This window comes from Oncorhynchus clarkii, chromosome 1 (assembly GCF_045791955.1).
Source record: "Oncorhynchus clarkii lewisi isolate Uvic-CL-2024 chromosome 1, UVic_Ocla_1.0, whole genome shotgun sequence".
In the NCBI taxonomy this organism is placed as follows: Eukaryota; Metazoa; Chordata; class Actinopteri; order Salmoniformes; family Salmonidae; genus Oncorhynchus; species Oncorhynchus clarkii.
The window spans coordinates 71,056,607-71,501,548 of record NC_092147.1 but is presented as its reverse complement, the minus strand read 5'-3'; the positions used below and the strand labels follow the sequence as shown (position 1 = coordinate 71,501,548).

The following is a 444,942-nucleotide window of genomic DNA, read 5'->3' as shown; positions in this document are numbered from 1 at the left end:
GGCCCTTATCCACAAAGCCTCTCAGAGTAGGAGTGCTAATCTAGGATCAGTTTCTCATTTAGATCATAATGAATAAGACTATATAGACAGGTTGGGACCTAATCCTAGATCCGATTTCTACTCTGAGACGCTTTGTGGATAATGGGCACAGAAACTCACATGTCAATGTGATGGATAAACCACCACTTAGAATGACCGCTTCAATCAGATAAAGAGATGGCAAAGATGATTAGCAGTTTTCGGCACAGCTGGTTTGTTAAATTGAGAGGGAATGCTTAGCGCTGTCAATCTTTTTTTTATTTTTTAAAAAGTGCTGAGTTTGCAAAGGCCCAAGAGATTATAATCGGAATTTTGCTTCAATCTTCACTCATGTACAAGCATATGCAACCCAAGCCACAAATAATCCCGATTATACGGCACAGACAAGAACACGTAGCCTAGGCCTGCATTACTTATTTTAAACACTCTTGTTGCCGTGATGCAGAGACCAATAGAAAAGATTGCAAACATTTCAGTTTCTTGTACACCACTTTGTCATTCACAATTTGACAGACCCTTACTGCTTTAATTTCCGGTGATTTGTGTATCCCCAACCATTACAGACTGAGTTGCCTGATGTATTTTCCTTGTGTTTTTGTTATGTTTCTACCGCAAATACATTTTCAGAGGGCCACGTGTGCACCCTTTAAAAAGTCAATACAACACACTTGTCATACTTTTCTTCATGTGGCCAATCTAAAGTTAAATGAACATTTTCTATTCAAAACACCAAGTCATTAATATAGAGAAGGAAACATCCACAACCACAAGAGTGTGCAAAAGGTTAGCATCTTCCTGTTCACCCCAGAAGTAGCCTGACTCAAATGAAAGCAACTTGTAGGCTTTGACAGGAGGACCTTCTAAGCTTTTCAGCGATGTTTCATCTAGTTCGTAAGTATTCAGATGCCAGTAATCAGACCCATCGAAAGTGTATTCACAGAGATGGAATTGACTCACGAGACAGGCCTAACAGTGTGTCACCTCTGTGTGATCACTTGAACCTATCAAAGGGGTTCTTGTTAATTCACGTTGGTTTACACGTTGGTTAAAAGCTAAAGCATCAAACCAAACCACCAGACATACTTTAGCGCCAATTCGTGTTCGTGTTCAGGTTGGCAATATTTGTATTGCTTCTTCATTGTCTATACAGTTATAAACCACCAGATGGGGACCAAGTGACAAACTATTTCTGTAGCCTACAAGAGAAGCAAGCACATTCTCTACGGCCTCGCTTTCCCACCCCGTACAGCAACTGTTTTGGTGCCTTTTCTAGATATATTGTAAACTTTTTGAGACTATTTGTGTGGGAGTGAGCTACAGGCCATGGGAAGAGCAGAGAGTCACTCTGTCCGATTTGGAGGCCTCTTTTAGCCTGTGTCCTTCCCAAGCGCAACCTGATCGCAAGCATGAAAGATCAGAGTTGTCTTTTATCTCAATGTGCCAGTCAGCCCTGAAAGACCTCTCCACGGAAGCCCATTAATTCGGTAAACTTTCGCACCCCTTAATGGTTTGCATATCCTATGTTGATGTCCGCCGCTAGTGTAATCAAGCACACTTGGAGGATAATTGCGCCCTTTGCAATCAGAGAGATCAAATGAAGTAGTTAATCGACGGAAAGTAGCTCCAATCACCGTGTACACACAGCCAAAGGACAGTTAGGCGACTTGAATGTCAAAGGAAAAATAGTGCGCCTTTAGGAAAGACCCTTCCACTGTGCCAAACTTTCCCAAAAGAGCGTAAAAATGGGAGAATGTGTCCAGACAACAGATACAGTTCAACCATAGGATGTGGTAATAAGGAAAAATGCTATATTAAATCATAATATTTGCGAGATATGAGCGCAGATTTCAGACTATGTACAAACAGTAAGTAGCCTTGCATGAGCGGCTTGTGCGAGCCAGAACGGTTCATAGATTTCAGACCATCTTACCAAAAATAAGCAATAGGGTCCGTGTCAACTGCTCGCCAAGCGTAGTCTATTAGAAGTTCTGGATATGAGCAGCTCCACAACTTATTCTGTCTGAAATGTGAGTAAATAACTTTGGTGCCAATTTAATCAACATTTGGCTACACTAACCAGCTGACAGAAATGTGGTATTGGCTACAATGCCATAATAAGCCAGGAGTTATCCTGAGCTGTATCCTAATGGCATCCTTTATTAAGTATAAAGAATGAGGTCTCCAGGCAGGTGATGTGCGCAATCCCAATGGAGACTTGTTGATCACACAAACATTGTGAACCGAAATCCTGGCGGGGCGGTTGCCCATTTCCGTACAGTGGAGCTCAGGATTTTAAACGCCTTTGAAATTCCACCCTCCGCCTTTGTTGTGTGCGGCGAGGGGCGGGAATAAATACAGACCCAAATGTATAAAGAGAACATCGCAGAGCCATGCGTCAGGATACCTCAAAATACTCTACTAACAACAACCTCTTGAGACTTTGTGGTAGGATACAAGACTTACGCGGACTTTTTAACAATACATTTGACGGATTTATTTATAAGACCGATCATTTACATAAAGAAGAAGTATGCCTCATCTGTCAGTGCTTCGTTTTATGGCCGTGTATCTCATGCTGTTTGGATACCTTGGGGATGCTTATGCCGGGGCGGTTTTACTGAACTCTAATGCCATCAAGAACTTGCCTGGTGGCAACGACACGGTTAGCCCGAGCCCACGCCCGTCTTCACCAGATAGCGACAGGCAGAAAGCATTCGTGGACACTTTGCAGGTAAGAAACCCTACTAGAAAGCTCTAGGAGCTGTGCGTAATAGCAACACTAACCAATGCCCAAACGTTTGTTGGACACGTTACCTTTGCGCTTTTACCGAAATGCGTTCTGCATTTATGTTCCAATGGAAATACATATTTTATTATGTCTATTTATCTTAGCTTATTTGCACATATGATGATGAGTGTGGGACCGATGAATTCTGCAATGATATCCGAGGCGCGTGCCTCCCATGCCGAAAGATCCGGAAGCGGTGCGCAAGGGATTCAGTGTGCTGCGCTGGGAACCGCTGCATCAACGGTGAGCTCAACATATCTACATGTTACATGTTGTTATCCTTTCAACCATTTTCAGATGATGATACTTTAAATTCAGACGATGTCTTGTATTGAATTTTAATGATGTGGTAAGAGAGGTATTGGGAGTACAACAATAACTTATGGATAAAGAATGTTGGGGTGTCATGAGATATTGTAATTATCTTGAAAACTTTATTAGCGTTTATTGATAACGTGTACCTTTTCCCTCAGGTGTTTGTCAGGCCAGTGATCAAGATGCTGAAGCTGTAGTCACTACCAGTGTTGGGAATAGGCAGAACAACACCATGGAACACCATGGCAAGAGACTGCCTCTGCCCCAAGGTCAACCACAACATTCTGTCAAAGGTAGGTGTGTATTACACACGCACACATGCACACACCCACACAACAAACACTACCCATAAAGATTCTATAGATTTGTCCTCCCGACACTGTCCACTTCGGACTAAATTTCAATTGAAAACACAAAGCCAAGGGGTTTGAAAGAAAACATTTAATTATAAAAATTCCAGCTTTGAGGCCTTTTCAGAGTTTCCAACAGAACACGTCATATTTACCTCTCTCTTCTCTCACTCTTTCTCTAGGTCGGGAAAGTGACAACTGCCTGAGGTCCTCTGACTGCTCTGAGGGTCTGTGCTGTGCACGCCACTTCTGGTCTCGTATCTGTAAGCCGGTGCTGACGAAGGGCCAGGTGTGCACGCGTCACCGTAGGAAAGGTGGCCATGGCCTGGAGCTGTTCCAACGCTGCGACTGTGGAGGTGGTCTCTCCTGCAGACCAGAGAGAGGAGAGAAAGACCCTGGAGTCAGCAGAACCGCAGACCGGAACCTACACACCTGCCAGAGACGCGGACACACACACACCCTGAACATACACACATCCTAAGATGCTGACACACTGCCCATAACCTACACATTTGTCAGAGATGCTGGCACGCACGCACGCACACACACACACACACACACACACACACACACACACACACACACCACCTGGAAAGGAAGAACAGATTCCAGAGAAAAGTGATATGCTCAGAGGGATGCGATGGTGTAAAATGGACCAATCTGATTCCCCTGGATGCTGGAGAATGCCGAATAAGGAAGTTGTCATTGGATGTGTCTTCGAAAGATCGATAGGTCATTAAAAATGGCAGAGTTGTTTTGTTTCTCTTTTTATGAAACTAACCTTGATTATTGCAGTAAATTACTGTATTGTAAATACTATACTGGAGGTGGTACTTAACTGAGCTATTGAATTCTGTCAACACCAGTATGATAAATAAGAACACGGTGCTGCGTGGTTCGTTTCCAATATTGTAAATGTGTACACAATATGATTTATATTGTTATTTACTGTTTAATGTAAAATGTATATTTGTTTTATTTACTTGTAAAAAAAAAAAAGTAAAGATATTTGTTTTATTAAAACATTATAGTAACCTGACCCATGTTGTAAGTGTGGCTGCTCGAGTTCTACAAGAAAAAAGCTTGTTTGTCTGTTTTACAATGGTTGTCTAACAATAATCTAGTATTTGATATTGTGATCCGGGGGAAAGGTGCAAAACAACCCATATGCCAATCGTTTTTTGACTTTATTCATCCCAAAATGATGTCCAACAGCTTAATGATTCAGTCAAGCTCTCCAAAGATAGGGGGTAGGGAATGTTTTTAGCATTCCAAGCTAACAACCACCCCTTTTGGAAAGAAAGAGTTATTTAGGCATGCTCTTGGTAGCATTTAACTCCTAACCCAGTCCACACAAATCAGTGGTTAAGACTGGAGAATTCGAATTTTTGGCCCAGCTATCCTGGTCATGGTTTTTACACACACACACACACGCACGCACACACGCGCATGCATGCACACACACACACACACACACACACACACACACACACACATACACACACACACACACACAAACGTCACATCAACTATCACAAAACAACATATCTTTGTATGGGGCTTGACCATAGGAGAAATATCATAGTCGTGCGGCACAGTCCTTGGGCCACGCATTGCTTCCTGTAAAAAAAACACACCTAGTCATTAAAGACAGAAACACTACAGCAGGGGACTACAAAGACAGTAAAGCTGTATCCAATGAAAATAGTCAATGATAAGTATCCCAGTGTCCTCCTTGGGTCTTTGGTGTTTCTGGCTAACTTCTAATTACACCTCTCCTAGCCTTCATGTGAAGCTGAACAGAACATAGAGATAATGTAGCTACCAGCTAGCTGAGCTTACTCTCTAATTACTTTATCTAACTCAATCTAAAGAAGGATCATGAAATGGGGATACCACACGACTTAGGTTTACTGTGATACAATGCAAGTGTTCTTCATGCTCACTGCACGGCAGGGACACACCGCACTTCCTGCACTTGTGCAATAACATATAAGCATCGACCAAACTCTACCTGCGTGTCTCTAATTAGGACAATGTGGATTACATGATGGCAAAGGAACTGTGTCTTCTGCCCCAGCCTAGCAGACGGATTCCCATGTTGACATCCCAGTGATTTGGATCAAAGGGTGGCAAAGGGAAACATTTGATTTGTAACCATGCAAAGTGCCCTCTGCAACCTTTCATGTCACGGGCATATACAGTACACTATGATGGTTAAGGATGGATGTTTATACAGTATCAGAAGTGATTTCACCCAGGTCTTTAAGCTCTTTACATTGTATGGGGGTAATTCACCATATCCACTGCAAATGTAGCACCCAACCCCCAGTTGTGCATGGCAGTTGGCAGACTGACAAACACACAGATGTATTTTACATCAAGAAGTAGCCCATGCTCCTATTAAATGACTGCCAATTCCTGTATTGTCATCATAAAGCTCCAGCATGAGCTAAAGCGTGTTTGCTGGGGTTCCTGGAATCAGTGTCTCTGCAGAGCCACTCATAATTAGGCTAACCACACACTCGCACATCCCACTGGCATGTCCTAGGAGTGTTAAATTATACACGAGTAAAATACTAACCAAACACCAGTTATGCTTCTAGGGCTTTGAGATGGCTTTATTATGACCTTGTGTTATCTGGAAGTCTCAACATTACCATAACATTTATTGATCTTATCGAGAAGATCATAGAATCGCCGCTCCTGTTCATGACGTGCACTGGGATTGTAATTTCAATTGACCCTAAAACCATAACACTGATGATGGCCACCATTGATAAGTCTGTTGAGTTATGTGTATATGTGTTTTTCAATTTCCACATATCAATTCCAAATCTTTATTGAGTTATAATAACACACTGCCTACTTGCGTTTATTTTCAAGCTATATTCAAATCTCTTATTTCACTTTTAGATCTGATAAGCACAATAAACCATTTCACCACTAAAGTGGCCGGTGTAATCTTCATTATTATTCTAAAAGGTTTTCAAAACATCCATGACAAGGCTATATAAACAAATGTGCAGTGAGACCCATCACAGATAAAATACAAAAGAGATGAGGCTGTGTACACATGCATAATACCTGCTATTCTGTCACATGATAGGGGCATGTATCTGGGGAATGTGGAACCTGATCAAAACAAGTTCTTATCAAAACATTTATCCGAGGGAGGTGTTATCATACTGTTGGTCGCTGGCACGGTTTGCCCCATATAGAGGCACAATGCACACTATTCATCTCAGTGAAGTAATCGCAGTGACTATCTGAGAGATTGCGCAACAGGGGGACTCTCCCTATCTCTGGGAAATGTGTAATTAAAAAGGTACACGTCATCCTGCACAATGCTTTGTGTGTTTGACCGTCTCATTTGAAAACAATTGAGTCCTACTGATTCAAATTCAAAATGATTACGATGGAGTCTTTCACACAGTGAGGAAGTTGGATTGGGTACAAAAAGGTGTGTCTTAGACTGCCCTCAACAGGTGAGTCTGTCTTGTTGATTGCTCTTGTTCCTCAAAGGCCATGATGGGACCTACACTTTCCCCCCACAGTTATAACAGTCCTAAAATAATGTTAATAACTAACTAGTAGTGTTGTAGTATCTCAAGTGGAGTAATGGCTTATTTTTAGTTATGTTACAGTGATGCAGCTGGTTGCCTAACTTTTTGCTGTGGCAAATTAGAATCCATTGGTTCCATTGAACAGCATGGAAAATAATATACTTCCCATCATATGTATTTCTTCCCAATCTGTTTCTCTTAGCCATAGTGATGTCTGCAGGTCTCCTCATATGGCGGCCAGGAGGCTCGGCATCTTTCTGTACTACCCCAAGAACGCTGCTCTGGGCTGGCTCTCCTGGGGGGCCCCTGGGTGTCTGGTTTGATCCAGGCTGGTGTTCCATCCATCTGTGGCCGACGCCTCCTCTGTGGTCTCAGGTCTGTCCCACTCTGATGATGTCATGCTAAAGGACATTTAACAACACATGTAGTAAACTTGAAACAGGAAGGACAGGCATATTTTAGTGATTTGTGGACCCTTTTCTGGCAGATAAATGGATTTCATTGAGTTGAATCACATGTGAAATGTCAGAGGCTGTCTTGACATTGATATAAGGAGCATATATGTCTTGAAGAGAAACTACCAGCCATACATTGTAATTTGAGCACTCCATTTCCAATAAACACATTTGCATTGCACTTGATGCTTTTAACTTCTTTCATGGCTTTCTAATTTATGTCAGCAAGGGAAGTCTACTATTAAGTGCTATCTTGGCACGTGTTCAGTTTCGAATGTCTCATACACCTGTGTTCTTCAGGTGGATTCAATTGGTCGTCTCTTTCTTCCTGATGTGCCAGTATTCCAGCTCGGCCACAGATGGGTCCCATACACTGCAAACAAACAATATGCCCATTGTTTATACAAATAATAAGCCAATATGCCATGTCTTCCCTCTGTGCCAGGCAAAACACAGCAAACAGATGCTCCGGGGGGGGGGGGGGGGGGCTAGGAATAAAAATGCCTACTCTACATTATCCCTGATCCAGAACCTTTTCTTTTGGCAGCCAGAAAGCTGGCATGAATGCTGCTGTATAAAGTCTCTCCGAGCCACAACCACGTTGTGCAAAGCTGTTTCACACGTATAATTTACTCATTATTTGTACATTTTTCTATGTAAAAAGAGATTAGATTAATTGCAATGGCAGCTATGCTGGAAAATCAACACTGACAGAGAAAAGAGTCATCAGTAAAAATGAAAGCTATGCTGTCATATAATGTTCTAATTGAGTAGACCTGTGGAGTGGCATTGTTCAGAACAGCTGACTCAATGGCAACATATAGTTAATATCCATCCGTGACACAGACACATTTGTGGAAGGCCTGAAGTAGTGTGAATCGTCAAAAATGCAATGCTTGGCAAAGAACGGTATAAATGCTTGTCAGTAGACAAGTGACCATAGCTAATTCAGTATGCTCACAGGAGACATAGAGCACTTCCCCTGAAACAGGAAATAGGTGTCTCTGGACTTTGTTTAATAACAGAGTTTTGGAAATTAAATTATGAAACCCTTCGACCGACAGGAGATGTCTGTCTACATCCCCTCTCTCTCCCCTATATGTCTGTCTCTCCCCTGCCTCCCCCTTCTCTATCACACTTTCTTTCTCTCTTACTTTCTTCTCTATACCTCTGCCTCTGCCTCTCCCTCTCTCACCCCCCCCTCTTTCTCATCTCTCTTTGCCCTCTCCCAGCACATGGAACAATATAATTCCCCACCTTGCCTCTCCATCTCCCACTAATACCTATCCCCATGCCTCTCCCTCTTCACATCTCTTTCTCCCTCCCTTTCTCCCTTTTCCAGGGAAATACAGAAAACATGGAATGTCACTCCTCACCCTACCTAGTGTCAGTATTATCAAAAGAGCAGAGCCCCAGAGCAGCCTCCTGAGCTCGAAGGGGAAGCATCCCATTAGACAATAGTACAGCAATGGCCTCAGAGGTTCCCCCATCGTCCCATTAACACACTGGAAAGGGGTTGCTGTGAGTTTGACATTACCTAGTGGTAAGTAAGTTATCGTATTTCATATTGCAGTACAACTACTGTAATCTAAATAAAGTATCAAAGCAAGTATTGTGTAATGACACACAGCAAAATACCATAGAATTGACGGTATTGTACTGTAAAAACTTCCAGACTGGCAGCGACTACAGGGCAAAACAAACAAATAGAACATTGAAGAATGCTCAACCATTTCAAGTTTAAGGCTTGCTGCCACTCCAATCTGTCCCCTTTACATTTTAAATTGATGGGGCACGACTACCACATACCAGTTAAATTGGTATAACATTCTCACTAAGGGGTACAACAAATATAGCCTCTTTCAAGGCACGCCTCAAGGTATGTTAATTAGTGAGCCAGAAACAACAATACCATGCACCACTAGTGGTCAAAAGGTTTTTGACGCTCAAAAAATATACAGTATGGTACTGTATTCTGGGAATGAAAATACAGTACCATTCGAAATGCAGCAATTCTTTCCCCGTCCACATTTTCCCATAGTTCACCATCATTTACAGTATGCAGCAGTAAAATGTTACTGTTGATAATACCTCAAATTACCATATAAATGACAATTTTCCGTTACAGTGCAGTCCTCAGGGATGGGGGATGGGGGAGGGGCGGGGGCGGGGGGGGGGGGGGGGGGGGGGGGGGGGGGGGGGCAGGGATGGGGCGATTCCCTCCATCCCTACATCCCCCCCTCCAACCCCCTCACCTAACCCTTTGATACTCCTTTCCTCCCTCCCTCCATTCCTCCTACCTATTAATGCCCCTGTTCATTTTGCCATCAAAAGACTGTCTTTAAGTCCTTCAAAAAAGGGGGTTGGAGCACAATCTCATTTGCGTGAGGGGACTTTACAAAAGTAGAGTTTGGTAGAATAGAATGAAAAGGGAGACGGCAGTGCTCTGGTGCCTTGATCTCCGTGAGGGGTAAATGGACTGGATTGTCTTGGCCCCTGCTGGTGGGCTAAGCTGTGACAGAGTTAGTGGCAGGGGGTTAAATCAAAGGTTGGGTTATCCTCACTGGGTCATCTCCAGCATATTAGGACGTTGTCTAAGTGTTGATTCGTTCACACCAACATCTGAGGGGACTTGATGAGGTGCCATAAGGAACACTCAATAGATTGTCCACGCCCCTAAAACAGTCAAGTTCACCTCCATTAGCAGACATTCTGACATTCTGATATTCGTAAGACTTCTTTTCTCTCTCTCTTTCCTTGGTGAACTTCAAGGACTATGAACGTAAAATAAAATATAAGCATTGTATTTCACTCAGCATCATCCTCACTCACAGTCCTTACCAGTTGAATCATACTCATAACTAGGGCCCTACGGTTTACTTGACCACATGACCTGACCAACACAAACTACAGATGTAGAGTATTTCTAGTGAAATCCATATAGTCAGTACAAACTCAGGGCCCTACTCATAACTGATCCCCGATGGCTTGCATGCTGTGTGACTGTTCTGCAGGTTTACAGTGACTGAGAACACCCCACAGCCGTGCCGTGGAGTTGTGTTGAGGTTGCAGCCTGTGTGTGTTCCTCCATTGTGGGTGGGAAACTTTACATTACTGTCACTCTCACGACTGATGTGAATAACAGGACATAAATCACACTAACTCAGCCCTGGACTCGCAGCTTGGGCTGAGAAACATGGATTTACACTGATCATGCATGCCACCCCCTCCTTATGTTGTTGAGGGTGGTGATGGGAATGGTTGGCACAATTTGAGAAGTTATGGACATTGCAAGTATTTGTGATGTTCTCATGCTGCTAGGTAGCCACCCAAATGGCCAATTGATACCAGATTTCAGATAAGTTATTGTTGGAATCAAATTGTCCCTACATGTCAGATGCTGTCCCAGAGATGTCTTAACTCTCCAGTAACCCCAAACCGTTCCCTTGGCTCGAACTACACAGTCACATCAACTCTTAGCCAAGCACCAAATCCTCCAGAATCCTTGGTGATATTTTTGGACCTATTCTGAAATTCGGAAAGACATGGTGATTAAGCAATATTAATACTTTGGTTAAAATGCTAACTACTATTGTTGGTATCAGCACATTCCTCAGTGCATGCATTTGACCATCGCATTACACATATTAAATCTCCATTCAAGAGCTCTTCTATTTTGTGGCACCCTGCATTTAACTGACAACCCCAAAACAACACTGGCAGCCTCACAAATGTTCCATTTAATTTAAACAGTGCTTTTGGCATTCAGACGATGATAAACATCTGTTTAGAGCAGGGTGGTCAGCACAATCCAAAACCGCACCACTTCACTGTCTCCCTCACAAACATAAACAATCACATGACATACTGATGTCGCAGGGAGTACTGGTATTCTGAACACATACTACATTTTAGTGATGTGCGGCAATCTCCAACATGCCAATTCATTTCTGTCCCACTGGTCTACTAATTACGTAACTGCTGTCACAGATCTCTGGACAAGTTCTCTACAACTTTAATTCCCATTCCTCTAAGATAAACCTATGTTCACTAAAAACACAAGCAACACTAGGACTGCAGTGAGTGATCTAAGCAGCTGATAGGGCGCTAACTAGGACCCTTGATTAGCAAGGAGCTAACTATAACCCTTGTGCATGATGTTTTAATTCAACATAGTGCCCCCCTCTCTCTGTCCTATCACAAATCTTGTCTTTTAGTTATCTTCAAACTACTGCTCTTGTCCTTCAGCTAGAACCCTTATCATATATTGATTATGTCTCTTAGATTAAAGGACTGGCTTTCATTTCCACAAGAATGTGCCCCCCTCTCTGTGTCCATATGGAAACACTTCCCAGACAGATTGGTTCTGCTTTCCTTTGGACCAAGTCCCACTGGTCAAAAGAGGACTTGCAATAACTGTAGCTGTCTTATGTGTCCATGTAAACACTTAGAGGACATTCTAAACAGGTTGCTTTGCTAATTCTCATGGGCAATCGTAGACATAGCAACACCAATTATGGTGTTATTATGGATTACAGTAGCCCACCAACAACACAGAAACTCTTGTCCTAGGGTGGAAAAACCTGCTTATGGAAAGAAAAGCTGGCCATCACAATAATTTATTCTGCTGAACAACCTTAAAAGGACCATTCTTAATTTGTTTGTTGTGTGTACTAAACACAAGTCATATTTAGTACATGTATATGTCATACTCAACAGCTATAATGCAGCTATAAAGCACATCAGTTTTATCGTTTTCAAAAAAGTAATTTTGATTACTCCAGGCAATACATTGGACTGGTAAATGCACCCCCAAAACCTCTCCAGACATAATACCATGTGCTGAGAGGTAGAATTGCCTCAATGTGGGTTACACACAAATTACGGACATTTTGTCTCGGGGCATAATCACTAATATGCCGCTGTTGTTGCCTAGGCTGCCAGTCCCTGGGTCTGAGTTTAAATGTTGTTTTTTTCTCTCTCTTGGCTGTGTGGTTTGCAACAGCTTAATCACAAGCCACAGGAATCCCAGTCATTTTGATAGGAGTCATACAGGAGGCTCTCATATGTAATACTGTGTATGGGACTCTTACATCTAGCACATTTTCTGTATGCATGGGAAGCAACTTTAAAAACATGGTATATGCTGACAGTCATACATGGATAAATACCAATCATGAGACTGTATAGTGAAGACATTGAAGACAAATATGGTCGTATAGGGTCAAGATCCACCCAGACAAAGATGGAGATACAGTGAGGATGAGCGGGAAAGAGGGGCAAGACACTGCAAGACAATGAAGGATACAAATTCCCATACCAACCTTAAAAATGACAGTTCCAAGAAAAACACTAAGGTCTGGTAGATAGCTTTGATCACTGGATGTCCAACATGCTGACAGCATTACATGTAGTTATCAGTAAGAGACAGATTCCAGAGCATCTGAGTGTCATCTGACTGATCACAGTACACAGGTGTTTCCCATCCCTTCCAAACAACCTTGTTGACAAAAACAACAGCGTTTACAAAAGAATGTCAAAAAGCCAGGGCCCACTGCAGTTAACGCCTCAGTTTCACGTTGGCTGCCCCATTTCAACTCTAATTGTGTGAGTCTGAATACCAAGCATATGTTTTATTGAGCGTTCGAGCTGCTAGCCATCCAAAAGCGCCCACAAAGGAGGTTTTGAAACCAAGGCCAGTTTAAACACTCAAGCTTTGTCCTGCTCTGCATGTAATTTACAATCAATTTAATGCACTTAAAATGTGCTACTGTTGACTCCCATGGTGCACTCTAATAAACTAATTTACAGTACAGATGTTTTTTGTGTGTTCTGAGACTTAACAGTCAGCACTTCATCCATATTGACCCTAGGAGCTACAGCAGTCCCGTTTTCTTGACATACATTAGATGCTGATTCCTTTGGAAAACAAAACTCATTTGGAGAGGCCTGAGCCAGTGTTTTAATGTTTGGTTAAGACCTTTGATCAAGACTGCTCTCTCTTGCTTTCCCTGTCCCGCTTTCTCTCTCGTTCCTTGGCCTCTTCCCTTCCCTCTTTCACTCTCCCCACTCCCTCTCTTTCTCTGAAGCCTCTTCTGTCTCTTGTTGCCTTCCTTTCCATCTCCCCTTCTGATCTGATGGAGACATTGCATGACATCTGTCCCCTTCTCCTCTGAGATCTGTGAATACGTACAGAGGAATGTGTGTCCTTCCTGACATTACAACTCTATAGCCTAACAAGAGGGGAGGGGGAGGAAGAGAGGAGGATGTCAAGATGTTAAGAATTGTTTGGAAGCTGGAGAAAAAAAGAGAGGCCTTTGTGGTGGCTTATCTGACAGGATATGAAGAAAATGTGATTGGCTTTGGCATTTGGCAAAATAGTTTCCTTCAATGGGCATTCACTACAACCGATGTTGGCTAACAAGAGGCGGAATAAACATCTGAAGAGTCCCTCAAAAGCACAGAGAGGGAGAGAAAGAGAGAAAGAAGGAGAGAGAGATAGGGGAAGGAAGAGAGAGACAGAGAGAGTGAGAGAGACAGAGAGAGCGAGAGAGACAGAGAGAGAGAGAGAGAGAGAGAGAGAGAGAGAGAGAGAGCCAGAGGGTGTTTTAGAAGTTCCGTATTTTGCTAATTGCGGGGGATAAGATGTAGCAGTTTGCCGGTAGTTGTGATTACTATCAATGGAAGCGATTGAACAGATGTTCCTGTGCTGTTAGTGCTGTTTGAAGGCATCATTCTTTCCAGCTCCTCTCCTGAGGATAACTCCAACAACAGCCTGCCTGCTGGAGCTTTTCTAAGGCATGTGGGAAGCAATTATCTGGCTCTGCTCACAGGGCAGGGGGTAGTTAGATTGGGGGTAGTTTAAAATGTCAGTCATTTCAAGTTAACAGAATTTATGATTTGATGAAATCCTAATTGAAAGTCAAGGCATTGACTCCAAGAATGACTACTTGTTGTAGTAATGTCTGTAGACTACCACCCCAAGACCAACCAAAATTCCAAATGAAGGTGAATCATCCTCACGGTGACACACTCAAACACGCACACACAACACTGCTTCCTTCCTTCGTTCCTTCTGTGTCCGTGTCCTTCTCTTTGTGAATGAGCTCTATCACGGCCTCCTTTCCTGATGCAGTGTAATTGAAGCTGTTGTATTACAGGGCTGGCTGTCTCTCTGCCGAGACACATCCTGAAGCAGACCCATGCAGTCTCTGTCCTCTGATTATTAGCTCAGGAAGTCTCTATGATGTATTAACACTCTAATGAGAGAGCTCTACTCTTATTTAAAGTGTTTTATTAAGATTCCTGCCTTTTTGACCTTGTGATGCTTATCCAAAACACATAGTTTCTGGTCCTGGAGACTCCTGTAGTCCTGTAGTCCTGTATCCAAGGGGTAACAGTGGACGCTTGTTTCCAACGTCACTCTCGGTGTCCCAATAACTTTGAATAGCTTAATTCCTTGCATTTCTCCTTGGACTTCATGACGACTTTGTCTGAAAGGACTTGATAGATGTTAGCAATATAACAGTTCTTAGATTCCAGTGGTCATGAATGAACAGAGATGCATAAGCACTGATAAGTGAGGACTGGCCTGGTGCACACCCACTTAAATCCTCTCAGATGGGAAACAAGGAAGGTGGCCTGTTCAGCAAAAGCGTCATGCACATAGGGGCACAATTTCATTTTAGTGTTTTTTATACAGTATATATATACTGAATAAAAATATAAACGCAAAATGTAAAGTATTGGTCCCATGTTTCATGAGCCGAAATAAAATATCCCTGAATTTTTCCATATGCACAAAAAGTTTATTTATCTCAAATTTTGTGCACAGATTTGTTTACATTCCTGTAAGTGAACATTTCTCCTTTGCCAAGATAATCCATCCACCTGACAGGTGTCGCATATCAAGAAGCTGATTGAACAGCATGATCATTAAACAGCTGCACCTTGTGCTGGGGACAATAAAAGGCCACACTAAAATGTGCAGTTTTGTCCAACACCACAATGCCACAGATGTCAAAAGTTTTGCTGACTCCAGGAATGTCTACTTGAGCTGTTGCCAGAGAGTTAAATATTTATTTCTCTACCATAAGCCACCTCCTTAACGTAGTTTAGAGAATTTGGCAGTACGTCCAACGGGCCTCACAACTGTAGACTACGTGTAACCACGACAACCCAGGACCTCCACATCCGGCTTCTTCACCTGCGGGAATGTTCTTCACCTGCAATACCAGCCACCCGGACAGCTGATGGAACTGAGGAATATTTCTGTCTGTAATAAACCCCCTTGGCTCCCCAGAGGGTGGGCCTGGCTCCCAAGTCGGTGGGCCTATTGTCACGACTTGTACCGAAGTTGGTTCCTCTCCTTTTTCGGCAGTCGACGTCACCGGTCTTCTAGCCATCGCCGATCCATTTTTCATTTTCCCTTTGTTTTGTCTTGTTTTCCCACACACCTGGTTTTCTTTTTTCTTGTTTCTTTTTTTTGTTGTCGAATTTTACCCCCTTTTCTCCCCAATTTCGTGGTATCCAATTGTTAGTAGTTACTATCTTGTCTCATCGCTACAACTCCCATACGGGCTAGGGAGAGACGAAGGTCGAAAGCCATGCGTCTTCCGAAACACAACCCAACCAAGCTGCACTGCTTCTTAACACAGCACGCATTAAACCCGGAACCAATGCACTAATGTGTCGGAGGAAACACCGTGCACCTGGCGACCTGGTTAGCGCGCACTGCGCCCGGCCCGCCACAGGAGTCACTAGTGCGCAATGAGACAAGGACATCCCTACCGGCCAAACCCTCCCTAACCCGGACGCTAGGCCAATTGTGCTTCGCCCCACAACAGGGGCCTACACTATTCACTCCCCTGTACCCGGTTCCAGTGGGATTCGCCTCACCCTCCCCGGGGAGTACGATGGGATGGCTGCCCGCTGCCAGGGTTTCCTGTTGCAGTTGGAGTTATACCTGGCAACCGTCCACCCGCCTCCTTTGGGCTGTGAGAGGGTGTCCGCCCTCGTCTCATGCCTCTTGGGGTAAGCCCTGGAGTGGGCCAACACCGTGTGGGTGGAAGGAGTTGCGGTGCTGGACCACTTTGAGGAGTTCACCCATCGTTTCTGGACAGTCTTCGACCACCCGCCCGAGGGCGGCAGGGGACGAGGAGTGCACAAGAGTTCGCTTTGGATTTTCGGACTCTGGCCTCCGGAGCGGGATGGAACGACAGGGCCCTGATCGACCACTATTGCTGCAGTTTCAGCGAGGACGTCCGTCGAGAGTTGGCCTGCAGGGACACCACCCTCACCTTCGACCAGCTGGTGGACCTGTCCATTCGGCTGGATAACCTGCTGGCTACACGCGGACGTCCAGATCGGGGTCTGTTGGTTCCATCCCCCAGGACCACCGCTCCGATGCCCATGGAGTTGGGAGGTGCTGAGCACAAGGTGACCTAAGGAGGTTCCGTCTCGTGCACCATCTGGGGACGCAAAGGTCACACTGCCGGTCGGTGCCGGGTTGGTTCCTCTAGGGGTCGAGGCAGCAGGCAGGGCACTCTGGCGTCACCTGAGGTGAGCCGGCACCATTCTCACACAGAGCCCTCTGTTGCACACATGTTTTTGTTCGTTACTTTTCCTGAGTTGTCCCCGCATTCCCAGCATAAGGCACTCATTTTTTTAATTATCAGCCTCAGTAATTGCAGCCCAAATAAATGCTCCACAGAGTTCAAGTAACAGACACATCTCAACATCAACTGTTCAGAGCAGACTGTGTGAATCAGGCCTTCATGGTCACATTGCTGCAAAGAAACCACTACTAAAGGATACCGATAATAAGAAGAGACTTGCTTGTGTCAAGAAACACGAGCAATGAACTTTAGACCTGTGGAAATCTGTCTTTTGGTGTGATGAGTATAAATTTGAGATGTTTGGTTCCAATCGCCATGTCTTTGTGAGACGCAGAGTAGGTGAATGGATGATCTCCGCATGTGTGGTTTACACCGTGAAGCATGGCGGAGGAGGTGTGATGGTGTTTTGCTGGTGACACTTAGAATTCAAGGCGCACTTAACCAGCATGGCTACCACACTATTCTGCAGCGATACACCATCTCATCTGGTTTGTGCTTAGTGGGACTACCATTTGTTTGTCAACAGGACAATGACCCAACACATCTCCAGGCTGTGTAAGGGCTATTTGAACAATAAGGAGAGTGATGGAGTGCTACATCAAATGACCTGGCCTCCACAATCACCCGACCTCAACCCAATTGAGATGTTTTGGGATGAGTTGGACCGCAGAGTGAAGGAAAAGAAGCTAACAAGTGGTCAGCATATGTGAGAACTCCTTCAAGATTGTTGGAAAAGCATTCCAGATTAAGCTGGTTGAGAGAATGCCAAGAGTGTGCAAAGCTGTCATGAAGACAAAGGATGGCTACTTCGGAGGATCTCAAATATAAAAGATATTTTTTGATTTGTTTAAAACTTCTTGATTCTACTTGAGACGCATATGTCTCAACTAGGCACCTGGAAATGCAAATGCGCTACGCTAAATGCTAAATGTACTCGTTAAAACTCAAACCTTGATCAAAATTCACAAGCAGGGTATTGAATTAAAGCTACACTCGTTGTGAACCTAGCCAACAAGTCAGATTTTTAAAATGCTTTTCGGCGAAAGCATGAGAAGCTATTATCTGATAGCATGCAACACCCCAAAATGCCTGAATGCGATGTAAACAAAGATATAGCTTAGCCGGCGCAACACAAAACGCAGAAATAAAATATAAAACATTCATTACCTTTGACGAGCTTCTTTCTTGGCACTCCTATATGCCCCATAAACATCACTATTGGGTATTTTTTTCGTTTAAATCGGTCCATATATACCCAAAATAGCTTTCTATGGAAGCTGTGTCATTCAGAAAAAAACATCGTTTTTAAACGCTGCGTCATTTTTTAAAATTAAAAAAGTCGACGATAAACTTTCACAAAACACTTCGAAATCCTTTTGTAATCCAACTTTAGGTATTAGTAAACGTTTATAATCTATCAAAATGATTACAGGGCGATGTATATTCAATAGCTCCTCGTCTGCAAATCAATGGCTGCCAATGTCCACATTGAAAAGATCCTGGTGGAGACCGGAAGAAACGGAATCCAGATAGTTGGATTTTCCAACAAAAAATTCAATTGAAAATGACGACAATGGCGACATCGTGTGGAATTTGTATGAATTGCATGCAGGTCGATATTAAATTTTGTCCCCTTTTAACAACCCATGAAAATGACTAATGGAAATTATTTTTAGCTTTCAGAGAGCAGTTTTTCTTGCGTTTTTCAATGAAACACACGATCTGTTATAGTCACAGCCGTGATTTAACCAGTTTTAGAAACTTCAGAGTGTTTTCTATCCACACATACTAATCATATGCATATACTATATTCCTGGCATGAGTAGCAGGACGCTGAAAAGTTGCGCGATTTTTAACAGAATGTTCGAAAAAGGAAGGGGTAGACTTAAGACTTTTTTGGTTACTAAATGATTCCATATGTGTTTTTTCATAGTTTTGTTGTCTTCACTATTATTTTACAATGTAGAAAATCAAAAAAATATTTAGAAAAATCCTTGAATGGGTAGGTGTGTCCAATCTTTTGACTGGTACTGTATATTTTTCAGAAGTTAAGTTAATGATTACATTTCATTTTTAAGCCCACATTTTATCATGATTATTTATAAAAATATTTGTCAATGGTCTTTTACGGAGGGAGCCCACTGATTGCACCAGGCATAGGACTGTTGGTAAATTAATTTGATCATGTCACGCCCTGACCATAGAGAGCTGTTTATTCTCTGTTGGGGCGTGATACTGAATAGGGTGGGTCATCTAGGTGATTAATGGTTTATGTTGGCCTGGTATGGTTCCCAATCAGAGACAGCTGTTTATCGTTGTCTCTGATTGGTGATCATATTTAGGTAGCCATTTCATCATTGTGCTTTGTGGGATCTTGTCTACAGATAGTTAGTTGCCTGTGTGCACACCAGTAGTGGCACGTTTTGTTTGTGCTTGTTTGGTGAGTTTCTATTTAATTAAAATATGTGGAACTCTACGTACGCTGGGCTTTGGTCCAATCATTATGATGATCGTGACAGATCAGATCAGTATGTAGCCTATTGATTCCTTCTTGATGAATAAATACAACAAAATGTTGTTGTTTCTCTGTAATACTAGCCACCTATTAATTTTTATTAAGGTGTCTTCAGCTAGCCAGTTAGATAGGTTCCCAATCTCCCAACCTCATAAGGAGATACCAAGCCATTTCAGGCTATTAATCAAGTTAGAGTAGCTTGTCTAACTATCTTAGCTGGCATGCCTGCTGGCAAGGTTGCTAGACTAGAAAATATAAAATGTGCTTTCATTCTTGGGTTATGATACTATATACCAGTGCAGCAGTTGTACTAAACTCCGAAGGTACTAGAGCTCTAAAATGTGCATCAATGTGCATGTAACGGCTTTCTTCCTGGGAAAGAGAGGACCAAAGCGCAGCATGGTAAGTGTCCATGGTCAACATGAACACACTACAAAACAATAAACGTGGCAAAACCCGAAAACAGTCCTATCTGGTGCAGAGAACACAGAGACAGGAAACAATCACCCACCAATCCCAAATCCCAACACAAAACAGGCTACCTAAATATGGTTCCCAATCAGAGACAATGACTAACACCTGCCTGATTGAGAACCATATCAGGCCAAACATAGAAGTAGACAAACTAGACACACAACATAGAATGCCCACCCAGCTCACGTCCTGACCAACACTAAAACAAGGAAAACACACAAGAATCATGGTCAGAACGTGACAGTACCCCCCCCCCCCCCCCCCCCCCCCCAAGGTGCGGACTCTGACCGCACAACCTAAACCCATAGGGGAGGGTCTGTGTGGGCATCTGTCCGCGGTGGTGGCTTTGGCGCTGGACGTGGACCCCAATCCATCATTGTCTTAGTCATCCTCCTTAGCGTCCTTTGAGTGGCGACCCTCGCCGCTGACCTTGGCCTAGGAATCCTAACAAAGGGCGCCCCTGGCAGCTCGGGACTGAGGGGTAGCTCAGGACTGAAGGGTAGCTCATGACCGAGGGGTAGCTCATGACCGAGGGGTAGCTCAGGCCTGAGGGGTAGCTTAGGACTGAGAGGTAGCTCAGGACTGAGGGGTAGCTCAGGACTGATGGGTAGCTCAGGACTGAGGGGTAGCTCAGGACTGAGAGATAGCTCAGGCTGGTTGACGGCTCTGGCAGCTTCTGGCTGACTGACGGCTCTGACAGCTCCTGGCTGACTGACGGCTCTGGTGGATCCTGGCTGAATGGTGGCTCTGGCGGCTCCACGCTGACTGGCGGCTCTGGAGGCTCCACGCTGACTTGCGGCTCTGGCGGCTCCACGCTGACTGGCGGCTCTGGCAGCTCCACGCTGACTGGCGGCTCTGGCGGCTTCACGCTGACTGGCGGCCCTGACGGCTCCACGCTGACTGGCGGCTCTGGCGGCTCATGACAGACGGGAGACTCTAACGGCTCATGACAGACGGGAGACTCTAGCGGCTCATGAGAGACGGGAGACTATAGCGGCTCTGGTCAGACGGGAGACTCTAGCGGCTCTAGACAGACAGGAGACTCTAGCGGCTCTGGACAGACGGGAGACTCTAGCAGCTCTAGACAGACAGGAGACTCTAGCGGCTCTGGACAGACGGGAGACTCTGGCAGCTCTGGACAGACGGGAGACTCTGGCGACTCTGGACAGACGGGAGAATCTGGCAGCTCTGGACAGACGGAAGACTCTGGCAGCTCTGGACAGATGGGAGACTCTGGCAGCTCTGGACAGACAGGAGTCTCTGGCAGCTCTGGACAGACTGGAGACTCCGGCAGCGCTGGAGAGGAGGAAGGATCTGGCAGCGCTGGACAGAGGCGCTCTGGTGCCTCTGGACTGAGGGGCTCTTGCACCTCTAGACTGAGGGGCTCTGGCGCCTCTGGACTGAGGGGCTCTGGCGCCTCTGGACTGAGGGGCGGAAGCTCTGGCAATGCCGGACAGGCGGGAGACTCTGGCAGCGCTGGAGAGGAGGAAGGCTCTGGCTGCGCTGGACAGAGGAGCTCTGGCACCTCTGGACTGAGGGGCGGAAGCTCTGGCAGCGCCGGACAGGCGGGAGACTCCGGCAGCGCTGGAGAGGAGGAAGGCTCTGGCAGTGCTGGACAGAGGAGCTCTGGCGCCTCTGGACTGAGGGGCTTTGGCGCCTCTGGACTTAGGGGCTACGGCGCCTCAGGTCTGAGGGGCGGAAGCTCTGGCAGCGCCGGACAGGCGGGAGCACCTGTATTGATGGGACGGAGAGACAGCCTGGTGCGGGGTGCCGGCACTGGTGGTACCGGGCTGGGGACACGCACCTCAGGGCGAATGCCGTGCATACTACGCCAAACCAACAGCTCTCTCTCTACTCTGTCCAATACCTCCTCAACATTCCCAGACGCACACCTCAACTTCGCCGACTGCTCTGATTCCATCCATGGCTCCTTATGGTAAACAGGGGGAGTTGGCTCAGGTCTGACTCCCGACTCTGCCACACTCTCCCTGTGCTCCCCCACAATACATTTTTGGGGCTGTCTCTCGGGCTTCCTATCGCGCCGCCGTGCTCGTTTCGCCAACCTCATTCTCCTGTAACCTTCCTCGCACTGCTCCATCGAATCCCAGGCGGCGCTCCGGCACTCTCCCTGGGTCGACCGCCCACCTGTCTATCTCTTCCCAAGTTGTATAGTCCAGATTCTGCTCCCATGTCCCGAAATCCTGACATCGCTGCCTCTCCTGCTCCTCGTAATGCCGCCTCTCTGCTTTCGCTGCCTCCAGCTCTGCTTTGGGACGGCAATATTCCCCTGGCTCTGCCCAGGGTCCTTTTCCGTCCAACTCGTCCTCCCATGTCCATGAGTATTGTGATGCTGGCTGCTTCTCCTGCTGCCGCTGCCTGTTACCACGCTGCTTGGTCCTGTTGTGGTGGGTGATTCTGTAATGGCTTTCTTCCTGGGAAAGAGAGGACCAAAGCGCAGCGTGGTAAATGTCCATGGTTTTTTAATAACAGAGACTCAACATGAACACACTACAAAACAATAAACGTGGCAAAACCCGAAAACAGTCCTATCTGGTGCAGAGAACACAGAGACAGGAAACAATCACCCACAAATCCCAACACAAAACAGGCTACCTAAATATGGTTCCCAATCAGAGACAATGACTAACACCAGCCTCTGATTGAGAACCATATCAGGCCAAACATAGAAGTAGACAAACTAGACACACAACATAGAATGCCCACCCAGCTCACGTCCTGACCAACACTAAAACAAGGAAAACACACAAGAATCATGGTCAGAACGTGACAGTGCATCATTAATTAAAATGACAATTGAACAGGTAAAGAGTTATGCTTAGATAACCTACGCAGGAAAATATCCACACTTTTTTACATAAAGTTAGGCATAATGATTATTGCGCTTGATTACTGGAAAAAGCTGTTTCAGGTGTTTATAAAATGCTAAGTTCTCAGAATTCCGAAGGGGAGCTGCAGCTGGCACGTACTTATGCATAACTCCTCTGCTTTTTAGAATGCAGCCACTGCTTTGATTGCACTGTTTCCTTTTGATAATTATCTTATTTTAGTCCATTATAGCAGTATTTCCACAATTATTGACTTTAGCTATCAACCACAGTCAAAAGTGTTGACTTGGGTCCATCTAGGCTAAGGAGTCCAGTCCTGCTCTATGGCAAAATGTTAATGATATCTTTGTATGAGTGAGTGGTGATACAGTGCATTCAGAAAGTATTCAGACCCTATTTTGTTACTTTTCAGCCTTATTATAAAATGGATTTAAAAATAAAAATCTTCATCAATCTAAACATAACACCCCATAGAAATGTTTGCAAATGTATTAAAAATAAAATACCTTATTTACATAGGTATTCAGACCCTTTGCTATGAGACTCAAAATTGAGCTCAGGTGCATCCTGTTTCCATTGATCATCCTTGAGATGTTTCTACAACTTGATTGGAGTCAAACTGTGGTAAATTAATTTTTTTGGACATGATTTGGAAAGGCACACACCTGTCTATATAAGGTCCCACAGTTGACAGTGCATGTCAGAGCAAAAACCAAGCAATGAGGTAGAAGGAATTTTCTGTAGAGCTCCGAGACCGGATTGTGTCGAGGCACAGATCTGGAGAAGGGTACCAAAAAATGTCTGCAGCATTGAAGGTCCCCCAAGAACACAGTGGCCTCCATCATTCTTAAATGGAAGAAGTTTGGAACCACCAAGACTCTTCCAAGAGCTGGCCGCCCGGCCAAACTGAGCAATTGGGTGAGAATGGCCTTGGTCAGGGAGGTGACCAAGAACCTGATGGTTCCGAGCTCCAGAGTTCCTCTGTGGAGATGGGAGAACCTTCCAGAAGGACAACCATCTCTGCAGCACTCCACCAATCAGGCCTTTATGGTAGAGTGGCCAGACGGAAGACACTCCTCAGTAAAAGGAACATGACAGCCCACTTGGAGTTTGCCAAAAGTCACCTAAAGGACTCTCAGACCGTGAGAAACAAGATTATTTGGTCTAATGAAACCAATATTGAACTCTTTGGCCTGAATGCCAAGCGCCACGTCTGAAAGAAACCTTGATCCTTGAGGAAAACCTGCTCCAGAGCGCTCAAGACCTCAAACTGGAGCGAAGGTTCACCTTCCAACAGGACAACGACCCCAAGCACACAGTCAAGACAATGCAGGAGTGGCTTCGGGACAAGTTTCTGAATGTCCTTGAGTGGCCCAGTCAGATCCCAGACTTCAACCCGATCGAACATCTCTAGAGATACCTGAAAATAGCTGTGCAGCGACTCTCCCCATCCAACCTTACAGAGCTTGGGAGGATCTGCAGAGAGGACTGGGAGAAACTCTGTGTGTGCCAAGAAAAGTGTGCCAAAGAAGACATGATGCTGTAATTGCTGCCAAAAGGTGCATCAACAAAGTTGTGAGTAAAGGGTATGAATATTTATGTAAATGTGTTATTTCCTTTTCTTTCTTTTTTTTTGCAAACATTTATATAAAACCTGTTTATGATTTGTCGTTCTGAGGTATTGTGTGTAGATTGCTGAGGGGAAAAAACAATATAACCAATTTTAGAATAAGGCTGTAACGTAACAAAATGTGGAAAATTCAAGCGGTTTGAATACTTTCCAAATAGCTTAGCTTGATGAAACCGTGTGATGACAAGGAGTATTTGATAATGCGGTGAAAGATGTAGTCTTCTATCCATCTACCTTCATAATATCCCATTTTATTCTGTTGAATGACAGTTAGCGCAAACAATTTCTATTCATTAACATGTAATTAGAAATTACATTTTAATTTTCCATGGAATCATTTACATGTTAGCTGTCTTTGTATTTTTACTCTCTGTACTCCATGCAGTCTCAGTACAATAGGCCTTCTCAGAACACAACAGGGCCTTGTCTCTAAACAAATGTACACTAATCTGCTTTAATAAGGTAGAGATTACAAGCCTGTGTATCCTGAGGGCACCTTCTGACAGGCTCTGGAGTTCCCCAGGTCTAACTCTGATTGGTCGTCTTGTTCTCTCTGAGAACGTGATTTACCTCCAGTGGCATGTTATTTGTTAATCCAGAGGAGAGATGGGGTCAAGAGTTTTTTTTCCAACTGAGTTCACATGATCAGGAAAAACCCGTGGCCCTAGACATAGACAATTGAAGACAGTTCTCATACAAAACCTGTACCATATTCATTGGTCTCCTTTATTCTGCCCTCTTTTAAAAATAGCATGGTGAGCTCACTACAATTTTTTTAAAAATCATTTACAGTAATTTACAGTCCGCCTGAGGGTGGTCCTTTCCACTGTTCACAGCACACCCCTGCTCTGTGTCCCTGTTATTCCAAAATACATGATTTCTCTCACTTGTTGAAAGTTCTCCGAACAATTTAACTGCAAACAGGCTGTACGGGAAGGGTTTCTGAATCCCGCTGAGTAAAATATGGCACCATATGGTCCTGATCAGAGCATTAAATGAGCCACATCTGATGCTGATTTTACACTTCATAGTCCAAACAATGGCAATAACTTCGACACAACTACTACAGCTTTCACTATGGAGCGAAAAGATAAACGCTCATCGAAGTTTAGCCAAGATTCAGAAGTGTGAAAAATCATGTTCATATATTCACAGTCCATGTTGCATTACAATGAGATGAGAATAGGATTCTCAATGACTGCCAAGAATAGAGGAGATGACGAGTAAGAAAAGGAGAAAGAGGGGAAGAGGATAGAACCTGGCTTATTCTAAAGACATACTCTGTTGTTGGAGGAATCATGCCCAATCATGGCCTATTAGTGCCTAATAGGGCCTTATTCAATCAGATCAAGTAGCCAGGTGGATTCAGGCTAAATAGCAATAACTTCTCACATCATGGGGACGATTTCGACCAGAGTTAAGCTCGTGTAAGTGGAAAGTAATTCCCTTTTTATGCACTTTTCTCTCTATGCTTATTCTGACCTTGAACTTAAGCATCAGAATAGCATGCTATTCACCCCCTACTTGTTTGGGATGGAGATCTAAGAGATGAAGGTGTAGCGTTGGTGTGTCTACAGATACGCAATATTCTGACCTTGACTTAATTCACTCACAATTCCACCACCTTTACGCTTGAGGAAACCATGAATAAGGTTGTGCGAACCTGCCGGTTCCAAGTGAAAAAAGTATGCCAACAGAATTCTTCATGCAGTGTAATTTATAAACGGATGAGTTATTGAGAAGAGCTAGGTAAATGAGTTATCCATTTGGAGAAGGGTATTGTAAATACACATAGCAATTGTTTAGATGATTTGTCCTTATTATCCCTGGAGACTAATGTGAAACCAGTCTTATGGAAGGAAACGGAAAATCATATCAACATGACATATATTGCGGCCCCTTTTCCACAGTGAAGTAGGCGATAAATAGCTGTGCCATTATTCCAAAAATGGTATTGTAATGCCCTGTCAATTTGCAAGGATGACATTTGAAGACCCAAGCTATAGGCTTCTGGCTGAACCTTCTGAGTTGATGTATGCACTTTAGAATTATATGCCTAGGATTTTCTCTGGTTTATTTAAGCAATAAGGCTCAAGGGGGTATGGTATATGGGCAATACATCACAGCTAAGGGCTGTTCTTAGGCACCACGCAACGTGGTATATTGGCCATATACCACAAACCCCCGAGGTGCCATATTGCTATTATAAACTGGTTACTAACGTAATTAGAGCAGTAAAAATAAATGTTTTGGCATACCCATTGTATACGGTCTGATATACCACGGATGTCAGCCAATCGGCATTCAGGGCTCGAACCACCCAGGTTATAATTGACAATTTGTGTCATGTTAAATGTTATCCACTAACGGGAGCCATCGTCAGTAATACCCACATGCATTTAGATCTGTCACTTTAGTGTTTGTTTTCTTGAATTTGTAGCTAACAGTTTGCATAATTCCATTACGTTTACCTTTCTTTCCTCTGTCACGTCTGCGTAGTTGTTCCTGAGGGTAGCTAGCATTACTGGATCATAATTTGGGACATGTAGCCTATTTGAATCATTATGGAACTCAGACCACACCTCACAGCTTAAACCTGGAGCCTAGAGCCTGGTGCATGGTTCACGACGACTGGATCTTTGTCATACAGTTCGATGATTAGTGAGGATTAGTGTAGATCTATAGGACTATTGTTCAACCCATATTATACACATTTTTCACACCTTCCAATATTTCATGGATTAAACTTGAGTATGACAACTTTCAGGAGGAATCAAGCCACTTTATTTTTGATTCATCAATATATTTTGCGCATAAAGGCTCTCCAAATGTTTTTTTTTATGATTCATACGCACTTTCCTGACCTGAAAATTAGCCTAAATAATCTAAAAGATCATAAGTTATTTTTTTTTCATCTACCAGCTGGTGCTTAAATGGAGATGAATATGCATATATTTAGATGGCTTTCATTCATTGATCCCTATGTTCTCTCAATGTATTCTAGCCTGGCGACAAAATATCAATTAATAAAGCAACACCATATTTAAATGGGTTGGCTTAAGATAGATGCACTGAAAATCCTGTTGAATGACAAGTCCATGAGAAAATCTGTTTGCCAGCAAGTGGGAGGGTTTTCAGCCATTGAATTAAATGTATTCAGCACGCAAGTTAACCACGCCTGCAAAGCCCGTTACGCACCTGCATAAGGTAAGTCTGAATACCTGTCACGATCTGACCCTAGTTCTTGTGTTATTTGTTTGCTTTAATTGGTCAGGACGTGAGTTGGGTGGGCATTCTATGTTTTGTGTTTCTAGGTTGGTTTTCTGTGTTCTGCCTAGTATGGTTCTCAATCAGAGGCAGGTGTCGTTAGTTGTCTCTGATTGAGAATCATACTTAGGTATCCTGGGTTTCACTGTTGTTTTGTGGGTGATTGTTTCCGTGTCTGTGTTTGTTCGCCACACGGTACTGTTTCGGTTTTGTTCACGTTTATTGTTTTGTATTTGTGTTCAGGTTGAGTTTTTCATATTAAAAACCGTGGACACTTACCACGCCGCATCTTGGTCTGATCCTTGCTACACCTCCTCTTCAGACAAAGAGGAGGAAAACCCTTACAACTACTCAGAAGTGCATAAATGTGTCGGAATTGTGGGAAAGGGCTCCAGAAGCGGTATGGGGCTGTGAGAGAATGAAGAGCCTGGGTGACCGGCGTAGGTGGGACGTGGCTATAGTAATAACTGTATCAACCCACAAATAAAAATGGATCCCTCTCAGAAATGATAACTAATCAAACAGCATTTGGCAGATGAAAGTAATGTGTCTATGTCAGGAGTAGGCTAAGTGTGGTATTATGTGGGTTGAGCAGGCAGTGTGAAGCCTCATCAGGTGAACACAGAATTCAAAACCAGATTAGTTCATCCACCGTTGGCAAAAGCAAGCAACTAAAACATTTCCATTCCCGAACCATTCTAGAATCCTCCCTCATCCAAGGTAGGTAATACTCCCTCAAACGGAGCTAATTACGAACGTTTGCACAATGTGTGTCACAACAGGTTGCAGAGGAAGCGTACATCTATAATTACATAGACTCTATAATTATGAATCAAGCATATACAATTCATGACATAATTATGAACCTTAGCTTCCATAAGCCACTAATGTGGAACTGGGAGCTAAATGTTATTCAACATGCAGACAGCTAATCACCATGTGCAACTGGTTAATTGCCTGATGCCCTCAGTGCTGAATAGGAGGACCGCCTCATTAGCCTGGGAGAGTGATGCACTAACTAATGTCACATGCGCTGTGTAGAAGTGTTTAGAGAAATAAACTTTGCACTGCGTAAGGGTATACGTTTAGGGGAACTAGGACTCTGGAAAAGTGAGGATGGGAATAGAATAGGACTTGACACTTATATGACGGTATTTATACATGGTGGTGTTTCAAAAATCTGGGTGATATGAAGGCAGTGAAGTGATGACACATAAGATGCACTCATCCAGAGACAGCAAAGCGATTAGTACAGTGGTAAACGGGAGTACAGTGTTCAGAGTTTTTGCAAAATCTGCTTTAGTTTATATGGAAACACTGTGGCTGAGGGGCATGGTTTCATAGAAACCACATAAGAAGGGGTCAGGAGAGAGACTGGCCCGTGCACTGTGTGTGATCCAACCGCACGTTGTCTCTGTCCGCCTTTTGATCTTCTGCTCCTCTCTTTATTCTGGGCTGAGAATCCTTCTCCAGTCAGTAAAACAGGGAGGGATTGACTCGGACATTGCACCTAGCCCCCTTCCTCCCACTATTTATTTATTTCTCTCCATCATCCTCCTCTTTATCCTTCCTCCTCCTCATCCCTCCATCCCCTACCCCATCCCTCCAGAAACAGCAGCATCCAACCCATTCTCCAGACATCTTCATAAAACAATTTTAACAAGCAGAGAAATCATTTACAGCACGCTTTCCTGGATCATAAAACACAAAATGGTGGCTTTTGGGATCCTGTGTTTTTATTGATCTGTCAGCCTGGGTCTGACATGTGCTTCCTGGGCCAGGCCTGGTCAGCAAGGAGGAGGAGAGGAGATGAGGGGGATGTAGATGGAGTGAGGGATGAGGTGGGTGTACGGGTGGCTCATATTGGGCTGAAATGCGATCCGGAGGCTGTGTCGCATTAGCCTTAATGGGCCCAATGGCAGACGAGCTGGCACCAACGACTGGGAGATGGAGGGTGAGGAGGAGGAGGAAAAGGAGGAGGAGGGGAGCGAATCACTGGACATCCTGTTGCAGGAGAGGCATTTGGAGCCAGAGGAGGAAGGAATGTCATCTCTCCAACAGCGGAGTCAGTCTACAGGACCTTTTTAAAACAGAGAGGTTAATCTTAGCACATCCCTCTGTCTGAGTCACCTCTGTAGACACAGCTCACACAACTAACCAGCCTCTCATCTCATCAGACAGGGTCATGGTCAAGCAGACTGTCTCTGTCTCTGTCTCTCCCCCCTCTCTCTCGCACTTCCCTCCTTCCATCTCCCACTGTGTCATGTCATCCTCTTCTGGCCTGTAATTTCCTCTCTTTTCCTCTCCTCTTTCCCGTAAAGAATGTGTCTCCTGTCATTCCTCAGAGTCAGAGTCAGGGTTAAACAGAACCTCTTAAAGTGTCTGAGTCAGACACGGATACCCGGAAGTGTCTGAACTATTCCAAGAATCTCAGCTCTCATGCAGAGCAGTGACGCTAGATGAGAGAATTCAATGGAGAATACTACATACACACTACCTGATTATTAAAACGTTGCAGTTTGGTGACATAGAATCCTACAACAGTTCAAGTGGAACCCTAACACATTTCAAGTGGAATCCTACAAGATAAGAATCCTGCAAAATAGCCACTTCTAATAGTTTAAAACAGTAGTTTATGAAATTCACTGACCGTAAAAATGAAACTTTCTAAATCATTGGGAGTTTATATCTGTGGAATCTAATGTAGGTGTTAATTACTGTAAAACAGTTTTCATTCGAAACCCTCATAGAGTGAGATTAGTGCAGCTGTGTGCGGTCAACACAAGACACACAACCAGAATATGTATACACACAGACCATTAACAATGAGGACAAATGCTAAATATTTATGTGACAGCAGCCTTGCATTCTCCATGTCTTCCCCCCCAAAACAGTTCTGATGACTCAACCCCAGGGCACCATGCTGTGTGCCAGAGACTAGGGAGAGAGGGAAAGATAGAAAGGGGTGGAGGGGGTAATGACTAGGTCTGCTCAGGACAAGGGAGGCGACAGGAGGGGTGGAATTGTCTCCTATCATCTCCTTGTGGCTCCTCTTGGCGTCTCTGATCCTTGGACCCTTCACGCAATCTCCCTTATTACAAGGCTTCCCCTCTCCACACGAGCACCACTACAAAATGGAGCAATTACATCTAATCAGGCTGCAGGGAGCCGTGAGCTAGCCTAGCCTGCTCCAGCCCCAGCCATCCCACAACCGAGCAGACTTCAGGTAACACGACGGTCGGGACGGGAGCACATCAAAGCAGATACAAAATTATAGCGCCATTACTGGAGCCACCGCAGAACCATTCCCTGTGAAGCCAGGGAATAATTTGACCTGGAGAAGCGAGAGAGAAAAGAGAGAGAGAGGATGATTCAAAGGGTTAAAACGGAAAAGTGGAGCAGCAGAGACAAAAACACAGCAACAGCCACAGCAGATTGTGGTGGAGACTTCTCCCTTTATACATGGTTTGTGCGGCAAAGGAGACTTGAAACGTTATTTAATAGCACCCATGGCTTATATTTTGTGCTGTTCATGTCTATCCTAGTTGAATGCTGAATTCTATTGGTTACTGTTCCCAAACACTGTGGCATGTTGTATCACACTGGATATTCCGGGAAGATAATTGTGTCAATAACAAATGAATAATGTGTCATTCAGTAGACATCTCTTAGTAAGGCCTACCCCTTGGTGCTCCAACCCTTTCAACCTGGAAGGACTCGCATTTTGCATGTCACACATTTTGTGTTTCTGCAACATATTTTGTTCCAAAACAAACAAAGAGAGATGAAGTTCCCTGACAGACAGGGCTGAGGAAAAAAAGCCTTGTCTCATCCCCTCTGGCCAAGTAAAATGATATGTTAAGGGGGTCCTGGTTTATCTGATGGGTCTGTAGAGCTGGCTCAAAGGAGATGATCGCTGTAAAACTTTTATTGATGCTGACTCACTAGCTTAGCTTCCAATCGAAGTGGAAACTTTCGAGTCCCTGTACAATCTGGTCCTCAGATGAAAGGAGAGCTATATAAATGTCGTAAATACAGGTGAAGTATTGAAACCGCCTACTGATATTTTGTACAAGCAACAGTATAAAGTTCAAAGGAGAACGGTTTGACATCAACAGAACTTGTGAAAGACCAAGGGATGAATCCCAATACTCTTAAGTGGCTTTACCCATGGATCCAGGTCTATTTTGATGAATATTGCTATTTGTCTTTCTTATATTTTCAGTTTTGAAATGAGACAAAACATAATATCACTTAAATAGCTTGTTTTATTAAACCCCCATTCCTCCCCCCTCTCTCTCTCTAGCTGCTATTGCAACTCTCTCCCACACACGTGTTAATGGGCCCTGTTTAGTCAGCGACGACTCCATAAACCCAGGGCCAGTTTTTTTTCGCCCACCACAAATTGGCCTTACGTTGCGTCATGATTTACTGTCTCCGTTAGGGTAATGACATCCAGACTGGTACGCAGTGCACAGCAGACTGCTGGAAACAGTGACAGTCACAGAGTCCCCCTTGTCACCAGTGTCACCATATTTAAAGAGATCTAAGACTTATTATTAGTTCAGTGGTTGGCCTTATGATAACTATAGCAACTTCACCAGACATGGATTTCAATCATTTACAAACTACATTAGTCTATACAGTATATCATTCTATATAAGCTCTATGTATTAATGAGAATGAAGATGTATTCTAGTGGTTGGCCTAATGAAAACGTTGGCAACTTCGCCAGCTATGGATTTGAATCAGTTTTAATATCTATATTGCTCTACCAACTGACATTATCCTATTTTTGACATGAACAAGTACAGTGAAACGGTTGACTTGAGATGAACAGAGATTAAACATACTCTAAAATATTCGGATGAACATGACACATCAATGATGTTACTAGCTCTGGTCTTGGTGAAATATACGTAGACAGTGTCTGAAAACAAAGGCTAGGTTCAAGCATTATGGTGTACATGCTTATTTTGCTTTCACATGTTGAATTTTGCTGTATGGACTTGTTCAGTTGTTTCACGTAACATCAGCGATGCTGAAGGAAAGGGAGCCACTTTGAGTTATTGAGATGCACCCATAAGCTTAGAAAGCATTACAAATCCATTTGACGCACAGAGTAAACACTGCTCCCCTCAGACTGAAAACGCAACGTGTATCCAAACATGATTTACTGCATTAGCAACCAAAGTGGCTTCAATACTTAAAGTAACTGTCCATTATTCCCAGATTTCTATTAAATATGACCTATAATTAACAACAATGAGTTAAAGTAGTTTTCCTTCCAAAAACGTTATTTAATTATGTTCAAAAGCAGCTTTTCTGTTTTGAAATGGTGTGGGTGTACCCCAACAACAGAATGGTATGGGCGTATACCGGTCATTAAAAATATTCATGCGACTTGATTGGCGAGCTCAGCCCATAAGCCTACATGACATCATGTTCTATTGAGGAAATAGCAAGCATTTTTGCAACAGTCTGTTTGAGATACAAGCTTGAGGTGGGGTTTTTGATGTGTTTTTTTCCCACCAATTTATGCTTTGGCCACAAATACAAGTATATGATGAGTCAACAACATTATTTGAGTATGAGTTAACAGAAAAATGACTTTGAATGTGAGATTTTCACTGGACAGATATTTTAATATGACATTAATATTAGTGACGCCGCTGTTCTGTCTGTGCATGTGCACTTCTGTGGCTTTCTGTGAGAAATGAAAAAGCTGCCATATTGATTTAGCGAGTGTTTCAAACTTCAGAGCCATCGTCTGAGGTTGTGTCTCGCTAGCGTCTTGAGAATGCCTCGCTGTGGTCTGATCATGTCAGCAAATTAAATAAGACCAAACGCATTCCAACATTCGTCAGCTGTATGAACCGTCGCTGTCTCCACTTCAGACAGCACGTGTCTACTATGGAGCCTTTAAATAAATGAACTATATCTTTTTTTCTTAGACAAGGACAATAGCGAGGTAGTGTGAAGAAGCCAGAGAGATAAAGTGAAAGAAAAAGAGACGCCAGAACGTAGAGGAACAGTCATCTAATATTGTAATTGAATGGGGCCATGGAATGCAGCAGAGATATGATGGAATGTGGAACCCAGACGCGATTTGTTTCCAATGGGTCAAGTCTAGGAGCACAGAAACCTCAGAGATACAATCGACCGCAGTACTTAGCACTTTTGGTCACATTTTATTTGGATAGCGCCATCTACAGATGGTCAAAAAATCAACAAACTGTTGATCTGTTGATAAGCAACTGCTTGCTAAGGTTATGGTTAGGGTTATGGTTAGGCTTAGGTTTAAAATAAGAGTTAGGGTTAAGGTTAGGGTTAGGGCTATGGTTAGGATAAGTTTATATTTAGGGGTTTGGATAAGGTTTTACGATTAGGATTAGGGTTAGTAGATAGTTATTTGAAATGTTGTTGACAGTTAGTGAACATCTACTGAACATCTATAAACCATCTACTTGGGACTATCCAAAGTGTTACTGCACTTTTGACCAGAAGGTCGGCAGTCACTCTTTTTTTAAATTTTTACAGTCAGCCTTAAAATACTCCAGGCCAGAAGGTGGCAGTATCATTACTTTCTGGAGCTTTGTTTGGCATGTCGATGACCTTGCTAGATAGCCTATGTTAGCTAGCTAGCTGCGCTAAATGTTTGCTGGCTAGCTAGCTATAATTTTTCGATAACTAGCTAGCAAGATGATGACATTTTTTAAAGAATTCACTCTCCATTATCCCATAATCCCAGTGCCAGCTACCCAAATTTCTAGCTTGGTTAGCATTGTCATTCGCTAACACACTAAGATGACTTGGTTTGACTATTGTGAGAACAAGCAGCCACTTTGTGAAAACAATTAATTGTGATTTATTAATAATGTTACTAGCCACAATGGCTAGGTAGCTAGCTTATGGAGGAAGCATTTAGCTAGTGTTCAGCATTGTGTGCACTTGCTGGTTACCATTCCAATAATAATTTCGTATGAAGTGTGACTGGCTCAGCTAGCAAGCTAATGTTAGCTAGCTAGCTAATAGACCATTTTCGTGCATATAGCAAAACTTTAAAAATAATGCTCCATCAACCACAAAACCCCTTAGGTAGATGTAACTAAGACTTGCTCCAGAAAAAACATAAAAATGAATAGCAGATGTATTGTTTTAATTAAGTTAAATTCTGTCTGTTTTGAAGATGAAAGGGCGTTGATGTCACCAGGAAAAGTACCCTCTTTTCTCCTTCTCGTTGTTGGTCCTTGCATGCCTTCTGATTGGCTCAAAGTAAAGTAATCGGTTCTGCATGTTGAACCAGCGAGAGAAGCAGCAGTTTGTCTGGCACATAGCAGATGGTGCCTATTGTTGTGCCTGGCGAGGTTGGGGCCCTCTACTGTGAAGGCTGACAATCTGGATGGTGTGTCTGAGATGTAACTCAAGGAACATACAGTATATTATTCAAAGAGGATGTTCCCTCTACGCCAGGTATAACCCCAGGGTTACACGCAATGTCGCTGGGGGTACGCCAATTAAAAATGTGAATCAAATTATTTAAATTTTTTAAATAAATATATATATATTTTTAAATGTCTTCACATTTTCAAACAGTCCATTTAATAAGGCCCACAACCATAGAGACACAGACCAGCTCTACTGGTAGTACTGCTACCAGCAGTACTACTAGCAGCAGTACTAGATGCTAGATGCACAATCGAGAGCATCCTGTCGGATTGTATCACCACCTGGTACGGCAACTGCTCCACCCACAACCGTAAGGCTCTCCAGAGGGTAGTGAGGTCTGCACAACGCATCACCGGGGAAAAACTACCTGCCCTCCAGGACACCTACACCACCCGATGTCACAGGAAGGCCATAAAGATCATTAAGGACAACAACCACCCGAGCCACTGCCTGTTCACCCCGCTATCATCCAGAAGGTGAGGTCAGTACAGGTGCCTCAAAGCAGGGACCGAGAGACTGAAAAACAGCTTCTATCTCAAGGCCATCAGACTGTTAAACAGCCACCACTAACATTGAGTGGCTGCTGCCAACGTACTGACTCAACTCCAGCCACTTTAATATTGGAAAATTGATGTAAAAAATGTATCACTAGCCACTTTAAACAATGCCACTTAATATAGTGTTTACATACCCTACATTACTCTTCTCATATGTATATACTGTACTCTATACCATCTACTGCATCTTGCCATCTTTATGTAATACATGTATCACTAGCCACTTTAAACAATGCCACTTTTATATCTTTACATACCCTACATTACTCATCTCATATGTATATACTGTACTCGATATCATCTACTGCATCTTGCCTATGCCGTTCTGTACCATCACTCATTCATATTTCTTTATATACATATTCTTCATCCCTTTACACTTGTGTGTATAAGGTAGTTGTTGTGAAATTGTTAGGTTAGATACTCGTTGATTGTTACTGCATTATCAGAACTAGAAGCACAAGCATTTCGCTACACTCGCATTAACATCTGCTAACCATGTGTATGTGACAAATACAATTTGATTTGATTTGTTTTTGATTTACTAAACCTGCACCTGTCGGCGACACAAGTTGTTCTGCTTCCATGAGCACATTCATGCTAGCATTAGTAATTCTACATTTGTTGTTAGTCCAGCTAGCATGGACACTGACAGTTGTGAATCTGATGCAGTCTAAGAGCTACTGCCCCCTTACCCGGGAACGCACCAATAACAGACAAGGACTTTTGACTATCAAAGAGGCGCAAATATGATGAAAAATACATTGATTTGGGGTTCACTTATATTGGGAGTAGTGCCTTTCCTCAGCCACAGTGTGTTATATGTTTAAAGTACTATCTCACAACTCAATGAAACCTTCACACTTGCACAGATATTTAGAAACAAAACATGCCAATTTGAAAAATAGAGACAACTTTCGATAAGTAAGATACCATTACAAAGAAGGGGCTAGAAGCGTCTTATATGGTGAGCTATCGAGTGGCTAGGACAGGCAAGCCCCATACTATTGTAGAGGAATTCATTTTTCCTGCTGCTGCGTATATGGCTAGGACAATGCTGTGGGAAAGTCCCCAAAAACTATACAGACAATGCCTTCATCAAACAACACTGTTTCACGATGCATCAGTGACATGGCAAGAGATGATTTGAAACAATTACTGCTTCACATACAAGCTAGTGATTTCTATGCATTCCAGCCAGATGAGTCAACAGACGTGGCGGACCTGGCACAGCTCCTGGTATATGTCCATTACGTTTATGGGGGTCAATTATGGAAGACATCCTATTCTGCAAACCACTGGAAACCAGGACAACAGGAGGGGATATTTTTAAAGTACTGGACAGCTTTGTGACATCAAATGGACTTTGGTGGTCATGATGTGTTGGTATCTGTACTGATTGCGCAAAAGCCATGACAGGGAGACATAGTGGAGTGGTAATGGACGTGCAAGCCGTTGCTCCTGACGCCAATTGGGTACACTGCAGCATCCACCGAGAGACTTTTGCTGCCAAGGGAATGCCTGACAGCTTGAAAGACGTTTTGGACACTACAGTGAAAATGGTTAACTTTGTTGAAGCAAGGTCCCTGAACTCATGTGTAGTTTCTTCACTGTGCAATGATATGGGCAGCAGCCATGTAACACTTTTAAAACATCCAGAAGTGCATTGGTTATCAAGGGGCTAAGTATTGACACATTTTTCTTTTTTAATTGAGAGACGAGCTTAAAGTTTTCTTTACTGACCATAATTTTCATTTGTCTGACCGCGTGTATGATGACAAGTTTCTCACACGACTGGCCTATCTGGGTGATGTTTTTTCTTGCCTGAATGATCTGAATCTAGGATTACAGGGACTCTCCGCAACTATATTAATGTGCGGGACAAAATTGAGGCTGGGATTAAGAAGTTGGAGTTCTTCTCTGTCTGCATTAATAACTCTTAAGGATCCGCCCCTTTTTAACATTTTTTTGCCTAAAACGACACCCAAATCTAACTGCCTGTAACTCAGACACTGAAGCAAGGATATGCATATTCTTGGTACCATTTGAAAGGAAACACTTTGAAGTTTGTGGAAATGTGAAAGGAATGTAAGAGAATATAACACAATAGATCTGGTAAAAGATAATACAAAGACAAAAACAACCTTTCTTTTGTATTTTTTTGTGCCATCATCTTTGGAATGCAAGAGAAAGGCTATAATGTATTATTCCAGCCCAGCTGCAATTTAGATTTGGCCCACTAGGTGGAAGCAGTGTATGTGCAATCTTTTAGACTTTTACATTTTTTACATCAAGACTGCCCAAATATGCTTATTTGTTTATTAACAACTTTTCATGTTCAAAACTGTGCACTCTCCTCACACAATAGCATGGTATTCTTTCACTGTAATAGCTGTGGTAAATTGGACAGTACAGTTAGATTAACAAGAATTTAAGCTTTCTGCCAATATCAGATATGTTTATGTCCTGGGAAATGTTCTTCTTACTTACAACCTCATGCTAATCACATTAGCTTACGTTAGCTCAACCGTCCCATGGAAGGGACACCGATCCCGAAGAAACAAGGACAACACAGGTCTTTCCATCATTGTATGATTTTTTTGTGTGCAAATGAACTCAAGCTTACAGACGATGTCAAATGTGATATAGCAAAGCACCTGAGTGAGTTGGGTGCACAATTACATTCCCGAAATGGATGACACAAACAACTGGATTCGTTATCCCTTTCATGCCCTGCCTCCAGTCCACTTACTGATATCTGAACAAGAGAGCCACATCGAAATTGCAACAAGCGGTTCTGTGGAAATTTAATTTAATCAGAAGCCACTGCCATATTTCTGGATTGGGCTGCACTCAGAGTATCCTGCCTTAGCAAATCACACTGTTAAGACACTGCCACCTTTTGCAACCACATACCTATGTGAGAGTGGATTCTCGGCCCTCACTAGCATGAAAACTAAATACAGGTCCAGACTGTGTGTGGAAAATGATTTAAGACTGAGACTCTCCAATACAACCCAACATTGCAGCGTTATGAGCATCCCTTCAAGCATACCCTTCTCATTAACCTGTGGTGACTCATTCACCATTTTCGATGAACAAATAATGTTTAATATGTAAGATGGTTAAATAAATAGCAAAATTATTGATTATTATTATATTATTATTTGTGCCCTGGTCTTATAAGAGCTCTTTGTCACTTCCCACGAGCAGGGTTGTGACAAAAACTCACTCTCATTCGTATGTTTAATACATTTATTGTACAGTGTGTGTGTGTGTGTGTGTGTGTGTGTGGCAGGCTTACAATGATGGTGAAAAAAAATCCACATTTACTAGACAGGGTACGGGACTATAAAACGTTTGGGAGCCACTGCTCTACGCCATGTCGACAGGAAATTAACTGAAAAGGTCATTGTCATGATAAAACTGAGAACTAATTCCATAGCCTGTGAGGGGAGCTACAGTGCCTTGCGAAAGTATTCGGCCCCCTTGAATTTGCGACCTTTTGCCACATTTCAGGCTTCAAACATAAAGACATAAAACTATATTTTTTTGTGAAGAATCAACAACAAGTGGGACACAATCATGAAGTGGAACGACATTTATTGGATATTTAAAACTTTTTTAACAAATCAAAAACTGAAAAATTGGGCGTGCAAAATTATTCAGCCCCCTTAAGTTAATACTTTGTAGCGCCACCTTTTGCTGCGATTACAGCTGTAAGTCGCTTGGGGTATGTCTCTATCAGTTTTGCACATCGAGAGACTGACATTTTTTCCCATTCCTCCTTGCAAAACAGCTCGAGCTCAGTGAGGTTGGATGGAGAGCATTTGTGAACAGCAGTTTTCAGTTCTTTCCACAGATTCTCGATTGGATTCAGGTCTGGACTTTGACTTGGCCATTCTAACACCTGGATATGTTTATTTTTGAACCATTCCATTGTAGATTTTGCTTTATGTTTTGGATCATTGTCTTGTTGGAAGACAAATCTCCGTCCCAGTCTCAGGTCTTTTGCAGACTCCATCAGGTTTTCTTCCAGAATGGTCCTGTATTTGGCTCCATCCATCTTCCCATCAATTTTAACCATCTTCCCTGTCCCTGCTGAAGAAAAGCAGGCCCAAACCATGATGCTGCCACCACCATGTTTGACAGTGGGGATGGTGTGTTCAGGGTGATGAGCTGTGTTGCTTTTACGCCAAACATAACGTTTTGCATTGTTGCCAAAAAGTTCAATTTTGGTTTCATCTGACCAGAGCACCTTCTTCCACATGTTTGGTGTGTCTCCCAGGTGGCTTGTGGCAAACTTTAAACAACACTTTTTATGGATATCTTTAAGAAATGGCTTTCTTCTTGCCACTCTTCCATAAAGGCCAGATTTGTGCAATATACGACTGATTGTTGTCCTATGGACAGAGTCTCCCACCTCAGCTGTAGATCTCTGCAGTTCATCCAGAGTGATCATGGGCCTCTGAGCTGAAAGTTTAGAGGGACGGCCAGGTCTTGGTATATTTGCAGTGGTCTGATACTCCTTCCATTTCAATATTATTGCTTGCACAGTGCTCCTTGGGATGTTTAAAGCTTGGGAAATCTTTTTGTATCCAAATCCGGCTTTAAACTTCTTCACAACAGTATCTCGGACCTGCCTGGTGTGTTCCTTGTTCTTCATGATGCTCTCTGCGCTTTTAACGGACCTCTGAGACTATCACAGTGCAGGTGCATTTATACGGAGACTTGATTACACACAGGTGGATTGTATTTATCATCATTAGTCATTTAGGTCAACATTGGATCATTCAGAGATCCTCACTGAACTTCTGGAGAGAGTTTGCTGCACTGAAAGTAAAGGGCTGAATAATTTTGCACGCCCAAGTTTTCAGTTTTTGATTTGTTAAAAAAGTTTGAAATATCCAATAAATGTCGTTCCACTTCATGATTGTGTCCCACTTGTTGTTGATTCTTCACAAAAAAATACAGTTTTATATCTTTATGTTTGAAGCCTGAAATGTGGCAAAAGGTCGCAAAGTTCAAGGGGGCCGAATACTTTCGCAAGGCACTGTATGTAACGTCAAAAATGTATGGCAGTACTTTACAACACAGATCCAAGCCTGTCCCTGGTTCCAAAGACCACAGCCAAATATCACAACAACGTCTGTCATTTGCCCTATATCTCAGCAGACGACTAACCACCCCTACAGCTGAGCGAGTGGTGATGGCTGGTGATATATACAAGCTTGTCATTGGTCACATGTGTATGGCATTAACAAAGATTCAAACAAGGCAGGGGTGCACCACAACCCTGCCATTAGCCTGATTTATGAAGACGTCAGAACCATGCCACAAATAAAATTATCCTCTTTCTCTATTTGGGCGGGTAGGAAGGGGCATGGGATGGTAGGAGGGGGCATTGGATGGTATACAGTTCTAGGATATGCCGGCTGCGGTAGGGTACTAACTGTGATGAGTAAAATATGAAGTGATCTCATACTTAGAAGGCAAAAATTGCACAAAAAACATATAGGCTATCTACAGCTGTAGTACATTGCACAGGTGCTAGAGGTTAGAGTTGAGGCTAGGGTTAGGGTTGAGCTGGGGTGTGGACATGAAGCTAGGGTTAGAGTTACGGCAATAATATAATTGGCATGGTAGAGTTCCCAAAATGATTCCCTTGAACCCCCAGACAATTCACTAGGTCATCGGTGGGGCTCTCCCAGATAACGTCCTTGGATCCCCCAATGCCAACCATGACCAAACCCAAATAACCCCCCTCCACCTCCTCTACAGAGATAAAATCCAGATGAGGCACAGGAAAGAGAATCTGTGTTAGCTGTAATCTCTTGTGGGCAGACTACGTAAACATAAATGGTCCATCCAAATTACGTAATATTTTTGTTCTGGGTTAACTGAGGTTATGTTAGCAGCAACGCCACATGTCATCACTTCTCAGTCCTCAGAGACTAAGGTTTGGTCTCAAATAAGTGGAAAATCTTTTTTTTTTATTACTTGCAGTTACACTCTCCTGGAATAACATAAAAAAGTAAATGTTGTTAGAATGTGAGACAGTTTTTCTTTTTTTCTTGTCTGTATTGGATTATCAGACCACTGCCTCGTACACACTTACTAAGTTAAAGGGAAACCAACCCAAAAGTTTTTCATTAATCCTCTGTTGATACAGTCCCAAAATGGGAATGTCAGCAGTCATGTTTTCAAGATATTGAACTTTCAAGAAGCAAAGTGTCACGAGTCACATCATCACCATGATGCAAAAGGCTTGACTGCTGACATGCAATACAAATTGGGACTGTACCAACATAGTACTGATGAAAAAAATACCACAAACAATGATTTAGTTATAATCCTTGTTTGATGTGGTTCCTCATAGGTATTCTTGGAAGATTTTCACTCCACTTTAAATTCACCCATATTTAGCAATGCATCATTTGTTTTTGTGTCAGGAAACATCATTGTGAAATTGTCTTCATTCCAACCTATCAAGCCTAATGTTATTTCAACCCACGGACTATTTCAAATTCAGCTCATCTTCAGCTCATCTTCAGCTCACATGCACACACACGCACACACAGACACACACACGTACACTCACACATACGTGCACACTCAAAGACACACACGCATGCACACACATACACAACACATTGCATAACTCTCTCCCCTGTCTCTCTTTTTCTCTCTTGTCCTCTATTCAGTAAACACCTCCACTTTGACAGGAGTGGCAATTTTCAACTGGCTGATTGAAGAGTAAAACTGCTGCTGGTCCGCCACACAGACTCCTGCCCTGCCCTCCCTCCCTCCCTATCTCACTTTGTACTGTCAGTCACTCAGAGGGATCCGCCCACTAATCTTAATCCTCTCAATCACAACCCCTCCTGGGGAACTGGGGGCACCTCCAGTTTCTCTTCCCAAATGTTTTCACTGTCTCTCTAATTAGCCAAAGACATAGGGAGCTATTGGATTCACTGTCCCTTGCAGAGACATATTTTTACCTGCACCATTGATAGATTATAATTTGTGTGGTTACACTAACTATAAATACAATTGACCACACGTCAATCTCACGCTCATCCTTGAGAAAATCAACATTCTGCAATAGCAATATATAAGTACTAGCCACAACTCTTTCCCATAATCTGCCTGAAGCCTATCCCTTAATAGCAGTGCTTAATTGTAATCACTGTGTCTGTTTGTCTTGGGATGGATTGGCTCTTGGATTGGAGGAAGTCTAGACCACAGTCACTAGTCTGGAGAACAGTGGCTGCAACCAGCTCATCAGTGAGACCAAGGGTGCCTCATCAAACATTGTGATCCAAACTCAGGGGACAAGTTCCCCAGAGACACAGATCAGCTTTCCTTCCCCAAATCCTAACCAAAGCCGCTAGAGGGGAAAAATACACATGACCATACAACTGACCTAAGATTAGTGTATAGGAGTAACTTCATCCTACTCCATGAACCAACTGACCCCCACCCCCTACAGATTAGGACTGATGAGGTCATCAAGCTGATCCAGCCACATCCTGTCATTAGAGTCCTCTGTGAGTGGGAGGCCATTGTTGAATAGATGGAGACAAGAGGAGAGCTCGATCTGTGTTTGCATCATCAAAGTCTGTTCAGACAATTAGCTGAAGCAGAAAAAAAGCGGAAAAAGGAAAAGACCATGAACAGGGAAACAACCAAGTGAGCAAAATTTTATTGACATTGATGACATGTTCATTTTTTTCCAAAGTAAAAATGAAAGACGTATTGTACAGGTGGTGAAAATCTGTATTTTTTAATAATTGTTTCTCATGGCCAAATTTCAACCGTACATAATTTCACTTACATCTAAATGTCAATGAAGATAGCATTATGTAATGTAATGTATTTTTTTTCCACTTAGCAAATTGCAAATTGGAGACTAAAGTATGGAATATTTATTAGGCAGGTCCAGACAACACCAAATTTGTGCCACAGTTTGGGCCAAATCAAGACTAGACCAAATCTGTACTAATGGAACCAAATAAAGGACGGACTGGACCAAATCTGAACTAAGTTTGGCTGAATCAAGGCCGGTCTGGACCAGAACATATCAGAACCAATCATAGACCTCTTTGTTTGGGCCAAATAAAGACCGGTCTAGACCAAATCTGAACCAATCATAGACGTCTTTGTTTGGGTCAAATCAAGGCCGGTCCGGACTGGACCAAAAATCTACATCCGTGGGCTGGGTCTCAAAATACATTTCTAAAGTGATCAAAACAAATTAAGTTAGTTGTGCAAGACATTTTATAGATAAAACAATAAATATAATGTTGTTTTTAAACATGTGCATATTTTTCTCCTCTGACAAAACAAAAGCTGATTCAAATGGGGTGTGGCAGATTTCAAAACCTTTCTGCGAAGGACTCTGTTAGGATACACTTGTGCATCCTCGCCAAAAGGAGGCTATCAAGGAGGGCAGTTCTTCCGTTTGCCTACATACGAACTGACACACTCCTTGACCACTCCACCACTTATCGGTTTCCGGGTCACGGAGGAGAGAAGGCAGAGGAAGGAGGACGGAGGATGGCCTTTTGCCCAAACGAGAAAACCCCATGGACTAATTAATGTGGTCTGGTCTGTGTTGACTCCTCATGGTCCTTTCATTTGTATGGTGGAGGTGTAGCCTTCAATGAGCAACGATGAGCCCAGTGTGGTACATAAACAGTAAGTAATCCAGGAACCAGCATGTGAAGAAGAAGACCATAGGAGACTGTTCTCCAAGGGTCGATGGATTCCAATCGAATAATGTGCTCCTTCTTTTCTCTCTGTCCCACCTAGCCCTCTGGTAGGTTTAAGGTATTTTCCACCATTATGCTTACACTTATTTAATCCAATGTTATCAAATCTGCAAATACAAACCAAAGAAAGATGGATAGACGGTAGTAAATGCTTGTTTAGAATTATTTTCAATGAGTGATTGTCAGTGTTGATCAAACAGTAAACCATGTTCACCTTGGTAGACTGGGTTGAGCAATTTGAGAGGTTTAAGTGATAATCCTCGCTTCCTCTCAGAAGTAGTTTAATTGTGTGGGCTGGCAGGCCCACACAGAAATGTATGCAGTCCTATTTGTCCTGTTTACCCAGGTATTTTTATGCTTAGTGTATATTTGCTCTCATATAATAGTAATGCATATGATTTGCCCCAAAACAGAGGTATAACAAGGAGAGATGTATTGCTCTATTAATCTGTTCTGATCTGAACTGCAAGGATGAGACTGGAAATTATTTTAACATTAAGATGGACTTCTTTACCAATTGAGTGAAGCAACTTTAACAGGGTTGGTTATGTTTCCACTACCCACTGCAAAAATATGTATTTGATGTTTATGATTTGACATGCAAGCAGTAGGTCAAGTTCTGAAAAAGTGCATTCTCTTTACGTATTTACAATGTGTATGAGTTCACTAGTACAGTGCCTTGCGAAAGTATTCGGCCCCCTTGAACTTTGCGACCTTTTGCCACATTTCAGGCTTCAAACATAAAGATATAAAACTGTATTTTTTTGTGAAGAATCAACAACAAGTGGGACACAATAATGAAGTGGAACGACATTTATTGGATATTTCAAACTTTTTTAACAAATCAAAAACTGAAAAATTGGGCGTGCAAAATTATTCAGCCCCCTTAAATTAATACTTTGTAGCGCCACCTTTTACTGCGATTACAGCTGTAAGTCGCTTGGGGTATGTCTCTATCAGTTTTGCACATCGAGAGACTGACATTTTTTCCCATTCCTCCTTGCAAAACAGCTCGAGCTCAGTGAAGTTGGATGGAGAGCATTTGTGAACAGCAGTTTTCAGTTCTTTCCACAGATTCTCGATTGGATTCAGGTCTGGACTTTGACTTGGCCATTCTAACACCTGGATATGTTTATTTTTGAACCATTCCATTGTAGATTTTGCTTTATGTTTTGGATCATTGTCTTGTTGGAAGACAAATCTCCGTCCCAGTCTCAGGTCTTTTGCAGACTCCATCAGGTTTTCTTCCAGAATGGTGCTGTATTTGGCTCCATCCATCTTCCCATCAATTTTAACCATCTTCCTGTCCCTGCTGAAGAAAAGCAGGCCCAAACCATGATGCTGCCACCACCATGTTTGACAGTGGGGATGGTGTGTTCAGCTGTGTTGCTTTTACGCCAAACATAACGTTTTGCATTGTTGCCAAAAAGTTCAATTTTGGTTTAATCTGACCAGAGCACCTTCTTCCACATGTTTGGTGTGTCTCCCAGGTGGCTTGTGGCAAACTTTAAACAACACTTTTTATGGATATCTTTAAGAAATGGCTTTCTTCTTGCCACTCTTCCATAAAGGCCAGATTTGTGCAATATATGACTGATTGTTGTCCTATGGACAGAGTCTCCCACCTCAGCTGTAGATCTCTGCAGTTCATCCAGAGTGATCATGGGCCTCTTGGCTGCATCTCTGATCAGTCTTCTCCTTGTATGAGCTGAAAGTTTAGAGGGACGGCCAGGTCTTGGTAGATTTGCAGTGGTCTGATACTCCTTCCATTTCAATATTATCGCTTGCACAGTGCTCCTTGGGATGTTTAAAGCTTGGGAAATCTTTTTGTATCCAAATCCGGCTTTAAACTTCTTCACAACAGTATCTCGGACCTGCCTGGTGTGTTCCTTGTTCTTCATGATGCTCTCTGCGCTTTTAACGGACCTCTGAGACTATCACAGTGCAGGTGCATTTATACGGAGACTTGATTACACACAGGTGGATTGTATTTATAATCATTAGTCATTTAGGTCAACATTGGATCATTCAGAGATCCTCACTGAACTTCTGGAGAGAGTTTGCTGCACTGAAAGTAAAGGGGATGAATAATTTTGCACGCCCAAGTTTTCAGTTTTTGATTTGTTAAAAAAGTTTGAAATATCCAATAAATGTCGTTCCACTTCATGATTGTGTCCCACTTGTTGTTGATTCTTCACAAAAAATACAGTTTTATATCTTTATGTTTGAAGCCTGAAATGTGCCAAAAGGTTGCAAAGTTCAAGGGGGCCGAATACTTTCGCAAGGCACTGTACCTTTCCTGAGATATATATATATATATATGTATATGCACTACCATTCAAAAGTTTGGGGTCACTTAGCAATGTCCTTGTTTTTGAAAGAAAAGCATATTTCGTTGTCCATTAAAATAGCATCAAATTGATCAGAAATACAGTGTAGCCATTGTTAACATTGTAAATGACTATTGTAGCTGGAAACGGCTGATTTTTTATGGAATATCTACATAGCCGTACAGAGGCCCATTATCAGCAACCATCATTCCTGTGTTCCAATGGCACGTTGTGTTAGCTAATCCAAGTTTATCATTTTAAAAGGCTAATTGATCGTTAGAAAACCCTTTTGCAATTATGATAGCACAGCTGAAAACTGTTGGTCTGATTAAAGAAGCAATAAAACTGTCCTTCTTTAGACTAGTTGTCTATCGGGAGCATCAGCATTTGTGCGCTCGATTACAGGCTCAAAATGTCCAGAAACAAATAACTTCTGAAACTTGTTAGTCTATTCTTGTTCTGAGAAATGAAGGCTATTCCATGCGAGAAATTGCCAAGAAACTGAAGATCTGGTACAACGCTGTGTACTACTCTCTTCACAGAACAGCGCAAACTGGCACTAACCAGAATAGAAGGAACAGTGGGAGGCCCCGGTGCACAACTGAGCAAGAGGACAAGTACATTAGATTGTCTAGTTTGAGAAATAGACGCCTCACAAGTCCTCAACTGGCAGTTTCATTAAATAATACCTGCAAAACACCAGTCTCAACGTCAAATGTGAAGAGGCGATTCCAGGATGCTGGCCTTCTAGACAGAGTTCCTCTGTCCAGTGTCTGTGTTCTTTTGCCCATCTTAATCTTCAGTCTGAGATATGGCTTTTTCTTTGCAACTCTGCCTAGAAGGCCAACATAAGGGAGTCGCCTCTTCACTGTTGACGTTGAGACTGGTGTTTTGCAGGTACTATTTAATGAAGCTACCAGTGGAGTGCTGCAGAGATGGTTGTCCTTCTGGAAAGTTCTGGAGCCCTGCTAGAGTGACGATCGGGTTCTTGGTCACCTCTCTGACGAAAGCCCTTCTCCCCCGATTGCTCAGTTTGGTCGGGAGGCCAGCTTGGTCATTCCTAACTTCTTCCATTTAAGAATGATGGAGGCTGCTGTGTTATTGGGGACCTTCAATGCTGCAGAAACGTTTTGGTACTCTTCCCCAGATCTGTGCCTCGACCACAATCCTGTCTCAGAGCTCTACGTACAATTCCTTTAACCTCATGGCTTGGTTTTTGCATTGACATGCACTGTCAACTGTGGGACTTTATATAGACAGGTGTGTGCCTTTCCAAATCATGTCCAATCAATCAGCTGGACTCCAGTCAAGTTGTAGAAACATCTCAAGGATGATCAATGGAAACAGGATGCACCTGAGCTCAATTTCAAATCTCATAGCAAAGGGTCTGAATACTTATGTAAATAAGTTCTTTCTTTTTTTGTTTTTAATACATTTCCAAAATATATATTTTTTTAAATCTTTGTAATTATGGGGTATTGTGTGTAGATTGCGGAGTATTGTTTTTGACAGAGCTTGAGAGGATCTTAAATCAAATCAAATTTGATTTGTCACGTGCCGAATACAACAGGTGTAGTAGACCTTACAGTGAAATGCTTACTTACAAGCCCTTAACCAATAATACAGTTAAGGAAATACCTAAGAAAAAGTAAGAGACAAGAACATCAAATAATTAAAGAGCAGCAGTAAATAACAACATCAAGGTAATTGAGGGAATATGTACATGTAGGTAGAGTTATTAAAGTGACTATGCATTGATAATAACAGAGTAGCAGCAGCGTAGAAGAGGGGGGCAATGCAATTAGTCTGGGTAGCCATTTGATTAGATGTTCAGGAGTCTTATGGCTTGGGGGTAGAAGCTGTTTAGAAGCCTCTTGGACCTAAACTTGGCACACCGGTAGAGCTTGCCACGTGGTAGCAGATATAACAGTCTATGACTAGGGTGGCTGGAGTCTTTGACAATTTTTAGGGCCTTCCTCTGACACCGCCTAGTATAGAGGTCCTGGATTGCAGGATGCTTGGTCCCGGTGATGTACTGGGTCATGCGCACTACCCTCTGTAGTGCCTTGCGGCCGAGCAGTTGCCATACCAGGCAGGTATGCCACCAATCAGGATGCTCTCGATGGTGCAGCTGTAAAATATTTTATGGATCTGAGGACCCATGCAAAATCTTTTCATTCTCCTGAGGGGGAATAGGTTTTGTCCTGCCCTCTTCATGACTGTCTTGGTGTGCTTGGACCCTTCTAGTTTGTTGGTGATGTGGATGCCAAGGAACTTGAAGCTCTCAATCTGCTCCACTACAGCCCCGTAAATGAGAATCGGGGCGTGCTCGGTCCTCCTTTTCCTGTAGTCCACAATCATCTCCTTTGTCTTGAACACATTGAGAGGGAGGTTGTTGTCCTTGCACCACATGGTCAGGTGTCTGACCTCCTCCCCTATAGGCTGTCTCATTGTTGTCGTGATCAGGCCTACCACTGTTGTGTCGTCTGCAAACTTAATGATGGGGTTGGAGTCGTTCCTGGCCGTGCAGTCATGAGTGAACAGGGAATACAGGAGGGGACTGAGCATGCAAGACTGAGGGGACCCCATGTTGAGGATCAGCGTGGTGAATGTGTTGTTATCTACCCTTCCCACCTGGGGGCGGCCCCTCAGGAAGTCCAGGATTTAGTCCAAGGGTCCTTAGCTTAGTAATGAGCTTTGAGGGCACTATGGAGTTGAACGCTGAGCTGTAGTCAATTAATATAATTCTCCCATAGGTGTTTCTTTTGTCCAGGTGTGAAAGAGCAGTGTGGAGTGCAATAGAGATTGCATCATCTGTGGATCTGTTCGTGCCGTATGCAAATTGGAGTGGGTCTAGGTTTTCTGGGATAATGGTGTTGATGTGAGCAATGACCAGCCTTTCAAAGCATTTCATGGGTACAGACGTGAGTGCTACGGGTCAGTAGTCATTTAGGCAGGTTACCTTAGTGTTATTGAACACAGGGACTATGTTGGTCTGCTTGAAACGTGTATTGCAGCCCAACATTTTTTTCAAAGAGTTCAAGTAAAAGACACATCTCAACATCAACTGTTCAGAGGAGACTGTGTGAATCAGGCCTTCATGGTCAAATTGCTGGAATGAAACCACTACTAAAGGACACCAATAAGAAAAAAAGACTTGCTTGGGCCAAGAAACACGAGCAATGGACATTAGACTGGTGGAAGTCTGTCCTTTCGTCTGATGAGTCCAAATTTGAGATTTTTGGTTCCAACCAGTGTCTTTGTGAGATGCAGAGCAGGTGAAGGGATGATCTCCACATGTGTTGTTCCCACAATGAAGCATGGAGGAGGTGTGATTGTGTGGGGGTGCTTTGCCGGTGACACTGTCTGTGATTTATTTAGAATTCGAGGCACACTTAACTAGCATGGCTATCACAGCATTCTGCAGTGATACGCCATTCCATCTGGTTTGTGCTTAGTGGGACTATCATTTTTTTTCAACAGGACAATGACTCAACACACATTCAGGCGGTGTAAGGGCTATTTGACAAAGAAGGAGAGTGATGGAGTGCAGCATCAGATGACCTGGCCTCCACAATCACCCGATCTCAACCCAATTGAGATGGTTTGGGATGGTTTGGACTGCAGAGTGAAGGAAAAGCAGCCAACAAGTGCTCAGCATATGTGGAAACCCCTTCAAGACTGTTGGAAAAGCATTCCATGTGAAGCTGGTTGAGAGAAAGCTATCATGAAGGCAAAGTGTTTAAACTTTTTTTGGTTACTACATGATTCCATATGTGTTATTTCATAGTTTGTATGTCTCCACTATTATTCTACAATGTAAAAAAAAATTGTAAAATAAAGAAAAACCTTGGAATGAGTAGGTGTATGCAAACTTTTGACTGGTTATGTACATACAGTACCTGTCAAAAGTTTGGACACACCTACTCATTCAAAGCTGTCATCAAGGCAAAGGGTGGCTACTTTGAAGAATGTAAAATAAAACATATATTTAGATTTGTTTAATACTTTTTGGGTTACTACATGATTACATAGGTGTTATTTCATTGTTTCGATGTCTTCACTATTATTTTACAATGTAAATAGTAAAAAATAAAGAAAAACCCTTGAATGAGTAGGTGTTCTAAAACTTTTGACCGCTAGATATTGGAGGCTTCTTGGGATGTGGTTTTGTTATTGTTGCAAGAGTGTGTTAACTAGCATGCTCTAATTGTAATGGTCGCATTAGCTCCTTGCTAATTCAGCTATTTCCTTGCTAACAAACAAATCACAATCTACAGCCATCAATATTCTGTTGTCCTACACATCTAATTTGCTTCCGAGTGTCTATCGTCAGAATTAACACCAATCAACTGGGATCACCGGTTGGATAATCTTTTCTTTAAAAACACAATGCAAGAGAGTTACGAAGTACGATCACATCTGTTACCCAACCAATTGCAGGTTGGGTAACAGTGCCCAACTGAAGTGTACTGTGGCCATCCCCAACATAGCATTAAAAGGGCTCAGTTTCAAATCCCTGTTCCTCTAGATGCCATTCAAATGTCACAGGTGTCACAGTCACTGATATTAAAAAGACATTCACCTCCAAAAGTAATTTTTTCTATTAGTCTAACAGATTAATAACATTCTCCTACGTGTTCCTGCTATCCCCGTCATAGAGCCGTGCCTAAAAATAGTGGCGCCACAGCCACAGAAGCAGGTACTCATAAAGCCTGGACGGTGGCCCATAGATGTGCGAGTTGATGTGTTACTCAGAGGGCCCCCATGAAAAGACACTTAGGCGCCTCTTCCAGTGCCTGCTCCTCGCACTAAAGCAACCATTAGGGCTGAGTTTAAAGGGCAGGACATTACGCTGCTGTCGTCTAGTGTCAGTCCACCGCGGGGACCGCAACGCGGTTAACTGCCTCGTAAATAAACACCACACGTGTATGGGCAGGGGGTGGTGAGGGGTGGGGGGCTCGGAGTCAACCACAGGTTTGGGCCAGGCTATTTTCAACGCCCCTCCACTCCCCCCTTCACCAGCCCCATTAAACCCCAGCCCCGCCAGACCAAACCATCAACCTCATAAGTCATCCACTAGACTCCAGACTGGTGGCTCCCCACTCAGTCCCTCAGTCTCTCTCTAGCTTGTTCTCTGTCTTTTTCTCTCTCTCTCTCTCTCTCCATTTCTTTCTCGCTCACTCTCAGTCTCTCTCTAGCTAAATCTCTGTCTCTTCCTCTCTCTAGCTTGTTCTCTGTCTCTCCCTCTCTCTAGCTTGTTCTCTGTCTCTCCTTCTCGCAGTCTCTCTCTAGCTTGTTCTCGGTCTTTCTCTTGCTCTCTCTCTCTCTCTAGCTCGTTCTCTCTCTCTCTCTCTCTAGCTTGTTATCTCTCTCTCTCTCTCTCTCTCTCTCTCTCTCTCCCTCCCTCTCTCTCTAACTCGTTCTCTGTCTCACTCTCTCTCTCTGTGTCCCCTGGCACTGCTCAAAAGTACTACAAGCACCGTAGTGGCGACAGCGGTGATGGAAAAACTGAGGGCTTAAAGTAGCGCTGGGGTCTATCCGTCTCTCCCTCCCTCCCCCCGTCTCTCTGTCTGTCTTCTGTGCAGCGGACCACACAGACACTCCAAACCACATCCAAGCCGTCTGGCTGTGATGAGCACATTCACACAGAGCAGTGTGGGAATCTGCCAAAAGCAAAAAAAAAACGACTCTCACCACTTTACTTTTCAGTTTTGGAAAGGCAGGAGCTAAAAGCAGTTTGCTGTGTCAGACAGGAGGGGTAGTTATATCGTTAGACTCCAGCAGACTTATTCTGATGCACTCGTAATAGCAAATCATCGCATACTATGGGATGGGACCAGTTGCTATGGAAACATGGGTTGTTTTCCGAGGATTCTCCACTGGCTGTGGTGATACAGTATTTGTCCAGATGCAGTAATTGGCATGCAAAGGCTTCTGGTTGTTTATACAGAATGCATCAGTGTTTAATCTTAGTCATTTTAATCCAAACACTCCTTTTTTTCTTGATGCCATGCAAATCCAATAGAAACATGACAATATAGCCATCATTGTACCTTTCTGTTGAACAGGATTTAAAAGGACCCACACAGACACAGAATTGGGTGCCACGTCCTCTGTCAGCAATAACCCATGGCTTTGCCAGTCACAGACAACCAAGTGTGTCTCAGTCCCAGCCATTTAAAACAGCATCTACTGTTTTAATGCACCAAAAACGAGTCAAACCCCTCAATTACTCTTCATGAGGGAACGTGTTTGTGTGTGTTTGTGTGTCTGTACATTTGTATGTGTGTATATTTGTGTGTGTGTGTGTGCGTGCGTGTGTGTGTGTGTGAAGTCTGTGGTTTGGTAGGGTTTGGCGGTTGTGAGAAAGTGTGGTTAGAACTACGCTCACACAAATGGCGGTTTAAATGTGAGCAGACAGTCAAATTCTCATTTCAAGAAAACAACACTGCGCTACCCAATAGCCAAACCACATGATGTTTAAATCATTTTGTCTTAATTGCTTTTTAACAAGGCTACCTACTGGGTTGACATTATGCATTAACACCGTGGGTGCTGAAATTTCACAGTCTTGACAGGTCTGGCGACGTGTGGCCCTCTCAGACTCCTGATTATTTTAGACCTGATTTTTTTCCAGGCTTGATCATCACAATGTGGCCTAAAACGAATCATGTCCATCTCTGTTGGAAATACTGATTTAGTAGTCCGGAGGCCATGAGTGTGTTTGGCACCTGATGATCTGTTTGTTATAGTGAATATTGAACGCAAAAGATGGCATACTTTTCTCATCTTGTAAGAGTCCCGTGAGAAATGTACAGTATCTAATGGTGCATATATACGGCATGTAAAACAAGATCATGGGCCATACTGTACACCCCGTCATTAGAGACGTGCCAGACAGTGGAGCATGTACTTCACTACACACCCAACATTTCAGATATAATATAACCTTTGGGGGTATGTCCTAGGGACAAGCTCATGGAGTGCACAGCATGTCTGACTGCACGTGTGTGTGTGTGTGTGCTTGTGTGTGTGTACGTGCGGGTGTGTGTGTGTGAGTTCACGAGTGTGTCCCCTGTCTGTCAGTAAAACCTTTATTTGGGTTTGTGTACATTTCTAAAATAACAATGTGCAGCATAGAAATTATAAAGTACTCAACATGTACAATATATAGTTACCAAAACCCCAAAAAGCTTTTTTAAATTGCCTTGAAAAGGGCATTATATGAAATGCCATACAGAAATACACACAGGAGACGATGGAGCTGGTGAGACGTCAAAACAAAACGAATTGGGACATCCTAATATCCTGAAATTACTCACAAACAGGTCCCCAGATAGCTCACACCGCGGTCAGGAGATACTTATTTTGGAAGGACATGGTCCTAAATAGCAAGTGGAAATGAGGAGATGATGATGGACTTACATCTACTCAGCCTAAGCACCTCGTTCTCTCTAAAATAGCTCAGAGGAGGAGCATCAGATTCCTACTTCAAACAGGCCAAAGGAATCCAATAAATAGCACATCACAAACGAAAAACAACATTGTGAACATTTTCATCCGAACCATTAAAAGGAAGATAAACGGCGGTGGCCAGAGCCTTAAGTAAACAAACTTTGAATAAATTGCCCATTCTGGGCAGTTAAAACAATGACAACCACAATAGGCCAGCTATAAACACTGAAATGACGCAAGAGAGACAATCTGTTGCCATTACTCAATTAAGGCTAATTTCACAGCCCAAACTCACTTTTAACTTGTACTGATTAAACTGGACAAGGCCCTGGCATTGTAAAACCACTGATTCTAGAGGACTGAAGTTTCTACTGGTTTTTTATCTTTGCCTTCTAATAAGAGACTGATTCAGCCTTTAGATGTCTTTAGGCCAGTATGTGGACACTCCGACCAATCAGCATTGTATGAATCATATGCAGGGAGATGGAAGAAACCAGTCGCCACATTACAAATATTATAAATATCACATTACGCATTACAAATCTTCCTGTCCCTTTTTGCTCCTCTTCTGACAAATCCCATCTCACAGTAGGAGGAAAACCAGATAAGAACTACAACAATTCCGATGCTAATGGAAAAATGAACAACCTATGGACAAACTAAACAACCCTGGCAAGGAAACATTACAGTAGGTTTCATTGAAGTTGAACTGACTGTGTTCCTCAAGGTAACAGTGCATTTGTACTAAACAGCAGCCGTTTTCCTCTTAGACACTTCTGTTCCCCTCTAGTGAGAAAATAAATCAATTAACGACCACATTCTTCTACAATCTACTTTTAAACTGTCTGTTGCCACAAGCAGCTAGCTGGATATGTCTACTGTGCGAAAACATCTGACTCATGGGCCTATGACAGTGTTCTCTAAGCAGAAGAAGAACCCTGGTGCTTTGATATATTGAACACCTTACTAATTACAGTATTTCAGCTAATTATACTGCTCAGATGATCCACCTGTAGTGGCAGTAGCTGATGTTTAACCAGGGGTCTGCAGTCATAACTGTCTTACAAGGGTCTCATATGCTACTGATGAAAGGAGCTAGATATGAAATAGGTACCTCTTAAACACATTACAGCAATATCCAAATCATTTCTGCTATAATTAGTCTGCCCAGAGTAGCTTCCATTTTCTGTATCTCTGTATTCCCAAGTTATTTTCTGGGGCAGGGCAAGCTGAGATGGTGTGAGTGTATTTTTTGATCATATCCTCACCAGACCAAAATAATTCAGTTCAGTTATATTTATGTTCATGTAGAAATATACTTTACAAAACATGGAACGAAACCAGCTCACATCTCGAACATTCCCTGGAACGTGATGTTTCTTAACACTGAGGCACATACAGAAAACATCACATGTTCAGACAGACCAGAACTGCATGAGGAATATTACAACACTAACCTACATGTATGTGCATGAACACATAAACAGTACAGTTAAATACTGTGACCTACGCACCCACCAACACACCTAAACAAAAGATACATCTACCATTTTGCAGTGGTGTAAAGTACTTAAGTAAAAGTACTTTAAAGTACTACTTAAGTAGTTTTTTTGAGGTATCTGTACTTCACTTTACTATTCATTTTTTTGACTACTTTTACTTTTACTTCACTACATTCCTAAAGAAAATAATGTACTTTTTACTCCATACATTTTCCCTGACAACCAAAAGTACTTGTTACATTTTGAAGGCTTAGCAAACCAGGAAAATTGTCAAATTCAAGCACTTATCAAGAGAACACTTGGTCATCATTACTGCCTCTGGCCTGGCGGACCCACTAAACACAAATGAATATTTTGTAAATAATGACTGAATGTTGGAGTGTGATCCTGGCTATCCATACATTTAAAAAATGGTGCTGTCTGCTTTGCTTAATATAAGGAATTTAAAATGATTTATACTTTTAATTGTACTTTTCATGCTTAAGTATATTTTGGCAGTTACAATTACTTTTGATGCTTTTTTATATTTAAAAACAAATACTTTTTGACCTTTACTCAAAATAATATTTTACTGGCTGACTTTCCCTTTTACTTGAGTAACTTTCTATTAAGGTATCTATACTTTTACTCAAGTATGACAATTGGGTCATTTTTCCACCACTGCTACCATTTTGTCAAATATATTCCTCATCCCTTTCAGTTCATTTGAATTGTTGATAGCGAAGTATTTTGATACTAAAATGCTTGAATTAATTTGCTTGATCATCCCTGTAGCTCAGATATAGTATGTCTCCACTTAGTGGTGAAAAGTAGCCCTCCAAATCAACAGTACAGCAACTACACAGTGTATTGGTATTGATCAGCATGGCATCCAACTACGCAGTGTATTGGTATTGATCAATATTGCATCCAACTACGCAGTGTATTGAATTGATCAGCATTGAATCCAGCTATACGGAAGCAGCAATCCTAGACTATGTTAATACTCATTCCACAAATACAGGCTAAATTGGCAGCACATACAACAAACATACAACAAATATTTAATATGTCCATAAATAGGTAAATAGAAACATATTATAACTTATATTTTCTGTTTTGTATAGATAGATAGTCCAAATGATTTCTATTGGTAGTGTAGTGTAATTTCATGGTTTGTCAATAATGTAGGCCAATAATCTGTTCCATTATAAAGCTTTAGGCGCCATCTTGTGGCTGAAAGGATAGAGCACACTCTAGAGAATTCTCAGATTTGCCCTAACACGTAAAGCGCCAAACATAACATACACTGAGTGTACACAACATTAATAAAAACACCTTTTTAATATTGAGTTGCCCTCAGAGCTGCCTCAATTCGTCAGGGAATGGACATTACAAGGTGTCGAAAGCATTTCACAGGGATGCTGGCCAACGTTGACTCCAATGCTTCCAACAGTTGTGTCAAGTTGGCTGGATGTCCTTTGGGTGGTGGACCATTCTTGATACACACAGGAAACTGTTGTGCGTTAAAACCCCAGAAGCGTTGCAGTTCTTTACACAAACCAGTATGCCTTGCTCCTACTACCATACCCCATTCAAAGGCACTTCAATATTTTGTCTTGCCCATTCACCATCTGCATGGCACGCATACACAATCCATGTCTCATTTGTCTCAATGCTTAAAAATCCTTCTTAACCTGTCTCCTCCCCTTCATCTATGCTGGTTGAAGTGGATTTAACAGGTGACATCAATAAGGGATCATAGCTTTCACCTGAATTCACCTGGTTATCAGAAGAGGTTAATCTCTCAATCTTCTCAATGTTTCCACTTCTGTCCTCTCTCCACATTACCTCATCTCTTTATTGTCTGGAATTCCAATTGTCCGAAGATAAATTGGCAGATGACTTTTAGGTAGAAAGTCAAGCTTATGAAAGATGATTAGCATTTAATATCATATACAATTGCCTATCCCAAGTCATTCAAGATGATAAGGAGGATGCTTCAGAAAAATACTCTAGGTTAGGAAGTTTGTCAAATACCGGCAACTTATTTTCAGATCACAAGCTAATGGGAACAGCAAAAACTATTGATATTGAGTGTACTGAATGAATACCACAGGGATGAATTTCAAATTTCCTTGCCAAAGTCACTCAAAGTGTACTTTTTCAGAGTTCAATATTGGGCCTTTGTAAACAGCATTCTACACAATACCTGTGTCTTGACATGAGTTACCTGCGGATGTTGTGCTACTTCATTCATGCCAGTTCTCCAAATAATTTCACGTTAAAACTTTATTGTTGAGATTGAAACATTATTTGGTAGTGTTTCCCCATCTGCAGGGACCTGATCTTTTTAGAACATTTCTCAAACAGAATGGTTTTGCATCAAATTTTTAAGGGACTGAAAATACCACATCATGTAGATACACATGTCTGTTAAAAACAATATAGTTTAAATGATGACAATATTAACATATTTCTTTGTTGAAATATTGACAGACATGTTTGCATTACTTCTATGTCATTGGTTACAAGTCCAAATGTTCCCCCATACTCTGATAATAAAAGACAACAATAATTCCATCAACTTTCTGATAAGACTTCAAAATATTGGAAATGATTCAAACACAAAATAATCAAATCAGAATATTTCATTATTTACAAATAAAACGCAATTTTAGCAAAATACATATCATTTCTTAATGAACCTCATTATATTTATCTGTATTATAAAGTATGTGGGCTCCAAAAATCCTTCACCTCTAAATCCAGAAAATACTTATAAAACATATTGCGCAACATCCAGCAAGACAAAGGTCCTCGAGGTACATTTTATGGATAATGCCAATCACCATTCATGACTTTTCATACATTTTTTTGAGACAAGCATTGCTTCATAGCAAGTTGACCGATTGTATAATAGCTCTATCAGGGATATGTATTTGACACATTAAACATCACCATATCAAAAGTCATCATTCATAAGAATAATGAAATAATACTGTCAGCGCAATCACACTGCTAGTCTTGGACAGTGATTGGCGCTTATACAGCAGAGGCATACAATCATTTGTTGCTCCCATATCTCAACACATTAAATGCAGGGTCAACTTTGTCAACAGAAAAATATAAACTCTCAGCAGTCCATATGTCATAATTTAGTCATTGGTATGTGCAGGCTGTTCCAAGGCCCCATCCACAGCTCCTCCTCATCCGACAGCATGTGGTCACTGTGGGACGTCAACGTTTCTTTCGATGCCATGTTGTCCACACACGACTCCTGCTCATCTACACAACAGTTACTCCTGCTGTTCCTGTCATGTAGGGCCTTGGCAATATTGGATTTGGACCCAATACTGTCAAGGCCCGTGATGATGGACCCCAGGGACCCGCTGGACGGCCGGGTGTTGAGGTTAATGTCAACGGTTGAGGAAATGCCTGTTAGTGCACCTGTTCCATTTCCTGTTACTGGTTCCCCTACGCTGTTTAGAGGAAGCTTCTCTTCCTGAGTCTCAGTCAGCATGTCCAACTTTTTAAACTGTTTTCCCAAGCGGCCCGGGGAGCCCACCTTGAGATTGTTGGGGTGGCTAGGCCTCCTGGTCCGCACAATGGTCCCGTTCTGGGCGAAGTAGACGTTCCCGTTGATGTTAGCGTGGCTGTTGATGTTAGACAGGCGGTTCCTCTGGGGTTCAGGAGCGCTGTCCTCTCCTGTGGAGCTGGTCTCATACTCCCTGTCCACAACCAGCTTGATCCGCTTCCTTCTCACTCCAGGCTGAGAATAAAAGATGCAAAGAAAGATGGAGAGAGAAAGAGGAGGTTAATGCACAGATAAAATAGTATTTCCAAATATGCAAACATCATGCATCCAAACAGATCATAGATAAAAGTATGTCAATCAATGTACAAGTCATTTTAAAACTATGACAGTAACAGGATAGGAAACACACAACTCTGTAAACATGTTCATTGCGGTGTTACGTTTTGGTCATGGTTGAATAAACATTTCTAACACAACCAAAAAGTGTGATGGAGAGAAAATACAAAAATGCCACAAAGAGTGGTTCAACACCATTGAAAAGACAATTCAAACTGAAGATAGAACAACCCATTCCCCTTCCATGCAATAAATATTTTCCAGGAGATAGAGAGCGGTAGAGAGAATGAAGCACTCAGGGGGAAGCACACAGTATTATCTTCACTCCCATGCGAGAGGCCACTCCAGCCAATCTTACTTCACAGCTGACCAACTAGTCCCTCAGAAGGCTGTGGCGTTCCCATCAGACTCTGAATCGGTATCGGAGGTCTCCTCTGTGGCTCCCAACTGGGATCTACCAGCTGACCCCTGGCTACTGGCGTCAGATTTCTCAGATGGTGTAATGGCGTCCTCGTCCACCTCTGTGATGGGAGAGAGTCCTCCGAAGGTCTCCTCTGAGGCCTCTGTCAGGCTGTTGCTGGAGTCTGAGCAGTAGGGAGTTCCAGCATCGGGACTACGGCTGGGCCCTTCTCCAGCAGACAGTAAGCTGGACCTCCTGGACGCTGATCCGTCACTCAGCTCTTCCACAGACTCTTTTCTCTCATTGGCGGTACTGCCTTCCTCCTCAGATTCTCCTTCGTCCTCCTCTTCACTCTCCTCATTGATGGTGTCCTGTGAACTGCAGGTCAGGATGGACTTGCGGCTGCCTCCAGTGGACCTGGAGCTGGTAGAGCTCCTCTCGCTGCCCGCCAGGGAGCTCTGGTCCGTCATCTGGTTGTCCTCCGGCTCGCTGACCTCTGATCCAGAGAGCTGGGTCTGGCTGCCCCCATGGTACACCGAGCTTCCCGACCCGTACTCTCCTTCACTGACACCCTCACTTTCTGGCCTGGACATCACTGAGCCTCCAGCACTTTGTGACGATCTTATGGAGGAACCAGGCTGGGAGGCAGCACTGCTTGAGCCGCTACCACTGCCACCAATGCTACCACTGCCACCGACGCTACCACTGCCACCAACGCTTCCACTGCCACCGACGCTACTACTGCCACCAATGCTACCACTGCCACCAATGCTACCACTGCCACCAATGCTACCACTGCCACCAATGCTACTACTCCCACCAATGCTACTACTGCCAACAACGCTACCACTGCCACCAACGCTACCAATACTACTATTACTTCCACTGATGCCAGAGGCACTACTCCTCACGCTGGCTTGTGTCCCTCCACTGGACCTTTCAGTAGCAGTGCCAGATGATTTCTTGGAAGAACGGGCAGAGGAGCCACTTTCTTTGGACTCCCCAGTCCCCTCATCCTCTTCAGACACTTCCTCTGAATCTTTCTCAGTCCCAGATCCTTTCTCTGTACTGGATTCAGTTCCTGACTTTTCAGTTCCTGACTCTTTCTCTGTCCCTGACTCTTTCCCACTATCAGATTCTTTGTCAGAATCAGATTCTTTCTCAGAATCAGATTCTTTCTCAGAATCAGAACCTTTCTCAGAATCAGAACCTTTCTCTGATCCTGATTCATTTTCTGTCCCAGATGTTTTCTCTGAGCCTGACTCTTTCTCTGAATCAGACTCTTTTTCTGTCCCCGATTCCATTTCAGTGACAGATTCCTTCTCTGTCTCGTCACCCTCTGACTTGGATTTGCTCTCGTCATCAGAATCCTCTGGGTGCTCTTCTGGCTCCTCTTCTGAGTCCACAGTGCTTTCATTGGTATCGTCTCGGTCCAGATCCACCTTCAGGTAATCTTTGTCCTCGGTGGAAAGCGCCACACTGCTTCTCTCTGAATCCTCATCAGAACCCTTCCCACTCCCACTGCCACTCCCACTCGCCTCCGGCTCGCTCTCCACCGTCACGCTGATAGACACCTTGGACTTCTTCTCTTCGTCACTGGTGGCAGCCTGCGAGGCGTCTTCATCCTTCTCGCTACCTGTGGCAGAGCTTCTACTAATGCTTCCCTGAGACTTCCTCCTTGCCTGCAGCCTGTTGCTCAATTTGATGCGCTTCATTACCTTGCCCAGCCGGCTCCTGGCGGTGGACTTGGTGTCTATCGGACCATCACCGGCAGGTCCCCCTGTCAGACTCTCCTGGCTGTCGATGCGGCGGGCCGACATCAGTTTGGCGTAGTCCTTGTCCTTCTTGGCGCCAAACATCTTGAACATCTTGGCTTTCTTCCAGGGGGATGGGCCTGGTTCTCCGGCTGGAACAGTCTGGTCTCCACTCTTACTGGCCGCTAGGAGCTTGCTAAGCTTCATGACGGACTTCAGCCTCTTGGCAGCCGAGGAGGGTTCACGGGGTTCCTCGCCCTCCACTGGCTCTGCCTGCTCAATCTCATCCTCTGGTGGAAGGTCTCTAAATCCCACCCTCTTGCCTTCTCGACCAGTACCCCTTCCACGCCCTCTGCCTCGCCCCTGCCATAGTTACATCACTTGTGATTAAACAAGATTTTCAGCATCAACATAGTTCAGACAACATGATATAGTTGAAATTGTAGCTATATAGTGGGTAGTTATTATAAATTGTTGATCATATCAAAGTGCTGCTACATATAGTAAAATAAGTACCTCAGACCCATGGGGGCTGTAGTAGTCATCCTCCATAATCAGCTCTCCATACTCATCATACATGGGAGAGATCAGCTTCCTGCGACTGCCATACTGAGGAAGGTCATACCTGGAAGAGAAAACAAACATTTAGAGACAACAGCTTAAAGGGCTGTTTCAACCATCATTTATTTGCCAGTATTGTGAAATATTTTTCGAGAGGTGACAGTAAATAACAACATCTGCCTACACCCCTAGGGACATGAGCCACAAACACACACAACCCTCCAGTGTTATATAGCTAGTGCATGAGATATTTCAAGCACTTGCTCTAACAATAATACATTTGCACATTTACTGTGTTACATGTCCATAACACATTCTTAAATCAACAGTTCCCAAGGTCATGCATAAGAAAAGGCGTCAACACTAATCTTCTGCATAATTTAATCTGTACAAGACTAAACTGGGCGATGCACAATTAAAAGACCCATATCAGAAACCGCATCAGCCCCACACTGAATCTCTAAATGAGGTGCGGTGTGGGGCCAACATCAATCAGCATCAATGTCAGAGCTGAAATTGCGTGCCAATTGGTGGTACTATCTGCAACCCACTTGGCATGAGTGCCAGAAGCAAGCTGCATTACACCAGTGAATCTGTGTGAAAACTGAAGGAAGCAGGTAAATGGAAAACCTTTTGAACACGTGGGGTCGCTGGGTCGCAGCTGAAGGCCGCCAGAGCTAGTGATTGCTGGATTAAGAGCTTAACCCAGCTATTAAGTTGCTCTTTAAATAGAAATGGATCAAAGGCAGTCTGGGTTATCGTGATAGCAACCTCAGCAGCAGAAGCTTTAGGGACCTGCTGTCCCACAGAGTCTTCACAACACAATTACTATAAGACTCAACGGAAGGGCTTCATCATACAAACACACTAAGCATCAATGAGAATTTTCATGGATGATGAGAGGGTAAGTCACAGAGTCGATGAGGCCTACGTGATCATGCAATTAAAATATGTTACGTGGTCGATGATCCACTTCACACGGTTGACTAAGGTTTGATTCAAGTAGGGGTTTAGCTTGTCCTCTGTCTAGCTTAACTCCCCTGAGTGTTTTAAAGAACCCCTCACGGGACACGAGAGTCCAATGCACAACATTTGGTCAGCATCTGTTCGTATCGCTGTAGATTCCAGCGTTTTCCACTGGACCATATGGGCGATTTGCAGTGTACCACGCAAGCCAAAGTACGCTCCCCTCTTCTCTACTGGTGGAGACCATTACAAAGCTCTCAGGTGCCACGCTCCGCTCAAGGCTGGGCAATTGATCATATTTGGTGGGAGTGGGATGATCTGCATAACTGGAAGGGGTCTTATGAACTGTTACACTTAAAGGGATAGTTCTGGATTTTGACAATGAGGCCCTTTATCTACTTCCCCAGAGTCAGATGAACTAATGGATACCATTTGTGTCTTTGCATCCAATATGAAGGAAGTTAGAGGTAGGATCTCTCAGTATGTGTGTGTGTGTGTGTGTGTGTGTGTGTGTGTGTGTGTGTGTGTGTGTGTGTGTGTGTGTGTGTGTGTGTGTGTGTCAGGGGCTTGTGAAATGTAAGTTCATGATACATTTGTAAACTAGTCTTAATGGCATTACTTTCAGCAATTAACCAGTGGAGATCAATTCAATTCCCTGGATCAGAGCGAAACTGATGAGATGTGGGAGGGACAGCGGGGATTGGACTCACCCCTGGTCGTAATTTTGGTATTCGTCCCTGTAGTAGTCTTGGCCTGGGTCAATGCCTGACTCCATGGAGAGCTCCTGAATTTCAGGAGAAGCACATAGAGATACATCAATAGAGAGAAAAAATTAGAAACCATAGCTAGAAACACAGCACAGTACAGAACAGCACAGTGTACGCATAGCAGAAGTATCCGGGAGCTTTGACAGAAGCAGTAAGGTTTCTACCTCAGGTCTCAGCAGAGATGGCCTCAGCAGTTGCTGCCATAGATTAGTTGGAGAGGGAGGGATAAGGAGAAACAGAGACAGAGTGTCCAGTTCACAGTTCATATTTAACTACAGACACAGCAGGATAAAGAATGAAAGCTTTTTAAGGCCATAGAGAGAGGAGAGTGGAGTTGGAAGAGGGTAGCGAACAAAGGTTTAAGGAGGAGATGAAGAGGTGACGGAGAATAGAGAGAAAATTAAAGACAGGATGAACAGAGTAGATAGAAAATAGAAACAAAGGTATGGTTGAAAAAAAGATGACAGAAAAGTTGAGAGACAGAAGAGGCCAGAAGAGAGATATGACAGATAAAGCACACTCACAGCTGCTATCAAACAAGATTGAAAATGAAGGGAGCATGCATGACACTTCTGATGCTGGGCAGGATTTGTAGGACTCAGGGTACGTCAAAAGTTGTCAAACAGTGTATCAGTTAATCATTGGCTAAGCTCCTAGTAGTACTTCCATGCACCAGTAGAGAGAAAAAAAATGGCCCAAATGCTCATCCGTCACTTGACAGCAGACAGATTTGAAATTACAGCAACAGCAGTTTTCGAACCAAATGTAAACTGTGATGCTAATGTTAAAGTAATAAGACAACTCTCTCTATGACCCCGTCTAAATCTCATTCAGTGTCTTCCATCAGGTGAGTGGTAGATAAGAATGATGGTGAATAAAGCTCCCGTGAGCATGGAAAAATTTACTTGGCACACAATGCATAACATAAAAATACCTCACAAGAAAAATGCCTACCTTTCTTCCGTATCCTCGCCTGTAGGTCATGGAAAAAAGGAGGAAAGAAATAGTGCAAATAATGAGGACAATGTGACATCAACATTCTAAATGCATTGATATAAAAGCATATATTCTGCTGACCAGTTAAGTGATTTCAATGCTACTTACTGTGCAAATTCCTGTGTCAAGCCAATGTTTCAATTTTCATTTAAAAAATAATGCAGAAACATTTTTGTTATCTATTTGTTATGTTCTTTCTTCCATTATAACAATGATTGGCAGATAAAAAGAAAAGTTGGATCCATAAAAAGGTGGGGGAGAAAGAAATAGGAAATAACAACAAACCCTACACTTAAGTTGACATATCGAAGCAATTACCTTCCCAATAGAAACTGGGAAAATAATTTTATGGCACACTATCGTCTCTCGAAACGCATTCGTTAGTAAAATATACATTTATGTAAAAAAATGGATTTGTTAATGTAAAAAGTTCAAACATCCTTTGACTGTGGTTAGCTTTGTGGACGTCACACCATTTAACTCATATCAGATGAATTTACACCAGGATTCAATCATTAGCGTGGTAACCTGCATTATCCGACAAAGCTTTTTCATAGCTTTTTATTTATTTTGTTTAGGCAGTGACGGAGGTGTAGGCTAACTACGTTAGTGCTGTCAAATCCACAAGCGGCTCCTGGTGTTTCCTATCACAGACATTTCCATTGGATGCAGAGAGTCACATTAGTAGAAATCCGATGCAGCTGCATTACAAATTTGAAGACTGGAATGTGTGATGTTATCTACACCTCAATTAGGCTAATATAGATCCCTATTATTTCCTCGAATGATTTTGTATTTGAGTGCCATTATATTTCTAAAATGGCACTCTATTTCTATATACACCTGCTTGTTCTGAACTTCTAACGTGGGTGGATATAAGGATGTGGTTTCGTGATAAAGACTACGAGCACAGCCGCCTACCAATTAGACAGCTCAAAAGCAGTTACACCTCCGACACTGCCTGAACAAAAGCAATATAAATCTGTGTTTGTCGACTAATGCGGGTTACGCTGATCTGATCGAATCCTGGCCTAATTTTCAAGAATTAGAGCGTCTGTATTGGAAAGAGGTATTGCACCCTTTTTTGAAAGCATTCTTGATGATTTACTCAAATGCACCTCACACTAGCCAACAGTTAACAAAGCATCACAGAGATTTCCCCCAGAAAAAACATAACTGTCCCAGACATAGTGCATATCCAAAATATGCATACGGGGAGGTGTGCATATGAAAAGTTGATGATCCCTGCTGTACGACCACACCTCCCTGTATGAGACTGGCTAGGTGGGAGTAGGGCTGATGAATGGTCTGTTGGGCTGGTGAAGTCTTTAGGAAACACCAAAACAAATGGCCCATAGGACAGATACTGTAGGCAGGGAGGAGTAGGGGGGATGCACATCCAGAGATGTCCACTTCATATAACTAATGGACAGTTAAATACTCATGTATCCGGATGTAACCAAGAGGAGGGAGTTTCATCCTATCTTAGAGGCCATTAATTCACTGGGAGCTAATGGTTTATGATGCAGAGAGGTAAAGGATTGTTTTAGGATGCAGACATTTCCCCTATGATATACTATATTTGACCATACCCAGACATAATGATGAGTTAGACCACACACACATGTTTAAATGATTATGTTTAAATTATTGAGTTTTCTAAACTAATAATACTTTTGAGGAAGGTGATGTGATACATTTAAAAAGCCTACTGTGTGGTGGTAGTGAACAGACCCTCCTCATTAACTTTATCAAGGCACTGGATGAATTAAAATTAAGAAAATAAATTGTAAAACCGAAAAGGAAGTGACACAATAATTGCCATCAAAGGAACAAAAAATTAAAATAATCTCATCTGTCAGAAATGACAGATGTTAGGGACGAAGAAAAAGAGCACCTGAACCAGAAAATACACTGAACAAAAATATAAATGCAACATGTAAAGTGCTGGTCCTATGTTTCATGAGCTGAAATAAAAGATCCCAGAACTGTTACATACTGGTGGGGTTATGGTATGGGCAGGCATTAGCTATGGACAACAAACACAATTGCATTTTATCAATGGAAATTTGAATGCACAGAAATACAGTGACGAGATCCTGAGGCCCATTGTGAGGCCCATTTCTTTTAAGGTATCTGTGACCAACAGATGCATATCTGTATTCCCAGTCACGTGAAATCAATAGATTAGGACCTAATTCATTTATTTCAATTGACTGATTCCTCAAATGAACCGTAACTCAATAAAATCTTTGAAATTGTTGTGTTTGTGTTCAGTATAGTACGTGAGTTGTTTGCCTTTTCGATAGAGGAGATTACCCCATGTGGTGAACACAGAATACACAATTAGTCCAAATTTGATCTATCCTGGAACACCAGGGGAATGTCTGATTAAACAAATTTAACTGCTCTTGAAAGGAGACGATAGAGGAGGGACGAGAGACAAACATGGGAGTGGCAGAGGGAGAAAAGACAGAGAAAGGAAGAGCTACAGGAGCCTTGAGAAGATTGATGCCGATGGAAGTCTGTCAGAGTCACATGAAAATGATAAGGGATAAATGAAAGGAATAACAAGAAGGGGTTAGGTAGAGAAATGAAGCCAGAAAGAGAGAATAAAAAGATAGAGGGCAAGAAAGAGTGTTATAGACAGAAGAAAGAAGAGAGAGTGTGTGTGTTGGAGTTAAGAGGGGAAGGTGACAGGTCAGGACAGCAGCGCCAGTTGTTGAGGGATTGATTGGTTGACTAATTAGCCGCTTTCAGGGAGCCTTCAGACAGCAACAGCTACTAGTTTATCATGCTGTGAGGATCTGTATAGACCATCCACAACATCATCAGCCTACTAATGAGCCCACAGCTTCAACTACCACTTCCCAACGTCAAACATCTAGAGAAACATCTGAACCGACACACTATTCCTTCAGAGCACTTTGGAAATTCAAATGCAATGTTGTTCCGGAAATGTAAAATTTTTCTGCAAATCATGAACAAATAGAATGCTCTTGCATTGTTTTGAAATAAGTAAATTAGACCGCACCATTAACCCATAGTATTGTCTTGTATAGATTGTATGGACATTCTGATCGAATGCACTGTCCTCTGTGAAGAATAAGGGATCTCCATTCACCAGGGTACTCATGGGGAATTCAAGTCCATTAGGCTCACAATGTGAGAGTGGGCTTAGAATACGTTTGTTTGTATGGATGAGTCATCCAGGCTCTATGCACATACTCACATCCCACTGGGCACACACTGGTTGAATCAACATTGTTTCCACGTCATTTCCATGAAATAGAATAGACGTTGAATTGACATCTGTGCCCGGTGGGATAGATCTAGATTCAATTCCTGTGTGCTGTCTTCCATATCCCATCTCTTTACCTAATTAGCCTCTTCACTTATCTCTATATCTAATCTGTCTGTCAATAAAAACATTGAAAATAATAGACTCTCCATCTTCCGGAATTGGATGGGATTGGATGGGAGTACAACATACAAGGAGCAAGTTGTATGCAGGTTCAGTTCAACATAATTCTCAAGCCTTGAACACTTTAATGGAATCTGTGTGGTAGAACAGGGGGTGAAGACAGAGGATGGTTGGTGACATAGAAAAGGCCAAAGGGTTATGAACTAAGGAACATGACAATATTTTTAAAAATAATCCTCAGTTTAAGAGGTTCTGAAAAGCTACGGGATCTAAGGGCCCCCTTGCTGTTAGTTGTGATAACATTATAAAAGTTTGTTAGGGGAAGAAACTATGTTGTTGATGACAACACTTACAATAACATCAGACAGAACATATCCAATACAACACAGCATGATCATGACATGAGACATAAAGATGTAGAAAGAAAGAAAATGATTTAGGAAATAGAGCTAAGGAGGAGAGTAGTCAGCCAGTCAGAAGGTGGTGGATTGGGATGGAAAGTGATTGCTTAGTTCCTCAATCACAGAGTCTGTATTTGACTGGTTTGATTGGCTTGGCTCCTGGACCTCTGAGGTTACATTGTTAGTGCCTGGTTGGCTTGTTTCCAGATCAGAGGAGTTAGTGTTTGTGGTTGAGTTTGGTTGGACCACAGGTTCCGTGCTAGTCAGGTTTGGCTGGTTTGGTTCCTCACGGGACCCAGATCTGTTTTGTCTCCGAATTCCTTCTGGTCCCTCGGTTGCTTGGGGTTTCTTGCCGAATCGCGCCACCTTGCGATTCTTGTCTACTTGACTGTAGAGGTTGGCAACAGACTTCTCAATGTCAGCGAGGTTCTGCAGGTTTTTCAGAATCCCCTTTAGCTCCTTCCTCTTCACACCGTCCTCGCTTTGGGGGTGAGTAGGAGGGGGATGGGCCCGGGAGGAAATAGGGCGGAGCGAGGACAATGGCGGCAGGGAGGTTGGGACAAACTGAACGGTGTGGCGGGGTCGTTCGAAAGTGGGGGAGAAAGGGGGCGGGAGGGGTGGGGGTGGTGGCGGAGGAGCATGATTCCGAGCAGGAGGGGGAGATGGAGGGAAGGAGGGTGGGGGAGAATGATCAGGCTCAATGAAGTGAGGATTGAAGGGTGCAGGGGGAGGAGATGAGGAGGGAGGAGGAGGAGGAGATGAGGCAGGAGGAGGAGGAGGAGGACCAGAATAAGGTGTTTGAGAAGGAGGAGGAGGTGGAGGAGAATGAGGAGAAGGAGGTGGAGGAGAATGAGGAGAAGGAGGGGGAGGTGGCGGATTCTCAGGCGGGTCAGGGATGATCTCCACAGTGATCTCGCAGGGCTCCGCAGTGATGTAGCTGGAGATGCTGGTCCTGAGGACAGGCAGTGTGGGCCTCTGGGCCAGGGGCGGAGAGCCTTCGCCCTGGGTGATGATGATGCGGGGAGGAACATCCTTCCCTATGGACAGGGGGCTGTAGGGGCTGTCCATGATGGAGAACAGGGTCTCTGCACTTAACTCCAGCATGTCAATGTTGTCTTGGTTCCGCAGTAAAGGAGGGGAGGTCAGGGAGCACCTGGACTCACGCCCTCCCCTGGGGGTCCTCTCCTGCATGGCCTGCTGTTCATACTGCCTGGCCTGCTCCCTGACAGACAGCTTGCTCTCCTCTGTGCTGCGGCTGCTCTGGACGTCATAACCCTCCAGGCTTCCTTGACCCTTCATCCCAGCTTGGAGCAGCTGCAGCTCCCACTGGGCCGGGTCCATCAGAGCCTGTCTCTTCAGCGACTCGTACCCCTCTGATCCTCCACGGAGACGAGTCCGCATGGTCCAGGCGTTCCCGGACCCTCCAGAGAGGGAGGGAGAGAAAGAGCCCCTTTTCGCTGTCCCGTAGGGGCTGCTAAAGTTCCCGTCTTCTTCTTCATCGTAGAGAGGGTTAGTGGTGGTCAGGGGGTGGTGGTCTGACAGAAAGGTGACGTTGCTCTCTGACTTGGGCAGGATGCTGTGCAGCGACCCGTTGCCACAGGAGGAGTTGGCGCGACAGGCGAAGCTGCTAAGGCGTCTCTGGCGGTCGGCTTCATCGATCTCAAACCTTTTAGCCCTGTCCGATTAGGAATGTAGATGGAGGGTGGAGAAAAGAAAGATTTGAAACACAGGTGAAGGAAGGATGAAGGATGAGGAAGCAGAGGAGAAGGGATGAGGGAGATGCTATAGATCCTTCAGTCATTTTGACTCTTAGTATTATGATTATAGTTAGAAACAACATAAAAATGTGATTCAAACTCAAAGGTTATGCAGCAGGGTAGATCATGCTTTTCTTTTCTTATTGTGGCTACATTATTATCAATTGAAAAATGTCTCTAAATACAAAAGTTTTAATAAAGAATAGCAGTTCAACTGCTGACAATATTTGGACAGGCGATAAAGTGTCCACTTAAAAACATCCCAAGTACATTTAATACAAGATCAAAAATCTAATCATATTTGATTTGAAGAAATCAAAGCAGTCACAGAGGTACTTCCATTTTAGCATCACAGTCCACAAATATATGGCACATGTGATATCTGAAGTACCCAACACCTGCCCATTTGCATCAGTCCAATCATAGCAATAATACTAAGAGGTTATGATCTTAATAAGTTAATGGACGTGAAACATAAACAACAACTTTTTTCTAATGAGATCAGGATAGGGATGGGTAGGGCATAAGCTATAAGCATCTAAAGATTCACCATACCTCTAAATTTACAAAGGGAGGATCACTTTTCCTAAACTGGAAGCAAAAATGGTGGAAGCAAAAATGGTGTTACGCTGTAATTAAGCCTTACCTTCATAAAGAGTATTACCTAGCATCCCTGAAATTATACCATCATATTAAAATGCAAATGCACTAACCATGTACAGTACTGTAACGTCTAAGTTATTTCTGTAATAAAATATTAAGTGCGCGTCAATGACAAATATTCAAGAACAGGTGTAGGAGACTAGACACCATCTACATCACTCTTGTTTTGCTATTTGAGCCTAGGCATAAGCATTGGGGCTACTTACTGCAGTCTGAATCCATTGAAGAGCAAATAGAGTGGTGGTTAAATGAAAGACAGACAAAGACAGACAGATGTTTAACAAAGTGTAACCTTATGGGAAATGGTCAAGAGGCTGAGGTAGCCATGGTCATGGTTGGTTGATGAAGGTGGTGAATGAATAGGCATATAACGAGTTCTGCATTCATTCAAGGTTTCTTCTGAAACTATTAACATTTCATTGTGCATTCAGAATAGTATTTAGTGTGAAAGGTGGAATCCGATTGTGTTAATGGCAAAACTGACTCGCAAAACTGCTGAGGTATTCAACAGCGACAATAACAAGGGAAAATCAAAAAGTAACTTCCCACAGAATCAATTACTAACAAATGGATGGGACAAACTGAGACACAGCATTATTCTATTTCTAGCAAACCTCGGTCTCTCTTTTATGAGTCAAATCAAACAGCTTCACCTTGAGAGAACAGAAGGCCATGTTGAAATGGATCTGGCATTTAATTGCAAAGTCACACATTGACAATCTGAGATGGGATGTCGAACAAACTTAGGTCTGTGCAGGTGTTTGTAGGAGGACAAAAGCACACTGAATTATGACTGAATGGGAACAATGATGTAGTCATCCAAATGTCTAAAGCTCAACATGAAAGACTCTGAAGACCAATGTCTAGGCCTTTTTTCTCTCCAATAAATGTGTATGCTGCCTCCAGAGTGGCGCAGCGGTCTAAGGCGCTAGAGGCGTCACTACATATCCGGGCTCGATCCCAGGCTGTGTCGCAGCCGGCTGCGACCGGGAGACCCATGAGGGGGACACACAATTGGCCCAGCGTCGTCCTAATATTTATACATTTCTTAATTCCATTATTTTTCTTTTAGATTTTGTACTGTTGTGAGTTGTTAGATATTACTGCACCGTTGGAGCTAGGAACATAGGCATTTCACGACACCTGCAATAACATCTGCTAAGTATGTGGTGACCAAAACAATTTGATTTGATTTGATTTTAGGGGAGGATTTGGCAAGGGAAGTCCTTGTCCCATCGTGCTCTAGCGACTCCTTGTGGCGGCCGGGCGCATGCATGCTGTACAGTGTTTCCTCCGATACATTGGTGTGGCTGGCTTCGGGGTTAAGCGAGCAGTGTGTCAAGAAGCAGTGCAGCTTGGCGGGGTCGTGTTTCGGGGGACGCATGGATCTCGACCTTCGAATCTCTGGAATCCGTACAGGAGTTGCAGCAATGGGACAAGACTGTAACTACCAATTGTATATCACGAAATTGGGGTGAAAAAGGGGTAAAAAGTACCAAAAAGGGGGAAAAAATAAATGTGTTTCCTGTTTGAAAAATAGACAATAAATGTGTTTCCTGTTTGAAAAATAGACAATGTCCTAACACCCACAAACTTTATAATCTGCACAAATAGGCATTACTCATCAGTATATGGTACCTGAAACAGGGAGTAAGGAGGTAAGGAGGAAGAGGTCAAAGGTGGGCTGAGTTTCTATATAAGCACTTTGTGAAAGGGCCTTATAAATACATTTGCTTTGATTTGACTTACGTGCTGCTGTCCCCTAGTTCCCCGTAGATATTGGCTGTTGGGGCACGTGGAGCAGCAGCCTTGCTCGCTGGCAGAGCCTGCTGAATCCTCGCAGTCTTGGCACATTCCGCCTGTCTCCTGAAGTTCAAATAAAGTTTCATCAGTTTGAGTCAATCCATTGCACTTTGTTTCCATAACATTTCATCACTTGTTCCCCATGAAGGCTACATGTCTGTGGTGAATGAAGTGACTGAACATCAGTACAGTATGTGTCTCATCCCAACTGACTGAGATAAAAATAACAGAGCCAATCTCTTATATAAAACTAGATAAAAAAAAAGGCAAGTCATTGTCTATATGAAGGAGATGACTTGAACTACAATGTTTGTACTTTTATCCTAATTTTAATAGTCATTCTGACTCCCTGGTTCATCTTTAAAATACTATTCAGTAACGAGGACATGTGACAGAACCATGTTGTATTCATGCTCAAGTGCATACAAGAGAGATCACTCATATCACATGGGCAATTACTTACTCTTTGAATCTGGTGGATGGTTTTCCAGGCAGTGCGGGAGACAGAGGGAAAAAGAAAACACAAGAGAACCTTGGTTATACAATTAGCTCAGTCCAATTTTGTTAATACTACACAATGAGAAACATTAATTAAATTGGGAGTTATGAGACGCCTCTGCGTTCCTCCAACTCCATTCAATTTTAATGAATGGTGGTTGTTAAGGTTCCTTTTGAAAAACACACCACTCGAGGTAAAACAAATGTTTATTATTCATGGCATTCCTTTTGACTTATTCAGATAACAGCCAGGCTTTGGATAACATGCCCTATCATAAATCTCAGCCTATTTCAGCACTGAATATAATAAGAGGATATAGTAACACATTTTGCTTAATTTCTTATCACACAGTGCTATGAAACACATCAGGCTCTCCAGCTATGTTTGCAGCATCCAGTTCATACAAGTATATCAAACTCAAGAAGCCTTTTTCTTTTTCTTCCATTTCTTTTGTTCTCAGCATTACTTATTCACAACAAAATACAATTACCCCAGAAGAGAGAAATGAGAGAATGCGTTGCATCAGAATATTCTCCCGGAGATCAATAAGTCATGAAGTTGAAGGAATGAATGAACTTCTCTAAATTGGCGCATCGTAACACTACAAACTCTACAATGTGTCTGTGTGTGTGTTTCTTCAGCTCAGGTGAACCACTCTGACCCGTCTGTTGGGTGTAAACGTTCCCCAGACATCAGTGTTGATGTAGTGTTTATGTAGTGGATTCACACGGCACAAAGAACAAACGTTGAGGAGCACCTGCCTGACGCATTGACAATCAAGAACAAATAGTATACTAAATGGTTGTACAGTCGTCTCAAATAAAACAGTGAAGGACCTTGGCGTTACTCTGGACCCTGGTCTCTCTTTTGACGAACATATCAAGACTGTTTCAAGGACATCTTTTTCCATCTACGTAACATTGCAAAAATCTGAAACTTTCTGTCCAAAGATGATGCAGAAAAATTAATCCATGCTTTTGTTACTTCTAGGTTAGAACACTGCAATGCTCTACTTTCCAGCTACCTGGATAAAGCACTAAATAAACCTCAGTTAGTGATAACTGAGGTTTAACTGCTAAAATCCTGACTAGAACCAAAAACATTTGATCATATTACTCCAGAGCTAGCCTCCCTACACTGATTTCAAGGTTTTACTGCTAACCTACAAAGCATTACATGGGCTTGCTCCTACCTATCTCTCTGATTTGGTCCTGCCATACATAACTACACTTACGCTATGGTCACAAGACGCAGGCCTCCTAATTGTACCTAGAATTTCTAAGCAAACAGCTGGAGGCAAGGCTTTCTCCTATAGAGCTCAATTTTTATGGAATGGTCTGCCTACCCATGTGAGAGACGCAGAGTTAGTATCAACCTTTAAGTCTTTACTGAAGACTCATCTCTTCAGTGGGTCATATGATTGAGTGTAGTCTGGCCCAGGAGTGTGAAGGTGAACGGAAAGGCTCTGGAGCAACGAACCGCCCTTGCTGTCTCTGCCTGGCTGGTTCCCCTCTTTCCACTGGGATTCTCTGCCTCTAACCCTATTACAGGGGCTGAGTCACTGGCTTACTGGTGCTCTTTCATGCCGTACCTAGGAGGGGTGCATCACTTGAGTGGGTTGAGTCACTGATGTGATGTTCCTGTCTGGGTTGGCGCCCCCCTTGGGTTGTGCCGTGGCGGAGATCTTTGTGGGCTACACTCGGCCTTGTCTCAGGATGGTAAGTTGGTGGTTGAAGATATCCCTCTAGTAGTGTGGGGGCTGTGCTTTGGCAAAGTGGGTGGGGTTATAGCCTTCCTATTTGGCCATATCCGGGGGTATCATCGGATGGGGCCACAGTGTCTCCTGATCCCTCCTGTCTCAGCCTCCAATATTTATGCTGCAGTAGTTTATGTGTCGGGGGGCTAGGGTCAGTTTGTTATATCTGGAGTACTTATCCTGTCTTATCCGGTGTCCTGTGTGAATTTAAGTATGCTCTCTCTAATTATCTCTTTCTCTCTTTCTTTTTCTCTCTCTCTCGGAGGACCTGAGCCCTAGGACCATGCCTCAGGACTACCTGGCATGAGGACTCCTTGCTGTCCCCAGTCCACCTGGCCGTGCTGCTGCTCCAGTTTCAACTGTTCTGCCTGCGGCTATGGAATCCTGACCTTTTTACCGGACGTGCTACCTGTCCCAGACCTGCTGTTTTCAACTCTCTAGAGACAGCAACAGTGGTAGAGATACTTTTAATGATCGGCTATGAAATGCCAACTGACATTTACTGCTGAGGTGCTGACTTGCTGCACCCTCGACAACTACTGTGATTATTATTATTTGACCATGCTGGTCATTTATGAACAGTTGAACATCTTGGCCATGTTCTGTTATAATCTCCACCCGGCACAGCCAGAAGAGGACTGGCCACCCCTCATAGCCTGGTTCCTCTCAAGGTTTCTTCCTAAGTTTTGGCCTTTCTAGGGAATTTTTCCTAGCCACCGTGCTTCTACACCTGCATTGCTTGCTGTTTGGGGTTTTAGGTTGGGTTTCTGTACAGCACTTTGAGATATCAGCTGATGTACGAAGGGCTATATAAATACATTTGATTTGATGTACTAAATGGTATACTAAATCTGTGCCATATGCTTTAGCATTATGCAATTTGTTGTGTGTGTGTGTGTGTGTGTATATATATGTATGGGTGTGAGAGAGTGTGAGTAATGGGGTAGTGGAGCCATGAAGACACACTGTGACGGTCACAATTGGCTTTGGATATTTGTTGCAAATGACTGTTAATTAATCGGCTTTCACAGTGTGTGAATAGGGACATTAGACCGGCGGTGCACGCTGTCAGCATCCTTAATTCGGTGGAGAGAGAGAGACTGGGAGATTGGTGCTTGACTAAATACCTGGCACCATGGACATTTCCTCAGCCTCAACAAACTACAGTGCTAGCTTTGAAAGGTCACCATGGCCATACACACACATGTTGCTTGTAGCTACGACAAGCGGTTGTGCACTCACTGTTTGTAGGTGACCATGATGATGAGGATGGCGGGGATGCAGCAGAGGATGATGATGATGGCGAGGGCGAGCAACGCCCCCTCTGTGTAGCCCACAGCCTGGGCAGCCTTCTTCACGCTGGCCACGATGTCGGGTGTACGGATCTCCAGGATGCGTCCTCCTTGACCCAGGAACGGCTGGAACTCCTTGTTGATATCCAGCAGCTTCCCGTCCAGAAACCTGCCAGACAGACCAGTCAGTCACACAAGTACGTGGACACCCCTTCAAATTAGTGGATTCAGCTAGTTCTGCCACACCCGTTGCTGACAGGTGTATAAAATAAGCATACAGCCATGCAATTTCCATAGACAAACATTGACAGTAGAACGGCCCATACTGAAGAGCTCAGTGTCTTTCAATGTGGCACCGTCATAGGATGCCACCTTTCCAACAAGTCAGTTCGTGACATTTCCATCCTGCTAGACCTGCCCCGATCAACTGTAAGCTCTGATATTGTGAAGTGGAAACGTCTAGGAGCCACAACAGCTCAGCCGCGAAGTGGTGGGACACACAATCTCACAGAATGGGTAGACATCACCTGTCCTCGGTTGCAACACTCACTACCGAGTTCCAAACTGCCTCTGGAAGCAAGGTCAGCACAAGAACTGTTTATCACCAAACTCCCATGATTTTGGAATGAGATGTTTGACGAGCAGGTGTTCACATACTTTTGTTCATGTAGTGTACTTTAAGTTTGGATGTAACACCATTTCAACTGCGATTTAAATTGGTGTTGAATCCTAACATAATACTGTTACTTGGCCTTATGCGTACATAGGCATTGATGTCAATAGGAGATTTGTGCAGTCCCAACGCAATCCCTCTCTGCCACACGCTGCATTATCATACACTATATGGACTCTTTATACAAATGAATAGTACTCAAGTGATTGGTCTTCCATGTGAGTTATCCATAGGCTTCTTTCAACCCTCAAGAGTCCTTATTTCCTTCATTTAGGCGAGAGAGGCACACTCAAGGTGACATCATAATGCTATAACCTCTTCCCCCCCTCTCTCTCCATCTCTTTCCCTTTCTCTATGTGAGCTGACAGCAGAAGCACATAAATATAACATGCAATTAACTCTACGCTGCCAGGTGTGAGCTGCATGAACAAATAGCTTATTTTTCCCTCCCTGCTACTTAAACCTCGGCTAGACTCTTCCTCAACAGCCATTGTATCTAAGAGGGGGATTCTTATTGAAGCAACGATAGATATATCAGCACCTCCATTTAAAATGAACAACGGCTCTCCAAAGCTGGTGCTTGTGATAAGAGTGACGCTCACTAGCTCAGGCTCAGAAACCCCCTTTCTTTATGAGACACGTGTGTCATTACAGTAAAACAGGGCCACCACTAGCAGCCAAGGACAGACAGAGAAGTAACTTGCTCAGATTCACTCAACACAAAGCCACTTTACTCAAAGTCACTTTCTTTAAGAGCAGGATTAAACAATAGACTGGTATCTGGTTTGAAGAGGAGGGGGACGTAGCCTAACTCGTGCTGTTAAAGCCAGAGTGAAACTGAGTATGGGGCAAAAGAGAGGGATAAGGAGGGAAAAAGAGATATCATGCCTTCCTTCTGTGAAAAGTGGAAGGGTGCGCAGTAGGGGGGAAGGGTTCCTCTAGCATGGTGCCTGTCATGCTCTGAGGGGGGCCTGGGCTCCCACAGTGTTGACTATAACCCTGTCTGAGGGCCAGCGAACATAAGACTAATGGCAGCAACATGGCCCTGGGTGTTTTAACACACACACTGCTCTTTCCCCTGACAGGGTGAAAAAGTGTTGCAAAAGCACTTTTTAGCTGCACCATTAAAGCATTTTTGGATACTGCCTCTTAGTGGTAAAAGTGTAAAACATTGTTTCTCCTGCTATGTAAGAGGGGGACCCTGGACTCTGAGGAGTAGTTCTCTCTCTCTCCGAATACAGGGGGACTAAAATGCTAAGCTGTCATTTCTCCAGAATGTTGGAACAACCTCAGGGTGGCTTAGTGGCCACTACTGATGGAATAGCACCTTTTCCTTTCTTTTTTTTCTCTCTCTCCCTCTCTCTCTCTCTCTCTCTCTCTCTCTCTCTCTCTCGTTATAAAAAGGGAGAGAAATATAGAGGAGAGAGATAAAGAGATAGCTATTAATTTCATTGTGTTCACTCACTTAAAGAGCTCCTGACGTGAGATGGCCCTGTTGGTCAGTGGGTCGATGGCGTACACCATCAGGTCTGACTTGGTGTAATCCTCTTGGTCAAAGCCATCTCCGAACCGCCGCGGCCCAATGGATTCCACCACCACCTTAGCTCCTGGGATCTGGTCCTGGATGTATCGCTCCAGAATACTTACGTTTGGGAAACAAAACCATTGTGGTTTGTTCACATTTAAAATAAAGTATAGTACCAGGTATTGCTGAAGCATTAGGCATTTCTACCTTCATATTTCTACAGCCATCTTCACCATGATGTGAAGGCTCTATGAATCATTCAGTAACTACTCTCATACTGTTATTAACAGGTGATGTACAGTAGCGTAGCGAATGTGCTGATCAAACTTTAGCAGTGGTTGCCCTGGTTCACTTCACCTGCATGTGTTGTGTCACCATTTACAAATGATGTCATTGACTTCATAATGCTGAAACGCCATACTTTTACTTGTGTGTGACCATATGTGTTTGAGGTCATACTTTAAGTATTTCACTCCCAGCCATAGTTGTTAAAATGGACACCAGCATGTCTTTTCTCACTGGGTTCTTGGCAAATAAGGGCTTTCATGATCAATTTCAAACTGAGTGAAATCAGCACTTTAAATGACAACCATTTAAAGTGCCGAATGCCAACCCGAATGCCAAGCCTGATGAACAGAGTACCCAGTTCTGGACCCCAGTAGGACCAAGGAAGACGGGAGGCTTCTCAGATTTGATCAGAATGACTAACTCAACACATGATTTAGTTGTCAAAGCATAGAGCAATCTTAGAGGAGTAGTGCCATTGAAAGGGAGGCTTTAAAACAATGAATGTATATTACACCTTATTTTATTATCCTATCTGTCTAAAAACACTGTACTTTCGTCTGTTCTTGCTTCTCATTCATAAACTGATTGAGAATGATCGACTTGACTGTCTATCTGGACAATCAGCGGTTTTACTTGCCCAATCATTGGTTAAGGCAGACAGAACATAAACAGACAGTGAAGACACTGAGGACCTAAGTTCTGCCACACAGGGATAATTCACAAGTTCTATAACTTTTTTTTTCCATTGCATGTTTTGTTTCTCAAAACACAGTTGGAGACTACCCAGCAAACTGGGAACATTGCCAGAACATTGGCTTAGATTCCCTGTAGGGAACTGGGATTCAACGCAAACAATTTCACGAGCCGAAATGCTAATTTGCATCGTGCGACTTTGAACCAAGTCCTCTTATTCAACAGGATATTTTTTAAAAAATGCATTCCACTTTTGTAAGTGGCATGCTGTGGCAATCAAACTGTGACTCTCCACAGGGCTTCTGCTGCTAAACCATAGAGTTATCACTGAGAATGAAAGGGATGGCCTCAAACTTTTAGTTGTAATGCGTTTAAAATGCACTTTGGCTTTGGCTGAAAGGAAAAGACAAGGGTGGTGACAGACCCTACTTTACTATACAAATCTATTCCACTGTAGATGCTTCTCAGAATATAGATATTTTTAAGTATGATGCCCTAGTAGAGGAAATGTTCTCTAATGAAAATAAATGTAATACTTTTTAATTCACTCTCCTGTTTCTGTTGAGTGTTGAGGGGCCTTTAGGACCATTAATAGGTTTCCAATTCAACCAAAAATGATCACTGTGAGAATAATGCTGAAAGGAAGTGATTGACTGGTGCCTTACGCAATAAGCTGCTCTTTATTCTCCTCCACGACAGTGGGCGGGACATTGGACACCACCACCTGCATATCCAGCTGGTTAACCACAGACACCTGAGAGAAGGAGAGAGAGAGAGAGAGAGAGAGCGAGAGAGAGAGAGGTGGTCAAAATGAGAATCTTATTGCCTGCTTGTATTGGTGCCATGTGGCCAATCTAATGGTGCTTAATATTCGCCGGCACAGAAAATGCACTGGCTCTGGGCTCTGCAGCCAAATCTCCCACAGGGTCTCTGTGAAATTACAGTTCCTGTTGAAAATGAACCAGCAACATGGTTAAGCACTCGCCGCTGTCACCCGTTCAGGCGCCCTTCCAACACTTCTTCAGTCTCATTAGAGACTTGTTAGGCTGACATATTAGGAGAACCCCTGACTCCAATAACTGGAAAGAAACGGAAATGTATTGTATAAGTATAATGACACACACATGCACACACATCAATTAGAATGAGCAGAAAACACACTCCATGCATAGTTTAATTGGATCATCAGCTCGAAGCAGAGGGGTTCTCTGGCATACACATAACACATCTCGTGTCCTGTAACTGCTCTGAATAATTTAATATATTGGAAGCTAAACACAGCCTAGAGAGAAGAGAAAACGTGCCTCATCATCATGTAGCCTCCTAATGAATAACTCATCTCAGAGGAGACTGCAGTCTGACACTAACAAACCCATCAGATGTTGTGGGTGGTTGGGGTATTGGCATCGGTTGTTAAGATCACAGTTGACTGAGGACAAACTTCCAACTGCCAAGCGTCAAAGTCTCATAATCACTTGCCTAACAAGAAAGAGTGTTTCAAACAATGGAGGGATATGTGTTGCTTGAACACACTAGACACTCACCACCACATCAGCGCTGCTGCTCAGGCCCTCTCCGTAGTTGTCGGTGGCGATGACTGCAAACTTGAAGTAGGACCTGCGCATGTTGCGGTACATGATAGCCGTCTTGATGATGCCCGTGTACTGCTCGATCACAAAACTGTCCTGACCATCTGTCGTGGGTGGGATAATCAGCCGGTATGCATTGGCACTGTAGTTCCCTGTATCTGCATCAGTGGCCTGGGGAAAAGTAACCACACACACACACACACACACACACACACACACACGCACACGCACACGCACACACACACACACGCACACATATAAACACTAGACTGAGATCTTCTGACATCTACTACATTAACAATGCCAGTTATGTTGAGTGGGCCTCAGTTGTGGTGGCATATTTTGGGACAGAGCTGCTTGTCTTGTCGACACACATATACACATATGATACACACAAATGGAGGGCATATAATGGAGTATTAAGGCTCCTTAGTCAAAACTAACATCATGTAAGTAAGTCGCTCTGGATAAGAGCTTCTGCTTAATGACCAAAATAAAGGATGACAGTGCATTTAGATAATTTGGCCAGGAGAGGGGGAACTTGAGTCTCAGAAGCAGGTACAGTATGGCACAGAAATAATTTGATTCTGGCCTTGCTGCCTGTCTGCCGGCCTGCATGCTCAGTCTTTCATCAGTTCTCAAAGTGCCTGTCAGCAGTGACATTGATTAATAGGTACAAATACATTTTTTCTCTCCAGGATGGAGGGATTGAAGGAGGGAGGGAGGAAATGGAGGGAGGAGTGCAATAAATGACAGGGCTGCCCTATTTCGGTCATTAGATGGAGCTAGATATTCTCAAATAAGACTGTATACCACTCCATTCAAGCCAACCTAAAAACACACTCATATAAAATAAAGTAGTTTCAGGTGATAAGGAGCCACTTGCCTGCCCTCTGGTCAGTCTCACCTCTATTCCTTGCGAAGAGCACTACTCTAAGCTCTGCTCAACACGACTTGATCCCTGTATCCTGCTTAACTGTTGACAGGTGTGTCGCACAGGTTTTTCAGCTCTCTTCATCTACATTTACATTTGAGATCTTATCCAGTGTGCATCCAGTGTGCATTACATGCATCTTAATAAGATAGCTAGGTGGGACAACCACATATCACAGTCAAGGCAAGGGAGGGTGCTGTGGGATTATTTAAGATACTCTTCGGAGAGGTAGGGTTTCAGATGATTTCAGAAGATGGACAGGGACTGCTGTCCTAGCTTCAGGGGGATGCTGGTTCCACCATTAGGGTGCCAGGACAGAGAAGAGCTTAGACTGGGCTGAGCGGGAGCTGCCCTACCATAGGGGTGGGAGGGCCAAGAGACCAGAGGTGGCAGACCAGAGTTCTCTGGTTGGGGCATAGGGTTTTGAGCATAGCCTGTAGGCAGCAGTTCCTCTTGCTACAAGTATCATGGTCTTGCAGTGGATGCGAGTGTGTGGAGGAGCGGGGTGACATAGGAGAACTTGGGAAGGTTGAACACCAGGCGAGCTGCAGCGTTCTGGGTAAGTTTGATGGCACAAGCCAACAGCGAGTTGCAGTAGTACAGACAGGAGTTCTTTTGTGTTGTGTGACTTTACCGAAACTAACGTTTTCGGTTCGGGTAATAGTTTGCTTTTTCGCTGGGTGAACCCTAGCTGGCTAACACAAAAGCCTCATGGCTAAGCATACACTCGCACACGCATAACCTGGTTAGCCATACTTTTATACCAGCGTTATAATGGGCCCCCGTACCCATGGGCAACAAATATGCTCAGGCAGCTCTCGACCGAGTCCTGCAAGTTTGGTAAGGTTTTTACCAAATAACGGCCCGTGTCACCTTAAGCAACCCTACTAGCCGTCACGGTGAAAGCTAACAAGCTAACCACTGTCTTGTTTTTTAGTTCGCCTAGCATTAAGTGGCTTTGTGCTTACTAACCAAACCGGTCCAACCATGCAGTGATCCGGTCCATGAGAGGACTCACCACTAGCTTAGGTCTCTTGAGTCTTGCACGATTTACATAAAGCTCTGTCGTTTTTGTACTTATCAACTTTACCAGCCCCACCTACTAGGTTCTTCGGTCCAAGAGACTCAAAACCCAGGTCAGCTACCGCGTCAAGGCTAACCTTGCCATCACCTGCCCGGCAGACCCGGATATCGTGGCAACCCGGTCTCCACTTTCTCCCACTACGAGCCAAGGCTCCACATCAGAGAGAGGGACAGTTCACTAGAGCAAGTGCTAACTGAGTGACCAGTGATGCAAATGGCTGGCTGCAAACCCACAGTCCAAGTCTCAGGACAGAAGCAGACAGTTTGGGGAAGCGGTACTCTGCAGCAGCAGAGAGGCAGCCAACCGTCTCCTGGCCTGACACCTCTCGGTGGAGCACAGACTCCCTTCCTCCCCCATCCCAATGGGGGAGAGGCACATCTGTGCTCCAATAACCGTTCCCTTCGTGCAGTGACTTCGTGCAGTGACTAGCCGCTATCTCAGCCTGCCATATAGGCTTTCGCAATAACACAGTGGGAAAACACCACTTGTCCCCTCATACTTTTATGAGGTTTACCAGCTAGACGTCACTGCACCTTCTTTGGGACACATTCTGTCCTCAGTGTCGGGACGTTCGAGGGTTGATACTTTAAGACTACCTGGCTTCGGAAACCAGGTCTGCAATACAGAATTGGTAATATCCTAATTGTGAGATATCAAAACGAGTAATTGAGGTTCCCAGGTTCTCTGATATTATGAGTGAGATATCTCACCATATTCCCATGCTCTCAAGAGCAAAAGGAATAGAGGCATGCTCGAGAATGACAAGAAGGTGTGCTAATGGCTCCTTATAATGAGGGGTGGGGCTCACCTCATTCACCACTCGACCTGTCTGTCTCTGACATATGTGTGTGATTGGTTCTTTGAGGTTCTAGAGTTTCAGTGAATCCCACTTGTGAGATATCTCACACATAATATGTAACTCGTTTCAGGAAACTAGGCATATTTGGCATGTCACTACTTCACAGGAGAGGCATTTGAACATAAACATTTATTTTCTATCAAAATTATTTTTGGGGGGCAGAAATGCCATCTGGAACATGTGAACTTTCATGTGCCTAAATAACAAATGTGTATGCCATCTGTAAATACAAATATTATATTATTATATAATATTATTATTTAATATATTATATTATATATATTATATTATATTATATACAAATACAAATTGCTAAATTGTGAGCCTAAAAAAAAAAGTCAGGAACCTTCCTGCTAGCCATGATTGGCTGAGATAATGTATGGAACGGACATGCTGAGAGATGAGTTCAAATTGCTCTACCATGTAGCACACTTCTGTCTATAACATGAGCTGCTCAGTATGTGTAGGTAATCCTTTCTAATGCAGCTTTTTTGAAAGATATCAAGAATAGCTACAAAAGTGTTGCTAAAGTTCTCCACTTTCCGGAGGACCAAATTTTGAAATCAGTGCACTGCCTGGTGGTATGATGGCTAAGGAGATAAGTCTGGCGTTTGATTGCAAATATCCGGAGGGAGTCGAAAAGAGAACATAGAAGGCTGTTGTATAAAACACTTGTCTCCGGATTACATCTTCAAACTAAGGGCAACCATGGCATCCATAACAGAGAGGAAGAAGCATTCATCGATATATACGGGTAAGAGAGTCTAGCTAACTACATTTTCAAATATTATACATTACTAATTTAGTCAGAAAGTCATTTTCATTGCAAGTTAAAGCATACTGTTAGCTAGCTAGCTAACGTTAGCTGGCTGGCTCACTAGCGAACATTAAGTGTATAATGTGTGTGGTAATATTATTTGTATCTCAGTGACATTTTCATTGCTAGTTACAGCCTAATGTTAGCTAGCTAGATAACATTGAACCTAGTTAGTTAGCTACCTGCAGATTCAGATTACAGGGTAGTAAAGTTATGAGTCGGGATTATGGTTCATTGTTTAGCTAGCTAGCTACATTTCTAAACAAAAGACTCCGCTATGCAATTAACCATTTCACTGTACCGTTTACACCTTCTGTATCCTTTGCATTATGTGATATAGTGTGTTTACCAGAGACAGTAGTGAAGAACAACATTACCTGAACCAAAGTCAAACTAGGATATAACATTAGGCCAACTAGATAGTGTCCATATTCTACAATTCTCTCGTTGAATGCCCTGCTTTTATTTCAGCACACTCACAACTGTAACCTATTTTCTGTAATTAGCTCGCCATTAAATTGTAAATAATTATCTTGTTGCTAGTTTATTTTCTTGTAATAATGAATTCAAATGAGCTAAAGTTAAGACATTTTCAGCTATATTATCATTATTTGAACTGGCTAGCCAGGTAACTTAACGTTAGCTAGCTAGCTAACAAGCTAAAAATTAACCAAAACATTGTTTAGAAAGTTGCTTTTAGTTGCCTAGTTTGCTAGATTGACATATAGTAATTTCATTTATTTTTTCTGGGTTTATTGGTGTTAAAATATACCAGTTATGCTATTTTGGAACACCGGGCCGCTGATGTCAAAGAGCCTGTAGTTTTTGCGTTTATACTTTTTTATAACGATAACGACAAGTTTGATGTCAGATGACAATAGAATGTTTGTGATGTCACTGCGACAACTGTCTACAGGCATGTCGATAGACGTAGTATAATCCAGCTTTTGTTCTTAAAATGTTTGGTTGTTTAGTACACTAACATAATCTCACTGTTTAACACATGGCCTCACATGTAAATTTTTAAAGAGATGGGTGGAGCTAAGGCTTAAGAGGGTGTGAATGATGCTGAATGGGTGTAGACAAAGAAGAGCTCTCCAGCAGGTGTACCAAAACATTCTAGGGACATTTTCTCAAAAGTGGAGTTACAAGTTTATTAATTCGAAAGAAGAATTACTTTCCCATCGTCCCTCAACTGTAGTGTATGATATACCATTTTCTAGCTCTGAATCTCTACTTTTATCCAATGTAAAAAACCTAAAATGTTGCTATATAAGACCAAATCAAGCCGATCGGTCACATATCAGAACCTGGGTTATGAGAGTAACCTTGAGTTCTGCTTTATCTCAATACAGTTTGTAAAAGCACTTGAGAACAAAGGTTCTGATTTTTTTTTATCTGTGTGCCGTGGCACTGAAAGGAAGAATGGGTTGGAGAATAGACTTCTATTCAGCAATCACTCATGAAATACTCAACAAGACTGTGTACAAGACTTCATATAAAAACAACCATATAAAATTAAGTGATTCTGTTTCAACTCAATAGGCCTACCCTTGGTAAAACCATACGTTCTGAGAAAACTTTTAGCATAAAATTGCGGTTTCTTTGTCATTACCACTGTGCCACATCACCCCCTGCCATCTTTTATTTCCCCCGGCTTCAATTCAAAATGATTTAAAGAAGAATTTGACAGTAAATGAAGCTAATTTATAGACTGTTGAGCCGCCTGCCTTAAATTCATACAAAGATCTCAGACACATCAGATACCATCTGAAGGTCCATCAGAGAGAAGGGCATGCAGTGCAAGACAAAGATGGCTGAGACCAAAGCTTGGGGCCACAGCCAAACTGTGTTTAGCGTTCATGCTACTGAGGATGATTCAGTATTCTATCTAGACCTGACAGAGTTAACACAACATTCTAAGGAACAAGAACAATGGAAAGATGGAATCGTATAATTAATTCTACAGATAGAGTCTGAGATGGTCTACTAGTTGATGCAGTATTATTGGATACATTTTTACCCCATTTGCAGGTTAATTGTCGATTGTTATAAATGCTTCATGGATTCTTTGTACAGCAGGCAAAATATCTATCTCAGCAACATCTATAGCTGCAAACATCAGAATTGTCCACTGAAATCAATTGAAGGTCAAAGTGTTATAAACAGGAATGCAACAAGGCTATGCGCCGGTATAGTGCTTTTCTCATTTAAACGTACAGTCCTCCTCATGTCATCTATCCACATCCTCACTTTTCATCTGATTCAACTCAATGAGTAATTTCTTTCACAAAAATGTAAAAAATTACATTCTATAATTACAGTTTCCATTCTCAGAATGGCAAGATCCCTGGTCTGTTCTCACCAAAGCTCAATAACGAACCATCAAGATCATATATGAAATAACCCACATTGAATCATGTAGTAGCCAAAAAGGTGTAAAATAAATCAAAATATATTTTAGATTTTAGATTCTTAAAAGTAGCCAACCTTTGCCTTGATGACAGCTTTGCACATTATTGGCATTCTCTCAACCAGCTTCATAAAGACTGCTTTTCCAACAGTCTTGAAGGAGTTCCCACATATGCTGAGCACTTGTTGGCTGCTTTTCCTTCACTCTGCGGTTCATCTCATCCAAAACCATCTCAATTGGGTTGAGGTCAGGTGATTGTGGAGATCAGGTCATCTGATGCAGTCCTGTTGAAAAAAAAAACGATAGTCCCACTAAGCGCAAACAAGATGGGATGGCGAATCGCTGCAGAATGCTGTGGTAGCCATGCTGGTTAAGTGTGCCTTGAATTCTAAATAAATCACCGACAGCAAAGCACCCTCATACCAGCACACCTCCTCCTTCATGCTTCATGGTGGGAACCACACATGTGGAGATCATCCGTTCACCTACTCTGTGTCTCACAAAGACACAATGGTTGGAACCAAAAATCTCAAATGTGGACTCATCAGAACAAAGGACAGATTTTCACTGGTTTAATTTCCATTGCTCGTGTTTCTTGGCCCAAGCAAGTCTCTTCTTCTTATTGGTGTCCTTTTTTATTAGTGGTTTCATTGCAGAAATTCAACCATTAAGGTCTGCTTCACGCAGTTTCTTCTGTACAGTTGATGTTGAGATGTGTCTGTTACTTGAACTCTGTGAAGCATTTATTTGGGCTGCAATTTCTGAGGCTGGTCACTCTAATGAACTTATCCTCTGCAGCAGAGGTAACTCTGGGTCTTCCTTTCCTATGACGGTCCTCATCAAATCAAATCAAATGTAATTATATAGCCCTTCTTACATCAGCTGATATCTCAAAGTGCTGCCCAACCTAAAACCCCAAACAGCAAGCAATGCAGGTGTAGAAGCACGGTGGCTAGGAAAAACTCCCTAGAAAGGACAAAACCTAGGAAGAAACCTAGAGAGACCTAGAGAGGAACCAGGCTATGAAGGGTAGCCATCTTCTGGCTGTGCCGGGTGGAGAATATAACAGAACATGGCCAAGATGTTCAAATGTTCATAAATGACCAGCATGGTCAAATAATAATAATCACAGTAGTTGTCGAGGGTGCAGCAAGTCAGCACCTCAGGAGTAAATGTCAGTTGACATTTCATAGCCGATCATTAGGAGTATCTCTACCGCTCCTGCTGTCTCCAGAGAGTTGAAAACAGCAGGTCTGGGACAGGCAGCACGTCCGGTGAACAGGTCAGGCATTCCATAGCCGCATTGCCTCATGACAGCGAGTTTCATCATAGCACTTGATGGTTTTTGTGACTGCACTTGAAGAAACTTTTAAAGTTCTTGAAATGTTCCATATTGATTGACCTTTAGGTCTTTGGGGGCAGTGGGTAGCCTAGTGGTTAGAGCATTGGTCGAATCCCTGAGCTGACAAGGTAAAAAATTATGTTGTTCTGAACAAGGCAGTTAACCCATTGTTCCCTGATAGGCCATCATTGTAAATAATAATTTGTTCTTCACTGACTTGCATGGTTAAATTAATTCTTCATACTACCCATCCCGCATGCGGGAGCGTAATCATAGCCTCAAACTAATTAGCATAATGCAGCGGACATAAATCTTCCTAGAAAATTTTCCTATTCATGAAAATCACAAATGAAATATATTGAGACACAGCTTAGCCTTTTGTTAATCACACTGTCATCTCAGATTTTCTAACGCTAGACAAGCATTTGTGTAAGTTTATCATGGCATAATGCTATGCTAGGCTCTGCTACCAGCAGGCAACATTTTCACGGAAATAAGAAAAGCAATCAAATTAAATAATTTACCTTTGAAGAACTTCAGATGTTTTCACCCAGTTAGATAGCAAGTGTTCCTTTTTTCCAAAAATATTATTTTTGTAGGCGAAATAGCTCCGTTTGTTCTTCACGTATGGCTGAGAAATCGACCGGAAAATGCAGTCACTACAACGGCAAACTTTTTTCCAAATTAGCTCCATAATATCGACAGAAACATGGCAAACGTTGTTTAGAATCAATCCTCAAGGTGTTTTTCACATATCTATTCGATAAAATATCCACCGGGACAATTGGTTTCTCATAAGAAGCGATTGGAAAAATGGCTACTTGTGTACTTTACGCAAGATTTTCTGCGATAGCCATCATGTGACCACTTGCTCAATGTGGTCCCTTACGGCTATTCTTCAACATAAATGCGTAAAAAGACGTCACAATGCTGTAGACACCTTGGGGAATACGTAGAAAGCGTAAGCTCATTCGTAGCTCATTCACAACCACATAAGGAGTCATTGGCATGCAGGGCTTTCAAAAAATGGGGCACTTCCTGGTTGGATTTTTATCTGGGTTTCGCCTGTAACATCAGTTCTGTTGCACTCACAGATAATATCTTTGCAGTTTTGGAAACGTCAGAGTGTTTTCTATCCAAAGTCCATTATATGCATAGTCGAGCATCTTGTCGTGACAAAATATCCAGTTTAAAACGGGAACGTTTTTTATCCAAAAATGAAAATACTGCCCCCTAGTTGTAAAAGGTTAAATCATTTTAAGTAATGATGGACTGTTGTTTCTCTTTGCATATTGGAGCTGTTCTTGTCATAACATGGACTTGGTCTTTTACCAAATAGGGCTATCTTCTGTATATCACCCCTACCTTGACACAACACAACTGATTGGCTCAAACACATTACGAAGGAAAGAAATTACACAAATGATATTTTAACAAGGCACACCTGTTAATTGAAATGTATTCCAGATGACTACCTCATGAAGCTGGTTGAGAGAATGTCAAGAGTGTGCAAAGCTGTCATCAAGGCAAGAATCTCAAATATAAAATATGTTTAGGTTTATTTAACACCTTTTTGGTTACTAGATGATTCCAAATGTGTTATTTCATAGTTTTGATGTCTTCACCATTATTCTACAATGTAGAAAATAGTAAAAATTATGAAAATCCCTTGAATGAGTAGGTGTGTCCAAACTTTGATTGGTACTGTATGAATACAGATAGACGGATAGACGGACAGGCAGACAGGCGTGCAGACAGATGTTTAGATATTGATAGATATTAGGCCACTGACAGTTGTTGGGCCCAACGTGACTGTGAGTGTCACGGAGCCTCAGGTTCCCATCAAGTCCTTTTGCCTTCATCATGTCCAGATGAAACTAAGCTCACGGAACAGATTGTTAAGATTTAATATCAGTCATATGTGAAGTCCCTCTCTAGCCTATATAATGTATTAGTTTCATTATATCAGACAGCATACGGAAAAAGCTTCATATCCAATATAGTGTTTGTCTCATGAAAGACTGGACTGAGTTTTTTTTATGCCACAATAGTGGACGGACTTGGAAATGTGTACATCTCTGTTCAGTTTGGATAAATAAGGACTTGCAAATGGTTCAGGTTAGGAATGGTTACGGTTAAAGTAATTACACAAATCTGAGCTCAAGGGTGGCTTCTACTCAAACAATATTACTTAAACCGTACAATCATACAATATTGATAGTGGAGCGCAAGAGATTTATGCAGCAGGAGCTACAGTATACTGCATCCCAGAGCATGTACGTGCTGCCGATTGTTTTCAAATGACTATGTGTGCCTCTTTGGTATGTAAGGTGCTACCAGCTGAGTCACACGTAAAGGAATGTTCACATTACAGAGCCATACCACCTTCAATGTAAAACAGACTGATAATCTGGACTGATCTTTGACCACGGTCCAATTGGTGAACTGTGATTATATTACATCCCACCGTTATATTAGATCCCACCAGTGAATAGAGGAATGGAGGGAGGAATGGAGAGAAGGATGGAGAGGAAGATGAAACTGAACTACAGGGAGTGGCTCGAATGGATTTTGCCACCATGACTGAACAGAATGGAACCGACAGGGAAGATAGGGATGGAATCAGACCACATATGTACAGTACTGTGTTTGTGTGCGTGCGTGCGTGATGACACAATCTCTCTAATCATTAATTGATTTTGGACCGACCAAAGGACTGCAGGGACGTGAGTAGCATTAAGGATGAGTTTCGACTGGCTTACGTCAGAGTACAATCAGAGTCCGTCAGAGAATTGAGTGTCAGACAGCTTTCTCAACATGATCTTCAGTAGATGTGTATGTTTATGCGTGTGTGTGTGTTAAGACAGTAGCATATAAGGAGGAGTATGCGAAGGCCTTTCTCACCACTATCTTCAGCACAGACGAGAAGGTCTTGGCGTCTTCAGCCACGCCACCGATGTAGAGCTTTCTGGTGAAGACAGGCGGGTGGTCGTTCTCATCCCGCACCTCGATAAACACCTTGGCTGTGTTGGCTGCAGAGTTAAAGAGGAGGGACACAGTCATATTTTAGACATGAGGCATATTGTCTTATCCACTTTCATTGATGTTCCTCTACAGTACACCCTATAGTTTAGAGGGGATTAGTGTTGGTAGGAAAGGGGAGTTTTATTACAAACAAAATAAACACCCATACAAAAACACAGGTTCCCGTTCATAATCAAATAATCAAATATGTTCTCCTGTTGCAGCTACTGTGCCATTTCCATTCATATGCCAGATTGTCCTCAAGGAAAATAGCTTGTAGTAAGGATATACACACTCCATACCCATTTGTCACTGTTTAACTTATACAGTACAAATATGTACAAACCTAGCACAACCTTACCCTGGCCCACACTGCAGTTAAGGTGAAAAATATGCACTGTCAATGACTATTTTTCTTCCAGCAGAGCACAGAAATGTAAAGTCATGCTGCTAGGGCTAAGGAGGATCCAAGGGAATAGGATGAACAAAAACACAGTTCATTAAATCACAGCACAAACACCACCGTGAGAGCCAGAGGGAAGGCACAGAGGGCTACGCCAGTCGCTCTCTCTCTATTGCCTTTTTCTGTCTCTCTAAAAACGCTTTTATTCCCTCCGCGGTTTATCCATTGTGGTCTTGTGGGAAATAGGTAACTTTTCAGTTACGACACACAATCACAAACAGATGCTTGCAAGTGTAGAGAAACACAACAGCATAGAGAGAAATTCAGCACACACACATAAAAAGAAAAGCATTAAGAGAAAGGATGGCTCACATGGCAGAATGGGCTATTGAGTCTGCGTTGAGTACATTTTAATTTAGGGAAAGGGGTGGTGGGAGTTGAGAGGAGCTGTGTTAAATGAATTCTTATCAATTACTCTGCTTTATTAATAATGTGTGTGTGCGTGTGTGTGTGTGTGTGTGTGTGTGTGTGTAATGATGTTAATTGGGCTGTGACAATCTGACAATTACGCCCTGTTCTGCTCTGATTATTTGAACTCAATAAAGTTTTTAAAAATTACGAAAATGTACACGGTACGGTGGCCAGCTCTGCATTCCAATAAATGCAGATCTATGAGGTGATGAGGGTTTATCTGAAAAATTGAGGGGGGAGGAGTTAACCTAGCAGTTAAGAGCATTGGGCCAGTAACCAAAAGGTTGCTGGTTCGAATCCCTGAGCCGACTACAGTAACTGAAAAATCTGTCGATGTGCCTTTGAAGAAGGTAATTGCTCCTGTTAGTTCTTCTGGATAAGACTGTCTGCTAAATGACTAATAATTGTAGAAATTAATATGCTGTCAACTCCTCTTAGTACCACAAAACCAAGGACCACAGTATCTAGTTGGAAAGCTGAACACTTGATGTAGCCTCCCAGCCCCCTACTCCAGTTCAATATCCCCCTCTTACATTTAGAGGGAACCCGCAGTTGGGCCATGACCACGATCATGGAGTCAGCCTGAACCCTGAGCACGTAGCTGGTGACAGTCTCATAATCCAGAGGCTTAGCCGTGGAGATCACACCTGTCCGGTTACTCACTTGGAACTCACCTGCAACCAACCAAAAAACAATCAGTACAACATGAGGAAGACATTGGCAGCACTCACTGACAGGATCAACATTGGATAAAAAAAAGAGGTTAATTTTGTGTCTGTGTGTGTGCCAACTGCCACAGGTTTAAAGCACTCATTTAGGACACTCCCAAGTCGATGCATTAATCAGCAGATTAACATTGATGAAGACTATTGCACGTTGACTTCATAGACATGTAAATAGACTGTGATAAAAGGAAACCTCTACTGTTGTAAAGAATAGTTACTTTGACAATAGTTACTTTTGCCACAAGTAAAGCGCAACCAATTTTTTGTTTCAGGTAATTTCTCTGCATTTTCCATGGATTGTATATTATTGCAAGAATTTAAGACAGAAATGTGACCTTTTCCTATTTTGGCAAATGTTTGTTCTATCTATGGCACTGGAGGGTACATTTCTGCACTTACCACCTTCGTTTCCTCCCACGATGGAGTAGAAGATTGTCTGGTTCATGGCGGCTGCCAGGATGCTGCCCACTGGTCTGCCTACTGGGGCCAGCTCACTGACAGGGGCAAACCTGGAGAAAGAAATTACATCCAATATGACTAAATATCCCTGGACACATTACCACTGACAACTTCCATTGAAAAAATCCATTGTAACAAAATCCAATTCTCTGACACTCTGCGCCTTACCACCACATTTAGCAAACACATTGTTGAATATGGCATATTCGAAAATTGCACTAAAGGAGACTATATTCAAACATTCAATGATTCTACAATAGCAATTAACACTTTATCTTAGCCTGACAACTTAAAGTGAACATTACGTCGGTGTCTTCAGGTTGTCAAGATAAAAAAAGATCACAACAATGTCCTTGATATTTAACACTTCCTCTATTGTGCCGTGAATAGCATGAGATAGCATGAGCTGTTATTTCCATGATAGGCGAGACAATGGCTAATAACAGCTAACAGCCACAGCTGACTATTACACATAAAGAATGCATTCTCATCCACATCTATGACAGATAAGCTTGTCACAGGTCTCCATAGAAGTAGCGGTTGCAATAAATAGCGCTGAATGCTAGCTTGGCAGAGTGTCACCATGAGATGATTTAAGTTGATAATGCCATCTTACTGTGTGTGCTTTCGTAATACTGTCAGCGAGCGTGTATGTGTGTCTCGTGTTGCTTCAAGACTAGTTTCACTTCAGCCTACAGTCAATCATGTCAAGAGATAAAAAGCCTCCCTTGTGAAAGCTTTGAGGGGAAAAGTAACGATCAAATCACAAGGTGTGGGAGTCGTATTCTATTATATACGCTAAACTCCATTCGGTGTCAGGGTTACAGAACCTTCCGCAGTAGAGGAAGTGAAAGATAAAGAAGCGTCTCCCAGCTGTAAACCATATTGGCAACCCAAGGCCGTTTAAACCACCGCGTCAACGCTGTCATTTCATTACTCCTTCTTGTCTTCCCTGACCCCCATGCATTTTAAAGCATCCATAATAAAGCAAGCCTTCAGGTAAGAACAAACGTCAAAACAGAGTCAGACTTTTACTCCAGGGGTTTGTTCTTGTGTTTTAATAGCACGGCTCTTCCATATAAAAGTGATTTCATGAGAGGAACCAAAGAGGAGACAGCATCCATTTCCCATATTGAACATGAAGGTCAGTGTGAGGCATTTGCACCTGGGGGAATGGTATATGCATCTTCTTTACAACATCTGGCTTTATTCATGAGACACATACAGTAAGCATATGAATATTAGTACAATAATAGAATTAGAATATCAAGTAGAATTAGAAATACCTAATAGAATATTACTACCCCTGCTAGACAACCTGCAATACTCATTTGACTGTCAGGGAGATAAACTGAAGAAGTGAGAGATGAAAGTGTCTCACATTTTAGAAACCTATATAATCTAAAAGTGAATATAAGGTGGCTTAGAAAACAATCTGTATTTCAGGAAACAATGTCTTGAGAGACAGAAGGTCAATGGTAATTTTGATACACCATGTGCAGAAATCTGTAAGAATTTCATTTGAGACAACATAACTTCCTGTGTACTTCTGCAAAGCATGGACATTAAGTCCTGACATTGAACAAATTCCAGTATCACATCAGTAAGCATGCAGAGATGAATAAATCACAGCTCCAATCCACACCTGGGCTTTTGCTGTCGAAGCCTTTCAAAAACATTTCTAATAATACAGACCCTCCGCTTAACACTCACTACGAATCAAGGCTATCCATATGAAGTGTTCTCTTTGTAGAAGCTTGAAGAGGGACAACGGAGAGAGACTTGGCAAAGGCCAACACAGACTAAATTACTCTGGGAGTTGCTATAATTACGATTTCAGTGAAGGAAACACACTGGGGCTTGGGGAAAATGTGCCCCTGGAAAACCAGCAAGACACTGGTTGGGGAAGTTTGGCATGTCTGTAACTCTAGTTCTCTAGTTAGGGCTAACACTATACATTGAGTGAACAAAACACAAGAAAACCTTCCTAATATTGCGTTGGAACGTTTGAATGGCACACATACACAATCCATGTCTCAATGCTTAAAAATCATTTAACCAGTCTCCTCCCCTTCATCTACACTGATTAAAGTGGATTTAACAAGTGACATCAATAAAGGATCATAGCTTTCACCCCGGATTCACCTTGTCAGTCTATGTCATGGAAAGAGCGGGTGTTCTTAATGTTTTGTACACTAAGTGAACACCAGTACTGTGTACTAATGACTCTGTTGCCCATTGCCACTAATGTGTAGTAGGAGTGAAGCAACAGAGCGACAGGCTTACAGGGTTGAAGCTAATATATTGTTGCCTGGACCTGAAGTCAAACATTGGGTGAGATTTTTGTGAATTGAGGCTAATGCTACGATACGTGCTAAGTGCTGCTACAGTAGCTAAAGCTAAAGGGTAGCAGACGACTGCGTGATCATGCTCTCCGTAACCGATGTGACTAAAACCTTTAAACAGGTTAACATTCACAAAGCCGCAGGGCCAGACGGATTACCAGGACACGTACTCAGAGCATGCATTGACCAGCTGGCAAGTTTTCACTGACATTTTAAACCTCTCCCTGACTCAGTCTGTAATACCTGCAGCAGACCATCATTTTCCCTGTGCCCAAGAACGCCAAGTTAACCTGTCTAAATGGCTATTGCCCCACAGCACTCACATCTGTGCTGTGGGGCAATAGCCATTTAGACAGGCTGGTCAGGGCTCACATCAGCACCATCATCCCAGACACCTTGGACCCACTCCAATTCGCATACCGCCACAACAGATCCACAGATGACGCAATCTCTATTGCACTCCACACTGCCATTTCCCACCTGGACAAGAGAAACACCTATGTGAGAATGCTGTTAATTGACTACAGATCAGCATGCAACTGCATAGAGGCCTTCAAGCTCATCACTAAGCTAAGGACCCTGGGGCTGAACACCTCTCTCTGCAAATAACTGGATCCTGGACTTCCTGACGGGATGCCCCCAGGTGGTGAGGTTAGACAACAACACATCCACGACCCCGACCCTCAACACGGGGGCCCCTAAGGGGTGCGTGCTTAGTCCCCTCCTGTACTCCCTGTTCACCCATGACTGCGTGGCCGACGATGACACACCGGTGGTAGGCCTGATCACCGACAATGATGAGACAGCACTTAGGAAGGAGGTCTGGCAGTGTGGTGACAGGATAACAACCTCTCCCTCAATGTCAGTAAGACAAAGGAACTGATCATGGACTACGCGAAATGAAGAGCTAAGTCCGCCCCCCATTCACATTGACAGGGCTGTAGTGGAGCAGGTCGAGAGCTTCAAGATCCTCTGTGTCCACATGACTAAGGATCTATCATGGTCCACACACACCAACACAGTCACACCAACACAGTCACCATGTGCAATGCCATGCATCGGCTGGAGTGGTGTAAAGCTCGCCGCCATTGGACACTGGAGAAGTGAAAACACGTTCTCTGGCGTGATTCACGCCTCCCCATCTGGCAGCCGACGTCGTAACATTACAACATTACAGCTCCAGTGAAGCGAAATCGTAACATTACAGCATACAATTATACAGTGCCTTGCGGAAGTATTCGGCCCCCTTGAACTTTGCGACCTTTTGCCACATTTCAGGCTTCAAACATAAAGATATAAAACTGTATTTTTTTGTGAAGAATCAACAACAAGTGGGACACAATCATGAAGTGGAATGACATTTATTGGATATTTCAAACTTTTTTAACAAATCAAAAACTGAAAAATTGGGCGTGCAAAATTATTCAGCCCCCTTAAGTTAATACTTTGTAGCGCCACCTTTTGCTGCGATTACAGCTGTAAGTCGCTTGGGGTATGTCTCTATCAGTTTTGCACATCGAGAGACTGACATTTTTTCCCATTCCTCCTTGCAAAACAGCTCGAGCTCAGCGAGGTTGGATGGAGAGCATTTGTGAACAGCAGTTTTCAGTTCTTTCCACAGATTCTCGATTGGATTCAGGTCTGGACTTTGACTTGGCCATTCTAACACCTGGATATGTTTATTTTTGAACCATTCCATTGTAGATTTTGCTTTATGTTTTGGATCATTGTCTTGTTGGAAGACAAATCTCTGTCCCAGTCTCAGGTCTTTTGCAGACTCCATCAGGTTTTCTTCCAGAATGGTCCTGTATTTGGCTCCATCCATCTTCCCATCAATTTTAACCATCTTCCCTGTCCCTGCTGAAGAAAAGCAGGCCCAAACCATGATGCTGCCACCACCATGTTTGACAGTGGGGATGGTGTGTTCAGCTGTGTTGCTTTTACGCCAAACATAACGTTTTGCATTGTTGCCAAAAAGTTAAATTTTGGTTTCATCTGACCAGAGCACCTTCTTCCACATGTTTGGTGTGTCTCCCAGGTGGCTTGTGGCAAACTTTAAATTACACTTTTTATGGATATCTTTAAGAAATGGCTTTCTTCTTGCCACTCTTCCATAAAGGCCAGATTTGTGCAATATACGACTGATTGTTGTCCTATGGACAGAGTCTCCCACCTCAGCTGTAGATCTCTGCAGTTCATCCAGAGTGATCATGGGCCTCTTGGCTGCATCTCTGATCAGTCTTCTTCTTGTATGAGCTGAAAGTTTAGAGGGACGGCCAGGTCTTGGTAGATTTGCAGTGGTCTGATACTCCTTCCATTTCAATATTATCGCTTGCACAGTGCTCCTTGGGATGTTTAAGCTTGGGAAATCTTTTTGTATCCAAATCCGGCTTTAAACTTCTTCACAACAGTATCTCGGACGTGCCTGGTGTGTTCCTTGTTCTTCATGATGCTCTCTGCGCTTTTAATGGACCTCTGAGACTATCACAGTGCAGGTGCATTTATACGGAGACTTGATTACACACAGGTGGATTGTATTTATCATCATTAGTCATTTAGGTCAACATTGGATCATTCATAGATCCTCACTGAACTTCTGGAGAGAGTTTGCTGCACTGAAAGCAAAGGGGCTGAATAATTTTGCACGCCCAATTTTTCAGTTTTTGATTTGTTAAAAAAGTTAGAAATATCCAATAAATGTCGTTCCACTTCATGATTGTGTCCCACTTGTTGTTGATTCTTCACAAAAAAATACAGTTTTATATCTTTATGTTTGAAGCCTGAAATGTGGCAAAAGGTCGCAAAGTTCAAGGGGGCTGAATTCTTTCGCAAGGCACTGTATTCCAGGCGATTCTGTGCTTACAACTTTGTGGCAACAGTTTGGGTAAGGCCCATTCCTGTTCTGTGCTTACAACTTTGTGGCAACAGTTTGGGTAAGGCCCTTTCCTGTTCTGTGCTTACAACTTTGTGGCAACAGTTTGGGTAAGGCCCTTTCCTGTTACAGCTTGACATTTCCCCCTGTACACAAAGCGAGGTCCATAGAGAAATTAGTTTGGAGGAACTTGACTGGCCTGCACAGAAGTCTGACCTTAAACCCATCGAACACCTTTGGGATGAATTTGAACGCCGAGCCAGGCCTAATAGCCCAAAATCACTGTCTGACCTCACTAACGATCTTGCGGCTTAATGGAAGCAAGTCCCCGCAACAATGTTGCAACATCTAGTTGAAAGCCTTCCCAGAAGAATGAAGGCTGTTTATAGAAGCAAAGGGGGGACCAACTCCATATTAATGCCGGTGAATAATGAGATGTTCAACAAGGAGGTATCCACATACTTTTAGTCATGTAGTGTATCTACCTTACCTCATACCCCTCTACATCGACTCAGTACTTGTCACGAGTCCGACCGAGGGTGTTTCCCTTTCCCGGGCAGGTGGCGCTCGGCGGTCGTCGTCACCGGCCTATTAGCTGCCACTGATTGTTTTTCATTCCCCTCCTTGTATGTTGAGTGGTAGCACCGGTGGATGTTTAATTAGTTTGTCTTTATTAGACAGCCGGCCCGCCTGGTTGTTGTGTGGGATTATTTCTATGTAACCTTCGGCTCTGTGGTATAGGCACGTGTTAGTGTCCGGTCGGGATTGTTTCCCATTGTACATCTTGATTCCCTGTGTTTTGGGAACGTAACGTTTTTGTGAGCACCCGGTGGTGCGTTGGTGCGATTAAAAGACGCGCAGCATTGAACTCTCTGTCTCCTGCATTTGACTCCACAACCACGACACCCGGAGCATTACAGAATCCCGCACCCTATCAAATTGAATGGAGTCAGCAGGAGCAGCAGCCAACCCTCTCCCATCGATGGAGGAACGGGTTCTCCACCACACCACCGTCCTTCATCGGATCGGATCCGCGATGGATCAAGTGATGGAGAGAATGGACAGATGGGAGAGGAGTGGGCTCCTCTCTCCACCTTCGGCACCCACGGTTCCGGACTCCCCATCTCCCGACTCCAGCACCCTCCGTCTGACGCTACCGAGGGCTTATGATGGAGCGGCGGCGGGTTGCCAGGGGTTTCTGCTCCAGCTGGAGCTATACCTGGCCACCATCAGACCCACTCCCTCAGGAGCAGAGAGGGTGAGTGTCCTCATCTCCTGCCTCACGGGTCGTGCCCTGGAATGGGCGAACGCGGTCTGGAATGGTCCAGACTCAGCGCGGGAGCACTACCCAGAGTTTTCCCGCTGCTTCCGTGCCGTGTTTGATCACCCTCTAGACGGCCGAGCGGCGGGAGAACGACTATTTCACCTCAGGCAGGAGAGGAGGAGCGCCCAGGATTACGCGCTGGAGTTCCGGACCTTGGCAGCCGGATCTGGGTGGAACGACGGGGCCCTCATGGACCACTACAGGTGTAGTCTCCGAGAGGACGTCCGCCGGGAGTTAGCGTGTCGGGACACCACTCTGTCACTGGATCAGCTGATTGACATGTCCATTCGACTGGATAATCTGCTGGCTGCCCGCGGGCGTTCAGAGAGGGTCCTGTGCGTTCCACCACCCAGCCCCTCCGCTCCCATTCCGATGGAGTTGGGAGGGGCTGCGCCGAGGGGTACCGGAGGAGGAGGCCTTCCCTGCACCAACTGTGGTCGGAGAGGACACACGTCTGATCGGTGCTGGGGGAGTCCGTCTGGGAGTAGAGATGGCCGGCGGAACGCTTCTCGGTCACCCCAGGTGAGTCAGCATCAAACTCACCCAGAACCCCCTGTTGGCCACATGTTTGTCTTAACTTTTTTCCTTCGCTTTTTTCCCTATTCCCAGCATAGGGCGCTAGTCGATTCAGGCGCAGCTGGGAACTTTATGGATCGCGGACTCGCCCTTAAGTTAGGGGTTCCGCTGGTGCCGATAGATTCTCCTTTCCCCGTGCACTCCCTAGATAGCCGGCCATTAGGGTCAGGGATGGTCAGGGAGACCACGGTCCCACTGGACATGGTGACGCAGGGGAATCATAGGGAGCGTATCAGTTTCTTTATTATTGATTCGCCTGCGTTTCCAGTGGTGCTGGGGACTCCCTGGCTGGCCCGGCACAATCCTAAAATTTTGTGGAGACAGGGGGTGGTCAGAGGAGTGTTCTGGAAGGTGTTTGGGAGTTTCCATCGGTGCCACGTCGGTGGAGAGTCCAGACCAGGGTTCCACGGTGTGCATTCCCCCCGAGTATGCCGATTTGGCAATCGCTTTCAGTAAAGTGAAAGCGACTAAATTACCACCTTATCGACCGGGAAGGGATTGTACGATAGATCTCCAGGTAGACGCTGGGCTTCCCAAGAGTCACGTGTACCCGCTGTCCCAGGAGGAGACGTTGGCAATGGAGACATATGTCACGGAGGCGCTGGGACAGGGGTACATTCGGTCCTCCATTTCACCCGTCTCCTCAAGTTTCTTTTTTGTGAGGAAAAAGGAGGGAGGCTTGCGTCCGTGTATCGATTATAGAGGTCTAAACGCCATCACAGTGGGGTATAGTTACCCTCTACCTCTCATCGCTACGGCGGTGGAATCATTCCACGGAGCGCAGTTCTTCACAAAACTGGATCTCAGGAGCGCGTATAGTTTGGTGCGTATTCGGAAGGGAGACGAGTGGAAAACCACATTTAGTACTACATCAGGCCACTATGAGTACCTCGTCATGCCGTATGGGTTAAATAATGCTCCAGCCGTTTTCCAATCCTTTGTAGACAAGATTCTCAGGGACCTGTGCGGGCAGGGAGTGGTGGTTTATATCGATGACATTCTGATCTACTCGGCCACTCACACCGCGCATGTGTCTCTGGTGCGCAAGGTGCTTGGTAGACTGCTGGAGCATAACCTATACGTCAAGGCTGAGAAATGCGTGTTCTCTAAACGAGCCGTCTCTTTTCTGGGATATCGTATTTCCACCTCGGGGGTAGTGATGGAGGGTGACCGCGTAACTGGCCGACTCCGACCACGGTAAAGGAGGTGCAGCGGTTTCTGGGTTTTGCCAACTACTACCGGAGGTTTATCCGGGGTTTTGGCCAAGTAGCGGCTTCCATCACCTCACTGCTGAAGGGGGGCCCGGTGCGTTTGCAGTGGTCAGCAGAGGCGGACGGAGCATTCAACAAGTTGAAGGCGCTGTTTACTGATGCGCCCGTGTTGGCGCATCCGGACCCCTCTCTAGCATTCATAGTGGAGGTGGACGCGTCCGAGGCTGGGGTGGGTGCCGTGCTATCACAGCGCTCGGGTACGCCACCAAAACTCCGCCCCTGCGCTTTCTTCTCAAGGAAGCTCAGCCCAGCGGAGCGTAACTATGATGTGGGGGACCGGGAGTTGCTAGCGGTGGTTAGAGCTCTGAAGGTGTGGAGACACTGGCTTGAGGGGGCTAAACACCCCTTTCTCATCTGGACCGACCACCAGAATCTGGAGTATATTCGGGCAGCTAGGAGACTTAACCCACGTCAGGCAAGGTGGGCCATGTTCTTCACCCGGTTCCGATTTACTTTGTCTTATAGACCGGGCTCCCAGAACGTGAAGGCTGACGCACTGTCCCGCCTTTATGACACGGAGGATGGGTCCACCGAACCTACTCCCATCCTTCCCGCCTCGAAGCTGGTAGCCCCAGTGGTATGGGAGGTGGACTCGGACATCGAGCGGGCTTTACGGGCTGAACCCGCGCCTCCTCAGTGTCCAGCGGGGCGAAGGTACGTGCCGCTTGGTGTTCGGGACAAACTGATTCGGTGGGCTCACGTCCTACCCTCCTCGGGTCACCCTGGGGTGACGAGGACAGTGGGGAGCCTTCAGGGGAGGTATTGGTGGCCTACGTTGGCTAAGGACGTTAAGGGTTATGTCTCCTCCTGTTCAGTGTGCGCTCAGAGTAAGGCTCCTAGGCACCTTCCTAGAGGGAAGCTACAACCCCTCCCTGTTCCACAGCGGCCATGGTCACATCTGTCCATAGATTTCCTAACCGATCTCCCGCCGTCTCAGGGGAACACCACGGTTCTGGTGATTGTGGATCGGTTCTCTAAGTCCTGCCGTCTCCTCCCGTTGCCCGGTATCCCTACAGCCCTACAGACTGCGGAGGCGTTATTCACCCATGTCTTCCGGCACTACGGGGTGCCGGAGGACATCGTTTCTGATCGGGGCCCCCAATTCACGTCCCGGGTATGGAGAGCGTTCATGGAACGTTTGGGGGTCTCTGTCAGCCTGACCTCCGGTTATCACCCCGAGAGTAATGGGCAGGTGGAGAGAGTGAACCAGGAGGTGGGTAGGTTTCTGTGGTCGTATTGCCAGGATCGGCCAGGGGAGTGGGCACGATACATTCCCTGGGCTGAAATGGCTCAGAACTCACTACGCCACTCCTCTACTAACGTGTCCCCTTTTCAGTGTGTGTTGGGGTACCAGCCGGTCCTGGCACCATGGCATCCGAGCCAGACCGAGGCTCCTGCGGTGGAGGAATGGGTACAGCGCTCCAAGGAGACCTGGAGGGCCGTCCAGGAATCTCTACGACAAGCGAGTGGACGGCAGAAGAGGAGTGCTGACCGCCACCGCAGTGAGGCCCCCGTGTTTGTACCGGGGGACAGGGTCTGGCTCTCGACCCGAAACCTACCTCTCCGCTTGCCCTGCCGGAAGCTGGGTCCGCAGTGTGTAGGGCCCTTTAAAGTCCTGAGGAGGATAAACGAGGTGTGTTATCGATTACAACTCCCTTCCTATTATCGTATTAACCCCTCGTTTCATGTGTCTCTCCTCAGGCCGGTGGTAGCTGGTCCCCTGCAGGACAGTGAGGTACCGGAGGTCCCTCCCCCCCCCCCCCCCCGCTGGACATCGAGGGGTCCCCGGCGTACACGATCCGGGCCATTCTGGACTCAAGACGCTGGGTGAGGGGCCTGCAGTACCTCGTGGACTGGGAGGGGTACGGTCCGGAGGAGAGGTGCTGGGTACCGGTGGGGGACATCTTGGATCCCTCCATGTTGAGGGATTTCCATCGCCTCCATCCGGATCGCCCTATCGTCCTCCGGGGCGACCTCGAGGCCGGTATCGGCGCCCTTCGGGAGCCGCGCGTCAGGGGGGGGGGGGGGGGTACTGTCACGAGTCCGACCGAGGGTGTTTCCCTTTCCCGGGCAGGTGGCGCTCGGCGGTCGTCGTCACCGGCCTATTAGCTGCCACTGATTGTTTTTCCTTCCCCTCCTTGTATGTTGAGTGGTAGCACCTGTGGATGTTTAATTAGTTTGTCTTTATTAGACAGCCGGCCCGCCTGGTTGTTGTGCGGGATTATTTCTATGTAACCTTCGGCTCTGTGGTATAGGCACGTGTTAGTGTCCGGTCGGGATTGTTTCCCATTGTACATTTTGATTCCCTGTGTTTTGGGAACGTAACGTTTTTGTGAGCACCCTGTGGTGCGTTGGTGCGATTAAAAGACGCGCAGCATTGAACTCTCTGTCTCCTGCATTTGACTCCACAACCACGACACCCGGAGCATTACAGTACTGGTACCCCATGTATACAGCCAAGTTATTGTTACCCATTGTGTATTTACTATTACTTTTATTATTATGCGTTTTACTTTTCTATTATTTCTAAAATGTTCTTATCTCTGCATTGTTGGGAACGGCCCACAATTAAGCGCTTCAGTTTTAGTCGACACCTGTTATTTACGAAACCTGGGACAAACACAATTTGATTTGACTTAATTGAGGCTGTGACACGCTACGCTAACATGCTGCTTTCCTACTGAGACCACACGGACAGAGTTGACTGGTTGCAGTCGCTCTCAAAAGCAGCTTGGCCCGAGGGTGTTAGCGACTGTGAAATCCCAAAGGATGTGTGTGTGTTTGTCTGTGTGCTTGCATGTGTGTGTGTGTGGTGTGTCTGTGTGTGTGTGTGTGTGTGTGTGTATGAACAAGACCGAATTCTGCAACCACCCCCAAAACTGAACTACAAAGGGACAACAACAAGTCAAACCAGAGAGGGACGTGGCTAACAAGGAACTTAAATTAGTGTGAGCCAAAGAAGTCGGTGTATTCTAGGATTCAATTATACAGAGAAGGGACAAGGGGCCTGATTCCATATTTAGATAAGATGAACAGGACAATGAGGAGGGAGAGAGAGAGAGAGAGAGAGAGAGAGAGAGAGAGAGAGAGAGAGAGAGAAATAGAGAGAGAGAGAGAGAGAGAGAGAGAGAGGGAGAGAGAGAGAGAGAGAGAGAGAGAAACTGAAAAAGAGGCACAGGCAGAGAGAGGAGACGTAAGAGAGAAAAAGAGACAGAAAATTAGAAAGAAAAACAAGGGAAGAAAGAGACTCTCTCCAATGTGTCAGCGTGAGAGAGTGTGAATGACATGCCAGTGTGCAGAGCGTCACACAGAGGTGTCAGCGGGTGCCAGGCCCTGGGGCCAAACTCAGAGTGACGTTGACGAGACATGGCAGAGGAGTGCAAACCATGCTGTGTGCCACAGGGGAGAATGTTACCGTGCCCCTTCAATTCAAGGGGCTTTATCTCTAACTCATTCTCTCTCTTTCTGTCTTTTTCTCTCTGCAGCCTGTATTGCATAAGATAATGTGTTGAGTGAACACAGTGGGTCTGAAGCCCAGAGGACAGAGTGTATGAGTGTATATGAGTATATGATTCAGGTCATAGGTCACTGGTAAGGTCTCTCGACACAAATTCATATATTGCAGTACATGACTCTGAAAGCCCTATGTACAGTTAGCACTGCGTAAAACATTCAAAACCACTGTGGGTTATCATAAGAACCACACTCATAAGCATTGCATGGACATTCATAAATGTTGCATACATACAGAAGCGGATATGTTACTGCATAATCTTTCTGTGCCTGGTGTTGTTGACACAAGGCGACACCTGTATTTTGTTCAGTATTTATGTATTAGGCAGTGTTTGTGAAGGTGATAATTCTACATAGTTTATGACTATGTTAGATCAGTGTTAAATAAGCCTAAAGGGGCTTTATATCAAAGTAGAACTGATTTATTCAGCGCCTTAACTTGACTGACTGGATATTTGGGTATTAAAAATATGGAGGGATATACATTGTACATTCAGATCCATAAGACAACACATTCAGACTGACGTGGCTTCAGTAAATTACACATGGAAAGTTAGTATCTCCTCTCTGTGGTTTTGCCATTTACTTGCTCTTTATTGTTGTTTTTGACTGCATTGGGACTTTAAGAAGGGACCTTTTGAATCCAGGCTCCATACAGTACCTTCTATTAAGAGGACATGCCTTATTATATTAGGCAGCCACAGCACAGGAAATTCAGTCATGCTGCAAGATTTGCACAGGGAATAAGCCTAATCCATTAACCTACACCTTACATTTTCAAAATGTCATTAATGTATTTTTACACACCAATCCACTGGCTGAATACTAATAAGGTGCTATTATCAAATGCCCAAGGGCAGACTCACAGGTGTTGAGTTGTGTCCCAATGTGACTTCTAACAACAACGTCAGTGAGCTGTATTTGTTAGCCTCCATTACAGGCTGCGGTTGAAAGTTGAAGCCAATTCAATGTTATTCATTCAGGAAATAATGATCATATGAATACAATCATGCCCACTTTCTATTAAAAATGTGACATCATGAAAACATGGATTTGACAATAACTTGACCCCAACCCTTGGCGAACAAAATGAATCCACACTCTTAAATAATTTTTCCCAAATGGCTGTTTACACCAACCCTGCAAGATACTGTATACTAAACGAGCAAAAGTTGAAGCTAAAATACAAAGTGCATCACTATTAAAATGATGCAATACTATTACAGACCCCTATGTTGCAGCATGCTTCAGAGACTGAAAAGATAACTTTCTAAATGAAAGGTAATACTTAGACACGTACTGTAGACAGAGATGGAGAGGAATGGGGATGGAGACATCGAGGGGAGCTGATCACCAAAACATTTAGGGTTTTAAGTAGAGGTCGACCGATTAATCGGCATGGCCGATTTCAAGTTTTCATAACAAATCGGTAATCGGCCTATTTGCACGCCGTTTATGGCCGATTAAATTGCAATCCACGAGGAAAGTGCAGCGTCAAAAGAACCTTGTGGCTGCAAGGAGCCAAGGTAAGTTGCTAGCTAGCATTAAACTTATCTTATAAAAAACAATCAATCTTCACATAATCACTAGTTAACTACACATCGTTGATGACATACACATTGTAACTGAGTCAGGTTTGTAGGCCTTCTTGCTCGCACATGCTTTTTTCAGTTCTGTCCACACATTTTCTATAGGATTGAGGTCAGGGCTTTGTGATGGCCACTCCAATACCTAGACCTTGTTGTCCTTAAGCCATTTTGCCACAACTTTGGAAGTATTGTGGCGTACAGCAGGTCAGCCACCAGGGGGAGACTCATCGAGGCCTGGTGACAGACGGAGTATGCCAGGTCTCGACGGGCTCTCCGGCCAGGACTAATTGGGGCTGATTGGGGATTAGTGAGTAATCAAGGGCTGATTGCTCACCAGCTGTACAAGTCCCATAAAGCACACAGGGGAGAGACAAGGGGGGGAGGACTCCCGTATAGTTGGGGATGGTAACAGGAGGGAGTTCAGTTTTTGATCCCTACAGGATACAGCAAGACCCGGAGCCCAGAAGACGGTATCCCGGAGAGGGTCTCTTGGGGGAAACCTATTCTATTCTTTTGGACTTTTATATTAATAAACACCTTTGAAACTGAGCTAATCCTACTCTGTCCATGTCTGATCTGTGTAAACATTTTGACCCAACTCCCTGGTCTGCCACAGAATGCTTGGGGTCATTGTCCATTTGCAACCAATCTTTAACTTCCTGACTGATGTCTTGAGATGATGCTTCAATATATCCACATCATTTCCCCACCTCATGATGCCATCTATTTTGTGAAGGCACTAGTACCTCCTGCAGCAAAGCACCCCCACAACATGACGCTACCACCCCTGTGCTTCACGGTTGGGATGGTGTTCTTCGGCTTGCAAGTCTCCCCCTTTTCCCTCCAAATATAATGATGGTCATTATGGCCTAACTGTTCTATTTTTGTTTCATCAGACCAGAGGACATTTCTGCAAAAAGTACGATACTTGTCCCCATGTGCAGTTGCAAAGCGTAGTCTGGCTTTTTGATGGCGGTTTTGGAGCAGTGGCTTCTTCCTTGCTGAGCGGCCTTTCACGTCATGTCGATATAGGACTTGTTTTACTGTGTATATAGATACTTTTGTATCTGTTTCCTCCAGCATCTTCACAAGGTCCTTTGCTGTTGTTCTGGGATTGATTTGCACTTTTCTCATCAAAGTACGTTCATCTCTAGGAGACAGAATGCATCTCCTTCCTGAGCGGTATAGCGACTGCGTGGTCCCATGGTGTTTATACTTGCGTACTATTGTTTGTACAATACAATACAATGAACGTGGTACGTTCAGGCGAGAATGAACCAGACTTCTGGAGGTCTACAATTTTTTTGTAGACTGGCTGAGACTGGCTGAGGTCCTGGCTGATTTCATTTTTTGATTTTCCCATTATGTCAAACAAAGAGGTGCTGAGTTTGAAGGTAGGCCTTGAAATACATCCACAGGTACACCTCCAATTGACTTAAATGATGTCAATTAGCCTAACAGAAGCTTCTAAAGCCATGACATAATTTTCTGGAATTTCCCAATCTGTTTACAGGAACAGTCAACCTAGTGTATGTAAACTTCTGACCCACTGGAATTGTGATACAGTGAATTATAAGTGAAATAGGTCTGTTAACAATTGTTGGAAAAATGACTTGTGTCATGCACAAAGTAGATGTCCTAACCGACTTGCAAAACCTATAGTTTGTTAAACAGGACATTTGTGGAGTAGTTGAAAAACGAGTTTTACTGACTCCAACCTAAGTGTATGCAAACTTTTGAGTTCAACTGTAGCTCCTGCGTTGCATATAATCAATGCGGTGCCTGTTAATTTATCATTGACTTACAGCCTACTTCAACTTCGCCAAACGGGTGATGATATAACAAATGCGCATTTGCAAAAAAGCACAATCTTTTCACAAATGTCCCTAACCATAAACATCAATGCCTTTCTTAAAATCAGTACACAGAAGTATATTTTTTAAACCTGCATATTTAGTTCAAATAAATGCATGTTAGCAGGCAATACTAACTAGGGAAATGTGTCACTTCTCTTGCATTCAGTGCAAGCAGAGTCAGGGTATATGCAACAGTCTGGGCTGCCTGGCTCGTTGCAAACTGTGTTTCTTCCTAACAAAGACCGTAATTAATTTGCCAGAATTGTACATAATTATGATACAACATTGAAGGTTGTGCAATGTAACAGCAATATTTAGACTTAGGGTTGCCACCAGTTCGATAAAATACAGAACGGTTCTGTATTTCACTGAAAGAATAAACGTTTTGTTTTAGAAATTATAGTTTCCGTATTTGACCATATAAATGACCAAAGGCTCGTATTTCTGTGTTTATTATATTATAATTAAGTCTATGATTTGATAGAGCAGTCTGACTGAGCGGTGGTAGGCAGCAGCAGGCTCGTAAGCATTCATTCAAACAGCACTTTACTGCGTTTCGCAGAAGCTCTTAGCAATGCTTGAAGCACAGCTTGTCACACCCTGATCACTCCAAGTGTCGCTTGTTTTCTTCAGTGTATTTATCCCTGTGTTTCCTGTCTCTCTGTGCCAGTTCGTCTTGTATGTTCCAAGTCAACCAGTGTTTTTCCCGTACTCCTGCCTTTGTTATTCTCTTTTTATAAGTCCTCCCGGTTTTTTATCTTGTGTTGGACTCTGTACCCGCCTGCCTGACCATTCTGCCTGCCTTGACCACAACCCTTTCTGCCACTCTGTACCTCCTGGACTCTGATCTGGTTTTAACCTTTTGCCTGTCCACTACTATTCTCTTGCCTACTCCTTTTGGATTATTAAACATTGTAAGACTCCAACCATCTGCCTCCTGTGTCTGCATCTGGGTCTCGTCTTGTGTCATGATACAGTGCTGTTTATGACTTCAAGCCTATCAACTCCCGAGATTAGGCTGGCAATACTAAAGTGCCCATAGTAAAAGGTATATGAAATACAAATGGTATAATTAGAAATAGTCAACACGTCATGATTTCTATAATAACTACAACCTAAAACGTATTAACTGGGAATATTGAAGAACTAGGAATATTGAACCATCAACTTTCAGAGGTTCTCGTGTTCTGAGCAAGGAATGTAAATGTTAGCTTTTTTACATGGCACATATTGCACTTTTCCTTTCTTCTCCAACACTTAAACCAAATTGAACATGTTCCATTATTTATTTGAGACTAAATAGATTATATTTGTGTATTATATTAAGTTAAAATAAAAGTGCTCATTGTTCATTCAGTATTGTTGTAATTGTCATTATGATAAATATTTTCCTTATAATCGGCATGGCTTTTTTTGGCCCTCCAATAATCGGTATTGGCGATGAAAAATCATAATCGATCGACCTCAAGTTTTAAGATCCAATTGTTTTTTGAAAAATGGTGCACTGAGAGACGTAGTATTATACAGCAATATTCCATTACTTAGGTGGTGAAGAATTTCAAAAGGCATTTGTATATAAAAGAGGCATGTATGTGAGCACGTGTGTGTGTGTGTGTGTGTATACATATATATATATATATATATATATATATGTGCGCTTGTACGCATGTGTGTGTGTGTACATGAGTGTGCCGTGCCTGCTGTGCACGCTGCATGCTGATAAGTGCCAGTCTTGCTCTGGCTCTTTGAAGTGTAACGTCACAACACAGTTGAGCACTGGAGCAGGTCGGCAAGAGTCAGCCTCCACACTCACAATGGTGTTGAGAACATGACCTACTACAAACACAGACCCAAACAACACACTGGGTGACTGACATGCTGTGCGTGTGGTAGAATGCAGGCTTCATGCGCCATGCATGTGTGTATTTATATTTAGCAGTCATTTGCAACAACTAGCGGTCGACCGATTATGATTTTTCAACGCCAATACGATACCGATTATTGGAGAACCAAAAAAAAGTCGATACCGATTAATCGGACGATTTTTATATAAATATTTGTAACAATGACAATTACAACAATACTGAATGAACACTTTTATTTAAACTTAATATAATACATCAATAAAATCAATTTAGACTCAAATAAATAATGAAACATGTTCAATTTGGATTAAATAATGCAAAAACAAAGTGTTGGAGAAGAAAGTAAAAGTGCAAATTTGCCATGTAAAAAAATCTGAGTCTTCAATATTCCCAGGTAAGAAGTTTTACGTTGTAGTTATTATAGGAATTATAGGACTATTTCTCTCTATACCATTTGTATTTGATATACCTTTGACTATTGGATGTTCTTATTGGCACTATAGTATTGCCAGCCTAATCTCGGGAGTTGATAGGCTTGAAGTCATAAACAGCGCAATGCTTGAATCACAGAGCTGCTGGCAAATGCAGGAAAGTGCTGTTTGAATGAATGCTTACGAGCCTGCTGCTGCTTACCACCGCTCAGTCAAACTGCTTTATCAAATATCAAATCATAGACTTAATTATAATATAATAAACACACAGAAATATGAGCCTTAGGTCATTAATATGGTCTTTATTCTTTCAGTGAAGTATGGAACCGTTCCGTATTTTTTTCAACGGGTGGCATCCATAAGTCTAAATATTGCTGTTACATTGCACAACCTTCAATGTTATGTCATAATTATGTACAATTCTGGCAAATTAATGACGGTCTTTGTTAGGAAGAAATGGTCTTCACACAGTTCGCAACGAGCCAGGCAGCCCAAACTGCTGCATATACCCTGACTCTGCTTGCACAGAACACAAGAGAAGTGACACAATTTCCCTAGTTAAAAGAAATTCATGTTAGCAGGCAATATTAACTAAATATTCAGGTTTAAAATATATATACTTGTGTATTGATTTTAAGAAAGGCATTGATGTTTATGGTTAGGTACACATTGGTGCAACGACAGTGCTTTTGTTGCGAATGCGCTTGTTAAATCATCACCCGTTTGGCAAAGTAGGCTGTGATTCGATAATGAATTAACAGGCACCGCATCGATTATATGCAATGCAGGACAAGCTAGATAAACTAGTAATATCATCAACCATGTGTAGTTAACTAGTGATTATGTTAAGATTGATTGTTTTTTATTAGATAAGTTTAATGCTAGCTAGCACCTTACCGTGGCTCCTTGCAGCACTCGCATAACAGGTAGTCAGCCTGCCACGCAGTCTCCTCGTGGAGTGCAATGTAATTGGCCATAATCGGTGTCCAAAAATGCAGATTACCGATTGTTATGAAAACTTGAAATCTGCCCTAATTAATCGGCCATCCTGATGAATCGGTCGACCTCTAGCAACGACAGTGGAGGGCAAGTTTTGCCACTCCAAATGAGCATGCCAATAACAGTTCCCCTATTACCACAATTAGCTAAAGAGATGGTAAGGTTTTGTAAAGTGAGACAGACTGAATGGCATTAACTCTGGTGTGTGAAGTCTCAAAAGACCAAAAATACATTTTTTTCCCTTTCACCTTTATTTAACCAGGTAGGCTAGTTGAGAACAAGTTCTCATTTGCAACTGCGACCTGGCCAAGATAAAGCAAAGCAGTTCGACACATACAACAACACAGAGTTACACATGGAATAAACAAACATACAATCAATAATACAGTAGAAAAATATATATACAGCATGTGCAAATGAGGTAGGATAAGAGAGGTAAGGCAATAAATAGGCCATGGTGGAAAAGTAATTACAATATAGCAATTAAACACTGGAATGGTAGGATGTGCAGAAGATGAATGTGCAAGTTGAGATACTGGGGTGCAAAGGAGCAAGATAAATAAATAAATACAGTATGGAGATGAGGTATATTGGATGGGCTATTTACAGATGAGCTATGTACAGGTTCAGTGATCTGTGAGCTGCTCTGACAGCTGGTGCTTAAAACTAGTGAGGGAGGTAAGAGTTTCCAGCTTCAGAGATTTTGCAGTTCGTTCCAGTCATTGGCAGCAGAGAACTAGAAGGAGAGGCTTTGGGGGTGACCAGTGAGAAATACCTGCTGGAGCACGTGTTACGGGTGGTTGCTGCTATGGTGGACAGTGAGATGAGACAAGGCAGGGATTTACCTAGCAGAGACTTGTAGATGACCCGGAGCCAGTGGGTTTGGCGACGAGTATGAAGGGAGGGCCAGCCAAAGAGATCATAGATGTCGCAGTGGTGGGTAGTACATGTGGCTTTGGTGACAAAACGGATGGCACTGTGATAGACTGCATCCAATTTGTTGAGTAGACTGTTAAGGTTTTTTGTAAATGACATCGCTGAAGTCGAGGATCGATAGGATGGTCAGTTTTACGACGGTATGTTTGGCAGCATGAGTGAGAGGCTTTATTTGCGAAATAGGAAGCCGATTCTAGATTTAATTTTGGATTGGGGATGTTTAATGTGAGTCTGGAAGGAGAGTTTACAGTCTAACCAGACACCTAGGTGTTTGTAGTTGTCCACATATTCAAAGTCAGAACCATCCAGAGTAGTGATGCTGGACGGGCGGGCAGGTGCGGGCAGCGATCGGTTGAAGAGCATGCATTTAGTTTTACATTTAAGAGCAGTTGGAGGCCACGGAAAAATAGTTGTATGGCATTGAAGCTCATCTGGAGGTTAGTTAACACAGTGTCCAACGAAGGGCCAGAGGTATACATAATGGTGTCGTCCGCGTAGAGATGGATCCAAGAATCACTAGCAGCGAGAGCAACATCATTGATGTATACAGAGAAGAGAGTCGGCCCAAGAATTTAACCCTGTGGCACCCCCATAGAGACTGCCAGAGGTCCGGACAACAGGCCCTCCGATTTGACATACTGAACTCTATCGGAGAAGTAGTTGGTGAACCAAGCGAGGCAATCATTTGAGAAACCAAGGCTGTTGAGTCTGCCAATAAGAATGTTGTGATTGACAGAGTCGAAAGCCTTAGCCAGGTCGATGAATACGGCTGCACAGTAATGTCTCTTATCGATGGCGGTTATGATATCGTTTAGGACCTTGAGCGTGGCTGAGGTGCACCCATGACCAGCTCTGAAACCAGATTGCATAGCGGAGAAGGTACGGTGAGATTCTAAATGGTCGGTGATCTGTTTGTTAACTTGGCTTTCAAAGACCTTAGAAAGGCATGGTAGAATAGATATAGGTCTGTAGCAGTTTGTGTCTAGAGTGTCTCCCTCTTTGAAGAGGGGGATGAACGCAGCAGCTTTCCAATCTATGGGAATCTCAGACGATACGAAAGAGAGATTGAACAGTCTAGTAATAGGGGTTGCAATAATTTCAGCAGATCATTTTAGAAAGAGAGGGTCCAGATTGTCTAGCCCGGCTGATTTGTAGGGGTCCAGATTTTGCAGCTGTTTCCTAGCCTCAGTGCAGCGGGCACGACAATCTGTCGTTCTGACCCTGAACAAGGCAGTTAACCCACTGTTCCTAGACCGGCATTGTAATTAACAATTTGTTCTTAACTGACTTGCCTAGTTAAATATTTTTTTATTTTAAAGAAACACAATTTGTGCATTCGTAAAGTATTCAGACCCCCTGACTTTTTTCACATTACAGACTCATTATGATTTTTTTTCCCTCACCAATCTACACAAAACACCCCATAATGACAAAAAAAAAAGTTTCGAAATTTTAGCAAAATTATGAATACAATAAAAAACGGAAATATGACATTTACATAAGTATTCAGACCCTTTACTCAGTACTTTCTTGAAGCACCTTTGGCAGTGATTACAGCCTTGAGTTGCCTTGGGTATGATGCTACAAGCTTGGCACACCTGTATTTGGGAAGTTTATTCTTCTCTGCAGATCCTCTCAAGCTCCGTCAAGTTGGATGAGGAGCATCAGACCAGAGAATCTTGTTTCTCATGGTCTGAGAGTCCTTTAGACTTTCGGCAAACTCCAAGCGGGCTGTCATGTGCCTTTTACTGAGGAGTGGCTTCCGACTGGCCACTCTACTGTAAACGCCTGATTGGTGGAGTGCTGCAGAGATGGTTATCCTTCAGGAAGGTTCTCCCATTTCCACAGAGAAACTCTGGAGCTAGGTCAGAGTGACCATCGGGTTCTTGGTCACCTCGCTGACCAGGGCCCTTCTCCCCCAATTGCTCAGTTTGGCCAGGCGGCAAGCTCTAGGAAGAGTCTTGATGGTTCCAAACGTCTTCCATTTAAGAATGATGGAGGCTACTGTGTTCTTGGAGACCTTCAATGCTGCAGACATTTTTTGGTACCATTCCCCAGATCTCTGCCTCGGCACAATCCTGTCTCAGCGCTCCAAGGACAATTCCTTCAACATCATGGCTTGGTTTTTGCTCTGACATGCACTGTCAACTGTGGGACTTATATAGACAGGTGTGTGCCTTTCCAAATCATATCCAATCAATTGAATTTACCACAGGTGGCCTCCAATCAAGTTGTAGAAAAAGTATGATCAATGGAAACAGGAGGCACCTGATCTTAAGTTCGAGTTTCATAGCAAATTGTCTGAATACTTATGTAAATAAAGTGTTTCTGTTTTTTATTTGTAATACATTTGCAAACTTTTCTAAAAATCTGTTTTTGCTTTGTCATTATGGGGTATTGTGTGTAGATTGAGGAGGAATTTTTATATAATCCATTTTAAAACAAGGCTTCAATGTAACAAAATGTGGAGAAAGTAAAGTGGTCTGAATACTTTCTGTCTTTTGAACGTCATGTGAATAAGAAAATGTAACACCTCTGTCATTTTTGAAGTGATGTCACCCTCATTCCTTGAATTCTCCAAAAGAATGCTAGTTAATACACTGAAATAGCTTGAAATTTGATTTCACAAAATAACACCTTCCTTCACCAGACAGCTAGTAAATGAAGAGACTGATGAACAGCGCAGCATGTGTACAGGGAACAGAGCACATGCTTTTACATTTTTAGATTTAGAACATTTTCCAAATCCTCCTAGAGAGGTTACTCCAGGTCAGATGTTTTGATTTCTATATATTATCAGAAAGAGCAGATTTTAGCTTCTTAGGACACTTACATTTGCCAAAAATGAACTCTGTCTCAAAATATCACTTTTTGGTAGAACAATCGCTGTTCCACACATTCCACATGTGAGCACTCGTGACACTCCACAACAGTTTGGGTAACATTTTATTTTGAAAGTCCATCTGTAGAAGCTCAGTAGCATTTCAACTAACTATCTACTAAGCCTAACCATAACCCTAGCCCTAAACCTTATTTTAACCCTAAACTTAACCCTTACCATTATTCTAAACCTAAACCTAACTGTAACCTTAGCAAACAGTTACTTATCAACAGAAAGTTTGTCGATAGTATGACCATCTGTAGGGCATCTATCCAAATAAAGTGAGATCAAAGTTTGTTTAGGGAAAATATCCCTTATTTTTATTCTATTATATTCATTACCTATATTCTTACTATAATATATAAACTCAGTCCTCTCACTGTCAACTGCGTTTTATTTTCAGCAAACTTAACATGTGTAAATATTTGTGTGAACATAACAAGATTCAACAACTGAGACACAAACTGAACATGTTCCACAGACATGCGACTAACAGAAATGGAATAATGTGTCCCTGAATGAAGGGGGGGGGGGGGTCAAAATCAAAAGTAACAATCAGTATCTGGTGTGGCCACCAGCTGCATTAAGTACTACAGTGCATCTCCTCGTGGACTGCACCAGATTTGCTAGTTCTTGCTTTGAGATGATACCCCACTCTCGGTGTAACGCTCACTCCTTTGACGATAAACGCGAATCCGACCATCACCCCTGGTGAGACAAAAGCGCAACTCGTCAATGAAGAGCACTTTTTGCCAGTCCTGTCTGGTCCAGCGACGATGGGTTTGTGTCCATAGGTGACGTCGTTGCCAGTGATGTCTGGTGAGCACCTGCCTTACAACAGGCCTACAAGCCCTCAGTCCAGCCTCTCTCAGCCTATTGCGGAGAGTCTGAGCACTGATGGAGGGATTTTGCGTTCTTGGTGTAACTCGGGCAGTTGTTGTTGCCATCCTGTACCTGTCCCGCAGGTGTGATGTTCGGATGTACTGATCCTGTGTTGGTGTTGTTACACGTGGTCTGCCAATGCGAGGACGATCCGCTGTCCGTCCTGTCTCCCTATAACGCTTTTTTAGGCCTCTCACAGTAGGGACATTGCAAGTTATTGCCCTGTGAAGTGCACAAGTCCCTCCTGCAACAAAGCAGCCCCACAACATGATGCTGCCACCCCCGTGCTTCACGGTTGGGATGGTGTTCTTCGGCTTGCAAGCCTCCCCCTTATTCCTCCAAACATAACGATAGTCATTATGGCCAAACTGTTCTATTTTTGTTTCATCAGACCAGAGGCCATTTCTCCAAAAAGTACGATATTTGTCTCCATGTGCAGTTGCAAACCATAGTCTGGCTTTTTATGGCAGTTTTGGAGCAGTGGCTTCTTCCTTGCTGAGCGGCCTTTCAGGTCATGTCGATATAGGACTCGTTTTACTGTGGATATAGATACTTTTGTACTGGTTTCCTCCAGCATCTTCACATGGTCCTTTGCTAAAGTTCTGGGATTTATTTGCACTTTTCTCACCAAAGTACGTTCATCTCTAGGAGACAGAACGCGTCTCCTTCCTGAAGTATGATGGCTGCGTGGTCCCATGGTGTTTATACTTGTGTACTATTGCTTGTACAGATGAACGTGGTACCTTCAGGTGTTTGGAAATTGCTCCCAATTGCTCCCCACGAACCAGACTTGCGGAGGTTTACAATTATTTTTCTGAGGTCCTGGCTGATTTCTTTTGATTTTCCCATGATGTCAAGCAAAGAGGCACGGAGTTTGAAGCTAGGCCTTGAAATACATCCACAAGTACACCTCCAATTGACTCAAATGATGCCAACTATCCTATCAGAAGCTTCTAAAGCCATGACATCATTTTCTGGAATTTCCCAAGCTGTTTAAAGGCACAGTCAACCTAGTGTATGTAAACTTCTGACCAACTGGAATTGTGATACCGTGAATTATACGTGAAATAATCTGTCTGTAAAGAATTGTTGGAAAAATTACCACTAAGAACAGACTAGTAACATTTTTGAACTCAAAATATGCTATTCTGTTCTTTTGAAATACATTTTCTTAGTACCATAATGTTTCTTAAACAACTATTAATGGACTTAGTGTAATGGTGTATATTAAATCGATTTAATAGACTGTGAAAATAGATACCCCAAGAGCGTCTATTGGTACTCGTTGAGGCCCAGCCATTCTAGTGTTAACTGTAAACGAATACAATTTTTCGGTCTTCTATTTTAATCAATTGCAATTAGACTCGATATTTCCCCTAAGTACGTCTGAGTGAACACTTTTCCAAATCTCCTCCTTCTGGCCTACTGAGAAAAGTGCAGTGTCAGTGCAGGCCTAGTCCAAAGCAAAGCTAGCAGATATTAGCACAGAATGGTGTTTATTTTGCTGACTGACAAGCTTGGTAAGCCGATTTAACAGTCAAGGCTGTCCAAACAAATGACTCAGAAATCCACCAAAGAACATGAGCCTATTGCCCTCTTCTCAAAGTATTGTGCAAGGCAAGTGTCAGCATGCAGAGGACAGCATTTTGTATCCCATCATATGGATTATTTTTCACTGTCTCATTTAACACACATGCGGAGGCCTCTGTCAAATGGAGGGATACAGTGGCCAGCTATGACTTGGTTGTTTGTCCTAACCTGGCTGTGGTGCCTTGTAGACAGACAAATGCCATTATCCATGGCTGATGACAGGACTATCTAGCATGCATGCATACACAGACATTTACACAAATGTGTACATTTTCGTGACTTTTTGGGGATCAAAAAACGATTCCCATTCAAAATCCTAATTTCCCTGATCCCACTTGTGACCGATGTAAGCAGGCTCCTGCTATTTTATTACACATGTTTTGGACATGGCCAAAATTGACAGATTTCTGGATATCATTCTGCCTTTGTTGCATTATTCAGAGTGGCACAACTGGAGGCCCCTCTAAACAGTTATATGGAGTGGCACCACAGGAGGCCCCTCTTTATGGGGCGGCAGGTAGCCTAGTGGTTAGAGCATTGGGCCAGTAACTGAAAGGTTGCTAGATCGGTTGTTAGATCGAATCCACTGTTCCTAGGCCGTCATTGTAAATAAGAATTTGTTCTTGACTGACTTGCCTGGTTAAAAAAAAACAGTTCTATGCAGTGGCACCACTGGAGGCCCCTCTAAACAGTTATATGCAGTGGCACCACTGGAGGCCCCTCTAAACAGTTCTATGCAGTGGCACCACTCTAGGCCCCTCTAAACAGTTCTATGCAGTGGCACCACTGGAGGCCCCTCTAAACAGTTCTATGCAGTGGCACCACTGGAGGCCCCTCTAAACAGTTCTATGCAGTGGCACCACTGGAGGCCCCTCTAAACAGTTCTATGCAGTGGCACCACTGGAGGCCCCTCTAAACAGTTCTATGCAGTGGCACCACTGGAGGCCCCTCTAAACAGTTCTATGCAGTGGCACCACTGGAGGCCCCTCTAAACAGTTCTATGCAGTGGCACCACTGGAGGCCCCTCTAAACAGTTCTATGCAGTGGCACCACTGGAGGCCCCTCTAAACAGTTCCATGGCCAACATACTGACATTTAGATGACAGCTAGATGTATTCTACTATTTAAGTGGAAGGATCAGTTTCCTCCTACTTCTAACCACTGGATAAAGGAAGTTATGCAACATCTCAAGCTAGAGAAAACATGCTACTCCATTAGGGGATCGGCAATTACATTTTATATGATCTGGCAAGCTTTCCTGTACTTTGTAGAAGACATGGACCCAGCTAATTTCACAACTCCATAAACCAATCCAAAGTAGAATTTGTATCATAATTGTTTTACTTTTTGTTTAACAATATCTTCATATTTGGGGGGGGGGGGGGGGGTTGATTAGATAGGGGATCTGGGTGTGTTCTGCATGTTATCGGTATAATCATAAAAAATGCCAAATAAAAAAAACTAACCCCCTACACCTAATACAGAACTAGGCAAAAGTTTTTCTTTATTTAGACTATTTTCAACATTGTAGAATAATAGTGAAGACAACAAAACTATGAAATAACACATATGGAATCATGTAGTAACCAAAAAAAGCGTTAAATTCTTCTTCTAGACTCTTCAAAGTAGCTAACCTTTGCCTTGAATTTCCAGATTGACTGACCTTCATGTCCTAAAGTAATGATTGACTGTTCTTTAATGTTGCTTATTTGAGCTATTCTTGTAAAAATATGGATTTGGTCTTTTACCAAATAGGTGTTTCATCTGTATACCACCCCTACCTTGTCACAACACATCTGATTGGCTCAAACGCATTAAGAAGGAAATAAATTCCACAGAATAACTTTAAACAAAGCATACCTGTTAATTTAAATGCATTCCAGACCACCTCATGAAGCTGGATGAGAGAATGCCAAGAGTGTTCAAAGCTGCCATCAAGACAAAGGGTGGCTACTTTGAAGAACATCACATATAAAATATATTTTGATTTGCTTAAGACTTTATTTGGTTACTACATGACTCCATATGTGTTATTTCATAGTTTTGATGTCTTCACTATTATTCTACAACGTAGAAAATAGTCAAAATAAAGAAAAAACTTGAATGAGTAGGTGTATGCAAACTTTTAACTGGTATTGTACACACATGCACAGATAATATAATATTGAATGATTATATACAGTTGAAGTTGGAAGTTTACATAAACTTAGGTTGGAGTCATTAAAACTAGTTTTTCAACCACTCCACAAATTTATTGTTAACAAACTACAGTTTTGGCAAGTCGGTTAGGACACATACTTTGTGCATGACACAAGTAATTTTCCCAACAATTGTTTACAGACAGATTATTTTACTTATAATTCACTGGGTCAGAAGTTCACATACACTAAGTTGACTGTACCTTTAAACAGCTTGGACAATTCCAGAAAATTATGTCATGGCTTTAGAAGCTTTTGACAGGCTAATTGTCATAATTTGAGTCAATTGGAGGTGTACCTCTGTGGATGTATTTCAAGGCCTAACCTTCAAACTCAGTGCCTCTTTGCTTGACATCATGGGAAAATCAAAATAAATCAGCCAAGACCTCAGAAAAAAAATGTAGACCTCCACATGTCTGGTTCATCCTTGGGAGCAATTTCCAAACGCCTGAAGGTACCATGTTCATCTGTACAAACAATAGTACACAAGTATAAACACCATGGGACCACGCAGCTGTCATACCACTCAGGAAGGAGACGTGTTCTGTCTCCTAGAGATGAACATACTTTGGTGAGAAAAGTGCAACTCAATCCCAGAACAACAGCAAAGGACCATGTGAAGATGCTGGAGGAAACAGGTAAAAAAGTAATTTTATCAGTAAAACGAGTCCTATATCGACATAACCTGAAAGGCCGCTCAGCAAGGAAGAAGCCACTGCTCCAAAACCGCCATAAAAAGCCAGACTACAGTTTGCAACTGCACATGGGGACAAAGATCATACTTTTTGGAGAAATGTCCTCTGGTCTGATGAAACAAAAATAGAACTCTTTGGCCATAATGACTATCGTTATGTTTGGAGGAAAAAGAAGAACAACATCCCAACCGTGAAGCACGGGGGTGGCAGCATCATGTTGCGGGGGTGCTTTGCTGCAGGAGGGACTGGTGCACTTAAAAAAAAGATGACATCACGAGGAAAGAAAATTATGTGGATATATTGAAGCAACATCTCAAGACATCAGTCAGGAAGTTAAAGCTTGGTCGCAAATGGGTATTCCAAATGGACAATGACCTCAAGCATACTTCCAAAGTTGTGGCAAAATGGCTTAAGGACAACAAAGTCAAGGTATTGGAGTGGTCATCACAAAGCCCTGACCTCAATCCTATAGAAAATCTGTGGGCAGAACTGAAAAAGCGTGTGCGAGCAAGGAGGCCTACAAACCTGACTCAGTTACACCAGCTCTGCCAGGAGGAATGAGCCAAAATTCACCCAACTTATTGTGGGAAGCTTGTGGAAGGCTACCCAAAATGTTTGACCCAAGTTAAACAATTCAAAGGCAATGCTACCAAATACTAATTGAGTGTATGTAAACTTCTGACCCACTGGGAATGTGATGAAAGAAAAAAAAGCTGAAATAAATCACTCTCTACTATTATTCAACATTCTTAAAATAAAGTGGTGATCCTACCTGACCTAAAACTGGGAATTTTTAATAGGATTAAATGTCAGGAATTGTGAAAAACTGAGTTTAAATGTATTTGGCTCAGGTGTATGTAAACTTCCGACTTCAACTGTTGTCGCTACCATTACCTCTTTTTTGGAAGTACAGAACCAGAGAGAGGTTTTTGTAAAGGTTTGTCTGTAGTAGCATTGACCTTCTGTGGACAGTGTGATGTGAGCAGCGTCTGCTACTTAGCACCTGTATACAGTATGACTGACCTAAGATGCCTGTCTGCTTTGCAGGGTGAGATAAAAGACAGCACCTTTGAGTCTTCAGTAGAATTTCAATCACACACCGCAGGTACAAAAAAGTCACACAATATGTATGGCCATGGATAATCCTTTACTGTTAATGTGTGTAGCCTACTGTGTGTGTAGTGTGTGGGTGGTGTGTGGGTTAGTGTGTGTGTAGTGTGTGTGTAGCCTGCTGTGTATGCCCACATATGCTAATGTCTGTTTTAGAAAGAAAATAGGACAAAGATCAGAGAAACCAGAGACAGCAGTCTGTTATGACAACCAGGGATCAAACGAATTATCGGTATGTTATTGAACTAATACGCAAGACTGATGCAGATTCTCTCTCTAAGCGGTGTAAAAAATAACTTGTGCTGTGCATAAAAGGTTTATGGGTAGAGGCCATTCTACTTAAGCCAACAGGTCTCTCTATTTGAAATCGACTGAACAGTTTTTATTAGGTAATTCCTTTTACATTATGAGCAACAGTTCTTAAGGCCTTTCAAAAAATAACATTTATATTCACAGGTTATTCATGACTCTTTAATGAGTTGCTAAAGGTCTGGGGGAGCTACAGTATATTAGTGGACCCTAGACAGTCCTCTATTCCAGGCTAAGGCCATTAGTAGCACCACAGAGAGTACTGAATCCCTTCTCACTGTGTGGCCACAGAAGAACATACAATATACACCAGCACTCTCGATGGTCCAAAAACATAACAGAACAGACATTTTGTTCCACTGGGTTCAGATATCACTCACAGGACATCTTAGATAAGCAATGTTCAAGTGCAGGAAGACAGATTCCTGTGCAGGAATACTGCACTACCGAGGAAACACTTTCTCAAGGGTATTAAAACAACGTCAGCTGTACTTTTTCTCAAAGCCTTTTTGGATAGCCACATTTAAACAGAGAGATGCTCTGGCGTTTGTGAAGTAGCAAACTAATATTTACATCCTAATTGTTGACATAGCGCTGTTAATTCTCTTATTACCAGTGCAGCTGGCAGAGCTTGGTTGTTTGACAAGGTGTTTTCCTCTAGTAATACTTGATAAGGACAGCGCTAGCTACCTTGGTTTGCTATGCTAATAGCGTGTCTAAGAAGCTGACTCAATAATGTGCTGTGGTGGGGATTTGTTCAGTGGCCCGCTGGGCTGCAAGCTAATATCACAGTGAGCGAGTCAGAGTGTCGCCAGCCACAGAGAACGACCGCAGTCTTAAAAGTCCCTCTTAGAACAGCCACATGCCAAAAGGGTCAAAAGCTCCATTACCCCTATCCCTAACCCTTGATAGAACCAATAGAACAAATAAATAACAAACTGCTCGTGATCTTGCTCATGTGAGGTTACTGATAACAGACAATGTCCATTGTAGCATTACCATCTAATGACAATTATCTTAGAACTGAGCAAGGACCGAACTAACTAAAAAAACAAGTCATATGCTATGGGTTTGAGTTCGTTTAAAAGAGCTTTTGCTTTTGGACTAAGACAGCATTATCCTCTTGCTTAGAACACGTTTGATCCAATTAATGTTTTTGTAATTTGCTCAAAGTACATCATGTCTGGCTATATTATCCTGTCAAAACACAATTGTCATATCAAGGTCTAACCCTAGGTTCAGTGTTTTAGCTTGGTGTAAGGGTAAGACATGATTGATTAATGAGACATGATTGACATGATTGATTAAACAAGATGAAACAGTGAGCTGAGAGAAACAAAGAGAGAGAGAGGGGAGAAAGAGAGAGGAGAAAGAGAGAGAGAGAGGAGAAAGAGAGAGAGAGGGGAGAAAGAGAGAGACAGAGAGGAGAAAGAGAGGGAGAAAGAGAGAGAGAGAGAAAAAAGGAGAAAGAGAGAGAGGAGAAAATAAGCTGAAAGAGAGAGAGAGTAGAAAGAGAGACAGAGTGAGTTAAAAGACCAATCTTAATCATGCTAGCTAGCCAAATTCAAATCTGTCAGCTAGTTTACCGTCCAGCGCCAACTGTTTACGGGTGGTAACCATAGCAACATGGCCACTGAGGCAGCGCCAGCAGCACCAGCACCAGCAGAGACTTTTTGAATATCCAGCAGAAATCAAATCAGAGAAAGGAAGAATCAATTTTAAACACAGAATTCTGAGGGAGAACCCAGAAACTTTGTTTGCCGACTGCTCACAAAACAGGACTGTTACAAACCTGTTATTTTACCAAGACCACACTACTGCCTGGCATACAGCTGTAACCAGGCATTTCAGCTATACCACAAAAAAAGGCATCTGCAAGGGAAGGCAAACCCACATGTTTGAGGACAGCGATAAGGACCAGGAAAACAGCTTTCTGACAGTAAACATGTACCAGAACGGCACTGTCATGGTCCAGAGCAGTGAGGCTGCACTCAGCTCTGTTGTGTAGGACTTCCCCACCCTAACGAAGATAGCTGAAAGCAAATAAGACAAGGACAGCCCTCTGACCTCTCCCCTCACCTCAGGCACCCCAACAGCAGGACTATCCTCCCCCTGCCTGCCTACAACCACCAGAGCCAAGACCACACTACCATTAGCCTGTTGAGAGACAGGCTGACTCTGTTAGAGGTATGGGTTACTGAGCTGAAGGAGCAGCCCCCCAGCTACACTACCATCAGCCTGTTGAGAGACAGGCTGGCTCTGTTACGGGTATGGGTTACTGAGCTGAAGGAGCAGCCCCCCAGCTACACTACCATTAGCCTGCTGAGAGACAGGCTGACTCTGTTAGAGGTATTGGTTTTTGAGCTGAAGGAGCAGCCCCCCAGCTACACCACCACCAGCCCAGGGGAATTAGGGGAATTAGACCACAGTTCTCAATTGGTACAAAATATATAGAGTACTGCACACACTACAATTACTTAGGTTTAAAAGTAAGCTCAACTGGACACCTTAATGAGGCAGTGAATGAACTGAGAGAGAAAGCACGCAGGGCATTCTAAGCCTTTAACCTCTTTGATCTCTAGGGGCGCTATTTCATTTTTGGATAAAAAACGTTCCCGTTTTAAGCGCGATATTTTGTCACGAAAAGATGCTCGACTATGCATATTCTTGACAGTTTTTGAAAGAAAACACTCTGAAGTTTCAGAATCTGCAAAGATATTGTCTGTAAGTGCCCCAGAACTCATTCTACAGGCGAAACCAAGATGATGCGTCAACCAGGAAATGAGCAGAATTTCTGAAGCTCTGTTTTCCATTGTCTCCTTATATGGCTGTGATTGCGCAAGGAATGAGCCTACACTTTCTGTCGTTCCCCCAAGGTTTTAGCAGCATTGTGACGTATTTGTAGGCATATCATTGGAAGATTGACCATAAGAGACTACATTTTCCAAGTATCCGCCTGGTGTCCCTGCGTCGAAATTGGAGCGTAAAGCCAGGTGCAATTATTTTTCCATTTGAGAGCAAGGAGAAACCAGGCTTCCACGAAGGATATATCATTGAAGAGATATGTGGAAAAACACCTTGAGGATTGATTCTAAACCACGTTTGCCATGTTTCAGTCGATATTATGGAGTTAATTTGGAAAAAAGTTCGCGTTTTGAGGGCTGAATTTTCGTTTTTTTTTTTTTTTTTTTTTTTTTTGGTAGCCAAATGTGATGTACAAAACGGAGCTATTTCTAATACACAAAGAATCTTTTTGGAAAAACTGAGCATCTGCTATCTAACTGAGAGTCTCCTCATTGAAAACATCAGAAGTTCTTCAAAGGTAAGTTATTTTATTTGAAGGCTTTACTTGTTTTTGTGATAGTTGCCTGCTAAATGCTAACGCTAATGCTAACGCTAATGCTAACGCTAAATGCTACGCTAGCTAGCTACTGTTACACAAATGATTGTTTTCCTATGGTTGAAAAGCATATTTTGAAAATCTGAGATGACAGTGTTGTTAACAAAAGGCTAAGCTTGAGAGATAGCATATTTATTTCATTTCATTTGCGATTTTCATGAATAGTTAACGTTGCGTTATGGTAATGAGCTTAGGTCTATAAATAGAATCCCGGATCCGGGTTTGGTCGTCGCAACAGGTTAAAAAGCTCATTCAAATTGAAATACATATTAAAATATGTCTAAAACTAATTGAATATGTCATTGAACCAATTGCACTTTATGGCAGCGAGGTGTGGGGTCCACTTGCAGAACAAGATTTCATCAAATGGGACAAACCCCCCCATTGAAACCCTGCATGCAGAGTTCTGCAAGATAATCATACAAAGAAAAACTACAAAGGAAAACTACAAACAATTCATGCAGGGCAGAATTAGGCCAATATCCACTAATAATAAATAACTCAAAAAAGAGCAATTAAGTTTTGGAAACATCTAAAATACAGTGACCCCCTTTCATATCATTACCAAGCCCTGCAATGCCAAGAGCTGAGCAAAGAAAAGAGTCCCCTCATCCAGCTGGTCCTGGGGCTGAGTTCACAAACCTGTTCTACTAACACACTGAAGCCTCAGGACCAGAACATCCAATCAATCAGGATAAACCAAATTACAACACAGTCAAAACAAAACTATATTGCTTATTGGGAAGCACAAACACAATGCAAAATGCAGTGCTATCTGGCCCTAAGTCGACAGTACACTGTGGCTAAATATTTGACCATGGTTACTGATCAAAACCTTAGAAAAATCTTGACAAAGTACAGGCTCAGTGAGCACAGCCTTGCCATTGATAAGGGTTACACACAGGAAAACCTGACTCCCTGTAGAGGAAAGGCTGTGCAACCACTGCACAACAGCAGAACCTGAGACGAAGCTGCATTTCCTGACAAAATGTAAAAAATATAAAACAATTAGAGAGTGTCATTTCCCCAAATTTGAAACCCTTATTCAAGGTTTCAAAGACCTCTCTGATGAGAGTAGGCTACTGTTGGGGAGGACGCAGAGAGCTGTGGGTTGGCAGAGCACTACATTGCTGCCTGCCATAAATTGAGGGACAGTGTCTGACAGACCAATCAACCTGCACATGTACTCTACTGTATGGTTATTGTTATTGTTCAATGCATGGTTATTTTGACCCTTGGTTATTGTTGTCACTGTTGTTCCGTTGACAATTTTGGTACTCATTTTTATTTTTTCATATTGTAAATATCCAAAATAAGCTCTGGCAATATGTACATTGTTACATCATGCCAATAAAGCAAATTGAATTGAATTGAATTGAGAGAGAGAGAGAGAGAGAGAGAGAGCGAGAGAGAGAGAGAGAGAGAGAAAAAAAAAATGAATAGAATTGAATTGAGAGAGGAGAAAGAGAGAGAGAGGAGAAAGAGAGAGAGAGAGGAGAAAGAGAGAGAAAATTGAATAGAATTGAATTGAGAGGAGAAAGAGAGAGAGTGGAGAAAGAGAGAGAGAGAGGAGAAAGAAAGAAAGAGAGAGAGAGAGAAAATTGAATAGAATTGAATTGAGAGAGGAGAAAGAGAGAGAGAGAGAGGAAAAGAGAGAGAAAATTGAATAGAATTGAATTGAGAGGAGAAAGAGAGAGAAGAGAAAGAGAGAGAGAGGAGAAAGAAAGAAAGAGAGATAGAGAGAGAGGAGAGAAAGAGAGATAGAGAGAGAGGAGAGAAAGAGAGAGAGAAAAGGAGAGAGAGACAGAGAGAGAGAGAGAAAGAGAGAGAGAGAGAGACAAAGAGAGAGAGAGAGAAAATTGAATATAATTGAATTGAGAGAGGAGAAAGAGAGAGGGGAGAAAGAGAGAGAGAGAGAGAGAGAGAGAGAGAGAGAGAGAGAGAGGAGAAAGAGAGAGAGAGAAAATTGAATAGAATTGAATTGAGAGAGGAGAAAGAGAGAGAGGAGAAAGAAAGAGAGAGAGGAGAAAGAGAGAGAGAGATAGAGAGAGAGGAGAAAGAGAGAGGAGAGAGAGAGAGAGAGAGAAAGAGAGAGAGAGAGAGAGATCGAGAGAGAAGAGACAGAAGAAGGAGAGAGAGAGGAGACAGAAGAAAGAGAGAAAGAGAGAAAGTGAGAAAGAGAGAGAGAGATAGAGAGAGAGGAGAAAGAAAGGGAGGCTATAATTGCTGTGATCATTAAAATGACAAAGTGAGAAGTGGCGAGGCTTAGTGTCCTGTGATTTAGAGCATCCATCCCCATCCCGCAGCTCTCAACCCTCAGCTCAGGCGAAGTGCTGTGGGAGATAAGCAGCAGGCCTAAGTTAAAGATGCTTTTAAGCTGGTCTGCTACATGGGACCAGTAAAGTAAAGTAGCCTCCCCTCCATAGAGTACAGTAGGGATTCCCGGCTTAGTAAAAAGCTTACCGCTCCTCTCCTGCAGTCAGACATGCTGGGGAAAATAAATTACTTGCTGTCCTGTGCCCAGTGCTGAAAACTTCCCCACAGGGATGTGTTTGTGAGTTCCATCTAAAGGCCATCATTGCAATTAAGTGAAAGGTTTCAAACAGGAAGAATTGTTCTTGCAATGGGCCCTTGGTTATAAAGCCTGTTAACTTCCTAGTAAATTGTATCTATGTTTCGATTCGAATATGATTTGAATTCAAACTTGATGTAATTCATGAATGTACAACAATAATGTCCTATTCAACATTACACCATACATCAACATCATTACATTAACACATTACATAAATATAAACTTACTGTTCATGCATTCCATTGTTATTTAAACTTGAGTATAAAATGAAGGAATCTGTCAATTTTTCAACTCTACTGTACACAGTGTATCATTGCAGATGGTGTAGCCTAATTGTTGTAAGACTTCTGTAATTAACGTTACATGTAGTATTATAAACAAACAAACTGGTGCTCAGAATTTCAACAACACAAGCTTCCAAGTGGTGCAGAGGTCACTACAGGCACCCTGGTTTGAATCTAGGCTGTATCACAACCGGCTGTGATTGAGAGTCCCATAGGGCGGCGCACAATTGGCCCAGTGTCGTCCGGGTTTGCCCGGTGTAGGCCGCCATTGTAAATTAGAATTTGTTCTTAACTTACTTGCCTGGTTAAATAAAGGTTATTATTTTTTATTTATTTTGAAAGCCAAGGTACAATGTGCAACAGTACAATACTGTACTGTACGTGCCATTTGTTTTCTCCAACCATGACTGGGAGATGTTCATCTCCCCAAAACAGATGGAGGGGACTAACAATAAAACCCTGAAAGCATTAAGCCAGCCACATAACTGTTTTAATTGTGTGTTGTGGAGCTTTTGGCACAGCCTTCCTGATTGCTGCTACCGCTAACGGGCTTTGGTTAGACAAACAGCATCTTCTGTGGACGTGTAGAGCATGATTTGTATTGTGAAGGATCCTTAGAGAGAGGAAGATGAAGCGAGGAGGAAAGATGGAGCACTCTATTGTCCAGTAGGGAGGTGAAGACCAGATTGGAGGCCCTCTTGGTGCGCTCCTGTACAGCAGGGAAGAGCTAGCACCTGGCTAATGTTTTTATGGGTCATCATTTATGTTGGGGCTGTCGCCGTGGATGGTAAGCATCAGCAATGCTACGCCCAACAGGGGTGCCGTGCCAGCCATCCTAACCTTCTGTGTGTGTAGGACATAACACTCATTCACAAGCTAATCTAAGGCCCTTCATCAGACACACCCCTGGGAATGTATATTGCATTGATCAATCATAAGATAATGCCTGGAATAGAGAGAACATGAGCACGGGAAAAGAAACAGAACACACACACACACACACACACACACATTCCTAATAGTGAATGCACGTAGTTATAAACATAGTACACAACAGACAGACAGACAGACAGACAGACAGACAGACAGACAGACAGACAGACAGACGCACACAGCACTTTCTGACATACAGTTTACACAAGATCGAGCAACTACTGTAAAGTGAGCACAAAACAGAAGCTCGACAGTATGAGCTGACCTTATGAAATGCTCTCCCTAATGTGAGCAAGGCATGTCCAACTCTATTAGAAATCACACATTTTGCCATGATTCTATGCCATGACTGACAAACGCAGTTAGAAATCAATTCGCTGCTAACAAGCTTTACTTAATAAGCTCCAAGGGACAGTAGGATACATAATACACTGACTGGTACCTCACAGCTAATACCACCTGCTGTTCAATATTAGCATACAAAAAAAACATTTGATGAATGTCAGAGTTGGTGTATCTCACACTCAGAGAAGCTGCAATATCTCGTCAAAACCAAGACTTTCTCAATCCTGCTCCAGCCACAATGCTAATAATAATTGAAATAAATATATACAAATCCCTCCTTCAACATATCATTATGGCAAACTCAGGCTGGGCTGTGCCTCGCTGCGATCCAGCCCTGCTAGAGAAGTCATGATCCCCGTCCACCACTATCCTGTCAGTTCAACGTATTTAAAATGTAATCTGGCTAAAAGACTCTCTTAATAAACTCAGGGGAAACTCTGCTTTGCCCTCCAAGAAAAACGAATGTTGTGGTTTACAGCAGCCTCTGGCTCCGAGCACTCCTTAATATTTATACCACTCATAAAGTCGGCATACGAGGAAAATCTTTTACAACCTGCTCTGAACAACCCTTGTCTTCACAAATATTTATACATCATCTCACATTGTGTACATCACCCATGATGAGACACAAGCATGGGCTAATGTAATCACATAATAATAACTGTTTTAAATAATATATAGTCAACTCAGGGCCAAACAAAATGTAATTGAAGCTGGCGGATGCATTATTCAAAATGTTTTTTTAATATTTACCAAGGCCTGGTGAGGGAGGGAGGATGTGACCTGGTGTGTAAGGTGTGCTTGTGTCTGTTGAGGTGTTGTTGCGTTTCTGCTCAACACCAGATAAACCTACCAAGCAGCCAGGATTGGGGAGCAACTGATTAAATCTTATTACAAATCAACTATCTGTAAATCAGTTATATTACCAACAAAAAATATTGTAATCAAATTACAGATACATTTGAAAAAACTAGACGTTAACTTCTTTGGATTACGTTTCAATTCAGAAAAGATGTTTGCGGAACAAAATACATTATGAGAATTCAATGCAGCATTGAAAAAAAGGCTCAAGTTTAAATTGCCTGAACGAGTCAGAGGCGACTATGATGACCCTCCAAAACGTAGGCCGGCAGGTAGCATAGCGGTTAAAGCATTGGGCCAGTAACCAAAATGTTGCTGGTTCGTATATACCCGAGCCGACAAAGTGCAAAATCTGTTGATGTGCCCTTGAGCAAGGCACTTAACCCTCATTTGCACTAGGGATGCTGTACTACTATGGCTCATCCTGTAAAACAACACATTTCACTGGACCTATCTGGTGTACATAACAATATAACATATAAAATTGTTGGGTCCTTTGTGTCTTCTTCTAATGCCTCTTAAAGGGAAAGAAATCAACAAGTAATCAGATTACGTTACATAATTTGGGTAATCCAAAAGTTACATTACTGATTACAATTTTGGAAAGGTAATGGATTACATTTAGAAAGTAACCTACCCAGCCCTGCCTGCAGCTTTGAGTAATGAGCTGTATATAAGTAAGATATATATATGGTAATATGGTAATATGGTAATATTCAAGTGAGTGTGCACACATGCGTTTGAGCGTGCGTGTGTAAGCACGTGCGTGTGTGTGTTACCTGTACTCCTCCTGAGTGAAGATGGGGATCCTGGAGGGCTGGAGGACAGTGATCTCCACCAGGGTTCGGTTCTCCTTCACTGGCTCTCCATCGTCAAACGCTATCACCACCAACTGAGAGGACACACACACACAAGCACACACACACATTACTGATTTCTTCTTGAATCAAACCACATTGCCTGGTCGCCAGCTGTTTCTGCATGCATGACAATGAATAACAGAGAAGTTTGAAATGGCCTGGGAACAGGCCTGGGAACCAAGCTCCAACCCACCCAGAGAGAGTGTATGAATCTATCGACCCAACATTCTTAGACCGGGGAGACGAGACAGAGACAGAAAGCAAGACAGAGTCAGAGCGAAAGAGAGAGAGTTTGTCCTTATTACAACCTAATATCCTTCAGCAACATGCTCCTCCCGTTCGCTGCCAAGGTTACACTGAGCTGAGGTCAGCTCCACATACACTCAGATGACCTTCTGTGGGAGTATAATGTCAGGAACTTAATATGCATGCACATATTGGTTTAGTCACAGGTGGAGTCTGTGCAATGGCCTGATGAATAAGGACACGATGAAGGTATTGTGAGAAGGTTCCATAAAGAGTCCATTAGCTCAATATGTGCACCGTTTTGACCAATTAGAACTAATAATAAAGTGCACAGATAATGTACACTATTTCCGTACAGTACGTGAGGAAAGGTGTACAGTACATGTGTACTTTAAGACTCACAAAAAATATATACACTACCGGTCAAAAGGTTTAGAAAACCTACTCATTCAAGGGTTTTTCTTTATTTTTACTATTTTCTACATTGTAGAATAATAGTGAAGACATCAAAACTACAAAATAACACATGTAGTAGTAAAAGTGTTAAACAAATCAACATATATTTTATATTTAAGATTTTTCAAATAGCCATCCTTTGCCTTGATGACAGCTTTGCACACTCTGGTATTCTCTCAACCAGTTTCATGAGGAATGCTTTTCCAATAGTCTTGAAGGAGTTCCCATATGTGCTGAGCACTTGTTGGCTGCTTTTCCTTCACTCTGCCGTCCGACTCATCCCAAACCATCTCAGTTTGTTTGAGGTCGGGATATTGTGGAGGCCAGGTAATCTGATGCAGCACTACATCACTCTCCTTCTTGGTCAAATAGCCCTTACACAGCCTAGAGGTGTGTTGGGTCATTGTCCTGTTGAAAAACAAATGATTGTCCCACTAAGCCCAAACCAGATGGGATGGCGTATCACTGCTGAATGCTGTGGTAGCCATGCTGGTTAAGTGTGAATTGTAAATAAATCACAGACAGTGTCACCAGAAAAGCAACCCCACACCATAACACCTTCTTCTCCATGCTTCACGGTGGGAAATACACATGCAGAGATCATCTGTTCACCCACAACGTGTCTCACAAAGACACTGCGGTTGGAACCAAAAATCTCCAATTTGGACTCTAGACCAAGGGACAAATTTTTATCGGTTAAATGTCCATTGCTCGTGTTTCTTGGCCGAAGCAAGTCTCTTCTTATTATTGGTGTCCTTTCTATTGTTTTCTTTGCAGCAATTTGACCATGAAGGCCTGATTCATTCAGTCTCCTCTGAATAATTTATTTTTTAGATGTGTCTGTTATTTGAACTCTGTGAAGCATGTATTTGGGTGCAATTTCTAAGGCTGGTAACTCTAATGAACTTATCCTCTGCAGCAGAGGTAACTCTGGGTGTTCCATCCCTGTGGTGGTCCCAATGACAGCCAGTTTCATCATAGCGCTTGATGGCTTTTGCGACTGCACTTGAAATTTTTCAGATTGACTGACCTTCATGTCTTAAGTTAATGATGGATTGTCGTTTCTCTTTGCTTATTTGAGCTGTTCTTGCCACAATATGGACTTTGTCTTTCACCAAATAGGGATATCGTCTGTATACCCGCCTACCTTGTCACAACACAACTGATTGGCTCAAACACATTAAGAAGGAAAGAAATTCCATAAATGTGCTTTTTAGAATGCACAAGTGCTAATTGAAATGCATTCCAGGTGTCTAACTCATGAAGCTGGTTGGGAGAATGCCAAGAGTGTGCAAAGCTGTCATCAAGGCAAAGGGTGGCTTTTTGAAGAATCTCAAATATAAAATATATTTTGATTTGTTTAACACTTTGTTGGTAACTACACGATTCCATGTGTTATTTCATAGTTTTGATGTCTTCACTATTATTCTACAATGTAAAGAATTGTAAAAATAAACAAAAAATCTTGAATGAGTAGGTGTTCTAAAACTGTTGACCGGCAGTGTGTGTGTGTATATACAGTATATATATATATAAAAAGGAAAGAAAGACACAGTATGATTTAATCTGTGCACGTTTCTGACCCACTGGTCTGCATTAGATCTTAAAGTGCAACTGTACTATACAAATCATCCATCATCATCATCATAATACCTTGAAGGTGACGCTGGGCTGTTCGTTGAGGTTGACCCTGGTGATGACCCTCCCAGATCCCTTCTCCACGTCAAAGATGCTACCGCTGTAAGGTGATTGGTCCTCGTCCACTCTGTAACGCACCAGACTGGCTGGAGTACCCTGGGACAGAAACACAGGGGCAAGACAGACATGTTAGGTGAGTGAACTGCTCTTTATGTGTGTTTTGTCCTATATTTTTATTTTTATTTTTAATCCAGCCTCTGTCCCCGCAGGAGGCCTTTCACCTTTTGGTAGGTCGTAATTATAAATAAGAATTTGTTCTGAACTGACTTGCCTAGTTAAATAAAAGTTAAATAAAAAAACACAAATATTTTTACTTTTGATTTTGTATATTGCTCAAGGGGACAGCAGTGATGCTATGATATTTTATTAGTATTTTTACACAGGTGGGTTGAAGTAGTCTGAAAGAACTGACTTACAGTTTGCTTTACTCTAACTCTACAGTAGCTTGAGAAGCTAACGGATCCCCAATTCCCCTGACCGGGTCACGAACCTAGGTCGTGAATATGACTCGTGGGTGTGTTTTCCGACTTCGCTATTGTCTCCGGCAGGTACTCTCCATGCAAGTGAACCTCGATGAACTACCTCTGCTACACTGTGACTACACGACATAGTCTCATCTCCTTATTACCAGTAGGAGGACAGCTCATCACATTACCCTTTACTGTATTCATTGATGAACCCATCATCTCTTGGGGTTAAATAACACCCACCCTATCCCTCCATCCCCAAATCAAATCCACTTTAAGGTATTGATGAAAGCTGGGACTTTAATATGACCCTTTAATTAAGATTAATAATGCTTTCAGATAGCTGATTATCTCATAACTATCTTTTTCAATTATACCACTTTCAAGCTCCACATCCCCCCCAAAACTTTTTTTTCTTACTGTCTTCTAATAGAAGATAATACTTCAGTGGTCTTCAGCAGAACTGAGAATGCGGGACTTGAGAAAGCCTAATGGGTTTTCTGTGCTGTAGAGTCAAACTGGGCAGAACTGAGCAAATGCGGGGGTTAGAGATGTTAGATCCCTTGGGTGGTTTACTCACACAAATACATCTGCCGAAGGTTGTGAGAAATCATCAGAGAGAGCTTACGGATACACTGAGGGGCATGTGTGTAACATCCAGGCTGTGTGCGTAGAATACGGCATTTGTGTTAGATCCAAACTGAGCATAATAAGAACAGAAACCAAATTTATTTTTGTTTGGCAACTGCACACTGCACCTACCAAATATTGTAACAAAAGTGTCAGCATTCTGTCTGAATTTGTATTTCAGTTGAACATAATGGCATAGGCTAAGTACGGTATCTTGCCCAAGGGCAACCAATAAAGGCACACCATTTCGGATTCCAACTCCAGTCATATGCTGTTCCTTAACATGTAAGGCCAAGCTTTGACTTTGAAATATTACTAAGAAGTAGAACCCCAGGCTATTTGGCCACTGCAGTGTGAGTTGAAAGGCCAAACAAGCCCTCAGGATCAGAGACCATGCACCTATTTAAAATAAACATTTATAAAAATGAGATTATGTCCTCTCCCCGATTTCCCTTCCCCTATAAACTGTGCAGTTCACTATCAACATTTCCAGTTTACACATTTGACATTCAATGGCAGGTCTCATACTGGTTCCAAGACAGCAGTACTATGTGGATTGCCTTGACTGTAGATACAGTAACATCTTACTATATCTACTAGTGCTTTCAGGTTTACAGCAACTCCCCTTGTCTGGCTTTTTGCTCACAGACCATAAATATTTTATGCCTTCTGCTGGGGAAAACACTCACCAAAAATGGAGATATTTACCACTTTGACATCTAAGAAATGTATGTTGGGACTAGGGCTGTGGCGGTCATAAAATTTTGTCAGCTGGTGATTGTCAAGCAAACAGCTGCCGGTTACACGGTAATTAACCGTTATTATTTACATAAACACGTTTGGTATCTTGTGACTTCCACGCATAGCCAACAAGCCACTGATGCAGACCTTTGAAACTTCTACATTTTAAAAAGTCTCATAAAGAAATGTGATATAGCCAACACCTTCACAATGAATCCATTATGTATTTTAGACAGGTCTAAAGAAACATGATATGAAGAAAATGTAGTCTATTTCAGAAGAACAGAATTGCATACTCAGAGTTGTCCTTATGTTAGGTCCTGTTGTGGCTATTGCATATGGCTGTGGGCTACACTAGTTAATTTAGCAGACAAGATCTGCTTAGAATACCGTGGCATTATTTTGTATTATTTTATATGTGACTATTTTCAAGAAACTAGGCGTGTCATGTGTCACTACTTCACAGGAGAGCCATTTGAACGTAAACTTTTTAAAATGTGTATAAAAATTTGTTTTGGCAGAAATACCTTCAGGAACTTTCATGTGCCTTAATATCAAACTTGTATGCAATCTGTAAATACAAATACAATTATATATATAATTTATTACGAGCCTAGTTGGTTAAGCCACAGAAAAAGTGAGGAGCCTTCCCTAGCCATGATTGCCTGAGTTAATGGGTGGGCTGGACAAGCCGAGAGATGAGTTCAGATTAGTCTGGCATGTAGCATGCTTCTGTCTATAACATGAGCTGCTCAGTATATGTAGGTAATCCTTTCTAACATAACTTTTTGAAAGATATTACATAGTAGAACTGAAAGTTCTAGTTTTGAAAGTTTTGCAATCAGTGGAATGCACAGTGGAATTAGAGTATGATATTCTGCCGTTTGATTGCAAATATGCAGACGGAGTCGAAAAGAGAACACAAAGAAGGCTGTTGTATAAAACACCTGTCTCCGGATTACATCTTCAAACTAAGGCAACCATGGCATCCGTGACAGAGAGGGAGAAGCATCCATCCATGTATTCGGATAAGATAGTCTAGCTAACTACATGTTCAGATATTACATATTTCAAATTTTGTCAGAAAGTTGTTTTAATTTCAAGTTAAAGAGTACTGTTAGCTAGCTAGCTAACGTTAGCTGGCTGGCTCGCAAGCTAACTGTCCTTACTGTCCTGTAAGGATCCAAATAGGTCAGATCAGCTTTGCAATAAATAAGTTCAGCCAGACCCACTTTCACCCACAGAGGAGGGAGAAGGAAGCTGGTGGGGGGTTGACAGCCCACACTGTGTTGTAAATCAAGGAGAGAACAGCCCTCTCCAAATTCACACAGGAATGTGCCTTTCTTTCACAGACATTTTCCAGCTGAAACGTTAGCACGTTCTGGAGTGAATACTGGAACAATATTTCTAACATAGAACTTGGGGAATGGTAAGAGGCGATCTAAAGAATAATAATGTAATTTCGGTTGTTATTTTGTGATGTCATTAAAAATGTTATAAAGGAAATACTGTAACTTGAAAAAAATATTGCCGTAAAGAGTGTGATTTGCGACACAATGAAATAAACAATAGAGCATAATATGAAACGATAGACATTTTTCTATCATCACACAATATATATCGTCATATCGCCCAGCCCTACTAAATAATATACAGTATGTGTGAAATTAGTTTTGATTTAGAATGGACCATTATCTATGCACTTACAGTGCCTTGCGAAAGTATTCGGCCCCCTTGAACTTTGCGACCTTTTGCCACATTTCAGGCTTCAAACATAAAGATATAAAACTGTATTTTTTTGTGAAGAATCAACAACAAGTGGGACACAATCATGAAGTGGAACGACATTTATTGGATATTTAAAACTTTTTTAACAAATCAAAAACTGAAAAATTGGGCGTGCAAAATTATTCAGCCCCTTTACTTTCAGTGCAGCAAACTCTCTCCAGAAGTTCAGTGAGGATCTCTGAATGATCCAATGTTGACCTAAATGACTAATGATGATAAATACAATCCACCTGTGTGTAATCAAGTCTCCGTATAAATGCACCTGCACTGTGATAGTCTCAGAGGTCCGTTAAAAGCGCAGAGAGCATCATGAAGAACAAGGAACACACCAGGCATTTCCGAGATACTGTTGTGAAGAAGTTTAAAGCCGGATTTGGATACAAAAAGATTTCCCAAGCTTTAAACATCCCAAGGAGCACTGTGCAAGCGATAATATTGAAATGGAAGGAGTATCAGACCACTGCAAATCTACCAAGACCTGGCCGTCCCTCTAAACTTTCAGCTCATACAAGGAGAAGACTGATCAGAGATGCAGCCAAGAAGCCCATGATCACTCTGGATGAACTGCAGAGATCTACAGCTGAGGTGGGAGACTCTGTCCATAGGACAACAATCAGTCGTATATTGCACAAATCTGGCCTTTATGGAAGAGTGGCAAGAAGAAGGCCATTTCTTAAAGATATCCATAAAAAGTGTTGTTTAAAGTTTGCCACAAGCCACCTGGGAGACACACCAAACATGTGGAAGAAGGTGCTCTGGTCAGATGAAACCAAAATGGAACTTTTTGGCAACAATGCAAAACGTTATGTTTGGCGTAAAAGCAACACAGCTCATCACCCTGAACACACCATACCCACTGTCAAACATGGTGGTGGCAGCATCATGGTTTGGGCCTGCTTTTCTTCAGCAGGGACAGGGAAGATGGTTAAAATTGATGGCAAGATGGATGGAGCCAAATACAGGACCATTCTGGAAGAAAACCTGATGGAGTCTGCAAAAGACCTGAGCCTGGGACGGAGATTTGTCTTCCAACAAGACAATGATCCAAAACATAAAGCAAAATCTACAATGGAATGGTTCAAAAATAAACATATCCAGGTGTTAGAATGGCCAAGTCAAAGTCCAGACCTGAATACAATCGAGAATCTGTGGAAAAAACTGAAAGCAGTGTTCACAAATGCTCTCCATCCAACCTCACTGAGCTCGAGCTGTTTTGCAAGGAGGAATGGGAAAAAATTTCAGTCTCTCGATGTGCAAAACTGATAGAGACATACCCCAAGCGACTTACAGCTGTAATCGCAGCAAAAGGTGGCGCTACAAAGTATTAACTTAAGGGGGCTGAATAATTTTGCACGCCCAATTTTTCAGTTTTTAATTTGTTAAAAAAGTTTGAAATATCCAATAAATGTCGTTCCACTTCATGATTGTGTCCCACTTGTTGTTGATTCTTCACAAAAAAATACAGTTTTATATCTTTATGTTTGAAGCCTGAAATGTGGCAAAAGGTCGCAAAGTTCAAGGGGGGCGAATACTTTCGCAAGGCACTGTATATAGCGAATGGAGGATGCTTTCCCCGTGGTTAATTTTTGTGCCAGCCAGGTAGGCTATGCTACTGTTGTAAAGAAAAGCAATGTGCTTATTAATATTAAAAAGTTGATAAACAAATATAGTAAGCTTAGCCTATAGAAAGCTGATGGGATCCTCCTCTTTTAAGAAGAGGCCCTCAAAAAAAGTGTTTTGTTTTACAGCCTGGAATCGAATCAGGGTCTGTAGTGACACCTCTAACACTGAGATGCAGTGCCTCAGAACGCTGCGCCACTCGGGAGCCCCGAGGACTTTAATAATAGGTATTCATTACACTTCTCTAATTGATTTCCTTCAGTTCTAGTAAGCAATAAGATGAGACGCTTCCGTATATGCCTTTGTATTCTCAGCCTTTGTCTCTGCATGGAATCAAGTCGAAATGAACATTTGAATAAGTGTTTTGAACTGTATGGTGCAGCCCAAAACACAGAACAGTTCATGTCAGAGATTGAATTCCATTTCTGTTCTCCGTCCCTGTTTCCCTCATCAGCTCTGCTGTGGAAAGGAGGCACAACTACAGCCCACTTGTTACTGTGCTCTCAGACAGACAGACAGACAGACAGACAGACAGACAGACAGACAGACAGAAAGACAGACAGACAGACAGACAGACAGACAGACAGACATGTCTGACAGACACATGCACAGAGAGTGCAGGTTAACTATGTTGTGTGAAATGTTCAGATCCACACGATTGTGATTGATAGGCTCAGAGTGAACCCCAGGGACGTGTACTGTTCCTCTGCTACAAACACCACGGAGGCCCTCTACCCTGGAGGGAACACAGCCAGCAGGAGGTCCTTTCACACCAAGTTCCAGTCCAGTCTACAATTACTGTCCGTTTCTCCAGACCCCCGGGAGGGTATAACGAGCAGATAGATTCGAGAAGCGTCAGATGAGGATTGTGTCTGATGGCTGCAATGTTTTAGATGGACACAATTCACACAAGAGTCAAATATAATGATGCAGACTATAAAAAAAGGCATGTCATTCAATTGAATAAAAATCCTTGCCAAAGAGACTGCCAGGGAGAGAAAGGAAAGAGAGGGATACAGACCAGGTTAGAAAATAGACAACAGACCTCAAGACATGATGTAACTATGCTGAGCACTTGTTATAATGAAAAACAACTCCAATCTCAAAAGAAAAGAAAAGAGAGGGAGCATGTGAGGTAGAATACTGACTCACCTACGGGGCTATAAAATATTTAGGTGATTGCACCGCCAATAAACCCACCTTCCTTTGGCATAGGGTTGATGAAGCTGAACCACATTTTTTGGGGGACAAAATAACCTTGTTCTCTAGCATTTATTAGATTGCAAATGTGTCTTTGCTTTATCGTAATGGCCTTGTTGCCCTATTGACAGAGCGAACGGGAAGCAGTAAAAGTTAGCTGAGTGCGGTGTGAGGCATTACAAAAACCTATACTGATTTCACCCCGCCCCTGTACAGCCTCGCCTGTGATAGGGAAATCATTTCTGAGTGCAACAGGGTGTCAAAATGATGGTGCTGTATGGTGTAATTTCATTCCTCTGGTTTGCAGCCAGGCAAAAGAAAAAGCATATTCCAGGAAGTCGGTGTGGAACTGCTCAGCCATGGCAAAGCCAATGAAGACAGAGACAGATAAACAGAAGGGTGAGACTGGAAGAGTGTGTTGTTTAACATACTCAACAGAAATAATCATCACATTATGACAACTGTGGGAACAGAACAGATGCAACACAATCAGGTAGCTATTTTTACGAAGAGAACATTGGTTTTTGCTGGTAGTGCTGTATTTCCCTATGCTGTGTAATAAACAATAGTTTGTGTAATCAGCTGTGATGCCTTAAGCGGTGGAAATCGCTGTTCTCTTTAACAGGGGTTCTCAAAGTGGGGTCCACAGAAGCACTGCATATACACTACACGACCAAAAGTATGTGGACACCCGCTCATCGAACATCTCATTCCAAAATCATGGGCATTAAAGGGGAATGGAAACACTATGATTTAGAACGACGGCGAACTGTAAATCATCATATTGGCATTGTTGCGTCACTGGCAGGAGAGAACATTTTGGAACTCACAAAAATGGCTGAATTTACCGAGTCGCTCCGAGTCTGAGAATGAAATAATGTTAGTTAGGGAGCCAATAAACCTACTGAAGACGTTCATGTTTGAGCCGATCGTTGCCCCAGATCAAAGAGTTTGTTCTTGTAGCTGTGACAACAAGGATATGCCGCCTGAAACACCTCAGCTAGAGGGTCGGCGTAGGCAAACACAAACTGGTGTGAGTGGGGATGCTGCCAGGTAATGGCTAGAGTAGGAGTGTGTGTGTTGTAGAGAGATGGTGGTGATACAGCACAAAATCCCAGCGGATGGTGGCTGTATTGCATCCAGTCAGAGGTTCCTGTCAATCTGTCTGGATGGTGACTGTATTACATCCAGTCAGTGGTTCCTGTCAATCTGTCTGGATGGTGACTGTATTACATCCAGTCAGAGGTTCCTGTCAATCTGTCTGGATGGTGACTGTATTACATCCAGTCAGTGGTTCCTGTCAATCTGTCTGGATGGTGGCTGTATTACATCCAGTCAGTGGTTCCTGTCAATCTGTCTGGATGGTGACTGTATTACATCCAGTCAGTGGTTCCTGTCAATCTGTCTGGATGGTGACTGTATTACATCCAGTCAGAGGTTCCTGTCAATCTGTCTGGATGGTGACTGTATTACATCCAGTCAGTCTGGATGGTGACTGTATTACATCCAGTCAGTGGTTCCTGTCAATCTGTCTGGATGGTGACTGTATTACATCCAGTCAGAGGTTCCTGTCAATCTGTCTGGATGGTGACTGTATTACATCCAGTCAGTGGTTCCTGTCAGTCTGTCTGGATGGTGACTGTATTACATCCAGTCAGTGGTTCCTGTCAATCTGTCTGGATGGTGGCTGTATTACATCCAGTCAGAGGTTCCTGTCGATCTGTCTTGGTTGCGATATATTTATTGGATGTGTCGGTGCTCAGTATATATAATCAGTATCCTATAACGATGTTTATCATCAGCGCTGTTTGGCGCGTTGGTAACACATTTACCTTTAGATTAGACGACTAGAGTTCCAATCGCAGACAGCATCATGATTCATGAAATCTCATTCTAACCAATAATGGGGCGTGCTCTTTATAAATACATTGTGATTTCGTTTCGGTATCAGACTAACTTTGCTTTTTTTGGATTGCAGAGCATATAGGTTGGCAGTTTATCGCCAGCTCACCCTATGGGCACAAGAGAGAATTGGACGAGGTCTCTGCGTGTGTCGTTTCTTCCATAAAGTGTGCATAGCCAGAAGCAAAGGCATTGAGCAAAAGTTTGAATAAAACCAGTTCATTTGGTAAATCTAGCCTAGCGTAAGACATAGACCTAATGCCTGCGCCTTATGTAAAAATAGTATTAGTTAGCTTGTTCACTATAACAACAGGTTCAAGCGTAACCAGAAAAACTTGCTTTGCAGATAAAACTACTTTCAGTGTGCACTAATCCCGTACCCCTGTCGCTAGAGTAGTGACTTCAACTAGCTTTGGCCTCCATCTATAGGAAAGGAATAGTAACTACAATGGGCAGCTAGTCAGAGTCAAAGTAGACATGAATAATATATGCCATTTAGCAGACGCCTTTATCCAAAGCGAACTGGGCACATGGTAGTGGAAACAGATCATAGAAACAAGATTACAATTTTGATGTCATAGATCATAGGTCAGTCTTCGCATCTACAGCTCTGTCTATAAATTTGAGAGTGGTTACATTTCTCCAGCCCAATCCCTTAGCTTTTTACCAAAAGAGGAGCAGGGAGTACCTTTGTTATTGTTTCTACTGCTGATTGCCACTTTAAGAAGTTAAGATGCAGATTAAATACACACCAAAATATGTTACAGATACTATAAAAATGTCCCATCACTCAGACAATTAGTGGATACACAGCATCCAGCAGAGCAAACAATCAATCAAATATATTTGACAAAATCCTTTTTTACATCAAAATAATAACCACAGTGGTTATAGAGGGTGCAACAGTTCAACACCTCAGGACCACCTCAGGTGGAAAAACAATTCCACTCTGATTCCCTTTATGTAGGGGTGTATCTTTGAATTCGCTGTTGAATGGCCTGCTCCTTCTCCATTTTCGGAACACCATCCCGCTCCCCCAGTGATTGATAGTATATCTTAGTTTGCACTGTGATGATTGTGATTCTGCGAGTTCACTGATCTCACTCTCCGTCAGCTCCATCTGTGGCGTATAGGGGCAGGACTCGTTTGTATACTGATGATCGTGAGCTCAATCTAGCTGGGCCCTGAGCTCTTTAGTGATGGTCCCGGTGGACCTCTTCTCCACCGCAGCACAGGAACACTCTGGTCAGTTTGGCATGCTGTACTAACCATTCTTTCCTGTTGGTAGAAAACAATTAAGGCATTTATTAGGCTATAGTTATATTCAAGAGTCACTGCAAATACTTGAAATAGACAATAGCCTTAGACATAACATGTATTTGCATGTACCACCTGCCTCCTGCACAGTCCCCATCCAGGATTAAAACATTTTCAGGGATGAAGATGTCATCTTGAAAAGAAACATTAACAAACGTTTTGTTAAGACAACTGAACCCACATCAGTTGGCATTAACAAGCTACCTGTTGTATGCTTTGTCAACACACACACACACACACACACACACACACACACACACACACACACACACACACACACACACACACACACTTCAGCAAACATTAGGTATGTCAACTTCTGTCTAGCTAATGAGGTGGAGCTAACAAAACATTACAAAAACAAATCTGTCAACAACATGTATTACAGTACTTGACTATTTGAGGTGGAAGCTAGCTACAGTAACTAACTTTACCTAATAACTGGAGTACACGGATAAACTCTGTTGCAATTGTAGTTGCAGTTGAGTTGCTTGCTAACGTTATTTGCTGGGAGGTGTAACACAAAACACTTCAGACGCAATTAGCTAGTTACCTTCAACTAGAGTTGCAACAAAGTTGTCCAGTGTCTAACGCTAGCCTAGCCAACAACAGTCATGACCGGTTAACGTTACCTCTGGGGCTCCATTGCATTGACTCGCGTCGCCTCCTCCGCTCAGTTGCTTTTGATGATGGTCGGTCGGGAACCCCTACACCATAACCCTCTAAATGTCAAACGGAGGCGTAAGCAGAGGGCTTCAACGTGGGCCTATGACTCCTCTCCATTCGGAAACTCCCGGTTGCCGCATCGAAAGTGCCATTCATCTCGAAGTCTGCCTCCGCGAAGTGCTGTCTGCAGATCCTGTTCTTCGATTCACTCTCAATACCACAGACAATTTGCTGATTCCTGCCAGTGATGCACTGGCGTCGGTCGTTACTATGGCAATTTAAAATGCCGCTGACCATAGCTCAAATAAACCTTGTCGGCAATCAAAATACTAAATATAGAGATGTTTTTGTGTTTAATGCACATGTTTATTGTTAATGGATTGAATACATCTCTTTGTTTAGATTTACTTCCCAAAGTGTTCCATTTCCCTTTAATATGGAGATGCCCCTTCCCCACCATTGCTGCTAGAACAGCCTCCCAATCTTCTAGGAAGGCTTTCCACTAGATGTTGGAACATTGCTGCGAGGACCTGCTTCCATTCAGCCACAAGAGCATTAGTGAGGTCGGGGACGGATGTTGGGCGATTAGACCTGTCTCGCAGTCGGCATTCCAATTCATCCCAAAGGTGTTCGATTGGGTTGAGATCAGAGATCTGTGCAGGCCAATCAAGTTCCTCCACACTGTTGTCTACAAACCATTTCTGTATGGACCTCGCTTTGTGCACAGGGCATTGTCATAACGAAACAGGAAAGGGCCTTTCCCAAACTATTCCCATAAAGTTGGAAACACAGAATCGTCTAGAATGTCATTGTATGCTGTAGCGTTACGATTTCCCTTTAATTGAACTAAGAGGCCTAGCCTGAACCTTGAAAAGCAGCCCTAGACCATTATTCCTCCTCCACCAAACTTTACAGTTGGCACTATGCATTCGGGTAGGTAGCGTTCTCCTGGCATCTGCCAAACCCAGATTCGTCCATCGGACTATCAGCTGGTGATGCATGATTCATCACTCGCATTTCCACTGCTCCAGAGTCCAATGGCGGCGAGCTTTACACTACTCCAGCCGACGCTTGGCATTGTGCATGGTGATCTTAGGCTTGTGTGTGGCTGCTCGGCAATGGAAACCCATTTCATGAAGCTCCCGACGAACAGTTCTTGTGCGGACGTTGCTTCCAGAGGCAGTTTGGGACTCAGCAGTGAGTGTTGCAACCGAGGACACACACTTTTTGCTCTAGAAGCTTCAGAACTCGCCAGTCCCGTTCTGTGAGCTTGTGTGGACTACCAATTCGCAGCTGAAACTTTGTTGCTCCTAGACGTTTCCACTTCACAATAACAGCACTTACTGTTTACCACTCTAGCAGGGCAGAAATTTGACAAACTGAAAGGTGGCATCCTAAGACGGTGCCATGTTGAAAGTCACTGAGCTCTTCATTATGGGCCATTCTACTGCAAATGTTTGTCTATGGAGATTGCATGGCTGCGTGCTCGAATCCACTAATTTGAAGGGGTGTATTGGACATTTAAAAAATGTTTGGCCAAGGGAACAGTGGAATAAGTTTCTACAATTTATGATCTTAACCCTGGGCAACATGGGCCTGGGAGGCTCATAGGGATATTGGTATCTACAGTACTCCACCAATAATTTAAGCTTTAAAACTGCAGTTCTCTCTGCCTCATGGAACATTTTTTGAATTTCAGGATATTAATGTTAAAGCTGCAACAAGAAAATATATCTCTGCCCCATAATTTTTTTCTTGAAAACTGAGAAAGAGGTGGGCCATTAAAATATTCCTTCCTAGGGTCCGACACCGGGTTCAACTGGCAATGCACTGCCGAGGTCATAGTAAAACCAAAGACAGTACAGAAGGAAGAAACGGTTTCTCCAATAGAAATCCCTGATCACACTTGTAGGCGATTTCATGGGAACGTTGGCTATCTAAGCTCATGCGCAGAAGCATGTCATCAGGTGTAACGGTCGTCTTGCACCGAACAGCACATTTGCAGGCCGAAAATGAATATTTTCACGAGGTTGGAGTAATAACATGTTCAACTACTTAAGACATTGACTCGAATCTAGGTTATGCCTTTAGCTTGAGAAAATGAACAAATAAGGAAGCATTTTTTATTTCTCTCATTGACACTGGCCTGGTCTGCTTGGTCTGTTTCACAAGCGTTCCCGGAAGTCTTGTGATGTTGCGCCTCTCGGTTTAGAAACTCCTTGGATTGTATATTTTTTTATCTCACTTGAGTTGTGTTCTAATTTTGAGGGGTTCCCTGATGAATTTGCTATCACAAAAGCGGTCCCCGGCCCCAAAAAGTTTTTAAAAACTTTGTTTTATAAAACCAATACATATTAATCTTGATATGAATCATTAGTCACAGAGAGATCAGTGAAACTCACAGGAGGGTCTTGGTCCTCAGCGAACACAGTGGCGATGACCGTTCCCTTCTCTGCGTTGGGGGCCACCAGGCCCTTGTACAGCGCTTGGCTAAACACCGGGGAGAAGTCATTCATATCCTGTGAATAAAAAGAAAAGGAATAGATACATAAAGTACTGTAGGCTACTATGAATGTTGAATTTTACATTTTTGTATCCCCAACGCTTAAAAAACAAAAAAGAGAAAGTTGGTCAATTTATTTTATACACTGTGATGCAAGTGTGATGCACTATGTGCAAGTCTAGCTGAAGTTCTGTGGGAGCATTATTATGTGAATTAATGTCACAAGATACTTAATTCCAAATAATGGAATGTTGAGGAAACCAAGGAAATTGGCCTTTGCAAGATGTGTATTGCTTTAGGACAGTGGTACATATTTCATATCTGATTGTAAACTCATTAGTTTCAAGTTTCACTGTTTTTATGTTGTTTTATTTATTTGACCTTTATTTAACTAGGCAAGTCAGTTAAGACCAAATTCTTATTTTCAGGTTAACTGCCTGTTCAGGGGCAGAACGACAGATTCGTACCTTGTCAGCTCGTGGATTTGAACTTGCAACCTTCCGGTTACTAGTCCAATGCTCTAACCCTGCCACCACCTTTCCTGCAAGCTCCAAACCAACATTACAGTAATCAATATTAATGTAGCACTAAAAATAACAAGGTAGAACAAAAACAAAAACTGAACTGTAAACTGTACCGAACGTCAACTTAAATGTATTAAAGAACGATCTGGCCTAAATGGCCATGTACTCTCTAGGTTTCCTGCCTTTCTAGGGTTTTTCCTAACCTCTGTGCATCTACATTGCTTGCTCTTTGACTTAAATTGAATTATTTTGCTGCTCTATAGTTCGCTACATACTTCAGTCAAAATTAGGGAGGTTGGAAAAAACAAAGTGATCAGCAATCAGATTATCTCCTACCAATCAGAGTATCAAAGCCAATTACGAATGTTCAAACCGCCACCGTTCTAGTAATGGCCCAATCCATTGGTTTCTGAGAACAATCAGAACGGCTAGAATGTTTTTCTGTTCTAGAAATCATCGGGAAAGTACTCAGATTCAGACAATGGGGAGAAGAAATGAACATCCGTGGCTATTATATAATTGGACAATTTTCCTGTCCTGCTAAGCATTCAAAGTGTAACGAGTACTTTTAGGTGTCAGGGAAAAAGTATGGCATAAAAAGTAAAGTATTTTCTTTAGGAATGTAGTGAAGTAAATGTAAAAGTTGTAAAAAAAAAAAAATAGTAAAGTAAACTACAGATACCCCCCCCACCCCCCCAAAAATTAAGTAGTACTTGAAAGTACTTTACATCACTGCTCAATTGAAATAATTAACACACTGCCACGTAGGGCTGCCTGATATGGTCAAATAATTTAGGATTTATTTTTAACCAAATGTTGCAATTGCAAATTGACTTAGAATTAGAGCAAAACTGTAGTAATCATGGAAATAGAATGACTATTCTAATTCTATAGTTAGAATATAATAGTGTGCACTTTGAATAGTGTTGTTTGAGATGACAATGAATTAAAATGCCAGGGAGGAGTTATTGTGACAGGGTAGGAACTAAAGTGTTGATAGGTGTTTTCTAGGGGACCCTATAATCGTATAATACTTCATGTAGCTAACGTATTCTTGCTTTGCATATTCCTCATTGATTTAGAAGATATTGTTGCACAAACAACATGCTGATTTAGGTCTACACCATCACTGGTATTATCAGGCTGTATTAGCTCTTACTCAGTACATTTATTAGTTAGCTAGCTAGCTATTAGCATTAGCAGCTAACAATTAGCGTCTCACAAGATTTTGGGCAACTTGCTAAGAAAAGACAAACTAGCTGTTTGCTGATGTATGAAACACAAGCTAATAGTGTCATTATAGAACACTAGTGGATTTATATTAAGAAGCAACGTGAAAACAGCATTGTTGTCATCAACATTGTTGCATGTGCTGCATTGATCATGCAGACCAAACACAAGTGTCTCGTGGTTGAGGACCATCAAATGTGCTCCTTGAGTGAAAGGGGGCGGGGCGTGCCTAGGTCTGTGTGGAAAGTGGCACGGAGAGAAAGAGCGGAGAGAGATCACTCAAGTAGTGAAGTAAACTATAAAAATTTACATTACACATTTAACAAACCAAACATTCAAATACCGGTATAGAAGGTAAAGTAAAACCCCAAACCGGTCCCTGCATCAATACCGGTATATCATAAAATACGGTATACCGCCCAGCCCAACACCTACCCATAATATGGACTTGGCTTTTGCAACTGCACTTGAAATTTTTCGGACTGACTGACCTTCATGTCTTAAAGTAATGATGGATTGTCGTTTCTCTTTGCTTATTTGAGCTGTTCTTGCCAGTGACAGTTCTAGACCATTTCAACTGGGGGGGCCAAGCTGGGGCCAGTTGTACTGTTAGAGGGGCCAGTTACATTAGACGTTATTGTTGTCATCGTTTTCTTCAGGCATTAGCAGGCAAAAGACCATGTTCATAATCATCATTGCCACTTTCTAATAACGGATGTAAAAAAAAGAATGATAGCAAAAATGTGTTATGTAAAAATTATTTCATACTCCACATTTAGGGGGGCCACAAGGGGTCCAAAATTGTTGTCACAGGAGCACTGTCCCCCCACATATTCTTGCCATAATATGGACGACTTGGTCTTCCACCAAATATCTTCTGTATACCAACCCTACCTTGTCACAGCAAAACTGATTGGCTCAAACGCATTAAGTAGGAAAGAAATTCCACAAATTAACTTTTAACAAGGCACACCTGTTAATTTAAATGCATTCCAGGTGACTACCTCATGAAGCTGGTTGAGAGAATGCCAAGAGTGTGCAAAGCTGTCATCAAGGCAAAGGGAGGCTACTTTGATCAATCTCAAATATAACATATATTTAGATTTGTTTTACACTTTTTTGGTTACTACTTGATTCCATATGTTATTTCACAGTGTTGATGTCTTCACTATTGTTCTATAATGTAGAAAATAGTTAAACTAAAGACAAACCCTTTAATGAGTAGGTGTGTGCAAACTTTTGACTGGTACTGTATATTTGCAAACATTTCTAAAAACCTGTGTTCCTTTTGTCAATATGGGATACTGTGTGTAGATTGATGAGGAAAAATAATAATTTAATCAATTTCAGAATAAGAATGTAACGTCACAAAATGTGGAAAAAGTCAAGGGGTCTGAATATTTTCCAGAATGCACTGTACATATACAATTAAAGATCTTGAACAACACATGGATTCATATGATATAACGACATTTCTGATGATATGGTTGAAGTGGGCCGGTGCTGACCTGCAGAGAGAAGAGCCTTTGACACAAGTGCCCTTGAACAAACCATCTGATTTAACCATACCTAGAGGATCTTAATGTGAAAGGAAAAGACTCATTCACAGACACGTGTCCAGTCCATCTATATGCAGCTTGTGTTCTGTTGAGCTGACAAACAGTGATACAGTGCTTCTGCTTTCAATAACAAAGTCTGGCCATGGTGTTGTCCTCTGTTTGTAGAGGTGGAGAATACACACACACACAAGCACGCTCTATCAGCTTCTACCATGTGTTTTCAGAAAGGGCGAGAAACGTTTGTGAGTTACACACACACACACAAGCACGCTCTATCAGCTTCTACCGTGTGTTTTCAGAAAGTGAGAGAAGAGGGAAACGTTTGCGAGTTTATTTCTCAATCCAAGGACACAGGTAGACTACACAATCTCACCGCGAGGTCTTCCATGGAAACGAAACCTTTCTAAAAACAAACACAAGAACAAATTAAACGCAAAAGACTTAAAAAGCCTCGGCAGGTGTAATATGGAGGGAGGAAGGAAGGAATGGCATTGTGCCTCCTCCATCTCCACTCATAGGAACCCAGTGTGAATACATTCGTCCCGCCTTAATCCATGTTGGCCCTATCAAAAAGCTGCCAGCAGGATGTGATCCTATCAAACACTGTTCCTGGGTGACTACAAGGAAACTGCATCAAACTGTCCTTATCGAAGGACAAACTCACTCTACAGCTAGGATGGGCCTGCAGAGGAACAACTTGAAGGACCAAGCTTCCCTTGCCATCCTGGCAGTATTGTGAATGCAGAGTGGAAGTCAGCGGATCTGCCATCGGGCTAAATAAAACCCACATACACCCTGAAAAAGCAAATGCACTGTTTTCTGTCCAACTCAGTGGGTAAAGTGTGAGACCAGGGGATGTTCTATATCATGAATATAGTCACAGTTAAAAGGTGTTGTTACGCATGCACACACTCACGTACACACACACACACATACACACAAACAGAGCGAGACACAGTGTGCCAAAACAGGAGGCGTTTAATCCCTTAGTTTCGATTGAGCGACTAATCTCATGAAAGGTTGGAAAGGGAACGCATGCGTCTGGAAATCCTCACATAATTGCAGTCACAAAGCTAATGAGTCATTCAGCCCTGGAATAGCACCGGGCTAACACGACCGCTAGAAAGCCACACTGGCTTTGGATATGTGCTCAGCCTTGGATCAGCCATAACAAAAACACAATCAGGACTGCAATTCAAGTGTCTCCTAGCTGGCCTATCTGAATGATGCCATCAATAAATTGAGTTCATAGCATATACAGTGGGGCAAAAAAGTATTTAGTCAGCCACCAATTGTGCAAGTTCTCCTACTTAAAAAGATGAGAGGCCTGTAATTTTCATAATAGGTACACTTCAACTATGACAGACAAAATGAGAAAAAAAATCCAGAAAATCACATTGTAGGATTTTTAATAAATTTTTTTGCAAATTATGGTGAAAAATAAGTATTTATTCAGTAACAAAAGTTTATCTCAATGCTTTGTTATATACCCTTTGTTGGCAATGACAGAGGTCAAACATATTCTGTAAGTCTTCACAAGGTTTTCACACACTGCTGCTGGTATTTTGGCCCATTCCTCCATGCAGATCTCCTCTAGAGCAGTGATATTTTGGGGCTGTTGCTGGACTTTCAACTCCCTCCAAAGATTTTCTATGGGGTTGAGATCTGGAGATCTAGGCCACTCCAGGACCTTGAAATGCTTCTTACGAAGCCACTCCTTCGTTGCCCGGGCGGTGTGTTTGGGATCATTGTCATGCTGAAAGACCCAGCCACATTTCATCTTCAATGCCCTTGCTGATGGAAGGAGGTTTTCACTCAAAATCTCACGATACATGGCCCCATTCATTCTTTCCTTTACACGGATCAGTCGTCCTGGTCCCTTTGCAGAAAAACAGCCCCAAAGCATGATGTTTCCACCCCCATGCTTCACAGTAGGTATAGTGTTCTTTTAATGCAACTCAGCATTCTTTGTCCTCCAAACACGATGAGTTGAGTTTTTACCAAAAAGTTCTATTTTGGTTTCATCTGACCATATGACATTCTCCCAATCTTCTTCTGGATCATTCAAATGCTCTCTAGCAAACTTCAGACGGGCCTGGACATGTACTGGCTTAAGCAGGGGGACACGTCTGGCACTGCAGGATTTGAGTCCCTGGCGGCGTAGTGTGTTACTGATGGTAGGCGTTTGTTACTTTGGTCCCAGCTCTCTGCAGGTAATTCACTAGGTTCCCCCTTGTGGTTCTGGGATATTTGCTCACCGTTCTTGTGATCATTTTGACCCCACGGGGTGAGATCTTGCATGGAGCCCCAGATCGAGGGAGATTATCAGTGGTCTTGTATGTCTTCAATTTCCTAATAATTGCTCCCACAGTTGATTTCTTCAAAACAAGCTGCTTACCTATTGCAGATTCAGTCTTCCCAGCCTGGTGCAGGTCTACAGTTTTGTTTCTGGTGTCCTTTGACAGCTCTTTGGTCTTGGCCATAGTGGAGTTTGGAGTGTGACTGTTTGAGGTTGTGGACAGGTGTCTTTTATACTGATAACAAGTTCAAACAGGTGCCATTAATACAGGTAACGAGTGGAGGACAGAGGAGCCTCTTAAAGAAGAAGTTACAGGTCTGTGAGAGCCAGAAATCTTGCTTGTTTGTAGGTGACCAAATACTTATTTTCCACCATAATTTGCAAATAAATTCATTAACAATCCTACAATGCGATTTTCTGGATTTTTTTTTCTCATTTTGTCTGTCATAGTTGAAGTGTACCTATGATGAAAATTACAGGCCTCTCTCATCTTTTTAAGTGGGAGAACTTGCACAATTGGTGGCTGACTAAATACTTTTTTGCCCCACTGTATTGACATAATACCATGACTGCTATTCATCTAGCGCTGAAGTACTTTGCCTGCTGGGGGGCAAAGTTAACTACTTGTTTGTAATATCATCACATCACCTCTTGAAGAGCATAGTCAGAACTATAAATTATTATTCCTTGCAAAAACATTGCGCATATTTATCTCTATCATCAGAGTTATGCAGCAAGTAACTGCATGCTTTTAATGATCAGTAAGCATCAATTGATCGTGTAATTTAACGGGCAAAGTACTTTAGCTCTACATGAATAGCAGTCATGGTATTATGTCATTATATGCTGTGAACTCAATTTAATGATCACCTCATTCAGATAGGCCAGCTAAGAGACTTTTGAATTGCAGTCCTGATTGTGTCTTTGTTATGTGTGATCCAAGGCTGAGCACATATCCAGAGCCACTCTGCCTTCTGCCCTTAGACTTCACATCACTTATTTAACAATCACTTGAAAATGGCACGTACGTCAAATTGAACGCTCTGCACCGTAGTGTGACATTTTATTGATAACGACCTATATCTCGTCTAAAGATAACTGTAACTACTGCTCCTGGCACTGAAACAGTATTGCTTTGTTGCCTTTTGCCAGTACTACTTCTGCCTGCAGACCATGAGGTGAAAGGATTTGGAAACAAAGTGTTTATTCATCCTAATCAAAGGAGTTTACTAACTCCAGCACACCTTCCTCAGTAACTGCAGAGCAGGGGACACACAGTGAATAAAGCGTTATGCCGACTATGACTATCACTTCTACAGTGCTGGTTCTATGGATCCTTCACCATCACTGATGGTCCTTAGGGACTGTGATGGTACATACTATTGCGAAATGTAAAGCAACAAGTGCTTTTTCCTTGATGAGGGCTATAACTCGTTTATTCTTCAAGCACTAGCCTACTTGTTATCACCATGAGTGGAAACACGTGAGAGTGAAGTAATGTACACACTCAGAATTGTAGAAGGTGATATGGTGCTGCTAGTGATAGACACATTTAGAGACAGACAACGTAGTTTAAACAAAGTTTACATACATTATACACAACAAGGTAGAGTGAGTATAGCTATAACAGAATGAGCTACAGTGTTTATACAGTTGATATACAGCAAATGTACAAACTGACGGAAGTGCAACTCAATATTAGGAAGGTGTTCCTAATGTTCGGTATACTCAGTGTGTCTAAATGCAGAGAAATGGACAGAGTGCAATGCATTATAGTGCAGTTATTTTGTGTACAGTTCAGAGATGTCTTGATGCGTGTGCAGCATAGAGTGCATATTCCTTTAGTCTCTATAGGCCAGATGGCCAGTTGGTGAGGGCCACTATTCAGGTGATGGGAGGTTTTGACCTGAACCGCCTGCCAGAGGTGAATTTTTGGAGGGAGTGACCGGGGTTGGAAGGGTCACCCTGAGCCGATGACACTCTCTGTAGACTGGACAATGCATTGCAGTTTACCCTTGCAGGGGCAGACGCAGACCCAAACAAGATGGTGATGGAGGAGATGAGGATTGACTCAACAATTGATGGGTAAAACAGGATCAAGATTGAATGGGAGATGTTAAATTTTGTTTTTAGCTGCGGCAAGTAGTACATCCGCTGGTGTGCCTTACTGGTGACCGCTGTGATGTTAACCTCCCACTTGAGGTTGTGGGAGATGATGGTCCCCAGGAATTTGAATGATTCAGCAATGCTACAGTAACAGCTGAGCCATCAATCTCAAGGGGGAGAGATGGTGAGGGGCATTTTCTGAAGTCAACTACCATTTCCACAGTTTTGTCTGTGTTGTATTCCAGTTTATTGCGACTGCACCAGGCCATTAGCCGGTCGACCTCTCCACGTTGTTGATGAGACCGAGCAGAGTAGTATCATCTGTAAACTTGAGTAGTTTGACAGATGCGTTGTTGGAGGTGCAGTCATTGATGTAGAATGAGTAGATTAGAGGTGAGAGCACGCATCCTTGCAGCATTCCGGTGCTAAGGGATAAAGAGTCCGAAAGGTGTTTTCCCAGCTTCACATGTTGCGTCCTGTTGGTCAGGAAGTCAGTGATCCACTGACAGATGGAGCTGGACACGTTCAGCTGGGAGAGTTTGCATTGTAGCAGTTATGGGTATTGAACGCAGAGATAAAGTAATATCTTTGCATATGTCTTTGGGTTATCGAGGTGCTTAAGGATGTAGTGTAGGCCCCTGTTAACAACATAGTCCACAGACCTGTTAACTCTGTAGGCGAACTGCAGTGGGTCACACAGTGGGAGGGGGGAGTGAATACACAGTGAATACAGAGCTTCAGCTGGTCTTACCGTGATCCGAACAGTGACGGTGGCCTCACCGGGGGGCATTGTCCCTGCCTGGTCCACGGCCTCCACCTGGAAGGTATAGTTGGTCCCCATGCCCATACTAGCCAGGTCCTCAAAGTCCAGCGTCTGCAGGACCAACAGCTCGCCCGAGATCGGGTTCACTGAGAAAAGCTTCCTGGCCTCCGCAGATTTGATACGGTATGTTACGTTAGAGAACAGGTCTGCATCCACCGCCTGTGACAGAGGGAGAGAGAGGGATCAGACAGACAGACAGACAGACAGACAGACAGACAGACAGACAGACAGACAGACAGACAGACAGACAGACAGACAGACAGACAGATAGATAGATAGATAGATAGATAGATAGATAGATAGATAGATAGATAGATAGATAGATAGATAGATAGATAGATAGACAGATAGACAGATAGACAGATAGACAGATAGATAGATAGATAGATAGATAGATAGATAGATAGATAGATAGATAGATAGATAGACAGACAGATAGGGATGGAGGGACTGAAGTCGCAATGAAATGAGAAATGGTATAGGTGTTGGCTATATTCAGTGAATGCTAATTTGTTTAAACAGTGTAAAGTGCTTCTACTATGTAGAAATGTAATACAATTAATACAGGCACTGATCAAATTAATCCAAAGGAAATTGTTTAGTTGGCCCTTTATAAGTACAATTATTAAGATCAAAGGAGGAGTTATGCTAGCGGCAGAGAAATATGATTATAGAAATGCATGTACACAAACACATACACACACACAAACACAGCAACCAAAATCCTGATTAGAAAAGATATCCAACCGACACCTGAGAATAAAAAGTCAATGCGATCTGTGGGAGTGAGAATCTTTCAGGTGGAAGGCTTTGATGTGGAGATGTGACGGAAGTAACAATATACAACAATATAAAAAGATAAAATACATTTATAAATAAATAGAAAAGAGAACACATATAATCCCTCCAGAGGAGAGAGGCGGGGATCAGAGATTCATCTGCCTGCAATGGCTGTCTGTCACTGGGCCTTCTTTACAGACAGGTGTCACTCCCACTACCAACCCCATCCCTGTCTGCTTCTGTTCTGGCTGAAGATGTTGTTCGTTTTTCTTGGGAGATTAGTGTTGTCACGGTTGCAGGTGTCAGTCACTCATCCACTCCCCCCTCCCTTGCATTATTCCCTTGTGAGTTGAGTAATATGTCACTCAGAATAGGTCTACAATTACTTCCCCTCTGTCCCGGCTTTGCTTTGGCGCTCGCTTGGGTATTCCCATGGTTCTCTTCCTCAGCACACACAACAAGAGGATATGCTTGACAGTAGGGCTGCACGATTAATCAAATTCAGATTGAAATTGCGATAATGATAGGTCAATATTCATATCGCAAGAGGCTGCGATTATCTATTTGACGCTCAGTTAATACAACAAAAACTAGACTACGGCCCTCCTACAATGAGATCCGCTAGACTCCGTTCATTCACTCCCTACATGCATAGAGGATGCTGACCAATCACATTTGCATTGCATGCACATGCTGGCCAATCACAAGCGTCCCCGCTTAGAGGGTGCAGTTAAATGCTGGTGAGGAGAGGAAGGGCTGAGTGCTGCTAGTGCTAACGAAAAAACATCCCCCAGACAAATAAGAATATATCACATAGACAAAGACATGATTCCTATTTGCAGAGTCAACAAAGATGGCGTCAAGAAGATGATTAACAAGCTGGACAGGAGATACAAGATTCCATCTCGTACATATGTCTCCCAAGTCAAAATTAAGGGAGAAGTTGAAACAGAGCTCACACATGTTGATTATTACTTGACTACAACATACATTTGGAAGTAGGACAGCCGAGCCCTAAATTAGTCTGACAGTACACTATATTGATGAGATGTTTCAACTGAAAGGTCGGTGCTTGGAAACATCATAGGCCAGAAGATCACACAGGATAAAACATTGCTCTGGGTTTGTGTGAAACTTTAATTGCCTGGGTCGCAATTGAAAATCGCAATTCATAATCGCAATATCCGTCAAAAAAAGGGCACAATTATACATTTTGTCCAAATCGTGCAGCCCTACTTGACAGTGTCGAATCTACCTGAGACACCTTCCATCAAGTTCCAAGGCGCTCAGGGTTTATCAAGCATTACATTATCGTTTGTCAAGAGAGGGATTTTTTTTTTTTTACCCCTTAAGCCTGATTCAGAGCGTTGATGAGAAACTGGCTTTTAGTCTTACTCCATTTGAGACTTAAGACACCCAGAGAGTTCTTACAGACCAGACTCCTCAGATAGTAAAATATAAGTGTTTTACCCTCCATTGTGTGTGTGAAACACTAAAGAGCCTGGAAGCTTATGGCAGTTGAAATGGAGGCCAAATCGCCTGATAGCTGTAGACGCTTTGACGTTAAATGATGTTAAAGGGGGCATTTAATAGTCAAGCTGTTTGAAGCCGTTACTGTTCTGTGCAAGGCCTGGCAGTGAGAGAAACCACAGATCCCCCTCCCCCACATCCACACTTACACTGAGTATCAGAACCACAATGCTCATTAATCACACAAATACTCAGTGTAGCTGTAGGACGCACACGAAGGCATGTGCACACGCACACACAAACACACACACAAACACACACTTACACTGAGGCGCAGCACCACGGTACCCACAGGGCTGTTCTCTGGAACATTGACCACGTAGGTCTTCTGGGAAAACTCTGGGCTGTTGTCATCGATGTCTGTCACCTGGACAGAGAGGGTGAAGGTGGTCCTGCGGGGGTCCACCGCTCCGTCTGAGGCCTCCACTATGAGGTCATACTGACTCCTGACCTCTCGGTCCAGAGGCACCACGGTGGATATGCTGCCGTTCTCAGTGATGGTGAAAAGACCTGGGTGGTTGACTATCTTGTAGCGCACCAGACCATTAGCCCCTGCATCTGGATCTGTGGCCTGCAGTGGAGGAGGAAAACATAGTAGATTCAATTTGTGGAATGAGGAAGAGAAACAGGCAAATAATGGAAATACATAAGCAGTAAGGTACAAGGGGTTGTGCTCTATCATGAATACATATAGTCACAGTTAAAAACACACACACCTCAAAATTAGTACTGTACATCTAAAAATTACTTAACTGACATGGTTCTCATAAATTCAAACCCAGTGTTCATTTCAATCTCATTTTCTCTTCACATTGAGATTAGTGTCTCTGTCACAGACTCATGACTAATCATCAGCAAGTTCAAAAGGCCAGAAGCCTCTTCCTTAAAAGTCTGATTTTCAACAAAGGGAATTCCTTGAATGCTAAATCACGTTCCAGAAACGTACACTTCATTCTTTATTCAGCAAAAAAGAAAGAAAGGTTGAAAAACCCCAGAACAGGGTACATTTTTAGGATCCTTCAGGGTAGACAGAAAGTTAGTTGCTTAACAAATTCTAAATCCCTCATGAATATGCCAGCTCATGAGTATGCCAGCGTGTGTCAGTGTGTGCCATCTTGTGTGTGTGTGTGTGTGTGTGTGTGTGTGTGTGTGTGTGTGTGTGTGTGTGAGAACCTGACTGCATGATTTTTGTGTGTAAAGAGCAGGCACTAATTCCTTTCTGTTGTAATCATGGTAACAAGGAAAGAGAGAGAGGGAGTGAGAGAAATAGAGAGTGAGAGAGGTGGGGAAGGCTTTGAAATCTGACCCTGCTCCTGACTGAGTTCTTGATCTTGGCTATGAAAGGACAGAGTAGCACAGAGAGTAAAAAATGGAAAATTAAAAAGGGAGAGGGCTTAGATGGAGTACGGGTGCTTTACCCTAATTTTGTATTACACAGAAAGCCAGATAGATGCTCAAAGCCAAGGCTAAAGATTGAGCCCTGATGTTAAGCCTTTAGAAAACAGAAGAACAACATGGTCAATTGAAATGTGCAAACATTACTGTGCAATGAGTTGACATCATTATGAACCTCACGGCTCACAGGCTTAATTCCTTTAATACATACTAAATGTATCAATTAATAATTAGGAATATTTTAACAGCCTGCCATGGACTAGAAACACACACAAGCTCACTTTAGCACCGCAGGGTTGATTACCGGCTGTTTTTTATGAACTTAAGGTAGCCGAGCATTCATTGTCTCTCAGATCCATTAAAAGTTCATTAGGCTTCGTTTACACAGGCAGTCAATGTCTGATATTTTGCACAATTATGGGCAAAAGAGCTGATCTGATTTGTCAAAACACCAAAAAGATCAGAATTGGGCTGCCTGTGCAAACGCAGCCTTAGATCTGCCACATGAAAAAACTGCTACGACTCGTGTGTTAACTTCACTTTTGTGTATGCTAGGTGAGTGTGGATAAGTATAGAATCTACACTATGTGGATGCATAAATACCTTTTGGTTAATACCTGATACAAAAAGGTAGGCCTACATACAGTATGCATGCTTGTGAATGACAAAGAAACTAACAATGTAATTATCGTCACATCATTACGTTATCAAATCATATCCAATTTTATTTGTCACATACACATGGTTAGCAGATGTTAATGTGAGTGTAGCGAAATGCTTGTGCTTCTAGTTCCGACAATGTAGTAATAAACAACGAATGAGTGATGGTGCAGAACAGCATAGGCAAGATGCAGTAGATGGTATCGAGTACAGTATATACATATGAGATGAGTAATGTAGGGTATGTAAACATAAAAGTGGCATAGTTTAAAATGGCTAGTGATACATGTATTACATAAAGATGGCAAGATGCAGTAGATGATATAGAGTACAGTATATACATATGAGATGAGTAATGTAGGGTATGTAAACATTATATTAAGTGGCATTGTTTAAAGTGGCTAGTGATACATTTCCTCACACTCAACGTCAACAAAACAAAGGAGATGATTGTGGACTTCAGGAAACAGCAGAGGGAGCACCCCCGTATCCACATCGATGGGACAGTAGTGGAGAGGTTAGTATGTTTTAAGTTCCTCGGCGTACACATCACGGACAAACTGAATTGGTCCACCCACACTGACAGCGTTGTGAAGAAGGCTCAGCAGCGCCTCTTCAACCTCGGGAGGCTGAAGAAATTTGGCTTGTCACCAAAAGCACTCACAAACTTCTACAGATGCACAATCGAGAGCATCCTGTCGTGCTGTATCACCGCCTGGTACGGCAACTGCTCCGCCCACAACCGTAAGGCTCTCCAGAGGGTAGTGAGGTCTGTACAACGCATCATCGGGGGAAAACTACCTGCCCTCCAGGACACCTACATGTCACAGGAAGGCCATAAAGATCATCAAGGCCAACAACCACCCGAGCCACTGCCTGTTCACCCCGCTATCATCCAGAAGGTGAGGTCAGTACAGGTGCATCAAAGCAGGATCCGAGAGACTGAGAAACAGCTTCTATCTCAAGGCCATCAGACTGTTAAACAGCCTCCACTAGCATTGAGTAGCTGCTGCCAACATACTGACTCAACTCCAGCTCATTTTAATAATGGAAATTGATGTCAAAAATGTATCACTAGCCACTTTAAACAATGCCACTTAATATAATGTTTACATACCCTACATTACTCATCTCATATGTATATACTGTACTCTATATCATCTACTGCATCTTGCCATCTTTATGTAATACATGTATCACTAGCCACTTTAAACTATGCCACTTTTGTGTTTACATACCCTACATTACTCATCTCATATGTATATACTGTACTCGATACCATCTACTGCATCTTGCCTATGCCGTTCTGTACCATCACTCATTCATATATATGTATGTACATATTCTTTATCCCTTTACACCTGTGTGTATAAGGTAGTAGTTGTGGAATTGTTAGGTTAGAGTACTCGTTGGTTATTACTGCATTGTCGGAACTAAAAGAACAAGCATTTTGCTACACTCGCATTAACATCTGCTAACCATGTGTATGTGACAAATAAAATTTGATTTGATTTGATTTTGAACTGTCTGGCATTGGAAAATCAGAACAGGTATGATGCAGTTCTAAGAAAGAAATGTTGAATACTTGTTTCTGATTGGCGTGAAGGGCATTCTAGAGTGTGCACTATTTCTCAGTAATGCACGGCAATAACAACAGTTATGAAGTAGTTCCAACAAAAACATACCAGTCGTTAGTCCAATTTGCCTGGTTGCTAGACAAACACTTTGATTGCTAATTCTACTCATTTCTAATTGGCTCGAAGGGCATTCTAGAGTGTGCATCATTTCTCAGAAGGGCGCCATAAAATTCAGATTGTTTAAGTATCTTAATGCTAACCCTAAGGAGTGTAAGGCAGGGGTCTTCAAACAGGGATGTGCGAAAATATCTCTAAAAATAAAAGTGGATTACAGTTTGTAACCAGCTAAACTGGCAGAAATGTGTTTAGAGTTACCTTTCTAGCAGATAGGCTACGTTAGAGTTAACACTTCCTCTTCAGTTATAACTGTGGGATGGTCATCTACCAAATCTATGCATTTTTATATCTTGATTACTTCCTTTCCATTACCATTCACCTGGTGATAATACAAGACATGAAAACATGCTGTTTCGGGAGTCTTCCAGTCACTGCACTAACGCTAGTTAGCAATGGCTCAGAAAACTACCTTCACATTTCACAACTACATAAATTGTATCCATGAGTTCATCTGACAAAGGGCTTAATTGTCAAAATCCCACGCCATCCCTTAAATATACTTAAATAATACAGTATGCAGTGCAACACCCATGCATAAGTGTCATCTGCCATCAGCTTAAGGGTCAAGTACTGCACTTCAATGCCATTTTATGGTAGATAGAGTTGAGTGATGTTTTCAGACCCACATAAAAAGGGATTCAAGATAGTATTGAGATATGAGTTATATGTGAAGACTAGACTTCAAGTTGAGAAGTACTGCTGATTTTCATTATTCAACTCTAACCAGTATTGCAGGATCCATTTTCTCCCTGGTAAATGACTGATTTTCATTGATTGTAAGTAGAGTCCTCTCACTTGGTGTCCCAGGACTGAGTCAGTCCCTGATTACAGCAGATGGATAACCAGCAGAGTTGTGGAACTCAATGGCTGGACTTCAATACCACATGGAGAAGTTTTATTAGTATTACAAATGCACCAATGAATGTGTTTTGTATTCTGTTGATACATGTATTACTTACTCTATCAATCTCTGTGCCATAATGTGGTCTATGGGAGTAACTCAAAATACATTTAAATCAATAAGAGAGATGTGGGAACTTCAAAGTGAGAGATAAGTCTTGGTGTTCTTGGGTTGGTGAATGTGTGTCATCAGGACGAAACAAACATAGTAACTCAAATTGAGGAGCTCCAGTTTCCATAAAGGATGTTGGAATTACCCTTATCTCCTTTCCAACATTAACAAATGTGTGAATCGTCATCACAATTCAGTAGGAGTATGAACTGCCTATCATATCCCTCAGCAGAACAGTAATCATTCAATAGATTAAATGAATGAAGAAAAAAATTATGGAAGTTTGTATTTCTTCTTGGTCTGGATGCAACATGGTCTTGGCTAGACAAATTGTATATTTATTTTTTATTTTTGAGCATTTGTTGTTAACAGTTTTTCGGAATGGACACTAACCCCATGATCCAAACACAACTAAACGTGCAACAAGGTGGACAAGTAAGAGTTTCCACTTGATTGCAGTCCAGCAGGGCCAACACAAGAGAGGCCACATTAACAAAGTTAGCTGGCCCATCCATCCATCAGTGTACTTTGGGTAATTATCAATCCATGTATTCCATTATAAGTAATTAAATGAAGAGGTAATAATGGATTATTGACAGCTAGTTTTAATTGCTAGATTTATACTCAGATAAAGGGACAAACAATAGATATAGCAATAATCAATTCTCTATATAATCACTTCATTGTCTTCTCTACTTCATGAAATATTTTCTTTAGCTTTTTCCAGACATTTTTTGTATAAATGTTTATTAAATGATAAGCATCTGATACGTTTGTAAATAAAGCATCCAAACCACGCTTACAATTAATGGGCAATTCCGGCACTGTTGAACCTCATTTTCATAATCTCCAGTACCATAACAGTGTCTACATGAGTTAAAAAGCCATGCAACATTCTGATATACACCACCACTGGTAGCAACCTGTATTAGAGCTAATGTTTGCTTTGACCTAGCTAGTGCATTTAGCTAAAGGGCCTTTAGCTAGCCAGCTAGCTAGTTAGCGATTAGCATTAGCGATTAGCTTTAGGCACATGCCAGCTTCCTTAGACTAACTAGCTCGCATTTTGCAAAGAGTAAGATACACAGACTAATATTATGATAAATGATAAATGAAAAATGATGGAATAATTTTTAGAAGAAATGTGGAAAACAGTATCGTTGTTGTTTTGGAAGAATCTGTCGAGTGAATTCTGAGAGAAACAGGCACAGCGTGGAAGAACCGTCTGTGTGCTGCCCGCCCGTTGAGTGACAGGGGGCGGGGCTTCAGCCTGTCTTGTTTAAACAATGTAGAGAAGAGTTTTGCTGTTATTTTTATTTATTTATTTTTATTTTTTGTATTATTTTTTTTTTACCCCCTTTTCTCCCCAATTTCGTGGTATCCAATTGTTGTAGTAGCTACTATCTTGTCTCATCGCTACAACTCCCGTACGGGCTCGGGAGAGACGAAGGTTGAAAGTCATGCGTCCTCCGATACACAACCCAACCAGCCGCACTGCTTCTTAACACAGCACGCATCCAACCTGGAAGCCAGCCGCACCAATGTGTCGGAGGCTACACCGTGCACTTGGCAACCTTGGTTAGCGCGCACTGCGCCCGACCCGCCACAGGAGTCGCTGGTGCGCGATGAGACAAGGACATCCCTACCGACCAAGCCCTCCCTAACCCGGACGACGCTAGGCCAATTGTGCGTCGCCCCACGGACATCCCGGTCGCGGCCGGTTACGACAGAGCCTGGGCGCGAACCCAGGGACTCTGATGGCACAGCTGGCACTGCAGTACAGCGCCCTTAACCACTGCGCCACCCGGGAGGCCTGCATTGACTTTTTTCTATGATTTTTTGGGGTGGATCGGTCGCCCGTTGCTCCCAAAATAAAACTCACTCAGCAAAATATTTGGTCGCACTTTAGAGCCCTGGCTGGAGATTGAAAAGTGGGGGAATTGCCCTGTATCTCTTCATGTGCTACCACTATCGGAGCACAGCTCAAACCAAAGTTCTGACATTACTAGGGCAAAGTAATAATTTTGATCTCAATTAAAAAATATATTTGGATCTTTCATCAAGGCATTGTATTCTAGTCAATTATGTCCCTAAGTCCACCTAATAAAGGCAAGACAAAGAGGTAACAAAACAAACGCTCTGCTGTGGTCCTTCCATCGCGCCAACACGCACGCTCACACAAAAACTCTGGAAGAATTATTCTCTGATTATTTCCCAGTCCAATTAATCTAAAACAGTCATTAGAAAAACCCTTCCTGCCTGACGGAGCTGAACTGAACCAGTCAAAAGGGACATCACGTTGGGTGAAAGATTAGCCAATCGAGACCGGCCGTGTTGAAGTTATGCCACATGCGTTGCTGTGGACACCGGCGGGACTTTTGGAGTAGCTGGGGTTGGTGAAGATACAAAAATACCTGCTCAGAAAAGCCGTGCCAGGCAGGAATGTGGAAAGAAAGGAAATACCAGGAAATGGCAGGTGAAAGGAATGTTATTTTTTAAATGTTGTATTCATGCTCAAGGTGAACTCTAACAACATACTATTTACTACACTGTGTGCATCTTTAACCCATTACATATGCTTACCGTGACTTGACCCACAAACACGTTGGCCTTCTCCTCCTGGACAGTGAGGTTCCTGGGCAGGGTCAGGTCAAACTTAGGGTCGTTATCATTTACATCAGTCACCACTATGTTCACTGTGGTGGTGGAGGTCTGGAAACAAAGACAGAGAGAAAAAAACAAGTTGATCGTGTGTGAATATGCGCACGAACCTGCATGCATGTGTCTGTGTACGCGCACAAGCAGACAGACATACTGTATTTGCGGTAGATTGGAAAGCTTTGAAAGAAATCAAAACTAAATTCTAAAACTAAAAGACATTCTGTATGATGATACAGTGTAAATAATTCAATGACAATTTGCAAAACAAAAGCCAAAGCAGCAGGGAATCAAATATTTTCAAAAGAATTGGGAAAATAATTTATCTGAAGCAGACTTACAGAACAGCACCTGTGATGACTAGGCAAATACAAATATACTCTACTAATGAATACATAATGTAATGAAGTCAATGCTGAGACACTACATCAAATAGTTACTGAAACTAACTCACACAGACTTCATCTTCACGGAGAATGCAGAGAATACAATATTACTAATGCAACAAAGGCTGTTAGCATTCCTACAGTATCTTTGTGGATATACTGTACAGTGTGCAATTATTATCACATAATATTAACTGTTTGAGGGCAAAGTTCTATTTGACTTCATCATTGGCACTCCAAGTGAACTTTTGTGATTGAAAGGGACCCAGCATCCAAGACTATCATCAGTTGTTGACTGATACTGTAGGACAGGGTTTCCCAAACACGATTACACAGCTGATTCAAATAACCAACTCATCATCAAGCTTTGATTATTTAAAACAGCTGTGTAGTGCTAGGGAAAAAACCTAAACGTGCACACGAAGGGGGGGGGGGGGGGGGGGGGGTTGCCATGTCCTACCCTGCTGTAGGACATGGCAGTCCATTCAATAGAGGAGGAGGATCCTCTGTATCCCAATGCTGCTAATAATATACGATTTGGGAAGTCACAGTGTACCAATATAGTGCAGTTAACCTTCAAACAATGACTCCAGTATACAACCCTCCAAGGCCCTCGTATAAATCACTGGGAAAGATAGCTGAATATGCACAACATATAATCCCATCATGCATTGAGGCAATGCTGTGCTTACACAATGGCGCAAAATGGCCTCCTTGGGGAGGAAAGGAAAGGATACAATGTAAAACAAATAATTCCCGGGAGGTAGGCATCCTCCTCGCCTCATAAAGCATTTCAGATATAGGGGAGGAGAGAAATGACCTGGTTAATGTCAACTTAATTTCTACATAGTGTACAGGGAACATCTTCGATATTGTTTCCTCTTTTTACACCCATAATCCCCTTTTTTCTCAAAGATTGTCCAAATACAGCTACAGCACCCCCCTGTACAATATCAGATGCCAGTCCATTTCTCTCTGTGAGAGGTTGAAGCTTTACAACATCATAGCATGTCATCTCTCTGTGAGAGGTTGAAGATTTACAACATCATAACATGTCATCTGTCTCTGTGAGAGGTTGAGGCTTTACAACATCATAACATGTCATCTCTCTGTGAGAGGTCGATGCTTTACAACATCATAACATGTCATCTCTCTGTGAGAGGTCGAAGCTTTACAACATCATAACATGTCATCTGTCTCTGTGAGAGGTCGAGGCTTTATAACATTACATGTCATCTGTCTCTGTGAGAGATCGAAGCTTTACAACATAACATGTCATCTGTCTCTGTGAGAGGTTGAAGCTTTATAACATCAATACATGTCATCTCTCTCAGAGAGGTCGAAGCTTTATAACATAACATGTCATCTGTCTCTGTAAGAGGTTGAAGCTTTACAACATAACATGTCATCTGTCTCAGAGAGGTTGAAGCTTTACAACATAACATGTAATCTCTCTCAGAGAGGTTGAAGCTTTACAACATAACATGTCATCTCTCTCAGAGAGGTCGAAGCTTTACAACATAACATGTCATCTCTCTCAGAGAGGTCGAAGCTTTACAACATAACATGTCATCTGTCTCTGTGAGAGGTTGAAGCTTTATAACATCAATACATGTCATCTCTCTCAGAGAGGTCGAAGCTTTATAACATAACATGTCATCTGTCTCTGTGAGAGGTCGAGGCTTTACAACATCATAGCATGTCATCTCTCTGTGAGATGTCGAAGCTTTACAACATCATAACATGTCATCTGTCTCTGTGAGAGGTCGAGGCTTTATAACATTACATGTCATCTGTCTCTGTGAGAGATCGAAGCTTTACAACATAACATGTCATCTCTCTCAGAGAGGTCGAAGCTTTACAACATAACATGTCATCTGTCTCTGAGAGAGATCGAAGCTTTACAACATAACATGTCATCTCTCTCAGAGAGGTCGAAGCTTTACAACATAAAATGTCATCTGTCTCTGTGAGAGGTTGAAGCTTTACAACATAACATGTCATCTGTCTCTGTGAGAGGTTGAAGCTTTATAACATCAATACATGTCATCTCTCTCAGAGAGGTCGAAGCTTTATAACATAACATGTCATCTGTCTCTGTGAGAGGTTGAAGCTTTACAACATAACATGTCATCTGTCTTAGAGAGGTTGAAGCTTTACAACATAACATGTAATCTCTCTCAGAGAGGTTGAAGCTTTACAACATAACATGTCATCTCTCTCAGAGAGGTCGAAGCTTTACAACATAACATGTCATCTCTCTCAGAGAGGTCGAAGCTTTATAACATAACATGTCATCTGTCTCAGAGAGGTCGAAGCTTTATATCATGTCATCTGTCTCTGTGAGAGGTCAAAGCTTTATAACATCAGTACATGTCATCTCTCTCAGAGAGGTCGAAGCTTTATAACATGTCATCTGTCTCTGTGAGAGGTCGAAGTTTTACAACATCATAACATGTCATCTGTCTTTGTGAGAGGTCGAAGTTTTACAACATCATAACATGTCATCTGTCTCTATGAGAGGTCAAAGTTTTACAACATCATAACATGTCATCTCTCTCAGAGAGGTTGCATTTCGAGAAAAAAAAGAGAACAGAGAAGAAAATAATAGCTACAGTGAAAAGAAAAAGTATGTCAACCCTTTGGAATTACCTGGATTTCTGCATAAATTGGTCATCAAATTTGATCTGATCTTCATCTAAGTCGCAACAACAGACAAACAATAGTGTGCTTAAACTAATAACATACAAATGATTGTATTTTTCTTGTCTATATTGAATATATAATATAAACAGCCTAATGACTTCTCCAAAAGCTAATTGAAGTCAGGAGTCAGCTAACCTGGAGTCCAATCAATGAGACGAGATTGGAGATGTTGGTTATAACTGCCTCGCCCTATAAAAAAATCACAAAATTTGAGTTTGCTATTCACAAGAAGCATTGCCTAATGTGAACCATGCCTCGATCAAAAGAGATCTCAGAAGACCTAAGATTAAGAATAAAGCTGGAAAGGGTTACAAAAGTATCTCTAAAAGCCTTGATGTTCATCAGTCCATGGTGTTAGGATCTGAGAATATGAAAATATACTTATTCATGTCACTGATGGAGTGCTAAGGTTTAGAGGGCCTACACCAGAATATAAAGGGTTATAGGAGGAAGGTATATAGTGTGTGCAACTAAGCTTGGAATGTGTTGAGTGCAGGGAAGTGATTACATGTGGCCGGCATTGATAAGGGGAGAGAGCCATGGATTAGTGATGAAGGTGGGTTGAGGTCAGGTTAACTTAAGGGAGAAATAGAAGTTCAAGGCCTGTATCACTAGTGTCCTGCCTAGCAATAAAGAACAATGTTTGTACAGATGGGTAGGAGGAGACTCAGCCTAGGAGAAAGGGTTAAATATCAGTGATTGTGTGAAATGTCTGAATTACAGCTGTATTGACCCTTTGGGAAGAATTAAACTTGGTTAAGCTTCACTGAAAATAAGAACCTAACAATGGTAAGACAAATTGTCTATGAATGGAGAAAGTTCAGCACTGTCGCTACTCTCCCTATTAGTGGCCGTCCTGCAAAGATGACTGCAAGAGCATAGCACACAATGCTCAATCAGGTAAAGAAGAATCCTAAAGTGTCAGCTTAAGACTTACAGAAATCTTTGGAACATGATAACATCTCTGTTGACGAGTCTACGATATCTAAAGCACTAAACAAGAATGGTGTTCATGGGAGGACACCACAGAAGAAGCCACTGCTGCCCCCCCCAAAAAAAATATTGCTGCATGTCTGAAGTGTGCACCTGGATGTTCCACAGCGCTACTAGCAAAATATTATGTGGACAGATTCAACTACAGTTGAGTTGTTTGGAAGGAGCACGCAACACTATGTGTGGAAAAAAAGGCACAGCACTCCTACAGTGGGGCAAAAAAAGTATTTAGTCAGCCACCAATTGTGCAAGATCTCCCACTTAAAAAGATGAGAGAGGCCTGTAATTTTCATCATATGTACACTTCAACTATGACAGACAAAATGAGGAAAAAAAATCCAGAAAATCACATTATAGGATTTTTAATTAATTTATTTGCAAATTATGGTGGAAAATAAGTATTTGGTCACCTACAAACAAGCAAGATTTCTGGCTCTCACAGACCTGTAACTTCTTCATTAAGAGGCTCCTCTGTCCTCCACTCATTACCTGTATTAATGGCACCTGTTTGAACTTGTTATCAGTATAAAAGACACCTGTCCACAACCTCCAACAGTCACACTCCAAACTCCACTATGGCCAAGACCAAAGAGCTTGGTCTTTACAAAATTGTAGACCTGCACGAGGCTGGGAAGACTGAATCTGCAATAGGTAAGCAGCTTGGTTTGAAGAAATCAACTGTGGGAGCAATTATTAGGAAATGGAAGACATACAAGACCACTGATAATCTCCCTCGATCTGGGGCTCCATGCAAGATCTCACCCCGTGGGGTCAAAATGATCACAAGAACGGTGAGCAAAAATCCCAGAACCACATGGGGGAACCTAGTGAATGACCTGCAGAGAGCTGGGACCAAAGTAACAAACGCCTACCATCAGTAACACACTACGCCGCCAGAGACTCAAATCCTGCAGTGCCAGACGTGTCCCCCTGCTTAAGCCAGTACATGTCCAGGCCCGTCTGAAGTTTGCTAGAGAGCATTTAGATGATCCAGAAGAAGATTGGGAGAATGTCATATGGTCAGATGAAACCAAAATATAACTTTTTTGGTAAAAACTCAACTCGTCGTGTTTGGAGGACAAAGAATGCTGAGTTGCATCCAAAGAACACCATACCTACTGTGAAGCATGGGGGTGGAAACATCATGCTTTGGGGCTGTTTTTCTGCAAAGGGACCAGGACGACTGATCCGTGTAAAGCAAAGAATGAATGGGGCCATGTATCGTGAAATTTTGAGTGAAAACCTCCTTCCATCAGCAAGGGCATTGAAGATGAAACGTGGCTGGGTCTTTCAGCATGACAATGATCCCAAACACACTGCCCGGGCAACGAAGGAGTGGCTTCGTAAGAAGCATTTCAAGGTCCTGGAGTGGCCTAGCCAGTCTCCAGATCTCAACCCCATAGAAAATCTTTGGAGGGAGTTGAAAGTCCATGTTGCCCAGCAACAGCCCCAAAACATCACTGCTCTAGAGGAGATCTGCATGGAGGAATGGGCCAAAATACCAGCAACAGTGTGTGAAAACCTTGTGAAGACTTACAGAAAACGTTTGACCTCTGTCATTGCCAACAAAGGGTATATAACAAAGTATTGAGATAAACTTTTGTTATTGACCAAATACTTATTTTCCACCATAATTTGCAAATAAATTCATAAAGAATCCCACAATGTGATTTTTTTTTCTCATTTTGTCTGTCATAGTTGAAGTGTACCTGTACAGGCCTCTCTCATCTTTTTAAGTGTAAATACTTTTTTTGACCTCAGGAGAGCAGTTCAAACCAGACATCCCAAGAATATTGCTGAACTGAAACAGTTTTGAAAAGAGAAATGGTCCAAAATTCCTCCTGACCGTTGTGCAGCTCTGATCCGCGACTACAGAAAAGGTTTGGTTGAGGTTATTGCTGCCAAAAGAGGGTGAACCAGTTAATAAATCCAAGGGTTCATATACTTTTTTTACCCTGCACTGTGAATGTTTACACGGTGTGTTCAATAAAGACATGAAAATGTATAACTGTGTGTGTTATTAGTTTAAGCAGAAGGTGTTTGTCTATTGTTGTGACCTAGATGAAGATCAGATCAAATTTATGATTAATTTATGCAGAAATCCAGGTATTTCCAAAGGGTTCACATACTTTCTCTTGCCACTGTACATCCAATATAGGCCCCCCTCTCTTCCTTCACATTTCATGATAGCGCAGACACTAACTGTTCTATGATGGACCTCACATCTCCCAGCTCCTGAAGGCTAATTAGGCGTGGGTCTTGCGTGGGCGGGCGTTATCAAAGCCCAGCATCTCCTTGCTCCAGTTCTTTATGGCTGGATATGGCCATCAGTCGTATGCTGATTAATGAGCTCCTTTTATTTATTTATTAGAAGAAATACATGTCTGTGATCTCCCCTCTCTGTCAACACAGTCCTTAAGACATGGCGAGGGTGCCAACAGTACGGCCTTTAAAGTGTCAACCCGGTTGGAACTTGAGTGTGTGTGTGTGTGGATGTGGTGAGGTTTGATGAGCTGTGTAGGCTGCCACAGTCACCTCATCTGAGTTTTTTAAATTTTTTTATTATTATTTTATTTAACCTTTATTTAACTAGGCAAATTCTTATTTACATTGTCGGCCTACCAAAAGGCAAAATACCTCCTGCAGGGACAGGGGCTGGGATTTACAAAAAAAAATACAAAAAATATATATATATATATATATATATATATATAGGACAAAACGCACAGACATGAGAGACACCACAACACTACATAAAGAGAGCCTTAATACAACAACATAGCAAGGCAGCAACACATGACAACACAGCATGGTAGCAACACAACATGACAACAACATAGTAGCAACACAACATGGTAGCAGCACAAAACATGGAAAACATTATTGGGCACAGACAGCAGCACAAAGGGCAAGAAGGTAGAGACAACAATACATCACACGAAACAGCCACAACTGCCAGTAAGAGTGTCCATGATTGAGTCTTTGAAAGAAGCAATTGAGATAACACTGTCCAGTTTGAGTGTTTGTTGCAGCTTGTTCCAGTCGCTCGCTGCAGCGAACTGAAAAGACGAGCGACCCAGGGATGTGTGTGCTTTGGGGACTTTTAACAGAATGTAACTGGCAGAACGGGTGTTGTATGTGGAGGGTGAGGGCTGCAGTAGATATCTCAGATAGGGGAAATGAGGCCTAAAAGGGTTTATAAATAAACATCAACCAGTGGATCTTGTGACGGGTTTACAGAGATTACCAGTTTACAGAGGAGCATAGAGTGCAATGTTGTGTCCTATAAGGTGCCTTGGTGGAAAATCTGATGGCCGAATGGTAAAGAACATCTAGCTGCTCGAGAGCACTCTTACCTGCCGATCTATAAATTATGTCTCCGTAATCTAGCATTGGTAGGATGGTCATCAGAATCAGGGTTAGTTTGGCAGCTGGGGTGAAAGAGGAAACCAAGTGTAGATATAACTTTAGTCTGCAGCTTTGATATGTGCTGAGAGAAGGACAGTGTACCATCTAGCCATACTCCCAAGTACTTGTAGGTAGTAATCACAGTGGGCATTCTTCTTACCAAACTACATGACCTTTGTTTTGGAGGTGTTCTGAATAAGGTTAAGGGTAGCGAAAGCTTGTTGGACGCTAAGAAAGCTTTGTTGTAGAGCGTTTAACACAAAATCAGCTGAGTATAAGACTGTATCATCTGCATATAAATGGATAAGAGAGCGTCATACTGCCTGAGCTATGTTGTTGATGTAAATTGAGAAAAGCGTGGGGCCTAGGATCGAGCCTTGGGGTACACCCTTGGTGATAGGCAGTTGCTAAGAGAACAGATGTTCTGACTTTAAACACTGCACTCGTTGAGAGAGGTAGTTAGCAGGCCAAAGACCCCTCAGAGACACCAATACTCCTTAGCCAGTCAACACGAATGGAATGGTCTACCGTATCAAAAGCCTTGGCCAAGTCAATAAAAATAGCAGCACAACATTGCTGAGAATCAAGGGCAATCGTGACATAATTGAAGACCTTTAAGGTTGTAGTGACACATCCATAACCTGAGCGGAAACCAGATTGCATACCAGAGAGAATACTATAGACCTCAAGAAAGCCAGTCAGTTGATTATTGACAAGTTTTTCCAACACTTTTGATAAACAGGGCACATAGTATAGGCCTATAAGTAGGGTTGCGAAGGGTTGGAAACTTTCTGGTAAATTCCCAGAATTTTTCCGGAATTTTTCTATGGGAAGTTAATCCCTGGAAGTTAATCCCTTTTGCTTAAATTCATTTTTAAAAAGTTAGCTTATAACAGTGAACCTTTTTTGTGGGATACACATACTGTAAGGCAATTATAGGTCTTGTGGCATATTTTGGTTGAACTATCCCCAATTCAATGGAATTGCAACCCTCTGTATGCACAGTGCATTCTTCCATCACATGTACAGTGCACTCTTCCATCACATGTACAGCTGATTCTCAAGATCTTGCACACTAATGAGATGCTATTGAGCCCACACTACTACACTGTCTGAGCCAAGGACTACATGCTTTCTGGTTAGTTTTGATTACAATACTGGGTGGGATGAATATATTTTATACGACATACATGATTTTTTAACTAGTAAATAGTGGCCTACAGCAAAGTGTGTTTAAATAATTTCTAACTTGTTAACAATTCCTAGTAGTTAGTTTTTGCTACCATGTTTCATTTTAAAACATGTATCTTACAAAGGAGTTGTTTAATATAACTGCTTAACTATTTATCTGTACATGGAATTGTATTTGTTTTTTTCCCACCAATCTTTACAGGAAAATGCCAGGGGCACTATCTGATGTGCGGAGACATTTCACTGCAGCTAATGTAGAAGGAAAAGCTGTGTGCATTTGCAAATACTGTGCCAAATCATATGTGAAGAATGCAACAAAGATGCAGAATCATCTGGTCAAGTGCATAAAGTTCCCTCAGTGCTCACAACAAGCAACCTCTGACAAAAGTCCCTCTGCTTCTATTTGAGGTGAAAGTTATGAATCAGACACCTTATCGATAACAACAGCTCATATTCCTCCTGGAATCAGACATTTTTTTGACTCAATGGAGGAACATAGTCAGAGAAATGCTGATGAATGACTTGCTCGAGCTGTGTATGCAACTGGTTCACCTCTGATGCTCACAGGCAATGTGTATTGGAAGAGATTTCTCAATGTTCTTCGCCCAGCATACACCCCTCCAACCAGACATGCTTTATCAACTAATTTGCTGGATGCAGAGTTCAAGTGAAGGTCAAGCAAATCATAGAGAAATCAGACTGTATTGCAATCACCTCTGATGGGTGGTCGAATGTTTGCGGGCAAGGAATAATTAACGTCATTAGCGTCATCTTCACCCCTCAACCAGTATTCTACAAGAGCACAGACACAAGGGTCAACATACACACCGGTCTCTACGTTGCAGATGAGCTGAAGGCAGTCATCAACGACCCTGGACCACAGAAGGTATTTGCACTGGTGACAGACAATGCTGCAAACATGAAGACTGCTTGGTTTAAAGTGGAGGAGTCCTACCATCACATCACACCCATTGGCTGTGCTGCTCATGCATTGAATCTGCGCCTCAAGGACATCATGGCACTGAAAACAATGGATACAGTCTACAAGAGAGCCAAGGAAATGGTTAGGTATGTGAAGGGTCATCAAGTTATAGCAGCAATCTACCTCACCAAGCAAAGGGAGAAGAATAAGAGCACCACATTGAAGCTACCCAGCAACACCCATTGGGGTGGTGTTGTCATCATGTTTGACAGTCTCCTGGAGGGGAAAGAGTCTCTCCAATAAATGGCCATATCACAGTCTGCCGATATGGATAACCCCATCAAGAGGATCCTCCTGGATGATGTATTTCGGGAGAGAGTGGTAAGCAGCCTGAAACTCCTGAAACCTATAGCAGTAGCCATTGCATGGATTGAGGGAGACAATGCCATCCTGTCTGATGTTCAGACTCTGCTTGCAGATGTCAGAGAAGAAATCTGTACTGCCCTGCCCACTTCACTGTTGCTCCAAGTAGAGGAATCTGCAGTTCTGAAATACATGAAGACTTCTGCCTGAAGCCCATACATGCCGCAGCGTACACATTGGACCCCAAGTATGCTGGCAAGAGCATCCTATCTGGTGCAGAGATCAACAAGGCCTATGGTATCATCACTACCGTGTCTTGCCATCTTGGACTGGATGAGGGCAAGGTTCTTGGCAGTCTGGCGAAGGACACTTCCAAGCAAGGGGGAGCACCCCCTATCCACATTGAAGGGACAGCAGTGGAGAAGGTGGAACGTTTTTTAAGTTCCTCGGCGTACACATCACACAGACAAACTGAAATGGTCCACTCACACAGACAGTGTGGTGAAGAATGCGCAACAGCAACAGCGCCTCTTCAACCTCAGGAGGCTGATGAAATTTGTCTTGTCACCCAAAACCCTGACAAACTTTTACGAATGCACAATCGAGAGCATCCTGTTGGGCTGTATCACAGCCTAGTACAGCAACTGCACCGCCCTCAACCGCAAAGTTCTCCAGAGCGTGGTGCAGTCTGCACAACGCAGCACCGGGGGCAAACTACCTGCCCTCCATGACACTTACAGCACCCGGTGTCACAGGAATTCCAAAAAGATCATCAAGGACAACAACCACCCGAGCCACTGCCTGTTCACACTGCTACAATCCAGAAGGCGAGGTCTGTACAGGTGCATCAAAGTAGGGACCGAGAGACTGAAAAACAGCTTCTGCCATTTTTCCGTCCATTCTGGAACTTTGAGGATTTATGGGTCCTGCAAGTATGGAACGCCATTTGGGTCTTTGCATGTCAAAAAATATACACAGCAAATAATTTGTTTGCGCAAGCCAAGCGCCACTACTAGGGTCAGTAGCACTGTCAAAGCTGTATATACATATTTTATATGTATATTTTATATATACATATTTTTTTTCTTTGCAAACAAGTACACACAGCAGCCAGGATGTGTTTACAATACCACATTGGTAATAAGCAATTATTTATTAGACCGAATGGAAAATAAGTTGAATTAAGATCAGGATCAAACAAGCAGGATAAAAACTGTTAGCTAGATAGTCCAACATTCTCCCTGACATACAACCATCCCAGAAACAGGGAGAAAGGATGGTATTCCTGCAGCTGCTGCATGCCAGCTAACCACATCACCACTTCCCAAGCAGTTGCACCTGATTCATCCTAGCTTGTCAAAATACAGAAGTATAATCAAGCATTTTTTCAACATTGATGATCGTTTGGAAACTGGAGGTAGGCCTCCATACTACTTTGACTTCGGTTTGGAGTATGACAAAGTCAATCACAAATGTTTTTACCCACTTCTGGGGTAGCTATCTACCTAGCTAGCACCAATGCAACCAGCCTGAAAACAATGATCGGAAACTGCAATAATTTGTTATCTTTTTTTCAAGGATTTAGTAATCCATATCATGAACAATAAGCTTGGCAACCACTTGTTGTTCTACTATTGAAATCTAACTTCAGTTCATGAAAATAACTAGCTAGCTAAATAAAGAACTTAACAAGCTAACCAGCTACCAAGCTCTAGTGTGACTTGGCCAGACCGGGTCCGACCATCATCAACCAAATCCGAAAACTGTCTTATTTTTTAACTAGGGATATTTAAGATGATGACACCTAGCTAGATAGTTAACTAGCTATAGCTACTGAAACAGATTATGTCGTTTTGCTATGTTTTTGGAGAAGGGGATAACTGCATCCCAGAATGGCGACCGTGGTGTATATCTCTCTCTCTCATCAATTGCACACAATCTCTCCCACTCTATAAATCTAACACCATAATCTCCTATTCAACTGTTTCTCAGTCTATTAGACATCTTTTTGTATTTCTCTCAGCCTGTCCACCCCTCTCTTCCCTTTGTGACTGCACCTCCTGATGGGCTGCAGGGTCAGACAATAATTTTCCTGTTCCCATGGGGACTCCATCGTAACAGACACATGCAAGAACACACACACACACACACACACACACACACACACACACACACACACACACACACACACACACACACACACACACACACACACACACACACACACACACACACACACACACACACACACACACACAGACACGTTTGCAACTGATTTTAGATCAGGGTCCTTGCAATCAATGTTCCTTCAAAAAGAAAATCAGGCACTGAGCAAATTTCAGGTCTGTTGAGCGCAAACTTGAATGTTGTGAAAATTACTGTGAACACTAAGGCTGTATCGGCATTAAGTTAATAGTTTTAACAGTGGCCAAGTAGGCTACTGTGGCTATCTTATCCTACTGTAGACCAACCAGAGTGGCCTACCATCAAAAACAATGGAGAAAATACATTCTGTAACATTTTAACATGGAAATAGCTGTTCAATGTAGGCCTACATTCCATGAAATGTGCATATAAACTCAGCAACAAAAAAGTCCTCTCACTGTCAACTGCGTTTATTTTCAGCAAACTTAACATGTGTAAATATTTGTATGAACATTACAAGATTCAACAACTGAGACATAAACTGAAAAAGTTCCACAGACATGTGACTAACAGAAATTGAATAATGTGTCCCTGAACAAAGGGGGGGCCAAAATCAAAAGTAACAGTCAGTATCTGGTGTGGCCACCAGCTGCATTAAGTACTGCAGTGCATTTCCTCCTCATGGACTGCACCAGATTTCCCAGTTATTGCTGTGAGATGTTACCAGACTCTTCCACCAAGGCACCTGCAAGTTCCCAGACATTTTTGGGGGGAATCGCCCTAGCTCTCACCCTCCGATCCAAAAGGTCCCAGACGTGCTCAATGGGATTGAGATCCGGGCTCTTCACTGGCCATGGCAGAAAACTGACATTCCTGTCTTGCAGGAAATCACGCACAGAACGAGCAGTATGGCTTGTGGAATTGTCATGCTGGAGGGTCATGAGCCTGCAGGAAGGGTACCACATGAGGGAGGAGGATGTCTTCCATGTAACGCACAGCGTTGAGATTGCCTGCAATTAAGTCCAATGATGCTGTGACACACTGCCCCATACCATGATGGACCCTCAACCTCCAAATCGATCCCACTCCAGAGTACAGGCCTCGGTGTAACGCTCATTCCTTCGACAAAAAACATGAATCTGACCGTCACCCCTGGTGAGACAAAACCGCAACTTGTCAGTGAAGACCACTTTTTGCCAGTTCTGTCTGGTCCAGCAATGTGGGTTTGTGCCCACAGGCAACGGCCTGTGCTTTCTGGTGAGGACCTGAACAAGGCAGTGTTCAGGGGCACTGTTCCTAGGCCGTCATTGAAAATAAGAATTTGTTCTTAATTAACTGACTTGCCTAGTTAAATAAATGTAAAATAAAAAAAATAAAAAATAATAACAACAAAGCAAGCCTATAGTTACAGTATACATTTTTTTAAATTGCAAAGTTGGTTAGAGCCTGTAAGTAAGCATTTCACTGTAAGGTTGTATTTGGTGCACGTGACAAATAAACTGATTTGATTTGAGTACACTTTCCTACTCATTCATTACTGCTGCAGTGCTTGTTGTAGCGCTGAATGGAAATAGGAAGAACGCGCATTTTATGACTTAGAAAAGTGTTGAATACAAAGTGTTGACAGTGCTGGGTAAGGACAAACTTGAACTCACTCATAAAAACAGCAGCTCTTTGGTGTATTCGCTGACAGTCTCTCTCTAGTCATGGTTTTAAACGTTTTGAAGTCTTCCAGTATCAACTTTGCTGTAGCTTTCTTTTATACCTGCTAGTTCCTGCATAAATGGTCATCTGAGCCATCCGATTGGCCAGCGGTAGGCCTATAGTGCACTTGATTTGCTCTCCGGGCAGAGTTTGTACTTTCAGACACATGGTTAAAAATGTCAACAGTTGCCTACCCGGCACGCAGGGCAGCTGAATCGGGTGAACCTACCGCCAACAGCCCGAGACTGATAAAAAAATAGGAACACATGGCTTTATAGTTGGGTTTTTTACAGAAATGTTTGGCGATCGACTAAGAATGCCTTGGAGATCGACCAATCCATCGCGATCGTCCGGTTGGTGACCACTGCTCTAGAAAGTTGAGTGAAGTTCAATAATATTTATTCTGCATGGCAGTCCCAGGGGAGCTGCGCCCACACACACACACAGCTTAGAGGGAACATTGCTTACAATCCTTTAATCAACATTAGTACACAGAGGGCCAGAGCTGGTCACCTCATTCTGAGGTCAGGGCACCATTCTCTCTCTGCCTCTTTATTGGTCTGTCACTCCCACTCTGACTTTCTCTCTGTATATTGTGTAGCCTCATTTTCTCCCTCTACCATCATACTGTCTTTTTAGAAAATGCTGTCTTTCACGCTAGTTAGCATTGGCTCGCGAAACTACCTCTAACGTCCTCCATACTGGACACAGAGACATAAAAATGGTATCAATTAGTTAATCGGACTCTGGGGAAGTAGATAAAGGGTCTCATTGCCAAAATCCTGAAGTATCCCTTTAACACTGTATAGGATAGTCTTCTCACAGTAAAGTGCATGTCTATCTATCTCTGAAGACCTAGCATGAGCTTCAAGGAAATAACTATAAAGGTATGTATCCTAGCTGTGATCTTAGTATAAATCATCGGAAGTCAGACCTTCCAAGAAATTGTGTCAATCAATCAATCAACCAATCAATCCATCCATCCATCCAATTCCCTAAATGACATGGGTGAAATGGTTCACCAAACCCACAGTTCAGTACATATTGTGGATTTGAGATCACGTTTCGGTACGGTTTCGGTACATCAGGAATATTAAATGCCATTCACAATGTTCAGCATTCACAATGTTCCTTGCATTGTCTGTTGTGACAGGATTGTTACATTGGGCATCTCAAGTGTCCACTCAGATGTTGCGTTTGTAACCATGTGGGAGGTGGGAATTAAGTCATAAATACCAATTGGATGGATTCATGTGATTTGAACTTGTTGAGAAACGCCGATTGGCTGATGGCCAACAAACTGTGCCAATGCTTGTAATTTATAGAGTTCAAAAACCACATTTAAAGATTGCTTTTTGTAAATAATGTTTGTTGTTGCACTTAACTGCCGAAAATGCTTTTATATAGGTAATTTCCTTAGTAGGTGACGTCAGAGGTCACCTTATGGGAGAAGTGGGTGGTTAGGATGATAGACAAGTTTCCCACTAGTAATTACCAGTTGGAGGCCATTGAAGTGGCTTTTCTCAGTCGTATGTGGTAAATTCCCACTTGGTTAGAACGCACCATGACACTGCTTCCTTCAGTGCCAGATGCGTGTCTGTAGCACGGTCCATCTCCCACTCCGGGGTAACGTGATGGGCTGCTGCTGTTAATTAAGCGCAAACATTTTGGCTATGGTTTACTTATATAGAGTGTGTACTATATGTTTCCTGATATGGGTGCAAGAGGGAAGTTCATAAAGTGTCTTGAGTACTTTCACGAGGTGCTGAAAACCCCTAATCTCAACCACAGAGACTGGGCGCATATCCGCGGCTATAAAACATAGACTGTAAAACATATAAACATAACCTAGCTATTGCTCTTGTAATTTCTTTGGCCCGGTCAGAATTAGCTGCCAAGGGCTGTTTGAATGCAGAGGGGAGACGGTGTTGTGTTGTTGTTTATTTGCATTTCCGTCTTGTTCCGGTATACTGGGGTGATTTCGGCATTCAAGTTTGCGCTCAATTTTGAGGTGCTGGCAGCTGCATAGGGTATTAATGTTGAACGTGGCAACATACTGTTAACGTTTTATCCACATCTCTCTGTCCATTGCCATTGTAATCTAATGGGAAGCCCAAAATCTTCCCAAACTGGACACTTAAACGATGATGTAAGATCCTCCAATTCTGGAGGATCATCCACACCAATCGCCATCGTACAGAACTAGTTCCCGGCTGCGCCTCACAAAAGGACAGTTTGAAATGTGCCAATTCAGATTAGAATTTTGATTACAACGTGCACATAGGCTCTTTTAACGGAAAAGCCTGACATTTATTTTGTGTTGCTCATATTTACTCAAGAGGCAGCTCCCCATACAGAAGGTTTGGTACGTGTACCGTTGCACTCTTACTAACTGAATAAAAGATTCTCACCCCGCCTGGGTTGCCATCAGAGGCAGTGACGATGAGACGATACTGGTCAGTTGTCTCCCTGTCCAGAGGCTTCCCCAAAAGCAGCAGGCCTATCCTGTAGAGGGAGAGACAGCAACACACAACACACAGCAGCATTAGTCAACAGCAAAACCCATGCTCTACTAAATCCATCCAGGATTTGTTGGTTTCCTCGCTAGTGGATCTGCAATGGCTGGATAAACTACAGTACAGTATAATGAGCAGGTGTACTTGAGACATGAACACACTTTCTCTTCACACCTCTCTCTTTCTTTCTGTCTCTCTTTCTCACTCACACACACACACAGACACACACAAACACACTCACACGATTGAAAATGCAGACGGAAACATGCAGCTACACATTTTTCTCCTTTCCGCCTGCACTCTCATGGCTATAATTTAAAGCTTCATTGACCAGGCAGGTCAGCCATGGCGTTACAGAGCCTACACTTCCTCGCCTGTCTGTCTGCCCCCCAATGCATCACAGCCTGAGAGGACCAGCTCCAAGCTTGATTAAAGTTGTCCATTTTCCAAGTGAGTTCTCTTAGTTATGGCCCGTACATTTCTCCGCCACCAATTGAGCTGGCGTTCACAAGGCCAAGTACATTTTTCTCCAAACAGCATAAAAATGCAAAGCAGTGTCTTCCACAGCCAAGCTGTTGTGCTCATGGCCACAAAGGCCTAAAATCCATCTTCTGCACAGAATGAAGCCCTGGGGACAAAGAGCAGTGAAGCTGAACCTGAATATGATGATTATAATAATGATGATGATGATGATGATCTTTGCTTCTCAGACAAAAGGGAATTCATCCCAAGCTGCTCGAAGTTGTGAACTCTACTCCGACCCTGTTTGAGAGGACACTGATCACGTATGATAGCGGCCAGCAGCTACAGGGGAGATCCTAGAGAGAGGAAGCTGTTGTCAGATTGATAGGATCTTGTTAACACACAGTGGAGGGCAAGTGTAGGAAGGTCGTGCTGCATGTGAGTGATTCTGCACACCATATTTGATTATTTCCGTGTGCATGAACCTGTAAGTATTTTCCCCAGTACTGAACATATGATCTCTGGTATCTGCTATTCTACTTGTATGTCCTCTCTTTGACTCTGTAGCATATTTTGTGTGTATCATACGGGTGATATGTCCAGGCCTTGTTGTAGTGATCTTTGCTCTCTATTCTTGGCTAAAAGTGGGAAAAGATCTGAGTTTCTATGTCTCTACTCATCATGCCTCTGGGGAACCTGCTCCATTTAGAGGGAGTTATAGACCAAGGAGCCCATTATTCATATAGCCGTATCAAACCAGCACCATATGTGGCCTGAATCTGAACATCCTACGCTGCACAAAACCTATGCCGCCCCATCATCCCCCTCAAGAATTCTGGATGGGCTTGAAAAATGAGAGAGCAGCTCTGACTAGGATGCCATAATTATCTTGCATGCTCATCAAGCATACATTACAGGTTAATTATCCTTCGATTCATCAGAAGCCCCCAGCACCTGGTTAGGGGAATATACAGTGGGGTACTTATACAGTAAATCTGCTGAGGGCTGTTATAGTAATGTGTAACCATTCGACCTCTCCAAAAGACACAGTAGGATATGCACTTGTTTTAGGAAGACGTCAATTGTATCTGCTCAGAGAGAGATTCCTGTACCAACCACAGATGTCTCAGAGTCCTGGAGATATTGTCACATCTTTTCTTACTGCTGCCACCACTGGGCCTGCGTAAAGTAATCATCCCTCCATACAAACAATCGCTCCAACATGGAGACAGATTAAGAGTAAACAAACTAAAACAAAAGAGGGGGAAACAATGCCTAAACAAGCCTTCCTGGCATGGCTGGGAGAGGCTTTAATCAATTAGAGAAAAAAATGTCTGAAAGGGTGCCTTGTTTTCAGTCTCCCCATGTCTCCTCACCGCGGCGCCATTGCACGGGACGCTTCCCACTTTATTCCCTTGTTTATTTAAGGGGCAGTAAACAGCACTTGCCTCGTAAATATTTTATGGTGTTTCTCCTCTCGTCTCCATCCCTCTCTCACTCCACCCCATCCGCCTCCTCTCCCATGCCTTGCTCTGACAGACTGTATTGGCACTGGGTGGCTGATGACAATTTTCATCTTCTTTCTGGTTGTATCCTCCTTCTACACCTCCTTCTCCCCTCCTTCTCTTTTTCAAGCAGTGACCCGTGTAACAACTCAGTGAGGCTGAGGACTGTATGTGCTTTCTAGGCTATAGGGGAGGATGTTGTAGAGGACTTCCACTAGCTAGCTCATAAAGCTATGCTTTATAAACATGGATGATGATAGATGCAGTTGACCCAGGATGTTTTTGTTCTGTTCTCAATATACAGTGCATTCTGAATGTATTCAGACCTCTTCCCTTTTTGCACATTTTGTTACGTTACAGCCTTATTCTAAAATTGATTAAATATAACATGTTCCTCATCAATCTACACACAATAACCCACAATCACAAAGCAAAACAGTTTTTTATCTGTTTGAAAATGTATTAAAAACAAAAAAAAGAAATACCTTAATTACAAAAGTATTCAGACTGAAATTGAGCTCAGGTGCATCCTGTTTACATTGATCATCCTTGAGATGTCTCTACAACTTGATTGGAGTCCACCTGTGGTAAATTCAATTGATTGGACATGATTTGGAAAGGCAAACACCTGTCTATATAAGGTCCTAGAGTTGACAGTGCAAGTCAGAGCAAAAACCAAGCCATGAGGTCGAAGGAATTGTCCGTGGAGCTCCGAGACAGGATTGTGTCGAGGCACAAATCTGGGGAAGGGTACCCAAAAATATCTGCAGCGTTGTAGGTCCCCAAGAACACAGTGGCCTCCATCATTCCTAGAGCTGGCCGCCTGGCTGGCCGCCTGGCCAAACAGAGAAATCCGGGAGAAGGGTCATGGTCAGGGAGGTGACCAAGAACCTGATGGTCACTCTGACCGAGCTCCAGAGTTCCTCTGTGGAGATAGGAGAACCTTCCAGAAGGACAACCATCTCCGCAGCATTCCACCAATCAGGCCTTCGTGGTAGAGTGGCCAGACGGAAGACACTTCTCAGAAAAAGGCACATAACAGCCCGCTTGGAGTTTGCCAAAAGGCACCTAAAGTACTCTCAGACCATGAGAAACAAGATTCTCTGGTCTGATGAAACCAAGATTGAACTATTTGGCCTGAATGCCAAGCGTCATGTCTGGAGGAAACCTAGCACCATCCCTACGAGGAAGCATGGTGGTGTCAGCATCATGCTGTGCGGATGTTTTTCAGCGGAATGGACTGGGAGACAAGTCAGGATCAAGGGGAAGATGAACGAAGCAAAGTACAGAGAGATCCTTGATGAAAACATGATCCAGAGTGCTCAGGACCTCAGATTGGGGCGAAGTGTCACCGTCCAATAGGACAACAAACCTAAGCACTCAGCCAAAACATAGCAGGAGTAGCCTTGGGACAAGTCTCTGAATGTCCTTGAGTGGCCCAGCCAGAGCCCGGACTTGAACCCGATCTCTGGAAAGACCTGAAAATAGCTATGCAGCGAAGATCCCCATCCAAACTGACAGAGCTTGGGAGGATCTGCAGGGAAGAATTGGAGAAATTCTCAAAATACAGGTGTGCCAAGCTTGTAGCGTCATACCCAAGACTTGAGGCTGTATTTGCTGCCAAAGGTGCTTCAACAAAGTACTGAGTAAAGGGTCTGAATACTTATGTAAATGTAAAATATATTTGTAATTGTTTTGCTAAAAAATAAACATATCTGTTTGCTTTGTCATTATGGGGTATTTTGTGTAGATTGATGAGGAAAACAATTTGGAAAATATATTTTAGAATAAGGCTGTAACATAACAATATTTGTAAAAAGTCAAGGGGTCTGAATACTTCCCGAATGCACTGTATTTAATGCTGCCATCATTATTTACATATCACATATTTTTGTGGCCTAAACAAGCCATAGTTTCACTATAAAGTTTCAAAGCTGATCTGCATCGGTTTCAGTTAAATCACCTATTAAGTCATAATAGGCATTGGCTTATGTTAAGTTTTTGTACCACCAAGCCTTTAGTGAACCCAGTAATTTGTTGCTTCAAGTCCAATCAGAAAAAGTATGCACATAATCCTGTCCGCCTCGGGGACAGATGTGAATGTTCTGAATTTTGCCCTTGTCCAAATGTAACAAGTTAGGTTAATTGTATAGGCCATTGACTCAGGGCACATTCTAGACAAGAGGCTCGTTAGGATAATTGTGCCTCATTTTGTGAATAGTTCCTTAACAAATATTTCCAAACGATCATTACTCATACTAACAACTAATATTTCTCATTCTCAAGGACTGAAACAAGACAAGGCACAAATGCTATTCTGAATCATCCATCCATCCATATTACGTTTTAGAGAGGTTGAAGACTTGCTGGGTATCCCCACTCAAAATCTGGTATGTGATTGGGTCATTCTCTCTGTCTGTGGCCTATGAAAAACAACAAAAACAGAAGATAGAAATCAAGGATGCGTTTACTTCCACCGCCAACACAAATGCTTAAAATCTATTAAATCATATTATATTACAGTACATCTGATAATCCATAATCCATCCTGGTTTAGTAATTGCTGTTTGCTAAACTCAAATGCTTCCATGATCTCAACCTGAGTAATCACACTGCCCTCTCCTGACCTCCACCGATCTAGTTATGTGACCTTTGACCCCTGCTGTGTGTCTCTCACCTGTAGGTTGAGCAGGATGGCTCCTATCCTCATGGCCTCGCTGACCTCCAGGTTGTAGATGAAGAGGGGGAAGCGTGGGGGGCTCTGGTTGTTGGGGGGCAGCACCTCGATGTACACCGTGGTGATAGAGCTCCTGGAGGGGTGGAGGGCAACAAGAGGGCGGAAGTAAAGGTAATGGTCTGATTTTCAGGTTCAATGGCTATTGCTACCCTGTAGGCACCTCCAAATTACCACAGGTGAGAAACATTACACAGTAAACAAGAATCACCTGTCTCCAACCAAATTAATTTGAATTCTGAATAATTTATTCCTGGCCATTTTTTGACTCAATATTTTCTTGGTCCAGTGCAGTTGTTAATCAAACATATACACGCGTGAACACCAAAAAAATTTCAACTTAAAATTATTGAAAAATTGTGAATCGTGCAAGGGTACCAATATATTAGAGCGCAAGTGTAATAGTACATTGGTGGTTCATCAGGGAATTGAAGGTTGTCATGGATTTCCTGGTATCCAACAAGGACATCATGCTTAAATTGGCTGATAAAGGTAGGTGAACAAGCCAATGAGGAGGGAGCCGTGCCCTCAAACACAGTAAGCTAAATATGATATTGAATATAGCATATTGAAAGCCCTTACAGAAACAAGGAGCTATCATGAAGAAAGTGCTTCTGTTTCCAACCGGTAGCCTGCATGTGTTAACTTGAAAAAGCTGCTGAACAGTATGCACACAGAGGCACTGTTTGCCAAGGCCAATATATTTGTGTTTGCACAGTCTGACCCAGTCATGGCAAACTATCTTCAGCAAAACCCATTCTACTGCAGGAGTCACCTCTTTCTGTTCAAAACTCCAATACTGACGTAAAGTTTGAGCTTTTAGCCTAGGCTAAGATAGTCCGTATAAACTTTCAGAAGAGTTTGCTAGTCACTTGCTACTTGCCAACAGGAATATGAGGCTATTAATTACATAAAAAGCAACACACCATTATCAATGATAGTTGAAAATAAAGAGAAATACATGAAAAATATGTATTTCTAATGTCTGTAAGAATGAGGCCATCTGATACTTGATTCTAAACAGTTTGTCTCAACAGCCAGTCAAATGTGTTTTCATACAGCCTCTTACCATTCACAACTTCAATCACAGCAGATACATTACTCAATATGCACATTCAATAAAGAATATATTGATTCTATATGCATGAATTGAATAGACCTACAAGTGACTGTACAGTAGGAATAAACAATCTGATGGAACAACGACTAAATAAGATGGATGAATACGTATGAAATCCAGACTTAATGAATAATTGAATACTTGGCCAACTGAAGAAGTCCGAAAAATGAAAAACTGAGTAAGAAACAAGATTTTACATCAAACATCACCTAAATAATCCATAGATATTAATATACAGTCCTTTTTTAATAAACACATTCATAAATGAAAGGTGTAATTGAGCAAAATAAAGGCTGAAAGAACAAACAGATATTAAAATGAATGTATGAAATGAATGTACCTTCTCTGGATCTCTGGTGCATTGTCCGCAGCCTTCACTGTAAGGGCGTAAGAAAGGCCCACGCTAAGGGCTATCCCGGGTGCGATGGTGATTCGTCCAGTGCGGTTATTGATGATGAAAACACCCTGTGCTCCGGCAAGTATCTCATAGGTCACCAGACCGTTTAACCCCTCATCAGCATCCAATGCCATCAGCTGAGAGAGAGTGAGAGAGAGAGAGAGAGAGAGAGAGAGAGAGTCAGTGTGAGAGAGGAATAATTCAGTATATCTCAGCAGGGTGTGGGGGGCCCTAAAATCAACATTCAAAGCCGCCAACTATTCAATTTACTAAACTGTGTTGAAAGTGTTTCAAGGCAGGCAATAGTGATTCGTGAGAGGGCCCCACCTGTTTTTGTAATGTTATGTGTACAGGACCGGCATACAATGAGTGACATTTACCAGACGGGTGCTCTTGTAAGCTATATGTATTAGTGATGAGTGGGTTGACTCATAACCCGCTGTCCTAGCGGATATATCCGTGGGACAGACAGGTTTAGGGTCATTAAATATTATGTGGCTGAAGGGTGGGTGTGTCACGACTTCCCCGAAGTCGGCCCCTCTCCTTGTTCGGGCGGCGTTCGGCGATCGACGTCACCGGCTTTCTAGCCATCGCCGCTCCATTTTTCATATTTCCATTTGTTTTGTCTTGTTCCATTCACAACTGGTTTTCATTCCCTAATCACACTGAATGTATTTAGTCCTCTGTTCCCCTCCATGTCTTTGTGTGAAATTGTTTTATGTTATGTGGGTATTGTTTGTTATTTATATAGGCTACATTAAGGTTTTTCTTGAATTACTTTAGGCTGTCTTGTATTACTGCATACGCCTAAACCTCAGGATTTAATTGTACATGTGAGCCAAATAGCCCACACAGCCAATCGCCAAATAATGCTTTTAGGAAAGGCCGAAAAAGTTCAAGTCAATCCACAGAGGCAAAAAGGACATTGTTGAAGTTTATTCAAATTAAGACCAAGCTGAGAAAGTTGAAAATAATGGGAGGGCCAGAAAAGTAAACAAATATATATTTCTGCAGTCTTTGACTGTAGTCTATATTGCATTTTCTAATTTGCTGGTTTGGGTTGGGTGCAGGCCTCAGATTTTCACTTTATCAGATATAGTCGGGCAGTTGCAGATGGGCTATAGCCGCGCACATCTAGTGTGAAAACAGAACTACTGAACTTTTCTAACTGCTACAGTAAACAACTTCTCCTCCCTTCTAAAATATTGATCCTAATTGAGTGAGAATCTATGGGCTCTATTTTAACAAACCTAACGCAAGGGTAAATCTAAGATCAGGTGGTGGTGCTATAGGTTCAGTGGTGTCAGAAATCATTTTTATAATTTCACAATCACAATTATTGGCACACTTGCTGGCGTTGGCGCGAATGGTCTTGGTTTGATGAATAAACAAGTTGTGGGTGTGTCGAGGCTTGGCCCCTTACTAGCCAATCAAAACGTGCTACAAGGCGAAATATGTGTTTGCTTTAAGTTGTGTATTTACGGAATGTTATGCATTGCCTTGGAATCAAGTCCAATTCCAATATTAGTCCACTAACGCCAACAGAATCTTTGCCAAATGTGTTAAGTTGAACCCATTTGCAGTCCACATGGATCTAGTAATTGCATGGCTTCAATAGCATTCACACTGATATAAGGGCTAGGCCTACTGTAAATTGCAATATGGCTGAGCATGGACATGCCAAACATTGTCAACAAGCAAGTTTAAATACATTATTGATAAGGCCTAAAAAGAGAATGAGTAATTCTAATCAAATTCTAAACTAAACGAAACAACAATTAGGCTATGTCACACTTACAGGCACCATCATTTCTCCCTGTTGGCATATAATATTAAAACAACGCCGACTATGGGGGCGATTTTATGCACATCCAAACTTTTCACAGTAGCTGGACAAAGATTCAATATAAAGAGAAAGGGAGAATGTCCACTCACTGTTGTACTCCTCCCAAATAGGCCTATGTTTTATGAATATAATCGGAACCATTTTACAGATCAGATTTCATTCACACATTTCCAGAAGTTGCATTGCAAACGCGACAGGGACGTTGTCACAATAAAACCAGGAAGGTGAATCTTTCTAATACATTTTTGTTGTAATAAAAATAAACAGAAAACAAGCAATTTTTACAGGTTACAGATAACTTCTAAATACGAGGTTCACCAGAATTCACAGAGGTTCTCATCTCTCGTTTCATGATAGGAATGGACAGGTAGCCTTTATCATGGAGGGGTTTTTACTGACGTCCAAAACAGGACCTGCATTGCTCCAATAATGTGGGCCTGCCAACAATGCATAGATAAAAAGGGAATGTCAGCTCACTGTTTTATTCCTCTCAAACTTTATATTTTAATAAAGCTTAGGTGATTATGATTAATTTCCAAGCAGTCTCAGAAGCCAAACCCTTTACCGATAGTCTAGACTACTTCACAATTGTATTGGGCAAATGCTTGGTTTTTAATCAGCCTACCCGCTTACCCCTTCAAAGTAGGAGGATATATATGCAAATAAAAGATGACTGGTCACTGGTCAGAATAAACAGATTGTGCTGTCATGATCTGGGCCAAAAACTAAATCCCACCGAACAGGTTGAAATTCCAGCATTTTTTTTCAAGCAGATCTTACACAAAAAGGGCATTATCATAATTTTCACAATTTTAGTTTTGATATTGCACTGCCCCTTTAATATGTCTGTCTAATTCTACATCTGATGTCATTATCGGACCTGAGTTCAAATAGTATTGTTTCCTTTGAGTTTGTCTGGTGCTACAGAATATTGGAATAGTCCCAAAAGTGAAAACCCTGCCCAGCTGCCAGTGCAGGCAGTGTCACGCCCTGGCCTTAGAGAGGTTTTTATTCTCTATTTTGGTTAGGCCATGGTGTGACTAGGGTGGGTATTCTATGTTCATATTTCTATGTTTTCTATTTCTTTGTGTTTGGCCAGGTATGGTTCTCAATCAGGGACAGCTGTCTATCGTTGTCTCTGATTGGGAATCATACTTAGGTAGCTTTTTCCCCTCCTTCAGTGTGGGATCTTGTTCTTTTGTTTGTGCGCAGGTAGTTGGCACAACAAAGCTGTTCGGCCATTGTATTCTTTATTGGTTTGTTTATCCTAAAAGTTTCACTTCATTATTAAATTATGTGGAACTCAAAGAACGCTGCGCCTTGGTCTCATCCTTCCGACGACACCCGTTACAGGCAGGCTCAATCAAATGCTCAAAGTATTTGAAAACCCCCGATTTGAACCCATCTCGTCATTAGAAGCAGATAAATATTTTACAGAGAAGTATGTCTTTAGATGTATCAGATGTCAGATATGGTAAATCTGTACACACCAAAATAATTCTTGTGGGAATGATAGCCCCTACAATAGTATATGCATTGTATTTAACATTGAGCTTCAAGTTACCAATCTCCCTACCATCACATCTAAGCCAATTTGACACCAATGTAGATGAAAATTCTCAAATCAACTTGGAGGTACACAACACACTTCCCGCCTCTTGTCATGATGTGTCCAGCCGTTACCAAGAACCACTATAATGGATATTTGACAGGGTCGTCATTAGAATTGTCAGACCACTTTTTGCCCATACCTTTCTGAAATTCTAGACACTGGGTTATTACGAGGCGACAGGGTCCATAAAGTAACCATTAGACTTGCCACCTTTCAGACTGATTCAGTTTGTAGGTGCAACACTTTTTATTAAATGTATCATTTAAATCGCTCTCACATGCTCATTGCTGTCCATTAAGAACCAACGATGTGCTAACTTTTTGTAGCATTTCTGACAATCCTAGATTTTTTTCAGATGAATCTCAAGAGTTCTAAAACCTAACCAAATCACTTGGGTTGTGCAGCAACAGCTATAGTAGCTAGCCAACTCCAGTCGGATGAGAGGCAAGCTACAAGAACAGGAAGTTAGCTATATTTTGCTATGGAAGGGTTTTCACATGGCTGAAGTCATCTGTGTAACTGTTGGCATTGAGACTTGACACTTGCCAGAAATAAGCACAAATAAGATAGCGAATGTCCTTGGCTGCTATTGCCAGTTAGCTAGCCAAATAAAGTTAGCCAGTAACGTTAGCTAGCTACAAGCCAACAAAGCTGTAACGTTAGCTGTATGGATGGATCATGCACCGGCACAACTCAATGTTGACAATATACACTATATATACAAAAGTATGTGGATACCCCTTAAAATTAGTGGATTCAGTTATTTCAGCCACACCCTTTGCTGACAGGTGTATAAAATCGAGCACACATCCATGCAATCTCAATTGACAAACATTAGCAGTAGAATGGTGTCATGACTTTGAATGTTGACTTCTAGAGAGGTGAAGTTGGCCATTTTATGATGGTCATAAATACCTGCAGGAACTCTCTCTCTTCCACAAAATGAAAAGCAAGAGAAATAAAAGTTCAATCAGTACTGAGTGAATGAACAACAACAAAAGCTTCCTGTCATCAACAGGCATTCCACTTAACCTCTAGTGACTCCCCATCCCGCGTGCGGGAGCGTAATCATCGACTGACACTAATTAGCATAACGCAACGGACATGAATAAATATTCCTAGAAAATATTCCTATTCATGAAAATCACAAAAGAAATCACAGTTTAGCCTTTTGTTAATCACCTTGTCATCTCAGATTTTCAAAATATGCTTTACAGCCAAAGGTAGACAAGCATTTGTGTAAGTTTATCGATAGCTTAGTATAGCATTTTGTCCAGCTAGCAGCAGGTAACTTGGTCACGGAAATCAGAAACAATCAAATGAAATCGTTTACGTTTGATGAGCTTCGGATGTTTTCACACACGAGACTCCCAGTTAGATAGCCAATGTTCCTTTTTTCCCAAAATATTATTTTTGTAGGCGAAATAGCTCCGTTTGTTCTTCACGTTTGGCTGAGAAATCGCCCGGAAATTGCAGTCACGAAAACGCCCATAAATATTCCAAATTAGCTCCATAAAATTGACAAAAACATGGCAAACGTTGTTTATAATTAATCCTCAAGGTGTTTTTCAAATATCTATTTGATAATATATCCACCGGGACAATTGGTTTTTCAGTGGGACCGATTGGAATAATGGCTACCTCTGTATTTTACGCGAGAATCACTCTGGGAGCCATCAGGTAACCAGTTGCGCAATGTACCCGATTATGGGTATTCTTCAACATAAATGCGTAAAACTACGTCACAATGCTGTAGACACCTTGGGGAATACAGAGAAAAAGTAATCTGGTTGATAGCCCATTCACTGCTCAATAGGGACGCATTGGAACGCAGAGCTTTCAAAAGATGAGTCACTTCCGGATTGGATTTTTCTCAGGCTTTCGCCTGCAATATCAGTTCTGTTATACTCACAGACAATATTTTTACAGTTTTGGAAACTTTAGAGTGTTTTCTATCCTAAGCTGTCAAGCTATATGCATATTCTAGCATCTTGTCCTGACAAAATATCCCGTTTACTAGGGGAACGTTATTTTTCCAAAAATGAAAATACTGCCCCCTAGTCACAAAAGGTTTTAAATAGTGTCAAGATAATGCGTATATGACAGGGTTCATAGCTAAGCGTAAACACCGATTTATTGTCAATCTGGTGTCTGTATTGGCCGTACAGCATTTACTGTGATGCAGCATTCATACTTCTTGCGTTTCGCAGAGCTGTTGTGAAGGAAGTTGTCAAGGAAGAACGTTTAGGTTTATACAGGACGTACCTCTCCCCCACCTACCATCAACCAATCATGTCAATGCAGAGTTATTCGGAGCTATACAGAGCCCTCTGCAAAATGTGGGAGACGCATGGCGATGCGGTACAGAGCTTGATTTGGCCTACGCAAGCCTCCGGAGTCTCCGCAATTTCATCACACCCTCCGTATGGAGCCTCTGGACCGCATTGCCGGATCAAGCAATATATTGGCTTATCATAAACATTGCTAAATAAAAAGGTTTAAAAAAGTACAGGCAGACACCACATTACTACATGACAAAACAGCTCGCTCAATCAAGCATGATGGTCTTGTATGAAGTATAAAAGCAAAGCTTGTTTTCATATAATAAAAAAAGCTTGAAAAGGTGGGATTGGCGTGCTGTGTGAAAAATCCAATACTTAATATTTGTATGCGGTACAAATCACATTATTGTGTGAGCACCTCCTTTAAGAGTATGAATTAGGCTGTTTGAGAAGGTTTAAATACAATAAGAAACCTGCCTACACATTGTTTGAAATACAATAGACCAACATAGCTACTGTAGTAGGTCAAAGCTGTGTGCTGGAAAACCTTAGTAGAGCATGGGTAGAGTACAGTAGGCATTGTGGTGCTCATGTGAAATTCGTTTATTTTTCGGCTTCAGACTAATGCATACTTCTCACTTAAAATGTCGTTTTTTGTTTTAAATAGATCTTAGAACCATGCTGTGCTATCTCCAAAATGAAACAGCCACCCCTCCATTCTGGCCAATTCATTTGGACACACCACTGTTTAGAACTCGTGCCACCCATAGCCAGGCTTTAATTTAACGTCAGCTCCATATCTGCAGGGCCTTGCTATGTTAATCCGTGCTAGGGTAGCTTACTGAAAATGTTTTCATATAGAGCTATGATGTCTAAGAGATGAAAAAGCAAGAGCAGCATCATCGAATAAACCTGCCTCCTTAGAGGCCAGGAGATTCTCATATAAACTGCTTATAAAAACAGGTTAAATGGTCGTCCGCCACGTGACCCCTGGCCTCATTTCAGCTGGGCTGGGCAGCTGATTTCAAACACAGATTAAACTTGACCTTTTCTATGTCTGACATTGTGACTGTGACTGTGTGCTGAGCGACTGAGATGGGAGATCATGCTCCGCTTACCAAATGAGAGACAAACGCACACTGCTGCTGAACGAACCCCACAAAACCAGATATGTCAATGTGGGGACTTATTGCTGGAAACAATTTGACCCTAAACACAAACGCGCACGCATGCACTCATACACACTCACACACACACACCCAACACAACCCCAAACCTTTAAACCAATCAAACTAGAATCCTAGTCAAACTAAATAAACTCTGCAATCCATTCAGACATATTATAGAGATAACTACAAACCATAAACCAGATCTCCCTGGAGCAAATATTTTTATTAAAACCCTTTTTCGTGTTATCCAATTGGTAGTTACAGTCTTGTCCCATCGCTGCAAAACCTGTACGGACTCAAGAGAGGCAAAGGTTGAGAGCCATCCGTCCTCCGATACACAACCCTGCCAAGCCACACTGCTCGCTTAACCCAGAAGCCAGCCGCACCAATGAGTCAGAAAAAACAACGTACAGCTGGCGACCGAAGTCAGCGTGCATGCGCCCAGTCCGCCACAAGTAGTCGCTAGAGCGTGATGGGCCAAACCCTCCCCTTACCTAACCCAGATGACACTGGGCCAATTGTGGGCCTCCTCATGGGTCTCCCGGCCGCAGTAGGCTGCGACACAGCCCAGAATCGACCCGGGCTGCGATGCAGCGCCTTAGACCACTGCGCCCCTCGGGAGGACCCTGAAACTATTTCAGTGACAATTGTTGTTATAGGAGAGTAGATTGATTTGGAGTCCTGACTGTTGACTCATGGTAGTGTATTACGTCAAGTTATGTCAATATTGAGCTGATGATATTTGAGTCTGGACCACTGTATTAAGAAAGTGGATTGTTATTGAGTCATCAGCTCTGATCAAAGAAAGAGTGGATTGTTCTGGGGCTGGGAATGTTGATCTAAGGCAACGTTTGTTTGCGGAAACTGGACGCGAGAGAGAAAGAGAGGCGGGAGAGAGAGAGGGAGAGAGAGAGGCGAGAGAGAGAGAGAGAGACACAAAAAGAGAAGAATGAGAGCCAGAGAGAAAGGGGGACAGGAAGTTAGAGACATATGTATTGATTACCTGTAGTACTGTTTCTCCTTGCTGCATGTCAGTGAACACCTTAACGCTGTAGGAGACTTCACCGAAGGTGGGAGTGTTGTCATTGGCGTCAATCACCAGGATGTTGACAGTCACCCGCGTGCTCTCCTGTACCCCATCTGATGCCATCATCTATACACAGAACAACAGTGAGAGCAATAAAAATCCTGCCTTTAGGACAAAGCCTATTTCTTGCAAATTCTCTTCCAGTTTCCTTTTGTGTTACGTTTTTCAACTTAAGTGCCTGACTAAAAAAACAATAGCAAACTGATAAAACAGAGTAAATACGAACAAATAAATGGTACATAAAAGGGTAAAGGGTACAACTTTAATGTGATATTGCCGGTCCCCCTGGCTTAATTCACAACACAGATGTTGCTGTTTTCCTCAGGAGGGGCACAAAACTAAATCAAACTTTTGAGACTTACTGTATAAAGACACACCATCACACAGACAAACACACACACCCACATACAGACACGTAAACCACAGGAGGTTGCAGAGGGGAGAACGGCTCATAATAATGGCCGGAATGGAGCAAATGGAATGGCATAAAACACATTGAAACCATGTGTTTGATGTATTTGATACCATTCCACTTATTCTGCCTCAGCCATTACCACAAGCCCGTCCTCCCCAATTAAGTTGCCCCCAACCTCCTGTGACGTACACAAACACAAACAGTAAGTGAGCGCAACCCAAAAGAAAGGACAACCAAACAAAACAGAACCCTTGAAGCCAGAATACAGAACATTAAAGGCGTGATTTCAATTTAAATGGACCACTTATTCTCTTACCATTGCTTGCCCAAGACAATATAACACAATTGCTTGATGCTCAAGAATTTAAAATTGCAGCAATTTCTTTCATAAGTCCGGATCATTCTAATGGCAAAATGGCAACCATCAAAGCCTCCACATAGACATAATAAACATACTATTGACAAAACTCTTCAAAGATAATAGTCACATATCCTTAGAACAGTGTGTTATCACAGCAACAAGTCCATGTACAAATCTAAAATCAAATCAAATTGTTTTGGTCGCGTACACATACTTTGCAGATGTTATCATGGATGTGGCTAAATGCTTATGTTCCTAGCTCCAACAGTGCCATAATACCAAACAAAACAAAACAATACATGCAAATCCCCCAATTAAAAAAAATAGGAATTAAGAAATGTATAAATATTAGAACGAGCACTTTCAGAGTCCCGAATATACAGTACCAGTCAAAAGTTTAAACACACACACTTTTTTGTTCTACATTGCAGAATAATAGTGACGATATCGAAACTATGAACCACACGGTCCAACTCATCCCAAACCATCTCAATTGGGTTGAGGTCGGGTGATTGTGGAGGCCAGGTTATCTGATGCAGCGCTCCATCACTCTCCTTCTTTGTCAAATAGTCCTTACACAGTCTGGAGGTGTGTTGGAAACCAAATGATAGTCTCACTAAGAGCAAACCAGATGGGATGGCGTATCGCTGAAAAATGTTGTGGTAGCCATGCTGGTTAAATGTGCCATTCATTCTAAATTAATCACTGACACTGTCACCAGCAAATCATCCACACACCATCACAAATCCTCCTCCATGCTTCACAGTGGGAACCACACAAGTGGAAAACATCCGTTCACCTACTTTGCGTCTCAAAAAGAAATGGCGGTTGGAACCAAAATCTCAAATTTGGACAAAAGGAGAGATTTCCACCAGTCTAATGTCCATTGCTCATGTTTCTTGGCCCAGGCAAGAATCTTCTTCTTATTGGTGTCCTTTAGTAGTGGTTTCTTTTCAGCAATTCGACCATGAAGGCCTGATTCACGCAGTCTCCTCTGAATAGATGTTGAGATGTGTCTGTTACTTGAACTCAGTGAAGCATTTATTTGGGCTGCAAATTCTGAGGCTGGTAACTGTAATGAACGTATCCTCTGCAGCTGGTAACTGTAATGAACTTATCCTCTGCAGCAGAGGTAACTCTTGGTCTTCCTTTCCTGTGGCGGTCCTCTGAGAGCCAGTTTCATCATATCGCTTGATGGTTTTTTGCGACTGCACTTGAAGAAACTTTCAAAGTTCTTTACATTTTCCATATTGACTGACATTCATGTGTTAAAGTAATGATGGACTGTCGTTTCTCTTTGCTTATTTGAGCTGTTCTTGCAATAATATGGACTTGGTCTTTTACCAAATAGGGCTTCTGTATACCACCCTAACCTTTTCTCAACACAATTGATTGGCGCAAATGCATTAAGAAAGAAAGAAGATCCACAAATAAATTTTGAACAAGGCACACATGTTAATTGAAGGTGACTACCTCATGAAGCTGGTTGAGAGAATGCCAACAGTGTGCAAAGCTGTCATCAAGGCAAAGGGTGGCTACTTTGAAGAATCTCAAAAATAAAGCAGATTTTAATTTGTTTAACACTTGTTTGGTTATTACATGATCCCATGTGTGTTATTTCAAAGTTGACAGTTGATGTCTTCACTATTATTCTACAATGTAGAAAATAGTACAAATTAAGAACTACCCTTGAAGGAGTAGGTGTCTACAAACTTTTGACTGGTACTGTAAATCTATATCTACAGTACATTGTGACAATTTACTCAACATCCATTTCATAATATTTCATAACAGCTGACATAACTTGTTATAACCTGTCATAATATAGTCATAACACTGTCATGACCCATATTGTTATGTCAGCCGTTATGTCATATAGTTGTGACAAATATTGCGGTATTTTGTGGCTGGTTGTAACACCTACATACGAGTGTCAAAACCCAAACATATATAAATTATTTTTTCCCCTGCCAGGAAGTTTCCTTTCGTTTTAAACTTAGTTTTTTAGATCATTTGTTGTTGTTGGAATGACTTCTTTACAGTCCCGTTTTTTTCCATCATATATAGCGTGTAGAAAATGCACTTTATAACACTGTCAAGAAGCATTATGACCATCATAATCATATAAGCCAGGTCGGCCTTCCACAAACATGCTCTTATATCAGTCATCAGTCAAAAAGAGGGTGTCTTTTCCTGCTCTTGAAATCTGCTCCTGCATTCATCCCAGTCATCAGCAACAGAGCATTGGGGTAGGTGCATGTCTGACATCAATGTGTGCGCGATTACAATGATAATATAATATAGTACATGTCCCAAAAATGGTTATAACATAAACATACTGTTGACACGTATGCTATGGGGTGGTGTAATGTTTTGCCTTGTGTGGTAGCTTTTGTGGATCTTATGTAGGTGTCATAACCAGACATTAAATAACGCAATATATGTCACAACAGGTCTAAATATATGCATCATAACAGTACTATGACCCTATTATAACAGGTAACAATAATAATAAACAGTACATTCGGAAGGAATTCAGACCCCTTGACGTTACAGCGTCTAAAATGGATAAAACACATTTTGTCCCTCATCAATCTGCACACAATACCCAATAATGATACATTAAAACAGGTTTTTAGACATTTTTGCTAATTTATGAAGAAAATATCACATTTACATAAGTATTCACACCCTTCACTCAGTACTTTGTGGAAGCACCTTTTGCAAAGATTACAGCTTTGAGTGTTCTTCGGTATGATGCTACAAGCTTGGCACACCTTTATTTGAGGAGTTTCTCCCATTCTTCTCTGCAGATCCTCTCAAGCTCTGTCAGGTTGGTTGGAGAGTATTGCTGCACGGCTATATTTAGGTCTCTCCAGAGATGATCGATCAGGTTCAAGTCCGGCCTCTGGCTGGGCCACTCAAGGACATTCAGAGACTTGTTCCCAAAGCCACTCCTGTGTTGTCTTGTCTGTGTGCTTAGGGTCATTGTCCTGTTAGAAGGTGAACCTATGGAGCTGGTTTTCATCAAGATCTCTCTGTACTTTGCACCGTTAATCATTCCCTCGATCCTGACTAGTCTCCTAGTCCCTGCCGCTGAAAAACATCCCCACAGCGTGATGCTTCACTGTGCTTCACCGTAGGGATGTGCCAGGTTTCCTCCAGATGTGATGCTTGGCATTCAGGCCAAAGAGTTCAATCTTGGTTTCATCAGACCAGAGAATCTTGTTTCTCATGGTCTGAGAGTACTTTAGGTGCCTTTTGGCAAACTCCAAGCAAGCTGTCATGTGCCTTTTACTGAGGAGTGGCTTCCGTCTGGCCACTCTACCATAAAGGCCTGATTGGTGGAGTGCTACAGAGATGGGAGCACCTTCCAGAAGGATAACCATCTCCACAGAGGAACTCTGGAGCTCTGTCAGAGTGACCATCGGGTTCTGGGTCACCTCCCTGACCAAGGCCCTTCTCCCCCAATTGCTCAGTTTGGCCAGGCGGCCAGCTCTAGGAAGAGTCTTGGTGTTTCCAAACTTCTTCCATTTAAGAATGATGGAGGCCACTGTGTTCTTGGGGACCTACAATGCTGCATACATTGTTTTGGACATTTTTTGGTGTCTCGGAGCTCCACGGACAATTCCTTCGACCTCATGGCTTGGTTTTTGCTCTGACATGCACTGTCAACTGTAGGACCTTATATAGACAGGTGTGTTCCTTTCCAAATCATGTCCGATCAGTTGAATTTACCACAGGTGGAGTCCAATCAAGTTGAAGAAACATCTCATTGATGATCAATGGAAACAGGATGCACCCAAGCTCGAATTCGAGTCTCATGGCAAAGGGTCTGAATAAGGCATTTCTGTTTTTTATTTATAATAGACTTGCAAAAATAAAATTCAAACCTGTTTTCGCTTTGTCATTATAGGGTATTGTGCGTAGAAAATGATGAGAGGAGAAAAATATTGAATACATTTTATAATAAGGTTGTAACATAACAAAATGTGGAAAAAGTCAAGGGTTCTGAATACTTTCCGAATGCACTGTATAGATATGAAGTGTGTAAAACAGTATTGAGACATTTTTAAAGTGACCAGTGTTCAATGCCTACAGTATGTACATAGTGCAGCAGTCTATAAGGTGCAGGGTTGAGTACCTGGTGGTAGCCAGCTAGTAAACGTGACTAAAGTTCAAGGCAGAGGTTACTAGGCAGGGGCTGGCTGGCTGGTGACTATTTAACAGTCTGATGGCCAGTTTTTTAGTCTCTCGGTCCCAGCTTTGATGCACCTGTACCCGCCTTCTATATGGTTGAGGGGTGAACAGGCCATGGCTCGGATGGCTGAGGTCCTTGACACACACGCACACGCACACACACAGAGACCTCTGATTGTGAGATCCAAAAGAGCTAACTCCTTCTCCAAAGGGGTGCAAAGAGTTCAAACATGGCATCTGTTCCCCTTTATCAATATCTTCCTGACTGGTCCAGTGAGGGAGTGAGGTAGCAGAGATAAAGAAGCTGAAGCTTCATATATTTGATCTTCACAGCTTCTTCTGAACTCAGCTGGCACATCATGACCACAGATGCAGATATTGAAAACAGACTAGTATCCTACCACCTCTATCGCCTAAACCCTCCCACTTTCTCTTTTGTTTAATCAAACGTGCTTTCTCCAGGAAACACTCCCTCAATATTTAAATAATGATGCTTTCTGATATGTAACCATCCCAGAGGGAGAGTACACACATGTAGATGCTTAAAGCACCAGAGGCTCTTTAGAGACTACTTAGGGTCTTAATGTTAAAGAGAACAGTAGGACTATGTATGTAATTGCATGCCATCAATACAGAGAACACAATTAAGTCTCTGAATAATGTAAGATAAAATCCCTTCATTGTGAATATGCTGGAGAGCACTGTGTGTCAAAATACAGCAGGAGCCAACAGTTGCAGTGTGTTCCTGTCCAGAAGGAAAGGGCTTCATCTGGTATTGGTTGGATTTTGGAAAGCTACTGTAAGTCAGTAAACAGCTGATCCAGAATAAATACATATGATAATAAAGGTGTAAAGTAGTAACGTGCCTTGCCAAGTCATTTAATCTCTTCAATAGAGGCATAGATAAATCAAACTGCTACAACGTAAGTTAAGTTCAATTGTATTGACTGAGTTGAAAAAAAATTGTTTCCGTAGGCAGTGTGGTTACGTCAAGTCATATCATACAGCCTAAACCAAGCTGTTATATATTTTAGAAGTGGGTGCTGTTTCCTCCCATATACTTTATTAGAGTGGTGGGTGTTATTTGGTAATATATGTGGATGTCGTTGGAACGAGGCGTACCGTGAAGGTGTAGGTCATCTGCTTCTCTCTGTCCACAGGTTTGAGCAGTCGGAGGTAGCGGGTGATCCCGGTCGGGGTTATGGCAAAGCTGGTGCTGAAGTCATCCAGAGTCACCGTCACCAGAGGGTCTTTGCTCTTCAAAAAGTAAAGACATTGGAGAGAAGAGGGTTACCATGGAGACAAGACCTTACTCAAATCTGCAGCTGTGTCACTGAGGAAAAAACTATAGTGAGAGACAGAACAAGCCAAAACATGTCTGAGTGGTAAATGACTGCTGACAAAGACAACATAGTATTGAGAACATAGTACTGAGAACAGGAGAAGGCCTTGAAGGAATTCTAAGAAATCATGTAATTTTATACCCCCTATAAAGCACACTACAATTGTACAGTAGGTCTTTCATTGCGGCTCTGGCAACAAGCTACAGCATATGATCGATTTACAGAAACCTATGCTTATGCCGGCCTACTGTTCAATACGTTTGAAAGTAGAAAATATTTTTTTCATTAAAAAAATGCATTCTTGAAGGTGAAAGTTCATGTGTCTCAATAACAAACTCATATGCGATCTTTAAATATAAATATAAAATGGAGTACGGAGTAATTTGGTCTAAAAGTGAGGACCATATATAAAAACATTTCAATACTGTTTTACAACTTTCCCCAAAAATGGTTTTCTTCTCTGGGTTATGTTGGCACAAGGGAGATTTAAGCAGGTTTGGGTTGTTATGGAGATTCAGGTCTGTCAATGAGGCCTGCCTGTCTGCTAAACATTCACACTGCTTTGCTCATTGATCTGTTTTAGAGCTGCACTTTGATGTCTTAATCTCACCCTGCTGAGAGGGAGAGAGTGCAAGAGAGCGAGAGATAGAAAGTTACAGACAGACAAACACAGAGAAAGAGAGACAGTAAGAAATGATACAGAGGGAAAGTGAGTTGGAGAAATCTCTGTTGAGGAGTTATTGTGTTAGGTGCCATCTGAGGAAATGGAATAAAACAATATTTTCAACATCATCAACATAAAGAGAAATATCCTGGTGACAAAAGCACAAACAGAGTGGGGGCGAACGCTGATGTGCATCTGTGTTCGGAGTGTCTCCTGGTGTGTAGGCAGCCTGTCTCAATGTGTGATTTCAACCATTTAAATGCAGTTGAGGCGCTTAGAAAACCCACTCCTGTCAGCGCCTGTTTGAAATGTTGTGCTTTTCAGAATCATCACCTCAACAACAAACACACACACACACACACACACACACACACACACACACACACTGAATGTACTAAATGTATTGGTGCGATCTGTGTATTTACCCACTAATAACATTTTTTTTTTTTTTACTTGACTAGAACAATAGACACACACGGCAAAACACAAAAACATTAGACATTTGTGTATGAAGAAATTGATAATTGGAAGGGAAAACTGAGTCACACATCTGAAAAACCTGAAAGAGAGCTTGGCCCAGAGGTTTGAACACAGACCATGCAGTAGAGTAAAACCCAAAGGCACACTTTTAGTCATAACAGCATCACAAACCACACGTTTACCTACAGGTGTTTGACCAGGCAGCAGCTACAACAAAGAGACAAAGTAGCGTCAATGATAATACAGTGTGATGGAGAGTGTTTCCCCATCTTAGCATGGGCTTCTGGAAGTATTTTAATAACATAAACATGCTATAAAATGTAAATACTTAATTGTCTTATGTACTCATGAAATTATTTAGTCTGAAAAGCCTTCGTATTTTGTATGAAATTAAATTCATTCAAAAGGTTAACATGTACATTTAGTTTCTTGTGTGTAGCCATGCCAGCTAATTCTTGTGTGTATTTGTGTGCGCTGTCTGTGTATGTACTTGTGCGTGCATTCATAGTATTGTGTATTTGCAGGTTCATACAGTGCCTTGCGAAAGTATTCGGCCACCTTGAACTTTGCGACCTTTTGCCACATTTCAGGCTTCAAACATAAAGATATAAAACTGTATTTTTTTGTGAAGAATCAACAACAAGTGGGACACAATCATGAAGTGGAACGACATTTATTGGATATTTCAAACTTTTTTAACAAATCAAAAACTGAAAAATTGGGCGTGCAAAATTATTCAGCCCCCTTAAGTTAATACTTTGTAGCGCCACCTTTTGCTGCGATTACAGCTGTAAGTCGCTTGGGGTATGTCTCTATCAGTTTTGCACATCGAGATACTTAATTTTTTTCCCATTCCTCCTTGCAAAACAGCTTGAGCTCAGTGAGGTTGGATGGAGAGCATTTGTGAACAGCAGTTTTCAGTTCTTTCCACAGATTCTCGATTGGATTCAGGTCTGGACTTTGACTTGGCCATTCTAACACCTGGATATGTTTATTTTTGAACCATTCCATTGTAGATTTTGCTTTATGTTTTGGATCATTGTCTTGTTGGAATACAAATCTCCGTCCCAGTCTCAGGTCTTTTGCAGACTCCATCAGGTTTTCTTCCAGAATGGTCCTGTATTTGGCTCCATCCATCTTCCCATCAATTTTAACCATCTTCCCTGTCCCTGCTGAAGAAAAACAGGCCCAAATCATGATGCCGCCACCACCATGTTTGACAGGGTGGATGGTGTGTTCAGGGTGATGAGCTGTGTTGCTTTTACGCCAAACATAACGTTTTGCATTGTTGCCAAAAAGTTCAATTTTGGTTTCATCTGACCAGAGCACCTTCTTCCACATGTTTGGTGTGTCTCCCAGGTGGCTTGTGGCAAACTTTAAACAACACTTTTTATGGATATCTTTAAGAAATGGCTTTCTTCTTGCCACTCTTCCATAAAGGCCAGATTTGTGCAATATACAACTGATTGTTGTCCTATGGACAGAGTCTCCCACCTCAGCTGTAGATCTCTGCAGTTCATCCAGAGTGATCATGGGCCTCTTGGCTGCATCTCTGATCAGTCTTCTCCTTGTATGAGCTGAAAGTTTAGAGGGACGGCCAGGTCTTGGTAGATTTGCAGTGGTCTGATACTCCTTCCATTTCAATATTATCGCTTGCACAGTGCTCCTTGGGATGTTTAAAGCTTGGGAAATATTTTTGTATCCAAATCCGGCTTTAAACTTCTTCACAACAGTATCTCGGACCTGCCTGGTGTGTTCCTTGTTCTTCATGATGCTCTCTGCGCTTTTAACGGACCTCTGAGACTATCACAGTGCAGGTGCATTTATACGGAGACTTGATTACACACAGGTGGATTGTATTTATCATCATTAGTAATTTAGGTCAACATTGGATCATTCAGAGATCCTCACTGAACTTCTGGAGAGAGTTTGCTGCACTGAAAGTAAAGGGGCTGAATAATTTTGCACGCCCAATTTTTCAGTTTTTGATTTGTTAAAAAAGTTTGAAATATCCAATAAATGTCGTTCCACTTCATGATTGTGTCCCACTTGTTGTTGATTCTTCACAAAAAAATACAGTTTTATATCTTTATGTTTGAAGCCTGAAATGTGGCAAAAGGTCGCAAAGTTCAAGGGGGCCGAATACTTTCGCAAGGCACTCTAAGTGACATCCTTGTGCTTGTGAGAGTGTGCACTTGTGTGTGTGCATGCAGACATCCCCAATACCTCTTCAATGTCTTTGTCCAGGGCGATTATGCCCAAGGGGGCAGTGAGGTTGGAGCTGGCAGAGATGGTGGTGCCTACTGGGGAGGACTCGCTGACGTAGCCTTGGTAGGACTGGAACTGGAAGTACGGAGCCTGGTTGTTCTCATCCAGGACATCAATGATCAGTTCAGCGTATGCTGGGAGTGGGTGGCCATTGTCCTGCTCAGCCTAAAAGAAGCAGAAACGTGTATATTTATTATGAACCCTAAAAATTGTCAAAGACCTCAGCCACCCCAGTCTCTACTACTGCATGGCAAGCGGTACCGGAGTGCCAAGTCTAGGACAAAAAGGCTTTTACCCATAGTCACTTTAACCATACATTCATGTACATACTACCTCAATTGGGCCGACCAACCAGTGCTCCCGCACATTGGCTAACCGGGCTATCTGCATTGTGTCCCACCACCCGCAAACCCTTCTTTTTACACTACTGCCACTCTCTGTTCATCATATACAGCTGTATGCATAGTCACTTTACCGATACCTACATGTACATACTACCTCAATAAGCCTGACTAACCAGTGTCTGTATATAGCCTTGCTACTGTTATTTTCAAATGTCTTTTTACTGTTGTTTTATTTCTTTACTTACCTACACACACACACACACACACCTTTTTTTCACACTTTTGGTTAGAGCCTGTAAGTAAGCATTTCACTGTAAGGTGAAAGGTGACCTGTTGTATTCGGCGCACGTGACAAATAAACTTTGATTTGATTTGAACCTCACTGTAACATGTACTGATATGCAACTTACAACATACATGGAACATACAATCATAAGATTATTATGACAGACTGACTATTTTTGTAATACCTGTTGCAGATCAGTAAACAAAGCTAAACACATTTGAATGCCAGATATTACACCATTTACAAGGACTCAGTGTCACAATTGAAATGCAAACTTCTGAACGTCAGATTACCGAGGGAATAGAAATGCAGAGAGCATTGTTTCCGAAAGACTGTCATTTCAATTACATAAATCATTCGCAAATTAATCAAACAACCACTTTGAATTAGATTCCAGTAATTGGTAAGAAACTTAAAACAAATGCTTTAATCTGGGATGAATGGACGCTAATTAAAATGGTTAGCTAGCAGTTCAGTTTCTGTTTTGAATGATACCACAGACTTTATTGTTTATATCAGGGTTGGCCAACCCTCTTCCTGTGTGCAGGCGTTTGTTCCAGCCCTATTCTAACACACCCGATTAAAGCTAATCAAGGTCCTGATGAACAGCTGATTGGTAGAATCAGGTGTGTTCAGTGGCATGCATTCATCGATGTCAAGGAAAGCTAGGCTTCCCCACTTATCTTTCGACTCTCTGTGTTTTCATAAATTTCCTTAAATTCGAAAGTGGCTGAATCTATCTCACTGGAGGAATCATCTGAGCGAGGAAAACAATACCCATCTGTCTCAGCATGTGTAGCGCATGTATCTGATGCTGTCTGGCCAAAGAGAGTATGACATGTTGCCACATGTAGCATTTGATTGATTGATGCCAGCGAGTATTTTGCCTCCCATGATGAACATTTTTAGTTGAGCTCAACTCCGGATGATACTGGCGTAGCAAAACCACCCCTCAAGGGAGGCCAGTTTGGATTTGGCTTCACACCAATCAAATCACATCAAAAGTCAAATGTATTTTTCTGAATTTGTATATATATTTCTGGTCCACTTCTGTTATTGTCCTGCAGTAGCTAGCTAGCTAAAATCGACCCTTTCCTAAGCCATGGATGGAGATATGGATTTGAACTTGAGGTTCCGTACAGGACAATGATTATTACTGAGTTTCTGATCTGACCATAAATTCATACATTGTGCCACTGGCCTGAGACGATTGAAGTCTAGATGTAGTATGCTCAAGTTAACTAGCTAGCCAATTTAGCTGGTTCCTTGTTGCCCATGCGAGATAGTAAGGCTAGCAAGCATTTTATCCTGGTAGCCTACAGTCTAGGACAACAAAAACAAAAAATGTGTACTATAGGAGGATGACATTGATGTTCATCTAGTCTGGGTGAGTTAACATGTTTTTTCTACTTCCACACATGAAGTAGGCTCACAAGAATGGCGCGAGAGAAGATGGCTGACGTTTTACGGGATCCTAACCAATTGTGCTATTTTGTGTGTTTTTTCACGTTCTTTGTAACTTATTTTGTACATCACGTTTCTGCCACCGACTCTTATAACCAGAAAGAGCTTCTGGATATCAGAACAGTGATTACTCACCTCGAACTAAAGACAGATGTTTTATTTAATGAGTAGGACGCGAAGGATTTACCTAACCAGGTCCAAATCCCCGTCATTCACATGAAGACACCAGTACAGGGGACACAGGTCGGAATGCCTTGTGAGAATTTGACGGGGAGTGGGTAACCAGTCTCCACCATCCGTCCTATTGGCCACGTGCAATCATTGGAGAATAAACTGGATGAGCTCCATTCAAAACTATCCTACCAATGGGACATGTTTCACAGAGTCGTGGCTGAAAGAGGATATGGATAATATACAGTTGGCTGGTTTTTCCATGCATCAGAAAGAGAACAGCTGCCTCCGGTAAGACAAGGGGTCAATAGCAGCTGGTGCGCAAAATCAAATATTAAGGAAGTCTCAAGGTTTTGCTTGCCTGAGGTAGAGTATCTCATGATAAGCTGCATACCATACTATTTACCTAGAGAGTTTTCATCTAAATTTTTTGTAGCTGTCTATTTACCACCACAAACCGATGCTGGCACTAAGACCACACTCAACGAGCTGTATAAAGCCATAAGCAAACAAGAAAATGCTCATCCAGATGTAACAGTATAACTTATCCGCCCATATCCGGGCGCGAACCAGGGACCCTCTGCACACATCAACAACAGTCACCCCTCGAAGCATCGTTACCCATTGCTCCACAAAAGTCGCGGCCCTTGCAGAGCAAGGGGAACTAGTACTTCAAGGTCTCAGAGCAAGTGACATCCCCGAATGAAACGCTATTTAGTGCGCACCACCGCTAACTAAGCTAGCCGTATCACATCCGTTACACAGAGGCGGCTCTCCAAGTGGCTGGGGAATTTAATGCAGGGGAACTTTCTAATTTCTACCAGCATGTCACATGTGCAATAAGAGGAAAATAAATCACTAGACCACATTTACTCCACACACAGAGACGCGTACAAAGCTCTCCCTCAACCTCTATTTAGCAAATCTAACCATAATTCCATCTTCCCGATTCCTACTTATAAGCAAAAACTAACGCAGGAAGTGCCAGTGACTCGCTTAATACGGAAGTGGTCAGATGACGCAGACGCTAAGCTACAGGATTGTTTTGCTAACACAGACTGGAATATGTTCCGAGACACATCCGATGGCATTGAGGAGTATACCACAGTGTTCAACACCATAGTGCCCACAAAGCTCATCACTAAGCTAAGAAGCCTGGGACTAAACACCTCCCTCTGCAACTGGATCCTGGACTTCCTGACGGGCCGCCCCCAGGTGATAAGGGTAGGCAACAACACATCTGCCACGCTGATCCTCAACACAGGGACCCCCAGGGGTGCGTGCTTAGTCCCCTCCTGTACTCCCTGTTCACCCAGAGCCCTTCATAAGGCAAATAAAATAATTCCAGCTCCTTCCCTCTGGCCTCAGGTACAGACTACCTAAGGTTAAAAAAATAGGTCCAAGTACTCTTTTATTCCGAATGCAATTGTGCAACATTGTGCAACTGCACTTACCATGCCTATTTGTTTGTAAAGGTCCTTTGCTATTTATTTTTCATTTTTAGATGTGACATGTTTTATGACTGCTGCAAGATGAATGGCCTCTCTGAAGACATTAAACGTTTTCTGAATCAGAATTTGTCCAAGCACGACTCCAACACCATCATTAAGTTTTCCGACGACACAACGTTGGTAGGCCTGATAAATGAGACAGCCTATAGAGAGGAGGTCAGAGACCTGGAAGTGTGGTGCCAGGACAACAACCTCTCCCTCAATGTGATCAAGACAAAGGAGATGATCGTGGTCTCCAGGAAAAGGAGGACTGAGCCCGCCCCCATTCTCGTCAACGGGGCTGCAGTGAATTTGGCGCATGTGACAAATAAAATTTGATTTGATTTGACTCACACACGCACAGAAATCTAATCAGCACCATGGACAGCCACATGATATTTAGCAACGTTGATTGGACTAAATTGTTTGTGGTATCTTGATTTGATGATGTTGAATTGTTTAAGTTGAAATGCTGCTGGAATAGCTGAGAAAGTGCTCCTGTTTTCTCTGTGCTGACTTGGGGTAACTCGCTGTGTTTCTAAATCAGTAGCTGTGTAGTAAACTGTTGGAAATATGAACTGTTTGTTACGTGCAATATGTGCAGACTTCACCGGACCGATGCGGCTCTCTGGTTATGTGATGTGTTGTTAAATGTATTCCACTACTGAAGACATTAAACGTTTTCTGAATGACTGAATGAAAGACTCCAACACCATCATTAAGTTTTCCGACGACACAACGTTGGTAGGCCTGATTTATCTTTTTGTTGTCACGGCCTTATTGTATATCATGGTGGCTTCCTCAGTGATTTTACCAACGCACTGCTACTGAGTGTGTTTGAGCTGGGCTGAAGCAAACACCTGCACCCCTAGTAGCTCTCTTAAAAATGTGCCTTCTCAGGCTGCTCACCGTGAAAACCAGTTCAATGGATGAGTGCATCCAAATCATGTAATTTTGTAATGTGGATCTTTGATGTTAAACCTAGCTATTGACAAGCATTCACAGCAATCAGACACGTAATCTAAATGTCAGCATTCGTATTTGCTTGAGGCAATCATAAAACTGTGTGCACATTCAATGCACCATTCAACACCCTATTAGAAAGTTCTGACAAAGACCAGGACATGTTCAAAACATTGTCTTTCTGGGGGGACATAAATAACCGTCTTAATTTAATTGTACTGTGTACACACATTTGTACTCAACATTTTTTTTGTTGTACTCAACAAACCATGTCGGTGTCTTGTGTAATGGACAGTGGATAATACGATACTGTAACCAATCTATGTGAAACAAACACAGGGGCGTACATGTTGCTTCCATTGTTTTTGCATTTATTGCAGCACAGTTGGTGGGGGGAAATTACTACAGTAACATGCCACATTAGCACGCATCAATTTGCATGTCGCTTCAGCCAAGTATCACATGAGCTTTTAGTGATAGTCACACTGTAACCTAACACGCGTGTGAAACTATATCCTAGCATTACCACTGCCTCCCAGAAACAGGGACATTACTAAAGAGACAAACCACAAGGGAACATACTTCATCATCCTTTTCCCTCCTACCCTCTCTCTTGTGTGCAGTCATACAGTCAGACCACCATAATTCCTCAAAAATATATTACACAATTACTTGATCTAAGGCAGTTCCTACACAAATGTTGTTTCATTGCAAGTGAACCTGGCGAGGAGGCGAGGATGAGAGGCGTAGAGGAAGGGAGGAGGGAAGGCAGAGAGGTGCCCTGAATACTATGATGCCATCATGCTAGCAGAGGGAACCTACTGACCCACCACGCTAGTATGTACTGTAGATTTTCTGTAGTCTGAAGATCCAAATAAGAGATCACAGTAACTACGTTTCCATCCACCGTTTTTGTGCGAGTAAAGTCATACCGTATGAAAAAAATCACAACTGCTGTGATGGAAACAGGAAGTTTCAGTATAACTTTATAAATGCCGACATCATTCGTTCGTTCGACATGGTGTTATCTTTTTGGGTGGTGAAAGTGCTTCTTTCTTGATGCTCCTTTCCAATAAATATTGAGGGTCTAATTCTGGTGAGTTGATGCTTGAGTGTCGTTTGACAACTGAAAATATTCTTGCTCTTATCAGTAATAATCTCATCATGTAGACTAGCCAACCCGCACAGCCTACCCGCACTGTACAGTATATACCCGAGCTGTTGGCTAGAGCGTACATGCCAAGACCAAAGTAGGCACATTTGCTATTTATTAACGCAACAGTTTTTGTGACAAAACGATCGGTTTAAAATGTGATGGACACATTGAACTTTAGATTTTTATTCGGTACATGAAAACTTAAGCGAAAAAGTACATTTTGTGTGTACTACGTCATCACACACTGATTTTTATTCACAAGGTCGTTCAGTGGAAACACACCACTGGTGGAAAAATTCACATATCTTCTTTATGCTGATTTTAAAATATTTTAATGAAAAGTCGCCAATTAGATGTAAACCTCTCTGTTTCTTTTTAAGGTCAGAGTACCTGTGCATAGAATCTATAGAATTGAATAGAATCTATTGCAAGTATATTGGAGTATAAAATAAAATATTCCCCTGCTCATTGCTTGCTTTCCAACTTTCACTTTTGGTGTGCAGCCTCATCTGTCCATCTTTCTCATATATTCCTGCTGCCCAGCTTGAAGAGCACTCCTTCCATGTCTACCACCACCAATTTATCTGTACATCTTCACTGTGTCCATCTCCTGTGACCAACCCCACCTCCTGCCCATCTCAGACTGATGAGATTGGACAACCATCGACCCACCACCCACTTCTACCCTGTGGTTTCTCCCTAGGATCTAATCTACTCTCAGGAACACCGGAGGGAAAATGCTTTTAGAAGGAGGAGATGGGGAGAGAGAGAGGCAGCGAGTGAAAGCGTTAGGCAGATAGAGAGAGGGTAGGAGGGAAAAGGATGATGAAGTATGTTCCCTTGTGGTTTGTCTCTTTAGTAATGTCCCTGTTTCTGGGAGGCAGTGGTAAATTACCTGTGTTCCGTTGCTAGAACACACCAGGCTGCAGGAAACTCTCTGCCACCTACAGTCACTGTTTATCACTCAATCTTCATTGCCCCCCCCCCCCCTCAATCCCCTCTCTCTCTCTATTTCTCTTGTTATTTTTTTCTTTCCCCTTCCTCTGTATTGATCTGACTATTATTGTCTCCTCCTCTTTCCCCATCCATTCATCTCACTCATCTTTATTTTTCACTTTTGTCCTAGCCACCCTCTGAGAGAAAATGGCTTTTTCCAATGAGACATCAGAATCAATGATAACATTGGTGCAACATGTCCTTGGTGCTGAACATTCTACAACAAGTGACAATAAAATACAACAATGTTATACTATTTTCTCTCCTCCAGGTATCTCGATGTATAAGATCTCAATGTATTTCAATGGCAGTAGGCATATTTGTAAAGCAGTATCTGATAGCCAACCTAAAGAGCAGTCTCCAGATACCAACCTATAATTCTCTATCTTCTTCCCTGCTGTCATGACGTTGGCCTGGGGGATAGGTTTATGACAGTCATAAATACCTCTTCCCCCCTTTTTTCTCTCTCTACCCTACTGAGGTTACATTTGCCAAAACCCTTGGTTAACATAGAGATTTGGGGAACATCAGAATGTGGGGGGAAATTAACTATATTCTGGTAATGCGACCAATTGAACATATGCGGTGGTACTTAATGAATATGATGTCAGTTCGGTTGTCATCTGAGACATTCTCATCAATGAGAAGATTACATAAACTCAACACATCAGAGTTATCGGATTTACATGGAATTATTGTTCAATTTAAATGTTTGAATATGAAATTATTTGTGATGGGATGAAATGTGATTTTAGCTTCTAAAATGTGAGATTTGGGTTTTCATAAGATAAGGCTGCTCAATCAGTGGCCTGCCCTGTGAAGGGACATGGGCTATACAACTTTTCAAACACGCCCTCCTCTCCCTTCCTATATAAGCCCTTGACGACAACATAACTTCCTGTTCCATGGATGTAGGACGACGGTCCTATGTCAGAATGGTTCAGAATGCTTCAGATAATAACTACAGAATGAAGCCAACATCAGCGTGAGCTTTGGTTTGCGAATGGTATGAACTTTGAACTCTTATTCACTACAGAAGTGCTACCTCCTAGTCGTTGAGTTAGCAACCGCAGCTGCAGACGGAGGTTAGGAAGGAACAGACAGAGTATGCCGTCTACCACACAACAATGTTACTACAACGTATCCAATTGACCACCAGAGACATTCTTCAAAGGACAAAGGACTCGGTTTGGCAACACGGCCTTCCATCTACCACCAACCTACTGAAGCGCAGCTCAGAGTAAATATTTATTGCATTTTCCTTTTCCAAATGGGCGGTAATTTAGAATGCATACGATACTGTATTTACAATAGCACAGCTTCTTCCCTTTGTTCCTCAGTCTTCCCGCTCCTTCACTAATCCCAGCCCCTTTTCGTTTGTGTAAAAAGCTGTCATATCTGTTCCGCCCGCTAGGGACGTTTTCCTTTATGACGTAATTTGTAATCAAGTTATGATTAATTGTGTGTATGTGTAATTCTGTGTGATTAGTTAGGTATTTAGTAAATAAATATTTAAACCCAATTTTGTATTGCTGATTCAACTTGTTAGCCAGGGTTCGTGCAGATAAAATAATTTACAACTTTCAGATGAGACTGAATTTAGACGACGATTGATATTGACTGCTATTGATGTAAAATATTACTAGGTCTTTAAGAGTTTATTCGGAAGATAACAGTTCTATAAATATTATTTTGTGGTGCCCGACTCTCTAGTTAATTACATTTACATGATTAGCTCAATCGGGTGATATTAATTACGGATAAATTATTTTATAGAATAGCATGTCATATCACTTAATCCGGCATAGCCAAAGACACGATACTGCTGATACCCCCAGCACCAGTTCCATCTCCATGTGACTCAGCTAGATAAGCCTGACATCGCACCATAGACAACTCTCCTGGCGACACAAAACATGCTTTTCACACATCATCAATCTCTCCTCTCCTCTGCGTGGAGATCACTCCTTCCTCTGCTCTCCTCTCTGTGTGCTTGGCAACCTGATCAGTGCTCAGGGGCTACCGTTTTAAATGGAGAGAGGTTCTGGTGGGTGGATGATAGTCGGCTCTGTTCATCACCACAGGTAATCCCTAGTTCTGATCAGGATTCATAAGAAGGCTACAGCAACAATTCCTATCACATGTTCCTAGATTACTGACACTTCTGTAAGTATTGGTTTAGTTGCCTTTTGTCAGGCTTAAAGGCTGACTAAGCTTACCCAAATTCTCTGGTTGATAGTGTGATACATGTTGCACCTTGATTTCAGGTTAAAGGTGGGTTTGCTTACTTTGATGATGAGAGTAAATTTGGTGTACAGGTCTCTGCTGACTGGTTTCAAGAGGAGGAGCTCTGCGGTCGTCTTGTTCAGGGAGAAGTAGTCTGGGTACTTTGAGGGCTGGCCTTAAGTAAAACAACATGCACAAATCATCTGTTTTTGTGCTTTTGGGCATGAATGGTGACCATTGATAAGACATTAGCGATTAAAGGATCAAAGTGGAATAGTGGAACTGATCATGCAAACATGCATGTGTGTGACTGGTAGCTCTGTGAGGAACCTACCAACCAGTATGTAGTAATGGATCCCTGGCCTTTTAGACGGGGGCTGAATGTTCCTGTCCATGTCCACAGCTTGAATAGGCGGGGCCACCCCCAATGGGTTCAGTTCACTCTGAAAAGGAGGGAGGAAGGAAGAGGGGGGAGTCAGTAACCAATTAACTGTGTTAGTAGTTTGTATCCCCATTACACCGTTAAGCCTTTTGCGAACAAGGGAAACGTGACAAAATGCAAATAAATGTTCAATATGAAATATCATAAACAATATATCAGTATTATGGCTTTGTTAGATTCAGTCCCCATTCACACAGTACACTACTGTTAACACAATAGGCTAACAATCTAATTAAACAGCTTTAAGTTTCTTCTTCCTCAGAATTCTCACCAACATGCATAATAGTACCATACATCACAGCTAATCTGTTTGTTGTGCTGTAGGCTAGGCTACTTCTCTTATTCACGCACACTCATTGCTAATAGACACCCTTAGCACTAATTAGCTTGCTCTGCATTTCCCTAGTGTACCCACATATGGCTAATACAGTAAGTGGATGTGTGCTTAGCGGTTTGCGTTGTACTTCCCAAGCACAGGAAGGCACATGGCTAACCAACAGCTCTGGCAGAATCCCTCCCTTGGGGAAAGTATTTATATCCCAGGGTCCACTGTAATCCTTATTCCCCCACACGCACGCACGCACGCACACACGCACACACACACACACACACACACACACACACACACACACACACACACACACACACACACACACACACACACACACACACACACACACACACACACACACACACACACTTTTACAATGTATGGAGGTGCGCTAAATCAAATCCCTCTAGCTCTGCACAATGATGATTAGCTATAATACTCCTCCAGCAGCCATTCTCGTGAGGACTCCAGAGCAGATAGCTAATAACCCTAAGGGAGCAAATAAATACATATCAACTCAATAAGGTGTGTCTAGCCTCTATAATTACATACAATACACTCATCAATTATTCATTCAGAGAAAAGCCTCACCATACAGCATATGAATTTGCAGTGCCTTTAGAAAGTATTCACACCCTTTTCCACATTTTGTTGTGTTACAGCCTGAATTCAAAATGGATTCAATTGAGAATTTTGGGTCACTGGCCTACACACAATACCACATAATGTCAAAGTAGAATTATATTTTTTAGAAATGTTTACAAATTAATAAAAAATGAAAAGCTGAAATGTCAATAAGTATTCAACCCCGTTGTTATGGCAAGCCTAAATAAGTTCAGGAATAATAATGTGATTAAACTCAGATACTAATTGCATTATTATCTGTGTGTGCTATAATAGTGTTTAACATGAGTTTCGATATGACTACGTCATCTCTGTACACCACACACAATTATCTGTAAAGGTCCCTTAGTAGAGCAATGCCTCGCAAATGAAGGGCAGATGGGAAAAAGTAAAAACAAAACATGAAATATCCCTTTAAGCATGGTGAAGTTGTTAATTACACTTTGGATGATGTATCAATACACCCAGTCACTACAAAGATACAGGTGTCCTTCCTAAATCAGTTGCCAGAGAGGAAGGAAACCGCTCAAGGATTTCACCATGATGCCAATGGTGACTTTAGAACTGTTAAAGAGCTTAATAGCAGTGATAGGAGAAAACTGAGGATGGATCAACAACATTGTCGTTATTCCACAACACTAACCTACATGATAGAGTGTAATGAAGGAAGCCTGTACAGGATAAACATATTTCAAAACATGCATCCTGTTTGCATTAAGGCACTAAAGTAAAACAGCAAACAACGTGGCAAAGAAATTAGCATTAATTCCTGAATACAAAGCTTTATGTTTGGGGCAAATCCAACACAACACATTACTGATTAACACTCTTCATATTTTAAATAATGGTGGTGGCTGGATCATGTTATGGGTATGCTTGTCATCAGCATGGACCAGGGAGTTTCTTTGATAAAAATAAACGGAATAGAGCTAAGCACAGAAACATTTCCTGAGGAAAACATGGCTCAGTCTGCTTTCCAACAGACATTATGAGACAAATGCACCTTTCAGCACGACAATAACCTAAAACACAGGGACAAATTTACACTGGAGTTGCTTACCAAGACGACATTGAATGTTCCTGAGTGGCCTAGTTACAGTTTTGACTTAAATCGACTTGAAAACCTATTACAAGACCTGGAAATGGCTGTCTAGCAATGATCAACAACCAACTTGACAGAGCTTGAATCATTTAAAAAAGAATAATGTGCAAATATTGTACAATCCAGGTGTGCAAAGCTCTTAGAGACTTACCCAGAACGACTCACAGCTGTAATTGTTGCCAAAGGTGATTCTAACATGTATTGACTAACATGTATTGTTTTATTTTTCATAAATGTCCACTATGTCATTACATACTATTTTGTGTACAAAAAAAAGTATGTTAAGCCTATAGGGGCGCTATTTCATTATTGGATAAAAAAACGTGCCCGTTTTAAGCGCAATATTTTGTCACGAAAAGATGCTCGACTATGCATAGAATTGACAGCTTTGGAAAGAACACAGTCTAACGTTTCCAAAACTGCAAAGATATTATCTGTGAGTGCCACATAACTCATTCTACAGGCGAAACAAAGATGAAACGTCAAACAGGAAATGAGCAGAATCTCTGAAGCTCTGTTTTCAAATGTCTCCTTATATGGCTGTGAATGCAGCAGGAACGACCATCTGCTTTCTGTGGTTTCTTCAAGATGTCTGCAGCATTGTGACGTATTTGTAGGCATATCATTGGAAGATTGGCCATAAGAGACTACATTTTCCAGGGGTCCGCCCGGTGGCCTTTGTCTAAATTCGTGCGTAATCTCCAGTTGCGGTCATTTTGTCCTGGGATTCAGAACGGAACGCACACTTCCACGAAGGATATATCATCGAAGAGATATGTGAAAAACACCTTGAGGATTGGTTCTTAACAACGTTTGCCATGTTTCAGTCGATATTATGGAGTTAATTTGGAAAAAAGTTTGGCGTAATTGACTGGATGACTGGATTTTCGTTTTGTTTTGGTAGCCAAACGTGACGCACCAAACGGAGCGATTTCTACTAAACAAATAATCTTTCAGGAAAAACTGAACATTTGCTATCTAACAGTCTCCTCATTGAAAACATCTGAAGTTCTTCAACGGTAAATTATTTTATTTGAATGCTTTTCTGGTTTTTGTGAAAGTGTTGCCTGCTAAATGCTAACAATAATGGTAACGCTAAATGCTATGCTAGCTAGCTACTGTTACACAAATGATTGTGTTCCTATGGTTGAGAAGCATATTTTGAAAATCTGAGATGACAGTGTTGTTAACAAAAGGCTAAGCTTGAGAGCTAGCATATTTATTTCATTTCACTTACGATTTTCATGAATAGTTAACGTTGCGTTATGCTAATGAGCTTGCCGGGATAAATACACTCCTGGATACAGGTTTTTTTGGTAGCCAAACGTGACGCACCGAATGGAGCGATTTCTCCTAAACAAATAATATTTCAGGAAAAACTGAACATTTGCTATCTAACAGTCTCCTCATTGAAAACATCTGAAGTTCTTCAAAGGTAAATTATTTTATTTGAATGCTTTTCTGGTTTTTGTGAAAGTGTTGCCTGCTAAATGCTAACGATAATGCTAACGCTAAATGCTACGCTAGCTAGCTACTGTTACACAAATTATTGTTTTCCTATGGTTGAGAAGCATATTTTGAAAATCTGAGATGACAGTGTTGTTAACAAAAGGCTAAGCTTGAGAGCTAGCATATTTATTTAATTTCATTTGCGATTTTCATGAATAGTTAACGTTGCGTAATGGTAATGAGCTTGAGTCTGTATTCACGATCCCGGATCCGGGATGGGTAGATCAGAGAGGTTAAATCAATTTGAATCCCACTTTGTAATACTTTCTGAAAGCACTGTAGTAACACAATGGGTTTACTGCAGCAGGTACAGTTTTCCAAGCAACTACCAGAAAAAAAGCTGATAATATAGCCTTGCAATCTAGGAAGGCTGAACAAACTCTGCAAAACAAATTCGGTAACATTTTATAATAACCCCTGGTCATAAAGAATTGATAAAATATTGTCAATTGCATTTTAAACATTTATTAATATTTTATCTTATATTTACTAATGTTAGTAAGCTATTCATTAATATATCTATAGCTATACAGGACCAGTCAAAAGTTTGGTCACACCTACTCATTCCATGGTTGTTCTTTATTTTTTACTATTTTATACATTGTAGAATAATAGTGAAGACATCAAAACTATGAAATAACACAAGGAAGCATGTAGTAACCACAAAAGTGTTAAACAAATGAAAATATATTTCATATTTTAAATTCTTCAAAGTAGCCACCCTTTGACTTGATGACAGCTTTGCACATTCTTAGCATTTTCTCAACCAGCTATATGAGGTAATCACCTGGAATGCATTTCAATTAACAGGTGTGCCTTGTTAAAAATGTATGACAAGGTAGGGATTGGAAATCTGTCATTTGGTCTGATGAGTCCAAATTGGAGATTTTTGGTTACAACCACCATGTCTTTGTGAGACAGGTGAATGGATGATCTCTGCATGTGTGGTTCCCACCTTGAAGCATGGAGGAGGAAGTGTGATGGTGTGGGGGTGCTTTGCTGGTGAACACTGTCCATTTTACTCTGGTAATAAACTGTAAACCATTGACAAGCGTTGTACTCAGAGTCTGCGCACTGGTTCAACTGCCCAGAATAGATAGATAGCTTTGGAGGATACATATCCTCTTAATATACAGTATCATTATATACTATTAATGTTTTATATCAATATATTATCTTAGTATGAATACATAGCTTATTCTTAAAAATAGAAATAAGTGTTCTTTGTGTATGAGAAGGATAATTAGGTTGTGGACTGTAGTGGACTGGAATAATGTGGAATGTGGAATAATGTGTGGAATAATACTCCCTAACTTGACTGATAAGAAGACCTTTGAGAGGCGTGAAGGAGTACCGGACTCAAGCTGGGATGATAACACCATCTGCCCAGCCACAGAGATTGATCGTTCATCCTAGACACAGAAGGGGGGTCTGTTTGGGAAGGGAGGCCTAGTTGGAGGTTATAAATATATGTTGTGACTCTGTATCTGCTCTCACTGCTGCATAACCTAGTGTGGTGAATACATCTAGCTAGAGCTTTCTTTGGGTATCCATCTGGATTACTGAGCCGGAATTTAGAACCTAACTATTGCCGTTATTGGCTGGATTCACCAAGATGTGTAGTCAAAACTAAAGAGTCTGAATCAGTGGAACAGGACCTGGCACAAAACAAGGTAGGCAAGTTCCTACACCTGACATCACTCATTCTGTCATGTTGGGGTTGGAGGTGGAATATAAATGATGGGAAACCTAGAAAGCCTGGATTTATTCAGTAGGCCTACTGTGTGTACGACCGGTCATAGACCTATAATTTGTAGCCCATAGGGGGTTTAGCCATCAGAAGGTTAAGACTATGCACTGTATGCCTATGAGGTTTAGCCACCAGCATGTTAAGACTATGCACTATATGCCTAGGAGGTTTAGCCACCAGAATGTTAGCCTAGGCACTATATGCCTAGGAGGTTTAGCCACAAGAATGTTAGACTAGGCATTGTTATATGCCTGGGGAAATATGAAACATTCAGATGTTGGCTAAATTAGTTACCTTGAAAATACAGTACTTGAAGTGAAGCTTTTAGGGGATACAATTAGACAGAGCGAGAGAGATAGAAAGAGAGACAGAAAGAGAGAGTAAGCGAGAGCAATAGAGCGAGAGAGATAGAAAGCAAGATAGAGAACAAGATATAGAGAAAGTGACAGAGAGAGAAAGAGATAGACTTTTCCATCCTGCTCTCTAGCTTCCAACATTTCTTCCACTGATGAGAAAGCTGAGCTTTGGGTACTGTACTGTAGAAATTCACACAGCTCCCCGGCCCTGCATACTTAGCAGTCTGCAAACCTTTTATCATTAATTATAAATCACACTGACTCCTCTCAGCCAACAACTGGATTCACAATGACTCTCTATTTCTCTCTCTTTATCCATGTCTCTAACTATTTAGGTCACTGTCCATCTCCTCTCCTTCTCTCTTTCTCAGTCACTATCACCATATTTTTAAGTCTTTCTCTCTAACTCCCTCAGGGACCAAGTGACACAGGGTGAGCAGAGAAGACACATTGTCAAAAAACACATGGGACTGTCACGTTCTGCAACTCCAATCTCAGTTTGACACTGTAGTTGGTCACTACCTCCCAGCACTCATAAAGGCCTCTTCCTCTTCTCTCTCTCCCTCTTATTTCTGACATCCTGTGAGAGATGTCACGTCCACAGCACCCCCCCCCCCCCTCTCTTTCCCTCAGTCTGACTCCCCCCACCCCTCTCTCCATCTCTTTCTGCTCTACATTTCCTACCAAAGCTATATCAATCTCTATCGCTTTTTGATCAGAATTCAGCTGGTGTTTTTAGTCTGAAGCTAACTGAAACTTCAGCTGTAATTGCTGTTCCACCAGACCAGAAAATGCTTTTAAATGACCATGCTGAGACAAAACAGCAAGGATTAGTGTGCGTGAGGAACACGCTCACACTTCAAACACTGCAGATGTGGCATTTACTTCCACACTCTCCTGCCATGCTGTTCTGCCAGTGTGGTGCTGGTCTGTGCCAGTATAGCGCTGTGACTTATGATATACACACTTGTCAGATCATCACCTGCCTGATACTCACTCACTCACTCACTACCTGTTCGCTTACACACGCACAAAGCCTAATCCTCCTCCCATACCCCCACTAACCTAACCCTAAACATTACCCCTGAGCATAAAATAGCCTTTTACCTTGTGGGAATTGGTCAAATGTCCTTGTTTTACTATTGTTGTGAGGACTTCTTGTTTTACTATCCTTGTGAGGACTTCTGGTACCCAGGATAGCAAAACCAAAAACATACACACACACAGTGTGTTTTGTACCGGTTTGGTGAATTCTGGTATGGTGACTCGGTAGGTGACTGGGTTGCAGTCGTGGGTGTTGTTGACCAGGACACAGGGCAGGAACATGGGGCCCAGGTCATCTCCATCCAGAACATCTATTGTCAATGTGGTCGTAGCGGTCCGCCTATTGGCATCGTACGGGGCACGGTCCTGTAGGATGCAAGTCAACATGGTTACTTACCAAAGCTATTAATGAATAACACATTGAAATATCATCAAAATCAATCAAAGGAGACCAATTTCTCTTTTCAATTCCATGATCAACTTTGTAATCTTAGTGAGCATAATGGGTTGAGAAATATATATTCATGTACCATCGCTCTACTTAAAATATAATTCTGTAGCATTACAGTGCCTGATTCATAATCCTTGTCAGGGACTCTTCACGGCTAATGACCAGAAGTAATAAGCAAGGCCACACTACATCTTTTATAAAAATGCATTTATTAAAACCCTAAGCATTTAAACCAGTCTCATTAGAGCCACTTGATTTTCAATATCTAATGTGGCCTGCTGGGAGTCTGGGAGCCACTGCCCTTCCTCTTATTAAAGTTCTAATTAAATAAATCCTGATATGTTAGGCTGTTAGCCTACGAACAGTTACCTGACGGAGCTCCAAAGAGAGCCTGGAGTCGTTATGCAAATTTGGAAATAAATAGTAATGGAAACAGGAAAAAGGGACCGACCTTTCAGTTAGGTCGTTCTGGACTAAAAGTAATTATGGGCTATGTAACTTGTAGGCTATTTGAAAGTTGATTGTTTGTGGATTTGTTTCTTGTTAAGGAATAAACAATCGTCCCTTGATGAGGAGCTGTCTCCATCCTTTCATAATCCAGAACACAAATTTCTACATAACCACAACAAATCAATGATCACTGTGCTGCTTTTATTCTAGGATTAGAACACCATGTCAGTCAAGCAAAGACTTAAAAACAGTCGAACAATCAAAGCGTATAGAGGCTTTGTAAAAAGCTTTGCACTTTAATTGTAAATGTGTAATCTGCAACAGCTGCTATCTTTCCTTCCAATTATGTACATTTTAATTTCAGTAACAACAAATAGTAACTGCACAGAACAAAAAATTTAAATGCAACAAGTGTTGATCCCATGTTTCATGAGCTGAAACAAAAGATCCCAGAAATACTTACAAAAAGCGTATTTATCTCAAATGTTATGCACAAATTTGTTCACATCCCTGTTAGTGAGCATTTCTCATTTGCCAAGATAATCTATCTACCTGACAAGTGTGGCATATCAAGAAGCTGATTAAATAACATGATCATTACACAAGTGCACCTTGTGTTGGGGACAATAAAAGGCCTCTCTAAAATGTGCAGTTTCGTCACACAACACAATGCCACTGAAGCCATTGAAGAGGAGTGGAATAACATTCCACAGGCCACAACTGGCTGATCAACTCTATGCGAAGGAGATGTGTTGCACTGCATAAGGCAAATGGTGGTCACATCAGATACTGACTGGTTTTCCACACCCCTACTTTTTCTTGAAGATATCTGTGACTAACAGATGGATATCTGTATTCCCAGTCATGTGAAATCCATAAAATAGGGCCTAATTAATTGATTTCAATCGACTGATTTCCTCATACAGTGCCTTGCAAAAGTATTCATCCCCTTTGGCGTTTTACCTATTCTGTTCATTACAACCTATATTTTAAGCTCCTAAATAAGATATGGTGCAACCAATTACCTACAGAAGTCACATAAGTAGTTAAACAAAGTCCACCTGTGGGCAATCTAAGTGTCACATGATCTCAGTATATATACACCTGTTCTGAAAGGCCCCAGAGTCTGCAACACCCCAAAACAAGGGGCACCACCAAGCAAGTGGCACCATGAAGACCAAGGAGCTCTCCAAACAGGTCAGGGACAAAGTTGTGGAGAAGTACAGATCAGGGTTGGGTTATAAAAAAATATCAGAAACGTTGAACATCCCACGGAGCACCATTAAATCCATTATAAAAGACGGCAACTCAAGAAACCTGCCAAGAGAGGGCCGCCCACCAAAACTCACGGATCAGGCAAGGAGGACATTAATCAGAGAGGCAACAAAGAGACCAAAGATAACCCTGAAGGAGTTGCTAAACTCCACAGTGGAGATTGGAGTATCTGTCCATAGGACCACTTTAAGCCGTACACTCCACAGAGCTGGGCTTTACGGAAGAGTGGCCAGAAAAAGCCATTGCTTAAAGAAAATGTATTGTTTGCCAAACCATATGGAAGAAGGTACTCTGGTCAGATGGGACTATACCGTAGCCTTTTTAGCCATCAAGGAAAACGCTATGTCTGGCACAAACCAAACACCTCTCATCACCCGAGAACACCATCCCCACAGTGAAGCATGGTGGTGGCAGCATCATGTGTGGGGATGTTTTTCATTGGCAGGGACTGGGAAACTGGTCAGAATTGAAAGAATGGTGGATGCCGGTAAATACAGGGAAATTCTTGAGGGAAACCTGTTTCAGTCTTCCAGAGATTCAAAACTGGGACGGAGGTTCACCTTCCAGCAGGACAATGACCCTAAGCATACTGCTAAAGCAACACTCGAGTGTTTTAAGGGGAAACATTTATATGTCTTGGAATGGCCTAGTCAAAGCCCAGACCTCAATCCAATTGAGAATCTGTGGAATGACTTAAAGATTGCTGTACACCAGCGGAACCCATCCAACTTGAAGGAGCTGGAGCATTTTTGCCGAATGGGCAAAAATCCCAGGGCAAAAATCCCAGTGGCTATATGTGCCAAGCTCATAGAGACATACCCCAAGAGACTTGACGCTGTAAATTCTGCAAAAGGTGGCTCTACAAAGTAGTGATTTTTTTTTTGTGTGTGTGTGTGGGGAAGTTTTCAGGTTTTCAGGTTCTCTTTGGTCTTATTTCCTGTTTGTTTCACTAAAAAATATATTTTGCATCTTCAAATGTTGTGTAAATTTTGTGTAAATCAAATGATACAAACCCCCCAAAAAATCAAAATAGGAAAAAAGCTAGGGGGGGGGGGGGGGGGGGGGGTACTTTCGCAAGCCACTGTATGAATTGTAATTCAGTAAAATCTTAGAAATTGTTGCATGTTGCTTTAATATTTTTGTTCATTGTAGGAAGGTTTTGGTTTATCTGGCAATGGCAAACTTAATGAGGCATAAACCAAACAACGTAACAATCAGCAATTGATCCTATATTCTAAACATCAGCAATTAACACTTTAAACAAAACAAGTCCCTAAACCAACCATTCAGTCCAAAACCTTACAAAACGCCAATCCATTCTCTTAGCCAGAGTAGAAAACAAACAGATCCATGGACCCTCAAGTCCTAAACATTCAAAAACTCTCACTGTCAATTCACTACCATGACACCAAGTAAAACATATCGTTCATTAATATTTAATATGCACAAACACACATGCGTATGCACACACTTCTGGAGCACACAAACAAACAAACAAACAAACAAACAGTGTCTCACATTGGCTTTAACAATGACCAGGTAGCGTGTTTTCTCTTCGTAGTTTAGTCTCTCAGCCAGAACAATGTTTCCAGAGAGAGTATTCCCTACAACCACAGTTGTATTAGACACCTGAGAAAGAAAAAAGAGAGACAGAGAGGGCGAGAGAAAGAGAGAGAGACAGACAGGCAGTGTTCAGTCATAGGTTTCACTGTCAACAGACATTGTTCCGCTGTCCCATTGTCGTATAGCTTCAGTAAGTCAAAATCTGCAGTCAGTAATCATTACATCCACGTACTGGGTCATTGGGGTTGTACTGGATGCCATATTCTATCTGTCCGTTGGGCCCGTCATCGATGTCTGTGGCCCCATTGTCTCCACTGAAGCCTGTGAATATGGTGGTCCCGGCAGGAGTGAGCTGGAGGCAGAGATAGAGACAGAATACTATCAACAGGCATGTCCCTCTGTCTGGACATTGTACCAACTCTATATTTTACATTTCACTGATATTACTGACCCCTCCCAAGATCGCAGGAACACAGTGTCTTCTATGGAAGGTGGCCAAATACTGACAGAAGTGCAAGAAGTGGAGACCTTTGTTGTTAGGAAGAGTGAATGAATACACTCATTTGAACTGAAAATGTTTTCGTCGGCAGCCGTGGAAGAGCATTTCTCTGGGGGCCTCAGCACCCCATTGACAGCCATAACAACCTCTCAGAGAGATGCTGCAGAGAGAGGGGCCTCCAGAGAGCTGTGTTCTAGAGCACCTGTGGGCCCGAGGGGAGTTGAGCTCAGTTCAGGAGAGGTTTGACAGCAGTGGAGTCTGATTCAGAACACTTTTCAGGGAGTAATGTTTCCTGGGATAATACACACTGACAGGAACTTAGAGTGAAGAACATAGGAAGTGTCAACAAAGGAGACAAAAGTCATGGTTGTCTGACTCGGAGGCTCTCGATACAGGCGTCTTATATATCTTAATTTGTTCACTTTTTTTGCTGAGAATTTGCACATTTTTAGTGAATTTGATGTTTAAAAAGTCTTCTAAAGTTTGTAATTTCCACTTTAACATTTCAGACTTGATTTTCCCAAACAAAAAATGTATCAACCTCTACAAAAATGTCCATTATTTTAATCCACATAATAGTTAATATTTCCTGTTGCTGCAGGATTATTTTCCAGCAATAGCAAACTGTCTCAAATTAAGATCTGATATCTGTTCATATCAAAAGCTTTCTGAAATAATAAGACATGTCCAGTGTCATTAATGTGATGACATTTTGGAAAAGAGAATCAGAGAAATAACTAGTGTATTTGATAGTGACACTCAACAGTAAATTAAATGTATTTCCTCTGACAGCTGCGAGATATGATGGATGAGAACCATGGTAATTTCAGAGAGCTATATCAGCAAATGTAGGAGATTAAAATCAATCATCAAATGTGTATGCACATTCTGTATCCACATAATTAGCTTGTTTGTTCATTTCTGCAGACGTTTTGGTCAAAATGTACATTTCATTCAAGCATACTGTAGGTAGATAACAGTTTGTGGTAAAATAAAAAAAAAAAAAAAAGTTATACTGCAAATTGCAGCCAAAAGTCAATTCGCTGTAGGTGTAGATATCACTGGCTGTTTTTGATTAAACATATTATATCATTCTAAACACATTGATGCCTAATACAAAATATTTAAGAGAATCCGGTGTTGGAGGATATATTGGCACAGGTATTTTGGTATTTGGTATTTTATTAGGATCCCCATTAGCTGTTGCAAAAGCAGCAACTACTCTTCCTGGGGTCCACACAAAACATGAAACATGACATAATATGGGTATTGTTAACTGTACCAACAAAAACATCTTCGGGGGAATTGTAACTTTTATACAACGGGTTAACAACATATTCAAATAATGATTTACATATTTTCATTAAAAACATTATTTTGAGGAATTTATTCATACTATTTCATCCTTCCACAATATATAGTCCCGACACAAATCTAGGGTTGCTATCAAAGCTGGCTGGTTGTTTGTTCTATTGGTTCGGTTGCCAGAGACACGACCCAGTTGTTCAGTCTTTTTGTTCTGTATCTATGGATGCGACCCAGTCGTCCGTTCTAAATGTTCCATTGCCATACTGACTGGCAATGTTCTTATCCCTTGCTTGCTAGCTAGCCAACTACGTCTAACTTACAGTCACGCCAAACAGTGCAAATGTAGTTACATTTGCATTTGTTTAAGCTGTGAACTAATGAGTTAATGATGTGCGATTTCACCTGGCATAGAAATTGTGCTCTCTCGTCAGAACACGGTTGTTCACAGGAGCTCGCCAACAACACAACTAACATAATCACTTCAAACTGAAGCTGGAGAGACTGCAAACTAGCTGCATTTTATCTGTTTTCTATTGACATTTTTTTGTATAAATCCATAAAAAATTATGCTGATTCTTGATTTGAATTGGCTGAGAAAAGCTGCCTGCCTGTCTGTCTCATCCTGATCCCCAACACGTTCATTACTTTGCGACAGTTGGAGATCGAATTTGAATACTGAAACAATGTTGCAAAAGTTGGAGAGACAGACAGCAAGGTTTATACAAATTTCTGCTGTTGAAAACTAAATGTTAGTCTAAAAGAAATGTGAGATAACATCTAAATGCTTTTTATAGTGGAGATCAAGATTATAAATTGCCTGGCTGGGTTGATGAGATAGTTGATTACGCAGTCAGATGGAACAGAGTAAATAGGCATTGTAGATTTAGCCGGTGGTAATTTGTAGAATAGACACCGGCTGGAACTGCGGATTTAGCCATTCAGCATTAGACCCACCCGTTGGATAAAATGTGATATTCCACTGTGCTCTCTGTATGGACTGGTAGGGAGAGTACTGACTCATGCAGCTATCACTTTGTTGTAAATAAAACATGCACACACTAGCATCGTTGAGCTCTCTGGGTTAGATAGGGAGTATGGTGACATCTATATCACGCAGAGAACACAGACAGGAACCCCATGATTCACTGGGAACGCATAACTAGCGTGATACCGTCCATGCGTCAGAGCAATTTCATGCAATAGAGGAAGAACAGATATCCAGGAGATCTAAGGACCTGCTATTGTTTTGTTATCCTCGGAAGCTGCTGCCTAATATGCGTAGAATAGCTGTTGTCATGTTTTACTCTGTCTCCATGCAGAAGGCGTAACAGAGAAAAAAAACAGAGAAAAATAAGATGGGGAACCAAGTGCAAAATACTCCTGTTAGTGCAGAGTAGCCTAGTCTACACTCTATTCCACTGTGCCTACATCAACAAAGCTTTGACTCTTTAACTAGGTAGGTCCTTAATTTCAATGATGACCAAACCTTGACCTTTCTTTGTAATTGAAAGAATGAAGCATTAATGTACTACATAATTGCTTCAACAGTAATCTGTATAGGAGTCACTGTCTGTAAGGCCTCTGGGCTTTGCTGACCTCTGTGGGAAGGGTCATGTCAGGCTGAATTACTTACCCGGGGGAGATAGATATGCTCACTAAAGCAAAAAGCAACAATTGTTGTAGTAACTCTCTCTCCCTCTCGCTCACCTCGTTGACGGCCACATAGTAGCGTGGCTGCTGAAAGCGAGGTGTGTTGTCGTTTTTGTCCCTGACTACAATCCGGACCTCGTGAAGAATCACTGTCCCAACCAGCTCACTAGTGCACTGGACCTTCACCACGATTGTAGTGATAGAGGAAGGGGGCTGAGGGTGAGAAAGAGAGTGAGAGAGTGAGAGAGAGAAGTGAGAGCAAGAGAAAGAGATACAAGAATTCAACCAATTCAATAAACCAATGATTATGCAATCATCTTTGAAAAATACATTGGCACACTGCTCGAACACACTCAGTAGATGATTAGTTCCAAATGTTTCCAACACAGCCACATAAAGAATGCTTTTCTACCTCACAGTGTCCTGGGATTTTACAGACTCTGAACAGGGAAGTGGTGGATGGGCTCCAAGACAAGGAGGCAGAGGTTACAAATCAATCCAACAGAACTGATTTTTCCTTACAATGAGGAAATTGCAGTGCAATCAAACCAGGAGCCTCAAAAGTGGGATCTGTATAGCACTTCAAGCTTTCTTGGACTTGTTTTGATACCAGTATTTACAGTGGCCAAACTGTTCTCGTTGTGAAAAACAGTTAAACATTGATGAACATTTCCAGCATGCAGCAGGCCTGTCTTATTTTCTCAAATCAATAAGACTAAGTGGTGTTGTCCATTAGTTCACTCCAATTAGGGCAGGGGTAGTAGGGTTAGGGGAAAATAATAAGGAAACCATATTCAAAAATATATGTATATGGGGGATTGGAAACTATCCAGGCAATTACATTGATGGAAGCCACAATCTATCTGTAATATCATGAATTTAAAAAAATAATTATAATAAAATAATTGTGTGGTTTTGGAATATCAATGCATTTTGGAGAGCTTACAATGTATTTGCATACAATTTAAGTATCAGTGGAACTGTGTATGTGTGTGTGTGTAGGCAAGTGTGCCTGTGCTTGCAAAATTTTTTAAATGTAAAAGCCTTTTCCTCTACTAACAACAGTATCCAAACCCAGGTCCATACTCACATCTCTGTCCAGGACACGTCCGGTGCTGTTGAGGAACAGTCTCTGTCTGAGGGGATCCAGGATGACCCAGTAGGCATAGTTGTCAAGCAGGATCAGAGAGATGGTCCTGTCTGGGTCCTCTGCTCTCCCGTTGATCTGCATATTCTCCACCAGAACTGTGCCTGCACAGAAGAAGTATGTTATATTGTAATTTAGCATAACACTTTTATCCATTGCAACTTAAATTTATTTAACAGATTTATCACCCATGCAAACACCAAACCATTAACGCTGGTGTTGCAAGCACTATGCCTCAACTAACAGTTACACAGCAGCATAATTATCAGGGTCCACATACTCTCCAAAACTTCTGAATCCCTTTGTGGAGAAAGCTACATCATAGCTCACCCCAGGCATGACCAAATTCTGTTCCTCAAGAGCCACTTAAGTTTTAGATGATTTTCATCCTTGTTTTTGAATCAGGATTAGAATGATTAGAATCCGACACTGCAGTACTCAAGCACTGGCCAGACATTCTCTCTCTCTGCTCAGATGCCTCTAGAAACACAGCCTTTGAGTTCTGGGCTTGGAATTGGCTGTAGGAAACCAACCAATTGTGTCTTGTTTGATTGGCATGCTTGTTAGGGTACCATGACTCCACCACAAAACCTTCTGACCTTGTTAATGTGGAGCCACCTTTTTTTTTTAAATTGCAAGACAAAATACATATACTCAGAAGTAATGTAGCAATACATATGCAGTAATCTCTGCTTGCATTTACAAAACCAGTCAAAGGTTTGGACATCTTCTCATTCAAGGGTTTTTCTTAATTTTGTACTATTTTCTACATTGTATAATAATAGTAAAGACATCAAAACTAAGAAATAACACAAGAAATCATGAAGTAACCAAAAAAGTGTTAAACAAAACAAAATATATTTTATATTTGAGATTCTTCAAAGTAGCCACTCTTTGCCTTTATGACAGCTTTGCACACTCGTGGAATTCTCTCAACCAGCTTCATGAGGTAGTCACCTGGAATGCTTTTCAATTAACAGGTGTGCCTTGTTAAAAGTTAATTTGTGGAATTTCTTTCCTACTCTTTCCTAATGTGCTTGAGCCAATCAGTTGTGTTGTGACAAGGTAGGGTTGATACACAGAAGATAGCCCTATTTGGTAAAAGACCAAGTCCATATTATGGCAAGAACACCTCAAATAAGCAAAGAGAAATGACAGTCCATCATTACTTTAACACATGAAGGTCAGTCAATACTGAAAATATCAAGAACTTCGAAAGTTTCTTCAAGTGCAGTCGCAAAAACTATCAAGTCCTATGATGAAACTGGCTCTAATGAGGATCACCACAGGAAAGGAAGACCCAGAGTTACCTCTGCTGCAGAGGATAAGTTCATTAAAGTTAACTGAACCTCATATTGCAGCCTAAATAAATGCTTCATAGAGTTCAAGTAACAGACACATCTCAACTTCCTGTGTTCCGTTTAAATTCTTCAGCGTTGTGCGACGGAAGCCCGCCCTTTGTACTTCTGTTTGATTTCAGCATTCAGCATCACTGGTAGTGAAGAATCACAAGTACATCTCTTAAAATAAGTGTTGGAAATCCAAACGTGGATCACGTTAAAATAATCCAGCAATCTCAATTGCTTGGGTATTATCGTCTCATTCAATTTATTTATTTAAATTGTCGGACATACCTTTCTAGGTTCTTCCAATTAAATGAGACACCTTAAACTTTGCAATAGTAACCTAGATGAACAAACTTCCCAGGTGAATTTAAAGTTTAATTCCCAGATAGCCTATACAGGTTTGATTATTCATTACATTTGATCAATCAGTACAATCTGATTAAAATCATCTTTGCAGCTCCCAATATTTTCCAAAACCAAACTTTGGAAAATTAGGATAACATTTTTTTCTTTCAAAATGTTCTAATAATGTGCAAGCAATCAGAGGGGGTTGCACATTATGAGGCTGCAAATGGTTTGATCTCTGACCTCAGCAGCGATACCAACCCTAATTATGCCATTAGTGGAAAAGCAGACAACAACGCTTTCCAAAATCAACCATCAGACGCAGGCCTCGTAAAGGTTCTCTCCAGTCTAGCCCTGATGTCTTGCCACCCAAGATTGGCATCTGTCCAATACCGCAGTGCACAGCTGAAGCACAAGCAGGTAATGGGAGACATAAAGGGACAGAGGGAGAGAACCTGCTAGCTATGGAACTGCGCTTGAAAACTGAACAATTAAATGTAATTGCAAAAACGTATGACGATGAACAAGCACAAGCTCTTTAACAAAATTGTCTTCTACAGGAAGAAAATCATATGCTACAGGAACAACTTGATTTAGCCAAAACTAAATACGATGACGTTCACGCCAAACTAGATAAATCTGAAGAGTTATCTACAAACAGGAGCGCTCAACTTGATAACATGCATGCAGTTTTGTTGAACGTTACTCAAAGTAACACGGTTCTACTCAAAACGCTGCAGACCAAAGACGATCAGTTAATGAACACAATGACAAAGTTGGATGACAAATCAGCAGAACTCATTGAAGTCGCTGACCAAATGAATGATGAGAGAACTCAGGTGATGAAGATGGAAATATTGATTTCTAAGCAAGCAGAGGAAATATCATCACTGAATCTCTTGCTCCGTACTCAAGACCTCTATCTGCAAACCATGACAGATAAGTTTGAGACGGAAAGGAGCAAGTGTGACACTCACGTGTCCAAAATCAGTAGTCTAAGCGCTCAAGTGGACTCTGCAATGCAGCAGAATACCACCCTTAGGTACCATCTGGAGGAAGTCCAGAATGGTCACGCTCTACTTTGACAAACTCATCAAGAATTTCCCCACCTTTGACCCCGTTCCAGGTCAGCCAAACGATACTGAGACGTTCCTAGCTGACATAGAGGACGCGTTGGATGGCTACCCGAATGCTACGGTTTCTGACAGGGTTTACCTGTTGAAGCGAACGTCGAATAGACACGTGACAAGGTTCATTCGTCTACAACAGCAACACGTGCTAAATGACTACGCTAAACTTGCCACAGCTTTGAAATTAGAATTCAGTGGTTTCGAGACTCGCAAACACGATAGCTCACTGGCTAACACCGTCAAACAAGCTCGGAACGAACACCCACAAGCTTACTATTATAGGCTTCGTTCAGCTTACAATGGCCTACTCACTGAAACAGGCATGGAAGACCTATTACATTTTAACTTGTTAAAGATATGGCTGACTACTGCCCCCTTTGGAGCAATTGCGTGCCCATAGTAAACTGAAAAAAAAAAATTAAAAAATTGTGAATATATGCATATAATAATTATTATTGGATAGAAAACACTCTAAAGCTTCTAAAACCATTGGAATTATGTCTGTAAGTATAGCAGAACTCACAGGGCAGGCATTCTTCCAAACTAGTTTTGTGGTCATGAAAGTTGGAGCAACTTTGACGTCATCGCCCCCACCCTTCCCAACCACTTATGGATCTGGGGACACTTTCTATGTCTTCCACTAGATGTCCTCATTCTGTAGAGCGTTTAATCGTTCAAATCCCGCGAGAATTGGCCCTATGGGAGTGATTTGAGTAAGTGCCGCGAGAAAAAACCTGTGCGTTAGGGTGCGAATTGGTCCCAGCCATTCCTTTGTTCCAGTACTCAGAAGAAGGACAAACAATGACCGGTTGAATTGAAAATTGTTTTGTATGTCTATAACATCCTAAAGCTTGGTTTTGCACTTAGTTTGACCTGTTTAGTCGACATATAATATGTAATTTTGAAGTTTTGATGCGCAACTTTTCCGGACCAGAGGACATTTTGGGTGCATTTCAGCTGCTGTTATTAGCAGTAGCTAATACAAAGACGCAAGACTTGAAACCAAACGATGTATTGGGTAAGTATGAACCTTTCCAGAACATTCTGAACGAAGACCATCGAAGGTAAGGGAATATTTATGCTGAAATCTGTGTTTCTGTTGACTCCAACATTAAGGAGAAATGTAGCTTATATCTGAGCGCCGTCTCAGAATATTGAATAGTGTGCGATTTCTGTAACGTTAAAAATAAATGTAACAAAGCGATTGCATAAATAAGCAGTGTATCTTTCTAACTATATGTAGAACATGTATATTTAGTCAAAGTTTATGATGTCTATTTACGTTATCTTGCGGCGCTACCTACATTTTCTGCGGACATTTTTGAGTATTTTCTGAACATGAATTCAATGTAAATGGACATTTATGGATATAAATGGCATATTATTGAAAAAAAAAAAATGTACTGTGTAACATGTCCTATTACTGTCATCTGATGAAGATTTTCAAAAGGTTAGTGAATGATTTATTTTTTAATCCTGCTTTTATAATTTTATATTTTCTGGGACAAAATGGCTGCCTCTTGTCTTGGTTTCGGTGGTGGTCTAATATAAATATGTGGTGTGTTTTCGCCGTAAAACATTTAAAAAATCTGACATGCTGGGTAGATGAACAAGGTGTTTATCTTTCATTTGAGCTATTGGACTTGTTAATGTGTGGAGGTTAAATATTTCTAAGAATATTTTTGCGTTCCATGCGCCACGGTTTGAGCTGAACGGGGGGGTGGCGTTCCCCTAGGGGAACCCCTGGCGTCAACATTAAACAAATGTTCCTGTCGAACATGTATCCTACCTTCATTACCTACTTGGGCCCTGCCGTCCACGTTGGCTTGCCTATCTTTCAACTCAGGGAGCTTGCAAGCGCAGCTTTTGAGGCATCAAAAGTTCACAACGCTAAGAGCCCTGACCACTCGGTTTTGAAGTTTGACCAGGAGCACTAACTCCAGTTAGAGGGTGCATTATCAGGTATTGGAGCGTTGAGAGATGACGCACAACAACAGTTTCTACCACGAAACCATGATTCCAATAACCTCCGCGGTCGAAATAACTGTAAAGTACGTCGCCATCAACATAACTACCGCTACAATCGACCTGTTCGCTATGTTCCTGCACCCAACCCACAAAAAGTGTCAGAGCACAAGGGTAACAAAGGGTTGAAGGACGATCAAAACGCCGACCAATGTTCTCCAGCAGTTCCACTACGGGAAGAACTGAAGCGAGAACGATTTGAGAAAAGGGTAAAAGATAAGTCACAAGGACTAGACAGGGAATTTACCGGACACTGGTACACAAGGTCCGCAGGAATTAACACCCATAGCAAGGACGTTAAAGTTCTAATTTCTCCCGCTCTCATTCAAGACCCTATCCAGGGCCCACTTGATCAAGAAACAAGACCCCGGGCTTTGTCTATAGACTCTGATACAAAGGTTGCGAAGAAAAAGGTCAAACGCTTCGTTAAAGTGAAGCCCACTCAAAATCAGAAAAGTCCATCTGCTTCCACCTTGAACAGAAATGGCACATCACGTCGTTGCGAACGACCACTCCACTTTGTGGGGAATATGTCCACTAACCACAAATCTAAACGGCCATACCTTAACTTGTCATGCGCTAATCGATTCGGGTGCAACAATATCACTCATCTCTCAAACATTGTTTGATGATCTCAAAAAGGCTTTGAAACCAACTAAACGTTGGTTAAAAGTGGAACGAGGCGACAGTACACTTCGAGGGGTCACTCAGACTACCTCGCCTCTCACATTGAGAGTCGTGCTGAAACTACACTTCAAGGACGTATCACTCGTCCACCCTGTGTATGTTACCAGCCTCGAAACTGTAACTGTGCTACTTGGAGCAGACTTGATGGATCAGTTTGATGGATTGGAAAACCAACCAGGTATTGTCACAGGCCACCGTGCCTTCTCCACTGACCACAGTCTTCCCCTAACGCTAGCTGCAACGCAGTCATTCACGAGGGGTATCTGTCGAAAGCACCCCTTGGGAAAAAGATGTTTAAAAACCTCTTGGGGCAGAATCCGATCCAAGGAGATATTACGATATCTCGACACATTCAATCAGCCAACCTGATTGACCATTCTTTTCATGATTTCGAGCCAGCTGTCTCTGTGAATAAGCAACTTCCCAGTCGTGCAATACAGTAGTTGAGATTACGTTCTCTGGCCCTTCGGACACTTCCGCAAGCACTGCGGCCGTCTCAGCAAGAAAACAGGCCCCTAGACGGGGATTATCTTAGAACACATCTAAGATAGTACTGAGGTGTACCACACTAATCGTAAAGGAATTCCAGTGGACTTGTCCACCTCCAAAACAAATGGCAACAATAATCATTCCTTGCCATGTGTGGGTTCAACTACAATACAACTAGTAAAATGCTCCAATCATGTGTTCCGGTAGTATAATATTTCAGAATAAATCGGTAGAATAACTGGTCCCTTTGAGCACCAGTACCAATACCAGCGACAGTCAGTCTAGCTACAATCAGTAAGAAGGTTAGAGACCTAACCAATCAAATTACCCTTGACAATAGCGACATAGGAGTCACTCAGAGTGCAACACGTGGAAGGGAATCTCCAGTGCACTCTTCCAATGGTTAACACACATGTCACTAATAAATAGAATCCTCCATTTAGGAGGAAAATTATTAGAATCATTAAACACGATCACAACACGTACCTGGTCCAATACTTAAAGAGTACTTCCGTCGTGAGGATAGCTCCTCCGTGGATAATATTGCTGTGAAATAGACTTCATACCTATCGCCACTACAATAGTGGAAGACACAGTGACGTGTAGTAAAAACTACTACAGACTCCCTCGACACCAATTCTGACTGACCTTCAGGCATTGACCTGAAAATTACCTGACTACGTCAGACTCATTCTGAACAAGTGGTAATCTGCAAGAAAACTTGCTTTTTTTCCCTTGACAGGCACGCTTGTCTAAGCATAAATGCACATACACAACGGAACATACAATTAGGATTTATGCTAGGACCACTTAAGGGTCCAAGCAAAATACCAGCCTTAGTAAATAAAGTTGAACATTTACTTCTAGGCCTTTGACTCTAAAGCACTCACCAGTTGTCTTCCCAGAAGTCCATAGGTCATCCCTGTAGACTGCAAAACTAGTGCCTTACAGCTGTAAACTTATCATATCGTTATCAACTTAGGATAGTGCCTAAGCAACACACCAAGTAGGAAAACCCTAGATATGGCATTAGAGACAATGCCATGATAGTCATTTTGCCAGAACATTGGACGTATTTAGAATACAGTCCAATTAGATGATTTTTTTGTGTGAGAACTATATTTTGTATATCTTTTGTTTATGCTTTCATTCCTTTTCGGATCAGTTTCTTTGACACTTAGGAAGTGATAGAGCCATAAACAAAGACCCATACAACCATCACTTAGTGCCACAACGCCTCTCAGTGGGGAATGAATGTAATTATATATATTTCATGAGTGTGTGTGCGTTGTTAACATCTGCCTAAATTACTGCCCAGATCATCCAGTCTGGACGACGACCAGATGACGGGTCCGGAACGGCGACCCCAAATCCGGATACCCATGGCCCATCCTTGTGGCGGCATACCCGGCTGCCAGGGAGCTTACCAAGGTAAACCACCAGAGGGGGGAGTGGGGACCGCAACGGCGATCACCAACCAGGACTTCCCCTGGCCCTCCCTGGGGTACTTTGCAGCTTCCAGGGAACCTACATCACTAGAAGGGACCGCAACGGCGATCACCAACTGGACATCAACTGCCATCCTTGTGGTGGACTGCTCCTCTTTCAAAGAAGCCTACCAAGTTCAACCACCAGAGGGGACTGCAACGATGATCTACAAACTGGACATCACGTGTTCAGGATTTTATGTTGATTTGTAACCTGCAGGAAAAACCAGATCCAAACCACCAGGGGGGGTATGTCATGACGTTGGCCACTTTGAGTATTTAAAAAAAATATATATATTTCACCTTTATTTAACCAGGTAGGCTAGTTGAGAACAAGTTCTCATTTGAAACTGCGACCTGGCCAAGATAAAGCATAGCAGTGTGAACAGACAACACAGAGTTACACATGGAGTAAACAATAAATAATAAAGTCAATAACATAGTATATCTATATACATTGTGTGCAAAAGGCATGAGGAGGAAGGCAATAAATAGGCCATAGGAGTGAATAATTACAATTTAGCAGATTAACACTGGAGTGATAAATGATCAGATGAACATGTGCAGGTAGAGATACTGGTGTGCAAAAGAGCAGAAAAGTAAATAAAATAAAAACAGTATGGGGATGAGGTAGGTAAATTGGGTGGGCTATATACCGATGGACTATGTACAGCTGCAGCGATCGGTTAGCTGCTCAGATAGCAGATGTTTAAAGTTTGTGAGGGAGATAAAAGTCTCCAACTTCAGCGATTTTTGCAATTTGTTCCAGTCGCAGGCAGCAGAGAACTGGAAGGAAAGGCGGCCAAATGAGGTTTTGGCTTTAGGGATGATCAGTGAGATACACCTGCTGGAGCGCGTGCTACAGGTGGGTGTTGCCATCGTGACCAGTGAACTGAGATAAGGTGGAACTTTACCTAGCATAGACTTGTAGATGACCTGGAGCCAGTGGGTCTGGCGACGAACATGTAGAGAGGGCCAGCCGACTAGAGCATACAGGTCACAGTGGTGGGTGGTATAAGGTGCTTTAGTAACAAAACGGATGGCACTGTGATAAACTGCATCCAGTTTGCTGAGTAGAGTATTGGAAGCTATTTTGTAGATGACATCGCCGAAGTCGAGGATCGGTAGGATAGTCAGTTTTACTAGGGTAAGTTTAGCTGCGTGAGTGAAGGAGGCTTTGTTGCGAAATAGAAAGCCGACTCTAGATATGATTTTGAATTGGAGATGTTTGATATGAGTCTGGAAGGAGAGTTTGCAGTCTAGCCAGACACCTAGGTACTTATAGATGTCCACATATTCTAGGTCGGAACCATCCAGGGTGGTGATGCTAGTCGGGCGTGCGGGTGCAGGCAGCGAACGGTTGAAAAGCATGCATTTGGTTTTACTAGCGTTTAAGAGCAGTTGGAGGCCACGGAAGGAGTGTTGTATGGCATTGAAGCTCGTTTGGAGGTTAGATAGCACAGTGTCCAAGGAAGGGCCAGAAGTATACAGAATGGTGTCGTCTGCGTAGAGGTGGATCAGGGAATCGCCTGCAGCAAGAGCATCATCCTTGATATATACAGAGAAAAGAGCCAGCCCGAGAATTGAACCCTGTGGCACCCCCATAGAGACTGCCAGAGGACCGGACAACATGCCCTCTGATTTGACACACTGAACTCTGTCTGCAAAGTAGTTGGTGAACCAGGCAAGGCAGTCATTAGAAAGACCGAGGCTACTAAGTCTTCCCATAAGAATATGGTGATTGACAGAGTCGAAAGCCTTGGCCAGGTCGATGAAGGCGGCTGCACAGTACTGTCTTTTATCAATGGCGGTTATGATATCGTTTAGTACCTTGAGGAGCTTTTGGCCGAGGTTGGAGTAGCCAGGAGGAAGGCATGGCCAGCCGTTAAGAAATGCTTGTTGAAGTTTTCGATTATCACGGATTTATCGGTGGTGACCGTGTTACCTAGCCTCAGTGCAGTGGGCAGCAGGGAGGAGGTGGTCTTGTTCTCCATGGACTTTACAGTGTCCCAGAACTTTTTGGAGTTAGAGCTACAGGATGCATATTTCTGCTTGAAAAAACTGGCCTTGGATTTCCTGACTGACTGCGTGTATTGGTTACTGACTTCCCTGAACAGTTGCATATCGTGGGGACTATTCAATACTATTGCAGTCCGTCACAGGATGTTTTTGTGCTGATCGAGGGCAGTCATGTCTGGAGTGAACCAAGGGCTATATCTGTTCTTAGTTCTGCATTTTTGAACGGAGCATGCTTGTTGAAGATGGTGAGGAAGTTACTTTTAAAGAATGACCAGGCATCCTCAACTGACGGGATGAGGTCAATATCCTTCCAGGATACCCGGGCCAGGTCGATTAGAAAGGCCTACTCGTAGAAGTGTTTTAGGGAGCATTTGACTGTGATGAGAGGTGGTCGTTTGACCGCGGACCCGTAGCGGATACAGGCAATGAGGCAGTGATCGCTGAGATCCTGATTGAAGACAGCAGAGGTGTATTTGGAGGGCAAGTTGGTCAGGATAATGTCAATTAGGGTGCCCATGTTTACGGATTTAGGGTTGTACCTGGTGGGTTCCTTGATGATTTGTGTGAGATTGAGGGCATCTAGCTTAGATTGTAGGACTGCCGGGGTGTTAAGCATATCCCAGTTTAGGTCACCTAACAGAACAAACTCTGAAGCTAGATGGGGGGGATCAATTCACAGATGGTGTCCAGGGCACAGCTGGGAGCTGAGGGGGGTCGGTAGCAGGCGGCAACAGTGAGAGACTTATTTCGGGAGAGATTAATTTTTAAAATTAGAAGCTCAATCTGTTTGGGCATAGACCTGGAAAGTATGACAGAACTTTGCAGGCTATCTCTGCAGTAGATTGCAACTCCTCCCCCTTTGGCAGTTCTATCTTGACGGAAAGTGTTATAGTTGGGTATGGAAATCTCAGGATTTTTGGTGGCCTTCCTAAACCAGGATTCAGACATCCGGGTTGGCAGAGTGTGCTAAAGCAGTGAGTAAAACACACTTAGGGAGGAGGCTTCTGATGTTGACATGCATGAAACCCAGGCTTTTTCGATCACAGAAGTCAACAAATGAGGGTGCCTGGGGACATGCAGGGCCTGGGTTTACCTCCACATCACCCGAGGAACAGAGGAGGAGTAGGATGAGGGTGCGGCTAAAGGCTATCAAAACTGGTCGCCTAGAGCGTTGGGGACAAGGAATAAAAGGAGCAGATTTATGGGCGTGGTAGAATATATTCAGGGCATAATGTGCAGACAGGGGTATGGTGGGGTGCGGGTACAGCGGAGGTAAGCCCAGGCACTGGGTGATGATAAGAGTGGTTGTATCTCTGGACATGCTGGTTATAATGGGTGAGGTCACCGCATGTGTGGGAGGTGGGACCAAGGAGGTTTCAGAGGTGTGAGGAGTGGAACTAGGGGCTCCATTGTAAACTAAAACAATGATAACTAACCTGAACAACAGTATACAAGGCATATTGATATTTGAGAGAGACATACAGCATGGTATAGTATAAAGTAATCGCAGGTGTTGATTGGGAGATCTAGCTAAAACAACAGGTGAGACAACAACAGCTAGTCAGCTAACACAACAACAGCAGGTAAAATGGCAATGACTAGGCAGAGAGGGTCGGATTAACTACACACAGAGACTGAGTTCGCGGCTGGGGCCGACAGATAAAACATAGATAAACAGAATGGAGTACCGTGATTAATGGACAGTCCAGCAGGCATCAGCTATGTAGCCAAGTGATCATAGTGTCCAGTGGGCAGCAGTAGATGGAACAGGGAAGCCGCCACTACGCTAGCACGCGGGCGACACAGCGTTTAAAGTTAGTAGCCCGGGGGTGGTAAGACGGAGGCCGGTTGAAGGCACAGCGGATTGATATTCGTCGGCAGACCAGTCGTGGTGGTGTGGCGGGTGGCCGTGTCGACAGAGGATCCAAGCCAGAAGTAGTTTTTCATGGAGACAAAGGAAATCCTTCCACCTCACAGAACTTGAGGTATGAACAAATTTCATGTTCCGGAGAAAGTGTAAAAGATCGGTGAAGAATCCAGCTACGAACTGGTCCGTTTGTCACAACTTGGGAAGTTCATGGGAGACGGTGTGGCCACATTACCATAACGCTGTTTATATAATAGTCCCAGATATAAGGTTTACATCTAATTGTTGTATAAGATGATTGAGTGAGTATGATACTGTTTGCACAATTTTACAAATGTGATTTTGGACTGTTTAATGAAGGAAAACTCAAAAAGGGAATTGGATTTGAACTAAATCAGAGGACCGCCCCTGAGCCCAGTTTGGGTCAGGACATCCTGGGACAGCCCTTTTCTGCCATTCTGAAAAAAAAAAAACTTTGAGAAATTATCACCAGACCATGTTTTTCGCCATTATGAGGGGGACAAAAGGTGGCAGACCATTGCTGAATATTTTAACCATACCACGTGGTTAAACTCTTAGACTATCGATACCGACAGAATGAGAACAAGTCTTTGATATTAAATACTAGTCTGCAGCTAGGAATTCGGTATCATTGAACGCGAAGAACGACAACCGCCGAAACATTCATTCTATAATGAATGTCAATTTGAACTATCCCCTCTAACCAAGACAGAGAGAGAGAGGGAGAGAGACGGACAATTCTACGGAAGACAAAAACTTTTCACCAGCGATCAAGATGACACAATGAGCGTAAATATATATATATATATATATATTGATTGCAATTGTTCCCGAATGAGTGAACGTTCATGTGAAAAGGATTAGCATTTTAATTGTTATAATTATCACTCTGTAGTCACTTCTTAGTCGACCCCCACTTCTCCTTTATCTAACAAACCGCCATGCCGGTTCAGCCCACTAGGGCACATTTTCCTATCATTATATTTACCTTTGTTTGTTTGTTTCTGTGAATTACTTAGTTAGTAATAAATAAATAATTTAAGATAATTGATATATGGATGACTCATAGTGAAGACTGGGATCGTGCAGATAAACAACAATTTACGATGTTTGGAATGAGACTAACGTGAGGTAAAGTAAATCATTCAATAATTCGAAGACTAATTTGTCAGATAAAATATCTGAAAAGTTATTTTAGGAAATGCTAACTTTGTAATCTGAATATTTTTCCTTGGTGCCCCGATTTCATAGTTCATTAGTTACGTGATTAATCAGTTGATCGCATAGCAACTAATTACAGAGAATCTTTGATAAAAACTAGCAGTCTTCAGTTAATGATAGTAAAGACACGACACCAGCTAATTCTAGGGCTACAATACATCCTTTGCCAATTGGCCTGGACCCTTTATTGTCGACACAGAGCCCCGCCGATCCAACGCGACTGGACTGCCGACGTGATCGCCCGATGTGGTCTCAACAGGCTATTCTGTTAGATGTCGCCGAAGAACAATCTTCTAGCCCCGGCCTGCTAGCTTAGCTTTTCTGAACGCTGTGTCCCCTGCACGCCTAGCATAGTAGTGACTGCCGAACAGCACCCTGACTAATCTATTGCTGCTCTTATGACCCTATGATCACTTGGCTACACAGCTGAGGCCCCCTAGACTGTTTCAATAACATGGTACCTCATTTTGTTTACCTGTCGGCCCCAGCCTCCTGTATGTACCTAACTGACGTGCTCTGCCCATTCTCCACCATTTACCTGTTGTCGTCTTAGCTCTCCTGATCAACACCTGTGATTGCTTTATGCCTCTATCTAATGTCAATATGCCTTGTCTACTGCTGTTTTTCTAGTTTTTATTGTTTTATTTCACTCTAGAGCCGTCAGTCCCGCTCAAAATGCCGAACTGACGTCCCATCCCACACATATGCGGAAACCTCACCTGGCTTAACTAGTCCCTCCAGAGACGAAACCTCTCTCATCGTCAGTCAAACGACCACCCCTCATCACTGTCAAATGCTCCCATAAAACACTTCAGTGTGCAGGCATTTCTAATCGACGTGGCCTGGGTATCCTGGAAGGATATTGACCACATTTCATCAGTAAAGGATGCCTGGTTATTCTTTAAGTGCTTTCATCACCATCCTAAATAAGCATGCCCCATTCAAAAATGTAGAACTAAGAACAGATAGCTAGGTACATTAAGCATCTCCAATCCAAAATTAAATCTAGAATCGGCTTCCTATTTCGCGAACAAAGCATCCTTCACTCATGCTACCAAACATACCTTCGTAAAGCTGACTGCCAAAGTCAAGGATTGGTAGGATAATGTCATTTACAAAATAACCTCCAACACTTTACTCAGCAAATTGGATGTAGTCTACCACAGTGCCATCCGTTTTGTTACGAAAGCCCCATATACTACCCACCACTGCGACCTGTATGCTCTCGTTGGCTGGCCCTTGCTTCATATTCTTCGCCAAACCCACTGGCTCCAGGTCATCTACAAGTCTTTGCTAGGTAAAGCCCTGCCTTATCTCAGCTCACTGGTCACCATAGCAGCACCCACAAGTAGCACGCACTCTATCAGGTGTATTTCACTGGTCACCCCCAAAGCCAACCTTTTGGCCGCCTTTCCTTCCAGTTCTCTGCTGCCAATGACTGGAACGAATTGCAAAAATCACTGAAGCTGGAGACATATCTCCCTCACTAACTTTAAGCATCAGCTGTCAGAGCAGCTTACCGATCATTGCACATGAACATAGCACATCTGTAAATAGCCCACCCAACTACCTCATCCCCATATTGTTTTTTTTCTCCTTTGCACCCCAGTATCTCTACTTGCATATTCATCTTCTGCACATCTATCACTCCAGTGTTTAATTGCTAAATTGTAATAATTTTGGCACTGGCCTATTTATTGCCTTACCTCCCTCCCTAATCTTACTACATTTGCACACACTATATATTGACTTTTCTTTTGTGTTATTGACTGTACGTTTGTTTATCCCATGTGTAACTGTGTTGTTTGTGTCGCACTGCTTTGCTCTGTCTTGGCCAGGTCACAGTTGTAAATGAGAACTTGTTCTCAACTGGCATACCTGGTTAAATAAAGGCGAAAAAATGGTTGTTTAAAATTAAATCACCCGACCTCAACCCAAATTAGATGGTTTGGGATGACTTGGACTGCAGAGTGAAGGAAAAGCAGCCAACAGGTGCTCAGCACATGTAGGAACTCCTTCAAGACTGTTGGAAAAACATTCCATGTGAAGCTGGATGAGAGAATGCCAAGAGTGTGCAAAGCTGTCATCAAGGCAAAGGGTGGCTACTTTGAAGAATCTCAAATATAAAATAGATTTTCATTTGTTATCACTTTTTTGGTTATTACATGATTCCAAATGTGTTATGTAGAGGAGATCTGCATGGAGGAATGGGCCAAAATACCAGCAACAGTGTGTGAAAACCTTGTGAAGACTTTTGACCTCTGTCATTGCAAACAAAGGGTATATAACAAAATATTGAGATAAACTTTTGTTATTGACCAAATACTTATTTTCCACCATAATTTGCAAATAAATTCATTAAAAATCCTACAATGTGATTTTCTGGATTTTTTTTTCTCATTTTGTCTGTCATAGTTGAAGTGTACCTATGATGACAATTACAGGCCTCTTTCATCTTTTTAAGTGGGAGAACTTGCACAATTGGTGGCTGACTAAATACTTTTTTGCCCCACTGTACAAAGCATGTAGAAGTCTGTAATTTTTATCATAGGTACACTTCAACTGTGAGAGACGGAATGTAAAACAAAAATCCAGAAAATCACATTGTATGCTTTTTAAGTAATACATTTGCATTTTATTGCATGAAAGATGGGTCGTGGCTGGGTCTTCCAGCATGACAACGACCCAAAACACACAGCCAGGGCAACTAAGGAGTGGCTCCGTAAGAAGCATCTCAAGGTCCTGGAGTGGCCTAGCCAGACTCCAGAACTGAACCCAATAGAACATCTTTGGAGGGAGCTGAAAGTCCGTATTGCCCAGCGACAGCCCCAAAACCTGAAGGATCTGGAGAAGGTCTGTATGGAGAAGTGGGCCAAAATCCCTGCTGCAGTGTGTGCAAACCTGGTCAAGAACTACAGGAAACGTATCATCTCTGTAATTGCAAACAAATATTAAGTTCTGCTTTTCTGATGTATCAAATACTTATGTCATGCAATAAAATGAAAATGAATTACTTAAAAATCATACAATGTGATTTTCTGGATTTTTGTTTTAGATTCCATCTCTCACAGTTGAAGTGTGCCTATGATAAAAATTACAGACCTCTACATGCTTTGTAAGTGGGAAAACCTGCAAAATCGGCAGTGTATCAAATACTTCTTCCCCCCCACTGTATGTTATGGATATTTTAATGACACATATTGTCATGACGTGCCCTGGGGGGAGGATCATAGACCTAAACAGGGACAGTCATGTCAAGTGTGTTTCATTTGGTGATCTCATGAAGAACAGGAAACACACATAACTGTAACTCTTAATAAAGTGTATATTTCCCAGCTGTCAGATTTCCCACGTTGGAATAGCTACAATTCTAAAGACCATTAGACCATACAACTGTAGTGTTTGGCTACACGGCTGGAAATGGTTAAACTCTGAAACTATCGATCACTGCAGAATAAGAGCAAATCTTAGACGAATAATTACTAGTCTGCAGCTAGAAATGAAGTATGTCTAGAACGAGAATACTGACAACCTCCGAAGCAACTATTCTATGAGAACATTTCTGAATGGTACTCTTAAGTATCCATTCTAACCACCTACAACCATGAAAGACATTGTGACTTCTTGGAAAGTTAACCAGAGACTCTGATGAACTTTACAGAACGATCAAGGATTCCAACAGAGAAGACAACAACGACATACGGGCGTAAATATATAAATTGCAATTATTCTCGAATGAGCGGCATTTCATGTGCAAAGGATTAGCATTTCAATGAATATAATTATAGACAGTGTGTAGTGAATCTATTTTGTTTTTCCCGCTCTTTCTCAGTCCCCACCCCTTTCCTTTGTCTACCAAGTGGTCATATCGGCTTAGCCCTCTAGGGACTTTTCTATCATTGTTAGTAACCAATATGTATTGTTTGTTATGTAATTCTGTGTGATTATCTAGTTAGTTAGTAAATAAATAATTAAGCCAATTTATATATTGCTGATTCATTATGGACAGGGTTCATGCAGATAACCAAGAATTTTAAGGCGTTTGGAATGAGAAGTGATGAGGTAATAATTAATTAATAAAAGACTAAGCGATCAGATATTAAAATATCTGAAGAGTTATATTTGTTATCCCAACATTTTCCGTGGTGCCCCGACTTCCTAGTTAATTATTGTTTACATTATTATTTTAATCACGTAATAATTTAACCTAGAGAACTGATTTGATATAAAATAACAGTCTTCACATTTAATGATAGTCACAGACATGACAGTATAAAACATTGTATTTCACGCTTTAATCAAATGGCCTAATGCAGTAACATACAGGAAGGAGGTTCCAGGGAAGTCAGAGGATTATTAATGATCTACATTTTCCCCATTAAAGTGTATGCTCCATGTTTGGAGCACGGCATGTTTGATGCAGCTGTGTTGCAATCAAGAGGACACACCATTATCTCCTGCTGACTTGGACACAACCCCATTTGAATAATAGATCTTTAAGAATTTAATTTAAAGTGGAAGACAGGGACCCATGCAGGTTCATTAATCTCAAAACAATGCATTTTCATACTTTCGCTTCAGTAACTTGAGAGGGACATCTTTTTGGAATATCTTGGTCATAAATTATACTGCAGATAATATTACAGAGGGGGATGGAGCCTTGTTGCTTTATAATGTTAATTACACTTAAGCTTTGTAGAGAAAGTAAAGCAATGGCAAAAGCAATGGCTTTCACTATTTCTGTCAATGGAAGATTCATGCACTTCTAGTCACTTACTCTATCAATCTAATACTTACAAAACTCACACAGGAAAGAGGTCATGTTGACACACTCACACAAGTAAACTTCTGCAGGTGGTGAGAAGCCTTGCAAAAATAAATCTTGCAGAAGCTTTCCTACCTATGGGTTTTTCTCCACTGAGCATTTAATCTATTTCAGACTTCACAGTGTGACCAGCCCACTGAGGGAGGGCAGAGGACTCACTTTTTTTCATTTGACATTTTAGCAGATGCTATTATCCAGAGCGACTTACATCTTAACATCTTACCATAGCTAGGTGGGACAACCACATATGACAGGAATAGAAACTTCACTTTTCCTCAATAAAGTAGTTATTAGCTAAATCAGTGCTAGAAAGGGGAGGAGTCAAGTGCAAGTGTTGGTTCATTGGGGTGCCAGGCCAGAGAAGAGCTTGTGATGGGCTGAGCGGGAGCTGCCATCCCGTAGGGGTGGGAGAGCCAAGAGAACAGAGGTGGCAGTACGGAGTTCTAGGGTAGGGGTATAGGGTTTGAGCATAGCCTGAAGGTAGGGAGGGGCTGTTCCTCTTGCTGCTCCGTAGGCAATCACCATGGTCTTGTAGTGGATGTAAGCTTTCGACTGGAAGCCAGCAGAGTTTGTGGGGGAGCGCGGTAACATGGGAAGGTTGGGAAGGTTGAAAACCAGGTGACATTTATTCTAAACATCAAAAGACACTCTGCAGAACCATGCTACTGTACCAGACTGGGCTGATATTGCAAATCAAATAGATTTCTATTTCAGAAGCTATGGGAAGGTACGTCGGTGGAATTACACTTTACTATACCTTTTATGGATCAAATAATAATGGTGATAACATTTGTCCTATTAGGATTTATTTTTTTGCATTTCCCACTCCCCGTAGGATGCTCTCAGAGAGTTGGGTCACAGCCAGGGATCAGCCATTATTGGCAACGACACTGGAGCAATTAGGGTTAAGTGCCTTGCTCAATGGTACATCGACACCTAGTCGGCTCAGGGATTCAAACCAGGGATCTTTCAATTACTGGCCCAATGCCCTTAACCGCTAGGCTACCTGCCACTCATATGAGGATATGTTTCAAACAATAGCTATGTAATTATTTAATTAGTATTTAGTTAATAGACCGTTTTCTCTAATTGAGAGACCAGGCGCTTTGTGTGAGTTCTGTAGATATTGAATATATATTAAAGATAATGCCTTTCATAAGGTGTAAGCCTTGATGACTCATAGCAGAGTTTCTAGACTCACGATATCTTAGACCTTAGACCAATATAATCAATCACAGGATAATTTTAGTATGTGCTGAGGTTTACCAAAAGCTTTGAAATTAGCGGGGAGAAAATCCAAAGATTAGCGAAAAACAGATCAATAAGCATTTCATTTGTTTTGTACTGATGTCGAACCGATTGCAGGTTTAATTGTGTTTGATCTTTGAAAGAATACAATAAACATGATATTTTCCACCAAAAAAACTTAACTGAAAAGTAATTAATGTCCTCAATCAAGTGAAAAACACCATGCTGTAAGAACCAATCCAATACTCTGACTTTTCAAGACCAGGAGTATTCTATAAGAGGCTGTGTAAGAAGTACGGTTTTACTCTATACCTGACATGGTGGATCAAACTCTGTGTTCAAAAGGATGTGTCAGTGGCTGAGGCTTGGCTCCCACCGCTTGACCCCTACAGTTTCACACCCTGGACCCTTCAGCACCCATCAACCAAGCGTGAATGGGGAGAGTGAGCAAAGCTGAACACAAACACACTCATACAGTTCACACAGAGTAGAGATTTGCATTAAGCGGTTCATAAGTTACATCAAAAACATGGGTGGAGTTGGGGGAATGGGATGGGAGGTTGGGGGTGGAGGTACACTTATTTTCTATTTTATTTTCCTGTTCATATTTCATTTATAGCATAACTTAGTATGTACTTTATTTCTTAGTTTTTTCTTCTTCTTTTGACTGGCAGCCTGCGGGTACATGTTTTATAAATTTGTCATTTGAAATGGATAATGTACCCGGATTAGCTATTTAGTAGTCTTGTTTAGGAGTCTTATGGCTTGGGGGTAGAAGCTGTTAAGGGTCCTGTTGGTTACATAGTGGGTGCACTGGTACTGCTTGCCATGCGGTAGCAGAGAGAACAGTCTTACGGCTTGGGTGGCTGAAATCTTGGACAATCTTTTGGGCCTTCCTCTGACACCGCCTGGTATAGAGGTCCTGGATTGCATGGAGCTTGGCCGCAGTGATGCACTGGGCCCTACTCGTCACCCTCCTTAGTGCCTTGCGGTCGGGTGCCTTGCAGTTGCCGTACCAAGCGGTGATGCAGCAAGTCAAGATGCTCTCAACGGTGCAGTTGTAAACGTTTTTGTGGATCTGAGGGCCCATGCCAAATCTTTTCAACCTCCTCAGGGGGAAGAGACGTTGTCTTGCCCTCTTCATAACTGTGTGGGTGTGTGTGAACCATGTTAATTCCGTAGTGATGTGAACACAGAGGAACTTGAATCACTTGACCGGCTCCACTACAGCCCTGTCAATGTGAATGGGGGCATGCCCGGCCCTCCGTTTCCTGATGTCCACAATCAGCTCCATTGTCTTGCTGATGTTGAAAGTTTGTTGTCCTGGCACCACACTCCCAGGTCTTTAACCTCCTCTCTGTAGGCTGTCTCATTGCCGTCTGTGATCAGTCCTACCACCATCGTGTCTTCAGAAAACTTGATGATGGTGTTGGAGTCGTACGTGACCACTCAGTCGTGGGTGAAAAGGGAGTATAGGATGGCACTAAGCACACACCACTGAGGAGCCCTGTTTTGATGGTGATTGTGGCAGATGTGTTTTTGTCTACCCTTACCACTTGGGGCGGCCTGTCAGGAAGTCCAGGATCCAGAGAGAGAGAGAGGTGTTCAGTCCCAGGGTCTTGAGCTTGGTAATGAGCTAGGAGGGGACTATGGTGGTTAATGCTGAGCTGTAGTCAATGAACACCATTCTTACATAGGTATTCAATTTGTCCAGGTGGGTGAGGGCAGTGTGGAATGCAATAGAGATTGCGTCATCTCTTGTTCTGTTGGGGCAGTATATGAATTGGAGTGGATCCAGGGTGTCTGGGATGTGTTGATGTGAGCCATGACCAGCCTTTCAAAGTATTTCAAAGCTATAGATATGAGTGCTCCAGGGCCACTAACCCTCCCATGTCCCTTAGATGACACTGACACACTCTATTCTAGTCTTGTTCGTGTTCTCATTCAAGGCAGAGGGCACAAGATCCAAGGGTGAGTTAAAAGCTAAACAACTTCATTGTGGCCAACCAACACCAGCTATATCGCTCGTTAAGTTTTCTCTGCATCACATCCCCTTTCACCCCAACATCTAATGAGAGACTTTGACTTTCATTGTTACAGTAAATATGTTCACATCCATGAAAGTGGTATTGATGAGGACTTTTAGGGTCTCTATTCACGGAACCAGTGAGCATCCCGCAGGTTAAATCTGTTCGGAGAGGTAAAGCCTTCTGATTAGCTTTGTGTTGTACGTAAAGCTCTGTCACACTCTCAGTCCAGACAGTGTGTGACAACAAGACTTAAGACGTGCTCTCAACAATGCAAGCCTATTAAACATTGCTGCAGATAAAAATACAAGTGCTCTCTCTCTCTCTCTCTCTCCTCCATTCAGTTGTGAGTAACTGGGAGGATTGTGTGATTATTTTTCAGACCTAAGCCTCAACTAGAGAGACCGAGGCTGCTGAAGCTGGCCTAATCTCCACTTCAGCCTTGCCACAGCTGCACCATGGATGTCAACGAGCTTCTTACCAGTTTTAAACAAATCAAAATATATTTTATATTTGAGGTTCTTCAAAGTAGCCACTCTTTGCCTTGATGACAGCTTTGCACAGTCTTGGTATTCTCTCAACCAGCTTCATGAGGTAGTCACCTGGAATGCATTTCAATTAACAGGTGTTTCTTTCTCAAAGTTAATTTGTGGATTTTATTTCCTTCTTAATGTGTTTGAGCAAATCAGTTGTGTTGTGACAAGATAGTGGTGGTATACCGAAGATAGCCCTATTTGTCACAACCCCATTCCGCCTCTCCACCATAGGGGCTAGGGCCTTCAGCTGCTCAGCATCCAGGCTCTGGAATGTACTCCCCCTACACATACCACATGCAATCATCACATTCTAAAACCTCCTCAAAACAAACCTCTTCAACGATGCTTATATCTTATAGGCTAGCGTCCATGATTGACTCTGTCCTACCACCCTCTTCTGTGCCTTCCCAGTTCCCTATGTATCCCTGTGTGTGTCCCCAACCCAAACCCTTACCCTAAACTGGGATATTATCCTCTTCCCAACCCCTCCCTCCTGTTTCATCTGGTGCTTTGATTTTAAATTGCACATTTAATTGGTGCATTTGATTTTATGTACTGTACTTGATTTTATGTAGGCCTACTTTTAATGTAAGATGTCCTTGAGTATCTTGAAAGGCGTTCCCCAAATAAAATGTATTAATATTATTACACAAGAGACACCCACATCAACGCCCGCATCCAAGACCCAAATCTCATTCTCAGTTGCATTTCCTAATGAGGACAATTGAAACTGAGGCTGAATCAGTAAATTCAGCCCCCTTCTCAAGGGAAGTATCTACCCGCTGATTTTGCAGGTAATTTAGAAAAATAATCTCTGAGGAATGAGATCCAATAGTGAAATGAAGATGACCTATCCCTTTAATGATTGCTCAGTCTAATGAGAGGATTAAAGCTGCAATATGTAACTTTTGGGACGAATTCACATAGATCTGTCATTGTCATTGAAAGTAAATCCAAGAAGCGGTAAATCTGTTCTAGGTGTATTACTTCTATGCTTTCCGTTCTGAAGTTTCATTTTGCGTATTTTACTTTCGGTTTTGTACACCAGCTTCAAACATCTGAAAAAATGTATATTATGGAAAATATATTTCACAGTGGTTTAGATGGTACAATGACTCTCTACAATCTACTTGCTTGTTTTGTCACATAAACTGAAATCAATGAAAAAAAAAAATACATTTAAACTTTTAATCCGTATTACTTGTGTGACCATGAAACTATTAAAATAAAGTAATTTCTTGAGATCAGATCTTCCAAGCAGCAAATACAAGGGGATGCTGTTCTTGTGAAAATTTACCCCAGGATTTTCTTAGAGAGATGCAAATCCAAAATGACAATACACAGAACATTTTTAAATCTAACGTGACAATGCTCAGACACTCGGGGAGAGGCAATTGGATAATGCAACTGGGGCTGAGAATTCACGTCAGAATCGACTTGAGAGAAAGTGAAGGACGGGAAAGAGGCATTTTTCTTCCTACTTCTTATAAAATTACATTACAGTTGGGAATTTAAGTTGTTCGGATGAGTTCTGTATTAGAGGTTTATATAATATTGTGAATGTGAGTGAACATATTACATTTGATTTAGTAATCTTTTTTGTGAGTAGATAGCTATGAAAATAAAATGAGACAAAGGTGGAGGTTTTTAAATGGAAAAAGGCAAGAATCCTCACAAAGAATTTAAGTGTATGTAAATGAGGATGCAGAATGCTAGCTATACTTCAAAGAAACTCATCTCTATAGCTTGTTTTTAATGAGGGTAAACCAAGTGTCAAAGCAATTTAGCACAACACGGCTAATTAAACTGACTGTTTATCTCAACATAATACTGTAATTGCAGCCTTATTACACATCAACTGTAGGAATATGTTTGACAATACCAAAAAACCACACTAGCAACCCCATAAGGCTAATTGGGTGGACACCGAGATACAAATCAACTAGTGTTCTACCATTCCACTAAAGATTTGACGTTCCACTGAATTAGCAAGCAGATTCAAACACGAAGCCATCGAGATACATCATATGAAAAAAAACAATAGTAAAATGGAACGTCTGGATAAATAAAATCTTTATTTGCTAATACATCACATGCACGGAGGCAAGCATGCAAGCACCTTCAGTATGCACACTGTCAACACACTGCCCTCTCTCTTTGCTTTCCACTTTCCATGCACCATTCTCATCTCCCCCACATGCCTCTCTCAATCCCTCTCTCTTCCTCTCCCTCTCTAATCCAAAGACGTAGCAGGTGTTGGGGACTAATCCAGTCCTTTCAGCCACACTCTCTAATTACATATTGCTGGCCTTGCAATTACTTCAACAGGGCGCACGCACGCACGTATGCAAGCATGCACATGCGCACACACTCGCCAGCAGGTAGCCTAGCAGTCAGAGCGTTGGGCCAGTAACCGAAAGGTCTCTAGTTCAAATCCTCGAGCAAGGTAAAAAAAAATGGTTGATGTGACCTTGAGCATGGCACTTAACCCTAATTGCTACAGGGTCGTCCTTCCAGGGAGTGTAGGATATGCAAAAAAAACATTTCTAATTCAAACATGCATATTAATAAAAACTTTTGAAATAGGGCAAATATAAGCACCAACCAAATGATTACATACACAAACACTTTCTCTGTATCAGACTGGCAGTGGTTAACTGGGAATGAACATCTGCAAAATCCAAATTAAACCCTTGAATGTTAACTAATCACATCACAGAACACATCCACACACTGTAACCAACCCAGGCACATGCATACTCATGCAGGAACAAAAACGCACAAACACACACTCTGTCTCTCTCTCTTTACTCTGCTGCCAGGCATTCATGCATGCGTTTCACCAGGGGTCTCATCGTTTGAATCACAGAGAGACGGCTCCAGAATACCAAACCGGCATCTCAGCTAGAAGAAGTTACAACCAACATAACACTAAAACAAAAATACACAGAGCTCTCATTTTAACATAGCAACCAATATATAATTACAGGGCCCAGTCATTATAGCTTCGTATCAATCTGAGACCCTTAAAATAGGTAATGTGCTACAGGGCAAACAGGTGTGCACCAGAGACAAATTAACAAGATTTGCTTAATTCAAATGTGAGAATGAAATAAAACAATTGACAATTGAGTGTGTTAGTTCACTGTCGAGTGTGTGTGGATAATGAGAGAGAGAGAGAGAGAGAGAGAGAGAGAGAGAGAGAGAGAGAGAGAGAGAGAGAGAGAGAGAGAGAGAGAGAGAGAGAGAGAGAGAGAGAGAGAGAGAGAGAGAGAGAGAGAGAGAGAGAGAGAGAGAGAGAGAGAGAGAGAGAGAGAGAGAGAGAGAGAGAGAGAGAGAGATACAGAGAAAGAGGTTTGAAATAGCACTGGAGAAAGGAGTAACTAATGAATCCATGGTTGTTGAGAAATCAGTCACAAGGCCCTTGCATGGGCGCTTTCACAGATTGTTGAAGCCACAAACAACATTTAAAACAATTCTGAAACTGGTTCTGAGGTACTTTGTACCTGACATTTTCCTATGGAAGACAGCATCCTTCAGTCCTTGAATGCTTTCCTAGAAAGAGGAGACCGAGAGACTGAATGACATTTATTGTCTGGAACCCTCTGATTCAGCTGCTTGGTTCTCCTTCTGCTATGTCAATTCCTCTAATGCAGCCTCAGTCCTGAGCCAAGTGTCTGTGTCTAGTGTTGTATTTCGGCCTCCCTCGTTATCAGACTGAATCTAGTGCATTCTTATTCTGCACATTAGTTGATTGGCATCAGCTAGTTCAGGCTAACTAATCAGCATTAATGTAGCTCTTTGGTGATACAGTCCAAGTCTAACTACAGGGGATGCTCTGTAGAAGCCTGTTGCGGTTGCCATTGCTTTTGTGGAGAGGGAGCATTCTTCATCTTCAGCTTTCATTGTATGCATGTGTGTGCTTGCATGCACAGTACAGTGGCTTGCGAAAGTATTCACCCCCTTCACATTTTTCCTATTTGTTGCCTTACAACCTGGAATTAAAATAGATTTTGGGGGATTTGTATACTTTGATTTACACAAGATGTCTACCACTTTGAAGATGCAACATATTTTTTATTGTGAAGCAAACAAGAAATAAGACCAAAAAAACGGAACACTTGAGCGTGCACCCCTCAAAAGTCAATACTTTGTAGAGCCACATTTTGCAGCAATTACAGCTGCAAGTCTCTTTGGGTATGTCTCTATAAGCTTGGCACATCTAGCCACTAGGATTTTTGCCCATTCGTCAAGGCAAAACTGCTCCAGCTCCTTCAAGTTCGATGTGTTCCGCTGGTGTACAGCAATCTTTAAGTCATACCACAGATTCTCAATTGGATTGAGGTCTGGGCTTTGACTAGGCCATTTCAAGACATTTAAATGTTTCCCCTTAACCTCTCTTGGGTAGGGGGCAGTATTTTCACGTCCGGATGAAAAGCATGCCCAAAGTAAACTGCCTGTTACTCAGGCCCAGAAGCTAGGATATGCATATAATTGGTAGATTTGGATAGAAAATACAAACGTTTCTAAAACTGTTAAAATAATGTCTCTGAGTATAACAGAACTGATATGGCTGTCACTTTTATTATAAGGCAAAGTCCTCCCAGATTGCAGTTCCTAGGGCTTCCACTAGATGTCAACAGTCTTTAGAAAGAGTTTCAGGCTGGTTTTTGGAAAAATTAGCCAGAAATTGTAGTTGTTCGAGGTGGCTCCCATTTTGGCTGTAATGTTTCCAACAGCGTGAATGAGAACGCATTCTTTGGTATTTTTCTCCAGTAAAGACAATAACGATTCTCTGTCTTAAATTTGATCGTTTATTTACGCCAAGGGGGATGAATACTTTTTCAAGGCACTGTGTGAATATGTGTATTTTTTAATCAGGGTAGTGATATCTTATTCATGAAGGGAAGTGATATTTGTGACTTAAATAAACTGAGTATACCAAACATCAGGTACACAGTCTTAATATTGAGTTGCCCCCCTCCCTTTTGCCCTCAGAACATCCTCAATTCGTCAGGGCATGAACAGAATCTGAAACAGCATTGGTCACTTGCACTTGTCGGGCCATAGACTCTACAAGGTGTCAAAAGTATTCCACAGGGATGCTGTCCTAGGTTGACTCCAATGTTTCCCACAGTTGTGTCAAGTTGGCTGGATGTCCTTTGGGTGGTGGACCATTCTTGATACACAAGGGAAACTGTTCAGCATGAAAAACCCAGCAGGGTTGCAGTTCTTGACACAAGAACACCTACTACCATACCCTGCTCAAAGGAACTTAAATATGTTGTCTTGTCCACTCACCCTCTGAATGGCACACATACACAATCCATGTCTCAATGGTCTCAAGGCATAAAATCCGTCTTTAACCTGTCTCCTCCCCTCCATCTACACTGATTGAAGTGGATTTAACAAGTGACATCAATAAGCGATCATAGCTTTCACCTGGATTCACCTAGTCAGTCTATGTCATGGAAAGAGAAGGTGTTCTTAACATTTAGCATAATCAGTGTATGTCATTCATATGGATAGTCCTACTTTACTACAAAGACTTTATCAGTCAAGTGATCTCACCGCGACTTATGCTCGCCCACAGCACATACTGTATAAAATGCTCCTTTCTAATAAAAACCCTTCAGCTACACTACTTTAATACGTTTTTATATTTCCTGCAAGCTGTCGCTCAATATTTCCATGAGAGGAATGGGCAGCCTTTCACACGTTACTAGCTTCAACTGATATAAATCATGCATTTGTGTAGGAAAGTAAAACACCAGGAACTGGACCCTTAGTTTACAGGCACCTTGACCTGCTTCTTCCATTCTGTCCCTCCCATCTCGCTCACTTCCACTCTCTTTTTATAGCTCTGCTCGGTGAAATTCTCTGCCTCTTTCTCTCTTTCTCACTCTCCCTCATCTTTCTCAAGGTCTTCATTCCTCTCATTTACCTCTCTTTCCATACTATGTAGTTCTGTCGCACTCTCTCATCCTCTCTCTCTTAATCTCTTTTTCTATGCCTTTATCTCTACACTGCTCACGTGATCTCTTTCACTTCATCTATTTACCTGTCACTCACTTTTCTTTCTCTCTTCTAAGACAATCTGTATTATTATCTCGTTCTCTCACACACTTTCTCTCTTTTTCTGTCTTCTAACTGTCCTTCCTCTCGCTCTCCAATGTCCTCTCTCTACCTCCACTCACTTCTGTAATGCTCTCTCTCTAGTTCGGTTCCCGTCTCTCTCTGCACCTGCAGACAGCCCATATCCTTTATCCCCCAGATAGAAATCTCTTCAATCCGATTAACTGCAGTTGAAACCTGGGAAAAAAACACATTTGCTTTCTCATACATTGAACCAGCAAAAAAGCCAAAACAAAACAAGCTTTGTCTTTACGATAGAAATCAGCTAAAAATGGTGAAGTGATACTTTGAATCTTTCTGGCACCTGTCAGAGTGACTGCACAACAAGCATTTTGGATAAATTAAACATGCTATGTTCCATCTGAATGAGCAGTCATATCCCCTTGTGAGCCCTTGGTATTCTCAGACTGCACAGAGGCCCCAGTAGGCAGACATGGTGAGCTGTAATGAGAAAAGCATGTCTAGAATAAAGCTAAGCCTGAACATAAACAATAATAAGCAAGTGCTTTGTTTAGTCATCTATATAGCAATGTATCACTCAGTCCTCCTAGCCATCTTTTACATTGCTCAACCTATCTCCCTATCCATCTCTTCACCCTTCTATCAGTATACAGTGCCTTGCGAAAGTATTCGGCCCCCTTGAACTTTGCGACCTTTTGCCACATTTCAGGCTTCAAACATAAAGATATAAAACTGTATTTTTTTGTGAAGAATCAACAACAAGTGGGACACAATCATGAAGTGGAACGACATTTATTGGATATTTCAAACTTTTTTAACAAATCAAAAACTGAAAAATTGGGCGTGCAAAATTATTCAGCCCCCTTAAGTTAATACTTTGTAGCGCCACCTTTTGCTGCGATTACAGCTGTAAGTCGCTTGGGGTATGTCTCTATCAGTTTTGCACATCGAGAGACTGAAATTTTTCCCATTCCTCCTTGCAAAACAGCTCGAGCTCAGTGAGGTTGGATGGAGAGCATTTGTGAACAGCAGTTTTCAGTTCTTTCCACAGATTCTCGATTGGATTCAGGTCTGGACTTTGACTTGGCCATTCTAACACCTGGATATGTTTATTTTTGAACCATTCCATTGTAGATTTTGCTTTATGTTTTGGATCATTGTCTTGTTGGAAGACAAATCTCCGTCCCAGTCTCAGGTCTTTTGCAGACTCCAGAATGGTCCTGTATTTGGCTCCATCCATCTTTCCATCAATTTTAACCATCTTCCCTGTCCCTGCTGAAGAAAAGCAGGCCCAAACCATGATGCTGCCACCACCATGTTTGACAGTGGGGATGGTGTGTTCAGCTGTGTTGCTTTTACGCCAAACATAACGTTTTGCATTGTTGCCAAAAAGTTCAATTTTGGTTTCATCTGACCAGAGCACCTTCTTCCACATGTTTGGTGTGTCTCCCAGGTGGCTTGTGGCAAACTTTAAACAACACTTTTTATGGATATCTTTAAGAAATGGCTTTCTTCTTGCCACTCTTCCATAAAGGCCAGATTTGTGCAATATACGACTGATTGTTGTCCTATGGACAGAGTCTCCCACCTCAGCTGTAGATCTCTGCAGTTCATCCAGAGTTTCATGGGCCTCTTGGCTGCATCTCTGATCAGTCTTCTCCTTGTATGAGCTGAAAGTTTAGAGGGACGGCCAGGTCTTGGTAGATTTGCAGTGGTCTGATACTCCTTCCATTTCAATATTATCGCTTGCACAGTGCTCCTTGGGATGTTTAAAGCTTGGGAAATCTGTTTGTATCCAAATCCGGCTTTAAACTTCTTCACAACAGTATCTCGGACCTGCCTGGTGTGTTCCTTGTTCTTCATGATGCTCTCTGCGCTTTTAACGGACCTCTGAGACTATCACAGTGCAGGTGCATTTATACGGAGACTTGATTACACACAGGTGGATTGTATTTATCATCATTAGTCATTTAGGTCAACATTGGATCATTCAGAGATCCTCACTGAACTTCTGGAGAGAGTTTGCTGCACTGAAAGTAAAGGGGCTGAATAATTTTGCACGCCCAATTTTTCAGTTATTGATTTGTTAAAAAAGTTTGAAATATCCAATAAATGTCGTTCCACTTCATGATTGTGTTCCACTTGTTGTTGATTCTTCACAAAAAAAATACAGTTTTATATCTTTATGTTTGAAGCCTGAAATGTGGCTAAAGGTCGCAAAGTTCAAGGGGGCAGAATACTTTTGCAAGGCACTGTATCACCAGCTGACCAATAAGTCCTCATCAATCAATCTTGGAATTGTATAGATGATAAACATGAGGAGGATCATTTGAATACAGGCATCATATTGCTTCCCTTTAAGTCATACTCTGTAATATGCAATCCTCATCTTCTCCCAGTAAGGTCAATACAATGCTTCCCGTTGCATTATCCCATTCAATACACCAATGATGGTACGACTGACAATGGAAATTGACGTCAAAATTTGGGTCCATTTCTTCCTTAGCAACAACATAAAAAAACATTGAGGCATTCAAGCTATTCAGACCTCTCTTTGAGTACGTTAAGTACTAAGCAGTAAAGAAAGTGACATGAATCAATATTGTTTTCTGTACCTTCCTTGGCCCACCATAATGTCACAGCACACAATACCAATGAATGGCCATTCAAATTGCGAAAAAAGCACTCTCACATCTGAGTTTTGTTGCATTACTTCAAAGAAAAGAGAAACCTGCACACTGCTCTCGCTTGTTTCACTTTTTTATTAAAGCTTACGCGTATTCCTTTTGGCCTTCGTCAGACCTTTTTTTCAAAGCCCTGACAAAAGCAGAGAGGCCCACACTTAAGCTGTGTACTTTTCAATCCGTATACGGTTTGGTCAAGTGAGTAAGTGCCTAAAATGGAAACCAGTGGCTGTACAGTAACGGGCTATACATGACGATAGAGCTCTGGGTCTCCGCTTTACAGTGCTGTATGGGATTGAACTGACAGACATTTGGTGTAGGCACCAAGCGCAACAAGAAGATGCCCCATCCCTCCCGCTAATTGGCTAGCGCAAAAAGAAGATGCCCCCACCCCTCACGCTAATTGGCTAGCGCAACAAGATGATGCCCCCATGCCTCCCTCCCATTGGCTACTTTTGCTAACGTTTTGTCGTCTGAGAGACGGGAATGCTGTAAATCAAAAGGACTCGATGGGTTCTCGATGAGACATTGAGGATTTATAATAAATACAGTTTCGTTGTAATGCTAGCAAACCACACACCCCTTGCAAGCAAACCACATACACGCATAAATATTATAAAACTCATGTCATTTACAGTATTAATGTTTATGATAGGCTTATTCTACTCAGAACAATTTGGGGAATGACGCCATATCATACTTGTAATTGTACACCGATGTTTGTCTATTTTGAAGAATATTGGCTACAAAACTAGTACCTGAATGTGCTCATGGATCCATTCTTTGCACACCAAAATTACAATCTGTTTCACCGAAGTGTCTTGCGAAAGGCTAACACTGTGTTGTGACATGACTTTCATTAATTTCCTTGGGTCAAATCAGCAGTTAAGACATCTACTCAAACCCTTCTCCCTTTTTTCTTGTCTTATGTTGGACATCCCCACATTTCCCATGTATATTCTTATTATGTTACTCAATCTATCAAGAGTCATATTTCGGTATTGACAAATGCTGCGAAAAGTACAGAAAATGTCAAATGCTCAAAATGTGTCCTCACTTTCGGTTTCCTTTCAATTCCTACTATAGTTGTGCATATGCTTCTCATATTTCTTCTGTTTGAAACATTTGAACTGGGCCCTACATGCATATAGGCCAATTCCCACGAGTGTAACGGGTTAAAAAAACAAAGTTATATGAGCAAGAGCAGTGTGCAGGCTACACTGTTCTTCAATGAATGGCCATTGAAATAATCTTTTGAAAATAGAATTTCAGCAACTGATTCAAGTCTTCTATCACAAGGCTTATGATGTATTCTTCCCTCAAGTGATGCAAAACACATTCTAAAACAAGGACATTTCTTGGAAACCTACAGACAAAGCAAATGGTGAAGGACTGATGATTATTCTGTTTGTTTTTCTGGTGACCGACGTAAACTAATATACAGTGCCTTGCGAAAGTATTCGGCCCCCTTGAACTTTGCGACCTTTTGCCACATTTCAGGCTTCAAACATAAAGATATAAAACTGTATTTTTTTGTGAAGAATCAACAACAAGTGGGACACAATCATGAAGTGGAACGACATTTATTGGATATTTCAAACTTTTTTAACAAATCAAAAATGGAAAAATTGGGCATGCAAAATTATTCAGCCCCCTTAAGTTAATACTTTGTAGCGCCACCTTTTGCTGCGATTACAGCTGTAAGTCGCTTGGGGTATGTCTCTATCAGTTTTGCACATCGAGAGACTGAATTTTTTTCCCATTCCTCCTTGCAAAACAGCTCGAGCTCAGTGAGGTTGGATGGAGAGCATTTGTGAACAGCAGTTTTCAGTTCTTTTCACAGATTCTCGATTGGATTCAGGTCTGGACTTTGACTTGGCCATTCTAACACCTGGATATGTTTATTTTTGAACCATTCCATTGTAGATTTTGCTTTATGTTTTGGATCATTGTCTTGTTGGAAGACAAATCTCCGTCCCAGTCTCAGGTCTTTTGCAGACTCCATCAGGTTTTCTTCCAGAATGGTCCTGTATTTGGCTCCATCCATCTTCCCATCAATTTTAACCATCTTCCCTGTCCCTGCTGAAGAAAAGCAGGCCCAAACCATGATGCTGCCACCACCATGTTTGACAGTGGGGATGGTGTGTTCAGCTGTGTTGCTTTTACGCCAAACATAACGTTTTGCATTGTTGCCAAAAAGTTCAATTTTGGTTTCATCTGACCAGAGCACCTTCTTCCACATGTTTGGTGGTTCTCCCAGGTGGCTTGTGGCAAACTTTAAACAACACTTTTTATGGATATCTTTAAGAAATGGCTTTCTTCTTGCCACTCTTCCATAAAGGCCAGATTTGTGCAATATACGACTGATTGTTGTCCTATGGACAGAGTCTCCCACCTCAGCTGTAGATCTCTGCAGTTCATCCAGAGTGATCATGGGCCTCTTGGCTGCATCGCTGATCAGTCTTCTCCTTGTATGAGCTGAAAGGTTAGAGGGACGGCCAGGTCTTGGTAGATTTGCAGTGGTCTGATACTCCTTCCATTTCAATATTATCGCTTGCACAGTGCTCCTTGGGATGTTTAAAGCTTGGGAAATCTTTTTGTATCCAAATCCGGCTTTAAACTTCTTCACAACAGTATCTCGGACCTGCCTGGTGTGTTCCTTGTTCTTCATGATGCTCTCTGCGCTTTTAACGGACCTCTGAGACTATCACAGTGCAGGTGCATTTATACGGAGACTTGATTACACACAGGTGGATTGTATTTATCATCATTAGTCATTTAGGTCAACATTGGATCATTCAGAGATCCTCACTGAACTTCTGGAGAGAGTTTGCTGCACTGAAAGTAAAGGGGCTGAATAATTTTGCACGCCCAATTTTTCAGTTATTGATTTGTTAAAAAAGTTTGAAATATCCAATAAATGTCGTTCCACTTCATGATTGTGTCCCACTTGTTGTTGATTCTTCACAAAAAATATAGTTTTATATCTTTATGTTTGAAGCCTGAAATGTGGCAAAAGGTCGCAAAGTTCAAGGGGGCCGAATACTTTCGCAAGGCACTGTAAAAGGGAATGCATGGCAGTCTAACACATTCCCTAGACAACCCATCATGGCCATATCACAGTAACACATATGGAGAGGTCGGGCTGGGAAGGACATGTATGGAGAGGTAGGGCTGGGAAGGACATGTATGGAGAGGTAGGGCTGGGAAGGACATGTATGGAGAGGTAGGGCTGGGAAGGACATGTATGGAGAGGTAGGGCTGGGAAGGACATGTATGGAGAGGTAGGGCTGGGAAGGACATGTATGGAGAGGTCGGGCTGGGAAGGACATGTATGGAGAGGTCGGGCTGGGAAGGACGTGTATGGAGAGGTAGGGCTGGGAAGGACATGTATGGAGAGGTAGGGCTGGGAAGGACATGTATGGAGAGGTAGGGCTGAGAAGGACATGTATAGAGAGGTAGGACTGGGAAGGACATGTATGGAGAGGTAGGGCTGAGAAGGACATGTATAGAGAGGTAGGGCTGGGTAGGACATGTATGGAGAGTTAGGGCTGGGAAGGACATGTATGGAGAGGTAGGGCTGGGAAGGACGTGTATGGAGAGGTAGGGCTGGGAAGGACATGTATGGAGAGTTAAGGCTGGGAAGGACATGTATGAGAGGTAGGGCTGGGAAGGACGTGTATGGAGAGGTAGGGCTGGGAAGGACGTGTATGGAGAGGTAGGGCTGGGAAGGACATGTATGGAGAGGTAGGGCTGGGAAGGACATTGTGACATCCATTATAAGGGTCTGGTTGTTGAGCGGTTTGTCCACCCAGAACTGAAAAACCACAGCTCTCAATTTCGATAAATCATACCCAGAACAAAACAACAGCAAAGCAGAAAAAGAGATGCACGAGCACAGGCAAATGGAGTCGAGCTCGTGCGCTCACACACACACCTGTGAGAGGCAACTCCAGTATGATGTGACAGCCCAGTGAAGCGCGTGTGAAATAATAAACTGACTGTATAAACAGACCCAGAAAAGCATGCTCACTGAAAACTGCTCATTAAATGTTGTTAACCTGCAGAGCTTATTCCTGCAGGGAGCCACTTTGAGGCAGGTCCACCTGTTTCTCAGCTGTAAGTTACTTCACTCTCAACCACATTCCTTTTACCAGTTGAAAAAAAACACATAAAATGAATCTGCACGGTGCAACATCTCACCTCACCAGCAAAAACTATATTAGCAGTGGAGGAGGAGGAGGAGGAGGAGGAGGAGGAAGAGAGGCGAAAGGTGGAGGAAGATAATAATGAGGAAACTGGAGAAGGATTTCGGCACACTTGACCCCAACAACTGGTGCACATCTGTTTAGCGACATCCCTGAGTCCTTGAACACACTCAGAGCTGTAGCCGTCACCAGTTGCACACAGCCATGCATAGCCGTACAGTCCTCGGTTGGGAGCGGTCTATACACTAATGGAGCCCCACACCGCACCACCACGACAAACACCATCTGTACCAAGCACACACGTCCCCTGCCTGGGGAGGCCAACACACACACAAACACACACACACACACATAGTACACAATAACAAGTGCCTGCAACAAGTTGATTTTCATCGAACTAATTAGGTAAATAGAAAGTATAGTGCTACAGGTAACTGAAGTCTTTAAGCTAGATGTGTTCTCAACAGGAGCACAAAGGTTCCTAGCCTGGGATCTTGGGTAGAGGTTTGATTGGCCACCCAGTAGCATACCAGTCGACTCTTAACTTAGAAATCCAAGTACCGGTACTTCAACTCTGTGTTGTAATGTATGTTATGGTCTATATTGAGCAGCAGGTACTGTACAGAGAAAACATAAAGGAAGTACATACCATTGGGGCTCTCTTCATCGATGGTCACGATGGTAGCAGGGGGGCCTGACCGAGACAGTTTACATTCTGTATGCGGAGAGAGAATGCAATAAAACACATTAACACCACAAAGAGCCTTATGTTATACGCTGACATAAATTGTCATAACTGATTAAGAATGGTTGCATCATTTCTCTGACTGTTGAAGAACATTGATGGGTTGAACGACACTGACACAAAAGCATAGTGATGACCAATTCACTATAATACATGATGACAATATATGACAACCATGTGGGGGACAACACGAGCACAGTGTCCAGTACGGGAGATGCACAGATGGGAACTACTCAGAGTACAAAGAGAGAATTGCGCTTCAGTGATGACTGTATGACAGAGAAAGACAGGAGAAAGGTATTGAGAAGGATTGCAAAGGTAGGGTATATTACTGAAAAACGTTTGCCAGTAAACTACCAGAATTTTGGTAGTCAATGATTTTATATAATTAACAACAAGACATTTAGTGTCCTTTTTGGTCTGTAATTATCTCTGGCCCTCTGTGTGGCCTTATCACAAATAAAAATATATAAAATAAGATGATTAAAAAAATACAATGACAAAGAATGACATTATCCTAAACATAAACCATCAAATTAGTGAATACCATTGATGTTTAATATATACATATTTTTTTGTTATTCAAGTATAAATTACCAAAGTTACCATAGATTGACATAGGTAAACTGTTTATTAGCTTTGTTAAATTACCGGTAGCTTTGCAACCCTAGTTGAGAGTCAATATACACTTAATGCCGAGAGAAAGGGAGAGCGAGAGAGAGGAAAAGTGAAGGTCTACCCTCTTACCCTCATACTGCCAGTCTTTAGAGGTCAGGGTTAATGGTGCCATAGAAGGAAAGCAGAAAAGAATCATGGGAGAAAAGAATAGCATGATGGTTTGGAGGAGAGGTTTGATGTTAGAGGAGAGAGAGAGATAAAAACAGGAGAGGAAAGGGGGGAGTGAAGGAATAGAGAGTCAGTGAATCAAAATAACATCTCTATAAAAGACACTAGATCTCAATTTAAGCAATATTTAGATGGACTTCATTTGGCTTGGGAGTAGGAAACAAGATACATCCACCACAACATAGTTAGCCTTTTTTCTTGTAGTTTGGAAATGATTACATATATTACCATATATTACTTAAAGGGGCCATCTTAAATTGTTGCATACATTTTCTGACTTAAAAACTCATGATAAGTGTTTGTTTTGAACATAATTACTTAAGTGAACTCTTCAGAGGCATGCACATACATACATACATACATACATACAGAAACAATAACCAAGCATAATTTCCTCAAGCTATACCTTACTGACGTTAGCAATACTTAGATGGTACTGTACTGTCTTTCTCCAAGAAAATCATTTCCCACTTAATTACTTGATAGCACACTGTTTAGAGACACATATGACGAACCTATGCACCTTACTGGCACCCAAGAAAGGAATTTCCCACATAATTACATAATGGCACACTTTATAAAAGGCACATATTATGGCCCATGTCCATGAACCGACAGTATGTACCTTACTGACATCAGCAGTGACATTCTTAGAGATGCTGAGAGACCAGGTTCAAAGAGAATGTTTACTGAACATGGAGAACAAGTTGACTCTCACTATAACTCATTCAGCAACTAGTGTCCCTGTCTACGGCATGTTGAGGAACACATGTGATCTGTTGTCCAGCCCAGGTGTCTCCTTACAATACGTCTGTGTGTCATCAGAGAGGGACAGAGAAAATAGGCCCCTCTAAGGTTCCTCAATGGCAGTCTGTTGCTTAACTCCTCTTACGCAACTAAACACCTGTCGCTAGGTGCGAACGGGCCGATCGTTTTTCCATCAAATATTCATGGCCACGAGCCCTTCCAGTAATGTGAAGGTTTAAAAGTGCACATGAATCAGTAATACAACTGCAGGCTTGAATTCGCTGTTATATCCATTTGTTTTTTTTCTCTAGCACAGCTACGCATGATAATTAGGGATTCAATGGCAATAAGGGGTGCCACAATATTTGAAAGTTCAGTTGTTTCATGAAATTGTGTATTCATTACATCCAGTTTGTGTCCATTTTTGACTTCAGGTGGATGCACATTCATTTGAAATGCGACAGAGAAAAAGCATTCATATGTATGCTGTCTATGTGTGTATTAATTCAGAGGTTTAATTCATCAGTAAGGTGGCACACCGCTCATCTCATTTCAGTCATTTTGTAACTGCACAGCTAATCTGTTAGGAGTAGGAGTATGGGCTCTGATATAGGAGTTCAGATTTCCTACAATTTCACAGCAATTAGATTAATGAATGCATCTGCTGGAGAAACAGAGAGATCTACATTTCCTTTGATTCAGACAAAAATAGAAAGTGGTCCGACCTACCAATCTGAGGCATACACAACACAGCACATGAAAATGAGTATGCTCATCAGCTCTGAGCAAATATGTGGAGAGAAAGGGAGAGTGGGAGTATGTTTAGGCGTGTATGAGGGTGTGTGTGTATGTGTGTGTAGGTGTATGTGTGTAACTATGTGTGTGTGCAGAATGTCTCTTAAAATGAGACCTTTAGCAAGACCTTAGGATCCCAAGGAGTCGGTTGGTTTTATTGCATCTCTCTGTGTGTGTGTGTGTGTGTGTGTGTGTGTGTGTGTGTGTGTGTGTGTAGTAATGTCAAATGCCTGCTTTGAGAAGAATATTCTCCAGCAGGGAGGAAGAACAATGGCTTGTATTGCTCTGTTAATGGTCCCCTGTTGAGATTAGAGCACACACTGCAGCAGAAGGGCAGCAAGACACACACACACACACACACACACACACACACACTCACACACACACAATAACCACATCAGCTTTAAAGTCAGCACAGTCAAGAGACACATGTTGACTACAAAGCCAAAGAGAAAAGAGAACACCATATTTCATCTGGTGGTTACATTTGTTCCAGGGTGTTTGTGTGTTTGTTTTCTGACATTCTTCGTCTGGGACTCTTCCCTCTCGTGTGGCGTCCCAGAGTTAGAAGAGAATATCAGAGATGGTTCCGATCACTGTCCCACCCCTGGAATTCTGTATTCATAGTAAACATAGCTTAGTCATGCTGAAATTCCTAAATGCCATAGGCTGTAACGTTCCTCAGCTTGCTAATGAAGCCTACTGTTGAAGTTGGTATAGGCATATACACACACCACGGCAAAGCTGCTTATAGATGTATCGACATATCTGGCAGGCCAGGGCAAATCCTAAAAAGCTCAATTGTGAAGTCAGGCGGTATGCATCGAGTTAACTTGGTCAAATAGGGAAAGGGGTACAAGAGCCAAAAACATAAGGAGTGCATTGTGCAGCCAGTAAGCAGGAAAGTGAACATATTTGGAAGAACACATAGATTGTCGCCAGTGGTGGAAAAACTACGCAATTGTCATACTTTAGTAAAAGTAAAGATACGTAATAGAAAATGACTCAAGTAAAAGTGAAAGTCACCCAGAAAAATATTACGAGAGTAAAAGTATTTGGTTTTAAATAAACTTAAGTGTCAAAAGTAAATGTAATTGCTCAAATATACTTAAGTATCAAAAGTAAAAGTATAAATCATTTAAAATTCCTTATATTAACTAAACCAGATGGGATCAATTTATACACAGTATATATATATTTTTTTTATGGATGTTCTCTTGATAAGTGTGTGAATTGGACCCTATTGCTGTCCTGCTAAGCATTTAAAAATGTAACTAGTAATTTTGTGTGTCAGGGAAATTGTATGGGGTAATTTTCTTTTAAAAAATGTAGTGAAAAGTAAAAGTAGTCAAAAATATAAATAGTAAAGTAAAGTACAGAAAAAAAACTACTTAAGTAGTACTTTAAAGTATTTTTACTTTAGTACTTTACACCACTGCTTGTCGTAATATACTGGACAATATGTAAAGTGTTGCTCCCATGTTTCATGAGCTGAAATAAAATATCACTTAAATGTTCCACATGCACAAAAAGCTTATTTCTCGCAAATTTTGTGCACAAATGTGTTTACATCCCTGTTAGTGAGCATTTCTATTTTTCCAAGATAATCCACCTGACAGGTGTGGCATATCAAGTAGCTGATTAAACAGCATTACACAGGTGCACCTTGACAGAAAAGGCCACTCTGAAATGTGCACAACACAATGTCACAGATGTCTCATGTTTTGAAGGGAGCGTGCAATTGGTAAGCTGACTGCAGGAATGTTCACCAGAGCTGTTGACATACAATTTAATGTTCCTTTCTCTACCATAAGCTGCCTCCAATGTTGTTTTATAGAATTTGTCAGTAAGTCTAAACAGCCAGACCACTTGTAACCACACCAGCCAAGGACCTCAACATCCAGCTTCTTCAACTGCGGGACCATCTGAAACCAGTCACCCGGATAGCTGATGAAACTGTGGGTTTGTACAACCAAAGAATGACTGCACAAACAGTCAGAAACCGTCTCAGGGAAGCTCATCTGCATGCTTGTCGTTCTCACCAGGGTCTTGACCTGACTTAGTTCGACGTCGTAACCGACATCAGTGGGCAAATGCTCACCTTCGATGGCCATTGGCACGCTGGAGAAGTGTGCTTTCACGGATGAATCTTGGGTTCAACTGTACCGGGCACATGGCAGACAGCGTGTATGGCGTCATATGGGCGAGTGGTTTCCTGATGTCAACGTTGTGATCAGAGTCCCCCACGGTGGTGTTGGGGTATGGGTATGGGCAAGCATAAGCTATGGACAATAAACACAATTGCATTTTACCAATGACAATTTGAATGCACAGAGGTACCGTGAAGAGATCCTGAGGCCCATTGCCGTGCCATTCAGCCGCTGCCATCACCTCATGTTTCAACATGAAAATGCATGTCCCCATGTCGCAAGGATCTGTACACAATTTCTGGAAGCTGAAAATGTCCCAGTTCTTCCATGGCCCGCATACTCACCAGACATGTCACCCATTGAACATGTTTGGGATGCTCTGAATCGACGTGTAAGACAGTGAGAAAAATAAGACATAGAGAGATACAACGAAAGGCAGGTGGGGGCAGACACACCAGAGGGAAGGACAGAGAAAGAGGAATGGCAGAGGGAGATGGGAGGACATATACCTCTCTTGCTCCCCCCCTCCGTGCGCACACACACACACACACACACACACACACACACACACACACACACACACACACACACACACACACACACACAATCAGGAGTGTTGGACCAAGTGTATAGAGAATGATGTACAAGTGAAAATCAATACAAACAGAGAATATCAGGGGGAGTGGAGGCTAGCTTGGAACATACGTTTAACTATTCTACAGGAGGGAAAAACGTACAGAGAACTAAAACCAAACTGCAATAAGGGTCAACAACCAATTCAATCAACAGATTTGGATTCCTTTTCTGAGAAGATTGAGCCCACATGTGCTTAGTAAAGATATACTGTATATTCTGCAGCAAGACACTATAGCTGAGAGAGAAAAGGGTCAAAATGAGTCCCCAACAGTCCTAAGTAGACTGAGCGTGAGGGTGCGACAGCATGGTGTGTCATGGGTAACATGATACTCTGATGACTTGACACTCTTTACAGATCATCAGTATCTCTGTAACCAGAGGCCTGGGTATCTACCAGGACTGCATGTCCAATTCAATGTCACCAAAGGTATTTACAGGGCTATGCTGAACATCACATTGATGCACCTCCAGTGTAGCTTGGAGCGATCCTGAGAGTGAAGCCACTTAGTGGTAGATGCATGGGAAATGTAGCCTATACTTGAGACAATCATGCAATAACCAGGAAAAAAGCATTAGGTTACAATTGTCTGAAATAGAGGGACATACTTTAAGAACAAGAAGGACATCTTTCAGGAACAATGATCTCAACATCATGGTCTTTCCACAATTAGGATCACATACAGTGTCTTCAGAAAGTATTCGCACCCCTTTACTTTTTCCACATTTTGTTGTGTTACAGCCTGAATTTAAAATAGATTACATTGAGATTTTGTGTCACTGGCATACACACAATGCCCCATAATGTCGAAGTGGAATTGGCCAGCAGCATACCTAAGCAGGTTTGGACTTAGTTGGTCCCTGGAAGGGAGACCAGATGCTGCTTTAAGTGGTGTTGGAGGGCCAGTAGGAGGCACTCTTTCCTCTGGTCTGAAAACAATATCTCAATACCCCAGGGCAGTGATTGGGGACATTGCCCTGTGTAAGGTGAAGTCTTCCTAAATATCCAATCTGTCCCTCATAACATCATGGCCACCTCATCATCCCCAGATTCTAATTGGCTCATTCATCCCTGTAACTATTCCCCGGGTCATTGCTGTAAATGAGAATGTGTTCTCAGTCAACTTGCCTGGTAAATTAAGGGTTAAATAAAGTAAGTATGTTTTGAGAAACTTTTACAAATGAATTAAAACGAAATGCTGAAATGTAAGTATTTTTGTTACTATATTATTGACTGTATGTTTGTTTATTCCATGTGTAACTCTGTGTTGTTGTGTGTCGAACTGCTTTGCTTTATCATGGCCAGGTTGCAGTTGTAAATGAGAACTTGTTCTCAACTAGCCTACCTGGTTAAATAAAGGTGAAATAAAACATTTAAAAATAAATAAAATAAGCAAATATTCAACCCCTTTGTTATGGCAAGCCTAAACAAGTTCAGGAGTAAAAATGTGCTTAACAAAGTCACATAATAAGTTGCATGGACTCCCTTTGTGTGCTATAACGGTGTTTAACATGATTTTTGAATGACTACCTCATCTCTGTACCCCACATATACAATTATCTGTAAGGTCCCTCAGTCGAGCAGTGAATTTCAAACATAGATTCAACCACAAACACCAGGGAGGTTTTCCAATGCCTCGCAAAGGGAACCTATTGGTAGATGGAAAAAAACAATACATTCAATATCCCTTTGAGCATTGTTAAGCTATTAATTACACTGTGGATAAGTCACTACAGAGATACAGGCATCCTTCCTAACTCGGTTACCGGAGAGGAAATAAACCGCTCAGGGATTTCACCATCAGGCCAATTGTGACTAAAATAGTTACAGAGTTGAATGGCTGTAATAGGAGAAAACTGAGGACGGATCAACAACATTGTAGTTTCTCCACTTTACCTAAGTGGCAGAGTGAAAAGAAGGAAGACTGTAGGGAACACAAATATTCAAAAACACACATCCTGTTTACAATAAGGCACTGTAAAACTGCTAAAAATGTGGCAAAGAAATTAACACTATTTCCTTAATACAAAACTTTATGTTTGGGGCAAATATAAGAACACATTGATACAGAGTGTATCACTCTTCATATTTTCAAGCATGGTCGTGGCTGCATCATGTTATGGGTATGCTTGTCATCGGCAAGGGAGTTTCTTGGGGGGATAAAAATAAATGGAATAGAGGTAAGCGTAGGCAAAAACCTAGAGTAAATCCTGGTTCAGTCTGCTTTCCAACAGACACTGGGTGTCACAACTTCCGTCAAGTCAGCTCCTCTCCTTGTTCGGGCGGCGTTTGGGGGTCGACGTCACCGGCTTTCTAGCCATCGCCGCTTCATTCTTCAATTTTCCATTGGTTTTGTCTTGTTCCATTCACACCTGGTTTCCCCAATCACCCTACATGTATTTATTCCTCTGTTCCCCCTCATGTCTTTGTGTGAAACTATTTGTGTGTTACATGTTGTACGCACTAGGCTAAGCTTTTGTTATTTTCCATGTGTTTTCACTAAGCTTATTTGTATTGCTATACAGTTATGTTGTGTGATATTTGTGCGCGCTATACACTTTGCCTTGTTGGCTTAAGGAGGTTTTTGACGCAGCTGCGCCCATCTGTATATCTCTCCTGCCGTAATAAAGTGTGTGCCTGTTCACAATGCTCTGCTCTCCTGCAGCTGACTTCACCACAAGTACGCACACGTCTGACACCGGGAGACAACTTTACCATTCAGCAGGGCAATAACCTAAAACACAAGGCCAAATATATACTGGAGTTGCTTACCAAGATGACGTTGAATGTTGTTGAGTGGCCTAGTTACATTTTTGACTTAAATTGACTTGAAAATCTATCGCAGGACATGAAAATGTCTGTTTAAGCAATAATCAACAACCAACTTGACAGAGCTTGAAGAATTAAGAAAATAACGCGCAAATGTTTTACAAACCAGGTGTGCAAATCTCTTAGAGACTTACCCAGAAAGACTCACAGCTATCATTTCTGCCAAAGGTGATTATAACATGTATTGACTCAGGGGTGTGAATAATTATGTGAATGAGATATTTCTGTATTCATTTTTCAATACATTTGCTAAAATTTCTAAAAACATGTTTTCTCTTCGTCATTATGGGGTATTGTGTATAGATGGGTTTCTGACGGCCCAGAAGGAAGGGACACCAACCTGATCAACAAGCACTGCAGTAACTCGATCTACAGTTGGTACCTCCAGACAATGCATAGCATTAGTGAAATAGACATCTAATAATAATTCATTCAACAACAAACGTCTATCCACAATTAGGATTACCAAAGCAGATCAACGAGCACCGAAGCATCTAGACTAATGTTTAATTAGCCATCTCACAAACCATAGAGAGGGGAACATTGCTTTAATGGATATATCTCTTTTGTTCACAGTCAAATTAGTCGAAGTATAGGAGGAAAAACAGAAAATGTTAAAGACACAGTATTCCATCAGTAATTGGTAATCAAGGCACTATACACTCCAGGAGCTTAGTCCAAGGACAATCTAAATATTCTAATTAGAACCTCGGGGTAATTTGCTTTCATTTGAGGAGATAATATCCTGCACTAATCAACATGCCGATTCCCCCTTAAGCTACAAAACTTCAATTAATAAATGTTTATCGTTTTTCCTCTCAAAAGAACTGGGCTCAGAGATGGACGGAGGCACAACTAACCTGTTTTAGATGTGATGTGGTTGTTTTTGTGCAAGATCTTACTTTGTTCCATGACTGGGATATAAAAGCTGCAAAATATTTCAAGGTATTTTCAGAAGAAGCAGGCTTACAGAAATAGACAGTGCCTTAATTCTTTACAGGACATTTCAATCAGCACTGAATTACCAGAGCACTCAGACAAGGCACCACTGAGATAATGCTGCCCACTGACATTTTATTTTCAGAATGTTTTTTTTAGCTGCCTATGAAATCAGTGCCCTCTGCATTTTCACAACTTCATCTGAAAAAAGTAACTAAATCAAATAGCCACGGCTCACTCAAAGTTCTTAAAACACATTTTAGCTGATGGGGAATTCAGTTTGTTCATAATTATTTGATGGGAGTTGTTCCCATAATAACCCATCGTCTCACAACTAACTAGTAATGCATGCATAAACACAATCCAATCCATATTGATATTATCAGAATAACTAAGACATTCTTCTCCAGCCACAGACAGTCTCTTCCCATCAGACACAGAGAATGAAAGGAGAGAACACTACTCCTGTAGATGAATGGCTTTCTTCCAGGCAGTTTCACACCAGGTCCTTCATCTCATAAAACCTTTAATACCTCCTTATGCACTCATAAATACTACTGCCCTTTAAATAAATATTAAGCCTTGATGACGGAGAGCAATTGTCTGAGAGTCCCTTTCCAATGTCACCTCTCTCTCTCAAGGCGAGAGCTGAGGAATCTTGAACCAATCCAGATCCCTCGCCTTACCTCACCTTTCCAAGCAGTGAGAAGATTGGAAGATTGCCCTACCGCAGTGTCACTGATCATCGTCATCAGCTTAAAACACTCCAAGGTCAAAGGTTACATTTATGGCCCTGCCAATCCCTGTTGTGGCAGGCATGATGCCTAGATGAGGGACTGAAGACTGAACTGAACAGGGACTTCTTAATTTCCCAGGGGGCTTAGTGTAATCTGCTTGCATAGAGTGGCATCCAGAAGGGCAGCAGGGAACCCTGGTCTGGGGCCAGCAATAGCTGGCTGGTGAAGAGCTGAGAGTGACAGGGAAGGCATTTGTTCAACGCTACCCATTGCCAGTTAAAGGAAAAATCTACCCAAAACCATTCATTCCTATAATTTGCAGTGTTAAGTTACACTTATATGTGAGAAAAATATTTTTGGGTGAACAAATGTTTCATTTTGTCATCATAATAAGGTTGGTGGCAAATGTGAATATCGTTGTGGAAATCTGTTGCAGCTCAAGTCAACTACAAAACCCACAATGCAATGCTCTCTCTGTGGGCTGGCCAGCTAGCCAGGTAGTTATCTAGCAAACGTAGCTACACACAATAATACCAAAGTCAATATCAGCATGTGAAGTAGTTAGTTAACTGTAAACAAACTGCACTAAACAAACTACACTATCAATTTAGGAGTCAACAATTTCACCATGTTCAACCTGCAGATCGAGTGGAATTTGACATTTGCAACAGCACCATGCAATGCAGCCTGGACTGAAGAGGAAAACAAATAGGAAAAATGTGGTGGACCCTCTTAACGTGCACATTTCTCGAGGTAGGAATATCACAAAAAATATGATCAATGGTTCATTCAAGAGAAGCCTTTATGACATCAGCCAGTATTGAAATCTGACATATACTGTATGACAGATGTTTTTTTCTATCTAAAATTCAGATTCCTAATAACTTCCAGTGTAGTGAGAGCAGCTTTATTGCTAAGCTATATCACAATGGTTGAATTTCTGCCTGCTTGAACGGCAGTAGTATCAGATACACATAAAAACATAAAATGACCCCAGGAATCGATAGAACATCGCTCAGAGATTAACAAAAACAATATAACATTCAAAATGACCTTAGAGAGCTTTTTATGTCTCTATTTTGGTTTGCTCAGGGTGTGATTTGGGTGGGCATTCTATGTTCATTTTTCTATGTTTTGTATTTCTTTGTTTTGGCCGGGTATGGTTCTCAATCAGGGACAGCTGTCTATCGTTGTCTCTGATTGGGATCCATACTTAGGTAGCCTTTTCCCACCTGTGTTTTGTGGGTAGTTGTTTTCTGTTTTGTGTCTGCACCAGACAGAACTGTTTCGTTTTGTTCCATTTTGTTATTTTGTCTCAGGGTTCAGTTTAAATAAATGATCATGAACACGTAGCACGCTGCGCTTTGGTCCACTCCTTCTTCATGCAACGACAAGCGTTACAGGGAGGTCACGGCAATGGCAACCACAAAACAGTCAAAACAAAACTGCACTATAGCAGTGCTGGATTTATTCATGATAGATATATGGTGCATTCAGAAATTATTCAGACCCCTTCCCTTTTTCCGTAATTTGTTAAACACACAATACCCCATAACGACAAAGCAAAAACAGGTTTACTTTTTTTGTGCAAATATATTACAAATAATTCCATAAGTATACGTATATACACTGTACTCTATACCATCTACTGCATCTTGCCATCTTGATGTAATACATGTATCATTAGCCACTTTAAACAATGCCAATTTTATATTTTTACATACCCTACATTTCTCATCTCATATGTATATACTGTACTCGATACCATCTACTGCATATTGCCTATGCCGTTCTGTGCCATCACTCATTCATATATTTTTATGTACATATTCTTTCATTCCTTTACATTGTGGGTATAAGTTAGTTGTTGTGGAATTGTTAGGTTAGATTACTCGTTGGTTATTACTGCATTGTCAGAACAAGAAGAACAAGCATTTCGCTACACTCGCATTAACATCTGCTAACCATGTGGACAAAACAAATAACATTTGGAGTTTGGAGTTTGCCAAAAGGCACCTAAAGGACTCAGACCATCATGCTCTGGGGTTGTTTGTTAGGATCGAGGGAAAGATGAGCGGAGCAAAGTACAGAGAGATCCTTGAAGAAAACCTGCTCCAGAGCGCTTAGGCGAAGGTTCACCTTCCAATAGGACAACGACCCTAAGCACACAGCCAAAATAATGCAGGAGTGGCTTCGGGACAAGTCTCTGAATGTCTTTGAGTGGCCCAGCTATAGCCCAGGCTTGAACCTGATCGAACATAACTGGAGAGACCTGAAAATAGCTGTGCAGCGACGCTCCCCATCCAACCTGACAGAGCTTGAGAGGATCTGCAGAGAAGAATGGGAGAAACTCCCCAAATACAGGTGTGCCAAGCGTGTAGCTTCATACCCAAGAAGGCTTGAGGATGTAATCGCTGCTAAAGGTGCTTCACAAAGTAAAGGGTCTGAATACTTATGTAAATGTGATATTTCATTTTGATATTTTTTTTAATACATTTGCAACAATTTCTAAAAACCTTTTTTTGCTTTGTCATGATGGGTTATTGTGTGTATATTGCTGAGAATTATATTTTTTTAATCAATTTTTAAATAACAGAATCTGAAACTAAAAAAAAGTGGAAAAGTTAAGGGGTCTGAATATTTTCAGAATGCACTGTAACTCAGGCAGCTACCGCTCACCTTATTCCCTGTGAGCTCTAAAGACAGCATCAGGTAGAGCCACTCAATTTTCAAGCATAGTGGTGGCTGCATTATGTTATGAGTATGCCTGTCATCGTTAAGGACTGGGGTGTTTTTCAGGATAAAAAATAAACGATATAGCTAAGCACAGCTAAAATCCCAAAGGAAAACCTGTTTCAGTCTGCTTTCCACCAGACACTGGGAGATGAATTTACCTTTCAGCAGGACAATAACCTAAAACACAAGGCCAAACATACACTAGAGTTGCTTACCAAGAAGACAGTGAATGTTCCCGAGTGGTCGAGTTATAGTATGGACTTAAATCTACTTGAAAATCTATGGCAAGACCTTAAAATGATTGTCTAGCAATCACCAACAACCAATTTGACAGTCTGATTTTTTTTTAAAGAATAATGGGCAAATGCTGTACAAGCCAGGTGTGGAAAGCTCTTAGGGACTTACCCAGAAAGACTTACCAAGAAAGAAGAGCCTACAAAGTATTGACTCAAGGGTGTGAATGCTTATGTAAATTAGATATTTCTGGATTTCATTTTAAATACATTTTACAGAAATGTCTAAAAACATGTTTTCACTTTGTCATTATGGGGTATTGTGAGTAGATGGGTGAGAAAAATACATATTTAATCAATTTTGAACTAGGACTGTAACAACAAAATGTGGAATAAGTCAATGGGTATGAATACTTTTTGAAGGCACAGTAGATCGGCGCACAGGTGTATCAATAGACTCTTAAGGATTAAAGGTCTTACTCACATCGGTTACGGAGAGCGTGATCACACAGTCGACCGGAAAAGCTGGTGCTCTCACCGATTGTTCAGTGTTGCCTGCCTCAATTTATATGAATTTGAGAATGTTTACATTTCTCCAGCCCCATCCCATAGCTGTTTACCAAAGAAGTGGTGGGGTTCCCGCTTTATTGTTTTAACTGCAGATTGACCCTTTTATACCACATTTCCATTTTACTCATTTAGCAGACGCTCGTATCCAGCGTGACTTACAGCAGCCGTTAGGGTTAAGTGCCTTGCTGAAGGGCACATCGACAGATTCTTTACCTTACAGGTCCTCAGGTGGGTTTAGAAAACAGTTACAGAGAGGATTGCTCAGATCATATACAACCATTCTCCTTCACTTGAGGGAAAAAAGCTAGATCGATGTTAAAAAAGGACATTGCTTCGAGTGTTGCAATCACACTCCCATTGAACTGCTCGGAGTTGATCCTGCACATGGACCAGTTGAGCTCCAGGAGAGGCCAAGTTCAGGCTCAGCCAAGCCCAGCAAAACCCCATCCTCCTGGGCCACACCGAGCCTGATTACAGCCTGCTGGCTGCCAGATTAAAACATACATCCACACAGCCGCTCCACTGCCCCCACAGCTAGAGGCTGCTACTGCTAGACAGAGTCTGCGCATCTGGCCTCTAATCAAACAATCCCCAAAATAGAGAAACAATTTCAGACAGAGACAAGGGAGGGGAGAGAGAGAGAGAGAGAGAGAGAGAGAGAGAGAGAGAGAGAGAGAGAGAGAGAGAGAGAGAGAGAGAGAGAGAGAGAGGAAGGGGATGAGAGAGAAGGTTAGATGGAGTCTGAAGAGAGGACACATCCCAGCAAACCATTAATATTCCCAGAATATTCGCTAAGATTCCCTATTAAGTTCTAGTAAAGGATTTATCTAACTTTAGTTGTCCAGGTAATCAAATAACACAATGTACCAGTAATGTTTTTAAAACATACTGCCGGAAACAAAATGTGAGAGTGAAGTTCTGGAAAGGTTCTTGCAACATCAGGCAAAGGTTTTGTACAAACATTGTATAATCATAAGTACAACCGGACAGTTTTTGTATTATGATAACATTTGCTGCAACCAAATTAATGTTTTGAGAACTTTCACAGAACCAATTTTGGTTAGCTGGGATGGCTGTCAACATACACACACAATTATTTAATGAGAACAGGGCAACCATCAAAGCCTCAAGAGAGACATAATAAACATACTAGTGATGAAACCCTTCAAAGATAATAGCCGCTTGTCATTAGTACAGTGTATTACCACAGAAATAAGTCCATGTACACACACACACACACACACACACACACACACACACACACACACACACTAAACATCAGGAGATTTTGAGTGATTGTATTGAGAGGTAGAGAGAGGTATGATAAAGGTTTGTGCGTTGTCATCCAGATTGAGGCTTGACCTTTCATGATCCTTTCCTAAGCTATGGGGCCTGCTGATCGCTGATCCTCATAGAGACAGACAGTGGATGGACAGACAGGGGATATGCATGATGGGAATACTGCATTGTATAGCGCCATGCCACACTGTTCAGACAGACTCACAGTATTCAGACTGACTGTCAGAGATGTAAGACAGTTAAAGCATATGAGGCAAAGTGGAGATGAGAAGGTGAAGAAAGAGCTCTAGGAAAGAGAGGATGAAAGAAACATGAGGATGGGACACATACTGTAGAAAGAGGAGAAGAAAAAAAAACAGGAAAGAGAAACAAAGAGCTATGCGATACCTATTCTCTTATCTTTAATTGGTGTTTTCATGTCATTTCCATGTTTCGATATAGAAATTATTGTTGCATGTTTTTTGTATACTGTAACAACCTAGTTGTACCCTTGAATGCTGACAGACAGACAACAAACAGACAGTGAGACTATAGACAGGGAGATTTATGGTTGGAAATGGCCTAAGAAGGCCCGCTCAAACCAAGGTGACACTGAGAAAATAAGCACGCACATGCACAGTTGGGAACACACTCACGCACACACACACACACACACACACACACACACACACACACACACACACACACACACACACACACACACACACACACACACACACACACACACACACACACACACTCGAATGCACACATTCTCGTAAACAGACACTGTTCCCTCTCATGCTTCAACAAGCGTCCGTGTTTCCACGCAGTGATCCAATCAACTCTCACTTGTGATTGTTCTAACTACCTCTAATTCCTACCTGCTCCCTGTGTAATTATCCCGTCTGTATTCGTTCAAATTATAGGCTGCATCCCCAGTTATAATCAGTGGGCTGAAGCTCCACTGATACAGGAGCAGGTCACCGTACCGTGAGATAAATACAGAGACGGCACAAAGGCGAGGAGGACAAGTACAGGAAATATATAATCATGTGCCAGTCTGGTCACTTACATCCATATGGAGTAGATACATAAGAGATGTAAGTTTAAGTGCAACAACTCTGACTGAGGATACCGGTTCTAAAGCACTAGTTCAAAATAACATTAGCAACCACACTCTTCCATCAACTTTTATGTTACATCAAATTAAACGTTAAATACTTGACAATGGCAAGTGGAAATATGTAAAATTGTCAGACCTCAGCCTAGACTCAATTACCCACAGAGATTGAATGTGGTCAGAAGATACATTTTTTGTTTGTTTAGGCGAAGGCCAACTAGGCTTCTGCTAAGCCTGCTCAACATGTGGATGCAAGAAAAGCACAAACATACACATGGGCGTACGTAATACAAACACTCATTCAAATTACAGGCTACGACTGCACACACACAAACACATATGCGCATAACACACTTAAGTGCATACAGACAAAACAAACACTCCAACATGCACTCACACACAGACACACATAGGCTCTGAAAAAAAATGACTTATTTAAGCAGGAACTCACTTCCCCCCAAGGTGACAGGAGCTAATTAATGAGCTGATGTGAGTGCCAGCCAAAACTCTATAAAACTGTGAAAGATTGCAGCTTTAAAGGCATTACCTTCAGTGGTTTCTCCAAGGTAAGCCATGCATTAAAAGAAGACTAACTTTACAGAAACTGTAAAACGGTACAAATAAATCCATATTCCAGGGGTAATAAAAACTATGATATTTTAGGTCAGTACTCTCCTCACTCAACAGCGGCAGATGCTTGGCTGTTTATGCATCTAGACAGTTTCCACAAGGAACCCACAATGCTTTGCTTTCACCTTGAGGAGGCACTCCATTCCATTTTTGTACAATTATAATACTTTAGTAATACAGTAGCAAGGAAGGAAGGAAGGAAGGAAGGGAGGGAGGGAGGGAGGGAGGGAGGGAGGGAGGGAGGGAGGGAGGGAGAAATGAAGAAATTAAGGAAATAAGGACACTTCTTGAAGTAAAGTGACATATCCTGGGGCGGCAGGTAGCCTAGTGGTTAGAGTGTTGGGCCAGTAACTGAAAGGTTGCTGGTTTGAATCCCTGAGTTGACAAGGTAAAAATATGTCGTTCTGCTCCTGAACAAGGCCGTTAACCCACTGTTTCCCAGTAGGTCATCATTGTAAATGAGAATTTATTCTTAACGGACTTGCCTAGTTAAATAAAATAAAACATCTTTGGGACAAGTTAGAAACAGTATCACACTGGGGAAGTCAAGTATGGTTATGTCTTTAGTTATTGTACTTTACAGTTCATAATTTACTGACCGTCTCAGAAACATTTGAATGGAGTGTTACAAAGTATATATTTTCACTGTACAGTACATTACACTACAAGGAGCACCCTCTTCTCCAGCTAATTCAACTGTACTGACAGTAATGAGGGATGTATAAATATTTAACATAATGCCTTTTGAGTCATATTGATGACGAGGGAAAGGCTTGACACTAGGGAGCTTACTGTGAGTGCACCGTGATTAAGTATCATAGAGAATATCTATACATCCATCCAAGAAAGTAATTAGCTACCGCTCTGCTCTCCCTCGGCCCCCTGGCTTAACTCAGACAATTTGTCCTGGCCATTTGTCCTGACCCCCTCATCTTACCAGCCAATCTCTGGATTCTTTGTTATTATGCTTTTCGAAAAAGCTCACAGGCATACACTCCAGTGAAAAGGTCTACCTTAAACAGTATGCATGTTTTCACTCAGCACATATAATATTCTATATAATAGAATAGAATGGACACTTAATTGTCAATTTTACAATGGAAATTGATTGATTTGCTGTCACAATACCCAACTTCACACATCCCGTTAAGGCCTGTCCATCTACTGTACCTTCTGTTTTCTGGGCCCAGCTGTAGGTGGTCAGAGAGAGGAGCGCCATGCTTATCCCCAGCCATCTGAAGAGACATGGCCCCCGTCGCATCTTCTGTCAAATGTTATTGCCTGCCCACCTGGACGGGAGGAAGAGAGGGAAACTTCATTAAATGGCCAGAGATAACACATTTCAGCCCAGATGTTCTTGTCCAGCACACACCTGTTAGCTAAGACTGCTCATAATGGACGTACCTAATACTCATTCAAATTACAGGCTACGACCGCACGTGTACATAGGCTACACACACACGCAGGCAGACAACCAAAGACAGACACACATGCACAGAAATTGTACAGAACAGCCAAGGTTGTTACTGAGCCATTGTGGGACACATGTGCGTGTTGCTCACATTCTGTGTGTACGTTATCGTGTGTGAATTGGGTAGACATCACATTATCCCAACACAATAAATGCATCAACAATAAAGGTGCAAGTTGGAACCAAATAGGGTTCTTGATAGCGATGCCATATTGGACATTTTTTGGGATCACTGAGGAACCATAAATGGGATGGTTCTTTAAAGAGCCCTACCAACAAACAAAAAAATGCTAAAGCTCCAAAGATCCATTATTAGTTTCACAAAGATCCATTATTAGTTTCACAAGGATCCAGCATTAAAGGTTCTACAAAGATCCATTATTGGTTACACAAGGAAACAGCATAAATGTTTATAAATTAACCCTGGTCCTAACCATAATCCAACCCTTTGAAGCAAGCATTGATGGTTCTATGTAGATTTGGTTCTCCAATGGTTCTCTCAAATGGTGGTTCTTCAGGAATTTTAATTCAAATACATTCATTATTTAAACTGTATTGAAATAATAATCAATCATGACCAAATGTACCAATAGTTTATTATACAACCAAGCACAAAACAAAGTAGAATGTACAATTTCAAACAAAGTACCATTTCATTTCAAACTCAAAGTACAATTTCCAACAAAGTATAATTTCCATTTATTTCAAAGTACAATTTAAAACAAAGTCATTGTTCAATAATAGAGGTACAGTATAATCTAAGAAGTGAACAATAATCTAATCGTAGAGCACTGCACTAATGGCTTACAAAAAAGTAATGAGTGTTCCAAAACTGTGCTGATCCTCTTTGAAGATATATGGCAGCAGGAATATAGCTCTATTGACCATATGGCCTGAAAGACAGAATTAAACATCTTAATTCATCACACCTCCTATATTGTTATTGAACATGGCTTTAACATTCCCTGCCCAAGTGTGAATAAGCATCCACTGTTGTGCCACCTAGCCTGCTCACCACCATTGAAAATCAGTGGACCCCCCTAGCAGCTGCCCACTTTATACTGAACTTTAAGTGTAATAATTTAAAACCACAGACCTACTTTCTCCACCTCTGTTCGGCAGCCATCTAGCAACTGGGCACATGATATCTTCGGGGGACTCTTTGGGGCCTTCTCAACTACGTTAACTGCCATTTTATGCAGATTGGTTATCAGTAGCTTGTCCAGGTCCTTCTGCATGAGTGCTATCATCTCTTCCAAAAGCTAGAGAGAGAGAGAAGAGAGAGAGAGAATAAACCATAAATTATGTAAATCCATGATGTCCACACATTCTGTAAATTAATTAATCTATTGTATTTTATTCATGAACTAAATGAGATCAACTAAATAGGTCCTCAAAATACCAGACAAATATGTCAAACTCATCACAAAAACATACAGTAACAGTTGAGACTTTCTAAGAGTGAATTCCATCATATATATTGTAAATACATTCCGTACCTTCATTCTTTTTTTATGTATTGTTTTCATTAACTAAATGAGATAAATGAATAAATAGGTACTTAAACAAAATACCCATTAAATATGCTATTATTTTTTTACTGGCAGTAAGGGGCACTGTTTGGCAACACTACTAGCTACATTTCTCACTGCCAGCGTGAGGTGCTCATTGGCCCATAATATAGGCATGGCATTGCTGACTAAAAAGTGAAAAGATAATTAAACGGACATCCCACTTATGAATCACGGATTCACATGTGAAACAACAATCACCAAGATTACTATCTATCTAATATTTCATAAAATTGTGTCCCTTCCCCAATATTGTCAGCTTAATATGTTATAGCTAATATCATGCATGATGCTAGCTAATGTAAATAGCTAGTTAGCTACACCGGGCATAAAAGTTTGCTGTACACCACTGTGTTTTACTAACATTAGCAAGTCACTGTTCGTATTTAGCGAGTGATAGGTTTTGGTTCAAACAACTAACACCTCACATGATATTATATAACTGACAAGTTTGTTTTCTAGCTAACTAGGAAAATCCAAGCTAGCTAGCTAACTCATCTGACTAGGCCAGACATACTTTTGTGATCTTGGTAGATATCTAACTTAGATAATGTACCTAGCTAGCTAACATCACATGGTACATGGTGCTAAATAGCTAGCGAGCTAGCTGCACCATGTGTGAGAGTTCCCTGTAAACCAAAGAAGCAATACTGTCTAGCTTGTAGACAGCTAACGTTAGTAGATATAACCAAAGATACTGGTAACTAGATAGCTAACTAACGTTAACTAATAACTACAGGTTTAACATTGTGTCTGTGTTATAACTTTATCTACCTTACTGTGCTCTGCCAAGTCAGATCAGTTTGGTAGTAGCTATACTGTTCACTGACAAATTACTGACATTTAGGAATATGGTTTAAAATAAATTATAATAAATTACGCTAGACAAATCTAGCCAACTTTGATACTCACCAAAATGTTCCATCAGATGATGATGTAGCTATGCTGCAATTTACCTCAGAGGATCAGATGAGAGCAGGACATAAACAACGTATCCACCGTTTTTAGTCATGTTGTATAAAATAAAGACGACAGGTGTTTTGGAGTCAAGCAATGATATGCTACGTTCCATGCATCTACTGTACAGTATATGGCAAGCTTCAGTATACCAGATTTCATTATAGCAACTATTTTCAAACATATCAATGAGTAGCAAGCATTTTTTTATTAGAAGAAAAAAACGTTTGGATATTTATGCAGAAGATTGTAATGCATATCAATCAGAGCATGTTGACTGATGAGCAAAGAACATGCTATGAAAGGGACACATCTGCAGGCTTCCATAAATTTCAACCTTTTAGAATTCTGAAGAACAGTAGATGTCATGTCAAGAACCCCCACTTAACTCAAAGGCTCTTTATCAGTCAAGAGTTCTACAAGGAACCTTAAGAGCTGATGAAGAACCATTTAAGAACCTTTTTTTCCTTCTTCAGTGTTTTCAAATCCTCGCTGGACACATCTATCACAGTAGACCACCTAGTGTGTTCTTGTCACTCTATGTAGCCTATGTGATTGAATTAAACAGTACACAGCACATACATATATTTTCCTATACAGAGGCAAGGTGTCTCAGAGAAGAATATAAGTGTTTTAGCTTTTATCTGTAAGGGGTATTTTGAGTCAGAACTTCCTCAGTTGATTTATTCTGGGATAAGGAGATACGTTGCAAAATGTGATATTAAAACATAAGGTGGCAGGGCAAGCAGTCACAGATATCCCCCGGACCATATCAAAGGCCTGTTTAACACAATCAGCGTCTCTGTCAGTCATCTTAGCACATATGCTGACAGAATCATTATTTGTGACACAAGAACACATACATACCACCAAGACAAACAGACATTTAAATGTTTTACATTTTTGTAATTTAGCAGATGCTCTTATCCAGGGAGACTTACATCCAGACAGACACACAAGCACGCATACAAATCATAGATATAACTAGCGGATTACACAAGGGGATAATGGAGAACAACCCCAGCTGTTGTATCTCTTCTTCAACTGCGACAATTACATTTTTTTTACGTATTCTCTCTCTCTACCTTTCTCTATTTCTGCCTCTTGATATCTCTCGCTCTCATCCCAGTGGTGTTCCCTTTGAAGCCAGGTTCATTTCCCATGTACATCTATCTGTCTTAACAGGGCTGATCAGTACACGTTTGAAGCCAGTCTTCAGGGCCCATAAACTCTGGAGAGAGGGGAGGGCCATCTTTCAGGATTCGCCCCAGATGACTTCCTGTCTGAGCCTAAACTGTCTGTCATAACATCCCTGTCCTCATGGGGAGAAAGAAATACATGTGACTCTAGGAGAAGAGAATGAGGGGAGCACAAACTTGGTGGCATAGTGAGGCAACTGAATGTTTTCCTGGCATACAAGGTAAACAAAGCCATTAGCATGTTTTTTAGCCACACCCCAGGCTTTACTGTGACTCTAAAGGAACATGTTGATAGTATTGGAGGAGGATGGTGGTGAAATCAGAAAATTGTTAGTTGAAGTCATGTCTCCGTTCCTTCTTTTGTTTATCACAATTGCTCCAACTACCCCAATGGGATTGTGGACTACTGACAGTGGTGTAAAGTACTTAAGTAAAACTACTTTAAAGTACTACCTAATTAAGTAGTTTTTTGGGGTATCTGCACTTAACTTTACTATTTATATTTTTTGACAACTTTTACTACATTCCTAAAGAAAATAATGTACTTTTTACTCCATACATTTTTCCAGACACGCAAAAGTACTAGTTACATTTTGAATGGTCATCTCTACTGTCTCTGATCTGGCGGACTCACTAAACACAAATGCTTTATTTGTAAATGATGTCTGGGTGTTGGAGTGTGCCGCTGGCTAGCCATAAACAATTTACAACAAGAAAATTGTGCTGTCTGATTTGCTAAATATAAGCAATTTGAAAATGTACTTTTGATACTTAAGTATATTTTTGCATTTAGATTTACTTTAGATACTTAAGTGTATTTCAACAAAAATACTTTTAGGCTTTTACTTAATTAGAATTTTCTTGTGTGTCTTTCACTTCTACTTGAGCCATTTTCTTAAGGTATTTTTACTTTTACTCAAGTATGACAATTGGGTACTTTTTCCACCACTGACTACTGAATGTGTAAAGTTTAACTATGTCCTTTACTTTGGATGATACGTTTTATATGACAACATCTGGATTCTGTAACTACAACATGATTCTCAACCTCTAAACTCTGCTGCGAGTCTGTATCAAAGTCAGTATCTCTTGTAGGACATGTATATGGCTGGAATAACATAGTGAGTGAAGCAGTGAGATCAAAGAGATTGTGCTGGGGGGGGCAATCACGGTTATGGATCACATGGAGACTGACAAGGCTGGGCTTTATCCAGCGAGGGTACAGTAGGAGCCCTACTCCATCTGAAATAAAAACACGAACAGCTTCTCAGCTCCTTCGCCTCTCTTTCATCAGACTTTCTTCTTCCCCGACTAGCTCTTTTCTGCTTCTGAGTGTCGGAAGTGTCTTGATAAAAGGGAATCATATCTTTCCATTACACATGAAAGGAGTGAAGAGCTGATCTAACACTCATGGTACCTGTATAATCTCTTTTAACATCCCATCTGCTGGCAGCCACTTCAAGCTTGTCTTCATCCTCGTCAATAACGAGGATGACTTTGATATCAATCACGCTCGGCAACTAAAGATTCACATGCAGGACATGGCATTTGAAGAGGTTTTTCCATGTTCTGATGATTCTACAGTACAAAGGTTGAGCATATACTGGATGTATATAAGTAGGGGTCAACAAAGTTGAAAAGACATTGGCATTACAACCTAACTTCAGTTGAACATTTTGCCTGTTGGTCAGGGCCATACAACAGATTTCCGAGGTTTCCTGTAGAAGGCTATATTCTAGTCTACAGAGTTGTGGACTCGTGTCACAAATTTGATGACTTGATAGAAAATAAAATAACTTGAGACTTGACTTGGACTTGGAGCCTCAAGACTCTGGACTCGACTTTAACTTGAGACTGATGACTTGAAATGATCTGGCCAGGTTTTGTAATGTTTTGTCACTTGTTTTGTGGCACAGAGTCTACATGGATTAATCTAAACGCAGCCAGAGATGGTAGCCGCAGCATCTCCCTTGCAAAAAAACGTCAACAGATTGGCTAGTGAAATGCACACTCTGCACACTGATTGGACCAGCAAACTGTCAATCAACACAGGTTGGGTGAGCTAGAGAACAAACAGCTGATTTGCTGTTCGGGTGCAGCACAAACATCAAATTGAAGAGAGAGAGGATTGCCATAATAAATAAATATGCAGCTCCAAAAATCGTTTGGTGATCAATAATATTAACTTAACAATTACTACCATACTGTAGGTCTACTGGTCTTTTGGTATGTAACAGTTGCTTGATATTGATATTTTACTTATGAAGCTTGTGATTGGAATTTGTGGTTAAAATCAAATATTACTGTGGCGAAGACACAGGCACTGCTCTTCACTTGTACTCTCCAACCTCCAGCCAGTGGAGGGCTTTTTTTCTCCCGCAGAAATGTTTGCTCTTGCTTTCACACGTTGAAATGCATAGACCTTATGTGGTAAATCTATATTCCATCTAATACTACAATAATTGCGTTTCATCATTACATTACATTACTGTTGATTGTAACACGTAGACATTTCTATTTCATGTTTGATAGGCCTACTACAATACATTTTCATTTTGTAGCCAACCATTTCTTACCCTGCTCTGAGTTGGCGCGATGTTTATAGTGCACATGAACATTCGCAAAACTCGTGAGGAAGAAGTTCTGTTTATTTAATTCAACGTATAGATTCCTTTGGTCACGATTCCCCGGTTATTTTGGTAGTTCTGTCTATCTGTGTCCTATGTCTCTGTCATTTTTGTTGTGCGAAATAGGAGAAAAATAACTAGAAATAGGCTACGTGGTCTGTGCTCCTTGGAGTCAGAACGTTGAATAAAATAAAATGATTGTTCCATGTATGCATGGTGTTGGAATATCATTAATAATCATTAAGTTTGATTAAGATGAATGTACCAATGTAACAATGGATGTGGAAATTGCCTGTTACATTGTAGAACCAGTTTATTGGTTGTAATTGCCAATTGAGTAATTGTATGGTCCTGGGGGCCAAATGCTTATTATGCAGGTCTACCTGTTTGAGCTCCAGTTAGACAGGTTCAATTTGGTTTCTCAGATAGGACAGGTTAAGCCTGATACAGAGGCTATTTCTTTTGGGTTATTGCCCGTGTATATTTGGTCAGTCTACTTGTATATTTTGTATGATATGGCGCTTTCACCAATGGATCACCAAGACCTGTAAATAAATCTACACTCTGAGCACGTCAACCTGCCTTCTGCTGATTTCATGCGCTTACCACTGCTACAAGATCCATATTTTACAATTACATAGGCTAATAATTGCAGACAAAATAACGCAAAGGGCTGTCCTATAGCCTCGATAAATAGACAACGATTTGTGTTTGAACAAGTCGTTGCATGTACAGTATAGATTTATAGACTTGAGACTTTACTTGCTCTTAGAATGCACAACTTGGAGTTGACTCGAGTCTTGACCCGTTCTACTTGGGACTCAGATCTTGTGACTTGAGACTTACTTGTGACTCGAATAATAGTGACTTGGTCCCACCTCTGCTAGTCTATAAGAAATAAGCTGCAGTAAATTTGAATATACACTCAAAACAGATGTTGCTGTGTCCATGTGTATCCTGAGTGGATATAAGTCATATAAGCTATGCTTCAGAAATGCCTGTCCAAAGTCTGGCTCTCTCTCTGTTCAAGTAGCTGACGAGACAAGAAAGAAAATAATCTGTATTGTCTTGTCACAATCACTGAGTAGATGTTCTGAGCATCTACTGGAACAGAGCCAGAAAAAACAGCATACACCCCTGCAGAAAGAAACCATCAAGCCATCAATCTACGCCTCGACTTATCAAGTAGTCAATTACGGCATCTAGTGTGTGTGTTTGTGTATGTGTGTGTTTGGTGGAAGTGTTTGTGGGAGCGCATGTGTTTGTTTGTGTGCGTTTGTTTGTGTGTGCGTGTGTGCGTGTTTTAATCATCTAAGGATGTTCCAGTTAATGGGCCAGTGTAGGTCCCAATGCAGGCCTCCAATGTTGCACATTGCACTACTTGGCTGAGACATCAAGCCTCATTGATGTAATCCCATTTGTATAAAATGGCCTGGCCTGGCATGTCTGGGACTGTCCCTAAATAGGATCACTGGGCTAGATACTAAAACCTCTGAGAACGAAACATGGTAGGAGATTAAAACCATTGTTAATGACCCTTCAAAACATTTACCAGTAGTAGCTTAACAGTCCATGTTTGAGCACACTACAGAGTTTCATGTGTTACCTTGAGTTTGATATACAATCTTTACCAGGATCGTTCTTTAGAAAGTTTGCCTCCAACATCATTTATCTGAAACTCCTCCCCTTGGAGACAGATATTGAGAATTGCAAAATCATCCGTTTAAAATTAGACACAATTAGAGCCCAACTCCTCCCCAAAGCATTGTGAGTGATATACTGTACAGTACTGTGTGTCATCTGACTGATCAAGTGAATTCATTACATACAAAACATAATCAATCATGCATGCAGATATGCAATTCATACAACTTGTACAACACACATGGTACCATAAATCAGTCTATACACTTAGAAAAAAGGTGCTGTCTAGAACATAAAATGGTTCTTCGGCTGTCCCCATAGGAGAACCCTTTGAAGAACCCCTTCTGGTTCCAGGTAGAAGAACCCTTTTGGTTACAAGTAAAACCGTTTTGGGTTCCATGTACAGTGCATTTGGAAAGTATTCAGAACACTTGACATTTTCCACATTTTGTTATGTTACAACCTTATTATAAAATTGATTTAAAAAGTAATAATTCTCACCAATCTACACACAATACCCCATAATGACAAAGCAAAAACAGATTTTTAGATTTCTTTTGCAAATGTATTAAAAATATAAAACTGAAACATCAAATTTACATAAGTATTCAGACCCTTTACTCAGTACTTTGTTGAAGCACCTCTGGCATGGTTAAATCCTCAAGTCTTCTTGGGTATGACGCTACAAGCTTGGCATACTTGTATTTGGGAAGTTTCCCCCATTCTTCTCTGTAGATCCTCTCAAGCTCTGTCAGGTTGGATGGGGAGCGTCACTGCACAGCTATTTTCAGGTCTCACCAGAGATGTTCGATCGTGTTCAAGTCTGGGCTCTGGCTGGGGCACTCAAGGACATTCAGAGACTTGTCTCGAAGCCACTCCTGCGTTGTCTTGGTTGTGTGCATAGGGCCATTGTCCTGTTGGAAGGTGAACCTTCGCCCCAGTCTGAGGTCCTGAGGTGCTCTAGAGCAGGTTTTCATCAAGGATCTCTCTGTACTTTGCTCCCCACAACATGATGCTGCCGCCACCATGCTTCGCCGTAAGGATGGTGCTAGGTTTCCTCCAGACATGATGCTTGGCATTCAGGCCAAAGAGTTCAATCTTGGTTTCATCAGAACAGAGAATCTTGTTTCTCATAGTCTGAGAGTCCTTTGGGGGACTTTTGGCAAACTCTAAGCAGGCTGTCATGTGCGGCTTCCGTCTGGCCACTCTACCATAAAGGCCTAATTGGTGAAGTGATGCAGAGATGGTTGTCCTTCTGGTAGTTTCTCCATCTTCACAGATGAACTCTGGAGCTCTGTCAGAGTGACCATCGGGTTCTGGGTCACCTCCCTGACCAAGGCCCTTCTCCCCTGATTGCTCAGTTTGGCCAGGCGGCCAGCTCTAGGAAGAGTTCTGACGGTTCCAAGCTTCTTCCATTTAAGAATGATGGACGACTCTGTGTTCTTGGGGACCTTCAATGATGCAGCATTTTTTTGGTGCCCTTCCCAAGATCTGTGCCTCGACACAATCCTGTCTCAAAGCTCTACAGACATTTCCTTCGACCACATGGTTTGGTTTTTGCTCTGACATGCACTGTCAACTGTGGGACCTTATATAGACAGGTATGTGCCTTTCCAAATCATGTTAAGTTGTAGAAACATCCCAAGGATGATCAATGGAAACAGGATGCACCTGAGCTCAATTTCAAGTCGTATTTCAAAGGGTCTGAATACTTATGTAAATACTGTATTTATGTTTTTATATTTTTAATACATTTGCTGAAATTTCGAAAAAACTGTTTTCCCTTTGTCATTATGGGGTATTGTGTGTAGATTGATGAGGACAACAAATAATTTATTACATTTTAGAATAAGGCTGTAATGTAACATAATGTGGAAAAAGTCAAGGGGTCTGAATACTTTCCGATTGCACTGTAGAAGCCTTTCCACAGAGGCTTCTACCTTGAATCAAAAAGGGTTATCCTATGGGGACAGTTGAATAAACCTTTTGGAATCCTTCTTTCTAAGAGTGTAAGCAACTCTTTTTACCATAAAAACGCCGTAAACAAAGAGACCATCAGGAGTATGTGTTGATCAGCATGTGTACAGACCCTTCACTATAGTCTGATTACAACAATGACGGCTGTCGATGGTTTTACTTGTTACATCTTAATTCAAAAACATAACTTTGTTCCTGCACTGAGAAAATGCACAATTTCATTGTGTTTTGTTCTAGTTGTCTAATCAATTTTAATACTACAATAATTATGTAAAAGGTGCGATAATTCGACTGACAGCTCTAAGTGTTTGTTCTAATTGACAGGGCAGAGGCATTACAAAGAACCTTTTTAGCCTGAGGGCCAGGTCCTGTAAAAGCCAGGTCAAAGACATCCCAGACTGAACCTTCACCTGGTGACAGCCTTCCATGGAAACACCCTCTCCTCACAACAACCCTTCTGCTACCGTAACCAAATCCCCTCAGCACACACCCGCTCCTGCAGCTAGCGGTCCAGTAACCCAAACTGGACGTCCCTCAACGTGACGTTAAGTGAGCCGGCCTTGCATGATATTGCACGCTGTCCACAAACGACTACTGTTACTGTCTCTGTTACCACGTCACCTGGAATAAAGAAGAGAGCTGGAGCTGGAACAGAAGAGCTGGAGAGTAAGCTAATGTCTCTGTGAGGTCCCTGCCAGAAAAAAAGTAGGAGATATTCATTACACACTGTGAGATGTAATCAGTCCTAGCTAGGGGCCCTCCCGCTTCATAATGACTGGGGTGATTAGCGCAGGCAAAGGGACTGGGGCTCCGTGCCTCATGGTTTGCCTCAGCTAGCAGCCGGCCAGAGATAGAAGCACTCACTAAACACTCCTGCAGCTGCAACAAGCTTATCTTCTTGCACCTTTCTATTACCTGTTGGCCTGTCTCTGTTAGCTTTTTGCTAGTCACCTGTATTATTAATTAACTCATTAATCAATTAATTCTTTGTGTTGGAGTAAAGCAGCACAAAAGCTTTGTAAACAAACAATGCGTACAGGACACTGGCAAAAAACTAGATGTTTTAGAGCTACTGTCAATGTATTTGTTTAACTTAATTACAAACTCAGCAAAAAAATAAATGTCCTCTCACTGTGAACTGCGTTAACTTTCAGCAAAAACTTAACATGTGTAAATATTTGTATGAACAAAACAAGATTCAACAACTGAGACATAAACTGAACAAGTTCCACAGACATGTCACTAACAGAAATGGAATAATGTGTCCCTGAACAAACGGGGGGTCAAAATCAAAAGTAAAGGGGGGCGGAGCTAGCATGTTGGAGTGAACGGCTGTGCGTGAGAGGCTCCTGCAACTTTTTTTGCGAAATAATCTAATTTAACCTACTTTATGGCACTTTTTACAACAAATGTTTCTTTCTAGTACAAGATTGTAACTTTTTATATGAAAATGCCGAGTAATAAGCGACCAAAGGACAATAAATCCACAGCGGAGGCCTACTCCCCATTAAACAACGAGACAGACATGGCGGGAGGCACATGCAACAACGTGACACTTACAGAACTTACCCGGGCTTTGGGGGAGCTACGTGTTGCTATAGCTGAGGATCTTAAGGCCACTATTGCTGAACTGGACACCAAAATCGAGAGCATCATTCGAACGGTCGCTTCGCATGGCCAGAGTATTGTGGACCTTGAGAAAGCTTCTGAATTCAACGCTGGTAGGATCGACGAGTTAGAGAAGCTATGCACATCATTGCAGAATACTGTGCAGAGGCTTTCTGTGAAAGTGGTGGACCTGGAGGGCCGATCCAGACGTAATAACCTTTGCGTTGTTGGTCTGGCAGAGGGGGTAGAGGCGGGCTCTCGCCCCACCGACTTCTTCGCCAAGCTATTGAAGGATGCAATGGGATCAGATGTTTTGGATTCGGATCCCCAGCTGGACCGTGCACATCGCTCCCTTGTCCCAGTGCCTGGACCGGGCAAACGTCCTCGCCCAGTAATCATCTGTTGTCACAGTTTCAAGACCAAGGATCTTATCCTGCGTGAAGCTCGAATGAGGGGCAACCTGTCGCATAAAGGGCATCCATTCCGTGTCTATGAGGATTATGCGCCCGATGTGGCAAAGCATCGCGCCGACTACAGAGATGTCATGACCAAACTCTACAAAGTCCATCTTCGCCCAGCCTTGCTCTTCCCTGCAAGACTAAGAATTACCCCGCCTTCCGGTGAGAAGATTTGGCTCTCCTCGGTTTTGGACGCAGAGAAGTTTATCCGGGGATATACACCAATCCCCCGTACAGGTTAGAGTGCCTTGTTATTGCGTGTTAGGGTCTGCTCATGGACTCGAATCCATACTATACCATATTGGGTGAAAACGTATTAAACGGGCTCAACAAGGGCTACCGAACATGTAAGACGCTGAGCAGACCAATGGATGGCGGTCAGAGCTCTCAATTAACGTTACATTCACTTTCATCCCGGCTGTGCTCAGCGATGCATATTTTTTACTTCCAGGTTTGATCACTGACACCTTCGGACGGATATACTTATATTCCCCCACTTTTGTTTTGTTTCATTATTTATTTTACAATCCTTACATTATTCTTACTACCATAGCATTTATTTATTGCTTACAGGGGACTGGGGGTGATGGTTTTGGAGGGGGCAGACGCCTGGTTAGCAGGTTGATGTTTTGTGCCGTTCTGCCTTTCTGGCCGTGGGCCTCTCTCCCGACTAGAGTCCCACCAGCCCTCTGTAGTGCTTATGTCTGTGTAGGTGTGCGTACATATAATTACTATTTGTACTTTATTACTATTTTCTCTTAGCATTTTAGTATTATGTATGTGTATATTTTAAATCAGTGTAGATTGTTATTCTGGGGGATGAATGTTTGTATGTGTATGTGTGCATATGGATGTATATACATATTCTTTAAATCTATATTTTTATATATTCTTTTTTTGTGTGGGTATGTATACATACATGTACATACATGTATGTATATGTGTGTGTGTGTGTGTGTGTATGTATATATATGTATATATAGGTATGTGTATCTATATGTGTGTATGTATGTGTGTGTGTATATGTGTGTGTGTTTATGTGTATGTATGTATTTATGTATGTATGTATGTATGTATGTGTGTGTATGTATATGTATGTGTTTATGTATGTATGTATGTATGTATGTGTATATGTATATATATATGTATATGTGTATGTATGTATGTATGTATGTATGTGTATATATATATATATATATATATATATATATATATATATATATATATATATATATAGTGTATATATTTTTATTATTTTTTATTAAACATATTTTGTTTTTTGGGGGAACGTTTAATTTAACAAATCCTTGTTCCGATCTCCTGACCCACAGTATGTAAAGGTACGGCTGACTATGTCAGTTGCGGATGTTTTATTTTTTGACCGGCAGTGCTTAGCAATATAATCTTGAGGCTATACCTTGCTTATCTCTGGGATTGACCCAGGATGACGCTTAAATGCGCAATATGTTTAAGTTGCAACTTATTCTGTTTAGGTTTATTAGATGCTAACTGAACACTTAACTCGCGGGAGCCTCCTCAGTTCATATGTTAGTAGAAGTTCTAGGATAGTGAGAGGTGAACGTATAGTTGGGATTTTATTTTTGTTTTACCTCTTGTTCGAGGTCGCGCCGTGCTTTTTTGGCATCGGCCAGACAATGTGTTTATTATTTTTATTTTTTATTTTTTTTCTCTCCTGTTTGTACATGCCTGTTAAATGTGGGTTGATGGGGGGGGGGTAAGTGTTGGGGAAATTAGGGGAACAGGGTGGGAAGTAAAGGTGCTTGCAGGGGGGGAGGGGTGGGTTGGATACTGCTCGGGTGTAGGTGCTACATATGCTGATCGTGATGGTTTGGTGCGCTTTCTTACCTTTTTATCAAGTTTCATGGTATGCAGGCCACCATAGGAACTACAAACGAGAGGAGGGCGGGGCTTACATTCACTTCCTGGAATGTCAAGGGTTTAAACGAACCAATTAAGAGGGGCAAGGTCCTAGCCCACTTGAAAGCACTCTCGTCTGATATTATATTTTTGCAAGAAACCCATCTGAAGAATAACTCTCATAGCAGACTTAAGTGTAGGTGGGTGGGGCAAGTGTATCACTCTAACTTCTCTGCCAAAACGAGAGGCACAGCGATTCTGGTACGGAAAGGAATTCCCTTTCTACATAAAACCACTATTGCGGATAAAGAGGGTCGGTATGTGATCGCAATAGGAGAAATCCACTCTACCTCAGTAACTCTACTAAATATCTATGGGCCAAACATTGACAACCCCTCTTTTTTCAAAAGAGTCCTTGCCCTGATTCCAGATATCTCCCATACTAACCTGGTCATTGGAGGGGACCTTAACTGTGTGCTAGACCAATATTTGGATAGATCCTCTACCCGGCGAACCCCTACCTCCTATTCAAGCGAATTCTTGAATACCTACATAAAAAATTCAAACTTATTTGATATATGGAGGATCGCTAACCCTACGGGTAGGGAATACTCCTTTTACTCTCATGTTCACAAGGTTTACACTCGAATTGACTACTTTTTGTTGGATGCTAGACTACTCCCCTATACCTGTAATGTGAGGTATCATGATATTATAATCTCGGACCACAGTCCACTCACCTTCTCCCTGAGATTGGGTGACATTGTACCAAACGAGAGGGTCTGGAGGTTGACTCCACAGCTCCTCACAGAACCAACATTCTGTGAATATCTTAAAGACCAAATTACATTTTTCTTTGATACCAACGACAACACAGAGACCTCCCCAGCATTATTGTGGGAAACACTGAAGGCTTATCTGAGAGGCTGTATCATCTCCTTTCAGGCTGCCAGGAGTAGGCAAAACAGAGGAAAACTGGAAGAACTGGAGGGACAAATTCACTTACTGGATAGGGAGAATGCTAGCCACCCATCTATGGAGAAACATAAAAAAATTACCTCTTTAAAATTTGAATATAATCAGATTCTCTCAGCTAAAATTGCTAAATCTTTTCTCTATGCCAAGCAAAAATATTTTGAGTTTGGTGACAAACCACACAAATTACTCGCCAGACAACTTCGAAAAAATGTGAGTGACCGAATGATTCACAGGGTTAAATCTGCATCTGGGGAATTACTCTCTTCCCCCAAAGACATCAATGACAGATTCCGGCAGTTTTATGAGACTCTATATACATCTAAAGCGGATCCTAACCCCTTAATTATGCAAACATTTTTGGAGGACTGTAATCTTCCTGCCCTGAACCAGGAAGATTCTAACTTCCTGAATAAGGAAATATCTCTTGATGAAATTCGAGAAACAATTAAATCTCTAAAGAGTGGCAAGACCCCGGGCCCAGATGGATACCCTGGTGAATTCTATAAAACATTCAGCAACATGCTCTCTCCCTATCTGCACAAAATGTTGGTTCAGGCCAATGAGGATGGAGCTCTCCCTTCTAATTTGGACGAAGCGTTCATTACAGTTATACATAAGAAGGGTAAAGATCCAGAAGAGGTAGGGTCATACAGACCAATATCTCTCCTTAATACAGACCAAAAGATTTTAGCAAAAACTCTGGCTAACAGGCTTAGCACTTTAATTGGCAAATTGGTCCATTCGGATCAGACCGGCTTTATCCCTAACAGAAACTCATTCTTTAATCTCAGGCGCCTCTTCAATGTTATGTATTCTCAGAGGTTACCCAACGTGGACCTTGCCGTCATATCTCTTGACGCCGAAAAGGCCTTTGACCAAGTTGAGTGGCCCTATCTATTCAAGGTCCTACAGAAATGTAATATTGGAGATAGGTTCATAAATTGGATCCAGCTTTTATATAGGAACCCCTGTGCCAGAATACTCACTAACCAATCATTGTCGCCCCGATTTAACCTCAACAGGGGGACAAGGCAGGGTTGTGCGCTGTCGCCTATGCTCTTCGCCCTAATTATCGAACCGCTCGCTCAGACGATTAGATCTCATGCAGCAATACACGGCTATAATACTAAAGATACTCTAAATAAGATCTCCCTATACGCAGATGACATCCTCCTCTATGTAACAGAACCCCAGGCTAGTATCCCAGCTATTCTTGATGTGATCAATTTGTTTGGTACCTTCTCGGGATACAGAATATATTGGAACAAGAGTGAATTAATGCCCATACGGTCGCAAAATACCTCCTGGCTAGAACATCTCCCATTTAAGTTATCTTCAGAAAAATTTATCTACCTAGGAATTGTAGTTACCAAACAATACTCCTTACTATTTAAAGAGAATTTCCCCTCTCTGATACAAAAACTCAAAGCAAACATACTATTTTGGAGAACTCTCCCAATTTCTCTGCTCGGAAGAATTAATGCCATTAAAATGGTCTTCCTCCCACAACTGCTCTACCTATATCAGAACATCCCAGTATTCATACCTAAATCCTTTCATAAACAACTGGACTCAATTATCAATCCTTTCATCTGGGATTATAAAACACACAGGATAGGTAAAAAACACCTCTGTAAATCCAAGATGGAAAGAGGATTATCTCTCCCAAATTTTATATTTTATTACTGGGCCGCTAACCTCCGCATTGTTACGTTTCTGCTGGATGACGTACTTCCGGCATCCAGCTGGCTTAGTATGGAGCGTGAGGAGTGTCACCCCTTCTCTATTGGCGCTGTGATTTTGTCGCCTGTCAATCTGGAGATGTCACTTTATTGTAACAATCCTATTATACATAGCACAGTCCGAATCTGGAAGCAAATTAAAGTCCACTTTGAGCTTAGACCAATGTCATTCATGCTCCCTGTCGCCAGGAATCCCTCTTTTGCCCCTTCTAACCTTGATAACACCTTTGAGCGATGGGGAGAGTTGGGGATAAGTACCATAGGGGATTTATACATAGAAGGGACCTTTGCTTCCTTTGAGTTGCTGAGGGAAACTTATAACCTTCCCAGAAGTAATTTTTTCAGATACCTACAAATTAGAGACTACGTTAGAAAACACCTCCCAACATCTGGGAATGCTAAACCTTCCATGTTTGACGGATGCATAAAAATATGCCCCGCCTCCGATAAACTGATATCGCGTCTATATGATGCTTTTCAATCTGTTAGCACACCTTCCACTGATGCCATCAAGGCAAAATGGGAGGAAGAACTAGGGACTGACATCTCGGTGGCAGACTGGGAAGAGAGCTTGGAGTATATCCACACATGCTCCATTAATTCCAGACATCGTCTCATACAATTCAAGGTATTACACAGATTACACTATTCCAAAACTAAACTGCATAGGATATTTCCTGACACATCCCCTACATGTGATAAATGTCAGGCTACGGAGGGTACACTACTCCACTGCTTTGCCCTATGCTCTAGCTTGCATGGTTATTGGAGTGGAATTTTTGGGATCCTCTCTGAAGTTTTGGAGACTTCAATAGATCCAGACCCGCTTCTGATAATCCTGGGAGTATCTGAGTCCCTAAACGGATTAACCAACCCCCAAAAACAACTAATCTCGTACGGTCTCATCTCGGCAAAAAAACTAATATTGTTGTTTTGGAAGAGGAGGGAAGCGCCCTCTACCAAATTATGGCTCAGTGAATTGGCAAACACTGTACACTTAGAAAGAATTAGATTATATTCTGAACAATAAATTATCAACATTTGATCAAATCTGGCAGCCTTTCCTCTCCTACTTGGACGAGTCAGCGCTGTGAATTTGTACTTATTAACGCACTCTCAATTGTAATATTTTAATCTACCTTTGGGCAGCATGTGATGGCCCTGCCACCTGAGCAGTTGGGGGGGGGGGGGGGGGGGGTTGGGGGAATTAGGGGGGGGTTTGGGGGGGACATCTTCCCTCTTTCTTTCTACGTGTCCTTGTTTTTGTATGTCGTGTTTTGTATTATTTGTTCTGCACCCAGAACTCTGGGTCTTGTTGTTCCTGTATGCTCTTTTATGTTTAGATAAGAATTGTATACCTGTCTTGTATACCTATACACCATTCTTGTGTGTGTTTAATAAAAATATTTGAAACAAAATCAAAAGTAACACTAAGTATCTGGTGTGGCCACCAGCTGCATTAAGGACTACAGTGCTTCTCCTCCTCATGGACTGCACCAGATTTGCCAGTTCTTGCTGTGAGATGTTACCCCACCCTTCCACCAAGGCACCTGCAAGTTTCCGGACATTTCTGGGGTGAATGGCCCTAGCCCTCACCCTTCGATCAAACAGGTCCCAGACGTGTTCAATGGGATTGAGTTCCGGGCTCTTCGCTGGTCATGGCAGAACACTAACATTCCTGTCTTGCAGGAAATCATGCACAGAACGAGCAGTATGGCTGGTGGCATTGTCATGCTGGAGGGTCATGTCAGGATGAGCCTGCTGGAAGGGTACCACATGAGGGAGGAGGATGTCTTCCCTGTAATGCACAGTGTTGAGATTGCCTGCAGTGACAACAAGCTCAGTCCGATGATGCTGTGACACACCGCCCCAGACCATGACGGACCCTCCACCTCCAAATCGATCCCGCTCCAGAGTACAGGCCTCGGTGTAGCGCTCATTCCTTGACGATAAACGAGAATCTGACCATCACCCCTGGTGAAACAAAACCACTTTTTGTCAGTGAAGAGCACTTTTTGTCAGTCCTGTGTGGTCCAGCGACGGTGGGTTTGTGCCCATAGGCGATGTTGTTGCCGGTGATGTCTGGTGAGGACCTGCCTTACAACAGACCTACAAGCCCTCAGTCCAGCCTCTCTCAGTCCATTGCGGACAGTCTGAGCACTGATGGAGGGATCGTGCGTTCCTGTTGTAACTCGGGCAGTTGTTGTTGCCATTCTGTACCTGTCCCGCAGGTGTGATGTTCGGATGTACCAATCTTGTGCAGGTATTGTTACACGTGGTCTGCCACTGCAAGGATGATCAGCTGTCCATCCCGTCTCGCTGTAGCGCTGTCTTAGGCAATTTATTGCCCTGGCCACATCTGCAGTCCTCATGCCTCCTTGCAGGATGCCTAAGCCACTTTCACACAGATAAGCAGGGACCCTGGGCATCTTTCTTTTTGTGTTTTTCCTGAGTCAGTAGAAAGGCCTCTTTAGTGTCCTAAGTTTTCATTACTGTGATCTTAATTGCTTACCGTCTGTAAGCTGTTAGTGTCTTAAAGACCGTTCCACAGGTGCATGTGCATTAATTGTTTATGGTTCAATTGAACAAGCATGGGAAACAGTGTTTAAACCCTTTACAATGAAGAACTGTGAAGTTATTTTGGGATTTTTACGAATTATCTTTGAAAGACAGGGTCTTGAAAAAAATATGTTTATTTTTTTCTGAGTTTAGTAGTTTAATTGCAGTTATTATAACTATGCCTTTAAGTTCATGTGGCAGCAATATTCAGCCTTCTGGCCTGGGAAGTGTTAACATCAGACAATCTTTCCTGGGTAGTTCTGCTGCAGCATAGTGACCCTAACGCTTCGAACACATCGACAGCATCATTGCATTTGGTACATTCATTACATTGGTACATTCATTACATTCATTTCCAATGAAACGCTGTGTTTTCCTTGCAGCATTGCGTTGCAGAGGCAGTTGCGTTGCGTTCGATGTGGTGCATACGTATCCAACGTATGCGTCAAGCTGTATGCGTAGACGACTTGACAGAAATGGTAGCAGAAGGTGAATGTTACATACATATCCAGATGATGCTGCATTCTATTTTGTGCAAAGACGCTGTCGGTGTGTTCGAAGCGTAATAGGGGATGGAATAAACGGCATTACATGCTTTTGCAGTCCTCCTGAAAGCAAATAAAACTTTAATATGTTTATTATAATGGAGAAATAGATAGAACAAGATACAGCCGCTGTGCTTGTTGGTGTTATGTTTTCATTTTACAGTAAATGCAGAATAGACATAATCAGTGTGTGTGAGAGAGAGGGAAAGATAAAGAGAGAGAGAGTGAAGTGTGTGTGTGTGTGTGTGTGTGTGTGTGTGTGTGTGTGTGTGTGTGTGTGTGTGTGTGTGTGTGTGTGTGTGTGTGTGTGTGTGTGCATGCCTCATGCTTCTCTATCATGGCTTTCAAGTGCTAATTCCAAAACTAGCTAGTTCTAGCACTAGTGTCATAGTTTATAATCAATTCTATAAATATGAGTGGGAGAGGTGTTTTTCTCCATACTCTGAGACACCATCCTGGGATACTAAAGTAAAAAGCAAAAATAAATAGATATTAGTGCAATATTCTACAGTAAAGCTAGACCCCGCATGGAAAGTCAATAGAGCCCCGCGGCCCACTAAACCTTTCATATCTCTCCAAAAACAGTTATGATGTCTCCAGTGGTGTAGTGGTGCCTGGAGAAGTAGATATACTCCGATTTTGCCAGACATTTCCCCAACGGCACACCCAGCGAAGGAAAGGTGCCCTGTGTGAATTTGTTTTAATGAGAAACATTCTGAATGACCAAAAATTATAAATCCCATATTGGTATATTCACAGTCAGACCAACCCAAGCTGTACTGTGCAAGTAGGCCTTCTGTTGAAGCAGATAAATTAGGTTTTCAACTGAGACAGAAATTCTAATTATTCAAATTGTACCAAAATGTTCAGGTTTTCACTCTCAAAGTCACACTTTTTTAATAGAAAAACAACAACATTGGATGTTCTAAGTCCACACCAATGCTTATATCAGATCATCAGACCATTTGTGAGGTCTTTGAAAAATCTAAGAATGTAGATTGTTGAGTGTAGTTACCCTTCAATTCAAGTGCTCAGCACATAGCACTGTTAGCAGTGTTTCTTTAGCATATGAGATGAAGTTTGCACAACAAATGGCCACTGGATTGACGCAAATAATCATGGTATTCTGCCAGGCTACTTTGTTGCTAGTTAACATTTAATGATAAGATAAGCTTATCATTAGCATCTATATTTTTCCTGTTCCGTAATTGTTTAAAACCCGGTGGTTTTACTTCATATTAAGAGGTATGTCTTACCTTGCTTCAAAGTAGCCTATAGTCAAAATCCCACCACGTGGAGCCAATTATTTTTTAAAGACTTCCTCATATTCGTTCTCCTGTTCAATTGGTTTTCTTTCAACTTTCTTTCATTGTCTAGCAGCCAAAGGCATTATCCTAGTCATATTAGCAACCCATGATAGTTGTTGCATCTTTAGATATCCCCTCTTTCTAAATTTCCATCTCTGTCCATGAAACTACTCGCAGGAGCGGTGCGCATTTTAGAACAATATTTTCATGCAATTTGCATTTTAGAATATTCACATGTAGGCCTACTAACATGTACACATTGCTGTGACTAAAATTTGAATAAATAATATACTGAACAAAAATATAAATGACATACAACAATTTCTAAGATTTTACTGAGTTACAGTTCATATAAGGAAATCAGTCAATTTAAGTAAATACATTAGGCCCTAATGTATGTATTTCACATGACTGGGACTACAGATCTGTTAATCACAGATACTTAAAAAAAAAAAGGTAGGGACGTGGATCAGAAAACCAGTCAATATCTGGTGGGACCATCATTTGCCTTATGTTACAAATGTATTGTGCTTAAAGGTCCAATGTAGCCATTTTATTTCAATATCAAATATTTTTGGGGTAACAATTAAGTACCTTATTAATTAAAATTGTCAAAAAATGTAAAAAAAATATTTCTTAGCAAAGAGCAATTTTTTAATCAATAATTTTGCTAGGATTGTCTGGGAGTGGTTAGAGTGGGGAGGGGAAAACTGAAAACCTGCTGTTATTGGGAGGTTTGGAACTCTCTTTCTTATTGGACTATTAATAACTAAGGGCAAAACTTAATTCCACCAAAACAGGCTACAATTTCAGCTTTCAGCTTTTACAATAAAAGTGCATTTTCATCATTTTCACAATTTCACATTATTATTCCAACCTCATAGTGGGGAAATGCTGTATGTGAACTGTTTCAAGAAGCTAGGCTTATGTCACATGTCACTACTTCACAGGAGAGGCATTTGAATTTGTATGTATTTTTTATCAAAATGTGTTTTTTGGAAGAAATGCCTTCTGGAACATGTGAACATTCATGTGCCTTAATAACAAACTTGTATGCCATCTGGAAAAAGACAGGAACCTTCCCGTTAGCCATGATTGGCTGAGATATTGGATGGGCAGGATATGCAGAGAGATGAGTTCGGATTGGCCTGCCATGTAGCACGCGTCTGTCTATAACGAGCTGCTCAGTATGTATAGATAATCCTTGCTACCATGGCTTTTATGAAAGATATAACGTTAGCCTATGAGATCTGCAAAAGTGTTGCTACTACCCTCAACAACATTGCTGCCCAGAATTTCGCAGGCAATATGTACAAAGATCAGTGGGAAAAAGTTGTGATGAACTACTTTATGTGTGAACCGGAGTGACTTGACACAACAATGGGCTGAACAAGTTGTAGCTAGCTACAAACCAAATGGAAAAGACACACTGCTGTTAAGGGTTCATCAATGTATACAGGTAAATGTCTAGCTACATTTTCAGATATTATACGTTTCTAATTTTGTCAGAAAGTGGTTTCATTGCAAGATAAAACATACTGTTAGCTAGCTAGCAAACGTTAGCTTGCTGGCTCGCTAGCTAACGTTACGTGTATAATCTGTGTAGAAATATAATTTATATCTCAGAAAGCAATTTGCATTGCTAGTTATAGCATAATGTTAGCTAGCTAGCTAAAATGTAACCTAGTTGGTTAGCTTTAGCTACAGTTGAAGTCGGAAGTTTACATACACCTTGGCCAAATACATTTAAACTCAGTTTTTCACAATTCCTGATATTTAATCCAAGTAAAAAATTCCCTGTTTTAGGTCAGTTAGGATCACCACTTTATTTTATGATTGTGAAATGTCAGAATAATATTATTTCATAATTATTTATTTCAGCTTTTATTTCTTTCATCACATTCCCAGTGTGTTTGAAGTTTACATACACTAAATTTGTATTTGGTAGCATTGCCTTTAAATTTTTTAACTTCGGTCAGATATGTCGGGTTGCCTTCACAAGCTCCCCACAATAAGTTGGGTGAATTTTGGCCCATTCCTCCTGACAGAGTTGGTGTAACTGAGTCAGGTTTGCAGGCCTCCTTGCTTGCACACGCTTTTTCAGTTCTGCTCACAAATTTTCTATGGTATTGAGGTCAGGGCTTTGTGATGGCCACTCCAATACTTTGACTTTGTTGTGCTTAAGCCATTTTGCCACAACTTTGGAAGTATGCTTGGGGTCATTGTCCATTTGGACGACCCATTTGTGACCAAGCATTAACTTCCTGACTGTTGTCTTGAGAAGTTGCTTTAATATGTCCACATACTTTTCCTCCCTCAAATGCCATCTATTTTGTGAAGTGCACCAGTCCCTCCTGCAGCAACGCACCCCCGCAACATGATGCTGCCACCCCAGTGCTTCACGGTTGGGACGGTGTTCTTCACCTTGCAAGCATCCCCTTTTTCCTCTAAACATAACGATGGTCATTATGGCCAAACAGTTCTATTTTTGTTTCATCAGACCAGAGGACATTTCTCCAAATAGTACGATCTTTGTCCCCATGTGCAGTTGCAAACCGTAGTCTGGCTTTTTTATGGCGGTTTTTCGAGCAGTGGCTTCTTCCTTGCTGAGTGGCCTTTCAGGTTATGTCAATATAGGACTTGTTTTACTGTGGCTATAGATACTTGTGTACCTTTTTCATCCAGCATCTTCACAAGGTAATTTGCTGTTCTGGGATTGATTTGCACTGTCAGGGTTTTCGCTGCTGGTTATTTGAGTCAAGTGCAGGAGAGCAGAGAATAGGGGATCAGGCGACTTTATTAGCCAAGAGCACCCAAATAGACGGGCGCAAAATACCGGCAAATATAATACAAACAGGTTCACCAAACAATAACCCTAATTAGGGTACAGGCAATACCAGGGTGAAAACCCAGACTGCCGCGAATAAACAAACCCATCACAAAACAACATGGGGGGAACAGAGGAATATACAGTGCCTTGCGAAAGTATTCGGCCCCCTTGAACTTTGCGACTTTTTGCCACATTTCAGGCTTCAAACATAAAGATATAAAACTGTATTTTTTTGTGAAGAATCAACAACAAGTGGGACACAATCATGAAGTGGAACGACATTTATTGGATATTTCAAACTTTTTTAACAAATCAAAAACTGAAAAATTGGGTGTGCAAAATTATTCAGCCCCTTTACTTTCAGTGCAGCAAACTCTCTCCAGAAGTTCAGTGAGGATCTCTGAATGATCCAATGTTGACCTAAATGACTAATGATGATAAATACAATCCACCTGTGTGTAATCAAGTCTCCGTATAAATGCACCTGCACTGTGATAGTCTCAGAGGTCCGTTAAAAGCGCAGAGAGCATCATGAAGAACAAGGAACACACCAGGCAGGTCCGAGATACTGTTGTGAAGAAGTTTAAAGCCGGATTTGGATACAAAAAGATTTCCCAAGCTTTAAACATCCCAAGGAGCACTGTGCAAGCGATAATATTGAAATGGAAGGAGTATCAGACCACTGCAAATGTACCAAGACCTGGCCGTCCCTCTAAACTTTCAGCTCATACAAGGAGAAGACTGATCAGAGATGCAGACAAGAGGCCCATGATCACTCTGGATGAACTGCAGAGATCTACAGCTGAGGTGGGAGACTCTGCCCATAGGACAACAATCAGTCGTATATTGCACAAATCTGGCCTTTATGGAAGTGGCAAGAAGAAAGCCATTTCTTAAAGATATCCATAAAAAGTGTTGTTTAAAGTTTGCCACAAGCCACCTGGGAGACACACCAAACATGTGGAAGAAGGTGCTCTGGTCAGATGAAACCAAAATTGAACTTTTTGGCAACAATGCAAAACGTTATGTTTGGCGTAAAAGCAACACAGCTGAACACACCATCCCCACTGTCAAACATGGTGGTGGCAGCATCATGGTTTGGGCCTGCTTTTCTTCAGCAGGGACAGGGAAGATGGTTAAAATTGATGGGAAGATGGATGGAGCCAAATACAGGACCATTCTGGAAGAAAACCTGATGGAGTCTGCAAAAGACCTGAGACTGGGACGGAGATTTGTCTTCCAACAAGACAATGATCCAAAACATAAAGCAAAATCTACAATGGAATGGTTCAAAAATAAACATATCCAGGTGTTAGAATGGCCAAGTCAAAGTCCAGACCTGAATCCAATCGAGAATCTGTGGAAAGAACTGAAAACTGCTGTTCACAAATGCTCTCCATCCAACCTCACTGAGCTCGTGCTGTTTTGCAAGGAGGAATGGGAAAAAATTTCAGTCTCTCGATGTGCAAAACTGATAGAGACATACCCCAAGCGACTTACAGCTGTAATCGCAGCAAAAGGTGGCGCTGCAAAGTATTAACTTAAGGGGGCTGAATAATTTTGCACGCCCAATTTTTCAGTTTTTGATTTGTTAAAAAAGTTTGAAATATCCAATAAATGTCGTTCCACTTCATGATTGTGTCCCACTTGTTGTTGATTCTTCACAAAAAAATACAGTTTTATATCTTTATGTTTGAAGCCTGAAATGTGGCAAAAGGTCGCAAAGTTCAAGGGGGCCGAATACTTTCGCAAGGCACTGTATATATGCAGTGTGATTAGGGAATGTAAACCAGGTGTGCGAGGAACAAGACAAAACAAATGGAACAATGAAAAATGGAGCGGCGATGGCTAGAAGGCCGGTGACGTCGACCACCGAACGCCACCCGAACAAGGAGGGGAGCCGATTTCAGCGGAAGTCGTGACATGCACTTTTCGCACCAAAGTAGGTTAATCTCTAGGAGACAGAAGGCATCTCCTTCCTGAGCGGTATGACGGCTGCGTGGTCCCATGGTGTTTATACTTGCGTACTATTGTTTGTACAGATGAACGCCGTACCTTCAGGCATTTGGAAATTGCTCCCAGGGATGAACCAGACTTGTGGAGGTCTCCAAATTTTTTCTGGGGTCTTGGCTGATTTCTTTTCATTTTCCCATGATGTCAAGCAAAGAGGCACTGAGTTTGAAGGTAGGCCTTGAAATACATCCACAGGTACATCTCCAATTGATTAAAATGATGTAAATTAGCCTATCAGAAGTTTCTAAGGCCATGACATAATTTTCAATCATTTTCCAAGCTGTTTAAAGGCACAGTCAACTTAGTGTATGTAAACTTCTGACCCACTAGAATTGTGATACAGTGAATTATAAGTGAAATAATCTGTCTGTAAACAATTGTTGGAAAAATTACTTATGTCGTGCACAAAGTAACCGACTTGCCAAAACTATAGTTTGTTAACAAGAAATTTGTGGAGTGATTGAAAAGCAAGTTTTTATGACTCCAACCTAAGTGTATGTAAACTTCTGACTTCAACTGTACTTGCAGATTCATACTCCAGCATTTAATGCATTGTGGCTAGCTATGACAATCTGTTTGTACTGTAGCTATGGGTTGAGATTATGGTTAATTGTTTAGATAGCTAGCTACATGTCTAAACAAAAGACTCCATTTCGCATGAGAATGATTACATGACTCATCAAGTTAGCCAGGTGTCTCTGGGGTTTATTATGGCCATCTATTGTATTTCATGAACATGTGTACCTGTCTAGACAATAGTGACCCATCCACTTAGCTAGATGTGGCTGGGGGTTGGTTATAGCATTTCTTTCACATGACCCATCAATTTAAATTAGGATATTGGCCAAAGTGTATTTTTACCTGGAGTTTTTCTTTATTGTAAGCTAATCTTTGGTTGTATATTACACTACCTTATTCACTTTGTTTAGCACATGGCGTCACATGTGAATCCTTAAATAGATGGATGGGGCTAAGGTGTGAACGATGCTGAATAGATATAGACAAAGAAGAGCTCTCCAGTAGGTGTACCAAAATATTCAAGGATCATTTCAACAAAAGTGGTGTTACAAGTTTATTAACTTTCAAAGCAGAAATACTTTCCCATTGTTCCTCATCTGCAGACTATGTTAAACAATTTTGTAGCTCTGAGTCCTTACTTATATGCAATGTAAAAAACACAATTTCAAATGTTGCTACATAAGACCGAATCGAGGCGGTGGGTCACATATATGTAAACCACAGGAAAATCACGTTTTTGACAGCGGGACAGATGCAACACTGTATACAGTACAACGTTTTGTTTCTGATGGGGAAGGTTTTCATTCATAGTCACTGAGAGAGTTACAGAGCTCTGAGGTTTATAATACCTCTGTCTGATTCATGTCATGACCAAGTTCCAAAGCTCTAAACTCTGTGGAGCTAAACCCATGTGGGTGCTTTTCTGGCTCACTGCTTAGCATCCCAATGTAGGCCTAGTATCCATGCTACAAGACACTCAGCTCAGTACAATGGATGTTAAACATTAACCGCTGACTTCTAACAAAGCGCTTTTGACTTTTGGTGAGATTTCCTCTACTTAATGTGTGGCTTAACATGCTTGCTGTGTAAGTCAATCTGTTGTAATCACAAATCATTCATTGTGAGGAAAGGTTTCCAACTAAGCTTCAATCCATGTTTGAATTACTGATACTTCAATCCGAAGAAGGCTTGAAATTGTGACTAGCAGTCACTATATAACAGCTGATTAAACAATTGATCTGGTGAACATCGTTCGCTTAAAAAGGAGTGGGCAGGAATACATCCATAGACAGCAACATAATCACACCTTGTAAGAAGGCCATTGAAGCATCAAGGGCATTGAAGCATCAAAACCACTTAAATTAAACCTACAGTACGATGAAGCAGCCTAGGACATATATACTTGACGGGAAATATACAATCAAAACCTGTTGAAAAACAATCATTACTCGTCAGATGTGTCATGTTTCCAATACCTTCCAGAGTCTTTGCAAAGAGCTCTTTTGACATGTGTGACCGACCGGCTCGATTCGGTCTTATGTAGCAAAATTTGAAATAGCGTTTTTTACATCGGATAAAAGTACAGACTCTGCTAGAAAATTATATATTATACACTACAGTTGAGGAACAATGGGAAACACATTCTGTTTTGAGAAAATGTCCCTTGGATATTTTGGTACACCTAATGGTGAGCTCTTATTTGTCTACACCATTCAGCATCGTTCACACTCTCTTAAGCTTTAGTCTCACCCATTTTTTAAGAATTCACATGTGAGGCCATGTGCTAAACATAGTGAGTGTGGTAGGTACTAAGCAACCACAGTTGTCAAATCAAATCAAAACAAAATGTATTTGTCACGTGCACCGAATTCACCTTACAGTGAAATGCTTACTTTCAGGCTGCAACCAATAGTGCGAAAAAAAGGTGTGTGTGTGTAGGTAAGTAAAGAAATAAAACAACAGTAAAAAGACATTTGAAAATAACAGTAGCAAGGCTACAGACACCAGTTAGTCAGGCTTATTGAGGTAGCATGTACATGTAGGTATGATTAAAGTGACTATGCATATATGATGAACAGAGAGTAGCAGTAGCGTAAAAAGAGGGGTTGGCGGGTGGTAGGACACAATGCAGATAGCCCGGTTAGCCAACGTGCGGGAGCACTGGTTGGTAGGGCCAATTGAGGTAGCATGTACATGTAGGTATGATTAAAGTGACTATGCATGTATGATAAACAGAGAGTAGCAGCAGCATAAAAGAGGGGTTAGGGGGAAGGGGTAGCACACAATGCAAATAGTCAGAGTAACCATTAGTTTACCTGTTCAGGAGTCTTTTGGCTTGGGGGTAAAAACTGTTGAGAAGCCTTTTTGTCCTAGACTTGGCACTCCGGTACCGCTTGCCATGCGGTAGTAGTGAGGACAGTCTATGACCGGGGTGGCTGGGGTCTTTGACAATTTTAGGGCCTTCCTCTGACACTGCCTGGTGTAGAGGTCCTGGATGGCAGGCAGCTTTGCCTCAGTGATGTACTGGGCCGTACGCACTACCCTCTGAAGTGCCTTGCGGTCAAGCAATTGCCGTACCAGGCAGTGATGCAACCGGTCAGGATGCTCTCGATGTTGCAGCTGTAGAACCTTTTGAGGATCTCTGGAACAATGCCAAATCTTTTTAGTTTCCTGAGGGGGAATAAGCTTTGTCGTGCCCTCTTCACGACTGTCTTGGTGTGTTTGGACCATTCTAGTTTGTTATTGATGTTGACACCAAGGAACTTGAAGCTCTCAACCTGCTTAACTACAGCCCCGTAGATGAGAATGGGGGCGTGCTCGGTGCTCCTTTTCCTGCAGCCCACAATCATCTCCTTAGTCTTGGTTAGGTTGAGGGATAGGTTGTTATTCTGGCACCACCCAGCCAGGTCTCTGACCTCCTCCCTATAGGCTGTCTCGTCGTTGTCGGTGATCAGGCATACCACTGTTGTGTCGTCAGGAAACTTAATGATGGTGTTGAAGTCGTGCCTGGCCATACAGTCGTGGGTGAACAGGGAGTACAGGAGGGGACAGCACGCACCCCTGGGGAGCTCTAGTGTTGAGGATCAGCGTGGCAGATGTGTTGCTACCTACCCTCCCCACCTGGGGGGGCGGCCCGTCAGGAAGTCCAGGATCCAGTTGCAGAGAGAGGTGTTTAGTCCCAGGTTCCTTAGTTTAGTGATGAGCTTTGAGGGTAGTATGGTGTTGAATGCTGAGCTGTAGTCAATGAATAGCATTCTCGCATAGGTGTTCCTTTTGTCCAGGTGGGAAAGGGCAGTGTGGAGTGCAATAGAGATTGCATCATCTGTGGATCTGTTTTGGCGGTATGCAAATTGGAGTGGGTCTAGGGTTTCTGGGATAATGGTGTTGATGTGAGCCATTACCAGCCTTTCACTAACAGCACTTCATGGCTATGGACGTGAGTGCTACGGGTCTGTAGTAATTTAGGCAGGTTGCCTTTGTGTTCTTGGGCACAGGGACTATGGTGGTCTGCTTGAAACATGTTGGTATTACAGACTCAATCAGGGACATGTTGAAAATGTCAGTGAAGACACCTGCCAGTTGGTCAGCACATGCCCGGGGCACACGTCCTGGTAATCCGTCTGGCCCCGCAGCCTTGTATATGTTGACCTGTTGAAATGTCTTACTCACGTCGGCAATGGAGAGCGTGATCACACAGTCGTCTGAAACAGCTGATGCTCTCATGCATGCCTCAGTGTTGCTTGCCTCGAAGTGAGAATAGAAGTGATTTAGCTCGTCTGGTAGGCTCGTGTCACTGGGCAGCTTGCAGCTGTGCTTCCCTTTGTAGTCTGTAATAGTTTGCAAGCCCTGCCCCATCCGACGACCGTCGGATCCGGTGTAGTATGATTCAATCTTAGCCCTGTATTGACGCTTTGCCGGGTTGATGGTTCGTCGCAGGGCATAGTAGGATTTATTGCAAGCTTCCGGGTTAGAGTTCCGCACCTTGAAAGCGGCTGCTCTACCCTTTAGCTCATTGCGAATGTTGCCTGTAATCCATGGCTTCTGGTTGGGGTATCTACGTCCAGTCACTGTGGGGACGACGTCCTCAATGCACTTATTGATAAAGCCAGTGACTTATGTGGTGTATTCCTCAATGTAATCGGAAGAATCCCAGAACATGTTCCATTCTGTGATAGCAAAACAGTCCTGTAGTTTAGCATCTGCTTCATCTGACCACTTTTTTATAGACGAGTCACTGGTGCTTCCTGCTGGAGACTCATATCTCCCTCACTAGCTTTAAGCACCAGCTGTCAGAGCAGCTCACAGATCACTGCACCTGTACATAGCCCATCTGTAAACAGCCCATCTATCTACCTACTGTCACGACTCCTACCGAAGGTGGCTCCCCTTCCTGTTCGGGTGTCACTCGGCGGTCGTCGTCACCGGCATACTAGCTTCCACTGATCCCTTTTCCCCCTTTATTGGTTTCACCTGTGTTCATTTTAGGCTGATTGGTCGGGCTTTATTTACCAGCAGGCCCGCCTACTGGTTGTGCGGAATTGTTTGGTGCATTAAACGATATAGCACTACCCTGAACTCTCTGCTTCCTGCCCCTGACTTCTCACCCACTATACCCCGGGCGTTACACCTACCTCATCCCCACACAGTATTTATTCCTTTATCTTGCTCCTTTGCACCCCAGTATCTCTACTTGCACATTCATCTTCTGCACATCTGTTTAAATTGCTATATTGTAATTACAGCAACCACCATGGCCTATTTTTTGCCTTAACTCCCTTATCTTACCTCATTTCACTCACTGTACATAGACTTTTTGTTTTCTTTTGTTCTGCTGTATTATTGACTATGTTTTGTTTATTCCATGTGTAACTCTGTGTTGTTGTATGTGTCAAATTGCTATGCTTTATCTTGGCCAGGTCGCAGTTGCAAATGAGAACTTGTTCTCAACTAGCCTACCTGGTTAAATAAAGGTGAAATAACAAAGTTTTAATCAGTTTTGCTTGTAAGCAGGAATCAGGAGGATAGAGTTGTGGTCGGATTTACCAAATGGAGGGCGAGGGAGAGCTTTGTACGTGTTTCTGTGTGTGGAGTACAGGTGATCTAGAATGTTTTTCCCTCTGGTTGCACTTTTAACATGTTAATAGAGATTTGGTAGAACTGATTTAAGTTTCCCTGCATTAAAGTCTCCGGCCACTAGGAGCGCCGCCTCTGGGTGAGTGGTTTCCTGTTTGCTTATTTCCTTATACAGCTGACTGAGTGCGGTCTTAGTGCCAGCATCTATTTTTGGTGGTAAATAAACAGCCACGAATAGTATAGCTGAGAAGTCTGTAGGCAAGTAATGTGGTCTGCAATTTATCAAATATACTCTACTTTAGGCGAGCAAAATCTAGAGACTTCCTTAGATTTCGTGCACCAGGTGTTGTTTACAATATGCACAGACCGTGTGAAGGTTTCACTTCGATTAAAAAAAATTGAATTACATGCACGCTGCACCTTGGCTCATTTATGACAGGGAATTTGAAGACAGCGATCGTGACACTTAAGCTAATTTGTATGCATTATTACAGGAAAATAATCTCACAACAAGATCATTATTTACAAGTTAATGGCAAGCTAATTACAGAAAATTGTTTGCAGTTGTGCGTGTGATGAAATAAAAGCAGGGCATACTACCAGATCATTTAAAAAAAACGAGGACACTGTCTCATTGGCATAACGTTATATCCTAATTTGACTTTGGTGCAGGTCATGTTGTTCTTCACATTACCATCTCTGGTAAACACACTATATTAAATAAAAAACTAAGTTTATTTGTCACATGCATAGGATACAGTAAAACGCTAGAGTGAATTGGTTACTTGCATAGTGGAGTCTTTTGTTTAGACATGTAGCTCGCTAAACAATGAAACATAATCCCAACTCATAACATTACTACCATACATGAATCTGCAGGTAGCTAAAGCTAACCAACTAGGTTCAATGTTGGCTAGCTATCTAATATTAGGCTATGACTAGCAATGCAAATGGATTTCTGAGATACAAATGACATTACTACAAAGATCATACACATAACGTTAGCTAGCAAGCTAGCCAGCTAACGTCAGCTAGCTAGTTAACAGTACACTTTAACTGGCAATGAAAACGACTTTCTGACAAAATTAGAAACGTATAATATCGGAAAATGTAGCTAGCTAGACTCTCTTACCCATATAAATGGAGGAATGCTTTTCCCTCTCTGTCACGGATGTCATGGTTGCCCTTAGTTTGAAGATGTAATCCGGAGACAGGTGTTTTATACAATAGCTTTCTTTGTGTTATCTTTTCAACTTCCTCCGCATATTTGCAATCAAACAGAGTTTTTTCCATCTCCTTAGTTATTTTGCTCTGCTTCCACTTGGTATTCCACTGATTTAAAAACTCAGTCCACCAGAAAGTGGAGAGCATTAGCAAGACTTTTGCAGTTCTTTGTGATATCTTTCAAAAAAGCAGCGTTAGAATTATTACCGACAAATACTGAGGAACTCATGTTACAGACAGAAGCATGCTACATGGCTACACAACTTTTTCTGTGGTTAAAACAACTAGACTCATAATTTAACAATTGTATTCATATTAGCAGATGGGGTCCACGTTTGTTATTAAGGCACATGAAGTTCACATGTTCTGGATGGCATTTCTGACAGAAAAACACATTTTGGTGAAAAAATATGTTTCCCTTCAAATACCTCTTCTTTGAAGTATTGACGTGTGACATACGCCTAGTCACATATAAAGGCTGTTGTCATTCTTTACGGTGACAGCTATTAATCATCAAATGCAATGTGAAATAGATGGGTATACATGCTGTAGCAAAGACATAACATTAAAATTTTAGCTGACTCAAATGCTTGCTAGGTATAATGCATGATAACTCAAAATAGGATGTTTTTTGCTGCTAGCCTGCTCCGGGCTGAGCCACACACAATCAGACTCTTTAACAATGCCCCCAGTTCTACCAGGGCTTCTACAGCATGACCAACATTCAACATAACTTCTACCTTACAAAACAGTTATGTATAGTCAGGATAGATCACCATTACACTGAAGAGCTGAATGGTTTGGTCACATACAAAATAAATTACATCTGCAAGAATGCATACCATACCTGACATTGACAGTGAAAGAGAACAAGGTATTGCACAATATAAGCCTTTTTTAAATTCCAATCCATTTTAAATCATATTGCCACCATTCAATCTCAGCTAAAAACAGCCAACCTTAAACACATCTAGTATTCAAGTCAACCACTTCTCTTCTCTAAAAAAGTTATTGAACTAACAGCCGAAGTCTGTTTGAATGAAGTATCAGTGTTCACTTACCTCTTACACTTTCAGAGAGCATTTCAGTGGGTAGCATGGATCTGCTAATGGTAACAACCAAAGAGGGGTCCAGCTAGTTGTGATAAAAAAGGGAGCAATTTGCTACTTCCAACCTGGGAGTTACATTCCAATTAGAACTACATCATAGTAATCCCCCAAAACCTCAGTCCAAGCACATAAAAACATCATTTGGAAGCAAGAACTTTAATATGCATCTTTGACCCCCATCCCATTGTCTGAGGATGGCTGGAACCCCTTAAGCACGGACAATGTGATGATTCTTTGAACTATAGAACGTCTCTTTATGCAGGCCACTGAACTACTCCACAGTGTGTGTGTGTGTGTGTGTGTGTGTGTGTGTGTGTGTGTGTGTGTGTGTGTGTGTGTGTGTGTGTGTGTGTGTGTGTGTGTGTGTGTGTGTGTGTGTGTGTGTGTGTGTGTGTGTGTGTGTGTGTGTGTGTGTGTGTGTGTGTGAGTGAGTGAGTGACAACGCAAAGGCGGCATGATCTTTGGATCAGCTAGCTCAAAGTGGTTAGACTATTAATTTAGCAAAAAATATTGTGACAATACCAAATGGACAGCCCAAGGCTTGCTCACGTGTGTAGAGATACAAAAGGGATATTGAAGGAAGTAAGACCTGCAATCACTTAGAGGTGGATTCACTCCGTATCGCCAAAGCATTGCGGAAGATACATGTTAAGAGAGAGAGAGAACAAGACCCCACCTGGAAAATGTTAATGAAGTCCTCATGATCTACACACAATCAGCGCTGCCCTGATATGAACCCTCCCCTGCTGTCAGTAATAACCTTTGATCTTGTGCCACTGTTCCTGTGCCATGCCTCTGTTCCTACTTCAGGCCACTCCAGGTGTCAGAGTAGCACCAGACAGTCGAATGTCCCTCAGCGTCTAATTATGGGCTGATTTGATAAGGGTGCTCAACCTGAACCAGCCCTCTTGATAAACGTGCCATGTACGCATAGAAGGTTAGATCTTAATACAGCCCTGCATCTCACACAATGTCTGGGGATATTGAAGCACGGGGGTGGTGGGGGTTAGGACAAGTATTTCTAGCGATCCTGGATCGTCTCCGTCTCCACATCCGGACAGAGTAAAATCATTTCAGGTATCGCACGGGTGTCAACAACTACTGGTGGAATGTCTCCCTTACATTTGGCAAAATGTCATTTTGGATTGTGCGTAAGGCCATCCATCACCTTGTGTGTATTACTAACAGTAAGAGGTTACTGTATATGTGAACTCACAAGGTCATATCCTGCAGGTACTGCAATCTTTTGACCTCCTTATAATTGCTTCTGTCACCACATGGTTATTATCATCCTACCATATTTCTGTCAGTGCTCAATGATCCTGACTGAAATCCCACTGGGACTATGCAAATGTTCAACACAGCATCGTGGGATATGGTCTTTATTATGTCATCACTGAACAACACCCAAATGTGACCATTGACACGACCTTCAAACAGCCACATTTAAACTGACAATACCTCAAAAGGTTCGCTTTAGGGAAATATTTCTAGAAAATAAGAAAAACCCACACGAGGTAAAACATAAATGCTAAATTTCAATTAATAACACTGTAATATGTCTCAGACTTGTCATTGTTTAGTAATGTCTCATGCAGTGTTGCGCCAGATGAGAGAGAACCATTAGTTAGTCATGGGAGTGTTCCAACCTTGTTTAATTTGTGTTTTATAACATACACGCAAACCTTCCTCGCATGAGCCCAGGGTAATAATGAAGAGGCAATGAGTCACAAGTGCAAACTACTACTACTACTACTACTACTACTACTACTACTACTACAACAATCAGAACACACAATGCTGTGAGTTATAAAATTGTCTCCAATATCTATTTGGCTTGCATAGCATTTTGATGAAAAGAAAGACAAGTCCCAGTTGCACAATATGTAGAGTGAGGCCATCTTGAATACTGGTGTTTTCAGGTATTTTTTGGCCTACCCATCATTCCCTATGCTATTCTCTACTGTGCATTCATAAATCTAAAGAAGTACTTCATTATATTAGAATGGACAATGTATAGCCTCTGGTTCTGATTAGTTATCAGAGCATTATAACCTCTTTGGTTCGCCTTATTAATACTGTATCTTAAGATGCCTTGAGCCTCCTCTTCTCTTACTGACAATAAAGATAGAGTAATGTAAGGAAGTCCTCGTGTCATGTACTGAAGACCTGACATCATTCGTCTAGCTCCTTTGGTGCAGTCCAGAACTCTCAAACTGTGCAATGCGTACAAGGAGGAGAATGTAAGGGAATAATTTTGTCTTAGGCTATACACATTCTGTGTGTGCTGCATTGCAGATTTAATTGAATTCCATCGCTTCATTATAAACTCAATGCCACATGTCTTCTGACTTGCATTGAGATGTCTTGAGGGAGATTATACATCACTCAACTATTGACAAAACCTCTTTGTCAATAGTTATTAAGGGATAGTCTTAACAAGAGAAGAGGTTTAGCAAACCAGGGATTACACAAGTCAATGTAACCTCAGGCAGAATAGAACTCATTTAACTCAGATACTAAACACATCTTGCTGATGTAGTCCTATACTGTGGCTTGGATGCATAGAGCATGGCAAAGGCTAGTCATTTAGAGTATAGGACACCATGCAATAAATGCGACGCCTGGAACATATACACCAAACTCCAGCTGTGGTAATCCGCACATAAGACAAGTCACAGTGTGTCCTACCACTGTCTACCATAGTCGGAGTTATGTGCCTGTGTGGAGAAAAGGGCAGAAGGTTTCTTCACATTATACAATTCAGATGGACAGACAAAGAGTAATGAATTATAGGACTGCCTTGAATAACAGTCAGGGCTAAACCTTAGGACTTTTCACAAACTATGTTCCGGGCTCCGCATCCTAGCAATCTAGGACGCCATTGCGTTCACTGTGCGGTGCCCTATCTCGGGCTAACCAAGGCTGACCACTCCTGCTCTCTGGGACAAGTCACCAAATTTAAAGTTTAATGGAGACACAAATCACTCATCTCTTTTCCTGAGATGATCACCCCTCTCCGAATATATGACCACGCATGCAGGCCTACACACAAACAACTTCGAAAGCATTGACCTATAATGTACATGTGAACCAGGGGCATTATCAGAGGCGTGGCAGCGCTACTGTCACGATCGTTATAAGGAGTGGACCAAAGCACAGCGTGGTTTGGGTTCGTCATAATATATTTTAAATGTGAACCAGCAACAAAACAATAAAGAGTAACAAACAAACAAACGTAGAGTTTTGTAGGGCTCAAAAGCAACAATACAAAAACAAGATCCCACAAACAAGTGGAAAAAAGGCTGCCTAAGTATAATCCCCAATCAGAGACAACGATAGACAGCTGCCTCTGATTGGGAACCATACCCGACCAACAAAGAAATAGAAAACATAGAATACACATAGAAATAATAAACTAGAACACCCCCCAGTCACGGCCTGACCTACTCCACCATAGAAAATAAAGGCTTTCTATGGTCAGGACGTGACAGCTACCCTTAGTGTTCCCCCTTTCTCATTGGGTAAGAGTGCTGTTTGGATACCGGCCGTGCACAATCTCTTTAGAGGGCAGACTGGAGAAAAGGGCACAACAGGGTGACTGTAAGCTCTGTACAGGGCTTAACAACAGGTGCAACCAACAGACAGAATGGGGGGTGGTGAACATGACAACTTGCGGGCAGTGGGTTCTGAACTACAATGACAAAAAAAGAATACAAAAAAATATTTACCACCTCCTGAAAGGGCACTTTGGAGCCTGGAAGGGCAAAGGGGCATGTACTCTACGACAGCACCTCTTACACCCCAGGAGGTTGAAAAGGTTTGTCATGGGCCCTCAAATCCTCAAAAAGTTATACATTTTGAATGGCTGCATCACTACCTAGTATGGCAATAGCACTGCCCCCAATCACATGGAGCTACAGAGTGTGGTGCGGACAGCCAGTACATCACTGGGGCCTAGCCTCCTGCCACCCAGGAAATCTATATCAGGCGGTGTGGTAGAAAGGCCCGGAAAATCTTTAAAGACTCCAACCACCCAAGCCATAGACTATTCTCTCTGCTTCCGCATGGCAAGCGGTACCGGTGCATCAAGTCTGGCAACAACATGCTCTTAAACAGCTTCTATCCCCAAGCAATAAGACTGACAAATAGCTAACAAAATCGCTACACGGATGATCTGAATTTACCTTTTATCTTCATTGACCTTTAACTGTATCTATGCAGACTCAGAGGGCCCTACACACTCACGCTCATTCCATCATCTGCTCACTCACAAAGTATATGCACATACAGTGCATTTGGAAAGTATTCAGACCCCTTGACATCTTCCACATGTTGTTATGTTACAGCCTTATTCTAAAATTGATTAAATTGTTTATTTTCCTCATCAATCTACACACAATACCCTATAATGACAAATCAAAAACAGGTTTTTAGAAATGTATAAAAAATAAAAACTGAAATATTACATAGGTATTCAGACCTTTACTCAATACTTTGTTGAAGCACCTTTGGCAGCGATTACAGTCTTGAGTATTCTTGGCACACACATATTTGGGGAGTTTCTCCCATTCGTCGCTGCCGATCCTCTCAAGCTCTGTCAGGTTGGATGGGGAGCGTCGCTGAACAGCTATTTTCAGGTCTCTCCAGAGATGTTCAATCAGGTTCAAGTCCGGGCTCTGGCTGGGCCACTCAAGGGCATACAGAGACTTGTCCCGAAGCAACTCCTGCGTTGTCTTGGCTTTGTGCTTAGGGTTGTTGTCCTGTTGGAAGGTGAACCTTCACCCCAGTCTGAAGTCCTGAGAGCTCTAGAGCAGGTTTTCATCAAGGATCTCTCTAACCTTTGCTATGTTTATCTTTCCCTCGACCCTGACTAGTCTCCCAGTCCCTGCCACTGAAAAACATCCCCACAGCATGATGCTGCCACCACCATGCTTCACAGCAGGGATTCAGGGTTTCATCAGACCAGAGAATCCTGTTAATCATGGTCTGAGAGTCTTTTTGCAAACACCAAGCTGGCTGTCATGTGCTTTTTACTGAGGAGTGGATTCCATCTGTCCACTCCACAATAAAGGCCTGATCAGAGGAGTGCTGCAGAGATGGTTCTCCTTCTGGAAGGTTCTCCACCTCTCCAAGGAAGAACTCTGGAGCTCTGTCAGAGTGACCATAGGGTTGTTGGTCACCACCCTGACCAAGTCCCTTCTCCACTGATTGCTCAGTTTGGCCAGGCAGCTAGCTCTAGGAAGAGCCTTGTTGGGTTCAAACGTCTTCCATTTAAGAATGATGGATGCCACTGTGTTCTTGGGGAACTTCAATGCTGCAGACATTTTTTGGTACCCTTCCCCAGATCTGTGCCTCAACACAATCCTGTCTCGGAGCTCTACGGAAAATTCCTTCGACCTCATGGCTTCGTTTCTTCTCAGACACGCACTTTGAAATGTGGGATCTTATATAAACAGCACCTGATGTCACAGGAAGGCCAAAAAGATAATCAAGGACAACAACCATCTGAGCCACTGCCTGTTGTGAAAAACTGAGTTTAAATGTATTTGGGATGGTGTTTTTCGGCTTGCAAGCATCCCCCGTTTTCCTCCTTTTAACATAATGACGGTCATTATGGCCAAACAGTTCTATTTTTTGTTTCATCAGACCAAGGGACATTTTTCCAAACAGTACGATCTTTGTCCCCATGTGCAGTTGCAAACCGTATTCTGGCTTTTTTATGGCGGTTTTGAAGCAGTGGCGTCTTCCTTGCTGAGCGGACTTTCAGGTTGTGTCGATATAGGACTTGTTTACTGTGGATATAGATACTTGTGTACCTTTTTCGTCCAGCATCTTCACAAGGTCTTTTGCTGTTGTTCTGGGATTGATTTGCACTTTTCACACCAAAGTACGTTCATCTCTAGGATACAGAAAGTGTCTCCTTCCTGAGTGGTATGACAGCTGCGTGGTCCCATGGTGTTTATACTTGCGTACTATTGTTTGTACAGATGAACCTGGTACCTTCAGGCGTTTAGAAATTGCTCCCAAGGATGAACCAGACTTGTGGATGTCTACAATTTTGGCTGATCTCTTTTGATTTTCTCATGATGTCAAGCAAAGAGGCACTGAGTGTGAAGGTAGGCCTTGAACTACATCCACAGGTACACTTACAATTGACTCAAATGATGTCAATTAGCCTATCAGAATCTTCTAAAGCCATGACATCATTTTCTGGAATTTTCCAAGCTGTTTAAAGTCACACTCAACTTAGTGTATGAAAACTTCTGACCCACTGGAGTTGTGATACAGTGTATTATAAGTGAAATAATCTCTCTGTAAACAATTGTTTGAAAATGACTTGTGTCAAACACAAAGTAGATGTCCTAACTGACTTGCCAAAACTGTAGTTTGTTAACAAGAAATTTGTGGAGTGGTTGAAAAACGAGTTTTAATGAATCCAACCTAAGTGTATGTAAACTTCTGACTTCAACTGTATATACTGTATTCTATACTATCTATTGCATTTTAGCCTATGCACTCTGTCATTGCTCATCCATATATTTATATATTCTTATTCCATTCCTTTAATTAGATTTGTGTGTATTAGGTATTTGTTGTGAAAATGTTTGATATTACTTGTTAGATATTGCTGCACTGTCGGAACTAGAAGCACAAGCATTTTGCTACACTCGCAATAACATCTGCTAACCATGTGTATGTGACCAATACATTTGATTTGATGTGTGTGCCTTTCCAAATCAAGTCCAATCAATTGAATTTACCACAGGTGGATGCCAATCAAGTTGTAGAAACAGCCTAAGGATGATCAATGGAAACAGGATGCATCTGAGTTCAATTTCGAGTCTCTTAAAAAAGGATCTGTACATACATTTAACAAAATCTGTATTCATTTTGTCATTATGGGGTATTATGTGTAGATGGATGAGGACAAAAATAATGTAATTCATTTTAGAATAAGGCTTTAACGTAACAAATTCTGGGAAAAAGCCAAGGGGTCTGCATACTTTACACACACCAGTGGTGACCTGTCATTCAGGGCAGGTGGGGCAGAGGCTGTTTTTAGCCCCGCCTGTTTAGCTAAAAAATATATATATATATATATATATATATATATATATATATATATATATATATATATATATATATATATATATATATATATATATATTATATATATTTAAATACAGTACCAGTCAAAAGTTTGGACACACCTACTCATTCCAGGGTTTTTCTTCATTTTTACTATTTTCTACATTGTAGAATAATTGTGAAGACAACAAAACTATGAAATAACACATATGTAGTAACCAAAAAAGTTTTAAACAAACCAAGATATATTTTATATTTGAGATTCTTCAAAGTAGCCTTTGCCTTGATGACAGCTTTGCACATCCTTGGCATTCTCTCAACCAGCTTCAATTAACAGGTGTGACTTGTTAAAAGTTCATTTGTGGAATTTTTTTCCTTCTTAATGAATTTGTGTTGTGACGAGGTAGGTGTACACAGAGAATAGCCCTATTTGGTAAAAGACCACCTCCAAATTATGGCAAGAACAGCTCAAATAAGCAAAGAGAATTGACAGTCCATCATTACTTTCAGGATCGGTGTCCCGTCCACGGGAGTCTTGAGCTAACGTAGGCTAATGCGATTAGCATAAGGTTGTAAGTAACATGAACATTTCCCAGGACATACTATAGACATATCTTAATTGGCAGAAAGCTTAAATTATTGTTAATCTAACTGCACAGTCCAATTTACAACAGCTATTACAGTGAAAGAATACCATGCTATTGTTTGAGGAGAGTGCACAGTTTTGAACATGAAAAGTTATTAATAAACCAATTAGGCACATTTGGGCAGTCTTGATACAACATTTTGAACAGAAATGCAATGGTTCATTGGATCAGTCTAAAACATTGCACATACACTGCTGCCATCTAGTGGCCAAAATGTAAATATGAACTGGGCTGGAATATTACATTATGGCCTTTCTCTTGCATTTCAAAGCTGATGTTACAAAGAAATTACAAAAAAAACGGTTGTTTTTGTCTTTGTATTATCTTTTACCAGATCGAATGTGCTATATTCTCCTACATTCCTTTCACATTTCCACAGACTTCAAAGTGTTTCCTTTCAAGTGGTATTAAGAATATGCATATCCTTGCTTCAGGGCCTGAGCTACAGGCAGTTAGATTTGGGTATGCAATTTTAGATGAAAATGTAAAAAAAAAAAAAAAAAGGGCAGACATGAAGGTCAGTCAATCCAGATGTGTCAAGAACTTTCAAAGTTTCTTCAAATGCAGTTACAAAACCATCAAGCGCTATGATGAAACTGGCTCTCATGAGGACCGCCACAGGAAAGGAACACCCAGAGTTACCTCTGCTGCAGAGGTATTCATTAGAATTAGAGAGTTACCAGCCTCAGAAGTTGCAACCCAAATACATGCTTCACAGAATTCAAGTTAGACACATCTCAACATCAACTATTCAGAGGAGACTGCATGAATCAGGCCTTCATGATCTAATTGATGCAAAGAAACCACTACTAAAAGTCCAAATTTGAGATTTTAGTTACACCCGCCGTGGCTTTGTGAAACGTGGATCAACGGATGATCTCCGCATGTGTGGTTCCCACCATGAAGCATTGAGGAGGAGGCGTGATGGTGTGGGGGCCTTTGCTGGTGACACTGTCTGTGATTTTTTTAGAATTCAAGACACACGTAACCAGCATGGCTACCACGGCATTCGACATCTATACGCCATCCCATCTGGTTTTGACTTTGTGGGACTATCATTTGTTTTTCAACAGGACTTTGTAAGGGATTTTTGACCAAGACGGAGAGTGATGGAGTGCTGCATCAGATGACCTGGCCTGATGATGACCTTTTTTATTAGACCTTTATTTAACTAGGCAAGTCAGTTAAGAACATATTCTTATTTTCAATGACAGTCTAGGAACAGAATGACAGATTTGTACCTTGTCAGCTCGGGGATTTGAACTTGCAACCTTCACGGTTACTAGTCCAACGCTCTAACCACTAGGCTACCCTGCCGCCCCACAATCACCGGACCTCGACCCAATTGAGGTGGTTTGGGTTGAGTTGGACAGCAGAGTGAAGTAAAAGCAGCCAACATATGTGGGAAATCCTTCAAGACCGTTGGAAAAGCATTCCAGGTGAAGCTGGTTGAGAGAATGCCAAGAGGATGCAAAGTTGTCATCAAGACAAAGGGTGGCAGATTTGTTTAACACTTTTTTGGTTAGTACATCATTCCATGTGTGTTATTTTATAGTTTTGATGTCTTCACTATTATGTCTTCACTACAATGTAGAAAATCGTAAAAATAAAGAAAAGGCCTGGAATTAGTAGGTGTGTCCAAACTTTTGACTTTAAGTTTTTATCTAATGTATTATTATTTTTTCTTTTTAATGTTCATGTTATTTTGGCACTAATACGTGACACATATCAGTTTGCAAACAATTAAACTTATTCGGGATCACTGTCCCTTCCACGGGAAAGTTGAGCTAACGTAGGCTAATGCGATTAGCATGAGGTTGTAAGTAACAAGAAAATTTCCTAGGACATAGACATATCTGATATTGGCAGAAAGCTTAAATTCTTGTTAATCTAACTGCACTATCCAATTAACAGTAGCTATTACAGTGAAAGAATACCATGCTAGTTAGTCAGACATCGCAAATTCAACAATGAGTGGTTTGGAAGGAATCAGTGGCTAACTGCAAGCATTGCAAATGAATCACTATTTTGCTTCCCCTGCCTGCTATTCGGTGGAGAGGGTGTGTGGTCCAAGTCTGGGTTTAAGGGTCTCTTTCCAAGCTTAAAATGATTAACATTCACAAGCAACACCATGAACCAGAAAAGGTTGAATACATTGGCCATGCTGTCAATCCATCATGACTTCTGCAACGTTAAAAACACCTGGAAACCGACAACTGAGCTCCGAATAGGAAAATACGTTTTTTAACGGTCATCCAACTCGGAATTCCAAGTTAGGAACTCTGACCTCCTCTAGTGCTCCGACCTGAAGATCACTGACGTCATGATTCAATCTAGTTAATTTCCGAGTTCCCGATTGTCTTGAAAGCCCCGTAAATTCAGAGAATGCCAGTCTAAGTTACATGACTAAATTTACCCACAAGAAGGACTTCCGCACCACCTTCCTGTTCAAGTGAGCACAGCACAGTCCAAAAATATATTGCATGCTGCTACATAAATGATGTACTATGCCAGGGAGATATGTATACTGTAGCAGAGAAAGTAATACTAATTGTATGTTGTTTAGTAATCTATTAGTAGCCCATGTGCCTCGCCCTAATAATTTGGTCACATTCCCCCTCATAACTTAGCTTGCTGTTTGACTTGGTGGTGCAAATGTAGCCTATATCCTGTTTTTAGAGAAATTTCATTGTCGAATATTTTAAGAGCTTCCATTGTCTGCTCATATGCCCCCTTTATTTATCCTATGGTTCTGACTTGTTGTACAGGGAGAATACTATAATGCCCATGCTCTGAATTATGTCACTGTACATTTAAAAAGCCCTGAACAAATAGTTATATAGACTACGTCGTCTTAGCTTGCTCATTAATGTCTTAATCGAAATGACGGATTACCTCTTATCTGCTCATCGCTTCCTTATGCCATAGTGTGTACATCTCAATTGTCAGTCAAAAACATTTGTTTAAGCAGGTCAGCCATATCAGCAATGTTTTTTAAAAAGGCACTAAATGAGGCTGAATGAACTCTTTTGCTGCCAGACAAGGCTCCGCTGATAGCCAGGTGTAGCGGTGGTAATGATAGCTCTTCGGCTGGGACAGCTTTATGTAGGCCCTAACAGTTTGTGGGCACCGTTTGTCACCGTTATAGTGCAATTGATATATTGTTTAGTGTTGTGACTTTGCTGGCATGCATAAAACTTTGCCGGCTTGCCCCACCAAGATTTAAATGCTAAAATCGCCACTGACACACATACACACCCACTCACAAACAAGTTGCTGGTACTGTTTATCTTAAATCATGTTGCCTAGTTACGTTACATATCTACCTCCATCACTCCAGTATCCCTGCACATTGTAAATATGGCATTGGAACTAACCCTGTATATAGTATGCTTACTTACTTATTAATTTCTTCATTATTTCTTCTTCTTCTTCTTTTTTTTCTAGTATTACATTATTATTGATTGTCATGGATTATTGCATTGTTGGTCTTTGAGTTTGCAAGTAAGGCATTTCACTGTACTTGTGCATGTGACATTAAAACTTTAAACTGAAACTTTAAACCTGATCGGTGCACATGGCTCCATGCACATCAGTGACAGTTGTTTCCAATTTTCGAAATAAATAAACAGTATCTAAATATTTATCAGAAAAAAAAGACGAATGGAAGGTAGCTGCCAGGAATTGGGCTGCATAAGGTGTGTGGCTGTTCAATCCTTGAGGTAAATCCACAGGCGAGAGAGAGAACGAGAAAGAGCGAGAGAGAGAGAAAGAGAGAGAGAGACCTGACCCATGCGCGTGAAGGCGCTATATAGCTCCTTGACTCAGTGGAGAAAAGTGTGATTTTTGGATGCTTCGCATAAAACAAAAGCGCTGATCATTCGACTCGGGGGGACATGACGTCTTTAAAGCGACTGCTTATCGTGAAACAACGCTTGGTTTTGCCTGCAGCTACAGTTTACAGTAAAACATTAATAGTATATCACCCTTGCGTAATCCAATGTGAACGCTGATGCACTCAATGTGATTTAAAACTTCACTTTCAAGAGATTAACCGAACGGTAGTCTACCTTGGGTAGAGTAGTTTAACCATGGTGACGCAATGTCAATGATGAAATGTATTGCTAATAATTATTAACACGTTAAAATGGTTTATTACTGGCATCCCCGTATACTGAATTTATTATACACTGCATTTAGTCATTTTATTTGAAAGGACTAGACTAGATCATAGAACCACACACAACAAACACAATAGTTTATATAATCCTATATATTACAAAGGCTGCAGGCTACACACATTCCAATACATTTCAACGACCTCTACACATTATTCCCTTACTGAAATATTACGACGGTCATATCAAACGTAAAATAATGTCTTACCATGTTGTCTCCAAAAGCACCCAAATCCTATTCCGATTGTCACAGAATCCAACTGACACTAGAACACATCCTCACACAAGCACATCAGCCCTCGACCGCCCCCTGTCTCTCGCCTACACTTAAAAGGGAAACTCCGTGGCCAGAAATAACAACTATTGTACGAGTTAGTGTATTTCTGTTGGCAAGCACGAATATCAAGCATCGAAACTCTGCTGCGCACAGCACATAGCTTACAGAAATCAACTACTCGTTGAAATTCCGACGCTCTCTCTCTCTCTCGGCCTGAGCAAATACTCATGACGTTAAGCAGTAATCGTATTACGCGGGGCAGTAAAGGTGAAGTCGGGTAAATCTGTATTTTCCCCCTGTCCACGTCGTCAGACAGAGCAGCTCTACCTGGCCAACTCCTACTACACAGAGGGGTAGGGAGGGACAGTAAAGACACACAGGACCATGCTAGTCTACACTTTTGTTTCTATAGGGTGTTGTACACTTGGATTAAGAATGGGAGAAATTACCTTTGACATGGTTATGTCACATACTCTATTTTCACCAAGTCTATTTTATAAATGATGAACACATTTAAAATATTAATCCAATCAATAGGCTATAGCACAGGTGAAAATAATTGTGTCCCAACTGAAAATGGTTTCAGTGAAAATAAGTGAATGGTCGTCAGTATCTCCACAGTAGGCAGAAGTGTTATCTCTCAATCAAGATTACCCTCAGCTAAGGGTAGCAGCAGTGTGAAGGTCATCTAAAGCCATTTACAATCAGTTGGCAATCATTTTAGCCTTTACTGTACTCTGTCTGAATGGACTGGATGATGTTAGTGCTGAAACAATATTAACACTATAAACTTCTAATGATGATTCACCTAGCAGTCACCTTGCAACAATCACTGGTCTTTACCCCTATTGATCTCAGCTCCAGTGGTGGAAAAAGTACTCAATTGTCATTTTTTTATTTTATTTTATTTAACCTTTATTTAACCAGGTAGGCAAGTTGAGAACAAGTTATCATTTACAATTGCGACCTGGCCAAGATAAAGCAAAGCAGTTCGACACATACAACAACACAGAGTTACACATGGAGTAAAACTGTCACGACTCTCACCGAAGGTGGCTTCCCTGCCTGTTCCGTGGTAGTCATCTCCGGTCTACTATCCGCCACCGATCCCTTTTTCCTTTTCTGTTAGTTTAGTCTTATTAGTTGCACCTGTTCCATTTGTGTTTCTTGATTTTTGGTCTATTTAAGCCTGTTAGGCCCGCTTAGGTTTGTGCAGGATTATTTGTGTTCTCTGTCGGTTGTGGATGTGTTTTCATTGTTCTCCGGATCATTTACCCTGTGTTTGTGCTGGTCAGTGTTTATGCGCCCTGTATTTGGCTTGACCGTTTTGTGCCGGAGAAATAAATCTACAAATCACTGAACCCTCTGCTCTTTGCGCCTGACTCCTACCCACCACTCCTAGTAACCCGTGACAGAATCCCGCACCTGTTTTATGGAGTCAGCAGGAGCAGCCACACCTCCTTTCCCATCAATGGAGGAGAGGGTCCTTCATCATGCAACCATTCTCCACCGGATTGGGTCGGCTATGGACCAGATGATGGAGAGGATGGACCGATGGGAGAGGAGTGGCCTCCCTACCTCACCTCTAGCGCCTCTTCCACCAGCACCACCTACCCTTCCTTCAGCGTTCGGATCCGGTGCCCTGCGTCTGGCGCCCCCGAGGGAGTACGATGGGACGGCGGCTGGGTGCCAGGGGTTCCTACTACAGCTGGAGCTGTACCTGGCTACCGTTCGTCTGACTCCCTCGGGGGAGGAGAGCGTGAGCGTCCTCGTCTCCTGTCTGACGGGTCGAGCCCTGGGCCAACGCAGTGTGGAATGGCCCAGACTCCGCGAGGAATCACTGCCCCGAGTTCACCTGCCGGTTCCGGGTCGGTTTCAACCACCCACCAGAGGGCAGAGCGGCGGGTGAACGGCTGTTCCACCTGCGACAGGAGACGAGGAGCGTGCAGGATTTTACACTGGAGTTCCGGACCTTGGCCGCAGGGGCGGGGTGGAACGACAGGGCCTTGATGGACCACTCCTCGTTCACCCCAGGTGAGTCAGCACCAGACTCACCCAGAGCTTCCTGTCGGCCATATGTTTTTTCTAATTTCTTTTTCTGGTTTTTCTCCCTCTCTACAGCATAAGGCGCTAGTCGATTCAGGCGCAGCTGGGAACTTTATGGATCGTGGGCTCGCGTTAAGGCTAGGGATTCCCCTGGTGTCGTTAGACCAACCTTTCCCCGTGCACGCCTTAGATAGCCAACCATTAGGGTCAGGGCTGGTCAGGGAGATCATGGTTCCACTGGACATGGTAACGCAGGGGGATCATAAGAAGCGGATTAGTCTCTTCCTTATTGATTCACCTGCGTTTCCTGTGGTGCTGGGAATTCCCTGGCTGGCTCATCACAATCTGGTGATTTAATGGAGACAGGGGGCTCTTAGAGGGTGGTCAGAGGAGTGTTAAGGCAGATGCATTGGAGTTTCCATCGGTGCGACAACGGTGGAGAGTCCTGACCAGGTTTCCACTGTGAGCATTCCCTCTGAATATGCCGATTTGGCTATCGCCTTCTGTAAGAAGAAGGCGACCCAATTACCACCCCATCGACGAGGGGACTGCGCAATAAACCTCCTGGAGAACGCTGCACATCCAAGGATTCACGTGTACCCATTGTCCCAGGAGGAGACAGTGGCTATGGAGACATCCATCACTGACTCTCTGGGACAGGGGTACATTCGACCCTCCACGTCACCCGTCTCCTCAAACTTCTTTTTTGTGAAGAAGAAGTAGGGATGTCTGCGTCCGTGCATTGATTATAGAGGTCTAAATTCCATCACAGTGGGGTTTATTTACCCGCTACCTCTCATTGCCACGGCGGTGGAATCATTTCACGAGGCGCGTTTCTTCACAAAACTGGACCTTAGGAGTGCGTATAATCTGGTGTGTATCCGGGGGGAGATGAGTGGAAGACCGCATTTAGTATCACATCAGGCCATTATGAGTACCTCGTCATGCTATTCTGGACTCGAGACGCTGGGTGAGGTCCTACAGTACCTCGTGGACTGGGAGGGGTACGGTCCGGAGGAGAGGTAGAAATAATGGGATGCAAAGGAGCAAAATAAATAAATACAGTAGGGGGAGAGGTAGTTGTATGGGCTAAATTATAGATGGACTATGTACAAGTGCAGTAATCTGTGAGCTGCTCTTGACAGCTGGTGCTTAAAGCTAGTGAGGGAGATAAGTGTTTCCAGTTTCAGAGATTTTTGTAGTTCGTTCCAATCATTGGCAGCAGTGAACTGGAAGGAGAGGCGGCCAAAGGAAGAATTGGTTTTGGGCGTGACCAGAGAGATATACCTGCTGGAATGCGTGCTACAGGTGGGTGCTGCTATGGTGACCAGCGAGCTGAGATAAGGGGGGACTTTACTTAGCAGGGTCTTGTAGATGACCTGGAGCCAGTGGGTTTGGCGACGAGTATGAAGCAAGGGCCAGCCAACGAGAGCATACAGGTCGCAGTGGTGGGTAGTATATGGGGCTTTGGTGACAAAACAGATGGCACTGTGATAGACTGCATCCAATTTATTGAGTAGGGTTTTGGAGGCTATTTTGTAAATGACATCGCCGAAGTCGAGGATCGGTAGGATGGTCAGTTTTATGAGGGTAGGTTTGCCAGCATGAGTGAAGGATGCTTTGTTGCAAAATAGGAAGACAATTCTAGATTTAACTTTGGATTGGAGATGTTTGATGTAAGTCTGGAAGGAGAGTTTACAGTCTAACCAGACACTTAGGTATTTGTAGTTGTCCACCTATTCTAAGTCAGAACCGTCCAGAGTAGGTATGTTGGACGGGCGGGCAGGTGCATCCCTGAGTAAAAGTAAAGATACCTAAATACTTGAGTAAAAGTCTAAGTATTTGCTTTTAAATGTAAATATGTATCAAAAGTAAATGTAATTGCTAAAATATACTTAATTATCAAAACTAAAAGTATAAAACGTTTTAAATTCCTTATATTAAGCAAATCAGACGTAACCATTTTGTAATTGTATTTGTTTATTTACGGATAGCCAGGGGCACACTCCAACACTCAGCCATAATTTACAAACGAAGCATGTGTTTAGTGAGTCCACCAGATCAGAGGCAGTAGGCATGACCAGGGATGTTCTCTTGATACGAGTGTGAATTGGACCATTTTCCTGTCCTGCTAAGCATTCAAAATGTAACGAATAGTTTTGGGTGTCAAGGAAAATGTATGGAGTAAAAAGTACATTATTTTCTTCAGGAATGGCGTGAAGTAAAAGTTGTCAAAAATATAAATAGTAAAGTACAGATACCCCCAAAAACTACTTAAATAGTACTTTCAAGTATTTTTGGATAAGTACTTTATACTACTGCTCAGCTCACAACAAAACTCCTCTCATCAATACACCTTGCTATAATTAGAATAGGCATCACTATTGAATAAGCCTTGACATGCCATGTTGAGGGGAACATTAAAGAAGTTTGACTCTTCATGCAAACAAAGACACTTTTCCATTCAGACTGGGGGAAAGTGTTGCATTTTCTATTCAAGAGGTGTCAAGGACAGTCAAAATCCAGGGCTCAATAAAAATCGTATGTGCTTATCAAATGTTCTCAGTTTCCATTCGGATGAATAAACAGAGAAGACATGAGCACATTCAGGAACTCACAGAATAAAATATGTTTTTCAGCCAATTCAGTATATTTCTATAAAGAAAATAAAAACCGGGAATGGAAATACAGTGCATTCGGAAGGAATTCAGACCCCTTTTCCGCACTCTATTACATTACAGACTTTTTCTAAAATTGATTCAATTGCTTTTTTCTCTCATCAATCTACACACAATACCCCATAATGACAAAGCAAAAACAGGTTTGTATAATTTTTTTACAAAACAAAGTTATCATAACTGAAAAATCACATTTCCATAAGTACTCAGACCTTTTACTCAGTACTTTGTTGAAGCACCTTTGGTAGCGATTACAGCCTCGAGTCTGCTTGGGTATGACGCTACAAGCTTGGCACACCTGTATTTTGGGAGTTTCTCCAAATCTTCTCTGCAGATCCTCTCAAGCTCTGTCAGTTTGGGTGAGGAGCGTCGCTGCACAGCTATTTTCAGGTCTTTCCAGAGATCAGGCTCAAGTCCGGTCTCTGGCTGGGCCACTCAATGACATTCAGAGACTTGTCCCGAAGCCACTCCTGCATTGTCTTGGCTGTGTGCTTAGGGTCGTTGTCTTGTTGGAAGGTGAACCTTCACCCCAGTTGGAGGTCCTGAGAACTCTGGAGCAGGTTTTCATCAAGGATCTCTCTGTACTTTGCTCCGTTTATCTTTTCCTCTATCCTTATTAGTCTCCCAGTCCTTGCCACTGAAAAACATCCCCACTGCATGATGCTGCCACCTCCATGATTCACCGTAGGGATGGTGCCAGGTTTCCTCCAGACGTGACGCTTGGCATTCAGGCCAAAGAGTTCAATCTTGGTTTCATCAGACCAGAGAATCTTGTTTCTTCGACCTCATGGTTTGTTTTTTTCTCTGAAATGCATTGTCAACTGTGGGACCTTAAATAGACAGGTGTGTGTTTTTCCAAATAATGTCCAATCAATTGCATTTACCTCAGGTGGACTCCAATCAAGTTGTTGAAACATCTCAAGGATGATCAATGTAAACAGGATACATCTGAGCTCAATTTCGAGTGTCATAGCAAAGGGTCTGAATACTTATGTAAATAAGTTGTTTCTGTTTTTTATTTTTAATACATTTGTAAAATTCTAAAAACCTGTTTTCATTTTGTCATTATGGGGTATTGTGTGTAGATTGTTGATTCGAGAACATGTATTTAAATCAATTTTAGAATAAGGCTGTAATTTAACAAAATGTGTAAAAAGTCAGAACACACTGTATACTGTAACTCTTGAGTATAAACACCTCTGGCGAAAGTACCCTCCTGCCTACACAAAGTCAAATTAGAAAGCAAATTTATGTCGCAAAAATGCAGATCTGTGGATGAAAAAAGCAGGAGCACCTAAAAAACCTAGACCCACTAGCCAACAACCATTCAGATGTACATGTGTACCTGTACCTTCCCAATCTCTGTCCCATTGAATTATCATATAGTCGACCCAAATCTGGAGTCAAGTGAAGATGCCTAGGGGCATAAATCGTTCAATCAGCTTAAATACAATTTCTGTGAGAGAAGAGCTGTCAAAGCTCGGTCCTGCATTGGAGGCAATGTACTGTAGAAAGAAGTTTCCTTTTGTTCAATGACACTTTGTGAAGTAAATGAAAACAATAATGACATTTACATTTTAGTCATTTAGCAGACGCTCTTATCCAGAGCATCTTACAGGAGTAATTAGGGTTAAGTACCTTGCTCAAGGGCACATCGACAGATTTTTCTGCTAGTTGGCTCGGGGATTCAAATCTAATTTGAAAAAACTGGACACTAATAAAATCCTTGTGTTAACAATATGCTTCCCAAAGGAGCTAGTGTAATGTAGCCCAAGCACTGTGGGTCAGTAATATATTACTATCTGCTGTTATTTGTCATTGTTATAAAGTGTATTGTTCCCCATCATTTCGAACACACAGCTCTTCAGATCAATAGAGGGCTGTTCTGTTCTGCGTCATTCTGGTGCATGGGACAATTCCTTTGAGTTTTCTCCACATCTCATCCTCTTTTCAAAGACTAAAATGACTGTTCAAAAACCTTGTCTAATTAGCATTCATCTGAATTCTTCCTCCACAAGAAGCTAATCCAGGTTAAGATCAAAATCTCAGCTTGGCCCGACTTGTTTTTTATATCAAGCAGGCTTTGTGTAAAAGCTCTCTTATAATCAGGCCTGTCAGGATGTTAATTCTTTCTCTTCTCTTCTCTCTCTCTCTTGTGCTGAGAGAAAGCAGGGCAGAGTTCAGGCAGAAGTGAACACACTTCTCCCTGAAATTATTAAAGGGCAACTCCGCCATTTTTCAACCTTATTTTCATTATCTCCAGCATAATGCCAGTGTCAACATTTCTATGTTTTAAAAAAAATATATATAAAGTAATTTTTTTTTTAAACCACAGATCATACAAACACACTGTTTTCACATATGTAGACACTGGATAGGTGCTGGAGATGATGACTATGAGGTTGAAAAGTGTCGTAATTGCCTTTAAGAAAAGCGCTGTTCTGGGGGGAGAGTATTAAAGTCTCCTCGTACTGTAGGATCAGTCACCCCAATAAACTCCTATTAAAGAGGATTCACTGAACCCAAAGCAAATATATAAGTTGTGTGTTCATGTCAGTGTGTGTATGAGAGAGAAGGCGAGAGAGCGAGAGAGACCATAAAGATATTCACACCACAATTACGCCACTAAATGCAGCAACCACTAGCTACACGTACATGACCAATAGCGTAAACATTAACACTTAAGTAGATGTAAATGTTTTCAACCCGTAGAGCTGCTTGCCACTCTCAGAACACTTTGATTCACTTTGTGGCCTGACACATATGACTGCTGAGCTGAGCGAAGACTCATCCTACACATTTGCCTTGGAAGCTGGAACAGGAACATATAGTAAAAAAACGTTTCACTGTAACTCTTAGCTTGCAACCTCTGGGTGATTCTTAAGCAATGATGAATGTCAGTAACCCTTGTATCCATTCTTGTATCCATTCATTTGACTTTAAGCAGTTTTTTTGTTCTTTGGAGGTTGTTGTATATTTCATTAACAGCTGAAGTATTAGGGAACCTCCTCTGTATTCAACTGCTAGTTCAATAACAAAGCATGCAAATCATTTGCAGAGAAAATAATTCATATTAGTGATGTTTCATTAATAATGTGCTGTCAGACATTTCCTTCAAGCTCCACAGAGAGACTGTGCCTAGCAGATGTGAACTTGCAGCAACGACTGTCAGTAATAGGCTAATTATTCTCCATAAATTACTTCCTCTCTCACATCTGTGGAGGCTATGGATCAGCAGCAACGCTTGGCTTTTTTTCTTTTTTCTATCGCATATCGACGACCCGTAAAATTGCTTCCAGGTCATTTAAAAACACGTGAATCTGACTTGGATGATTTTCACATTTCAGTTTGGATGTTTTCAGACTCAGAAAAATAATGCTGGGGTAATTGGTTGTGTGCCATCTGCTGTTATAATCACACTCCAATCTCTGTGTTTACTGTAGCGGTGTAGAATTCCAGTCAGTATCACAGGAACGAAGGCACAGAGGCTCCCGAATGGGATGTTTCAGAGTGCAGATGATGCTCCTTTTCTGTTTCGAGAATTAGCCCACTACCCATGCTCCTCTCTGAGCTCTTTGAATCAATCACACAATAAATGATTTACAAGTGTCTTCCAAGGGAGTAGAGGAACCATACTCAGATGAGAGGAAAATGATCATCCCTCCTATGCATACTTGCTACATCCCCTCTGTCATTACTGTAGATGAACACTGCCATCCACAACAACCTCGGCAGCGCAGCAGCCATGAGGCCAAAAGTCTCAAGGAAAAACAGGAATAAGATACTGGCATTACAAAAACAGAGTTAATCTTGAATATCGTGTTTCCCTTGGGACAAATTAAATGATTCCTCTTGCCTGACGACTCAAACTGAATTCTTCCGCTGCTCTATGTTCGCTACATACTTCAGTCTGAGACTGCAATCATTAAAATTGTTTGTGGGGACATCAAAATGAGTGGTGTTGTATAAAAAAAGTTATCGGCGATTGAATTATCTCAAACCAATAAGAGTATCAAAGCCAATGATGAATTTTCAAAACGTTACTTTACCCATGTGTGTTCTGGCCCAACCCATCGGTTTCAGAGTCCAATCAGACAGTCTAGAACACATGTCAAGCTCATTCCATGGAGGGCCGAGTGTCCTCCCTTGCCTTGATTGATGAAATATGGTCTCTAATTAGTAAGGAACTCCCCTCACCTAGTTGTCTATGTCTTAATTGAAAGGAAAAACCAAAGACCTGCAGACACTAGACCCTCCACGGAATGAGTTTGACACCCCTGGTCTTGAATGTATTTCCATTCTAGAAAACGTAGGGAAAGGTACTGAGATCCAGACTCCAGAAACTAACGTCTGTGGGCGTGGCATAGCGTTTGGCCGGAGCAAGGAGTTTGGGTAGCCAGGAAATAATTCCACTTGTTGAAGCATCATTTCCCAGGAGATTCCGTGCACTCAGCTCTGAAATCCTCTTCCTGGGAGCTCCCTATGGGTTATCCCCAGAGAACACAACACACACACAAAGAGAGACTGCCACTAAACCTGACAAACTCCAATCCAGGTTCAGAGCTGAACAGTGTTTCCTCTTGTGGATATCTAAATAACAAATAAAAAAGCTGTCCTCTTTCAAATCCAATTGTTTAGGTTGGGGTTGTTATGGGCAGCATCTTGTCTGAAATAATGAATAAGGTATTTCCAAAGCACATAGCACAGATTGCTGTATAACACTGTATAACACAATAGCTGTAGTACAGCTCCTATGAATAAGGTCAGTACATTAACTGTACAGGTTGTTGTGTGACAGCATGTTTTGTATCTGCAGTGAAAAAAGGGGGGAAAGGCTCACTCTTCAAGTATTGTGCATACACACATTCTCTAGATGTGGACAAGAATGAACACACACACACACAAACACACACACAGCTAGACAAAGTGAGAGCGGGAGTGAGAGTGAGAGTGCAGCTGACTGCAGTACTGAAGGTTGTGGCAGCAGTCTCCCAACTGAGCCCTTTTAAAATTACATTTAGTCAAGGAAGTGTGATGTTACATAGAGGGGCTAGGCACTCTCTCTCTCTCACTCACACACACACACACACACACACACACACACACACACACACACACACACACACACACACACACACACAAATAAATCTATGCTAAAGGCCTTTGTTTCTCTGGCTTGTACAGGAGCTGATAGTTGATGTTGATTTCTAGCCTTGTAAAGAGCAGCGCTTAGGGCATTATTCAGTCCAGCTCCTTACTGTGGCTCTGACACCAACCCACACCTACTCCATAGAAACATTGAAATTGGCTCTGTGCAAATGGAAAAACACTGAAGGTAGGCTTAAAAACTGTCAGGGGATTCTGATGGTTGGCACAGAAGTGACTGGTGTGTGTGTGTGTGTGTGTGTGTGTGTGTGTGTGAGAGAGAGAGAGAGAGAGAGAGAGAGAGAGAGAGAGAGAGAGAGAGAGAGAGAGAGAGAGAGAGAGAGAGAGAGAGAGAGAGAGAGAGAGAGAGAGAGAGAGAGAGAGAGAGAGAATTTCTCTCTTTAGCACCTCAGCATCAGTTCCTAGCACAAAGATGGCTGTTGAGAAGTTTCTTAAGAAGCCCTGTCATTGCTAACTTAATCATTCGCATTGACTCGTTACATAAGGTTTATCAGATCTGATCTAATAAGGTAACATTTATCCTACAACAACAGTTGAAGAACTGCAAATACTATTGTGGATTTTGAAGTCTATGTCTGGTAATTCTTGCTAATATTCTAGGACTGCATCCCAGGATTTCAATTCAAATTTATACTCCAATTCAAATTGGGGACATGTGATTCAATGAATAAGGCCCCTAGTTTTGAGGACAAGATACAGTTCTATGAGTGGTTTGGTTCAATAGAACTAGCTAGACATATGCCAGACTTGGGGAATGGAAAGCTGATTTGTGTATTCAAACCAGAATGCAATAGCACAAATTCAATAGTACATTTTGTTGTTCTACTACCATATTCATTTTTCATGGGAAATAAATCATTAAAATATAATCCATCAGTTTTGAAAGTGACTGAAGAGATTATGCTCAAGTTGGTACTTTGGGCTTTGGTTCATGGAAATTGGGTGTATGTCCAGAAATAAGGAAATAATATAGTTGTGCTTAAAACAGTGAGTGATAACATAATACGGCTGTCCATTGTCGAGCTTTCATAGCCATTTCTTTTCATTTATCTTCATGAAACGACATTGATTTACCAAGCACACGTTGTAATGAAAAGCACATATTTTTTATTTTTTTTTACCACCATGTCCGGGGCCAGCTCGAGCCTTTTGGGGGCCCTAAACCATATTTGGTGGGGCCCTAAACCAGATTAGTTTCTTGGCAGTGTTTCAACTAATTTCCTGCAATTCTACCCATTTTGCAATGGGGTGGAGATAAATTGTGCCATGTTAATGGTATCTGAGTGAGAGTGACTAACAAAATCAATAGGGGCCACCTGGAGGTTGGACCCTGGGCAAGTGCCCTGCATGCCTGGTTAGTATTCGGCCATTAAGTTTATATAGGTGCCTAGACTAATTTACCAATCTAAAAATGGTTAGCTGACTGGTAAACAGTGACTGACATAAGATAAACTGGTGATGCACAGCCAAATATCGAACTTGCACCTTGTGTATTCCACCGATCTAACTCTAAACAGTAAATTGAGACCCCGACCGGGGACGGGGCCCCCCTAGCGGCCTGGGTGATAAGTGACCCCTTATCTCGCTTATGCCTGGTGCCGGCCCTGACCATGTCCCTTTAAATGTGACAGAAGAGACTTGGGGGAAGAAAATGTATTATAGAGCCTAGCTTTGGGGTGATTATGATGACTGTGAGAGGCTGATTATTTGGAACGCATGATGAACAGAACAGAATGCATGGACCAGATCTTTGACTGGAGCTCCCAGAGGCTACCGCTAACACTGAACGCTCTCACATTGATAACCTAGGGGGACAACTCTTTGACAGAGATCCCAGTTTATTACTCTTACAGCTCAGGGCAACCATATCTCTGGAGAGTCTATTAGCACTTCGAAGTTGACTTTCCAAACATGTGGTACTGAAGCATATCCAACTTTCACAATGTAGAGACTAAACTGGAGTGGCTGTAATTGTAGGCTACGTGTAGACTATGACATAATATTCACAATGGCAAATCTACATGGTACAAAATGGTTCCATGGCTTAATGGCAAAATGGGGTGTTCACTGAAAAATGAAAATGTCAATCTTGTTCTGTCATTGGCTTCTACACAGTCGTTGTGGAAACATATTGTGAGCAAACATACAGAGTACAGTACATAGAGTCAGTCCCAAAATGATTGGCACCCTTGACAAAGATGAGCAAAAAATACAGTATAAAATAATACAAATAATGAGCAATATTTTATGCCTCAAAAACTTTTACTAGTTGTTTTTTTACGAAGGCATATGGAATTGGTTTAGGATGGTCATACTATAGATCATTTAGCAGAATTATTCGAATTTTAGGAACCGTTTAGGTATACATAAAAAACACAATATATATATTTGATAAAGTATTGATTTTGGCCATTACTACTAAAGAAATGCATTGAACTAGTTTTTCCACCACTCCACAAATTTCTTGTTAATTAACAAACTATAGTTTTGGCAAGTCGGTTAGGACATCATATTTGTGTATGACACAAGTAATTTTTCCAGAAATTGTTTACAGACAGATTATTTCACTGTATCACAATTCCAGAGGGTCAGAAGTTGACATACACTAAGTTTACTGTGCCTTTAAACAGCTTGAAAAATTCCTGAAAATTATGTTATGGCTTAAGAAGCGTCTTATAGGCTAATTGACATAATTTGAGTCAATTGGAGGTGGCTGTATTTCAAGGCCTACCTTCAAACTCAGTGCCTCTTTGCTTGACGTCATGGGAAACTCAAAGAAATCAGCCAAGACCTCAGAAAAAGAATTGTAGACCTCAAAAATCCTGGTTCATCATTGGGAGCAATTTTCAATTGCCTGAAGGTACCACGTTCATCTTCACAAACAATAGTACGCAAGTATAAACACCATGAGACCACGCAGCTGTCATACCGCTCAGGAAGGAGATGCATTCTGTCTCCTAGAAAGAAACGTACTTTGGTGCGAAAAGTGCAAATCAATCCCAGAACAACAGCAAAGGACCTTGTGAAGATGCTGGAGGAAACAGGTACACAAGTGTCTATATCCACTGTAAAACGAGTCCTATATCGACATAACCTGAAAGGCCGCTCAGCAAGGATGAAGCCACTGCTCCAAAATCGGCATAAAAAAGCCATACAACAGTTTGCAACTGCACATGGGGACAAAGATTGTATTTTTTGGAGAAATGTCCTCTGGTCTGAAACAAAAATAGAACTGTTTGGCCATAATGATCATCGTTATGTTCGGAGGAAAAAGGGGGAGGCTTGCAAACCGAAGAACACCATCCCAACCGTGAATAACGGGGGTGGCAGCATCATGTTGTGGGGGTGCTTTGCTGCAGGAGGGACTGGTGCACTTAACAAAATAGATGGCATCATGAGGGAGGAAAATTATGTGGATATATTGAAGCAACATCTCAAGTTAAAGCTTGGTCGCAAATGGGTCTTCCAAATGGACAATGACCCCAAGCATACTTCCAAGGTTGTGGCAAAATGGCTTAAGGACAACAAAGTCAAGCTATTGGAGTGACCATTACAAAGCTCTGACCTCAATCCCATAGAACATTTGTGGGCAGAACTGAACAAGCATGTGCGTGCAAGGAGGCCTACAAACCTGACTCAGTTGCACCAGCTCTGTCAGGAAGAATGGGCCAAAATTCACCCAACTCATTGTGGGAAGCTTGTGGAAGTCTAATTCTAAGGCAATGCTACCAAATACTAATTGAGTGTATGTACACTTCTGACTCACTGGGAATGCGATGAAAGAAATAAAAGCTGAAAAAAAAAATTCTCTCTACTATTATTCTGACATTTCACATTCTTAAAATAAAGTGGTGATCCTAACTGACCTAAGACAGGGATTTTTACTATAATTACATGTCAGGAATTGTGAAAAACCGAGTTTAAATGTATTTGGCCAAGGTGTATGTAAACTTCTGACTTCAACTGTGTTTATATGTATATACATCAAAATATATTTTATATTTACGATTCTTCAAAGTAGCCACCATTTGCCATGATGACAGCTTTGCACATTCTTGGCATGGTGTAAATGGTGTAAAGACACTTTTGTATATATTACTATACTGGAAAAATGGACCAGATCTTTGACTGACATGAACTTGAAGTTCATGTTTCGCAATTCTGAAATCTGTAAGTTATTGGAAAATGCACCTAGGGATACATTTGTGGAAGACACTTATGAAGACTTTTGTGATGGAAGTTACTTTAAGACTCATCCTTGTTCTCAAAACATAGAAATGCTTTACAGATCCAATTGTTCTATGATTACTTTGAAACTGCCAACCCGCTTGGATCCAAGCGTGGTGTTCACAAAATAGGCGTCATTTATTTTGTCCTCAGGAATCCTCCACCCAAGTTTAACTCTGCTGCGATGAATATTAATTTAGTTTCATTATTTCATTAACATGATCTATAGAAATATGACATTGATGCCATTCTAGAGCCCTTGGTTAAGGATGTTAAAAAACTGGAGAGTGATGGTGTAAATTTTCCTTTTTCAACTGATAGAGTTTATGGCACTATCTGACAAATAACTGGAGACAATTTGAGGATGAATGCACTCCTTGGTTTCACAGAGTCCTTCAGTGGTCATTACTTTTGCGGGTTCTGTGTGATAGAAAAGTCTAATGCTCAGACGGTTTACAGAGAGGAGGACCCTACGATTGTCTTGCGAGATAAAGATCAATTTAAAATGCATTTGAATCAGTTGAAATCCACAGCTCTGTAATGTGTAAAGAAACATTCTAAACTAAACAGTTTGCAGCACTTCCATGTTTGTAGTAAATGTTCTGTGGACATAATGCATGACATTCTTGAAGAGGTGGCTAAGTTTGAGTTCAAATTGTTGTTTGACTATGTCTCTGAAAATGTTATTTCGAAACATGCTTTTCTCTCAAGAATCTACTTGTTTGACTATGGGTACTTGGAGCACAAAAACCATCAAACTAAAGCCAACCTTCAGGTCACTATGCAGAAAGCCATTTACACTACCAGCTGGGTTAAGATGGATGGCACGGAGTACAGAGAGGGACTGTTAGTTTGCAGTAATGAGCATGAAAAGTATTTAGTAAAATAACCAAGATCATTGTGATTGACAATGTTGTATACACTATTGTTGCACACTGATAATTTCAGTGAACATTACCATGCATTTACTGTGTTTGATGGTGTTGATGACAAAGTTGTTTGAAATTTTATAAGCCTTTTTTCCTTCAAAGTGCTTATGGTGCTGACGAGAGCCTTTATGTTGTTCCTTTGTTTGACATGATTGAGTAATAGTCAGATTATAAGTCTCAGTCTGTGTTTCTTGTTGAAATAAAGGTATAATAATTATTGGCAAGTTTGTCAAGAAAATTCCATACCTAGTCTTAGGAGGACTTCCACTTGTGTTAAATAGTAGCTCTGAAAATACTCTTGTTCTCATATAGAGCCCTGAAGGAAGCTTCCAAAAAATTGGAACGGAACTGGAAGTCTTCTGTCTAGCTTGGAAAGATAGTACTGTGGAGTATCGAAGAGCCCTCACTTCGGCTCGATCATCCTATTTTCCAACTTAATAGGGCTAGGCCCCTTTTTTCTCAATTTCCGCCTGAATGACGTGCCCAAAGTAAACTGCCTGCTGCTCAGGCCCTGAAGCCAGGATATGCATATCATTGGTACCATTGGAAAGAAAACACTTTGCAGAAATGTTAAAATAATGTAGTAGAATATAACACAATAGAAATGGTAGGAGACAATCCTAAGAAAAATCAACCAGAAATTTTTATTTTGAGAGAGACCATGCTCTTACAATGGAAAGTATAAGGGCATACTGAAAATGTAGCTCCCTGGATGCCATTCATATGGCTTCCACAGGGTGTCAGTAGTCTATATTCAAGGTTTCAGGCTTGTAACTTCAAAAACGAAGAAGAAATATAAGTTTTAGTTCAGGGACACATTCTAGGAAATTTGTGTTTGCGCACGCCATGAAGACAGAACGCAACTGCTAAAATCGGTTTCCTATTGAACATACTTCTTTCTGTAAGAAATATTATAGTTTGATTACATTTTAAGGTATCTGAGGAGTAAATAGAAACGTATTTTGACTTGTTGAAACAAAATTTAGGGGTAGATTTCCAGATTCTTTCTCTGCATGTTGAACGAGTGGATTAGTCTAATCGATGGCGCCAACTATACAGACTTTTTGGGATATAAAGAAGGATTTTATCTAACAAAACGACACTAAATGTTATAGCTGGGACACTTTGGATGACAAACCAGAGGAAGATTTTCAAAAAAAAGTAAGTGAATATTTAATCGCTATTTGTGAATTTATGAAACCTGTGCTGTTGAAAAAATATTTTGATGTGTGGTGCCGTCCTCAAACAATCACATGGCATGCTTTCACTGTAATAGCTACTGTAAATCGGACAGTGCAGTTAGATTAACAAGAATTTAAGCTTTCAACCAATATAATTACTTATGTACCTAAATGTTTAATATCCATCATTTTTATGATTATTTATTTGAACTGCGCACCCTCCAGTTTCACAGGAAGTTGTCCAGCTAGCGGGACGCCTAGCCCTGAATGGTTTTAATTGAGGAGAATAAGAACAATCCCAAATTAATTTTTGATACTGTCGCAAAGTTAACTAAAAAGCAGCATTCCCCAAGAGAGGATGGCTTTCAGTTCAGCACTGATAAATTCATGAACTTCTTTGAGGAAAAGATCATGATCATTCGAACTCTGATGAAGAGGGGAAGTATGAAGGATCGGAGGACCAAAACGCAGCTTCTTTGACGAGAGGGGTAGGCTTTCACTTCAGTACTGATAAATTCATGAACTTCTTTGAGGAAAAGATCATGATCATTAGAACTCTGACGAAGATGAGTAGTATGAAGGATCGGAGGACCAAAACGCAGCGTGGTAAGTGTTCAAGTTTTTAATGAATAACGAACACTGAACAAAACAATAAACGTGAAGTAAATCAAACCGAAACAGTTCCGTGTGGCACAGACACTAACACAGAAAATAAACACCCACAACTCAAAAGTGAAACCAGGCTACCTAAGTATGATTCTCAATCAGGGACAACGATTGACAGTTGCCTCTGATTGAGAACCATACTGGGCCGAACAAAGAAATCCCAAATTATAGAAAAATGAACATAGACAACCCACTCAACTCACGCCCTGACCATACTAAAACAAAGACATAACAACGTGACACAAACAATGTATACGAAGTGCTTCAGTCTGGTTTTAGACCCCATCACAGCACTGAGACTGCACTGGGGAAGATGTTAAATTACCTTTTAATGGTGTCAGATCAAGGCTCTGCATCTATCCTTGTGCTCCTAGACGTTAGTGCTGCTTTTGATACTATCGATCACCACATTCTTTTGTAGATATTGGAAACCCAAATTAGTCTACACGGACAAGTTCTGGCCTGGTTTAGATCTTATCTGTCGGAAAGAGAGAGACAGTCTGTCGGAAAGATATCAGTTTGTCTCTCTGAATGGTTTGTCCTCTGACAAATCAACTGCAAAAAGGTCTGTTTTAGGACTACTATTGATTTCACTATATATTTTTACCTCTTGGTGATGTCATTCGGAAACATAATGTTAACTTCCACTGCTATGCGGACGTGCTAAACACGACTGCTAAAATCTTAGATCCAACATTTTTTATCATATTACTCCAGTGCTAGCCTCCCTACACTGACTTCCTGTTAAGGCTAGGACTGATTCCAAGGTTTTACTGCTAACCTACAAAGCATTACATGGACTTGCTCCTACCTATCTTTCTGTTTTGGTCCTGCTGTACATACCTACAGTACACGTACGCTACGGTCACAAGACGCAGGCCTCCTTATTGTCCCTAGAATTTCTAACCAAACAGCTTAAAGCAGGACTTTCTCCTATAAAGCAACATTTTTATGGAATGGTCTGCCTATCCATGTGAGAGACGCAGACTCGGCCTCGACCTTTAAGTCTTTATTGAAGACTCATCTCTTCGGTAGGTCCTATGTTGTCTGGCCCAGGGGTGTGAAGGTGAACGGAAAGGCACTGGAGCAAAAGTCCAAATCTGTCGTTCTGCCCCTGAACAAGGCAGTTAACCCAATGTTCCTAGGCCATCATTGAAAATAATAATTTGTTCTTAACTGACTTGCCTAGTTAAATAAAGGTAAAATAAATCAAATTTAAAAAAGAACGGCCCTTGCTGTCTCAGCCTGGCCGGTTTCCCTCTCTCCACTCTGAATCTCTGCCTCTAACCCTACTATGGGGGCTGAGTCACTGGCTTACTGGTGTTCTTCCATGCCACCCCTAGGAGGGGTGCGTCACTTGAGTGGGTTCACTGACGTGATCTTCCTGTCTAGGTTGACGCCGCCCTCGGGTTCGTGCCGTGGGGAGATCTTCGTGGGCCATACTCGGCCTTGTCTCAGAGTAGTAAGTTGGTGGTTTGAAGATATCCCTCTAGTGGTGTGGGGGCTGTGCTTTGACAAAGTGGGTGGGGTTATATCCTGCCTGTTTGGCCCTGTCCAGGGTTATCGCCGGACGGGGCCACAGTGTCTCCTGACCCCTTCTCTCGGAGCACCTGAACCCTAGGACCATGCCATCTGGACCTCCTGGCCTGATGACTCTCTGCTGTCCCCAGTCCACCTGGTCTTGCTGCTGCTCCAGTTTCAACTGTTCTGCCTATGGAATCCTGACCTGTTCCCCGGGCGTGCTACCTTGTCCCGGACCTGCTGTTTTCGACTCTCTCTCTACCACACTTGCTGTCTCTAACTCTGAATGATCGGCTATGAAAAGTCAACTGACATTCTCTCCTGAGGTGCTGACCTGTTGCACCCTCTAAAACCACTGTGATTATTATTATTTGACCCTGCTGGACATCTATGAACGTTTGAACATCATGGCCATTTGCTGTTATAATCTCCACCCGGCACAGCCAGAAGAGGACTGGCTACCCCTCAGAGCCGGGTTGTTCTCTATGCTTCTTCCTAGGTTCCTGCCTTTCTAGGGAGTTTTTCCTAGCCACCGTGCTTCTACATCTGCATTGCTTGCTGTTTGGGGTTTTAGGCTGGGTTTCTGTATAGCACTTTGACATCGGCTGATGGAAAAAGGGCTTTAGAAATACATTTGATTGATACGTGTTCTGAGGCGCCTGTGATGCACTCATTTTATTCTGATGCACCTGTGATGAATTGAGTTCATTCTGATGTGCCTGTGATGAATTGATTTCATTCTGATGCGCCTGTGATGCACTGATTTCATTCTGATGCGCCTGCGATGCACTGTTTTCACTGTGATGCGCCTGTGATGCACTGATTTAATTCTGATGCGACCTCTCTTTGTGGCCTGAATAAATTAAACAATGTAGAGTCACTCAACTCTTGTAACGAATCCTTTATTGCTCCTGTTTAACTCGCCTACAACTTGCAGGTTTGATTTATAAATTGGAGAGAACCAGACCAAAAACGGTTATTTCCTAGTGTGAATATTTTGCACTTCCTGGTGTCAATTCAGTTACAGGATGGATTCTCTAGAGTTGACACTCCCATGGGTCATTTTAACAACATCTGAAGTGTTATATTTTAAGACAAAAGTGCTTCAATGTGAACACTACCAAAAGTGTTAAATTAACACTGACGAGATTGGACCTATATGAACACTGGACGAGTGTTAAAATGAACACACCTGGTGTTAAAATAACACTTTCAAATTTGCTGTGTAGTTTGTAGATCAAACCGTTCGGTCGCTACAGACATTTGTGTTAGAAGACGGATTTTTGTGATGTCTCATGGTCTGACAAACACCACACTAGCTCTGCCACTTTTTACCACATATGCAGAAGTGCGACATGGGCAGATGCATTTTTGAGACACATTCTAATGCATAAAAACAGATATGTCAGGCCTCACGGGTGGCGCAGTGGTCTAGGGCACTGCATCGCAGTGCTAGCTGTGCCACCAGAGACTCTGGGTTCGCGCTTAGGCTCTGAGACAAGATAGTAAGTACTAACAATTGGATACCACGAAAAGGGGGTAATAAAAAATAATAATAATAATTGAAAAACAGATTAAACTGACAGGGATTCAGTTGAAGCAAAGTAGCCCCATAGAAAATGTAAATATCCACCACTATATGTTACAGTAGGTATGAGGTACAGTACTTTTCTAACAGAATGTATGCTTCTGTTTATAGATGCCAAACCCACCACTAGTGTACATGGCCAAAGAGCTCTATTTTCATGTCATTTGAACATGGCACAAAGTGCCAGTGCCGTTTATCAAACTCCAGGCAGTGCTATGGTCAGATGACACAGCTCTTTGGCCACGCACACCAGTAGTTAGTTTGGCGTCCAAAAACGGAAGCACATGCAGAAAAGTACAGTACCTCATTCCTGTGTCAATGACGTGTCATGTCCATTTTTGTGTCCGCAGCATATTTACAGTATTATAAAATATAATTTTTTATAAACACTGCATTATAAGACATAATGTTCACCTATTTATCTGCTTATAAGAATATTCATTATGAATAATGGAAATGTAGGGCGTTATAGATCTCAGAAGTACCAAAATGTAAATTGGAGTAACTGTCCACAACTAAAATCAATATACAAAAATGCTCCACAAATGTAAAAATCGAATAAACTCCTTTGACATAACTGTGAGGGTATCTGTATTGATAAATAAAAATAATGGTGAAGATCCTAAACTTTATTATATTTTTATGCTTGAAAGACTTTTGTCCCTAAATTGGGATTTTGTTTAATGTCATTCAGTATAACAGACATTCAGGAGCTATTTCAAACCATAATGCTTTGCGATAGTCACATGACAGGATATTGCATCAGAAGGAAGATTCAGAAGGACCCCACACAGTGCAGAAAGATCAGTAAGTCTCTCCTAAAATTTTGATAATTTCACCTTTTCGGTCACTGGTGCATTATGATACAAAATCCTGTGTCATATGGTACAACGCTTAAAAAACATTTATAATGTTGTTTTATTTTAAAATGGCATATGTGATGTGAAAGATAACAATATAATGCAGTATATCAAGGTCATCGTTTTTTCTTAGATGACCGAGCAATTGGCTGTAGAATAAGTTCAAACTGTTTTTTTTTGGCAGCGTGGTTAGAATACATTCTTCTTTATTAATGAAGAACACTTAAACAAAAAAACAAATGTGACCGCTGTATAAACAATGTGCTAATGTGCAACATAACATAGACAATAACCCACAAAATACCCAAAGAGGATGGCTGCCTAAATATGGTTCCCAATCAAAGACAACGATAAACACCTGCTTCTATTTGAGAACCAATCTAGGCAACCATAGACCAACATAAACACCTAGATGAAAACAACCCCATAAATCTACAAAAACCCCTAGACAGTACAAACACCCTAGAATAAGACAAAAACACACATATCACCCATGTCACACCCTGACCTAACCAAAATAATAAAGAAAACAAAGAATTCTAAGGTCAGGGCGTGACACATACGGAGTAATGATTAAGTCATTCAGTGTAACTCTTCAATAATAACTCTCAAAAAATGTATTTGCTATTTTCCAGCTTTTTCACTTTTGAACGTGAAATTCTGGGTGCTAAAATCAACAAATGAGCTCATATTAGTTGGAAAATCTAAATGTATTATATGATGAAATTTTGATTTTCAAAACAGTACATGTTTGTTGAGATCAAACTATTACAATCTATAAACAGCTTAATGCACATACTGGAAAATAATAAATAATAAAATCCATTATCGTCACACTGAATGACATTATTCATTAGAGAAATAATAAACTCTAATGAAGGTAGAAATAACAAATGAGCATTTCTAACCCATTTTTTCCTTCCCATTTTTAAATCCTTATTCGTCATCTTTAATGTTGTAGGGCTATTTTGCTTCCACTGGTCCTGGGGCCCTTGTTAAAGGTCAATGGCATCATTAACTTTACCAAGTACCTGTAAGGACAGACTCTGGGAGACGAGAAGCAAGTACAAGGAGTGAACATTTAATAAATAACCAACAAGAAACAAACAAGGACAGGAGAAAACACAATGACAATAATGCTGACATGGGGATCGAACCGAGGAACAGACAGATATAGGAAGGGCAATAAAAAAAGTAATGGAGTCCAGGTGAGTCCAAAGACGTGCTGGTGCGTGTAATGATTGTGACAGGTGTGTCAGAGAAGGGGATTGGGAGCAGGCGTGACAGTACCAGGACATTTTAGCCAAAAAAACTGGTTGCATCTGCCTGGAATGGATCTTCCAGCAAGACAATAACCCTGAAGCACAAATCAAAATCTGCAACAACAACAAAAAATATTGACCACAAAATAAACATTTTGCAATGGCCATCTCAGTCTCCGGACTTGAAAACCTGTGGTTTAAATTGAATGGGGCAGCCCATAAGAGCAGACAAAAGATATCAAGAATCTGGAATGATTCTGTATGGAGGAATGGGCTAAGATCCATCCCAATGTGTTCTCCAATCTCATAAAACATTTTAGGAAAAGGCTGTGTTGTTATCCTCACAAGGGGAGGGTGCCTGAGTACTGAAAAAAACAGGGGTGCCAATAACTTTGACCCCTATCTTTTTGAGATTTTCTTTATTACCTGTTCAACTAAATATTTTTCTATGAACAACTGTTTTAGTATAAAATACAATAATTTCCCAAATTTTTGGAGCATACAATAGCTCAGTATTACTTATTTATACAGTATTTTCTGCTCATCTTTAGCAAGGGTGCCAATAATTGTCCCTCAAAACAAATAACTTCAACCAAGCAGACAGAATTGCACCATCATTGCTTTAACAAGAACCCCAATGCAGGATCACTTGAAAGAAGTGTCTTCTTTCTCTTTGAAGTCCATGTGTGAAAACGTAAGGGTTTTCATGTTATAAAAATGGGCAGATGCAATGTTCAATGACTCTCCCCTCCTCTTGAATGATAGGGCAAAATTGGGATTTCCGCCTAAATAGACATACCCAAACGTAATTATTTTTCATGAGGTGGCCATAAACATTAACTGGTAATGTTGCATCAATTTCAAAAGGTCCAGAACTTAATTTTCTGATAAAAAGTGTTATAAATTGCTGAGGTGTACTCACTTTTGAGGACACCAGCTCAAGAACATAGTACAAATATTACGAAAATATGAAAATCATATGATTTTTTTCCTAATTCAACACATTGGGGAAATAGGGTTTGCAATGACTGAAATGCTTTCTTAATATAGTAACAATCAAATTATAACCGACTTAATATAATATTTCACCTTTCTTAAAACTGTAAAATATGATCATACTTAGTGACAGTGCAATATTGGCACCATTTCATATAACTTACGACGTCAATGACACCATTCAAATATGTGCAGACTCGTTAAAAACTTCAGCTTTAAGCACAAATAGATTTTGTCCGTCTGTCACCAAAAGAAAGTGGTCTTGTTTCAATTCTATGAAATAATTTTTTTCTCATGTTGAGAGCTCTAAATTTGGCCGAGAATATCATATCGAGATGAAACCACAACTGTTGATTGGCTCAACTGTAGCCTTTCATATGCTGTCTCCCAGGCTGGGCTCAGTCGCTCAGAGGAAGAGCAAATCGATTCTTTGACTGGATAGGTCAGAAAATGTGACACATCACTCCCTATGCAGATGTTGGGTCTGAAACCTGACACTTCAAGTCAGCTCCGCTGAGAGAGTGGTAGTGGAGAGCAGACAGATGGGGCTTTCTGGCACTATAATCCCTACGACGTTCACAAAACTCTTTATACAGCAAAATGTCAGTCGGAACCGGTCCAGAACCGCTCGAAGTCCCCTCTTGGCTCAAACTTTTAAAGTCTGGAGAAGAACAAGAGCCTGTTCTGTTGGGCAGTAGCGGGAAAGAGAATCCAGGGGAGTGGCAATCTATTCCCTATTGACACACACACATGCACACACAGGGCTGGGTGAAGGGGATGCACGCACAAACACATCCACAGGGATGCGTGGGGAGGCTTGAGAAACATCAACCATATTAGTCCATAACAGCCTCAGGTTTCCTGAATGAAATTCAATGGCAGACGGTTATGTTTCACACTATGAGCTTCCCTATGCACACACAGGCTCTTTCACACTAACAGGCCTGTCAGGATGCCTTTTATCCTGTGAACAACTTACTCAGTAACTCTACCTATCCATCTCTCCCTATCTCTTCTATATGTTCTCTCTCTTTAAAATCTAGGAGATTCCGAACTGAGATAAAGTAGGATATGGGACTGAGATATATAGTGGTTGCACACAGTACAGCTACTGTATGTCGCTAAGCTGTGAGAGGGAACAACGCCCTTTACGTGGGTGTGTGCGGCATTTTATTTATTTTATTTTACCTTTCTTTAACTAAGTCAGTTAAGTCAGTTAAGAACAAATTTTTATTTTCAATGACGGCCTAGGGGGCAGAACGACAGATACCTTGTCAGCTCTGGGATTTGAACTTGCAACCTTGCAACCTTCCGGTTACTAGTCAGCTCTGGGATTTGAACTTGCAACCTTGCAACCTTCCGGTTACTAGTCCAACGCTCTAACCACTAGGCTACCCTGCCGCCCCATTCACACTGCTATCTCACCATCTACACCTTTCCCTTCCCCTTCCCCCTTTCTAGCCATATTAGTGTGAATAACCTCTTCTTATAATACAAATACCATGAAGACATCACATCTAAGAAGACACACTCCTATGGGATGTTTTCCTCTGATATCCATTTTAGTTGTGAAATACAATAACACTCACTATATGATGCTCCCTAGACATTCATTGTGTTAAGCGTGATGTTTCCAGATGCATTTGACAAGGTGAAAGAAAAATATAATTCTTACTTCACGTCACAACATTCCACAAGGGGTGGAATGCAGTTGTGAAAATGTTGATGGGCCATTCCTAGAATGTGTCAGATAGGCTAGCTGTTGTGGGGATATGCCTCAAATGTACCAGAAACATTCTGGGAACAAACAACTGTTAGCTGACCTATCAGCTGATGGAACATTGTGACCCTCATACTGTATGCAATGATCATCACAGCCGACACATCATTTCAACTCATTACATTATCCAAGCTGCAGACATGAGTAACGTTGCAAAATTCAGGGAACTTTCAATACATTTCCTGGTTTTCCATAAATCCTGGTTGGGGGATTTCGGATATACTGCTTATTCCCTCCTGATTCCGGGAAACTTCCAAAAGGGATTTGTGGAAAACCAGGGAATTTTGCAACCCTACTGTAGGCATGAGTCACCATTCCTACCTCATTTTAGAAAATATATCTACACACATACTGATGTTGAATCATTTTCCAGTTGATTTGATTGACAAGGCGGTAGGTAGATTCTGTTTTTTTTCTCACTCTACCTCTTCATGTGAACGTGTAATTCCATATACTTCTAAACATGTGTAACAGCAGCAGCTCAGAGAGATGTGACATGTTGGAGATTGGAATTGAAGATGGTTGAATGAGCCCATCGTGGACAGCAGCTCTTAAAAACATGTTTCCCATTGAGCTGTGATCCAGAGGGGTTAGGACACTGACGGCTGACTCAGAAACAGACAATAAACTGCATTAGAATAGGGAGCTAATTACAGCTCTGGTCTAGGCCGTCAGGGCTCCATGTTATTACCTGTCAAATACTATATCTCTGGCATTTTCTCTTTACCCGAGTAACACTGATGCATTGATAGCGAGCATACTGCATAGCAAGGGCTCCAATGTGGTCATAATAAGTATTAAAGCATTATCCCTGTTCTGGTCACACACACCCCTGAAGTCTTGCCCAGCCTACTCTCATTAACTTTTCCCCCTAGGCCAGTTTTCCCTCTTGGATTCCTTTACGGGATCCTGACTTCATCCAGGGTGCTGAAAGTCAAAAGTCCTGTCCAAATAACACTGAATAGAAATGCATTTAAATATATTAAGCAGAGGCATGGAAAGGGAAGGCTAGGTGACCTTCACACAGCCAAGCAGACACAAGGGGATTATTCCGGATGACTTCCCTCTCATGTGTATGTGGGTGTGTATGTGTCTGTGTGCATGCGTGTGCGTGTGTGTGTGTGTGCTCCTCTTTTTTTTTGCGGTCAGAACAGTCTACCTGGCTCCGTGAAGCACTGGCCCTATTGAAGCTAATTACAGGTGAACTGGAAGCACAGCACAAGGTCCTGGATGGGGAGGCAGACAAGAGGAGGCAACAAAGCCAAGCTGAACAGAGTCTGCTACGCTTCGCTTACCAGACAATCTCTACTGAAAGACTGAAACTATGTGAGACAAATACCAAACACACAGAGAACACAGACCTTGAGAGTTAATCAGAAAACAAAAACATCTACAATAACTATAACGCTCAACGATTACTGTTGTATCAGACCCTTACAACAACTACAAAAAAACGTATGAAAAAGGTGTGAACACACCTGCAAATAAATATGGTGAGAATTGCCACACAAAAAAATTGAATTCCCCCTTGAAATGAACATGAAATATTCACGAGTCAGACGTGGTTTTCAGACACGTTTGACGTTTCACATGAATTTTCACATGTGAACAAATCATGTGAAAAATGCAAAGTGGGAAAAACAGACATCTGTGTCAGATGTGGTTTAAACAACTTTCACATGTACTGTAGATTTTGCACATGACTCAGACACTTGGTTTCCCAACATATCAAGTGATCTTTAAAATTGTACATGTGTGCTTTTGTTACTGGTGGGATTAGAACCCAGGTCTCACTCAGGAAAAAAATATGTTTTGAGCATTCGACCAAGAGGGCCAACACTCAATTTGTGTATCTGTAATATTTAATGTGAATTCAAATGTCATGATAACCCTGTTTATGTCTGCTGGGAAACATGTGTTTGGGCCCTCCACCATTAGCCCAATGGTTTAATGAACTGTTACATTCTCTTAGTAATGTCAGTTAAGTAATATTGATAAAAAAATATGTCTTCCACAAAGTCAAACCCTAATAAAAAAAATGCATAAATAAGAATTTAAGTGTCAATTATGGTAGCTATTAAAACATTTAAGTTGTTATTACATTAATTGTTAAAGATATTAAACTATCCATGTTTTTTTTAGCCACTTCATAATGTAATAATAAACACACTATTATGTTATGTGTTCAGCATATTTATTACATTATTGGGAATTTATTATATAAGATAAAAGCAAACGTTATAACATTATTGGCAGATATTACATGATCAATTGCTACATGGCACCAAAAAAGGGCCACAGCCACATCCGCTAATTTAACCCTAGAGAAGAGCAGTATCAGACAGTAAAACAGACAGATTATCTGTTGTTCAGATGATCTAGCTAACCTATCTCTTTTCATGTAAAACTCTGGTGCCTCGAGTGTCAGCCTGATCTCACACAATTCGTACACCCTGCTAAACTAGGCCTGCTTTCCACTGCCCCCCCCCCCCCCCCCTCCTTGCTCACACTGAATCCCCTCTACTACAGTACATTCTGCACCTCTCACCGCACCGGTGACTCTTATCTATCCCTCGCTCCCTATCTCCTCCTTCCTCAATTCTCCTCCCTCCCTTGCTTCACTTCCCTCCCTCTCTCTAGTTCTCTTCACTCAAACTCAGCCTTTTATTTAGTAAGTGTGTGTGTGTGTGTGTGTGTGTGTGTGTGTGTGTGTGTGTGTGTGTGTGTGTGTGTGTGTGTGTGTGTGTGTGTGTGTGTGTGTGTGTGATGTATGCTGACTAAGCATTTTGTGTGTTTTTGGGCATGAGTGGCACTTTAAGCCTGTGGGGCATGAGTTTTCAAAGACCACCCATAAGTACCATGACACTTTTGCTTTACAGTAAATATACTCTGGGCTATGACATTATACACAACTAATCACACATAACCAGGTCCCTGTGCTTTACCTAATCCAACCAGAATGCCTAAAACTACAGAACAATACAATAACAAACGTCCTCATCCAATTATGCAAAAGTTGGCCTGAAAAATACAACTGACTCTGTGCCCAACTGAGAGGAAGGCGACCTCAAATATTTACCATGTGAACCCTGGACAAGCAGTTTTATGACAGTGTGAGACTTTCACATGACAGAGAGCCTCTGTAAATGTCAGGGTGAATAATCTGAGGGGCATAAATAAAACACAGTAAAGCAATACAAGGTCTGACTTTAAAAACCCCACCAGACCTTAATGTTTAGTTAGGTTGGCACTGTGACTGTTTTACTGTATAGCCACGTCAATCAATCTGAACACGTATCACATTTGGATTTTGACACACATTCACACACAAGGACAGAAGTTGCATGCAAATACTTGCTGTACTTGTTAAAATACTTGCAATACTCATTTACTGTGGGTTTGAGAAAGCTTACCTGACTTGTGTTTCTGTGGTCACACTGCATGTCTCTTACTCCAGTTAAACAGTTCCCACCTAAACAAAATGAGAATAATCATCAGCAAAATAGTAGGCCTACAACATGACATGGGCTACTGTAAATTGCATAGCCTGAGTATTATGGAATACATTCAACAAAACACATAATGTGTACATCCATATCGCACTATAAACATGATATTGCTGTGACGAAGCAGACTCAGCCTCTCTCGTCAGTTAATGTCAGTGGAGGCTGCTCAGGACAGGATGACTCATAATAATGGCCAGAACGGAGTGAATGGAATGGTTCCATTCCATTCACTCCATCCCAGACATTACACTCCATTCCAGCCATTATTATTAGATGTCCTCCCCTCAGCAGCCTACACTGGTTAATGTGCATTATTTATTTTAGGCTATGGCAGGTTACGGGAACCTGGACCTTGGGTTGAGAGTCGCTGGACCTGGATTCGAGTCCCGGTCGGCCTCAACGGATTTGGCAGTGTAGCAACCTAGTGACCAACCAAGAATTTAAAATAATTAAAAATACTTCACCAGAGAGCATGACTAAGCATGACTAAGCTTCTTTAAAAAATTGCATGGTCTACGCCTATTTGTGAAGCCCTTTTTTCTCCCCAATTTTGTGGTATCCAATTGGTAGTAGTTACAGTCTTGTCTCATTGCTGCAACTCCCGTACGGACTCAGGAGAGACAAAGCTCGAGAGCCATGCATCCTCCGAAACACAACCCAACCTAGCTGCACAGGTCTTCTTGACACAATGCATCCAACCCAGAAGCACCAGCATGTCAGAGGAAATACTGTACACCTGGCAACCTGGTTAGCATGCACTGTGCCTGGCCCACCACAGGAGTTGCGAGTGTGCAATGAGACAAGGACATCCCTGCTGGCCAAACCCTCCCTAACCCGGACAACACTGGGCCAATTGTGTGTCACCCCATGGGCCTCCCAGTCGCAGCCGGCTGCAACAGAGCCTGGACTCGAACCCAGAATCTCTGGTGGCACAGCTAACTGCGATGCAGTGCTTTAGACCACAGCGCCACCCGGAAGGCCTCCCCCCAATTCTTGCACATTAATTGTTTCATTGTGTGAATTGTTCGCACTTTGTCTATTTTTATCAATTCCCCATATGTCACCAGTAAGCCTAGTAAATGTACCGTTAATCCCTGTCATTTGGTTACATTCATTTATTTTTTTGCATTGATTAATTACTGTAATTTACCGTTCTCATTCTCGGAATGTAGCAGGTTATATACATAGATCCAACCTGCTACATTTTTGGTTTATTTCATAACCATAATTTAGGAGTTTTGACAATTTGTTTATTTTCTTTTGTTTTGAGTGCTCCATGTGAGCAATGAATATATGTCTGGTTTCTCGGTCCTTATAATGTTGAGAGAGCACGCATAGAAGTAGGCCTAGATGGCCTGCTGAGCGCAAATGTAAAAAGGTGCCCATTTACCGGACCCAGTAGATTGATTTGATATGTTGCACTTCACTAGCAACAGCTTAAGTCAAGACAGACAGAAAGGGAGGCAGACAGACAGAGTAGAGAGGTGAATGCAATTGAAAGAACCTGCATTTTCATCAGGACATTTTCTGCTGTTTTTATTTGTCGGATTTAGGTCTATGTATTTTACCTAGTTGATGATGGAAGTTGTAGCCTATTGCTGCATTGGCCTATCGGCTATTTTTGAGTTCCATGCACTCATTTCTTTAGCTGCCAATGGATTAAGATTTTTATGATTAACTGAAGGATCTGGTCCTTTTTTAAATTTTCGCTTAAAATGCCTGTAGCTCAGGACCTGAAACAACGATATGCATATTCTTAATACGATTTGAAAGGAAACACTTTGAAGTTTGTGGAAATGTGAAATTAATGTAGGAGAATATAACACATTAGATCTGATAAAAGATAATACAAACAAAAAAACATGCATTTTTATTTATTTATTTATTTTTCAATCATTATTGAAACGCAAGAGAAAGGCCATAATATAATATTGTAGTTTAGGCACAATTTACATTTTGGCCACAAGACTGCAGCAGTGTGTGTGCAACGTCTTATATTGATCCAGTGAAGCATTGCAATACTGGACAATATTTTGTATCAAGTCTGCCCAAATGTGCTGAATTGGTCAATTGATACATTTTCAAGTACATAACTATAGGGAACATACAAAAAGGATATGGTAATACAAAATGTAAGTTTACAGACTCCCAGGAATGTCATACATGAAGGATCATTAGCTTATATTCTAAATTCCACACATCTAGATGGCCGGGTGGGGTGGGTGTGAAGCCAGAGACAGCAGGGATTCAAACTGTAGAACCCAGTTCCTACATTTGAAAATAAAAATTGATTTTATCAAACAAAACTATGCTACATTTTACCTCTGGGACCCTCAGGATGACAAATCAGAGCAAGATTACTGACTGTAAGTACATTATTTACCTTCAAAGGTGAGTGTATCAAACCAGTTGCTGTGAAAAAAAGTTTTTGTTGTTGTTGTGCACTCTCCTCAAACAATAAATAGCATGGTATTTTGTTCACTGTAATAGCTACTGACAGTGCAGTTAGATTAACAAGAATTTAAGCTTGAAGCCCATAAAAGACATGTCTATATCCTGGAAAGTTTGCTGTTACGTACAATGTCATGCTAATCACATTAGCACACGTTAACTCAACCGCCCCCATATAGGGACACCGATCCCGTAGAGGTTAACCTCTTACTTCTACCCCCTCCTTTTTTGAAAATTCTGTTAAAAATCGCGCAACTTTTCAGCGTCCTGCTACTCATGCCAGGAATATAGTATATGCATATGATTAGTATGTGTGGATAGAAAACACTCTGAAGTTTATAAAACTGGTTAAATCACGGCTGTGACTATAACAGATCGTGTGTTTCATTGAAAAACGCAAGAAAAACTGCTCTCTGAAAGCTAAAAATAATTTCCATAAGTCACTTCCACCAGTTGTTAAAAGAGAACAGAATTTAATGGCGATCTGCCTGCAATTCATACAAATTCCGCACGATGGCGCCATTGTCCTAATTTTCAATTGAATTAATTGTTGGAAAATCCTTCTATCTGACCTCCATTTTCCCAGTCTTCACCCGGATGCAGTTGAGGGAGATATCAGATGGCATTGTTTTTGCAAGTGAAGACCTATTGAAAAGACATCGCCCTGTAATCATTTTGATAGATTATAAACGTTTACTAATACCTAAAGTTGGATTACAAAAGGATTTCGAAGTGTTTTGTGAAAGTTTATCGTCGACTTTTTTAATTTTAAAAAATTACGCAGCGTTTAAAAACAATGATTTTTTCTGAATGACACAGATCCCATACAAAGCTATTTTGGGTATATATGGACCGATTTAAACGAAAAAAAGACCCAATAGTGATGTTTATGGGGCATATAGGAGTGCCAAGAAAGAAGCTCGTCAAAGGTAATGAATGTTTTATATTTTATTTCTGCGTTTTGGGTAGCGCAGGCTATCGCAAAATCTGTTGTTTACGTGTCGAGCTGGCATTTTGGGGGGTGCATGCTATCAGATAATAGCTTCTCATGCTTTCGCCGAAAAGCATTTTAAAAATCTGACTTGCTGGCTAGGTTCACAACGAGTGTAGCTTTAATTCAATACCCTGCTTGTGAATTTTGATCAAAGATTGAGTTGTAACGAGTACATTTAGCATTTAGCGTAGCGCATTTGCATTTCCAGGGGCATACTTGAGACGTCTGCGTCTCAAGTATGGTCAAGAAGTTTTAATGCGTTTGAGCCAATCAGTTGTGTTGTGACAAGGTAGGGGTGGTATACAGAAGATAGCCCTATTTGGTGAAATACCAAGTTCATATCAATACTTTAAGACATGAAGATCAGGCAATAAGCAAAATGTCAAAAACTTTTAAAGTTTCTTCAACTGCAGCCGCAAGAACGATCAGGTGCTATGATGAAACTGGCTCTCATGAGGACCGCCAGAGGGAAGGAAGACCCTAAGTTACCTCTGCTGCAGAAGATAAGTTCATTAGAGCTACCAGCCTCTGAAATTGCATCCCAAATAAATGCTTCATGGAGTTCAAGTAACAGACACATCTCAACATCAACTGTTCAGATGAGACAGTGTGAATCAGGCATTCGTCATTGAATTTCTGCAAGGAAACCAATAAGAAGAAGAGACTTGCTTGGACCAAGAAACACGAGCAATGGGCATTAGACCGGTGGAAATCTGTCCTTTGGTCTGATGAGTCCAAATTTGAGTTTTTTGGTTCCAACTGCGGTGTCGTTGTGAGATGCAGAGTAGGTGATTGGATGATCTCAGCATGTGTGGTTCCCACTGTGAAGGATGAAGGAGGATGTGTGATGGTGTGTGTGGGTGTGCTTTGCTGGTGACACGGTCTGTGATTTATTTAGAATCCAAGGCACACTTAAACAGCATGGATACCACAGCATTCTGCAGTGATACGCCATCACATCTGGTTTCGCATAGTGGGACTATCATTTGTTTTTCAACAGGACAATGACCCAACAAATCTCCAGGCTGTGTAAGGGATATTTGACCAATAAGGAGAGTGATGGGGTGCTGCATCAGATGACTTGGCCCCCTACAATCACCCGACCTCAACCCATTTGATATGGTTTGGGATGAGTTGGGCCACAGAGTGAAGGAAAAGTAGCCAACAAGTCCTCAGCATATATGGGAGCTCCTTCAAGACTGTTGTGAAAGCATTCCAGGTAAAGCTGGTTGAGAGAATGCCAAGAGTGCGCAAAGTTGTCATCATGGCAAAGGGTGGCTACTTTGAAGAATCTAAAATATAAAACATATTTTGATTTGTTTAACACATTTTTGGTTACTACATGATTCTATATGTGTTATTTCATAGTTGTGATGTCTTCACTATTATTCTACAATGTAGAAAACAGTAAAAATATGGAAAAACCCTTGCATGAGTAGGTGTGTCCAAACTTTGACTGGTACTGTACGTGGATGTGGAACAACACCGATATCAGAAACTCCAGCATACTATGCCCCAGTAACACCTCACATCCAAGAGCACTCATTTACCTATAGATCACCTTCCATCCCCCATAACGAAGCGCATTTATCGTTTGTGTATGTGTGTGTGCGCATCTAAGCGAGAAAGATGGGGAACAAGAGAGAGAGAGAGAGAGAGAGAGAGAGCATATGCAGGTCTTTCTTTTTCCTCCTGGTATGTAAAGCTTGAATGCAGCAGACGCCTATCCTTATATCAATTAAATCTATAGTCTACATGCACATTCCATGGATTCTATAATTAGTCCCTAATCATAAAGTGGTGACCCAAACAATGGAACACCTCAATAGCTTATCAAGCAATAAAGACAAAGGTCATTTTCTGTGGGTGGGATTCACGATATGCATTGACCCTCGCCAATGTTGTGTTTGTACTTCCTGGTAAACTGTTTTGATGGAGCGCTGGCCCATGTCTCCACAAGAAGTCTCTGTAACATCTTCTCCATTCCCTGGAGGTCCCAGGGACATGCTTGTGCTGTGGTGTGCAGTTTCAGCTTCGATTCCTCAGAACTCAACAGGGAATGTATCCCTCGTATTGTTTAGCACATCAAAGGAACATGAGCAAACGCACAAGAGAACACGGAGAGGGAGAGAATGAAGGGTAGAGAGAGAAATAATGGAAGAGAGGAAGAGAGAGGGGGAGGGATAGAGATAAAGACAGGCAGAGAGAAAGGTATAGAGTGAGCTGAGAGAGAAAAAAATAGAAGGGTAGAGAAAAAGAGAGGCATAGGGAGGGACAGAAAGAAGAGTCAGGGAGAGAAAGAGAGAGAGGGAGAGTGCCAAGGGAGGGCCATAGTTTGAATGAGTGTAGTTAATGCTTACACAGCACCCAAACTGCCAAGCTCGAAGTTACTGTACCCATCCAAAATGGTTACACTCAAAAGCAGGCCACATCACAAGTTATTTATGGGCCATGAAGGGATAATAATGTCTCCTTTGCACTTGGCTGATTTAATATTTACCTCCATAAAAAGGTAGTGACTAACTAGCAGTTGGGATTAAGGGTTCCGCTCTAACAAAAACAATTATCACAGAATAGAATAATTTAAGAGCTACCTTGTCATCAAGAATATACACATCACATACATACAGTACCAGTCAAAAGTTTGGACACACCTACTCATTCAAGTGTTTTCTTTAATTTGACTATTTTCTATATTATAGAATAATTGTAAAGGCTCTTGTCGGAATGAGTGGACCAAAGCGCAGCGTGGAAAGTGTTCATGATTTTATTGATCAAAGAAACACTCGAACAAAGTAATAAAACGAAAGCGAACAGTTCTGTCAGGTAAACAGAAAATAAACAGAAAATAACTACCCACAAAAAACAGGTGGAAAAAGGCTGCCTAAGTATGATTCCCAATCAGAGACAACGATAGACAGCTGCCTCTGATTTGAAACCAAAAACAAAGAAATAGAAAACATAGAATGCCCACCCCAAATCACACCCTGACCTAACCAAAAAGAGAAATAAAACGTCTCTCTAAGGTCATGGCGTGACAATAATAGTAAAGACATCAAAACTATGAAATAACACATGGAATAATGTAGTAACCAAATAAGTGTTAAACAAATCAAAAAATATTTTATATTTGAGATTCTTCAAAGTAGCCACTCTTTGCCCTGATGGCATTCTCTCAACCAGCTTCATGAAGTAGTCACCTGGAAGACATTCCATCTTCATGAGTTTGAGCCAATCAGTTGCGTTGTGACAAGGTAGGGGTGGTATACAGATGATTGCCCTATTTGGTAAAAGTCCACCAAGTCCATATTATGGCAAGAACAACTCAAAAAAGCAATGAGAAACGACAGACCATCATTACTTTAAGACATGAAGGTCAGTCAATGCGGAACAGTTCAAGAACTTTGAATGTTTCTTCAAGTGCAGTCACAAAAACAATCAAGTGCTATGATGAAACTGGCTCCCATGAGGAACGCCACAGGAAAGGAAGACACAGAGTTACCTCTGCTGCAGAGGATACGTTCGTTAGTTACCCGCCTCAAAAATTGCAGCCCAAATAAATGCTTCACAGAATTCAAGTAACAGACACATGTCAACATCAACTGTTCAGAGGAGACTGAGTGAATCAGGCCTTCATGGTTGCTACTAAAGGATACCAATAAGAAGAGGGGAGTTGCTTGGGAGGTATGATGGTGTGGGGGTGCTTTGCCAGTGACACTGTCTGTGATTTATTTAGAATTCAAGGCAGACTTAACCAGCATAGCTACCACAGCATTCTGCAGTGATATGCCTTCCTATCTGGTTTGCGCTTAGTGGGACTATAATTTGTTTTTCAAAAGGACAATGACCAAACACACCTCCAGGCTGTGGAAGGGCTACCAAGAAGGAGAGTGATGGAGTGCTGCATCAGATGTCCTTGCCTCCACAATCCCCAAACCTCAAACCAATTGAGATGGTTTGGGATGAGTTGGGCCGCAGAGTGAAGGAAAAGCAGCCAATAAGTGCTCAGCATATGTGGGAACTACGTGGGAACATTCCAGGTGAAGTTGGTTGAGAGAAGGCCAAAAGTGTGCAAAGCTGTCATCAAGGCAAAGATTTGCTACTTTGAAGAATCTCAAATATACAAATATATATTTTTGGTCACTACATGGTTCTATATGTATTAATTCATAGTTTTGATGTATTCACTATTATTCTACAATATAGAAAACAGTCTAAACAAAGAAAAACCCTTGAATGAGTAGGTGTGTCCAAACTTTGACTGGTACTGTATACTGAACATAGACTGAATAGATTGATATGCATAATATGTTTGTAACAGATCTAATATTTTGGATGCCGTAAAGGTATTACTTTTATGTGGTGCTATTAGCCCTTGTCATTTGTTAAGTCTATCATTGATGACAATGACATATGGTACAACAGTGCTGTGGAGACCATATGGTACCTTCTGTTGAGTCACTGGCTGTTTCCCAGCTCTTCTCCCAATAGGGGAGGTCTCAGGGCACAGAACCTAGTTTAGAGCTGAACAATCCCTAACCGATTGGCTCAGGAAAACTTTTTGGGCTGAAAACGCATGTGAGTGCATGTCTGTGCACATGCACACAATACCCTCACAGCATCACCTTGGCTGTAAGTGTATTTCTTTAACCCCTGTAGGTCTAATCCCTTAGATCACATTATCTACTAAGCGAACATGTGGGTTGTTCCACCTAAAAAAGCACCAAAAAGAAGATTGAGACACCCTCCATCTCAGATTGTTCTGAAATCGTTTCTGTTGTTAGAAACAGATCAAATTAGCATTCAAACAACATTATTATTTTGAAATATTCTTTAATCTCTGAGAAATTAAGTGTATTGATTTTTTTTGTGAGAAAAACATCAGTCAATTTCAAAATGTGCAACTTGTATATTTTATTTGGTACATGGGAATTTAACAGTAAAAGGTATTTTTATGTGCACTACGTCATCACACAGCCTTTTATCTGCAACACGACAATTTGATGGAAACATCTCTGGTGGGAAAACACATGTTGTTTTTATGAAAATGTTTGAATATTCACATGAAATTCTGTTGCCAATTGGATGGAAACCTAGTTAGTGACTTGCATTAGAGTTAGCATTTCAAACAGGTAAACAGAAATCTAATTAAAGTTGAGTGACTGCGTACACAGTTTAGCAGGTGTTATAGTGGGCGCAGCGAAATGATTACGCTACAAACTCCTAACAATGCAGTAAAATATCAAACAAGTAAGTATAAAAAATTATAATAATCATGAATTCAAAAACGGCGGGACGAATCTTATTAACAACCCAAATAGTACTGTAGGAGTAATCAAAATGCAATCTATACATAAACTGGTAGAATTACACAAGATATACTAAGAATGATATGTACATCAGTAGATATATTACAATGAGCTATGTCAGTATATATACAGTGCGTTCAAAAGTACTCAGACCCCTTAACTTTTTCCACATTTTGTAACGTTACAGCTTGGAGTTAGCCAAAAGGAGAAACAAGATTCTCTGGTCTGATGAAACCAAGATTGAACTCTTTGGCCTGAATGCCAAGCGTCATGTCTGGAGGAAACCTGGCACCATCCCTACGGTGGAACATGGTGGTGGCAGTATCATGCTTTTGGAATGTTTTTCAGGGGTAGGGACTGGGAGACTAGTCAGGATCGAGGCAAATGTACAGAGAGATCCTTGATGAAACCTGGTCCAGAGTGCTCAGGACCTCAGACTGGGGCATAGGTTCAACTTCCAACAGGACAATGAGCCTAAGCACACAACCAAGACAATGCGGGAGTGGATTCGGGACAAATCTCTGAATGTCCTTGAGTTGCCCAGCCAGAGCTCGGACTTGAACCCAATCAAACAACTCTGGAGAGACCTGAAAAAAGTTGTGCAGCAACACTCCCCATCCAACCTAACAGAGCTTGAGAGGATCTGCAGAGAGCAATTGGAGAAATTCCCCAAATACAGGTGTGCCAAGCTTGTAGCGTCATACCCAATAATACGTTAGGCTGTAATCGCTGCTTCAACAAAGTACTGAGTTAATGGTCTGAATACTTATGTAAATGTGATAGCAGTTTTCTATTTTGAATACATTTGCTAAAAAAAAAAAAAATGGTCCATAGACTGCTTACAGGGTAAGAAAACCAATATGTAATTTTGTATTTTAGGCAAACTATCCCTTTAACAATTGGAGGGGGGCAGCACCATCTAGTGGTCAGAACATGGTAAAATCAGGATGTCAGATAAACCTAACAACTTCAATGATACATTTCTCTGAACAGGGAAGAAAAAAAGCATAACTGAAAATACATTAAATAGGATGAAGAAACAATACTGTGAGCCACATGCTACTTCTCAAACATAGAGAACTCATACTATATACTTGTTTTTTGGATGGCTTTTTATTTGAGCTCAATTTAAAGTTTCTCCAGAGAGTGTTTATATTTATTTAACTAGGCAAGCCAGTTAAGAATAAATTCTTATTTACAAAGGCGGCCTACACTGGCCAAGTCCCTATAGGCCTCCCAATCACATCCGGTTGTGATACAGCATGGAATCGAACCAGGGTCTGTAGTGACACCTCTAGCACTGTGATGCAGTGTCTTAGAAAGCTTTGCCACTCCAGAGCCCTAAATAAATCAGATCAGATCAAGACTGAACTGTGGGATGTAGTAGGGAGTTGAAGTTTCCAACAGGCAAATATCCTACACAGTTTAGCTCAGAAAACATGGTAATTAACTACAATGACCATAATCCATTGCGCACTTACTTGTCCGGTTTGTTTATTTTATGCCTACTACTGTATGTTAAAGAGATAGATGAATGTGCGATCGAGGGATGGAGACCAGTTTCTTCTTGAGGTATCTTGACCTGAAAATACATCATCTAAGTGACTGATAATTGCTATTCAGCAGTCATAAAAGTATGTCTTATTTACTTAGAAGAACTACTACAATTGTTATTTTGTCCCAGACCGCATAGGCAGCAGCTCTGTAGAGATGATGACTTGTAATGAAATAATAAAGTCATCAAATAAAGCAAATGTAATATACACAACAAGTGAACTTTTTTTGTTAAAGTAAAGTAATGTAAATAAATTATGGTTAATAAGTAATAAGTAGTAATGATGAGTAGTAGTCATGATAGGACCATGATGAGACTTATTACTACCATGATGGGACTAATTATTTTATTCTGTGTTGTTACAGCATTCAACCCACATAATGCGTGGTGCATTTCATGTTAAAATTTTTTTACTGAAAAACAAAATAGAAAACCGTGATTCTTTTTTAATAATCAAAAAGAAACCGAACCGACCTCAAAAAGCACTAATCACTCAGCACTAAAGGCTTTTGACCACTTCTTTGGATTCCTCATGTCTTACTTGGATGTGATGTACTATCATTATTGAATATTATATGAATCATCCAAATTAAAATGGCCAATTTGGGTGCAATCAATTAGCTTAATTTGTCAGAGATTCAGACAATCAGTAAATATATCATAAGAAATAAGGTTTTGAATGTCTGAGAGATTTAAGAAATGATGATGTGTATTATGTTTTTGTCATTTTTATAGCCTGGTACTGGGTTACCTATGGAGTTCTCCCCTGAAGATTGTGTTCGCGTCTCCCCTTTCGATATTGAGGACATCTGTGACAGAGAGTTCAGACGACTGCCGTAAAGCTTGTGGATGTCGTAGAGCCAAACAACTGACACTGTCGTGTTCTTTCGAGTCTCACCTTTCCTATTAGTTTGTAGCTGACCCGGTTTGGGTTTTACAGACTGCGGCGCCCTGTCGACGCCCCGTCGAAGCCCTGTCGCAGAATCAGGGAGCTATGACAATGAGAATCTAATTGCAGGGTGCTGAACAACGGCAAGAGCTGGAGAACAACACATTCTTCATTCTAAAGCTCTTTCATTGTGAACGACTTTTCATGAACATTCTGTACATAGATTTTCAGTTTTTCTACTTCTTTTTGTTTCTTTTTCAAAACAGGATAAGTCTTATATTGTCATAAATGTGCAATCTAAAGGTTGAGGACTCCAGTATACAGCATCTGAAACACAAACATAAATAGGCACATAAAGTGTTAATCCCCTCCCACTCTATAGCTCGGTGAGTTATATCCCGAAGATCCTCTAGCATCAACAGAGCCCTAATCACTATGAAAATAAACCTTAAAACATATGAGGGATAATTCCATTAATCTTTGCTGAGCTTTTCTTCTGCATCTCTGCGCTTGAGGGATGTTTAAAGAGTAGCACCACTCCAACCACGTTTATCTCCTTCTGCTTGGCAGCTTGTTTGAGGAGTGCATATCAAATGTTGCATTATGCTGTCCATATTTGTTCTTATTTAAAGGTTTTCTCCATCTACTGTCTTGCTGGATGGAAAATGGGTGAAATAATCTAAAAGTACCCGTTATATTTTGAATGCATAGCAGGAATTTATTAGGAATTTGAAATCCTTTATACTTTTACTCTTGATACTTAAGTATGTTTTCACAATTACATTTAATTTTGATACTTAAGTATATTTAAAACCAAATACTTTTTCAAGTATGACAATTGGTGGCCTCCTGAGTGGCGCAGCGGTCTAAGGCACTATATCACAGTGCTAAAGGCGACACTACAGACCTGGGTTCCATCCCATGCTGTGTCACAGCCAACCTGGAGACCCATGAGGTGGCGCACAATTGGCCCAGCATCATCCGGGTTAGGGGAGGGTTTGGCCGGCCGGGATGCCCTTGTCCCAGGGTTGTGTTTTGGAGGGCGCATGGCTATCGACCTTTGCCTCTGGTGAGATGATGTCATTCAGACACAGTGACAGGTGTGTGTAAAAAAACAGCTGGGCCTACACATGAGCGTAGGCCTGTACTATAGTGCACAGTGGAGGGATGCTGGTATGCCGGTTATATAACGGTATGAAAACCTCCACTGAGCACCCTCTTGAAACCACAAACGGCCTCACTTAAGAGGTAACTTACAGTAGGAGTTCATTTGAAAAGCACATCAACAAAAATCCAACGCAACAATGCTTGTCATGTATTATTTCCGCAACAAATTCAGACAGAGAGGCTAAGAGCCTTCCTTTGACGAATGGGTTCTCTACACCAAAGGCAAAATTGTGGTGTAGATATTTTAAAAGGACATTTTAAAACACATTTACTACAATTCTACACAGTATGACATGACCTATTATGCCTCTCAGAGTCGTATTATAATGATACAAAAAAAATGGATTCGCGCCAGCTGTGCCACCAGAGACTCTGGGTTCACGCCCAGGCTCTGTCGTAACCGGCCCGTGACCGGGAGGTCAGTGGGGTGACGCACAATTGGCCTAGCGTCGTCCGGGTTAGGGAGGGTTTGGCCGGTAGGGATATCCTTGTCTCATCACGCACCAGCGACTCCTGTGGCGGGCCGGGCGCAGTGCACGCTAACCAAGGTTGCCAGGTGCACAGTGTTTCCTCCGACACATTGGTGCGGCTGGCTTCCGGGTTGGATGCGCACTGTTTTAAGAAGCAGTGCGGCTTGGTTGGGTTGTGTATCGGAGGACGCATGACTTTCGACCTTGGTCTCTCCCGAGCCCGTACGGGAGTTGTAGCGATGAGACAAGATAGTAGCTACTAATAATTGGATACCACAAAATTGTGGAGAAAAAGGGGGTAATTATTTTTTTTTTTTATAAAATAAAATTATTTTGTAGATAAGTGACTGATGTTATGGAAAGTTTGATCATCACATACAGCAATTTTGCCACCTTCAAACATCAGTACAATATACACCCTGAAAGGGACTCTTTTGAGTCTACTTTTTATTTCCACTTTCCACTTTGAGAATAAGTCTCCTCTCACTCACCTCTACACCAACCCTGCCGCTGCCCCTGCCTGCACTGACACCTCTCTCCTTACAGTTGCTTTCCTCTATCGCACCCAATCACAGCAGATAAGGACACACACAGTGAGCCAGACAGAGAGATTGGACAATGTCCTATGTTACTGGTTAACCTAGGAAGTTTACTTTAAAGGACACATTTGCAGTGAGTTGTTCAGCAATCACATTTAGCTAACACTAAATGATTCTTTCAAGATTTGAATGTATTACTCTATTAAACTAGTTTGTTTCGTCGGGCCAGTTTAATTAATAGTCACTAAAAGAGGGAGGTGCACCATATCAGAGGGGCGAATTCCATTCCAGAGATACATGTGTATCTGAGATGGAATGAGGCCGGCCTGACTGCGAAGTAAGTGCTGGTTTGGCTGAGGCTGCTGAGCAGCACACTGAAATAAGGGGGAGAGGGGCGTGAATAGCTGAGCGGAGGAGGAGCAGTGTCCAAATGACAATTATTGATTTGAAAAAAATTATCGGGGAGGATAAATTGACCTCATCTGAATATTGGGGGGACATATCTCCCCATCCCCCGTGCCAATGTTTCCTATGCTGTACACACTGCACTTTAATTGCGACAGCAAAAGCTCTGTGGTACTTGTGTGGTGGCCATTATGCTATAAATATCCTTGTTAAGTAAGTGTCATTGTTGATGTGTTTTAAAGGGACAGTAAAAGCCATCGAGACACTCACCAGTTAGAAAACAGGCCCACTCAAACTGCCACTTTGGACAAGTCATCTGGACCAGACTCCATAAACAAGGGAGGGGCAGTGAAGAGAGAGAGAGCCTGAGAGCAAGAGAGAGAAAGAGACATACTCCAAATACAGTCAAAAGGGCATGTTGGTCATGGTGATGGGACCATGTGCATGTCTCACAATAAACTACTGTAGGGAGCAGAGTCGCAGACATGGTTCCATTTTGAACTACAATTACGAAACCGGCATGTAACATTGAGTTTGAATAAAAAGCGTTTCCTCCTTCAAACAACAGTGCCTTGCATCCTGGAGAGACTCTGAATATTGGTGGACATTTGTCACGTTCTGACCTCTATTTCTGTTGTTTTGTATTTATTTAGTATGGTCAGGGCGTGAGTTGGGTGGGCAGTCTATGTTTGTTTTTCTATGTTTTGGGGCATTTCTATGTTTTCGGCCTAGTATGGTTCTCAATCAGAGGCAGGTGTCATTAGTTGTCTCTGATTGAGAATCATACTTAGGTAGCCTGGGTTTCACTGTGTGTTTGTGGGTGATTGTTCCTGTCACTGTGTTTGTTGTCATAGGATAGGACTGTTTTGCGTTTTCACATTTCTTGTTTTTGTTAGTTTGTTCATGTGTAGTGATTTATTAAAACATGAATAACCACCACGCTGCGCTTTGGTCCGCTTCTCTTCCTCCTACAGACGAACGCCCTTACAGAATCACCCACCTACCAAGGACCAAGCGGCGTGGTAAACAGAGGCTGCAGCAACAGCAGCAGCAGGAGAAGCGACTGGTGCAGCAGGAGCAACAGCAGCAGCAGCAAAGGCAGCAGCAGGAGGAGCAACAGCAGCAGCAGGAGAAGCGACTGGTGCAGCAGGAGCAACAGCAGCAGCAGCAAAGGCAGCAGCAGGAGGAGCAACAGCAGCAGCAGCAGAAGCAGCAGTGGGAGAGGCTGCACTACTTGGAGAGATGGACTTGGGAGGAGATTCTAGACGGGAAAGGACCCTGGGCAGAGCCAGGAGAATATTGCCGCCCCAAGGCCGAGCTGGAGGCAGCAAAAGCAGAGAGGCGGCATTATGAGGAACTAGCACGGCAGAGCGGATGGAAGCCCGAGAGTCACCCCCAAAAATTTCTTGGGGGGGGCACAGGGGGAGTGTGGCAGAGTCAGGAGTCAGACCTGAGCCAACTCCCCCCGTTTATCGTGAGGAGCCAAGGAGGAGCTCAGAACCAGAGCTGGTGTTGGAGGTGAGCGAAGCAGAGACTGTGAAGGAGTTAATGGGGAAATTGGAGGAGAGTGATATGAGGGACTTGCTGGTTTGGTGCATGAGGCACGACATTCGCCCGACGGAGCGTGTCAGGGATTTAATGGCACCGGGGTCAGCTCTCCATACTCATCCTGAGGTGCGTGCGAGGGGTCTGGTGAAGACTGTGCCAGCCTCACGCACCAGGCCTCCTGTGCATCTCCCTAGCCTTGCACGTCCTGTGCCATCTCAGCACTACAGTGCTCCTAGCAGTGCTAACTGTGGCGGGCGTGGTGCTGGTCAGGCACCGTGTTATGCAGTTGTGCGCACGGTGTCCCCAGTACGCGTGCTTAGCCCGGTGCGCTACATCCCAGCTCCCCACATCTGCCGGGCTAGGGTGAAGATCCAGCCAGGGCGGTTGGTGCCAGCCCTGCTCTCAAGATCTCCAGTACGCCTTCACGGCCCGGTCTATCCGTCACCACCTCCACGCACCAGCCCTCCGGTGGCAGCCCCCCGTACCAGGCTGTCTCTCCGGCCCATCCTTACAGGGGCTTCCTCCTCTCCAGCGCTGTCGGAGCCTCCCGCCTGTCCGGCGCCTCTGCCGGAGCCTCCCGCCTGTCCGGCGACTCTGCCGGAGCCTCCCGCCTGTCCGGCGCCTCTGCCGGAGCCTCCCGCCTGTCCGGCGCCTCTGCCGGAGCCTCCCGCCTGTCCGGCGCCTCTGCCGGAGCCTCCCGCCTGTCCGGCGCCTCTGCCGGAGCCTCCCGCCTGTCCGGCGCCTCTGCCGGAGCCTCCCGCCTGTCCGGCGCCGCTGCCGGAGCCTCCCGCCTGTCCGGCGCCTCTGCCGGAGCCTCCCGCCTGTCCGGCGCCTCTGCCGGAGCCTCCCGCCTGTCCGGCGCCTCTGCCGGAGCCTCCCGCCTGTCCGGCGCCTCTGCCGGAGCCTCCCGCCTGTCCGGCGCCTCTGCCGGAGCCTCCCGCCTGTCCGGCGCCTCTGCCGGAGCCTCCCGCCTGTCCGGCGCCGCTGCCGGAGCCTCCCGCCTGTCCGGCGCCGCTGCCGGAGCCTCCCGCCTGTCCGGCGCCGCTGCCGGAGCCTCCCGCCTGTCCGGCGCCGCTGCCGGAGCCTCCCGCCTGTCCGGCGCCGCTGCCGGAGCCTCCCGCCTGTCCGGCGCCGCTGCCGGAGCCTCCCGCCTGTCCGGCGCCAGCTGAGCTTCCCGTCTGCCCAGCACCAGCTGAGCCTCCCGTCTGCCCGGCGCCGCCAACGCCGCCCGTCTGCCCGGCGCCGCCAACGCCGCCCGTCTGCCCGGCGCCGCCAACGCCGCCCGTCTGCCCAGCGCCGCCAGTGCCGCCCGTCTGCCAGGGGCCGCCAGTGCCGCCCGTCTGCCAGGGGCCGCCAGTGCCGCCCGTCTGCCAGGGGCCGCCAGTGCCGCCAGTCAGCCAGGGGCCGCCAGTGCCGCCAGTCAGCCAGGGGCCGCCAGTGCCGCCAGTCAGCCAGGGGCCGCCAGTGCCGCCAGTCAGCCAGGGGCCGCCAGTGCCGCCAGTCAGCCAGGGGCCGCCAGTGCCGCCAGTAAGCCAGGGGCCGCCAGTGCAGCTGCCCCTCTGTCCAGAGCAGCTGCCGCCCCTCTGTCCCGAGCTGCTGCCGCCCCTCTGTCCCGAGCTGCTGCCGCCCCTCTGTCCCGAGCAGCTGCCCCTCTGTCCCGAGCAGCTGCCCCTCTGTCCCGAGCAGCTGCCCCTCTGTCCCGAGCAGCTGCCCCCGCCCCTCTGTCCCGAGCAGCTGCCATCGCCCCTCTGTCCCGAGCAGCTGCCATCGCCCCTCTGTCCCGAGCAGCTGCCATCGCCCCTCTGTCCCGAGCAGCTGCCATCGCCCCTCTGTCCCGAGCAGCTATCGCCCCTCTGTCCCGAGCTGCTATCGCCCCTCTGTCCCGAGCAGCTGCTTCACCTCTGTCCCGAGCTGCCCCTCTGTCCCGAGCAGCCCCTCTGTCCAGTGGGGTCATTGAGAGGGGTGGTCATGGTGAGTAAGCCAGGGAGGCGGACAATAAGGCGGACTAAGACAATGGTGAAGTGGGGTCCGCGTCCCGCGCCAGAGCCGCCACCGCGGACAGACGCCCACCCAGACCCTCCCCTATAGGTCAAGGTTTTGCGGCCGGAGTCCGCACCTTTGGGGGGGGGGGTACTGTCACGTTCTGACCTCTATTTCTGTTGTTTTGTATTTATTTAGTATGGTCAGGGCGTGAGTTGGGTGGGCAGTCTATGTTTGTTTTTCTATGTTTTGGGGCATTTCTATGTTTTCGGCCTAGTATGGTTCTCAATCAGAGGCAGGTGTCATTAGTTGTCTCTGATTGAGAATCATACTTAGGTAGCCTGGGTTTCACTGTGTGTTTGTGGGTGATTGTTCCTGTCACTGTGTTTGTTGTCATAGGATAGGACTGTTTTGCGTTTTCACATTTCTTGTTTTTGTTAGTTTGTTCATGTGTAGTGATTTATTAAAACATGAATAACCACCACGCTGCGCTTTGGTCCGCTTCTCTTCCTCCTACAGACGAACGCCCTTACACATTGATTATTAGACTAAAAAGAACATCCATTACTTTAACTTTAGACCATTCATACAGTGTATGAATTGATATCCTATTTTTAACTTATATTGAGAAAACATCCACTGTTGCTAGGAAACCCCTCATACACTACGATCTGGAGGAAAACAAAACTCATGTTCAAAACAAGGAGAGAAATAACACATCTTGATATTGATGTCCATCCATATTGTCTTATACTCAAAGAGCCTTGACGTGATGTGGCCAGCAAATTTACAACTTATTTCAGCACAAGAAGTAAACATTTCTTCCACCACTGAATTCAGTTCCTGCGCTAAGATAGGCTGCACAATTTTGATATTCTTTTCACTAATTGGTCTTTTAACCAATCACATCAGATCTTTTTGCATAAGATCTTTTTCAGAGCTGATCTGATTGGTTAAAACTAGAAGCAAAAGTTTAAAACAAAAGTTTGAAGTGCCTTTGTACGAGGTATGGTAGTAGGTGTCAGGTGCACCGGTTTATGTCAGGAACTGCAACGCTGCTGAGTTTTTCACACCCAACAGTTTCCCGTGTGTATCAAGAATCATCCACCTCCAGCCAACTTGACAAAACTGTGGCCAGAATCCCTGTGGAACACCTTTGACACCTTGCAGAGACCATGCCCCGACAAATTTGTGCCATCTATTAAACTGAAAATGGCTCTTCAAAACTAGGCACTGATTGGCATTATTTGCATTTGAATCTAGGCCTATGACATAAGTAAATAAGAAGCGTGACCATTTCATCAAGTCATACATCTTTCTAATGTAATAGCCATTCATCAAATTTTCACAAATCCAATTTCATTGAAAATAAATCTAATTCTAATCAAATTTGATCAAATATGCAGTTGGTCATCATTTCATCACCAAACGATGATGTGAGTGGTGTAAGCGCCCTGATAATCTCCCACACCTGATGACGTCAGCTTGGCTCCACATTTCATGGTTAATTGACTGAGATCACAACCTGTGGGTACTGTATTCCTGCTGAGTGCCAATAAAATGTCGACCGATAATTTTTTTAAATCCAGAAGCCCATTAATGAATCATGTAGTGTCGAAGAGGCCATTTTTATTGTCGGCCTCGGAAGTGAGAAACAAGCGCGACGCGGCAGTTTCTAAAATGTCATCGTGTCATTACCCACTTTGATAAAGGCTTCGCTTGTTGTGCCGTTGCACAGTTTCATGTTTTGTTCCTGGTGAAGCACTAAATGTCACCTTTCAGTGGAGTGAAAGGGTGTGTGTTGTAATCTTCTCCAGGCCCTTTGATCTACTGCAATGCTTTGAAGACAAAGAAACAACTCGATTGCTAGGGAAGTCGACTCGAGGCTTTGGAAGCGGTTTCCCAGCGGCTTAGACGACAGAGCTTGTCTCGTCCCTGCCACGTTGGGATTAAACATCTCCTAAGTTTAATTAACGAGGATTTCCAAATACAGGTACATGTGTAAAAAGAATGAAACCCTAGAGATATTTCACCACTTCAAAATGTTATGCAGTGAAATTGACTGCTACTGACTGTGCCTTCTGTGTCTTTTACACTTACTTGCAAGGACATCCACACTAATGTGAAATTCCATCTTTGATGAAGAGTACACATAAGAATCCCTGGGTCTTGGGGATGTGTTGCCAACAGCAGGTCAGTGCTAGTAGACTGAGAGCTAGAGGGTAGCAGCTGGGCCCATGATTCCCTTTCAACACCGAGGCTGTTGTTTATCTATCTGCCTCAAAATGGTTCAGCATTTTGAGTCAGAATGAAAATGGCCCTGCATGACAAAATAGGAGTGTTATAGCTCATAAGCTTGTTGTAGATATTCGTTCACCTAGCCTGTAAAGTGAGGAAACGGCTGCAATGCAATATGCCGGCTTGCAGAAATGTGGCCACAGTGGGTTGTGTGAGAATGCTTCATCATCACTTTAACACAGACGGAAATGCCAACTGACGATAGCTGTCTTCATAACACCAGTGTGATAGACAGATGCCGATATGCGGGCGCAGTATACAGTGGTAACAGCTCTGCCGCTACAGAGATAACCTTCACTTCGGGACAGACACAAGGTTACCCAGCCGGTTACTCCTCCAGCCCAGCCCACTAAAAAAATGCAGTGTCGAGACCGTGAGGAAATATTTCCAAAATGCCCCGGTTGTGTTGTATGAACGACGCCGGGTGCTTGCCAACTGGCTTTTTGATGCAAATGGTAGTTTTGGCATATAAATAGCCCCGGGGCGTCTGGTGTTATTGGGACTTGACAGGAGAACTGATATTGGGATGTGCAAAAATGCATATTCTGCCAAAAGGTTTGGTTGTGTGTGCGCTGTGTGCACTCAGGAAATGGATGTCCTTTCCCCGAGAAGAAACACTGTGCGCCCCGGGCCAAGAATGAAATCAACAGCAATAAAAAAAAAAAACGGGCAAGATTACTGTCTGGCTAGGATTTACATATTAATGAATTGCGTTAAAATGCTGTTTGCTTGAATTTAATACTACTGCATTGTATTTCATTTTGGCACATTACTGAACTATATCTACTTAAACAAAACACCACAAATGGCTTTCTGATAGTCTATAAAATGAGTAGTGATCATTTCCAGATGTAAAAAACAAATATGAGCCACTGTGAATACAATAATAACATACAATAACACAAAATATATACATACATATATACATAATGCCACAAGAATATGTATATTCTTATATTTGCGTAATTAGGGAAAAATATATGAGTATATATCTTCCTATAATAGAATCAATATAGGTGATATTATGTTCGCTACATGACTCATCCACAGATGTATCCCAAAATGAGCTACAATGTGTCATGGTCCAGTAATATTAAAGGGAAAGGATGTCAAATCACATAACCTACTGTCACAATAGGCCTTCCTACTGCTATGCTGATACCGTTATTACAGGTGATAATAATGACAGGCTCTGACTAGTGAGACATGGATTTAGCAGGGCTTGAACACCCTGACTCAAATATGGTCTGATCTGACATTTTAGCGAAACAAATCCTTTTGAAATTAAAGTGATCCGTTGGAATTTTTCATAGAAATAAGCCATGGGGTTCTGCCTGAATTCCTAGAAATCTATATTTCTGTGAAAAACACTAACCATATGCAACCAACCAATATTGAACCCAGGTCGTCTGCATGCCTCGAGACAGGGTTAGCCCACTGAGCTAATGAGCTAAAGCCCACTGAGCTAAAGCCCTTGGCAATGGCTCTGGGAGCTTAAACATCTTCATGTCTGAGGCAGGGTTATCATGAAACGAGTCTCGTTCAACAAACTACTACCACGGCGTAAAATGGTCTGTTTCCGAGTGTGTAGATGTAATTAATAAAATCTTTAATGATAAGAAGTAGAACCTCAACTCTGCATGTAATCTACCCCAAACATTTATTTAGTAGGCCTATAACCTACAGAATTTAATAGAATAATTACAGACTATAACGTTAATGGAGTCTATATTCATGCATCATCAATTAATGAGTCAATATCAAATCAAACTTAAATTCAAATCTTTATTTGAAGTGCATTTAAAATAGCAACACACTTATAACAATAAAATTAAAAAACAAGCACAGCAGTAAAAGAGATCAAATGTTATCAAAGAACATAAAACACAAAGGCATCATTGATTAAATGGGGTTGTCACTAGCTACCACAGCCACAAAGTAAAAATTATGGCTTAACCTTGCTTATTTCTGCAATTTATCTTCTTAAAATCAAAATTTAAAACCTAACCCTAACCTAATGCCAACCTTAACCACACTGCTAACCTTATGCCTAACCCTAAACTTAAATTAAGACCAACTGGTTAAAGGCCAAGCTAAAAAGACTGGTTGACAAAGTTGCTGGATAAATGAAGACGTCTTACTCAGGACGTTTATAATTCAAATAAATTTGCCACAGTTCCGGTCTACTTATGGGGTGGCTCTCCCATAGACACCAATGTGATAGCATCTGGGTTTGGTCTACTTGTATATGAACCAGGAAATGTTTTGCCCGTGAGATGTCTCACTTCTTTTCCCGCCTGCTGGAGCAATGCACTTAATGTATATTGCAGTTTCTGTTTTGATGAGAAAGGAAGTGTACGTTCATGAGCACAAACTCTTCAGCCAATCAAATGCATGTAAATAGAAGGGAGGGAGTGGTGATTGAAGGTAAATAATCTAATCAAACGAACAAAACCAGAAGTCAGTGTGACGGTTAAAAAAGACCAATCAAATGAACGCGATTTGAAAAGTCTGCCATACCACTTCCCTTTAAAAGGAAACAACAATTCATTGTGGGGTGTTTTCTATTAGCGGCCATTTAAAATGTTTCATTCCTGTAGCTAACAATGAATAACTCCTAGAATTTGTATCCGTCACAACAAGTTATGGATAACCTTTACAATAGTACTCGGAGACTGCAATACTCTACACCCAACGGGCACAACCTTCCAAATGCAACTCCGCAAAAAGATCAGCAACAGTCCTAACATTTGTCAGCAAAGAAATCTAGCTAGGTGGCTAGCTAGCTACAGTTGAATTCGGAAGTTTACATACACCTTAGACAAATATATTTAAACTCAGTTTTTCACAATTCCTGACATTTAATCCTAGTAAAAATTCCCTGTCTTAGGTCAGTTAGGATCCCACCTTTATTTTAAGAATGTGAAATGTCAGAATAATAGTAGAGAGAATGATTTTATTTGTATTTCTTTCATCACATTCCCAGTGGGTCAGAAGTTTACATACACTCAATTAGTATTTGGTAGCATTGCCTTTCAAATGTTTAACTTGGGTCAAATGTTTCGGGTAGGCTTCCACAAGCTTCCCACAATAAGTTGGGAAAATTTTGGCTCATTCCTCCTGACAGAGCTGGTGTAACTGAGTCAGGTTTGTAGGCCTCCTTGCTGACACGCACTTCTTCAGTTCTGCTCACACATTTTCTATAGGTTTGAGTTCAGGGCTTTGTGATGGCCACTCCAATACCTTGACTTTGTTGTCCTTAAGCCATTTTGCCACAACTTTGGAAGTATGCTTGGGGTCATTGTCCATATGGAAGACCCATTTGCGACCAAGTTGCCCAGCAGCAGCCCCAAAACATCACTGCTCTAGAGGAGATCTGCATGCAGGAATGGGCCAAAATACCAGCAACAGTGTGTGAAAACCTTGTGAAGACTTACAGAAAACGTTTGACCTCTGTCATTGCCAACAAATGGTATATAACAAAGTATTGAGATAAACTTTTGTTATTGACCAAATACTTATTTTCCACCATAATTTGCAAATAAATTCACTAAAAATCCTACAATGTGATTTACTGGATTTGTTTTTCTCATTTTGTCTGTCATAGTTGAAGTGTACCTATGATGAAAATTACAGGCCTCACTCATCTTTTTAAGTGGGTCGAACTTGCACAATTGGTGGCTGACTAAATAATGTTTTGCCCCAAAGTACAGTACATTATGATGTTTTAATATTGTTCCAGAGTTGTTTTCTAGTTCTCTCTTTCTGCCTTTTATAAAGAGACCCCTCTGAGAAATGTGTGACTGAGACAGAACTCTGCAGGGGAGTGTAGGAGATAAGACTAGTTAGGTTTTCCACTATAAATCAACTTGGACATTTACTACTAAGCTTTTAGATGGTCTCATGAGTAAAAGGTAATGACGTAGGCAGTGACATCACTAAGGCTGGACTTCGGGTTTAATAAAAGCAACTTGAGACCTTTTCAATTTTGCAGAACACACTGGGAAACATGTTTATGTTCCTGTTGTCAACGTCTGTCTGCAATTGCATTAATAAAGGTTTTTGAATGATTTAATTAAAGATATCGTCATGTTATTGCTAATTTCACCAATGAGCCAATGATTGACAAGGAACAAGGAAACAAACTCCAACAGGACCAAAAAAAACAATACCGATTAATCAGACAATTTTTATATATATATTAGTAATTATGACAATTACAACGATACTGAATGAACACTTACATAAATAAAATCGATTTAGTCTCAAATAAATAATGAAACATGTTCAATTTGGTTTACATAATGCAAAAAGTGTTGGAGAAGAAAGTAAAAGTGCAATACGTGCCATGTAAAAAAAGCTAACGTTTAAGTTCCTTGCTCAGAACATGAGAACATATGAAAGCTGGTGGTTCCTTTTAACATGAGTCTTCAATATTCCCGGTTAAGAAGTTTTCAGTTATAGTTATTAGAGGAATTATAGGACTATTTCTCTCTATACCATTTATATTTCATATACCTTTGACTATTGGATGTTCTTTTAGGCACTTTAGTATTGCCAGCCTAATCTCGGGAGTTGATAGGCTTGAAGTGATAAACAGCACAATGCTTGAAGAACAGCGAAGAGCTGCTGGCAAATGCAGGAAAGTACTTTTTGAACGAATGCTTACGAGCCTGCAGCTGCCTACCACCGTTCAGTCAGACTGCTCTATCAAATAGTAGACTTAATTATAATATAATAAACACACAGAAATGTGAGCCTTAGGTCATTAATATGGTCAAATCTGGAAACTCTAATTTCGAAAACAAAATGTTTATTCTTTCAGTGAAATAAGGAACCGTTCCGTATTTTATCTAACGGGTGGCATCCCTAACTCTAAATATTTCTGTTACATTACACTTCCTTCAGTGTTATGTCATAATTATGTAAAATTCTGGCAAATTAATTACGGTCCTTGTTAGGAAGAAATGGTCTTCACACAGTTCGCAATGAGCCAGGCGGCCTAAATTGCTGCATATACCCTGACTCTGCTTGCACAGAACGCAAGAGAAGTGACACAATTTCCCTAGTTAAAATAAATTCATGTTAGCAGGCAATATTAACTAAATATTCATGTTTAAAAATATATACTTGTGTATTGATTTTAACAAATGCATTGTTGTTTATGGTTAGGTACACATTGGTGCAACGACAGTGCTTTTTTTCCCGAATGCGCTTGTTAAATCACCACCTGTTTGGCGAAGTAGGCTGTGATTTGATGATAAATAAACATGCACTGCATTGATTATATGCAACGCAGGACAAGCTAGCAAAACTAGTAATATCATCAACCATGTGTAGTTAACTAGTGATTATGTTAAGATAGATTGTTTTTTATAAGATAAGTTTAATGCTAGCTAGCAACTTACCTTGGCCTCTTGCTGCACTCGCGTAACAGGTGGTCAGTCTGCCACACATTTTCCTTGTGGAAAATTTTCCTTGTGGAGTGCAATATAAATCGGCCATAATATAATCGGCCATTAATTGGTCAACCTCTAATTCAGTATATACATTTTTTATTTAATAATCAGAAAAACCTTTGTTTTGTTTTTATAAAGCCCTTTTAACATCAGCTTTGTCACAGAGTGCCTTACAGATACCCTGCCTAAACCCCCAAAGAGAAAGCAATGGAGATGCAGAAGCACAGTGGCTAGGAAAAACTCCCCAGAAGGCAGGAACCTAGCAAGAAACATAGAGAGGAACCCAGGCTCAGAGGAGTGACCAGTCCTCTTCTGGTAGTACTGGGTAGATATTTCAGAGCACATGTGGCCATTATGGCCAGATTCTGTAAAAAATGCAAAAAAAACGACATACAATGTTGTTTTTGGGCATAAAAACAGATTAATCACCCACTTTCCCCCATAGGACCCCTATTCCCTGGCCCTTTAGTCTACAGACTGAAATATAATTATTACCCTCTGCAGAATCAGCAGTCTAAGCTGTAGACCATACTATTTCATTTATATTTTTCGTAGCTGTCTCTTTACCACTACAAACTGATGCTGACACTAAGACCGCACTCAAGGAGCTGTACAGGTCTATAAGTAAACAAGAAAATACTCATACAGAGACAGCACTCCCTGTGGCCCGGGGATTTTAACGCAGGAAAACAAAAATGTGTCTTGCTTAATTTCTACCAGCATGTCACATGTACAACTAGAGGCAAAAACACTACATTACCTTTATTCCACAAAGAGAAAGGCATACAAAGTTCTCCCTCACCCTCCATTTGGCAAATCTGACCATAACTCTATCCTGATCCTTCCTGCTTACAAGAAAAATCTCAAACAGGAAGTACCAGTGACACGCTCAATATGGAAGCAGTCTAAAGAAGATGGATGCTTAGCTACAGGACTCTTTCGCTAGCGCAGACTGGAATATGTTCTGGGATTCATCCGAAGTTTACCACATCCTATATCGGCTTTGTTAATAAGTGCATCAACAATGTCGTCTCCACAGTGACTGTACGAACAGTGCCTTCGGAAACTATTCAGATCCCTTGACTCTCCAAATTTTGTTTCGTTACAGCCTTATTGTAAAATGGATTAAATAAAACATTTTACTCAGTAATCTACACACAATACCCCATAATGACAAAGTAAAAACTGTTTTTATGTATTATTGTATTATGTATTATTCAGACCCTTTTCTATGAGACTCAAAATTTCAGCTCAGGTGCATCCTGTTTCCATTGATCATGTTTCCATTGATATTGAGATGTTTCTACAACTTGATTGGAGTCCAGCAGTGGGAAATTCACTTGATTGGACATTCAATTGATTGGCACACCCCTATCTATATAAAAGGTCCCACAGTTGACAGTGCATGCCAGTGCAAAAACCAAGCCATGAGGTTGAAGGGATTGTCTGTAGAGCTCCGAGACAGGATTGTGTCAAGGCACAGATCTGGGGAGGGGTGTCAAAAAATGTATGCAGCATTGAAGGTCCCCAAGAACATGGGCATCCATCATTCTTAAATGGAAGAAGTTTCAAACCACCAAGACTCTTCCTAGAGCTGGCCGCCTGGCCAAACTGAGCAATTGGGGGAGAAGGGCCTTGGTCAGGGAGGTGACCAAGAACCCGATGATCACTCTGACAGAGCTCCAGAGTTCCTCTGTGGAGATGGGAGAACCTTCCTGAAGGACAACATTCTCTGCACCAATCAGTCCACTCAGAAGCCACTCCTCAGTAAAAGGGACATGACAGCCTGCTTGGAGTTTGCCAAAAGGCACCTAAAGTCTCTCAGACCATAAGAATCAAGATTCTCTGGTCTGATGAAACCAAGATTGAACTCTTTAGCCTGAATGCCAAGCCTGGCACCAACCCTACGGTGAGGCATGGTGGTGGCAGCATCATGCTGTGGGGATGTGTTTCAGAGGCAGGTACTGGGAGACTAGTCAGGATTGAGGCAAAGATGAACGGAGCAATGTACAAAGAGATCCTTGATGAAAACCTGCTCCAGAGCGCTCGGAACATCCTTGAGTGGCCCAACCAGAGCTCGGACTTTAACCCAATCGGACAACTCTGGAAAGACCTGAAAATAGCTGTGCAGAAATGTTCCCCATCCAACCTGACAAAGCTTGAGAGGATCTACAGAGAAGAATGGGAGAAACTCCCCAAATACAGGTGTGTCAAGCTTGCAGCGTCATATCCAAGAAGACTCGATGCTGTAATCGCTGCCAAAGGCGCTGCAACAAAGTACTGAGTACAGGGTCTGTATACCTATGTAAATGTGATATTTCATTTTCTAATTTTTAATAAATTAGCAAACGTTTCTAAAAAACTGTCTTTGTTTTGTCATTATGGAGTATTGCATGTAGCTTGATTGACTTAATTTTTGAATAAAGCTGTAGAGCAACAAAATGTGGAAAAAGTCAAGGGGTCTGAATACTTTCCGAAGGCACTGTACACTACACATCCCAATCAGAAGCCATGGATTAGCTAAAGGCTAGAGCTGCCGCTTTCAAGGAGCGGGACAGTAATCTGGACGCTTGCAAGAAATCCCGCTACACCCCCAAACTAACCATCAAACAGTTAAAGCATTAGTACAAGACTAAGATCGAATTCTACTACACCGGATCTGATGCTCGTCGGATGTGGCAGGACTTGCAAACCATCACGGATTACAAAGGGAAACCCAGCCATGAGCTGCCTAGTGATGAGAGCCTACCAGACGAGATATATTCCTTCTACTATCCTTGCTTTGAAACAAGCAACACTGAACCATGCATGAGAGCACTAGCTGTTCCAGAAGACTGTGATCACGCTCTCCGTAGCCGATGTGCTTAAGATCTTTAAACAGGTTAATAGGTGTCTCTATACCGGGACGTTTGTTGCTAACGTGCACGAATGTGACTAGGATGACATTGTAAGTAACAGCCAACTTTCCAGGAAATAGGCATGTCTTATATGTGCAGAAAGCTGAAATGATTGTTCATCTAACTGCACGGTACAATTTACAGTGGCTATTACAGTGAAAACATAACATTGCTATTGTTTGAGGAGATTGCAAAAAAACAAGAAACTTTTATAATGGCAAATGATTTGACACATTCACCTCTGAACACAAAAAATGTACTTACATTCAGTAATCTTGCTCTGATTTGTCATCCTGAGGGTCTCAACGATAAAATGTAGCATCGTTTTTATATTAAAATGAAGGAACTGCTTTCTACAGTTACAACCCCGGCTGTTTCTGGACCCACACCCATCCCGCCCGGCCATCTAGATGTGTGAAGGTTATTACATTTTCTGTAGGGAAGCTAACTATCCATCATGTATGATGTTCCTGGGAGTGTGTAAAATTAGATTTTTTTAAATGTATGTTCTCTATAGTTATGTACTTGAAAATGTATCAATTGACCAATTCGGCACATTTGACCAGACTTGATTAAAAATGTTATGCAGTAATGTAATGCTTCACCGGCTCAGTCTGAAATGTTGCACACACACTACTGCCATCTGGTGGCCACAATCTAAATGGTGCCTAAACTCCTATGTGCTTTTATGGCCTTTCTCTTGCATTTCAAAGATGATGGAACAAAATAAAATTAATGTTTTTTTTCTTTGTATTATCTTTTACCAGATTTCATTTGTTATATTTTCCTACGTTAATTTCACATTTCCACAAACTTCAAAGTGTTTCCTTTCAAATGGTATCAATACTATGCATATTGTTGCTTCAGGTCCTGAGCTACAGATTTGGGTATGTAATTTTAGGTGAAAATTGAAAAAAGGGTTTGATCGACAAGAGTTAACATTCACAAGGCTGTGCGGCCAGACGGATTACCAGGACGTCTACTCAGAGCATGCACTGACCAGCTGGCAAGTGTCTTCACTGACATTTTCAACCTCTCCCTGACCCAGTCTGTAATACCTACATGTTTCAAGCAGACCACCATAGTCCCTGTGCCAGAGAACGCCAAGGTAACCTGTCTAAATTACTATCACCCTTTAGCACTCACATCTGTAGCCATAAAATACTTTGTAAAGGCTGGTCATGGCTCACATCAACGCCATCATCTCAGACATCCTGGACCCACTATAATTTGTATCCCGTCCCAACAGACCCACAGATGACGCAATCTTTATTGCACTCCACACTGCCCTTTCCCACCTGGACAAGAGGAATAAGTATGTCAGAATAATGTGCATTGACTACAGGTCAGCGTTCAATACCACAAAGCTCTTCACTAAGCCCAGGACACTGAGACTAGGCACATCCCTCTGCAACTGTATCCTGGACGTTCTGAAGGGAAGCCCCCAGGGGGGAGGGTAAGCAACAACACATCCACCACGCTGACCCTCAATAAGGGGGCCCCTCAGGGGTGTGTGTTTAGTCCACGACTAGTCCACGACTGCGTGGCGCTGCACGACTACAACACCATCATTAAGTTTGTTGACGACATGACTGTGGTAGGCCTGATCATTGACGACGATGAGACAGCCTATAGGAAGGAGGTCAGAGACCGGGAAGTGTGGTGCTAGAACAACAACCTCTCCCTCAATGTCAGCAAAACAAAAGAAGCTGATTGTGGATTACAGAAAACTCCCCCACTCACATCGATGGGGCTGTAGTGGATAGGGTCTAGAGCTTCAAGTTTCTCTGTGTCCACATCACTAAGGATCTATCATTGTCCACACCAATGGAGGGGGCATGCTTAGAGGATTTCAGATGCATTTCCTCTCCCTGTCAGCTCTCTGGAAGAAAAAAAATTTGTACAGAGGAAAAAGCATTTAATTTCTTAAAGCCGAAGCATAATGAATAATCAGCATTAACACACAGCAGAACACCAAGGAACTTGCAACTCAGCAGAATTCTAAGGACAGTATTACAGCATTTCATCTTTATTTGATCTGTTTAAAGTCCTGTTATCTTACATTTACATAATAACTGAATTGTTGATTTGACCCTTTCAACTTAAATATAATTTATTGTACACTATTCATTTAGAACCTGAGCACAAATTCTTTCATACAAAACTTTATATGTTGCTAATGCATTTTCCATCTGATTTTAGCATATAAAAATAAATACTTATAAGAATTCAAATCTGACTCTGTTCTAAAAAGCAATATTTTCGACCAATGTTGCAAGCATATATTTGGAAGGGAAAGGAAAATCTCTCTGCATGAGCATCAATATATCTGCTTAGAGCAAAGCCACAAAAAATGAACTTTCACTTCAATGTAGAAGGATGAGAGACACAATTTAATTGAGTCTCACACATGAACTTCAAAGTCACACCAAGAAGTAATTCCAGGCCTTTTCGTGTCCTCATTATTAAAGGCAGACTCCTCCTCATCCCCTTGGCCTGTCATGTTCTCACTGTGTCCCCTGCTCCCATTGAGTTGTGATTAATGAAATATGTGGTATTACATGTCAAAATAAGAATGAGAGCGAGAGAGAGAGCGAGCGAGCGAGCGAGCGAGAGAATTAAAAAGAAACTACCTTTTCCTTCTAGCCTGCTAAGCATAATCTTCTAATGGAGAGTTCAAGCCATACGGGAAGTTTTAGGGCTACTGAACTCACCCAAACCCTACCGATTAGACATTGTTCCTGTGCTGCAAATGATGTACATTTTCAGTCATGCAACTACATAGAAAATGAATGTCTTGAAACTACAAACAATGTGTTTCTCTGCGACAAGGACAATTCTATTTTCCTTTCAAGCACTTTAAATTAATTTAAGATCCTACAAATACTCTGGAGGCACCTGATGTGCCATTGCCCACAATGACAAAATACTAGGATGGAAGTACGGCTGGGAATGAGAAGAATGGAACAGCAGCAGTGGATGAGTGATAGAATAGAACAGTAAATTATAGAAGAAAAAGGTAGAGTAATCAGTATTTCCTTTTTTGTTCTGACACATGAATGGGTCTACAGGCGCTTGCTTCCGGTCTGAGGCCAACAATCTAACAGCTGTCAACTGTAGTTTGCTCTCATCCGTATTTCAGGCGGCAGCCACATTCCTGGTCTCTCACACACACACACACACACACACAGACACACACACACACACACACACACACACACACACACACACTTTTCATACAACTTAGAGCTCCCCATGTTCAATCGAGTTTAGAATTAACAAAAAGTCTATGCTTATTTCAAACAAGGTCAATCTAACTACTACACAAAGGAAACTCTCCCATTCACAGATGATTTTTATAGGCCTGAACTGTGATTCCTGGATGGTACCCAAAGGATGTATGCATGGAAAATGGAAAAAACATTAAAATCACACTGTGGAAGGCTTCTTTGTGGGAAGCCAATGGATTTGGTTGTACTTGTCAGAGCACTGCACTGATTTCCTCCAAGTCAAGCTACACTACTCCTGAATCTAATTTCCATGAGGATAACATTCTCAACTGTAGTAATCTAACCTTAACTGTCCTCATCCACACATACACAGAACCTCTAATGGAAACAGTAGAATATTTCAACATTTAACAAAGTTGAATATAATAGAATAACATTGCCCTGTTTGATTCAAATTGAAAACCAAAGTCAATTTACCTAAGCTGACATTTGAAATAAGGCATAACATGATGTAGCAAAACAAAATGAATGCAAAAGTAGAGAAAAAGGTCCATCTCATAAAGGAAAACAAACTTTCCTAAATCAGTGTTTAAATCCCAAGGGCCCTGTGGATGGCGAGGGAGGAGAGACACATACAGTCTCTGTCATCCCAAATGTGTGGGCTTTATTCATCCCTGCTACTCAAAGTGGAGTTAGGCCACTTGCAGCTGAAAGCACCAGCAGAAGCCTTGGGTTTACCCTCTCCTTTCCAGTGAATTCAATCACCATCTTTCATATTTAGATGCAGTTTATTTTCCTGCTCATGTTGGAAGGTAAAAACCAGTGGAGACTGACTGCAGTGAGAAAATCCAGATGCCGCTGCTCTGGCTGTCTCAATCCTACCGCTCTACAGGAGTGTCAGGGGTACAAATAGTCAGACAAACAGGAACCGGAGGATGACAGTGAGCCACTAAACCCATGGAAAACCATGGGAGACTGCAGAATAAGTAACAGCATGGAGCTTTCAGTATACACCATAAACATCACATTTTACAGAAACCATGGTATCAAATGGGCTTCATACCAATGACATAAGCATTTTCTTTAAAGATTTCACAGACTTTTTCCAATATGTGAGGAGGCCTATGAGAACCCGTAGGATGTCGCAACGACGCATTTTGACGCATTGTTAGGAAAAAGCCAAAATGCAACGAGAATCTGTTTTTGTGGAAAATGAGATTTTGGTTGTTTTGGATACTTAAGGAAATGTCTTAATTTCCAACTTTTTTTACATTTAGCAAGCAAAACCTAGCTAGCACTTTCCTGACCTGAGAATGTCACAGCTGACTTGTCCCACTCAAGATATTATGCTACAGATAAATTAAATCAGGCTGGTTTTGACACAGAATAATTAGCTAGCTAGTTAGTAATGTAGTAGTATAAATTTGTCATTTACAATCAGCAATGTAGCTATGAATACAAGTGGGTCGGATTTAGATTTTGTAAACAAATAGCTATACACCAGACCTAACGAGTAAGGTTAAAAAAAAGAGGTTCATTCTTCTTCCAATGTTGCTTGATCAGGGATATTAGCTGGCCAAAATTACATGAAAAGTTATCCAAATATATTAACAGTCTTGCAGTAATTTCAGCAGTTCAGAATTATTTTGATATCGAAAGCAAAGCAATCGATATGCTATGTTAAAGTTGTTTGAAGTGAGAGGCATCTTGCTGTCAGTGGTTAGCTAAAGTTAAAGTCGGAAGTTTACATACACTTAGGTTGGAGTCATTAAAACTCAATTTTCAACCACTCCACAAATTTCCTGTTAACAAACTATAGTTGTGGCAAGTTGGTTAGGACATCTACTTTGTGCTTGACACAAGTAATTTTTTCAACAATTGTTTACAGAGACATTATTTCACTTATAATTCGCTGTATCATAATTACAGTGGGTCATAAGTTGACATATACTAATTTGACTGTGCTTTTAAACAGCTTGGAAAATTCCAGAAAATTATTATGTCATTGCTTTAGAAGCTTCTGATAGGCTAATTGACATAATTTGAGTCTACCTTCAAACTCAGTGCCTCTTTGCTTGACATCATGGGAAAATCAAAAGAAATCAGACAATACCTCATAAAAAAAGTGTAGACCTCCACAAGTCTGTTTCATCCTTGGGAGAAATTTCCAATGCCTGAAGATACCATGTTCATCTGTACAAACAATAGTATGCAAGAAAAAACACCATGGGTCCACACGTTCTGTCTCCTAGAGATGAATGTACTTGGTGCAAAAAGTGCAAATCAATCACAGAACAACAGCAAAGGAACTTGTGAAGATGCTGAAGGAAACAGGTACAAAAATATCTATATCCACAGTAAAACGAGTCCTATATCGACATAACCTGAAAGGCCGCTCAACAAGGAAGAAGCCACTGCTCCAAAACCACCATAAAAAAAGCCAGAATATGGTTTGCAACTGCACATGGGGACAAAGATCGTACTTTTTGGAGAAATGTCCTCTGGTCTGATGAAACAAAAAAAGAACAGTTTGGCCATAATGACCATCGTTATGTTTGGAGGAAAAAGGGGAAGGCTTGCAAGCTGAAGAACACCATCCCAACCGTGATGCACAGGTGTGGCAGCATCATGTTGTGGGGGTGATTTGCTTCAGGAGAGACTAGTGCACTCCACAAAATAGATGGCATCACGAGGAAGGAAAATTATGTGGATATATTGAAGCAGCATCTCAAGACATCAGTCAGGAAGATAAAGCTTGGTCGCAAATGGGTCTTCCAAATTAACAATGACCCCAAGCATACTTCCAAAGTTGTGGCAAAATGGCTTTATAATCTCTTTGGGCTAGGGGGCAGTATTTTCACGTCCGGATGAAAAGCATGCCCAAAGTAAACTGCCTGTTACTCAGGCCCAGAAGCTAGGATATGCATATAATTGGTAGATTTGGATAAAAAAAACACTCTAAAGTAGAGTTGACCGATTATGATTTTTCAACGTCGCTACCGATACCGATTATTGGAGGACAAAAAAAAGCCGATACCGATTAATCTGCGATTTTTAAAATGTATTTATAATAATGACAATTACAACAATACTGAATGAACACTTAATTTAACTTAATATAATACATAAATAAAATCAATTTAGCCTCAAATAAATGATGAAATGTGTTCAATTTGGTTTAAATAATGCAAAAACAAAGTGTTGGAGAAGAAAGTAAAAGTGCAATATGTGCCATGTAAGATAGCTAACGTTTAAGTTCCTTGCTCAGAACATGAGAACATATGAAAGCTGGTGGTTCCTTTTAACATGAGTCTTCAATATTCCCAGGTAAGAAGTTTTAGGTTGTAGTTATTATAGGAATTATAGGACTATTTATCTCTATACCATTTGTATTTCATATACCTTTGACTATTGGATGTTCTTATAGGCACTTTAGTATTGCCAGTGTAACAGTATAGCTTCCGTACCTCTCCACGCTCCTACCTGGGCTCGAACCAGGAACACAACGAAACATCCACCCTCAAAGCAGCGATACCCATGCAGAGCAAGGGGAACAACTACTCCAAGTCTCAGAGCGAGTGACGTTTGTAACGCTATTAGCGCGCACCCCGCTAACTAGCTAGCCATTTCACATCACATCGTTGCACCAGCCTAATGTCGGGAGTTTACAGGCTTGAAGTCATAAACATCAGAGCTGCTGGCAAAACGCACAAAAGTGCTGTTTGAATGAATGCTTATGAGCCTGCTGGTGCCTATCATCGCTCAGTCAGACTGCTCTATCAAATCATAGACTTAATTATGACATAATAACAGAAATGCGAGCATTAGGCCATTAATATGGTCGAATCAGGAAACTATCATCTCGAAAACAAGACGTTTATTCTTTCAGTGAAATACAGAACCGTTCCGTATTTTATCTAACGGGTGACATCAGTCTAAATATTCCTGTTACATTGCACAACCTTCAATGTTATGTCATAATTACGTAAAATTCTGGCAAATTAATTCGCAATGAGCCAGGTGGCCCAAACTTGCATATACCCTGACTCTGCATGCAATGAACGCAAGGGAAGTGAGACAATTTCACCTGGTTAATATTGCCTGCTAACCTGGATTTCTTTTAGCTAAATATGCAGGTTTAAAAATATATACTTCTGTGTATTGATTTTAATAAATGCATTGGTGTTTATGGTTAGGTACACGTTGGAGCAACGACAGTCCTTTTTCGCGATGGCGCACTGCATCGATTATATGCAACGCAGGACATGCTAGATAAACTAGTAATATCATCAACCATGTGTAGTTATAACTAGTGATTATGATTGATTAGGTTTAATGCTAGCTAGCAACTTACCTTGGCTTCTTACTGCATTCACGTAACAGGTAGGCTCCTCGTGAGGCAGGTGGTTAGAGCGTTGGATTAGTTAACCGTAAGGTTGCAAGATTGAATCCCTGAGCTGACAAGGTAAACATCTGTCGTTCTGCCCCTGAACAAGGCAGTTAACTAACCGTTCCTAGGCCGTCATTGAAAATAAGAATGCGTTCTTTACTGACTTGCCTAGTTAAATAAAGATTAAATAAAGGTGTAAAAAAAAATATTACCGATTTCCGATTGTTATGAAAACTTGAAATCGGCCCTAATTAATCGGCCATTCCGATTAAATCAGTCGACCTCTACTCTAAAGTTTCTAAAACTGTTAAAATATTGTCTGTGAGTATAACAGAACTGATATGGCAGGCGAAACCCAGAGGACTAACCATAAAAAAAAAAGAAAATTCAGCCTACCAATATTTCCATTGGCTTTCATGTTTATTATGAGCCAGTCCTCCCAGATTGCAGTTTCTAGGGCTTCCACTAGATGTCAACAGTCTTTAGAAAGAGTTTCAGGCTGGTTTTTGGAAGAATGAGCTAGAAGTTGTAGTTTTTCGAAGTGGCTCCCATTTTGGCTGTAGTGTTTCCATGCGCGTGGATGAAAGCATGTTCTTTGGTATTTATCTCCGGCAATGAACATACTATTCTCCGTCTTAAATTGTATCATTTATTTACGTATTAGGGTACCTGAGGTTTGATTATAAACATTGTTTGACTTGTTTGGATACGTTTATTGGTAATGTTTGGGATTAATTTTGTATGCATTTTGAAGGAGGGAAACCGGTGGATTATTGAATGAAGTGCGCCAGCTTAACTGAGTTTTTATGGATATATAGAAGGACTTTATCGAACAAAAGGACCATTTGTGATGTAACTGGGACATTTTGGAGTGCCAACAGAAGAAGATGTTCAAAGGTAAGGCATTTATTATATCGCTATTCCTGACTTTCGTGTTGCACCTGCCTGGTTGAAAAATGTTTTTAAGCGGGGCGCTGTCCTCAGATAATCGCATGGTGTTCTTTAGCCTTTTTGAAATCTGACACAGTGGCTGGATTAACAAGAAGTTAAGCTTTATTTTGATGTATTACGCTTGTATTATCATGAATGTTAAATATTTATATTACAATGACTAACACCTGCCTCTGATTGAGAACCATATCAGGCCAAACATAGAAATAGACAAACTAGACACACAACATAGAATGCCCACCCAGCTCACGTCTTGACCAACACTAAAACAAGGAAAACACACAAGAACTAAGGTCAGAACGTGACATGGTGATCCTAACTGATCAAAGACAGAGAATTTTTACTAGGATTACTGAGTTTAAATGTATTTGACTAAGGTGTATGTAAACTTCCGACTTCAACTCTATGTAATTTTAATACGCATTCCAATTCTTGCTAGCCCACTGTCTTCCAGTTTTTTAGTTAGTCAATCAAGCATTGTTGAAGCTGACAGCTGACTTCTCAGATAAATAGTGATGTTACTTGTTGTTTGATTTAGCTAGCTAGTTAGTTGCCATTACTTTGCACAGAGCTGCCACTATGCTCTGAATTACCGGTAATCAAAGATGATTTTACAAGTGTTCCCAACAATCGTCTGTTACCTCAATCCGACCATGGATGGAGAGATGAGAAAGCATCTTCAATCAGGAGCAAACAAGGTATGTTAGACTAGCTAGCTAGTTAAGAACACAATGCATTAGCTAGACTTCATAAACTATCTGGCCTTCACTACCTGCATCTTCTTTGCATTGTTTAAGGTAGGCTATTGCCAGTGTTGTTGGAACGACAGTACTATTGAAGACAAGTTTGAAGACAAGTTGCTATAGCTAATGTTAGCCTAAATGTTTCACTGACTATTTCACCAGCCATGGTATGTTTCATTCCTGTATCCAACAAAACAATGTAGGTAGCTAACAAGTTCATGTTAATTCGTTAAGAGAGAGGGAGTGAGAGAAAGATAAAGAGACACAGCGGTTTGAAGAGAAGAGAGACCCTTCTTTGAGTGTGTATGTTTTTTTTAAACATTTGGGTCCCATGACAATTTACTTTATTATGGACCCAAATAAATAAGACTGATGAAGTACTGAAACATGTTTTTTTCCCCTCAGGATAAGATGGTGAAGGGAATGGGCACGCTCATGGATCTGGTGGCTAGTGCTGGATCCAACATGGTCGTCACCATGGAGAACTCAGCTAAGGTAAGAATGAGGACCTAGTAATTTGTGTTTGTGTGTGTTAGAAATCTCTTTGTGTTTGTTTGTCAGAGAGAACCATGCCAGGATATCTTCCAAACACCAGCTTCGAGGGAATTATCACTTCTATACAATTGGTTACAAACATATTCAAGTAATGATTTCCATATTTTCATCAAGAAAACGTTCTTTTAATGAATTTATTTATACTATTTCTTCCTTCCACGAGATACAGTCCCGACACAAATCTAGGGTTGCTACCCAAGCCGGCTGGTCGTTCGTTCTATCAGTTCGGGTTGACAGAGACGTGACCCAGTCGTTCTGTGTCCAGTCGTTCATTCTAAATGTTCTATAGCCATACTGGCTGGTAACGTTCTTATCCCTTGCGTGCTGGCTAGCCAACTACGGCAAACTTACAGTCAAGTCAAACAATGCAGCCAGAATAACAAGAAAGTAGCTGCATTTGCATAAACTGTTCTTTTCCTAGTGACATTTATTTGGATACATCCATAACAATAAGCTAATGAGGTGCTATTTCACCTGGCATAGAAAATGTGCTGTCTCGTCAGGACAATGTTGTTTAGAGGATTTAGCCAACAACACAGATAACACAATCACTTCAAACTGAAGCTGGAAAGACTACAAACTAGCTTAATTTTACCTGTTTAATACAGATTTCAGCTGTTGAAAATCAAATGCTAGTCTAAAATAAATGGAGATGATGTCTAGAGGCTTTTTACAGTGGAGATCAAGTTTATAAATTGCCTAGCTTGGTTGATGAACAGAGTAAATGGGGAATTTAACGTCATAGATTTAGCCAGTGGAAACCAATCAGCATTCAGGATTAGACCCCAGTTGTATAAAGTAAAATCAAACAAATCTTTCTTTAATGCTTTTATTTTTAAGGATTTGCTGTTGACGGTTGATAATCACACTGAAATGTACATTAGGCTCAAAATCAAATAATGATGATTTAATGCAAACAATTTAAAAATAATAAATATAGTGACAATCTCTTTCGAAACAATCAAGATGAGTGTTGGTGTTTCCTCTCATGCCTCAATGGAATTATTAAAAAAACATTACGTAGTCTTGAGTCTCGCTTGTGACCTAGGTAATTACAGGTCAATTACCATTGTTCCACAGAAATGTGTTGTACTGAAAGAGCTGCTAAATATTTTTGATATATCAATCTCAGCTATTCTAGCCACATATGTCAAAGTTATTCATTTTCACTATACTGTAGGACATGAGGGACAAGGTTGTACTGAGACAGCTTCAGATAAAGTATGTGCAGCATTTCTTCTGACAAAACTACATCTCCCAGAAGTCCTTACTCTTTGATGTTTCATGAAAATCACTCATGTGGCCACTAATTGGAGGAATGAATAATGTAATTGATTACATGGGTAACTTTTGACATCAGAGAGAGTAAGATTGGACACATAGGACTGTTTTCTATGAATAGACTCTTCTTGGCAGGGCAAAATAGATAGGGGAACAGATGTTGAAACTGCTGAGCGTAAGAGTGAAAAATGGCTGCGTAATGAAAAATTCAGAAGTGCTTATGAACATTAATGTCCATGAGTGGCCGATGAATCATCTTAAGGCAACAATGAAACACACCGAGAACTGCGAAGTGAAAAATGATTGAAGTAAATTACCAAACTTAGGTTGAGATTCCCGCACTGCATAATCTTTTAAATAACAAACTTGCATTTTTTGTGATTTTCTGAAATACAGATGTTGGATCTTAATTTTACCTGTATTGTCAGAGTAAAATAATTGTGCAGCAACGTTGTGTCCATTATGTTGCTTGATCAGTGGTTAGGCTATTAGATGGACAAAAGGAGGTTATATGAAAAGTACATGTTAACATAACCCATACCGAAAATAAATATATGGCCCTATACAGTACAAGTCAAAAGTTTGGACACACCTACCCATTCAAGGGTTTTTCTTTATTTTGACTATTTTCTACATTGTAGAATAACAGTGAAGACATCAAAACTATGAAGTAACCAAAAAAGTGTTAAAAAAATATATTTTATATTTGAGATTCTTCAAAGTAGCCACCTGTAACAATTCTCGTTGGTGGAAGAAAGAGTAGCGTGGTACGTGTTCATGATGCCTTTAATAAACTGAACACTGAATACAAATTAACAAAAATAATAAAGGAAAAACGAAACAGTGAAAACACTGAAATGGAAAAATAATCACCCACAACTCAAAATGGGAAAACAGGCTACCTAAGTACGGCTCTCAATCAGAGACAACGATAGACAGCTGCCTCTGATTGAGAACCATACCAGGCCAAACACATAGAAAAATAAAATCTAGACCTACAACATAGAATACCCACTCACATCACACCCTGACCAAACTAAAAATAGAAACATACAAAGCAATCTACGGTCAGGGCGTGACACCACCCTTTGCACAAGGTTGGCATTCTCTCAACTAGCTTCATGGGGTAGTCAACTGGAATGCATTTCAATTAACAGGGGTGCCTTGTGAAGTGGTGGAATTTCTTTCCTTCTTAATGTGTTTGAGGGAATCAGTTCTGTTGTGACAAGGTAGTGTTGGTATATAGAAGATAACCCTATTTGGTAGAAGACCAAGTCCATAGTATGGCAAGAACAGCTCAAATAAGCAAAGAGAAATGAAGGCCTTCATGGTAGAATTGCTGCAAAGAAACCACTACTAAAGGACACCAATAATAAGAAGAGACTTGCTTGGGCCAAGAAACACAAGCAATGGAATGGATGATCTCTGTATGTGTGGTTCCCACCGTGAAGCATGGTGGTGGTGTGATGGTGTAGGGGTGCTTTCCTGGTGACACTATCAGTGATTTATTTAGAATTCAAGGCACACTTAACCAGCATGGCTACCACAGAATTCTGCAGCGATAGGCCATCCCATCTGGTTTGTGCTTAGTGGGACTATCATTTGTTTTTCAATAACACAGTGACCCAAAACACACCGCCAGGCTGTTTAAGGGCTATTTGACCAAGAAGGAGAATGATGGAGTGCTGCATCAGATGACCTGGCCTCCACAATCACCTAACCTCAACACAATTGAGATGGTTTTGGATGAGTTGGACCGCAGAGTGGAGGAAAAACAGCCAACAAGTGCTGTCACACAACATAATGCCCCAGATGTCTATTAGCTTAGTGGCTAACGGTTAGCTGGCTCGGTATTGAGATAGCTGTACTTGTCTACTGAGATAGCTGAACTTGCCTGTACAGCGTAGTATCCGACTTCAGTGGGAAAATGCTCACCTTCGATGGCCACTGGCACACTGTAGAAGTGTGCTCTTCACAGATGAATCCCGTACTGGACAGATGGCATACATCGTGTATGGCGTTGTGTTGGCGAGCGGTTTTCTTATGTCAATGTTGCGAACAGAGTGCCCCATGGTGGCAGTGGGGTTATGGTATGGGATGACATAAGCTACAGACAACAAACACAATTGCATGGTAATACACAGAGATACCATGACGAGATCCTGAGGCCCATTGTTGTGCCATTAATCCTCCGCCATCACCTAGTGTTTGAGCATGATAATGCACGGCCCCATGTCATAAGGATCTGTGCACAATTCCTGGAATCTGAAAATGTCCCAGTTCTTCCATGGCCTGCATACTCACCAGACATGTCACCCATTGAGCATGTTTGGGATGCTCTGGATCAATGTGTACGACAGCATGTTTCAGTTCCCACCAATATCCAGCAACTTCGTACAGCCATTGAAGAGGAGTGGGACAACATTCCACAGGCCACAATACAGTAAGCAGCTTGAACTCTATGCGAACGAGATGCTGCAAATGGTGGTCACACCAGGTACTGACTGGTTTTCTGATCCACAACCCCTACTTTTTTTAAAGGTATCTGTGGCTAACAGATGCATATCTGTATTCCCAGTTATGTGAACTCCATAGATTAGGGACTAATGAATTAATTTCTATTGACTGATTTCCTTATATAAACTATAACTCAGTAAAATCTTTGAAATTGTTGCATGTTGCATTTACATTTTAATTCAATATATATTTATAAAACATGGTTTAGATGTTGTAGTTGTAATCAATAACTGTATATGGTTGTAATCCACTTACATATTTGCGCTGAGTCCTAAGAATTTCCAATGGGTATTGTTTATGCATGCTACCACCAGCAGGGGGTGGGAGAACACAGCAGTTTGCATCTCCCCTCCACTCAACAACACTCGAAGAAGATGCCTGTGACAATTTATTTTCCTGTCTCTTTTTTCTTTGTTCTCTTAAAAAGGTATGTGGTGTACATAAGCACTTCATCTATAGAAAATGTTAGGAGTCTAAATGGTTATCTGAGTGATACTTACCTTTTATGTTGAAATTGTAAAGTTTTAATGTGTACATAGATCGAGTGAAAACTGTTAACATCTTGACATAGGGATGACTGGGTGTGCGGCTAAGCAAAGCTAGCCCATAGAATAATACAATATCAAATGGTGCCAGGTAATATTTCTGGTTTGAATTTATTGATTTACAGCACCTCTGTGGTAATATTGTGATTTATTTTCTACTCCATTTTTATGGTCTAGGCGCTGACATCTCCCCACCCAAGATGTTTTTTTACTGCTAAGCTAACTGCACTAAGCTAACCTATCAAGCATATATGTAACGGTTTTCTAGATGTGAAGGAGAGTCAGACCAAAATGCGGCGTGGCTATTGAGATTCATGTTTAATGAAAAAAAACACACTAAACACAAACACTACCAAAACAATAAATATAATGAACGTAACGAAAACCGAAACAGCCTATACTTGTGTAAACTAACACAGAACAAGGACATCAGGACACTAAGGACAATCACCCACAAAACACCCAAAGAATATGGCTGCCTAAATATGGTTCCCAATCAGAGACAACGATAAACACCTGCCTCTGATTGAGAACCACTTCAGACAGCCATAGACTTCACTAGAACACCCCACTAAGCTACAATCCCAACACACCACATACAAAAACCCATGCCACACCCTGGCCTGACCAAAATAAATGAAGATAAACACAAAATACTTTGACCAGGGCGTGACAGAACCCCCCCCCCCCCCCCCCCCCCCTAAGGTGCGGACTCCCGGACGCACATCAAAACAATAGGGAGGGTCCGGGTGGGCGTCTGTCCATGGTGGCGGCTCCGGCGCGGGACGTGGACCCCACTCTATCAAAGTCTTAGTCCCTCCTCCTCGCGTCCCTGGATAGTCCACCCTCGCCGCCGACCATGGCCTAGTAGTCCTCACCCAGAACCCCACTGGACTGAGGGGTAGCTCGGGACTGAGGGGTAGCTCGGCACTGAGGGGTAGCTCGGCACTGAGGGGTAGCTCGGCACTGAGGGGTAGCTCGGCACTGAGGGGTAGCTCGGCACTGAGAGGAAGCTCGGCACTGGTAGGAAGCTCGGCACTGGTAGGAAGCTCGGCACTGGTAGGAAGCTAGGCACTGGTAGGAAGCTCAGGCAGGTAGTTGGATCCGGCAGATCCTGGCTGGAAGAGCTGGAAGAGTCTGGCAGATCCTGGCTGGAAGAGTCTGGCTGACTGGCAGTTCTGGAAGAGTCTGGCTGACTGGCAGTTCTGGAAGAGTCTGGCTGACTGGCAGTTCTGGAAGAGTCTGGCTGACTGGCAGATCTGGAAGAGTCTGGCTGACTGGCAGATCTGGAAGAGTCTGGCAATTCTGGCTGCTCCATGCTGACTGGCAACTCTGGCTGCTCCATGCTGACTGGCTGCTCCATGCTGACTGGCTGCTCCATGCTGACTGGCTGCTCTGGCTGCTCCATGCTGACTGGCTGCTCCATGCTGACTGTCTGCTCTGGCTGCTCCATGCTGACTGGCTGCTCTGGCTGCTCCATGCTGACTGGCTGCTCCATGCTGACTGGCTGCCCTGGCTGCTCCATGCTGACTGGCAGCTCTGGCGGCTCCATGCAGACTGGCAGCTCTGGCGGCTCCATGCAGACTGGCAGCTCTGGCGGCTCCATGCAGACTGGCAGCTCTGGCGGCTCCATGCAGACTGGCAGCTCTGGCGGCTCCTTGCAGACTGGCAGCTCTGGCGGCTCCTTGCAGACTGGCAGCTTTGGCGGCATCCTGCAGACTGGCAGCTTTGGCGGCATCCTGCAGACTGGCAGCTCCTTGCAGACTGGCAGCTCTATGCAGACTGGCAGCTCCTTGCAGACTGGCAGTTCTGAACAGGTGGGAGACTCCGGCAGCGCTGTAGAAGCGGAAGGCTCTGGCAACGCTAAACAGGCGGGAGACTCCGGCAGCGCTGTAGAGGAGGAAGGCTCTGGCAGCGCTGGACAGGCGAGGCGCACTGTAGGCCTGATGCGTGGTGCTGGCATTGGTGGTACTGGGCCGAGGACACGCACAGGAAGCCTGGTGCGGGGAGCTGCTACCGGAGGGCTGGGGTGTGGAGGTGGTACTGGATAGACCGGACCGTGCAGGCGCACTGGAGCTCTTGAGCACCGAGCCTGCCCAACCTTACCTGGTTGAATGCTCTCGGTCGCCCTGCCAGTGCGGCGAGGTGGAATAGCCCGCACTGGGCTATGCAGGCGAACCGGAGACACCAAGCGCAAGGCGGTGCCATGTAAGCCGGCCCAAGGAGACACACTGGGGACCAAATGCGTAGAGCTGGCTTCATGGCACTTGGCTCGATGCTCACTCTAGCCCGGCCGATACGCAGAGCTGGAATGTACCGCACCGGGCTATGCACCCGCACTGGAGACACCGTGCGCACCACAGCATAACACGGTGCCTGCCCGGTCTCTCTAGCCCCCCGGTAAGCACAGGGAGTTTGCGCAGGTCTCCTACCTGGCGTAGCCATACTCCCTGTTAGCCCCCCCCCCAAGAAATGTTTGGGGCTGACTCTCGGGCTTCCATCCGCTCTGCCGTGCTAGCGCCTCATAATGCCCCCTCTCCGCTTTCGCCGCCTCCAGCTCCTATTTGGGGCGGCGATATTCTCCTGGCTGAACCCAGGGTCCTCTTCCGTCTAATTCGTCCTCCAAGTCCATTTCTCCAAGTAGTGCAGCCTCTCCCACTGCTGCTGCTGCTCCTGCCTCTGTTCCTTCTCCTGCTGCTGCTTTTGCCGTTGCCCGTTACCACACCGCTTGGTCCTGTTGTGGTGGGTGATTCTGTAACGGTTTTCTAGATGTGAAGGAGAGTCGGACCAAAATGCAGCGTGGCTATTGAGATTCATGTTTAATGAAAAAAAAACACACTAAACACAAACACTATCAAAACAATAAACATAATGAACGTAACGAAAACCAAAACAGCCTATACTTGTGTAAACTAACACAGAACAAGGACATCAGGACACTAAGGACAATCACCCACAAAACACCCAAAGAATATGGCTGCCTAAATATGGTTCCCAATCAGAGACAACGATAAACACCTGCCTCTGATTGAGAACCACTTCAGACAGCCATAGACTTCACTAGAACACCCCACTAAGCTACAATCCCAACACACCACATACAAAAACCCATGCCACACCCTGGCCTGACCAAAATAAATGAAGATAAACACAAAATACTTTGACCAGGGCGTGACAATATAGGCTTGCTATTAGCTTAGTGGCTACCGTTGAATCAACCATAGACAGCTAACTATTTAACTTTTTGGTGACAGTGGGCAGTATTTTCACGTCCGGATGAAATGCATGCCCAAATTCAACTGCCTGCTACTCATCCCCAGAAGATAAGATATGCATGTTATTAGTAGATTTGGATAAACACTCTGAAGTTTCTAAAACTGTTTGAATCATGTCTGTGAGTATAACATAACTTATTTAGCAAGTGAAACCCCGAGGACAAACCATTCAGATTTTTTTTTGAGGTCACTCTCTTTTCAATGGGTTTTCATTGGGAATCCAGATTTCTAAGGGAACTTCTTGTTTATGGGCCATATAGGAGTGCCAACAAAAGAAGTTGGTCAAAGGTAAGGCATGAATTATATTTTTATTTCTGCGTTTTGTGTCGCGCCTGCAGGGTTGAAATAAGCTTCTCTCTCTTTGATACTATGGTGCTATCCTCAGATAATAGCATCGTTTGCTTTCGCCGAAAAGCCTTTTTGAAATCTGACATGTTGGCTGGATTCACAACAAGTGTAGCTTTAATTTGTTATCTTGCATGTGTGATTTAATGAAAGTTGGATTTTTATAGTAATTTATTTGAATTTGGCGCTCTGCATTTTCCCTGCCTTTTGGCCAGAGAGTTATGTACAGTGATTGTATAGACTGTAGAATTACAGTGCCTTCAGACAGGATTCAAACCACTTTACTTTTTCCATATTTTGTTACGTTACAGCCTTATTCTAAAATGTATTAAATATTTTTTTCAGCAATCTACACACAATAACCCAGAATAACAAAGTGAAAACAGGTTAAGATTTTTTTGCAAATGTAATAAATATAAAAAACAAAAACACCTTGTTTACATAAGTATTTAGACCCTTTGCTATGAGACTCAAAATGGAGCTCAGGTGCATCCTGTTTCCATTGATCATCTTTGAGATGTTTCTACAACTTGGAGTACACCTGTGGTAAATTCAATTGAGTGGAAATGATTTGGAAAGGCACACACCTGTCTATATAAGCTTCCAGAGTTGACAGTGCATGTCAGAGCAAAAACCAAGCCGTGAGGTCGAAGGAATTGCCCGTAGAGCTCCGAGACAGGATTGTGTCAAGGCACAGATCTGGGGAAGGGTACCAAAACATTTCTGCAGCATTGAAGGTCTCCAAGAACACAGTGGCCTCCATCATTCTTAAATGGTAGAAGTTTGGAACCACGAGACTCTTCCTAGACCTGGCCGACCAGCCAAACTGAGCAATCGGGGGAGAAGAGCCTTGGGTCAGGGAGGTGACCAAGAACCCGATGGTCACTCTGACAGAGCACTATAGTTCCTCTGTGGAGATGGGAGAACCTTCCAAAAGGTCAACCATCTCTGCAGCACTCCACCAATCAGGCCTTGATGATAGAGTGGTCAGACGGAAGCCACTCCTCAGTAAAAGGCACATGACTGCCCACCTGGAGTTTGCCAAAAGGCAACTAACGGACTCTAAGACCATGATAAACAAGATTATCTGGTCTGATGAACCCAAGATGGAACTCTTTGGCCTGTAGCCAAGCATCACGGCTGGAGAAAAGCTGGCACCATCCCTACTGTGAAGCATGGTGGTGGCAGCATCATGCTGTGGGGATGTTTTTCAGCGGCAGAGACTGGGAGACTAGTCAGGATTAGTCAGGATTGAGGGAAAGATGAACGGAGAACAATACAGAGGTCCTTGCTAAAAGTACAACGACCCTGCTAGGCTGCACTCTCACTTAACCTGGAAGACAGCCACACCAATGTGAAGCGGGAAACACCGTCCAGCTGGCGAGCATCGTCAGCTTGTAGGTGCCTGGCCCACCAGAAGGAGTCGCTAGAGCGTGATGGGAGAAGGAAATCCCGGCCAGCCAAACCATCCTCTAACCCGGACAAAGCTGGGCCAATTGTACGCCGCCTCATGGGTCTCTCGGTCAAGGCCGGCTGGGACACAGATGCGATAAAACACGTGTCTGTTGTGACGCCTCAAGCACTGCGATCCATTTAATATTTTTAACTACCATTAGTACAGTATTTCACTATAACTTGACATACACATTTTTTTTAATAATTTGTATCCAATGGCAGGTTGTGAGCATGTTGAGAAATATGTCAGTCTTGCAGTTTCATTATCCTTATACAATACATAGGAGCATTCTTCAGAAATATGGAGTATTGTAAAGCAGTTGGTTACTTTAAATAACTTCTGACTTGTCAACTGATACACTGTAAGCAGAGACCTTTTTTCCCAAAATATTATTTTTGTAGGCGAAATAGCTCCGTTTGTTCTTTACGCTTGGCTGAGAAATCGCCCGGAAATTGCAGTCACGAAAACAGCGAAAAATATTCAAAATTAGCTCCATAATATCGACAGAAACATGGCAAACGTTGTTTATAATCAATCCTCAAGGTGTTTTTCTAATATCTATTCGATAATATATCCATCGGGACAATTAGTTTTTCAGTAGGACCGATTGGAGTAATGGCTACCTCTGTATTTTACGTGAGAGTCACCATGGGGGACATCAGGTGACCACTTACGCAATGTAGCCGCCTACGACTATTCTTCAACATAAATGTGTAAAACTACGTCACAATGCTGTAGACACCTTGGGGAATACGTAGAAAGCGTAAGCTGGTTGATGGCACATTCATAGCTCAATAGGGACTCATTGGAACGCAGCGCTTTCAAAATATGGGGCACTTCCGGATTGGATTTTTCTCAGGCTTTCGCCTGCAACATCAGTTCTGTTATACTCACAGACAATATCTTTACAGTTTTGGAAAGAGTGTTTTCTATCCAGAGTTGTCAATTATATGCATATTCTAGCATCTTGTCCTGACAAAATATCCCGTTTAAAACGGGAATGTTTTTTAACCAAAAATGAAAATACTGCCCCAACAGGTTTTAACGATCGTTTCACAGGTGCATGTTAATTAATTGTTAATGGTTCATTGAACAAGCATGGGAAACAGTGTTTAAAATAAACCCTTTAAAATGAAGAGCTGTGAAGTTATTTGTATTTTTACTAATTATCCTCTGAAGACAGGGTCCTGAAAAAGGGGCATTTCTTTTTTTGCTGAGTTTATGATTTGGTTTTACCTACCAACATGGTGGCAGGTAACATAGTGGTTAAGAGCATTGGGCCAGTAACTGAAAGGTTACTGGTTCGAATCACTAGGTGAAAAATCTGTTGATGTGCCCTTGAGCACGGCACATAACCCTGTAAATCACTCTGGATAAGAGTGTCTGCTAAAAAAAAACGTGTCTGTTTAAAAAGGTGTTTACATATGCCACAGGGTTATCTAATTGAATTACCTAATTGTATTACCTCCTGCCACGCCCCGGTCATAAATCAGGAGGAGTAATATACAGTTTGACAGGACAAACCCTAGATCAACTACTGGCACTGTTTACAAATGCTAATGTTTTATAATAGCGTTTGTTGCACAAATCTAATGCAAGTCATGGTACCTATATTAGCATTTATTTGCTAATAGGGGGTCAAAGGCTGCAGTTGCATTCGGAAAGTATTCAGACTCCTTAACTTTTTCCACATTTTGTTACGTTACAGCCTTATTCTAAAATGGATTATACATTTTTTCTTCCCCTCATCAATCGACACACAGTACTCCATAATGGTAAAGCAAAAACAGGTTAAGTATTCAGACCCTTTACTCAGTACTTTGTTGTGCACCTTTGGCAGAGTCTACAGCCTCGAGTCTTCTTGGGTATGACACTACAAGCTTGGCAAACCTGTATATGGGGAGATTCTCCCATTCTTCTCTGCAGATCATCTTAGGTTGGATGGGGAGCGTCAATGGACAGTTATTTTTAAGTGTCTCCAGAGATGTTTGATTGGGTTCAAGTCCAGGCTCTGGCTGGGCCGCTCAAGGACATTTAGGGACTTGTCCCGAAGCCACTCCTGCATTATCTTGGCTGCGTGCTTAGGTTTGTTGTCCTGTTGGAAGGACAAAAGTCTGAAGTCCTGTGCGCTCTGGAACAGGTTCATCAATGGCCTCTCTGTACTTTAATCCGTTAAGCTTTCCCTCGATCCTGACTAGTCTCCCAGTCCCTGCCACTGAAAAACATCCCCACAGCATAATGCTGCTACCACCAAGCTTCACTATAAGGTTGGTGCCAGGTTTCCTCCAGATGTGGCGCTTGGCATTCAGGACAAAGAGTTCAATCTTGGTTTCATCAGACCAGATGGTCTTAGAGTCCTTTAAGCGGGCTGTTGTGTGCCTTTTACTAAGGAGTGGCTTCCGTCTAGCCACTCTACCATAAAGGCCTGATTGGTGGAGTGCTGCAGGGATGGTTGTCCTTCTGGAACGTTATCCAATCTACACAGAGGAACTCTGGAGCTCTGTCAGGGTGACCATCAGGTTCTTGGTCACCTCCCTGCGGCCAGCTCTAGGAGGAGTCTTGGTGGTTCCAGACGTCTTCTATTTAAGACTGATGGAGGCTGCTGTGTTCTTGGGGACCTACAATGCTGCAGAATGTTTATTGGTATACTTACCCAGATCTGTGCCTTGACACAATCCTGTCTCAGAGCTCCACGGACAATTCCTTCGAACCTCATGGCTTGTTTTTTTCTTTAACATGCACTGTCATATGTGGGACCTTCTATAGACATGTGTGTGTCTTTCCAAATAATGTCCTATCAACAGTTGGACTCCAATCAAGTTGTAGAAACATCTCAAGGATGATCATTGGAAACAGGATGCACCTGAGCTCAATTTTGAGTCTCATAGCAAAGGGTCTGAATACTTGTAATGTAAATATGGTATTTCTGTTTTTTTGCAAAAATGTCTAAAAACCTGTTTTTGCTTTGTCACCATGGGGTATGGTGTATAGAATGATGAGGGGAAAAAAATCAATTTCATCAATAAGGCTATAACGTAACAAAAAGTCAAAGGGTCAAGGGGTCTGAATACTTTCCGAATGCACTTTATATTTATTTTATCTTGACAACAAGGAACTCTGCTTCAATGGACAAACAAATCACATCATGGATGGTATGACAATCTGAGACAGTTATTTTTTGTTACCTGTTTTGTTTTATTTCACAAATAATCAGAACCAGAAACATAAAGTCTAGGTTTAGAGAAATATTAAAGCAATAAAGTTCCCATCTCAGAGAGTGAGAGCGGCATTAGATGAGTATCTGCAATGCGTCCACACAGGTTTTTCATATTCATATCAAGTTATTTTTCTATTAATTTTGAGAGTATTGCCATTTCCACATTGAGATAACTTGCATGCAATCATCCTCTCCCCTTCATGCTTCAGCGGAGGCCTCAGAGACAGAGATTCTTTCTACAGTACCTGCTGGCGATACTGGAGGATAATTTTTTTATTAGCACCTGATGCTGCTTCCTTTAACAAACTAAAAGTTTGTTTGTTATCAAGTACAAGCAACACATTCTGCACACCAGCAAACTCTGCCTTCAGAGTGATGTTTCCACAGTAAACAGATGTAAATTATACCTTGCTGTGACGTGGATTTCAATGATTTCCTGTTGCAATGGCACTGTCACATTGTGACTCAGTAATTCCAACATTACAGTGACGTTACTACTGTACGTCGACCAGCGTGCAATATCCAGTTCCATCTACTGTTATTTAAAGTTGTTCATCCATCCATTATGGATCCATTATGGCTGTATCCATATTAATGTACAGTATAAACTTTTGATTGTTCTTTCAATTGAAGTATTTGGTAGTTCAAATGTCTATGCACAGTGGAATGTCCAAATTCAGTGCTCGGTTAAAAGGTTACGTGTCTGCTATCTCAGTCCATAGTCGACTTCTTATCTTGAGGCACGACTCCCATTCCACTTTTCAAAAGATATCTTTATTTTGCCAGTGTCTTCAGATGGGGTTCTTTTCACTCCCTAACATTACTCTTTTATTTTTTATAAAAGGAGAGAATACAGCCTTGATCACTTGTACTTGACAGAGAACACGACAGCAATCAGTGCAAGCTACTTAATGTGCATGACTCCTCTCCCTGTTACTTCTCTATCGTTTAAAGCTTTGGGGAATTCTTATCTCCTGCCAAAGCAGGACAGAATAGTGCAGAGCACTGCAATTTCACAGCAGATACATCTTTCCTCTTGTCCTGCCATTGATCTTCAGGAGTGACCTCACAAAGGTCACTTCTGTTGTTACATCTGGCTTTGGAGAATCTAGAAATGTAAAGACATTGGAATCTGTGGAATATGTGACTTACCACCTGGATTCGGTCTTATGTAACAACATTTGAAGTAGTTAATTTTTTTATTTTTACATTGGATAAAAGTAGCGACTCAGAGCTACAAAACGGTATATCATACACAGCATTTTTGAGGAACAATAGAAAAGTAATTCTGCTTTGAAAGTTGATACAATTTGTAAACTCACTTTTGAGAAAAGGGCCTTTGAATGTTTTGGTACATACTGGAGAGCTCTCATTCGTCTCCACCCATTCAGCCTTGTTCACACCCTCTTAAGCCAGCCCCACTCATCTTTTTAAGGATTCACATGAGGTCGTGCTAAACATCGAGTAGTGTAGTAAAGATTATGACTAAAAGTGGTAGTAGCCTACAATAAGGAAAAATTCCAGGTAAACAGAAAGTGTCCAGATAAACATATTTTATAAATATTAGATGACACTTATAAGGATACATTTGTCTAAATTGATGGGACATGTGAAAGAAATGCTATAACCCACAGTGGTGGAAAAAGTACTAAATTGTCATACTTGAGTAAAAGTATGAATCATTTCAAATTCCTTATATTAAACCAGACGGCACAATTGTTTACTTTTTTTTATTAATGACAGCCAGGGGCACACCAATAAACAGTCATCATTTGTGTTTTGTGAGTCTGCCAGATCAGATGCATTAGGGATGTTCTCTTGATAAGTGTGTGAATTAGAACAGTTTCCTGTCAAAAGGTAACAAGTACTTTTGGGTGTCAGGGAAAATGTAAGAAGTAAAAAGTACATTATTTTCTTCGGAATGTAGTGAAGTAAAAGTTGTTAAAAATTTAAAGAGTAAAGTAATGTACAGATACCCCCACCAAAATATTTTTACTTAAGTACTTTCGACCACTGCCCACATGCTTTCACACCAGTACATTTAGCATACGTAATATACTGTTACACACACTTTTACCACATAGTATTCCATACATAAGTTAAGGCCTGAGTTGAAACCTGAGTGAGTTGCACATGTACAGTACATAAACAGACGCGTCATATATTTGTGGTAGACACTTGAAACGTTCACATGATATTGTTGTGGTATGTCACAAAATCATGTTACGACCACATATATCAATATTAATGTTATATATTAATATTTTGCAAAGTCTTACTACAGTAAGTGGATGGGTCTCTACAGAAGGTGTAAACAGTACAGCCAAATGATTACTCGCATAGTAGAAATATCAGAAATAGATAGTGTCAAAATAAAATACAGTATGTACAGTACAAGAACAATATCAATAACGATATCAGTGATAGACGAGGTAGTTATATTTATACAATCAGGGGTAAAGTGGCTGAGCAGCAGGATAAAAAAAATTGCGAACCACGCATGAACAAGGGAATCTATATTCGGAGAGCCTGTTTCTGTTCTGCCCTTGACTTTGGTGCAGGGCATGTGATGTCCATAGTCTCTTAGTCGCAAAACTCCCTAATCTTCTCAAAAAGATAAGTTTGTCTAGCTGTGTCCAGTCTAGGTCGTGCTTGTACAGGCAGACAATCTATGGGAGGAAGGATGTCAGCGTTGCACAGAAGCTGAAACCTGGTTCCGAGAGTCCGAACACTCCTTGACGACAACAACACCAGGCTCCAGAGCTTCGAAGCTATAAAACAGGGAATAACAAACTGACTCTAACCAGAAAGTGGACTGGGAGGCCCCTGTGCACAACTGAGTAAGAGGACAAGTACGTTAGAGTGTCTAGTTTGAGAAACAGACACCTCACAAGTTCTCAACTGGCAGCTTCATTAAATTATACCCGCAAAACACCAGTCTCAACATCAACAGTGAAGAGGTAACTCCGGGATGTTGCTATTCTCAGTTGTGCACCGGGGCTCAGTTGTGCACCGGGGCCTCCTATTCTTTCTTTCTGGTTAGAGACAGTTTGCACTGTTCTGTGAAGGGAGTAGTAAACAGAGTTGTTCGAGATCTTCAGTTTCTTGGCAATTTCTTGCATAGAATAGCCTTTATTTCTCAGAACAAGAATAGTCTGACGATAGTCTGACGAGTTTCAGAAGAAAGTTCTTTGTTTCTGGTCATTTTGAGGATGTAATTCAACCCACAAGTGCTGATGCTCCAGATACTCAACTAGTCTGAAGGACAGTTTTATTGCTTCTTTAATCAGTACAACAGTTTTCAGCTATGCTAACATAATTGCAAAAGGATTTTATAATGATCAATTAGCCATTTAAAATTCTAAACTTGGATTAGCCAACACAACGTGCCATTGGAACACAGGAGTGATGGTTGCTGATAATGGGCCTCTGTACGCCTCTGTAGATATTCCATAGTTTTTTTTTAATCACCCGTTTCCAGCTACAATAGTAATTTACAACATTAACAATGTCTACACTGTATTTCTGACAAATGTTATATTAATGGACAAAAAAATGTGCTTTTCTTTAAAAAACAAGGACATTTCTAAATGACCCCAATCTTTTGAACAGTATTGTAAATCAGGGATTTCCTCATCGTCTGATTCATTTTCAGAGTCGGAGAGAGTCAGCATGGCACGATCGTCCTCCAGAAGGTAGTCCATCACAACTTTTTCCCACTGACCTTTGTAGATAGTGCCTAATAAATTCAGGGCAGCAATGTTATGGAGAGCAGTATCAACATATTTGCAGTTCATTTTATAGACACAAGATCGCAGAACAATCTGAAACTCATTTCTCGGCATGTCCAGCCCACTCATTATCTCAACCTATCATGGCTAGCGGGAATGCTCCTGACTTTTTCTATGGCTAAACCACCTAGGCTCTTAATTTAACAACTTCATTTGTATTCACAGACGGCATAAATGTTGGTTTTTAAGGCACATGATAGTTCACATGTTCGAAAAGGCATTTCTGCCAAAAAAATGCATTTTGATAAAAATATGTTTTACGTTCAAACGGTATCTCCTGTGAAGTCATATGTGCTATGCATTTGATGTGGGTGGCACATTTAATTAGTGAGAATAACTGTTTGCTAATAGTAAGTTAGTCTGATAGTGAAAAATAGCCGACAAAGGCAATGTTTGCAAAAAAAGTCATCTTTGCGACATGTGTAATGGAAATAGTAGGAATAGGAGAAATGATCAAACAATCTACAACATTTTGATCTGCTCAACAGAGGTGGATTTTTCTTTTGGCGAACTTCCCCAGGTGTGGTTCTTGAATTAATTAAGCAAATAACATCCCATCATGCTTAGGGTTATGAATAAAAATGGAGGGCAGGCCATTGTTAGCCCCATTTTTTTTAGGCTGTGCCCCATATGATGACAATGGCTCCATCCACAGGGCACGAGTTGTCACAGAATGGTTTGATGAGCATGAAAAGGATGTAAACCTGTCGTGGAATATTCTAATCAAGTGAGAGAGACTTTGTCATTTATTAAAACAATCATTGTTATTCAATATTGATTAATTATTGCAATAATGAGACTAGTCAACCCAACCCGAGAAGCCTAACCCTTACAGAAATGCAGAGTTCTTTATATAGTAGATCTAAAAATGCTTAGTCATGGCTGGGTCCACCCCTCCCATGCAGACCAAGGGGCATCATAAACCACTCTGGATTCATCCTGTCGTTATCTGCATGGGGGGGGGGGGGGTAAATACGTAATCACACCCCAGTATATAGCCTGTATATAGCCCCACAACTGTTATTGTTTTTTACTTATCTCTTTTTTACTTAACACTTATTTTTCTTAAAACTGTATTGTTGGTTAAGGGCTTGTAAGTAAGCATTTCACTGTAAGGTGTTGTAAGGTGTTGTATTCGGCGCTTGGGACAAATAAAATTTGATTTGATATGCCATGGCCATCTCTGTCACCAGATCTCAACCCAATTGAATACTTATGGTATATTCTGGAGTGGTGTCTGAGCGTTTTCCCCCACCATCAACACAATACCAAATGATGGAATTTCTCACCGAAGAATGTTGTCCCATCCCTCCAACAGAATTCCAGACACTTGTAGAGTCTATGTAGTAGTGGCCCAGAGCCCTTTTAAGACACTCCATGTTGATGTTTCCTTCATTTTGGCAGTTGCCTGTAGATGAGCATGGCATACGGGCATTTAACCACTTCGTTTTTATTCGATATTGTAGGTTTTTGCATCATTACGTCAAGCTGTTTTTATCAGAACAAGACAGTTCAATGGAAACACACCGAAACAGGCAATTATTTCATCATTTTTCTATGCAAGCATTCTAAATGTCAACAACAACAAGAACAACAAAAAAATCACTCGACAAGTTAGTGGAAACCTAGCTAGATTATCTCTCTCACTCACACACACACAAGCACACACACACACACACACACACACACACACACACACACACACACACACACACACACACACACACACACACGCACTTCAACCTTCAGTTAAGACATCCTTAACCTTCAATAAACAAGCCTTTAGTTTCATCCCAAGCTGGCCTTCAACCCTTCCCCATACCCCTCAATCATCAGAAACCATCCCACTGAGCCAGCCGTAACATGGGATGCCTACGGAGGCAGCTGCAGACATGAGGAGAATAGCAATGGGTTCCGACAGACAGCTGAGCTCTAGGAGGCATGCTCCTCTTATTCTATCATTCCTCATTTCAAGGGATAAATTGTCCCGATTATGTGATCTGACCAGTAAAACTCACATCCCTATTCATTTCCAAAATCTGCCGTTGAAAAGAGCTACTGTAGCCATCGTCTAGCCATAATTAGGACATCTAGCAGACAGTTATAGTTATTTAGGCAGAATCTGTGCATTTTACACCATTGAAGCTTGTAAGTGCTAAAAGTAGTTATCACGTAATAACATGAAGAGAGGAGAGGAGAGGATGGGAGGATAGAATGATTTAAAGGAAAAGGAGGGGAGAGGCAGGAGGAGGTTGGGAGAGAAGAGGAGCATGAAAACATTATTTCCTTGCATTTTTTAAGCTAGTTTTCTGGTCTAGCAATGTATTACTGACAGAGGCTCTATGCCAGTCGTTTTTTTGGGGGCCCCTAAGTCCCCATGTTTTTTTAGGCATTTGACTGTGTAGGGGATGATTTTTCAGGTTTCTGCATTTGAACCTCTTTCAGTCCCTGCTGTAGGGTACCAAGCTGGCCAGCAGCAGAGCCCTGTATTGGAGGATATCCATTTCTCTACACAGTAATACTTCACATTGGTTTACTGCTGTTCTCTGGTCCCATAAGTGTGTGCTGAGCAATTCTGGGGTGACTGCACAGTGTTGGACCAACACACACACACACACAGATGCACGCATGCATGCACACGCAAGCATACGCACACACGCATATGCATACACAGACACACACTTCTATTTCACTTCCTTATTTTGGGAGGCATCATACTCTGGAGAATTCTGACTAGATGAGAACTACTAAATATATACAATTTTGAATCAATTATATATATATATATATATTTTTTTTATTTATTTTTTTTTACCCCCTTTTCTCCCCAATTTCGATCTTGTCTCAGCGCGGAGGTGAACTTCGAGTAATGCGTCACCCGAAACATGACCCGCCAACCCGCGCTTCAGAACACCCACCTTTAAATGTATATTTTAATTAAGGAATGTGATCTAACAACCCTGGATGGGACTAGGCTACCTGAGTGCAAACAGCTAAATATATTTATGATTTATATCATGCATATTATGAGCATTTTGGTTGGTACAAAGGTTTTCATGGCCAATAAATGAGGACTGAAATAACACCAAACACAACCTTAATGTTATGTGTAGGCCTACCATACATTTCATTCAATTATTCATAATCATGGTAAACTATTGAATCCTCTTACAAAATCACATCTGATTGGGCACAATCCTTTAGTAGACCTATTAAGCTACAGCAGACCACAAAAAAACCTATAGGCTATATCTGACCAATGGAAAAATATTGGAAAATATGGTCTGTTAATATTCCAATTCCTCATTAACCACGCACATATGGCTGCAGTAAACTGTCAAACGCTGATAACATGATAATTGCGCGAATTGCATATTCTATGAATAATACTCAATCCCTGTGTAAAGTAAGCTATATGGCAACCCTTTCCATCATATCCTAGTTGTGACAATGTTGAGGGTGATCCAAGAGCCCTGTTCTGTTGTAAATGACCAATTTGAGTTTGTTTCCAAATTCAATGCAGTTCAACTCGTGACCGTCAACTGTAAAAAGCCTATGGTTCACGTGGTGCACCAGTAATGTGCATTGACAAACGTAATTTCCCAAGTACGATACTTGTGTTTGGAATGTACTGTTGCAGTAGTAGGCTATTCATTGGCTATACTGAACACATAGACCAGTCAATGTGATACACTTTATATACAGTAGGCCTAGACTTTACATATTTGCCTAGGCCTACTTAGGCTATTAATTAGTGAGATTCTGACAGCAACCTAAATGCAAAACATTCCCCATATTGATCCTTACCTCGAGGCACTGCTCCCGGTGTCAGACAACAATCATTAGGCAGAATTTCACTGAGTTATAAAATGAAGTATGTGTCCGGTGCATGTAAAATATAATCCTTTCCCCGTTGTCCATCAGACGCTGTCAACCCGCGCTACTCTTCACAGCCAGAGGGGTCGAAACCAACCGTGTTTTTAGTCAGTCTCTAATCTCGCCAATACCAGGTTGCATGTCTGGTGTCTGAAATAACGGTTCACTTTCACTTATGCGTCAAAGTTCTTAGAAGGCTTTACAAGCTAAAATGTTTCACTCGACGTAGTCTCATCTGCCAAGAGGGGGGGAGGCAGTCAGCTTTCAATGTGAGGGTTGTCGGGTGTAGGCTGTTTACCATTCCTGACAGGTGGCTAGTGTTTATACCTCCCGCTGAAGGCGCACGGCATTTACACAGACGCGTGAACAGCTCAAACCCTTCCCTGACCGGATTAGGCCTAACCCATCGTGTAGTTGTGTTTTCTGTTGAACTCTAGCACCATCCACAGCTTGCCCGGAGAGTCAGTGACAATCAAAGCATAACGTGTAATTACTGTTGGATGTATGATATATCAGTAATAGCCTACATATTTGTTTATCAATTTACAATTTACCGTTTCTACCCAGTGGACAGAAAACGTGATAAGGACATGATTTACAGTTTGAAATCTGCTCGAGATGTTTTCTAACCAGAACACAACCTGATTAATACTGTATGTACTTTTCATCACCTCTTTTGGAAAACACATCTTACTTTGGTTGAAATCTAATTGAACTGCTGACCAGTTATATAAATGCTACTCAATTAATAGACATATGGATGTCTATTAAATGAGTAGCATATATATATATATATATATATATATATATATATATATATATATATATACAGTGGGGGAAAAGTATTTAGTCAGCCACCAATTGTGCAAGTTCTCCCACTTAAAAAGATGAGAGAGGCCTGTAATTTTCATCATAGGTACACTTCAACTATGACAGACAAAATTAGAAAATAATCCCGAAAATCACATTGTAGGATTTTTAATGAATTTATTTGCAAATTATGGTGGAAAATAAGTATTTGGTCAATAACAAAAGTTTCTCAATACTTTGTTATATACCCTTTGTTGGCAATGACAGAGGTCAAACGTTTTCTGTAAGTCTTCACAAGGTTTTCACACACTGTTGCTGGTATTTTGGCCCATTCCTCTATGCAGATCGCCTCTAGAGCAGTGATGTTTTGGGGCTGTTGCTGGGCAACACTGACTTTCAACTGGAGACTGGAGACTGGCTAGGCCACTCCAGGACCTTGAAATGCTTCTTACGAAGCCACTCCTTCGTTGCCCGGGCGGTGTGTTTGGGATCATTGTCATGCTGAAAGACCCAGCCACGTTTCATCTTCAATGCCCTTGCTGATGGAAGGAGGATTTCACTCAGAATCTCACGATACATGGCCCCATTCATTCTTTCCTTTACACGGATCAGTCGTCCTGGTCCCTTTGCAGAAAAACAGCCCCAAAGCATGATGTTTCCACCCCCATGCTTCACAGTAGGTATGGTGTTCTTTGGATGCAACTCAGCATTCTTTGTCCTCCAAACACGACGAGTTGAGTTTTTACCAAAAGTTATATTTTGGTTTCATCTGACCATATGACATTCTCCCAATCTTCTTCCGGATCATCTAAATGCTCTCTAGCAAACTTCAGACGGGCCTGGACATGTACTGGCTTAAGCAGGGGGACACGTCTGGCACTGCAGGATTTGAGTCCCTGGCGGCGTAGTGTGTTACTGATGGTAGGCTTTGTTACTTTGGTCCCAGCTCTCTGCAGGTCATTCACTAGGTCCCCCCGTGTGGTTCTGGGATTTTTGTGATCATTTAGACCCCACGGAGTGAGATCTTGCTTGGAGCCCCAGATCGAGGGAGATTATCAGTGGTCTTGTATGCCTTCCATTTCCTAATAATTGCTCCCACAGTTGATTTCTTCAAACCAAGCTGCTTACCTATTGCAGATTCAGTCTTCCCAGCCTGGTGCAGGTCTACAATTTTGTTTCTGGTGTCCTTTGACAGCTCTCTGGTCTTGGCCATAGTGGAGTTTGGAGTGTGACTGTTTGAGGTTGTGGACAGGTGTCTTTTATACTGATAACAAGTTCAAACAGGTTCCATTAATACAGGTAATGAGTGGAGGACAGAGGAGCCTCTTAAAGCAGAAGTTACAGGTCTGTGAGAGCCAGAAATCTTGCTTGTTTGTAGGTGAGCAAATACTTTTTTTCCACCATGATTTGCAAATAAATTCATAAAAAATCCTACAATGTGATTTCTTTTTTCTTTTTCTAATTTTGTCTGTCATAGTTGAAGTGTACCTATGGTGAAAATTACAGGCCCCTCTCATCTTTTTAAGTGGGAGAACTTGCACAATTGGTCGCTGACTAAATGCTTTTTTGCCCCACTGTACTTCCGTTAAAAAGTTTAGGGTCACTTAGAAATCATTAAAAAATAACATCAAATTAATCAGAAATACAGTGTAGACATTGTTCATTTTGTAAATGACTATTGTAGCTGGAGCTGGAGTTTTTAATGTAATATCTACAAAGGCGTACAGAGGCCCATTGTCAGCTACCATCACTCCTGTGTTCCAATGGCACGTTGTGTTAGCTAATCCAAGTTCATTTTAAAAGGCTAATTGATCATTAGAAATGTATATATATATATATATATATATATATATATATATATATATATATATATATAAGCATAGTGTTTGTGGGCCATGCACCCATTGCATATAAGACACTAGGACTATGACAGTTATTAAAATTGGAGTAATGTTATTTTTCAGCAGGATTTACATGATTCAACTTAGCACACTTGGCAAACAACAGCTGGCAGAGTGCAACAAAGCGGGTTAGGGTCCCCTTCCATACTGTACCCAGTCAACATGATGGGTTCGGGCCTAATCCGAGACTCGGGGGACTCAGCATGGATTCGTAGAATCATATTACTCTGGGCTCTTGCTAATGGTACCAGGACCGAGTCTATTTCAGTTTATCCTGCTCAATTAACTTTTTCAGGAGTAGGGTTATTTTAGGTTTTTATTTGGCAGGTGTTGAAATATCACTTTAAAAAAACTAAGAAATGTGATGTATTTCATCCCCAAATCGTGGAATTTGCTATATCATTAAAGCAAAAAAATGTGTGACAGTTTCTGCGGTGCTATAGCTATCAGAGCTGGTCCCTAAATTAGATAATCTCAGATGCTATAAATGCTTTTGCTTTGGAAGTGTTTCTCATAGTTACAGTCCACCCAATTGAAAAGTGCACATTCACTTCCATAAAGTTTGTTCTAGGCTACCAGCATGTAAGATACACATGCACAATAATACAGGACACCCTTACAAAAGTCTAGTGCGGTTCAAATGCAGTAAAACTGCATTACAATGAAATAATGTTTGTTTAATTAATGATATCTGGTAGCTTGCTCTGTCTATTGGCCTCTAATGGTAATATTGTATTTGTGTATTTGCACTGTTTTGCTGCACATTTTCTTCTGTTCCACTGAATGCTGTTTTGAAGTTCTATTATGATTAACTACATTTGGTTTCAGAATTTATCAAATAACCTATGTATTTTATTTTAATATCATACTATCCACCAGGATTTACAAACCTTATTTTTATGGCATTTATTGCCATAAATAATTAGTCAAAAATGATTGCACCTGAATTTGACCCTGAAAATATGACTATTATATTTCCAGTAAAGCTATTAAGCAATTGACATAATACATGCAGTCATTTTATTTTAATTTCAGTAGCTAAATAAAGTAGGCATATCAACGCAGGCAGCCTGCTTGAGGGAGTGCATTGGTGCAAGATAGCTACCATTTCGACATATGTTTATTTGACCCTTTAGAGTCTAAGCGTTGTCTTTGAAGAACGCGTTTTGGTTCCATTTCTAACCATGTTTGTTACAGTAATGATATGACAGACGCATAACTTTTGAACAAGATAACACTGTCTCTTTATTGCCTCTTTACACATATTTACATTTTTGCATTTAGCTTTATTTTTTAAAAGTCTGCCAAGCTGTCCTCAATTGGGGGAACCTCTGTCTGGGACAATGTCCTCAGGATCATGTAAATAAAACTTGTGAGTTTATAAAAAGTTGTTTGAATATTACAACATATATTAAGAATTAAGGATTAAGAAAAACAATTTAGAGATGGGTTAAACATTGTCATTATCCTGTCTAATTTGTATATACTCTTTCTTAAAATGTTTCAGATTGATGACCAATTGATTAATGTCTCACAAAACATGCCTTTGCTACCGCTTTTAATAGATTCTGACTGTTAAAGATATTTTACTGTGTGTTACTGTTCTGTCATGTCCTGCATGCCCACATTATGCCAATCGTTAAATAAATACAAATATATTTTTATGCTTACAGTAAGTGTCATGAAAAGACAGAAAACTCAGGAGGTTGGTGTGTTGTGGGCCCCCTGGAAAGTCATAAAATATGCCGCTGACAGCCGTGGTGGAGGAGGACGGAAAGTATGTACAGTGCATTCAGACCCCTTGACTTTTTCCACATTTTGTATGTTACAGCCTTATTCTAAAATGGAATAGATTATTTTCCCCCTCATCAATCTGCACACAATACCTGATAATGACAAATCAAAAACAGGTTTTTAGAAATTTTAAGAAATCTATAAATAACAACAACTGAAATGTCACATTTACATAAGTATTCAGACCCTTTACTCCTGCATTGTCTTGGCTGTGTGATTAGGGTCATTGTCCTGTTGGAAGGTGAACTTTCTGAGGCCTTGAGCGCTTTGGAGCAGGATTTCATCAATGATCTCTCTGTACTTTGCTCCGTTCATCTTTCCGTAGATCCTGACTAGTCTCCCAGTCCTTGCCACTGAAAAACATCCCCATGCTGCCACCACCATGCTTCACCGTGGGGATGGTTCCACGTTTCCGACAGTCGTGACACTTAGCATTCAGGCCAAAGAGTTCAATCTTGGTTTCAACAGACCAGAGAATCTTGTTTCTCATGTTCTAAGAGTCCTCCAGGTGCCTTTTGGCAAATCCAAGTGGGCTGTTATATGCCTTTTTCTGAGGAGTGGCTTCCATTTGGCCACTCTACCATAAAGGCCTGATTGGTGGAGTGCTGCAGAGATGGTTGTCCTGGAAGAATCTCCCATCTCCACAGAGGAACTCTGGAGCTGTGTCAGAGTGACCATCGGGTTCTTCGTCACCTCCCTGACCAAGGCCCTTCTCTCCCGTTTGGTCGGGTGGCCAGCTCTAGGAAAAGTCTTGATGGTTCCAAACTTCTTTCATTTAAGAATGATGGAGGCCACTGTGTTCTTTGGGACCTTCAATGCTGCACCCTTCCCCAGATTAGTGCATGGAAACAAATCTTACCCACCCTTGCCACCAAGCTTATCACCACCTCCACCCCTTGCCCTCCCTTACCCACCCAGGCCCAGATTATTACAACCTTCATATTTTCCCCCCTGGCTTCTTCTCAAAACACATATACACACACCTCTATACAGTGAGGGGAAAAAAGTGTTTGATCCCCTGCTGATTTTGTATGTCTGCCCACTGACAAAGAAATTATCAGTCTATAATTTTAATGATAGGTTTATTTGAACAGTGAGAGACAGAATAACAACAACAAAAATCCAGAAAAACACATGTCACAAATGTTATACATTGATTTGCATTTTAATGAGGGAAATAAGTATTTGACCCCCTCTCAATCAGAAAGATTTCTGGCTCCCAGGTGTCTTTTATACAGGTAACGAGCTGAGATTAGGAACACACTCTTAAAGGGAGTGCTCCTAATCTCATTTTGTTACCTGTATAAAAGACACCTGTCCACAGAAGCAATCAATCAATCAGATATCAAACTCTCCACCATGGCCAAGACCAAAGAGCTCTCCAAGGATGTCAGGGACAAGATTGTAGACCTACACCTAGGCTGGAATGAGCTACAAGACCATCGCCAAGCAGCTTGGTGAGAAGGTGACAACAGTTGGAGCAATTATTCGCAAATGGAAGAAACACAAAATAACTGTCAATCTCCCTCGGCCTGGGGCTCCATGCAAGATCTCACCTTATGGAGTTGCAATGATCATGAGAGAGAGAACGGTGAGGAATCAGCCCAGAACTACATGGGAGGATCTTGTCAATGATCTCAAGGCAGCTTGGACCATAGTCAACAAGAAAACAATTGGTAACACACTACGCCGTGAAGGACTGAAATCCTGCAGCGCCCGCAAGGTCCCCCTGCTCAAGAAACACCTATACATGACCGTCTGATGTTTGCCAATGAACATCTGAACGATTCAAAGGACAACTGGGTGAAAGTGTTGAGGTCAGATGAGACCAAAATGGAGCTCTTTGGCATCAAATCAACTCACCATGTTTGGAGGAGGAGGAGGAATGCTGCCTATGACCCCAAGAACACCATCCCCACCGTCAAACTACAAGAAACGTCTGACCTCTGTGATTGCCAACAAGGATTTGCCACCAAGTACTAAGTCACTTTTTGCAGAGGGGTCAAGTACTTATTTCCCAATTTATAATTTTTTTGACATGCGTTTTTCTGGATTTGTTTGTTGTTATTCTGTCTCTCACTGTTCAAATTGACCTACTATTAAAATTATAGACGGATCATTTCTTTGTCAGTGGGCAAACGTACAAAATCAGCAGGGGATTAAATACTTTTTTCCCTCACTGTACATCTACTTAATCATCCATTCTACTTCATTCACAAACATATACCCTATGCCTCTGCACACTCATTCTCTCCCACCCTCCAAAACATGTTCATCATCATTCACTCTCCCATTCATTAGCACAGACACCTACCCACACATATACCCACTTACACCCTCTCGCCTACACACACACACACACATCCATAGAACAATTATTGACAATGCAGTATATATTGCTGTATTTCCTCTTATATATTGTGTTTTCCGTGTCCATGTATCTCATTGGTATTGGCTAATTCTGTCGTTACTTCCTAGAGAAGAACAGTTACTTGAGGACAACAGAGTCTAGATTGTATTGGGGTGAGGGGGAAGGAATATTTTCTCAACTTACAATGAATTGGTCTTGTGCATCGCTGTATGTAGCCTAGTGTGCTTATCCGCTTTTTCCACTTCTGCTTCTCTTTAGGGCACTGGGCTCTCTTTCAACTGCAAAGGTTTCCTGCAACCTGTTCAGGGCTTCATTGGCGCTTCTGAACTCAATTCTCTGTGTTCCCTTCCATACCCGCAGTACTGCCGGGAATCGGAGTTGAGACTTGATTCCTTTTTCCTCCAGTGACTGTCTGATCGGAATTAGTAGACAGGTCCTGGATGAATCGAAAGGACTGGCCTTAGACCTTGATCTCCTTTTCCCCCTGTGCCCACAGCTTAACACTAGAACCGTCTGGCCTTTCAGCATAGAAGTACCCGCTAGAGAACATTGCATATCAACCCGTGTCACGATCGTTGGAAGCATATTTGGACCAACGTGCAGCGTGATCTGGGTTCCACATCTTATTTATTCAAGTAAGTGAAACGCACAATAAAGAAGCAATGAACCATGACTACAGAGGTGCAACATGCACTAACTAAAAATACAAAATACAATATCCCACAAAACACAGGTGGAAAAAGGCTACCTAAATATGATCCCCAATTAGAGGCAACGATTACCAGCTGCCTCTAATTGGGAACCATATCAAGCACACCAACATAGAAATATGAAAACTAGAACACCCCAGTCACGCCCTGACCTACTACACCATAGAGAAACAATGGCTCTCTATGGTCAGGGCGTGACAACCTGCAAGGTACGCAAACATGCTTGCTAAATAAATGCTTGATAAATAGGTAATAAACTGTTGTAAAGGATTAACTGCTTGAAGAAATATTCATGGCAATATACTGTATCAATTTAAAACAATAACAATAGTTATTTGTTTAGATTGAGTCAAGGTAATGTTTTGTATAATAGAACTTAGGCCTAATAGCCTATTTTCATTTCTCTAATAAAAACATTACAGTGTATTCCATTTGATCAACTTTATTTGAATATTTGATTAGTAACAGAGTTATAGTAATTAATAAAGTCCAGTTACAGCTTATTTTAACAAAGAAAAAAAAAGAAAAACATTATAATAATGATATAACCAGCCTGGTGTGCAGGGGAAATAATTTGAAGTATTCCTAAACAAAAGCCACAGTGCATGAACAATTGTGAAGGATTAATTGCATAAATAAATATTTGTGGAAATATATTAATGACAAGATATAAAAACAGTAATTTGTTGATTGTATCAGATACTGTGTTATGCCCTTATACCCGTTTCTTTATGCATGAATCAGTCACATCTTCTCTTTATGCTTCAGGTCCACAGTCAGCACGCAGCTTCAAGACTTTGTGTGAGCAAGCCCTACTATCAGGGATCAAGGTAAGACCCATATGCAGACTGTCAAAGTAACAATATATATTGTAGCAACAGGTGCAGGCCAAGACAGGTCAAGGCAGGCAGGGGTCAAAAATCCAGGGTAAGGCAAAGGTACAGGACGGAGAGGTACTCAGGGTCAGGGACAGGCAGGGTTCAGTAATCCAGAGGTGGAGCAAAGGTGCAGGATAGCAGGCAGGCTCAGAGTCAGGCAGAGAGGTCAGGTGGGCGGGTACAGGGTCAGGACAGGGAACGAACTTGAATGAACAAGACAAACTGGCAACAAACAGACACAGAACACAGTTATAAATACACAGGGGATAATTGTGAAGATGGGCGACACCTGGAGGGGGATGGAGACAAGCACAAGGACAGGTGAAACAGATCAAGGCGTGACACCTACAAACAAATCGGTTGCACTGCACACAGTTTTCATGGGCCTTGTTTCATGTGCACCTGCCGACTTGACGTTGTGCCTTATTTTTTCCAGAGTGGGACCTGTGGTGCATGTGGAAGAGGGAGAGCAGGACTTGCTGCCTTGGCGGCCTGCTCGGCAGCTGTAGCTTCTTTCTTGGTGTTCATGTAGTTCTAATGAAGCTCACATGCCAGATCCAGTAGGATGCATCGTGCGGAGGTGAAAACACTCTATTTATTTTATTTCTGTACAATGTGAGTGTTGCTTTACCACTCTCCATCACTGGTGTGGAGTACAGCTCCACTCGTAAGTTGTTTTGAGCAGAGGGTGGCAGCTGCCTTTCTTTGGTCACTGTTCTGAGCAAGCTAGTCTTCTTTGCAATCAACTTGTCATACTGACATCTTTTCTACCAGGTTTTGCCCACTGGGTATTGAAATGAAATCTATTTTGATACACTATGTTGCTTAGGCATCCATATCTGTGTTCATTTCTGTTGTTGTTGGTGAATTTTTTGTGGAACTCTTTTAACTTCATTGTCAATATTTCACCATTCTCCCAGGGCGTGGCCCAGTGATAGTGAAAAAAGTAACGCTCTCTTCACTTTCAAAGCATTTTCCACAAGAGGTGGGTAAACTGATGAGCAAAACTGTTTGTCCTCCTCTACATCACTGCATGGGCTCAACAATTGTAGACTAATTGACCGGGAATTGAACTCACCCATCAAAGACAACTTGAACACACAGAGCAGAAGCCTTTGGGGCATGAGCTTCCAGTAATGTATATCCTCTGCTCCGGAGCTAATGTCTATTAATCAAGTCATAAGTCAAAGTCTATTGTGACTCCAATTCATCAGCTGTACGTCAGCAGTCGATAAACAAAGCGTTGAAACAACATGATTTCTTATCAAATATGCTCCTTGTGTTTGAGTTACCAAAAACCCTGTTCACAAACAGTGCAATGCTCTGCATAATATTTACCCATAATATAGGATTGAAAGGATCAGTTGTGATTTGTGTATATATCCCTGTCATTATTACAAATCTCACCAGACACAAAGACACGGCAAACTTTGCAGCAAGTGCATTACTGAAAAGAGCTGAATCTGCATATGATTCTATAACAACTAGCCTATAATACCCTGTTTCATCCATTCCTGACCCTGTCTAAATCCATCAACAGACTCAGCTGGAAAGATTTTGATACGTAGGTAAAATGAGGTAACATCATCATTTTTTTATAGCTTTGATGCACCTCTCTCTCTCTCTCGCTCTCTCTCTCTCTTTTCCAATGTTTCTCTCCACTTGTGCTCTGAGTCCTGACCGTGCTCTTTGGCCCTGGAAACCTCTGGGCCCTAGTTTATAGACTATGATAACTTATATTCTTGGTTAGGAAAAACACAAAGGCCTGTGTATTGTCAGTGGCATTTGGGCAGACACAACTGTATCTCGTCTAACTCCTGTAACCCTGAGCACATCTCCACTCCACATATTCTGACACCCAAGTTTACGGACGACTTGGAGAAGAATGAATAATTAAACAACCACCCACCCCAAAAGCAAGACAAGAAATTAGAATAATCATGAATTATGAATTATGTTATTGTCTGACTGAATATTGTAGCTGGCATACGTTCTCTGTGTGAAAGACAACTATGACAACACTAAACATGACCTGACACATTAAATAAACATTTCTGCTGGATTTTGAACAATGATCCAATCTGTTTCACATTCTCTGACGTTGTTTTGTAACAATAGTCATTTCAACGTCCATACCCAATCAAATCTATTCTGAATAAAGAGGATAGTACATCGAGGGTAAGGTACAACAGCGAAGGGAACACACAAAAAAAGTAAAGCAGCATGTTCAGAAGCTGGGACAGATTGCATCAAACATTAGTTATGTCTTGCTAAAAACAACTTTTTGAATGAATCATACTATCCTGTGAATTTAAAACCTTCAATATCATGTCAGAAGGTAAAAGTCCTAACTCACTGTTCTCAAAGTGATGACCCAGTAAGCGTTACATCTGAGTTGGCGAATGACTCTTTACTGTTAGAGTACATGAAGTGCAGTGCAGAGGCAAGTGAACCAGGTCAAGAGGAAATAGAGGGGCAGCCACACACCTCGTAGCCTCGCTCACTTTAGCATTTAGATAATCACCAGGGCATGGAAACAACAACAAGGGGAATTTTAAATTGCTACAAGCTAGAGCCTCTCATTTGGAGTTATTGTGAGAATAGGGGGTAAAAGAGCATGCAGTCTGGCTTCATAGGGAGTTGAATAATGAACTCTGCTTTAAACAAAAGCAGCGAGTGCAAAGTGTTCTCCTACTGCGATCCCTGGGCCGCCTTGGCGTTCTCACTCAATTAACCATCAGGAGTAAGCCAGTAGAGCCTGGAGCTTCTGGCCTTCAAGCCAGGGTGGTAGGGGAGACAGATGTGATGGGTGAGGGATGAGGGTAGTGTTGGATGTACAGTGGCTTGCGAAAGTATTCACACCCCTTGGCATTTTTCCTATTTTGTTGCCTTACAACCTGGATTTAAAATGATTTTTTTGGGGGGTTGAATCATTTCATTTACACAACATGCCTACCACTTTGAATATGCAAAATATTTTTTATTGTGGAACACTAAGTCCCAAAAACAGAAAACTTGAGCGTGCATAACTATTCATCCCTCCCAAAGTCAATACTTTATAGAGCCACCTTTTGCAGCAAGTACAGCTGCAAGTCTTGGTGTATGTCTCCATAATCTTGGCACATCTAGCCACTGGGATTTTTGCCCATTCCTCAGGGCAAAACTGCTTCAACTCCTTCAAGTTGGATGGGTTCCCTGGTGTACAAAAATCATTAAGTCAAGCCACAGATTCTCAATTGGATTAAGATCTGGGCTTTGACTGGGCCATTCCAAGACATTTAAATGTTTCCCTTTGAAACCACTCGAGTGTTGCTTTAGCAGTATGCTTAGGGTCATTGTCCTGCTGGAAGGTGAACCACCATCCCAGTCTCAAGTCTCTGGAAGACTGAAACAGGTTACCCTCAAGAATTTCCCTGTATTTAGCACCATCCATCATTCCTTCAATTCTGACCAGTTTCCCTGTCCCGCCAATGAAAAACATCTCCACAGCATGAGGCTGACACCACCATGCTTCACTGTGGGGATGGTTTTCTCAGGGTGATGAGAGGTGTTGCGTTTGCGCCAGACAGCGTTTTTCTTGACGGCCAAAAAGCTACATTTCTGTCTCATCTGACCAGAGTACCTTCTTCCATATGTCTGGAGGGTCTCCCACATGCCTTTTGGGAAACACCAAATGTGTTTGCTTGTTTTTGTCTTTAAGCAATGGCTTTTTATCTGGCCACCCTTCCATAAATCCCAGCTCTGTGGAGTGTACGGCTTAAAGTGGTCCTATGGATAGATACTCCAATATCTGCTGTGGAGCTTTGCAGCTCCTTCAGGGTTATCTTTGGTCACTTTCTTGCCTTTCAGATTAATGCCCTCCTTGCCTGGTCTGTGAGTTTTGGTGTGCGGCCGTCTCTTGGCAGATTTGTTGTGGTGCCATATTCTTTCCATTTTGTAATAATAGATTTAATGGTGCTCCGTGGGATGTTCAAAGTCTCAGATTTGTTTAATAACTCAACCCTGATCTGTACTTCTCCACAACTTTGTCCCTGACCTGTTTGGAGAGCTCCTTGGTCTTCATGGTGCCACTTGCTTGGTGGTGCCCCTTGCTTAGTGGTTTTGCAGACTCTGGGGCCTTTCAGAACAGGTGTATATATACTGAGATCATGTGACACTTAGATTGCACACAGGTGGACTTTATTTAACTAATAATGTGACTTCTGAAGGTAATTGGTTGAACCTGTATTTAGGGTCTTTCATAGCAAAGGGGGTGAATACATATACAGTGCCTTGCGAAAGTATTCGGCCCCCTTGAACTTTGCGACCTTTTGCCACATTTCAGGCTTCAAACATAAAACTGTATTTTTTTGTGAAGAATCAACAACAAGTGGGACACAATCATGAAGTGGAACGACATTTATTGGATATTTAAAACTTTTTTAACAAATAAAAAGCTGAAAAATTAGGCGTGCAAAATTATTCAGCCCCCTTAAGTTAATACTTTGTAGCGCCACCTTTTGCTGCGATTACAGCTGTAAGTCGCTTGGGGTATGTCTCTATCAGTTTTGCACATCGAGAGACTGACATTTTTTCCCGTTCCTCCTTGCAAAACAGCTCGAGCTCAGTGAGGTTGGATGGAGAGCATTTGTGAACAGCAGTTTTCAGTTCTTTCCACAGATTCTCGATTGGATTCAGGTCTGGACTTTGACTTGGCCATTCTAACACCTGGATATGTTTATTTTTGAACCATTCCATTGTAGATTTTGCTTTATGTTTTGGATCATTGTCTTGTTGGAAGACAAATCTCCGTCGCAGACTTCATCAGGTTTTCTTCCAGAATGGTCCTGTATTTGGCTCCATCCATCTTCGCATCAATTTTAACCATCTTCCCTGTCCCTGCTGAAGAAAAGCAGGCCCAAACCATGATGCTGCCACCACCATGTTTGACAGTGGGGATGGTGTGTTCAGCTGTGTTGCTTTTACGCCAAACATAACGTTTTGCAAGTTCAATTTTGGTTTCATCTGACCAGAGCACCTTCTTCCACATGTTTGGTGTGTCTCCCAGATGGCTTGTGGCAAACTTTAAACGACACTTTTTATGGATATCTTTAAGAAATGGCTTTCTTCTTGCCACTCTTCCATAAAGGCCAGATTTGTGCAATATACGACTGATTGTTGTCCTATGGACAGAGTCTCCCACCTCAGCTGTAGATCTCTGCAGTTCATCCAGAGTGATCATGGGCCTCTTGGCTGCATCTCTGATCAGTCTTCTCCTTGTATGAGCTGAAAGTTTAGAGGGACGGCCAGGTCTTGGTAGATTTGCAGTGGTCTGATACTCCTTCCATTTCAATATTATCGCTTGCACAGTGCTCCTTGGGATGTTTAAATCTTGGGAAATCTTTTTGTATCCAAATCCGGCTTTAAACTTCTTCACAACAGTATCTCGGACCTGCCTGGTGTGTTCCTTGTTCTTCATGATGCTCTCTGCGCTTTTAACGGACCTCTGAGACTATTACAGTGCAGGTGCATTTATACAGAGACTTGATTACACACAGGTGGATTGTATTTATCATCATTAGTCATTTAGGTCAACATTGGATCATTTAGAGATCCTCAGTTTGCTGCACTGAAAGTAAAGGGGCTGAATAATTTTACACGCCCAATTTTTCAGTTTTTGATTTGTTAAAAAAGTTTGAAATATCCAATAAATGTCGTTCCACTTCATGATTGTGTCCCACTTGTTGTTGATTCTTCACAAAAAAATACAGTTTTATATCTTTATGTTTGAAGCCTGAAATGTGGCAAAAGGTTGCAAAGTTCAAGGGGGCCGAATACTGTACATGCACCACTTTTCCGTTTTATATTTTTGTAAATATTTTTGAAACAAGTTATTTTTTTCATTTCACTTCACCAATTTGGACTATTTTGTGTATGTCCATTACATGAAATCCAAATAAAAATCTATTTAAATTACAGGTTGTAATGCAACAAAATAGGAAAAATGACAAGGGGATGAATACTTTTGCAAGGTGTTGCTCTTTATTTTGACTATTTTTTACATTGTAGAATAATAGTGAAGACATCAAATCTATGAAATAACACATATGGAATCATGTATTAAGCAAAAAAGTGTTAAACAATTCAAAATATATTTTATATTTGAGATTCTTCAAAGTAGCCACCCTTTGCCTTGATTACAGCTTTGCTCACTCTTGGCATTCTCTCAACCAGCTTCATGAGGAATGCTTTTCCAACAGTCTTGAAGGAGTTCCCATATATGCTGAGCACTTGTTGGCTGCTTTTCCTTCACTCTGCGGTCCTACTCATCCCAAGCCATCTCAATTGGGTTGAGGTCGTGTGATTGAATTCTAAATAAATCACTGACAGTGTCACCAGCAAAGGACCCCCACACAATCACACTTCCTCCTCCATGCTTCATGGTGGTAACTACACATGCGGAGATCATCCGTTCACCTACTCTGCGTCTCACAAAGACACAGCAGTTGGATCCAAAAATCCCAAATTTCCAGATTTCCACCAGTCTAATGTGCATTGCTCATGTTTCTTGGCACAAGCACGTCTCTTCTTCTTATTGGTGTCCTTTAGTAGTGGTTTCTTTGCAGCAATTCAACCATGTAAATGGATTTTAAAGAACTGATTTTGCATTAAAAGACTCAAAAAAACGGCCAATAATTTCAGGTCCAGTACCATCGTTGGGCCACGGGCGTGAAAGATTCAGGGGACTGCTGGCATTACAGATCTGGCTAAAAGACTACTGTAGCTCTGCTGGAGTCACTTTTATTGATAACATTGACACCTTCTGGAAGCAGAAGATACTCTACAGGAATGACAGAGTCCATCCAAATCATCTTGGCTCCTGGACTCTGTCCACGCATTTCAAGGCTGCATTGAAAAAATGACTGGTAAATGGCCCAAGACCAGCTCAGTTAAACCCTACCATTGTGACAATGAGTCATCATAATGCTGCATCAAATGTATATGATTTTGAGCCTATAAACCAGAGTTACACTGTTAGCACTGAGTTGGTGTGCAATAGTAGGAAGACCACTTTATGCAGCTCACCCTGCACTATTAGCTTCAATGTAAATAACATGAGTAAGTCTACCTCTGTTTTTAGTGCTTTAATGGGAAGCTTATCAATCAAGCAACCCAGAAAAGTGCTAAAAATAGCACATATTAACATATGTAGTCTAAGAAACAAGGTCCATGAAGTCAATAACTTGCTTGTAACAGATGACATTCATTTTCTATCTCTGAAACTCACTTAGATAATACCTTTGATGATACAGTGGTAGCAATACATGGTTATAACATCTACCAAAAAGACAGAAATGCCAACGGAGGCGGTGTTGCGGTCTATATTCAGAACCACGTTCCTGTAAAGCTTAGAGACGATCTAATTTTAAATACTGTTGAAGTAATATGGGGCTGCAGGTAGCCTAGTGGTTAGAGTGTTGGGCCAGTAACTGGAAGGTTGCTTGATCAAATCCCCAAGCTGACAAGGAAAAAAACTGTTGTTCTACCCATGAACAAGGCAGTTAACTAACTGTTCTTAAGCCGTCATTATAAATAAGAACTTGTTCTTAACTGACTTGCCTAGTTAAATATAGGATAAATAAAATAAATATGGATACATGTTCATCTGCCTCACCTAAAGCCCATTCTTGTGGGAAGCTGCTATAGACCACCAAGTGCTAACAGTCAGTATCTGGATAATATACTTGATAATGTATGTGATATCAACAGAGAAGTTTATTTTCTGGGTGATTTAAATATTGACTGGCAATTATCAATCTACCCACTGACAAAAAACTGACAACCGGAATCAGCTCAACCTACCAGGGTAGTTACAAACAGCACAGGCATTAAATCATCAACATGTGATCACATCTTTACTAATGCAGATAATTATTTTAAAGCAGTATCCAAATCCATAGGATGTGTTGATCACAATATAATAGCCATATCTAGGAAAACCAAAGTTCCAAAGGCTGGGGTTAATATAGTGTATACGAGGTCATACAATAAGTTTTGTAGTGATTCATATGTTGATGATGTAAAGAATATTTGCTAGTCTGTGGTGTGTAATGAAGAGCAACCAGACACTGCACTTGACACATTTATGAAACTAGTTATTCCAGTTACTAATAAGCATGCGCCCATTAAGAAAATTACTGTAAAATCTGTTACATCCCCTTGGATTGATGAGGAACTGAAAAATGGTATGGTTGAGAGGGAGGCAAAAGGTATGGCAATTAAGTCTGGCAGCCCAACTGATAGGCAAACGTACTGCAAATTAAGAAATTGTGACTAAACTAGATAAAAATAAAAATAAACTACACTATGAAACAAATAGAAATTATATAAAGAATGATAGTAAAAAGCTTTGGGGCACCCAAAAAAAGCCAACTCAGCTCCTTCATTCATTGAATCAGATGGCTTATTCATCACAAAGCCCACTGATATTAAAAACTACTTTAATGACTTTTTCATTGGCAAAATAAGCAAACTTATGGATGACATGCCAGCAACACTGCTGACACTACACATCCAAGTATATCGGACCAAATTATGAAAGACAAGAATTGTACTTTTGAATTCCGTAAAGTCAGTGTGGAAGAGGTGAAACAAGTATTGTTGTCTATCAACAATAACAAGACACCGGGGTCTAACAATTTGGATGGAAAATGACTGAGGATAATAGCTGACGATATTGTTACTTCTGTCTGCCACAGCTTAAATTTAAGCCTACTAGAGAACGTGTGCCCCCAGGCCTGGAGGGAAGCTAAAGTAATTCCGCTACTCAAGAATAGGAAGGCCCCCTTTACTGGCTCAAATAGCCAACCAATCAGTATGTTACCAACCCTTAGTAAACTTCTGAAAAAAATGGTGTTTGACCAGATACAATGCTATTTCACAGTAAACAAATTGACAATAGAATTTCAGCATGCTAATAGGGAAGGACACTCAACAAGCACAGCACAAATGACTGATGATTGGCTGAGAGAAATTGATGATAAAATGATTGTGGAGCTGTCTTGTTAGACTTCAGTGCAGCTTTTGACATTATCGATCATAGTCTGCTGCTGGAAAAACGTATGTGTTATGGCTTTACACCCTCTGCTATAATGTGGATAAAGAGTTACTTGTCTAACAGAACACAGAGGGTGTTCTTTAATGGAAGCCTCTCAAATATAATCCAGTTAGAATCAGGAATTCCCCAAGGTAACTGTTTAGGCCCCTTGCTTTTTTCAATTTTTACTAACGACATGCCACTGACTTTGAGTATAGCCAGAGTGTCTATGTATGCAGATGACTCAACACTATTCACGTCAGCTACTACAGCGACTGAAATGACTGCAACACACAACAAAGAGCTGCAGTTAGTTTCTGAGTGGGTGGCAAGGAATAAATTTGCCCTAAATATTTCTAAAACTTAAAGCATTGTATTTGGAACAAAACACTCGCAAAACCCTAAACCTCAACTAAATCTTGTAATAAATAACGTGGAAATTGAGAAAGTTGAGATGACTAAACTGCTTGGAGTAACCCAGAGAGTACACAGACAGCTAATATTAATAATATGCATGTCAATCTCTCCTGGCTGAAAGTGGAGGAGAGATTGACTTCGTCACTACTTTTATTTATTGACATGTTGGTATTGACATGTTGAATGCACCGAACTGTCTGTCTAAACTACTGGCACACAGCTTGGAAAGCCATGCATACCCCACAAGACATGCCACAAGAGGTCTCTTTACAGTCCCCAAGTCCAGAACAGACTATGGGAGGCACACAATACTACATAGAGCCATGACTACATGGAACTCTATTCCACATCAAGTAACTGATGCAAGCAGTAAAATTGGATTTAAAAAACAGATAAAAAATACTTTATGGAACAGCGGGGACTGTGAAGCAACACAACATTGGCACAGACACACGCATACACACATACACACACGATAACATACGCACACTACATACACATGGATTTAGTACTGTAGATATGTGGTAGTGGTGGAGTAGGGGCCTGAGGGCACACAGTGTGTTGTGAAATCTGTGAATGTATTGTAATGTTTTTAAAATTGTATAAAACTGCATTAATTTTGCTGGACCACAGGAAGAGCAGCTGATGATTTGGCAGCAGCTAATGGGGATCCATAATAAATACAAATACAAATGAAGGCCTGATTCACGCAACACCCACTCCTCTGAACAGTGGATTTTGAGATGTGTCTGTTACTAGAACTCTGTGAAGCATTTATTTGGGCTGCAATTTCTGAGTCTGGTAACTATAATGAACTTATCCTCTGCAGCAGAGGTAACTCTGGGTCTTCCTATCCTGTGGCGGTCCTCACGAGAGCCAGTTTTATCATAGCGGTTGATGGTTTTTGCGACTGCACTCGTAGAAACTTTCTTGAAACTTTCCGCTTTGACTGAGTAATGATGGACTGTTGTTTCTCTTTGCTTATTTGTTCTGTTCTTACCAAAATATGGACTTGGTCTTTTACCAAATAAGGCCATCTTCTGTATACCACCCATTACCTTGTCACAACACAACTGATTGGCACATAAGCATTAAGAAGGAAAGAAACTGCACAAATTAACTTTTAGCAAGGTACACCTGTTAATAGAAATTCATTCCAGGTGACTACCTCATGAAGCTGGTTGAGAGAATGCCAAGAGTGTGCAAATAAGTCATCAAGGCAAAAGGTTGGCTACTTTGAAGAATCTCAAATATAAAATATATTTTGATATGTTTAACACTTTTTTGCTTTCTGCATGATTCCATGTGTTTTATTTCATCGTTTTGATGTCTTCACTATTATTCTACAATATAGAAAATATTTAAAAAAGAGAAACCCTTGAATGAGTAGGTTCGTCCAAACTTTGACTGGTACTGTATTTATGTATATAGAGCCTTGGGAAAGTATTCAGACCCCTTGACTTTTTCCACACTTTATTACGTCACAACCTTATTATAAAATTATTTAATAACATAAAAATCCTCAGTAATATACACACAATACTCCATAATTACAAAGCAACTTGATTGGAGTCCACCTGTGGCAAATTCAATTGATTGGACATGATTTGGAAAGGCACACACCTGTCTAAACACAGTAAGGTCCCACAGTTGACAATGTGTGTCAGATCATAAACCAAGCAGTGAGGTCAAAGAAATTGTCCATAGAGCTATGAGACAGGATTGTGTCAAGGCACAGATCTGGGGAAGGGTACCAAAAAATGTCTGCAGCATTGAAGGTCCCCAAGAACACAGTGGCTTTCATCATTCTTAAATGAAAGAAGTTTGGATCCACCAAGACTCTTCCTAGAGTTAGCCGCCCGGCCAAACTGAGCAATCGGGGGAAAAGGGCCTTGGTCAGGGAGGTGACCAAGAACCCCGATGGTCAAAAAATGCGGAAAAAGTCAAGGGGTCTGAATACTTTCCGAAGTTACTGTATGTATATATAGAGAGAGACCTATAGGCTACTTGTTTGGTGCACATGTTTCATGGAGTTCAATATTCACCTTTGCTTGAAACAAGAAAGAATAGAATATACTAGAAGGGGTAAACATCTCTGAAGGGATTTCAGTTAATTTCAGTTAATGCTATTCAAGTCAACAGAATGTCATTCTATTCACTCAGAGACAATTCACATTGAGCGTGGTTTTCCCCTTGCTTTCCTTGGTAATCATGTAGTATGTATGTATTCAGTATGCGTGTATGTATTCTTCACTCAGGGTCGACGTAGGGGTTATGGTAAAGTGAGGGTTATGGTATGGGTTAGTCAGTGGATATAATGTAGTACTTCCGTCCTTTCCAACATGGCCATGCAGAAAGTGTCAACCCTCCTGCCCCCTCCCCATTCATTCAGCAGCGTTTCTGTCAGTCTGTCTGACTTTGCATTGTGAGCCAATGACACCGATTTACATAGACGACATTGCTTTCAACTCTCCTCCCAATTTCAAAACCTTTTTTTCCCCCACCCTCACATTGCCCATCTCTAATAACACCCATTTCCCAGCCACTTCCATCCTGTCTGGTGTTTTCATTTTTTCTATATCAGGGGCTGTCTGGTCAGGTTTATTTTTCTCCCTTAAATTCCAAATATGACAGATTGTCACCTCTAGGCTTTAGTCTGAAGAGAGGCACTGTCACAGATTTCCATGGGGGAGTCAGAAATTACATAATGACAGGGCAAAGTATGACACTATACAGAACATTAAAAATAAATGAGGACCAAGGCACTCTTCATATAATTAATTTAAATGGCTTTATTTGTTATGGCATGTTCAATAGAAACAACGTTTTAAAAATCCGACGCGTTTCGGCTGCATGGCCTTCGTCAGGGAGTACAAAGAAATAATACAATGTCCTCTTTTGAAAAGCTTTTCCAATTAGCCCTAATTTGAAGAGGGAGTGGTTACAATGTTGATTGGACACACCTAGTAAGCAATACTATACACATTAAAAAGCCAAATACTGTAGCTATGTTATCAAAAAAAATACAACTTCAAGCTAGAAGTATCAGAACATTTAGATATGACTGGGAGAAGTGTCAAGAATAAGAAAGTAATATATTCCATACTACACTAGAACACAGCAAACATGAACAACAACAGTCTAAACATAGCTGAGGGCAATTGAGCAAAATGTCCACAATATGACAGCAAATGGACTTCTCACGACCCTACAGGAAGGGTGAGAAATCCATATCTTCATTTAAACCAGGGTACTTAGTGACCTTTAGTTTGTAAATCCCAAAACTTTCCCTTTGGTTTAACTGTTAAAGTTACCTCTTTTCTAATAGAGGCCGGAACATGATCAATACCCATAGCTTGTAGGGATGCAGGGTTGCCATGGTGTAAGGACTTGTAGTGCCTTGCCATGGGGTAGTCTTCATTGCCTACCCGTATGGTGTACTTGTGTTCCGCTAAGCTGTCTTGAAGGCGTCTCTTTGTCCATCCAATGTAGAACACCTTGCACTGTGGACATTCCAATCTAATCTGGTTCTCAATCAGAGGCAGGTGTTAGTCATTGTCTCTGATTGGGAACCATATTTAGGTAGCCTGTTTTGTGGGTTGGTTGTCTTTGTGTGTCTGCATAATATAGAACTGTTTTGGTTTTTCCACATTTGTTACTTTGTAGTGTTCACATTTATCGTCTTTATTAAACATGATGAACACTAACCATGCTGCGCTTTGGTCCTCTCCTTCGTCCACAGAAGAAAGCCCTTACAGTCACCCGGAAGATAACTGTGGACTAATTTGTCATTTAGCAATATGGCTAAATGGCTACTTGGCTACTACGCCAAGTCTTTCCTGAGCCACGAGTCATAAGCTTTAAGAGATGTCCTACCCTAAATGACAAATTAGTCCACAGTTATCTTCCGGGTTACTCTCAAAAAACTTGGCTTGACCATAAACCCAAGGGCTCTTTTAAATGTAACCATTGCAACCATTGCAGAAATATTGCACAGAAAAAGTATTTTGTTGACACAGCTTCCAAAATGGAGTATTACGTCAAGCATTTCATTAACTGCAAAACCACTCATGTCATCTATAGATTGGAATGTCCACAGTGCAAGGTGTTCTACACTGGACGGACAAAGAGACACCTTCAAGACAGCTTAGCGGAACACAAGTACACCATACGGGTAGGCAATGAAGACTACCCCATGGCAAGGCATTACAAGTCCTTACACCATGGCAAGGCATTACAAGTCCTTGCACCATGGCAACCCTGCCTCCCTACAAGCTATGGGTATTGATCATGTTCCGGCCTCTATTAGAAAATATGTAACTTTAACAGTTAAACCAAAGGGAAAGTTTTGGGATTTACAAACTAAAGGTCACTAAGTACCCTGGTTTAAATGAAGATATGGATTTCTCACCATTCCTTTAGGGTCGTGATGGGTCCATTTGCTGTCATATAGTGGATATTTTGCTCAATTGCCCTCAACTATGTTTAGACTGTTGTTGTTCATGTTTGCTGTGTTCTAGTGTACTATGGAATATATTGCTTTCTTATTCTTGACACTTCTCCCAGTCATATCTAAATGTTCTGATACTTCTAACTTGGAGTTGTATTTTTTTGATAACATAGCTACAGTATTTGGCTTTTTAATGTGTATAGTATTGCTTACTAGGTGTGTCCAATCAACATTGTAACCACTCCCTGACGAAGGCCATGCAGCCGAAATGCGTCGGATTTTTTAAACTTTGTTTCTATTGAACATGCCATAACAAATAAAGCCATTTAAATTAATTATATGAAGAGTGCCTTGGTCCTCGTTTCTTTTTGATGAACAATTCACCCCTTTTACCAAAGATCACCTTCTGTCTACCAAAATGTACTATTGTGTACCTTAGTAGCGCTCCCCTTCCTCTTCTTTATACAGAACATTACTCGTAACTAAAGATGAATAAGAAATGAATTTATAAATCAGGCTCATTAAACGTTTGGAAATATATCAGATTAATGGATTCATAATGTAATTCCATATACAACATTCATACCGTTGGGATCTTAAATACAGTTGTATTTCTTAATAATTTTGAATTTTAAAGGGTGGCAGGTAGCCTAGTGGTTAGAGCGTAACCGAAGGTTTGTAGGTTTGAAAACCTTAGCCGACAAGGTGAACAATCTGTCGATGTGCCCTTGAGCAAGGCACCTAACCCTAATTTGCTCCAGGGTCACCATACTGCTGATCCTGCACAACAACACATTTCACTACACATATCTTATTTTTACTATTTTATTGCACCCTGAAACCAATCAGAGATTTGCTTCAAAACACTGGATGAGAACAGGCAAAACAGTGTCGATTTAAAAAAAACACACTCCACAACAGCACATGCTTTATTCTCACCATCTGATTACAGCATTGTAGTGTCTCAGTCACCAATAGCAACACCTGTTGCCCATGGGGATTTGTCAAACCTTAGTGCTTGTGCACCTTGTAGGCAATACGGTTTCCACTAGGTATCAATTTACAATTTAGTCATTTAACAAACGTTCTGTACATTACAGTAAACGTTCAGTAAATAGAATATGCTAATTGGAACATACATTGCAAACATGACGCAGATGACCTGAATGGAATGGAACAAGACAAAGCTAGGCTAGTTCCAAATCATATTCCTATGAGGCAATGTGATAAACAATAATACTGCTATCAAGTCATCCCTGATTCAGTTGCTTATAGGAAACATTGCCTTAAATTCTTGTAAACTTGATTCTAAATTCTTGATTTGCTCCAAGCAGTGAAAATATCAACAACTCTCATTGTTGACCCACTACTTGGTATTCTGCAAACATTTGAACAACTGACTGTGATGGATAATTGGAACAAACAGGAAATCAAACATGTTCCCTTGCCAATGACAGGTGGTAACCAATCACTGTGTGACAATGGCAGGCGGCAACCAATCGTAATGTGCCAACCTTGTTGGCCCACCTCCCAAGACTGTTTACATGGCCATTGTCAGGACCAGTGAGTGACAGACAAGCATGGAAGCCAGCCTTTATGAACATTAATCTTTTTCTTAATCCTGGCCTCTCTGTCTGCCTGTCTGTGTTCTCTTGGCACTAAATCCCAAAATAGTTCTTGTCCCACGAGGAAAAAGTATCAGCACTAAAATCCATTGAGGGGATTTTGAAAAAGGTAGGTATAGAAAAAACCTTAGTATTAAGCTGGTGTTCAAGATGTTTAGTAGTGTGATGGATTGGTTGCACCCCATACTGTATTGACCAATCCATCAACTCATGGGGTCCTGGCAGGCAACACGTAATTAATTACATGTCAGCAGTGCATAGGTCCCGCCCATTCAGGAGGAAGAAGGGGATGTGGTGAACTAACTGCCAGAGGTAGATGTGCTCTCAAAACACAAGACAGATAATTGCCTCCAAATTGATGATGGATTAGAATTAGGGAAGTGTTGAGGGGAACATTCGACGCTAAGCAAATCTAATGTGATCTGTGACTTTGAGTGCTTCGAAGTCACTCTTAAGCAGTGAGGCAGAGTTTCAATCTATCACAGATTATTAAAAGGTTCACTGCAGGTTCACTCACAATGTTGACGCTACAGTACATCTGAGGTGTTAGCCCACATAGTCTATTTATTTTTATTTCTTTGTCTGTTAAACTCTGACCCCCTCTGGTGACATTTTCTAAACAACACATAATATTGTATACTACACTCATAAAGTACATTTCGGTTTCAAAAATAAAAGTTCTACAAACACATGCTTAGTACTGTTAGAAATTTAAGAAAAGTGGGAATCAGGTAAAGGTGTCAGAAACAACATGACTACTACAGAGCCCAACATACAGTAGACTAGAAAAAACAGAAATGTACAACGTGGGGGTCTTCCCAATTGTGCACATGTAGGGGAAGAAGATATTTAAAAGACTAGGTTTGAGATAACAAATGTCACCAATTACTGTTCCAATTACCAATTACTGTTTAGACATGCACACATTTCCATTGGAACACAGACATTGTACAAGCCCTGCACTTTTACAATGTGCCATAACTTCATTTTTCGTCTTACAGGACTAATATATATATATATATGAGGAGAAATCTGAAGTCTCCACCTATCCATTGTTCTAAATATATCCTCTGTCTGATTCGCAGTTCATCTCACTAGATAGTTGTAGGACATCACATGACGTCTCTTGGCCACTTGAAACCAGTTGTGTCTAGTTTGGGTAGCGAGTCACTGTGCCAAAATGGATAAGCAGATTTTCAAGCCTGACATATTAAAATGACATTAGCAACCAGGGCTTTATATTAATTTTAAAGAAGACACAGACAGGTGAAGAAACTTTCAACTTAAACTTAAACTTTTCCTATTGTAAATGATCAGCTACTGTAGCTAAACGGTGCATGTGGAGGATGCATACAAGGTACAGTAATGTGGATGGAAAAGGAAATGCATTGCTTTACAATGACCATCAGGGTGTACCCTTTCCATGCATACAATTTACAAAAAGACAAGGCCTGTAGCGTTCAAATTATATGCCACCTTCTATTTTTTGGGGTCCTGTAGAGGTCCCAAAACAACCACTCGGAATGTCTAATAAATCACTGTGTGTTAATTTCATAAAAATAGTTCCAAATATAGTTTTAACCCATGTTGGTTAAAGCCCTTAGATCGCAATATCTAGTAAGCTAACATACGTAATTGTTTTAAGATGGTCAAAAAATGTCTCATTTAGCCATTTGATTTTCAATCTTAGGACACCTGTAGGTAAATAAAAATATAATTAGGCCTTTACTGCTATAGCCCAGAGAAACACATTGAATAACACAGTCATAAATGGCAAAACTGACAGTCAAAATATAAATCATTAGGAACAATGTTTTGAAGTGTCTCTCCTATATCTGAGAGATGTAATGTTTGTACTGTGTTACATTCATATGACTCCCCTGAAGCTTGTGTTAGTTGTAACGCAGAACAACAGGCACCTTCGTGTTTGTGAGCGTCTCCCTTTCGATATTGATGAGAGTCTCCAATTTAGACAAATTACTTTGTAGCTCCAACGGTTCGGTCTGGACAATCAGGTTTGTGAAAAGACCTCTTCAAAATGAGGACATTAGTGACAGAGAGTTCAGATGACTGCTGTAAAGCTTGTGGATGACGTAGTGCCAAACAACCAAACCTTTTATGTTGGTTATATATTGGTTATATATTCGTTTGTAGCTCAAACGGTTCAGGTAAATACAGATGTTTTTCTTGTCTGGATCCTCGCATGTGTAGAAAAAGGCTGCTTTCACAAGGTCCACTTTACGGAATAAGCACAAGCTTTATATCGATGGAAAGAGAGGCTTGAGCTGCAACCGCTACAGCATAAACACACAGGGACCTATTCAATATTCAAAATGACGTCACCGGGTGTGTCAATCGATTTAAGGGGGTTTTAATCATTTATTTCCCTGAACTTCCTTTTGCCATTGAAATGTTGAGTCTGATTGTGTGGGCTTGTTGATATGTATGTAAATATATTTACATACACATCCCTGATTGGTCAATAGGATCGTTTAGACTCTAGAACCTACACCTTCAAAGTCAGAGGATTATGCAAATAAAGATGACTGGTCATTGGTCTGAATAATCCCTTCCTTAAAAAAAGTAATTTATTGCTGCAAACTTCCGGCTAGATTGTGGCAAATTTGCTGCAAACTAAATAGTGTGCCACAAAATGTTGCTTTGTCTTATTGGTAACAATAATATTAATGGCCACTAGTGGCAAACACTATGTATTTATTTCCCCTTTATCCTCTTGAAACTCTGAGGGCAGTATTTCATTTTTGGATGAAAAACGTTCCTGTTTTAAACAAGATATTTTGTCACGAAAAGATGCTCGACTATGCATATAATTGACAGCTTTGGAAAGAAAACACTCTGACGTTTCCAAATCTGCAAAGATATTATCTGTGAGTGCCACAGAACTGATGCTACAGGCGAAACCAAGATGAAATTTCAAATAGGAAATGCCCCAGATTTTGGAGGCGCTGTGTTCCAATGTCTCCTTATATGGCTGTGAATGTGCAAGGAATGAGCTTACACTTTCTGTCGTTTCCCCAAGGTGTTTGCAGCATTGTGGCGTATTTGTAGGCATATCATTGGAAAATTGACCATAAGAGACTACATTTACCAGGTGTCCGCCTGGTGTCCTCCGTCGAAATTGGTGCGCAATCTCCAGCTGCATGCATTTTTCCATGTCGTTCAGAGGAGAAACCAAACTTCCACGAATGATATATCATCGAATAGATATGTGAAAAACACCTTGAGGATTGATTCTAAACAACGTTTGCCATGTTTCTGTCGATATTATGGAGTTAATTTGGAAAAAAGTTTGGCGTTATAATGACTGAATTTTCTGGTTTTTTTCTTAGCCAAACGTGATGAACAAAACGGAGCGATTTCTCCTACACAAATAATATTTTTGGAAAAACTGAACATTTGCTATCTAACTGAGAGTGTCCTCATTGAAAACATCTGAAGTTCTTCAAAGGTAAACGATTTTTTTCAAATGCTTTTCTTGTTTTTGTGAAAATGTTGCGTGCTGAATGCTAGGCTTAATGCTATGCTAGCTATCAATACTCTTACACAAATGCTTGTTTTGCTATGGTTGAAATGCATATTTTGAAAATCTGAGATGACAGTGTTGTTAACAAAAGGCTAAGCTTGAGAGCCAATATATTTATTTCATTTCATTTGTGATTTTCATGAATAGTTAACGTTGCGTTATGGTAATGAGCTTGAGGCTATAATTACGCTCCCGGATACGGGATTGCTCATCGCAACAGGGACCAGGGAGGCCAATTGAGAACAAGTTCTCATTTACAACTGCGACCTGGCCAAGATAAAGCAATGCAGTGAGACAAAAACAACACAGAGTTACACATTAACAAATGTACAGTCAATAACGCAATAGAAAAATCTATGTACAGTGTGTGCAAATGTAGAAGAGTAGGGAGGTAAGGCAATAAATAGGCCATAGAGGTGAAATAATTACAATTTAGCATTAACACTGGAGTTATATATGTGCAGATAATGATGTGCAAGTAGAGAAAAAAAACAATATGCGGATGAGGTAGTTGGGTGGGCTATTCACAGATGGGCTGTGTACAGGTGCAGTGATCGGTAAGTTGCTCTGACAGCTGATGCTTAAAGTTAGAGAGGTAGATATAGGACTCCAGATTCAGTGATTTTTGCAATTCGTTCCAGTCATTGGCAGCAGAGAACTGGAAGGAAAGGTGGCCAAAGGAAGTGTTGGTTTTGGGGAAGACCAGTCAAATATACCTGCTGGAGCACGTGCTACGGGTTGGTGTTGCTAAGGTGAACAGTGAGCTGAGATAAGGTGGGGCTTTACCTAGGAAATACTTATAGATGACCTGGAGCCAGTGGGCTTGGCGATGAATATATAGTGAGGGCCAGCCAACGAGAGCATACAGGTCACAGTGGTGGGTAGTATATGGGGCTTTGGTGACAAAACGGATGGCACTGTGATGGACTACATCCAGTTTGCTGAGTAGAGTGTTGGAGGGAATTTTTCTAAATGACATTGCCGAAGTCAAGGACTATTCAGTTTTACGAGGGTATGTTTGGCAGCAT

The 444,942-nt window shown here is 41.9% G+C and overlaps 3 protein-coding genes across 3 annotated transcripts; 1 reads left to right on the top strand and 2 right to left on the bottom strand.

The window, feature by feature from the left end:
* The first annotated feature begins 2,569 nt into the window (after positions 1-2,569).
* LOC139417283 (dickkopf-related protein 1-like) lies at positions 2,570-4,393 on the top strand. The gene is made up of 4 exons (XM_071166546.1): positions 2,570-2,770; positions 2,932-3,070; positions 3,301-3,435; positions 3,675-4,393. The coding sequence occupies exons 1-4, from the start codon at positions 2,570-2,572 to the stop codon at positions 3,971-3,973; spliced, it is 774 nt and encodes a 257-aa protein (XP_071022647.1). The 3' UTR covers positions 3,974-4,393.
* A 55,773-nt stretch (positions 4,394-60,166) lies between these two features.
* Positions 60,167-329,943, bottom strand: LOC139411624 (protocadherin-15-like). Its single transcript, XM_071158218.1, has 40 exons — positions 329,731-329,943; positions 283,487-283,605; positions 266,817-266,831; positions 265,974-266,039; positions 231,007-231,167; positions 229,974-230,129; positions 226,692-226,811; positions 226,415-226,525; positions 222,916-223,086; positions 215,897-216,005; positions 215,625-215,737; positions 206,425-206,631; positions 202,834-202,968; positions 196,652-196,801; positions 188,683-188,876; positions 187,166-187,298; positions 186,832-186,911; positions 182,417-182,510; positions 166,113-166,241; positions 158,974-159,279; positions 156,327-156,557; positions 147,757-147,873; positions 134,979-135,119; positions 132,543-132,655; positions 94,064-94,173; positions 93,473-93,613; positions 91,946-92,073; positions 81,548-81,763; positions 80,669-80,757; positions 78,963-79,139; positions 76,775-76,993; positions 73,741-73,749; positions 73,224-73,340; positions 65,188-65,206; positions 64,398-64,430; positions 64,177-64,250; positions 62,456-62,564; positions 61,522-62,302; positions 61,122-61,473; positions 60,167-60,938 (listed from the first exon to the last, which is right to left on the bottom strand). Exons 2-40 carry the CDS (start codon positions 283,575-283,577, stop codon positions 60,167-60,169), a joined length of 6,489 nt encoding a protein of 2,162 aa, XP_071014319.1. The 5' UTR covers positions 283,578-283,605; positions 329,731-329,943.
* LOC139414117 (protocadherin-15-like) lies at positions 67,528-71,153 on the bottom strand. The gene is made up of 2 exons (XM_071162001.1): positions 71,140-71,153; positions 67,528-70,729 (listed from the first exon to the last, which is right to left on the bottom strand). Exons 1-2 carry the CDS (start codon positions 71,151-71,153, stop codon positions 69,127-69,129), a joined length of 1,617 nt encoding a protein of 538 aa, XP_071018102.1. The 3' UTR covers positions 67,528-69,126.
* Positions 329,944-444,942: the final 114,999 nt, after the last annotated feature.

Coding starts and splice junctions, on each gene's coding strand:
- LOC139417283 (XM_071166546.1), top strand. CDS start 2,570: ATGCCTCATCTGTCAGTGCTTCGTTTTATGGCCGTGTATCTCATGCTG. Junction 3,071..3,300: donor TGGGAACCGCTGCATCAACG/GTGAGCTCAACA, acceptor CTTTTCCCTCAG/GTGTTTGTCAGGCCAGTGAT. Junction 3,436..3,674: donor ACCACAACATTCTGTCAAAG/GTAGGTGTGTAT, acceptor CTCTTTCTCTAG/GTCGGGAAAGTGACAACTGC.
- LOC139411624 (XM_071158218.1), bottom strand. CDS start 283,577: ATGCGACGGGGGCCATGTCTCTTCAGATGGCTGGGGATAAGCATGGCG. Junction 166,242..182,416: donor CTGATGGCAACCCAGGCGGG/GTGAGAATCTTT, acceptor CTTTGTTTCCAG/ACCTCCACCACCACAGTGAA. Junction 80,758..81,547: donor GCAGCAGCGCTGATGTGGTG/GTGAGTGTCTAG, acceptor TCCTTCTCTCAG/GTGTCTGTGGTTAACCAGCT.